Raw genomic sequence first — 576,716 nt, 5'->3', positions numbered from 1 at the left:
AAGGTTTCACTCTAGGACTAGATATACGAGGACTGGAAGACATTATATGATGGGGCATATTTTTTTAGGCAACAGCTCAGATATCCACCATGAAACCTTCCTAAATTAAGCTTTAAATGTATTATGAATTTAATATGCCACATATGCAATTAATTAAAAATTGTAAGAGAAGATTAAGAGAGTTACCCATGTATAAAGGCACGGGATACTTTAGAAGTATGATGTAGGCCATCTTCAGATAAATTTAATGATTCTTTGTGCATGCTTCGTATTCAGATGTGTCTGATGATAATTATTATAGATAGCTGTCATTGCATTACACCACAAGTCATTTTTATTGTCTGTAAGATCAAATTAAGGCACCTGGATAAGCATTATCTTGCTGATATTATTAGAATCACCCTCTTGAGTGTCAATATGACATTTTTAAAAACAATGTCTCTGCAGCCGGTTCAACTGAAAACAGAGCTCATGTAATGTCATTTCAGATATGTCAAGCTATCCATGTGATAGCTGGTATGTATGGTATCTGCCTGTAGGAAATTATGAGCCAAGGCTTTCATTTTTAATTTAGTGTTAGGCGTTGTGAGTACAACAAAAACAATGAGCTTCACATACATATTTGTTAAGTGCAAGAGCAAATATTGTTTGATGTGATAATGGAAATCTAAGTAGATTGTAAGATTATAATACATGATGAGTGTTTTGAAGAGTGTAATTGGGCTGCATACTAAGTGATCTTTGGGAAATGCTAGTCAACTGTATTATTACATTATGAGAAGCTCTACCAAAATGGCTATCCAGGACCTCTGTCTTCCTTTCTCCTAGAACCTTTGTCAGTCTTTCCATATTCCTACTCCTGTAAAGTAGCAGGGATCCCATTAACCGTGGCTCATAATGACCAATCATCTCCCCTCTCAGTACTGATGTGAAGGCTTCCTCAGGCTTTTGACCAGTGTCCTGCTATCCTATCTTATGAAACTATGCAAAGGCAGACTTTCATATCACATACAAGAAATCAGCTACTTTTCATCTTGAGATTTTCATCTCATTAGATGTGGAAAAGGATTTTAAAAGTGTCCATGGTGACTAGGTGATACCATTGTCAAATGAAAATTAAAGACTTTGTCAAAGGTGTAATCAAGTGTTATCTGCGCACTTCTGTAGGAACTTGATCGAAAATGTCACTCTATCAAAGCTGCCATTGGCCCCTGCACACGTCACTCAGAACAGGTCCCGTCCCACTTCCTGTTCCATAAAATGTGATGTCAGCGCAGGTTAGTGCTCTTTTGCCATTTCGTCTGTACCCGATAACGTGAGTTCTCTGTGTCTGTATGTTGCATTAGACATTAAAAACTGCGTATTTCGGCTGACTGGCTTCACTAATAGTGTTGTTCACCAACGTTTCGCTACATCTCTGTCTCTATTGTGTATCTTATTAGTTATATTTATAGCTAATTCCGATCCTGTCCGTCTGCGCACTGGTTAATATAGTGCCATATATTATCTGATTGCTTGCTGTGTTGTTTTTTGTTTTTGTCCATAGGGCTTTTTCCTCCACAGCAGGAGTGCTAGCAGCAGAAGTAAAATCTGAGGCCCGGCCACCTGGCCTAAGCCTCGGTCTGTCGTAAGAGATTTTGCCAACGAGAGGTGCTCCTCCGCCAGCTTGCTGCAGCTGTAAGAGAACGAGCTCTGCTGAGCCTCCTTGTCTGTGTGTGCAGGCCTTGGATTTAGATCCCTCTACGGCTGGTGGTCTACTACTCTACACAGTGTTCTGTCCAGCAACAACAAGGATGCGTCTGGTTGGTGTTGCAGTGCCCCCTGTGTCCATAAACATTGTCGGGTGGAGACACACTTACAGCGGCGAGCCTGCTAGGCGCTCCACTTGTCGTGGAGGCATTTCAGTTGTTGTGTGCCTCCTGGTGCAAACACTGACCGGCGCCCCCGCTTCACGTTTCCCTGGTCACGCGCATGTTTGCTCGGCGATGTACTCCTCTCACCCCCACAATTGTGTCGCTTGCGGCTGATGCACCTTGCCTGCCTGGAGTGGTGAGGTCCTCTGCCCCGTCTGTCTGGGCACCCACAGCTGGCATGAATTGACTGCTGTGATTTCCGGGTCTGGGTGGCTCTGGACCTCCGCCTCTCCCCGAGCCCTTCTGTCTCCTTCTCCAGACATGCAGTTTCAGAGACAGCTGTACCTGCTACGGCAGCTGCTCCCCTGTCTGACATGCCTGCGGTGCACAAGCACATGAGTGACAGGGAAGAGCAGTGGAGCGATGCCCACGTGCCCCCTCCCCCTCTTCTGAGTCGTTGCTAGCCCACTCCCTGCCGCACCGTCAGTGACGGAGGTCAGGCTCTGCGGTCCAAGAGTGAGATGAGGCCATCCTTGCCCTGAATAGCAGGATCAACCACATCTGCACCCTCCTGTCTGCGCAGGCAGTGTAAACAGCAGCCCAGGCCCTACCCCCCCACATCTTGAGTCTCCACCGCCGGCCCATGTGCTGCTGGACTCTGAGGTGAGCCTTTCTGCCCTGTCTATGGACAAGGGCAGCAGACAGGTAATTTGGGAGGAGAACCACCTATTGGTTAGCCCACACGTGGGCTTGAAGTCAGAGGCGGAGCTCATGGAGGGCGAACCGGACTCGCCCCCCCCTCCACTCCATTGAGCAACAACACTTCCCCTGCTCCTGTAAATCAGGATCAGGAGTTTTGGGTGGTGATCCAGAGGGCCGTGGACTGCTTGCAGATCTGCTGGCCAACCCATACACCTCCCAGCAACTCCAAACTACAACAGTTGGCTACTCCCTGTAGTTTCAGGCCCGTCCACCCCCATTCTGAGGCGTGGTGTGGACGCGATTGAGGGACCCATTATAGTGTGTGGCACTTTGCATTGAACTCGCCAATCTCCTGGAGAAGCAAGCAATTTGTAAAGTGCCCCCACTGGGGCAGCAAGGGGGATTCTAATCCCCACACTTCCTAGCACCCAAGGAAAATGTCAGTTTCTGCCCCATCTTGGATTGGAGATGCTTGAACTAGAGGTCTTCATGGGTCTAAAAATGTGTGCCCGAACCCGAAGAGACCCGGAAATGTGCTATCCAGAACCGACCCGGATCCGTCTACTATTTGAAAGTTTGGACCCGGACCCATGCAGAACCAAGAAGTGCCGTAAATGTACTACCCGGACCCGTCTATTATTTGAAATCTGGACCCAGACCCGTCCGGGACACACAGACCCGATTGAACCCGATCGGCACAGATCCCACAGCTAATTGCTATTAACAAGTTAATTTACAAATTGTGAAAATAAAACTTTGTGTCTTACCTAATGTAACGTTAGTAGCCTTCTCTCCTGTACCTGACCATGATGCATACAATCCATCCTCCTTGCCAGGAAAGTTTGTAAAATTACATCCATGTTGTTCCTCTTGCTGATTGAAACCGCATGTATAATCCACTCATTATTTCAGTTCAAAAGCTCACTTGCTGTCACGGTGGTGGATGACAAACGTGACTTTGCAGCTTTGCAGTTCTTTTGTATCTCGCATAATACGATAACTTCCACTGTTTGCCCTTTTGAACTATAATAACGACTGCTCGTTCAGTGCCACGGCCACTGATGTTAGCATTATTTGCTGTCATCTGTGCTCTGAGACGCGTCTGCCATAGATTTTAGATATTCAAAGCGAACAAACTCCAACCACGATATCTCAAAAATCGCGCCGACGCCAATAATGCACTTTGGTTTATGTCATCTGTCAAACACCGATATGGTGAAATAAGTCCCGCCTTCTAAATAAAAGAGCCAATTGTCAATTGGTAAAGTCATCGCGTTACACACAATATTAAACAGACCTTGGACCCGAAGTACAAGAATGGGACCCGACCCCGTCCCTGCTGACCATTTAAAATATGAACCCAAACCCGTACGGGTCCCAGGTCGGGTCCCGGGTCCTCAGGTTCGGGTGGACCCGTGAAGATCTCTAGCTTGAACCACTGGCTCAGAGTGTTGCGCTTCAGCACGCTCAACCTGCACACCATGTCCCAGGCCATCAAACCCAGTGACTGGTTCATCGCAGTGGATCTGAGAGTTGCTTACTTTCACATCCCTATTGCACAGGTACACAGGAAGTTCCTCCGCTTCGCCTACGAGGGCCAAGCGTTCGAGTTTGCTGTTCATCCCTTCTGCCTGTTGCTAGCCCCATGCACTTTTTCCAAGTGCATGGATGTTGTGTTCACCCCCCTTGTGTTGCCAGGGGGTCCACATCTTCAATTATGTGCTGGCACTAGCGAGAGTTGCTTTCATAGAGTTGTCTCTCCCTCTTCTGACTGAGAGCTTGCATCAGGGCGTTTCCTTGCCAGAGGCTGCTGGGCCTCCTAGCGGCTGCATTACAGACCCTCCCCCTCTGCCTCCTCCGATTGAGGATGCTGCAGTGGTGGTTTGTGTCTTTACAGATGCATCCCCGCCGCGATCAAGCACGCCAAGTCACAGTCACTCCAGCGTGCTGGAAGGTGCTCCATTGACAGTGGAGCCCTTACAATTTGACCCTTGGTGTACCACTGGGACCAGTCTGCCACTGAGTGGTGATGATGACAGACGCCTCCAAACAAGGTTGGGGAGCAGTCTGCAACAGACGTGGTGTCCGAGGCAGGTGGACGGAGCCCGCACGGGCCCTTCATATCAATGTCCTGGAGTTACAAACATTGCTCCTCGGACTGTGTAATTTCCTGCCAGTTCTATGGGACAGACATGTGCTGGTTCATATGGACAACACAGTGGTGGTTGCCTATATCAACAGGCAAGGAGGTCTCCGGTCACGCAGAGTGTACTATCTAGCATGCCATCTGCTTCTGTTCTCCTCTCTCGGGGAGGCCCCTCGGTCTCGGAATGGCGCCTCCACATGCTTGTGATACAGCAATTGTGGAGTCGGTACGGCAGAGCGGAAGTGGATCTCTTTGCCTCAGCAGAATCCAAACACTGCCTACTATGGTTCTCTGTCCAAGACTGCTCAGGAACCCTAGGGATCGACGCGCTAGCCCACACATGACCTTCTCCTTTACGTGTTCCACTGATCTCTCTTCTCCCGGTGGTCCTGGAGAAGGTCAGGAGAGAACGAGCGACACTTCTGCTAATAGCCCCACGGTGGCCTCATAGATTCTAGTTTGCATATCTGATCGCCCTCCTCCACAGAGAGCCTTGGCAGCTTCCAATAAGAGTGGACTTGTTGTCTCAGATGCAGGGCATGCTTTGGCACCCCAATCCGGGCCTCCTGTAGCTCTGGGGCTGGGTTGATAGCCTGGGGTCTGTCGGACGCGGTAGTAGCCACTATTCAGTCGGCGAGAGCTCCCTCTACGAGGTCGCAGTATTGCTACCGCTGGTGGACGTTTAGTACCTGGTGCCAAGACGGCAGTCATGACCCAATTCATTGCCCCATCGGGGTCATATTGCAATTTTTACAAGAGCTGTAGGACCAGGGCAAGTCCCCATTCATGGTCAAAGTGTATCTGGCAACTATCTCCACATGTCATGTTCGGATTGATGGTGAGCCCGCTGGGTTTCATTTCTTGGCTGTGCAGTTCCTAAAAGGAACTCGACGGTTGTGGCCTCCTCACACCCCTTCACTGCCCGCATGGCGCCTTGATGTAGTGCTAGATGCATTTTTCCAAGTCCCATTTGAGCCACTGAACTCAACTGAGCTGAAGCTACTACTGCGAAATGTGTGAGCAAGTTACACGCCCTCTCCGTACACCCATCGTGTGTCCGTTTAACGGGAGATGGCTCCAGGGTCATGCTACACCCTAACCCTGCGTTCCTCCCAAAAGTGCTGTCTCCATTCCATGTCAACAGGCCTATTGAGATAATGGATTTTCATCCTCCGCCCTTTGCTTCAGAGCAAGAGAGACGGCTTCACCTGCTCTGCCCTGTGCAGGCCCTCAGGTGTTATTTGGAATGCACTAAGGATATTCAGCGTTCAGACCAATTGTTTGTGTATTATGGAGCGCGGACACAGGGCCAGGTGCTTTCAAAGCAGCACCTCTCGCATTGGATTGTGAACATTATTACCATGGCCTACGAGTCCACCGGGACCCTGGTGCCTAAACACCTGGTGGCTCACTCAACTCAAGGCGTTGCCATATTTGCTGGGTTCTACAAGTTGGATGTGATGGGACCGGTCCCTTCCATTGGGAACCCGGTTTTGGTTACAGTAGAGCCCCAGTAGCCCACAGGCTTTGGCTCCTGATTTCCTCTCCCAGTCTGCCCCTGTTAAGTGCATCCTGATGGAACTATTTGAACCATATCTTTCCCTTCCACCGCACTATGCCTTCCAGTAGAGCACCCGCACAAGCTGCTCCTGGACAGCCTGTCAATGTGTTCCCCAGGGTCTGTCATGCGGCCTACAGGTACATTGCATTATGAGGCCGCCCTGTATATAGTTCGTTCATTATGCATTGTGTTGCGGTGGTGTATGCGTCTGGCCTGTACCCCGCAAGGTATACAACATGTGTTAAACAGCAAGACTGTGGCTCCGTTCTGGCTTGTGTAGAATTAACAATTTACTATAATTAAGCTAGAACAGGGCATGAAGATTGTACTAGCACAGAACCTTAGGAATTTGGCATACATGTAATTCTAAAACCCTATATTAAAATGCCTTTAATAAAATGGGCACATAAAACACTAAAAACCCTACCCAGAATAACAAAGAAAATAAGAAAAAGACTGAATAGAATAAAACCCAAGTTCCTAATGTACAATACAGAAAGCAACAACAAGGTTTTAAAGTCTCTTCTGTTCACAATAGGGGACACCACACGGAAGAATCCCCCTTCCCCTCAGAGGAAACGTCTCTTTGCAGCTGGATTGAAACCCCGTCGGCCAACTGGGACCCCAACAACTGCAGGTAGGAACAAATATCAAAGCTCAAATTGCACGAATTCAAATGTGATTAATGAATGTCTTTTCTTCTATCCCGCAGTCACCCGTCTGCCTCACAAGGACAAAAAAAAAAGTAAATCACAACAGGTAAGTCTCTAACCCCTGAACAGGGAACCCTCTCCACAAAGTACACTGGCAGAGCAGATCTCAACAAAGTCTTAATAAAGTTCAACCTCCACGGCGTGTGGCTTCTCCGTTCTAATTATTCCTTGCTAAAGAAATACAATCAGGTACTTAACGCTCCGTAGCATGCGCTGTCATCTCCAGCAATCCAATGTCCGTCGTTTCCAAAGCTCCCTTTATAATCCGTGCTTGGAGAAATCGTCGCCATTCACTGCTTGCCCAGTCTTCCGGGCACTGCGGCACTGCGGCACTCTCCACCAAATGTCCTTCTCAATAGTCCATTGCTCTCTCTCAAATGACCATTTCCCCAGGCTTATATACTAAAGAGAGAAATAGGGGCACAGGTAAAGGCGACCAATGAGAAATTACCAAATTAACCATAAAAATGGAAACAATAAGGAAGTAAAAAGAACATACTTCGTAAATAAAACAATCGTGAATAATAAACACAGTGCACAATACAATAATTAAATGAAAAGAGTGATAATAAGTAAATAAATAATAAGTGATCAATTAACGCTAATGGCCAATCACGCCCCGCCCGTGACACTAACATGAATAATGCAGAACCTTAAATAAAGAAAATTTTAAAATAGACAGTCTTTCGATCTATTTATATCATTTATCAACACTTCTTATTGTGTTTGCTGCCTACAGCTCCCAAAGTACTGAACACTGCATCAAGTCAAAATAACTTCAATGTACAGAGGTATGTGTGTATGTGACACCTTTTCTCTTTCTTACTTCCATTATTTCTCTTTCCTGTCATTCCTGTGATTTTATGGTCAAACATACTTACATACCAGTCGTATTCATGTATTTGGAATTTCAAAGTATTATCAAAAACAAACACATGAATGGTTAATTGTTTAGCTTATGTCAGTGGGACTCCAAGCACATACATTATTTTTGTATGTATGTGCTGTATGTATGTATTTATTTATTTATTGGCAGACACCCTTATCCAGGGCAAGGACAAGTATCAGATTGATGTAGAAGGCAGAGAGTACTTGTGAGTGAAAAAAAACTCAATATGGAGTGAGGTAATTGATGTAGTACTTAGTTATCAGTGATATGACTTCTGCTTTTTCTAATTTAAATCAACGACTTACACACTGTTACAATTAACTAACCTGTCAAATTTCATATACAAAATTGAGAGGATAGAACACATTCTAACCGTAACATATGTTTTGCATATTTAAGGTATACTGCCTAAATACAACCCATATACAGGCACTTTCTTTAGTGATCTTTAATTTAATGTTTTTGTATGTACAATTGCCTACAGAAATTTGCCTTTTTCAAGGCAGAAAACCTATAAATTAGCAAATATAATGTATAGATATAAATCCCCCTTCTGGTTTCCTTAGTGCCTAAAAGTCAAAGTTTATTTTTTGATGTTTCTGTTAGCATTTGGATTACTAATGCATTGAAATATCTTTAGGAATATAAAGATAGTGGGATATTCCCAAAGCCCTTCACTTCCATGCAGATGATTGTGACTGTTTGGAAAAAGAAGGAGGCACAAGTGTAATCAGATCTGCAAATACTCATTCCTTTGACAGGATGATCACAGCTGCTGCTTGGATTACAGAACTGTAATATGTGCATTTGAAAAGCCATCAGATTGAAGAAAGCATGCGGCTGTTATTCATCATCTAATACAGCTGTCAACTGAGCACTTCTATTCATTAAACCAATGCATTTTTTCTTTTTAAAAAATAACAATGTTCATAGACCTAACACGAGTCCCAAATGCTCAAATGATGACAACTTGAGAATAAGAAAGGTAGATGCTGTGAGTAAAACATCATAGTCTTAAAAGGCTGGATTAACTAGACTCAGAATACCATGCCATTATTATCTCTGTCTTACTGGTGAGCTAATCACATCCTGTTCATTTCTTCAGAAAACGGCACGACTATGTCTATAATGATCTGAAGAAGGGGATTTTGGTTGCCTGCAGAATACCTTATTATTAAAAACTGTGGACTCCTACCGATATTTCTCAAGTGCACAATTTACATGAGATTCATTAAGCTGAAACTGAGAAAGATGTAGATATGAAAAATGTAATGTCCTGATTCAATACAGAATAAGGGTGGGCTGTCATTGACTCTGTCTTTCAAGTCTTGTCTTTGTATCATTTGAAATAATTGTCAACTGGGCCACAGGTTTCCAAAGAAAATTGCATCTTGTTTAGAATGAATCCAAATTGGTCCTCAAAGCAATACAATTGTGTAAACTAATCAAACAATTATGACAAGCCAATATAAGATTGAAAGATATCTAAAAAATATTTCAAGATATCCAGAAATGCAATTCAAGATATCTCTAAATATTAATTTGACTTGCCATGAGCAAAGTATTATATAACAGCATCTATTGAAAAAGAAAAACTGCATTAAAAAATATGTTAATACAGACCAAACATTAATGTATTCCATATCATATATCATATGATATATTATTATTATTATTATTATTATTATTATTATTATTATTATTATTATTAATAATAATAATAATAATAATAATAATAATAATAATATATTATTGTTTCCCCCCCACCCCCCGTCTACTACAGTAGCCTCATGATTTCTACATAAAAATGAGTCTGAGCAGTCTGTGTACTGGAAGTGATCAAAGCACTGCAGAGCCTTGGGACCTTGTTAGTGTCCAGGACTCCAGATTACAGCACAACACAAGCACAATTACCAGCAACCAACGGATAATAAAGCATCTGGTGAATCATAAAGGAGTCAACAACATATTTTAGCATTTTACAGTATAGCAAAATAAGCGATTTCTGTCTCAGCTATGTTGATATGGATTGCTTGGTCATCCATCAAAATTGAAATCGTAATACACACTTAAAAAAAGAACTTTGACACAAGATCAGCACATTTATATGAGAGTTACAATGTATATGTATTGTGCGCATATGAATAACAGATTTTATCTATGTTTTTATTTTTTCATTTCAGGTAACTGATTAATCAAAGAACTGTGGTTGTCTTTAAAACGGCCAATAGCATGGGCGAAACTGAGCAGAGGAGAGTGTGAGAGTGAACCACGGCAGACGGACACACAGACAAACATACTTAGTGCTCTGCAGTCAATGGGGGGTGGTTGCATGGTGTTTGTAACAGTACTCTTTGTTTTTAAGAGAAGGGATTTAATTTTTCCTAGTATTGATATTGGATCTTGCCTTATTGGAAAAAATACAAGCTCCCTTGTGGGGGAATTGGAGCTTGCACTCTCCTTCCAATAGACAGCATGCCCTGCTGAATGGAGTCCATGACCTGACAGCTCCGTCTGTCCCAGCAGGTGAAGTAATTATCCAACAATGCTTGAAATTCCCTGTGATGGTGAAGGATGCTAAGGAGGACATATCACACATTAATATAACATTTGAGATATGTTCTGAAATGTCTGTGAATTAATGTAGCACAAAGAAAATCATACATATTTAATGATGTTCAAGGTTATAAGTTAACAAAGGGGACTTTACACTATAGCAAAACAATTGCACTTGCTTCACATTTATGCATGCTCACAGTGCTTCTCTACTGCCTGCCTAAGTGGATGAACATCTTAAAAGGAGTTTGTAACACCGTACATTTAGCAGGGAATGTCAAAAATTAGTTCAGTGTGTGAATGTAGCTGCCAAAAGAAGCTTTCAGATCCAAAGTATATCCAAATGCCTCTATATGTCATTTGTATATGAAACAATGTTCTTTGTAACTGTACTCATTGTGTTTCAGGTGTAAACAAAATCTCTTTAAATATATTTGTCTCAACTTCTAACCTTGTCTAACCGTAAATTAAATTGTATGTAACCCTCAGAAATGGTATAGTTGGACAAAATCTAACATTTGTGTGCTTTTTAAATTTGTGCCCACAATTTAGAAATGTATGTGCACAATTAAGTAAATGATGTGTACATATAAGTAGATTGTTTGCACACTTCTTAATTTGTTGAAATGGATAAATTCCTGTTCTGTTTTACTTTTTTCTAGATATTGGTATGCCATCTCTGGTGCTCTGTAAAATTGTAATACATGTCCAAAGATGGTTTTACTCTAATTGTGTCCTCTTTCTTGGGTTATGCTAATTTGTACCCTATCATCTGGTTAGTTGAGCCCAATAGTGCAGATATTGCTGGTTTGTTTCAGAGTTTTGACATTAGCTCATTGTGACTGGGATTCCCTGGGCACATCTGCACAGTTAAGCCCTCGCAGTGTTGGGTGAGCTCAGAGTTAGCCAAGGGCTTCCTTGGCTTGCCACACAACTGCAACCCTTGTGGTTTTGGTGTGCATTTTTTGTTTTTGTTTTTCTTTACAGTAAAATACATTCTTTAAAATAATATTTGAAAATGTTTACTACAAAAAAAACAATATCTGACTTTATTATTCTTTAACTTTGCATGTTCTTTAAATATTCCTTTTCACATATTGAACTGCTCTTGCTCCTTCAGAACGTGGGAGTCTGCATAATCAAGTCATGTCAGGACTCAGAAAGCCCACTAATGACTCTGACTGACATAAAACAAATATAGATGGTTTACTAGCTGTATGATTTCCTTCTATGTCTAAGGCAGTTTAAACTTGAAGCTGCAAGCAGAGGGAATATGTATATCATTTTTAGCAAACTCTTGGCAAGACACTGCAAGAAACTGCTTGAACTTTGGAATCTTTCCAGGGTTTATAAATAAAGAAGAAGTTCTTGGCTTGGTGCTACATACCATTTCTACTCCTAGTCTTGGGCCTTTGTTTTTGTTTTGTTTCTTAAATGAGACCAACTTAATATGTATTTATTTGTGATTTTATTTGTTAAATGTATCAGCTTTAGGAATCAATTCAGCAATAAGGGTGCAGTATCAGCAGCACGTTCACTTGACTTCTGAGTGGTTTTCTTTGTATAAAACTTGTCTACTCTAGCTACAAATGCCTCATAAGAAAAACTCCATTAAATTAAATACATTAAATAATTTAAATTCAACAATGTCAGGAATGTGTAAAATGTTGAAAAATGGACACAACACATTTTAAAAGGTATTGATGGTGTCAGTGAATTATATTTTGCCCATGAAAATGCTAACTATATGCTATTATCTTCTGGGAATGGAAATTTCATACAACTACTGAAATCTAACATTGAACAAAGGTAACTGTGTTTCTTGATTTGTTTGCCGGCATGTTTGTTTTTATTTGTTCCTTTTAATTTTGATGAATGTATCTCTGTGTGGTAACAGCAGTTTAATCATTCAGATTGATTTTTATTTCTTAGTCAACAATACTTGATACAGAAAGATGCTCACTGGAAAACCTCTTCTTCTTAAGGTATTTAATAATGTGCAATTTGACCATAAATAAAATGCCTCCTACTCTAGTTTCCATTATTATGTGTCCCTTGTGAACCCTAAAATCCAATATCTCCCTTTAATATATATGTATTTTAAAAGGTTTTAACTAGGCTAAGTCAATTAAAAAAGCTCTCACACTGAAATACTTAAACCTGTCTTGCAGTGACATATCAAGAGCCATGACAGTGGCTCTAGAGAAGAAAGAAGAAAGGCTGGTTAACACTTCTGAGACTATACTGAGGGACAAAATTTTACAAAATCTGAGTTTACTACAACAGTTCTAAATGCTGACCTACAACAGTTTGTGTTTCTGAACAAATATTGACCCTCTGACATTCCATTAGAAGAGGTCAATTATATTCTTAAATATGAAGAGAAATTAGTCTGCTTGTCGATGGGGCAAAACATACATTAATGAATAAAATTCTATGGGCACAAAAGCTTTTACAGAAAATATATAATAAAGTAATATAAAGTATATATTTTAATTTGTATGGACCATTAAGTCTTGGCTGCAAATTAATATGTGAGTATATGTGATCTATTATTCCAAAAAAGGCCAAGTGACAGGTCGAAGTCTATAGAAAGTCCCCATGTCATATACAATGGCAACCTCTGAAAATATTTAATTTACAAAAAGTGTTAAGCTGCGATACATTTTAACAAACAATTTTATAAAATAAAGAGGCTTTGCATCAATACATGTTTATTTATTTAATTAGTATAAAAATGGAATACAAGTCTTAGAAAAAATACAGATGAACATTTAAATACACATTTTGTTTAATTAATGATACATATGTTATACTTCTGCCTATGTCAATTACAACTGCAATTGTTTGTGTGTGCATTTGTGCCACTAGCTCATGGTTAGACTTTGCATTTTATCTTAAATCATGGATGATATGATTGTGTAGCAAATACAATAGCCCCACATCTGCTTTAACCTAGCAGTTAAACATCTTTAGATGGTCTAAATCTTTGGCTTGTGCAATTAATTAGTTAACTATCTTGCCAATTTTGCTGCCGGCTTCTTGTGAATGCAAGTATACAGTCAGTGACTAAGCGCCTCTATTACCTATTTTTTTAAAGTAGGTCATCTGAAAGTAATGTCAGGTTCATATGTTTAAAATAAGACCACTAGCAGGCTAGTCTCATATTACCAGTTAACTGGCAATGTATCCGCTGCAGAGACTGATTCAGTTTTCTGACGACATACTAAGCAACCAAATAACCTTTTTGCAAGCTACCAAGAGTATTCCTGTCCTCCACATTCCTTATGTGCCGTTGGATGAATCTTCACTGATCCTACAGCTGGAGAGATAGTTGAGCCTGAGACACGGAGACCATGAGTCAGCAGCTGGAATTACTTCTTACTCCTACAGTACGCAGGAACTATCTTCAGCATGGATTAACTGTTATCACTGCCGGGACAGACACAAATAAAAAAAATGATTTCAGGTGAATTAATATAGCAGCAGTGTGGAAAAGTGATAAGGGCTCTGGACTCTGAAATGAAAGGTTGTGAGTTCAATCCCAGGTGGGGGACACAACTATTGTGCTTTTCTTAAACATAAACTGCTCCAGTACAAACTCAGCTGTATAAATTGATAATTCTATGTAAAAATATTATGATATATTGTAACAATTTGTAGGTACCCTGGATAAGAGTGTCTGCTAAGAAATAATATGACACATTGTAACTTGCTGTACAATGTGTCACAGCCTGGAGTTTCTGCCCTCTAACATTTGAAGCGAAAAAAAAACAAGACAAAACTCACACTGTCCTAATTGATATCTTCTAACAAGGTGCTGCAGTTGGAAATCTAAGTAACAGGTATACATGAAACTCCTTTATCTTCAGTTCACTAGATATTAAGAAATGTTCTGTACTTTTCCCCCTGAGGATAACTGGCTATTTGCTGTGAGTATTGTGGTGTTTTTTCTTTTTCACCTATTTTGATTAATTTTGATGATGCATATGATAACAATTGTACATCATACATTTTCAAGCATGTACATCCTGGTTTCCAACAGTGTGTTCAGTTGGTAGATAGGACATAACATTTGTTTCAACATGTTTTTTTTTTTGTTAGTTTTTTTAACTGAGATGTAAACCAGATAATAAAACAAACCTACAGATAGAAACTATTGTGGATATTCAACTATACAATCACCTCTGTCCCACAGTTTTTAGTTAACTATAAATAAATTGACTACTTTTCATTACACTTGCCTGCTTACAGAAGAGTCTGTGGTAATATGATGATTGATTTCACAGACAAAGAAATTCTTTAGCCACCAGCACTTTTCAAATGGCACTTGTATACCTTAACAAATAAACAAAGTTTTGTTTAGAGGACAACAAAAGCAATGATTTAATTTATTTTAACATCCCCAAAATGTCCCCACTAACCAAGTTTGTGTTAAAAAACTGCTTGTTTTAAACATTAAACAATTATTTGAAGTATAATGATACTATTATATAATAATAATAATAATAATAATAATAATAATAATAATAATAATAATAATAATAAGTTCCCCATCAGCTCCAAAGGCTATATAGTTGATTTTTTATACTGAAGTTATCAGTATAAAAAATGTGTACTCACCATGTGGAGCAGGTGTCTTTTCGTCAGCTATGTGATCGCAGCATGAAGAATTTGACGATGAATTACTAGAAGTAGAATTGAGCCGAGCTTCAAGAAGTAGAAGAAAATACATTAAATTGCATGATATGTCTTCAGTGTATAAATGAAAATAGAACTATACAGTTATGATTTAATTCATTCATAAAAAGTAAAAGCATTTGAGTAATAAACTGGTGGTAAACTAACATTTGTACATGCACATATTTATAAAAGGCTAGTTGTTTCTATAAAAAGCTTAAAAGAGAGTTGCATTGATAATTAAGTAAGAATCTTACCTCTGTAGAACTGATTTCTTGCAAGCAGACAGCCAGCTGATGGAACAGATGCCATTTTCAATGTTGTTGTTTTCTGTGGTTGAGCAGTGACTGACAAAATCATAAGAAATGTGTTATACTTCATGCATCCAGAACTGCTGTACATTAGTTCAATTGAAAAGGATAGCATACACATACTTATATTAATTTAAACATATACATTTTGTGTTGAAAAAATAATAAGCTGTTTGAAATTAATGTCTACAGTCAAAATGGTAAGAGGTTTAACTTAATTCGAAGAAAAAATAGTCTGTACAGAAAAAATAAAAAAATACTTACTTTTAGTTTTCAACTTCAGTCTCAGAAGGCAACTTTCTGAGGAAGATTGGTTCTCTCCTTCTTTCCTTCTGGGTTGTTGGTGAAGTAGCTACTGAGAGAGCTGATCTGGTGGTTTTATAGAGTTTGGGCAGGGCCGTAAATAGTGGAGTGCAGCCAAACACGTGGACAGAGAGTGCAACAGACAGAAAGGAATTTTCTGTCAACGTGCCTGAACAGCGCAGAGGGGAGCATGTGTGGCGTTTGAACAAGAACTATTTGTACTCAGTTTAGAACAAGTGATCTGCATGGTTGCAGCATCCAGCCAGGAACTTCCCTCCATCAGTGATGCCAGAACTAATTAAAATAAACAAATAAACAAACAAAGTCCAGAAGGTCTTACGTTTGACATTAATTTTAATGATTTCAGTGAAACACAAACACTGTTTTTATTACTTTGAAACAATTGCATCACAATTTCAATCAAATCTTTATTGTTTTGTTCAGTTTGAGGGGCTCAAGGCGTTGTGACATAAGAGGGTAGAATCCAGTAGAAGATGGGTATTACATGAAAAGTAGATTGACTTAGTAGACTTAGTAGAAGACAAATGAAAACAATCATAATAAGAGTTATAATAGTTAATTAAGTGGAATTAAGGAATACAGATTACTTGGCCAGTACATTTTCTGTGGCCCAATAACATTACCTTTTTTTCACAAATCAAATTGTAATATAAATGTGTTTAGATATACATACTAACTATTTACATTTGAAACTGTGTAATAGTAATAGTCAATAGTGTAATGAGTAACAGTAGTAATAGTCACTCAAACACATCAGAATGAAAGGAAATTGAAAATGTACTTTTAGGTTAAAATTTTCCATAGTTTCCATATTATGCTATGATAGATACATTGTACTCTCTTTATAGACAAAGCATGCTTGCCAAGAACTGATATTTTATTTTTTGAATTTTTGTAGAGATCCAGCATAAACTGAGCCCTCTTGTCTGGGAAACAGTGACTTTCACATGCTAATCCTATACAAGTTTATGATGATGATCCCGATGATAATGAAAATGCAATTTGGAAAGCAGCACAGAGTGTCTACACATTGTAATACACACACTGGAACAGATTGTAACGTCTCTGATTTGACAATTTCAAAGTTTAAAGGTCATTGAAATCAGATACTACCTGAAATCTGACACAGTTCAGACGTGTACTAAAATGACCAGTGGCGTTAAGGATTCCCACACATTTTGTCTTCTGTCCAGGAATGAAATGAAGAGATCCTTGGATCCTCAATACAAATAAAAATAAAATTAAATACCGTACAAAGTATTATATTTCAGCCCTACTGACAGCCTTGCTGCACAATACATGGTGGTCCAGCTCACTTCATATATACACTCACCTAAAGGATTATTAGGAACACCTGTTCAATTTCTCATTAATGCAATTATCTAACCAACCAATCACATGGCAGTTGCTTCAATGCATTTAGGGGTGTGGTCCTGGTCAAGACAATCTCCTGAACTCCAAACTGAATGTCTGAATGGGAAAGAAAGGTGATTTAAGCAATTTTGAGCGTGGCATGGTTGTTGGTGCCAGACGGGCCGGTCTGAGTATTTCACAATCTGCTCAGTTACTGGGATTTTCACGCACAACCATTTCTAGGGTTTACAAAGAATGGTGTGAAAAGGGAAAAACATCCAGTATGCGGCAGTCCTGTGGGCGAAAATGCCTTGTTGATGCTAGAGGTCAGAGGAGAATGGGCCGACTGATTCAAGCTGATAGAAGAGCAACTTTGACTGAAATAAACACTCGTTACAACCGAGGTATGCAGCAAAGCATTTGTGAAGCCACAACATGTACAACCTTGAGGCGGATGGGCTACAACAGCAGAAGACCCCACCGGGTACCACTCATCTCCACTACAAATAGGAAAAAGAGGCTACAATTTGCACAAGCTCACCAAAATTGGACAGTTGAAGACTGGAAAAATGTTGCCTGGTCTGATGAGTCTCGATTTCTGTTGAGACATTCAGATGGTAGAGTCAGAATTTGGCGTAAACAGAATGAGAACATGGATCCATCATGCCTTGTTACCACTGTGCAGGCTGGTGGTGGTGGTGTAATGGTGTGGGGGATGTTTTCTTGGCACACTTTAGGCCCCTTAGTGCCAATTGGGCATCGTTTAAATGCCACGGCCTACCTGAGCATTGTTTCTGACCATGTCCATCCCTTTATGACCACCATGTACCCATCCTCTGATGGCTACTTCCAGCAGGATAATGCACCATGTCACAAAGGTTGAATCATTTCAAATTGGTTTCTTGAACATGACAATGAGTTCATTGTACTAAACTGGCCCCCACAGTCACCAGATCTCAACCCAATAGAGCATCTTTGGGATGTGGTGGAACGGGAGCTTCGTGCCCTGGATGTGCATCCCACAAATCTCCATCAACTGCAAGATGCTATCCTATCAATATGGGCCAACATTTCTAAAGAATGCTTTCAGCACCTTGTTGAATCAATGCCACGTAGAATGAAGGCAGTTCTGAAGGCGAAAGGGGGTCAAACACAGTATTAGTATGGTGTTCCTAATAATCCTTTAGGTGAGTGTATATTATTATTATTATTCCAGTAGCAAAAAGCGAGAGAGATTTTTATTATTATAATTTAATTGATACACTTTAAAAAAAGGTGCTATATAATGTCATTTTCCAGGCCACTTTCAGTCTGTTTTTAAATCATCTTATTGGAATCAGAAATGGGCTGCCACAAAATATTACTTTTTTTTCTGATGCTCATTATAATGTAACCTATTTTTGAAAAACAAAAAATAGAATATACTGTATATTTTTACCTGAAATAAGGAATATTTTTATTATATTCTACCTATATTTTCGAAAGTACATTCCACATTTACCAGCAATATAGTGTTGTTTCTGCATTTCAAAGGCATTCGCAGTATTGGAAGTCAGTCAGTGTTTTTTTTTTCCATGGTTTATTATTATTATTATTATTATTATTATTATTATTATTATTATTATTATTATTATTATTATATGAGCAGAAGTTGAATATGCAGCTTCTAGTTTTTAACCAATAAAGTTGTTATTGAACAGAGTTTTGTAAACAATTATTTAGTATGTGTATTCAGAACTATTACGTTGCTGATGAGAGCAAAAGTTCCAATTGCAATTTTAAATAGTGTGCTTTGATCACATCACCCACACCATCAAGATAATTAAATTAAAATACTACATAAGAATGTATGTTGTTTAATGTATTTATTACAGAAAATCTATATTACAATAATGCTTATATTAAAAACAGATATTGTGGTAAACATCAATAAACATCCTCTTCTACAATATGGTTGTTTGTTTTTACAGGTCATTGTTTTTATAAGTAATGCATTCTCTGCTGCTGAAACTATACTCTCAAGTGTGTTTTATCTAGCCAGCTTTTTCTACAACCACTGCAGGTTCTGGTGTGAAATACGTGTGAATCCATCACATCCTATATTCTTGGCAACCCAGTTCTGTCATCCTACACTCAAAAGAGGTTACAGAGAAAACTGTGGGGTTTTTTCAGCATTCAATAATGAGATTGGCCTGAATCGGTCATTCTTTAGCAGAGTGATTCATTCCTTGCCCTCTCCTAAAGCACAATTGGCATAGGAATCTTTAAAAAGTTATTGCATTTTGAGAGGGTACTTATTCAGTCCTGCACAGTATCTGCATTTAAGTTACAAATGTTAAACACCACCAACTACACCAGCTGTTCAGGTCCATTGATGTCATGATTTTATTCAAAATAAAAATCTGTAACACATTCTGCGAGCTAGTTAATCCAGCTACCACAATTAAGTCATTAATTATACTGTCTTATCAGTCACACTTGGAAACAGATAGTGTTTGGTCCTGGAGGTTTTCCCACTGTAGATATATGATTTGTCATTGTATAGCCAACGTATAGCTCTATGTCTCTGATGCACATTGCAACACATTTGTTTATGATTAGGCTCTTAAAAGCAGAATGGTTTGCAGAATGTGTGATAGCTTAGGATGTCCATGTATATGTTGTTTTAGATATTCTTGCCTACAAACATCAATAAGTACATTAAATAAATTAATGTATTCATTAATTAAGCATTATTATTTTTATTTTTTTATTTATGTTTTATTTTACTTTGCCACTTGCACCAAAATACTACTCTAAGAAACCACAAAATGTGTGGGCTATTATGAATATATTTTAGCCTAGCCTAGACTTTTTAAATGAGATGAATGTTGCAGTGAACTATAGCCTACTTGGCTCTATATCCTTTGCTTCTAGGGCATTTCCCAACCATCTATTTTAAGCATATGATACTGTCACTGTATACCCAATGGACCAGGCTGTGCACTGAATTTTGTAAACATGATAAAGATTAACTTGGATCAGACTTTAAACCATGTATTTAATACTGCTGCATACTCACTTTTGCTATAAATTGTTGTATTTTCCATCTGAAGCCACATTAATCAGGTTTTTTCATCAGTGCAAAGTCTGCACAAGTTTGGTCCTGTGATGTAGGGTGGATTGTTCAAAATGCATAAAACAGTGTAACAGTAAATGTCAATTCATTATTCTCGTTGTTTACTTTGCTATTGATTCTACAGTGGAAACACCTTAGTAAGCAACATGCTTTTTATTCCTTGATCTGAAATGACTGGGTCTAAGAAACTGTATATAATGTACATTGACCGGTTAGAAATTTAAAACCAGGGGTAGAAAGTAACAAATTACATCTACTCTCGTTCCTGTAACTGGGTAGTTTTTTCGTGTACTTGTACTTTTTTGAGTATTTTTCAAATTTGGTAATTTTACTTTTACTTAAGTATGTTTTAAGTTAAGTATTGTATTGTGTGAAAACAATCCTATTATGTTTTTAGTTTGTTTTCAGTATTCCAGGCCTGTCATTCCACTTTTATTTTTTATATGAGGTTATTTTAAAGAAAGTGTATTCAGGATTTTAGAATCCCAGTCTAGGATTTGGAGATATAGGCAGTCAAACCTATTTGTGCTATGTTTTCAGTGCATTTTCGATATTCCAGGTCTGTCATTTCATAGAAAGCAGCTGTCATTCCATGTCATTCCATGTTTATGTTTAATATGAGGTTATTTTAAAGAAAGTGTATTCAGGATTTTAGGATTCCTGTGTGGGATTTGGAGATATAGACCGTCCTTCTGTTTTCTCCATTGTAGTCTATGGGCATTCCGTTTTTGTCACTTGTCTGTCTGTCCCAAATAAGGCCTCCTGTCCTGACCAGTGATGTCCCCCACAATAAACTAACAATTAAGTTACATCAACATTTCTTTGTGTTCTAAGTAAGTAGCTTCCCCTCCCAGCAGGGCTGAAAAGTCTCTCATCATCTTCCAGTGCCTCCTCATAATTGATTTGATCTCAATATGCTTGTACACCCTGCTAGTTTCTCTAACACCTGTCTAACTGCTGTACCACACTGCAAGGATGCTGACGTCTTTTTAAGGACACTTGCCATTCTGCTTTCTTGCTTTTGAGCTTAATTTATTGTAATCCAATGTTACACTCCATTTCCCTTCAAGTGCACATGTGTAATTTATAAATATGGCATTGTATATTGATTCTTGTAAACCTTGTAAGTCACCTTGGATGAATGCGTCAGCTAAATAATAATAATAATATTAAAAAAATGTTTTTCATATGGTGCCCTCTTATTGGGTCCTAACTTCCTTTCCTCCTTCTCTGTAGATAAATATGTATAGTGAAGATGTTGTCTGAATAGGACAGTGCAGCTGCTATCTATCACATACAACTTATGATGACTGAGCATTTCTTGATATTGTATAGTAACGACGTGGCAGAATTGTATTTTTGGGCACGTAGATTAACTTATTCATGAGTTTATGAGCTTATTGTCTTAAAATAACAGTGACTCTATGCGCAGCAGGATAACAATAAATAATTCAACCATAATACTGCATGTTACCATCCTCAACAACACTGACGATTAAACCAGCATGTCCCAGGACAACCTGGAAACAAGATATTTAGGCAACAAATAAAAAATTCAGTCAATGCCTCAACTTAAGTAATCACCCCAAACCACCCATTTTGAGCTGAAAATGAAATTTCATCATGCATCTTTCCTTGTTAACAGCATTTTACTGAATGCCTGACAGGTATCTAAAATTTAATTTCAACAGATATAAACTATGAAGTGATTGAGTGATTGACAGCAGGATCTCAGGATGGTCAAAACTGTATACAGATTAACCATTATTAAACGGCATACTATTATTATTATTATTATTATTATTATTATTATTATTATTATTATTATTATTATCATTATTATTATTATTATTAAAAGGTATACATTCTCTTCATTGACTGTTATGTTTCAGTGGCTGACTTTGCGTTACATGAAGGTTAACCCCAGTAAATGAGATTTAGAGATGCATGCCAGTGCCTAACATATTATTCTCCAGTACAGTGAGCACAATTCACACTGCCAACATCCTCAAATATCATATATGTTGATTTTAAATAAATACAAGATACATAGTTATTTAGCTGCTGATTCGACATTTTGAATCAAGACAGGTTCAAAGAACTTTGCATATTGCAAACTTGAACTAGCTTACCTTTGTTCAAATCTAGTTTAAACAGGAAACTAAATAAATAAATAAACTGAGTAAATATCCCTTTTTGTGCCATGCTATCAATTTCCCTGTGTACTCCCTGGTCCTCCAACATTGATCTGCTCCTGGACTCTGACACCGATAGACAGAAGGAGCTTGTGACTGGAGGTGTGATTGTCCTAAACAACAACTTTTCATTCAACTTTATCCCAGATACATATGTAATAATGACAATATATACCGATCAGCCATAACATTATGACCACTGACAGGTGAAGTGAATAACACTGATAATCTCGTTATCATGGCACCTGTCAGTGGGTGGGATATATTAGGCAGCAATTCAACATTTTGTCCTCAAAGTTGATGTGTTAGAAGCAGGAAAAATGGGCAAGCGTAAGGATCTGAGCGACTTTGACAAGGGCCAAATTGTGATGGCTAGACGACTGGGTCAGAGCATCTCCAAAACTGCAGCTCTTGTGGGGTGTTCCCAATCTGCAGTGGTCAGTACCTATCAAAAGTGGTCCAAGGAAGGAAAAGTGGTGAACCGGCGACAGGGTCATGGGCGGCCAAGGCTCACTGATGCACGTGGGGAGCAAAGGCTGGCCCGTGTGGTCCGATCCAACAGACGAGCTACTGTAGCTCAAATAGCTGAAAAAGTTAATGCTGGTTCTGATAGAAAGGTGCCAGATACCACAGCACACATTTGTCTAGTGGAGTCCATGCCTCGACGGGTCAGGGCTGTTTTGGCGGCAAAAGTGGGACCTACACAATATTAGGCAGGTGGTCATATGTTATGGTTGATCGGTGTACATTTAATACATATAGCATTGTACATCTCAAACTCTTTTAATAGACTGTAAGGAGACAAAGAGGACAGTTGAAGAGGACTTTATTAGAACTCAGACTGGTTTGTTAAGGTGTTGGAATCAGTTGAAGAAAAGCGCAAAATGTCCAAACATGTAATGAATCTCCAGTACATACAGTGAGGGAAAAAAGTATTTGATCCCCTGCTGATGTTGTATGTTTGCCCGCTGACAAAGAAATGATCAGTCTATAATTTTAATGGTAGGTGTTTCTTAACAGTGAGAGACAGAATAACAAAAAAAAAAAAAAAAAAACGCATTTCAAAAAAGTTATAAATTGATTTGCATGTTAATGAGTGAAATAAGTATTTGATCCCCTATCAATCAGCAAGATTTCTGGCTCCCAGGTGTCTTTTATACAGGTAACGAGCTGAGATTAGGAGCACTCTCTTAAAGGGAGTGCTCCTAATCTCAGCTTGTTACCTGTATAAAAGACACCTGTCCACAGAAGCAATCAATTTATCAGATTCCAAACTCTCCACCATGGCCAAGACCAAAGAGCTGTCCAAGGATGTCAGGGACAAGATTGTAGACCTACACAAGGCTGGAATGGGCTACAAGACCATCGCCAAGCAGCTTGGTGAGAAGGTGGCAACAGTTGGTGCAATTATTCGCAAATGGAAGAAACACAAAATAACTGTCAGTCTCCCTCGGTCTGGTGCTCCATGCAAGATCTCACCTCGTGGAGTTTCAATGATCATGAGAACGGTGAGGAATCAGCCCAGAACTACACGGGAGGATCTTGTTAATGATCTCAAGGCAGCTGGGACCATAGTCACCAAGAAAACAATTGGTAACACACTACACCGTGAAGGACTGAAATCCTGCAGCGCCCGCAAGGTCGCCCTGCTCAAGAAAGCACATGTACAGGCCCATCTGAAGTTTGCCAATGAACATCTGAATAATTCAGAGGAGAACTGGGTGAAAGTGTTGTGGTCAGATGAGACCAAAATCAGGCTCTTTGGCATCAACTCAACTCGCCGTGTTTGGAGGAGGAGGAATGACCCCAAGAACACCATCCCCACCGTCAAACATGGAGGTGGAAACATTATGCTTTGGGGGTGTTTTTCTGCTAAGGGGACAGGACAACTGCACCGCATCAAAGGGACGACAGACGGGGCCATGTACCGTCAAATCTTGGGTGAGAACCTCCTTCCCTCAGCCAGGGCATTGAAAATGGGTCGTGGATGGGGATTCCAGCATGACAATGACCCAAAACACACAGCCAAGGCAACAAAGGAGTGGCTCAAGAAGAAGCACTTTAAGGTCCTGGAGTGGCCTAGCCAGTCTCCAGACCTTAATCCCATAGAAAATCTGTGGAAGGAGCTGAAGGTTCGAGTTGCCAAACGTCAGCCTCGAACCTTAATGACTTGGAGAGGATCTGCAAAGAGGAGTGGGACAAAATCCCTCCTGAGATGTGTGCAAACCTGGTGGCCAACTACAAGAAACGTCTGACCTCTGTGATTGCCAACAAGGGTTTTGCCACCAAGTACTAAGTCGAAGGGGTCAAATACTTATTTCACTCATTAACATCAAATCAATTTATAACTGTTTTGAAATGCGTTTTTCTGGATTTTTTTGTTGTTATTCTATCTCTCACTGTTAAAATACACCTACCATTTAAATTATAGACTGATCATTTCTTTGTCAGTGGGCAAACGTACAAAATCAGCAGTGGATCAAATACTTTTTTCCCTCACTGTATGTATAAGCAGTAGGAAATAAAATGAATGTAAACTAATACCTAGACAAGGTGGGAGAAATCTTGTATGTTAGTCTAAACATCTTAGATGAAAGAAGAAAAGTACAGTGTGTTTTGAGAGATATTCATCTGTAAGAGCTACTTCAGCCAGTTCCTGGCTAAAAATATCTTATGTGCATATATTAGATCTGGGCAATGTACTGCAATGTGTGAAGCACAGCATGTACCTATAACGTAATTGGAATATTATATACACCCAGTATATATTGTACCAAAGCCATGGACTGAATATCCAGACAAGTTACATGTTATAACAAAACACCAGTGAAATGTATTCTTCTTTAGCATACTCCTCTGAGATTAAGTAGTAGTACTGAATTTAAATTGAGTATTACGGGATAAAAAATATTAATTTTTGTTCCTATTTGCTGTTGCAGTCAGGGCTGTTTCTGCAAACTGCAAATACACAACTAAGGGAATGAATACAAATCTATAGTATATCATTTAGTTTCAATTTCCACATTCTCTACAAAATGTTCTAATGTCCTATTCAATTTGTTTGCATATATACTACAACACTTTTTCCTATATGTATTGACATATCGGTGTGGATGTTTACACATTATTCAATTATTACTTTTATCATTTTTGATTTAATTTAATTCAGATGTACATGATTGGAGCCTTGTGGAAAAAATACACTAATTACCTGGGTGGGGTGTAACATAATCGGTATAAAACCAGCCACTAGCAATGAGAAGGGGGGCACCGACTGTAAAAGCAGAAGATGCTCTATGAAGATATGCAGCAAGAACTGTGAACAGATGTGTCTGAATCATAGTCGACTGTGTGTACAGTCTGGAAGCATAGGGTATTCAAGCAAGTTTAAAAATGTCAGATTGTCCTATAAATCAACTCCCAAACTATCCTTACTTCCATGGCACAGATTTGTTTGTATTTTGTTGGTATCATTCAGTTGCTGTTGAATTTGATAAGAAATTAAACTTTGTGTATTTTACCCTGGAGGGTGTCTTCTGCTTTACTCTATCCCAAGGGTTCCCAATGTCTGGTGATGGAGGGCCAATTTCCGGAGGTTGCATAGGTTGGGGGGGACACAGTTGAAAATGAACCACCAATGAAAACTAAATATGTCCCAAATCATACCTTTTTATGAACTTGAATTGTTGTTTTATAATTTTCCCCAAAATTACATGTGCAATTTGTAACAGAAAAGGTTGGCTTTGGGGGGCCATACCAAACATCCTCGAGGGCCGCATTTGGCCCCCGGACCACACTTTGTGAACCCCTGCTCTAGCCCCTGTATCCAATTATTGATTCAAGGAACATCTGTGGCTTAACTTTTTTAGGAGGCAAAATCCATCCAGTGTTTCCAAAATGACAATTCCCTGTGAATAGTAATGCTCACAGCTAAAGGAGGAATATTTGCACCATACCTCAGTCACAGCAGGCAAACAGTCTTGTAGGACTCTGCTCAGACAGCACCATATGACAGTTGTATAGTAGCTTAATCGTTACAGTGTTGAATACGTCTATAAAACGTATTATTCATAATTATTAAAATTATTTTATTTTAAGGTCATACATTGTATTTGTTTTTTAAATCAAATAAATGTCACCTTGGCTATGCAAAGCAAGGTTACTAGTGTCTTCATACAACAGTGCCAAGTAGCTCACTTCACTGAAGCCTCAATGCAGCAGAAATGCCAACAGAAAGATTTATGTAGTCAATCACATCACATATAAATATGTGTTTGTTGGTTAAGTAGAGGAAATATCAAGAAGAGTAGACAGGATAGAGCGCATGAGCCTTAACCAAGCAGAAAGGGAGATATCAGCCATAGACTCATGCTGATCGCCTGTGACAGAACCCAGTGGGAAAATAATATAATGTCAAAACACGATACTCAAGCCGGGGAAATGAAAACAAATGTATCTAGCTTCTCTGGTCTGTGTGCATTGCTGCAGCCAGCGTGATCCAGAGGCGCTGTTGTGGGAAGGACAGAGAGGAGAAGAAAGGCAACACTGCAAGAGACAGGAGGCCTGGGCTTCCCAGCAGGTGACTGCAGTTGTTAACCCGAAATACTAGGAATATGTAGAATACAGGTCAGGGCAGGAATAAACTAAGACAGGTGTCAGTCTCCTGTCCCTTCATTCTCACCCAACACTTGTAGAGGCACCCACTGCTGTGTGTGTCAGTGCATCATAGCTTGCAGTGATTTTACAATGTCACCTTGAATTACTGTGCCTCAGTAAATGTATATGCTTTTACAAACATATATATATTAGCTATAAGCCAAGTTAAAATGGATTTATCATTAATTGTTATATTGGTCATTATCAATAATGCACATTTTCAATTGGGATTGACTATGGGGAAGTAATGTCAAACTGGTTTCAAAAGTGCTCCAAAATATTTTATATATGCTGTGGAACTAGTCTAAAATTTAAGTACTTTAAAAACGTCCAATAATATTGAACTGTGAGCTGCACTTTCTTTCTCAAGAAATACTGATTTCAAAACGAGAACAAAATGTAATGAGCACATTAAGTGATTTTCCATTGAAACCAGGTTGAGAAAATAAAACTGATACAAATAATCTTAATGCATCTGCAAATCTATTTTGTGATAGAAAATTAAAGTGTAAGTATCACAGATCAAGGTTTTGTGTATCTTTGTGTTACTATAGTGTATAAGTAAGGTATGACTGTGAACTATCCCCAATTGGGTTAAAGATCATGTGAACAGCATTTCTTGGAAAATATGACCAGATATTACTGTCCTGCTTCAGGATTATATTTTACTTGGGTGTTTACATTTGGTAAAGAATTAACGTTTTCATTTCAGTTTGGACAATATTTGATAAGCCATTACATCTACAAGCATAAATTATGATCATTATGGTCATACACATTTTTGTATTATTATTATCTGTTGTAGGTGGCGGAGTCACCTAGTAGAAGACTAATAAAATAAATGCAAAAACGGTCATATCAGAAAGATAGGTTCATGGTCACTCTCTTACTCGTTGCATAAAAGGTAGGCAAACAAACCTATGTAAAAAAAAAAAAAACAGTGCTGTTTCTCATTCATAATTTGTAATTCTTCTGCAACGTACATATAGTATGTCTGACCGAAGTCTGTATTCCCTTCAGATGAACACATTTCATACCACAATATATTGGCCTGCTACTGGCTTTGAACCTTCTGCCTCATTATTTCTTTCTGCTATTTCAAAAACAAAAATATTACTTTATTTACTGAAATTACTTTTAGTTAATAAACTACTTGACTATCATTACCATCAAACTCAGTTTCCCTAGCAACAGTGTTTTTTGGAATATCAGAAGCTTTGGGTGTGAAAAAGCTTATTGTCGTCAGTCTGTTTTTCTCCTCAACTGTTTTTTTCTGCTGCTAATAAACATTAACCAGAGTCCACTGTAGTTTGAAGGTTGACTTGCTTCCCGTTAATTGGGTCACATAAAAGGAAATGCATAATGCTTTGCTTTGTTTATTTTAAGAATCATGTTGCCTTTCAGAATTACATTCATAATTTATTTTAGATTTATCATATATATATATATATATATATATATATATATATATATATATACAATATAAAATCATGCTCATTTAACAGCAATCAGATAAGAATGGAATAGAAGTGCTAATTTCAGTTTTAAGGCAGGTAGAGGGACAGCAGAAGTAAACATTGAAATAAGACAGTTGTAAGTATAATTTGCTACATTAATAAAATACTCAAAAAGTGAAACTTTAATAATGTCTTTATTTAGAAAGATGTATAAAGAGACAACACTAGCAATAGGGCTACACAGAGGGAAAATCAATTCAGAAAAGTGTTTGCCAAGATTGGGAGAATAAGAGTATGAAGTTTAATGGACCCTTTTTAGAGCATTTATTCTTCACCAATGATATTTGCAAAGGAACAGAAAAAAAGACAAATAGGGTTCTAAGACACACATGAAAGCATCATCACAGCTATAGTTCTGTTTAACAAGTAGGTCTTCTCAAGTAGACTGATGTCAAAGCCAAGGTAGATAAACTAAAACGTCACTTGGTTGGGCACAAAGCAAGAACAATGTATTGTTGTTTGACCAAGGAAATATGACACTGGGTCACAAGAAATAAAAATAAAAATAAAGCAGTACTCTTCTTTAGGAATCATTTAACATTGCATCCTTCATTAATTTAAATATTATATTAGTTTCATGTTAATGTTCATGTTTAATATGAAATAAAATAGATGTTTCAACCAAAGCTGTTCATCTGCAATAACACACAAGCCTCCTCAAGTGGCCATTGGTTCCAGCTTTTGTGCAAAAATGGATCAAACAATAATTGTCTTGAGCTAATTGGAGTTGGCTGGGGAAACATTAGCTTGCTATATATTTCTGGCTGTATTACTTGGTGGTTAAAGTGCTGAGCTGTTATCACTGGATTTGTATTCATCCTCTGGTTTGCTCTCCAAATTCCACTGTTTGCTTCCCCTATTCCAAATTAAATCATCATGATATTTGCTGTTTTGGAGGTATGCCAGGTGGCAGATTATCCCTGTTCTTTCCTGGCCACGTATCCCAAACTTTTTGATTTATGCCATAACTAGCAATTTTGGTGTGATGAATACACTACAAAAAAAAAAAAAAAAAAAAACATTGATCTGTATGCTGCACAATCTGAAAACAATAGTTACATGTTAATAGAACTGAACTATAAATTGCTAAAAAAAATGAAATTGTATCATATTTTTCTTTATTAAATATCTTAAAGAGGTCAGTAAAATGTAAGCCTCATTAATTGCATGGTATGACCCTTTACCTTGCCTGTCTGGGAGTTATTTGTGTTATTAGCAGATTTGTCTAAACTGTGCACTATGCCCAATTGGGTTAAGGTCAACTGAACAGTATTTCTTGGGAAATAATTAATTACAAAAAACTATTTCCTTAATAGTTTATGATTATGTAGCTAAAACATAAAAACTAGTTTGAAGGTGGAAGTTTTGCTCTCTTCGTTGCATGTGACATTATATGCCAGAGTGCAGGCAGTGAGAGACGATTCAGCATTTATATATTTATTAATTATGAAAAGTATATCCCTTGAATGTGGATAATGAACTTAACATTAATTAAGTGCATTAAATGAAAACATTAATACAAAATAAACAATTGAAAAATAACAATAAAAAACAACTCAATACAAAATTGGTGCATTGAAATAAAACAGGAAATGCAAAAAAAATAAAAATAAAAAATAAAATTAAACAGACAGATGTTCCGTCCCTGCCACAGGGCCTGTTTCACCAGACAACACGCCACCAGCACCTCAGAGTGGATGATGTCAATCCTCTGGCTGGTCTGTATAGGATCTGCCGGGCGGTCATCTACGCAGGATCGGCAAACCTGTGGAGGAACGTACAGAAGAAGAACAAGACCCTGCAAGTGGAGGGGCAGTCCTTAAAAATATGAGCCTCTGTCTCCCTTCCCAGGCAACCCTTGTAGGGGCAGGTGTCAAACAGGGCTAAACCCCTTCTGTACATGAACTCTCGAGTGGGGAGACACCAACTCACAGCCATCCAGGAGACATCTTTCTGCATATTTGTGAGGCAAACGTGCATAGTGTTAGCCCAGGTATTCCGGCAGGTTTCGGGAATCTTCTATTCTGCTATTCCTAATCTTAAAACTAATAAGGAAACAGATGTATGTGTATCAATAGTTAGGTTTGCAATACTATTCAGTTCAGTTCAAGACAAAACTTTCTCGCCTCCAAGCTGGGATATGCAACTTCAGTGCTCTTATCTACAAGGCAATGGTGAAATACTGGTTCCCACAGGCATTCTCATTGTTTCTCAAAGGGTATCTCAGGATGTAAAGTAAAATATAGGAAGAATGTTTATGTGTTTATTCCCACAATAGTTCTTTCCAAGGTGGGCCAATTACCTGCTGTTGTTTTGCTGCAGAGGGGGTTCAGATGTAGGCTCTCATGCATACAAGTCTCCTGAGCTCAGAAAGGCTTTGACGTAACCAAGATGTTCTTCCAGACTCCAGTACACATTCAAAAAGGATCTACAGTGTTTCATTGGTTAATAATTAACGTAACTGTCAAAAACATTTGCAATAAAAATGACAGATTAGTCACTGTACATTTGTTCAAAATTGCAAAAGCGGTGGGACTAAGAGGTAAGAAATAGACTACCTCTTTTTACATTCAACAAACATGACATTACCAATACAAGTCACATGTGTTTCAAAGCAGAACACAAAATAATTAAGATATACTCACTGACAAGTGTTGTAGCACACAATGGTTACATGAGAAATGAAAAGAAATTGACTTTCTGTAAAAAAATACTTATTTCCCTCATTAACATGCAAATCAATTTATAACTTTTTTGAAATGCGTTTTTCTGGATTTTTTTGTTGTTATTCTGTCTCTCACTGTTAAAATACACCTACCATTAAAATTATTGACTGATCATTTCTTTGTCAGTGGGCAAACGTACAAAATCAGCAGGGGATCAAATACTTTTTTCCCTCACTGTATACTTTCTTATTTAAAGGTTATATTGGATGATAGTATATTGGTGTTAAATGATTGTGTAAGAATTGATGTATCACTTAAAACAAAAATAATTGTACAATAGCTTTTATTGTCTACGTATGTAAAAAACAACTCATCGTAACTCATGTAACAAAACAAAACAAAAACGGTGGGGGGCACATATATGCTTACTCACGCTGGGAGCTAAAAATGCTATCTAAGGCTCTGTCAGAAAGATTTTGGGGGTTACTACTAACTAGTTTTTTTTCAATTAAAGGTTAACATAAATTTGAGTACAGTAGAACTCTCAGTGACTATGTTTACTTGAAGTTCTTAACTTCTTACAAGGAGACCTCATTATCAAAGTAGCTCACTTTTTAAAGATCAGTTATGTAGAGATGGACAAAAATGTGTGAATCCTAATCCTAATCCTAATCCAAAAAAATACATAGACAATAACCACAGATACTGACTGCTGATTGCATCTTTAACTGCCCGTACCACACGTAGAAATTTTCTCTGAACATAGAACTCCGAGAACATTTTATCAGACTGTACTGACTTATTTTGAGTAAATAAACAGAGTTGAGTGACCATGAATGGTAGTGATGTTTACATAAACCTTTCCTGTGGTAACCTATCCCTAGAACTAATATTTTATTTTTGGAAGCTGTTGTAAGTCACCCTGGATAAGGGCGTATGCCAAGAAATAAAAATAATAATAATAATTTCCCAGTGTCATATATTGTTCATTACAGAACTGTGCAGAGTACTTGTTTTTATTCTAATATGTGTCTTATGTAAGTCCTTAATAATCAGTGAACATTGTTTAAATTATAAGGGCTGTCTTTGTAAATTGAATCATTCACAGGTACATTAAATACAGCTTTTGGAATGCAAATCTACTATCATATATAAATTGTAACTATTTTGAATTTAGTGTTTCGGCTTTTAATTCAATATAAAATGAAGATACAGGGTTATGAAAAGTAACATCATGGTTGTTCGTTACATCTTCCAATATAAATTCACAGGCGAAAACCAGATAAGCCAAAAACACTTATAATCTCACTTTGCAATAAAAATTAAGATAATCTTTATTTGCAGAACATTTAACTTCTTGGTTTTAATATATTTTCAATAAAATTCTTTTGCCCTCTTTACATGTTCTACTGATGTTAAGTGAATAAATTAAATAAGATCCCGTTCACACTTATTAGCCGCCCTGGGCGCCTCAGATTCACTCCGGCTTTCCAGACACCGCGTCCACACTGGCGGGTTTAGGAGCCTCAGCGCGTCACACATGCGGGCGAAAAGCGGCCTAAACGAAATGCATGCCGGGAATAAACAGCCCAAACACACCAGTGACGCGGGACATTAGATCTGCTTACAGGTGTGTGCGATGTGTTTATAATCACAGCTTATTACTATCGATTGGCTAGTGTTCGGTTCTGTATTTTATTTGAAAGTAAGCTTAACCCTTTGCAGCTTTCTAATATAATTTAAAAATGTGCTGGTTCAATGGGGGATCTAATTCATATATTTCCCTTTTCAAAAGTGCTGTTACAATTCACCCGAAAGCGAAGCACTTTATTAGCACATCTGCATTAAATCTCAGTAAATCGTGTGCATGAAAGCAGCCTCTGTGACGCGTGTGTAGTTTTATCAGACAGCAGCTGCGCTCCTGCGGTTTGTGTTGTAACTGTATCTTCATCCTCATTGTAACCGCGCTTTCATTGCTGCATCGGCCCAGTTTTACCTCTGACGCCGGCATTTGTGATTGTCCTGCTCAGCTCAATATAACTGCATTTCGGATTGCATGGTAAACAGCTGCTCTCTATTAAAATGCACTGATTTGAATGGAAACCTGCTTCGGTTAAATTGATATGGTTTTAATGCAAAATTCGGATACTTAATACATTTATGGTCCCGTTCACAATTTCTCAATGCAATTTCCACGTGTAAAATGCATGCTGTTAAATTTCAGACTTACAAACAATAGCAAGTTTACCAGCTACACACTTTTATTTTAAACGACCGAGTAGTTTGAACTGTTTACATTATAACTCATTACTTAGCCTAGACTTTTATAATATATAAAGATGCAAGATAGCGAACTGTAACAGTACATTTAAGGCTATAGATCGATATGACATTCAAACAATACAGAGACAATACTGTGTCCTGCAGCTGTGTCGGTGCCCGTGTTTACTCTGTTTACTCTGTGTTTACTCTGTTTATTGTGTTTACTCTGTGTTTATTGTGTTTACTCTGTTTACTCTGTGTTTACTCTGTGTTTATTCTGTGTTTATTGTGTTTACTCTGTGTTTACTGTGTGTTTACTCTGTGTTTATTGTGTTTACTCTGTGTTTATTCTGTGTTTACTCTGTGTTTATTGTGTTTACTCTTTATTGTGTTTACTCTTTATTGTGTTTACTCTGTGTTTATTGTGTTTACTCTGTTTACTATGTGTTTACTGTGTGTTTACTCTGTGTTTATTGTGTTTACTCTGTTTATTCTGTGTTTACTCTGAGTTTATTGTGTTTATTGTGTTTACTCTGTTTATTGTGTTTACTCTGTGTTTACTCTGTGTTTATTCTGTGTTTATTGTGTTTACTCTGTGTTTACTCTGTGTTTATTGTGTTTACTCTGTGTTTATTGTGTTTACTCTGTTTACTCTGTGTTTACTCTGTTTATTGTGTTTACTCTGTTTATTGTGTTTACTCAGTGTTTACTCTGTGTTAACTCTGTTTATTGTGTTTACTCAGTGTTTACTCTGTGTTTACTCTGTGTTTATTGTGTTTACTCTGTTTATTGTGTTTACTCTGTTTATTGTGTTTATTATGTGTTTACTCTGTGTTTATTGTGTTTACTCTGTGTTTATTGTGTTTACTCTGTGTTTATTGTGTTTACTCTGTGTTTATTGTGTTTACTCTGTGTTTATTGTGTTTACTCTGTGTTTACTCTGTTTATTGTGTTTACTCTGTGTTTACTCTGTGTTTATTGTGTTTACTCTGTTAACTCTGTGTTTACTCTGTGTTTATTGTGTTAACTCTGTGTTTATTGTGTGTTTACTCTGTGTTTATTGTGCTTACTCAGTTTATTGTGTTTACTCTTTATTGTGTTTACTCTGTTTATAGTGTGTACTCAGTGTTTACTCTGTGTTAACTCTGTTTATTGTGTTTACTCAGTGTTTACTCTGTGTTTACTCTGTGTTTATTGTGCTTACTCAGTTTATTGTGTTTACTCTTTATTGTGTTTACTCTGTGTTTATTGTGTTTACTCTGTTTACTATGTGTTTACTGTGTGTTTACTCTGTGTTTATTGTGTTTACTCAGTGTTTATTCTGTTTACTCTGTGTTTATTGTGTTTACTCAGTTTATTGTGTTTACTCTATTGTGTTTACTCTGTGTTTATTGTGTTTACTCTGTTTACTATGTGTTTACTGTGTGTTTACTCTGTGTTTATTGTGTTTACTCTGTGTTTATTGTGTTTACTCTGTTTATTCTGTGTTTACTCTGAGTTTATTGTGTTTATTGTGTTTACTCTGTGTTTATTGTGTTTACTCTGTGTTTACTCTGTGTTTATTGTGTTTACTCTGTGTTTATTGTGTTTACTGTGTTTATTGTGTTTACTCTGTTTACTCTGTGTTTACTGTGTGTTTACTCTGTTTATTGTGTTTACTCTGTTTATTCTGTGTTTACTCTGTTTATTGTGTTTACTCTGTTTATTGTGTTTACTCAGTGTTTACTCTGTGTTTATTGTGTTTATTCTGTGTTTACTCTGTGTTTATTGTGTTTACTCTGTTTATTGTGTTTACTCAGTGTTTACTCAGTGTTTACTCAGTGTTTACTCTGTGTTTACTCTGTGTTTACTCTGTTTATTGTGTTTACTCTGTTTATTGTGTTTACTCAGTGTTTACTCAGTGTTTACTCTGTGTTTATTGTGTTTATGCTGTGTTTACTCTGTTTATTGTGTTTACTCTGTGATTATTGTGTTTATTCTGTGTTTACTCTGTGTTTATTGTGTTTACTCTGTGTTTACTCTGTGTTTATTGTGTTTACTCTGTGTTTATTGTGTTTATTCTGTGTTTACTCTGTGTTTACTCTGTTTATTGTGTTTACTCTGTTTATTGTGTTTACTCTGTGTTTACTCTGTTTATTGTGTTTACTCTGTGTTTGTGTTTATTCTGTGTTTACTCTGTGTTTATTGTGTTTACTCTGTGTTTATTGTGTTTACTCTGTGTTTACTCTGTGTTAACTCTGTGTTTACTCTGTGTTTATTGTGTTAACTCTGTGTTTACTCTGTGTTTACTCTGTGTTTATTGTGTTTACTCTGTTTATAGTGTGTACTCAGTGTTTACTCTGTGTTAACTCTGTTTATTGTGTTTACTCAGTGTTTACTCTGTGTTTACTCTGTGTTTATTGTGTTTACTCTGTGTTTATTGTGTTTACTCTGTGTTTATTGTGTTTACTCTGTGTTAACTCTGTGTTTACTCTGTGTTTATTGTGTTAACTCTGTGTTTACTCTGTGTTTACTCTGTGTTTATTGTGTTTACTCTGTTTATAGTGTGTACTCAGTGTTTACTCTGTGTTTGTGTTTATTCTGTGTTTACTCTGTGTTTATTGTGTTTACTCTGTGTTTATTCTGTGTTTACTCTGTGTTTATTGTGTTTACTCTGTGTTTATTGTGTTTACTCAGTTTATTGTGTTTACTCTGTGTTTATTGTGTTTACTCTGTGTTTATTGTGTTTACTCTGTTTACTCTGTGTTTGTGTTTACTCTGTTTATTCTGTGTTTACTCTGAGTTTATTGTGTTTATTGTGTTTACTCTGTTTATTGCGTTTACTCTGTTTATTGTGTTTACTCTGTGTTTATTGTGTTTACTCTGTGTTTATTGTGTTTACTCTGTGTTTATTGTGTTTACTCTGTGTTTACTCTGTTTATTCTGTGTTTACTCTGTGTTTATTGTGTTTATTGTGTTTACTCTGTGTTTATTGTGTTTACTCTGTTTACTCTGTGTTTACTCTGTGTTTATTGTGTTTACTCTGTTTATTGTGTTTACTCAGTGTTTACTCTGTGTTTATTGTGTTTACTCTGTGTTTATTGTGTTTACTCTGTGTTTACTCTGTGTTTATTGTGTTTACTCTGTTTATAGTGTGTACTCAGTGTTTACTCTGTGTTTACTCAGTGTTTATTGTGTTTACTCAGTGTTTATTCTGTGTTTACTCAGTTTATTGTGTTTATTCTGTGTTTATTGTGTTTACTCCGTGTTTATTGTGTTTACTCTGTGTTAACTCTGTGTTTATTGTGTTAACTCTGTGTTTATTGTGTGTTTACTCTGTGTTAACTCTGTGTTTATTGTGTTTATTCTGTGTTTATTGTGTTTATTGTGTTTACTCTGTTTATTGTGTTTACTCTGTTTATTGTGTTAACTCTGTTTATTGTGTTTACTCTGTGTTTACTCTGTGTTTACTCTGTTTATTGTGTTTACTCTGTTTATTGTGTTTACTCAGTGTTTACTCTGTGTTAACTCTGTGTTTATTGTGTTTACTCAGTGTTTATTCTGTGTTTACTGTGTGTTTATTGTGTTTATTCTGTGTTAACTCTGTGTTTATTGTGTTAACTCTGTGTTTGTTTACTCTGTGTTTACTCTGTGTTTATTGTGTTTACTCTGTGTTTATTGTGTTTACTCTGTGTTTACTCTGTGTTTAATGTGTTTACTCTGTGTTTAATGTGTTTACTCTGTGTTTACTTTGTGTTTACTCTGTGTTTATTGTGTTTACTCTGTGTTTACTCTGTGTTTACTCTGTGTTTATTGTGTTTACTCTGTGTTTATTGTGTTTATTCTGTGTTTACTCTGTGTTTATTGTGTTTACTGTGTGTTTATTGTGTTTACTCTGTGTTTACTCTGTGTTAACTCTGTTTATTGTGTTAACTCTGTTTATTGTGTTTACTCTGTGTTTATTGTGTTTACTCTGTGTTTATTGTGTTTATTCTGTGTTTACTCTGTGTTTATTGTGTTTACTCTGTGTTTACTCTGTGTTAACTCTGTTTATTGTGTTAACTCTGTGTTTATTGTGTTTACTCTGTGTTTACTCTGTTTACTCTGTGTTTACTCTGTGTTTATTGTGTTTACTTTGTGTTTACTCTGTGTTTATTGTGTTTACTCTGTGTTTATTGTGTTTACTTTGTGTTTACTCTGTGTTTATTGTGTTTACTCAGTGTTTACTCTGTGTTTATTGTGTTTACTCTGTGTTTACTCTGTGTTTATTGTGTTTACTCTGTGTTTATTGTGTTTACTCTGTGTTAACTCTGTGTTTATTGTGTTAACTCTGTTTATTGTGTTAACTCTGTTTATTGTGTTTACTCTGTGTTTATTGTGTTTACTCTGTGTTTATTGTGTTTATTCTGTGTTTACTCTGTGTTTATTGTGTTTACTCTGTGTTTACTCTGTGTTAACTCTGTGTTTATTGTGTTAACTCTGTGTTTACTCTGTTTACTCTGTGTTTATTGTGTTTACTCTGTGTTTACTTTGTGTTTACTCTGTGTTTATTGTGTTTACTCAGTGTTTACTCTGTGTTTATTGTGTTTACTCTGTGTTTATTGTGTTTACTCTGTGTTTATTGTGTTTACTCTGTGTTTATTGTGTTTACTCTGTTTATTGTGTTTACTCTGTGTTTATTGTGTTTACTCTGTGTTTACTCTGTGTTTATTGTGTTTACTCTGTGTTTATTGTGTTTACTCTGTGTTTACTCTGTGTTTAATGTGTTTACTCTGTGTTTACTTTGTGTTTACTCTGTGTTTATTGTGTTTACTCTGTGTTTACTCTGTGTTAACTCTGTGTTTATTGTGTTTATTCTGTGTTTATTGTGTTTATTGTGTTTACTCTGTGTTTATTGTGTTAACTCTGTTTATTGTGTTAACTCTGTGTTTATTGTGTGTTTACTCTGTTTACTCTGTTTATTGTGTTTACTCTGTTTATTGTGTTTACTCTGTTTATTGTGTTTACTCAGTGTTTACTCTGTGTTAACTGTGTTTATTGTGTTTACTCAGTGTTTATTCTGTGTTTACTCAGTTTATTGTGTTTACTCTGTGTTTATTGTGTGTTTATTGTGTGTTTATTGTGTTTATTCTGTGTTTACTCTGTGTTTATTGTGTTTACTCTGTGTTAACTCTGTGTTTATTGTGTTTACTCTGTGTTTATTGTGTTTACTTTGTGTTTACTTTGTGTTTACTCTGTGTTTACTTTGTGTTTACTCTGTGTTTATTGTGTTTACTCTGTGTTTACTCTGTGTTTATTGTGTTTACTCAGTGTTTACTCTGTGTTTATTGTGTTTACTCTGTGTTTACTCTGTGTTTATTGTGTTTACTCTGTGTTTACTCTGTGTTAACTCTGTGTTTATTGTGTTAACTCTGTTTATTGTGTTAACTCTGTTTATTGCGTTTACTCTGTGTTTACTCTGTGTTTACTCTGTGTTTATTGTGTTTACTCTGTGTTTATTGTGTTTACTCTGTGTTTATTGTGTTTATTCTGTGTTTACTCTGTGTTTATTGTGTTTACTCTGTGTTTACTCTGTGTTAACTCTGTGTTTATTGTGTTTACTCTGTGTTTACTCTGTGTTTAATGTGTTTACTCTGTGTTTATTGTGTTTACTCTGTGTTTATTGTGTTTACTCTGTGTTTACTCTGTGTTTAATGTGTTTACTCTGTGTTTATTGTGTTTACTCTGTGTTTACTTTGTGTTTACTCTGTGTTTATTGTGTTTACTCAGTGTTTACTCTGTGTTTATTGTGTTTACTCTGTGTTTACTCTGTGTTTATTGTGTTAACTCTGTGTTTACTCTCTTTATTCTGCGTCTCTGGGGGCGGGGCTTGAGTTGCGTCACACGCTGACGCTTTCAACCGGCCCAGGCCCGGCGCGTCACAGTTACATTTAGGCCGCATTAGGCCGGGTCGAAAAGCGGGACTAGTTTCGACCCGGGCCAGGGCTGCCCTACATCTATGACCCTGTTCACATATGAGTTAATCTCAATTGTGAACGGGGTCTAAGACTCAAGAGACTGGCTATATCTTATCAGAAAAGAAATACAAACAAGTGAAGTGCCAATACATCCTATAATATGAGAACAAAGTGTTCAGAACTAGGGAGGGGGGGGGTTCTGCAGGCATAACCTTCAACACACGTCACAAACAACCACTTTCAAACACTTCTGTTTAAAATTTACCTTCAAGTTGTACTGTAACTATTCTTCACTGCGATCATTCTGCTTCACCTGGATTCATGACCGGATTTCTTAAATTACTGACAAGCTTTGATGATAGCTTACTAACATATATTATTATTACTTTCGTTCATTTAAATTCTACACTTTACATTAAATCATTTTGTGCCCCTTTTATATATTTTCTGCACTGTCTAAATGAAAAGACTGTTGAAGACAGACTTGAATTTTCCTCTAAACCAGCACTACATAAGAATTTAACCTCTTCGTAATGTGAGAGGGTCTTTAGAGGTGTACAGTGCTGACCATTTTTATAATGTTGCGTAACCAAAAATGGAGCCAAAACAAATGTATTCATCAGTGTCTGTTATAATTCTGTGCTTGAAGTGTGCCTGATAAGACATCTTGTATTGTCTCTATAGTTCATTACCATCTCATTAACATTATATTATTGGACTTCAAGATCAAATGGAGTGAATAATAGGTTGTCCTTGAAAGGGAACCAAATTGTTTATGACTTAACACAGAACATATTCCAATTGAAAACAGCCTGACAAAGCTCAGCTGTGTGGAAATAAAGAATTGAACAAAGCACTTTTTAACTGTTTTAGACAATTTACTGTAATTTTACTGACTTTGATGTTTTCCCTGTTAAGTGTGTCTGAAATATGCATATCCTTTACAGTAAAATATCAAAGAAAATAACAACCCCAGATGCACCTATATTGATATATTAACAAATTAGTAGGAACAACATTTTACAATAGCTCTCTGATTTATATCAGGAACAACATGTCAAGTATTTAAACATGGAAAGGAAAAGAAGGTTTTTCACAACTTTTACCTCATATATGTATTTATGTATTTATTAATAAACAACTAATTCACAAGCATTGAAGTAAATGTTTATGTTTAATGATAAGCAGGCCATGTCAAGCAAATTAATACTTTCCAATGGATGAGTACACCTGTTTAAGCAGTATGAATAATTAACAGGAAGTAATACCAGTGCTCTCATTAAGACAATGACAATTATATTTTAATAAACAACCTGAACTACATACATTTACATAAAATTCATGGTGTGTTTTATTTAAATAAGATAAAACATGATGCTCTGTGGTTAACTGTCATTCTTGCCAGATGCTGAAAAAATAATCAGATTAAAATAAATGAAACTTTATAATTGGTCCTAAACAATTAGAAATGTGAAGCAAAGATCCAGGTGATTTTGCTTTTATTTCCTTTCTGAACAAACATTCAGTGATGCCAACACTGTGGACTAGCTTATTCAGCACTTTCTGTTAAGGAGCAGCTTTTATATTTCTTCCAATTCTCCCATACTGTGTAGAATGACAGATTAAACATATCGTCAAAGCATCTTATATAAGGCCATTCTGGTTATTAAATGAGCGTCAGTGTCAGTAAACAATGAGGAAATGTACTTTTCTGTCACCTTTCAGGACTTTCCTGGATTTGACTGCAATATGGGGGCTTGTGTGCAGCTCCTCCATGTTGACACAATGCAATCATTAGTTTTTCACTGTTCATCTATAAAGGAAGCTGTCAGGGTGATTTATCCCTCAGCTACAAAACATGTCCTCAAGGCAGTAGTTAATGCAATTCATACTTGTTTTGTCAGCTTTTCAACAATCGCTTTTTCCTTGTCATAGAAGAGGCCAAGCTATTTAACAGTAGTTGGCCATGGTAATCAGCTCAATTTTAATAATGCATGTATCCCTCCATATTTAAATTTAAGTTATTGATCATTATTCCTGTACTTAGGATGTGGGATGTGGGATTTGGGTTTTAAAAAGTTATGCACTGCAGTACAATGACCACCACCACTCTCTTTCAAGCTTTATTTAGAAAATTACAACATTTGTATAATTTCAAATTGTTACATTTGGTACTATAAATGTGAAGGATATCATTAGTTAATACAAACTAAATCTACATACAAGAGTTATCTTTTTTTGTGGTTACATTTTAATTTATTTTTTGTGGACATGAAAGAAACAGCACACCAAGACAATACAGAACATAAATCCCATGTAACGCCCACCCCCCACCCACCCCATGTGGCAACCCTCCCTCCTCAACCTCTTTAGCTACAGAAGACCCTTGAAGTCAGACAATGACATTTGCTGCTGGGCTCAGTAGTGTTTTAATGGTATCTGCTGCAGTTCCCCAGTCCCGTATAGTCCCTTCCCTGGCCCCATGAACCCATGCAATAGACAGCTCAATTTAAATAACATCAAGAAAGGCAAGGCCCCACTGACGCAGAGGAAGGGAGTGTGGAGGCTGCCAGCACAAGGCAATCATTCTTTTTGCAGCAGTAATGCCAGCCAGCCAAGTTCACTTCTGCTGTATAGTCAGATACAGCAAGGAATCATCATTCAACAGGAGTGTCCGTGGGGAACAAGGTATAGTTTTCCCAAGAACAATAGACATAGTTGAAAAAACTCTGCCCCAGAACACAGCTACATCTGAACATGCTCACACCATGTGAAGAAAGGTGTCTGTTTTCCCCTGGTAGCACAGTGTATAGTGTCAGTAAATCTGCAAGGGGTTAGGTATAATCTGTAGGTAAAATTGAAATGAATTATCTGATGGTCAGGGTTCTTAGAAGCACAACTCAAATTGTTCCAGACAGTATCCCAGGAAATGCCTCCCTCCGCAGACCGGTCAATTGTACAGTAACTGGAGGTCCTGCAATGAGCAACAGTCTTTAGTAATATCCACTAGAATATGAATTCTCATATTAGATCACTAAGTAAAGCAAAAGGGCAACTGCTAGACGGCAATACAGCATTGTGAAAAATGGGAGAATATGAAAACCATTTTGTTTCAATTTTAATATGTCTCTCTACAAATCGCCACACAGTCATCAAATAAGTGATAAAATGGACAAATCGTAATTTACATTGTTTAAGGGGAATGTCAGAATAAATTAGGTGTTATAATCTATTAGGAAAGACTAAATTCTCTTTAAGTTGTCACAACGAAACAGAAGCATCACCTTCAAGCCAGACAGAGACAGGGCACAATACAAACTACAAGAAATTAAATTTAAAATGTGGCCAAGACAATCCTGATGATTTTTCATGATGTAATAATTGGAGTTTGTACGTGATACGTGATCGTTTCCCTCTCAACTGAAATGTAGAGATCAGCGAGTGCAATTTAGTCCAGTATCCTAGAGGGGGTGCAGGAGCAGGAGCATCAAATTAAAACAAATTACACGTGGGAGTACATTCATTTTTAATATAGAAGCATGGGCTTGAATTAGGAAGAAACACACACCTGTTTAAATTTATTTCTATTTTTCTAAGTATGTTACGAAAGTTGGTTAGTACAGTCTAGTGTAAAGATGAATATGTCTCTAGTCCTACATACAAGAGTTCTCAAATATACATGCAATCTTGATTCAAATCTAAATTGTACAATGTGTAGAAATATTATCAGCAGTTTAAAATTATTTATGTAACTATGTAGTTCAAGTAAGCATTACGAGACCCCAGATGTTGTGTGTACTAGAATAACTGTATGTCCCAGGGCATAGCCTTCAGCTCTTGGAAGTGTGGCTATTATTGTACAGCCAGCTCCCTGAGTGTATTGTTTTGTTAATAAAATGGTTTAGTAAAAAATATATTAACAAACATTTTATTTCAAAATAAGTTTACCAAATCTTATACTTTGATTGAAAAAATGCTAACAATAAATTCATAATAATTTAAATTAATTTCAGAATTGAAAGAAAAAAAAAACGTTTGCCATCTTTACATTTTTGTCTAAAATAAGGTTTAAGGAGTGTCCTGCAGTAGGAGAAATTAGAAACCTATTCAGGCCACTTTACTACCTGAAGTCACTGCTGATTAAATACGCTGTGCTCCCAGTGGTCTGACTTAAGCAAAGAAGCATTTTCAGAAACAGTATTCCAGACAACATTACGTTTAGTTTGTGCTGCACAATCAGTAGAAATGGACCTAGATCCATTTTTTTGTGTGTGTCTCTGTTACCCTCTTCATTATGGGTTTATATCGTGTCCGTTTCATATCGACTGGTGTCTTGTACTCATGGATCCAGCTGATTTGGAGTCGGAATCACCAAATAAAGTTGAAATTGTCCTGGAAGCAGTCCGCAATTTACGCGGGGCAATGGCATTTATGTAGACAGACTGACCATGGTATTGTAGACATTCATAAAAACAAATATAGGAGATCCAATTTTTGTGTTACAAAATAATACATTACCAATTTGTGAATGGCACAATTCCCATGGCACATTTTCATAGCAGTTTTCCGTTGTGTGGACATAAAAGGCCTCAGACAGACAAAACATTTCCCATCATGTGACATCATGTTCCCATCAAATTCTGAATCATAATTGGGGATTCTCCGCTCCAGTGCTAATGAAGCCCAACAGAAAGCCTTTAATCCCTTACTTTGTATTTATACCTGATGTATTATAAACCAGAACATTCTAGATTAAAAACACTTCCAAGTCAGTGTTTGCAAAAGGCACACTAGTAAAGCAGAACATATATTTTCTGGGAGATATCTAGCCCATGGGCTGTAATCTTTAGCTTTTATGGCACAAAGACAACTGACAGGTATATCCCTGAGCTATGCTATTTTGAAAGCAGCCAACTCTACCTGATGTAGTAATCTCTTCCAGAAGAATAGGTGGTATGTAAAGGAATGGGTCATTATATTAACCTGCTCCTACACTTCCCTTAGAAAAAGGAATGTTTTTTTTATTTTAAGAAAGGAAAAAATAAACAATTATTAACCTTTAAATTGCAAAATAATCAGACCTAACCACTGACAATAGTGTTAGTTGAAAATTAACGTATGCAAACTTTCAAAGGCCTAGTTTGTTCTAAATTCTGATCATACATTGAAATGTCTGGTAATCAGTGGTTAAATTGGGCCGGGGCTCACCCCGAGCCTCCATAGTTGGGGGGGGGAAAGTTTTCAATACGTTTTAGCTTAAAATATATTTAGCCAAAATTGAATGAGGCTACAACGAGTGTCGTGGACAGGGCGTGATGGACTTAATTAGCACACTAATTAGTTAATTGTGTATATTAGGTTCTTTTTCACTTTTTGATTTTTCTTTATACTCTTGCACATTGTATGGTTCACGGGTTGTTTATTTATAATGAAGTGTTGCTTCCTTTATTCTTATTTTGTGTTTTTTTTATTATATTTCATTTAATTGGGATTGATTGTTCCTTTGTCTGCTGCACACCACCAATCAGCATTCCCACATGGACTCTAAACCCTTGATTGTTTTCATCTGTTTAGTTTCTGGGGAAGTTCAAGTAAAGAATAAGTATACACAACGATAGATTAACTTGTTTTATTGAGACATTTGAACCAGTTTTCAACAGTCATACAACCTTGGGGTGTTTCCTCTGGAAGGAGAGGGTCTCTGTGCTGGGTTTACGAAGGTGCATGCTTTCTCCCCGTGGAGTAGCTTTATACCTGTGAACAAAGAGAAAAGAGACAGTGATTAAGTACTTGGGCATTGTGCAATTTGGAAATTGGAACTAACAGTCATTTCTTAATTGCAGCTTTGTTGTGGTCCCAGTTGGCCAACGGGGTCCTGGCGCTGTGCTGAAAGAGTTTAACCTCCTTCGAGAAGAGCGGGGATGTACTCCATGGGATAGTACTATTTTGAAACTATTATAGATTTGAAATTCAGGTTGCTGATATTTTTCTATTTTAGATTAGGGGAATTGCACTTATTTTCTTTGTTACTGGTTTTATTGCTTCTTCTTATTAAAGGCAATTGTAGAATATGTTTTATATATTTAAGGCCGTGGGTATTTTACCTTCCGGGTAGCGTGGAAATAAAGACCAGGAGTCGGCGAGTGAAGTGCTCCGCATCCGATTTACTTCTTTTACAGGATGGTCGTTACAAGGCAGCACGTACACCACAACGTTGGTTCAGCAATTAACAGAACTGAAGTAAATAACTAGAATAGCGATAACGCAGTGCGAGCCCCCGTCCTCCTCTCTCACTCCTCACCAGCGTACACACGTCTCTCTACAGAACCCTCTCTGGACCAAAAAACATGCGTACTTTATTAATGAGACGCATAATTCAAAACTGAATCGCAGAACTATTTAATCTATCACTTGTTTTTATTGTACTATTTATTTGTATTACTGTCCCACATATATTTAGCATTCTTGTATTCCCTTTTTGTATTTGTTCCCCCTCTTCTGGTACAGTCTTCATACCCTGTCCATGCACTGTTTAAAAAATGTATTTGCTGCAAAACTTACCTTCTGCGTGGTGGTGTTCTGGGGTCCAGTTGAGCTTGCCCAGTGTTGGGGTAAAATTGCCCCCTATGTCATGTATATACCCACTGTATAATACTCTGCATGTTAGGAGAACAGAGTACAAGGATTTTTATATAACATATTCTACTAACTGTAAGGAATTATTAAGCTTTGTTCTGATATTAGGTAGGCATACTGATTATTTAACCTACTGTAACTCATTGTATTGTATTCTTTTTGTAGGATTAGATTAGAACAGATGCTACATGTTATGGTTATGAATATATATTTGTAAAAATGTAAATGTTTTCTACAAACGGTTGAAGTCTATCCCTGTATGAAGGCTGATGCAGTACAAGTAGTAAAAATACTGTTAAGGGGTGCTAAAATGTGCAAACAGGGCTCAAATGTCCAGATGGCCTTCCTATAGTCCTAATGACAATGAGACTGTCAGAAAATCTGAAAAAAGAAAAGAAAAATAACAGAAAATAAACTCTTTCTCTGCATGGGATTATTATGGGACGACCCATGTGGCTTCCTGCCTCTCCTCCAGTTTCTGGGAGATGGACATCCACTTGATGGATGATGCAATGTTGTATTTTTGTATGGGTCTAACACATGCATTCAAAGCTGTCCATTCACAGGTAAAAATTGCCCAGACTGAACCAGCCCAGCAGGACTGTCACCCATTTCAGCCAGGTGACTAAGTGTACAGCAAAGCCCAGGTGGACAGGGCCCTACCAGGTGCTCCTGACCACCCACACAGCTGGGAAACAACACTGGTGGAGACCAGAGTTATGCTCTCCCTTTCTCCTGGATCCTCTTCCTCGCTGTCTGCAGGACCATCATCTACGCCATAACAGCCTGGGAAAAGGACGTTTTCAGTGCCCAGCCAATGGGATCATCGCTGACATCATCATCAACCTCCAGATAAAGAGGCCAGCGCAGGGTCGGAGCAGTGGCCCACAAGGAGCAGCTGGACGCACGAGTCCACAAATATCGTGTGATTTGCTAGTAACCTCTCCCCTTCCACATATTGACACTGACACTTGCACTGATCAAATACGACTGAGGATTCGACAGCGACAACAAAGCCACATGACCACCTGACCAGAAGAAACACCTACAACCCCAATCGAGAAACAGCACTGAATCCTGATGATGGCTGGGGTCGGCCTCACCCTTCTGATCATTGCCCTGACGGCTCTACTGGAGCGATCCAGCTCGATTGAATGCCAACAACTCAACCACTGTCCCACGACGGGACATAAATAACAGCCGCTCCACCTCCCTGACGAGAGAGAACACCGATCTCCAACTGTCCTATCAGTTTACTAAAAGATTTGAATATATCAGGGTGCTGAGTGTGCTCACACGTGCCCCGCAAATGCTCTTGGAGGAATTCCCATGATCCCCGTCCCTCTCAAAGTTGAAGATATCTGATAAAACTGCTGACTCTGTTGATAATGTAACAGCTGAAATGGTTGCCATACGCACAAAGTTGTTTTAAAAGATTTCTCTCTGATAGCAAAAGGAGGGTGTGTGCGCTCATTGGTAAAGAATGTTGTACCTATATACCTCACAACTCTGAACAGATTCATGATCTTACAGATCACATTCGTAGAGAAGTAACTAAGTAACTAAAATTCACCAGACCACGGAGTGGTCTCTGGGGGGCTGGATAAGTGGCTCCCTAGGAACCCTTGGTGCTCTTATAGGCCCAAGGACTGCTTTTATTCTTGGAATATTATTTTTTCTCTGTTTGTTTTGTGTTGATCAAGTGTTGCTGTACACTGCATAATTATCATTTTGCTCTTATTGTGCCTTGGTCCCTGTATATGTGCGTGTTTACAAAAATGTTTGGCTCGCTTGGTGTCTTCATCCATGGACGCTCTAAACCCTAAGCGCTTCAATGCCCACCGGGTTCAACTGCTGAAACGACGACGAAATAACACATAATGAACACTGGAAATCGACTCAGTCTTGCCGGCCACTTCATGATTGCCAATGGACCACAATGAAAGAACAATCACCAGAGACACTAAAAAATTTTGGGATATCCTGAAGGACAATACTACTTCAAGATGAAGTAGTTTCTTCAAATTATCTACTGGGACCATGGAATGAGAACTGTGTCATTATTGTCATTATTGCAAAAATAACATACTCGCGCATAACTGTGTTTCTGTGTAAGTCTAGACACTTGAACCCACGGCCTTCCCCTCGACTCTATCTTGGAAATGTCAAACCACAATCTCCCTATATTTATATTATATTTTGAGGAACAGCTCAGAGCTGACAACATAAACAATATACATGCTGCTCTTCAGACAAACCAGAAATAAGATAGAGTCTCACGCAGGGCCGTAGCCAGCTATGAGGTCACCGAGGTCCGGACCACGGTAATTATTTAAAAAAAAGATGTCTATCTATTAACATTTTTCTAATAAAAAAACAATCGGTGCTATGTAACTGTATAATCAGGAGTTGAAAACATCTGGGGCCGGTTGTACTACAAGATCAGAAAACAGGATCGTATCCGGACTCACCAGATCATGAAAAAGCGATATATGAAGCAGGTCGTGATCTGGCTCTGCTGATCCGAGTGTGTGATCCGATTATTAAGCAGTGCGGGTGGTGTAAGCAGTTTCATATTGACATGAACCGGCTCGTTCATCTCTGTGCAGCTGTTTGAACTTCTACCTACCCTGAACGACAATCATAAAAGTTTCAGAAAACTATACTGTGCTGTATTACTGACAAGTTTATTAATTAAACATTCAATTAATTGAATTCAAAAAGTTGTCCGTCAAGGACATTGGCCATTGGATCCGTTAAAACCTCACTAAGTGCACAACCTTTCCAGTTTCTTGCACTGGTGTACGTCTCACAAGCTAAGCCACTGTTTCTTTAACTCCTCAACTACAAAAATAATATAATAATAATAATTTGCCAATAATCAATTTTATTTATAACGCGCTTTTCTCATAACCAATAGTGCTACAAGTCAGTCAAAACAGACAAGATCAAACAGGCACCACGGCAGCAGCAACTCAAGAGTATTTAAAAAAAAAAAAACTTGCAACTAAGAGAGATCCTTAACAGCTTTTCAAAAAGGTGAGTTTTAAAAATGTTTTAAAACCATGGAGTGGGCGCTTCTCAGAGCGTTGCACAGCCATGGAGCTGCTATGTCGGCTCGGTCACCGTTTGTCTCCAGTTTGCAATGGGGTGCTGGAGAAATATGAGCTTTTACATTATGATTTACAATAATGTAAATAAATTAAAACCTAATCGCACACAAACTACACTTCAACATAAAGACGCAACAGTAGAAACATTATATTGTTTATTTGAAAGTACAAGTCTTTGTACAAGTCACATTTTCTTTGTTTACCAGACTTGTCTACATCAATAATGTTACCTAATATTTGCTGAAATCTGCCGGTTGCAAAATATCTCAACGCTAAACGCAGCTTCAGACGTTTTGGTAAGGCATGACTGCGCTTCGATGTAGGTCCTAAAACAGGATCAATTATGTCTGCGAGGTTAAATTTGCTTCATGTTGTTAATCTATACCGCTTTCATGCACAGGGCCGGCGCTACCTATAGGCAGAGTAGGCAATTGCCTAGGGCCTCGGACTTGGAGGCGGGGCCTCCATAACCGTAACATCCCTATACGCGAGTGTAACGGGACTCATTCGTGTCATAATTAGATCGTTACAAATTGACGTAACCCCTCGGTAAAAGTAGTATGGTGGTAGGAGGCCCAGCCTGTTAGCATAGAGGGCTTAACACTGTACTGCGCTGTAGCTGCTGCCTAACAGAGTGCTGGAGGTGTGCAGCTTGAATTTTGCCTAGGGCCTCCAAATGTCTTGAACCGGCCCTGTTCATGTATCTTCCTCCCGAAAAACCTCTAAAGGCTTTTGCCTGTCTTTAAATACCCGGGTCTGCGTGTTTGACGCCGGCGAACTAGATGAAGTATACAGAGTTCCTGTATTTTAAAAAGTCTGATCAAGCTCTGATCCTGATCAAAAGCAGGATCATTTTTGAGCTAGGATCTGAGCTCAGATTGAGCACTGATCCGTTTACTACAACACAATTGAGATCAAGATGGGGATCAGATCCTGTTAGTACAACCGGCCCAGTCTATCCTCACAGCGGGTGTTTCCATGGAGCTGCATCTTAAATTACTCTCTGTCCGGTGTTGAGTGGACAGCTGCTCAAGTTCACAGCCGGCCGGAATCAAGCAACCAGCCACAGTCCAATGTCAAACTGACCTGGCATGAACCAAGGTATGTGACTAGGACAGCTAACAATAAATAATTAATTAAGTAACCCACGGTGTTTGTTATAAACTAAGTATATAATATTTGTTTTGAATAAATGTAATGTTAAGCTAACCTTAAGTGCACAGCCCAAGAGAAGAAAGAAAGCAACGCTAAACAATGGCATTCGGGGTTTTTTTTGCAAATAGTTAGCTAGCTACTAATACTATGTATGTTTTCAAGAAAGACTTATCAACTCTGTTATTCAGGTTGAGTTTATTGAGGTATTTTTAGACGCTAAAAGAGAGAAGGAGATGAGGGGACCCTGAATTGAGTCCAAATATCTGCATGTGATTGATTAAGTGCACAACTGCTCGTTCCCATGATTCAACCCAAGGCATCAAAATCTCACTACAGCCAGGTACCCAAACTAAGTAGGCAACCCTGTAAAAGATAAATTATTGCTAAGAAGTGTTCATTAACTAGAGCATTAATGTTGATACAGTATGCAGCATTTCATATATTTGAAGTATTAACAGTTAGAGTTAAGGACTCAAGCAAGGCTAGCTGGCATGAGGTTATGATGGCTAACTAGCTTGTTAACATGTGCAGGACTCAGTTCATTCAAACCCTTAGTAAATTATTTTCAAGCAACATGCTGTTCCAAACTATATAAGTGGCACTGACATTAATGCACATTATGGCTAACATTATAGTATCTGCATAATGCTGTGGATCTCCTTTTTTGCATCTGTATTATCACTTTACATAATTAGTACACAATATAATCTCAGTTTTTACACAAGAGATTATGAAAACTGATGTAATCAAAGTCTTTTTCAAAATAGTTTAATAGCTCTTTTTGGCTTATCTTCTCCTGACTCTCTCTCCCTTTCTTTTTTACTATCTATCTCTCATCTCTCTCTCCCTCTCTGTCACAACACAGAGACACACACAGAAGAAGAGATTGTGCAGCTTTAATAAAAGTATTTTTGCCAACAGGTCCCTCTGTATGTATTTCATAGATAATGAGTTTGTGTGACTGTAGTGTATAACTTTGGTTATTAAGATTTAATTTTGGTATGAATTGCTGTAAATAAGCTTTATTAAAAAGCGTGTCACCCCTAACCATGAGTGTGACATGAGTACTATACTTGCTGTGCGATCCAACGATAAGGCGGGCTCCCAAAATTGAAAAGGGAGTGCGCTCTCTCTCTTTCCAAGATGTTTGTGTGTCGTGCACACCCAGAGAGGAGCCACACACTTACTTGAACTGCGTATATAAGCACAATTTACTCCCTTGCTGTGAGACATACTGATGGTGAGTTGCATCGAGCAAAGTAACATTAGAGACTTGCTTGTGAAACACTAGGCTGGTGATATTAGCTAGCAGATTTGTGACCTTAACCTGGCTAAGGAGAATGACAAAAGTTACCTACTGTAACGATAGGTTGCCAATGCAGTCCTGGTTATCTGAAAAAGGAAGCACTGCTCAACGGGGAGGGGTTTCTGCGCATTTCCATAGGAACCTGATTAAAACGTCACTCTATCAAAGTCGCCATTGGCCCCTGTGCACGTTACTCAAACAGGTCCCTTCCCACTTCCTGTTTATATAGAAGGTGACATCTGTACAGGTTCTTCCTCTTTTACTGGGAGCTAGGACTCCCACGTGACCTTGCAACCCCTGGGCAATGCTTCCTTTTTCATTCGCAATCTATCGTTATCTTTCAAGTCAGAAGCACTGCCCAAGGGGGAAGGGTTAATGTATAACAAAACTGTTGCAAGGGAGGAGGCAGCAAAGTGATAAGGGAGCTTGCCATGAGGGGTACCGCTAGGGGGCCTCGGCAACACAGGTCAGGAGCAGAGGTACTGCTTTGAAAGCACCTGGGCCTGTGTCCTCACTCCATAAGACACAAACAGTTGGTCTGAGCGCCGAATGTCCTTAGTGCATTCCAAATAGCACCTGAGGGCCCGCACAGGGTGGAGCAGGTGAAGCCAACTCTCTTGCTACGAAGAGAAGGGAGGAGGATGGAAAGCCATCAACTCAATAGGCCTTTTGACATGAAATAGAGACAACACTTTCGGGAGGAACACAGGGTTAGGCCGTACCGTGACCCTTGAGTCATCTACCGCAAAACGGACACACGATGGGTGTACAGACAGGGTGTGTAACTCACGTGTTTTGCATTGGTGATTGCCAAAAATGCAGTCTTAAGTGACACTAGCTTCAACTCAGCTGAGTTCAGTGACTCAAATGGGGTTTGGGAAAGTGTGAAGCAGTGAAGTGGTGCGAGGAAGCTGTAGCCGTCAAGCTCCCTTCAGAAACTGCGCAGCCAGAAAATGAGACCCAGTGGGCTCACCATCGATCCAGATATGACATGCAGAGATGGCCGCCAGAGCGTGGACGGGGACTTGCCCTGGACCAACAGCTCTTGTAAAAATTGCAATATGACCCCGATAGGGCAATGAATTGGCACCAGGTGCTAAACGTCCACCAGCGGTAGGAATACTGCAACCTCGTAGACCTCTCGTCGACTGAATAGTGGCTACTACTACGTCTGACAGACCCCAGGCAATCAACCCAGGCACAGAGCTGGAGGAGGCCCAGATTGGGGTGCCAAAGCATTCCCTGCACCTGGGACAACAAGTCTGCTCTCACAGGCTCGAGTGGCTATCAGCAGCACTCGTTCTCTCCTGACCTTCTCCAGGACCCCCTGGAGAAGGGGGAATGGTGGGAAGGCATAGAGGAGACAGCGTGGCCACGTGTGAGCTAGCGAGCATAGGAGGAGCGGGGTCTCTCCATGCTCTGAGTGAGTGCCACACACACATTACCAGTAAGCATGCAGTGGGGGCACCGGTCAGTGAGAGTACCAGGAGACACACAGCAACTGGGATGCCGCCGTGGCAAGTGGAGCACCTATCGGGACTGGCTGCTGCAAGCACGTCTCCACTCAGCAATGGTACACTTGGTTCAACACGGGGGCAACTGCACAATAAACCACACCATAACCTCGCTGCCAGACAGAACTCTGGGTATCCAGACACTGGAGTGTGGGATACAAGCACTGCATAGGCCCATAGGCTTAACCACACCATGTGCCAGGTTTTCCGGGGACACCAGGTGATGTGGGGTCCGGGGGGCCGCGGGAGGCCACCAGCCAAAGTGAGGCCTAGAACCGAGTCTGCACACATGGATGGTGGAGCACAGCAGAGCTCGATCCCAGCAAGCTGAGAGCATGAGATCTCCTACTGCCACAGCCGTGAGCTGTAGTGCGGATGCAAGCTGGCGGAGGAGCACCTCACACAGGCGAGATCTCTTACAAGAGACCGAGGCATAGGCCGAGCAGCCGGGCAGCCAGGCCTTGGATTTACTGCTGCTGCTGACGGTCTTGCTGTGGAGGAAAATGCCCTGTGGATACAAAACCAACACAAGCAAGCAGTCTGATAATATATAGCACTATATTAACACTACTATTAATTTTTAAAACCTGTCTTTTGAAATCGAAACTGAAAACAAAAGCACAGCTGGACCTCCAGTGTGTGGATGGAACAGAAAACGGGATTAGTGAAACTGTGGTGAACAACACTAAGTGAAGCCAGCCAGCCGAAAGCAATTGCAAACAGAACACAGAGAGCTCACGTTCTCTAGTCCACGGAGAGGCAAAAGAGGAAGAACCTGTGCAGACGTCACCTTTTATATAAACAAGAAGTGGGAAGGGACCTGTTTGAGTGACGTGCACAATGGCACCTTTGACAGAGTGATGTTTTGGTCGGTTTCCTATGGAAGTGCACAGAAGCCCCTCCCCCTTGGGCAGTGCTTCAGACTTGAAAGATAATGTTATCGTGTGTGATTGAGCTAATCTACTAATCTAATACTATCTTGCTGTTTCTTCAGAATGTGTACAAATTTAAAAAAAGTTGTCTTCTTGTTCCGTTGTTCTCCCATTTCCCATTACAGCGGTATCTTGCTAGTTTAAGTCGTTAACAAAAATAGTTAATTACTCTTAGCTACTGTCCCACATTTAGCAGTCTTTAGCAGACATGGATAATATTATCATTCTCCCAAAATTGCGGCAAATATTAATTTATTTGTGATAGAGACATGCGGTTTGTTTTTTTAAGCTGTGTAGCCAAGATTTCATTGAAAAGGAATATGTGTGGTTTATTTACATTGCATCTTTCCTGGCTTCTGTAATCCAATGCGCAACAGCAGAATATGGGGATGGTATTGTCCAATACAAAGGATGTTACTATAGTCTATCCCCAGCCCTATAGATCTTTTTTTTTTTACCCAAACACAGATGTCACTTTACAAATATCTAGCCAATCTCTGAAACTCCGCTGATAATGCAGGTGCCACACAGAGAGAGAGAGAAACAAACTTTTAAATTGTAGCTTATAAACAATATGCTTTTACTATCAACCACAATGTTTTTAGCATCTATTGATTCAGTACTTCAGCTAAAAGTAGTATGCATTTGCCCCCCTAAATGTACTATAGGTGTAATGTGGCTTTCTGTCTGTAAACAATAAGGTAGAAACCTGAGGCAAAACATTCAGGTAACAGTATTTTTTTCTTAATGTATGACTCTAAGTGTACCAAAACGATGCATTTAGGGGTTAATGTCCTGAATGGTTGTATCGCGCTTATGTTTTGTAAGTCGCCCTGGATAAGGGCGTCTGCCAAGAAATAAATAATAATAAATAATAATATGGTAATGTATCACTGGAGTACCAAATTCAACGCCAATAGGGCTCCCCCAGCTCCGCAATTCCAATTTGACCCCTGCTGGTAATGTATTGAAAAAATGGTCTGAACCCCCCTTTTCTTTTTTTTTGCTGTGAGTCCTATCAAAACAGACTAGGAGGTATGGGTAAACAATAACCTCTTTTTAACAGGCAAGAGCAAATACAGAAACAGGCACACACCAGAACACATATTCTTGACAACTGGCATGAACAACTGAGTCCCCTAACTTCCAGCTGGACTTTACTGAAATCTTTTGTCAGTCCAAATTGCAGGGATTATTAGCAAGACTAACAATGCATCAGTCAGGAGTCAGTCACATTGTAAGCAATGCACAGTCAGGGATATGAAAAGTAAATCTAAGAGGGTAGCTCCACCTTTCTGCAAATCAAACTTAAAAACTTCTGTTTCTGAAAATATACTCACCTTATTTATAGTACATATATCACCATCAGCCTGTATCGATCCACTGCTGCATGAAGGCCTTCCATATACTTCAATCTACAGTCTCTCTTTTCCATGTCTATGCCATGTCTTCTTTTGATTTCTTCCATAATATCTCCATCTGAATTGATTTGTGTTCCAACACAAACATTAATTTTGACTTCTTCCAGTAACCGTTGATCTATTTCTTGTAGTGAACAAAACCCAGGCACAGAGCAAACCTCATATTCTCTGCATTCCTACAAACTATATAACTCTTATTAAATATATCTACAACAATGCTACATCAGCAATCAAACTTCACCAACACACCGGCAAATTGATAATTATATTTATTTTGTAAACTTTATTTCAGGGGATTTATTGTGTTATAGCCATGATTTTCACTTTATTACAGTTTTATGAAACTGCACTGCTTTGAGAAGCTGTGTACATTTTGACAAAATATTGGGAAAATCAACAATTTATATGACACCTACTAAAAATCTTGATTAAAATGTTACTTTTGATTTGTATGAACAGCTTTAAATACACAGGGCAGTTTAATTAAAATTCTGCAAACATATAACTTAAGCTGTTGACAAACTTTCCCTAATGTTTATCCATTTGTGGCATTCTTCACTTCAGTAAGGCCTTATGTGCAGGGCAAGACTGAAGTACAGAAGGCATTTTTACCAGCATTATTACTAAGTTTCTTAAAATTGAAACAAGGTTTCCTCGTAGTAACATATATTGTCAACAGAAAATACAGATAAAAAAACTTAACAATCTTGCTATGAGATTACAGTGTTTACAGTAATTGTATAATCCTAAAAGACAAAGTTTTAAAACAAACAATGGCACAACATAAAGTAGCACCAAGGGAAGAAACAAAGACAGACAATGCTATTACTACTAAGCCTGTATAGTTATGCATCATATCAGATGTTTCTAAAAATATAAACATTTTCCCTGTTAAATAAATGTTTAATATGGTAGTTAAATGGGTTCTGCAGGTAATCTTCACCAACTAAATCCCCAAAGTAGTCTTTAAAGGTCCTTATAGTATTTGATGTGTTAGATCACACATTTCACATTCACAAACAACAATCTGCTTTTTACTATGTAAGCTATGAAAAATAAGTTTATGCTTTGATGTTTTTTTTTTCTTCACAGCATGCATTAATTATAGCTTCCTGCATTTTCTATCAAATAGTGCCTTTTAAAAGTGACAACAAGCAAATGTCTTTTGTTTTGCAATTCAGTTGGATGCCACCAACTGTGTTACACCTGCTGCTGCTGCTGGACTGGGAATTGTACAGCAAAGCTGGTGTTGACTGTGTTTGTGCTGCAGAGGGCTGGAGAGAAGGAAAAGAATAAAGAGCTATTCATTGAAGAAATCAAGACCAAAGATGGGTTTTGTGGAGACTAAATGGAACCGCGGGGAAAGAGCGTAAGGAAAGCTAGATACTTTTGTAGATTTCCCCTTGCATAGCCTGTAGCCCTCTGTAGCATTCATGGTGCAATGCCACCAGTATTGGAAAGTATGCAGACATAATGAGCAACCTAAGAAAGAAAACAGAAAAAGACAGTGTTAATGTGATCTTGAAGTTACCCCCAGGTCCATGGTATGGCTCCCTCTGGCGGAGCAACCTCAAGGTAGAAAAGCAAACCAGATTGAGAACCTCGAGTGAGAAATTATGTATCATGGCCATACTCAAATGGTGAATCATCCTCCCTGAGGTTGTGCCTTTTCCATCTCTGCACCAGAAGATCAATGGATTACGATTCAAGCGACCTGGGAGAACAGTTACCCCACAATGCCTTGCAGCCTACAGTTTCACCTTGCCCTGGGCTGTGCTTACCTGGAGGTTGGACCAAGACTGTTGCCATTGCCGTCCATAGTGGTAAAAAGAGGACAATGCATCGGATGAGCATATTGATTTTCTTTAATCTGTCTTGAATTTACTTATTAGAAAAAATACACATTTTATTAGCTTTTAGGTGTAGGGTTTCTGTTTAGTTTCTTCATTTCATTTTTGGAGTTTTAATGGTTGGTTTTACTTTGCCATGTTTTATATGAAAGGGAGTTTTACACATTTAGATTAGTTTTTGATCAGTCTAAATCAGTAAACCAGTTCTGTTTCTGTCTCTCCCTGTTTCCAGTGCAGACTTTTGCCCTGCACTGTGCCTGTGTATTGTGCGTTTTGTGATTTCTGTGAGGGAAATAATGATACATTCTTACTCTGTTGTGGGTGTCCAGAATTCCATTCCAAACCTGTTTGAAGACTTTAGGGTGAAGATACAATTCTCGTGTTAATACTTAGGTGGATTAGTCCAGACAACTGTAGGTGACTGGTGTCATGTTCAGCTGTGACACAAACACAAAGCCACACATGTCGAGATTTCAAGTCATGGAACAGAGTTAAGTTAACATGCCCCCCCAAGTTGAAAGGGTCTAGAACCGCCACTGAATAGAACTAGATGAAGTATCGCATGAGAAAGACCTAGGAGTCTATGTGGACTCTTCACTTTCTCCATCCAAACAATGTGGGGAAGCAATAAAAAAGGCAAATAGAATATTAGGGTATAGAACAAGAACAATTTAGAACAAGGGCAGTGATGTTAAGACTGTACAATGCACTAGTTAGAGCTCATCTGGATACTGTGTACAGTTCTGGGCTCCACACTTCAAGAAGGATATCGCTGCTCTAGAGGCAGAGGAGAGCAACCAGACTTATTCCAGATCTGAAGGGAATGTCCTACTGAGAGACTGAGGGAACTGAACCTTTTCACCCTGGAACAGAGGAGACTACGTGGGGACTTGATTCATGTCTTCAAAATCAACCATATCAAACTAGAAGAGCTTTTCCAGATCAGCAGGGACACACGGACCAAGGGACACAAATGGAAATTGGGCTTCAAGGCAGAAAACAGGAGACACTTCTTCACACAGAGAGTCGTCAAAATCTGGAACAAACTCCCCAGCAATGTGGTTGAAGCTGAACATTTGGGAACATTTAAAGCCAGACTGGATAGTATCCTTGGATCAGTTATTAATGGACACCAAATGAGCACGATGGGTCGAGTGGCCTCCTTTCGTTTGTAAACTTCCTTATGTTCTTATGTTCTTAAGATTACTTTTAAAAGTTTCTATTAACTTTCAAAATTGTCCTTGGATGACCAGGTCACTAAAGAGCAGTGCAGCATTACATTTTCAGCATATCTATTGGGTTTATTGTATTTTTAGAAAAGTAATTAATATTTGACAGATATTCTTTTGATACACATGATATTGAAAGACATACATTTTTTCACATTTGTATGTATCTGTCTAGCATAGTCCTGCATTTTCTTTGCTAACTCTTATTTACGCTTTAACAATAGTGTAAATAGATTTGGAGGCAGCTGTGTTTTATATAATGTTATGCTGTGATACAAACCGGCCAGAATTACAGCACTATGTATTATGCCCTTATAAACATAATGCTGCGGAATATGAGAAAGCACATAGCAGCCTCACGCAATGATTGTGAAAGGTTTGTGTGACTCACGTAGTCAGAAATATCACTCATGCTGTCTTCATTTAACAAGTCAGCAGAGTGATAATGGCAGAATACCAAGTAGTGGTGGTTGGGTTTTGTCATTTTCAGTTTCACTTGAGTCATCTTTTTTTCTATTTTTTTTCGTTCTCTCCTTTTAAAGAAGACCAAATGCAGGTTAGTGGGAGTACCCAATAAAAAGGACATCTAGTGCCTGAAAGTCTGATGGGGGGGGGGGGGAGGTGGTAAAGATGAGATAATTCATTGCTTACACATGGATTAATCCTGACAAGATTGTGTGGGGAGTAAAAACACTTTTGTCCTTTTTTATGTAACGCCATACCCAAGAGAAAACATTTGGCAGCAAGCACTCAGTGACCTGTGCTTTTCCAAAATATAAAATTATTAATATATATGAAAATGTGTCAATAGAATATAACAAAACACATATTATACTGGTAATTACTGCATAATTAAATGTAACCCATCTTTTTGTAGTATTTTAGCAAATACTATTGTCATTATATCACACAGCATCGGCTGTTCATTGCCTTCTTTTTCTCTCCTATACATATTTATGTTTGTTTTTACTCTCCTGTCACATAATCTCACATAACAAAATGTTATCATTGTTTAGGTCATGACCAGGGCCGTGCATTTCACATTATCAACTTTCTTAGGCTGCATATAATATTGAATAAGATGTATTAGTAATAAGGAATGCAAGACTAAAGTGTCCGTAGCTGCTGTCGCTTAATCAATACACCAATGTGCGTTAATAAAAAAGGAATCGGGTGATTATTAATCAATAAGTGTTTTAATTAATCCGATTACATGACAACCTTGCATAGGGAGGAATGAAGTGCAGTCTCGGAAAGTTGGGCATGTAAAACGCAGGGCTCTAGTAATGACCAGCAAAACCGTTTTAAAAGTTTCCGCCTGATTTTACGTAGTCTATGATGCAGACAAAAATTGTACCTGTAAACATTCCTCATACCAATAATGTTAGGAAAATATACTGGTAACACTTCACTTTACAATAACTTTACCATTATGCCTCATGAATTAATATATGAATACCATAGGATTTAAACATCAATACATCATGAACATCAGATGAGTTCTGATGTTGAGCACATGAACCCTCACTTACCCTAACCCTAACTCTGTTATACATGTGATTAACATAAAAACTCAGATGAAGTGCATGATATATTTATGTGTTTATCCTGTGGTATTCATATATAAATTAATGAGGAACACGGTACCTTATTGTAAAGTGTGACCAATATACCTCTCATATGTATTTATTTTTTCTTTGATATAGCCAGGTTGATATTATGGGCACAACATGACAGGAGCCATTATCAACAGGTTAATTTTAATAGATGTCAAAGCACTAATTCTACCAGGGGACTTCTGTTCATATTCCTAAAGATTAATGGGAAAAGTGACATCATACATATTGAGCATATTTTACATTAGTTTAGTTTTGATACATTCAAACTTTGTTTTGCCTTTCACAAAATGCAAGGCTAATTATTTCACTATAATAACCTTGGCAAATACAATGGTTTAACAGCTACTCCAGGTGAACCGACGGATAGCAATCAATAGCAAATCAATGGTGTCAATTAAACAGGTGGATAAGAGGATAATAGCATACAATAAAAAGGGCTTATTGTCTTGTTAGTTTAGCTATACTTTATGCCTTTCAAGAATGCTCTGTGTAGCAACCAAATGCTCCTGCTGAGCTGCTTCCATTAAAAACACATTAAGAATAAATCTATTTGATTCCGTCTCTTTATAAGGCTTTATGCGACTGACATTCATCTGTTTATTCTTCAAGCATGATCTTTTTAGAATATGTAATGTTCTTTCTCCACTTATAAATATCCGTCTCTCTGAGGGAAGTTCATGAATTAGATATGCATCTAATTTTATAACATGTCCATTTTTATAAAAAAGTGTATCTATTTTTTTTGATGGATGGATACATTAATAGCATTATGTAAGAAGGGGATAAGAAGGTTAAGCAACACTGTGGTGAACCAATCGCCAGGTCAGATGGTGCACTGGTTGAGCAATTTGAAACTATCTAATCAATCTGAGCAAACTCCTTGAGGTGGTGGTTCAGGTGTCTCAGATCCTAGATGGGGCAGAAACCGAGTTTTGCCCCAGCAGAGTCGAAAGCTCAATACCTGTGTGGAGGCATGAGAGCTGCTGTGCCGTGACCCTGGCCGAATATTTGAGGCCCGAGTGCTGTAGGAAGCAGGGACAAATCTGACAGAATGATGGGTCTTGTGAGGCCATGGTCCAGGCCTAGGCAGTGTGTGCAAGACATGTTTGTCCTCAGGTAGAAGGTTTCACTGGCCACAAGTTGCACAGAGGCCGTGGGGGCCTTGGAGGACCCTGTGTGCTCCATCCTGGTTTTAAAGACAGTGGGGAGCATCTAAAGTGCATGCATTTAGTTAGAGATGTCTAGTGTATTTAGTGTGAGAGGAATTCCTTTAAAAATTCTCTTTTTTGCGAAAAAGCTCAGGCCACCACAAATATGCACCGCTATTCAGTGTGGTGTGGCTAACACCTTTGATACAAAAATTAAAAACATATTGTCACACTTCAAGAACTCTCTGGCCAGGGTAGGGACTCGAACCCAGACCCCCAACACTGCTAGTGACCTTACCGCCTCACCTAAACATTTAATATAACATAACCTGTACGTTTACAGGTGACATTTTCTAATGCTGTAAGTAAAATAATAATACATTGAAAAGTGTTACATTATTTTTAACCAACTGTTTATTATTGCCTAATTTCTTAGCAGTTACAAGGTATCACATTATTTTTTACATTTACCCATTTATACAGCTGGGTATTTACTGGGGCAATCTAGATAAAGTACCTTGCTCAAGGGTACAACAGCAGTACCCTGGGATTGAACCCACAATACTGTGCTTTACTGTCCAGAGCCCTAACCACTACTCCACACTACTATATTATATTGGACTACACCAATACACTTATATAGCGCAACATTATCATAATTATCCATACACTCGTTGCGGGAGACAGCTGTTTTATTCAAACAGACCTAATTCTAGTGGTATGTATTGCCAGACAGGAATGGATTTTTAAAGAAATAAAACCCTGACCTGGCTACAAGTCACACTATATCTTAAAAATGTTGTGTGATAATGGGTGGACCTGAGTGGGCATGTGACTGATGACCGATCTCACTGTATGTGGAAGTCAAATCTCGGTGTAAGTGGATGTGAAATCTCGCTGTATACGGAATTACCTCACTGAATGTATCTCAGTATATAGTGTATTCATTTCAGTATGTAGTGTATGCGTCTCAGTGTGTAGTGAATGCATCTCAGTATGAAGTGTATGTGTCTCAGTATGTAGTGTATACGTCTCAGTATACAGTGTATGCGCATCTCCGTATGTAGTGTATGCATCTCAGCATAGTGTATGCACCACAGGGTGAATTATGTCCCTAATGGGGCCTCATACCCGTGCTCACTCAGCCACACCCGATGTACGGGGGTAGATGGATTAGAAGTAGTGGTAGTTTTACAATATATTACAGTATTACAATAATGCAGTTTTATTCAAATTGCATATTGAATCACCTCACAGGAAACCTGTAAAATGTAAGAATTATATAATGTTCAGTTTTTACACCATTTTTTTTTTGGACTTCAAATCAAATGAATTGAAATATATTATCTTACACTAGCTATTTCATAGGTATTCTGGTCAATGCCTCACATCACTCAAAGGTCAACTTTCATCTCTATTTTAAGGTGGATAGAAGAAGCCTGCATTTGCAGACTGGATTTATTTTATTATTATTTTATTATTTTTTCCAGAATGCTGTATGTAGGTCAGTTAAATACAGAGTTATAATAAAGCTGCTTATAGCCCAGAAGAGTTATACAAAAGTATAACAATGTAAAGCATAAAACACATGCATAAAATAATATCAAGATATCAATAAAGTGGGTATATATCTTGAGCAATTATAACATTTAATATTTAATAATGTGTTTTGAATAATATGAGTATATACCATGTTCATACATTTTTTATAGCAATATGTTGTTCAATATCATATTAAAATATATGGTTGCCTTCAAATGTACTCACATTGTATTGCATAGAATTGCAGATACTGTACTTTTCAAGCTAGTGAAGGTAAGATTTCTATTACTGAGGGTTATAACCACAGTGTTAGCGGCTAATGTAGGTGCACAGCATTAATGGAAATTTGATGCACTATATAGTTGATGGATAAATCTTTTTTAGTTGTTTTGTAATTAGTTAAATGCATTTTAAAATCAGAATATTCTATCTTTAAAAAATAACCAAGGAAAAGCAATGCTATATTGGGATTAAAAGTAACTGGGTCATGACAAATAAACGCTTTTAAACTAACATAGGCAAATAGTTGGTTTCAGAGGATGTTATCTAGTAAAAGCCAAGCTAAGCTGCTTCTGAAACATACTAAAAGCTGAATAGAGTTCAAAAGTGTGAAAAACATTTTAAGCATAAATGGAGTCATTCAGTGGTACTTTATATGTTGTGAAGATAGGAAAGTGGTAGTATATTCATAAGAAAAGGTTAATCTTTTGGGTTAACTTTTGTAGCGCAAATAGCAATGATAATGTGGATAAGGATTTGTGGATTTAAGTAAATTGCAAATTTGGCAAAATAAATAAGTCTTAGAAGATGATACTGTGCAGCTAAATCTCCAATTTTGGATTACTTATGAAAACAGAGGTAAAGCTTTTAGAATTATAAAGAAATTAAAGGTCAAAGCTGCTGTCAGTCCCACTGCAATAGAAGTAATCTTTATTGGTTGAATTGGTTGAATATACACTCACCTAAAGGATTATTAGGAACACCTGTTCAATTTCTCATTAATGCAATTATCTAACCAACCAATCACATGGCAGTTGCTTCAATGCATTTAGGGGTGTGGTCCTGGTCAAGACAATCTCCTGAACTCCAAACTGAATGTCTGAATGCGAAAGAAAGGTGATTTAAGCAATTTTGAGCGTGGCATGGTTGTTGGTGCCAGACGGGCCGGTCTGAGTATGCGGCAGTCCTGTGGGCGAAAATGCCTTGTTGATGCTAGAGGTCAGAGGAGAATGGGCCGACTGATTCAAGCTGATAGAAGAGCAACTTTGACTGAAATAACCACTCGTTACAACCGAGGTATGCAGCAAAGCATTTGTGAAGCCACAACACGTACAACCTTGAGGCGGATGGGCTACAACAGCAGAAGACCCCACCGGGTACCACTCATCTTCACTACAAATAGGAAAAAGAGGCTACAATTTGCACAAGCTCACCAAAATTGGACAGTTGAAGACTGGAAAAATGTTGCCTGGTCTGATGAGTCTCGATTTCTGTTGAGACATTCAGATGGTAGAGTCAGAATTTGGCGTAAACAGAATGAGAACATGGATCCATCATGCCTTGTTACCACTGTGCAGGCTGGTGGTGGTGTAATGGTGTGGGGGATGTTTTCTTGGCACACTTTAGGCCCCTTAGTGCCAATTGGGCATCGTTTAAATGCCACAGCCTACCTGAGCATTGTTTCTGACCATGTCCATCCCTTTATGACCACCATGTACCCATCCTCTGATGGCTACTTCCAGCAGGATAATGCACCATGTCACAAAGGTCGAATCATTTCAAATTGGTTTCTTGAACATGACAATGAGTTCACTGTACTAAACTGGCCCCCACAGTCACCAGATCTCAACACAATAGAGCATCTTTGGGATGTGGTGGAACGGGAGCTTCGTGCCCTGGATGTGCATCCCACAAATCTCCATCAACTGCAAGATGCTATCCTATCAGTATGGGCCAACATTTCTAAAGAATGCTTTCAGCACCTTGTTGAATCAATGCCATGTAGAATTAAGGCAGTTCTGAAGGCGAAAGGGGGTCAAACACAGTATTAGTATGGTGTTCCTAATAATCCTTTAGGTGAGTGTACATGTTAATGTATTTGAAAATCTTGGTATAGCGAACCCCTGATGCTTAGCATCACAATATTTTTTAATTAAAATGATATGAACAACAATAAATATATAGAGCTTGGATTTTTTTTGTTTTTTGTTTTGTTCCTTTTTATGATTTGTTCTGGCCCTCAGGCTGTGGTGTGAATTGCAGTTTTTTCTTTCTGTGTGTTGTTTTTTAAAATACATTTTGGCTACTCTAATTTAATCTTTAAAGCAATACTATTGTTGAAGTCTAACATAAAGTAACAATTAACTTTGAACATGTTTTCTATATTGAGTTCAGATGCAATTGCATCTTATTAGCTGCTGTTCATAACCAACAATCAAGCATCGCTACCTAGGTGTTACGTTCTTATGTTTGTGTAAATTTAGTTTGATGAATTAGTTTAGGTATTATTGTTGTTATTGTTGTTGTTTTCACAGCAGCAAAATGCAATTACACACATTAGAATGTTGCTAGATTAACATGCCCTTTAGATTCATGATTTAAATATTCATAATGTGAAGTACTTAATTCTACTAAGTATCTTACATTTCAACCTTAGAGATATGTAATAGATTTTACTAGATCAAGAAGGCCAGTTGAAAGGTTAAAAATCTGAATTAATATAGTGTTTAAAATTAAATGTATTCAGATTTTCTGCAGAGTTAAAGTTAAATAATCTACAGCAAACAAAAATGTAAACATTCTCAAAGATTCCATATGGGCTTTTACTTATCTAGATATCTGTACCTCATTATACATTTTTTATATGTATATTATATTATGTTTTTGACACTGAGAAAGCACTAGCCAGTATTCTAATTTTGATCTGTATGTTTTTGTTTTTTTGTTTTGTTATTTAGATTTAATCTAAGTATACATTATAAGTATTGACTCAAAGGATTGATTTGTGAAAACATCCAATATAAAAACAAAGAAAAAAAGTAATATTTGTTTGTAATTCAGTATAATGCTTCAATCTGATCTGAAGAAATATTATATTATGTTGATTGTAGAAATAAAATAAATTCTTCTCTTAGATCTCAAACCACTTGCCCTAATTTAAAGAATCTGGTAATTTTATGCAGTGCTATAACACTAGATTGGCATCTTTGGACTAAGAAACATTACCCATTTGCAATTCTATACCCAATTAAAGTATCATATGTTCTGATAATAAGGGGCTGTCGCACTAGAACAGTGGCAACCTTTGTAATAATGAGTGGGCTGCATCTATCTCCCTAAAATATATTTATTGGATTAAAAAGGAAAGAAATGTGTTTTCTATTATAACTGGAATCATAGTACACTTTATGTTGTCTTTGTTTTTTGGTGGAAGCCACAAGATTTTCAAAAAACAAATGAGAGAACATTTTCAGATGAAAAAGCAGGCCACCCCCGAGGCCTGCAGGTTACCCACCACTGCCATGAAAGCCAGGAAGTGGCAGTGAATCTGCCCTTTATTTTACACAAACATCTGTGTTTAGCAGGAAAACATAGAAATGGAGGTTGTGGGAGACTGAGAACATTAATAATTTTATTCTATTTTGAAAAAAGTATCATCAAAAATAGAACAGAATTAATTAAAATATTAAAAACAGAAGGGCTGGAGGTCATAACAACGGTACAATTCTTGAAGAAAAGACAAAGGAATTTACCGCCTCTAGCAAATTATTTAAATTATTTTTAACATGATGTATGCTGTCTTCTTTGATTAAAAAATGAAGGGTGGGAAGATATACATAATGAGATATAAGCTGTTGGTAGAGGTGAGTCAGTAACTGAAGTACCTTTTACATTCAAAAATAAAGTTTTAGTGGATCATCTCACAACCTGCTTGTCAAAATGTATATCAAAGTTAACATTATGATGACATATTTTATCAGACAACAGTAATCATTTTAGAAAAAGCATGTTCTATGGAGAATGTGCACTGTTCTGTACATATCTCTCAATCATAAGTAATGAATATAAAATCCTAGCTGTGGCTTTGAAGTAATCACTGAGGGCACCACCTTGGCTTCAGTCCTGCAAGTACTACAAATTTATAAATATGCACTGCCACCAGTATATACCATATGTGTGTGTGGGGGGGGGTGTATGTAGGTGTGTGTTCATTCAACATGTGCAGGGGCCTGGGTTTCAAGCGTGCTACTGCCTAGGCACATGCCTGGCAATAAGACGCTCCTGCTTTAAAACTGGCCTCAGATGCACCTGCCTTCCTACCAGATCATCTAACAATATAAATAAATATGGCTTGCTGGGTTTGTGACCCATTTTTCCAAATAAGTGGTGATGACATTGGTTTAGTTTCCATGTGGGTTTTATTTTTACCTGAGACAACTAGGTCGTAGGAAATAAAGATTGACCCTGCGCCTTCTGCAATATTAATCCAGACACTTAAACGAGTTGGCCAAATACATGTGTTTTCACTGAATCATAACTCACTGCAGTCGAACGTGTTCTGCTTACTTGTCTCAGGGGATCTACGTCAACCCCCTTCCAAAAAAAGACCCACAAATAAAGCCACTCTTTCTCATCTCTATTTTTAAAGCTGCAGTATTATTTGACCTCAAATGTAACACATATATAAAATTTTCCTCTCTGGTGTTTTTGTTAAATGTAATAGAAGGGAACACTGAAGAGTCTGGCTTAAGGCTGCTTAAAAAAAAAGTTCCTGACCAGGTTAAGCACAATTCCTATGTATTCTACATTTGCTTATGGTTAATACACTTCTGTTTTAAAGCATTTCATTCCACAGTCTTGCAGAAGGCATAGCATGCATATAAGATGATGATGAATTGAATGCCCCTGTGTAAACACGTTCTCAGGGTTGCACATTATATTGGTACCCACTCTAGCACCATAGAGGTCACTACACAGGCCTACTGAAATATGCCAACAAGGACCAACTGGCCACTGCACAGTATGCCAATGTAATGGTCAAGGCTGATGAGCTTTATTCTCAGTGCAGTCTTACTTTAAGAACATAAGAAAGTTTACAAATGAGAGTAGGCCATCATGCTCATCTGGGGTCCACTAAGTGATCCAAGGATCCTATCCAGTCTATTTTTAAATGTTCCCAAATTTTCAGCTTTAACCACATCGCTGGGGAGTTTGTTCAAGATTGTGACGACTCTCTGTGTGAAGAAGTGGCTCCTGTTTTCTGTCTTGAATGCGTTGAAGAGCAATTTACATTTGTGTCCCCGGTGTCCCTGCTGATCTGGAAAAGCTCCTCTGGTTTGATGTGGTTGACGCCCTTCATGATTTTGAAGACTTGAGTCAAGTCCCCACGTAGTCTCCTCTGTTCCAGGGTGAAAAGGTTCAGGTCCCTCAGTCTCTCAGTAGGACATTCCCTTCAGACCTGGAATAAGTCTGGTTGCTCTCCTCTGAACTGCCTCTAGAGCAGCGATATCTTTCTTGAAGTGTGGAGCCCAGAACTGCACACAGTATCCAGATGAGCTCTAACTAGTGCATTGCACAGTCTGAACATTACTACCCTTGTTCTCAATTCTACACTTTTGACAATATACCCTAACATTCTGTTTGCCTTTTTTATTGCTTCCCCACATTGTTTGGATGGGGAAAGTGAGGAGTCCACATAGACTCCTAGGTCTGTCTCATGCGTTACTTCATCTAGTTATATTCCTCCCATAGTGTAATTATAGTGGACATGTTTGTTACCTGCAAGTAATAACTTGCACTTGTCCACTTTACAGTCTATAAGAAGAAGTTTACTATTCTCATTAAAGCCCAAGCAATCACATAATTTCATAAGGAAATGAAATCTGGCTAATATTGTTTTACATGATCCATGCATATTTACAACCACAATGGTATATGTCTTGTGCCTGAGGTGTGAGGGCGTGTTTACTTTGAAAGACCAACCCGATTAATACAAATGCCAACATTCACAGGCCCACACTTAGGCTAATGCTTCATGCTGTCCTGCAGAATATTTATGTTGTGTTGATGAGTAAACTCTAGGAAGTGTCCTTCACAATCTTTATAGATAACAACACCTTTGTATATCTAGAGACTGTAAAGCTGGAAGCAGTAGAAAAAAGTTATTAGCTAACTATAAATATAAGTATAATTTATCATATCTTATATTAAAGTCTCTTCTAGGAGTGTTAAATAAGATGTCTGATATGCTTATTGTAATGAGCTCATGTACACTATAGAATTAAATTGTGCTGATGATAATGTTCAGATGAGGTAAAGCACCAGTCATTGGTGCTATTACAAAAAATCTCAAACTTTGAACATCTTCCAGAGCACAGTTAAATCCATTATTAAAAAAGCAACCACGACTCTGCCTGCAGCAGGCCGTTCACCAAAACTGAGTTACCGGGCAAGGAGGTCAGTGGTCAGAGAAGCCACCAAGAGGCCAATGGTAACTCTGATGGAGCTACAGTGTTCCATGGCCAGGATAGGAGAAACTGTCCATATGTCAATTGTTACCCGTGTGCTCCACAAAGCTGGGCTATATTTTAGTGTAGCACAGAGAAAGTCATTGCTGAAAATCCATCAATTCAAATCCCATTTGGATTACGCCACATGGCATGTGGAAGACACAGCAAAGATGTGGCTAAAGGTTTTCTGGTCGGATGAGACCAAAACGGAATATTTTGACATAAATGCAAAATGCTATGTGCCATCTCCCTGAAAACACCATCTCCACAGTGAAGCATGGTGGTAGCAGCATCATGTTATTGGATGCTTTTCATTGGCAGGGACTGGAAAACGTGTCAGGATTGAGGGCAAGATGGGTGGGGTCAAATATAGGAAAATCCTTGAGGAAAACCTGCTTCAGTCTGCAAGAGACTTTGGACTGGGATCACCTTTCAGCAAGATATTGATCCTAAATACACAGTCAAGGCTACACTACTCTTTAAAAACAAGAATCTGAGTGTCCTAGATTGGCCCAGTATTAAGTTATTGTCTTTGCTTATGCTGGTTCCTCATAAAAGCAGAATTACATTTATTAATATAATTTAGAACTGCAGTAACTATTTTAAATGATACAATTTAACCAAAGGTGTGGACACAAAAGTTTCATACATTATGGTATTTTAGGATTTGGGGATGGTAGCAGTCAGGCTTGGGATTGTGAGAAGAAATTAAAAACAGAAATGTAGTTTTCCCAAACAGAGAAAGCAATTATTATGTATTATTTTGGCCAATTTATGGCACTTCTCTAAACTGGGGTAAAGTTTACCTTCTGTTTGAACAAAAGCTTTTATAAAGTAAAGGCTTTGTCAATATGAACTACATCAAAACAGATGACAGTAAACATCACCGACTGCTGAACAAATATCTTAAGTAAACTTTAACAAAGTGCAACAGAATAAAGTAGATGTGACAGAGAAAGGTAGGTCAATATAATTATGCAGGCTTTCTAATTTAATAGCAGCCAGTTTTAACAAAGCATTAATTTACATGCTGAAATATGTGCCTCTTTTAGCTTTTAAGTGTCAGCACTGGGGACTGCAGTATCTCACTTAAAGACAATATCTAGTAACGGGGGTGTGTGGGGGGTGTTCAATGGCCTTGTCCTCATGGCCAGGTTTCCTCAATCAAGCGAGTCTAGACCAAAGTATTAGGCATTCCCACACTCCTGAATTGTAAATATCAGAACATAATCATTATCCATGACCCATGAATATACTGTGATAAAACATCAAGAACAAATGGTAATGTCTCCCCTTTCCTCCGATACAACTTTGAAAGCTAGGATTAAAGAAGCATCTTAAAGTGTGCACAACTGAATGAGGGATCAGAGACAGAGAACCCAATTAGGTAAAGGGCAGTCTGCCACAGTCGAGAACGGAAAACAGGAATTTGCTTTATTTATTCTTCTGCGATATAAATATACAGTTCACATTAAAATAGAGATCTCACAAATAGGTGGAAGACAGTTCATACTTTACAGGGCTTAAAGACATTAACTTCTTTATCAAGACAGACTGGCTGAATTGGAGGGCCATAAATCTCCTGCGCCACAGCATTACAGAGAAAAAAGTAAGAACCACAATACAATCCTATAACACTAGCTTTGTGATATGCTTAGGCTTGCTCTATATCAATGTCTGCTCTCCCATCTGCCTTTAAAGCTGTTTTATAGTATTTGTTGCTTTCTCAGTAAAATCCCAGATTTGATGATGAATCAATGCATTTATTACCAATTCCTTTCAGTGCAAAGGACTTTAAATTGCAATCAGGTGATTCAGAGCAACACACATTTTAGAGTAAATACCTATTTGTGTGCTGCTGTGTGTTTCTTCCAGTGAAATGAAAGGCTGCTGGAGAGCAAATCCTGTTAGTGGAATTGCAAGAAATACATATTGACAGTAAGCAAGCCTTGATATTTTATAGAAATTTCAGTGACTGAACTCACTTTATGTTTGTTTGGTTTTAATGAAGAAATCATTTACAAAAAAAAGAAAATATACACATATGTGTGCATACCAGAGGAGGATGGTCCATAGAGGCAGAGGAGGTTGCTCCTCCTCTATTTTTGAGAGGCAAGAGGGAGATCAAAATATAAAAAAGAGTCATTGGTTGAAATTAACCATTACCAAATCCCAGTATCATTTATGCTCCAAGGGAGGACGTCCTCCCTAACCAATCAACAACCAGAATACAATATTGACATTGCGTTTGGCCAATGATAATTTCCAAATTTAATCTTCAATTCTTTACCACTGTATTGTACGTGAGATAGATAGCGATAGCTACAGTACCATATTAGAAAATAATAATAATAATAATAATAATAATAATAATAATAATAATTATTATTATTATTATTATTATTATTATTATTATTATTATTATTATTATTATTATTATAATAATTCCAGATTTTCATGGTTTTTGTTTTTCCTTTTTAAATCAGAGGGTGTTGTGTAAAATTCCCACTGTAACATACTGGGTGCTGCGTCACCCCTAATTGCACTGACAGGCTTCTAGTGACACATTACGCAATATGATATATGATAATATGATATTTGTTCCTTATGGAAGATGGGGATGAACTTTGAGTGCATTCCCTGACCTTAATTGTATACTAAGTTTGCATTAGGTTGCTAGTTGGATTATTGCTACATTTGAACATAAGAATATAACATAACTTGAACATAAGAAAGTAGAGATAAGTAGCCAACTAGAGTAAAATAACATGACACAGTTGGTTGGTTTTCCTCCTGTCCTCCCCAATTTTTTGAGTCACCAGCCACCACTGGTGCATACATAACCACTAAAGAGGTGTTAGAGGGGTTGCAAATGTAATGCTTTATACCTCTATATTTTGTGTCAGTTTCTTCTAGTGAAAGTTCAGCAACACAGTATGTGTAAATCTTGTTGGGGCTTTCCTGGGTGTGAGAAAACCTGGGTGTCTTTGATGCATCATATTTGTGTGATGTCATAGGTAATTAATTCCTGACTATCTATAAAAGAAAGAGCAGTGTGTCTGTTAGGCTATCTATGCTGCCTTGTTAGTGTCTACATTTAATTTACCTCCAGAAATTGCATTAAAAAAAATTCCCACATTTTCTTCATTTTGAAACGAAAAACATTCCTGAAATGCATCAGTGTATTTTACTATTTAACATGGCTTTTAGTGCTTTCTACAATATTACTAATAAAGTTAAATGTGATTGTAGATCTGTCTTAATCATCCCACCAATGGAAATGAGTCTGACTTAATCAAATGGGCAATGCATCTTGTGATATGGTTAGTTGCATATTATTTTCCTGTATGTGTTCCTGAGAAATTAAAATAATATATAAAAGGCATAAATCATGAATTCATTTTCCAGCAAGTAACAATGTATTAAATGATTAATTTGTTTTACCGTGGTAACAGCTAGTGATCAAGAGAACGCAGCCTTCTTCCCCACAGGCGTGCCATCGGCACATTCTGGATAGATGCCTCAGTCTGCTCAGATTCCTCCCATTTAACTGCTTGTGGCTGTGAGCTGGGTTTCACAAAATCCATAGTAACTGTATCTAGAAAGGAAATCAGACTGAATTCATTTAAAACACAGCAAAGAAGGACAAGTGATGCCTGGGGATTGTATTTAATTATTTATTTGTTTGTTTGTTTAGTTTAGTTTATTTCTATTCCCCTCACATTGTCCCTTGTCATCTCTGCTCTTAACTGTCATTTCTTTTATATCTTAAACAGGCTGGAATATGTCTATGATTATAAAAAAATAAGCAATGTGTTATTGATGTTTGGCATTTATTCAACAATAATGCATACTGTTTGAGAAAAAGGTTGATTTGACATTGATAGCCCATCATTGCTATCAATCATTTATGATTTAGGGAATGTCCTGGAAACTGACTCATTCAGTCCACTTTCCTATATTGTGTGAAGAACTGTTTTGTGAACCTTCACAGTATCTGGGGATTGCTGATTGCTACATAGGTTCAGAGTTGGGTTGTTTTTCTGGTTTATTTCAGGAGAGGGCAAAATATTATTAAAAACAGCTGTAGTATTGAAAAATCAATAAAACAAATGATTTAATGACAAAACATGTAGCTGTGACAGCAAAAGTACAAATTAAAATGAGGAACCACTTGTATGTGTTCAATGAAGAAAACACTCTTTTGACCTTGTTGTATTGTGAAGAGCTACCTGTAGTGAAGAAGCAGCATCAGTAAGGCACATCAATTTCTGGCAAGCCCTGCACTCAAATGTTTTTTATTACTGTAATGTAATACATTGTTTCTGATTAAATAAAACACTGGAAGTCTATTTCTATTCAATGTATGGCCAACATTAAAAAGAAAAAAAAAATTGAGTTGAAGAATCTGGTTTTCTGGTTTTAGAAAGCATGGATTCATGGGGCTTTATTTCTACTGGTAAGAACAGTCATGTACCATTTATAAATTGATAGTTCTGTGTTCAATGAAATAATTATACCTTTTGTTATTCATAGCAAACTCATGTTTTAGGGGAAGACATCAGCTTGAAGGAAGCACAATAATCTAACCAAAGCTTGTGGTGACTGTGGCATGCTCAAACCACACTCTGTTGTACCAGTGTTTTGTATTTGAAAGTTTGCTCTTTATCATTGTTAAATAAATGGTAGCCGTAGTGAAGCTGCTGTACTACATGGCAATATATAGAGAATAGATGTTTGTGTTCAGAGGGTTTAAAATAAGCATGTAAGAGATAACATATAATGATTTATCTTCTGTAAAAAATCTTAAATGCAGTCATAAAATATATTAGTCTGTCGTTTTGTTATTTGTATGTTTCAATTTTTTTTTACTGCTTTGCTTTAAAGTAGCTTATTTTAAAACAAGGCACAAGTCCAATCACTTGCATACCAGTATGATGTCAATAGCAATTAAAGACAATTTGTTCTATTTCTGACATCATGTTTGTTTTCATTCATATCTACTGTGTCTTTCAATTCCCCCTGTTTCTGGCTTGTTAATGAGTTGACATTCACCAAACATATTCAGATTGCAGATTGAACTGAAGTACAGATGTCTTTATTCAAAACGAATACTATAAATTGGTTATTTAGAACAAGCATGTATATGCATATTCTGGTATGTACTGCATGCAAAAATACATTTTTATTTATTTTATTTATTTTGCAATACAGAAAATATAAAATATATTATTTCAATGCATTTAAACATAATCTTTAAATGTACTGTATATGGTAGTGAAAATTTTAAAGATTCTGATTACCAAGCAAAAGGTTTAGAAAGTATGTAGCCTTATGCCTAATTCAATTTGATCCTGAAACTGTTACATTATCAGAATTGACACAATGTTTTTTCAGTGTGTGAGATTTATTTATTTATTTATTTATTTATTTATTTATTCTCATGATGTTAGTCTCTTGATATCTAATTTAAGCTAGAAACATTAATCACTGTAACAAAAACTGTAATTACAAAGATGTGTTTTACAATACCTTAATCAATGGCTGAAGCATATCCTTTTGGAACGCATGGAGTCAACTACAAAATCTTCAATCTTTTCAGGTATTTTTATGTGAATTTTAAATGGATACCCTAGACACTTGTTCTAATTAATTCTCAGTTGAGCTCACCCTCTGTTTCTTAATTTATGGCTCTCTGGGAGACTGAATTTAGTCACACATGATTTCAGATGTGACTGAAACGCCTCTTAAAACCCGCTGCTTCCACAGCATGCAGTTCTGAACTTCAGTTAATGCCACATAGAATTGGTTTGCTCAAGCAAGACAAGTTTCTTATCCTAATGGATTCAGTGCGTCACTTTGATTCATCTTTCCTTCACTTATTCCCAAGCACAGTGCTGTGCAATGACAATATGTTCATTAGGGACAAAGGGAAAGGTTTGATCAAAAGTGCACTTAAAAAGGAGTCTCGTTTAAAGTGATACTTCCTTATTGCATAAATTGTTTTGCCACAGAGTTTAAATGGATTACATCACTCACAAATGGGAAAAGGTTGTGGTTGTTGAACTGATGGGAAATCACAGTTCCTTGCCTTGCTCGGGTAGAAGGCAGATCCAACAGCCTTTGGCAGGAATAGATCTCCCATCTCCCATGCTCCGGCCAAGCTCTTTACTTTCCCAAATGGCCCGGGCTGCCTGGCATGACAGTAATCTTTGACTATGGACTTCCTTGGAAAGGTTCCAAGGCTGTGTACATTACACCACCTGCCTCTTAGTCACAACGTGCCTCTGCACTGCAGCCACCAGGGACTCACGTTTCCAAAGGCCATGATGCCTTTTTGATCTTTTATATGCTGTAGTCCCAGAACACACTGTTTATGCACACATTGTTTATGAAATAATGAAAGAGCATTAGAAATGTAAACTGATTTTATGTATTTATTGTTTATTTGTTTGTTTGTTTACAAGGCACCTCGATTTAGTTTTGTACAGGAGTACAAGTACACGTTTGAACAGTAACAAAATGTATATGTTTCTGTTAATTTTCCAAAAATGACTTCCTTCTGTCTTGCTCCAAAAGGCAGCATTACTAATCCTTCTCCAATTACACTCACTTTCGATGCTCTTTTTGATCTCATCCTTTCCTTTGAGGCTCACATTTCTACAGTTCTTAAAGCTGACTTCTAATGCCTTAGAAGTATTATATGCATGTGGCTGTATCTCTTCACAGGAAGTACTGAACTTTTCATATATGGCTCCATTTCTTAACCTCAGTTATGACAATCTGGTTGACATTTCTGGTTCTCCCTTGTGGTCCATAATAAAAGACTAAAATATTAGAGCCCAATTTCTGTCTGCATAAATTGGTCTCTAACTGGTAAAAGATGTCCTTATAGATCTATCCAGAGTTTTACTAGCCTCTAGTCAGGTTTCTACTGGAATTAATTCTGCATGCACAATCTCATGTTTCTTTGCAATCTCTTATTTGTGTAAGTAATGGTTAGGCAATTACAACTATGATCCTTATCTCTGTACCCTACACTTGATGGCTAGTCCTTGGATCTCCCAATGCACCAACCACGGGCCCTGTAAACAGATAAAATCATAGGTCATTCTTTGTACATAAAAACTTAAAATTAATATTTAATTAGCAATTAACCAATTAATCATTTTAATCAATTAACTAAATTGTACAACAATAAAGCTGCTGTGTGTCCTTAATTGGCCAGTTATAACCAAAATGTAAAAAATAATACTGCATGTAATAAATAAGTACAAAATCAGTCATTTGCATTAATTTTCATATCATAGTACTATGTTGGTCTGTATGTTTGTCTGCTGTGTGTGAAATTTAATGTGGGAGTGTTTTAAATATTCTAGCTAAAGGTATAAGTATATAACTTGAGTACAGCTGTGATTCAAGTTCGATAATCATGGTCTGTATATATATAGACCATGATTATCAGACTTGAATCATAACTGTACTCCCACACAACAATATCATTAATCTGTATTTCCAAGCAAATCAACCGTTCTCCACATTTATCAGAAGAAAAGTGGAAATGACTGAGACATGTTGTCAACTGGAGGAAAGACCCAGATCACACTAATACCCTTCAATCCTGCTTGGTACCAGTTAGGTAGATGTGCTGGTGCATCATTTCTATTCAATACACACCTAATCCTGGCATGGACCAGCTAATTTAAATCTCTCACAGTGCACTCCCAGCCAATAAGTAACTGGAAAATCCTAGATTAAAATCACCAGCCTCCACATTGCAGGATTCATCTTGCATTCCACTAAACCACAGAGGTCCAGAGTTTTTTTTAAGCATAGGCTACACATCAACTCAGAAGTCTAAAACCTTTTTCTGTGTAGAGGAATATAACATCTTGCATTACAAAATATACTGCATGCACTACCTGCCTGCATGATTTAGAAAACAAAATATTATAATTAGATACTTATTTTTAATATGCATTCCCTTTGAAAAGTTAAGATAACACTGGTAAATGAACAAGTGGTTAAATAAAAGAAGACACAACTATCAACTATATTATACTAATATAACATCTATGGAAAAACACAGGCGTATTCAACATAAATATCATATCCCTTAATAGGCACCTCTAGGACTTGACAAAGAATAGCAATAACAGAGCTTTGTCACTCTGCCATGGCTTTACCGCACAGGGTCACTGGCTGACTGGTGCTGTGCATTTCAACAGCATTTTACAAAGGAATAAGACACAGAGTTACTAGTGAAAAATGTTACAAAGAGATATAGTATTCTTTGTGTGCAACTTCAAAGTTTCTGATGATAAATGAATATTCTTTATCAAAAATCTATTTTAAAACTCCCAATGAAACTAAATATCTATTCCACTGATAGGCTTTAAATAGCTGTTGTTGTGGCAGTTTTAAAAAAAAATATCTGGTCATATTGACGGGGTTTGTATGTTGTTTTTTTCCCCGTTATCTCTTCATAGCAAAATCCATAAACCTGATAACCCTGTAACATCACATTCATCCCAAAACACAAACAACACAATCACAGCATTACTTCTTAGTGAAGTACCTGACAAGAAAGAAAGAATACAAAGTTCCATTTACTCAAACATTTTTGTTGTTGTAACTTCAAATACTATTTCAGCAATTTGAATCTCATATCGAGCATTTTCAATTTTCATTCGACTTCATATTGAGGGGACACTTACTGCTCCAGACTTTTTATGTTTTTACTGTTGGTATTGAACTCTCCGGTAAAACCTCATACAGTGCTCTGTAGATTGGTGAATGTAGCATAGCATTTATAGTATAACAGTATAAACTTGCTCTCCCATCAATAATGAATGACTGGAGACATGCCTGGTTGCAGAATTTACGGTAGATTCAAATTTTTACAGGATTATTCTGTAAATGATGCCTCAGTGTCTGCACTTGACCTACATTACTACCTTTTCTGTTAAAATTGTATATACCTTTTGAATTAATTGTATTTAAAAATATTTGAATAGTTCTTTTAAATATATGGTGCATAAATGTCAACATCACAAAAAATAGCACAGCAACAAACCCATTTGAAAACTTTAAATGTACAAATTACTTGTAAGATAAATTGAATAAGAAATATTTACCTGTTTCTGCAAGAGTCAACCAATTCATTACATTAATTAATCAGCTTCAAATTCAACACAGTGTAATACCCCAGAGTTTTAATTGTGAACAGTTTAATTATTCATAAGTATTGCATTTCATTTAGGTGTCAATTATGAGCCAGTGGGAAAAAAGATAATATCATCAATGTAATTAATGAGTTGCACTAATGATTTTGGGTATTTATTTATTTTAACTAATACCATTATTCTGAAACAATGTTTATTTTAGGCTAATGTATGCAGTTCTTCAATAATACTTTAAAGAAACCATTATTCTCCCATTTCTTTTAATCACTTTTTATTTAGGCAGTGCTGATGAAGAATTTTAAAATACACAGTGCCACCTGGTGTATTGTAAAAAAAAAAAAAAAAAAAAAAACCTGCATCAAACAAACAAACAAACAACAAAACATTTTCGAACCAAAAAACCCCTCTGCATCTGTGAAGCTTGAATGACCAGCTGTGCAACTGGAATTCTTCAAATTGGCATGTTGGATTGACAATTAAAATACATTTCTGTTAATTTATTTTTAATCAGATTTAGAATATATAATATGTTCAAAAGGATATGAATTGATATATTTGTACACTATGAGCCCTGTTACATATAGACATTTAAGGTACTTATCCTCAGGTAGTCACATATAATCACTTCAGGCAGACTCGAAAAGTACAGAATAAGCTCAAGTAATTGCTTTTTAACTTGATCACATACTGACAAATACAAAATCAAATCAGGTGCAGAACAATGTAGGTTGATCATAATTTTTTATAACCACAGCATTCATATCTTCAGATACTTAACGTTCGCCATGCAGGCACACAAAAAACGAAGTAAATTAAACAAAGGTTCTATTCAGACAATGTAAATGTAATCTACATACGCTACTTCCACCTAGTACACTTTGAATCTCTGATTAAATTGAGATGCACAGTGGCTTTTCCTTACTGATTTGTTTGAATGTATTGGAAGTGTTTTTTCTTTCCCTATTGTTGGGTTTAATTATTTAACAGATATTTTTTCTGAACTGTTTTTGAACTTTCTTGAACTGTGTAGTGGAGCCACAGAAACGTACAACACTGTCTCTTGAGAGCATCTGTTCTCTCCCCCAGTGTGTGGTGGAGCTGTCGGGGGTCCTGGAGAAGGGAAGGAAGATCTGCTCAGGAGCGCCACCCAGAGGAGTCTTGAAGGCCACTGGAGTGAGACACTTACCTGCTGCTTTGTGGAGGAGCTCAGTTCTTGTTCTGGATTGGCCTTAGAAAAGAGACTAATGGAGACTAAAACTGTTCCTTGGATTGCAGCTGTTTTTGTAATAGGGAAAATAATTGCATTTTTAGATTAGGTTTTAGGTTAGGTTAGCATAGTTTTGTTTTGTTTTGCTTTTATTATTTTCTCCATTAGGTTATGGATTAGGAACTTTATTTGCCCAGTTTATTTAAAGGTGATTTTAGTAGTTTTAGGTTAGGTCATTTTTCCCCATTTCTTTCCCCAGCGGTAATTGCATTGCATATTTCGTGCCCTGCTCATTTATTGTGATTTTTCTGTACACTGTGTATAAGTAAAATAAATACTTTTTACTAACCAAAACCTGTGGTGTGTGTCCTGGGATCCTGACCGAACCTGCCTGGGGAGGGTGGTTGTGAGGTTCTCCATTCTCACAAAATATTTGTGGTGGCGTAGTTGTGTAACTGACTTGTGTTGCTGTGTTGCTGTGACACCTCTTCAAGGTTAGAGAGCTTCTGGGATAATTGGAGACCTTTGTTCTTAAATACCATGTCACACATAGCTAATAAGATTATACATTTTCTATTTTCACCTTAGCTTTGCCCTAGTATTTTTTGTAGTGAACATCTGTTCTCACTTAACCACAATCTGGAACCACGTGGTGATACTTGTCTAATGTATTAGTAAAATTGTTACTTTAATTGATGCTTAAAGATCACAATTAGACTGAGTAGCAATTATCTTATATCATGATACACAGATGTTCTCTTTTATTTTAATAACGCCTTTCTGAAAGGCTTCTGTGTTTGTCAGTCCTACCGTCACATTTCAACAGCTCACATCTCCTGAAGCATGTCAGATATGTACTTCTTTCTAAGTAAATGCCTGAAGGGTAAAAAGTGCTTTGTCAGCTTGGCCTCCAATCAAAGATTGATGCACTAGTAAGACTGTGTGACTATTTGGTTTCCAGGGCTTTATCAAACGGAGTGCAAGTTGAAGTCTAAGTATTTAACATAGGTTGAAATCCCAAGTGGAACATTGGTGAATCTGGATTAAATATTACTGACACAGAAACTGCATTTGTGATTTTTTTTATAAAGCTCTGAACTGTCAAACACAGAACCTTCTATGATTTGTACAGTTATTTGTCTTTCATTGTTTAAAATATTAAGTTATGATCATGTAGGAGCATTAAAAAAGAAGGGGGAGATCAATAATCAAGATATTTTCTGATATACTACTAAGAATTAGAAACACTGTAAACAAATTATTCTTATGAAAATTAATGAATGTCCCAAAAGAAAAGATGCAGATCTAAAACTAAATTTAAAATTAAAGTTTTTGGATTGCTAATATAGCTCTGCCAAAGTGCAATCAATGTAGCCTGATATGGAAAGAGTAATGTGGCGGGCACAGACTGCTCTGAATACAAACCACAATTCCGCAAAGAAAAAACCTTATTGACATTCAATGGGTAATGGCTGTCAAGTACCTTATGGAGGGTGTGAGTGTGAGCAACATTTCTGAGCACTTGGGCATACCCAAGTCAACTGTGGGTAATGTAATTCAGTCATGCAGAACAACAAAATATTTTGGAACCAAGCCTGAGGCCAGAGCCATCAGACTATCATCATCTCAGGATTTCACCATTTTGACAGCTTGGAAAAAGCCTTAGTCAAGAGTTTTAAATAATTTACAGATATTATGCAGCTGACAGTTTCTGCTTTTTGATTGTTTATTTTATGTTTTATTTTCATGATATTCATAATTGAGGTTTAACACTTTATATGTTAGATCATACTTGTTTTAATTTTCATTATATTGGTTATTTTAAGATGTTTTATTTTAAGCCTTCGCTCCCCACGTGCATCAATGAGCCTTGGCCGCCCATGACCCTGTCGCCGGTTCACCGCTTTTCCTTCCTTGGACCACTTTTGATAGGTACTGACCACTGCAGACTGGGAACACCCCACAAGAGCTGCAGTTTTGGAGATGCTCTGACCCAGTCGTCTAGCCATCACAATTTGGCCCTTGTCAAAGTCGCTCAGATCCTTATGCTGCCCATTTTTCCTGCTTCTAACACATCAACATTGAGGACAAAATGTTCATTTGCTGCCTAATATATCCCACCCACTGACAGGTGCCATGATAACGAGATTATCAGTGTTATTCACTTCACCTGTCAGTGGTCATAATGTTATGGCTGATCGGTGTATATGTGTGTGTGTGTGTGTGTGTGTGTGTGTGTGTGTGTGTGTGTGTGTGTGTGTGTGTGTTTAATGCTAACTGGAGGAGAGCCCTGGTGTACTACTATAGTAAGGTGAAGGTGCTTATATTTTTAAGATATTGATTTCTCAAAACAAATACATTAACAACTACCGAAGTGTTTTAATAAACCCTAACATTATACCTTGCTGGCTACTAAACAGTGTCAAGTAAAAAAAAAAAAAAAAAAAAAAAAAAAAAAAAGAAACTGTCAGAATTTCAACTACAAAAGTCCCAATTACTCATTATGCTGCTGTGTAAAGCTTGGACTTTTGACTATGCGTGTGGGTTTTGTTATTGTTGTTTCGTTTTATTTTTGTATTTACCCTCTCTCTTTATTCATATTCAGCATGAAACTACCAAAAGTGTATTATATCAAATGTTCCTATTTACCAATGGGGGGCGGTATGAGCACGGAAAAGAGCACGCATCCTGAAGACGAATACTGTGTGAAAATAATACAGAGACAGTATACCGTTATTCATAGACCTACACATTGACTTGGCATTGTTTCGTATTGTAAGAGTAGCTGACAAATAAAATTGTAAAGTTGTACACTTTTTATGTTCGTATGTAGATTTTAAAAAGCAGCAGGGGAAAGTCAAAGTAAAATTGTGCATCCACAATGGTAGCTGAATGTCCCTCTGACACCAGGTGGCGCTGAAAGATTAATTTAGAGAGCATCACTCAGTGCCAGTGCTTCATGTAGAGATTTAACTGTCCATAATTGCGATGTATTTATTTATCATAATAACAATAACATGTTATTGTTATTAAGCTGTCAAGTATTCCACGTATGAGGAAATACATTTTAATATCACAACACAACTCGTATTATTAGCTAAGTTACTTTACTTTTAGCCTGACTAGGGCACATGGTTAGATGTTTATATTACCCCAGAAACAATACCCAAGTGTTTTGGGCTCCAGCTGACAAGGAAACACGTCACACACTCATATCTGTGGGAGTCCCGCTTGCAATGCTGAAGCACACAAATCGTTTGGGAGTTATTTCCTAAAACATCTGGACAGCGGTGTCACAGTAGTTCCTTCAACTTCATTTCTGAAAGAGCTGGCCGTGGGTGTTGCCTCACTCTGTCCTCTTGAAAATGCCCATTGCATGACTGAGAATGAGCTTTACAAAGTATCTTCATTTACATTGTTAATTCAGTTGCAGCGGAAAACAATTGTTCAATCCTTCAGTTTAATCGGATGCTGTTCAGTCGGCGAAAAGAGGTTAAAATAACCGAGGACCAGGTACAATTAGGACTAGAAATAAACTGAGGCTTATGCATACTTCTGAACTGTACTGAACTGAACTTTTAAGTGTGTAAAGTGCACTGGAGTGAATGGAGTTTGTATATAAATAATAATATGATAGTATAAGACCTATTCTTCAACAGGTTGAACTGATGGAAAAATGCATTATTATAATGAATGTGCACAGAATGTATGAAGTGATCTGTGCACTCGTGCAAATTCTTAAATAGAAGTGCAATTTAAGTATACTTTAATACACTCCACATGTATTCGCTTACACTTATAAATACGTGGCAGCATGGATAGTGTGTAAAGTGACACTGGTGGCAGGTTGTCGATGCAGTGCTGGCTGTGCCTCTTAAGCGGGCAATGAAAGGCTCATTCGCTACACTTGAGCATTCCCGGGCTCAGGCTGGAATGTGCACAGAGGAATGGCGCACTGTCCCGCAACATGTCCCAACACCCCTGCCACCCAGCGCCCCTCTCCCTCTTCCTCTTCCTCCCTCGTCCCCCGGCTCTCCGGCGAAGACTCTCCGCAAACACCTGTCTCGCCAGAAGGTGGTCTTAGCCCCGCCCCCCGGCCCGGCCCGGCCCTCAGGTCTGAGCTGCCTTTCTTATTGGCTGGAGGGGGCCGATGCCGCAGCGCTGGCCCCGCCCCTGCACCTGACGGACTATTTACTGCTGTGGAGTGGGATGTGTCGTACTGCCGCTACAGCACTGCGCTGCACCATGACCCGCCGCTGGACTGTGCAATAGGAAAGAGTGAGGCTGCAGTGATTTGTTACACAAGAAGGGCTGGGACCGTTATATTTATACACTTTTTTTCTTTTTGTACATCTCAAGATCACTGAGCTATTTATTTCTTTTCAAGATGCCACGTTCGTTTCTGGTTAAGAAACACTTTAACTCCGCCAAGAAGCCAAATTATAGTGAACTGGACAATCCTACAGGTAAAACTGATCTTGGATTGGTGCATTAATTGAAACTGGTTGTATTTACTAAAATGTATTTGCTAAAAAATGTTGATGCTGTCTGGCTTGAAACATTATGTAACTTAATTTCATTCTTTTCTAGAGTTTATTTGAACTAGTTGCATTTTTGTAGCAACGTGTATTTAACTGCTGAGAGTAAAGTTAGTATATCTAAGTTACATCAATGTTAACAATTTTCTTTTCTTTTTTTCTTTCTTTTTCAGTGTTTATTTCACCCTTTCTGTACAAGGGCTACCCAGTGCCTGTCATCCCGCAGCCAGAGATCCTCAGTTCAGTAGCCTACAACCCCATTACAGTATGGACTACGAGCAGCCTGCCATTAACCCCTCTGCCCAACGACCTCTCCCCCATCTCCGGATACCCCTCGTCCCTGGGACGGGTCAGTCCACCACCCCCCTCTGACACTTCTTCCAAAGATCACAGCGGGTCCGAGAGCCCCATCAGTGACGAGGATGAGAGGATGCACAGCAAGATCACAGACCCGCACGGCGTGGAGGCGGAAAAGTTTCAGTGCAGTTTGTGCAACAAGTCGTACTCCACGTACTCCGGATTGCTGAAACACAAGCAGCTGCACTGTGATGCTCAGACAAGGAAATCTTTCAGTTGTAAATATTGCGAGAAGGAGTACGTGAGCCTCGGAGCCCTTAAGATGCACATCAGGACCCACACTTTGCCTTGTGTCTGTAAGATCTGTGGCAAAGCCTTTTCCAGACCCTGGTTACTGCAGGGACACATCAGGACGCACACCGGTAAGAGTCTATTGAAAGTAATGACGGGCTAGATGCTGCAGAACAGGAGGGGAGGGGGGGGGGGTGGTATTTGTGCATTGCTTAAACTGGGTTTTCTTAAATGTCCAATATGTTTATTTGTTGTTTGTTTTGTCAAGTCAACATTTCTTTGGCTGCTGGGCTCCCTAAATATTTCAAAATTGGACTGCAATGCTACTTCCTGTTAGCTGATGCAGGGACCAAAGGGTTAATGAAATCTAATATACGGTTATGTGGTTGTGTGCATACGCTCCCACCCCCAGCTAAATCCGTTTTGTGACATAGTTGGACAGGACCCTTATTTTTTTGTTTAGTTTTTAAGCTGCCTCCACAAGTTTGCTTATATTACATCATATTTAAACACGACAATGTTTCGAATTTATATGTTTTATACAGAAAAGAGAAATGCATTGTATTGCTTTGAAAAGGAAGCTCTATTTGGAATTGGACATTGCAGGCACCTTTATTGCACCTGTAATATACATGCTTATTTAATTTGTGTTGCTCAATTAGTCATATTACTTTATAATTGTACTTTCAGTTTTCATATACATTTAATTAGAACCATGTATCAATGAAACGTATATATTATTAATTATGACAGGTTTGATGCTGTTTGATTGCTATACAAAGGGAAGTTTACTTATCTGTAAAAACAAAGGTCAAGATATTAATCTTCTTAATGTTATTTTGCAGGAGAGAAGCCCTTTTCATGTCCACATTGCAGCCGAGCTTTTGCAGACCGATCAAATCTCAGGGCTCACCTACAAACCCATTCCGATGTGAAAAAATACCAATGCAAAAACTGTTCCAAAACTTTCTCCAGAATGTCTCTTCTACACAAGCATGAGGAATCTGGTTGTTGTGTAGCACACTGAGTTAGGATACCAACAAAGACTTTGTACTACTCCAATGGAGGAAATAAGGACATTTTTATAAAGACTTAATGGCTTAAAAACAAAATCCATTCATTTCATTTCAACATCAAACTGAGCCTATCAGCTTTGTTACATACATTTCATTTCAGAACAGTATTTTTTATTGTACTTTTTCCCAAAGAATAAGTGTTTTCCTTTTTCACAAAGTGCCTAATTCATTGTACTGAAACTGTACCTTGGGTATGCTTTTTGTTCTGACCAACATCAATCATAGGATTTTTAACAGGGATGATAAGACATCTGTTTTTTATACTTTTTCCTCCATTTGCACCTTTTAAAGCATTGCACACACAAACATTCCAGGTGCTTCAAAAAAATGTTGATGGAACTTGTCAAGCCTTTGCTGTATAGGGGAACAAGTACAACATGTTTTCTTTTTTTAATGGAAAGTATTTTAACTTTTGTTGCACAATGAATAATGCAATAACTGTTTTACAGCACTCAAAAAAAGCAATACTCCATCAAGTGCCTTGCTTGGTTTTGGCATTTGTATTTTGTTTTGTTTGATGTTTTCTTTCAAAAAAGTTAATTTTGCATTTATATTTTTATATATTTGAATGTATTATGTATGAGTGAGATGATGATTGTATTGTGTGAAGAGAGAAGATGAATGAATGCTGTTAGCTGTGTTTTTTTCTACACACTTTTTAAATAAAACAAATGCAGGAATTTTATACAGAGTGTGGATTTAATTGTGATTACCTACTAAAGTAGTGGTATCTTTTGAGGTGATTTACTCATTACTGTGAAATTGGATCTTGTTAATTAGCATTGCTTGACTAGTGTAACAGTAAGTACCTGTGCATTCTTTTACAAATGAGCAATATAATGGACTGGAGTTTCGACATTTACATTTATATAGGTTTTGAAAGTGTTATGCAAATGCTATGCAACTCGAGAATACATGAGTAATTCACAGTCTGCAAAATTCCAACAGTGCTTCTCAAGAAATGCATACACTGAAATAATCCTTAGCCAAGAGTAAGGTTACCAAAAAAAGAACAAACCATAGTAGTCATATTACTCTGTCCCAAACAAATGTCTAAATGCAACATAACACAATTCTCATATTCAACATAAAAAGTGTCTATTTAATGTTTAATTCTAGAACATGCATAGTCTTCAAATAAAGACTACTATTGAATTTGTAAATCAAGAGTTGCATATACTTGCTTTCCTTATGTTTCATGATCATTTACTGGTGGAGACTAAACCAAAGCAATTTTAATTATAGTTATTTCAAATTTCAATATGCACATTAACTTGATAAGAATTATATGCATTAAAAGTTTATACAGGTTAGGGTGGATAATAGCTTTATGCCACGTGACTATCACTATAAGTATAGATCTCACATAATATGATTTTGAACTTCTGTAAAATAATAATAATGCAATGTAATAATCACAGCAGCACTGTAATTAATGGAGAGAAACAGGGTTGTATTTACTTATTTTTACATCATGAAAGGCATTTGACATTCTAGGTCTAGATATTTTAATTACTTTATAACAGCAGAAACACAATCACTACTTCTAGAATGTTTACATGTTAACATGTTTCAGTATATATGTATTATTCATGGAACATACTGTGGAGTATTATTATTATTTCATTATGGCATTTGCTTCCCATACTGTAAGCTACTATATTGAAATTTAAGAGTGAAAAGTTCATATCACATGTGACCACCTGTCATTTGCTTTAGCCTATATATAGTGCATTGGAATTCGAGTGATTTATGGACCAAATTTATTTGACTTTATCTTCCAGAAGATACAGGTGGTTTATTCACAAAAAGCTTGGCTTACATTACATTGTCTACCAAAATCTGTCGTATTTTCTACATTCCTACAAACGAGTGTGTCTGTTGTTCATCTAAAACAAAATCTTTGGATGCTTTCAAAAAGGTCTCCATCTCAGCAGATCAGTGGGGACTTTTAGGGCAGAACCTGCTGCTTGTGAACCTGTCCAGACATCAAACAAACTCGAAATGTAACACATGGATACAATATTGATCTGCAGTCACACGTTATTCTCTTTGAAGGCCTCAAATCTCCCAGGTCTTTCATTTGCTGTTGTAGGTGTTACTTTAAAGAGTAAAAGCTAATCACAACCTACAGACAGACACCTGTGAAAAGCTGTTGTTTCTGTAAGTGTGTGCAGTAAGCAACTAGTTATACATTCCACAGAGCATTTTGTGTAAGGGGACCGATTTAAAACAATGCATACACACATCATACTCTGATCTGATTCTTTATTTAATTGAAATTGTCTTCCTGACAATCTACCCCCTCACAAATGGGATGGAGCTGCATTGTAATTTTGTAATAAATTATATCTGACAATTAATTACTATGCTTTCAATTTACTGTAGGTCTGTGGATTACATATTATCAAGGCCATTCTAAATGTATTATTTTGTTCCTTAGATGGAATATCTTGATGCATACAAATCACAATTTTAAAGATTGTGCTTTTGCTAAAATAATTTCAATAATTTTGAGAGGGGAAATTATGGTCTTTAAACTACAGCATTGACAGTTAAATCAAACATCTGAATCCACATAGAACTGGAAAATCGCCTAACTAGCATATACAAAGGCAATTTACAATGCAGCATTATGATCAATGTTATAAACTCAAAATAATGAACTCATGACTACAATTGCTTTATTCATCAGCTAATGTGTTTAAGTCATGCTTTATTTTAAGGGAGAAGTTCATTAAATCAGCCTGTTAATGTCTCCCTCCCTCCCTCCCTCCCTCACACACACACACACTCTATGCCAGTATATGTATGGTATACAACCTGTTAATCTCATTATTATACTTATTGCTTGGATACATTTTATTACTGAGTAAGTTGTTTCCTTGTTGGAAGGTGTCATTTATAAATTGTTATGAAGACAACACTGGTTTGGTGTGGAATGCTAACTGTTCACGTTAACCAGAACTTCTGTTTATTACACAAACATGTTGCTATCATTAAAAGATAATATTTCTCTTTGTAAAAGATTTGATAAAGAAAAATACCAGGTATGTAGACACTCAACATGCCCAGTTAAAATCCAGAGTATACTACCTAAGTTATTATATCATTTATTTATTACTATTTGTAATTACAATTATTTGTTCCATAAAAAAAATCATACAATCATACAATAAGCAGGTGTATTAAACACATGCTGCTGAAAATCTGTTGTAAATCATATAAGCTTTTGGTGTTATCTCCACTTCTGCAGTGTCCCAGGAATTCTTTCAATCACAACAACTAATCTCACTGAGCCTAGGTTAATAATTTTACATTTGAATCAATTAAGGTAAAGAATTCTGACTACTAGCTATTAGAGTGCTTTTACGTATCCCAAGTCAAAGGTGAATCTCTATATTTATGGTTAACTCCTACTTCAGCCTGTATTTGTTTTTTGTTTTTTCAACTGATGAAGTCAGCAAAATATTAACAACACTGTAATCTTTTCTAAAACAACTAAGTACAAGCACATATATATATATATATATATATATATATATATAGAGAGAGAGAGAGAGAGAGAGAGAGAGAATGAAAAAGAGAGGGAGAGAGAGCGAGGAAACATAATCTAACTCAAGCGAGACACTGACAAGATTTGCAAACGAGAACATCAAGGAGACGCACTCTCTACAAAACTATTCATGGTAACTTTTAAATAAGTGTTCAAGACTGGGAAAACAAAGGAATCAAGATAAACGGACCTTGAACATCTTATGAGTTTCCAGCATCATCATATTTGCAAAAACACCTGAAGACCTGTAGCTTCAATTTCAGATGCAACTAAGAAAACTGAACTTAAAATGAACCTGAGTAAAAGCAAAATAATGTTTAAAAGCATTGTTAAGGTTTAGAAAATTGAAGTAGATCACCAGATAATTGAGGAATTCAAAAGGTATGTCTACCTTGGACAAGAAATCAGGGCAGACGTAGATATTATGGAAGAAATTAAATGAAGTGTGAAAATGGGCTGGAGTACATATGGAAGAAACAACACACTGTGGGAAGGAAATCTACCCATTTGTCTGGAGAGAAAGGTATGTAATCAATGCATACTACCAAGGATCACTTATGGTTGTGAAACCTGGTCACTTAATAGAAAAATGTTACAGAAACTTCTGACAACACAACAATGCAGAGAAAGAGGTATGCTTGGAATAACAAGAAGAAATAGAAAAATGAGTGGATCAGAGAACCAACCAAAATAAATTACATAATTGAAAGACTGAACGTGTTCAAATGGCAATGTGTCAGACACATTGCAAGAAGAACAGATCAAAGATGGACAAAGGAAGATATTAAAATGATCCCAAGAAATTAAAAAAGACCTAGAAGAAGACCACATGAAAGCTGGGAAGATTAAATAATGACACGGAAAAGAGAAGCTATAGATAGAAGCAAGTGGAATCATCTTAGGCAGGTCTTCATTGCCAGCAGTGGATCGATATGGGCTGATGATGATATATACATATATGCATGCAATACATTATACAATGATTACTTCAGAACACAAATGTAAATGTTCACAATGCAAAGATATACATGCCCCTTCAAATCACAGAAGACAATTACAGACTAGCATGAAAGCTACCTCACCCACATTCTCTCCCAGGGAGATCAAAAGTTTTTTTTTTTTTTTTAAATACAGCTGAGAGTAAGGTTGGAATTAGAAAGTCACCATTATTGTTTTTCCCCTTTGTGTACAGTAGGATACATGCTGGATTTTCCTAGAGACTGTGGGTGGATTCCCAAGAGAATGAGTCATGATCACCCAGTCTCATTTCACCAGGTGGTTTACTGGACCTCTTTTTGCTGAGAGCCTGGGGATGCAAGGGGTGTCGAATTTGTGCAAGAGTGCAATAAACAGGTGTTTCCAATAAAATGATTTAATATAGTTGACATGTATAACTTATGATTTAAATATTTAAGTGACTTTTGGAAAGCCGGTAATGAAAAAATGTGATGAAAATATTAATACTGTAGTTTTGGGGGCACACTGTTGTAATGATTATACCTTTCAACCCAACAAATAGCAGGAAGCTCAGTTCATACATTTCTTTTTTAACTTTGGGCATCAGTTTCGTTGCATTTTTTCTAACCCATTAACCAGGAAAAACATTTAATGGGAAATACCTTTTGGAGTAGTATATTATACCTTACACAGTTTAATAAGCAACATGACAGTATCATGTATTGTTTCCCTGAAAGACATTTTAAAGTCCCGAAATATTTCATTACTTAAGTGATGTACAGTGAGGGAAAAAAGTATTTGATCCCCTGCTGATTTTGTACGTTTGCCCACTGACAAAAAAATGATCAGTCTATAATTTTAATGGTAGGTGTATTTTAACAGTGAGAGACAGAATAACAACAAACAAATCCAGAAAAACGCATTTCAAAAAAGTTTTAAATTGATTTGCATGTTAATGAGGGAAATAAGTATTTGACCCCTTCGACTTAGTACTTGGTGGCAAAACCCTTGTTGGCAATCACAGAGGTCAGACGTTTCTTGTAGTTGGCCACCAGGTTTGCACACATCTCAGGAGGGATTTTGTCCCACTCCTCTTTGCAGATCCTCTCATTAAGGTTTCGAGGCTGACGTTTGGCAACTCGAACCTTCAGCTCCCTCCACAGATTTTCAATGGGATTAAGGTCTGGAGACTGGCTAGGCCACTCCAGGACCTTAATGTGCTTCTTCTTGAGCCACTCCTTTGTTGCCTTGGCTGTGTGTTTTGGCTCATTGTCATGCTGGAATACCCACCCACGACCCATTTTCAATGCCCTGGCTGAGGGAAGGAGGTTCTCACCCAAGATTTGACGGTACATGGCCCCGTCCATCGTCCCTTTGATGCAGTGCAGTTGTCCTGTCCCCTTAGCAGAAAAACACCCCCAAAGCATAATGTTTCCACCTCCATGTTTGACGGTGGGGATGGTGTTCTTGGGGTCATTCCTCCTCCTCCAAACACGGCGAGTTGAGTTGATGCCAAAGAGCTTGATTTTGGTCTCATCTGACCACAACACTTTCACCCAGTTCTCCTCTGAATCATTCAGATGTTCATTGGCAAACTTCAGACGGGCCTGTACATGTGCTTTCTTGAGCAGGGGGACCTTGCGGGCGCTGCAGGATTTCAGTCCTTCACAGCGTAGTGTGTTACCTATTGTTTTCAGCTGCCTTGAAATCATTAACAAGATCCTCCCGTGTAGTTCTGGGCTGATTCCTCACCGTTCTCATGATCATTGAAACTACACGAGGTGAGATCTTGCATGGAGCCCCAGACCGAGGGAGACTGACAGTTATTTGTGTTTCTTCCATTTGCGAATAATCGCACCAACTGTTGTCACCTTCTCACCAAGCTGCTTGGCGATGGTCTTGTAGCCCATTCCAGCCTTGTGTAGGTCTACAATCTTGTCCCTGACATCCTTGGACAGCTCTTTGGTCTTGGCCATGGTGGAGAGTTTGGAATCTGATTGATTGATTGCTTCTGTGGACAGGTGTCTTTTATACAGGTAATGAGCTGAGATTAGGAGCACTCCCTTTAAGAGAGTGCTCCTAATCTCAGCTCGTTACCTGTATAAAAGACACCTGGGAGCCAGAAATCTTGCTGATTGATAGGGGATCAAATACTTATTTCCCTCATTAACATGCAAATCAATTTATAACTTTTTTGAAATGCGTTTTTCTGGATTTTTTTGTTGTTATTCTGTCTCTCACTGTTAAAATACACCTACCATTAAAATTATAGACTGATCATTTCTTTGTCAGTGGGAAATCGTACAAAATCAGCAGGGGATCAAATACTTTTTTCCCTCACTGTACATCTATCTTTAAATGTAAAGTGTTCTTTCTTGTTTTAAATAATATATGTAAACATATATATTCACATTCAAGTTTATAATGTGATCTAAAGAGAGTTTAAATACCATTAATACCAGCATTGCAAGAGAAATGAAGGGAAATCAAATCAGCCTTAGCATGTGATTTTTAGCATTATTTCTAAATACAGTACATACAGAGAATTCAGTACTTGTGGCACCTGGAGCATAAACGAATGCTTTTGTAGAAAACGAATGGGTCACCTCTAACCCCATAAACTGTCAACATTACATTAGCTTGAAAACACTTGTTATGGGAAAATTACTCCAAAGGAATGTGATTGATTTGCATTTGATTTTATTATTTTTTTAATTGGAAAAGATTGTATTCCCATTGCTTAAGTTAAATGCTAAGAACTTCCTGTGCTTGGATTTACATTAAGATTGTTTTGCCTGTTCTCCCCAGGAGAGAACTACCGAAAGGACTGAATTTACATATTCATCCTGACTTTTAATGTAATGGGAGTATTCCAATGGTCTTGAGTGGAATACACATTCTTTAAAACCTGCTGACTGAACAGTGAATGGACAGCATGATTCCACTATGACTATCAAGTGGAACAAATAAAATTAAGTGTCTCTTCAGAGCCCTGATTGTCCTCCCCAGTGCGTGATCCCACGAGTCCTTCACAGAGCTGACCTGTATATAATGAGATGATTGTTTGCTCTCAATTACTTCTACTGCCTAAAGGGATGCTCTCCGTTTATAGAACTGAGATGTTTACTAAAGTGACTGGAAAATATATTTGTTCATTGCACCAATCTGTTCAGATGACTAGATAATATCTTTCATAGAGCTTGTTACAGGGTCAAACAATTTAAACAGAACATGTTTTTTTCTACATAAAAGTAGTTCCAGTACAGTAAATAAGTAAATAAATACAGATAAAGAAAGGAAGAAAAATATAAAGAAATATACAAACATGCAATGTGAATGATGTGTGTATGTAGATAACTTATTCATATTAATCCATAGTTCTGGGTCTAGAACTACTTTAAATGTTAATCTTTTTAATTAGCTTTTGAACTAATGTTATATCTTTCTCTTATAATTAGAATATACAGAGTTACTCTAAACAACTTTATACACAGCAGTAAGGTACTATTAATTATTAAATCCACCACAGCATGCATATAAGAAACATTAGCGCTATGTATTAAACATTCACTTTCCCATTAGGTTTTTTCTCTGTAATCAATCATCTGTTTTTATTTGGTAGAGCACCCTTCAAAAAAGTTATCACAGAGCACTTTCACAGATTTAAAACAACAAGAACAATTACAATATGTCGCTTTGACCATAATAGTTAATACAATCATCAGGCATGAAAAACTAAAAATGTCAAAGGAGAAAAATAAATCTCTGGGCTCCGAGCCTTGATGGTCTTGATGGTCCCCTCCAGGCACCCAGTTATGGTAAGAGTAGTCATGAGGATGAGAGAGTTTTCTGGTGGTTAAAGCAGATCAGGTTTGCTCAGTCAACGAACAGAAAGGAGTCTGTGGACTCATGGTTCAGCAGTATGTTCCAAGTAATGCATGGAGAACATCATCCAGGAGCCCAAGTTTGTTGGGGGATGTGCTTCAGATACCTAATAGGACTCTGGGGTCTTGGTCAGGTGTCGGGTGTAGCTCAGTGCCATTCAGAGGTACCACATTGAGAAAGGGCATGGGGGAGATGGGGAAGGAATAAAATATGTAATTTCTTTTTCTTTTTTGCCTGCTCACATGGCAGCCCGAAGCATCAGTGGCATTGCTTGAATGCCCATGCTATGCATAATTAGTCATGAGTAATAAAGATTAAAGAAGTGTATCAGCCTGGATACAGAGGCAGAAACGGATGGGACCGCCTTTACATAGAGTGGCAGGTTGTTCCACAGTTTATGGGCCACATAGTTAAACAGACTACATACTTCTTTGTTTTTTAGGAATTGTTAGGAATTTGACACTGTAGTGGTCATGCTGGTGTGTAAGTACTGCATGAAGAATGAAGAGTATAGGTCCCAGGGCAGAGCCATGGAGCACTCCACAATCTCCATTCGATGTATAGGAAGAGTCCTTGTTTATATGTACAAAAACTTTTTGTGAGGTATGATTTAGACCTTGCTGGTCAATGTCCAGATAAACCTATTAAGGATTCCAGATGGTCTCGCAAGATCAGATGATCAGTGGGTGGTGTCAAAGGCTGCTGAAACCTAGCAGAACTCGAACAGAGCCCTGACCTGTGTAAGAGGCCAAAAGCACGTCATTTACAGCTTTAGTTTCAGTACTATGGACAGGACAGAAGCTGGATTGACCTTTTTCATAGATATTGTTTACAGTGAGAAACTAATGCAGCTGGACTGATATCACTTTCTGTGTGATCCTTGATAGAAGGGGAAGATTTGGAATAGGCCTGAAGTTCTACCAACTATGGCTGATGGCTGATAATAGCGTAAAACACAGCTTGATGCTTTACTGCAGCTTTATGATAATTGCTATTGCTCTGGGCTCTATCTAATGGCTTTTTATTTTGTATTGTTTTATCAGTCAGTCAGTCAGACACTGTATCAGTAAAGCAGGTCTGAGAAAGTTGGTTTCCTGATCAGTGGACATAGTGAAGACCATAGACTTTCTTATCATTCATAACATTTTTTTGTCTAATGAAAGGGACATTGGGTCTTTCTATGTTGAGTTGTTTTCTATTATTCCATCGTATGTCATTTACACTTCTCATTGTGACTTATTATTATTATTATTATTATTATTATTATTATTATTATTAGTCATCTATGTCAACTGTCACAAACCAAATAATGTAATACATACTGTAAGGCCCATACTAGTTTGGCATGTCTAATAATCAATTTATGATTTATCAATATATCACAAGAAGGGTAATTTCTAACTTTATCATGTTTTCCCTCTGATATTCTCATAACCTGGTGATGCATGTGTCATTATATTGCAGTATCTCTATGTAAAGCAGTCTTTTTGAAAGGACCTTGCCTCGTCTTAGTCAAATCTTAACATCTGCTCTTTGTTATTCCTTAACCTGCTGTAATGCTTGGAGTTGCATGAGTATCAATGATCAATTGCTGAATATCAATACTGATATTCATCTTGTAAATCATTACTCGTTTTATCTCTCTCACACTCTAGTATGTATTTCATATGTATGTATGCGTATGTGTGTGTGTGTGTTTTACAGTTAAAGTACTTTTAATTGAATCTTGTATCAGTTATTTTTGAAGCCTTCTGTAAATAAATTAAATAAATACATGATTAATTGGTTGTACTTTTCATAAAACTTTTTATCCCCTAACATAAGCTAATGGATTTATACTGAATTAAAAACTGGACATAAAAACATAAACAAATGATTTTGATAAAGACAACTACATGGAAATAAACATTCCCACAATAATGTTATTTCATTTTGCATATTATATTTTAGCACTAAGCACTTAAACAATGAATTGTTCCAACATGATTCACACTTCACACTGTACAGCCAGACTAGCCAAATGATTGAGCTCTTTTTCTCTTATCTGGTTAATAAATGCTAATTTTATTTAAGACCATTGTATATAAGATATACAGCAAACTTTTAACAATTGCAATGCTGTTTGCGTTCTCACAAGTTCCAAAACCACATGCTTACAACAAAAGATGACAAAATGCCCAGCAATGATAACAACACACAATTGTTTAATAAACAGCATATTCCAGGAACCCTTCAATCATAACAAAACAGATGGATTTATTTTATATATTGCTGTGTTTTATATAATGCTTTCAAATACTGGGGAAACTATGACACGTGCACATCCTGTATAAATGGAAATGTCAATGTATATTTTGTATGATTATAAGACCACATGCTATATGTGTATTGAAATGTTTTAGGCAACCATGCTGCAAAAGTATGATTTTATAAACCTGATATGAATTTCTACAAATCTATAATATAGATTATAATACTGATTTTAATATAGTAGAGACAAACAATGATTTTATAACTAATCTGATTTGGTTAAAAGCAAGTAATTTTCCAACATCAGCCAATCTACTACAAGGTGCAGTAAAAAAGTGCAGTGCATAAGGCATTATTTAATTCTTGACTACCATGTGACAAACATTGTGTGCATCCATTCCAGAGTTAGTGGTCTAGAGTACATGAGTAAATTGTGAAGTTTGAACAGATTTACCATTTCATGCTATTCATAAAATATTATTTAAAAGAGATATTTTAATTTATTTGATTTACTTTCATATTTAGATTTTTTTAAAGACTATTTCCTTTTCTCAATTTTGGAAATCAAATGACAGCATTGCTTAGATGGAATCTTTATTTCTATAACGTAAACCATTGACTCAAAGTCACTTTAGAATGATAATTATAATTAATTTAATTAATTAAACTACACATCCTAACTTGTAGCAGAGCATACTTCCACACTCTTCTGAATTGGGTAGGATTGTCCCAATTGCTTGTGCTGTTATCACCTATTTTCCTAAATCCCGTTGAATGAACAACTTGGCAGTATACCAGTATAATCCCTGGCATATTCAAATACCACACTAGGTAAAGCCTTCATTCTGGCAACTTAAACCAACACAGGTGCTTCAGTCAATGTAAAGAGTATATATTTAAATGTATCCGGTATCAGAAACTGATTAGTATTTTATTAATTGGAAGACCATTCATGTAATATTTGAAAGGTTAAAAGACAATTATCATGATTAGGCAAGTAGTTGCCAATCTTGTTTAATAAATAATCCATTTATGGCTACCAGTGTAAGATAAAATAAACCTGAATTAATAAACCACAGAGATCTATCTTCCTCTACACTATGCACACAATTCCAAATAGGAATACATAACATTTTAAGACAAAAACTTTTTACCCAACCTAACTATCCTCACAAATTACATAAACATTTAACCCCCCACCTGTACTGCTTGGTGCATTCTTCTTCAATTTGAGACATACATTTGGGAGATACAGTAAAGCATTTCTTCCTGATGATGTCAGATGACAGCCTTAGACAACTCTTCCTTATATAATTTTACGCGCACCCACTTCATCCCAATGAAGCCCTGCTCTCACTCTGTCCAGTGGGAGTCCAAGTAAAGGAATGGGGATACACCAAACCTTCAGTTTCCTGTCATTAATCTTGTGGAACAACAGAAAGTCTAGAAGAGCAGCCATGCAGTCTGTTAAAAAAAAAAATGTTTTAATGGAAAATGAGAAAGACAGTTTGATGTTGCTGCAAGTTTTTCTTCTGAGTCACTTATTATGTTTGTTATTTTCATACAATCAAGAAACAAACATTTAAAGGGGGAAATCTACAGTACGATGACAAAAATGTTGAAAAAAGCATAGCTGCAATTTAATGTTGAAACTTACAACCATAGAGAACATTTTCCTACACTCTTACCTTTTATACAGTCTTCCTTTCCCTAACTGCACATTAGGAAATAAAATAATGAGTAAACAGTCTCATGAAATGTAAACCATTGCCATTTTTGTATATGTTCACAGTACTTTCCTTGAGATTGGGACATCAATGCCCAACAGCCTGTCAGCAGTAACATTCATATTAAATGCAGATGATTAACATTCACCTTTTTAAATGTTTATTAGCATTTAGAAATTGTTACACTAAATATGTAATGCACAGATGGTCTTCTCCTAACTAGAATGGTCTGATCTACCATGTGACCTCGACAAACTGAATACAATCACATGGCACTTAACCAATTAGATTTAATGTCATCAGAATCATATGTTGTTTTGCAGCATCTTGCTTTCTTTCTTTTTTTTTAGGTCCAAAACTGTCTCTAGTCACAAGTGCAACTCTTCAAAAGATTTGTTAAGCAAGATCATTTAAAATACAAGTGAACAGCTGGTGAATATTTATAATCTTTGTTTAATTTAGATGCTCAAGTTTACTTTTGAAGGCAGAAGTTAGGAAAGATCTCTTCAGTTTGGGGCTGAAAACTAAACTCTGTTTATAGTTTCTCACAATAATATTCAGTCCCTTTAGGCAACATACCTCATAAAAAAAGAAACTTCACACCATTAATTTTGTAGCCCCGGAAGACCCTTGTACAATTGTAAGCCACAGGGGGGTCATAACCCTACACAATTTGTAATCAAAAATTGTAGTATTTGGGTTATTTGGATTAGTGTAAATTTATTGTGATAAACTGTTTAAATTATGAATTCTAGGTTTCAGTGCAGAATGCATTCTAGCCAAAAACACTGAGCTGCATACAGCACTAGATGTGAGATAGGATCTTATATTTATTTCTTACTACTTCTTCATCTTCATCTTTTTCTGTTTCTTTTTTCACATTTGTATTTTTAATCATGTAATCTAACAAAAAGAAACTCAAAAAAAGTTTCAGCGTTTCAACTTTTTCAAGAATGGAAAAGGGCGAAAACGCCAAAAGCTTGACTTTTTTCAAGTTTCTTTTATCACTTGAATTTGAAAAATATGTTTTTACTAATAAAGTAACCTGCTAGTATTTTTAGCCTATGGGAAACACAATGAAAGATGGTGATGTGCTGATTTATTATTGATTTTAATCATGTCATCTAACACCATACAGATCATGCTAATTATTTTATTATCAGATATTGAGTGAGAATGTGATCTTTGAACTTTGCTGGCTCCCCCTAACAGTGCTACAGGAGTCTGCAAAAGGTGTAAGGCCACATCCACACATGCCTGTCTACAAACCAGGATATCATACACCAGCCCTAAGCATTCATCTATAACGTACCTTCAGGTAGTAATATTTAACACATACTTCAAGTACCCAACACTTATGTAAAATAAATTACAGCAGACAACAGATTTATTGTTTTTATATTTGGATAAAGAGACATGTTTGTTGGAATCACTTGGAATCTGTAAACAAACTTGATAGAAAACAAGTATTTATTGGTTTAAAAAGTCAAATAGGAAATGCTATGATAAGGTGAATTACAGTTAATTATACTTCTTGCAAATCTGTTTATCACCTTGGCCTGGTGCTATAATTGGCAAAAGTAACATATGTGTATGACAAAAATTCTTATAAATATAAATATCGACATATTAAAAGGAAATTGTTTAAATAAATACATTCAATTAAATGACTTCGGTAATTAATATATTAGCCTTTTTAAAGACAGGTAGAAAATGACCTTCCTGTAACTGGGAAGCAATTTAAATAATCCAGTGGAAACACTGTTAGACAAATGCATTTGACCACATTTTTAATGACTAGACATTTTTCATTCGCTATCCTAAAGATTCAAGAAGCAGTTTTTTAAAGAGTTTAGAAAAAAGGGAACTGAAGAATTTAACCCTATCTTGAAAAACTCTGTTATGTTGGTTGCCAAAAAAACATAATTATACACCGATCAGCCATAACATTATGACCACCTGTCTAATATTGTGTAGGTCCCCCTTTTGCCGCCAAAAAAGCCCTGACCCGTCGAGGCCTGGACTCCACTAGACCTCTGAAGGTGTGCTGTGGTATCTGGCACCAAGATGTTAGCAGCAGATCCTTTAAGTCCTGTAAGTTGCGAGGTGGGGCCTCCATGGATCGGACTTGTTTGTCCAGCACATCCCACAGATGCTCAATTGGATTGAGATCTGAGGAATTTGGAGGCCAAGTCAACACCTTGAACTCGTGATTCATCAGACCAGGCCACCTTCTTCCATTGCTCCGTGGTCCAGTTCTAATGCTCACATGCCCATTGTAGGTGCTTTGGGCAGTGGACAGGGGTCAGCATGGGCACCATGACTGGTCTGCAGCTACGCAGCCCCATACGCAACAAACTGCGATGCACTGTGTGTTCTGACACCTTTCTATCAGAACCAGCATTAACTTTTTCAGCAATTTGAGCTACAGTAGCTTGTCTGTTGGATCGGACCACACGGGCCAGCCTTCGCTCCTCACGTGCATCAATGAGCCTTGGCCGCCCATGACCCTGTCGCCGGTTCACCGCTTTTCCTTCCTTGGGCCACTTTTGATAGGTATTGACCACTGCAGACCGGGAACACCCCACAAGAGCTGCAGTTTTGGAGATGCTCTGACCCAGTCATCTACCATCACAATGTGGCCCTTGTCAAAGTCGCTCAGATCCTTACACTTCCCATTTTTCCTGCTTCTAACACATCAATTTTGAGGACAAAATGTTCACTTGCTGCCTAATATATCCCACCCACTGACAGGTGCCATGATAACGAGATTATCAGTGTTATTCACTTCACCTGTCAGTGGTCATAATGGTATGGCTGATCGGTGTATATGTCATTATACAGTGCTGGAAGTTACTTTAAAAAAATAAAAAATATTTCAGAGTTATAATTTCCAGTTTCCCAGTTTCATTGCTTCTGCAATGTTAACCTTTAACATTTTCATTGCAAGTTCTTTGCAATTTCTCTAATTGATAATGGCTGTAACAATGAATAGTACCTGGAACAGGGCATGTAACAAAGTACTCTCTGAAGTCCCTGTTTTATATTTTCAGTCCTTTGATACTTTAATAACAATAAGTAATAATGCAAAAAGAAGAAGAAGAATCATTATATCTATATAAATTATATGCATTATATATATACACTCACCTAAAGGATTATTAGGAACACCTGTTCAATTTCTCATTAATGCAATTATCTAACCAACCAATCACATGGCAGTTGCTTCAATGCATTTAGGGGTGTGGTCCTGGTCAAGACAATCTCCTGAACTCCAAACTGAATGTCTGAATGGGAAAGAAAGGTGATTTAAGCAATTTTGAGCGTGGCATGGTTGTTGGTGCCAGACGGGCCGGTCTGAGTATTTCACAATCTGCTCAGTTACTGGGATTTTCACGCACAACCATTTCTAGGGTTTACAAAGAATGGTGTGAAAAGGGAAAAACATCCAGTATGCGGCAGTCCTGTGGGTGAAAATGCCTTGTTGATGCTAGAGGTCAGAGGAGAATGGGCCGACTGATTCAAGCTGATAGAAGAGCAACTTTGACTGAAATAACCACTCGTTACAACCGAGGTATGCAGCAAAGCATTTGTGAAGCCACAACACGTACAACCTTGAGGCAGATGGGCTACAACAGCAGAAGACCCCAACGGGTACCACTCATCTCCACTACAAATAGGAAAAAGAGGCTACAATTTGCACAAGCTCACCAAAATTGGACAGTTGAAGACTGGAAAAATGTTGCCTGGTCTGATGAGTCTCGATTTCTGTTGAGACATTCAGATGGTAGAGTCAGAATTTGGCGTAAACGGAATGAGAACATAGATCCATCATGCCTTGTTACCACTGTGCAGGCTGCTGGTGGTGGTGTAATGGTGTGGGGGATGTTTTCTTGGCACACTTTAGGCCCCTTAGTGCCAATTGGGCATCGTTTAAATGCCACTGCCTACCTGAGCATTGTTTCTGACCATGTCCACCCCTTTATGACCACCATGTACCCATCCTCTGATGGCTACTTCCAGCAGGATAATGCACCATGTCACAAAGGTCGAATCATTTCAAATTGGTTTCTTGAACATGACAATGAGTTCACTGTAATAAACTGGCCCCCACAGTCACCAGATCTCAACCCAATAGAGCATCTTTGGGATGTGGTGGAACGGGAGCTTTGTGCCCTGGATGTGCATCCCACAAATCTCCATCAACTGCAAGATGCTATCCTATCAATATGGGCCAACATTTCTAAAGAATGCTTTCAGCCCTTGTTGAATCAATGCCACATAGAATTAAGGCAGTTCTGAAGGCGAAAGGGGGTCAAACACAGTATTAGTATGGTGTTCCTAATAATCCTTTAGGTGAGTGTATATATATATATATATATATATAATATAAAATAGTCTACTGTCATGGGACTGAACAGAGTGGTAGCAATGTTGGAAATCTACCACCATTATTTCAAGGATGGATTTTATCAAGCTGTCACCATTGTGCTTCCTTGGTGACAGAACCAAGTGCTGTAGAACAGCGTTAAACAATTATGAGGCCCTTTGCCCAGGCACGATTTTCTAAATGTTTTTTTTTCTTATTCTTTAGTTGGCCATTATAGTATTTTGATTATCTGCACCCAGAAACCTGACTGGATATTATGGAGGGCAAACAAAAAGCTTTCTGAGAGAGAAGCCCCGGGCCCTGTTCCTATTACAAGCCCATGCACTGTACAGAGGTGCTCAGCTGACAAGCCACAACATGCTGAGACCTTCAGATGAACTAGTGTAAAGATCTGCAAGATCACATGGTTCCAAGGCAGCTGCTGATACCATATGTAAATGAAGCAACAAAAAATATAGTCATCACAAAAAAAACTGTTTCTTTGCAAAAGAAAGTTGCCATTGTTTGACCAAACCATCACAGAAAATCATATACATTTCGACTGCCAAGTTGTTTTTTCCATGCACACTGCTGAAATGTTATTGATTTCAGTTTTGTTTCAGACACACACACACACACACACAATTAGAGGTGTCCTCTTTCCCTCTCAACTCTCTCATTCTCTCAATCACTAAGCCACACCTGTCAAGAGAGATGTTTTTTAGAGGTCTCATTAGGATAATTGGATTCATTAATAAGGAAAGTGAATACTATATATAAGAAAATATACAGCAGGCAGTTATTTATAATACCTTGGCCTAAACTAAATCATAACATTGACCCACCCACTGACGTCAAATGACAATTTCAATACGTGAGTTTGTATTAGAGAGGATTCCTCCTTCTACCCTAATGTGAACCTTTATCAAATACCGCACTGTGTTTTTAATTTGAAATTGGCAGGTGGGTTAACATTTTCATTTGGTCAGGGTCCTGTTTACTAATGAAAATGAATTATACCAGTTAGATAAATATGCATTATGAAGTCATTTTGGCTTTAGGTCGCATTCTGAGCAGAATATGTCATGCCTTCAGTTATGTATTACCAACAACAATAGCAAATGTGTTGGCCTAAAGGAGAATTTGATTATATTTTGTATAAGCAAGGGTGCCACAAAATATTATGAATGTATTCAACAGGTGGAAAATGAGTTGCAAAGTTCTGGATCTAGGCATGTTTTCAATTTTTCTCCTAGCAGTGCAGATAACGATGCCTGTGTGGAATTCTACATGGATTTGTCTTTAACAAATATTTTTTTCAAATTATGGGCCATCTTCTGTGACTTCAGAAAGGAAATATTTCAACACCAATTAGAAAAAGTAAAATAGCAACAATGAACTCGGGAAAACTGAAATCCAGTGCTGAATTCTGTAAATCTGGCCTGTCTTCATTTCTCTTAAAATATTTTCAGTTATTTATGCTGTAAGAATGTTGACTAAATTGCAGATTCACACACAGAGGTTTCAGTTCTGCATTTTTGCCACTTTGCATAAAACAAATTATTGTATTTATATATTTGATCAGTAAACAGTGGTTATATTTAAAGAGGTTTCTTTAAAGATGGTTCTGTATTGTATAATTAAGGTACACATTAAAATAAATCTATGTGTCTACAACAAAGTGCAATGTAATGCAACAACTGCTTGTACTTCTATTATCTGAAAAGGATTTCAAAACATCAATTTTGTGCCAATTTTACAGTTCATCCTTGTCATCGGTCATTTTAACTACTGCTGCATATTAGCTGTAATATTCAACTGAAAATTAAACGCATTACCTCAAATGTACATTAATTAAGATCTTCTTACTTATAAAACTACTGTAGATGTCATATTCTCTGAGATAATTTTTCTTCATTCCTTTGTTTTCAGAAACCTTTTATTTACTATTTCCTACACATTTCTCGTTTCTTTTTTTTATTACTCATTTTGAATGGAAATTAGTTTAAACAATTTCCTGTAAGTTGGGCGTGAAGTTCTCATCCAGAAGTTAAAACTAAAATACGCAGCAGCCTTCCCAACTCCTAATTACTATTAAGGAAATGACAAGTAATTTAATTTAACTAAACGGCACTGCTTAAAAAATATTACTCTCCAAGTAACCTTATCACTGGAAACAACCAAAAAAGTGCTGAAGGAAATAAACATAAATGCCAGTATTTATGTATGAAGGAAGTTTAATTATAATAACCATTATCCTGTTTTCCAGGCTGAGGCTGAAATGGAGAATAACAACTGACTTTGATTAATGAGATAACACTGCTCAGGAGAATTATGTATTCTGGCATTATGCAGGAATACAGAAAGTGAGTATTCTTAACACTAAAATGTAACTTGTTTAAGTGTTTTCCACGTGTTTCTAAATTTCACCCAATAGGTGTATGCTTTCAAACCAAAAAAAAAAATGTATGTGACCAAAGGTTAAATGCATAGGTGGACTGGCCACTGGGCCAGAACCACACCTTGGCAACCCCCACCAGGACCATACTTTATTGGGATCCAGACTTCGCCAGCTGTCGCCCCCCTGGGTAAAAGTCCAGGGCCGTTTTTTGGTCCCAGTCCGCCCCTGGTTAAATAGTGATGTGAAATAAGGGATTATTGTGGCTAGCATCACTTCCTTTTCAAAGATTTTTAAGCTTTCAGAGGGCTGATAGTTTAAACACACAGCATAATGTACTTTAATTGTATCTATTATAGTTCTTAAAAGAGCATTTGGAATTATCCACATGCACTTACACTTAGTGACATGATTGTCTGACATTTTACCTTTTCACCCTTTAAAATATTTCTGGTTCATTTTCTGTTCACAATAGTTGAATGCGGTGTATAACAAATGGGGGGGATTTTTTATCAAAGAATCTGTTTGTGTTTTAGATTTAAGAAGATGATGTTCACGTTGGGTATTTAACCTGGATTTTTAAACAGCTTAACCTCTGACACCCCTTTTTCTGACTGATTTCTGATCTTTAAATAATATTTAATATATGAATTTAATGACTGAGAGTAGTGGCTTCCTAAACAATAAATACTTAGAAAAAAACACTCTCCAGTTGTTAATCAAATGCACACCTTGCACAAGCAATGGTGAAATGGGCAAACTCCACACATTTGTTTTAATCTGCAAGCACACAGCCCTGTGGGGGAAAAAGCTAAGGGACTATAGAGAACACTAACACGGCTCTCACTGATAATACTGTAGACAAGTCAAATAAACACTGGTGGCTTCAAGGACAACTTCAACCTACTGTTCATCACTTTTTGGTGAATTTCAGATACACTTGACTGTGACATATTTTGACTCACTTTTTCTCACAAAGTGGCATCTTACTAAAAATGAAGACACAACTGAGTACAGTTCTGTAGTTTTCTATTAGTGGGCGGGTCAAAGTTTTGATTTAATCCAGCCCAAGATCTTGCCAGGATACCACCAGCTACTTAAGATTCATCCGAATAAATGTTTTCTGTTTTTAGCATAACACCTTAAGACCGAGCATTGGTCAACCCAGGATGGTATATTTTCAGCAAGTGGTAGTGCCACAAACTTGTACTTATCTTGGGAATATTCACTCAAGATGATGATGAGTATGTGATTAGGAGATCCTAATTAACAAAAACAATTTCAAAATATATTATGAATGTTGATGTGTGACTCACAGGTGAGAGCAGTGTTCCTCATGCTATGATTAACATTTCATCCTGTCCTCCACATAAGCTGCTTATGTGTAACATCTTGTTTTTTTTCCCCATGTTTTTTCCCACCCATCCCTACAATTATAGGATTGCATTTCTGTCTTGTCCCATGGACCTGCTACCCACACAAGTTACAATGTTTGTTTCTTTTTACTTGCTCTCCAAATCACAGGTGCATTTTGGTATCGTGGTGTGTATGTATTTTGTGGATTATTTTGTATCACTCACTCTGTTTTATGAAACTATAATGAAAAGCAGGTGCTTCTTACATCAGTGTTATTTTTTCCTGGATTGAAGTTAAAGGGAAACGTGAATACTAACCAAAAAGTATGGTTATGTGCATCTTTGCATGTTGCTATAGTGTATTAGTAAAATGTGTAAAATGTATATCACTCGTCCAGATGGATTCTCTCCCTAAGCATTTTTCCAGTGCTTTATATACAAGTTGTTACCTAGCTAACAAACAATTAGATAGAACAATGAGAAATAAATTGCCTTTTAACAGTTCCCATTATTTGTATCATTAATACTGTCAATGTAATGGTGGTAATACACAATTATGGTTTATACATCTAAACAAGTTGCTATAGTGTATTAGTAAGATGTATTGTATACCACTCAGCCAGATCAATTCTGCCATAAAAGCAAATTTTTACAACTTTAAAATGTTTAATTTACCAAACAATGGCCCATGTCAAAACCCAGCAAGTTTGCTCCTTCAGTTTGTAATGTAAGATAGCGCTCAATCCACTGGGCTCCCATTATTGGAACCAGGCACACCTTAATTGTTGGGGAGAAGGAGCTGGAGAGTAGGAGCTAGAGAGATAGAGAGAGAACTGTAAACGTGAAAGGGCCTGGTAACAAATATTTCATTTTGGACTTTGACTCTGCTTTTTGCATACTGATTTGGACTGTTGTCTGTCTGTCTGTCAGCCTGTTAATGTCTTGTGAAGGGAGGGACCCCAAGAAGTGAGGTAGACTCAAATAGGAGCTAGGGTTTGTTTTGGTCTTCTTTTGTTTTCATTCAACCCTTTGGCACTGTAAATAAATCATCACCTTTGCACCATAATCCCTGTCTTCTGCATGTGACCCCGCCTATTTCAAGAGCCCAGCACTATGCTGACCCCCCACAGTGTCACAATGTAGGCTATATCTGTAGGACTTGAGTCTGCTTGAAATGCTATAAAGATCCATAAATTGGGTGGAATTTCTATTTATGTTCCACTTCCACAATTGTGTTTGTAGATTTAAACTTAAAGATGCAGATTCTTAACTTTTCTAGTTAAACTTGCCCATATATTAATTTGGTTTTAAGATCGAGAAGGCAAACTGAGAGGGGTTAACCAGATTTTCTGCAGCCCATTCATTTCTAGAATCTATCATATGGCATGGAGTATTAAGCAGTTGGAAAATAACTTCAGAAGGCATGGAAACAGGAAACCATTTATCAATTGGGGGCTTCTAAACTTTGTCCAACATGTTTGTGTAGGTCTTAGAATTCAACTGACCCTCTTAACAAAATAGTTTGTCAGCTGCTGCTGATTACATATACCCCGGGACCATAATGACTTCACTGCCAAATTTGACAGTACAGGCCATGCAGACACAATGCAATGCTTCATCATCTTTGCAATTAAATTGTAATGAGTTCCAAAAACCTGCAAAAAGTTTAAATGTATCAGCAATTGTGAAATAACAGCTTTTTAAAAACATATTTGATTAGCATAACCTCTACATTAGTTACTTGTCAAACAATACAATGTACAATTAAACTGCTCACATTTAAAGCTTTGCATGGACTGGCACCATTTTATCTCTTTGTTTTAATCCATCCAACTTGAATACTCTTGTCCACTGAAACATGCTGACTTATGTGCTGTTTTGGACAGCTACATTTAGGTCATGTTCTCTTAGTTACCTTGCTCCAGCTTCTATGAACTCCCTGTCCACAGACATTAGGGACATTTCTACATTATGCATTTTTAAAACAGGTGTACAAATATTCCTCTTCTAGTCACTTTTGAGATTTTATTTACATGTTTAGGTTAATATTGTTCTTATAGTAATGTGTATAGTGTGTAATACACCCTGCACACACTTTCTGTGTATATGGGGCATTCGATTAAATTAAAATTGATTCATTGAGTGTTTAATCTATATCTGCAGTCAATGATTAATCATAATTTTCACTGGAATTCATTAAGTCTGATCAAAACATCTTTGCTCATTCCTCAGTAATTTATCATAATTTGCTTGTGCTGTAGACTTAGTGCAGTTTGTGTATCTTTTCACTGTTCAAGCTAGTAGGATAACACACCCCATGCAGAGCTGGGCAAGAACCAAACAGTTTACAGGAGGTGTGAGAGTGGTGAGTGGGGGAGCTTTTTTCTCTACTAGCAAATTGAAACAATGTTGGCTAGTGACATCACCAACTGTGTAGCCTGCAACTGCTCACGTACAGTGTTCTTTTTTAATTATGTTGTACATTTTAAGTATTATTGAAAACACTCAACTTTCTATTTATTTGTATTTGTAAATGTGGTAGTGTATCAAAATCAGTAGCAAGTGTAACCTCACAGAAAACCCTTGATAAGGTGTTAGGTTAGGTTGTAGATTTCTATAGATTGTTGCCTTTATACATAATACATATAATACATATATAATACATAAATATGTATATAATTGTATGGCTGTCACAACATTTCCCCAGTTATCTTCTGACAAATCTGACTAGATTGCTTTCCAACTCTTCATCCCAACATGGGGTCCTTATTCGTGGCAGTTCCATACTTTACACCTCCCATGGTAGAAACTGAAGGAGAACTTCACACAAATGTAAGATAAACACAGATGTTTATTCCCTATGACATATTGACACTGAAACATAATTTTTTTATGTTCAGCCTCAGACACAATAAGTATATTCTGAATTTATTTTCCCATTCATCTCACACTAATTAGCTGCAGGCATCGCATTTAGCCCTGAATTCTCTGTGGCACACCCAGGACTAGACAGACATGTTAATTTTACAGTTACAGGTGTTCCTGTTCCCATTTCTCAGGTTTATCACTGTCATTTTGAAATTAAATACAAAAATAAATATATAAATAAAATATAAGATGCAATTGTTATCTGTCTATCTATCTATATATTTAAAGACAGTATATTAATGTTTTTTTGCTAGCATGTAAGTACTGTGGCTTTATATACTGCATTTATATAAGATCAAATATGTGCACAGTTGTATATATCTGATTCCAGGATGCAGCCAACCCTGCCACATAGAGGGCCACAAGAATTTCCTGAGCAAGAACAGTGACTTAAAGTAAAATACACCAGGTACACCAACACCAGCAGGAAGTAAATAGGAATGATGCCATAATACAACACAGAATACACAGGTCAGAAATATATTATGTTTAAATGTGAAGTCTGGGCTTACCATGTGCTTTTGACTTTTCAGTTTCCAAAAATATTTCAAAGCTAACCCCCACATTCATGCAAATGGGGGATTATGTTTTTTCTAAGGTTAAACCTGCCTACTCATTATAGAATTAGATAAATCTTTACCCTAACTAAGCATATAAATTCAACTATGTTTTTCTTCACTGATCTATAAAAATTCAGAGGCAATTGGGAATAAGCAATGTACAATATACATTTGGGTGACACATGACAATTATTATTTATTTATTATTACACACATTTATTTATTTATTTTCCTCTACATTTTTAACCAACTGATTGTACCCTTGGGCTAGACCTCAATCTGATCTTACATTCACTGCTGCTGCTCTGCACCACTCCCCACCAGCAGGAGAGTTATGGGATCTAGAGTCTAATTCTCATTAATCATATAGCCCCCCCTAGAGCATTCAGATGAGACCAAGCTGGGTCAAAGCAGGGATTTAATCTTCAGCCTTTACTGTAGTTTATTTGGTGTAAAGCAAAGTTATTTTGTTAAATATTGTTATGTTGTTTCTTTGTTTTGTAAGAAATAAAATATATTTCATTTTATCAATAATTGTATTATAATTACTTATATTAATAATGTGTTTCTTTTATAGTAACAAATAAGAAGAGGCCATTCTGGCTATTTTGCTGCTTTGGTATGAATCACTGAATTTTTATGGTTGTATAGAAAGTCTACAGCCCCTTTCAAAAGTTTCAGATTTTGTTGCCATATGGCCTGGAATTAATGCAGTTTAAAAGTTTTTCTTACCCATTTGTACATTTGTAGCAAATTAATTATACAAAAAAACTATAATAGCTTTGTTGGATAAGTGTACTGTAATAGCAATCCTAAATTAGCTCAGGTGTAAGCAATTACCTTCAAAATCACACACCAAGTTGAGTGGCCTCCAGCTGTGTGAAATTGTAGTGATTCCCATGATTTCAGGATAAATTCACCAGTTCCTGTAGGTTCCCTCTATCGGGTAGTGCATTTCAAAGCACAACCATGAGCACGTATCTTACTTGATTATGGATTATGAACTGGATTGATTGCTATATGTGTTTGTGCTTATGATTAGGTATTCTATGTTTATAGAAAGACCCGTTTATTTGTTTAGTTAGGCTCAATGAGGAGCTGGGGTTTTGGTTTGGTATCTTTGTGTCTGTTTGTTTAGAGCAGCTGCACAATGTTTAAAATAAATCACCTTTTTGCACTATGCCCTGCCTAAACCTCGCCTGAGAGCCCAAGACACAGTGTCCAAACCAACACAGTGTCGTGATATATATATATATATATATTATTCTCATGAGTTACTTGTGTCAATGAGCATACAGTGACCTTTGATGATATCCAGAGAACGCTGGACAACTTCTCTGTCTTTATTGCACTCAGGCTTCAGTAGTTTAATTGTGACGATCAGAGGAAATACCAGATAGGCCATATCATGTGCTAAAACCAACAGAGCACTTTAAACAACACAAGCCATTGAGGTAAGACACTGATTGATGTGGGATCAACTGAGGGGTCTGATGGCATTCAGTGTGAGCACCATTCTGACATAATGAGGAGACAGTGACATGCTTGGGAAGGGCATTATACAGATGTTGTCAGGTCAGCTACCTTTCAGGGCTTTATGTTGGTATCAGTGGTTATCTCTTTTATTTGATTACAAGAGGTACTGAAGGGGACTGGAGAATTTAGTCCTGGATCTTGATTGAGCAAAGATCACAAGGTAGCTGACACTAAAAATGCAAGCACTGTATATGACCACCCAATTTCACCCAATAGGAGAACAGAAGAAGGCAATGGAAGATACAGTGCTTGTTTTTTGTGTGCTAAGAGGAAACCGATATTACAGCTCCACTAAAACCATATGTGGTGATGCTATTCAGCCCTCTGCAAAGCTTGTATATAAAAGTTTCTTACTGTAATTTACATTTTGCAATGACCAATTGTCATTGAATACAAGATACAACAGTCAGAAACTCTGTGCAATTATAGATTTTTTGTTCATATTGGGTAATATACTTTTCCATCTGTGTCTCTTAAATGTGCTTACATATGCATGTATTATTAAGCTACATATGTCATACTTTGTTAGAATATCTAATTGTATCTATTTGCAAAAAGTATTCCATCTGCCTAATTCTATATTCATCTTCAGTACAGCTGTAGTAATGAATGCTGCAGTCTTCTCTGATAACTGGGTAAAACCAATAACAGATTTCAAAAGACTAAGTATTAGTCATTGACCCTGCTGCACCAGAAGTAATGAGTCTTAGCAGAAACAAAGGGAGCTTAACACAGAAAAAAAAACTGTACTATTCTTTTGAGTTCCATTTCAGTCTAAATGATATTCAGAAGATATGTTGAATTGTCCACGTGCCTCTGAAAACCTTGAAATGTTCTGTATTTTAATAATTTTCCTGAATAATTCTTCCCTTTTTCCCCTGTAATACTTTTTTTTTTCTGGAGGGTTAAATGCATTGTTATGGCTTTCCCTGTTGATACTTGTCCTTGCCTCACTACCTACTCACTTACCTGGTATTCAGATAACAATGTACTTGTGTAATACACAGCCCACAGAAAACTAGTAACGAATCCATGGCAAAACAGCGGAAACCTATAATAATAATTATATTAAAATGTGCATACTGACATAAGGAACAGAATCAACGCATGATTGCTTTTGGAACAAATGTAGTGCCACAACAAACTCAAATGTCTGAATTGTATTGATAGTGATCTTACATTATGTTGATTTGCAGAATACTATATATAGTGTTACCACTCTTTTTTCCATACAGGTCTAAAAGAAAGTAAAAAAAAAAAGTCCAGACAGCAAAAGACCTGACATGTTTCTATATTGAATCAACATCTGCTGCCATATTGTAATACAGACACAGGCCAAGTCAGAGCACCAAGAGTCATATTGCATCTGGGTAGGGCATTCATACCTGACAATGCAACAGGGAATGTGACACTCCTCTGACAAAAAGCAGGACACAGGAGGGCACGGGCCCCCTTTGTTGTTTAAGGACCCCTGCTGCTGCTGGACCTTCACTCTAATCCCTCAACTCCACTATCTCGGCTGGTCAGCTAGGCCAAATGGTCAACCCTGACTGTAAAGCAGCAGGTGCTGCCCTGTTAAACGGCCATTTGCGCCTCTCCCTCTCTCGCTCCAGCCAGCCTCATCACCCAGCCACCCACTCCCAGTGTAAAGAAACACTCCAGTCATGTGGAGCTATCAGTTTGTTTGGGCTTTGATGTTTGCCTGGGAGAATCTGGGTTTTGTTTATTTGTAGGCATCCCTCGGTGTGCGTCATGACAGCCGCTTGCATGAGGTAATTAGCAGTGAGCGGCAGCGTCTGTGTGATAAGGTGCTGAGGTAGAGGAATGGGTTAGGGAGAGGCATGCCTGCTGTCTGGACCAGATCTTAGTCACTAGGATGTGGTGTAGACTGAATTAATGGAGGGAGATCCAGGCACTGGGATAAATTAAACTCTCACCTACTCGGGACTTTTGACTGACAGAGAGCTGTTGATTTTCCCTTAATACACCTATGAGGGGGAATATGTTTTAGACTAGGAGAATTAAATCATTCAGTTTGGAAGTGTTTAGTTATTATTATTATTTTACAATGCTTAATATTTACTATTAACATTTTCATAACTAAATATTTACTGATAGATATTTTAATTTGGAATATACATTTTAAATTTAAAAGTACTGCTTTATATGTTCTTCATGGCATCTCCAATTATTCACATTAACAGTAATTGCTCCAATTTCTAATACATAAAATGGTGGTGTATTAATATAATAATTTATTCATCCAAAGTGATTACAAATTTATTATAATATATATGAATTACACTACATTTTTAAAACATAATAGCAAGAACAGATATTAAGCATCAACAAAATAATCCACATGATGCAATTTGTTCCCATTCTTTGTGCATGCAACTTTGAGCCCATTGTAATTTCCATCTAGCTATGGCCTTCTTCAGAATCACTAAAACCATTTTAATTGGATTATGGTCAGGTTAATGCAATGGCCTGTCTAGCTCTTTGATGCCTTTTCTGTTTAAAAACAATTTTGTTGATTTAGATGTGTGCTTTTTAACATGCTAGTTGCTTAAGTGTCAATCTTTGTCCCATGAGCTAATAACCGTTACGTATGACTGCAGTCAGGAGTATGTCTTGATAACTGATCCATTTATGTTTTTTCAGTTAAACAGTAAAGCAGGCTAACACCATAACTTAACTGTTCCCAGTAGGAATTATGAAGAAAAAAGGAGTGTCTTGCACATCAACCTTTCTTCCTGTTATGGAAGAAAAGAAAAACAAACAAAATAACTCATCAAACTTTACAATCATCAAATAACTTTTTAAGCTATTGTACATGTGGACAAAAGTTGTGTATGTTTCCATTTTTACATTATGTTCCCAGAGATCCTTCCAAGAACAATTTTAATGCCAAACTATGAAAAAGTGAGCTTGACATGTTTCAGGAATTTAAGATGCCTGTAATTAACTCAGCAGGTCAAATTATGCCAGGGATCTTTTTAAAAATGAATGTCTGAATATCTTCTCAACCAGTGGGGAGCTGAGGCACTTTCACTGTAGGGCATCATCATTATTTATTTTATTTCCTGAACTCATGTTATATATTAGCAGTGAACATGATGAGGTTACCTGGAAATCGTATATATCTCTTATTGAGAAAAAGGACATTCATAATATAGATACTTATGCAAACACTAGCAATATTTGAAAACTGCAAAAGTGTTCAGTAATAAATGAAGATGCTAAAGTGAAGGCATGTGTTCGTGCAAGACAAAGCTGGGATAGAAGGTACATTTCTAGCACAACATCATTCCAGTAGTTTACAACCCTGATTGCGAACCAGTGTGAGTAATTGTAAGGAGGTTTGGCTTTACTCACTTGACTGAGGGAATGATGCTCTGGCAGCCCCCCCTCCTCCTTCCAGAGAATGAGCCAACGAGCTGCTGCAGAGGCGGTGACTGAGGAGGTGGTGGGATGTGAAGCAACAAACGAGAGGGGGGTGTGATGGGGACCGGTTATTTATACTTTATTGCCTGGACGTGAGAGACCTGAATCAGAGTTGTCTACTCTCTAATTTATATTATAAATTCCAATTAGTTCTTCAGCATCATGTACTATCGCCAGAAAGGCACATTGTGGGTGAAAGTTTTTTAAACCTAAACCCTAACCCTAAACACACAGCCAAACACAGCCTAAATGTCTTACAGCAGTAAGGCTATACACAAATGAAGAAGCATGTAAATACAATATTGGTATCATTTATAAGAGAAGATTTCACTCACAGTGACACACATCATTGTTTTCTTTCTTTCTAATTGTATGTAGTACTATCATGATTCATGTATGCAAACTCTAACCATTTGAGGTATGTTCATCCTTTACCCCAGTTAAATTGCATTTTTTTTCAGTATTTCATTATCTTATAAAATTCATCAAATTCAAAATGTCACTAACCTTGTGCTACCCTGTGCAAGTACTAGAAAGACATAAAAAGTTGAGTAATGTAATGAGTAGATCTATTGTTTTTTGTCCAATTGTTTAAATTGCAGCCCATTGAATGTAGCATTTGGACAGCCTGCAAACAAATAATTACTATAATCAATCCATGAAAGCCATAAAATTACCAAAATGATGTCCCAGAAAATGTTCGCAAACAGATTCTTCCAATATTTTGTGATTACACAATCACAGAAATCAATGCATGATTCAGATTTGGAAGCAGAAATCCTTGACAAACACAGACAACTATAAACCGTTGCAGAAACCAGAAAAGAACACACATGAAGATAAAATGAAATGCACATTCATTAATTGCTTTCATCACCGAATGCCATTTACGAATTGCACCTGATCCTGCATAAAATCTTGCTTTTTTTAATATCTTCCATACAAGCATGAATTTCCCTTTGGCAATTAATAAAGTATAATCTAATCTATGATGGATCAAATTGACTCCTCTTTTTTGTAAATTTATCTTCTCTTCTTTACTCATGAAACATTCAAACAAACATATAACTGCAAAAGCTCCACCTGTATAGTACACTAATATCCTCCATGAAGAATCTGGGAAACTGATCTTCAGTCCATGCAATGTTGCAATGTTGTGCTGACACATTCAACAATTTTTCTTAAAGAAGCAAAACTATATTTCTGCTTCAGGGTCTCACCATTGATATTATAAATGTATTATTATATTATACTTATTAAACTCTTCTTACATGCCATATACCAAATGTAGAAATTCGCTGTGGAATCCATGATAATCTGTTGCAAGATTTAACTTTTCCATCAGATATTTAAAAGTAATTCTTAGAGGGACTGTTCAGAGGTCAACAGTGTTAATTAATTGGCATCACTGCACTTAAATCTACAGCTTTTACTACAGGAGCCAGAATATTTTCATCAATATATACAGTAAATGATGGAGCCAAGTTCCAAATCGTGTAAGGTCCAGGAAGAAGAACCTTTGTATGAATTATTGTTTGGCTTTACAAAACATTCAACACCAAGTGTGTTGATCTGAAAGACACTGAGGTCTTACAGAAATGCTACATCTGTGTTAGATTAAAGTTTGCAATAAAGTGAATCTTTACACCATCATGTAAATCCAAAGGTTTATTTTTTAATCTCTTCCATTAATTAGCAAGGAGAGAACAGTGTTACAGATTAGGAGGGGATAAACTGAAAAGAAAATAGGTTTTTGTTGTGTTTGTGTACGGATTGAAGTAATCACTTTATGCTGGAGTTATATCATGACTAAACGAAAGGAAATAAAAGTTTATTAGCTTGGACTACTGCTATGCTATGAATTATAATTTTCTACAAATTAATTTAAGTGTTAGAACTGAAAGGTCTGCTTTTGATTGAAGGACAGTGTCGATTTTTTGTTTTGTATTGCTAATCAACGTCTCTCATCAAGGAAAACCACAGAGATGCAGAAGCATTCTTTTGTTCTGCCTGTTCTCAATTTACTATACATTGCTATTAGGTACAATAATACCATATATAGCGAGTGAACATTACCCTAACCCTAACCCTAAAACCTAACCCTAACTCTGTTATACATGTGATTAACATCAGAACTCAGATGAAGTGCATGACATATTCATGTGTTTATCCTGTGGTATTCATATATTAATTAATGAGGAATCACGGTACCTTACTGTAAAGTGTGAGCATTTTATATATATATATATTTGTTGTGTATTTCAGAAAGGTTAAATGTTAATATGCAGTCACAGACTCATTGATAGAAACATTTAAAAATAAATCTTACTTGTTTAATAAATGTATATTTTTCGTACTAAATTTGTAATGGATATTTTTCTGAAAGCAGCCGTTTGTGTGGCTTCAAAGAAAGGACTACTGCGGAAGATCTTCAAAGCATCGTTTAAATCTGATTTCTTCCCTGGTGTTTTCATTTGTGGGTGTATCTGTTGTTATCAAGTGCCCACGGCCTTCCTGCGCTGCTGCCTGCTGCATGTCTTATCACAGAAAGCAGCATCTGGGTTTTAGGCCAAAGCACCTTTCAAATTTTGCACCGTCTCACACTGGTGTGCATTGAAAAATGAAAAGGAATACATAACATGGAAAAATATGGTGTCAGTATTGTATGAAATTAAGGACATGACAGTTTGATATTTTCAGCGATATTTTCTTGAACACTCCCAGATATGTGACATGGTATTTTTTAGTGTCTGTAGTTATATGTGATATAATTATAATATTACATCAGTGCTGGATATACATTGTGGTTCAAAATGTCACATTAGATACTAGCAATAAGTGCCCTTCATAAACATCCATTACATTGAAACATTGAAACATTGAAAAGCAGGACTCAACACAATATACATCACAGGATGTATATTCATTGTTATTTCCCCAACTTCTGATGCTCTCAGGACCACTGCAGGGCCACCTCCATGCGATCATATTTGTGATCATCGACACCTGCAGCTGCCCTGCAATAAAATCCTTGTTCTTGTCACATAGAAGTGGACACATTTGTTAACACACTTGTGCAGTTGATGATGAGTGATAGTTTTCAGGCTAAATATTCAATTTAACATCGTTTTCAATTACTTGTTTATCATCTTTTTCAGACTAGTCTGGGTTGTGTGTGGCACATCCCACTATATTACACAATATTATTTTCACTGGATACTGGGAACAGTGATATCTTCCCTGTGAAATTGGAACCAACTGTTACTCGATATTAAAATGGTTAGTTCTGAACCATATTAGCAGGATTATATATATTATATATTATATATATATATGAATTACTTTCTGTTATTAGAATTGCCTGCAAGATGCTGATTGTCTGATGTGTGTGATTTATAAGTATATATAAATTATACATTTGCACAGATTTCACATTACTTGACTGTATAACATTCATAAAGAGAACATAAGCATTCATCTCTATATGTAAGCCTGCTATATTTAAAATACCATCAACTATGTGATGGATTTTCTAAATATAATATTTAATAATATAATAAAAAAATAACAACATGGAATATAAAGTAATACATGTAATCTTACTGTAATGAAGCATAGTTATTTCCAATAGAAAATGCAAGTACCTCATGCTGAAAACACAATTTGAAATAGTTTCATTCTATGCTTTTTTATTTTGTTAATTAATCCTCACAATAAAACTCTAAATAAAAGTGATCCTGGAAGCATCTCCCAGTCTTCTTGAATTCCTGTAGACCAAATAGCAGCTCTCCTCTTTAAGAGAGACAGAGCAGGAGCAATGGCTGACCTTGTCCTTCGTTGCTGTGGGTCTGTGGGTTTTGGGCCAGGGACAGGAACTCCCTGTACAGACACTGTGTCTGCGAGCAGAGAACCTACTCCACAGTAGAACACTTTGTTCATTGCCACCAAGGAAAACTTAGACAACAAAAACACACACACGATGGAAAAATGAACATTTGAGAGGTGCACTTTTCCCCCCGAAAACGTGCTTAAGTTTCAGTGGTAAATAATATTCCCATTTGAATGACTAACGCTAACTAGAATTCAAGGAATAAGTCTCAAGATAACAAAGTGCCTGTCGTTAATAACTCATAAATCAAACCTCACCAAGTTACTTATCGGTTATTATGTTAGGCTTTCAAAAATAAGAAATTGCATGGCAGGCTAAAAAGTCAACAAAGCTGTGAAATGACCTGTGGTATATTTATTGTATTTCATGATTGGTCTTGACCTACACAGCTATTTTTCAGTCATGAGAATAATACAAATGTAACCTTTGGTGTAATCAAATGTTATTCAGTTTAACCTTCTCCCATCTCTGTTGAATATATTTATAGGTTTTAAAAAACTATTTATATTTTATCTTCAGCATTGACCTTCCTCACTTATGTTTTTATTATTATTTTGAAAACATTAAAAAATATTATAATATAATCACAAAATAATGATTTATATTATGGAAAAAATATAAATCTTAATTTGAACTAGATCTGGGCTGTGCTAGACTTGGGAATATAAGCATACATATATTATTATTCATCTCTGCAGGAAATAGGGTTAAATGAGAATCAATAGATTTTTTAAATATTTTTTGATATTCCAACACACAATTGTTTAGTATCAATAAAACTCTATGTCTGCATGTATTCTTCTTTGTATATACAGTATGAATGTATCTAGCAGATAAGTGTGGCCGTACGGTCATGGTTTCTGTCATTCATCACTCGTGGCTGCCTGTGTTTTAAGTTACTGCTAAGTGTTTGAAATCTCTATCTGGAGTTACTTTATTTGACTGTTTTTTGTAGACATTTCAAAATGTTTGACTGGGCTCATACACACACGGCCTTCCCCAAGGTACATGCAAAACCACCTACGACCTGCCATCACTTTTGCCCAAACACAAATTTATTTTACTGCACCACCCCCACACATCACAAAAAATGACTGGGGAATCACACAGACAAAAACCAACAAGACTAAAAAAAAAGAATATTCTTGCTCTGCAAATCTTGTATTTATTTATTCATGTATGCAACCTGCGCACAGTATTATTATTTTTCATGGTAAGCATGTAATACATCCCAAACCTTTGACATACAATGTGCTGAATTCTATTTTTAATCTAGTTATAGAAGTCCACAAACCATTTCAGTTATAAATCTTAACCACAGAGGTTAACACATTAATCACCGATATTTGTTTGTATCATTTTTCCATTTAAATGCAGTTAATGTTGTTAAGAAGATGACATTCCTAAACACTTAAATATAATTGACCGTGGCAGGCCAAGCAATGAAACTGAGTTCATTGGCTTGAGTGCTTCTTCCTTTGCACTGTCGGGTTGAATGATTGGCCGATATGAGAATGCTTAGTATGCATATAATGCAAGACTGAAGACCTTTATCGTATTGTCATTGGCAGAGACAAATGAAGTCACTGGTCAACCTTTTGCTTTTCTGTGTATTTGTTTGATTTAAGCCTTAACTGTGAGCCTCATGAACATCTCTGATCCCATCACAGTCCACCCTGTCTCACTGGCATTACAAATGTGTAGTGAAACGCTTGAGGTCCTAAGTTCAAATATAGCAGAGGTCCAGACAAGAACAGCTGGAAATATTGCAGCACTGAGAAATACATGACAACTGATTCAAAGAGCAAAACGTATTTATTCCCAGTAGCTAAACTGAAGCCTTTAAAATATTAAAAAGGAACAATAAAGGGTGGCTCTACCTAATATTTCAGACAACTAATCCTGCAGAAAATGGAGACATGAATGTGTTCTATATGGGTTAATCCATTAAATTAAATTAAACAAAAGCATAATTTTAGATAACTTTGGATAGAGGATTTATAGTGTATTTTTGCATATGTCAGCATTCTAGTTACCAAACTCTTACGGTTTCTTGTTTTTTCTGGAAAGATGTTTTTCTTGCTTTTGAGATATCATGAAGCAAAAAAGACCCCCACTTACAAAAAAATGAAATCAAGAAAATATATAGTATATAAAACCTTGTGTAGACCAAACTATGTATATTATACTGTATATTCAAATTAGAAAGTTGGTCCCCAATCAAAATTACATTGGCGTAACATGAATGTTCTAGTTGCTAATGGCCGCAATATGTTTTTGAATTTATGAAATGCATAATTTTGCAGGGAAACAAATAATAAGTTTGGACACTCTTAATAATTTGAATATATTACTGTTGAGCTATAAATGTAAAGTATATGGGTATATGAAGATTGCTTTAAGATTTTGGCATTAAACTTTAGTTTGATTATTCCAATCTTAACCTAAAACCCTGTGAAAGAGGTGAAAGGTCAGTGCCCTTACTGTGTAGAAAATCCCCAACTGCCACCAAGCCACCAGATGGTCAGTATTTCCCCACAGGAAATCAGTTTGATGCATGAGACCTGGGTCATTCCTGAAGAACTCAAGTTGAGATTGACAAACAATGAACAAGGATTAGTCAATCATGGCTTACTGCTCTTATGGTAACCAGATGGGGATGCTCTGTGATGTGAATGGTCTGTATCTCTCACACAAGTCACATCTTCCTCTGAGCTGGCAGGGCAGACCAAAGCTCTCCACAGTTCATAGAATCTCTATCACCCAAGACTGAACTGATGATGGTACTTTGTTTGTTTTTTTCTCTTCGAGTTTATTGCAGTTACTTTAATGTTTGAAAACAAAGACACATTGAAATCATTGCCTAGCCCTACATCTGACATGGTAAAGAGGTGTTTTCTGCATCCTATGGTTGGTAACAATAAAATAAAATAAAATAAATGTGTGCTTTTTAAATAAACTATTAAACTTGTTCTGTATATCTGCATACAAATATTAAAGTAATACAGAGTTTTTTTTTTTGTAGTTATCTATATACATCTAAAACTTTTTATAAAAAAGGCCACTGATGTACTTATGCTGCAGTTTTAGTTATGAAATGACAGATCGATCGATGGGTGGATAGAAATAATCACAATTTTAAACATACCAGCAATTTTTTAAATAGAACATAAGAAAGGTTTCAAAGGCCCCATCTAGCATATCCAGTTGTTAGTCTTTTTATTGTGCTAAACCCTATATGAATGAAGTTGGTGGTTGGTTGTTCCCAAATCGACATGCTTATATTTCAGAAAAGGAAGATTAGCGGTTCCAGTCAGTTCAGTTGATTAAATAATGGCTTTACATTTATGGAAGGTATAGTCAGTTGTGTATTTGGGAAGGAGGAACAGCAGATTAATCGACCGGCCATATTGGTTTGGTTTCTTAAAAAATCGAAATGCTTAAAACAATATCTTAACGCTTATTAAAAATGTAAGAAATAGGAAAAATACCTGTAAATATGCACAACAAACAGTTTGTCATCTGTTCACAAAAACTCTGGAGGTAAATGGAAACTTTTGGAAGTGACCTTCCCTAAGTTTAAAAGGAGGATGTGCATAGAAGCAATCCAGTCAACATTATTCATCATTGTGGGAAATGTCTGAAAATCTCAGGCAAAAGGTTATTGACACATATAAGTGAGGTGACACATATAGAATAAATGTATCATGTATATTACCCAGGCAGGAAGAAGGTGCAAAGATGTCTTAGTCAACCATGGTTATAAAAGTGGAGGCTACTCATACTCAAGCACATTGATCAGGGACCTTCATGGAACTGTGGCATTATGGGATAAGTCTCCAAGGCTACTACTCTAAATCAGCTACTTGATCTTGCCTGATGTTAATGGCAGTTTCATGCATCTCTTGAAATGGCAACATAAAAACTGTCAAAGTGATTCCCCCTTTGATTGTGAGTGTGTTTTCATGTTGTGTGAAACAAAAATTAAAAGGGTTTTGTGTGAAATGGTCAGTATTGAAGTGTATTTGAAGTGCAAAACCCTGAAAAGCATATTTTATATAAGTGCTGTTTCATCATCTCGTTCGTTGTTTTCTATCTGTAACAGTCACTGAAGACTTATAACTCCAAATAAATTGATCGTATATAAAGAGCTTGATGTGAGAAGTTTTATTCTTGGACTTAAAACATCTGAGCTATAAAGGGGAAAGTGCAGTTATTTACTAACAGGAAGTGTAAATGACAGTCCTAGAATACCTATTGGATGCTCCAAGTGTCTCAGCAGCTACAATTTAACCTAATAATTTACATTGTGAACAAACTATTTTTTAAGGAAATGAGTCCTATTTCCAGTCTATAATGTAGTTGTTATTATCTGTTTTTCGATCAGTTTGTAAGGTTAGTATTTGTTTATATCTTTTTGACTTTTAAAGACTTTATTTATGTCTCCCTGAAGTAGTCAATGTTCAGTCCTTTGGGTGCTTCTGGAAGTCTGACATTTCAGTATCAGTATGTTGCAATATGTTGTTTGTAGTTTTTTGATCAGATCTGATCAGTATTTTCTCAATGAATGTGCACAAGTGAATAAAATTGTTTATGCATGACATATTCAGCAATTACAAAGTACAGGTGTGTATCGACTTATGATATACACTCACCTAAAGGATTATTAGGAACACCATACTAATACTGTGTTTGACCCCCTTTCGCCTTCAGAACTGCCTTAATTCTACGTGGCATTGATTCAACAAGGTGCTGAAAGCATTCTTTAGAAATGTTGGCCCATATTGATAGGATAGCATCTTGCAGTTGATGGAGATTTGTGGGATGCACATCCAGGGCACGAAGCTCCCGTTCCACCACATCCCAAAGATGCTCTATTGGGTTGAGATCTGGTGACTGTGGGGGCCAGTTTAGTACAGTGAACTCATTGTCATGTTCAAGAAACCAATTTGAAATGATTCGACCTTTGTGACATGGTGCATTATCCTGCTGGAAGTAGCCATCAGAGGATGGGTACATGGTGGTCATAAAGGGATGGACATGGTCAGAAACAATGCTCAGGTAGGCCGTGGCATTTAAACGATGCCCAATTGGCACTAAGGGGCCTAAAGTGTGCCAAGAAAACATCCCCCACACCATTACACCACCACCACCAGCCTGCACAGTGGTAACAAGGCATGATGGATCCATGTTCTCATTCTGTTTACGCCAAATTCTGACTCTACCATCTGAATGTCTCAACAGAAATCGAGACTCATCAGACCAGGCAACATTTTTCCAGTCTTCAACTGTCCAATTTTGGTGAGCTTGTGCAAATCGTAGCCTCTTTTTCCTATTTGTAGTGGAGATGAGTGGTACCCGGTGGGGTCTTCTGCTGTTGTAGCCCATTCGCCTCAAGGTTGTACGTGTTCACAAATGCTTTGCTGCATACCTCGGTTGTAACGAGTGGTTATTTCAGTCAAAGTTGCTCTTCCATCAGCTTGAATCAGTCGGCCCATTCTCCTCTGACCTCTAGCATCAACAAGGCATTTTCGCCCACAGGACTGCCGCATACTGGATGTTTTTCCCTTTTCACACCATTCTTTGTAAACCATAGAAATGGTTGTGCGTGAAAATCCCAGTAACTGAGCAGATTGTGAAATACTCAGACCGGCCCGTCTGGCACCAACACCCATGCCACGCTCAAAATTGCTTAAATCACCTTTCTTTCCCATTCAGACATTCAGTTTGGAGTTCAGGAGATTGTCTTGACCAGGACCACACCCCTAAATGCATTGAAGCAACTGCCATGTGATTGGTTGGTTAGATAATTGCATTAATGAGAAATTGAACAGGTGTTCCTAATAATCCTTTAGGTGATTGTAGTTCTGTTACTATGAACTGTCGTAAGTTGTCGTAGGTCGGAACGTGCCTGTATATCCAAACATTTAATAACCTTTCTCATTAACTACTAGTGCCAAAGTACGTTTTTCTAACTAGTAGAATGGTTTGATTACAGGCTGAAACACAGAGTGTGAACAACAAATTGTAGTTTTAGAACAAAAATAATTATAATCAGAAAAGGCTATATAAGTTATTCATATCATCTGGTTTTAAAACTGCAATAACTCGTAACAACAGGATCTGCATTCTTTATGTGGCAATGGTTGATGATCATGTCAACATACCTGTTTATCTTCATGAAGTGAAAAAGATCTGTGCCTCAATGTAAATTTGATATATTATAGGGTTAGACATCCACTGCTCAAAAAGCAATCTGCTATCATATTTCAGTGTATGTGTTTCTTTATTTAAAACAAAAATTAAAAGATGATGAAGAAGAAGAAGAAGAAGAAGAAGAAGAAGAAGAAGAAGAAGAAGAAGAAGAAGAAGAAGAAGAAGAAGAAGCTTAAAAAACAAATATAAATCAGCTGGATGATGGGTAATTTGGTAAGAGTTAAAAAATACTTCCCCAAAAATGTGTTCATTTGAGAAACACATTACAAACAGAATCATACTGTGCAGTCTGACCTTTCACTTAGAGTGTATCTGAAACAATCATTTCTGCAGCCAAGGCACACTTGGAGACAATATGCAATAGTAAATCACATTTCATGTAAAACCTCATTTCAACAGACCTTATGGTGACCTATGAAGCATATAGTTGTCATAAAAATAAAAAGCTGCGTCCAAACAAACATGCTTGTTAAATTGGAATCTGTAAATCCAACAGTTAAGCAAAAATGTATTGACTCTGGTGCACGGTTACATAAAATTGGGGTGATATTGCTGTAGCCTAAAAGCTGTATTTTAATAATTCATGAAGAATGTCCATAAAAGCAATATAAGATCCCATGTGAGATGGAACACAACAACAGGTCTGTTCATTTACTTGTTGAATACCTCTCAGCAGTGGCATTTTTAATGGCGATTTTCCTAGAACAGACAGCCGTTAACAGCATTTAAAGTTTTTTTTTTTTGTCCTGCCCTTTATACCACAAGTAATGTGCTGTGGTGTTGTTGAGACCAGTTAAGGACTGCAGTGTGATGGTTATGCTCCTACTTTAGGAATATTTAATTCATTCTAAACTTTGTGTTTTGATGGCACTGTGAGATAAGTCACTGTGTGCCATTATTGGACTGATGTCACTCTTCCTTTTGATTCTGGCAACTTCTTGATTTTACTAAGGTGAAATTCCAGATATGTACTTATTTATATTTTTAAATTATTCAGTTAAACTATTTAAACTACTGTTCTTATGTTATTTAAAAACGGAAATGTGCAATACATGATATGTGCCTGAAATTAATTGTTAAATGCAAGTAATTGGGTATTAACAAAAGGTGTCACAAAAGTTGACGTTTTTGTTCTGTGATGTTGATATTGTAGTGCTTAATTTATTATGATTATAACTAATCATCTCATATTCTAAATAAAGTTGAATTGAATAAATCAAAGTACAAGTCAATCTTGATAATTTGATTACAGACCCATAATGTAACTATTGTTTTGTAATAAGATATATACAGAGACACACAATGTTCTATACAACAGAATTGTCCTCTTTCCATATGCTTTTACTATGGCTTTTATACTTAAGATATCCAATATACCCCCTGTCTTTATGTTAAGATTTACCTTTGAAAATCAATACCACAGATAAGTGTGCTTAAAGCACCAAATCTAAAATGGTGTATGAAAGGGAGTATAGAGATATGGACAAGAAGTCCCAGGGAGGTGGGAATGATTAGGTTTAGTTAGTAAAGTAACTCTCCACACCTGGTTTTCTTTGCCCGTGACTCCACTAAGGCCCAGTACAGAAGGGTTGTTAAGACTTTGGGCCGAGTCCAAAACCAGGATAATCCACAGATCTATGGCAATGAGGTTCTAATCTTATCTGCTTCACACTATGAACTACAGCATTTAAACTTTTAGTAGATGCAAATGGCATTGTTTAATGTCACATAATAATGCATCTTATGGACTATTTGTTGAGTTTGCATTGCCTTTACTTGATTCTGACTTGAATAATGTGTTCCAATTAATTGTATATTTTTAACAATAAACATAAGGCCAGAATTAAATGCTAAACAAAATACTATCAAAATTATGCATCGTTATGCAAATCTATTGTCTTTTTTTACTTGTTTTAGTTATATATCTATGAACAGTAAAAGATAAACACACACATGTTCTTATCTTGAGATTGAAGACCATTTTCTTGTTTAATTTTCAAGAAAATGACATATTAAAATTATTCTAAGGACTAAGTAATTTTTTTCAAGAAAACACCTGATTGTTATTCTTCTGAACTAGAATAACTATATGACAGGTTGCAGTTAAGTGATTACATTTATTTTTATGAACTAACTAAATATTCTGTCAACTTAAACAAGCCTCAAGTTCTGACTTTGTTAGACAGAATCACTGTCTAAAGAGTTTTAGGTTTCAGGGAGGAATATTTAGGTCAAAATTATATTCTCCTTCAAACAGTATGCATTCTTGAAACGTTAATCCAAAGGATGTGGAAATTTCAAGGAGAAGGGGGTTGTTTTCTTTCTAAATATCTCTTGTGATAATTTAGCCATGTGAAATTGAGCTTATTTTTTTAAGTATCTTATGGTGCCTTTTCTTGAGAAATCACATCTTTGAACCAATCTCTATTTTCCCAGCCCTGACCCAGAACCAGTCACATCATCAGAGAAACAATTCTCCACATGCCCTTATTGAAGATGTTATTTTAGTATTAAATGGTGTCCAGTTGCAGTATTTTTGGCTTAAATGTTAAGCAGAGAAGTAGCAGAATGCTATAAAAAAAAAAACTTCACTAAAATATACGGTTATATTTAGCTAACGTATGTATAAATGTAGTTTACACTTTCTTCATGTAGACAAAAACGAACATAAGGGAACTGTGGTAAAAATGACAAAATAGACTGACAACTGAAGTATGTTTTGGGCCTTAAATTAGTGGTAAGGAATGCAATAAATGAATCACTGCAAACACAGTGGCATGTAGCTGTAATATTAGACTGGCAATATAGCATACTGATGGTTTGAAAATAATCCCTTCTTACATACATTTTATATATTTTTTTTCTGTATTTTCAGATGATACACATGATGTGTGTAGTCAGCCTACATTCCTGAGCATGTTGAACAGAAATTATAGCTTGTAAAAAATATCTGACAATGCTGGTACTTCTGTCTTAACCCTATGAGTTTGTAATGAACGTGTATTAAATCTCTTACTGAGGTCCTGCCAAGCTGCCTGTATACTTTGTTGTAGCAGTAGTGCACGCATGTTCGGGTCCTGAGGACTCAGATCCAATCAAGTACTCAGATCAGACCCAAATATATCATCCCAACGTTCAAAGGGTCATAGTAGTTTAATGTGGTTGTAAAACCTGATAATTATTATACTTTTTTTTCAAAGTTAATTTCTAATTGTTCACATCACATTAAAGAGAAATTCCAAGCAATCCAGTCTGAGTGAACATGGAAATGTGGTGTCACTGTGATGCAGTGGATCAGTTAAGGATGAGAGAACTGCTCAAAAGTCATAGTCGCTGAACACAAATATTTTTTAATTGTAAACACCAACGAACAACAAATGCAGTATTTAGTTTTACTTTTTTTCTTCTTCTGGAACACATTCAAATATAATCTTTCTGCAACCTATTATTTTGTTGTTTTATATGACATTTCATCTGTTTCTCAATATTTTAACTGCTTACAGGTTGACGAGGGCTGGTGTTCCCATGGTGATTAAATTGTATTTACCTTTTAAACTTTTCCATGCCCCAGAAACAAAAGTAATTACCCTAGCTCTCAGTGTTTGGAGTACATTTTCAACACTGTGAGTATGATGCCTAATATACGTATATATATATATATATATATAAAGGAGTTGAAAGTATTCACACCCTTCATTTGAAATAATTCACACATATCAATATAAAATTTGCATATGAAGTCATTGGATTTGTGGAATTGTAATATTTTTTTGTAGGCTTAACAAACTCTGTAATACATATGTAATACAGCATATATAATACATAAAAATATATAGTTTGCTTTTGGATGTTCAATATTTTTGCAACACTTAGTTTAATGGAATTAATAATATGCTATAGAGTGTATTATTTTGTTCATAGATTTTAGACTGATTAATTACTTTATCTTAATTTTTCATTAGTGTTCAATAAAACTACTTTCCAAACCTCATTACATATCAAATATGTGGATATCTATTTTACCTATTCACTTTAATAATGAAAGAGGCAGAACTGGCCTTATTTGGATGTCTCAGATGCTATAAAGGACCAATCAGTAAATTTGTCAACATATTTACACAATATGTTGCCACAGACCACTTTTTCGCAACTTTAATATAAAACAATAAAAAATGTTTTGGTGGAGTGATTTAAAAGCAGGCAAGGAGTCAAAATCTCTAATATCCATATGATGATATCCCATGGCCTGGGGACATAGGAACAGAAAACCCTATCATCCTTTGTTAGTCAAGAGTCCAGCATCAGTGGATCACAGATTTAATCCATAGGTATAATTAGACAGAAGAACAGTTAAATATGAGGGGGGCAAGCCAATCAAAGCCATTAAGCAAATTTTCCTATTATTGTATTATGTCGTTTTTTCTTTAATTCATTCTCATTTGGTTACTTTATGCATCTTTAAGAATTTAGTTATTGTAAATATGTAGCTATAATCTCCTCCTAATGCATAGCTTTATGAAATTGTTTTGTAAATTTATAATATATGCTAAATACAGTATTTAATCCACAAGAAAAAACAACAAAGATAGTATGGATATTAAATGGAAGCAAAACTGTATTATAAAAGAAGTCTGACAAGGTCAGAGCATGGGGTATGCATTTCCTGTCAAATTATTTAATTTAAAAATATAACAACTTTTAACATGTATATGGTTCCTTACTTGCAGTTATGTGAAGCTTTTATAGAATGATTAATTCTGTATGAAATACTTAAGATAAAGGAATATCTGAACATATTGAGGTATTTTCTCTAGCATGGAAAATCAGGTGACATTATGATGCTATTTGTTTCAGCTCTCATTGTGAGTTGTAATGCTTTATTAAGATCGTTTTGAACCAACCTTATTTGTAGGAATGTAAGTATATACATACATTGTATATTTTCTGAATAAGGTGGGTAATTAAAGCACCTGCCATTTTTTAATGATACTGAATTAAGGAAAACTGGATGTGTATGTAATGTAATGTTGTTGTGATTGTTTTATAATTATTAGATTTAAAAAAATATCTTTCTCAATGCAAAAAAGCACGCAGATGTTTGAAGAATGCATGAAAACAACAACAACCTTATAATTTTCATTAAATATTTACATGTTAGAGATATCATCGTTGCCCTCTAAATATGTGATTTACCAGCACAGACTTGCATATCCAAACCACATATTGAGCTAATTCTTTTAATATGCATGTTTGAGTGGGTGTTACCTTACAAAATGACACAAATGCTCTTTAGCAAGATGGTGCTAGCAAGTAAGGCAGGGTCTAAAACATTGTCTGAGCACTGCATAAAAAGTATATTATACAAGTCTAAATGTATTGTTGAAAGATGTATTTTAATATTTACAGTATGCTTTGAAGGAATATTTATGTATTTATGTAATATATGTGAATGTACACAAATATATGTGGTGATAGTAATAGTTAAATTTACATTTTCTTCAAAAAGACTGCATCATGGTATTAGATTATGCTAATGAGTTAAGTATTGATCTTAGCTTTTGGCAAAAGATGAATACAAAAATGTATCCAACTGCTTCATTTTGATTTACATGTTCTGCTTCACAATTATCTCATTACCAGTTAAATGGAAATTATGGGAAAGCAGAGGAAAAATATGTTACCTGAAGATGTTTTTATAATAATATGAAAATGAATCTGAATTAACTTCTATTCATTACCCAATGCTAATGTTGTTGCAGCTAGAAAGTTATAGCTCATGCTAACAATTTATACAATAGACAGAGTTAATTATTTGTCATATTACCTTTATGTAATGTGATAAACACTCCACAATAATTCAGATAGGTGAACAACTAATTTTAAAAACACAAGTGATAAAGAAACACATTTTCTGATCATTAGCTTTCAAGGTTTAATAATTAAAAAATAATTAAAAAACAGACAACATAAATACACAAAATAGATAATAGAATGCACTTATTTACACTTTGTGAAGCAAACTAGCAAATGCAATGTAATATTGTAGAATCGAATTTGTTGATGTATACATTTCTACCATTACAAGAAGCTTAAAGACAAACAGCAATAGCCAAGTAATTTGTTTGATAAACGTTTGATAAAGCACTTGTGCCAACAGGGAAAATGTTGATTATTTACTGTTACATACATTTACTAATTAGTGCCTATGGTGTGTATATATATATACACTCACCTAAAGGATTATTAGGAACACCTGTTCAATTTCTCATTAATGCAATTATCTAACCAACCAATCACATGGCAGTTGTTTCAATGCATTTAGGGGTGTAGTCCTGGTCAAGACAATCTCCTGAACTCCAAACTGAATGTCTGAATGGGAAAGAAAGGTGATTTAAGCAATTTTGAGCGTGGCATGGTTGTTGGTGCCAGACGGGCCGGTCTGAGTATTTCACAATCTGCTCAGTTACTGGGATTTTCACACACAACCATTTCTAGGGTTTACAAAGAATGGTGTGAAAAGGGAAAAACATCCAGTATGCGGCAGTCCTGTGGGCGAAAATGCCTTGTTGATGCTAGAGGTCAGAGGAGAATGGGCCGACTGATTCAAGCTGATAGAAGAGCAACTTTGACTGAAATAACCACTCGTTACAACCGAGGTATGCAGCAAAGCATTTGTGAAGCCACAACACGTACAACCTTGAGGCGGATGGGCTACAACAGCAGAAGACCCCACCGGGTACCACTCATCTCCACTACAAATAGGAAAAAGAGGCTACAATTTGCACAAGCTCACCAAAATTGGACAGTTGAAGACTGGAAAAATGTTGCCTGGTCTGATGAGTCTCGATTTCTGTTGAGACATTCAGATGGTAGAGTCAGAATTTGGCGTAAACAGAATGAGAACATGGATCCATCATGCCTTGTTACCACTGTGCAGGCTGGTGGTGGTGGTGTAATGGTGTGAGGGAAGTTTTCTTGGCACACTTTAGGCCCCTTAGTGCCAATTGGGCATCGTTTAAATGCCACGGCCTACCTGAGCATTGTTTCTGACCATGTCCATCCCTTTATGACCACCATGTACCCATCCTCTGATGGCTACTTCCAGCAGGATAATGCACCATGTCACAAAAGTCGAATCATTTCAAATTGGTTTCTTGAACATGACAATGAGTTCACTGTACTAAACTGGCCCCCACAGTCACCAGATCTCAACCCAATAGAGCATCTTTGGGATGTGGTGGAACGGGAGCTTCGTGCCCTGGATGTGCATCCCACAAATCTCCATCAACTGCAAGATGCTATCCTATCAATATGGGCCAACATTTCTAAAGAATGCTTTCAGCACCTTGTTGAATCAATGCCACGTAGAATTAAGGCAGTTCTGAAGGCGAAAGGGGGTCAAACACAGTATTAGTATGGTGTTCCTAATAATCCTTTAGGTGAGTGTATATATATATATATATATATATGACATATCTTGAATAACAAAACTTCCTCATGCATTGCCTTCAGCAAAGGAATAACTGTAAACTATCTTTCCCCTGTTACTATGGTGATTTGGCCTGTCAACCTAGGATGTTGCCTTTAACCTTCCAACTAAGAGAGGTGGAATTTTCTACCCCTCGGGCTATACAAAATCTTATGCTGCACCTTTTTCAAATATGGCGTCTGAGTCACAGTACAATATGTTTGAATAATTTATGAAAAAAGGAAAGGACAGCAGAAAAGGACAATGCCTTGCATTATATGGTGCTAATCACTATATTAACAACTAAAATGGTTAGAAGCAGATCACAAAGATAAAGGCATGAGTCATCTTCCACTCCCTGTCTCCATCGAGGCAGGTTATCTCCCTCCAGCAAGCTGCCACGCGCCTCATGCACCTGATTGTCTCATCACCACATTCCAGGCAACAAAGGCTGGCGAGCCGAGACACAGCACCGAGACACTGATACACTTGTTCTGTGGCCGCAGGTGTAGTTGCCTGCTGTTTTGAAAGCTTCTGGGTGTAGGCGTTTTTGGAGCTGCATTCTTAAACTCAGGCTGCTGAGGTTTTTAAGAAAAATGCAAATCTTAAATCAGAGTCAACCAAAGAAAGAAAGGAAAAATGTATCTTTTAATTTATGTGTGGGTAAACTCATTTTTGTTAAGAATCTGTACAGTGTTAACGAAGTTTAAGAAGAACAGTGTCCACAAATAATTTTTCCAAATCCCTGGTACTTTTAGTCTTTTATACATTTTCTGTTCTGGTTTTGACATATGCTTGAATGCATAGAAATTACTAAAGATGAAAATGTATCAAATTCAGATTAATTATAGTATCATTATTCAACAAATTCCTTTAAGATTGAAACAGGTTTAAAAATATAAATCATTCTTATCTATAAATGCTGGTGTTTAATATAAATAATTGACTACTACCAAAACAGTTATTAAACCTTTATTATAAGACATACAAATTATCTGTTTGAAAATAAATACATGTCCAAGAATTCAAAATAAACTATTCATGATTTTTTTTAGGAAAATAAAAATCTGAAACCCATAATAGCACAGTACTTTCCATGTATAAGTAAACAGATCTCACAAAATCTTCAGTGTCAGATGTAAAATACAAATCTTTGTATTTGATTATTAAAAGTAGAACAGAACTAAACATAATAGGAGTTGCTTATTTGGGGGTTTAGTAAATAATAACTTATTATCAATAAATCACATCTTCTAATCTAGCCTTAGAAAATCACATGCACAATCTTAAAGCAGTGTTGTGTCTGGGGAAATCTACTACAACCTTGAATAATACAGCTCAGAATCTGACAGACATGCATGATTTTTTTTTTTTTTTGCATAAGTGGTGATAAGAAGAAGGACATGTCAAATATTTAGTCTACTATTTGTTTTGTTTTTTTAAGGAGTTTGACACACCTGTCAATGGCAGCAGAAGTTATAAATACAGGAGCAGGTCCAGCAATACCATCAGAACCTTGTTTCTCTCTACAGATTTGTCCAGGAACACAATTTACCATCTGATAGAGCATTTCTATAAGTTTTGTACTTCACTTTGAGTGCCATAATTAAATGCTCAATACTATTAATCGGGACCTGCACGACCAGCTTTCTTGACGTATTAGAATCAAAGGGATGCTTGTACTGTTAAATAAAAGTCTGTAGATGATGCTGTTTAATTTAATTAAACAATGCAGGTTAATGGAATGAGTAATTGAAATGATTAAAGGAAAAGAGAGATTATTCATCAATGAAACATGAAAACCTTGCACTAGGAGGAATGATGTTCAGCTTAAAGACGTTGGTCATGTAAAAACAAGATCTGGCTTACATAAAATAAGAAGTGGCTGCAATCTGGAACAAACTCCCCAGCGATGTGGTTGAAACCAACAATTTGGGAACATTCAAAATCAGACTGGATGTGATTCTTGGATCACTTCTTAATGGACACCAAAGGAGCACGATGGGTTGAATGGCTTCCTCTCCTTTGTAAACTTTCTTATATTCTCATGTTCTTATAACATGTAAAGTAAAAGTTATTAAATATGGTGTTACCCTGAAAAATTATGGTGATGGCCAACATATGTATTATTTGCATGTTAACTGACAATTTCTTAATTCATAGAAAATAATGTTATTATATCTTAAACATTTATTCATGATACTCAAGAGAATATAGCCCTTCTGCTCCACACTCCTCCAGCAAGCTAAGTCTTTGGTATTAATACCTTATTGACTCCTATTTACTCTAAGCAGCTATTTACAGTCTAAGAAGTCATCCCCAGCTTTGTTTAGGGAGATTATTCTTTATATGGTTTATAATTACAAGCATTTAAAGACTTGAGGCAAGGCTATTAAATGTGTTTGTTATTTTATAAATTTAAGGTACCTACTTGATTTGCCTTTTTACTTCTGGTGTTTGCCAATTTCCCAATCTGTAAATCTTTTTTTTTTCCTATACAAGTCATAGCATATTTTCAAATATTGTGAAATAGTGATTATCTCACTATAGTCCTATTTATATTAAATTACAGTATCTTAGTGTTCATTTTATTGAATGTCTCTCTTAAGAATTGTGTAAAGTACTGGTATTTAATAATAATAATAATAATAATAATAATAATAATAATAATAATAATAACACAAAATTATTGATTTGGAAAAGTAACCCATTGATTAGAAATATATAATTTTTAAAGAACATCCTCTTCCAGATTAATTGTATTTTATCTCATAAAGCATATGAATATATACTTAAGGATGGTTAAGAAATAAGTTAAACATATTATGGCATCAACAAAGTGACATGGCTGGGGAGTGGCTTTGCGTTCACTTCCACAGTTTGGCTCTCTGTTTGGAGGGGTTCATTTCAAAGTGAACATAGAATGCTTTTGCTATCACACTGCAAAAACTATTGCAAAGCAATATCGCAAAAGTACAAAATTTGCTTTCAAATGAGGTAGGTGTGAAAGTCCACTTAGAAAAGGAAAGCAGCTAACCTGCTTTTAAAAGTCTGCTTTTAAACTCCGGAGCAGGAAAGCCAGAGGTTAGTACTAGGTTAGTACCTAGGTTAGTACCTTAGACATTAGAAAGTACTAGAGTAGTTTGTGTTCTAGAGTAAATGTAGCCTTCATTTCTTCATTCTGAACTACCTGCAAGCTTACTTGCTGGAAAAAAATATGGGTGGATGCAGTTACAGCAAAAAATGCCAAATTATTCCTTGGAGCATCAGCTTCTGCAAATCATTATACTGGAAAGTGCCAAGAGTGGATCAAATAGCCCTTTTATTTGCTAACTTGTTGACAATAGGATATTCAAGAGAACAAAAAAGAAAGACAAAAAAAGAAAAACACACAAAAAATGGGAAAATGAATAGCAGGATTCAAAAGTCTTAAGTAAATGAGGATACATTGCACGCTGGGACCTGCACTGGCAGCGAGATATGCCTCTGAATGACAGAGGCACTTGCCTGTGGCAGGTGCAGGGAGCAGGCAGGAGGCTGAATGCTTCTGAGAAGTACCCAACCTGTTGAATTGTTAGAACATGTCCCGAGGTTCAGAAACTACTCATTTTGAAAATACTTTAGCTGCAGTTTATTGTGTTCCTGCAAGACTATACCTCTACAAGCCTTGTCAAGCTGTGCCAGCAGATCTGGCTTAAATAAAATGAGAAGCTGCTGCAGTGCAGGTAGAATAAAATACTGAATAGTTTATTTATTTATTTTGTAATATATGTATTGACATTCCTTTTCATGTTTTGTTCAAGCTAATCTGCAAATACAACATAATTAGCCATAGTGCCCGTGATGGTAAAATGCCACTCATGTTTTATTTTTCCATAATCACCTTTGTTCTGATCATTTCTAGAGTTACAGTTTTGCTTTCATTAGAACTGAAATTCATTTGGAAAATAAAATATCTCAATACATTTGTATTCTTATATTGACTAGTTTTGATTGTACACTATTCAAAATGTAAAGAATTTATCTGACAGTGTATTTTCATTACCTAAGATTTTCCCATCATGTTTACTGTTTTTGTTAAAATTATATTTTTTTATAATAAATTACATTACAGAAACTCACATGCATACTGTGGATTCTTATAAGTGTCCCTTCTGGGGATATAGGAAGATCCTCAGGAATTTTGAAGAGAAGATTAACTCTGCACTGGCAGTAGTAACTTGAGAGAAAGCAGAGTTTAGAGGTGAAGTTAAGCAAGGTGTAGCAGGAAGAATGTTGAATAAAAGTCTACATGTGATAATTTCAGAAGGATATGCAAGGTTTATATAATGCATCTTGTATTTAATTTCTCAGCTGGGATGACTGAGATTCAGCAGCGAACTCTCTCTAATTTGGAGATTTACATTTATGTGTCTCTGCAGATTTTTTTTTTAATTAGGTGAGGATAGACATTTTGCCCAATGAGAATCTGTTTTGACATTTCCATTTAGCATGTTTGAAAGATAATCATGGTATGTGCAATAGGCACCGCGGAAAAGAAAAAGGGCTGTGAAAAAGTGCTGGACCGTCAGTGTATGAGGTTTGACTGCAACCATAACAAGTGTTGCAAAACTGAATGCGTGTAACTAGCAGACAGGTAACACTTAGGGACCTCCCCTTCTTCTGTCAGACTTGCCACCACTAGTAGTAGGCCTAAAGGTTGCAGTGTCCTTGTTTAGGAGCTATATCTTACCACTTTTTCTTTGGCTTAGACTAAATCAAAAGTTTGACCTACCTGTGAACAAAAAACACAAATTACAAACCTGCACCTTTTTGTGGTTTAATATACTGTCATGAGCCACTTTCTACTACTTAGAAATTAAACCTTTAGGGTACAGGTTTGTAATTTGCAATTCACAGGTAGTTCAAAATAAGACCTTGGGCTGGATTAAATCAAAACTTTCACCTACAGACTTAAAGCAAAGTATAAATCCGTTAGCAGTTACATTTTTGTTTTGAAAAATGACCATCTGACAAAGAATAAAGCTACCACTGGGAACAGGTTTGTAATTTTCTTTCAGCAGGGTGGACAAAGTTTTGATTTAATCCCAGCCTTTGTGTCTGTATAGTATATGTTAATATACAGATTTCCCTCACTTATGTTTTGAATGACATTGTGGAGCTGTTTTGTGTGTGCGATTATACTGCATTGCCGAGGTTGTTGTGAGAGGTGTCAAACACAACAGTGAATTCTGCTGTGAAGATTTGTACTACAAAACTGGAAAGAAATAAATACAATACTCATAAACATAATACTCCATTTTGCCAATACGTCATGAATCTAACAAGTGCATTCTGGTTTTAACATTTCAAATGCACCTGTTCCTGATAATGCAACAGGTTCAAAATAATTTGGTGAACAGGATTGTTCATGTGCTCATGGAAAAATGCCAGAAATAAAAGGTGAAAGGATAACAATAAGCACAAAAAAAACAATAAAACGTCATCAGCACTCAAGTGTTTCTTTCCCACAGATTTAAGGCCATGAGCAACCAGCATTATGAAACAGATACAACCGGAAGTTATACAACCACATTTCTACAGTATTTCAATCCCACCTTGGCATCTTGTGCAACTTTAAGATTTATTTAATTTCATATAAATATAATTTTTAAAACAGCTTCTAATACTCTTTCCACCACAATAGGCACTATAAATTAGAATACCTTAAATGCATCACATGTTAAATGAACAAACCAAGTCTTACTAGATCTTCATTGTAGAAGAAGCATCTTTTAGGAACAAAGGGTCCCAGGTTTTGCTTTAAAGCGTTCTTATAGCATTTTGTTCGACTTTTTTGTTTGTATCCAAATACCAAAAGTAAGTTTTAACGATGCCTGCAAAAGAAGTAATACATGTGAAATTGTGTTAATACTTTTTTCCATTAAATACAGTACACAAGACTTTGCAGGTAGGTTCTAAAACACTTATTCTTCTCCTTACACCAATCTCTGTGGCACCTGTACATACTGATGCACTGTCATAAACCCCAAAGCTATGTAAACAAGCATGCCTGATCGTGTTGGAGAGTGATTCCAGTAATCACACTCAGACAATAATGATCTGTAGAGGAGTCAGTGAGACAGGAACGGAGTAAAAAGGCTAAATGGAAAGAATGCATTTGAAGAACCTCCGTGATTCTTTAACATTTTTCATCTGACTTTAATGGCATACTTGGAATCTTAACAAAGGAGCATAAATCTGTTGTTGCTTTTGTTTTGTTTTATATTTGGATAATATGGTCAGGGAAATAAGCACTCTTATAATGTAGATATATTTACTTATTCTTCAATGTATTGCTGTCCTCGATAGCACAGAAAATGCAGGTGTATGCTCAATATTTTTTATATAAATACATTCAAATGAAAAAAGATATGATTATCAGGGCTGTGTACATCAATAGCTGTAGTTCCTCTGACTTGATTCTTATCAACCTGGAAGTCTTTTATTTTAATGCTGCCACTTCAGGTATAAAAGTATGTTTTATCTGAAGTTAATAGGTACAAGTGTTAAGTGAATGTAATAGTTAACTCTCTCTGTCTCTGCCTCTCTGATACTTTCTAATATTGTAAATATATATACATATATGTTTCACCTCTATCAATAATAATAAAAAAAAACATAATCTGCCAATCCAAGGAACTTGTTTTGGCCTGTGTACTGAGATATTAAGAGCTAAACATCTCAGATTCAAAGAAGAAGCAGGTCAATGCATGACCCCTATACCTGCTTGTTTTAAAATCCTTGAATTAGGCATTCAGTTATGACGTTTATACATATCCAGAGCCAGCGTTTAATCATGTTTCATTGATTAAAAATACTTCAACCAGATATTTACGAAGAAGGTTTTTTCAAGAATAATGTTTTGTTCTGAGAATTATATATAGGCAGTATTTAATTCTGAAAAAAAATGAAATCAAGCAAATTCCTTTACAGAAACTTCTAGGAAATCTTAGATTATTCCCATGTTGTTATATTTTAAAATGAAACCAGTTTTTGAATCTAATGTCTTATAACTGCTCGGTGGGGTGGGTCATATGTTGTACAGATTTAGGAGTTTTGTTTTTAAGATTAATAATGTGGGAATTATAGGGGGTTTACTTTACTTCTATTTCACAGTTATTTTTTATCAGCCTTTGGCAGAAGGGGGAGAGAAATAATGCAGTACTGCACAAATGAAAATGAAATAAAAATACATTCACAACAGACAACATTGTTGCAATGCTTTAGGCATCAGAACCTGCCTCCCATTTTCAGCAACAGAGATTACTGGGTTATTGTATATGCCACTCTAAATTTAAAGGACTTCAATTCGGACTGGGTGGCACCCCATGAACTCAGTGGGAGGCCATCAAACAACAGGTGTTAATGAACAAGGGGTCCATAACTTGTCCTTCTTGTACATTTGCTGCTCTTCTGCCTTGGATGACATTACATCCCTGTTTAATAAACACAATTCCTTTTACATTAATATGTAATACTTAGACTGTTTCCTAGGATTAAAAGAGTGCCCATATGTTAAGGGAATGTTTTAACTTCTCACGGTTGATTTAAAAACAAATGATTATTTTTTTCAGCATTAAATTAGTGTGCGAACATGTTGTAAGGCTTTTGTTTTGTGCCTTTTTAAATTGTTATCTGATTGTTCTAAATTCCCTCTATTATTAATTGCACAGGCTCAGGGAATTCAGAAATCCTTTCATGTTTCCCCCTAATCTTGTTGTTACAGTAACCTTGTTGAGATGTCAGTAATTATACTCCTGCTGTGTCCATACTGATCTGATCATCTAATTCTGTAAGTCTTTAATTTGTTTATTTATTGGCATAATTGATTCAAGTTGCTGTGGGAAAGAAAATACTTTATATACACATTTCACTTCAGAGACTATTCCTATTTCCTGCTGTATAATTCACTTCATTGGCTACTACTTTAATATGATTATTTATCTCATATGTCATACAGTACATCATATTTGTTCAACTCCCCCCTGCCCCGATAATATCTGAATTTACATTTCTCTGTGTCACATTTAATCACACAGGGCCCATAGAAGGTGTCCATTTAAACTAAATAGATAATTATGAATTCTACATTTTCTGCTAGGTTATTATTTAATTTCTCCCCCACTTTAGTGCACATTATTCCAAATATAACTGAAGGCACTGTGTATGGATTTCTTTCCCTAAGGAAATTGAGACTTCTTCAACAAAGGACAAAAATCCCATCATGGAATGTAGAGTTCTAACTAAAACTATGTGAACTGGTAATAAAGTAATTAACAATCTATTGGAAACTTTGTGAACTGTTTTCTTAGTGTTCACCAAAGATCATTTTTAATATATATTTATACATATATATTTTTTAACTGCACTAGAGTCTTGATCAAACTTAAAAAGGGTATCCCCTGTAGCTGTAGCGAATTGTGCAGCTTTCTGATTAATTGAACCAAAAGCCTTGCAGTGATTTCCCTAAAATGGCAGATTCACAGACTTCCTTGATTCAGAACAGATTACCAGCAGGCTTCATCTCCCTGGCTTTAACAAATTAAACACCCCTGAGGGAACCCTCACAGGAGGGGTACCTGCTCAGTCAACTTAAGGGGCTGACAGCTGGAAAGGACTTATACAAACAGAGGAAGTTCGAACAACTGAAACACAATAAACAGAGGCAGAAAAGTTATTTAGCATCTTGTTCTTGACTTGTCCATTGACAGCTGAGCACCATGTATTGTATCAAACCTGTTAAGTGTAAATAACTAGGAACTACGTGTTCTTTTTCATGTGGTAATTTTATTATTATTATTGATGATGATAATAATAATAATAATAATAATAATAATAATAATAATAATAATAATAATGTATTGGATATAATACCACTGTGGAAATTAGACTACACTTTTAAATTAGATTCTGACAAATATGTTTAAGAAGAAACATGGTGCGCATATTTTTCATTGCCATGTTAACGATTGTAAAAGGTATTTGTACAGAATTGTGTGATTTAGTTCAATAAATTCAAATTACATGTCTAGAAACACTTTCTTTCCATAATTGTTACTGATTTGGAAATACCTGTACATTTGTATCCTTCAAAAGTATAGCAGTTAACTAGAAAAATGTAATAATACACATTTTAAACAACATGTGTTGCATATATTGGTTTGTGCTTTATTTTAAAGTTATTTCCATATTTTGCATTTTAAGGCCACATTCTTATTGAACCTCTAACAGAATTTAGCCAAGAGTTTAATCAGAATTTGCTTGAATAAAAACAATATTCATAAAGTGAAAATGTGTTTTTTCAATACAAGTTATCATAGTGTACTGCTGTGAAATGTAATGCATTCTTCTGCTCTATAAAGAGCAAGATAAACTGAAGCCAAATCCTTATCAGCCAAATAATCTGAGCATAGCCTCAAGCTAACTTTTGTGCTAGTATGGTGGACAGGCAAGAAGGATTATTTTTACAAACATTGAGGTGAGTTTTTGCCCTGTGGAGTAATGGGGGGAAAAGGAAATGACCATATACATGGTTGAAGGCAAATTAGCATTGCTTTATTGACAAAAGAATGCAGTTTAAGCAAATCAAAAGAGAGCAAAATGTGTAATTTATTAACAGTGTCATATCCAGCTACTGTGCAAATATGTGCCAAACCTCTCTGCCTACTGTAACTAAATATCCATGTAAAAATAAAAAATAAATATATATATATATAAATCCCATTAATGTTATATAAACTAATGCAATGTCGAGAACGTAAAATGGCATTACATCTAGGCTGTTTGCTCATACTTCTTTAGAAACTAAATTGCAGAAACTTTGGTGAATCAAGTGGTGTAGAATAGTTTACTATTTTTCCCTCTAGTCTAGATATTTGAGTTAGAGTCACTCACTGAAAAGGATCAAAATAAGAGGCTTGAGGTTCTCATAGTACTCTCTAATTTTGTCTCCAGACTTCTATAATATTTTCTGGTGATTTTAGATGGTGGCGGCAAGTATTCCAAGTTCCAAGGAACTAATAGACATGCTCCATAGATTTAGATCACTAATCCCTCCATAATGTTGGTCTCATAGCTGAAATGAAAGGAAATAACCTATTAATGTGATATTCTATAACATACCTTTAACTCAAGTCAGGGATGTTCAGACACAGTCAAATGCATTTGCTATGTTTTCATTATTCTGCCCATACATGCAAATAGATGTTATGAGATATGAGATGAGTTGTTGTGTTTTATTTCTGTGAGGGTTCAAGTTCATGAAGTCATCTTCTTTGTGAATATATATAAAACATAAGCTGGTTCATAATGTCTTTCCTTTTTGCCTTCAGGGAAAACCTCAACGTTTTAAACTATTTAATTTAGCTACTGCCATTTGGATTTTATGTATTTGTAACCAATCATTTATGCTTTACTAGTATAATAATAATAATAATAATAATAATAATAATAATAATAATAATAATAATAATAATAATAATAATAATAATTTGTTCCTTTATTTAAAATACAGGATGAGAGTTAGACATCATGGATGCATACAACATAATTGTACATCCATGCCTGACAATATGACACCTTTACCTCAATTAATATAGTTATGCACACCTCTTGTCTATACTGAATTGAGAAGCTGAGACAATTTAAAGAAAATAAATCTCAAGCCTGTCACTATTGTTTTGTTAATTAGTTTCAGTTATTTGTGTAATATGTGGTTATAAACACAATCATGTTTGTGCTACAATTGATAAACATGCTATTACCCGTTTATAACCATATTTAATTTACATCTAATTTCACTGATTTAATTTCATACCGAATGTATTGCAGTGGTGTGTCTGAAGTCACTCAGTCCAGATTTGGCTTCACTGCCTGACTGCTGGGGTCTCTAAATTGGACTACATTGTTTTGATTTCCACATAACTGACATTAGTTGCAATGTTTTATTGTTGTTCCATGGTTTAATTTTATTTTTTGTATCACATATTATGTATTTGCTGAGAGAGTTGTCTAATTCCATGACCCACTTGGAATGTAGGGATTTCTTATAATCTGTCTGCATCATGAATGCAATATACACTCACCTAAAGGATTATTAGGAACACCATACTAATACTGTGTTTGACCCCCTTTCGCCTTCAGAACTGCCTTAATTCTACGTGGCATTGATTCAACAAGGTGCTGAAAGCATTCTTTAGAAATGTTGGCCCATATTGATAGGATAGCATCTTGCAGTTGATGGAGATTTGTGGGATGCACATCCAGGGCACGAAGCTCCCGTTCCACCACATCCCAAAGATGCTCTATTGGGTTGAGATCTGGTGACTGTGGGGGCCAGTTTAGTACAGTGAACTCATTGTCATGTTCAAGAAACCAATTTGAAATGATTCGACCTTTGTGACATGGTGCATTATCCTGCTGGAAGTAGCCATCAGAGGATGGGTACATGGTGGTCATAAAGGGATGGACATGGTCAGAAACAATGCTCAGGTAGGCCGTGGCATTTAAACGATGCCCAATTGGCACTAAGGGGCCTAAAGTGTGCCAAGAAAACATCCCCCACACCATTACACCACCACCACCAGCCTGCACAGTGGTAACAAGGCATGATGGATCCATGTTCTCATTCTGTTTACGCCAAATTCTGACTCTACCATCTGAATGTCTCAACAGAAATCGAGACTCATCAGACCAGGCAACATTTTTCCAGTCTTCAACTGTCCAATTTTGGTGAGCTTGTGCAAATTGTAGCCTCTTTTTCCTATTTGTAGTGGAGATGAGTGGTACCCGGTGGGGTCTTCTGCTGTTGTAGCCCATCCGCCTCAAGGTTGTACGTGTTGTGGCTTCACAAATGCTTTGCTGCATACCTCGGTTGTAACGAGTGGTTATTTCAGTCAAAGTTGCTCTTCTATCAGCTTGAATCAGTCGGCCCATTCTCCTCTGACCTCTAGCATCAACAAGGCATTTTCGCCCACAGGACTGCCGCATACTGGATGTTTTTCCCTTTTCACACCAAAATCCCAGTAACTGAGCAGTTTGTGAAATACTCAGACCGGCCCGTCTGGCACCAACAACTATGCCACGCTCAAAATTGCTTAAATCACCTTTCTTTCCCATTCAGACATTCAGTTTGGAGTTCAGGAGATTGTCTTGACCAGGACCACACCCCTAAATGCATTGAAGCAACTGCCATGTGATTGGTTGGTTAGATAATTGCATTAATGAGAAATTGAACAGGTGTTCCTAATAATCTTTTAGGTGAGTGTATATACACCACCAGAATTTATATTTCTAGCCTTCTGTGATAATATACAGAAATTCTCCATCTACACATCTTCCTTGATCTCCAATATTGTTTTCTGGATTGCCAAAAAACCCAGTTTGATACAATATATCTACTTGATACAACTGCATATTTATCAAACATAAAATGCATGAAAATGTATGAAACTGATTAAAACAAACATAGTTTATACAGAGCAGAAAACATGCATGACCATGTCAGTAAAGTTTTTCTCAAAATTATGGTTCCCACAGTATGCAGAAAACAATATCAAATATATCAACTAGAGTCTTATGATATATGTGGCTATTGCAATCAATGAATCATAAGAACAATAACAAGGCAGAATTGTACATATAATGATGTGGCAGTCATGTAGAGGTATGTAGGAGTGTTACTAATGTTGTAGTCATGGATTAAATGTGTTTCCACTTGGTTACTGTCACAAAATCTGAATGAAGGAATTACTTTTAATTCTTCTACGAATTGACACTCGGGTATTTTACTGTACCATACATACCTTAAATGCTTTCCAATGTAAAATACTACTAAAACAGTGCTGTTCAAATCCCTAAACAGATGTGTTTGAAGAACCTCAGAAAGTACAAACACACACTTTCAACTACACACATACAAGGTTGTTAATTATTGAACTGGGCAGCAACAACCAGGTAGTCCCCCTTACTTTGTATCTGGAGCTCCTGATCAGTGAACCAATCACCTCATCATGATCAGGAGTGACAGGGATTTCCTAACCTTTCAGTGTTTGTTGCGAAATGATGCACTGAACAAATTTGCTTCGAGGCTGTGATCTGTGGAGAGATTACACTGCCTGCAGGTGAAGTGGTGTAAAATTCTCAACCCTTTTGCCAACCCTAGTCCTGAGCCTTAAATTATCATGTCATTGTTATCAACAGCCACCCCATTTGTCACAGGAAGGCATTCCACTGGAACAGAAGAGATGCAACTCTGTCAAGCACAAGGAACAAGACTCACTTCCCCATGCAAATGGCATCACACTGTTTGGGTGTTTACATTACATGGAGGGGTAATTATTTGCTTCAAACTCTTGGAAACGTCTTCTAACAAATTTTAACTTTGTCATTTAAGTTTTATATATGCGCTTTGAAAATTACATTTACAATACCATTTTCAGTGATTTCATTTAGTTTAATATATACTATATACTGTATATTGAAACATTGGAGAGGCAGTCAAAAGTTTACACAAGTTTTCTCCCAATCTTAACTTAAAGGTCAATCAACTGCCATTGATAGTTTTCTCTATGCTGAATCAGTGTTCATCAAGCTCTGACTATGTATCATTGGGAAATCTTAGCAATACACACATCATTTGTCAGCATCCTATCTCTAAGAAAACCCATGCTCCTCTTGCATCATGATGCACAATTATTTTACTCCAATGAAACACTTCAACAGTAATCAAGGGTATAAATTGTCTCTTGTCAGTGTGATTAAAAAACTACTCCCCAAAAACAGCTGAAAATGTTCAGGTTAAGGTGACATAGCATTGGTGCCTCTGCACTAGTGTTTTGACATTGTAGAAAAGTGAGGAAGCAGATAAAGGTGCAGAGTTCAGTGAACCTTCGATGCAGTAAATTACAATATAAATCAAAGATGGCCCAACTTGTGGCACCATAAGGGTCCTGACATTGGTGTCTAGTTTTATTTGAAAACTTGTTGTGATTGCATTAGGGATTTCAAACCAAAATGTATAACTCTTCTTATCCAGTTTCAGGTGAAATCTGCTTCTACACTCTTTAACAAACACCCTTAACACAGCACAGCACTGTCTGCATTGCTCAGTTCTTAAACAGAGGGTGTGGACTCAAGAGAATGACTTGCTGGGAATCTGTAAAATTCCTCATTTTTGTCTAAAGCCTCTGTGTAGACCACATATAGTGACTGCTGTCTCAAAGCTAGTTATCATCACTGTCTGCAACCACACAATTGCACAGAAGCAAAAAGGCTAATAGGTTGCTCAGGTACATATCAAAGAGTATATAATACAAATGGAAAGAGGTTCTTGTTTCAAAATCACAAAATACATTGATTTAATTTCAGCTCAATTCCTATTTTTTCTATTTGTGAATGTATATGAAATAAAATATCCAAACAAGCGTTCAATGTAGCAAGAATAGTTCACAGAAATGTATTGTCAACACTGGATGCACCAAACCAGCTACCAATCAACTATAATGAGTCAAAAGTCATACTCTCGGTTGTAACCTTTCATATGTTCCTAAGTTGTTAAAACAGATTTATTTATATGTCCAAATCAAACACGTTTCATGTATTTTCCTTGTTTATTGTGGTTGCTTTTTATGTTGATTTATTTATTTATTTACTTATTGTGATACAATTGAGTATCAGCTCTCAATACATGGTGTGATTCCAGAACAATTTAAGACATGTATTGAATGTGTGGATGGAATGAGACAAGTACCTCACTGGGAATGATTTCAAAGTGTTTTGCTACATATTATGAGTCCATGCAGATCTCTCTGAAAGTAATAATAGATTTCCTCCAAAAAGGTGCCTGCCCTGCCTTCTCCTGAAAGAAAAGCACTGCATTCCAGAGCTTTTAGCCACAAATCTATACAGCACCTACAGCAGGTTAAAACACGCTGCTTGCAGCAATCATTGCTTTTGTAAATACTTTTAGTGGCCTTGTGGAGGTGCCATTATGTGGAAGCCGGGTGTATTTTGTTTCCCCGAGACACCAATCAAACTTTGGACCTGCCTGGGCCCAGCCCGTACAATATCAAAGGACGTGTTTTTGCAGGTCTTGGTCTGGAAAAAGTACACAGTGCACCTGTTTACAGTTTGCTGTTCAGAATCAATGTTCAAGGTATAATGGCCACACTGTGATGCTTTGGAATTGTATGTATATAAGACAATGTAAATAACAAACATAGTTTATACAGAGCAGAAATGTATATATAGCCATCAATATATGCACATTGCAATGGGTACTGACTCATATAACTGTCTAATAGTAGTGATCTGTTTTACAATGTATATGTATAATTGTTTTCATATATTATGGTATTCAACAAACAACAAAAAGTCTAACCAGTCAAACTGAGTATTAAACTGTATTGTTCTCAATTTAATCCTAAGGCCTTTATCATTCTTACATCTTTAACACTGTACAAATACACACTGAAAACCTTAACACACATATGCTGCTGCCATTTTCTATTTTGATATGAATGTATTACATAGAGTATGTATTGTAGTGAACTCACAACATGAGATTTCTTTGCTGACCACTACCTAAATTACAGAGATTCCAACATTTCCATGAACCCTAATAGCAAAAGTATAGTAAATCTCTTCAGTTATATTTTCTGACAGATGATTAGAAAGTCTTTTATCCTCCCTGGTGTGTGGCTTTCTTTCCCAAAATACTCCAACTGACATCAAACACTTCTGCATCTTAAAATATTCTGGAGCAAAAACTTCCCATCTACCACATATCTTTTGTTTCTGCTGTTTCAGGCTTGTGGTAAAAGTAAGTTAGCAGAATGTCAGGAATTGCTAAAGCTGCCCATTTACAATGTAATGTGAAACTATGCATTGACAACGATTTCTGCTGAAGCTGGGCTACTTCATGGTTGGTGATGTTTTCTTCAAATCTGTGTTGCCCCCATTGGATTTTTTAGGTCTTCAGGGGAGGCTCAGTATGTTTTGTGTTTTGGGTGTAAAAATATAAATTGCTGGTTAATTTAAAACAGAGCTTTATTACTTACATTTTTAAGTTAAATTTAAGTGGGATTTCTAATATGGGATAACAAAGTTATCTAATATCTAACAAAGTTATTTGTTCCGTTTTTAATTAATAGATTTGTTCCCCCTCATAAGGTATAAAGCGGAAAAGAAAAATGACTCATAGTCCCTCATATCAGAGCTCCATTCAGGAAGACCTAGTTTTTAGAATCAGAAAGTTAAACCTTTCTGGAAGAAAGATGAAGTGATAATAGTATACATATTATAAACCAACTGTAGATCTATTTTTAACTTCTCCTTATGAGAGCATTAAACCTGAGTTGTTAAATCCCCAAAAACTGGAACCAATTACGCACAGGAAAGACATCACAGTGTTGCTTAACATTCAGTTTCACCTCTCACCTCTTTCAAAAGTGTTCCAAGTGGAAGAGGTTCCTCTGTCGGAGAGAAATTAACTAGCAGTGAGACTGTACTGGGTTGTTCCAGGAGGACTTTTATGTAGCTTTGCCTTGCACATAAAAAATACTCATAGCCAAGTTACTAATTGCCTTTAGGAGGCATAACGTTTTACTTTATTTTTTATGTATTATGTTTAATACAAACCAATACCATTGACCATGTATGTAGCATAAACCTTGGAAATGTGGTATCTATCGTTAAATAACAGACAGTATGTTATATATTAACCAGTGGACACTGCAAAAAAATAACGTACATGAATAAATTGTCATGGCTCATGGTTCACTCATGTTTGATGCAGAATGTATTAATAAATACTCAACATTAGAAAATGCTTCCCATGCTTATTTGACTTCTGTATTTATTATTTTTATAAGCAAATACGGGATCATTTGTAGCTGTTGCTAGGGGGCTAAATAAATAAACATTAGCTCATATTTGTATATTACTTATGTTTTCACATACAGTTTTTGATACTATTCAGCTATATGTCTCATTTCCTATGAGCAGCAATAAGTGAAACTAAAGAGATAGGATCTGTTATTGTAGAAGGTTACAACATTCTTATTCTTTGGAATCGTCCAATTGGAAATGTATGCAGGATTGCCTCCCATAAGAGAGAGCTGTGGGAAATCTAAACAGATAATTACAACTGATCTTAACAGATCGCTACAACACATCCAGTGCTATGTATAGAAACAAGCCTTGCGGAATACATGCCCATTTAGGTTTGTTTGAATTTAGCAATGCTTGTCTCTTTAAGATTATTGTGTTTTGCTTAAGCTGAAAGTAAAATTATCTTACTTTTGTGATGTATATACCTTATAGGCATAAGCAGAGAAGTGAACCTTTATCACTGACCCTGAGACAACTAAGTCCACACATCCCCTGGACACTAACTCCTCCCTGGGGGGACAATGATCATTCAGGCACATATATCACTTGTGCTACATGGGCGAGCATTATTACATTGATCATTAAATAAAAAAGCTTTCAATCCATAATTAAAAGTCATCTTAAAGTATTTAATCACCTGTTGCAGGACATAAGACTATGTGTTCTCTTCAAAACCACGACTTAAGTAGATGCATTGTTAATATTACAATTTCTAATGCAATTGTAATTTTTTACTAAGTTATATTTATTATTTATTTCTTAGCAGACAACCTTGTCCAGGGCAGCTTACAAACTACAAGAGCAATACAAAGTGCTTATCAGCAACAGAACCGTACACTTCAGCTTGTGCATCCTGATTTTGGGACGTTCCACTGTTGCCAAGACTAACAAACTTAAAATGCAAGCAAGTAAGATGCAGCCAAAACAAATTCAATTATTCTGCAGTAAGTTCAAGGTACAGTGCTGCCTGGCATTTATTATATGTCCAAAACCTCAGCTAGACCATATAATTGTGAGTTATTCTCATTCACCACAGAAGGAAAAAAGAAAGACAAACGAGAGAAAAGCAAAGTTTGGCTCATAAAGTTTCCTTAAAAAAAAAAAACGGTTCTAGATGGAGTGTTGGAAAAGATGGGAGGCAGTCAGGCCGTCCCTGACACAGGAAGTAGATAACACCTGTCAGTAAAATCGAAACCACCTGCTTCCTCAAGGGAGTCTGTAGCCAGCTGGCGTTAGAGGGAAAAAGTGCTTCGTCCCTTGTTTTGAAAAAAAGTTTAATTCAACCCAGCACTCTTTTCTGTTAGACTGAGGAAACTATTTTGAAACAGGACTTCTTTAAAATGCTTAGTAGAGAACTCCATCTGATAATATAATTATTTACCCAATGTAAGGGGCTGTAAAAATCATCCGGACTCTAAAATGGTTCAAACCTCAATGTTTTTTTGCTTTTTACTACCTTGTTTTCAGACACTGACTTAAAGAGAATTAAACTGTTAATTATTTGTAATGCTGGGGTAGAGAGAGTGTAGAATGTATTTAATTCCATGTATTTATTTATGCGACTTGTTCTTTTCAATTGTAATTCTACTGCTATGCCCTGCAGCCTCCCCATAATAATACATTCACAATTAAGTAATAAATTAAGTAATACATTAGAAAGAATGAATAGCATAAATGGTAATAAATAAATATTAAATACATTATTAATAAATAAATGATGTGTTAAATGAAATATTGACCGAAGCGATCTAACAGGAATACTATACTAAGTTGCCACCTCAGCAATGCATAACACGATGGGGTGCTTGGTATTCTGCTGCTGAATATCATTCCAAATACATCCCCTTTTACACAGGCTTCATCGAAAATAAAATGCACATTTCACCAAACTCTGTAGTGCTAAAGAACCTCTTGAAATTGCTTAAAGATGTGCAAAGTTTAAAATTAGTCTGTTTTAAAAGCTAAATATTTATTTTCCAATTTAACACAAAAGGCTAAAAGATGTTTGTCAGTTAGGCAGACAACATGGCCACCTTGCATGGGGAGGAATGAAGTGCAGCTTTAGAAAGCAGGTCACATAAACTGCAGGATCCTGCTTATGTCACAGTTCCAAGGATGAACATAGTAGTCTGCTTAATGCTTTGTAAGTGATTGGTGTCTGATGCGTATCCCAGACAGTTATTCCCGACCATTGTAGCAGAAGTAAAGTTAGCCTGTGTGTGGTTTTGATCAAGAATACACTGCAGATGAGAGGGTGCAGTGTTATGTGAATGCCATTTGGTACATGTCCAAGGATGCACAAAGCAGCCTTTAGCAATGTACTAACAAGCTTGTCTGGAGTAACAGTGATCAGAGTTTGATCCCTCACCCAGACGGCCACCACTGCTTTATACAAGTGTTATTTTTACTATAATTATTACTTAAATGTCTGTTTAGATTGAGGGATAACTAAACTCAAAACTAAACATCAGTAATGATGAGCAGATTTAATCAATTTCCTAATGGTATCATTTATTAGCATGAACATAAATCTATAACAATGTTCTTGGACAAAAACAATATTTAAAATATAAATATTTCATAGGTTCCACAAAAAGTGTGACTAATCTACCCCTTTTGATAATGTTGATTGTCATGTATTCTTACTTGGAAAATGGTAATAAGCATCATTTTTAGGATTCAGGGGCATCTGTGTCCTGTCAACGCATAACAGAATGTGGCAATCAGCCAAACAGAACACAAAATATTCATCTTAGATCTCAATGGCTGCTGAAATTGAGATTTTTTAATATGGATTTGTTAATATGTAAGTATTTCAGTGTAATAAATAGTACACCGTCCATAGCTGCTGCGCTTAATCAATGCTCATTTATAATGCGTGATTCATTTAAATAATTAAAGGTTTAGATCAAGACTATTAAGATTCATAATAAGGCTAAGGAATGAGGTTGTGTAAAATGCAAGGCTCTGTTGCATTTAGTGTAAATGATTTTGTGATCATCTATAAATGCACAGATTGCATCATACTAATCATCAAGGCACCTGATTATGGAAAACAGGCTACAAGAAATCAGATGCATGACAAACACCTGCAGGTATTTCTCTTGCTTTAGTTGTGTGTTGGTGGAGTAAGACCACAAAAATAATAACATCCTACAAGGCAGATTACTCCTCACAGCATATTACGTTTATCGTGGAATCCAACATTATTACGTCATTTAAGTAGCACATGTACAGTAGCCTCAGCCTACCTCATGTCTGTCAGTGTATTTTAGCCATCAGGCCAGTTTCTATGTGGAAGTAGTACTATTATCCCATCTTAATTTTTGATAATGTTTTTCATATCCATTTGTAAAACTTTTCTATCACATCACCCTTTGCTCTTTTGTGTTTTCCCAACAATATGTGTACAAATATGGTAAACCTGGTAGTGGTGATATTTTTTCCATTAACCCAGGCAATACCAATTTGATACACAAACATGAGAATAATAAAGACTCTCCTTTTCAACTTTTCATAAAATTACAGTTTATAAATAATATTTTGTCTGAACTGAAATTAAGACAAATTGTGGCATAAAGGGATTCTGTAAATTAGTTGCAATTTGTTCAATAAATAATTTGCAGCAATATACAACAATATACTGAAAGTAACATATTGCTGGTGATAAGCAATGTAATCCTTGTTTTACTGTAGGTAGTTAATTTCCTTGTTTCTGGTTAGAGTGAGAGACAGATAATTGTATATTATTGTAATCTATATTGTCACGTTAGATGTTTTTTAAACCATGTTACTGTCATGTCATGCAGTGTGTTTGAGCACGCTAGTTATTGCAAGTCTATCCAAGTCAACAACATTCAACAACATATATGGAAGCCGGATTCCAGGAAGCAGTGTGATTAGACCTGCCAACCTGTACGCATTTTGACATAAAGGTACACTGGTGCATTGAAACACCATAAGATGCAAAAATTGGGCTGACGTTCTGCACACTTGCTGTTATTAATTGATTAAAGAAATTAGCAGAGCCAATCCAAGCTCGAATTATGGAAGATTGACAATATCACAGCGTCACTCTCCCAGGTTGGGAGGTGAGATCCCGCCACTTGTGCCTCACTCTGTCGCTCAATAGACTGCACTGCGTGCCCGCTGTGATGGCTCAGTGAGAGCAAGACGCCCGAATGCAGAGCTGCGGTGCTGGGGTTCAAGTCGAGCACTAACAATCTTGGCTGAATGTATATTCGTTACACATGAAATAAAGCATCTCAATGTTTATACATTAAGAGGCACTTATTCACTTGCAGGAAGGTGGTGTGGGTGGGGGGGGGTCGATGAGGACTGAGAATATCTCATGTGTACATGTGTGTGAACCGATACGTGAGCAGCGCCGTAGGGACAGTCACAGCAATGCAGAGTGAATTTCACGTACAGTCCTCCCCCGAAGTTACGTGCTAATTGGTTCCGAGGCCGAAGACAAAAGTCGACACCACGTAAGTCGAGACATATGTTGAATCAGAAGCATCTCTACTCAAAACCATAGTGACAATTCTATTAAACCACAAAGACTTATATTAACTGTAAATTAGAGAACTGTGAGATGATTTAATTACAAGCACCTGTTAAATTAACAAGAGATGACAACAGTTAAAACAATTTATTCTCTCCACATATTACTCGTTCTCAACACGTGACTGCTTTGTCTCTCCCTCAAAACAACCACAGTGCGCAAGATCCTAGGAAACCAAATATACCATAATTACACATATACATGGAGAATTAGAATACTGAACATAGAACATACCGTCATTACTTGTGTAAAAGGAGTATTACTGAACATAAAAGCAGAATGAAGCTCTGGGGCTGAGTATTGATTAGGTTCACTGCTTATTTTATATAATTATAGTGCCAGATACACTCATTAAATGCCTGGCAAAGCCCCCTTGGAATCCCAACCAGGACTTCGCCCGTGGACCCCAAAGAGGTCCTTGGCAGCCCCCTTGGCCTAAGCTGTAGCTCCTTTTCGGACTTTCGGACTTTCGGACTTTCCACTCTCATGTCTGAGTGTTGGAAACAAAACTAACGTGTGTGATGCCTTCTTTCCATTAACAGCTTAGCAATGTTAGCTAGAATAAAAGTGCACTATTATTTTAGGTATTATTCATTGACCGTGCTGCTGTTCAATGTATTTAGTCATTAAATCTTGTCTTTCTGTATTGAGAGCTAAAGTAGACAGCAATGAGATACATATACGTATGTTTTCAGGTAGCTACAGAAGATCTGTTTTTATGTATTAATAATGTAAAGTGCCAGAGGGTAATGTAGTGATCTGGGCCTTTTATTGATGCGGTAAGATCGCTGCATTGTGGCACAGGGAGAACGGGGTTCAAGTCCCTCGTCTTGGCTGCTACCCCCAAAATGTTACAATAATTTACGTTATATTCAGAAAACGCATATCAGGGAGCACTATCCTGATACCAAGACACCAGGTTAATGTGAAAACAAAGTAATAAAGGAGTTGTTATCCAAAGTATATGAATATGATATAGTTTTCCTGTTGAGGGATAACTTACAATTGTAAGTGTCTTGTTTAGCTTATGCCACTGATGTGGTAAAAAAAATCCAGGATTGGCAGGTCTGTTATCTACATTTCAACTACTCTGCATTCAGCCTAATTAATATCCAACTGCCAAGGAAGATGTAAAATAATCACAGTGCTGCTATCATGCTCAGATTTGGAAAACTTTTATATTTTTTTAGGCATTTTAAATGACATTGTAGAAGCATTTAATTGAAAGAAAGAGGAAAGAAAGATCTGGCCACTAATGTCAAGACTGGTAAGTTTATTTTTTCTCCCTATAAAATGCTACATGTTAGTTGAAATATATTTTGTCTTATTTCTGGTGGCTGCAGATTGTTATAAGTTTGATTTAAAAACGGGCATGAGAAGAGAGACTGAGAGATCAGCCTTGATAATAAAACATAGATCATCTACTGAGAGGTTAAGTTCATGCTCTTATTTTACAAGTCTTTCCCAGTATTGCCTGGGTTTGTTTTTGTTCATGTGGATCACAAAAAAATTAAAAGTAAATAAAAAAATCAAGAGGATGGGACATTGAAACATTTATTCTGTGAATATGCATATTTCACTGAAGACATCTGTTGTAAACATACTGTAATATTGTTTGTGAGTGTACATAATAATTGGTAAACTGAATAATTTGTAATTAAAAAAATATTTCTGGAAAAGTGAAAGTTTAAAATGTTGCAATTCATTTGTGAATTCTGTATGGTCAAGTTACTTCTCAGCATCTGTTGTTGTTTTGGTATATTGAGTAATACTTAAGTAGAGCAAGGTATTTTTACAGTGCAATACGTAAGTGTGTCTGTTATTATTTGGTTTATTCTGGTGAATAATGTTGTTGCAGTTTTTAATTTAATTCAACATTGATGACCAAGATGGACTGGACAAATCAATTATAAAAGTCTAAATCTTTAAATCAATAACTCACAATAACAATATTATACTAAAGAGAAAAAGTTTCAAATGGACGTTTTCAACACAAGTGATTTGTCTCTCTTTCATCTAAATCTCCCCAATTAACAATTAAATTATGCAAACATTTTAGCAATGCCAAAGCTTTGCTTTAATTTCTCAGACACAAATGTTGTTTTCTTTGAATTCTAATATTCGAATGATTGACATATTTATTTTTATTTTTGTGTTTGCAGATTTGTATTATGGTCTGATTCCACAAAAGATTAACATAGGATCATACATTTCACTCTGTAACACAATGGTAGAACTTAACGGCAGAAAGCAAGTGGTATCCTTTTAATTTATTAAAATTGAGCAGTTGAAAGTGTGTTTGAAAATATTTGTATATAGCCTCCAGGTGTATTTATACTCTAATACAGTGCAATGAAAAACACTTAACACTTAACGCAGAATATAAAGCAAATGTATGAAAAATGACAGTGAAGAAAGTATGTGTCCAGTGCTGGTCCTGGATTGTCTGGACCCTTGATTCACAGTGCAGACTTAGTTTTCAAAACATGTACAGCTTGAAAAGTAGGCCTTCCTGCTTTAGTTGTAAAAAGCACTGCATGAGACTGTATATGCAGCCCAAGTAATATAATAAAAAAGTGTATTATCTGTATTAAACAATGTATCAATTAAGATTAGAATTTCTGAATAAATGGTGTTTCTATTATTTTATGAATTTTCAGAACTACATTTGACCCTGGCTACTGTTATAACCAATCCAGGGCATGGGGTCAATTGCAACGTCTGACTCCTTGGATTTGAAGCAATATTGCAGTCTGCACGTTAGCTCTAAAAAAATTAAAACAATTTGTAATCGTAGCAGATAGATGTAGGTTGTTTGTATTAAAGAAACGACCAAACCAGCTCAAACGGTCTCAGAATAATGGAGCAAAAGGTTAAACAAAATGTCACAAATGTCCCCAGTCTCCCCTATATTAACATTTGGATTTATGGCATTTATATGTTGTTGTTTTCAGAATTAAACTTCATAATGTAGTGTCAATTATCATTAAAATGTGCTTACACAGTAGAATAAAAAATATACACTCACCTAAAGGATTATTAGGAACACCATACTAATACTGTGTTTGACCCCCTTTCGCCTTCAGAACTGCCTTAATTCTACGTGGCATTGATTCATCAAGGTGCTGAAAGCATTCTTTAGAAATGTTGGCCCATATTGATAGGATAGCATCTTGCAGTTGATGGAGATTTGTGGGATGCACATCCAGGCCACGAAGCTCCCGTTCCACCACATCCCAAAGATGCTCTATTGGGTTGAGATCTGGTGATTGTGGGGGCCAGTTTAGTACAGTGAACTCATTGTCATGTTCAAGAAACCAATTTGAAATGATTCGACCTTTGTGACATGGTGCATTATCCTGCTGGAAGTAGCCATCAGAGGATGGGTACATGGTGGTCATAAAGGGATGGACATGGTCAGAAACAATGCTCAGGTAGGCCGTGGCATTTAAACGATGCCCAATTGGCACTAAGGGGCCTAGAGTGTGCCAAGAAAACATCCCCCACACCATTACACCACCACCAGCAGCCTGCACAGTGGTAACAAGGCATGATGGATCCATGTTCTCATTCTGTTTACGCCAAATTCTGACTCTACCATCTGAATGTCTCAACAGAAATCGAGACTCATCAGACCAGGCAACATTTTTCCAGTCTTCAACTGTCCAATTTTGGTGAGCTTGTGCAAATTGTAGCCTCTTTTTCCTATTTGTAGTGGAGATGAGTGGTACCCGGTGGGGTCTTCTGCTGTTGTAGCCCATCCGCCTCAAGGTTGTACGTGTTGTGGCTTCACAAATGCTTTGCTGCATACCTCGGTTGTAACGAGTGGTTATTTCAGTCACAGTTGCTCTTCTATCAGCTTGAATCAGTCGGCCCATTCTCCTCTGACCTCTAGCATCAACAAGGCATTTTCGCCCACAGGACTGCCGCATACTGGATGTTTTTCCCTTTTCACACCAAAATCCCAGTAACTGAGCAGTTTGTGAAATACTCAGACCGGCCCGTCTGGCACCAACAACCATGCCACGCTCAAAATTGCTTAAATCACCTTTCTTTCCCATTCAGACATTCAGTTTGGAGTTCAGGAGATTGTCTTGACCAGGACCACACCCCTAAATGCATTGAAGCAACTGCCATGTGATTGGTTGGTTAGATAATTGCATTAATGAGAAATTGAACAGGTGTTCCTAATAATCCTTTAGGTGAGTGTATATAACAAGTTTTATGGAATTGTAAAAATGTTACGAAAACAAATATGCATGGACTACATTCCAGTAATAGCAATAAACCAACATGCAGATGTAGTCATTACATCATCAAACCACTTAGGGGAAGCCCCTTGACACACCTCTTGAATTGCTGCTATTTGTACTGTATTTACACCAAGTAACTTATTAATTCAATCAATAAAAGTATAGAAAATGTTTTTCCATTAATTAATTAACACCATATTTACCATTCTCAAGACCAGGGCATATCAATTGAGGGATTAGAGATTGATTTATATTTACCAGTATATTTAGCAGCTGAAAACTTACCAGGCAGGACAACCAACTAATAGGGAAGGCATCTAGGACACTCCAGGCTATGAATATTTTATAAATAACACATACTTTGCTTTGGAAAAGAACACTGTGGTTAAGAGTAGAGCCATGAATACAGTAACATGGAGGAAAAAATATTATTATCATGCTAATAAAGTACACCTGTCTCACAAACTGTTCACTCAGCTCTTAACCCTTTCTTTGCTAAAAGGATTTCTAGGTCCACACGTGTTAGAATCACTTTATTTTTATTTTTTGTCCTATACACTGGTTGACAGGCTGAGGAATACGCACATACGCACACAACAATTGTAAGTGTCTTATTTAGCTTACACCACTGATGTGGTAAAAAATGTCCAGGATTGGCGGGTCTGTTATCTACATTTCAACACACCTACTAATAGCCAATTTAAAGTGTTTTACTACTTATAATAACTGGTGATTAGCCAGTTGATTATGCCGTCAAAGTGCTTAATTCTTATTGTGGTGTTAATTCATTTCACAGGTTTAGATCTGTATTTCAATTAATGTTGGAAATGTTAATCATTTTATGGAGTTTTAACTTCTGTTTGATAAGAGAAACAACAGCTAAATTATGCATTTAAGTACCAGTAAACCAAATCAATTAGTCAAAATCAGCATAAAGAAGATTAGACTAATACTTAAGATATCAAATCAGTCGTGCAAACTGCATGCTTAAGTTTACCTCCATACATTTCTTCATGGTATCCACACTATGAATTTCATATGCAACATTTTTATCGCCAACTTTTTATTTCCTCATTGATCAGGTGGGGGTTGCTCTGCATGGCAGGTCAGTATACAGATCCTCAAGCCAAGTGTATAAGGAGGCCACATGTATACACATGAACATCATACTCCACTGTCTAATTAATAGGAATGCTCCAGTCTTTTTTTAGTATATCTTATTGGGCCAACTTTAATAATAACATAGAATTAAAATGGCACAAGCTCAAAAAGATTAAATCCAAATTAAAACATTACTTTTTCTAAACAATACACTTTTCTGTTCCGTTCAACATACAAATTGATTTAAAATATTTGTTATATCCCAATTTTGACCAGCCAAATTAAAACCTTGCCCTATCTTCCAATCACAGATTAAACACACATTATTTGATGGCATTAGATCAAACAAAGAAGGTCTTGTTAATCAAAAACCTGCAACAATTATTTGAAGCAGTAATTTAGAAGTTGTGGGTGGATTAAAGTTTTGATTTTGACTTAGTTTATGCTTCCTGTAGGTCTAACCCACAATGAAACATTTTTCTGTTGAAAAATAAATAATCATAATTAAGTAATTTATTAATTTAATTAAAAAAAAGGCTGATGTTACAATTACTATTTTGTATTACCTCTAAAAGTACAGCATGTGTTTCCCTTCTTGACTAGGAAAGAAAGGTTTGGGATGAATACAGCTAATAAGAAAATAAAAACATAAATAATGTTTGACTTTTCTGAGCTGAACTTCCTTTCAATAAATTCTGTTAAAAGTAACCACACATATGCTGCCCTGTGCACATTCAGGTCACCAAAACCCAGCACAGAATTGGCCATATTTTAAACTCAATGTTAAGTAATACAGATATTATGTTAAACCTTCTCAATAAGCAAGAGCAGTAAGGTATAGCATAATAGTGTTGAACTCATATAATATGATCCTTGTGTTACAAGGGCTAATATAATGTATTTAAAAGAAAACGCTTTGTGACTTTTTAATTTAGTTGTGCAGCACTTTATTTCTGTTTATGGAGCCACTGAAGGAACCCAGTAAAGTCTTGGCCAACTTTTTTTTTGCTTAAAATAGACACAGATTTCAAGATGATCATTGACATAAGAGAGGTTAAAGAACTACTATTTATCTTAATGTGTTTTCCAATGTGGTTTCAATTGATGCACACTAAAGCATATCTAAAAACCAGAAACAGGATGTGCCATGATAAGAAATTATCTCGCACTCCAAAAGCTTCACATACAGAATCATGCATTAGTTGTAATGGGAATAAAACAAAGTATAAATTAAGCTTTAAAAAGCAATAAATACTCACCAGGAGAGATGAGAATTTTCCAGGTTGTGGGTTTGTGGTGATACAGAGTAATATAAGCATTGCCATGTCTGCGTCAAATCCATCATCCAGTTTTTGTCCAAGATTTTATCCCAACATTTTTATACCATTTTTATTAACGGCTAAAAAGCATTAGATGTTCTATGTAATGCTAATAAACGATAAGCAATTTATAACAAAGAATGATGGTTAAGTTTGAATTCAGAGTCCAGGTCTTCAAAATGAGAACAGCTTCATGCTTAAGGTAGTTCACCTTTTCTTGAGTATGACCTTGAGTTCTGAGCAAATCAATTCCAAGAAAATATTGCAGGATTACAGTTACTTACTGATGGAAATGTAAAATCTTGAATATATGGCAAAATGCCCAAAAATATCTGGAAAAACAAGTCATCCAATAAATATTAAAACATTTTTCATTTTGCCTGAGTAAACACTAGGATGCTTGCCAGATGTAATAGAGCATATGAAAATATCATAGAAAAATTAGGTCTACAGCATTATATACTATTTTGGCAAGCAACATTATGGTGCGTAAGACTTCATATTTTAATTTTAAAGGGTTGCTTAGGGCCCAGGCTTTTACTCACTCGGACAATCAGTAGCTTGATTGGTCTTTTTTTTTTTTAATCTTATTAATCGGACAAATGTAATGTTTTGGATATAGGGGTAGACCAAATCAATACTTTGACCCAGACACAAATCACACATTATGAAGTTGTACTCTATCATGTTTCAATTTATTAATAGTATGAAGTGGCTTATAACAAAGAGTTTAACCATGATAGGGCACAGATTTGTACTTTGCGATTCACAAGCAGGTCAAAGTTTTGATTTGGTCTAGCCCATAGTGTGCAATAATCAAGTGCATCTTTAAAACAATCCACTAATGGTTAAATAAAATAGGTCTGAATGAGCAAATAATTCAATCAAGTAGTGTAAACATTTTAATTGGAACAACATCAAATGACATGTATCTACAATCAGTATTTCCCATCACATGTGGATTGCAGATTGAACTAGATTGGGTGCCCTGAGAAGGAAAAGAAAAATAACTCAATATAAAGTTGAGCATAGTGATTAATTGTGTGGAATATCTTTATGATCATAATCCCTCCATTATTTGTGAACTCATACAGTTCAATGCTGTGGTGGACAACAAAGTGTCCCCACGTACATCAAATGTGCTGATGTTAATGATGATCTTAACAGACAATGCATCTGCCTCTAAGGTAAAATCAGAGCTTAACCTATATCCACTATCAAAAACAATATCTATTTTTTTCACTTAATACATGCGATGTTCAGAGTTCGTATTCTGAGATATCACTCAGAGAGACCTTTGTTAATGAGACAGGGCTCTACAGTGTGGGCATTTTACTCGCATTTGCTTGTAAAAATAATGTTGTGCGAATGTGAAATACAATTTGGGTGCACATTGTGAATACAATTTTTGAACTCTATAAGGAAATACTACATTGAAATGATTATGATAATAACGATATTTTATATAAATCATTATTACGGTAGCAAATGTGGGAAATGTAGTTCGGTTGTGGATTATCGCAATTAACCGAAGGCAACGAAAACTACAAATCCTGTGAATTACGTTTATGACCCAGTCTTGCAGCGGTTCGTTTGGTACAGTACATACAGACAAAACAAAGTCAGCATTAAAATAAGCAGCTAGCTCAGCCAATAAAGGAGAGCAAGCAATTAAAAGGCTAAAAATATTATTTTAAAACTTGTAACTAACAGAGATCCTTAAAATCTTTTTTCACAGAGGTGATTTGTAAGACCTTTCTTCAAACTATCATGTGTAGGGGCGCTTCTCACAGCCTCTGGGGCTGCATTGCACAGTCGTGGTTCATTATTACTGAAGGGCTGGTGCGAGCCACTGCCCCTTTTCTTTCCCCTGGCTTTATTTCCCTGAAGTGCCCTATATGCCCCAACTGCCTGCCCTGGACCTCACTTCGCTAGCTGCCCTTTTTTGGTTTGAGCCACTGCCCCCACACGAGGCTGAGCACGGCATGTCTTGAACATTTTTGTATTTGTTTTTCATTTGAGCATTAAATATGAAACATGTATGATGGTGTGCCACACTTTATTTTTTTAGTGTGCCCCTACATTTTGGACTGTGCCCCTGAATTGAAAAATTCAGGGGCACAGTACTTCTAAGGGAAAAGGTAAGAGTAGAGGCCGGTGAGATATTTTTGTTCTATTCAACCTTTCTTCGTCAGTCAATTTGACTACTAATACAGTTTGTTCAGTTTGCCCATCTTTGCTCAAATAATCAATACCAGATCGTAGCAGTTTTTGATCCAAATACAGCTCTGAAATTTTCACAGTTCCACCTGCAGAATTTGCATTGTGATACAAATTGAAAAGCTTACAAAGCACTCATTTCAGTTCTTCACCAAAACTGCTTAGTATGTAGCATCAGTGAAGAAACACATTGACACAGTTTCAGAAAAGACACAATAACTTTATTATTATTATTAATTATTATTATTATTATTATTATTATTATTATTATTATTATTATTATTATTTTAAATAATACAGTTTACATTAAACTCTATCCCAGTGTTTTTAATTTTGGTTTCAAATGCGGTTCAAAAATTAAAAAGGAAGGGAAAACATGAAACATATACAATTTCCAGCAAAGAGTTAATCATTGAAGATGAAGTAATTATGGAAAAACTGATGACTTGGTTTCCCATTCTATTACACCGTTTCCCAGCTGGCATGGTATGTCTTAAATCTCAAATCACCCACAACAAGCACTTTCAAATGCAAGGCCAATTTATTCAAATTACTGCTGGCTCCACAGTAGCATCTACCCATGAAGCCAAGCTTGTGCACTGAAACCTCCATCTCTGGAGCAACAATTTGAAACCGTGGTCCTCAAATAAATTAATTTTATTGCTGTGACTTAAGCCTGATTCTAGTCTATGATTCAACTGAAAACTGGCATCTGTAATATTATGAAAGTAAGTAGAGTATTTTATCTCCATGAGAAAGTGTTACCTGCTTTGAAACTATAAACAAGACTAATGCTCACTATTTAATAGTGAAAACTATTATTAACTTAAATGATGACCTCAATAAAGCTTAATGAAAACTGTTTTAAATGCAATCAGTTTTAATCACTCAGGTGGAACCTCCAGAAATATTCACAATTAATTAGGAATTAAGTAGAAAATAGAGCAGTATATATTTATATTTAGACAATCAGATTTATTTTGGTTGATTCCAAATGCCATTCACTTTTTATCCATTGCAGGTAGTACTGCAAGTAGGTGGTTTAAATGTGAATTAAAGACCAAATCATTACTAAATGGAAAATGTTTAATTATCTTAAATGTCAGTTTTCACATGAGTCCCATTAAATCACACTATCCCATTATCACACTGTATGCCTGTATGCAAATGCATATGTCTTGAATAGTAAGAATCAAGTGCATTGTGCAACGTGTACTGTCACAGCTTGCTCAGATTCAAACCACAGTCTCAGGCACACCTCTGAGCATCTGATCTAAGAGCAACAAACCTGCCACAGACAAATACCGGACCCAAACGGTATGAACACTCTTCCAAGTCTAGGGAAGTGATTTACATTATATTGGGTGAGGAGTGCTTTATTTTTCACTGCTTTTACATTGTGCCCTCTAATTGGTTCTTGTGGATTCATCTTGGTGGAGGCAAATTGGTGTAGATCCCTGGTGTGATAAAGCAGGGAGCAGACTGCTTCCTGGTGAGGAGAGGTAAGGGGGAGAGATGGAGAGTGAGAGAGAGTGGTTATTCCCCCAAAGTGCCACAACCAGTGCAGAATGTGGGCATAGTCTGTTCTGTCACTTCAGTGAGGAGAGGGATCTGTGATGCCATGCTGGGAGGGATGAAACAGATCACCCAGGACACACGGTCCCTAATCAGATCACAGGGGATGTGAATGAATTGGGGAAGAACATGATGGACTGTGTCCCCTGTGAGTGGATCCCTGGCACAATAAAGCAAGAAGTGATCCAGATCCGTAATCAGGCCAAGATTGTTCATATGCATTGTTCTTCTCACTCTCTTTCTCTCTCACTCCCGACTCCTCACTGGCACTCATCCTGCCTCTCCTCAGCATGAAGCAATCCACTTCCTGCTTTATGGAGGAGGGGAGAGGAGCCAGTCATTGGGGAGCAGCAGGTCAGGTGCTCCCCCTGCTAATTTGCCTTCCCAGGTTACAGGGAGGGACAGTACATCACATGGCGGTTCCACTGTGCCCTTCCTAGCACAGCATTGCTATAAATAAATATATAAATATAAAATAAACCAGGGGGTCCACTGAGATACAGAGGAGGGCTTAAACAAATTCCGTGAAACCCAACACTGCGCACAGCAAGAATTCCTTTTTTTCCATTTCCTGAATTAATCAATGTTCTCTAAATCTAATATCATGTTTCCTCATCTATTGACCAGGCTGAGAAACTCACACTCCACCTTTCACTTTTTTTTTCACCTTCATGTTAGTGAGAGACTATTGAGTAACTTAAACATGTACCTATCCCTGTCACCACAAATATTATTAAGTCTAGTGGCAGCTGGTGGGCTTTTTTAAGGTGGGCCAGAAACCTGACAACCCCTCCCCCCTCCACAAACAGATACACACTACCAGTGGTAAAAATCTCAAATAAATAACATTTATACAAACTCATATATATAAATCCAAAATAAATAACACAAATAAGTGCATCGTAGGCATAGGTTTGGGGAGAGAATGTAAAATTGTCCCCCCAATAGTTTCTGCCCGGCTCCATATGCATGGTGGACGTGTCCCCCCCAATATTGCCCAATAAAGCCAGGGCTTTTTCCAGTGCCATGTTCTACAATTTCCCCCTATCACTGCTTTGTTGAGGTATGGTAATATTTGCCTGAGTTCTCCATTCAAACTGACTTTGCAGTAGTGAATTTTTTGCCATAGTGTTACCTTTGCCATACTGCGGGAGTTAATCAAACGAAACAAAACCCCAAAACAAAACCTTGTTGAGGCTACCTACACAGTGTAAACAGATCCCTCTCTAGACATCAACTGCTAGCCAAAATGGCAGACAAAAGACAAAACAGCAAACAGGTCCAAATTGTAAATCCAGAAGAATAGTTACAGCCCATTAGCCAAAAGTTTGTTTTACCAAGTCGGGTTCTTACACAATCAGGGTCACATTCACAATCAGTTGGGGTTACTAGGTGCAGCTCAAAGCTAGGCTACAATTCTGGCATACACTACCGGTCAAATTACCTCAATTGTTTCAGTTTTTATTGAAATGTACACAGTTTAATGTCTCAATATACTCTGAAATTAAAGCATAGAACAAATAAACAATTGGAGTTAAAAAATAAATGGAATTGTTTTGTTTAACAAAAATGAATTCTATGGGGGGATACTTGGTGAGTAGGAATACAAAATCTCAGAAAATATTGACAATTATGACATATTCTGGAACCAGACAGTCTACTGATCAAAACAAGACCATCCACGTTTTGGTAGAAGCAACACACACCTGTAGAGAGCTCACAATCTCAAAATGGAAAATTCTGTTTACAGTGTACTGATACACAACGCTTTTACATAATTGGATCTGAATGTCTCTGTGTTTGATAGAGCTGTGTGTAACACTGCCAAATAATGCTTAATAATGCTTAGTAACACAGTATATAACTCTGAAATGTATATTATTTTTCAGTTTTTGGAAACCTAAACATTTTTTTTTAACCTCTGGCAGTTTACTTCTTACCTTTGTGTAACATTTTAGGTTATTCACTGGACTTGAACTGCTTAAATGTCAATAATAACTGCTTTATATGCTTTTATTTGGTTTCTCGTGTTCTGCTATGGTGGGGCATCACAGTCCCCCTAATGGACAATCGGCCTCTGTTCAAGTCACAGTTTCAGGGAAGAAGAACTTATGCTACTTCTATATAATATTATATCATTTTATATTCTTGACAAGCTTCAATAAGAAACATATTGCTCAGGGATGACTCAGTTCCTATTAATTATTTAATGTTCGTATCAAAAGATAAAACTTGTTTTGTTTTTAATATAACAACAAAATAGGTATTTTGTCCACCCTGTGAGAAACCATAAAATAAGTGCTCTTTAATGTACCTTAGACTACAATAAAAGTCAAACTTATATACACAAACTTATGACTTTTTTCTCGTTAATGGAAATTAGCTGTATTTGAAACCACACACTACTACATACCAACATTTCAACATTACTGAAATGTTGGTATGTAGTACTTATGGTATGTGTAGTGTGCAGTTTTGAATACAGCCATTGACTTCAGATGTTACTTGTAGCCTATCTAAATTAAACATTTGATTTGTATAATGCCCATTACTTAAATAAAAGTTGTGGGATATAACAAAGCCATCGTGTCAGCAGCTATTTGACCAGATAAAATGTAAACAATGTATTTCGAAAATGGACGATTACACTGAAAATATAACTATTTGTTTCTTCTGAAATAGTACTACCAGCATGCATGTGGACCACTCTCTTATTCTGCATCATTGTTTCTTTATCCGCCATCGTGAAAGTGTCATGCAATATAATGCAAACGTTAAAAAACAATACAAATGTCTCGAAAAACATCTGCTGTTTGGATTTGTTTGTTAAATGCATAGAAGACCCCAAAAAGATGAATGTAAGCTGTGCAACTGAAAAGTGTTATATAACCGAGAAAGAGCCAATCTATGGAATCATTTAATCAATGTAAGTCAAATTATGTATTAGGCTTAATAGGTCAACTGCACTGAACTGAAAGCAGTGCACTAACACTAACTAACTAGTATGCAGCTCATTATTATTATTATTATTATTATTATTATTATTATTATTATTATTATTATTATATAACGAAAAAATATATAATGTTGACACAAACTGTAGAAGGGAGTCTTTTTCTTATAGTTAACCCCACTGTTAAGGTTAATGTGTTCCGGTGTCTTTATTATTTCCTACTTTCAGTATATCTGTTTCTTTTGTTACTGAACACCGTGGTATATTCATCAAGGGGTTCACATCGATTCCCTATTTCCAACACTATTTTATGTATTAAATAAAATACAAATTAAAGTTATGCACACGTCACCATACATTTTATTATGAGTAAAGTGCTTTTACTGGAAGGTTAATATGTTTTGTGCAAGTTCAAGCCTATATATAAACCGTGTGCTTGTAAAAATAAATTTAAATGATTACTGTTCGCAATAACTTATTTTAAACTACAAGGGGATGTTTCAGTTTGTTTATTTGGATTAGCTGGTTAAAAAAAAAAAGTATTTTCATTCAATTCTATACACTTACAAGCTAATGTGACGTCATCAACAAATTATGCAAATGTATCCAATTTATTAAAATGTATTTAAAAATGTGTTTTTGAATGCATTGTGTGTGTAGTGGGCCTCAAAGGTTTATGATATTGATCAAGTGGGCCTTAGGATGGAAAAGGTTGGGAAGCCATGATCTAAGGGAACTAAAGTAGTGAGTTGCCACACCACTCTACACTCCTTGATAAGCAGATTTTACCTAGTTACCAAGTTTGAGATATTTTCACTAATATTTTTTGTCTTTGTGGTAAGCATCTTGTTTTTGTGCACAAAGGCTTTTTTCTCATGTCTCATATATTATGTGTCAGGATGTGAGATAGACAAATGCATATTTTACTTATTTATAGTATGTGCCAAATCACATAATCATTAATCAAACATTAATCAAGTGAATAATATAAATAATGCATTATTAATTTATTTCTTAGTTTCCCATTTTAAATAATATTGGATTGTTGGAAACATTGTTGGAAAAATGGTTGGAACTTTAAACAATATTTAGGCACAGGATATCTGTGATGTTATAAGTGTAGGTATTAAGTGTGATTAGCAATAGTTGACTAAGAGGAAATACTCCTCACTGCTTTTGAAATGTGACCAGAAAAAAAGTAATAGTTTTCACTCCCCTATCCACCCCAATGTGAGCTCTCAGTGTGTCACTCCAGTGAAATATGAAGCATGCATCACCATTCTGTCTATTACCGCGTCTGAGCACTGTTATTTATACCATGATTTAAGCATGATTGACAGCACCCACACATTTTCAGTACTGTTTTAAACATTCAATAAAAGATTAAATAGAAACACTGTGGAATACCCATATGGATAGCAAATGTATTAATCGACTAAAATAAACTTTTGGCGCCATAAATGCCGTGGAATTCTTTTCTCAAGAATAGTAATCTGATTTTGTCCTGAAGGGAGGGAGTTGGTTTTCCCAGCACTTGACATTACAGGATGTTTATTATAATCCTGCTAATCATACTATTACTAATCGCACTGGGAATATGTTTCAACATAACTGCAAAGCAGGTGTATTCCAGAAGAAGCAAAAAAACAAAACAAGAATTGGGAAAGCATGCTGTGTGCCATGATTCATTTTGCCATAATAATGCACCACTTCTATTTCCCCAGGCTCTGGTGAACTGAACAGTTAGTCAGAAAGACAGACTGGACTGGGGTGAAATAAAACAGCAGATCAAACGGCAGGCAGACAATTGGCGTGGGAGGCGGCATATGAATTGAAACAAGCGACTCGGACTAGAATTCCATCAGGGAAGCGAACAGGAAGCTGTGCAGAGCCAGGAAGGACACTGCCCTGGCTCTTCCTCTGCCACTTCAAAAATATATCAGCTCTGCTAACTGGGCTCTTTAAAATTGCACAGATCCTGTTTTTCAGTGTCCTGCAATTGTAGGGGGAAAAAGGGAGAAAAGGAACAAAGCATACCCTTTAATAACCTGACACAAATAGGAGTGTTTGCACTGGTACACAGGATTTTAAGTTAACTTGTTGCCCCATGTTGTTTATTTAAATCACTTCAACTTTGGCTGGAGTTTGAAAGTTTGTCAGAGAAAAAGCCTCTTCAGTGAAAGACTTCACAGTTCAAATGTTATGTTTAGGAATCTTGTGGTGCAACAGATTAATCTCATAGAAAACCAAAGAGTATTACGAGTTTATAAAACATGATGCTTCTTGAAATTACATTTATGGAATGCATTTTATTGTACAGCTATGAAGGATTTAAAATTAATCTTGTTAATCATTTAGGTTTTTTGTGTTTGTTTATAGATTTTACAAAGGTTTGGTGGCAGCTTTTACAATGGTTGCTTTTAAAAGAGACTTTTCAGAGTATTACTATTCTTGCGCAATCTAGTGCATTCCACAATACCACTTAGTTGTACAAAACTGATTTGTTTATATATATATATATATATATATATATATATATATGTGTGTGTGTGTGTGTGTGTGTGTGTGTGTGTGTGTGTGTGTGTGTGTGTGTGTGTGTGTGTGTGATTTGCCTAACTGTTTCACAACTTTTAAATCTTTGGCTACAGATTACATCACATCAGGTATGCTATTTTAAAGGGATATCATTTTCTTACTTGGATAAATGAGGAATATTGCTTTGAGGGCACTGGATACTTCTGTCTGTGCAAAAAATGGTTCTACCTGCTACATCCATCGAAACATGTGTCTAAAAATATGGCTAGGATTGAATCAAAACTTTGACCCACCTGCCAATTCCTAATTGTAAACCTACTAGAGGCTTCTTGCTTCTACATAATGGATCCCTGCTATCAAGTGTGGGTCATATTTTTGACTTCATCTGGGCCTCAGTGTAGAACCTAGAGGAGTTTCTGAATTAATCTTTTGGGAAGGATGTGAGAAGTTGGTGCACTCTTATGCCCACTTAATCACTGTTCTTACTTAATATGAAAGGTTGTGTTATTGCTGGGTCATAGTGTTATGAGTTGGTCTTAATGTACTACAAGGTATGAGCTATTATTGCCAAACTGTGTTTCCCACTGGAAAGAGGTATGGTTGTGTATGTGGGGGGCCATTTCAAATCATAATGAAACCACACGTTCAAATATTTCATAAAACACAGTGCCATTTTGCCTTGTCTGTTCGCTTCTGCAGGACTTGCCTATGACTCCTCTAAGTATCTTAAGCAGTGCTGACAGGGTCGTATAAACAGCCACTCCTCTTCTATACTACAGAGAAGAAGCAACCTCTCAGACAACTGTTTGTAGCAACTGCTTGGAAATGCTGCCACCATGCTGTTTGTATTCAGCACTCTGGAATTAGTATTTATAAAGACCTTCATGCAATCACAGAATTTCCTTATTAATCTTACAAACTTCGTTTTCATTGCATTGGAAGTAGTTCATATTATTAGTGGTAGTTTATGTAGTGGTTCTCTTGATAAACATTGCTATTTTCTTTTCACTACTCTCTCCCTGTTAATTGAATTTGATTAATATGGATGGTACAATGTAAAGAAAATACAAGATTCTATTTCCCAGAAACTAAAATAAGGTTTCATTTTCAATCTGCATTATTCAAGAACATTTGATTTTACTTAATACACTGATTTACCGGACGTACGAGCAAATGGAATATAACCTTGTTTTAACATTACTTTAGGTCCCCAGATACATGCACTCTCGGGTCAAAATGTTAATTTTAAAACATTTGAATTTGTGGAATGTTGTTCCTGATGCACACAATGTCTGTGATAAAGTCCTAGGAGGATTACAGGGCAGGATTTCATTCAGATGGCAATTCCAGTCATTTTGTGAAACATGTTTCTGCCTTCAAAAGGAAGTTAGCTTATATTGTGTGTTTAATACAAACAGAGATACTCAAATTTGACTATCAAGTTGTATCAGTATAATCTTCTGCTAACTCAATTTTCTTAGTTGTGGCTTCTGTTTTTTATAACATTAATTTCTTCAAAAATATATATTAGCTTCTGTCTCAATAAACAGCATTACAAATTAGCTGGATTGTGTGCCAAGCAGAAATTAAGTTAATTGACATTTTCAAAAACTCTTTGAGACACATAAAGCATCCTGTACATGTACCAGAAATATATTATTTTTATACACTCAGAACATGAGTATATACAGAAAAATTGGACTTTGTCATTCAGTAGCCAGCAGTACATTAACATAAAAAAATTGTTGTTGTTGTTATAAAGTATTAATTCCCAACCAATTCCCCGTCCTCCACTCTATTGTCCTTGGTATCTCAGCTGTCTTGTATGGGACTGCTGTGTAGCCATGATTGAAAGTTTAACTGCCTTGCATGCCTGTGGCCCCCTATTCATTTATGTTAAGTATTCCCCCACCTTGTTCTAAAGTATAACTTATTTATACAGGGTGCTATAAATTCCCAGGGGTGAAATCTGTGTTCACATAAGTCCTGAAGTGATTCCACCTCATTAAAATACTTCACATCTGTGTGTTAATTTAATGCACCTCCTGTGTCCTAAAGTAAAGCACATACTGTATGGTGTGCAGAAAACAAATGTGTTATCAGTGTCTTCCAATAGAGGTGTATTATGAACGAACAGAAATCTGAATGGGGTCCAGTCCTTCAATATGTGCTATGTGGGAAATGCAGACAATGCCTGGAATTTAGATTGCACACTGACTTGGGCCAAATCCACCTCCACTTTTTCAGTACTTGAAGTCTGCAATGGAGGTGAAGTTTAAAAAAAATATATAATAATAATAGAAACATTCTGCCTCTCAGTATAAACCTAAAAATATTTTGGTCATGAAAAATTGCAGACACAGTAACCACATAAAATCTTTAAATTGCCGTTAACAGTAAAATATGGTATGCAAGTATTTGTTTTTTGTTGTTTTGTTTTTTCTGGTTCTTCACATAGTTATCCACAGCTTTAAAGTGTTGGCAGTGAATCTGGTTGTTGGCCTGTTGTTTGAGCTATTGTTTTACCCTACTGAAAGTATATCTTAATCCTCCATCGCATTAGATACGATTATTTATTCTCTTCATTATGTACAAACATAAGAAATACACAAAGGCACAAGGGGAATAAGGTAGGCCTGAAATTACTGGATATTACCACTTTTCTTTTAATCAAGCCATCTGTGAATCGACATCATACGCATTAGGAAATCATTTTCTGAACAGCAAGAGATGAATTTATTACTGCTTTTGAATTGACCCTCTTCCTTCTTGGTTCTTCAAAGCCATGACTTAAGTAAGCAAAAAAAATATGGGAAACTGCAGCTTTAAGAACACAGTAATTTATCGAGGAGGGGGGGAGGCTACAGAAAAGTTGGCGTTGCTCTAACAAGGCCCTGGCGTCCCCGCAGCCGTCACTGGGATCCACACAGGGCCCTTTTGCAGCAATCAGCCTGCCTGTCTTGCTCTAATTGTTTCCAGATTTGTGTGGGAGGTCAGGGCCCCGGAGTGCTGATCCATGCCAAGTTTATAAACAGAGCAGTGTTTCCAGATGGCCACTGGCTCCAGCCTGGCTAGCAGGTTGATTGGGACCAGAATAATAACAGGTGGAGAACAGACAATGAATTCCTTGACACTTTTTACCTCCCTCATGCGCGCACACTCTCACACATGCACACACACACACACACACACACAGACACCCTCCCGCTCCCTCCCCAACCGCAAACACCAGCACCACTGCTGAAGTGCTTCACAGAAAGAGAGCACACTGCACTCTGAGAAACTGTTTTTTTTTTTTTTTTTACAGAATGTTTCACTGCATGAGAAAACAGGAATATTACAGCAAGGCCCACTGTGTTCTAAAGAAGTACCCTAAAAATAAAAGGATTTATAATAATAATAGTAATAATAATAATAATCATCATCATCAATATTATTATTATTATTGTTGCTATAATTATTATATATATATATATATATATATATATATATATATATATATATATATATATATATACACATGAGGTATTTAAAAGCTATTCTCTTATGACATCCAGGCTGGGGAAGTCATCAGTGATATATTCACGGTCTGAAGTTTGTCTTTCAAATGTTAATTTCTAGGAAAAAAAGGGTCAAGGTCTCATAAGGCGGCCTCTTAATGCAATCTTTTTTATAGAGCATCGTCCCCAGTGCATGTACAGAAACAGGTGTGTCTTAACTACACTGACATTAAGGAAGTGATTTAACTATTTTGCTTTCTCATTGAGGTATACATCATATATCACATATCTACATCAGCTATATACATATCTTTCAAGAGAAGCTAAACAAAAATATCAAATTTCTATCATAAGCAAAATTTAAGGTCCAAAATCATTGTAATTTAATTATCAAAAATTATGTGGTAGCAGAAATGTGTTTTCTAATCTACTGACCACAGCTGGAGAGAGCATAGTAATGGTTTGTCACTATAGCTGTAATCAGCTTTTCTATAACCTCACTTAGGGCTAGAAGAAATCAAAACATCAGCCTACCTGCTGTACCCTACCTGTACCCCATCACACTTTAATATATTGTTATGAACCACTTTCTTCTACTTATAAATCAAAACACAACCATTTTGATTTGGTCTAGATCTTAACCTTTAACTACTTTCAATTTAATCAGAGTATACTATTCTCTGGCTTTCTTGTTTGTTTGTTTGTTTGTTGTATTTCATTTGCCTGTTTGTTTTTACTGTGGTCCAATGTTAAGTTAGCAAGAGTCTTATGTTATCCTATGAGAGCCATGTTGACATTTTTCTTATTTTGCTTTACAGAGAAACTAGCTAAGAGATAAAGAACTGTCAAAACATGGATGTTATATTGCTTTCTTTTAAGTTGTTGTTGTTTTATGTTTTTTGGGGGTTTTTTTTAAGAGGATGTGGGAGAAAACCATTTGTCCAGCTCCCCAAGCAAATAGACTGTAGAGGACATCAGACATAGGCCAGCAGAACACTGTTCCATGTCACAGGCTGAGCACTGGCAGGTTCTCAGAATCCATTGCCAATTGTGAGGGAATCCTGTTTCTGGCCAAGAACGCTGGACGAGAAATTTATGTTGATTATGTTTCTATATTCAATCCCTAAATGAAATATACTTGGTATACACTTTGAGAAACATACTCTACACGAAGATGTGCCATCTTTAAATATTTTTATTTGTATGTACTATGTATGTTTAATAAGTATTTCAGATCTGTATGTCGATATTAAATTGTATTAAATTATATTCATTATCCTGTAAATCTAAGTAAAGTCCAATAAATAAATGCCCATATACTCTAATACACTGGATTTCATGTTGGAACATAATTTAATGTTTGACACTTTTCACAAAGACACATTTTTACATTTTACAAAGCACCTATGCATTATGTGAACCATATACTGTAAGGCCTAGTCTGTGTCCATTCTAATATGCTTTACATTAGGCCTTACATTATATTCAAATATTATATTGTAATATATCTTATTCAAAAACAAGACATTTACAAAACAAAAACGTAACTTTGTTCTTGAATAAATATTTGGATCTTACAAGATTATCTAGTAATACATTTTATCTTTTGCAACACTGAATCAGAATCATTTTCAATACATTGATACATATTTCAGGAATGAAAATGCGTTATGCCCATCTGGTTCCAATGTCCTAATTTCCAGTAAATGAAAAAGATAGGAACATGGGACAGGAAAGGTTAAGATAAAGAACATCACTATGAAATAACTGCATTGTGCAACAACTACGGTTTCTTAAGACTTTATCATCTTTGGGCTGTATCAAGTGCCAGAAAATGAAGGTCATTGCAGGAGTGCTTTTATACACAGCTTTGATATTAGCAAAGCCAGCATAATACCTGATTCTATCAGTCACTATTTTATTTGTTCTTTTTCCTATGGCTCTGTGCCACAAAATTGGAGGTTGATTTATTCAAGTTTTTTTTTCTGCCAGATACAATTTGAATTCTGCCTTCAGATTAGTCCTTTAAAAGTGAAAAAGGGAAACTATCAGCAAATCTCCAAAGATTTGAGGTTGTTCTGGCAGTTTTCCAGATCTAGAATGTAATGTAAACTGACCAGCAGTAAGGAATAATAGGAAAAAATATGAATTCTATATATGTCCCTCCTTGTTTTCACTGCTGGGGCCCTATATCTCTTCTGAAATTTCAAAGTACAGAAAAAAAGAAATGGAAGCAGCTTCTGTAAGTTTCACAGTCCTAATGAAAGGCATTCATTAAACCATCACAACTGCTGAAAATTCATAACCATGATTTTAGATAGTCATGTGCAAGTATCACTTGAAACGTTTTCAGTGATGGACACTTAAATCAGTTATGTCAACAGGACAACACGTTTAATACTGTGGCCTATGCTTTAAAAAGGTAGTACATGTGTTTGGAAACTATGTTTCCTACATTTACTGTCATCATTTTATAGGGTATACAGTTGAAACTTTACAATTTAGCCTAGACATAGTACAATAAAAAATGTGAAAACATAGAAGCAATTTCTTAAGTAACTTATTGATGGTATTAAGTTGCCTGCAGAATAAAATGAGTACTTTTCCATTATTTCATTAGTTATTTAAGTTGGATATTTAAGGTATTGTTGCATATGCAGACCAGTTATTTTACTGTTTCTAAACATAAACTACTTGCTTTAGTGAACAATATTAATTAGCTAAATTGATTCACATGAAAGGTGTGATATATATTAAAATAACATACTAGGAACACATTGTACTCACAGAAGAAGAGACAACAGCAGGAATGAGATGTTTCATGATTGAGTAAAATATATTACATTTTTATCAGTTTGCACTCATTAATAATTTTCCCTAAAGGACAATAGCTATTAAGTCTGTCTGTGGTGTCTTGTAATACATATAAACTGGATCTAGTTATCCTATCAGACTGCTGCTGAGAATTATTGATCAAATTCAAGTTTCCCATGTAATTACTTAGTAGCTTTAGGTTAAATCCAGTCCAGCTTGTTCTGAACTGTTATCATAATATCCCAATTCAACTCATTGTATTTATTCTACATCTCAAGAAAGGGCCTTACATATTGTATCATCATTTCATGTCAAACTTTGCTATGAGAATAGTAACTTTACCCAGTGTGTATTGTGTTGCGATATTTGCTACTTTCTACAATGAGATGCAACCAAGACAGGCTAGGAAAACCTTTTTAATCAGCATATATGAATGTGCAAGGATGTGGGAAGAAAGGGAAAAATATGATTACAGTGGAAACAAAGTCCCAAGTGTTATACCCCTTGGAGTTCTATGAAATACACTTGGTCTCAGCTACCCAGACCTCTATAGTGTGGGGGAGGATTGAGTTGGGGGGGGGTGGGGACAGGAAAACTCCTCTAGAGATAAGACTGGTCTGGGATTGTGTTTGCTTTTTCGTTTGGTTTTGATGTCACAATGGGGTTTTTAATGAAAGTCTATTTCTCCAGGATTTTGAAATAAGATTTAACACAGGCTACAGTGCATGAATGGAGATAAGTGATGATCTCAATGAAAAATACTGTGAAAGTGCATGCAAGTGAAAGGAAAAGGAAAGGGGGAAACTAAGAGAAATGATCTGAAGCCACAGCGAATGACAGGAAACAGAGCCCAAGATGCTGCCAGGCATGATTTATGAACAACTTGGGATAAAGACATTCATTAGCAGGCATCCAATGCAGATATATCTAAAAAAAACACAGCTTCTTCATAACACACTCTTTACAAACTGTTTCCTATTAAAAAATGCCTTGATTTAGTTCAGCTCTCAAACCTCACTCCTGTGCTTCCATTGGAAATACCTTTGCCACTCAGGGCTGAAGGCTTATTTTATTAACTATGGCCATTACTTTCTATGGGTTCAGAAGAACATGCCTGGCTTTTACTGAAGATAACATCAGCACTACTTTCATGATTTCTGGATTTTAGCAGAAAGCCCTGCAATGTGCATCTGGTTGTCAGACAAGCAGTAATAAAGTACCATCAAAGACATCATTATCTGAAGGGTGTCAAGAAGATAGTTCTTGTGCGGGGCCTGTTATTTCATAGTGAAGCCATTCTGTCTCAGGGAGGGGCAGCTTTGAATGTGACGCCACATGATTTCCTACTGAGATGTGCTGGCTCTAAGAAAGTGATTTATTTTGTTGTTAAGGCTTTAAGGTGCCATAAGGAAGAGATTAAACTTAATGGCACTCGCTGCAGAGGTGAGACGTGAAACTTGAGTGAGGCCCAGTCTATTTACACATTGCCATTTTATTATCAGCTTTTTATAATCATGTTTTCTTTAATTATCTTTGTTTCCTTGCGCATTAGCAGGAGGCTGAATTAACTTGGAGTGTACTGTGTCGCAGGATTGTCACATGAAACTGTGTGACTAATGAGACGGCTCCATGGCAGTTACTGGCAAAGATGGTGGGTGACAAACTCTGTTTTGGAAACCAGAGCCTCTGGAGACGGTGAAGCTAGCCATTGACAGGCGTTCTGCTTTTTTAACCCCTACCAAAAATATCTTGCATTGAAGAACATTCCTGCACTTGTTCATAGCTCACTACAAATATTTGTTTGTGTGCTTAGGTTTGTATATCATCCAAAACAGCATCATTAGGTAAAATGCCTTTTGTGCAGAATACAAGGTATAGTAATGTATACTGTGAAATGTGTTGGATAAGATAGGCGCATTTATATGTAAACAGCTGTTTGTCTTTCTTCTTGTTTGTTTTTTCTCAAAAGCACAATCTTGTATTCAATGACATCTTTTTCTTATCGAGAAAGAAATACTTTGTTAATACTGATTATGTAACAAAGGAATACCATTCAAATTACTGTATCTACATGAAATCATTAGTGACCAAAAAATACTATTCATAAGAAACTATTTCAAATATAAATCACAAAGGTACATCGACATCACAAGCCTATGCCTAGACTCCTGTACCAAAGCTTGTCCCATCACCAGATACGAGCTCCACTGAGCACATGTAGGCAATCCTCAAAGATTTGATTTCTGGGACCTCACATTAAATGGTATATTAGGAGTAGACATAAATCCTGAACATCAGAATGCCTGATCTCATATGTAAGTGTGTGGTGGCTTTAGCTGAGGAAAAGGGCGGTACCACAAACTATTCATCACCATTTACATTTTGGCAGTACTACATATGGTTCCAGAACTCATTTAAAATGTGCTCTTATGTGCAGTATCTGTATATTTGTGGGGGGTTGATTAATTCCAAGTCTAGCAGTGAAGGAAACACTAGAGGATATTGTTCTTGCCGTTATTAGTACCAGTACCTGAGGAGTATATTATAATACTAATAGTACTGAGTCACAGCATTTTAAATTGCTACATTCCTTATCCGCCCTTTCTGTTGCAGGCATAGCATAGTGGATGCTGAAAGGCCATCATGATATGATATCTTCATGTTTGAAGACAAAACCAAAAGCAACCTGAGCACATAGTGAAGCTGTTCTCTGCCTTTAACAAAACAATAACACCACATTGCTTGCTTATGCTTTTTTATTGGTAAGTATGCCAATTTCAAACAATCAACACCATCATGATCTGGCTGTTTGAGAATACTTTGTGTGGGAGATAAATACCTACAAAAGTAATTGTAACTGTCTATATTTGGTGTAAAATCTTTATCTTAAATTTTAAACCATTATTTGATATCAAAATGTACTTATATTACTAATTGTTTAAGCAACTATTACAACAAGAATATGGATTGTATGTGCATGACTTACGTAGTATCATAGTTTTTGCTCTAAATAGGCATTCTTGATTCTTGTTTTTTTGAAAATTTTAGTTACCATAGTATTGAAAATAATATTTGCAGAATTAGAAATAGAAAATCATGTAGAACAGGTATTATGCAACAAGTGAAAAAAAATCTATCAGGGTGAGGATAATTCATTTAAATGTCATTATTTGTCATCACACCTAAAAGGAAACCAGTAAAATCATGTATTGAATCTTGACCATGTATTCTGTTTTACATTGTTCTTTTCTTGTATTTAATATCACCATCACCATTTGTTATTTTCTTAGAAGAGGTGATGTACTGTTAGAGGAGAAGCACGTAAAAGAAGACAACATTCTCGACCGATTTAAAAAGATTGTATGAAAGAGAATAACCTCTGTGACAGTTCTGTAGCTGCACATGCTCGGGGCTGTATTAAGAGTTTCTGCACCCTGTTTCTAAGTCAAGTTCTGTTTACAGAATGAAATCCTCCCAGGGTTTTGTAATGGGGTGAGGGGGAGGGGGGGTGGCTCCTTTCATCGGCTGCTCTCTCCTCTGCTGGCCCAGGCCAAGGCTGGCCCCTGTTTCTCAGTAAGTTTACTCCACTCCAGATGTGCCGCGGCTCCAGTGTGGCTGCCATGTACAGTAAATCGGCATCTGAGGGCTCGTCAATCTGTGGGGTAGAGCGCTGTGGTGTCGTCAGCCTGAGCCACTGGCATAAACGGAAATTTGTACTGCTGAGATCCCGGGAGGATTGGAAGGAAAAGGGAGGGCGGGGGGGAGGATGACTGGGGGTGGATTTGAGACGCTGGAACTGGAACAGCTCCGATGAGCAGCAAGGGAAATGTCTTGTACACATTCATGAAACCGCTTGTAAATGATTGAAGATTTTTCTTTTAGTTTTCTTTCGTCCTAGTATGACATATCCAGAAGTAAAGGTCCTTGTCTTAACAGCACTCTAATCGACTTTACAGCAGAAGGGGAAAACATTATAAAAATAAAAAAATGAGGGAAGGACTTTTTGTGTATTGGGGAGGTTTTTTGTAATTTGGCAAAGACAGATAGTTAAGCTGAAGTTGCAACTTCTCTTTTCTGTGACCTTAAGCAAGTGCTGTTAATGTGTTTTTAATACACTTAATTTATGTATTTCCATCATTGTTGTTTCACAAATGCCTGCAGTACTTATTTCACTATACAAATACACATGGGAGACACTTACAAAAGTCAATTATTATATTTTACATGTTTGTTGTTTCTTGTTGGTTAATAAAAGATTGAAAAGGACATTCTCATATGATTTCTAATGAACACCTATGTGTTTGATAAGAATTACAGGTTTATTTGCCTGGTTGTCAAAGGCATCAAGCTTTTGATGTGTAATGCAGAATCTAGTTAGATAATAAGTGTTAAAGAAACACTTTTAAAGATATTGAAGAGCATATTAAGCATATTATGAAATATTAATTTCCTCACCTGTGAGAATATGTCATTATATATTTAAACAAAGCTGTCTTGGTCCATGGTATGTGTTTTTTTAGCAGGCGAAATCAAACAAAGTTAGAGTAGGAAAACCAATTACTTCAACCTAATTTAAACAGTAATATATAACATATAACTATGAAGTTTCTTATCGACAAGGCCTATCTTTAAGGTCTTGCTCAGAATTTATTTTGGAAACTTTGTATATATCAGGTGATGTTTCCCAATACTTTCAAACTAAATGTCGAATGCAAATTAATGAAATGTTGTGCTGTCTGCTGATCAAGAGAGATATACAAAACAAATTGCACTGAACATATCCCGAATAATTGCATCTGTTTGTAGGTATGGCTCCCAAAGGCTATGAACTGACTGTTTTACAACATAACCATGTGTTGCTGACATGCTGGAGTCTGCTGATGGGAATGATACAAGAATGTACCTAGTTTTACAAAATGACCACATTTATGCATCTTTTCTCAAACAGCCTGTGGGAATATCCTCCCCACAAAGGAATATGCATACAACATCAGCTTTTCATTAATGTACAATCATAATTCATAGTAAAACTTGCTCTAATATAATAAATGCTTTATAATCGAATGCATGAATAACGGTTCCCCTGCATGCATATTTGATTTTACCCAGTTTTTAGAAATATTTCATATTTTTGTAAAATGAAAAATAGACTGCCCCCTAAAGTTAGGTTAGGTAAAGTTAAAATGTAGGATGGTGTAAGTCAAATATAAAATCAAAAAGCTTGTCAAACACCTGTGTAGGAGTGAGCTCGGTGCTTGAAATCTCAGACATAAAAGTATCTTCTGAAGCTGCATTGCTTTCAGCCACTTTGATTCATATTAGTATTCTCCATGCTTAAACAGACACATCGGAGAATGTTTTTGACAACTGTTTATGTCATCAGTACTATTTTATCCTGAAGAGAGAAATACTCTCAAATGTAACGCATAAATGCACTTCAGGAGAATTTGTATTCTTTTGAAACGTGAATAACTCACAATTGTTCTGAAAAAAATGATACTGAAAATGGAGGAATATATTGTATTCTGTCATTTGTGTTAGCATATGTTCTCAGAAATAGAAAATAGAGTTATAACATATTAAAGCACATTAAATGGAAGATGTATGCATTGTGGCTATGCACAGTTTGCATTTGTGTTTATGGACTAGGGTTCAGATATTATTGGAATATTTATACATTTTACCAGACTTATTAAGAAAGTTAACGTTTCTAATTTATAATCTACTGAGCATGGAAATATAACCTGGCAGGAAAATAAAAAAGGAGGGTTCAAACAGGATTACTGTACACTGAAAAATAATTAAGACTACACTGCCAAAACAATGTATGCATACACTAAAGGTGTGTGACAGGATGTGCAAAGTACAGTGTAGACAAATATGATAGATGATGGGGGTGCATATTTTGCAAAGAAAGTTTGCAGTGAAGTGAAACTAAAAGATGATCTGTGCAACTTCTTTTTAGAAGTCAGTAGTTCTTCCTTCCATTGCTGTTTGAGTAAGATTGTCCATTAGTCCCCATCATTTTGACACTCATTGTATAGTTGTGTGTGTGTGTGTCTTTATGATTGTTGTGGTTTTATCTTTTCATATTAATTATTTCCATTATGATAAGCTAGGTGCTTTATTAAAATACCGTTTTATCTCCCTGCCTAAATAAATGCAGCGCGCAACCCCAAATTGATGAATCCTGTGCGTAAAGCAAATCAGCCAGTACTGTGCAGGTTGTGCTGCTTGGGTTAGCATTCCAGAAGGCGCTGGAGATTACAGAAAGGTTACAGCTGCACATGCTGTTGAAACAAGTGTGTAGAGTTCCAACACTCCTGGTGGAGAGGGATTTCTGTGGACTATATAATATGTGCAGCTGATAGGTTTTTCAAATTTAGCCGGTGAGTATTCAGTTCTGTTATTGTTGGAAGACTGCAGAGGCCCTTGTCAATTGTAATGTGTCCAATTCCCTGTGCCCAACCTGCTGCTGTCATGGTGAATAGCTACAATTTAGCTTTTTTTTTTGTTCAAAGCACTGAAAAGAACTTCTTGTTCTTTTTTTAGCTTTATTTTATTTTACTTTCGGATATTGTGCTATTCAAGTATTATCTGGAGGATCACAAGACTGTTTTTCTCAGTTATTATTATTATGATTGTACAGTCTAAGAAATGCATTTAAAATAAACTATATTTTAATTGGGCTGGCAAGTTGTTTATATCCGTTACTTCCATATATTTGTTCTACTGTTTCTGGCCTTTGTTGTGAAACCAGCTAAATTTAGAGCTTGAGCTTCACTTCATGAATACTAAATAATACAATATAATATAATTTGAAACGGGTTAATAACACTGATAGAAATAATGTTTTCAATCACTGTTACATTGCACATACACATATATATACATACATACATATATTAGACCTAACCATCCTAACCATACAATTAAGAAAAATACAGAGTCCACATTTACTCAGAGAAATTCCTTCAACCACACCCTGCTCTCTAGTGATTTTAATAAATGTATGTATAAGCATGAAATTTGTTGGCCTGTCGTTGTAGGCGAGAATAACTATGGTGTTGAACAAATTCCAATGTCAGGTCCTCTCATCTTGGAGAATGATTTCAAGGGAGAAACGTGACCTTTTTCTTTGATACACAACCTGTTTTATCTGATTTATTAGAAGAAAACCTTATAAGACTCCTGAGTGATAACTCAGTGTGACTTAAATCCATTTGATTGTCACAGATATACATGGAGGTCTGTGTTCACTAATTCATGAATTAACAGTTTGAAAATCTGTCTATGCAAGAAGAATAGAAACACAATTCCAAAAACAACTCAGTCACATGTCTCATCCTTAAAATGTATGTCTTTTTACAAGACTTCAAGCTCAAAGTGCCAGTGTCATCATTCATAAGCCATATTGCTGAATTAATTAAATGTGTAATAATTTTGTTAAAAGGATTCCACTATATTTAACAGCTAAACTCAGAAAAACAAAAGGTAAGTCTATCCTAGCAATGTGGTTCCTAATAGATATTCTGTAAAGCATGTTATAGCTATTATATATATAGAAATGTTTAACATAGCGACTGCATTTTTTGTTCATGACTGTATTTCAGTCATTCATGAAACAGAATTTGCAAACATGTAAACCAAAAAATAGGCAATAGCTGCCTTTCTTGTATGTATGAGTGTATGTATTTGATAATTTAGTTTATGTACTAAATTGGTTTATGTTGATGGGAATTGCTACTGATACAGTCATTATGAAACATTTTTTTGTGTTTGTTGTCTTCTGTTTCAGATAAGAACATACAAACAAGAAAAGTTACAAATTAGTAGAAGTCATTTTACCCATCTTGCCTTGCAGTCAGAAGCTTAGTGATCCAAGTATCTTATCAAGTCAAATCATTATTTCCAACTTTGAAATTATTGAGTACTATCTGATCCAATGAAGGATTAATCTACAAAACAACTATACAACTACAATACACAATGCATGTATATGGGTGTGTGTGTGTTCTTTTTCACCTGTCCCAGGGTAGAATCACTGGAACAGCAGGTGTCTAAGCGTGAACTATGTAACCACTCAGAATTCAAGGATCATAAAGTTTTGCCTCATTTTATTACATATCAGTGTTGTGTATTAGTTTTTTGCTTTGTCCTTGGTTAAATTTGACTCCTTGATCATATAGACCTGGTTCATGTGTTGTTCCCTTGTATCATAAGCCAGACTGGACTAAAGTCTTCTAGTTGAAAGGTCATTAATTTACAAGCTATAACTGTGTGTCGGGCTCCACTGTAAATCTTGGAGAAATTTCACTCCTTGGCGTCTCTCTGAAGCCTGAACAGTTAAACCTTTGACCTCTGCCATGATTTGTTTTGCCATGAATGCTCCCAACTTTGATGGCTAGTTGAAAGGGCTTGACTCTTGCTATAGCCAAGTGAGTCTAGTATATACAGACTTTTTTTATTTAATATTGTAGGTCTTTTCATAACTTTTAATTCCTCATGAACCAATACAGTAAACTGATGTGTAAATAAAACCCTATTGTAATGTTACCATCCCTTTAAAAGATCTCCTCAATATAACGGCATCCTGTTTCAACCAAACATATTGTATATCTACAATATCAATAAATTTTTACTTTAGAATTTTGATTAACTTTTTATTTATTTATTGATATATATATATATATATATCTGTACTTACATGTATAGGTAATTAATCTATTAAAATACATAAATATGGCTCTACATTAACACATAAGTCTTAAAGGGTTTTGATACTACTGACTAAACACACAGAGAAGATATATACATGTGATTCTGTTCCACAGTTTTGAGTCTCAATTAGCGAAAGGAGAAAAAAGAAAATAAATATTTAAATAATGCCTTATACATATACTATTAAATAAAATCAGCACTCAACTTCTCTACTAAAAGTCTTTGAAAGTTGTTAAGTCATTACTGAAACCCCATCCTTCCTCTTTTCACTAATGAAAGGTTAATAGTCCCCCAAATTAGCCTAATTAGAGACACCTCTCTTTATAGAAGGCAGAGTCACAAAGGACTGTGCCAGCCACTTGGTGATCCAATTAGATGTGCATTTTAGACCATTACAATCTCAGTCTGTGGAGGATAGTGTTTTATTTGTCACCTGGGACCACAGCTCCAAGGCGAGGTCGTGGTTTCAAACAGCAGGACATCTAGTAAATTGCCTGGTCCTGCCGCCTGGGCTGATATACAACAGGGCAGCCATTCAAGTGATCTTGCGAGGAATGTCTCCAGCACTGAAGGAGGGCGGCCGGAAGTCAGATCTGGTTAAAAGAGAACAGAGGGATGCACCTCTCTGGGACAGTGGCTCCTTTGAAAGAGGCATTCCTTTACTTGTCTTCTGTATCAGCTGACACGGTGCAGGCCTGCAACCCGAAGGTTCACATAAAACTGTATGGGTGTCTCAAGCAAACGATAAGGGGCACATAACTGATAAATCAGCATTGTGTTTTTAAGAAAATGTAATTGTTAAATACGCAGAAAGATGTTGGCTGGCTCTTCACTGAGATGTGATGTGAATCATATTTGTTCTTTTTATTGGTGGAAAAAATGTTACTTTACAAGTGTATTGATTGTACATCAGTGTATTCTCTCAAGGAGAGAATAATAAGATGACCAGGGACAGAGCACAGCACTGGTCCCACTTCAGAAAGAATGCATTTCTTAATTCCCTGATTTCTTTTCTTTTCTATTGTTTGAGACAATTATAAGCCATGCTATGTATAAGGAAAGGCAAATGGTTAAGAAAAAAAAAAAAAACATTCTCTTTGCCAAAACACAGGTTATTGTGGCTGATATTTGTTTGTTTTAAGAAACATTTCTGGAACTGATAATGTGTTTTAAGAGGACTTTCATAAATTATGAATTAGGACATGTAGAATAAGGGATGGTTTCTTCAGGATTTTCTTCTCTATCTGCCATCTGGATTTCATCATCAAATAATGCAAGTTTAATAAGTTGTCAGTGAATAACATAATGAGAATGCTGTATTCATTGTTTATTAATTCCAGAAGAAATGTTATGAAATATCATTAAAATATAAAACTAGCATCTAGCAATTGATATAAAAAACAGAAATAGCTTTGAATGCTACTGAGAGAATATAATGGCCCATATAAAATCAAATAACAAGAAATATAATAAGGGACATTTAGATTATATAACTCGATCACTTAACTTCACTACTTTGGGACCCAGGTTATTCCATCTGTATCTCTGCATGGGATAAGAAAAAGTCATGACAATGAGGTCATAAAGGTCATAAAATATTTTGCAGCTAAAATATGTTTTAATATGTTAATATGTTCTTTTCATGCATGTACAGTAATACAGATGATCAAATTAGCTGGGCCATCCAAACTAGGTTGATCATCACTTGTATAATTTCATGCATTTCTAAAAAACGTTTAAGGTGCACAACTCAGACTCCAAGATCTTTCCTGATTTGTGCCGAAATATCCCCAACATTCTAAGTCACTGTTAATATTTAAATATCCAGTGCATTTCACTATTGGTTTCACACTATACTTAGCTTTGTACAAAAACAGATTGGTGAATACTAATTAAGACATTTGTAGGATTTAATATTGTATTTTTGTGACCTTTTTTTGCATAATGCATATTTTGCATATTACAATAGCTTCTGTCAACAGCCTCAGTCCAAAGCTGTCTTTATCTCTTGCTTGTCCTCAACTCTTTAGAGAAGGAACACATCCCATGATTCACCCAGTATCCTGTACACTTTCAATGGGTTCCTTTGGTTGTTCTGGATTTCTACAGATCCTTTATCAGGACTCCATTCACCACTCTCATTTTATCTCCTAGTGTCAATTATCCAACAGTAGATATGTTCACTTTGTTTGTTATTTATTTAATTATGATTTTATTTCATTTGATTGGCAGATTGCCATAGTATCAATTTAGTTGTGTGCAGTTAAAGGGGTCGGCGAAACATTTTTTTCTCTCTGTATATAATTTCATATAACTTTTGCAAAATATGGTGAAACTACGTATCTAAGACAAAATAAAATTATTATTCTTCACAAATGTAATGTATAGTTTAATGTGTTCTAATGGAAAACATTTTAAAACATTTCACTTTTATGGGCTTAGTGCAACCTTATGTCTGCACATTAAGGACAACCAAACATTTTCTGCAGAAACAGCATTTAAAATGAATCAAGCCTACTGAGATGATTTAAATTTGCCTTTACTGTTAAAATTGTTGTACTCAGCATAAAGAAATAAAGAGAAGAAAAAGACAGATGCTGATTATCCTTACTTTACTTCAAAGAAGAGTTCAAACAACACCTTGATATCTGCACAGTATGTTACTCATGCCTGTTGGCCACAAATGATTTGGTTCTTCTTTTTCTTATTACTCAGCACACAATTCTCCTTTCATTTCATCAGAATCAGAATAGTCTTTATATTTCAATGAAACTATAGTTGATAGGAAGAGGGCACAGTGTAATTTGTTTTACACATCATCCCAGGCATTATCATTTTACGAGTATATCATTTTGAGACACTATATTCAAATGATATGTTTACTTCAGATGCATTTTCTTTTTAAACTTAGGTTTCAATGAAATAATTAGGTTAAATAAAGGACAAAGGTGTGCCTATTCTGCTGTAAAAAAAAATAGAGAAAAAATGTCTATACTATTATTGCACTTTGGAACAATTTACTATAGTATGGTTATTGTTTTAAAAATAATTGACACTTTATAACAAGAAAATGCATACAAATAAATTGAGCAAAGTTTGACAAAGACTGCTTAGTATAAACTGGTAAAGGTGCTAGCTATAAATGGTTTCCAATTTGCCCTAGCAACAGGGTGTCTAACTTTACAATGGTGTTGTTTTCCTCCAGTCATTCCTATTCTGTTTTATAACCTCCATTATGAGGTATAACTGGGGCTTCTGCACATGGTGATTAACACTTTTGTTAAGGGGTTTAAAATTAAACAGCATTTACCCTAGGAAACTGCCAGTCTGGGACTTAATAAGAGCAATTTGCTTCGAGGTGATTTTAAAAGCCTGTGATGGTTTGCTACATCATTTGGACTTGTTCTTTGTTTGCTTTTAATACAGTTGCTAGCTCCCACTTCCTGTGTGGATCTATTTTAATTCTCTGTTGCTTTATATATACATATTTTGAGCAGTATAAACTAAAACCACAGCTATTCTTTCCCCCAACAAAATGTAGATCACCTTAAACGCCAATGATGATTAACTAACATGACTTTTACTTTTGTGTGTGTCTAAGTGTCTCTGAGGCTGCAAAGTACAGCAGGGGGCTCTTAAGAATGATTAGAGAATGCCTAAGTTGTTATTATATTTGGCCCAAGAGAGAATTGGAAGTGTTTCATAGGAAGTGTTTCCAGATCTGTGGCTCTTTAAGGGGTTGCATTCCCATGTACTCACTGGAAACTTTTCAGGAAACCATGCATTCCCTTACTCCTCTCGGTTGAGCAATGCACTCCCTCTTTGTCAGGCTCATTCTCAGACCACCTCATCATCTCAGCCTGGGAAAGAGTTGTAAGTAGAAGAAAGAAATGACACCAAGCAATGGGAACTCACTAAAATCAAAGTCAAAAGGAAATGAACATGTAATTCACAGCAGTGCGTGCTCTTGCCTTAATTCACTGCATTATTCCATCCTGTTGATTTTTCACTGGCCTGCCTTCGTAATGTTACGAACTGAATACAAATTGTATGAATTTCAAAGATACAGTGCTTTTCAAGACACATGCCATCCTGACAATAAATACATATATTGTACCATACCCCCTGTCACCCGACCTCAGGCCATGGTACAATATATTTATTTATATTCCAGCTCGCATCTCTTCCTCACAGCTCCCCCATGCACAGGGAGGGAGACGTCAAGAAGAAACAGGTGTACCACTTGCCAACGATAGAAAAGTTTTGCCTCTAGGGGTCTTAGTATCTTTTATGGACCACAGTTCAGCAGTCAGTGAGTTAAAAGGAATTGCACTCATTCCAGTTAAGACAGGTGTGTGTGTATAAAAAAAGGAACTATCCATATTCCCAATCCATAAAATACACGTGATGTATTCCTTAACCAGAAAGTGAAAGCGATCTGTGTCAATAATATTATAAATATGTTGTCCTATCTTGCTTATCAGCTTCAACAACTACATGCTAACCACACTTCATTTCCTGTTATTTTAGAGCGTTTAACATGACTTCATGATCTTGGGGAAAAAACATGTTTTAATTCTCCTTGCAAGGATCCTTGTAAGCATGGTCAGTGTTTCCCAATCAGCTGTGTCATGCTTAACGTGGGTCCAGTAGCCTCAGGCGGTTTCCAACCACATCCATTTGATGGGAAGGCATCCTGGTGTGAGGACACGAAGGGCTCCTATTGAATAATTTCACCCACTCTTAACCTCCTGTCAAAAGATGCCCTTTATCCCTTCCCACTTTAAAAAGCCTTTGACTCAATTGAGATTCACAAGGTAAGCACTGTTGGCAATCCTTGTGTCTTAATGGTGCCGCTTATAATTTAAGTTAAGGCTTAGAGTTCAGGCTACCTTAATGACTGAGGATTAGCGGGAAGGTTAATGTGATAGAGATTGATTATTTTATGTTTTCCTTTGTATTCTATGACATTGAATTCTCAGCATGGTTAGGGGCTATATCTTCAAAGCTTTCACCATGCCTGAAACTTGAAACTTTCAAATTCTATTATATAATGTGTATAAGTATGAATGTCACTGAGCCGTTGTTCACATGTGCAGCTCAGATGTTTACACTATTCTCTTATTTTTAACTTTATAGACAAAGAAATGCAATGTGACTACTATTATATTTGCTTGTAAAATATTATATTATAATGTTAATGTAGTATAATAAGTCTGAGTAAATAAATGAAGGGGTACCCTTTTCTTAGAAGCAATATAAATTGTTATATCTTAGCCTAGACCGATTTTTGTTCTGGTTTGAGTATCATTGCATATGCCTTTAAGTTTTGCTAATGCAAGCCTTAAATTATACTGAGAAATATGGGAAATAAAGCCTCCACCCAGAGTGAAGAATGAATCCAACAAACTGCTGACAGACCTGGCTGCATGCTTTTTGGAGAATCCATATGATTGTTCTCAGTTTTCCTAAGCAGTCACATAAATACATTGATGAGGCAAGCTGAATGAGTTTGCATATCTTTCCTTTCTGATTGGGTAATTGTTGGATTTGCTGAGAAATAAGCCACACTCAGCCGTTTGGTATTTAGTCTTTTTTTTTTTTTTGGCATGGAAATGTGTTTTAATTTTGTGTGGGATGATCTGATAAAGTTAGGTTACATTTTTTTGATTAAGTTCAGTTGACCCCCCCCCCCTTGTCCACACACTGACCACTAGGTTTGATAGAGAATGTTGTTGCAGACAGCTTGTGAATGTTGGTCCCGACGGGCCACAAAAAAAAAAAAAGAAAGCAGGGGAGTGAGAAAGTGAGCGAGAAAAACAACCGCCAATAAAAAGATATCATAAAAGGAATTAATTGAGTGAAATCGAGCGGCTCGGGGCAGGCTGAGAGAGAGTGTGTCATTTAGGAAGAATTAGCCCAGTCAGGCTTGCGAGTTGAAAGGGTGACAGCGGCGGCGGGTTGTGCGCTGAGCGGCTGAGGATAGACCCGCAGTGTTTGTGCAGAGAGGGCGGCCAGGCAGGGAAGGGGGGGGGGGGCTGGGAGACTGTAACTCATTGTAGCTGGACTCCACTGGCCTGGGTGGCGAGGATCCTAAAGTCCTGGACATTCATCAACCTGCCGAGTGGGGCCGCCAGGCTGGAGCCAGTGCCTTTTTACCCCCCCCTTCTTTTCCCTTTACCGTGTCAATGTGATCCAGTCCAACTGTGTTGAGGCAACAGCCCTGAGGAGACAGACTCTGGTCAGTGCAAATAATCACGGCTCTGACGCCTCGGCTTGTTACTCACAGCTAAATAGACTGCAGAGCACGGGGATCCCACAGGAAGTCCAGGGCAGAGCTTTCCCTCTATGCCTTGTCAAGCTTAATAAGATTAAGGAAAGATGTGGCATTTCACAGTGAAAAACGCAGGCACACATGGGCTGCTTTGGTGGGGGCAACAGTGAGTTAATGGAAGGCCTCCTAACCCTAAACTCCTTTAGTCTTTCTAGTGCATACATTCAGTTGTTCTATCTCAGGTAGTTTAGTGATGTAAGGTTAACAGAAACATGTTGGAATATAGTGCCAATCCCTCTGTTCTTTCAATGTGCTTGTCAGGAGGACATAAAGGGTGTGTATGAGATACAATGCCTTGCTTTTGAGCAAATTTCATTACAGATCATTTACCACTTCTACTCTTAGCTCTGTTAAACAGGCATTTGTATAATTTTGTAGAACACACAACAAAATGTTCTTAGTTTAGAAATCCAGGTGCATTTTGCTGTCAAACAATATACCAATTAGTTAGTCGATAAAAGGGAGAGACATTCATTAAAGCCATGAGACCATGTTTTCTTTATCATTCAAATGAAACTGCCTCAAATAGCAATCTTGTTTTTCATAAAGAATATAGTCATTGCACATCAATGGCATAGAACATGTTTATGCTGTAAAATTTTATGTATGTTTACTGATATGTTCAGAGACCCCTAAAGCTCTTATGAATAATTATGTATTTTGATTAACTAAAATAATGTTATTGTGGTTTCAAAATGACCAATTTACTGCAGTTACTGGTTTCTATTCTCTTTTTTTTTCTCCTACAATACAAACATGATATATATTAAAGACATCTAGTGATTAGTTTCAATTTGGATTGTTCAAACTGTTCAACTGGGTCATTATGCCATATGCACTGACATCTATGTCTGTCAGTCTTTTCTACTGAATTTGTTCTAGAATTATTTTTGTATTATTATTTTGGAGTTGTCATCCCAATAACTTGTTATATTATCTCATTATTTTGAAAGATTATTCTGTGCAGTTTCACATGTGTGTAACAATATAGAAAAACAAATAAAGAAAAGCAGCTTCTTCTTGTACTGCCTTGCTGTACTTTGTATGCCCATTAACATCAAATTACATTTAACTTAATTCATTCAAAAAATATTTTGTCCAAAATAACGTCATCAGGCGGCTGAATGTCTTTGATCATATGGGAAACTGAAATACAACTGCATGGTTTATTTTTCTAACTGCTGATTCATTTAGAATTAAGAACTAGCTTGTATACTAATGAATGAGGGATGTTACAGTGAATAATAAAGGCTTAATCCACATTTATTTAAGTCATATTATTAATAATAAGTACTTCTAATACTTTCAATTTAACATGAATACAAAAAGTCTGCCTAATTATACTAATACTACTAAGTACTACTACAAGAATGTTTCTTTATAAAATTCCATAGCAGATAAAAAAAATCATAATTTCTGTTATTGTATATTGATATATTTAAATGTATACCTGAAATCACAAAAATACTTTTCTTACTTTACAATGGTAGTTCAGATATTTGATTGGATGTGTTCAGGTTAGTCAGAACAATAACACTACATACCAGACTCTGAGTTAATACAAATAATTAGCCATGATTGACTCAGCTCTGAGGTCAGTCAGAGACAGTGATCTATTAAACATGGCTGTTAAATACGTCACCACTAGCATCATGAAAAACTGAACACATAACTAGAAACATCTTGTTTCAGCTCTGAACTGACTGATACTGTGTAATTTATAGGAAAGAAAAAAGTTGTGTCATACTAAATCCCTAGCTTGTGGAAATAATAGGAAATTCTTATAAGCCAGCATGCTGGATATGTCCTATGAGTAGCAGAGGTGCATTATGTGGCAACATATTTTAAGACCTCCTGCATTACTTGGCCAGAATCTAAAGTCCTTTAACTTTTAGTGGTCTAGGGCTGGGGTCTGAACTCAGTTTCTGGCAGGCCTGGCTTTGGTTACAGCTAAGCTCCCGGCTACCTCTGAATAGTTGATAAGTAACACACCTTGAAATAGAATAGCCATTGTATTGTATAAAAAACAATGGTATTTATTTGTAATTGATAAAATCACTAGACTAATTAAGTAATTGGGAATTCCAGCTGGAATAAAAACCAGAAGGCGCTGGCCTTGGCTGGCTTGCAGGAGACTTTCTGGTAAAGGTCTTCTAGTCTTGAATTCTGTAGATTAAGCTTCCAGTTTATGGCAGCTAGGCCCAAAAAGCCTCTTGATTATGTAGAGTAGTTGTCAGGGCTAATCTTTCTCTTGCAAAGGACTTACACTCTGGAGTTGGCTGTCTTGTAGCTATTTTCCATCTCTATCAGCTTTGATTTCTAATTTATTTTGAATTTCAAGTCTCCTACCACCCACCCTTTTAAATATTTTCCTTTACACACCCTTATAAACATACCCTAATTTTTAAACATATTTTAGAGAATTTATCCAGAGACTGTATAAGCAGCCTGCAGAATCTGGTTAAGTTACAACTTCAATGTTTGAGTTGCCATTACTGTGTTTAACAGCTTAGGTGCAAATTCATCATCTTCATAAAGGACCCATTCTACAGAACATGAACTGAGCAAAATTGTGATGCTGCAGTTCAGTGAAAAGACCAAGAAAAAAGAGCAATTTGTCAGAATCTGCTACATGATCTCTACATAATCTATGATAGCTAGTATGTTTAAAGGTCCTTGGAAACATATCCTTAACAATAATTATATATGGGATTGTATTATTCATGGATTGTCTCTCCTAAAATGTAATATAATGACACCAATAGCATGCCAAACTGTAAACTAAATTACTTTATGTTTAGATATATAGAGAGGTGAGTGAGAGAGAAAATCACTTTTACAAGAAATAATACACATTAACACAGTTAAAAAAGGAACCAAACAGTTAAAATGAATCCAGGAAAACACATGAGCATAGTGCCTCTGGGGCTCAAGGCAGGATGCAAGAGCAATCAATCATATTTATGGATTTTCTCTGCAATTAAAATATGTTGGGTATCAATGTGTACAGGTAGTCTAGCTCAGATTAAGAAATAGTTAGTTAGTTAGTTCGTTTTTAATTATTATTTTACCATAGAAACAGCTGTACAAACGATAAGGAAATACACTTGAGAAAGTTGCAAATATAATTTATAAAACAAGTAATGGAGTGAGGAGAGAGATTAGGAAGGGGAAAATGTATCTTTTATTTTCAACCAATTACTTTTTTGTTTGGTTGGTTGGACGTTTGTTTGGGAGTTCTTTTTTTTTTTTTAACTGACATGTTTTGAATAATCTAAGATGTAGGAATAAGAACTTAAGAAGGTGTGTGATTTCAAAAGTCACTGCACTGGCCTAAGGAATGTACTGCATATGTAGTTTGTGAGTGACTTTAAAAAATACAATTACAGCCAAGTTCTCTGGTCCTGTTTAAAATGAATAACAACCCTGTTTTTTTTTTATAAATTAACACCAAACAAGGGTATGGTTCTTTGTGGTTTGTTTGAATAGCAAGTCTCGTATTTGTTTTGTGCCTTTCACTTTATTAATATAACATTTTAATAAAGAAAATGCAGCTAACGCAAAGAAATGAATAGGCAGACCGCAAAATTTGTTTCTTGAGACTGATAGCACATACTGACTCCAGAGATAACACTTTTAAAGTTTATATGACTTTAAATATTATCCAAAAGCATGTATCATTCTGTGGGAAAAGGTTACAAAGTTGTATATCCATGTGCCTTTGCGTGCTAAGAATGACCAGATTTAAATACTTTCAATGAGCTCAATTCTCTCAGCATGGAGAAGGGATATTAAATGGTCTTTGCAAAGGCAGTAATTGAACTGTGGTTGAAAACTGTTATCTAAGTCTGTCTGGAGGTCTATATTACTGTCCAGTTTATGTCAGTGATTATGTTCTTGTGGTAGAAGCTCCCTCCAACACAATAAGTAAACTGATTCAAAAGTGTATTTTTCTGCAATGTTCTCTGTGTGTGTGTGTGTGTGTGTGTGTGTGTGTGTGTGTGTGTGTGTGTGTGCATGTGCGTGTGCGTGTGTGTGTGTGTGTGTGCGTGCGTGTGCGTGTAGAGGGGAATAGTAATCCCTGAAGAATACAATTTTAAAAAATGCCTAGTTTTTCATTTCAGTCACACATTTGATCTGCTTATGTATATCCTTCCACAGAAGTGACCTGTAGCATAATTTAACTTTAACTTTGGGTAGATCTTTGTTAGAATGCACAAATTTCACTCTAAGTTACCCTTAATACCTTATTTATTTGAAATATTTTGTCAAAGAATGGATGAAATATGAATCACATAAGTAAAAAAAACTAAATCTAGTGATTCGTAAATTTCAATTTATTTAACCTTTTCAGTGATTCATAATCACACAGACTATCGACTTGTTGTTGAAAAATGGCAGTACCAATATATTCATGCTACACATTTCTGGGTATTAAATACAGCTGTTTAAATTATCCACAATTTGGATTGTAAAACTGTCCATTTAAACAAATGAAATCCTTTTAGGTATTTTGGTACTACTTTGCTACAGACCTATCATTCCAACACAAGGAGAGATGCCTCTTCATAATTACTGTACAGTAGATTGCCTTAATGCTCATTTGGAAGGGAGGAATAGTTCATTTGTCCTTCCCAGACAATACAGCTTGTCCCATCTGCTGTGTCGTCTGTCCTTTGCTGGGAGAGGACTTGGCACATTGCTGCTCATTATGAACACACAATTTCCACCATTCAACTGAACCTCCTACTTTGACTTTCTGTGTCACTTTCTGCTGGCCATGCTGGCTGTAAAAATAGACATTTTGCCATGACTTTCATTTGGATGGATTTACTGTAGTACCACCCACAAAAAGATTATTCAGAGCTCTAATTATCCATTTTGCTTTACAACGTCTCATATTTTAAACCCACAGTGGTATAATTGTGTAAGGCTCTACAGTCATCTGGTGACTGAAACCCTTTGGAAATAATGTGTATTACTTAAAACCTCACCTACAAACTGACTAAAAGGACCAGGTGAAGGAGTTGACCAAGTCAATGTATTCAATAAAATCTCCAGACAGAAATACTAAACTCTGCACCTCCGTGAGCTTAAGAGAAAACACCTGTAAGAGAATTCACAATAGCGTTTCATACCCATTCTTTGGCACACACCCCTGCTGTCTGCCCTGCCAATGGACTTCCTGACCTGCAGAGTAAAATTACACCTCACTGAAAATATATACATATTTATTTAATTTTTTAGAATACTGGAAAACTCCTGAGAAAATTCCAGGCATAGTCTTCAATACACTGAGCAGTAAGTGGCCAAATCCTGAAAAAGAAGAATCAACTTAAAATGGAAAAGCATGCCTTTCAACTTCCAAGCAAAATACCATTTAGTATTGAATAAACATTTGCACACCCTTTGCAAAGTATAATAATATTATAATAGAATTTGAATCAACAATATATATATATATATATATATATATATATATATATATATATATATATATATATATATATATATTACACAGAACCACAAAAATAATTGTATTTAACAATTTTACACACCCCTTTAAATGTGTGCAAATATTGTGTTTTGCAGCAAATAAATGTTGTCATAAAATCAATAGCCTTGAAACATTGTTCAGATGAACTGCAGTAAAGTACAGTGGGTCAGTCTTTAAATGGTTGGAACCAGTGACCAAAGACATTGAGCTGTCTCTTAATTAAGATAAATGATGCATTTATCAAACTATTCAATTTAAAATAAGTGATTATTATTAGATACTTGTTTTTCTTGGATGATACTAAAGGATCAGTCATGGTAAAATATGAGACTGTCTTGAAGTTTAAAAATCCATATTCAAAACATGATATGATGTACCAAACAATAATGTGGTATTTTGTAAGACTACATTTTTTGTGTCTAATAGGATAATTTATACATTTTCCTTTCTAAGTTTTCTTAATTATGCCAGTTGCTGACAGTCAAATTTAAAGAAAAAACTTTTCAAATAGGATGAATATGTCAAAATATGTCTCTTTATGTTATATATATATATATATATATATATATGTCAATTTTAGCACTTTTCTAAATCCCTTTTCACTACCATAATGATTCATGTCTTAGACATTCAGGGCCTCTCATGCTGAACATGATATTTCTATTAAGGGAATTTCTCTCATTCTTGTTGCTTGAGTTGTGACGTGTGGATGCTCTCCTAAGAATCACACTGTTCATGAATATACATTCAAAAGAAGGTGAAAATTCACATTATTGGGAAACACTGTAACTTTTCATTTCATTGAAAAACACCAAACAAATCCTGGAAGACAGCTTAAAGGTTCTGAGAGAGGGTGTCATCGCAATGGTATAAATTGAATGACTGGTGGGAGGTCCAGAGCCAAAAGGTCTCCCGAAAGGGCCAGGCACCCTGCCGGAGGAGAGGATTAATCCACTTGCTGGTAGAATAACCTCCCACAGAACCTTTCAGAAAACCCTACAGCAGGCAGAGCTGCAAACACATAGAACATTCTTGAACATTTGCTGCAGTTTCTAAACACGTTTCGATGTCTTTAATGCAGGGGATTAAAATAAGAATTAAACATTGTATTGTAATTCATTTTAGGGATGTAAGATTGTTGTGAAAGAGTAAGAATTTTACTTTGCTTTTGCACGAAGAGAACATTCATTCAGAAGCTTTCTCTCCCTTGAAAACAAGTATGTTGAGCTCTACAGAACAGGTGCATAGAATCACCACAAATCAATAGATTGTTGGATGCCCATTCTCACAAAATAAAGTAATCCACCAAAACCAAATCATAAATGTTTAACACATTCATTTCCTAATGTGTTTAAGAATTGTGTGTCTAATAGGAAGAGGTTACAAGGTCAGAAAACACCATAGCTTAGGTGAATTCAGAGAAGGTTGAGCAAGGAAAGATAAAACAACTAGTATGGAAGGAACGCCCGAAGGCCTTAAGAAAAGTATGGAAAATAATCCCAGATCAAGGGAAAACTCGACACGGGGAAATTTAAGTTAGAGTGAGTTAGTAAGTGAGATAAACTACCTATAAAGTGTTTTGTTCTTTTGACCAAGGTCGGTTGTGCTCTCAGAAATCCTTTTATTCCATCAAAAAGTAAAATAATATACACAATTTAGACAATGCACAGGGAAGAATCTCTTGATAGGTTTTCTATTCCTGTTTCATGTAACATTATAAGTAAGTGAAATTTGTTTGCTCAAGAATTGTCCAGCTTTTATGCATGACATCTCAACTGTTTGTGAATGTTTCTCCTGTGTTTCATAGCTTTTTAAAAGGACCATATATAGTATTATTATTTTTTTGTAATTATTATTTTTATTTCTTGGCAGACGCCCTTATCCAGGGTGACTTACAACATAAGTGCAAACAAAGTGCCAACATACAGAGAATATTGTATGTGCAAATGCAGTAAATACAGTGCCACCACATGAAGATAGGAGGACAGAGCTCTCCTGTTTTACTTCACATAAAATACTTGTAGTCACCAGCACAGGTTCACATATGAAATTTAAAATGTCACAGCAATGTTAGCATATTTGTTTAGCTTTTAACACACATGCAATATTGCAACACACCAGAGAAAGGTGTTGCCAATCCAGAACATCTGGCAGGTCTGTAGACCACGAGGTGGCCGATGGCTGGGTTCATTTTTCTGCAGCCGTGGTTCCCAATTCCGCTGCTGCTGCAAAGTATATTTGTAACTTTCCTTACTTGAAAAGCAACCTATGTCCCCATAGCCACAACGCCTTCCTTGTGGAACTCAACACCAGACTTGTTGAAGGTGAAATCCAGCAGGGCCCTGAGGGACCCTGAGCTCTGCAGATACAGCCTTAAACTGCCCTGGCTACATCATGCTGTTTGGATTTTTGCCTACAGTCATCCTTGGAAGCCCTGGAGTCCAGAAAAGCTGTATTCAGAACCCTACTTAGAATGTTCTGAAGAGAGATCAAAAAAAGCATAAAAAGTTGGAGGTCAGTTATTTTTAATTCACTGGACAGTTGTTTTTTACTTAAAGTGAGAGCATTCAGCAAGGAAAGTGAAAAACACCTATTTACACACTTTCTGGGACTCAGGAATGAGCTGTTATTTTTTTGTCCTCACATTTTTAACAAAGAGGTATCACAGAACACGTATTTCGACTTAAAAGAACAGAGTCCGAGATTTGAGTCTTTGCTGAGAATCCTAGCATTAGTAATTCTCATTTATTCACGTCGTGGTGAAATTGATGAAGCAGAGTGCACCAGTTTCATATTGATATCTCTGAAGAGTCTCTATGGAAGAATGCAGGAGAAAGCCAGGGACTTCAATAAAGCTAGGACTAGAAATCTCTCAGGTTGAAAGTTGCTTAAATGTTTTGATAGTCAATTCAGTTTCAAAGTGAATTCATAGTTGAAGCTTTCCTGTTGCGGCACATGGTTTATGTCTTTAAGGCGTTATTGGGTTTTTGTTTTTATTTAAAATAGGAACCCATGATACTCTGGTATATTTCTCAGTCTATAAAATATTATTCTGAAAAACAAAAACCAGTGGGGGGAAATCTGAGAAAGTTGCAGGGATGCAGATATGTGCAGATATTTCATTATACAAGGCACATCTTGAAAGTCATTTAAAAAACGATTTTATGTCTTATTCATACAACTCCACATTGTAAAGACTCAGCCCACTAGGGAAGTTATATATTTTGTACAATGACCATTCTTGCTGAAGCCAACTTTTCTGAGTGGCCCTTGATAGTTTTGGCAGGAATGATCCCTGTGTAATGTTCCTGACACGTCTTTAATGAGTCCTCATCCATCAGAAGAAAGCCCATAGTCATTTTCTTATCATCAATAATTGTAGAACTTCTCTCCCCATAACATTTAGATCTCTGGTTCAGTAAATTATCAAATGTTGCTAACCATGCAAGCTGAATGAAATACTCTCTGATTCCCCAGAGCTATTTATAAACCCATCTAGTGCATAGAGAACAAGGAATTCCTTTCTTATTTTTAGCCTTGAATGTGGTCTTACATATAATACATATATGCAAATATGCTATTAGACTATAATTTAGCTTTTATACATGAGCTTCATTGGAGAGACTGGGAAGATACAGCTCAATAGACTTTCTTCACAACAAGGAGTGCAAATGCATTGTACTTGCATTATTCCCATGAAATTGCAATAAGCCCCTATTATTTTCTCGTATTAATACCATATTAGGTGTTACGGAGTTCGACGGTCTGACTCAGTCAAGTGGTCGGCACCTGTTGAAAAGCTCAGACAGCAGGCTGCTCTCCCTCCCTGAGGCTCTCTGGAAACAGTGTTAATCTTCAGAGGGGCTCCACAGGCCTGTGGTGGGTCGGCTCCACCGATCAGCTGGAGACAGTGTTGGGAAGGCCACTTCCTGCTGTTTGTGTTGCGTCAGGCTCAGCTCACCAAAGGCCTTCTAGTGTCACCTTTTTATTTACATACCTCCGTGGTATGTGGCTGCGAAGCTCCTGGGAACCAGACCATCTGAAATTCCTCCCGCTGGATGCAAACAAACAGGCATCATACTTTACTTGAAATATGTCAAATATGTTGTACCATTTATATATGTAAAGAGGCTGGTTTGCTTTTGTACAATTCATACCTCTTCTGACTAATATTATTTATCCACGCTCACGTTATTTATCCACACTCACAAAAATGTATAAATTCATTAAATTTCCACATAAAAAGATTGCTGTAATCATGTATACACTGTATATTAAATGATGTATATACAAAAATTTTCTGTACAGTTTAGGACAACCATACCATTAACTTTAATATTTTAAATCATACTAGGATGCATAGAATTTGTACTTATTTGTATTTTTCATTCTCATATCAAACATTTTCTTAAGCCTATTAAAACAATAATGAATTAATTAATAGTACACATTTAAAGTAAATTCACTGACATCATACATAGTGATTTGTCTCTTTTTACTTGGCAAGAAAATTACTTAAACTTTAATATTACTTAACCTACCTTCGGATAAGTCATCTAATGATTAGTAGTTGACTACATTATCAAATAGAAATGTATGAACATTTTTAAACTCAGTGGTTTACGTGATAATAATGAAAGGAAGAATTTAAAACTTGGTTTAACAAGAACAGGGACTGAGAGGAACCATACAATTGTCAATTGTTACTGTGGGACAGTCAGGGATGTTTATTGTGATCTGTGCTCTTCCCAGATGTTAAACTACACATTCTCTTTATTTATTTATCTTAACTGCATGTGAATGACAGAGACACTGTAAGCCGATAGTCACCTGTCATCAGTAGTAACCAAAGTATATTCAGCTTTTTCTTGTTTGTTTGTTAATTTGTTGTAATAATACAAAGTGTTAAATATGTGACATAGAGCTAGACCAAATCAACATTTTGAACCACATGCAAATGACAAATTAGTTGCACCCTATAGTGTTTCGATGTATAAATATGGCTTCTAACAATAAATGAATCCATGATTGGGTACAGATTTGTACTTTGGGATTTGTGGGTAGATCAAGGTTTTTTATTTGGTCTAGCCCATAGACTATTTGAACTAGACTAGTTTATAAACATTTACTTTGGATTTTATAATCAATTGTTGGAAGCTGGGGCTAAAATATCCACTTATTACATTAGAAGAAAAATGCACATTTATTTAAATATCTTTTGTGGTATTTGAGTATTGTTAATTTTTGAGTAATTTTAATTGAAATATCCAGTATCTATAGATGTGTTATCCAAATTTGAATTTGAATATCGAAAATGTAAAATGGATAATCCCACTGGTGTAATTAATATAATCAAGAAAATTAAATAATATAATAACTTAGAATTAATTAAAAAAAATATGTAACTTTATATCTTCTGACAGCTTTTTTTGTATCAAGCAATTATTTAAATTTTTATTTTATTTGACTTTTTTTTTTTGTTCATTCTCCTCTGACCTTTGACCCTCCTGTTGTAAACAATCTGAGTGGGACAGACTGTCTGGCTTTGTTATGACTCCAGAGCTAGTTAAGACTGTGAGCCTTTCCTTCTCATACACCAGGAGTTCAGATGTTGAAGAACTATCCTGTTGACATTAAGCAGGTATGCATTTTGGGTAAATTAGAAATGCATAACCAAATTAAACTGACCTCCACTTGAATGTATATCATTGCAAGGTATCCCCAACTAATCCATCATGTATTTTTAGTGTTTTGTGAATTTTTGCTTAATTTCTTCATATCTCATAGCATCTTTACTATGATATCCAACAGACTGAAAAAATGCCTTATCTATGATACCATTAAAACCTTTCACAGTGCTCTTATTGGACCTGAAATTAGCAGATCTTACCTAGAAAAACAACTAAGTTGTCCAGGTCATTGGTGGAGTTTCCGTGTGTTGTTATTATGAAGAAATTATATACAGACTTGCTCAAATTTGTTGGTTCCCCTCCACAAAAAACGAAGAATGCACAATTTCCTCTGAAATAACTTGAAACTGACTAAAGTAATTGGCATCCAACATTGTTTATTCCATATTTAATAGAAATCAGACTTTGCTTTTGATTTTGTTTTTCAACGTAATATTGTAAATAATAAAACAAATGAAAATGTCATGGACAACAATGATGGGACCCTCAACCTAATATTTTGTTGCACAACCTTTCGAGGCAATCACTGCAATCAAATGTTTCCTGTGGAGCTCTCAATGAGACTTTTGCACCAGTTAACAGATAGTTTGGCCCACTCTTCTCAGGTTTGATAGTTTGGCCCCGTTTCAGGTTTGATGGGTGCCTTCTCCAGACTGCATGTTTCAGCTCTTTTCATACATGGCCTTCTATGTGTCCTGATCTGAATCCTATCGAACATCTATGATCGATAGGATTCAGATCAGGATTCATAGAAGGCCACTTCAGAACAGTCCAATGTTTTGTTCTTATCCATTCTTGGGTGCTTTTAGCCGAGTGTTTTGGGTCATTATCCTGTTGGAGGACCCATGACCTGCAACTGAGACAGAGCTGTCTGACACTGGGCAGTACGTTTCGCTCCAGAATGTCTTGATAGTCTTGAAATTTCATTGTGCCCTGCACAGTTTCAAGGCACCCTGTGCCAAGCGCAGCAAAAAAGCTCTAAAACATAACCAAGCCTCCTCCATGTTTCCCTGTAGGTATGGTGTTCTTTTCTTTGAAAGCTTAATTTTTTCGTCTGCGAACATAGAGTTGATATGACTTTCCAAAAACCTCCAGTTTTGACTCATCTGTCCAAAGGACATTCTCCCAGAAGGATTGTGGCTTATCAATATGCATTTTAACAAATTCCAGTCTGGCTTTTTTATGTTTTTCTTCCAAAAGTGGAGTCCTCCTGGGTCTTCTTCCATTGAGGCCACTTTAGCTCAAAGCGATGGATGGTGCGATCAGAAACTGACGTACCTTCACCTTGGAGTTCAGCTTGTATCTCTTTGGCAGTTATCCTTGTTCTTCTTCTGCCATTCGCACTATCCTTCTGCGGCCGCGCCCAGGGAGGTTCCATGGAACTTAAACTTCTTAATAAAATTTGCAGCTATTGTCACAGGAACATCAGGCTGCTTGGAGATGGTCTTGTAGCCTTTACCTTTACCATGCTTGTCTATTATTTTCTTTGTGATCTCCTCAGACAACTCTCTCCTTTGCTTTCTCTGGTCCATGTTCAGTGTGACACACACAATGATACCAAACAGCACAGTGACTACTTTCCTCCATTTAAATAGGCTGAATGACTGATTACAAGATTGGAGACATGTGTGATACTAATTAAAGAAACTAATTAGTTTGGAATATCACTATAATCCAATTATGTATTATCTTTTCTAAGGGGTACCAACAAATGTGTCCAGGCCATTTTAGAATATCTTTGCAGAATGAGCAATAATTCATATTTTTTCACAGCTTCTTTGCTTTATTCTATGACATACCAAAGGCATGCAAGTATAGAAGATGTTAATGAGCTCTTTTGGAAATGCTGCTTGACAGTAAAAAGTAAAATTCACTTCTTCCCCATGCAGGACGCTTTGTGAATATTCATGGAAGGTGTGTTGCACAAAACTCCCATGGTGGTCTATAATAATTGGATTGGATGGTGTCATAATATAACACCACATTCATTAATATTATTTATTGGTTGCAATATTGATTTGATTTTGCTTCCTGGGAAAACAGTATAAGAACTCTATGTATGCATGCATATCACAGCATATATACATAATATGCATATCACAGCTGGCCTTTTACTTTCATTTGTATGATATTTGATGGACAACTCGTCTTTTCATGTTCATTAAATTGAGTCTATTGAGGCTCAAAACAGGAATAGGGGCTTATTTAATTTGAAAAATGAATATTTTCTAGAATAAAATTAAAACTCAGCCTAAACCAATTAATTGACCCTAAACTGCTTTGCTAGACAGTTATTCATTTCATACATTCTTTTGTGAAATCTCTTATTCACTGTCTTTCTCATTTATAGGTTTACATACATTCACTTAGTACTTTTTCACATATGCCTTCCATCCTATGTTTTCTATAAAACTTTTTAATATCAATGTAGCTTGCTATGTTTAAATATATTGTAAAGGTTTCACTCTAGCAATTATGACTTAAGATACAGACAGAAAGGGATAGGAAAGGGTTCACTGGACACTGTTATAATAATGGATAGACAAAGGTACCATATAACTCAACATTTCCTGCTACAATTATTTACAATGTCCCCTGCCCCAGCATTTAGGGCTGCCACTCCCAGCATCCCTTACACTCAAAGAATGCTGAGACAGTACTGTAACAGTGGCACCCCCTCAAATAAGCATTACATTATAAATACATTAAAACATAGCAGTAAAGTGGGTTTAGTGTTTCACATTTTACTAGCAAAAAAGTCATTAAAGCATTACATGCTACATTTTGAGAGCATCTTGCTAGTCAAGTAATAAATTGTGACTTTAAAAGAGCAACAAATACATCTATTTTCATAGATATATTAGATACCAGGTAGATCATTTTTGTTGGGGTTATATTTACTGTACTTGTGTTGCATCTCCATACCATGTGCTTCCTTTTAAATAAGATAACTCACTTAAGAATTGCAAAATAATTTATATTGTGCCTTTTGAAAATTGAATGTATTGTCCTTATCAGACACCTGTACTTTCCAATTGTATCAGGGTGTTTTACGTTATTTATATCATGTATATTTAGATGGTAGGTATCCCATGTCAAAGTATAAGGATACATTCATGAATGGAAATAACAACAACAGTAAAACACTTTATAGTATTAAAAGATATATAAATGTCCACTTTCTTCAGGCAGAAATTGCCCTATAGTATGAGATTTATGCCTTAAATGTAATTTTCTATTAGTATTAGTATTTTTTTTTTCTTGGACAGGATACTCCACTTGTTCTTACTCTTAAAGCTTGACCACATGACTGTATTACACTAAAATATTCTTTAAATAGTTTAATTCCCTTTATTTGTGATTCATCACATGTCTGTCAGCTTCCAATTCAGTTAATCAACACAAATATTTTAACCCAATTTGCTCCATTGCACTTGTTTGGTGTGCAGAGCTACATGAATGGATGATTGTTTTGCTAATAAAAACTGGAATAAGTCTTCTCTGCAGTATTTCTAAATGTAGCTGTATTGAAGAGATGTGAACAATAACCAGATTCACAGAAAGCCTTACATATACAGTGCTGACTGCAGACCCTTAAAAAGCAAAAGAAGCCCACAGATCATCAAAGAAAGTTGTTTCACATTGAAATCCACTTCACCTTTCATCAGCTGCTTCCAGATTACATTGGCCAAGTGATAACAGAAAAGCAATGAATGTGTCGCCAGCTGAGAAAGATGTTGTCCTGCACACTGCAGGAATATTCCCTCCAGGAGAGAGGCACAGATTTGAAAGTCTGCCACAGAGCTTGCTTTTCATGTTTTTGCCTTTTTTCCTAAGTGTGTCACTAAGTGAGAGAATTCATCAGTGGACAGGTTGACTCATTTGGATACTATATTACAAAACCGTGATACAATACGTGAACATCCACACATAATCCTCAAAGAATTACTGTAAAATAAGTAAACTGCTAACTGTAGAGTGTATTTGTGCATAAATATTTGAAATTAATGTAAATTTTACATGGAAGTATCGTGTTTTTACATTATACGTTTTTAACGTCTGTACAGTTAAGAAGTATTAAAAAGTTAACTTTGTATTAAAAAAACTAAACTAAAGGTATGTTTGCACACTGTAAACAAATGCTGTTAATAGAATTATAAAATAGCATTTTTTATTGCAGTAACTTGCTTTATTTAGAATAGTGTGTTTATATATGTGTAAATATTTCTGTGCTTGTTAGCTGCAGAGAAATACTGATAGTCCATCTGAAATCGTTTACTTTGCCAATCCTCTCTTTGAGCACCTGCATCCTATTGCTTTTGCAAGTAAAGAGCAAAGAATCAAACTGAAATTAGCTCCACAGACTGTATAATGGACTCTGGAGTCATGAGGTCTTCTGCAGAAACCGCTGCAGGGTGGATCTCGCTCTAGTTCATAATTAGAAAAACAGGTGCCAAAACTCTATGTGTAAGAAGCAGAGCAGCCAGCTGAGCTGACTATTGCGTATTTTAAATGGGGAATGGGTTATAATATAATTTCATTGCAAAAGAACGACACTTTATTTGGATGCAAACTATATAACCATTACACTCTTAAATAGTTCTGTAAGTACATGTTGTTGTTGTTGGATTTGTGTTTGTGGAAAAATATTTTAATTAGGAAAAAAATACTCCAAACAAACTGGTATACAGCATCAATTAAATATAACCTGTATTATAAATTGCTTTCAAAAATTGTATCAACTGTTTACAACTATATATTTGATACATATTTAGTTTTTGGTTAATTGCATCCTGTTATTATATAGACAACAATTATGTTAATACATATACATGTTATTTCTTTAAGACAAATGCCATATTTTAAATTAGAGACTTGACAAAACTAAATAGAGGCTACATTTTTGAGGGGACACTTATTTAATTTTATTTAATCCATGCATGGCGCTGACGAAATCTAAGAAGGATTAATACTTTGTGGGGTTTTTACAGGGGCTACACCACAACCACACATCATGTGGAGGTGATCAGCTATCCTGGTCTGTAGGATTGCCATTCATTCCTGGCACAAAATCTGTAGACAGTCCTTTGAAGTGAGTTTACAAAGATATTTTTTAAAGGGTCATAGCCAGGCCATGGTAGGATCGTGAAGCCCTGACTCTTCTCTTTTTTGAATTGCATTGGAGATGTCAGCTAAGGAACCATCTTTCATAAAATACTGCCTTCTTTGGACAGATGACCATCATCATAGGCAGGACAATGATTGTCTTTAAAGAATCTGCATGTATTTGGAATATATTATACTTTGTTTGCAAACTATCCTCTGTGACTCTCTGGTGGCATCTTACCCCATTGTCTACAGCATGAATTATCATAGAGCATGATCATATTTAGCTTTGAATGTAAGTACATAATATCAGGTTTATTATAACACTAGTGGATGTGCTGAATGTATAGGTTGCCTTTGACTGATCTCAGCATCTCAGTAAATCCACTTCCTCGGAATTCCATAGACTAGTATTCGTTGATGTTGTCCAATCAATAGTTTTTGCTGTCTTTTGTACGGAAAATGGAGACAGCACAAACTTTGAATCCAGAATACATATAAAAATGGGCATTTATGTACTTATTTCTAGTCTCTGTGGATCAAGGAAGTTTTAACAAGCATATTTTCCATTTGATTTTTTTGATCCACTTATTTATTTTATTAATGTATTACAATACAATCTCCATAAAGTTTATAGATATATGTTAAGTATGCCGAGTTACTTTATTTGAATTCCAAAAGTACATTAAAAACATTATGTACTGCAGGGACCCAAAAATCAAATGCATATTCAATCAAGATATGTCAAATCATTAAACTAGGTTCAAGCATTCATATTTTGTTTTGACACTGCATTTTCAAAGAAAAGTGTTTTGTTTAATGTCTGACTGCTTGTATAGTTGATCTAACATCCACCTGTGATGGAAGAATTCTGTGTGCTCTTAAAAATATTTTAAATGTGTATCCTTATAGCAAACAAGACAGACTAATGGAACATAGCATGGGAAGAGAAAAAGGTTCAATAACAAAACGCCTATGAGCTTAATAGGCATCAGATGATGTGCTGAACAGCAAATAAAATTATAGAATCAGATCAATTTAGTATAATTGCAAATGGCATGACGATACTGCTCTGGATAAAAGAGCTCCTCCAATTCCTTTTTAAGACATCTCAGTAACCCAGCGCTCAAAGACCCAGCCTGCCGCTGACACACATCTGTAACCTAGACCAGACCACTTGACGGTTATTCACTTTGAAAAAATGCAGCAACATACATTTTGAGATTGTGCTCAGGTTACTTTATGATGAGCACTGTTTATTCCCAGGGATTTTTTTATGCAAGATTTAATGTTATTTAATATAATACTGCATAGGATAAATTCAATCACGGGAAACTTCTGTCTCTAAAGGGGATAATGAATTCTGATTTACTTTCCACTTACATTTCCAAACAAGTCATTTCACACATAATCTCAACTATTAACCCTAGCAGTTATATATATATATATATATATAATATACAGCTCTGGAAAAAATGAAGAGACCACTTAACATTGATTTCTGAACTTGGAGTGGTCTCTTAATTTTTTCCAGAGCTGTATATATATATATATATATATATATATATATTGTCGTTCTTGTTGTTGTTCAACTGTTTAACTCTCCTGTATTTCGAGGTTCTTTGCAGTATTCAGACTTTCTGTGAATATTGATCTCAGTTTTTGTTTGGTTTGTTTAGTTTTTAATAAGGAGGTCCGAGAGGGAGACTCTGTTATGAACTCTGTGGCAGTTAAGTTGAGTAATAGATATCAGATTTGTCTGCCTGTTGGCTTACAGAGCCTGGGCTGTTGGCTCTGCAGACAGCATGTCTGTCTTTGGACAAGATGATCCAGGGCCCATTCTATCTGCTGCCTTTAATATAAAGTGCAGTATACTGATGTGGCATTCCCGTGGCTCCTTTAAAGATGTAAATGTTATCAGTAGTGCAGATAAGAAAGGGAAATCCTTTTTTTTCTCATCAGGAAAAATAAAATACTAGTTGTGAGCATGAAAGTCATATGGTTTCACAAGACAAGTATGTAACATTGGGATAGGTTTATATTGTATTGTAGATTTTATCTGCTTTCTGTTTGTATTCTTTGGGAATATAGGGGATAAGGTTAACCTACTGTATAAGAGATGTATTTTTCTGAAAATCCTGAAGACAATTATCTATTTAATATATGATGAAAGCTTTAAATAAATAGTAGAGCATCCTTAAATATGTATTTTACATTCAGTGATGACAGAAATCAAGCTAAGCTTGACCTTGCTTTGAGTTATAGCCATTGCTAAGAAAGCCATTAAGTCCAATACATGCCAATCTAATAATATAAATTAATCTCTTTCTGTATCAGTGGAATTAGCTTTTGAGGAAATAATAAATATCTCTCCTGAAATGGAAAAGGCAAATTTATGTATTTTTTGGGCCTGACAGCGATTTTTATCAGAGTACTTTTTTTACATCATTAAAAAGACAGGTTTACTTTCTTTTGAAGGCACTTCCTTGAATTAATTAGCTGATTTCGCAGGGCCTTTTCAAAAATACCTTTTCTAGTGACATCAAAAGAACACAGTGATCTGAAAGTCAACACAAAACCAAAACTAAATGACTTCAGCCACAACTGTATTTAAAGACCATCCCTGCAGTCTTCGCATCACTCCTGCCTTTGTCCTACATTTAAAGTGCATGTCATAATGATGATTAAGGAAATATTTTGTATCAGATCCAGTTTGTGCCTGATAGCTGCAAATGCATTCAACAATGAAGTACTCAGCCAGCTGATTAATCTCCAGTGGGGTAATCAAATGCTTAATTGGCACTGAGCCACTGAAAAAAGAAGAAGAAAGAAGAAACTTTAATACTGTAAGAGACTTTCCACATTTAAAAAATCGCATGTGGGCACTCAATGAATGCTAAGGATTTAGAACACAATTGCACTGTTTGTCTTAGATTTTTGGTACCATGTTGCATGACGTTATTCTTTTTGGTTTTGTCTATTTATCTTTTGAGAGGATAGTTACTGCGATGTAGTCATACCCAGTCTCTGTGAAAGTGACATTTGGGCATTCAGCTACATGCATAGTGTATACAAATAATATTCTGTTTGGCAATAATTATAACAGATTCATAAAACATAAATAATTCAGAAACTATTAACTCTGCTGTTGAATATGCTTCTAAAAAATAAAGTAAAATTAAGAAACAGGGAAACATTGAACTCTTGACACAATAGCTAATAGAAATTATATCTGCAGATGGTTAATGCTAAATGACAAAATGGTAAGTTGTTTAAAAGAGACAATTGTGAGTTAAGCTGACAAAGTTAGTATTCTTGTGGTTTATTTAACTTTGTTAAATGTTTTTTAACAATTTCACTTCAGCACAGTCTGAGTACAGAATAAGAGAACACGATAGCTGTGCAGTGGGATTTATCTCATTGTATTTTTCCCTTGCAAGAAGAGGTGCACACATGCTGCCAGTTTTGAACAATTATTTTGAGTACATACTTGTGCACTGGGAATGATTAGACTGAAAATTAGATTTTTTTTTGTTTTTTTGGTCTTTTCAGTTCACAGTGAATTTAAAACACAGGTGGAAACAGTGGTGTGTGATGCAAATATCCAGATGGCTAGAACGTATTCAGGTTAATTCAGGCATTTTGACAGCAGAAGTACATTAATCCATCCTCCTCTATTCAGAAGTTGACAAAAAAGAGCATGTTGTTAAATTCAACACACACTCACAGAGTCAAGGAAAAGAGCTATGATTGATTACAGAGAGCTCAGTTAGCATTGTGTCATGATGGTCATCAACCACAAAGAACAGCAATGTAAAGGAAATGCTTTTTGCATGCCTGCAAGACAGAAAACCACGATTGTACACCTTTTAACTTGAAATAACAAAGAAAAGAGACAGAAAATGCATTTTAAAAAGAGTTAAAACAGAACATTCTTGTCGAGAATGCTTGCCTTCTTGTCCCACTGAGTCTGCAAGTGACTGAGCCTGGATGAGAACTATTGTAAGATCACTAATAAAAAACAGATGTTAAACTAGTGTCCTCGATGCTGTTGAATGAATGGCTCTATTGGGAAGCCCAGCTGAGTCTCCGGGGACATTCCATTGAAGGCTGAGCTGATTGGCTCATATTGAAACAACATGTCCAAGATAAACTGAGATTTGAAGAGAGGGGTCCTGGATGCTTGGGCCTTAAATAAATCGTTAAAGCTAAGGGGGCAGCTTAGCTCATCCTCTAAGGAAAACAGTGGATGTTGTAAGTGACTGACATAGCTGATGACTGAGGCGCCAGGCAACCTACTCCGCTGGTGCACATATGACTGTTGCATGGGAAGCTGAGAGCGCCAGGGACTGTGCTGCTTTCGCATTGCTGTCACAAGGAAGCAGTGTGTTACACTTTTTTCCATCAAACCATTATATTATTTCCCCTCAGAGTTTGACCTCACTTAAGCTTTTTTCCTTTTTTCTTTTCTTTTTGAGCAAAGTTGCTGTTGCCAAAGGTAATTAAAAAAGTTAACAGCATGGTACTGCAACTCATCATCATCATAATAATAATAATGCATATTGCATGTTTTTTTTTTATTATTATATTTCAATATATTTTCAATGTCATGCATAATAACACTGATGTTGAGTTTGTATCACTTTTCAAAGTTTGTTTACATTCTCTAAGAAGCAATGACCTTGCTATGTTATCTTTTTTTTATTAATATAAAACAAAGCACCTTATAATATACAGAATAATATACTTTTTAGCCTTATGTAGAAAATAATAATATAAAATCTGTAGCTCTAGGCTAACAGGCTGCTATCATTCTCCATAGCTTGTCATATTCATGCTTGATCAAGTTCCATCACTGTAAATTGATGCCAACCCCACACCATGGCAGATCCTCCTGCATACTCTCCTATGTCAGTCTAATCGGTACTGAGTGGAGTCTTCATTGAGTTTGGTGTCACATCATTGATATTCCTCCTGACTGGATGAGGTGTCAGAGTTACACAAATTAACACTCCTAAGGAGCCCTGGCAGCCCTGGCAGCTCTAGGATCACCATATTCAATAATGGGCATATCTATCACAATAATATGCATACTGTTAGAGTAGTGGGATATACAGACATTGTGAAAGTGTCTTTTGTTATGCATATATGTTAATTATTATCTGCCAGCACACAAGAACCGTCTTAGATTGGCAACTACTTTCAATTGAAATATGTGTGTGTGTGTGTGTGTGTGTGTGTGTGTGTGTGTGTGTGTGTGTGTGTGTGTGTGTGTGTGTGTGTGTGTGTGTGTGTGCGTGCATGTGCGTGTGCGTGGGTGTGGGTGTGTGTGTGTGTGTGTGCGTGCATGTGCGTGTGCGTGGGTGTGGGTGTGTGTTTGGGGGGGAAGTGGCAGTGTCTTTCATTTTAAGTCTAATTAATGACTAGCATTCAAAATATAGTTCAGTTTGAATTAACTATTGATTCCATGAATACCTCACACAAAAACAGATCACTCAATGCATGGCTATTGTCATAGGAGGATTTTTCCATTTATATGCATTTTACAAATATACATCTATCTATAATTCGGCCACAGCACTGACATAAAGAAATATGTTTGCACTCCCATTAAAAAAAAAAAGTTTTTCCTCTCAGTAATACATAAATACAAGTATAATGACATGTAAGATGGCAATATATTGGCTCCCCTTCAATTCTGTGATTAATTTTCGCCCCCTAGAGGTGCTAGCATGTAAAGTCTGCCAAGTTTCTATTGGTGAGGAAAAGAACAAAATAATTTGTTTTATGAAGTTGTAGTGGTGTATCAGTCAAGGAGAGAAAAACAAATCCATTCATGTATGAGTCTGTAATGGTCTTTAACTTTGGGCACACAAATATACACACCCAAAAATACAGGTCCTGTAGTTCTAACTGTGTGGGACACTCAGAACTGGCTTCCTCTGCTACAATATACTGCATGGATCAGGACAATAGAAATGTTAATAATCAGGAGTGTCTAGATGATTTGAATAATATATTTTGATTTTCATAATGAGTGAAAAAATATAAATGTTTTCATCCTTTAGTCAGTTTCTAAATTGTATGATATATCCACATACAATTATTAACTCTAAGAAATGGTTTTCCAATCACTGTTTGATACTTTTCTGCAACTGTTACATTTTTTTATTTTATTAGTTTGAATACCTTATACCCACCCCTCGTTTGCCATTTTTAAAATATTTTACTCTATACACATTATCCCATTTTAACCCCAGTTAATAGAATATACATGTATGTTTACCTGTTTTACTAGTACATAAACACCTATTGCTGTTTTACAAAGGGTTACCAAATTGGTTACAATTATCCAAGATGTGGCAATGAATATTGGACAATTACCCCTATAGGTCTCTTAAATTTTCTCACATCATACCAACGGAAGGGAGAAGCTTGCCAACATGAACCACTTCGGTGAAAGTATTTAGCATGTGATGTATTTCCTGCTTTCTGATTCCTCCACAGAATTTACCAGTCCCCCTGCTATTAAAACATCTATCCAAAAGTCCTCATGTTTCAAATGATGCAAGCAGTTCCCTAAATTAAAACTACATATGGATCCTAATGATATATTTCGCTTCAAATATTTTAAGCAGAATATTTAACAACACATTATACAATATTAATTAATATTAATACTCAAATCCTTTTACATGTAATGCAATGTAACAAATGGATTTCCCTGACACCTTAACAAACATTTGTTATAAACTAATCTTTTATAGTTATGTTGAAAGCATTTGATCTCTTTTGTCTGAAACAGACTTGAGTGGAGACTTGATTTGGGTATTCAAGATCCTGAAAGAACATGCTACCCAAGTACACTACTTCAAGCTGGGATGACTAAAAAAAAAGTCCTTGATGAGCACCTTGGACCAGAAAAATTGCAGAAACAAACCTGGATTTGTCTTCCCTGCAGCAACTCGAGTCATTATTATCAAATCACCCCAAGTGTTAGCTTCTGGTCTTACTCCTTGATAGTAATTAAACAATTGACATAGACAACATAAAGTCTTGCTGTATCCACAGCTGTGGGAAAAACAGTGAAGCCAGAATTATTCTATTCTCCTTTCCAACAACTGAGGAGATTAATTCACAGTGGAGATTGTTTGGGCCAGTAAACAATCCCAAATTCAAAAAAGGGGAACAATCTGCAATCTTCAATGTTGATCTCAGTGCAATCTAACATTTGCATAAGTCAAATCATCCCACTCACCGACTCTGGTCTCTATGAAAAGGCTAATGCACAGTAATATATGTTACAGTGAGTGCTTTTCATGTTACCGTCATATGACAGTAGGTCATAGTGACTCTCATGAATAATTTTCAAAGTAATTAAGAAATAAAGACATTTCTTGCCTCATTTATCAGTATGAATGACTCAAACCATTGGGCAGCTCAGGATAGTACAAGTTTCTCAACAATACATTATTTTAACATATAAACAAATAAATGTGTACATTGGTCATTTTGCATTGTGTGCTTTTGTTCTGTTTCAGTATGTAGTGACTGTTTTAATTTCAACTTGGACACAACTTCATTTGCAATAATATTAATAAAGCAATAATTACTTTTTGTAGAGTTTTAACTGTTAAGGTTTTAAAAGTCGCCTATATGATAGAATTGATCTGGAAGAGTGATTACTATACACTATAACAATACATAAAGAGGCATAAAACTGTCAGTATTACAACTAGGATGGATAGTAGGTGAAATTAGTTATTTGAGAGGCATATGATACTTTAGACTTTAACAATCATCTAACCCTCTGGAGCTTCTACGGAAATTTAACAGTCCTCTGAAATCCTCTCAGCACCTTACAGGTGGAAACACAGGGAACAGATTTTGGTGGTTTTGCAAGACCGGTAGAATTGGTTAGCCACTAAGAATCCTTTCCATGCACACTACATAGACATCAAAATAGCAAATGTACTTTAAAAGAAAAGAAGAACAATAGTGTAACACGTTGTTCTGTAATCCATCAGGTCTGTACACTTTCGGGGGTGCTAAACGCTTACTGGATGACAACAATGTGCTCTGAACCTCGGAACAGAGTAACTAGACCTTCCTTCCCTTTCAACCTTTTTTAAGTATCTGGGGTCAGGCTGCTGCAATTAAAGCTTGGCAGGCGCCGTGCAGCTGTCACCGTGGTAGCGCATTGTGCCTGGTGCCAGTCAGCACTGTCACGGCAGCGGCCAAGGAGTAAGAGATTGGCCCTGCAGGATGCAGGACAATACGGGGAAGGAAGAGGAGGGAATCCTGGACCTTGAGCTGGAGCCTGCCGGCACGCTGCTTCACCTTGTGTCTTGACGCGTATGAAGAAGTAAATTCTTGGAAGCCTTAGAGGTTACAAGTGAAAACAATTTGAAGAAAAATAAAAAATAAAAACATGCAACTTCTTCATAAAAAACACAAAACATTGAGTTAATTATTTTGTTGTTGGGGCTAAAGCTAGAATGCCAAATGCTTACCAATTACAAGAGTGAAGACTTAAAGTCAAGAGATTTCTCTGAACATAACTGATAAGATCTCTTTTCACAGTAAACAGCAGTATTGACTATATTTATTCCTCCATTTTTTATTTTCCCACTGCAATTGTATCCAGCAAGCACTATAAAAAAATGTAATGTTTTGGTTTGTTTAAAAATAATATCTACAAAATGTCCTGTAAACTGTAGTGTTCTTAAAACTGGCTCTGATTTCCTGAAAATGAATATGCATAATATTTCTCAAGTTGAGAATTATCATTGTATTGCCAATGCAAAACATACATAGCTGTATTGTATACTTTTCTTCTATCTAGCTATCTCTTGGCACATTCTCACCACTTGTACTGTCCATATCCTGAGCTACCCGATGCTTTGAGTTAAGAAATGTCTTTATTTCTTCATTTCATAAGAAAATTGCTCAAGAAAGTTACTGTGACCTCCTGTCTTTGAAGGTAACATGTGCTTTTATTCAGTGGAGTGATTTGTAGGGGAAAAAATGTATTTCATTAGATGTTTTATAAGTTTATTAGGTAATTTATTAGTCTTGGGATTCTTAATGTTTGGGAAATTCACTGCTGTCTTTCTCTTATTCAGTGCAGTCCATTACACAGCAGAAATCTTGTGCATCAGCTGTAGTGTATGGACTACTGGTTTTTACATGAGCATTGTAATGTTAGAAATTATATAATGTAGGATGTCTGTGGTAGAGATATCATTTCCTGTCCCTCAACAATGGGATAAGGCTCTAGTCTAAAGTATTATTATGGTTCTGTCGCTTACTGTTAGGCATTGTTCTCAAGTGTACTACACAATGCTTTCACACACATATTTGAATGCCTTATGGAATTGAGTCATCAGATTTGCATGGAAACAACCATGAGCTTATGTCTGCATAATGACAATTCACAAATTTAATACATGGTCACGTGATTTACTGCAAGTCATGAAAAGTCACCTTCAGTCAGAATTAATCCATGTTTTGCGTTCATTTTTCACTGTAGAAAATATGTTCTTGAAAAATAAAAGCAAGTACATATATTAATAAACACCATTTGATTTCCTTTTCTTCACTGCTTTGTAGAGTTGCTGCTCATCCAGTAGAACTTATATAACCTTCATCAGTGGATTGGAGATGTTCATATCATGGGGAACTATAGTAAACAGCAGTAGGATTTAGACTGAAGCCCCTTATAGATATGAAATGATTTACTTCTAATTTGATGTTCCTTGCAATTGCACCCCCAAGCTCAACTTGACGTTCTGGGCTTCCTCTCACTATTGAGTGGTTGGGGATCTTCCTGATGACAAAGCAAACTATTTAAGCCCCATCACAGGTACTTGCAGCTGTGGCAAAAGGCAATGTCTACAATGAAGTCTGCATTCTTGAGGTTGTAGGGCTCAATGTGCACTCCAGACAAAGGCTTGTATCATGTCTACTCAGGAGCGTCCCTTCTCTTTAGATTTCAAAAGAAATGCCACACAGACTGTGGTCATGAAAATAAGTGTTTTCAATTAAAAAGTCATATCTGTCCTTTCATTCCAGGTTTGATCTGTGTTACACGTCAGTTAGAGTCAGTTATATTGTTTAAAAAGTGGAAAATAAACAAGTAACATTGCAACTCCATAACCCTTCACTCCTCTGTACATCATGACTGTGACACTCTTTGGAGGTCAGTTTAGTCATTTGAAATAGCTTTCATTTTTTATCCGTTCTGTTAGTTTAGATATTACAGGCTTAAAAAAAAGATGAAGAGACACTAAATAAACTTGCATATAAACCACATGTAGATGTGGTTTTTAACCAGAAATGATGATGCACTGGATTACATTTAAGAAGAAGAAAAAAAAAATCATGTACAAATATTTCCATGGCTCCTGTGGCCTTCAGCTAGCATTGTTCTGGCATGAGCTCATGTGTGTGGCTAGTTTGTGCTTTCTCAGCACAGTTCCCAGCCTTTAAATGTCGACGTCAATCCTATCCAAACCATCTTCCAAGCTCCCCCTGCCGTCGCTCTCTTAACCTTTAAACAGCAATGCTTGTTTTTGGGGCTAAAAAAATGAGCCATGGCATTTCTCAAGACTGTATGTCTGCAAACTGTTTAGATAATTCCAGCTTCCATTAAAAAAAAGACCTCCATCGATAGCCACCGGGCAAGGCTGCTCAGTGTGACTAAGCAGTAAGCGCTACACAGCTGGGCTTTAGGTTTAACTAGGTGAGCCTTACTGTTAGACTTTAATCCCGCAGTTGGCAGCAAGTGAGAAGTCAGAGAACAAAGATTTGAAAGATCAGATCTGTGTCTTCACTGAAAGCCAAACACAAACTGTTGTTGGAGGACATCCCTTTCTTAATATCACAGAGCATATCCAACAAAGCATGGTTATGAAAAGCATGCAATTTAGATGTGAATATCATATTCAAATACCAGAATTTCTGCATTCTTCTTTATTACTGAAGGCTTCCAACTCTGTCCTACAGTTACAGTACAATTGTCTGACAATTCACACAAAATAAGCAGATTAATAGGGATCAATGATACACAGCCCTGGGTAAATGATAAGAAAATGTAATATCTGAAAATTATATTCTTATTCACAAAACAAAAACAATGAAGAGACCACACCATAATAATAATAATAATAATAATAATAATAATAATAATAATAATAATAATAATAATAATAATAATAGAGATTTAGAAAAGGTCACATGTTGGCATGCTATCTTGCGCTATACCAACCTTAAAACTGTATCTAGACCACGATGGGTTAATGATACTGTTATTGTTTTTGATGTTGTTGATGGTTTAGTTTTATGTTTAGTTTAGTTTTGTATTGTTTTGAAGGAGAGAAGTATCCATTGCAAATACAAACTACAAATTGCGAAAAGAAAATAATAATAAATTTGGATGTGGATTCCAGAAGCTTTTATTATGGATTCTTTGCAATGTATCCAGTTACTATTTTGGCAAAAGCACTAATAATTGAATGCAATTTAAAACTAGCAAATGTATATAATTTGCATGATCGTTGGCCAACATGTCATCCTTGGAATGGTCATGTAGCCCTCAGACCCACAGTCTGTGGCTTCTCTCCACTGCGTGTTTTCATGATGCTCCCTTGTTGGTAGTTTTCCGTTTCACATTGGTTCTGTTTAATAGTATTTCAACTAACAAATTTAAATTGTCCCTAATCAATGCAGTACAACCCTAATCAACTGTAGTGCATTTAACACAATATGGTTTTATGGCATCCATGTTTCCAATAATTGCCTGGAAGACATATGCTGACTGGTAACAGTACTGAGTCTGCAAACAAAGCCATTCTGTTTATAAGGTCAGTTACAATTGCTTACAACTGTGTCCTAAAAAAAAAAAAAAAACTAAACAAAAAACAGTTTAATTAACTATCACAAATCTCAGGAGCATGTTGTGCCCCATTTTCAATAAAACTGAGCTATAATAATTTGCTTTCCAGCTACATTAAGTACTAATACAAATAACTACCTCAATTAAGTAACTTAATTATATATGCAGATCATTAGTTGTGCCCATTAGTGCTGTAATAATGGAGTGGGTGAACTGCCTAGACAGTTTGACTTGAGAAACTGCACTCAGCCAGGAGAACAAATCATTAAATAAATAAATAGCTGACCAAAACTCTGTAGGAAAGTGTCTCTGTGCTGCTAACCTCAGGGCCTATAAATCTCCATTAAATTCAATTCTAATAATGCAAACATTAGGGACAGAGCAGCCAGAAATAGCTCTTTCCTGCAAGATGTGGAAGAGATTAGAAGTGAAGGGGGAGCAGGGAGGGAGCAAGCGAGAGGGAGAGGGGGAGGCTCTGTGAAAAGGAACTCATAAAAGTCACATTTGTTGGGGATGCATAAGGAAGTGAAGCCAGCTTTGGCACACGTGTCCGCAGTGCTAAATTAACTGTTAACACAAATAATCAAAGTGCAGGGCCCATTGAGCACTGGCGCCAGTGAAATGAGGGAGAGGCTGGGTCAGAGCTGCCTCCAGAGTCGGCCTAGCAGGTGGAGACCAACCAGGGACTTTCACAGGATGGAAGTGCTTACAAAACACGCTGACCCACTGACAGAGGAAAGCACCACTGCACTCCTGCTTTCCAGCTATTGTGTACTGGTACCGCTCTTTTTATAACTCGCACAAGCCGAGATCTTGAAAGTCACAGGATGGATGAATCCTGCCCTTGCCCTTATATGGTTTTGGTTACAACTGAAATGCTCCACCACCAAATATGCCTTTTGTTAATCAAGCCCTGTGGCAGCTAGCAGAAAAGGCCCAGCAGGGTTTTTTCAAAGGGGAAAAGTAGGAGGACAATTAGAGAAGGTTGGAGGGCAAACTGTGGCTACAGAGCAGTTTCCTGTGTTGAAAAAGCCCCCCAGTTCATTAGCTAGCAGCTTGTCCAAAAAGGCTCCACAAACAGAGAGATATAGAGAAGTTCAACAACACTTTGTCCCCAATAAAGGGAGCAGAGACTGTTTAAAATCCCTCAAGACTCTTACATTCCGGCACATATGTCATGGTATCTGAGTAAGCCTATTCTTAACCACACTACAGGGTGATATTATCTAAGTAACCTTTGCACCTCATGCACTAAAGGTCAAGGGATAAAGTCCAACAAGACGCTACAATTCTGACAGTAACATGTAACATTCAAGATTTTATCCCTGTCCAGAGCTGCTCTATCATGCAAAACCAGCAATTTACAGTTTGTTGTTTTTTAAGAGAGGTAGGAGAACTTCTGGGGTTAGCACTTCAAAAGACTTCTGTATTTCACTGAATCCAGTCAAGTTTTGTGTGAAACCATACAGGCACGTATCAAAACACACAGGATCAAAGGAATCATTCCTAGCACGAATCGTTAGACCCTTTTACTGTAGTAACTCCAGCCAGTAACTCAAATTGTAAAACTTTTTGCCAAACCATATTGTAAACACAAAATTAACTGAATAGAACATTATTTCAATATCATTACAGGAATGAATACAGGCCTACAGATGACATTATTGTGTAGATGTAATTTGTGATCAGGGTACTATCAAAATTAAGGTTTGGGTACTTAGCTAGTGTAACATGTCAAGTATAACCTAAGCAATGTACATTTGTGGGGTACATTTTGATAATAGATCTGTCAATCAATACCCAATCCGTTATCACATGAAGCCAGTAAGATATGGAATAGCTGTAACTTATTCATCAGTGTGTGTGTTCAGTAAAGTTCTTCATTATTATAAAAACATTGTTTTGTTACTCCTTTCATATATAAAGATATGTTCTGATGAAATGCCTAATTAGATGCTTAAACTGTTATGTTGCATACCAACTCCATCAAAAAGTTTTCTCAAATCTTCATATGTTATAGACTACTTCTTTAAGTTGCATGTTCCACAATTGAAGCAGAAGCTTTTTTCATCAGGTATCAAATGTAACACTTGACTGTAATGCACTGTAAATGAAAAAAAGTCCTGTTATGTCAAGTACCCTATATTTTGTCTGTTTAACCTAAATGTGTGTGATTGGTTGCAGTTCAGCAGTTTCCACCTGGGGTGTGCGGCATTAAGTGTTTGTGTTTGTGACTCTGTGTTGCTCTGGTAATTATCTTGATCTTAGATTTGCTAAAGTAAATTCTCTCTCCAGAAGACATTCTGAGGGATTATGCATTTGGGTTAAGGCAACAAAATAATACATCTCACACACAGGACTTGAAAAGCAAAATACACTTCACTAATCAGGGAAGAACAGAACACGCAATGAAACAATGATCCTGTCTAATATCGTGCAAGATGAACACGTATTTACCTTGAAAAAATACATCCCATTTAATCAAGGTTACATGTAATGAAATCACAACCACAAAACCCAAGAAAATTCATAAATGTATATTCTAATGAGATTCTCTGAACCTTTAAATTAACTTTATTTCATCCACCAACCAAGAGTGGAGGGATTGGGGGGGACTGTTGAGGCTGTACCTACTCCTACAGACAACATTGAAGGGGAATGACACCTCCAGCAGAGTATCCATTGAGGTGCTTAGTGTGCAACTGAGGCGTAAGCACTGAGGAATGGGGGTTATAACAATAGATCTTTGGTTCTAAGAAACAAATTACATCTGAACATGTTTACAGCTCTGATTTATCATGATTACACAATCCTGACAGTGCCAAAGCTAGATAAAACATAGTAATCTGCACTGCAGTGTAATCTGTTAAATCTGCGTGTACCTGCCCTCCACAGAGAGCAGAAATATGATATTATACTTCTTTTAGCAAATCAGTAGGTTATATGAATAACAAAAGACGCTTTTAAGAAGCCTCAAAGGTTAGAAATTATATGAAAGCCAGATTGCAACTCCAATAAGACAGAAAGAAAAAACAGATGTAAGAAACTAAGAAAATAGGTCAAAAGGAAACATTTGAAGCATGTAATACATTTTCCACCAATGCCTTTGTGTGATTGGTTACTTATGTCTTAAATACATCAGTATTGGTTCATATAAGAAAGTGTCATACAGAACTATTTGTTGTGCCAGATATGTCTTCATTTCACATGTATTATTGCTGTATGTTTTTATTCTTACACACACATTTAATCAAATTATGATTAGGATATAAATTGAAACATTGATTGAAAAACTACAATTTTGTGAGCTGATAATACAGAACAGTCCCTGTGTTTCCAGCACAGCAAAGAAGATAAAGGGATTCCTTAAAAATGTCCTAAAATACAAAACGCAAGGACAAAGGACACTGGATTCCCTGACTCAACAACACTATTGTTGCACTAAGACGTTTTCCAGAGTCCTTAGAAAATTAATGATAATATTACTCATGGCACAACTGAAAGAGGGAGAATTAGAACTCACAGTGCTGGATTAAATTTGAGGCTTGGCTGGTATACATATGGGATTTGATTTTTTTTTTTTTTTTTAATACAGTGAATAAGAACCCAAAATCTTTTTCATTTAAGAGCAATTAACTGGATCCCAGAATCACTGGCTCCAGCAAGCTGCTCGGCTTTTTGTTTTATTACCCATTTCCGTTCCCTTGCGCCAGCAGGAGGAATGTGTTCTAACGCTTTTCACACACAAAAAAAAAAAAAAAAAAGAAAGGAAAAGAAACCCACACTTATGATGCCAGACTTATATAGGGGCCACCATGAGCAAGTGCCAGCCAGTGCTGTTCTGAACATGCAAGGAGTAGAACAAAAAATAGCACTTAGAATAGTGTTGTGTTCAAACGTTTATGTGTGGTGTAATTAAAAACATCCAGTGGTAATTTAATAGTTCCCACTAAGCAGAGACATGAAGTCTACTGACTTTTCCCTCTGTATAAATAACCCGGAATGCACTGAGTACACAGATTATTTGTTCTTTTCTTTTCTGTTTTTCTGTGTATTTTTTCATTCCATGTGTGGCCCCCAATACCACCACTCCACACATGGACCAGCATTTGAGAACGCACAAGGAACTTCATAGCTTTTATTATCAGTGTTTTGTTAGGTCTTTCTCTGGTTTTGTTTTGTTTAAGTGTATTTTGAAGTTAAGTATTTCCCTTGTTTGTTTAATGATATTTCAAGTTATAATCAATAAACAGAAACTGATAGCATTCCTGAATAAAGAAGGTTTTGTTCATTTCCTAGCCTTAAAAAAAAGTGTTAGATAGTCTTGAAACCCACAGAGATATTGTCATATGGTTTCAATTCGCCTGTGCCTTACCCCCAACAAAGTCTATTATATAAAGTCAATTCACAGAGTAAACATGTGACAGGCATCAGCAGTTTCGTAAAAGCAAACCCCCCATAGTCGGTAAACAGTGTGTTACACTTAAGTTTATGGACACCATTTTTGTATGTATACAATATTCACAACTTATGACAATATTAGTTTAAGCAATTCTGATAGAGGCAAACAATTGGCGCTATTGTAGGCTAGTTTGTGGGGAGAGTGTGCAAATAAAAATAAGGGCGATATACTGGATTTTAGCACTGAATGAACACTACTTCAGTATTCAATATGTATGCACTATGTATGAAAATGCTTGTTATGACTTATTAATGTTATCTATTGATTCTCAAATGTAATAAGATAAATACCAATATAAAAATCAATGAAGAAATGCCTGCTACAGAAGGTTAAGATAGTTCCATCCAGTGTAGGCATCAGGCTTCTTCATTTTGTTTTCACCCTTCTGGCAGATGTCTTCAGTCTGTCCTCGAGTTAATAAATTATTTTACAGTACATGCAGAAGGGAGATTTGACCTTCGAACCCTGGGGTCTAGAGGTGAAGACTCTCTGAGCCCACTGAGAAGAGCTGGCTCCATGGCCCAGCAAGCAGACTTGCCTCATGTGCTCCTTGTCACATTCTTTCCCAACTTAGATCACTCACCGTCCCAGTCTGCACACAACTGTCCAGACATATATCAGCCAATATTAATGAGCCATTTCATACACTACAAACATGTTTGCACTATGCACAAATAGAAGGAAGTGCCTCCAGCTTTGGCACAAGTATTCACTCGTTTTGTATATAATATGTGGCACACATATTGAAAATAAACATCCTCGGCCTTCCCACCAAAAACAAAAATATTGTGCCTGTAAATGTAGAGAAACAGCCATGAAAGCCCAGTCGTGGCAGAAGATTTCCTGAAAAGAGAGAACCGAGTACCGAGCTTCTGCTTCTTCCATTATCGCAAGGATAGGTCATGAGTGTGCTCATGTTGCATGGTACTATTGTTGTCTGCAAATATATCATCTACATAAAGAACCCCAATAGACAAAGATGAGCACTCATAAAAACTGTTAAAATGATTACTCATGTATTATAAATCAGGTATTATTACTTTTTTACATTAGTGATGAATACCTAGATACATTTGTAATTAATTGTACACAGTGCACTGGAAACTGATGGAAGAAGGATTTGGAATGGGAATGAATAAAGTGGAAACAGAAGGACAAACATTTGACCAGGATGGTGAGCTGCAGACAGTCCACTGAGTCTCCACATGTCAGTGGCTTTGAGAGAGACATCTTCAGAGGGATGCATGTCTGTTGGGTAAATAAAGCAATAAAGACTCCCAGCTCTGCCCAATGATTTATTGTGGCATTGTTCAAATACTTAAATAATCATGTAACCACTTCAGTACCATGCAATTAAGTTATTGACATGTTAGAAAATGGTTTTGTGTGTGGTACAGTGCAATCAGTCGACAGGCTGGCAGTCAGATGACTTGCATGTTCTTCAGAGATTCATTTTAGAAAGCAGATACCAGTACTCCCTGCTCATAAAACCATTTCAAGATTTTAAAGACGCATTTCCACCACTCACAAAAAAAAAGGTGAGAATTGAACATGATAAATGACCATTTCAGATAATTCCTAATGTAATTCACAGCTGACAGACCCTGGCTCCAGCCAGATGAACCAGCAAACCCAAGCAATGCTAATGTCGACAATCTGTTGACTGTTGTTTCAGTGTCACATGCTACGAGAGGGGTAGGCAACCCTGGTGCTGGAGTGCTGCAGACACTTTTTGTTTTGTACAAGGCCATTAATACATTAAATCATTCATTGATTGGTTGAATTGGTCAGAATTGCCTTAGTCCCAGGTATTTAGTAACTGACAGATACCTACACAACCCACAAGCTTTAGGACCAAGGTTGCCTACCCCTGGGCTACAAGGTGTTCCAACACCCTTCAGTTAAAAGTTATATTTTTTAAACGCAGCTTATATTTCTATGTAGATACATGACTGTTCTTCAAGTGCATCTACAATACTTTTTTGAGGAGTGTACCCCACAGATTGAGTGCTAAAATTATATTACTTGTTTGCAGTTCCAGCTTTGCCAAACAGGATACATTAATTCTCAGCTTAACACCAAAGATTGTGTGGTACTGGCTGCACTGACTAGTATAACACACTGGTTGATTTCTTTTTTATGTAAATGCAGGGAATTTAAAAAAGAGGCTTTGAAGATATGGAAAGATACAGTTGGCAAGAAAGTCCTCCTTGATTTAATGGGTTGTAAAACCCATGGCTCCTGACTTCTCTGACCCTTTAATCTCTAAGAGATATTTGCAGTACTGTCCAAAATTCATGTTTAAGGGAAAAAAAACAATATTACATACTGAACCCTGTTTTTTATGCTAAATATCCTATGTGTACACAGACAGCAGAATGTGAAAAGCACAGTCTGTGAGGCACCATAATATTTACTAAGGTACATTGTCCCCATCTCTCTGAAATACTGCTGTTACATTCAAGTTCCGATAATATTACAATAAATAACTATGTTACAAAAATCTCAGATTATTATAATATCCTTCTGCAATTTACTTTTGGTGCCTGTAGATTAATTTGCCCCATTAAAGATTCATTGTAAATACCACCAGAAAGAACATCGCCTAATTAGAATGGATTACTCATTTCCCCTTTCTGAGAACAATATATATAAAAAATTGAGAACATGGCATCATTTAAACAAAATGTGCAAATCTTCTCACTGGAAAATCTGCTGGTTAATTGTGGGACATTTCTTTCTGCACACTAACACAGCAAAACAGTATCTCTTAGTAAACCAGGATCTGACATTCAGAGGCCGGGTAAATTTGGATGCATTTTAATCAATCACTTTAAATGTTTGTAACATATGTCACACGATATTTGTAAAGATTAATTATTGTGATTATGTAATAAGATTGAGTTGAATAAAAATTAATAATAATGGAGAACCTCTCTGAGACTACAGGCAGGTTAAAAAAACTTCCAAATGATTAATTTATTGCTATTTCTGTTTATAATTATACTGAATATGGAGTATGAAGTGAAATCAGAATATCAACTGGAAATTTAGATTCTAGGTGATTGCACCACTTAAGATGGGGAGATAGTAAACTGTTGACTGTTGTCACTCTATTGGTTTCTTTGAAGTGGCAATAAACTAGTGTACACACTGTTATCTCAGTTAAATCAGTGTTCAACAAACACTGAAAATAAATAATGAATATGTATATAACAATATAGTAATTGAAGTAAATGATTCCTTGAATAATATTATTTCATCTTCATTCCACCATCATAAATATTGTACTTTGATAAAGTGTGTTTAAAAAATGACCAATAGGAGATCTTTCGAAACTAATTTCAACATGGAAATAATCCTTTTAAATATATTTATAGTAACAGGAAGTATAAAACAGTTATTATTCTTGATGACAGTTCTAAACTCATAGCCAAAGTTGTGTAGCTATAAAAGACAAAAACTGGATCATATTTACTGTGTAGTGTCACAGACTATTGAACTACTCTTCACACTACACATGTAGGAAAAAGCCATTCAGATGCAATTTCAATAAAGACTTGTAATCATGACTTTTATATGGTTTGCCTTAATCTTCAGATACCTCATTAACTTTCACTGACAGAACATAAAAGAAATCCCTATACTCATAAATTACTTCCAAGTGTCCAAAGCTATATCTATAAAAGGCTTTGCTTTGGATATAAAATTAAAACACAAACGATGTTGGGGGAGGGGGGTGTGACTTCTGACTGTATGAAGCAACATTGCACTCGAATAATGCTACCAAACTTTCCTAGGAAAAGTAAATGAAGCATGTCATTCCTTTTCAACATGTAATGTAATTATGTTCAGATGGAGCCTCAGAGATAACCAAATCAGCTTTTCTGTTATTGTGCATGTGGTGGTGGTATTAATACACATTACACTGGATGGAAAGTGCAAACTCTTTGGAAAAACTTCAATAAAGCCTAAGGATTTCTGTAAACCTGTGGTTACAGCGACATCTAGGGGACGGTCATCATGGACAGTTTGAATTAGCATTTTATCATTTACACTCTTTCCTGAAACAACTTTCAATCCAAAATCCACACACATATGATCTTGCTGCGTATTTTTAATATTCCATAAAAAAGTATTTGAATCAAAGTGTATAAAGATATATGTACATATGTGTGTGTGTATGTACATCCATCTATTGAAAGCAGAAATATAAGTGGATGAAGAAAAAACATGTTTTGTGCATCAATTGATAAAGCTATTTTAAGGAGGTCAGCACTTAATTAATACAATTAATTTAATCAAATGTTGCAATGGTAGAAATATGATTTAATACATAGCCGTGAACTTATTCTCCTTGTTAAGCAAAACTAGTCTTACAGAGCTGAAGGGGATATTTTAAATTTGAATTTATCATATACAACAAAGAAGCTAAGAGATCAATTTCACCTGGAGAGTTTAAAAACATGTTTCTATTCCTAAGAAGAGCAGATATTACTGAAATCACTGCAAAGATCTACAAAATAGATTTGTCTGATTTCAGTTCATTCTGATTGAGGAGAGTTGCATTACCAGACACATAGTTCAGATGTTGCGTAGTATACAGTTATATAATTGGCATTCAGACCCAGATGTGAGTGCACTTCAGTGTTAAATTGTTTGTTTAGCTGATTCATTCTTATGGAATATCTTACACAAAACTTTAGTTTGATTCAGTCAAGCAACACCCCTTCAAGTCAGTGGGATTGATTAAGAAAGAACAGGAAATAAGTGAATTTTAACTTGCACCATTCTTTTTGTTTTCTTTTTTTCCCTTCAAAATGTTGTTGTTGTGATTGTTAGCATTTTTGTTGGAAAGGAACATTCTTGCACAACATATTTCCAAAGTCTGGGGGGAGATCAGATACAGAAACTGGGTACATTTTGGTAGATTCCAAAAGTTGGATAAACACCAAGGATAAACTTTGGCAGAACACATTATTTCAAATTAACATATAAAAAGTTTTACTGCTGTCAAAGCACTGTTTTGTGGTATTTAAAAGCTGTTTTCTTGGTTTCAAGAGTGTCCAAATACCTTAATTTAAATAATCAAAATATCATTAACTATTCTATTGATTGGTTTCCCAAAGTTTCAGATAAATGAAATGTCACAGCATTGTAATGAACAAACACTTCTGTTCAGTAATTGTTTTTACATAGATTCCTGAGGATGAATCTTGCATTGATTTATTCCTCTTTGTGACTCATGTGTTACTGTAATTATTCTATTATTGAAAGAATGCGTTCAATTATGATTTTTTACTGAGTACAACCTTTTCACGCAGATAATTTTTTCCAGGTTAGACTCAATGTATTGAATTCAAACTGGGTTAAACAGATGTTCACACAAGTGCTCTGCACGTTTGCCAATAAAATAATCTGTAAAATAATAAAATCCCATTGGTTTGTAAAAGGATCACAGTGTCTCAAGAGATTTGAACTAAGAGTTGAGATGTTCTTCTCTATTTGTAGCATTTTTGTTTGTTTGTTTCTTTAAGGTTTTGTAAAAACAAGCTATTGATTTTCACATCTGGGAAGAAAAATGTTTGCCTCTCATATCAGTATGATCTGTATGGCATACCTCATTCAGACAGCACGTACAGACCTGAGCAGATTCAGCTCAGATAAGGCCATCTCGTCTAAGAAGGAACTTATCTAGCTACCTAGTTTTCATATACTTCACTTGTAAAGTATGGAAATGTGGAAAAGTTGATTGTATGCCAGGAGCAGGTTGTAGTGCCAGAAACCAGGAGTGTTGGTCTCATTACAATCACCATAAAACGAGGGCAACTGAAAGTACTGACTCCACTCATATTTGTACTACTGCTATGTATCGTTCCAGAATTAACAGGTGTTCTTTCAAACATGTTTCATACCTGTGTGCAGGAGCATACATATGGAAAGCAAATGTGGCTGTCTGAGTCACAATGCTGTTTCACAAAACTAGTTCACTGTAAACTCCCTTTACAGTTTTCTTTCCCAGCCTTCCCAGAGAAAAGACATTGCTGAATTCATACATCCGGACCTCTAGGAAAGGCAACAACAGATGCAATATGACAAACTCACTTGAGGTATATTTAGTACACAGATGGACAGGCACATATACAAATTAATTACATCATCTGTGCTTTATAGGCACGCATGAGCCAAATCTTCACTATAACAATAAATGATCTAACATGGTGCTATTTAGTTAATTTGGAATGCTTTTGAGTCAATAGAATTCATTTAAAACAGTCTTTTGTTGAGATTTTCCGGCTGGCATTTATTTTAACATCTGCTTTATTTATAAAACATAAAACTGTAAAATATATATATATATAAATATATATATATATAGGAATACTGCTTACTTTCAACGCTCTTTGTTGAAAATTTAGCAGCTTGGAAAGGCAGTGTTTATGTAAATCTGTGCAGCTGACACAGACACCATAAACAAAAGTGGGAAATATAATAAACACATTGTTCACAAAGGGAATGTTTGTATTTAGAGTTGGCGTTGTGCTTACCCAGATTGATGAAGAGATGCTGAGGGTCCAGGTCTGTGCGGCAATTTTCACCATGTTGCATTGTTCAAAGGATCTGAGGACTTCTAAATAATAACGAGGCACAATCAATTTCATACACCACTCACAATTCTGAAGAAAAGACACACTTAAGATATAACTTGTCAACATGCAATCCAGTCAGAGGCCTCCAAATCACTACTGCATTTGTGATAATAAATTAAGACTGTATTATTGCGGATGATACACTGTAGCTAATAACAAGTGTCCTGCTTATGACTTTAACCCTTTTGTAATTCTTATTTTTATACTTAGTGGTCAAATGGTCAAGAATAATAAAAATGGTTAGAATTCTTCACAAACATTGAGGCAACTAGAGAAGTCATGGCAGTGTGTTATTTATACAACCCTGAGTATGTTTTTTTCCTTCAAATTGTTTTCTTTTTTTTTTATTTGCTTCAAAAACTCATCTGGTATGATAAGACATGTATATGCAACCATATTTTGAAAGATTACTGGGTGCCACCACTATGACTGGCATAGAAGATCTCAGCATTTGTCAGGGTTGCATCACAGCTGGGGTCAAGCAAATATATATATATATATATATATATATATATATATATATATATATATATATATATATATATGATCTAGTGTCATGTTGTACCTTTACATTTTCCAACCAGGCTCTACATCTATCATTACTCAGCACCAGAGTAGAAATATCCACGTCTTACCCTGACTATACAAAAGAACAATCTTGAAACATATTTGGCACATGTCTCTAACAGCATTAATCATCCCCAAAGATGGGGCTAGGCATGTACCTTCAAGGGAAAAGCAGAAAATCTCTCAATTGCAGGTGAGTAGGCTCTTTATGAAACACAAATCACAATTGCAAACCTATCAGGCCTTTAGTTATATGAAATCTGACCTGCCCCTTGCCGTTGATGTTTGAATGCTTTTTAAAATAATAGTAGTATCTGTCTTATTGAATGTATTGAATTCATTCACATTTATTTTGGGTGTCCATATATTGGCTGAAGGCCCTGTACTGACAGGGTAACAGACTTGTAGTTTTGCTCAACATGGAGAATTAATTCACAGCTATGTATTATATCATATTTCTACCATTGCAACATTTGATTAAATAAAGCTATTTTAATGAGGTCAGCACTTCAAATTAATCCATTGATGCACAAAATGTTTTTTCTTCTTCTACTTATATTTCTGCTTTTCATAGATGGATGTACATACACATACACGTATAGATATACAAATCCAAATGTATCCAGCAATCACACAAAGAATAAACAAAATCTTTTTAAGAGCGTTACATTTACACATTACTTTATTGGTTGTATTTATTTGTTCTTTTAACTGTAAAAATTAGCTTTGCAGATGACATTGAGGCAGTAGCCTCGGCTGGGAGAGCACTTGGCTCGCTGAGATAAACAGGTTATAAAAGACTGGACACATTTGTGTCCCTTCAACAAAAAATGTAAGCAATCTGGAATGTAAACACGTTCTGTCTTCTAGAATAAATGAGTGTACACAAAATATATTTATAACAGGACACTCTTTATTAGATGTCAGTTAAAAATTCATTCACATAACAAATAACTTCATCACGGGTAATGAAACTGTTTAAGTGCCTGGAATGGTAGAAGTCAATTTACAGAAGGACCACCTGACAATTGATTTAATTTTAGCATAGATTTCATGAGTACTATCAAACTCTTCCACCCAAGATGTTTCTCTGGTGTCTCTGTAGAATCATCCCAGACTGCTGTAGTTGGGTTCAAAACAACTCGCTAGCCTGAGCACTGAAGTTTTTCTTATCTCTTATTGTTGTGTGATATATTCAAGAAATATACATACACTGCAAGAGGGTTCAATACAGTGAAACTAATTAATAAACAATGTAAAGGTCAACAGAAAAGAAAAAATAATGATTAACATAAAAACTGTCCTTTTATTAGTAGAAGTATTAAAATTATGTATAATTAGTTTGCTTTATCGTGTTTGGGAGCTCTGCTTGGATTAGATAAAAAACAAATCTCAATCCGTCTCACTGCCTGGACTGTATTTGTGTTACGCAATGCGCTCTAATTCTCTCTCTCGCTTCCTATGCACAGTACAGCAGTGCAGAAGTGTGAGATGAACATAGTACGAAACCATTTACCTATCTATTCTTTATTTATTTTTTTATAAAAGTGCTGTTATACAATCTGGGTCAAAGCCTTTTCTGAGCACTGGCATTTTTGTATTATAATAATTCAATTTTAAGCATTAAAAGCAAAGCTTCAGAATATGATAAAGCAAAACAAAAATACTAAATAATATAATAAAAAAATGTCCAGGAAATAATGAGTCTGCTTCACAGTACTTGCTGAGTAACTGAGATATATATCTAGGAAATGTTATTTCCAAAAGAATATTGTGAAAATTCTATTTCCTGTTAATGCTACCAATTAATTAATTTATTTTTCCAATGAAAGGAATGCAGCATTCCTGTGAGATTGGAGAAAGAAAATATGTTGATGTAGCAAGAGGACCACAACCTGGTTTCCAGTTTATATTTAATTAAGTAGTGTTATGAAACACAAAAGTGTGTTCAGGAAATATACTGCAGGTGTCTGTTGTTTATTGTAATTTCCCGTCAATGAGAAAATGCCTCTGAACCAAGACATTTTCTCCATAATTAGAAGGTGACACAATAGTTTTCTTCCTGCTGTCTTTTTGTTTCTGTGATACACGTTACATAGCAAAATAAGCCCATTGGTACGACAGTTGGAAACATTTTACAATGTATTCTATAAAGAATATAAAGATGGAATGCAGAGGTAGAGAGATTACTGTTTGATCTCATGAGCCAGTATGACACAAGTATAAGTGTCAGACGATACAGACAGGTTCCAGCTGACATTTGTCTTTATTAGCTAACCAGGAAATGCTCTGACACTGGCATACTGGTGGCAGAGAAAAGAATAACATTTAAAGCAAACTTGAGATCTTTAATACAATCTGTCAAAGCAATTATCCAAAAAAAAAATCTTGCATTCTGTGATGCCAACTTCGTTTTTTTTTTTTCATCTAACAGTTATTCCCTGTTTCTGTGTGAAATCTATCAAATATCTTTGCGAAGAATAACACTGTTTCTGATTTGACCACCAACCGTTAATAGTAAACTTCTTACAGAAATATAAAATTGCAAAACTTCTTGAAAGATATGGTTTTGAAATCAATCTGTTAAGTGTATATGTAGGCTAGTATTGTGATAAAAGTGCAAACAAAAGGAGTTTAAGTATAGATGTCTATAGAAAACATTGGAATCTCCCTTTCAAAACAAATAATCTGTAGTTTACCACATAAAAAGAAAGTAAAGTATAGTAAAACACAAAGTAATGTGTAATTGTGCTATGACTGAAAGAGGTATGGAAAACCATTCTTAAAACCGTGGGACAGCAGTAGAAACAGAAATAGAATAGAAATACTGTAAGCATGTGAAAAGTGTTCAATACTGATTTGCCATGGTGAAAAATTATAAGCGCTTACACTGTAAAGTTATTCTGTTTTTGTAACATACGTATCTGGGGATAATTTGAATTAGGCAATAATGGATAACAATGCATAATTGAAGCCCTTTTTCTATTCGAAAAAACTAAATGGTTGCCAAGTGTGAAGTGGAACACTGGCAGCGAGTGCCTGGTGTAAACTGGATCTTGCAACATATATGAGTCTCTTGTGAATTTTTGTGCTCAGAGGTATGTGGATTTCAATAAGGAGACTATTCTGTAATTTTTTTCTTTTTTTTGATTAGAACAACTTGAGTGAACCCATATATTTTATAAGTCACAGTTCAGATATTATTTTATGGGCCAGTTTTGCCATTGCCAGAACGGTAATTTAGAAGTGAACAATAAATCCCTTGTTAGCTATAGTTTGTAAAAAGGTTATGTATTATTCTACACTGCCAGCTGATGAAAGACAGTTAGATTGACACAATGTGGATAGAATCAACAAGAAGATAAATATGCTGTTAAATAAGATGCATTTGACATAAATAAACAAACAAACAAAAAACAAATGATTTTACCTTTCAAAAAAAGTTTGACCTATTTGTATATGTCTTATATATTATTGTGCTGTAAGTGTCACATACGTAGTTCCCAGTGTGACAGGAGCATTGCAATAATGCTGGGCACTGGGTTCACCGCAAACTAACCGTTTCCAGGGACTTGCCAGCTCAAGTGGAACAATCAGTTTTGTATGGCCCTGATGGATGGCATTAATGTCATTTTTATGTCATTTAGGATATCTGTAACAATCAAAATAATTGGAAAATTATTTAAAAAAATGTTTTGTTCTGAAATTGTTTATGCTGTAAACATTAGGAGCTCAGAATTTAGTAGAAAGCTGCATTTTATATTTGAATTACCTTTTTCTGAGATTTTAAGGTTTATGTTGGCCTACTTCTATTTATCTAGGATTTCAGCTATTTGAACAACGATATCTTTATGAACTTAGATTAAATGACCTTATTAAACCACCATCAGACATGACCCTGGATTTTTGTTTGTTTGTTTTCTTCAGTTGTTCTTTCAGACTAATATGATTTGAAAATGCTTATTTAGGCATATATTAGTAAACAGCCACTAAAGACAAAAGTATTTACTTTGGACCAGTTGTCTCTACTCCAGGCATTCTGCTAGACAGCACAGATTGAAGCCTTCACTCTCATTATATTTCATAAACAAAAAGCACTTCATCATAACACTAAGCTATGTGACTTTCCTGACTGAATGGAGGCATAATAGTTACACTGTTATGGTCTGTGTTTAACTCTTCGATATATCATTGTGAAACTGTTTCTCTCTACAACATTGTTTTAAATGTAACCAGCTGTGCATTGTCAATTGTTTGGTAAAATCCTTGCTGTCTTTAATTTGTTAACTATTTACATTAGATCTAAAAAAAAAAAAAAAGTACAAAGCTTGCTTAAGGCTCACAATTACCTTATTATCTGCCATGGTAACATAGGGACCGCAGTACAATAGCTTAGTACAATACATGAGGCTGTGAGAAGCATTCGATTTGTTCAATTAAAAATGGAGAAGTCCAGATCAATTAACAAGTAGCTTCTTTAAATAAATCCCTTTTTTTTTCTTACTTAAATACATGTAAAAAAATGTACCTCCATCAAATATCCATGTTGTGAGGGGCATTTCAAACTACAGAGCTTAATCCCCATAATGTTTCTTAAAATGCAGTGTGAAATTGTCTGAGGCAGATTCATATTTGCCTTTTTTATGCTCTACCTGCAATCATTCTTGCACTTTACAGAAACGATGAAAGCCCAATAACCAACAGTTATACTCAGTGAAGTTTAACATGTTTATGATCAGGTTCAGGGCCAACACTGGCTTGTAATCGACAGAAAATATTTAAGTATACATTTCTAAGGGTAGCACAAAGCTACAAACCATGCAATGCTGACTCAGTGACACTAGCTATACAATGTGTAAAAAATACCTGCAGATGTTTCCATGTTATGTATAACTCCTGATTTTTTAAATTACTGTAATGTTCATAAATATGTATTAAATCAGCTATGTGTCCTGGTGGCCGAATAGCAAATGAATTATCCAGACTATGAATTTCTACGTCTGTCCATTAAAAGAGTACAATTGAGTTTTTACCTCAGCATTGTCAGCACAACATAAATTGTTTTCATACCCAGTAATGTCATATTCAAAGCCATTTCTCAACCCCATTTGAAAGATTATCCTGTCACCCTTGGGACAGCTATGGGTGAGAGCACAGCAAGCTGACTTAGACATGAGAAAACAGAGGAGTCCAGATCTTCATTGCACAATTCCTGGGACAAAGAACGATCACTTTGTAATGAGAGCAATTACCCTGAGAGAATTATGACCCTACAGGGAATATGATACATTAATCAGTGTTGTGAACATTTATAATTCTCAATGGCATGATGTTATCATGTGAAAACAATGTATACATCTGTAAGCATTAGTATTCAATTAAGTGGTTAGTTAAGATTTCTCATCCATTTGGGCCCCACACTGAACTCCATGAATTATTTTTTTTATTTTTTGCACTGTTTTGGTACTTGACTCATAATAGAAAAAATACGTTTGAAGTTTAATCAAATGGCTTTAAAACTAAAATAGTACTAAAACATTTATTTTGAATACTGACCTAATGTTCAGATCTAGTATTGGTACCCTATAGGGAATATTTTAACTGTATCATGTGTATCTTTGAAGTGAAAACCTATGTACAGGTAGGTGGCTGAGCCTGATGTTGGCTGGTTTTGATCTGACAGAATTATGTGCTCCTGGTATGAAGTGTAAAAAGCTGAAGCTAGCTTGAAGGTGAATGTGTTTTGGATGATGTCTGCATTTCCTTAATCTCTGCCAGGCTGAAGCAGTGAACTAGTTTCAGTCCTCATAGACTATAAACAAATTGGTGACTCTAAATGCAAAATAAATCAAGCACAAAAAGAGTCCCGTCCCGTCCCCCCCAAATGAATAAGATAAATGGGAGACATTCTGCTATACCACTGCAAGCCGGGAAGATCAATGTAATTGTCCCTCAGGGGAGCACGGCAGATGTCTCCCTGCACACCTGTCCTTACTCTTTTCTTACATTAGGCCATTTAATCTCCATTACTTTGAACCATTTAAAAAAACGATTCTCTCATCAGCTCCATACAAAGGAAGCCCATTTTAGCAAACGAATCATAGTGAAGCATGAATACAGCATTTCCAAAGATGCCCTGAGGCGGTGCACCGTGTGTGCCAAGCCCAATATGATGCCACTGGTAACAAAGGTTTACAAATGAGGAGTTTGACATGGAAACACTTTTTTTTCTGACAAATGCGAATGTTACATGTGTAAAACATCTCTTAAACAGCTGTGCACATCACCCCCATTCTAGTCACTATGTTCTAGTGCATTTTGTCAACTGGCTGATGGCCTTTTATTGCAGAAATGCTAGATTTTTATGATGGTATTTTATTGGAAATGATTTTGACTTTTTGCTGTTTTTTGATTGGAACTAAGTTCAGGAGGCTGTAGTTAAACACAAGGCTATTCTTCCATTGAGCTGATTCTGAATGAAAACCAACTTTACATTTCTTTACAAAATACTATACAATCTGGCTTGACTTCACATTGTAAAAATTAAATTGTAAATTATATAGAATACTGTTAGATTGTTATTATTATTATTATTATTATTATTATTATTATTATTATTATTATTATTATTATTATTATTATTTCTTGGCAGGCACCATTATCTAGGGCAACTTACAAAACATAAGTGCAATACAGTAGTTTGTACTGCTCCATGAAAAAGATTGCAAACTATGGGGTAACAGAGCAGTGTTGTAATCTGTCCTGAATCTCTGGCCTTTCCCTGAAGAGCTAAATGAATAACAAAGTGCCTGTACGCTATGTGACAGCCTGTGTTTATCTATAGTCATAAGTGTCTTCAACTTCCTTGGTATGCGAGTTCATTTAGCTTTTATTATAAACTTTAATTGTTATTTCAGTGGTGGACTCCTGAGTATTGTTTAGATTAGATGTTTCTGAATATAATTGCTAAGAAGTATATTTTGTGTGTATATGTAGCATAAATGAGGGACCACCTCTGCTCAGAAACAACATTTCCAAATGTAAAAGAGACTAACTAAATAAATGAAAACTACAATATTAGCACGAATTCCCCCCCCCAGTTCATAACTGGATTTTCAGTATGTTTACTATTCATTCCAGAGTTCATTCCCCTTAGATTGAAAGCTCTAGCATTAGAAGAGTTATCTACTTAATATGTATAGTGTCTTCTGGAATAGAAATATGTAGTAACACTATAGTATTATGATTAATAATAATAATAATAATAATAATAATGTCCTATTAATTATATCACTCTCTGTGGGGCTGAGGTGCTTTGTTTAATTTATGCATTTATAGCATGTGCAGGTTGGAGCTGCATTCGGACCGTGACATCACAGACACTCCTCTGAGCACTTCACACCTGAGCTCTGTACATGTATCTGTGTTTATGGGTACAATTGCCTCAAGCCTATAATTATTTAGAGTTAGGATGATTATATTGCCCATGTTGTGATTCCATAATGACCAATCTGCTATTTACTCATAGACAGGATGAGCTACCTTGGTTTTACAGAATTAAAATATATTAAGAGTCATCTCTCAGGTAGATAATACTGTGGTGTGGTGTGGTGTGGGCACCAGGACTGCACACTGACCACCGAAACACGTGACCAGGCGTTAGGTGCAAACAGCAGGTGTTATGCTGCTCTGTTCAGATGAAAAAACACAAACCACAGATTGGCTATCACTGCTAATTGGCTCTCAAGAGTATGACCGACTAGTGATTGACTATCTAGTTTATAACATCACAATTTGCTCTGCAAGGAGAGGGTTTCTGAACGTTATTATTTTTAATGGTTTTAGAGTCATAGTATACAGTACTACTAGGTATCATAGTGAGACTGTATGAAGTTTGGTATGTGTAATGCAAGAACTGTGGGAGTAGTAAGTAATTGTTCAATGTACGATGATTATCATAGTAATAATAAAGTTGTTGCAAGAGAACTAGACTCTGCATGGGGACTCTCAATTGCAGACTAATAATAATAATAATAATAATAATAATAATAATAATAATAATAATAATAATAATAATAGTGGAAATGTAAGATGGTCCAGTGGTGACAAATTGTGGATTTTTTAAGAAACCACAGTTTCACTAAATTCAAGACTATTCAATAGAAAATAGAAAAACATATTGCCAGGGTTTTCACTTGTGGTATTTTAATATGGTTGTTTTTACTAGATTGTTTGGGATCAAAATGTTATTCTTATTATGATATATTATTCTTCAATTCTAAGCCATACATTCTACATTTCCTATGTCATGCCATGTCTGTGTTTCACATTCTGTATAATGCAGAGGAAAAGATGAGAAGCAATTGAAAACATTAGGGCATAAAAGAAGATCATTGCTATAGGTTTACACCCATCTTAGAATATGCCTAATAAACTTACACTAAAACAGTTAAATCATCTTGGTGAAGTATTTACGTCAGTAAGCACTGCCATTTCAATGCTTTGTGAAATCTGAACTCACTAGCCGTCTGATAGCAGTTTCTTAGTCCAGCCATAATTTCATTAAGCAAAGCTAATCAGATGTTAAATATCAGTGTTTACTGAAATAAGTGAAGCTATTCCATGAAAACCTTTCTGCATAAAAATAGAATAAGTGATGTCCTGCATTCATTGCATTCTGCTTGTTACTCCTAAACCATAAACAATTGTATTGTAATTACGTACACACGGTTTGTAATTTCCAATTTTGCCACCAGGCAATTCAGCATTCACAGGCATCTCTACAAGCCACCAACACATCTATAACTCGGTAACTTAATCCTGTCCTTGAATATGCCCCATTGAGCAATTTGTCCACAACCACTGGTCTTGATACCACTGCAGAACTTTGATTCAACCTGCACCTGATGTATTTAACACTCTACACTGTTGTACACAATGCAGATATTACAATTAATAAGTGAGTCTTGGCTCAGTCTAAAGCATGGACTGGTAGGGTTGCCTGTGGACAGGTTTGGCAATCACTGTATTAGTAAAAGTGGCACCACCAAGTGGCAAGTCTGGAAACTCTGGTAATGCATTCGGCATATTTGTTTAGTAATAAGTTGACATGTAATACATTATAGAACAGGAGAACCCAAACTTGAATAAAGATAATCATCAGTTTTAATTCCATAGCAAATTAATATCTCACCATTTGGGGTTACCAATGTGACAGCTAGTATTTGTTAGTATTGTGTTTTATTTGCAGCCATTTAATTTCATATTTATTAGAATAAGGTCTACTTAATTTTTCTGTTAACCTTTGCTGTGTGACCAAATATTTCATCACTTTTAATGTATTATTGTATATTTGAATTATGGGATACACTTAATTTAATATATGTTATCTAGCTTATTCTCCAAGAAATACAATCTGCAAACGACTCTGTAAATAATTTACCCACAAAAAATATATATTAATTTTTTTGTTGTTCAAGCATGAAAGAAAAATAATATTTTGACTCCATTTTGACCAGACTACCAAACAGGTAGGACTTTGATTTGACTCTTTTATCAGCTACCTCTGACCCTTAATCTTCCTATCCAACACCTATATGCTAATGTTCATAACACCAATCTGTTTTGTTGTTTGTTATTGTGCAACAGTACAAAATCTGACACAGGAAAATAAAGAAATTACTGTATTTTAATGTCTAACGTCTGCAAGACCAAGCATTGATGGTTTCACTAAAATTAAATTTGAAGCCATGACATAGGACAGTAATACAAGCAAATTCCTTTCTAATACTCTTTGAAGACACAAAATTTGCATGTAAAACCAAAAACGTTTACACCAAAGTGCACTTGCACAAAATGCAGTTTACAACAAATTAAAGCAGTGCATGGTCCATGATACTAAAATTAAACACACACATATACACTCACCTAAAGGATTATTAGGAACACCTGTTCAATTTCTCATTAATGCAATTATCTAACCAACCAATCACATGGCAGTTGCTTCAATGCATTTAGGGGTGTGGTCCTGGTCAAGACAATCTCCTGAACTCCAAACTGAATGTCTGAATGGGAAAGAAAGGTGATTTAAGCAATTTTGAGCGTGGCATGGTTGTTGGTGCCAGACGGGCCGGTCTGAGTATTTCACAAACTGCTCAGTTACTGGGATTTTGGTGTGAAAAGGGAAAAACATCCAGTATGCGGCAGTCCTGTGGGCGAAAATGCCTTGTTGATGCTAGAGGTCAGAGGAGAATGGGCCGACTGATTCATGCTGATAGAAGAGCAACTGTGACTGAAATAACCACTCGTTACAACCGAGGTATGCAGCAAAGCATTTGTGAAGCCACAACACGTACAACCTTGAGGCGGATGGGCTACAACAGCAGAAGACCCCACCGGGTACCACTCATCTCCACTACAAATAGGAAAAAGAGGCTACAATTTGCACAAGCTCACCAAAATTGGACAGTTGAAGACTGGAAAAATGTTGCCTGGTCTGATGAGTCTCGATTTCTGTTGAGACATTCAGATGGTAGAGTCAGAATTTGGCGTAAACAGAATGAGAACATGGATCCATCATGCCTTGTTACCACTGTGCAGGCTGGTGGTGGTGGTGTAATGGTGTGGGGGATGTTTTCTTGGCACACTTTAGGCCTCTTAGTGCCAATTGGGCATCGTTTAAATGCCACGGCCTACCTGAGCATTGTTTCTGACCATGTCCATCCCTTTATGACCACCATGTACCCATCCTCTGATGGCTACTTCCAGCAGGATAATGCACCATGTCACAAAGGTCGAATCATTTCAAATTGGTTTCTTGAACATGACAATGAGTTCACTGTACTAAACTGGCCCCCACAGTCAACAGATCTCAACCCAATAGAGTATCTTTGGGATGTGGTGGAACGGGAGCTTCGTGCCCTGGATGTGCATCCCACAAATCTCCATCAACTGCAAGATGCTATCCTATCAATATGGGCCAACATTTCTAAAGAATGCTTTCAGCACCTTGTTGAATCAATGCCACGTAGAATTAAGGCAGTTCTGAAGGCGAAAGGGGGTCAAACACAGTATTAGTATGGTGTTCCTAATAATCCTTTAGGTGAGTGTACATATACAGTGAGGGAAAAAAGTATTTGATCCCCTGCTGATTTTGTACGTTTGCTCACTGACAAAGAAATGATCAGTCTATAATTTTAATGGTAGGTGTATTTTAACAGTGAGAGACAGAATAACAAAAAAAAATCCAGAGAAACGCATTTCAAAAACGTTATAAATTGATTTGCATGTTCATGAGGGAAAAAAGTATTTGACCCCTTCGACTTAGTACTTGGTGGCAAAACCCTTGTTGGCAATCACAGAGGTCAGACATTTCTTGTAGTTGGCCACCAGGTTTGCACACATCTCAGGAAGGATTTTGTCCCACTCCTCTTTGCAGATCCTCTCCAAGTCATTAAGGTTTCGAGGCTGACGTTTGGCAACTCGAACCTTCAGCTCCCTCCACAGATTTTCTATGGGATTAAGGTCTGGAGACTGGCTAGGCCACTCCAGGACCTTAATGTGCTTCAACTTGAGCCACTCCTTTGTTGCCTTGGCTGTGTGTTTTGGGTCATTGTCATGCTGGAATCCGCATCCACGACCCATTTTCAATGCCCTGGCTTTCACCCAGTTCTCCTCTGAATCATTCAGATGTTCATTGGCAAACTTCAGACGGGCCTGTACATGTGCTTTCTTGAGCAGGGGGACCTTGCAGGCGCTGCAGGATTTCAGTCCTCACGGTGTAGTGTGTTACCAATTGTTTTCTTGGTGACTATGGTCCCAGCTGCCTTGAGATCATTAACAAGATCCTCCCGTGTAGTTCTGGGCTGATTCCTCACCGTTCTCATGATCATTGAAACTCCACGAGGTGAGATCTTGCATGGAGCACCAGACCGAGGGAGACTGACAGTTATTTTGTGTTTCTTCCATTTGCGAATAATCGCACCAACTGTTGCCACCTTCTCACCAAGCTGCTATGCGATGGTCTTGTAGCCCATTCCAGCCTTGTGTAGGTCTACAATCTTGTCCCTGACATCCTTGGACAGCTCTTTGGTCTTGGCCATGGTGGAGAGTTTGGAATCTGATTGATTGATTGATTGCTTCTGTGGACAGGTGTCTTTTATACAGGTAACGAGCTGAGATTAGGAGCACTCCCTTTAAGAGACTGCTCCTAATCTCAGCTCGTTACCTGTATAAAAGACACCTGGGAGCCTTAAATCTTGCTGATTGATAGGGGATCAAATACTTATTTCCCTCATTAACATGCAAATCACTTTTTTTGTTGTTGTTCTGTCTCTCACTGTTCAAATACACCTACCATTAAAATAATAGACTGATAATTTCTTTGTCAGTGGGCAAACGTACAAAATACTTTTTTCCCTCACTGTATATATGGATGGATGAATGGATACAATATTTCAGTAGGGATACTTAAAAGATATAAGAACAAGGGAATCTCTTGAGTAACAGAGACGTCTTTGAATTAAGTGAAGTAATTAAATATCCGCAACATCAATTAATATGTGCCCTCAACATAAATTGCAATCAAACTGAAGATATTTAAAAACTGTCAAGCAATAAAAAGGCTCTGGAATCACTGAGGATTACTGCACCATACGATGTCTGACATAACCTGAATCAGCATCCAGACTATTACAAGACTGTAATATTCAAGAATTAAAATGCACACACGTACCTCCTCCCTTGTAAATATGTACTCAGATGTTCTCAGATCCAACCCTGTCTTTGCTAGAGCCGATGATCAATCATTAATTGGGATCTTTAAGAAATCTGTACAGTAGACACTTCTATTTTGGGGTTTATTTGAGTTTTCAGAAGAGCACAAAGCTTTTGCTTCATCAGTATAAGACCAGGCATGTCCCAGATAGGATGAACATGTCATTCAAGTGTCAATCAAGGGAATAAATAATAAAATGCAAGAGAATTGCATTAAACAGCAAAGCCCTCTTAAAAACACAATAAGAATGTGTTGTCAAGTTTGGAGTAAAAAACATATTTTAGATAATTGCCAAATAAACATGAATCGGTTTTCAAACTTTAAAAATAAAAATGAAATGGTCCACTAAACAAATTGTGTAACCATTATGCAATTATGTAGGTTTACTCCTAATTATATATGTGAAAGAAAAGTTTAAAGTTACTGTATAATTTCACAATGAATGAGAACTAGAGTCTTGAATAAGTCAGGTTTTATTCTACCAATTCTAATGTTTTGGTGGCAGAAATATTTGTATTATTCAGATGATTAAATTAAAGGCACTATGTCACCCCTCGTCCTTTGCATACAAATATTGTCTGGAAATAATATATTTGGGACAGTTAAAGCCTCGTTGTGAAGCCTGAATTGACAGGGAGCTTAAAAATCATTTTCCTATTAAAGGTTTTTTTAATATGCCAATTTTCCTCTTCTTGGTGTGTGTATATTTTATCTGGCTGCATCAAAAATACAGATTGAAATCAATTTGATGTTGATGTGTGTGTATATAGCCACACACACATCTGTATGTACGTATATACACCGATCAGCCACAACATTATGACCACCTGCCTAATATTGTGTAGGTCCCCCATTTGCCACCAAAACAGCCCTGATTCGTCGAGGCATGGACTCCACTAGACCTCTGAAGGTGTGCTGTGGTATCTGGCACCAAGACGTTAGCAGCAGATCCTTTAAGTCCTGTAAGTTGTGAGGTGGGGCCTCCATGGATCGGACTTGTTTGTCCAGCACATCCCACAGATGCTCGATTGGATTGAGATCTGGGGAATTTGGAGGCCAAGTCAACACCTTGAACTCGTGATTCATCAGACCAGGCCACCTTCTTCCATTGCTCTGTGGTCCAGCTCTGAGGCTCATGTGCTCATTGTAGGCGCTTTTGGCAGTGGACAGGGGTCAGCATGGGCACCCTGACTGGTCTGCGGCTACGCAGCCCCATACGCAACAGACTGCGATGCACTGTGTGTTCTGACACCTTTCTATCAGAACCAGCATTCACTTTTTCAGCAATTTCAGCTACAGTAGCTCGTCTGTTGGATCGGACCACACGGGCCAGCCTTCGCTCCCCACGTGCATCAATGAGCCTTGGACGCTCATGACCCTGTCGCTGGTTCACCGCTTTTCCTTCCTTGGACCACTTTTGATAGGTACTGACCACTGCAGACCGGGAACACCCCACAAGAGCTGCAGTTTTGGAGATGCTCTGACCCAGTCGTCTAGCCATCACAATTTGGCCCTTGTCAAAGTCGCTCAGATCCTTATGCTTGCCCATTTTTCCTGCTTCTAACACATCAACTTTGAGGACAAAATGCTCACTTGCTGCCTAATATATCCCACCCACTGACAGGTGCCATGATAACGAGATTATCAGTGTTATTCACTTCACCTGTCAGTGGTCCTAATGGTATGGCTGATCGGTGTATGTGTATATAACCTCTCTCTGCAGGAAATTAATTGGGTTTCACTGAACAACACCTGTGTGAGTAATTTACCACTGTGAAGCAATAAAAACACAGAGTCATACATTTTAAATTCAGAGCCCTGATAAATGTTGGGGAAACATCTTCAACAGTTTATTTGAAAGTCAGTTGGCCCCAAATTCAAGATAATGATACACTACACAGAAAAATTGTTTAGTTCTAGAAACAAACATTAGTGAGCCCAGCATTAAAAATAAAAATAATAAACTCAAACCAACAAAAAATTTACCTTTAAAGTAAATTTAGGAAATTAAGCTTCCATATTCTTTCCCAGTGAAGAATGGACTGGAGTGATTCTCCCAACATCAACACTCAAATGTAAATCATTAAATCAACTCCCACCTACTGTCTCTTTATGCAGTGCATGACTTTATTTCTGTTAAACATTTCAAAGCCCAGTAGACTCTAGACCATCCAAAAAAAACCCAACATTAACTACATTGTAAATGGCTGCAGGTACAACAGAATGCTCCCTAAAATGTTGAAATAGCAACTACTTATTAAGGATTCTTGGCACCTCAATGGTTAGAAATTCACTAACCATGAAAAATAAACAGCAGTCACCTTTTCAGAATGTAACCTTGTAACTTTCAGAATCACATGCATTTTAAACAATATGTGATCCAATAAACAGTTATCTAATATAACACACGGGAGGGGGGAAATCCCATTGTGGACTTTGTATAATATGCATAAATTAGTTCAATATGTTTATTAGCTTATACTGAACAGACAATGCTGAAGGTCTTACAAAAAAAAAGTAATTGAAATTGAAAAGAAATTGCATGCTGTTGCTAGACAATTGTTATAACTTCTATTTTAAGAAAACATTAGCTTCATCAAAATGCAAAACAAATGTCTTAATTGGGGGAGAAAAAAAAAAACTAAAAACATCCCAGTTCTTAAAATTTGTTCCACACTAATGAAAATGCTTCTGACTGACCACCAACTTCTGAAGTGAAATTTGTAAATCTAAATCTAAATGTGTACTGTATGCTTGTCACCACTGTCTTCAAAGCAGCAAACAGAAACAAAAGGGCAACAAATATATCCTGACTATAGCTCTTAATTATGTTTCTCTGGAATTTGTCATAGCCTAATCCACCATGTGTCATGCAATACAAATAATTGCCAGCCTCTCTTTTTCTAAATTAAAACAAACTCCTTAATCCTGTATGTTAAGTGAAAAAAGGAAGTCCATACTTCAATCTCAGAGACTGATTTTAATCTCAGAAAATCACATTTCCATACACCTAGTCTTTATTTATCTTCACTAAAAGTTAGATGCAAGGTTTTGACTTCGAAGAACAAAGACTGTAAACAAATATCTGCAATGTCTGTTACATGTCACACATAAGAGCTGCTTTACAGAATTCAATCTTGTTGTCATAAATACAGGTATCAAAAACAACCCTTAAAACTCTGTGACACTACTAGTAGTCTACATCCACACTTCAACTAATATTCATGAACATAATTTGCAACAAATTTCAGTGTACCTGCTAATTTCACTAACATAGAACTTAATCTTTTGCAGCTTTTTTCTTTTACTATTGAGATGGGTTTTTAAAGCATGCCATTACATACACATCCTATTGTATTGTTTCTAATTGAGACCAGTAATTTTAACTTAATATATATAGCTCTGCAATCACCTGACCTTTTGTGTCATGCTTCTCTCCAAATAAAAAGCCCAACTTTAAAGGTTTCACATACTTCAAGCTTATGATCCAAAACAACAGTGTCGTGAATAAAGAAAAATAAATTTGTGCAGTTCTATTTTTTCTTTTTTCCTTTTTTTATTTTAAACAGTGCCTCACATAATCAGCAAACATTTTGTTTTTACTTAACTAACAGAAATGTCCCAATCCTGCACCTGCAGATGTAATTCTTTATGTGTGGGTGGTAAGCATCGTGAAAATTTACAAGACATTTTAGGAGAATAAGGTTTAAGACAGAGGGTCATAAGAATCTATTAGAATTAATTGCTGTAGGTCTGTCCTTCTGGCGGCTGCGCAAGCTTCAAATTCTCTTTGGCCATCATTAGGCGCCGTAGCTCTTGAAGTACAACCTTAATGCTATAGGAATTTTGCCATTTAGCTAGAATTGGTATGCTACGAGAATCCACCTGCAATGGAAAATAAAATCCATATTAATTCACAACCAAAACTTCACAAAACACATTTTTGCACGTGTTTACAACAATTGGATTTATAAACCCATAAATGTTTGACAGAACACCTTTAAGGATTAAACACAGAGAAAACTGAAATTCAATATTTATTCTTTAAATGGAACACACAAATCTCTTTAGATAATTGACAGTTTGGAAACAGAACTTTTCAATTCTATGAGTAGATTCAGATTCAAATGATACTATTTTAATTCTAAATACTACTTCAGACAAAATTAATTCTAAGTGTCACATCAACAAATATTGCAGTTGAAGATCTGGATACTAGATACATGTTCTCCTCAATCAACTGTTCAATTGTGTTGAATCAAGACAAATGTGTGTGCACATGATCTTGAACATTTTAAAATTGTCCCTTTCAATAATACAAGTTTTTGACAAAGGATAGTAAAGAAAAACATGTAATTTCATGTTAAAGTGAGTTTAGTACACTTACCGTCCCATTGGAATTATTTATTCCATTCATACTAATTTTTGTTACAAATCTAACAGTTGGTGGTAATTCTGGATATTGAGGTCCACACTCTACTTTGAGGCTGTATATTCTGTTTTCATAGTTAGTCTAGGAAAAGAAAGAGACAATTATATGTATTATTTGGGGGAAGGACAGTAAAAGGTCACTTGTTCATAGACATAACACTGATGAGCTCCAAATAGCCATCAATACCACAACATACATTTTCTACCTGTCAATTTAAGCACTGAAAATTAAGGATTTAGTGTGGACCTTGCAAAGTAAAAAAAAAAAACTTAATTTACATCAGATGTATTAGACACTTTTACATTATAGTTTTAAGGTACTGCTTTGTTGTTATCTGTTTGTGCAATCTTATTATGCATCAAAAAGAAATAATACAATCAATACAAGCATTCAGAAGATGCCAAACTTGCAGAGACAATACTGCCTAGACATGACTGAGAAATTATTTTCTTAGAAACAGTCCATCTCCCAGGGAGCCTACGAATCAGATATGCTCACACACTCTGAGAGGCCTTGCTGAAATTCTTGATTCAGGAAATGTCAGTTCTGCACTTCTTAGCAGAAATGCTTGTTTGTTCCCATTGCTTTGTAAACTCGCTTCACAGAAGACGAGGAGAAAACAAAAATCTATAAAAAAAAAAACGAGGTGTTGGGGGGAAGCCTTCAACTCAATCAGCCCACCTGTATCAGTCTGTATTAAATCAGTATACTCATATTGTGCAGATGAAGATCTGGTATGTCAACTTGTGAAGGACTCTGTCACCCACTTGTCACAATATGTAAATATCTGACTAAACTGTAAAGTTAAGGTGCAACTAAAAGGCCATGGGTGAAATTTTCAACTTACACATTAGGAGACTGTGTCGATAAAATGACTGTTCTCAAAACATTTAAGAAATGAATAAGCATGTTACTTGATTCACTTGATGCTCAATTTCTATAGGAGACAAAAAACACTAAATATTGACTGCTGTATTGTCTTTCAAGAATGAAGTCAATTTAAATAAAAAAACAAACAAAAAAAATAAGGTATTGCACAAGTTTGCATTGTTTTAGCATGTTAACTATTGACAAGGCAATGACTAATTAACATTATTTTCATGGGATGCATCACGTCCAGAGCGACCCATTTTATACTTATACACAGCATTTTAAATTCGTATATTCTAATCTCAATTTCGTTTTTATTGCATTAGTAAAATGTGCTATCTGTTTTCCAAACCGTACTACAAACAGATCACATTTTTATAGCATTGTAACACTAGATTAACACTGTTATTTTGACATTCAGCAAAAATGGCTCCGCTATATATATATATATATAAAAAAAAAAAAGCCTATACAAAGCATAAGCACTTGTTACACATACTGGAGCTACCCAACAGTAAGGTTTCACATCAATTGCTTCAAAACTATAGGATTAAAAGATGACAAAGGTTTTGCCAGGAGGAAGAAGAACAAGAAAGAAGAAATGGAACAATAATATCTCATAGCTAGAATAATTTGCCAGTCAAATAATAATGTTAACTCCAAGTGACAGTTTTTTTAATCTAATTGCATTTTTTAAAAATCTGGCAAATCCCAAACAGCAGACAGCTTCTGGGACATTTCCATAATATTACACTGTATTTGGCTGTAGAGATGTTTTTTTAAACCAAAAACAAATTCATAACTTTAGGTCTTTCAAAAAATTGTTTAACCAATTTGTGTTTCATAGTATTTGGGGTACAAATCATAGGCAATACAAATATTAAAAATAAATCACTGAGAATGCTATGAAGCATCACGTGAATAATCCAATCCCACAGCTAGTTCACAGTTACCAAGAATAAATTGAAAGGTGTCACTAAGTGTTATTATGCGTTTGTGGAAAGGTATGTGTGTATATACAGTGCTTATAGAAAGTTCACACACCCTTTCATATTTTCCACCTTTTGTTGCCTTATAGTCTGGAATTAAAATGCTTTAAAATAGTGTTTTATTTTTTTCATGTAATTTACACATTTTACCCCCCAACTTCCAAGTGTAGAAAATTAATTAAAAAAAAACTGAAATAGCTTGTATGGACAAATGTCCACCCCCCCTAGTAATAGCAATTTGCTAAATTAGCTCAGACGTAAGCAATCACCTTCAAAATCACACACCAAGTTAAGTGGCCTGCACCTGTGTTAAATTTGTGTGATTCACATGATTTCAGGATAAATTCAGCAGTTCCTGTAGGTTCCCTCTGCTGGGTTGCGCATTTCAAAGCAAAGACTCAATCATGAGCACCAAGGAGCTTTCAAAAACACTCCAGGATAAAGCTGCTGAAAGGCACAGATCAGGGGATGGGTATAAAAAACTATCAAAGGCCTTGAATATCCCTTGGAGCTCGGTCAAGACTATTACTAAGAAGTAGAAAGTGTATGGCACCACCAAGACTCTGCCTAATTCAGGCCGTCCCTCCAAACTGGATGACCAAGCAAGAAGCAAACTGATCAGAAAGGCTACCAAGAGAACAATGGCAACTTTGCAAGAGCTACAGGTTTTTATGGCCAAGACTGGTCAAAGTTTGCTTGTGACAACAATATCCCAAAGCACTCCACAAACCTGGCCTGTATGGTATGGTGGCAAGAAGGAAGCAATCACTCAAAAAAGCCCACCTTGAATCCTGTTTGAGGTAGGCAAAAAATAAAAGATTCTGTAGCCATGTGGCAAACAGTTCTTTGGTCTGATAGAAATGTAAATGGAACTTTTTTGCCTAAATTCAAATATTACATTTGGCGCAAACCCAACACAGCATATCACTCCAAGAACACCATCCCTACTGTGAAGCAGCACCATGTTATGGGGAGGGGGTCTCATCGACAGGGACTGGGGACAAAATTAACGCAGCAAAGTACAGAAAAGTCCTTGAGGAAAACCTGCTGCCCTCTGCAAGAAAGCTGAAAGGTGAAAATGGGGTGGAAGTTCACCTTTCAGCAGGAAAACAACCCAAAGCCCACAGCCAAAGAAACACAGGAGTGGCTAGGTACCAAAAAATGTCCTTGAGTGGCCCAGTAAGATTCCCAACCTAAATCCAATCAAAAATGAGTGCCATGACTGTCCACCAGTGCTCGCCAATGAACTTGAACTGTTTTGTAAAGAGGAATGGTCAAATATTGCCAAAGTTGGTAGGAGACCTATCAAAAAAGCTTTACAGCTGACACTGTTGCCAAAGGTGCTTCCAGCAAGTATTAACTGAAGTGAGTGGATATTTTTAATATATATATATATTTTTTTTTTCTTTACAAAACCATTTTTCCCCTTAACAGTATGGTGTGTAGACAAGTGGAACAAAATATTTTAAATGCATACAAATCTGAGGCACAGACAACAAAAAGAGGTGTAGAGATGTAGAGGCCTACATATAGTAACTCATAGAAAAATGGTGGTGTAAAATCAATATTTCACACAGATGCACATAAATTCTCTAACCTAAACTCACCTTGCTACACTTCAACACCAATCTCAAACAAGGAAGGTCAAAGACATTTATTTCAAGTACATCACATTAACTGTACTGCCTATCAGTCATCCGGATGAGTGCTACAATCAGCTGAACTCAGCATTTCCACGGCTGCAGCCTACATAATGAATACACAAATAGCACAGTTATACATGTCCACTAAATAGCAGTGTGAACCAGTCAAGTGTATAATCAATCTATCCTGGTTTTAAACATTGAACAAAGCAACCATATTGTTTTAAAACCCTCTGGTGTTCTGCAGGACTCAGGTACTTTAAATTGCATAATAAAGGTAATCAATTAAGTCACTTATAATTTGTAGATGTATTTATCCATTGTATATTTCAAGATTTAACAACTACATAATGAGTCTTATTTAATTCGCTCTTAATACAAGAGGAAATGCTCCAGATGCACTTACTCGTGCTGGTCCAATGATCATGCCTGTCCATCTTGTAAGCGTCATGTCTTCATCATCTTCAAGGCCCCAGCTGACAGTACCATCACCCACTCCTTTCTGTCCTTCTTCAAGCTCTTCCAACAAGCGGAAGTTACGAGGAACTTTAACTCCTGCAGGAACAATATCATTCCTTTATATGCTTACTAACAAATATGTAAATCGACAACTACTTTGGAATAGCACTGACCTGCATAACAGTATAAAGCAGTAAAAACTCAAACAGTGCTTTGATCTCACAACTGAACACATGTTTTGTTTTTTTCTCAAATACAATTTGTAATATTCCTGTTTTCACAAGCTTATTTGTAAAAGTATTGAAGTTATAAGAATGAAGCAAAAAATATTTCACCTTCATAATGGGTGCAGTCAAAACCATTTTATTTAGGTTAAAAGGTCACAATCTACTACAATGAATGGGACTATATGATTCCAATGATTTAATACACAAACAAACATAACGGCACAGTATGGAATAAAGTGTAATTCCTCAAATTATAGCCTATCATTAATAAACTGTAATAAAGTAATAATCTGATCGGCATTCTCTCTAAATAATAATTTAAGCTAACTTTTGTTTTTAAATGTTTATGGGTGTCTGCTGAGAAATATATTTATCATAATATAGCTCAGAGAAAATGTGAAACTATACATGGAGTAGCATACGGAGTAATATAAGCACATACATTATGGCAAGTGGCCAGTAAGAACTGTGACTTTTAGACTCTATGGACTCACACACGAAAGAGTAACTCTATCAAACATCACTCCTCAGGGGCCACAGGGCCTTCTGGCATTTACTCCAGTTTATCTTAAAATAATGTATTTATTGTATCAGCTGGATTTTCCCCCATGTCATTTAAAGTCAGTAATGTAAAGATAGTTCATCCAAAGTACAGCACTCATACAATATTTTTAAACCTCCAAAAAAGTTATTTAACTATTACGAAACTTAATGGGAGCAAAGTTGGCAATATCACCAGAGGACACTGCAGCTCCTACTGACAGGAAATTAATGCCACAGATCTAAAGAACCAAAAATAGTTCATTTTAAACTAGCGAAATATAATTGATCATGTTGGCTTTCTACACATTTAGTAATAACTGTGCCTTTAATTTGGTTCCTCTTTAAAAATATATTACTCTATAAATTATATCCATGAAAATGTGCAACCAAAATAATGCTAACCAACTGTTATACATCGACCTGAATATTTAAACAATATAATGTTCCATATTTTATTATATATATATATATATATATATACATACATACATACACCCTAGAAGTGTAAGGTAGTTCAAAGTGCAGTTCATTTTCGACTACTTAATATTACAGCAATGTGAATGTCGCCTTATATGGTGGTACTTTTAGGTACCGTTCTATGAGTGGATATTGTTCAGCTTGATGTATCATCCAAAAGGGAAATGTCTGCTGCAAATAAGTATTCCTACAACAGTGTTTTAATTGTGGAACTGAAAGGGTGTGGTCAAGAATGATCACTATAGATTGCTCTGAAAAGTTTTGTCTCTATTAACAGTATCTAAATGTGAATGGCTCAGCCACCCTAAACAGATCAATTTGGAAATGCTTTGATTAGGGCATTTTATTGCAAATATTGCAATCATTCATTCTTAAATGATTAAATACACACACTGATAAAGTAAGCTAAAGATGCATGAACACCCTTGTTCAAGCATAACTCAAATTTGATTTAGCAACAAAATGCAGGTGTACACTCAATAGTTTCCCCCCCAAACACAATTATAAAACAATATTTCTTCGTATAAACTATCAATATTCTATGCATTAACAATATATTTGTCAATAGTTAAATATATATTCATAAAAACAATTCACATGTATTCACACTCCCATAATCAGTACTCTGTGAATCATTCTTTGGCTTCGGAAAAATGGAGGAGGCACTTCCAGTAACCTTTTAATAGGTTCATCATCTTCTCAAGAGACGTTCAACCACTCCTCCGTGCAGAACCTCTTCAGCTCCCCCTCACTGTGGAACTTCAGCTTGTGAACTGCTTCTTCAGTTCATAGTACCAATGTTAAATAGCACTGAAGTCTGGAAGTTGTGATGACCAATCAAGAACATGGATTTTGTGCTCATTTAAGTATTTGGTCATACATGTGGATGTGTGCTTGGGACTGTCATTGTGCTAAAAGGTCTAATTTGCACGCTTGAGCTTATTGACAGATTAAAAGCTCCCGGTATATCTTTGGGATCCATCTGTACCTCAATAAATTAAAAAAAGAATAAGCAGTACAAAAGCTAAAGATCCACAAGATGAAGAGGTTCTGTATGGATAACTATTTAAAATATGACTGATAGAAAGTTAATGAACCTATAAAAAGGATGCAGGGAGCAACTCAGTTATGTTATTAAATGTATAGGAGGATTCACCAAGTACTGATTACTATGATACATTTGAACATCAGGTACATAGAAATATATACTTATATGTCCTACTCTCACAATTCAAGAGGGTTACGACTAAATCTGGAGGATTCTGTATAAGTACACAAAAGACATATAAACACACATCTACACCAAATTGCAGCGTACCATAAAGTACCTAACATTGCATATCACTCAAATATACGTGTTTATAATGTAGCTGCATACTATACTGTCATGTTTGGTAACATCAGCTAACATACATGTATAGATATGTTAATACTGATTGTTTATATAGCTTACACACAAAAAACATACTTGCATGGATCCAGAAAAACTTGTCAAAGGACAGTGCAATGCCATGTTTAAATTATTACTCATGTGCACAGAACAAAAATCATACCTGCATAAATACCTGCAATATGCAAAACATATATTAAAACATTAAAATAGGTTTTTTGCATTGTTTTAGAGTTTCAAAATAAAAGTAATAGTCTACAGTAATACCTTGCAATTTCAATAAATGGTTTATACAGGAATGCAAATTGGTTTAGATTGGCAAATCCGTTAGCACCACACAACTTAAAACTCGCAGGCACACCCACACAAAACAGCACGCAACGCATCCTGCACGCCACGTCACAATACACGCATTCTGTCCATTTGTTATAGTCTAACAAATAAGCAACATTTAGCAAGATGGATCATGCGTTTCACTTTGTATAGGATGTCGGTAGGGCCTAAGGCAAATGCAGGCGGGGAGGGGAATGCACAACACTGCATTTGTTATTAATGACCCGCCAAAAAAGCAACATTTCAATACATAGATCGGTTTCATTTTCACTGCTCGCATGACGATTTGCAGTGGAAAGTTAGTCACACAACTTCTTCAAATCAGATGGATTTCAGAAGACGCTTCTCGTACTGGGAGACTGCATCAGGCCTGGGGAAACACCACTTCCTGGACGGCGCACTGCAGTATAACCCACACGGGTACACATGCGTGTTAACATTACAATAAATCACTCGTTAATCTCCGACTACAGATTATACACTCGGTTTGTTGCCTCTATCGTCGCTTCATCTACCCAGCACTCTTCCCGCGGACTGATTTCCCCAAGCCGTATCAACAATCACAGCATGATGAGTGACTCTGCATCGAAAGACCTCCCTTCCTCTAGTTTGATAAACCAGGACAGCGCAAGCAATACTACACCCCCCCCCCCCCCCCAAACTACTGCTCTTTCTTCTCTTAAAAATACAGATGCGTTTAAACCCCAGTCATTGCCATCTCCGACATTAACCTGCAAAAGGAAAAGACCCCTATTTTTGTGCCTAAAGACCGGAGATTGTGAGACAGACCTGTGGAGGCCGCCATCTTGTCCAGCCGAATCCAGAAGCACACAAATCCGTGACATCACAGCTGGCCTGCGCGTCATCACTGCACCGACGCGCCGCTGCCCGGAGCGCCAGGATATTTTGTGGTTTCGATACGGAAAACATCTGTCTTATGAATGAGCTACAGTAGCACGCAATGAAACGTTTTTATTTTATGTTGTATTCATAGAACACAAATTATTTAAATTAAATAATGTGGAATATGTATCTCAATGTACATTGCAGATGTATCTATATTGTTTTCTCAACTATATATTTCCACTCTCAGTTTGCTACAGTCAAGCCAGATTTGTTATTATAAAGTACAATTTAAGTTATATTATCGAGTTATGACTGAAATAGACTCTGCCAAATACTGTTTGGGTAAAAATGTGACCTGCAGACAATTAAAAATATAGAAAATAAAAGTCCTTATCTTCAGAGCGAGCACGGATTTCCTGTGCGGGGCTGCGTTCCCATCCCTTCGATAGCTCAGTTGGTAGAGCGGAGGACTGTAGCGGTTCATCTCGGCCATCCTTAGGTCGCTGGTTCGAATCCGGCTCGAAGGACATTTTGTTTCTGAGGTCGTTCGTTTCCCAGAACGTTTTGCTGTTCGATCGAGAGAAAAGGAAACAACAACATTCGAAATGTAAAATGTAATCATTCGAGAAGAATATAGGAAACGAAGAACAAGTAAATGAATAAACACTGGAGAATGCGGGCATCGATCCCGCTACCTCTCGCATGCTAAGCGAGCGCTCTACCATCTGAGCTAATTCCCCGTTTCTTGCTGTTGCCGAGGTTCTCATTATATTATTCAATAGTAGTCATCTGACAGCGTCACAATTAAGCAGCTGGGAATCGAACGCGGGTCCACCAAATTCTCCGGTTTAACGGATTGTTATTTGTTACTGGCAACAGAAATGTAAAACTATTTTAATTGAAATACTTAACGTATATAAATATTGTTAGTGCATACGCTATATGCCGTCTTACTAATTAAAATCAAAATTACGACATTGAATTTACGATGAGCTTCATTTTAAGTAAATTAATCAACAACAATGACAGCTACAACAAAATGTCCTTCGAGCCGGATTCGAACCAGCGACCTAAGGATGGCCGAGATGAACCGCTACAGTCCTCCGCTCTACCAACTGAGCTATCGAAGGGCCTGCAGACACTGGAGAACTGCCTCTCTTGTGCTCATTGGCTCATTCAATATCATGTGTAGTAAGGTTTTGTTTCTTAATTACATTGTAAAATAACCGAAGCGTATCTATTGGGATTAACTACCATACATGTTTTGGCTCTTTATTTCCTTCACACTACATTTCCACTCAAACGCATCCAATAAGCGCTCTGAATCCCGCCCACTAGCTGTGATTGACAGAGGCGGTTTCGTCACAATGAAAGAGAAAAATACAGAACCACGCTTCGACATTAAAAGCGCACTTGAAAATAAATCAATGAATAAATGCATGGTGAAATACATACAGATCTAAATTAATGAAAAAATTATGAAGAAATAAGTAATTTAATAAATACATTTTGAAATAAAAAAAAATGAATGAATAAATGTGGAAATAAATAAATAATATAACACAACAATACATGTCCATGTATATATTTGAACATGTATTTATGTATTCATTTATTTATATCTGTGTATTTATTTTTAATTTTGGCATGGGTTACCCTCCATACTATTCTAGTGCACTGTACTGTTACCACTGCCCCCTCTTGTTACAGTACAGAGTGAGCGGCTCCAATGTATCAATGTCATTGATTTGTATCCCCATATTTTTACCTGTAGGCAACTGTGCTGTACGTTGATTAGTCACTTGTTGCAACAGTTTCTTATTGTAATCCACTATGTACTAGCTATGACTTTACTCTTTGGTCAACCTGTTGGTCATTTCACCCGGTGGTCACTTCATCAATAACCCAACCCACCATGGTACACACCACTCTACACTTTACTGTGTTTTTACCACATTATACTAACACTACACTTCACAGTTGTAGGGGAGAAACGTTTTGCAGTGTATTTGGCTAGCTTTTTGTTTTTTTTTATGCTACATTACTGGTCTATGCATGTTTGTCAGTGTGTGTGTGTGTGTGTGGGAGGCATGTTCGTCAGTCTCCGTGTTGAAAAAAAACATGGTAAAATATGTTCAAGTACAGTATACTCACATACCAGTGGTGTTGTTATATCATAAACAGTTATAGCATATAGGCTAGGGATGGTGAACCTTTTTTGGCTGGAGTGCCCAAAGTCTGGTTTGTATACTTTGCTAAGTGGCAAAGGGTGCCAATGATAAATTAGGGATATACAAGTGTATACAGAGGCTAAACAGCTAACCAAATAGCTAACAAAACAAACCACAATACAGAAAAATCTAAAAAGTATAGACAGAGGGAACCATCCCACCCACCCGCCACCTGCATCCACTGCCAACCTCCCCCGACCTTGAACCCCCCTTTATACCTCTGTAGTCTGGAGAGCAAGTAACTAATGTGGGCTAAAAGCATCTGTCTTTAGTCCCTGAAATGCTGTAGCCAGTGTAAAGTTGCCAAATGATAAGCTCTCAATTGCTAAATTGAACCTTAATTGAAGTAACCATCAATAATTTCTTAGAGCATTTTAATTATTTTACACAGTAGGGGTTTTAAGTTAAGTATAGAATTGTGTATTAAAGAATTTTTTTTTTTACACAATTTGAAAAGTAAAATCTAAGCAGATTGTTAATTCAATTAAAGTTCAATGAAGTAATTACGAGTTCGATTGTGACAAATCCAGCAGGGTGGGGCTCAGCATCTCAAACACCATTCATGAAGACTGGACTCGGTCAGAGATCATTAAAAGAACGGAGACGAGCACATCGGCGAAAATAAAGTTACATTATTTTGAGTATTTGATTTTGAGTACTTATTAAAATACTTCAAATAACAATAATTGTTTTGGGGAAGCCCACCACTTTAAATATCGGTTGGGATTTCAAAAATCGTGCTAATGAGTCTAGCTTTAATCACGACACTTGTCAAGACACTTTGCCATAACGTTACACGATATTGAAGAGGAATGAATATTTTCTCCACGGCCATTATGTTAATATGATTGAGATATGAGACGCATTTCCCGCCGCAGTCGAACACAATCCTGTGCGCTGAGTGACGGAGCGCTGCAGCGAGAGACACGCCCCTGCGCACATCACGCTTGTGATTGGCTCTGTCCATCTTTGGAACGACGGAATACGGGTACCCGATTGGCTCTGTCCATCTTTGGAACGACGGAATACGGGTACCCGATTGGCTCTGTCCATCTTTGGAACGACGGAATACGGGTACCCGATTGGCTCTGTCCATCTTTGGAACGCTGGATTGCGGCTACTGGTTGGTTATAGAAAGATGGAATCGCGTGTGTGGATTGGTCGTGAATTACCTCGCATTTAATACAAGAACTACAAAAGTAGAAGTAGATTTGGCTAATTGGCTGCATTAGTAGCTCTTCCATATGGTTTTGTTTTGTTTGCACTTCCACTCAATCATTACCAATATACCTTCATTTTGTTAAATACATTTTTTACATTTTTTTAAATAACTAAAACTGGATGGTGAGGGTTAGGGCCATTCCCCCCAGAAATGTCCGGGAAGTGCCTTGGTGGAAGAGTGGGGTAACATCTCACAGCAAGAACTGGCAAATCTGGTGCAGTCCATGAGGAGGAGATACACTGCAGGACTTAATGCAGCTGGTGGCCACACCAGATACTGACTGTTACTTTTGATTTTAACCCCCACTTTGTTCAGGGACACATTATTCCATTTCTGTTAGTCACGTCTGTGAAACTTGTTCAGTTTATGTCTTAGTTGTTGAATCTTTTTATGTTCATACAAATATTTACACGTTAAGTTTGCTGAAAATAAAAGCAGTTGAAAGTGAGGACATAGTTGCAGACACTGATCTACATGCGATTATCTGTATTGATCCCTTTCTTTATTTTTCAAACCTACTATATTGATTTCTTTTTAATCTGCTGGTCTACTCCTTATTAGAAAGCAGACCCAGAGTGGTCAACTGCACTATCACATAGCTCTCCATTCCTTTCCTATTTGGAGACAGCACAGCCTGAAGTCAGACCTTCGTCACATGATGGAGTGCTGTGGATAGGTGATGTAATGCTCGCCTACTTCTTGGCTTCGCTCCACAGCCACCTGAGTTCAGTCACGTTTGAAAGTAGAGACCCAGAGCTTTCAATTGCCACATTGCAACTCCCTATCCTACTAATTTCTCCCAACCATGTAATCATTATACATTTTTAAATGAACAAATGCGTGATCATTTTGTATTGTTAGTTTGATGTCAACAGATCGTAGTTACTATGGAATCTTAAACTGAGAGAATCTGGAGTACAGCACACGGCATGTTACCGTGTTAACAGGCTACCCCAGCACACACATCACTGCGTTCTCACATGCAGACTTTTAAAGATCTTGCAAGAGAACAAGAGTGCATGTCCTCACATGCAGACTAATAAAGCAATTTGTAACCTCTTCCTATTTAAGCAGGCAGGGGTGTTGTGAAAGCCCAAAGATAAGTCTCGACTGTGAGAACTTGTCTGGCATAATGAACATGCTATAAACAACTGCAGCAGTGTAGAGTGCCTTATGGGATTATGGTTTCAATGACATTTTGTGTATTGATAGAAGATTGATGCAGGGAGTGATTGTGTTTATGCCTTGACAAATTGAAGCCAAGGAAATTATATAGACAACGTGTAAATGAACATTCATAAACTAGTCTGAAAATAAGTGAATTATTTTATTGCAAGCCGACATCTTTAACCCTACTTTCCCACACATTTCCAAGTGAAATACAAAAATGTATTTATTTACATTTTTTAAGAATCTGCTTTACTAGATACGGACAACCTTTGCAAAGCACAATATCAAAAAGAGAATATTTCTCAAATTGTTAATAAATTCCAACATAACATCTGTGAAATGTGATAACACACATTAGAAAAAAAAAAGAAAAAAGCAGTAAGCACTACTGCTACACAGAAAAAGTTTACAACAATCGCACTGTCTTTCCAGTAACCGTCAAATAATCTTCATCAGTCAGAGCTCGCAGGGCTTCATCAAACATGTCCTTTGTTATTGCCTGTAACAGAAATTGGATAATTAGAATTCATATTTATGAGCTTAAATCCACAGAAAGGTTGGTCTCAATCAATTCATGTTTGAATTGTAATTTTGAGATGGGTAATAATTAAGATACTTATTTTTATTCAAAATAGTTTGTGTATTCATTTGCCCACTACGCAGGAATAAGAGATCATTTTACTGAGAAGTATTTATTTCATAGTAGAATATACAACAATACAAATAAATGGGAATACTCGCACTCAAATAGAAACGCACAAAAAGATCTAAGAGGGAAGTAGGCACTTACAGCATCAGACTGCCCACGGAGATCATCAAACAGCTGTTGGTACTTCATGGTCGGGGTCTTGCCCTTTGCCTGGATTAGTTTTTTCAGGACTTGGGCTAATTCCTCCTTGCGCTTACGGGCTGTTGCACTCATTCCTTTTGGACAGAAAAAGTTAAATGTATCACAAGGTAAAACAATGTATCAAGATGTGTTACTATTAAAAGAATGCTACATATTTCCAATTATAGAAGATACAGATGTAGTAATGAACCAGAATTAAAGTCTGTACATATTAGCTAGTTGCTCACCTGTAGTCAGAATAGAGATGTCCACAAAGCCAGTCCTGGGGTCAGTGGCTGACTGCTTCAGAGCTTCACGGTGGAGCCGCTTGGCTTCCTCCACATCAATGGTTTCCACTTTATCAGAGAAGCGCACCTTCGCGTGGGCTTCTGCCAGTCTGATCAAGGACTCCAGCTGACGAGGGTAGGCCGAGACCATACCTCTGCCACTGCCAATCTTCCTCATGTCCACATAGGCCTGGAAAAAAACAATAGCTAATGAGCAACACCCCACACAGGAAAAGGCATAATCCAAAACCAACACATTGTAGAATAAAGAGACATGAGCACTGAGAAGTGTTGCTCATTAAAGATCAACTTCAGACCATGCAAATGGAGATCTTTTTATAAAAACATGTAAGGCAGAAACTCTTACTTCGATGAGGGCCTGGCTGGCTTCTTCATTGAGCCTGGGTGCGATGTATGTGCGGGCATATGCGATGTAGTCTTTAAGCACGGCCATATCGAGAAACTCTTCCTCAATCTGTTCCTCACTCTGGTAGTACAGCGCTACCAAGTGGTGTGCAAGGCGGCGGTCATAAGCATCATCTTGGGGATCGAGCATCAGAAAGATGAGATCAAATCTGGTAAAAGGAAGGGTTAAGATAAAAACAACAGATGGGTAATTCAAGTTCACTTGGGTACATTAGTCTTATCTCAGTGAGAGGAAAAAAAAAGGCAGTTGAAACAATGAATACCTTGATAACAGTGTGTGTGGAAGCTGGATGTTCTCAATAGTCGTCTTTTTGGGGTTCCACTGAGACTCGACGGGATTGGCTGCAGCCAGGATTGATGTGCGGGCGTTCAGCTGACAGATAATTCCAGCCTAAGAAAACAAGTTCATTGCAGATCTTTAAAACATTTATGCACATTAAAGAAGCTACGTTGTTGTTACCAGCCTTATAAGACAATGCTGCCACGGGAGGTCAATTTACCTTGGCGATTGACAGAGTCTGCTGCTCCATGACTTCGTGCAACACGGACCGGGTGCTGTCACTCATCTTGTCAAACTCATCAATGCAGCAAATGCCATTGTCGCTCAGCACCAGGGCGCCAGTCTGCAGCACCAGCTGCCGTGTCTCAGGGTCCTTCATAATGTACGCAGTGAGCCCCACAGCGCTGGAGCCCTTGCCAGAGGTGTACTGGCCCCGGGGCACCAGGTTGAAGACGTACTGGAGCAGCTGAGATTTGCTCGTGCCGGGATCTCCACACAGGAGGATGTTGACCTCGGCACGGAAGTTGCCGCGCCCAGTGTGGCTGAAGTCCTTACGAGTACCTCCAAACAACTGGAGAAGGATCCCCTGAAACAGACAGCTTCCAATTTCTGAATGTGTAATGCAATATTTTTAAGTTTTGTGAAGGAAGAAAATTTGAAAATCGTGTAATATAAAACCACTTTTACCACCAACTATAAAAAAAAGAATAATTTATAGCTTCCTCCACATCAATGACATTTTAAAATTCATGTTCTCCTTGTTACTTTTAAACCAATGCACAGTTCGTCAAGGTCTTGCTGTTAAGTGATATTAAATCAGAAAAATGCATATTTTTTCAACTCATTTTTAAGAGTCTGATGACATTGGTTATTGGGGGGAAAAACAAGTGTAAAAAAGGACAGATCTCTAACCATCTATGAATAAAATTATGAACAAGTCTGACCCCTGGTGGTTGCACCTAACCTGTTAGAGAGTTAGTAAAGGTTGCCAGAAAGAGAATATGCACCTGAAACTAACAGGTTTATGAATTTCTGGATGACAGTTCTCATCCAACGGGCTGAAGAAAGATGCACAAATTGATAAGGATTGACGTTTATAGGCAGTGAGGAGTCCGACCAGAGCAGCTTTACAGAATGAGACCACCTTATTGCCAAATCGTGCGTGAAGGATTTTTCAGGTTGAGTCTTTTGTTCTGGAAGAATCCAGACAACTGTAAAATGTAAAACCTTCATTAATAAACGATAAGCCTTTTGTGAAGCAACAACGTACTTTTTTGATATCCTCGTGTTCGTAAATGCTCGGAGCCAGAGCAGAGGAGAGCCGCTCGTAGATGTCGGGCTTGGCAGCCAGCTCCTTCAGCACCTGCACCCGCTCCTCGGTGAAGAGCTTCTGGTCCGTCTCCTCATCCAGCCCATGCAGCCGCTTCTCGTCGGTCTTTCGGAAGTGGATGGCATCGATGTGAGTCTTGTACACGGACTTCACGTTGCTTTGACGGGGGTTCTCTCGCATGGGAACTGCTCTGTAAATGCCTGTTGACAAATTAGAGAATGTTCACACTTTACATTTTTAGGGTTCAGCAAGTCGTACAGGCACCTGAAATATTTGACAAAGCTGATTCCTGAATCAGACTGGGGATTACAGTAAGTAGTACTACAATAATACTTTAATGAGAGTTCAAACTAGATACAATTAGTATTCGAGGATTTAGCATGATTTCCACTGCAGAAATTGTCAAATTCTTTGGATTTACCCTACGGTCAGATTGACAGGACACATGAATGGCTCACCAGTGATGTTAACTCTGTCTCCAGGCTGCACTTTATCCACAAGGTCATTGTGAGCATACAGGACAGAGGTGTGAGGCGTCTGTCCTGCGGGCATGTCTTCAGGAGACTCCTGAATTTTGATCTGCAAAAAACAAAAGCAATCCCGTTAGAGAGACATTAGCATTAAAGTACCATCAACAAGCGATATTATGAGAACAATTAAGTGCGAGGTATCCAATAGGTCTCTCTTACCATCTGCTTGTCAGAGAACATCGAGCGGTTGTGGATCAGAGCCATGCTGTGCGTGGTGTTGCAGTTGCGGCACACGGCTGGTTCAGCGATGCGCCCGCGGTCCACCTCCACCCGGGCAGTGAAGGCACACACCTGGCACCTGAAAAACGCCTCCTGCATCTCTGGAATCAGCTGAGAGGTGCGGATCACCATGCCACTGATAGTGATGAGCTGGTCGATATCTAAATTGAGGGCAGACAGGTGATGTTAATCTTCTTTAAAGGAAGCGCTTCAAGTAGTTCAAACACGCAAAATTGCATACTGTGCAGATCAACATCTGCGGTACCTCAACATTGCACAATCCTCATTATGTTCAATGTCCTGAATGACTTGTTCAAATGCATAAGAAAGTTTACAAACAGGCATTATTGGGAGGCTTACCCTCAGGATTAAGGCTCCTCATGTTCTTGGTTTTCAGAGCATTGTAGGGCCGCACCTGAATCTGGTGCTCCAAGATTGAATCTGGGTAGCGCTCAAAGAATATCTCATTGACAGCCATGTCAAAAGTGGGAATAACTTCCTGCATCAAACAAAACCAAAATTAGATTTTCCTTGCCTATATATATACTTTTTAACTTAAATAGAATATAAAACGATTCTCTTGCGTCTCAGAGACTGATCTTAATGATGCCGTGGTATGATTGCGTTACCTGTGGATAGCAGACCAGCTGCCTGTACAAATCAGCATCGAAGGACTGCAGGTGGCCACAGTTCACATTCAGCACAGGTTCACCAACAACATTGATCTGAGAGAAAGAGAATAATAATAAAAAAAAACATTACAAATTACACCAAAGTCAGTGGAATTTAAATAAAGAGCAATGCAACACTTTTACCTCTTCCAGTTTCTGCATATAAATGGGCTCATTCAGATCCAAACCCGCATTTTCATCTTCTCTGGAAGTAGGATCGATAAAGCGCTGAAGGAAACGCTGTGAGCAGGAGACAAAATTAACATTTCAAATCAAACTCAAGCATCCATTAGAAAAATAAGTGTTTTTCAATTCTGTGTACAGAAAGTACAATCTCTGCACTTTATACAGGCACTGCACATGCAGTTGTTTATAGATTTACAATCCTACAACCACCAATATGATGAAGCACAGCATTTCTGATTTTAGAAAATGGGTCATTGTACCTGAAACTTCTCCTTGCACGTGCCCACATTGACATCAGTCCCCCAGATCACCAGCTTCTGTCCTACAGACTGCTCACTGGCCACCGCTTCCTCCCCCGCGGGCTGCAAGGAACAAACAATGGCTTTAATTGACTGATCTAGTGTGTCACTTCATCTGAAATGAAAGGAGGACTCATGAAGACACCTACTGGTTCTGAATGCAGATCCACCTGACGGCCCTTCCTTACAGAGCCCAGATCGGGACGCTGCCTGGCAGGGGTCCCCCGCACTCCACTGCGAGGCGTGCCCTCCACCCTGGAGCTGGGGGTGCCGTACGTCAGAGGGGAACTCATGTCAATCTCACTTGGAGGCGCTGAGGAAACACGCGAGAGCAACACTAAGTCTCCACAGGACAAATGTGTAATTTCAGCAGTGATCAAAACCCTACTGTACAAATAATAACAGGAGACATAAACAAGCAATTGTAAATAGCCATAACGGGACAGGTTTGCATGCTATTTAACTAGCCTTAGGCAATTAACCAAGAGTGTGTTGTTCATTATAGGAATGTTTGTGCTTCTGTCTCCCCTATGAATTAACGTTTCAAATATGTTCTGTAAAAGGCAACGATGCAAGAAAGACTATCTGACAACACCTGGAAATAAGGGCTTACAGATAGACCTCAGGCGGGACTTACCCGAGTGCCGGGAGCGTGCAGGACTGGAGAACAGGGAGGTGTCCTGGACAGCAGGGCTGCGCACGTCGGTGGCAGGGGACGTGGGCATGGGCTGCAGGTCACCTGTGGAGGTGTCATCAGTCCTCCGGCGCTGAGATGGGGGGGACGTAGGAACATCGCTGCGAGCTAAACAGACACAGTAACTGCAGCATCCTGACAGCATACTTGTCTTGGAAATATCTAGTGCTATTTTAATGATTTAGTGCTTCCACACAAACTGCCACTTCACCTTTTTGTTTAGTACAAAGTACAGTAAAAAAAATAAAATAATAATAATAATAATAATAATAACAGGATAAGGAAGACTGATGATCACAACCCTGATCATATCAAAACAATTATTTCAATAGACAATAGAAAGAAAACAAATACATTTAGTAATGAGCATATGTTTTAGGGATGCAACAACAAAGTTCAACCGAAATAACCTCTAGATACACACACACACACACACAGCTCTGGAAAAAAAATTGAGAGACCACTTAACACTGAGTTCTGAACTCTTCATTTTCTCCAGAGTTGTGTGTGTGTATATGTATATATATATATATATATATATATATATACACACACACACATACATACATATATGTACATTTCAGAGAACAAGAAAGGTTTTGTGTCTCATAAGATCAATGTTTAAACCTACGAGTAGGAGGATTGCTGCCTCTGCCGCGCTTGCCACGACGACTCGGGGTTGACGCCGGTGACGACATGTTACAACACTGTCAAAAAAAGTGGAACTCGGTCCAATTCTTGCAAAAATAGGTAGTGCAAATACAATTATACCCTGTGCAGCAATCAAGTACCAGCATTAACTACAAAATACATCTGTAAAACAAACAGTGAAATTATTATAAATATAACTGCAGCTTTCATTTGCTACGACATAACACCACGCGCTATAAAGTTACATACAGAAAGGCTTTCAAAGTATGCGCTAAAGACATAACCGAAACATTTTAAACAATCTGTATATCCTGCCGCAGGTGACGATTTGCTGTTCATGAAACAAATGCAGCATGAGCCGACTCGTGGTGTTCTCATTTTCACACATTACACAAAAACTAAACATCGGATCATTTTGTTTGGCGATTAATAACAATATTTAGTGCATTACAGTGCACTTCACAACATTTTTCAAGCAATCAATAAGAATATAAAACGGCTTTCTTACCTTATCAGTTTCGCCTGCTTCTGCTTAAACTCCGGATGGACAATTCGCGCGAAACAGCTCCACGGGTTCTGTTCGCGCCAACTTCAGACCAATAGCAAGACGCCTCTCAGGGCGAAGTTTGTATTATTTGTCTTGAGGGGAACTGGGGCTTGAATTAAAATTACAGTTTTGTTGTAACTTATTTAAAGCAAAACAAACACACGTACAGTCACTTGATATTATATTCTTTAGCAAAATAATCCATAAGTATTTAGAAATAATCACATTAAATAAAAAAATTATAGCATTTAGTCCACACTCCCCTCCTGCATTTTCTTGGATTCACCCACAAGTCAAAGATTTCGCGGCAAAACAAATGTATAGAATATACCATTAACATTCTGCTTCTGAAGACACTTAGTTTTTAATGTTAGTCTTATAAACTATTATTTCCCACAACCATACAATAATTGTGTTAATTGTAAAAGTATCCTTTGGAAATTACATAACATGATTTGCATACAAAGACTCTCTTCCTTAATGTTCTATGGTTTGGTTTCAGAAACGGAGACATTGAAGACTGAACCACAAAACATGCCAGACATCCAGTATATAAAACGTATCTCCTGAATATTTGGCCTTATTGTCTACAAAATCAAGTTAAAAAGCACCGTAGTGAAATAAGAATTAAATTATAGTTTGTGCTCTCGCATTTAAAATGTAACACTTAAACGTTAACGTATGACCCCCCCCCCTCTCGCTACAGTTGGTATTTTCCAGGAAGTCGCTGAGACCACGTGGTTAAGCGTCGGGTTGTATTGGTGCTGTTTTGGTGTCGTGCTCTGCAGCAGGAATGGCTCTGTCTGGCGGGGGTACCGCTGTTACAGGGATACAGGGATATTTGCAAAAGCTGCATTCATTAATCAGTTCCACAGACATAAAATATGCTGCATTAGAGTGTCACAATATAATTGGTGACTTAGGCCAGGAGTGTATGGTTTCAAAAAATGAAAACGAGTTGGGTGCGTACAAACAAATACCTACTTAAGATGTTATTGCAGTAATCGTAACATTTTCATATTTTCAATATACTATTAATCTATTGTTATAAAAACTAAAACTAAAATTAATTACAGTACAAAATATGTACGATTGCACAAACAGAAGTAATTATAAATGCATATTAAAACATCACAGCGTTTCTAGTGGAGAGTAGGAAAAAAGAGCTTGATGTTTGAAAAATAAAATAAATCTTTCTTTTCTTAAGTTTTACAGACATCACTGATATTTTCCAAGGAAGATGGGCTGCTAAGTTTTTTACGCAAATCCCTCAACTATGAAGATGTAAGTTTTTTGTTTGTTTGTTGTTTTTAAGGATACTTGATTGGGCTATTGACTTATTATTTAACATTTCCTTTTCCCAGTTCCGTGACGTCAGAGAGGAGACATTAAAACTTGTATTAACCTTCATTGAGAAGATTAAATATAATGTCAAAGGCTGGGAGAAAAACTATGCTGTTGATATCAAGGTAAGAAGTAATAAACTAATTTTCCAACAAGAAAGAGTGTTAAGATAAAATATGACTTAATAGCATGGTGATTGGGATTGATTAAATGTATAATAAGTACTTGATCCTATGGTTGAATGCATGCGCAGTGCTTTAATTCTCACAATGAAAAATGTTACTGACTCTTCTCCTTCACCCTGGTCTTTCTCTGTAATGATGCTCAGAAACCTGCTAATTCTCCCCATTATCACAGTTCTGCATTTGCATTTGCAGTTACAAGTATGCAGCTGATGGCATGTACCTTAGTATGTTTTGAGCTTTTCAAGGATCTGACATATTGAAATATTGTAATATCCCACCTATCTTAGGCTTTATATATATATATATATATATATATATATATATATATATATACACACTCACCTAAAGGATTATTAGGAACACCATACTAATACTGTGTTTGACCCCCTTTCGCCTTCAGAACTGCCTTAATTCTACGTGGCATTGATTCAACAAGGTGCTGAAAGCATTCTTTAGAAATGTTGGCCCATATTGATAGGATAGCATCTTGCAGTTGATGGAGATTTGTGGGATGCACATCCAGGGCACGAAGCTCCCGTTCCACCACATCCCAAAGATGCTCTATTGGGTTGAGATCTGGTGACTGTGGGGGCCAGTTTAGTACAGTGAACTCATTGTCATGTTCAAGAAACCAATTTGAAATGATTCGACCTTTGTGACATGGTGCATTATCCTGCTGGAAGTAGCCATCATAGGATGGGTACATGGTGGTCATAAAGGGATGGACATGGTCAGAAACAATGCTCAGGTAGGCTGTGGCATTTAAACGATGCCCAATTGGCACTAAGTGGCCTAAAGTGTGCCAAGAAAACATCCCCCACACCATTACACCACCACCACCAGCCTGCACAGTGGTAACAAGGCATGATGGATCCATGTTCTCATTCCGTTTACGCCAAATTCTGACTCTACCATCTGAATGTCTCAACAGAAATCGAGACTCATCAGACCAGGCAACATTTTTCCAGTCTTCAACTGTCCAATTTTGGTGAGCTTGTGCAAATTGTAGCCTCTTTTTCCGATTTGTAGTGGAGATGAGTGGTACCCGGTGGGGTCTTCTGCTGTTGTAGCCCATCCGCCTCAAGGTTGTACGTGTTGTGGCTTCACAAATGCTTTGCTGCATACCTCGGTTGTAACGAGTGGTTATTTCAGTCACAGTCACTCTTCTATCAGCTTGAATCAGTCGGCGCATTCTCCTCTGACCTCTAGCATCAACAAGGCATTTTCGCCCACAGGACTGCCGCATACTGGATGTTTTTCCCTTTTCACACCATTCTTTGTAAACCCTAGAAATGGTTGTGCATGAAAATCCCAGTAACCGAGCAGATTGTGAAATACTCAGACCGGCCCGTCTGGCACCAACAACCATGCCACGCTCAAAATTGCTTAAATCACCTTTCTTTCCCATTCAGACATTGAGTTTGGAGTTCAGGAGATTGTCTTGACCAGGACCACACCCCTAAATGCATTGAAGCAACTGCCATGTGATTGGTTGGTTAGATAATTGCATTAATGAGAAATTGAACAGGTGTTCCTAATAATCCTTTAGGTGAGTGTGTGTATACACTCACCTAAAGGATTATTAGGAACACCTGTTCAATTTCTCATTAATGCAATGCAATGCAATTAATGCAATGGTGCAATAACTCCAAACTCCAGTATGCGGCAGTCCTGTGGGCGAAAATGCCTTGTTGATGCTAGAGGTTGGAGGAGAATGGGCCGACTAATTCATGCTGATAGAAGAGCAACTTTGACTGAAATAACCACTCGTTACAACCGAGGTATGCAGAAAAGCATTTGTGAAGCCACAACACGTACAACCTTGAGGCGGATGGGCTACAACAGCAGAAGACCCCACCGGGTACCACTCATCTCCACTACAAATAGGAAAAAGAGGCTACAATTTGCACAAGCTCACCAAAATTGGACAGTTGAAGACTGGAAAAATGTTGCCTGGTCTGATAAGTCTCGATTTCTGTTGAGACATTCAGATGGTAGAGTCAGAATTTGGCGTAAACGGAATGAGAACATGGATCCATCATGCCTTGTTACCACTGTGCAGGCTGGTGGTGGTGGTGTAATGGTGTGGGGGATGTTTTCTTGGCACACTTTAGGCCCCTTAGTGCCAATTGGGCATCGTTTAAATGCCACGGCCTACCTGAGCATTGTTTCTGACCATGTCCATCCCTTTATGACCACCATGTACCCATCCTATGATGGCTACTTCCAGCAGGATAATGCACCATGTCACAAAGGTCGAATCATTTCAAATTGGTTTCTTGAACATGACAATGAGTTCACTGTACTAAACTGGCCCCCACAGTCACCAGATCTCAACCCAATAGAGCATCTTTGGGATGTGGTGGAACGGGAGCTTCGTGCCCTGGATGTGCATCCCACAAATCTCCATCAACTGCAAGATGCTATCCTATCAATATGGGCCAACATTTCTAAAGAATGCTTTCAGCACCTTGTTGAATCAATGCCACATAGAATTAAGGCAGTTCTGGAGGTGAAAGGGGGTCAAACACAGTATTAGTATGGTGTTCCTAATTATCCTTTAGGTGAGTGTATATGTGTGTGTATATCTATATATCTAATATATATATCCCATTCATGCTCAATAGAATACCAATGTCTTCCCATCCATTATTCCTCAGGACATGTGCCTCGTTTTGTATACCAAGGACAAGGCTGCAAAATGCAGGGTTCCAGCTTTGGATCTTCTTATCAAGGTGAGGATATTGATTAACCTAGACTTTTTACACTTTGAAGGGAAATTAAACTTGTAGGACATATTCTCACTTTAGGTTAAATGTTTAATTAGAATTAAAGGTTAGGTTAGGGCTAAGACAAAAGGTCAAATCTAGTGTGATGACTGAAACATTTCCTATACTTACTGCCCTGGGGATTCAATTTCTCAAATTAACAGTTGTGTGTTAGTTAAGATACACTTAAATTAATATTACATTTTCACCTAGGATTATAATTCAAGGAGACACTTCAGTATTTCCAAACAAAGAACAAGTACATGTATTTTTTCAGTTTTCATCAGGATAATTCCTTATGTACAAGGAATGTTGCTTTAGTTGTCATAATAATTGTAGTTTTGCTCCAGGTCTTGTACATACAATGTTAGCCCACCAACACACTTAACAGTTTGAAGGTTTATATGGAAAGTTAAAATACTGTTTTTGATTCTAGGACCGCATGACTATCCTTTTTCCAAAACATGTTCCTGTAATATAAACTGTATTTTGAATATTAAACTTTTTCATTTTTCTTTGTAGTTACTTCATATTAGCAAGGACTGTTGTGGAGCTCAAGACTTGAAAGTAGGAGAGATCTTCAATAAGTTCTATGGAGAGCTCAGTCAGAAAAGCAGAATTCCAGACACGGGTAGGTCAGAGCGCACTCTCGTTTTTCCGTTTCATTTGAAAGTATCTGCATTTGTACTGGCTTTACTCACTAGAGGAAGGATTCAAATTGCATTCTAATAAAATGGATAATGGAGAATGCTCAAGATGACAAAGCTCATTTATTAATTTCATGACATGACAATTTCATATTGTGCACAAATCACAGTATGAAATAAAGCAGTAAGGCAAGCTTTTGTTATATGATTTCTGTTTAGTGCTGGGGAACATCTATGAGCTGCTGGGAGTGCTGGGAGAGGTGCAGCCCTGCGACATGGTCAATAACTCTGAAAAACTGTACCGCGCCTATCTCGGTGAACTGAAATCTCAAGTAAGCCAATACCGATTCAAGTAAAAAGTATATGCAGTGTATATGTTTGATTTCAATTCTACTTTATTTATTCTAAACATGTACCATTTAAATACTGTGTTTCTGGTTTAAACACATTGACTGTCAGAGGTTATTCTGAGACATGGCTTTCATTATTTTAGTTTTGCATTTTTTATGTCATAAACTGCTGTCTGACGTATCTTCTGATCTCTTGTGATTAAAGATCACCTTTTAAAAGTAAAACAAATGCTGGAATTATTTGGATAGTTCTAACTGCTTACAGTCTGTGGCCATATAGGTTGGTTATCCCAACAATGGTGAGTCAGTAAAGGCCACTGGAGAGCACTTAAGTGCTGAACACCTCATGCACTTCTTGCTTTAACTTTCATATATTAGACTCCCAAACGATACATATTTTTGATTAGTCTTCAGTGGAAACTGAAGCTGAGTAAGGTGAGCTTTTAATTTCCAATGTTCTTTTCCTCAGCCTTGTAAAGTAACTAATAAAGCAATGTTGCTTACCTCATGAAAATGGCTTTATGAAATATAAATTGATAGTTTGACTGTAATAGTGTGGCAGTGCTCTCTGGGGACTCAATTAGAGAGCAGACATTAGGCTTTAAATGTGAAATCTGAAACAGAGGGATCTACAAAGATGCATTTACACTGTGGGGTATCTTTAGGTCATTTAACATTGGCATTTTTGTGATGTATACATCATGCTTTCTTAGGATTAAATAGTTTACATCCAATTTCACCTCTGTTTTAGATTACTTCTACCACAAAAGAACCCAAACTACCTTTGGTTGCTGGATGTCTTAAAGGGTTAACTGCACTTATGGTGAACTTCACCAAATCAATGGAAGAAGGTGTGTGTTTTTAATGTAATTTAATGTCAATTCTTACCGTTATTAAACTGGCTTTACATTGTAATTGTTATTTTATGTAAAATATTTGAAATAATTTTTGAAGGAATAACGAGACGAGAAGAAATAAAGGTAGCCCATGGTTGACATTACCCCTCTCCCCCTGCTATTAATCCACCACTTTCTCCAGCGGTAAAAGTCTCCAGTTAAGATGTCAGTTGAATATTGACTGTAATCATAGATTTTCTGTCTGGAATTTGATTTGCTTAAAATGTGTTCATATATTTTACTTTCAGTTTGACTTAATGTTGTGAAGTAATGTTTAAAATGTATATATGTGGTGTTAATGTTTATTTTAATTAATCTTGTAAGCTTTGGTGTTTTCATAGCCATTTCCCCACTTTAAATGTAGACTAGGAGGACAGTTATAAATGGACAGATCTGAGTTCCTCTTGTAACAGTGCAGAGTACATAAAAATATAAACTACTTCTCAGATCAAATATTGCACAGGATTAGTAGTGTAGCAAAACCACCTTTGTTTGATTCAGTGCATGATTCTTTATTTTTTTCTGTAGACCCCAAAACTTCACAGGAAATATTTGATTATGCGCTAAAGTCTATAAGTCCCCAGGTGAGTAGTTGTTTATTTTTAAGTGTATTAATTCCAAAAGTAATTGTTTTACAATATCATACCAACTAACAATAATTTCTTCTTTGTTATAACAGACTGAATTTAAGAGATATGCTGTCCTTTTTGGTAAGATTTTATTATATAAAATCACTTTTAATTTTTAATTTTTTTAGGTATTTGACATTTTACTCTTTCGTGTGTAATTGTGCTTATACCATCACTACCGAATCATTGTCTTTAAATTAAAATGTACATTTTACATTTGTTTCATTGGCTGTCATTTTTTCCAGCTGGGCTGAAACTGTTTGCAAGACATGCTGCCCAGTTCAGTAGTTGCCTTATGGATAACTACCGGTCAGTTTTTGAAGTCATGTCCAAGTGGTGTGGACACACAAATGGGGAAATTAAAAAAACAGGTTACTTTGCTCTGGAGTCCTTTCTGAAACAGGTGAGCTTTATTATATTATTATTTTATTATTATTTGTTTCTTGGCAGACGCCCTTATCCAAGGGGATTTACAATCTATTAGCGTGATACAAAGTGGAAAAATACAGAGAGGAGCATAGCTCATATTGAATAGAAATATTATATTTTATGTATAGCACTGTAAGTATTTTATTTTTCGATTAGACCTCAATAATGGCTATTGGCTTTTATTTTTTTGTCTGCTAGTTAAGGTAGAATTCTCAGCAGATAAGAAACCTTAATGAAGCTGACATATATTTTCACAATTTTAAACATAAAATCGCTAAACGTTTTTGTTAAATTACATTAAACAGACTTTGGTACGCTGTGCTTTGTAATATTCAATAGACAAATGTATGCACTTCAGCATATATTTCACACATTAAGATGACAGAAAACAAATTCTGCTGTGGTAAACAATACATATACAGAAATCATCTTATTGCCTAAAATTACATTAATATACACTATTTAAGGGTACATCTAGTTGAATTAATGACCATGCACATTCGTGTTTCCAATATATGTAGAACTGTGCTCAATTCATTTTGTATGCTGGTAAAATGAACGTGTTTCTCTTATGCTTTCCCTGTTCTCTAGGTTGCGATCCTCGTAGCTGAGAATGCTGAAGTACACAAAAGCAAGCTGAAATTCTTCATGCACCAGTTCTGTAGCATCATCAAGACCACTGAATCCACAAATAAGGAGCTCTCAATTGCCATTCGAGGATATGGACTGTTTGCAGCAGTGCGTATTACTTGTTAGACTTTACTGTGCAAATAGCTTTTTTTTTTTTTATCTGTTAGCTTTGATTATGAAGTCAATTGCTCATATTTCTGACAGATATGTGGATTGTCTTTTGTTGTTAAGTATCACACAATCTGATGTACAAGAACTGAATATCACAATCTTTTATTGTCAGACCTTTGTTGTGATGATGGGTAATCCAAGCTTCTTATGATTTTGAACTTCACTTCCTGGTGTTGTTCAGCACTCCCGTTGTAGTTCATTTCTACTTGTTTTTTTTTTGTTTTTTTTTTTCCCCAGCCCTGCAAAGTGGTTTGCCCAAATGATGTTGACTTCATGTACACAGAGCTGATCCAACGCTGCAAGCAGATGTACCTGACAGAGACTGACACAGAAGAGGATAACGTGTACCAGTTACCCAGCTTTCTGGACTCCATAGCCAGCGTCATATTTCATCTTGACAGGGTGCACATCGAAGCCTGAGCTTTTTTTATTATTGCTTTTATTATTGCTCTTCTAAACTGCATTTTTATTAGTGCCAGTAAATGGACAGCACTGTGAGATAAACCACAGAGTAAAAACTGAGAGCTAAATTACAATGGTTGCATCAAAATCACTGTCTTTAGTCTGTTCAGGTTATGAAGTTTGCTGTGTGCACTTCCCCAGATCCCGGAGGTGTACACCCCTGTGCTGGAGCGCCTGCTGGTGGTGCAGATCGACAGCTTCCCGCAGTACAGCCAGAGGATGCAGCCAGCCTGCTGTCGTTCCATCATCAAGATTTTTGTTGCCATGGCCGGAAAAGGTCCTGTCCTCTGGAGCTTCATCAGCACTGTTGGTGAGTTTTAACCATGGCATCCCCAGTGACTTCACTGCAAGATCTCTTCAGTCGCAGTTGGAAAGGATATTTGTAATCCTGATCCCTACCACTAGGAGTCACTATTCACCGGCCCCACAAAACATGCAGTTACTGAAGTGTAAATATTCACGAATTATTGACACAAAGGGCATTTAAGGACAAAGTATAGTGTCATTCAGGGCCTTGAGCAACACATCCAATACAAAATTCCACAGGAAACCATGCCAAAGAAAAGGTGCAACCACAATTGGTAATAATAAAGCTCAAACACGGTAAGAAATATTTTTACCCATTAGTTCCCACAGTTATTTTACTTATTTTGTTAAGCAAAATTATACGTAATAATAAAAATACAAATTGTTAAACTGTGAACTATTAACATCCCTATGCAAGGCTTAGTGCTGAAAACAGTATTATGAAGTATTATTTTTTATTTTCTGTTTGTTTAACATAACGTCATCATTGTTTTTTTTTTGTGGTTTGTTTTACGAATAACTACTACTAAGATAAATCATAGTTTGTTATTTTAAATGAAGAATTTTTCCACAATGAATTATGAAGTACTGTTTCCTTTTTTCTTTTCTTTTTAAATATATATGTGTGAATGTATGTGGTGTGTATATGGATGTATGTATGTATATATACATATCTATGCATTGTACTGTTTGGTATTGTTTTGGTATTGAATTTGTACATTTTGTCTTCTGCCTGGGAATTGACATGCTCGTATGTGTTTTTTTTCTAGTGCACCAGGGTGTGATACGTGTCTGTTCCAAGCCTGTTCTACTTAGTGAGGTGAGGTCATGTTAACTCGTTTGAGAGTCAGGACGTGCAGTACCTGGCATGCTTGTTACATTGTGTTTATTATCTTAAGCAGCAAAAATCCAGTTTGACTTCAGGATCTCATTCTGTAATTAAACACAACTCGCTCTTTCTTACTGAAGAGTCCTTTGACAGCCAAGACTGTTCATACCACAAACTCCAATCACTGGTTCTTACCACTTTTATTTATGGCACTGTAGAGGTTAAAGGTCTGGTCCTCTCATTAAAAAAATGTAATAATGTGCTGCCATGTTAAAAAAGAAAGAATGTATCTGTACAGTATTACCAGATGTAGACTGCCACTTGTTCTGGCTGATCAGAAAAGGCTCCTTTCTAAGATGTTTGTTAAAAATCTGCCACCTCCTTATACAGACTGAAGTGTGTGCTGTAGTGCAGGTCCACTCACTCTGTGATGGTCTTTTCTCCTCAGGAGGAGGGTGTTGTTCAGGGTGGCCCCAATATTCGTGGGGAGGTGCAGGCTGCCGAAGCCGCACAGGTGCGCACTGGGGAATGGAAGGTCCCCTCTTACCGAGACTATCTGGATCTCTTCAGGAGTCTGCTGGACTGTGACAAGTTGAAGGTAGGCCCTCAAAGCCTCCAGCTGTTTGGAGGGTGACTCTGTATAAATCCCCACAGTGTTCTATATCAATTCTGTCCAACACAGGTACTGATGAATAACCCAATGCTTGTGATTGTCTGAGATAATGTTTTATTTGTGATGTGCAGGAATCTGGGTTTTTGGATGGGACGTTTGAATCACAGAGGGCACCCCTGCGGTCCCTGAACCGCCTGTTGTATGACGAGCTTATAAAGTCAATTCTGAAGATCGTTGAGAAGCTGGATTTGTCCGTTCAGAAACAGAACCTCGATAACGAGGTATGGGTTCAGTGCATTCCTTTACACGACTGCCAGCTCTACATAAGATATTTATTATCCCTGTCAAGTCATGTTGGGTTTTAAGTTCACACAAATGATACACACAATGATTTGTGTATATAGATAAAGAAAAATATTTACTTCTGGTTATAAGGTAATATATATTGTTTGTGTCTTTACATTTAGATGAAGACTAGATTTGTTTTTTTAAATTTATTTCAAATACATGTATATCTTTTCCGTCAGGGTATTTATTTCTTACCGGATCTTTTTGTTTGGCTTCAGGTCTAGGCTTAATATCTTACCTGAGCTTCAGTGACATTGGTTGATTGTATCTGGTGTTGCCGATGGGTATTTTACTGTTGTATTTCTCATAGCAGGGAGAGACTGATGTCAGCAGCCTTGTTCTCCCTTCCTCCGACCCAACAGCCCACCTTCTACCCAACAAACCCAAGGACTTCACTGCCTTCGTCAACCTGGTGGAGTTCTGCAGGTAGTGATTCACAACTTGTTTTAGATCAGTTTCATCTGAGTTCCCTTGATCTGAATTGTGTGCATCTGATGTTAGTATGGCATCTACCAAGACTAGTACTAGTATTCTCAGATTATTATGAAATGTTTCATGCAATCGAAAGACAGAAAAGCATTTTATTATAATTGGTTCAGTCAGAACTGTTTTGTTTTTGTTGCAGTGAACTGCTTCTATGGAAACATGCAGAATATTTTGAGCAGTGGGTGTATCCATTAGGCCATGAGCTCGTCCTGCAGTCCACCAGATTTCCTCTTGTCAGTGGCTTCTACAAGCTTCTTTCTCTTTCCATGAAGATTGCAAAGAAAATCAAGTATTTTCAGGTATTGGGTTTCACGTTGCCTTTACCTGTTCCGCCATCTTTTCCCATCACATTTTTTGATATTTTGGGGGATTTGCCAATACAAAATTTGAAAATAAAATGCAAAGGTATATTTAGAGATTGACAGTGAAAAGTTGTAATCGGGTACATTGATTAATCTAGAAATGCTAGGTGAGGTGAGGTGAGAATGAAGTTGTTTTTACAGAATTATTTTAAGTAATTTAATTAACTTTGTACTATAAGTTCATTGGTTAAATTAGGGTTACATTTTGTTCTAGCAAAACCACAAGTAAAATTTGTGGTTTGGTCTAGGCTTTAATGTGGCTACTTTGTCCTATAATATTAATTAAATATTTATTTGTCCCTGTTTTGTGTGTGGCAGGGAGTGAGTCCCAAGAGCTTTAAAGCAGACCCTCAAGACCCAGAGAAGTACGCCTGCTTCGCACTCTTTGCCAAGTTTGGAAAAGAGGTAATACAGCAAATACTCCATTCTTGTATGGTTTACGTACGTAACTTTCCCTCAGTTAAGAACAGCTACTGGTGATTCATTTCTAACTATAGCTGTCTGAATGTTGTGACTTTCTTGCAGGTCTCGGTGAGAATGAAACAGTACAAGGATGAACTGCTGGCCTCCTGCCTGACATTTGTGCTGTCTCTTCATCATGACATCGTGGCTCTCGATATCAAGGCTTATATTCCAGCACTTCAGGTGGGAGCTTCAATGCTTGTTGTCATTTACATCTGATCCAACAAAACACACATCCTTAATCACAAAACATATGCATTACAAAATGTCAGCGAGACATTTTCCAATCCAATTCTGCAATTTAAAATTTCAGTATCTTTGTCGGATAGTATACACCGATCAGCCATAACATTATGACCTCCTGCCTAATATTGTGTAGGTCCCCCTTTTGCCGCCAAAACAGCCCTGACCCGTCGAGGCATGGACTCCACTAGACCTCTGAAGGTGTGCTGTGGTATCTGGCACCAAGACGTTAGCAGCAGATCCTTTAAGTCCTGTAAGTTGCGAGGTGGGGCCTCCATGGATCGGACTTGTTTGTCCAGCACATCCCACAGATAATCGATTGGATTGAGATCTGGTGAATTTGGAGGCCAAATCAACTCGTCATTCATCAGACCAGGCCACCTTCTTCCATTGCTCCGTGGTCCAGTTCTGATGCTCACGTGCCCATTGTAGGCGCTTTCAGCAGTGGATGGGGGTCAGCATGGGCACCCTGACTGGTCTGCAGCTACGCAGCCCCATACGCAACAAACTGTGATGCACTATGTGTTCTGACACCTTTCTATCAGATCCAGCATCGGACCACACGGACCAGCCTTCACTCCCCACATGCATCAAAGAGCCTGACCGCCCATGACCCTGTCGCCGGTTCACCGCTTTTCCTTCCTTGGACCACTTTTGATAGGTACTGACCACTGCAGACCGGGAACATCCCACAAGAGCTGCAGTTTTGGAGATGCTCTGACCCAGTCGTCTAGCCATCACAATTTGGCCCTTGTCAAAGTCGCTCAGATCCTTACGCTTGCCCATTTTTCCTGCTTCTAACACATCAACTTTGAGGACAAAATGTTGACTTGCTGCCTAATATATCCCACCCACTGACAGGTACCATGATAATGAGATTATCAGTGTTATTCACTTCACCTGTCAGTGGTCATAATGTTATGGCTGATTGATGTATATCTAAACTATCTACATGTATCTAGATTCAGAGTTTGTGGCTTTTATGAACAGAAGCAGTGTAAATGCAGGAGGCATAAAGACTTTCTCTTCTGTCATTTCCTTCGGACCACCAGACTGCATTTAAGCTGGGCCTGAGCCATGCCCCGCTGGCCAGTGCCGCCCTGGACGCTCTTGAGGAGTGGTCGTCCTTCATCCCTCGGTCGCTCATACAGCCACACTACAGGGACGTCCTGCCCTACCTGGATGGCTACCTGAAAACAGCCACATCAAATGGTAAGACAAAGGGAAGGGACTTGTTATTTGGAGGACCTTCACAAATGTGCAAAAACACCCCATAGCTGTGCAAAGAGATTGTGTATGTAAAGTGTATTTTACTTGATTATGTTGCTGTCATTCATGGCAAGAGTATGTGTTCAAACACCAAACCCTGATTGCAGACGAAGAGCAGAATAACTGGGAGGTGATGTGTCTTTCAAGTGGAACAGAAAAAGGATATGGCAAAGTGCTTATGAGGCTTCTGAAGAAATCAAAGCGCCTTTCAATGGTAATGTTTCTGCCAACTTTCTCACAAGAAAATTAGACATGATTTACTACTTAAATCAGTTTTTCATCAATGCAGCTGTTTCTATAGAAAACATTCCCAATGTTTTTGTATATGTTTTGTCTGTATTACGTATTTAAAGTGGCAAATGTATTTGAAATGTATACATTGCAAAGTCTTAACAGCTTTAGAAGCTCATCTTTTCTGGCAGCATTCAACTGTCCTTGATTTGTATGATTTGAGGTGGATGCAGTACAGTTTTGTGCCAGCAGGTGTCACAAGCAATCTCTGAGGAAAATTCATTTTGGGGAATGCATCGCTTGGAAAGGTTTAGTGACATTTAATGGAGAACCTTTTTCTTTGTTTTACACCCCAAAAGGTACCCAGTTTAGAAGATGCCATAGAGGGCTCTATGTTTGGCATGAAGTTATCATTCTGTGTTATTAGAATATTGGGATTGGAATTTAAGTAAATCTTTGCATTTGCTGTTTATGTTTAATCTAATTTTTCATATTGTTTAATAGGAGTTCATTTAGGATCTTTACTTTAAAAAATCTTTATATTAAAATGACTTTAAGAACATCAGTAAGAATCAGAAACAAGACATCCTGTCAGTGGCACATGACCTCCAGCACTCAGTGTGAAATGGACAGAGTCTCTGTTGTTTTCCTGTTCACAGATTGAAGATTCCCCTAGTGCCATTGTGAGGCGCAGAGTTGTGCGGCTGCTTGGGCATCTGGGAGGACAGCTGAACAGGAGCCTTGTCACAGGTGAGTGCCAGCCTGCTGCTTCAGTGAGTAATGAGGGTCTGTTAGTGCACCTATAATGTTCTGTCACTTAAAGGGCTAGCTGTTCTTTTCATAAACATTAAAATGTTTATTTCTTGTATTTAAATTGATAAAGATGTGCGTTTCCAATAATTGTCACGTTTCGGTTTTCCAGCTACCTCTGCTGAAGAAATGATGAAGAAGTTTGTAGCTTGGGATTCACAGAAGCGCCTTAATTTTGCAGTGCCGTTCGCAGATCTGAAACCAGTCATTTACCTGGATACTTTCTTACCTCGAATCACTGAACTGGCTCTTTCCACGAGTGACAGGCAAACAAAAGTACAGTAAACCCCTTTGACTTAATAAAGCATGTATTTAAAACTATAACAGTTATCCAACATTCCAGGATACTGAATTTTCTAATAACGCTAATCCTGGTAAATAGATGTGGAAATAATCAAACAGTGTGACTTGGTTGAGCTGAGCTGCTTGTCAGTTACTGACCTCTGGTGTTGTGCAGGTGGCGGCCTGTGAGCTCCTGCACAGTGTGGTCGTCTACATGCTGGGGAAGGGCTCCCAGATTCCCGAGGGAGAGAAGTCCACTCCTCCCATGTACAGGCTGCACAAGCGCATCTTCCCAGTCCTGCTGCATCTGGCCTGTGACGTTGACCAGGTAAGGCAAGGAGAGCTTTCAGTATAAATAAGATCAGATGCTTTGCCTTTTCTTACCCTGATTTGCTGCCTAATACCGACTTACGTAGAGAGTTGCAGAACGTTTGTTATTGATGGCTAGAGAAACTGTTTGCAGTCATTCTTTACCTTTGTAATTGTTATACCTCAATGTGTTTGCAAAGGATTTTATACCTTCTTTCTTGAAAATACACAACTATTTTTTCTTTTAGGTAACAAGACAGCTGTTTGAGCCCTTAGTGATGCAACTCATTCACTGGTTCACCAACAACAAGAAGTTTGAAAGTCAGGACACAGTGGCTATTCTGGAAGCTATCCTGGTAAATACATTATTTAATGTGATTTTCAATTGAACATTTTTCATATGATATATATACCTGCTTATGTGTATTTATACTCTTTTTGTCCCAAAACACTTTTATGTCATGTCCTTTTTTAACCTTAGTTATAGGGTTATATCCTGTGATATTTATTCTAGTAATGATTTCACTTTTTTTGCAAAACCTTTCTGAATTCAGCAGCTTTCTTTGACACTAATTAACAGATGCCAGGTGTGTAGTCTATGGAACTGTTTGCTTTGTGCTCATTATCCTTTTAAAATGTGCCTAATGTTAATTAACTGTTCTTGTGATTTTTGAAAGGATGGTGTAGTGGATCCTGTGGACAGCACTTTAAGGGATTTCTGTGGTCAGTGTATTCAAGAATTCCTGAAGTGGTCAATAAAGCAGACCACACCACAGCAACAGGAGAAGAGTCCAGCCAACACCAAGTCTCTGTTCAAACGTCTGTACAGCCTCGCTCTGCACCCCAATGTCTTCAAGAGGCTGGGAGCAGCATTGGCCTTTAACAGCATCTACAAACAGTTCAGGTATGATCTTTTCATGCTCAGAAAAGCTTTGTTATGATCTTATTGTTGTACTGTCAGATTTGTATTGAAGGGTTAAAATAACAATACTACTGTTTGTTCTCAAATGGTGTTAGAAAGTGAGATAATGTCAATATTATTGATGTAAATTCATAAAGAATAAATCAGATTGTATGCTTGTTTTTGCTTACACACTAGCCTATAGGTAGTACAATGTGATGGATGTTATTTAGTGAATGAATAATATATTAGGAAATTATTTTTTTCCCATGCAACAGCAACTCAGTGAGGCGTAAACAGTCTTCTAAGGATCTGTTGAATATGAAATATGTGTTTAACATATTTGTGTCTTTGCAGGGAGGAAAGTGCTTTGATTAAGCAGTTTGTCTTTGAAGCTCTGGTTATATTTGTTGAAAGTTTGGCACTAGCACATTCCGATGAAAAGTCTTTAGGTAGGTCTTTTACTTAACTTACTTACCCGTCCCCCGTCTTCCACCCGTGCAATCATGAGAACTTGTCTTTGATGCTTGGCCCATTGGTGCCGTCACTTCTGCAGGTACGTTGCAGCAGTGCAGTGATGCCATTGACCACTTGAAAAGAATCATCAAACACAAGGCTGCATCTCTCAATGAAAAATCAAAAAGACGTGTTCCAAGGTTGGCTGATGGCTTTTTTTTCTGTTTCATTATTACCTTTTTTGCTGAAAACAAATGTAAAGAGTAAAGGTTAGATTGAAACTGGAAGGTTTTGTAGCCAATATATTTACATGCTGCTCAGCTACTGTTAAGTCTATGAAAGGAGAAGTATGGAAGTTTTTATGTCCCTACCTTGAGATATTCTTTCCTGTTTCCAGGGGGTTCCCTCTAGATAAACCTGTGTGCTTGTCAGATGTGGTCATGTGGCTGCTGGTGCAATGTGGACGTCCTCAAACTGAATGCAGGCACAAGTGCATGGAGCTGTTATATGAATTTGTTCCCTTATTGCCAGGTAACTTTTCATATGAGCCAAAGTCGATCCAATGAACAATTTGTCAGGGTATCATTTAAACATGTACACATGTCCAGTTGCAACACTAATACAAAATTAAAAATACAAATGGCCATGTTGAGATTCAGAGATTCCATTGCAGCCGACAGTAAGGAAGTCTTCCCTGTCTCTGCAGGTAAGAAGAGCCCTGCTGCCTGGTTGGAGGATATCTTGAAGAAGGAGGCTGTTGGGTTTCTGGTCAGCAGGTTTGAGGGCGGGGGCCGGGGCGATGAAGGCTCTGCAGGACTTCTAACCCAGACAACCCTGAAGGACCTGCAGGGCCCCTTCAGCCTGCGAGCCACTCTGCAGTGGATGGACCTCCTGCTGGCAGCCCTCGACTGCTACAACACCTTCATCGGGCTGCACTTCATCAAACCCCACCAGATACTGGGTGAGCATTTCCTGCTGCTCACAGAAGAAACAATCCCTCAATTTCATTCATGTTGTCTTAAGTCTTGTTTTCAGTTTGGAGTGGGAAAGAGCATTCAAGTCCTTTCAGTTTTCAGCATTGGTTTTTCTCTTTGTTTAGAACCTGAAAAGGAGTCCATCTTTTTGAAAGCCATCGGTTTCTTTATAAGTGAACTGTCCATGCAGGACATCTCTGCTGCGGAGTTGTGTTCCTCTTTGGGACCCAAAGGCTCACTCTTCAGCCCCAGGGAGAGGGAAGATTATAACTACAATAAGGGAACAATCATAGTGCGCTTGTTGGAGTTTGTCACCATGGTACTTGACAACTGTCAGCAAGACTTCTGGAAGGTAAAGGACAGAAATATGCATTTTTGTCTGGTCTCGTTTGTACAGTGGTTTATTGTTTTATGTACTGTATTTAACAATGTTTTGGCTCTTACTAATCAGTAATTTAGAATTTTGTTCAGTTCTGAAAATATCTAGAAATAATCAAATGGACTATTATATTCTGTGTGTGCTATCAAGAAGATATTAAAATTAGAATTTTAGCATGGGCATATTATTCAGTGGATCAATATAGTGAATAGTGAAAGTCAATAGGATTGGCATTCATCATTATGTTCTGCCTCTTATTATATTCACTTTGGAGTAAGTGTTCAAATCTTATTTTTTAGTCCCTGGAGATGGAAATCCTCAACGTACATTTTTTTGAGCTGGTTGCTACGACAGTGTGTGAGCCTTCAAGCATTGGGTTCAACATGGCAGATGTGGAGGTGATGACCAACCTGCCAGAAGTCTGTGTGTGCATCCTCAAGGCTTTGGTGAAGTCTCCTTACAAAGACCAGCTGGAGTACAGTATCAGGAAGAGGGTCTCTTATAAAAGGTCAGTGTTGTTTTTGCCGCCTTGGCACAAAGACCTTGAAGAAAGATGACAACATTAAGTATTTTAAATGCATCAAGATGCTGACTGGCTTTTTAGTTTGTACTTGTTGACATGAGATACATTTGAGAATTAGTTTGTCAGTGAGCAAAACTCTTATATCTTTACTCTAGGAATAATGAATTAACTTGATGCATACTTATTTGTTCTGTTCTTGGACCAGAACTCTAGAATTTTAGATATTAAAAGTTATTACTTAATTTACTTAATTACTTAACTTATTACTTAATTTTATATTAATATTTATATGACTTTGCTTCACTTGAAATCACTTATTATTGTTATGGGATTTATTAATTTCCACATGTTTTTGGTTTGTTTGTTGTTTGTGTCCACTAACCAAAGGATTTTACACAACATATTGTTTATGTGTAATGTTTTAGATTGTTTGTTCTTTACATTTATTGTGGTCCTGCTGTGCGGATATATCACTCAAATTAGACTGAGAGACTGCGCACATGTATAATTCTTCCCTTGTCTCATCAGTGTGGACGAGCTGTGTGGTTTGGACCTCTACAACTCGGAGGCCCGCAGTGACCACACCAGGCTGGGTCTGGTGCTGTCTGCCTGTAAGCAACTGCATAGAGCTGGACTGCTCAACTCAACATTACAGAGCCAGGTAAACTGCTTACAACACTGCCTGTGTTTGCAGGGCTCACATTCATGGAAGTTTTCCATATTCATTGGAGCGTGACTTACAGTTTCCTAAGCTCCTCAAGAACCTAATAGAAATCTGTGATGGTGACCATTTAGGAAATTGTGACATTTACCTTGAAGTGTTATATCAGAGATTTTTTTTTATTCATATTCTTTCATATAGGAGTTTAGTAATTCATTGAGGAAAACAAAGTCTCAGACTTCAGCATGTATAACTCTGCTTCTTTAAACAGGATTCCAGTTTCGGACTGTCACTAGGATCGAAGCTTCTCTCGGTGGTGTATAAGGGTATTGCACCAGGTGATGAGAAGAAGTCCCTCCCCTCCATGGATGTTGGCAGTCGTAAGCTGGCCGACGGGCTGCTCCAGTTGGCTTTTTCACTTGGAGGACAGGTTAGTGTTTTTTGAACTGACCTCCTGCTACCTCGCATGTATTAACAGTTTATTATTTTATTTTTATACACTGAAAAAAATGTAAAAGCCACTACTCTTATGTAATCCAATTAAATGTAACTAAACTGTGTTCCGCCTTCAGATTATACCTAACAGTTTGGCCCAAATATTAGTAAGGCTTTCCTGAGACACCTAATCCACTGTCTTCTCCTTGTCTTACATAAAGATGTCAGGAGAACAGTTTTTGTTCCACTCATTGATTTGTACATTGACTTGTGTTTGAACTGTATGTGTTGTACCGGCTTCATTTCAGAGTGAGCAAGTGGTGAGCTTGCTGCTGAACACCATCATGCTCTCAGTGCCTCTCTCAGGAACATCCAGCAGGAACTTCATCACCTTCTCTCATGGGGAGTACTTCTACAGTCTCTTCCAGCAGACCATCAACACAGAGCTGCTGAAAAGCCTGGACTCCATTGTGCCTCAGCTCATGAAAGCGGCACCAGAAAACCCCAAAATGGTGAGTTCCATCAGTAGGATTCAGCCTCATTTGCATCTTTCTCATTTGTCATCACCACACATCTTTAGGCATTTAAACCTTTGATAGTTCAATGTAGCATTTACAAATGTATTCAGTGTTAAATTGAGTTAGGGACTTCAATTCTTGGTAAGTGCCTTTTACAATTCAAACTAACAGTGTTACATTTTGAGTGTTTTACATGCAGTTCTGGCTTTAACCCAATGTGACTGTGCAGGTCAGCACTCTGCTGAACGGCATGCTGGACCAGAGCTTCCGAGAGCGCACTTTGAGGAAGAGCCAGGGCAGCCGGCTGGTGGAGAGGGTGCTGCACGCCTGGAGCTCTCTGCACTCCTGGTGGGGCGTCCCTAGCTCCTCCGCAGAGAGCAAAATGGCCACCCTGACTCTGCTGTCCAAGGTGCTGCAGGTACTGACTCCTCAGAGTGCTGTGGCAATGCTGGGATTTCATTTGTCTGCCTAATACATGTAATTTATTTCTATTTTTGATATGAACACATTCTTAGAATAAGGAATTATATGCTATATTTCCAGATATTATTGATCTCAAACAGGTTTGTCACAGCCTCACTGAATCTTCCTACATTGTCCTGGACATAGCCTTAATCTCGGTAATTGATTAATTATAATTTCGTAATTGTTATTTATTTTCATTGCAGATTGATTCCTCAGTTTGTTTTAATACAAACCATGAAGCTTTTAAAGAAGTGTTTGTCACCTACAACACCCTAATCACTGACCCAACACTGCCGTTAAATCTCAAGGTATAAAAGTTCTAATGTTTTTCTTTGGAGGGGGTGTGGGGTTAGGGTCAAGGCAAGATGACACAACAAAACTCCCTCATTTTGTACTGTAGAAGACATGCATTTTTGTGTTATTTTATACAGAGTCATGCTTTGATCATTCTGCCCTTCTTCACCAACCTCCCGGAGAGCACTCTGGCTGACCTCCAGAAATCCCTGGAAGTGCTGGTGGCCTCCCACTTTCCCATGCAGTCTGACGAGTTCCACAAGGGATCACTGCGCTACAACAACTACGTTGACAGTATTAAAAAGGTAATTCCAATGTGTCATATGTTACTCCCGATTAAACTCTGCCTCCTTTAGTAAAGAAGGAGGAACTGTATAGTGCATTGCCATAAAATGCACAGTTGAGTGTGCTGAGGAAAATATTAAAATACAGCCGCCATCACCCCTTGCACTCCCATACTGTCAATCAAAGAGTATATGCATCAGACATTTTCCTCCATGCTCACCAAGCCATGCGATTCATTATTCAGCTCTTGTAAGATCTGTTAAACTACAATATTTCAAGGCTGAGATGCAACATTTTAAATATTTTTTCCATAAAAACTGTATGTAAGTTGTTTATCCCCAGCCAATGAGTTGTTGCTGATGTTGTTCGTGTTTTTCCTTTCTTATTATTATAGTTTTTGGATGCATTAGAGCTCTCCCAGAATCCAATGCTGTTGAAATTGATGGCTGAAATTCTTTGCCGGGACCAAAAGCACATCATGGAAGATCTCTTTCAAACCTGTTTCAAAAGGATCATAAGAAGGCGAGGATCCAAATAATACAAAAAGATCATTATGATATTTAAACGAAAGTTGGTTAATCCCACCCTTGTAATAACTCTACATTACAACAGATGTCTGTAACAGAATTGTTTAAACACCATTCCCTGTACATTGCAAATACTGCACTGGTGATCTTTTCCACATGTGGTTTTAATTCTGCTCTCAAAAACACTTCACTTCCATTGTGTGTTGAAGTTTTCCCAGGAGAAACTTCTAAATGTTCTGTCATTGTTAATCGGTGAGAAATTAAGTACATGATGTTGTTGCATGTGATATTTGACTCGGTACAACTGTGTATTAAGAAATCCCCCAAAAGACTAATAATTAAAAGTGCAAGTCTGAATCTTATTAAATATATTGCTGTACACATGCCAAAATATTGATAAATCTCCCTTAAAAACTCTTTAATCCCTTTCTCTTTGAACTCAGAGAAAACTAGTCTACATAAGCCACATGAGGGTAGGAAAAAAACAACCACCAGGCAACAGAAAATACATACATAATGTGTCTTGTGGTTAAAATGTGGTTTTATATACATTTTTCCCTTCAATTTAACGAAAAGAAAGGAAGGGCACTTCAGATTTTCTCACATAAACAGCCAAACAGAAAGTAATGCTGTGTGTGTCGTGTGTGTGCAGGTCCGATTGTGAGAGCCAGGTGCTGCTGATGCACACGGTGTACCAGATGTTCCAGGCCGGGGCGCTGCCGTCCAACACCGTGTGTCAGGCAGTGCTGGACCGGGTTCTGCTTACCCTCGTCCTGCATTGCAGCCCCGACGCGCTGAGGAACTTCTTTGTCAAGACGGTCAACGATATCATGGACACACTGCAGACCAGGTTCACAAAGGTACAGAGACCCCCTCACGGTTTGCTTCCAGCATTAGAAATTGCAGTGTATTTGTTGTTGAGGAATAATCTGAGTGGCATTAATATAGTAAATGAAAAAGGCTCACAATTTTGTCCATCTTTAAATTAAGCTAGTTTTTTTTTTTTTAAGCTGGTTTGAGTTTGATACCCATGCAATATAATTAATATCTGTTTTAAGAAATATATAGTAGTAAGAACAGAAATAGTTTTCTGTTTATGCATATTATCATTAAAATGTCTTTGTGACTGCTGTATTTGAATGGCTAAGCACTGGGATACAACCTAGAACCCTCCAGAATGGAACATTTTAAAATCTTCTCTATAGGTTAATGAAGAGCTTCTGTTTTCCAGTTCAACGAGGTGACATTTGAGACCCAGCTCATAAAGAAGAATGGCAGCTACAAGCTACTGGATGTCCTGTATTCACGCATGCCAAAGGAAGAGGTTTATTCCAAAGAATCAACGATCAATCAGGCCTTCAGAGGACCCTGCAAGGCCGAGGGGAATGAACTCTCAAAGACCCTCTTAAAGTAAGAATCAAAATTTACAATCCACAAACATTTTCTTATAAAAACAACAGCTTGAAGTATAAATGCCATTTGTGAAGTACTGATAAAGGTTAGACTGGGTGTGTGGCTTGTTGTAGAACACAGTAATTGAGAAGTCCAGTCGCAGTGTCTCCATTTAGTTTCTTCTCTCCATGACAGGCTTTACCACAGTCATCCTGGGCGCTGATGCCATTGATATATTGGTATTGTGTATTGCAGGTCTTGCTTTGATGCCTTCACAGAGAACATGGCAGGGGAGACACTGCTGCTGGAGAAGAGAAGACAGTACCATTGTGCTGCATACAACTGTGCCATTGCCGTTATTAGCTGTAGTTTCAACGAGACCAAGTTCTACCAGGGCTTTCTCTTCAGTGAGAAACCAGAGAAGGTGAGACGACCCTTTGAACAAATTCAACCTTAAAAATGATTATCAAGCACTACTTTCATAAAATGTTTATAAATTAATTCTGAATTGCTGCTCTTATTTCTGTACATCTGCAATGCAAAATAAATCACAGTAAGGTGGATTGTAAAGTCCTCTGCTTTTCTGTGCACTTTGATTTAATAAGATGTGTAACAAATTGCTGAACTCAGTCACTATGGAATATTATGTGAGCAAAATTCAGAAATCGGCACCTTAAATTAAACTTGTACTGATAATGGTGATGCTTTTGTCCATTGTATTTTCAGAATCAGTTTATTTTTGAGAACATCATTGATGTGCAAAGGACATACAGATTCCCCGTAGAAATTGAGGTAAGAATGTTTATATGTAATATTATTTTAATCTTTTACAAAGTGTAAACCCCGTAAAAGTCATATCAGAAATGTCTAACATGTTTAGAAATATTTCTAATGATAAAGATTAGTGCATGGCTACATTTGTATTTTTATAATTTTAGGTGCCTCTTGAAAGGAAGAAAAAGTATATAGCCATTCGTAAAGAGGCAAGAGAGGCTGGTGAGGGGGATGCAGGTGAGATTGACTGTATTTTATATACATTTAATAACTGGCACATTGGTACATTCTATAAGTGGATAATATATTTTGAAAAATGTTCACCATATGTTTTTATTTGTTTGTTTTACTTAAATTATTTTAATCTGTATATCTTGAATTGCATAATCATTTATGATTTACCCCTTAAAATATATAAAAGGGCTTGGTTAGACTATGATAAACTTTTAAAGGGTACTCAGTTAAACATATTACTGAAAGTAAGAACTGTATTACTTTTTATTAAATAACTTCTAAATCATTATTTGTCTTTCCCCCCCCCTTTTCCCTTTTGCAGATGAGCCCCATTACCTATCCTCACAGTCGTACATGGCAGACAGCAGTCTGAGTGAGGAGATGAGCCAGTTCGACTTCTCCACCGGAGTCCAGAGTTTCAGCTATGGCTCTCAAGACCCCTCCTCCAGGACAACTCAGGGCAGGAGGAGGGTGTGTTTGCTACCCCCATCATTTTTTTCAGTTTTATATGTCCAGTGTTCATTGCGAAGTATTTTACTTCTTGTATTTATCTTTGATTCATCCTTGAGTTAATTGTTTGCTTTGCTAATCTGATTAACCAACCGTGCCAACGTACCTCTGCTAACCTCTGTGAAACGTGTGCCGTGTTTTCAGTTTAAGTTCCACTACGTGTTTTACGGTTGCACCACAACTTGTCACTTTGTCCCTCATCACAGTTAGATATTTTATAGTTTGAAAGAATCATGGGTACATGACAGACAGTTTGAGTTGTCAGGGGAGTCTGTCTTTATTTCCTTGTCACCCGACACAAGTGTGGTAACTCAATAAATGAAATACCCTGTATATTTTGTTTAAGTTAATGCTTAGGTTTTTACACTGGTCCTCCGTGTGTTAGAATGTGCTTATGTTGCTCCTCAGGAACGGGCAGAGGCCGTGTTGCCAGATGATGTGGTCGAGTTGGAAATGGATGAGCTCAACCAGCATGAGTGCATGGCCTCCATGACTGCCCTCATCAACCACATGCAGAGGAACAACATCACCCCAAAAGTGGACGAGGTGGGAACTGAACGCTCACTGCTGTAGGCCTCCCAGGCATCTGCTTTGGCAGTTCATTAAATAAAGCAACTTGAATCTCTTCCACAGAATATTTGCATTTGTTTTTGTAAGGTTTTTAAGTAACATCATTCACACTAGCTGGTTAAAGCAGGTAACTTTCTTGTAGCCTAAGAGAGATTTTCATGTCCAAGATTGTTGTTGTTTTTGGTGTTTTTCCTGGTTAATAGATTACACAAAGTTAATCTCGAGATAAAGTTTAAAAGTTTTTCTGTAGTTATCTTACAAGAATCCTGTTGTCTGTTCAGGGCACAATACCAACCAACCTTCCACCCTGGATGAAGTTTCTGCACGGGAAGCTTGGCAACCCTTCCACTCCATTAAACATCCGTCTTTTCATTGCAAAACTGATCATCAACACTGAGGAGGTGAGAACACTTAGTTGAACTTGGAAAAAAGTCAGCCAGAGAGGAGACTTTGTCTTTCTGTGTGATATTGTCATAAAAAGTTGTGAAGTAAAGATTTTAAATTAAACATCTAGACACTATCAAGGAACCGATCAGATACTCAAATGCCTCAGTACTGTAGAGTTAAACTAAATTAAAGAGTTTTTGAGGTTTTCCCAATTCCAATGCTGACTATGGGTGATGCATCAATTAATTTGCTTTAGATGGATGCAGAGTAACTGCAGAGCCGAAGAGCTTGAGTTGAAAACCCGAGGGAAAATGTCAGCATTGGAAATAATCGTATTAAACGTGAAGTTCTTTGAATAATTTACTACCAAAGCACTAGAGTCCTTCTCAACCACAAAACAACAACACAGCTGGAAACTATTGTGGAACTGAGTTAAAACAAAAGACAAGGGACTGTGATTCACAGAGGGGGGGGTTGGAGATGCATTATGGAATAGGTTATGAAATCGAGAGACTGCAGTATGTTTGAAGACCATGCTGAATTCTGTCCTGCTTGATTGCAAAATTAGTCTCTGAATGGTTGTATTACTGTGATGGTTATGATCTCGTGAATGTAACCTGTGTAATGATTTTCATGGCCATTCTGATGCACTTGATGATAAAAGCAGAAGAGGCTTCTATACAACATACATTATGTGTTGGCTCTTCTGTTTTTTTAATAAAAATGACCAAATATAGAGTGGTAGCTTTACTTTCTTGTTGTTTCTTGACAGATCTTCCGTCCATATGCCAAACTATGGCTCGGGGCCCTTTTGCAGTTGGTGGTCTCTGGGAACAATGGGGGTGAAGGCATTCATTTCATGGTGGTAGAGATTGTCGCCACTGTACTCTCCTGGACCAGCAATGCCACCCCCAAGGTATCATGGAATTTGAGCTTATGTGCTTCATTTTATTTTATTTATTCAAACCGCAAAATTGTTAAGTGTAACTGTGGAGCACGTCAACAAGTCATCGTTTGAATCAATCAGTTCGTTACACCACAGGTTCAGGCTGCTTCCCACTGTTCGGTTATGAGGACTGTATAGAATTGAACACTTTGATTCCCATGGTTTTCATCCTGTTGTGTAGACATGGATGAGTTAGAAATTAAAAAAAAAAAAAAAAATGAGGTAAGGTCAATGTAAATGGAAACTGGGATTTGAAACTCTGAAACTGGTCTTGAGGTTTTTTTTTTTTTTTTTAATAACGGTGTTCCCTCTCAGGATAATACCAGAGATGAGGTCCTGGCTAATCGACTTCTGGAGTTTTTAATGAAGAATTCATTTCATGAAAAGAGAGCTGTCTTCAGACACAATCTGGAAATCATCAAGATAACTGTCGAGTGCTGGAAGGACTGTCTTGTGGTCCCCTACAGGTAATAGACAACATTCATAGAATCCTTTCCCTAATCTATTTAGTCTTGTGAAAAATAGTGGATGCTGCCGATTTGGTTGAACCAGTTTATTTGATTAGGATTTTATCAGAACCCAGGAAGTTTTGTTTATTTTCCATTTTTACCAGTGTGTCATTACTCTAATCCTAAGGCGCTACAGCAATATTATTAAACCATTTAAAATTAGTTTGCCATTCTGTTGTAAATATGTGTGTGGTTTTGGTTGAAACCTTATTTACACTATGGATTGCTCTGAATTTACTGCAAAGCATTTTAATTATTTGTGGATTAACCACACATTGCTGAAATCAGTGCTTTGTTTTTTCAGTCTGATATTTGACCGGTTCTCTGGGAAAGATCCCAACAGTAAGGACAATTCTGTGGGGATTCAGTTGCTTGGTATTGTATTGGCGAACAACCTGCCACCTTACGACCCCAAGTGTGAAATTAATCATGACAGGTAATGTGCATTTTTACTTCCATCTCTTGTCCTAATACTGAGGTGCAAAATAAAATGAACAGTGAGTATTTAAAAGTATATTTACTGAACAGTTAGTTTTTTTTTTTTACTTTATGTAGTAATACTCAGTTTAGTTTTTCTTGTTCTTAGTAACTATATATATAATATGTGTGTGTACAGTACTGGGCAAACGTTTTAGGCAGGTGTGAAAAAATGCTGTAAAGTAAGAATGCTTTCAAAAATAGACATGTTAATAGATTATATTTATCAATTAACAAAATGCAAAGTGAGTGAACAGAAGAAAAATGTAAATCAAATCAATATTTGGTGTGACCACCCTTTGCCTTCAAAACAGCATCAATTCTTCTAGGTACACTTGCACACAGTTTTTGAAGGAACTCGGCAGGTAGGTTGGCCCAAATATCTTGCAGAACTAACCACAGCTCTTCTGTGGATTTAGGCAGCCTCGGTTGCTTCTCTCTCTTCATGTAATCCCAGACAGACTCAATGATGTTGAGATCAGGGCTCTGTGGGGCCAAACCATCACTTCCAGGACTCCTTGTTCTTCTTTACGCTGAAGATAGACCCTAGTGACTGTCACTGTATGTTTGGGTTCGTTGTCATGCTGCAGAATAAATTTGGGGCCAATCAGATGCCATCCCTGATGGATAGGTATCTTTCTGTACTTCTCAGCATTGAGGAGACCATTAATTCTGACCAAATCCCCAACAATTTACAGAAATGCAGCCCCAAACTTGCAAGGAACCTCCACCATGCTTCACTGTTGCCTGCAGACACTCATTCGCTCTCCAGCCCTTCGGCAAACAAACTCCCTTCTGCTACAGCCAAATATTTCAAAGTTTGACTCATCAGTCCAGAGCACCTGCTGCCATTTTTCTGCACCCCAGTTCCTGTGTTTTCATGCATAGTTGAGTCGCTTAGCCTTGTTTCCACGTCGGAGGTATGGCTTTTTGGCCGCAAGTCTTCCATGAAGGCCACTTCTGACCAGACTTCTCTGGACAGTAGATGGGTGTACCAGGGTCCCACTGTTTTCTGACAATTCTGAGCTGATGGCACTGCTGGACATCTTCCGATTGTGAAGGGAAGTAAGTATGATGTGTCTTTCATCTGCTGCAGTAAGTTTCCTTGGCCGACCACTGCGTCTACGGTCCTCAACGTTGCCCGTTTCTTTGTGCTTCTTCAAAAGAGCTTGGACTTCACATCTGGAAACCCCTGTCTGCCTTGAAATGTCTGCCTGGGAGAGACCTTGCTGATGCAGTATAACTACCTTGTGTCTTGTTGCTGTGCTCAGTCTTGCCATGGTGTATGACTTTTGACAGTAAACTGTCTTCAGCAACCTCACCTTGTTAGCTGAGTTTGGCTGTTCCTCACCCAGTGTTATTCCTCCTACACAGCTGTGTCTGTTTCAGTTAATGATTGAGTTTCAACCTACAAGTGTACCTAGAAGAATGGATGCTGTTTTGAAGGCAAAGGGTGGTCACACCAAATATGTATTTGATGTAGATTTTTCTTCTTTTCACTCACTTTGTATTTAGTTAATTGATAAATATAATCTATTAACAAGTCTATTTTTGAAAGCATTCTTACTTTACAGCATTTTTTCACACCTGCCTAAAGCTTTTGCCCAGTACTGTATATATATATCAGCTGTTTATTCTTGCTGAAATGTATTTTTTATATATTTCTTCTATCAATATATATTTTTTTACTGCTTCATTTTCAGGTACTTTCAGTGCTTAGCCAACAATATATCCTTTATAAGGTATAAGGAAATATATGCTGCTGCTGCAGAAGTCATTGGACTGGTTATGCAATATATGGTTGAGAAGGAGAAGGTAGGTGCACATACTGAGTATTTTGGCAATCCAATTTTTATTTTTTTAATGAATAAGCTAATGATTAATCGCTACTTATTTAATTACCAGCAATCGAGTGGGCCTATTTTTGAGTTCACTGCAACTCATCTGAAGAAATTGCAGCAGTCAGACAAGGAGGACAAATTTATTATATGCCTGAGTAAAGTTGTCAAGCACTTCCCTCCGTTTATGGAAAGGTAGGAACTAATTTAAGTTATTTTAATTTTAAATCTAGGCCCTATTCTCCATTTATAATCTATTTTTTAATGGTACAATCCTCATGTTTAGTTTTTCCACAGTCAATTTAAGCTTGTTTCCAGAGTTAGAGAAATATACAAAAAATAGTAGTTTTATATAATCTGAAAATTACAAACTAAAGAAATGATAAAGAAGCATCATTCTGAAACGCATATCTTGAGTAAGTTTGACACAAAGAATATATCTATCAATTTCATAACATCAGATTAGGTTAAATGAAAATATGTAGTCACATTGATTTACATGAAATATTTTTTAATGCAATATATGTTCTGGATTTTGCAAGGTTTGCGAATGCAGTTTTTTACTTGTTGCCCAAAATGCACGGCGTGCTGAAGACGCACTGTCTGGAGTGTGTGCTGAGTAGAGCAGAAGAGATCCCTGATATTTACCTGCAGCTCAAGAGCAAGGATTTTGCCAAGGTCATGGGTCACAGGTGAGCTCTATGTGCTGGAAAAAGAATGGGAAAGGTTGTCCTACATGTATTTGGTGATATCAACCGTATTCAATGAGTGATTCCGTTTTCTTGCTTTCCATGTTTACCCTAATAAGCAGAAATAGGGTAATTACATCAATACACACCCAATGGTGAAGTAGTATACACAGTTTCAACAGTAATGCACCCTGTGAATTTTAAGATCATTTTTCAATTGTCAATGATATAAACAACTTCACAATACCGCAAGTATTTAAAACATCATAACTTGGCTTTATTACTGATAGAAAATCATTGCATTCTTTTGACAGGGATGAGGCCCGGCAGAGAGTATGTTTGGATATTGTACACAAGATCCAAGCAAAGCTGCAGCCAATGGAGTTGCAGGAGATTCTGGGCCCAGTCACGTCATTCACCACACACCCCTCTCCTGTGTGCAGAGAGAGGATGTATGACATCATCATGTGGATTCATGACAACTACAGGTGAACACGTCCTTTACTTCCCTAAAAAAACCTTTTAAAAAATACCACTGTCTCAGCTGGCTGATGATGATACAGAATGGCCTAAAAACATTTCCGTTTGCCTTTATGCCCCCTCTGAGATTCAAGGTCACATGTTTTTCATTACAGAAACTAGAGAAGTCAAGAGAAAACATGTCATCTAATGATTAGCCTTAACAATTTGCCGTAGGCCAAAATGTCTTTCTAAACCTGGTTTCTGCACATATAAATATTTAGACTTTAAATGTAAAGACTATAACTCTTTTTCAAAACTTCAATATTAAAAGTACTTTGAGTGTTTCAAAGTGTGGCGTATAATGTAAAACATGTTTTTGTGCTTGCAGGGAATCTGACAGCATCTCTGTAGAGATTTCAAATGTAGCAAAGGAGACACTGCTTCAAGGACTTGTGGATGAAAACCAAGGTTTACAGTAAGTCCCTCCTTTTAAAAGGCTTTCTGTATTAGATACTGTTAAAGACTGGGTTCATGTTTCATGGAGAATTTAACCCTAAACTATGTTCTAAAAGATGCACTAAGAAATTGAATATAAAAGGCTACAACAATTTTTGTGGTCAGTAGAGTGTGAATTTTGAGCTTTTTTCTCAGTCAAACAACAAGCAATTAAATCTGTTAAACTTATTTTAAACAAATGATTTTCAAGAGGAATTGATTGTGCCTAACGATGATGAAAGTTATAATTATGTTACAACTCATTGCTGTCTCCCTAGGCTCTACGTGAGGAATTTCTGGAGCCACGAGAGCCGTCTCCCGAAAGCTACCCTGGATCGAATGTTGGTGATCCTGCAGTCTCTGTACTCGAGTAAGATCGAGACGCGCTACCTCAGCCTGGCCACCAACTTGCTATTGGAGATGACCAGCCAGAGCCCTGACTACACCCGTGCCATGTTTGAGTACCCTCTCTCCGAGTGCACGTTCCAGGTAAACACTGGGCAACTTCATACTGTTCAAAGCCCTAGATTTTCTTTTGGAAAATTCAATATTTGGGCTTAGGAACCAAAGTTATAAATTCTGACGCTGTGTTATCTTTAAGTCTTAAATTTGGTGATTTGCTCTGTGGCTTGCTTTTATTAATTAATTTGTTGGAATACTAATAACTTTTTTGGAAGGATTCAATCAAACCACAAGTACAACAATTATGTTGTTAACCATTTAGATGATAAAGTAGAGCAAGTCCAAAAATGTGAAACAGAAAGGCAATTCATGTCTAGGTTCTATATAAAATATCTTGTGTACAATCTGTTAGTTGATTATTCATTACACACAATTGGTGTTATAATAATGACAACGATTGTTAAACCTATTTAAATCCTTTTTCTTTCCATTTCCTGTAACAGGACTACATCATTGATTCCAATTGGCGACACCGGAGTACCGTTCTCACCCCAATGTTTGTGGAAACACAAGCCACACAAAGTGGGTCCCGCTATCAATCTCAGGAGGGGACTGAGAGTGCTCAAGGGACAATTGGGGGCCAACTGAGGGCCACTCAGGCTACTCTGGATTTCACTCCTACACAGACCCCAGGTGAGCATGGAAAAAGGGGAAGCCTTGGGGAGGGGCTAAGACTGGTTAAGGCCACAGATGCATCTGTTTTCTTTATGTAGTTTTCGAAACCCCAACTTAGTCCTTTCATGAGAGCCTGTTCCTTATTAGTATAACCCTGTTAGAACTTTTCAGCTTGGAATTATGAATTTAAAGTATCTTTGAAATTCTTCTAGTTCTGCTTTCTCTCTAGATCTCTAGATGACTGTGTTCAGGTCCAAACAATCAGGTTGTACTACAGGTGTTTGCTGTTGACTGAAGGGGAAATGTGCTCTCTGGTGTTTCAGGCAGGCGCTCCTCGTATAACTGGTTGACAGGGAACAGCGTGGACACCCTGGCAGACTATTCACTGCCGTCCAGCTCCGAGTCCCTCTCCTCCTCCCTGCTTGTGTTCGGGAAGTGGGGCGAGAAGCAGGTGCGGGCGGCCAGGAAGCCTGTCGGACCTGACTTTGGGAAAAAGCGTCTCGCTCTTCCCGGAGATGAGGTAGACCGCAAGAAAAAAGGTAAGCCTGAAAGGGACTCTCTAACTCGGAACTGAATAGTATCGAAAATTAGATGAGTGGATTAGTTATTGGTCTAACTGGGGGTCTAACTACAAAACAACTAAATGGCAAAAATAAAAATAAAGCAACTACTCCTTATTATAACAAAGATGGAATAAAAATAAGTGTTTGTTTCTACCTGTCTGAAAGGATTGAGACGGTCATATACAAGGGTAATTGGCACCCTAGGGGAACTGCCACCAAGGCATGCCCCCACTCCATCCTAATAGCTACTGCTATTTATTGGGAACTCTTATTATATGTTATTTGTGTTGCTTTATGACTTATTAAATATAATTTCACAATCTGCAGTACACTGTAGGATTTTTGGTGCCCCCAAAATGATGGCACCTAGGCAGCCGCCTAAGGTTGCCTGGGGTAGCACTGGCTCTGGCCATACAGTTTGGCAAGCAATCTCAATCTAAGTGCTTACTGCATTACTGTTAGACTTTGATCAGCATGGGTGGCTTACCAAACAATTTAAAATTGACAGCAGTGAATGACCAGCGGGCAGACATACTGAGACTGAGGAGAAGGTTTCTGAAGGACCAGGAGAAAGTCAGCCTGCAGTTTGCCAGGAAAGGTATCCGGGAGCAGAGACAGCAGAAGGTAAAGCTTCAGAGGAAGACTTGCATGTCTGGGGGATACAGGTCAAATACTTGCTGTGCTGATAGTGTATTTTAAGATCAGAAAGTGACACAGGAGCCATAATTCAGAAATCCACAAATCAGAAAGGTATTCATGCTAAGGAATTTGCACTATTTTTAAGGCCTTCAAATGTTTGCATAGTAATTGTCCAAGGGCACATTTTAGCCACAAACAAGCAATAGGTCTGGTTTCCCCCAGCACTTTCATCCTTGTTTCTTTTTGTTAATACTTACAATCAAGTTGATTAATTTGCAAATCAGATCAATATGAAATATCCTTCCTGCTCACAGCTGTGATGTAAAGACTAAGTAAAGCCCTTGTTTGGTGTCTGTTGCAGGAGAACGTAGCCGAGCGGAAGATGAGGCAGGAAGGCCAGGTGACTCTGTACCGGAGCTACAGGCAGGGAGACCTGCCGGACATCCAGATCCAGCACAGCAGCTTGATTGCCCCCCTGCAGGCCCTGGCACAGGTGTGTCACTCACTGGCACTGCCAGAGCTGTGCCGACTCAAAGCCTTTCATATACACCGATCAGCCATACCATTATGACCACTGACAGGTGAAGTGAATAACACTGATAATCTCGTTATCATGGCACCTGTCAGTGGGTGGATATATTAGGCAGCGAGTTAACATTTTGTCCTCAAAGTTGATGTATTAGAAGCAGGAAAAATGGGCAAGCGTAAGGATCTGAGCGACTTTGACAAGGGCCAAATTGTGATGGCTAGACGACTGGGTCAGAGCATCTCCAAAACTGCAGCTCTTGTGGGGTGTTCCTGGTCTGGAGTGGTCAGTACCTATCAAAAGTGGTCAAAGGAAGGAAAAGCGGTGAACCGGCGACAGGGTCATGGGCGGCCAAGGCTCATTGATGCACGTGGGGAGCAAAGGCTGGCCCGTGTGGTCTGATCCAACAGACAAGCTACTGTAGCTCAAATTGCTGAAAAAGTTAATGCTGGTTCTGATAGAAAGGTGTCAGAACACACAGTGCATCACAGTCTGTTGCGTATGGGGCTGCGTAGCCGCAGACCAGTCAGGGTGCCCATGCTGACCCCTGTCCACTGCCAAAAGCACCTACAATGAGCACATGAGCCTCAGAGCTGGACCACAGAGCAATGGAAGAAGGTGGCCTGGTCTGATGAATCACGAGTTCAAGGTGTTGACTTGGCCTCCAAATTCCCCAGATCTCAATCCAATCGAGCATCTGTGGGATGTGCTGGACAATCAAGTCCGATCCATGGAGGCCCCACCTTGCAACTTACAGGACTTAAAGGATCTGCTGCTAACGTCTTGGTGCCAGATACCACAGCACACCTTCAGAGGTCTAGTGGAGTCCATGCCTCGACGAATCAGGGCTGTTTTGGAGGCAAAAGGGGACCTACACAATATTAGGCAGGAGGTCATAATGTTATGGCTGATCGGTGTATTAGTCATAAAGTACCTCTTCCAATAAAGGAGATGACTGAAAAAAGAAGTAACATGCATTAAATATATGTACTTCCCAGTATTATCATATTAAAACTATGAAAAATGCTCATTTAAAGAATAAATAAGTAAGGGGAATATTAATCCTTGACATTGTTTTTCAGAGAGATCCCACTCTTGCCAAGCAGCTCTTCAGTTCCTTGTTTTCGGCAATCTTGGTTGAAATGGAAACATGTAAAAGCGCTGCAGAGCAGAAGAAAATCTCAGAAGAGTTATTAAAGAACATGAATAGCTTCCTGAGCAAAAGCACAGTGTACTTCCCACCATTTGTCACGTGTGTTCAGGTAGGTTGGTTAATTCCTTAAAAGGAAAAATATATAATAATCAAAATATAGTTAGTACCCAATCCAGTATACGTTCTTCTATCGTTCTTTAGTATGTTGTACAGTTCGATGCTTTGAGGTTTATTTTGGTGAAGTTATTTTGAAACAGACACACATGCGGTGCCTGTGCATTCACTGAAGCAGCTGCTTGCTGAGTAGAACCCGTGTGCTTGCAGGACATGAGTTACCAGCACAGGGACTTACTGAAGGTGGACCCAGGAGGTGTGAGCTCCAGCTGTCTGGCAAGTTTGCAGCAGCCAATGGGCATCCTGCTGCTAGAGGAGAGCTTGATCAGAGGGTGTGTCATTGACGAGCCCCCAACCAAGAGGGCCCGAGGACGCTGCGAGGTTCCTCCTGACACCGAGCGCTGGATCCATCTCGCCAAGTAGGTTTCATTGCTACCTCTTAGACCTTTGGAATTGCATTGGCTCACAACCACATACTTAGGCTTTAATACTGTTCCTTGGATTTGTTTCATGAATTTGCATGAAATATGAATAGATCTTATTTATTTATTAACAATATTGTTTAGTTTCCTATGTAATCCTTTCAAGTTATGTATGTATTGCTAGTTTGTAATGTCTCATTGTTACCCCATGGAGTCTGACTGAAGCAATTAATGCAATGGTGAATATCACTTAAAAAAAACCTTCTCATCTCTTTTAAAGAAAAACTAAAAGGGGAGGATGAAAAATGTTTTATCTAGATATTAAATTTTACAATATACCATATACATAGTTAAGAGAGAGCAATGCATGCAAAAGATTCTAATTAAATCGTATAACCTTTTTTGGTTGTTTTTCTTTGAATTGCATAGACTGTACAGGTCTCTTGGGGATTACGATGTCCTTCGGGGGATATTCAGTGGCAAGATTGGAGCCAAATCAATTACCAACAGGGCGTTGCAGGCAGAAGCAAAAAGTGACTATTCTGAAGCCGTAAAGCTGTATAATGAGGTAATGCAACATAGTGTGTAAACAAAAAATATTTGATAAAGCTGATAATAAAAACAAATATGTTTTACATAGATTTAAATACCATTGAGTGAAATACTAGTGTTGACCTTTTAAACATGGTTTCATTATGTAATTCACACAGGAAGGTTTTGTTCATGCTGTAAAACAAAATCTCCTCTCAGGACTGAAGTTAGTTTGGTCTTGTACGTGTTCCCATGTTATTAATACTTATATCACTGTAATACAGGTGTACTGGACATTCATCACCCTTCACGATAGATAGATAGATACACCCATTATGTTACAATATAAAAAGCATTGCTGAATGAAGACTGACAGATCCATTTCAAGTGTGAATTTGAAAGATTGGTTTCTGTCTATATAGACTACTCCTAAATGAAGATTGTCTTTGATAGGCTCTCAATACTGAAGAGTGGATAGATGGAGATCCCACAGACACAGAGAAGGATTTCTGGGAGATTGCAGCTCTGGAGTCGTACAGTCACCTGACGGAGTGGAAGTCTCTGCAGTACTGCTCCACTGTCAACATTGATGATGGCAGTCCAGCCGACTTGGAGAAGATGTGGAGTGATCCATTCTACCAGGTCAGTAGAGCAGTCGAAACAAAACGATTGTTGTGGGGGTGGAGAGTCTCCTAGACCACTTCTAATCTGGACCAAAATAACCTGCAGCTCATGATGATACATGCCAACAACATTTCAGAAACAGCATTGTGCCTTACACTGGGAAGATTTCTTTTTTCTGTTAAAGATTGTTCAATGCCTGTGGATAAGCGATATATTCTTAGGGTATGTTTGCTAATAATCTGCTTGGTGGTTTTGCTTGCCCCTCAGGAAGCCTACCTGCCATACATGATGCGCAGCATGGTGAAGCTGCTGCAGATGGGGGAACTCGAGCAGTCTCTGCTGACCTTTGTTGACAATGCCATGAAAGTGGAGGAGAAGAAAACCATAATCGAGACCAACCACAGCCAGGAGCTCAGCCTGCTCTACATTCTGCAGGACGACTACGACAGGGCCAAGTACTATGTCAACAACTGCATGCAGGTCTTCATGCAGGTGAGCTTGGTGGGGGTGGCTGGATGGTAACAATCAGACTTTGACAGTTTACCTGCTGTCCACCACACTGCAGCGGTCTACTGTGCTCCAGCGCTTTACAGTTGTTGACAACTATCCTGAAGCTAGCTATCATGATAATAGAAGTGTGCAAAGACAGGTGATTTGAAAAGTGATTATCTTTATCCAGGAGAGCCTTGCAGTTCCTGTTTCATTTGAAAGGCTCTTTCAGATCTAATATAGGTTATGACTGTATCTCTGTGCTTCCAAGTGATTGAAATCTTGTAATGAAGATGAAGATGTCTGCTTCAGAAGCCAGTTAGAAAACCTACGCACTGTGCAGTGTTGTCCCTTTTAAAGTTAGCAGTGATAGTTTTTCAGTGCATCTGTCCAAGGGTTTTAAAATAGGAGCATTGCCCTGAATATATTCTGAACTTCCGAACATTTCCTTTAAGAACTATTCCAGCATCGATGCACTGCTTTATGGGAGCCGTCTCACCAAACTGCAGGCTATACAGGCTTTAACAGAGATCCAAGATTTCCTCAGTTTCATCACGAAAGATGGTAAGTGATCACTGATTTGGCATTTCTAAGGAAAATAGAATTATGTAACTCAATTCAGCATATCGATAATCCATCTGTCACTCTTGTTCCCCCACAGTTTCCATGTCATCTCTCAGAAACCTAATAAGAATTTGGATGGATCGATATCCTGATGCCAAAATGGATCCTATGAATGTTTGGGATGATATCATCACAAATCGGTAACAGTTCTTCTGTATTAATTACATATTTGCCATTAATGTAAATATATGTACTCTTTAAACAATCAAGGAAAACCGCAATGTAGTCTGATTCCCCGTAGTAACTGTCCAAGTGTGATCATTCAACTTGTTTTGTCTTGTTAAAATATCAGTATGTATCAAAGTATTTCTTATACTTGACAGTTGTATGTAAAACCTTAGCCTGACACCTGGTAACTGTTACATTCTAGATGCTTCTTTCTTGATAAAATCAAAGAAAAGCTTGCCAGCTCTGTAGCAAGTGAAAGTATGGAAGTAGATGGGGATGAAGATATGGGAATGAAGCTGGAAGACGAGAAACCTGAAGATCTCGATTCAATGATTAATCACTGTAAATTCAGTATGAAACTGAAGATGGCAGACAGCGCGAGGAAACAGGTAAAGCCACTGATTTAGAATATATTATTTGAATGTCCTAGTGTGCTATCTGTGATGTACGACGTGTAAGTCAAGAGGGTCTTTGTTGAAGGCTTAGTTTATAAAATATAGCATAATAATATATTGCACTGTAAATTTGGGTTGGATATAGAAAACATTGGATAAGTCAATTGCAAACAATTATGAATGTTTTGAATACATCATTTCTGAAAGTGGAAAGATTTCAAAGAATTTAAAATAAAGTATGAACAGCACATTTCTTGTATTTTTAACTTTTCACATTGCGGTCCACATAATCTACCAGTACAATGTTCTTGTTGCAGAATAACTTCTCTGTGGCCACCAAGCTGCTGAAGGAGCTGCACAGGGAGTCGAAGACACGCAACGACTGGCTGCTGCGCTGGGTGCACAGCTTCAGCCGCTTCAGCCACAGCCGCAGCCAGAGTCAGAGCGGCGCTGAGCAGATTGGCACGGTGCTCAAGACCATCCCTCTGCTGGGTATGGAGCTGACAGTCACACTCATAGGGCTGTGCCCCTTCAACTCAATGGTCCCTCCTCTCCTGGAGTGTCTAGTGCTGTAAACTGAGGGATTACTGGATAACAAATCTGGTTATGCACTGTCTTCCCTTCTTCCACAGAGGACAGCAAAATTGACTATCAGAACACCACTGCTCGGATCTTTAGGGACCAGAAGACTCTTTTGGGAACAACGTACCACATCATGGCTACAGCTTTGAGCAGAGACATTTCGGTGCTGGAGCAGATTGGGCCAGACAAGGCTAGGAAATTACAGGAACTCTCGGGAGCCTCCTCTCACGATCTTCAGCAGGTAAAGATATTTCAAGAATAATCCTGAGTGACTTTCTGAATTTTTGTTTAACAATTCATTTTTTCTTTGTATAGGGGAGGAGTCCAAAGAAAAAGTAAAAAACAATACAAATCAATAAATTAAAAAAAAACAGAATTCTTGTGTCTATCTGAAAAGCTGATCACAATCTATTTAATTTATTGTGCTGCCTCACTGTTCTCAGACGGAAACCTGTAGATCTGTACTCTGTTCAATGGTCTCTGTGCTGCTGTACAGGTGGTGGTGGGGCTGCACAGGAAAGCTCTGGAGCTCCTTCAGAGCGCAGTGAAGAAGGCTGAAGAGGAGGTCCAGTCCCGATCGACTGATCACGTGGACACCACTGGTACCATTGAGGCCTACATGACCCTGGCCAACTTCTGTGACAAAAGACTGTGGGAGGAGGAACAGAGCGATCAAGGTGAAGCATCTTAGCCTGCTCAATACAGTGAGGGAAAAAAGTATTTGATCCCCTGCTGATTTTGTATGTTTGCCCACTGACAAAGAAATGATCAGTCTATAATTTTAATGGTAGGTGTATTTTAACAGTGAGAGACAGAACAACAACAAAAATCCAGAAAAACGCATTTCAAAAAAGTTATAAATTGATTTGCATGTTAATGAGGGAAATAAGTATTTGATCCCCTATCAATCAGCAAGATTTCTGGCTCCCAGGTGTCTTTTATACAGGTAACGAGCTGAGATTAGGAGCAGTCTCTTAAAGGGAGTGCTCCTAATCTCAGCTTGTTACCTGTATAAAAGACACCTGTCCACAGAAGCAATCAATCAATCAGATTCCAAACTCTCCACCATGGCCAAGACCAAATAGCTGTCCAAGGATGTCAGGGACAAGATTGTAGACCTACACAAGGCTGGAATGGGCTACAAGACCATCGCCAAGCAGCTTGGTGAGAAGGTGACAACAGTTGGTGCGATTATTTGCAAATGGAAAAACACAAAATAACTGTCAGTCTCCCTCGGTCTGGGGCTCCATGCAAGATCTCACCTCGTGTAGTTTCAATGATCATGAGAATGGTGAGGAATCAGCCCAGAACTACACGGGAGGATCTTGTTAATGATCTCAAGGCAGCTGGGACCATAGTCACCAAGAAAACAATTGGTAACACACTACGCCGTGAAGGACTGAAATCCTGCAGCGCCCGCAAGGTCCCCCTGCTCAAGAACGCACATGTACAGGCCCGTCTGAAGTTTGCCAATGAACATCTGAATGATTCAGAGGAGAACTGGGTGAAAGTGTTGTGGTCAGATGAGACCAAAATCGAGCTCTTTGGCATCAACTCAACTCGCTGTGTTTGGAGGAGGAGGAATGACCCCAAGAACACCATCCCCACCGTCAAACATGGAGGTGGAAACATTATGCTTTGGGGGTGTTTTTCTGTTAAGCGGACAGGACAACTGCACCGCATCAAAGGGACGATGGACGGGGCCATGTACTGTCAAATCTTGGGTGAGAACCTCCTTCCCTCAGCCAGGGCATTGAAAATGGGTCGTGGATAGGTATTCCAGCAGACAATGAGCCAAAACACACAGCCAAGGCAACAAAGGAGTGGCTCAAGAAGAAGCACATTAAGGTCCTGGAGTGGCCTAGCCAGTCTCCAGACCTTAATCCCATAGAAAATCTGTGGAGGGAGCTGAAGGTTCGAGTTGCCAAACGTCAGCTTCGAAACCTTAATGACTTGAAGAGGATCTGCAAAGAGGAGTGGGACAAAATCCCTCCTGAGATGTGTGCAAACCTGGTGGCCAACTACAAGAAACGTCTGACCTCTGTGATTGCCAACAAGGGTTTTGCCACCAAGTACTAAGTCGAAGGGGTCAAATACTTATTTCCCTCATTAACATGCAAATCAATTTATAACTTTTTTGAAATGCGTTTTTCTGGATTTTTTTGTTGTTATTCCGTCTCTCACTGTTAAAATACACCTACCATTAAAATTATAGACTGATCATTTCTTTGTCAGTGGGCAAACGTACAAAATCAGCAGGGGATCAAATACTTTTTTCCCTCACTGTATATACATTGTTTTTCTACAGCAACACATAACTTTCAACAGATCTCAAGTCTTGATATTTCATTCCTATAGATAGATATAGAGAGTTTGCTTTTATAGTAGCAAAATATGCTTTTGTGAGTTATGACCAACAATCAACGATGGCTATAGAATCATGGCTTATTTTCTTTTCAGCTTCTGAATTCTCTGAGCTCCCCACATTTCCTGGCGTTATCGTGGAGATGATGCTTAAAGCTTTGAAAATGAACTCTAAAGAAGCTCAGCTGAAGTTCCCCAGACTGCTGCAGATCATAGAGTTGTACCCCGCGGAGACATTAGACCTCATGGCCAAAGAGGTCAGTAAAGACAGCCTTCTTCAATTAATTACGTTTAATTTTACATCTCTGTCAGACTATAAACAATAACTAATACCATAGTATTCTAATTTTCCTGAAAGTGTTTTTCAGGGTGCAGTTAGTTACGAATTCCACTGTCTATCATAGGATAAAATATATTTATATATTAGTAACAGTGACCAGAGACAATCTTTGTGTTCCTTTGGTCAAAGCTCAATGTTCGCAGGGACATGTGGCACAAATGTTAGGTTTTTATTACTTCATCAGCCTTAACTAACTGCATATTCAGTATACAGTATATGGTATACAGTATACGTTTTTTTATATTTTCAGCAGTATCTAACTGAGTGTCTGTTTATCTTCTGATTGTCAGGTCTCATCAGTGCCCTGCTGGCAGCTGATTGGCTGGATCAGTCAGATGATGGCGCTCCTGGATAAGAAGGAGGCAGTGGCAGTGCAGCACGTCATCCAGGAGATTGCGCAGTCCTACCCCCAGGCTATTGTGTATCCCTTCATGATCAGCAGCGAGAACTACGAATTTGAGGATTCTGCCACTGGTCATAGAAACCAAGAGTTTGTCACAAGGTAGTGTGGTTGGCATAGAATTAAAAAGGGTTATGGTACAGAATGGTGGTGGCGTTGTGAAGGAGCATCCAGCAGTCCATGTTGACCTGAGGGGTCAACATGTTGAAGCGAACGCGATTAGCACAGATTAGCACAATATATAAATTGCATGATGTATAACAATGAGAGTAAGCTTTTTCTTTCCAAATAGATTGAGTGGTTATCCTTTCATAAAACCACATACCTCAAATATATGATTTAACTTGACATCTTTCTTAAATAATGTCCCCCTCTCTGCCTTATTTTCAAGATTGAAGTCCCAGCTAGACAAAGGAGGAGTGGTCAAAGATTTTATAGACGCGTTGCAACAACTCTCAAATCCTGATATGCTCTTTAAGGTAACGACACTTTGGATTCTGTTTATGTCTTCTAATAGAAGGTCTAGTGTGCAGTAATCACTGATTTTGCGTATTGTCTCTGGGCAGGACTGTGTAGAAGACTTGAAAAATGAAGCTGAAAAACCAAGGAATGACAAAAAGCTGAAGAAAATGTATGAAGACATGTACTCTATGCTGGGGATCTTAAGAGCAGACGGAATGGGCCCTTTCCGCAAGAAGTTTGTACAGGTGCTTGTACAAGTGATTTCTGTAAAAGGAAAACTCATTGTGAGGTCACAGGCACATATTTAGGTATCTTAGTTTTCTTTAGATTGTCAAATCATATATATTAAATATAACTGAATCAGAGGGTGACTTTGGGGGAATTTATGATTGTCTATTTCTGACAACAGTTCCTGAAACTTATTTCGGTTGCTGTTTATTTGCACTCCAGTCAGCACTTTTTAACAGCCAATTAACATGTCCTAATGTGATTAATAGATATAGATATATTTTTGTAACGTTTTCTTTTTCATATATCAAAAAAGAAAAGAAAGATACTATGTCAATGTTTTGCCTTTTCTTTTTTTTTCCAATACAGAAATTTTCTAAAGAAATAGACAAAATATTTGGCAAAAATGGTTCCACGATGCTAAGTAAGAAGAATGACAAAGCTTATTGGCAGTCAGTGGATCAGCTGGTGTCCTCTATGAGGGAAGCCATTAAAATGCCTGGAAACCTGAAGGAATACTCCCCCTGGATGAGCAGCTTCAGACCAGAGACCCTGTGGAACGAGCTGGAGATCCCAGGTCTGCCAAGCCCGTGTGCATGACATCGCATTTCTGTGTCAAGACGTTCTTATTCAGTAACAGACTGAAGGTTTTGTGAACCGAGAAAAACAAACCTACCTGATGCCTAATTTTGTACTATTCTTGTTTTCTGTTGTTTAATCAGGACAGTATGATGGCAAATCAAAACCATTACCAGAGTACCATGCAAAAATCACTGGTTTCGATGAAAGGGTATGTGAAGTTTAAATAAATTGAGAAATCTATGAAATTCATGCACAATTTAAATCACTGTACTTCAAGTATCTGGAGTATGTTTCTCAATGTGGTGTTTAAAGACTAAACACAAAATGTGGGTTGTACGTGTGATACAATGGGAGTCGCTCTCTAATGCCCATTTCCTCTGCTTCCAGGTGAAAGTGATGACGTCTATTCGGAAGCCCAAGCGGTTGATCATCCGTGGGAATGACGAAAGGGAGTATCCCTTCCTAGTGAAGGGCGGTGAGGATCTGCGACAGGACCAGCGCATCGAGCAGCTCTTCGGCGTCATGAACATCATCCTGTCCCACGACGCGGCCTGCTCCCAGAGGAACCTGGCGCTCAGGACCTACCAGGTCATCCCCATGACATCAAGGTACTGCATGTGCGACAGGCCTGGAAATGGTTTACAAGCGAATGGATGAAATTAAAATGTTCTCATTTTGGGAGATGCATGTGATTTTAAATTGAAGGACTTTCGCTTTTTTTTTTTTTTTTTTTTAACAAAACCAATTTTGCCCTTAAATATCAACACACACTTTTGTGATATAAATTACTCATTATTTGTTATTTCCAATGCATATTTTTGTAATGGCTGAAATGTTCTTTTCCTTGTGTTAGGATTGGCTTGATTGAATGGATGGAGAACACTTGTACACTGAAGGAATTCCTTATAAGCAGGGTTGAAGATAAAGAAATTCAGTTTCCAAGGTAAAATCTCTGCTGGCTTAACATTTGGATTCATATTTAATGGCTTAATATTTCAATTAAACTGAAGTTATATTTACTATATACTATATGTTGAAATATAAAAATACATTTATACTGTCTTATGATTATGTCAGGGTATATTCTTGATCATATACAAATGTTTTACGTTTTTGTTTTTTTTCCCTAAAGTTTGCTAGTTTTCAGCCAATCTAATTATTCGATGTAACTCAGATAATTCATGTCTTTTACAGCCTTAATGCAAAGTATAATAAATGGCTTGACAAAATGGCAGGAAAGGCGGAAGGGCTTCGTCGGTATGAGGAAATGTACAAGTAAGTTCTCCACTCAGTCTAATTTTCTTGCCGTTAGATTAGTTTCATTTCTTTATTTTTATTTTGTCACCTATTGCTTCACTCTTTACAGTGAGGGAAAAAAAGGATTTTGTACGTTTGCCCACTGACAAAGAAATGATCAGTCTATAATTTTAATGGTAGGTGTATTTTAACAGTGAGAGACAGAATAACAACAAAAAAATCCAGAAAAACGCATTTCAAAAAAGTTATACATTGATTTGCATGTTAATGAGGGAAATAAGTATTTGATCCCCTATCAATCAGCAAGATTTCTGGCTCCCAGGTGTCTTTTATACAGGTAACGAGCTGAGATTAGGAGCACTCTCTTAATGGGAGTGCTCCTAATCTCAGCTCGTTACCTGTATAAAAGACACCTGTCCACAGAAGCAATCAATCAATCAGATTCCAAACTCTCCACCATGGCCAAGACCAAAGAGCTGTCCAAGGATGTCAGGGACAAGATTGTAGACCTACACAAGGCTGGAATGGGCTACAAGACCATCGCCAAGCAGCTTGGTGAGAAGGTGACAACAGTTGGTGCGATTATTCGCAAATGGAAGAAACACAAAATAACTGTCAGTCTCCCTCGGTCTGGGGCTCCATGCAAGATCTCACCTCGTGGAGTTTCAATGATCATGAGAACGGTGAGGAATCAGCCCAGAACTACACGGGAGGATCTTGTTAATGATCTCAAGGCAGCTGGGACCACAGTCACCAAGAAAACAATTGGTAACACTACGCCGTGAAGGACTGAAATCCTGCAGCGCCCGCAAGGTCCCCCTGCTCAAGAAAGCACATGTACAGGCCCGTCTGAAGTTTGCCAATGAATGATTCAGAGGAGAACTGGGTGAAAGTGTTGTGGTCAGATGAGACCAAAAATCGAGCTCTTTGGCATCAACTCAACTCGCCATGTTTGGAGGAGGAGGAATGACCCCTAGAACACCATCCCCACCGTCAAACATGGAGGTGGAAACATTATGCTTTGGGGGTGTTTTTCTGCTAAGGGGACAGGACAACTGCACCGCATCAAAGGGACGATACACGGGGCCATGTACCGTCAAATCTTGGGTGAGAACCTCCTTCCCTCAGCCAGGGCATTGAAAATGGGTCGTGGATGGGTATTCCAGCATGACAATGAGCCAAAACACACAGCCAAGGCAACAAAGGAGTGGCTCAAGAAGAAGCACATTAAGGTCCTGGAGTGGCCTAGCCAGTCTCCAGACCTTAATCCCATAGAAAATCTGTGGAGGGAGCTGAAGGTTCGAGTTGCCAGACGTCAGCCTCGAAACCTTAATGACTTGGAGAGGATCTGCAAAGAGGAGTGGGACAAAATCCCTCCTGAGATGTGTGCAAACCTGGTGGCCAACTACAAGAAACGTCTGACCTCTGTGATTGCCAACAAGGGTTTTGCCACCAAGTACTAAGTCGAAGGGGTCAAATACTTATTTCCCTCATTAACATGCAAATCAATGTATAACTTTTTTGAAATGCGTTTTTCTGGATTTTTTTGTTGTTATTCCGTCTCTCACTGTTAAAATACACCTACCATTAAAATTATAGACTGATCATTTCTTTGTCAGTGAGCAAACGTACAAAATCAGCAGGGGATCAAATACTTTTTTCCCTCACTGTATATACTTCAGACACGTATATGGCTTTACTAAGCAATGGATCTGAAAAGCATTTGCTTATGAAATCAAATGATCTTTATATTACATTGATTTGTAAATATTAATTTGAAACAGTTGCATGCTTTATACAATGAAATTGAATATGAAATGATTTTTTTTTTTTTATAGCTTTTGTTTTTAAAGGGCCTACTGTATTAAAAATTCAGAGTAGAAGCAGAAGTTGTAGCAAGAAATCACAGTGGCATTTATTATGTTTGTGCCAGAGAGGGAGCTGTACCAGACACTGCACACTGCTTTTTCTTAAGCATTTTTTGTCATCTCCTTTTACACCACAAAATAACTGAGATTTTTTTTCTTACATGTTTACAATCAAAGTAACTTAACAAATACCTAGCATATGTGTGTTTTATTTTCATTATCAAGTCCTACATTTGAGTGGTTTTACATTTTTTGTAGGTCATATTTTGGAAAACAGCTGTATGTTGGTATTTACACTCACCTAAAGGATTATTAGGAACACCTGTTCAATTTCTCATTAATGCAATTATCTAACCAACCAATCACATGGCAGTTGCTTCAATGCATTTAGGGGTGTGGTCCTGGTCAAGACAATCTCCTGAACTCCAAACTTAATGTTTGAATGGGAAAGAAAGGTGATTTAAGCAATTTTGAGCGTGGCATGGTTGTTGGTGCCAGACGGGCCGGTCTGAGTATTTCACAATCTGCTCAGTTACTGGGATTTTCACGCACAACCATTTCTAGGGTTTACAAAGAATGGTGTGAAAAGGGAAAAACATCCAGTATGCGGCAGTCCTGTGGGCGAAAATGCCTTGTTGATGCTAGAGGTCAGAGGAGAATGGGCCGACTGATTCAAGCTGATAGAAGAGCAACTTTGACTGAAATAACCACTCGTTACAACCGAGGTATGCAGCAAAGCATTTGTGAAGCCACAACACGTACAACCTTGAGGCGGATGGGCTACAACAGCAGAAGACCCCACCGGGTACCACTCATCTCCACTACAAATAGGAAAAAGAGGCTACAATTTGCACAAGCTCACCAAAATTGGACAGTTGAAGACTGGAAAAATGTTGCCTGGTCTGATGAGTCTCGATTTCTGTTGAGACATTCAGATGGTAGAGTCAGAATTTGGCGTAAACAGAATGAGAACATGGATCCATCATGCCTTGTTACCACTGTGCAGGCTGGTGGTGGTGGTGTAATGGTGTGGGGGATGTTTTCTTGGCACACTTTAGGCCCCTTAGTGCCAACTGGGCATCGTTTAAATGCCACGGCCTACCTGAGCATTGTTTCTGACCATGTCCATCCCTTTATGACCACCATGTACCCATCCTCTGATGGCTACTTCCAGCAGGATAATGCACCATGTCACAAAGGTCAAATCATTTCAAATTGGTTTCTTGAACATGACAATGAGTTCACTGTACTAAACTGGCCCCCACAGTCACCAGATCTCAACCCAATAGAGCATCTTTGGGATGTGGTGGAACGGGAGCTTCGTGCCCTGGATGTGCATCCCACAAATCTCCATCAACTGCAAGATGCTATCCTATCAATATGGGCCAACATTTCTAAAGAATGCTTTCAGCACCTTGTTGAATCAATGCCACGTAGAATTAAGGCAGTTCTGAAGGCGAAAGGGGGTCAAACACAGTATTAGTATGGTGTTCCTAATAATCCTTTAGGTGAGTGTATTTTGTTGAATACCATAAATAAATGAATTAATATATTTATACTTTTGAATTGGAAAAAACGACTCAAGATTCTTCAGTTTCACATTGCCTGTGAGATAAATGACGTCAAATTGTTCACTCACTATTTTATGTTAAGGTGTCAGTAGCCCCTTACCCCCTTGTTAATGACTTGCTCAACACAAGCTCTTCCAGTGTATCTGTGGGCAAATCTGTCAATTACAGAAGTTGTCAGTTTATCTGAACATCCTGCTGCTTTTGTGGTCAGAGGTTGTTTTTTTTCCAACGGTAGTTTTGTAAGCTTCCCCAGTATAAGTATAAAATGTGTATTTCTTCCTCTTACCGTGGTCAACTTTAGCGTTCATGCAGCTGGAGTTGTCATGGTGACTGTTTGATCTAATTTCCATGACAGGAAAGCGAACCGAACAGAGACCCTCGCTAACTTTAAGAACATCGAACAGATGGTACCAGAAGATCTTCTTAGGTGGGTATTTATTATCATGTTACACAAACCATGTTAGTCATATCAGTTTTGCGCACTAGGGGTTTTTACAAAGAGAGAAGTGTAAGAGACATGCAGCAATTTTGAATATGAATAGTGTTTGAACCCACATCAGTATGTTGTTACAGAGGTCCGGAGAGAGAGCCCTAATTAAAAAAATCAAGATTTGATTGGTTATAGACTGCCTGATTTATCTGTGTTGGTTAAATAAATAAACTGCTAAACTATCTCCCTGGGATGGTAGCCCCACTCTGAATAATGGATTTCACTGTGAGGAATTGTATGAATCAAAACAAACTAATGGATCTCAGGTTAGGCTGTTGCCAATTTATTAAGTTTAGAATGAACCTAAGAAAGACAAAGCAGGACATGCTACTCAGCCGCTACATGTGCCGTAGCCCCTTTGTTTTGAGAGTTGAGCTCTGGCATGGCGAAAGGAAGACAGTCAGTCTGTTTTCCATGAGCCATTCTATATAACCGCAGAGTGCAGCCATCGTCCAGTCTAGTGGCTTATCCTGCCAGTACAGATTGCCCTGTGCCAGAACGTCTCCAGCTGCTCATGTTTGGCTTGTCACTGTTTACAGGAGGGCCTTTATAAAGATGAGCACCACCCCCGAGGCCTTCCTGTCCCTGCGCTCCCACTTCACCAGCTCGCACGCCCTCATGTGCGTCAGCCAGTGGATTCTAGGCATCGGGGATCGCCACCTCTCCAACTTCATGATCAATATGGAGACGGGAGGCATGGTGGGCATAGATTTCGGACATGCCTTCGGTTCTGCTACACAGGTCTGTTTCACTTGCACCGTAGCATCCTTACGAGGGATTTGTGTTCTGTAGATTATATCAGAGTGATACTGAAATAAAATTGTGGCAGGAGAATACATTTCACAGGTATTTTATTAATCATTAAGAACAATATCAGTACACAGGAATCAATACACAGAAAATAAAACCACATGCTCTGTATGTAGAAAAAAATATATATATTATGTGTCAAGTATTCATTAAGAAATTCATAGCAGCATTGATCAAACTAGCAAACTAACTGGAACCATAATGTTTTTGTGCAATTTAAGTACTTATGAAGATATTTTTTTATGGCATTTATAAATAAATGAGATTAATTATTGCTCCGGTGGATTAAGAACCGAGCCCAACACACAGACAGCCATTGCAGTGGACATTTTGCTGAGTGGACCTTGGGGCTCTTACTGACCAGTGCTTGTTCCCGTAGTTCCTGCCCGTGCCAGAGCTCATGCCCTTCCGCCTGACGCGCCAGTTCCTGAACCTCATGCAGCCGATGCGAGAGTCTGGCCTGATTTACAGTGTCATGGTCCACTCTCTGAGGGCCTATCGGACAGAGCCAGACCTCCTGCTCAACACTATGGATGTCTTTGTGAAGGAGCCATCTTTAGACTGGAAGGTAATCCCTTTTCTGTTTCATCTCTTCCATTTTCAACAGTTTTATGAATTAATGAATGGCAAGAACTGCATTTTACAGGTGGAGGGCTGATACAAGGCAGGCACTGTGGCGTGTACAGAAACATTGGTTTAAAATTATCATTTTCAGAGTAAATATTGTATTTATTGACTTGGCTTTCATTTTATGCATTTGCTCTTAGATGGATTTCTAGTATTATGTTTGATCATTTCTCTTTTTCTTGGACAATCAAAATATGCAAACCGCAAGGATATGTGTTGGCAGATGTGGTGTCATTTCATCACCACATACTTTTTAAATATATGCTTATAATATCAGATGAATGGGATTCTGTGTAACTCAGACCCAATACAGTCAATACTGATAGGTATAATTGCTTGCATACTTTATTACAAGAATTTGGAGAAAAAACAAATGAAGAAAGGTGGGACCTGGACACAGAACGTCAATACCCAGGAAATCAACTGGTACCCCATGCAGAAGGTCAGCTTTGCCAGAAGAAAGCTGGAAGGAGCGAATCCTGCTGTTATAACAAGGTAGAGTACCACCACCTGTTTGCATGACCAGATCTTCCAGATTATTATGTTGTTCCTGGTTTAGGGGAAGATGAAAAAAAGGTCCATTACATGCCTAACTTTGTGGGGTTCGGGGGAATACTCGCATTACAGATTGTGTGCATATTTGTATATGGGACGGACATCCTGTTAATCATGTGAGGTTAACATCCTTCCTTGGCCCAATGTCAGTACACATGTTTAACATCACAGACTCCTGCAAACCGTTCAAACCCTTAAAATGGCTTTCTTCACAGGGATACACAATTCTTTACCAGACTCTCTGACACCATCTGACTCTTTTATGTGCATTTTGCTGCTGTTGTTACTCAGTTACTACCAGGTTAGCAAGAGATGCATTCAAACATTCTGCTGATGCACCACAGTGTCATAAATTGTGTTTTTTCTTTCTGGCAGAGGATATAGATTTTGAGTTTTATTCCATTTGTCATCTTTTACTGACAAAACAGACTCGACATTACCACCTCGTTGGTCAAAAGAACAAGACATCTAGTTGCTAAAGATTGATAGTGGATAACATTATAGTTGACATCCAAATTATCTCCCATTTACCTTGTGCTAACCAGGAATGCACTCTGTAGGGACACACCCTGAAGCACACACTTCAGTTGTTGCAAGAGTAGCTGAACTTAATGTATGAGAAATGTGAAGGTACTGGTGAGTTCAATAACCGTTGCCTAGCGCTCTCTCTCATGTGGCTTCAGCTGGCTAGTGTGGCAATGTGGTCTCTAGTCCTCCTTGTGAATTGATGAGACACGTAAAGTAGCGCTGAGGCAATGCAATATCCAGCTTCAACTTTCCAGTCATGTCTCATTGGCAACTCTGTCCTGGCATCCTGTGTCTTCAAAATCAACACAACCTAAAATGAAAAAGCCACGTCTACTTGGTGGACTTTGTTTCTACACAAGGGTGATCACATAGCTTCATATAATCCCTGGCACTTTGAGACAGGAGAGTTTTACATTTTGCCTTAACGAATTGCACATACATGAGGATACCTTTTAACGTGAAAAGTACATGAATAAGAATAACTTCAAAAACATTTGCTTTTAATTCAGAGCTTTTTGTCTCTCATTAGGCCCTTAGGTCTAACTCCAGGAATGCTGTCAATTTGGCAGATATTATTTGTTGTCAGAAAACCTGACCAGAATTCAATTTGCTTCATTTAGACCTCCTGTGTCTTTTCCCAGTTGTGTTCAGTCAGTGAAATGATTGTGTGTGTGCACGTGTGTGTTGCAGCGAGGAGCTCAAGCTGGGACATGAGAAGAACGCATCATTCCACAGTATGGAAGCAGTGGTCCTGGGACAGAAGGAGCACAATGTCCGTGCGTCAACAGCGTCCAAGGACCTGTCAGTGGAGACGCAGGTGGAGTGCCTCATAGACCAGGCAACCGACCCCAACATCCTGGGCAGAGTCTATGAAGGCTGGGAGCCCTGGATATAAATACAGGGGACCTGAAACAAAGCAGCAATGTGCTTCCACCGTCTGAAGAATCCTATAATTATTTTACTGAATATGACAAGGAGACATAAACCATTTCATTGTTTGTTTCTTAAATGTTTAGTAGTTTACAATGTAGTGAAATCCACAAAGGATTCTAATGCCTTATCCTCTCTAAACCGTTTTGTGAATGATCTGGGTAAAACAAACACTGAGAGGTAAGGAAATCAAGTAAATGTACAAAAATAAGTTAGTTCAAACTAAATAGAACTAGTTTCAGGGATGCAATAGAAAACTGCTGGAGCTTATGAAGTTAAACTCGTTTTTGTTTTTAAAGAGTTGCCTCATGCAGTGGCAGAAGAACGTCGAGCAAAAAGCTATTACTCTTAATATTGGTGTCAATTAGCACGTCAATAGCCCCACCCATGAGACTTGTTCTGTCTGGCTGTGTCCACTATGCAGGTACACATGTTCTCTGATAAAATGCCTCTCAACCAATCAAAACTGCAGCTGCATAGTTCTGAGTTTTCCTTTACAAAATTGTATTGTACAAAAATGGAGACATGGGGGATTGAAGAGGTGCGATCTGCCTTCCCTTCTATAGCATGTAATACTATTGTCACATGTTCTCTAACAAATGCTCTCTAATGCTTCTAAGCCAAACAAAAACAATTTGCACTGAAAGATTACAAACATATTGCCAATAGAGTCTATTAAACATCTTTGGTGTAATATGCTATTATTGTCAAAATATCACCTTCTACATGAAAATATTAAATAAAATTTGTGTTTTAATTTTTTTTGTCCAGTTGTATCAAAAATACTCCCTTAATGTGTTTAAATCAATGCAGACTTACTGAGGGCTCTTAATAAAGCTATACAATGAAGAAAAACAATGCTGACCACACTTTCCTGCTGAATAAGCCGATTTTTATATGCCAAAGCTTGCTAAATGTCGACATATGATGTCAGTTTAAAGGTCAAAAATCATCACACATCACTCATTCTCAGATGGCATGCCACATTAGAAGGAGAGTCTATTCTTACATTAACTTTGCTCCACAATGTTCATAGCACTATTTTTAAATGTACTGGCTTCACACCTTTCACGGTGGGGGTTTTGCTATGTGCTTCTTCTAGTTTTATAGATTTTCTGATCTTGTTAAGTTTTTTATTTACAAGTGGTAGAAAATGGTTTCTGACAATCTTGTAATTATTGGGTATGAGTTTAAACCAAGCATTTACAGACCAGTAAATCCACATTGCAAAGACTGACTACTGTGAGACCCACCCACGTGTGTTTCACTATCATTCACACATCTATCCATGTAGTAGTTTGCTTTTGTTAGGCAGATATACACACTGCCCACATCAGTGATAGTTAGAAATAGCATATTACGTGCTTTCTGTAAAGATCCATCTGAATTATCCTATATTGTGTGGTCTTTTTTCCTCCCCCAAAAAGTGTAACCCATACGTGTAAATAAATACATGTAAACTCATCTCCTCCCTGGTAGACCCTGAGGTGATTGTGTAAGACTGGCCAGTCAGGTCCTGTCCAAAGGTCAGTGACGGTCCTGGCTGACCTTTGCCCTGAGGTGTAAATTCGACATTACATCGGTCATTGTTACTTTCACAATGCACACTCGATTATAACCTCTTGTAAGACGGATGGGATTCACTATATTTGCACACTCGCACTGTGTAATTCAGCTAATTCATTTTAAAGCACTATAGCTTTAAGATTACTCGGCAAAACAAGAGTTGTCTGGTACTGGAGAGCTTTGTTTACTTCCTTGGAAAGTATCCAGAATCTTCTGTCCTAAGTCTTGTGAGTTCATCCTGGGATACCACACCTCCTCACTCCATTGGTGAAAGTCAGAGACCACCTCCCGCCTCTCACTTCACTAGTCGAGAAGAATCTACAGCTCCCATATTGCCGAGAATCCATTACATAACACGGTGCTGTGCAGAAGATGGCTCAAGAAGTTTCAGGAGTTATGAGAAGCTATCCAGCAATGAAATGCATTTATATTTAAGTATTCACTTCTGCTTCACTTTCACAGAGGCATTTTAACGTTTGTGTATTTAGCTTTGATGCATTATTTTAATGTTTTTGCACAGCACTTTGCACTATCAGAAATGACTAGCATTTTATCAAAATAAGAATGTTTATTATTCATTCCCATGAACACTTTACACATGTGCAACACAAGCACAGCAGTCTCATGTGAAATAACAGAAGAAATGTAAGATTTCTGCAGGCATTTGTAATCAATGAGTTCATAGTGTGTAACTTCATGAGACTGTACTTTTCCTGTGGTACTGAATGTTCTAACTTCCCGAATGTTTTTTTTCCTGTACTCTAGCAGGCATTTCCCATTTGCAGACTATTGCAGTAGTTTTAAGGGCAGAAAACCACAGGCCACTGATTTGACACTGAGGGGGAGGTTGAATGGCTGTGTCATTGTTAAATGAGCAGATTGCTGTCTGTAAGTCAAATGTGATTACTTCAAACGTGAGGCTACATCTGAGTTGTGAAAGTACTTTGAGGAAGTAAGGTTGCATTGGTTGACAAATATTATTCACAAAAACTGCTTGCCCTGTTAGTTCATAATAACTGAATAACTTTAATGCAAAGATCTCCTGCTCTTCAGGAAATTTAATCTGAAAAAAATTGACTCTAAAAGAGAAATATTGTGTTCAAATGAATACTAAATGTGTGGTGACTTCCCACTAAAGGGTGCAGGACTTCATTATGGGCATCATAAGGCTAAAATATGAAGTAAAAACTTCTGTTGCACGATTTGCTGTCACTTTACTGTAATATAACCTGGAAGTTGTCCTGGATAAGGATGTCTGTCAATAAATACAATAATAATAATAATAATAATAATACATGCAAACATGGGTTCTCAATGCATTTATGCTAACAAAAGATAAAAAAGATGTACTATGTCCAACAGAACATTTTGTATAACCTTTTAATATCAACAATGGTGATTTTTTGTTCTGCTTCACTTAATTCGTATTTACAAATGTGTACCAAAACATGTCGCAATAATACATATGTTTAATGTTTCAACGTTTCCCTATAATGATTGACGTCCATTATTAATACTATATAAACACGTGTAACGTTAATATTTACAAGACACGGCAGTCCAGGGCGTCCATGCCAGTATCAAACACTAGGTGGCGCAACATAACGAATGTGCATGTTTAAATGCAGAAACCCTTTTTTCATATCAATACAAACTATTGCTTTCACACTCACACCTGAAACGTAAAACATGTGCATCTCCTACAGGTAAATAACATGCATTCAAACAGAAGAAATGATGAAGGGCCAACAAATGCTTAGATCGCAAATCATAAATGATCCTTAGCGATACACACAAACTGCGTAGTGACAGGTGTCTAATAGAAATTAAACAATAAAGAGGCTATTATGAATGATTATTATTAGAAACGCATTGCATATAACTTGGTATCATTTTGAAATGCACCTTGATAGGACGGGAGGTTAAGTATCTATGCAGCTGCAGGTACATCATACACGGCACATGGTCGCGCACCGCTCATCTGACACCGCGACTGTGTCGGTTTATATTCACTCACTGCACAGATGCTGCAAGCGTATCTCGCTGGTGACACTGTGTCGCCGGCAGGACGGTCACAGTAATGGCGCGCCACGGCTGAAACAGCTCGGCTAATTAAAACCACAAAAGCAGGAAAAAACGAGCCCCCCTGCGGCCGGAGCAGCGCTCGGGTTTCTGCGCAGCGCCCGCAGTGATGCCCGGGGAGGAGCCGCCCGCCCCGCTCTCCGCCAATAGGAGCGGCCACTACGCGTGACGTCAGCCCGGGGGATAAATAAACACAGTGCGCGCTGGGCAAACTCAGACCTCGGACCCGTCCCGGAGTTGCGCTCTTGCTACTCTTGCTACTAACTGCCAACTCCGCCTCACTGGGGACTACACCGCAGCCCACCTGTGACAGGCGCCGCGCTGGATTGATATTGCCCGCTTTCTGTTCGGCATCCCCGCTGCACAGGTGTCTGACCTCCGGGTGCGAGTTGTGAAGCGACACAGCCAGCCCCCGCCTCACCGAAGCGCGGCTCCCGACCCGGGCGAGCCGGCTGCCATTCGCGCAGAGGAGCAGACCACAACTACGTTCATGAGTGTGATATACAGCCTGGACTCCCAGTGCGTCTCTCCACCATGCGCTATGAAGTGGGCCATGGAGCCGGCCAATTTCTACGAGAGTAAGCCCAGCTCGGTCCAGGGCTCCTGCAAGCCCGGCCGAGGCGCTGGCACCGGCATGGGCGAGGAGAGCAGCCTGGCAGAGCTCAGCACCGCCCAGGCCATGTACGACGACGAGAGCGCCATCGACTTCAGCTCCTACATCGACTCCATGCCCTCCGTGCCCAACCTGGAGCTGTACAACGACGAGCTGTTCGCGGACCTGTTCAACAGCAGCGTGAAGCAGGAGAAGACGGACTTCAACTACCTGCACCTCCAGCAGGGCTCCAGCGCCGCCGCGGCCCCTGCCAGCCACCCGAAGGACTTCGCCGCCAAGCAGGACGGCAGGCGGGTCAAGGGGGTGTTCAGCGCCCCCCTCAAGCAGGAGTCGGACTGGAGTGACAGCGACATGTCCTCCTCCCTGCCCTCGCAGATCGAGACCTGCGCACAGACGGCGGTGAGTCTGCACACCGGCCAGCCCACCCCGCCCACCACCCCGGAGCCCTCCTCGGCGCACCCCGGCTCCAGGAAGAGCGGCCGGGACAAGGGCAAGAAGCATGTGGACCGGTACAGCCCCGAGTACCGCCAGCGCCGGGAGAGGAATAACATCGCGGTGCGGAAGAGCAGGGACAAGGCGAAGCAGCGCAACTTGGAAATGCAGCAAAAGATGATTGAACTCGGGGCGGAGAACGACCGGTTGCATAAAACTATCGAGCAGCTCAGCCGGGAGCTCGCCAGCCTCAGAAACTTCTTCAAGCAGCTCCCCAACTCCCCTTTCCTGGGATCCAACAGCTCCGACTGCCGGTAACGCGAACACCCCGGGCCTGTCAAAAGACCTGATACCTCAAGCACACATGGCAGGTTGGACGGACTGACTGTAAGCAGCTCCGCCAAATGAACTGCACAGCAACACCGAAAGGGTTAAACGTGTTTCTGCGAGGGTTGCCTGCGCAGATGTGCGACAGCTGCGCAGTCGCTCTTCTGGGATGCCGAGCCTTTTTTTAATTTTCTATCTTAAATTATTTCATGAGTTTTCTATACATTACAGTGTATTCCTGCAGTTATGGTACATCTCTACAATCCCAAACGTTGTATGGTTGGGATCGACAAGCCTAAGCATGTTTGATTTTTTTTTTTTTTTTTTTATATATAAAGTTTGTATATATTTTTTTTTGGAATTTTGTAAAGAAATAAATAAAACATTTTTAAAAGAACGCTGCTAGTTTGGAATGGTGACTTGTGGGCGGGGCTTGCGTGGGCTCTTAAAATAGGGAGTATTGTAATGAGTGACAGCTGAGAGTTAATAACTACCCGTGCCAATAAAAGAGCCAACATAGTTATTCTCAGCTGTAAATATGAGAGAACAAAAGGTCAACAGGTCGTTTCAGTAAAATGTACGAGCTGATGTGCTGCTTTCCACACAGAATGGGCGGCTCTGGCAGTCAGAGATGCAGTGTGAAGCGGATGTGCTTCAGGGCTCTGTATCCCCTTCTGTATGGAGCTGGGGAGGTCAGTATGGCAGGGAAAGAGCATCATGCCATCTTACTCTACAGGAGAGCTGTTCAGAATACTTTATATGCCTGAATGAGTTCAGGTCCTACAGTATAAATGCCTTCTGTCCCAAATAGATACTGGACTTCATTCATCAGAAGTTATCTTAGTCATTATACCATCACCCCCCATGTATCATATATAATAATGCATACGCCTCGATAAATATAGGATGACTGAATCTGACTTGCCAGTACTTGTATCTTAGATTAAAAAAAGATATATAATTTGTTCATAATAATCTCAAAGGGAAAATAACTTGAATACCTGGTCTCAATAGCTGTGTGCATTATTTTCATGCAATCCTTGGATACTTACAGTGGACTTCTATTCTACCATGTAAAATGACAGCATGTGAGATTTGACCAGGGACTTCTAAATCCTTTTGCAGTGTAAACATGTAAAACGATGTATTCTGCCACATACAGTCACATGGCAATCCTGTATTTTGTGCTATAATGTATTACGACTTTGCATATATAATACAATATACTAAGACCAAAATATGTTATATGTTTATAGTATATAAGCATTACAAAAATTTTGATATGTGGTTTATAGAGCTGCACACTGCAGGTGAGGAAATTCAACTTCACATAATCCTGCAAGTGCTACATATATCAGACATATTTCAATGAAACACTAGTGGACTGGACCTTATTGACATTTAGTTTACCCTTCTAAAAAGGTAGAAAGATGTGCTAAACTATACTCTAGTCAGTCCTTCATTTCCTCAGTCACACGGCCACAGAAAGCAGTTTCCATTGTAAAGAGCAGACATTCACATTTTTATCAAAGTTGTAATGACTTTGCATATACATTTATTAGGACATTTGAAACACAACACAGTTTATTAGCTTTTCAGAGCCCTCATAAACAGTTCAGACATTGTAGTAAAAGCAAATCATCTTATTTGTCAGTTACAGATCCACTCTTTAAGGACTCACCACCTACAAACTTAGGGGAGGAAGTTCACAGATAAACCGATAACCAGCATCTGTCAGTCAATGGCAATAAAACAACTAAGGATTGAAAAACAGAAAAACACCTCCAGTTCTCCCACTGCTGACAAATCTGATCACAGAAAGCCGGAAAATTTCTCCAAATATAGACTGGCCATATCATTGAAAGAAGGAAAACAAAAAAATCAATGTCTCACTTACTCTGGTTCATAGAGCCAAAACAAAACCCTAACAAGAACACGTTTTTTTTTTTTCTCTCCAAAGTTTAGTTTGCTAAAGGGTATGCAACAGGTGTGAAAGTGGTATAATGGAGACTTTGAAATACATAATACAGTAGCACAGCTATTTAAACAAATACCTGGATTTAATTTTCCATATTAGGCTTTCTGTGGACTCACTACACTGGATTACACTGGATTATTACAAGATTATAATGATGTACACAGCAAATATCCTATTGACATTTTGTCTGCACATCTTTTCTATAATAACCACAGGGGACAATCTTTAGTGGCATCACAAAATCTTTTTACAAACATATACAATGAGGTAGATTTACAGGGAAGGCAAACCTCCAAGCTGTCATAAAGCCAGTGTTTGAAGACTGCAAACAGAAATAGTGTTACTTTAGAACAACATTTAACAACACCAACATGTGCATAATCACATGGCGGGAATGAGAAGCAGTGTCCAATATCAAAACACTATTGAACTTCACTCTTCAACTCTATTTCAGTCACATCTCAAGGAACTCATACCGCATAAATAGATTCATGCTGTTTCAATATTTTTTTTCCCCCTCTTGCAGTTTTGAAGCAACCTCACTATTAGGTCTTATAGCTCAGGGCAATTTCTCAGTAACACTTCCTGGGTTTCTGCCTGTTCAGAGGGTGATTTCTTCCAGTCCAATCCAGGCTGCTGGTTCCCTTGTTACAACATGAACATAACCAGTCAGGGGGCCCACCGCCTTCCCCAGTACATTCTCCACCTCATAACCCTGGAACGACACCAGAAGGCCAGTTAACACAATCACAGGAATGCATATGCCATTCTGTAGAGCTGAATAGTTAACAAGGATGATGTACCATCAAGTTTTAAGTATATGAATGTATTTATTTATTACACACAGAAAACAACTGAGTGGCAGTCAATTGCTAAACAACTCGGCTCATGCAACTAGAAGTTTTAGTTTTCTCTAGGCTGAATCAGTGTTCAACTCAATCTAATAACACATAAAATCACCAAATTTACCCATTGAACATCAGTTTTAACATGAATATATGAATATTCATGTTAAATATCATTTTATATATATATATATATATATATATATATATATATATATATATATATATATTTATATATAAAATGATTTTGTACATTTGCCCACTGACAAAGAAATGATCAGTCTATAATTTTAATGGTAGGTGTATTTGAACAGTGAGAGACAGAATAACAACAACAAGATCCAGAAAAACGCATTTCAAAAAAGTTATAAATTGATTTGCATGTTAATGAGGGAAATAAGTATTTGATCCCCTATCAATCAGCAAGATTTCTGGCTCCCAGGTGTCTTTTATACAGGTAACGAGCTGAGATTAGGAGCACTCTCTTAAAGGGAGTGCTCCTAATCTCAGCTCGTTACCTGTATAAAAGACACCTGTCCACAGAAGCAATCAATCAATCAGATTCCAAACTCTCCACCATGGCCAAGACCAAAGAGCTGTCCAAGGATGTCAGGGACAAGATTGTAGACCTACACAAGGCTGGAATGGGCTACAAGACCATCGCCAAGCAGCTTGTTGAGAAGGTGATAACAGTTGGTGCGATTATTTGCAAATGGAAAAACACAAAATAACTGTCAGTCTCCCTCAGTCTGGGGCTCCATGCAAGATCTCACCTCGTGGAGTTTCATGATATCATGAGAATGGTGAGGAATCAGCCCAGAACTACATGGGAGGATCTTGTTAATGATCTCAAGGCAACTGGGACCATAGTCACCAAGAAAACAATTGGTAACACACTACGCCATGAAGGACTGAAATCCTGCAGTGCCCGCAAGGTCCCCCTGCTCAAGAAAGCACATGTACAGGCCCGTCTGAAGTTTCCAATGAACATCTGAATGATTCAGAGGAGAACTGGGTGAAAGTGTTATGGTCAGATGAGACCAAAATCAAGCTCTTTGGCATCAACTCAACTCACCGTGTTTGGAGGAGGAGGAATGACCCCAAGAACACCATCTTCACCGTCAAACATGGAGGTGGAAACATTACGGGGCCATATACCGTCAAATCTTGGGTGAGAACCTCCTTCCCTCAGCCAGGGCATTGAAAATGGGTCGTGGATGGGTATTCCAGCATGACAATGAGCCAAAACACACAGCCAAGGCAACAAAGGAGTCGCTCAAGAAGAAGCACATTAAGGTCCTGGAGTGGCCTAGCCAGTCTCCAGACCTTAATCCCATAGAAAATCTGTGGAGGGAGCTGCAGGTTCGAGTTGCCAAACGTCAACCTCGAAACCATAATGACTTGGAGAGGATCTGCAAAGAGGAGTGGGACAAAATCCCTCCTGAGATGTGTGCAAACCTGGTGGCCAACTACAAGAAACGTCTGACCTCTGTGATTGCCAACAAGGGTTTTGCCACCAAGTACTAAGTCGAAGGGGTCAAATACTTATTTCCCTCATTAACATGCAAATCAATGTATAACTTTTTTGAAATGCGTTTTTCTGGATTTTTTTGTTGTTATTCTGTCTCTCACTGTTAAAATACACCTACCATTAAAATTATAGACTGATCATTTCTTTGTCAGTGGGCAAACGTACAAAATCAGCAGGGGATCAAATACTTTTTTCCCCTCACTGTACATAAACATGACAAGTTTAATTATTTTCTCTCTCATTTATGTAATAATCATAACAAATGAACAGTTCTGAAAAGATTAATTGTATTAGGATTCATTTAATGTTCATTAATGCCTTCTATTAAAATACTTATTGGTCAGTGTTCTTTTCTAAAAGCTTCTGAGTGAACATATAGCTAGGTCCTGTTGCCAAATCATGCATTTCAACTCATTGTAAAGATGAGAAAATCTGGTTCTTTACAGCGACTCAGATACAAGTATCCTTTTACCTATTTCCTATCAAAAAATGCATACATGCTGGTGACAAATCTTGCATTGTGGGAAGCGGAAACCTCTCCAGTGTGAATCGACAGTAACCCGACTCCAGTCCGATGTTGAGTGCACCTATCTTAATCTCTGAGCTTTAAGGTGACAAGTTCTGAAAATGCTTAACGAATATGACACATTTTCTACTATTTTTCAGGAATATGCTATTAGTGTACACAATATTCTGCACAATGTTGGTGTGCTGAATGTACCTTCATTAACCAATTTAGCTTCCCTATTCAATGGGTAGTTTGCCACTGTCCTGGAATATTATGACTTATCTAAACCACTGTCATAATGTGGTAAATAGAATGTGCCGATTGAATACCGTGTTTACCACACGCATAGAAAAATCCAATTAGCCTCAGGGTTTGTAGTGTTTAATCTTGTACAGTATGCCGGATAAATTGTCTTGCCAGGCTTGTAACTCACCTTTGCTCTAAACATTTTCAAAATGTAAGATTTTCTTGTCTTTTTAATTTCTCTGAGATAATATGTTTTGATTTATACCAGAGACTTTCCACAATATGCAGGCTTAACTAATGGAAAATCTTACCTCATTGCCACTAGCAGCTGATTTCAGTAGAGACTCAATCGTTTTTTGCTGTAGCTGAGAATAAAAAAATAAAATAAATATATATAATGTATGTACAGTATATGTGTGTGTATAGTGTGTATATATGTACAGTATATATACAAAGGCATCATCTAGGACATGTCAACTCAAGACTATACACTCACCTAAAGGATTATTAGGAACACCATACTAATACTGTGTTTGACCCCCTTTCGCCTTCAGAACTGCCTTAATTCTACGTGGCATTGATTCAACAAGGTGCTGAAAGCATTCTTTAGAAATGTTGGCCCATATTGATAGGATAGCATCTTGCAGTTGATGGAGATTTGTGGGATGCACATCCAGGGCACGAAGCTCCCGTTCCACCACATCCCAAAGATGCTCTATTGGGTTGAGATCTGGTGACTGTGGGGGCCAGTTTAGTACAGTGAACTCATTGTCATGTTCAAGAAACCAATTTGAAATGATTCGACCTTTGTGACATGGTGCATTATCCTGCTGGAAGTAGCCATCAGAGGATGGGTACATGGTGGTCATAAAGGGATGGACATGCTCAGGTAGGCCGTGGCATTTAAACGATGCCCAATTGGTACTAAGGGGCCTAAAGTGTGCCAAGAAAACATCCCCCACACCATTACACCACCACCACCAGCCTGCACAGTGGTAACAAGGCATCCATGGGATCCATGTTCTCATTCTGTTTACGCCAAATTCTGACTCTACCATCTGAATGTCTCAACAGAAATCGAGACTCATCAGACCAGGCAACATTTTTCCAGTCTTCAACTGTCCAATTTTGGTGAGCTTGTGCAAATTGTAGCCTCTTTTTCCTATTTGTAGTGGAGATGAGTGGTACCCGGTGGGGTCTTCTGCTGTTGTAGCCCATCCGCCTCAAGGTTGTACGTGTTGTGGCTTCACAAATGCTTTGCTGCATACCTCGGTTGTAACGAGTGGTTATTTCAGTCAAAGTTGCTCTTCTATCAGCTTGAATCAGTCGGCCCATTCTCCTCTGACCTCTAGCATCAACAAGGCATTTTCGCCCACAGGACTGCCGCATACTGGATGTTTTTCCCTTTTCACACCATTCTTTGTAAACCCTAGAAATGGTTGTGCGTGAAAATCCCAGTAACTGAGCAGATTGTGAAAGACTCAGACCGGCCCGTCTGGCACCAACAACCATGCCACGCTCAAAATTGCTTAAATCACCTTTCTTTCCCATTCAGACATTCAGTTTGGAGTTCAGGAGATTGTCTTGACCAGGACCACACCCCTAAATGCATTGAAGCAACTGCCATGTGATTGGTTGGTTAGATAATTGCATTAATGAGAAATTGAACAGGTGTTCCTAATAATCCTTTAGGTGAGTGCATGCTTACAAGCAGTGGTTAATCTGTAAATATCAATGTGCCGGAGCTCAATCTGAATGTGACAGCACGGATGGAGGACGGGCAGCGGAGGAAGTGCTGTCAAGTTGAGTTGTCATCTTCACTATTATTTTTTAATTGTAAGTGCACGTTACATCTTTCATGTCACGTGGAGGTGCTGGAGCTGTGCTTACAGGTTCCGGAGTCTCAATTTCTGAGATGTCAATAAAACAGCGTTACATCTGTTCAAATTATACAAACATTACACTTCACGGTTCCATTCATACATTGGGAACTGGCTCTTCCCAGATATCCTTGAAATTGTCCCCCCACCCCCAGTCTGACTAGCTGCACGTTTCTTTGCATAAAGTGACAGCTTGTGAATGTAATGACCCAAAGAGGAACAGTAGGGAGGGCACAATACAGAAATGTGGTGTGCTCACTGCTCGTGCACCATAGTTAACAGGAAGACTTTATGCATGAAATTTCAACACACCAAATGAGATGTCACACTTTATTTAAGAGCATTAGGGAATATTAGTAGAGGAACTGCTTTTAAGTTAAAGTGACATTTGTTATCAACAGTTTCTTATCACTTCAAATTCTGGTGATACAGTTCTCATTAAAAGGAGTTTATTCATATTTCATTCTGCTTTTTTTATGTTTTTATGTTTATGTTTTTTATGTTTTATGTTCTGAAATGTACATTTTCTTTCAGTTTTGGTAACCTAACCTTTTTTATTTTTAACCCGTGGCAGTTTACCACTTACCTTTGTACCATGTCAGGTTATTCACTGAACTTGAACTGCTCAAATAAAAATAAAAAAATCTTCTGACCAGTAGTGTGAGTATATATTTATTATTATTTTTAAAACATATTGGTATAAATGTTTTACATTACCTTGACTTTCACAGTGCACTGACTGTATGAATCACAGTGTAGGAAGACTTCAAGTTGCATTTTCATGGTAGGCCTGTCTACTGTGGTGACACAAAGACTACAGAAAAATCTTTGTCTGAAAAATCACAGAATAAAACAGTGTAAGAGGTATGTTAAAATGACAGGCACAAATTACAAAGCTGTTACTACAGTGTTAAGCTACAGTCGTTCTTACTGAAAGCTATGATTTAGTTATTTAATTTATTTTCAGCTCAATTCTTATTAAGAAAATAATTTCAAATAAAACTGTGGCCTTTAATACTTTGCTGGTCTAATGCTGAATTAACGTAGCTCTACCTTTTCCAAGTTTACACATTTTATTTCCATATTTCCATATATTCTTTCCTCCTGTATCTGAAATTAAACCCATTGTATGTGTTGAAATAATTAAGGGCTGGTGTTCACTGGATTTTAACTTTTGTGTGGCAGCATTTTGGCTGCACAGTAAAGTGTTTGCATGCGTTTCTATTTTATTCTGGACATACACGACAAGTTATAAAATTACACATTAAAGGTGCAAAAATAACCATTTCCTGGAAACTGAAAATGGGATTAGCACTGTGCACAAAGTTTGAAACATGCTACAAATTGGTTTGACATTATATGTAAGTATAAGATAGACAGGATTGTGCCCTACAAATGTAACTTAGAAATGTTATATTACAATTTATTGCAGTCAATGTAATTAATTTACATAGTAACATAATTTACATGAAATGAGATAAGATCATGTATAGCCTAACTTCACCAATGCATGCAATACAGAATGTTCTCAGTTAACATGCAAGAAAGATAGTGTGTTGGATGCATCAAATGCTTTAATAATGTCTTATTACATTACATTTAATTAAAAACTATCAAACAAACTATTATGATCAAAACAAACAACTGAATGAATCACCAACATGTCAACAAATCTTCACATTTCAGATTTAATCATAATGCTCTCCTTTCAGTGAGGTGACAAAATAATAAAAAAAAAAAACTTTGTTTTTCTAATGGTGTCCTAGTAATAAGCAGGCCACCATTTTCTGCCTCTAGAAACCACATAAGGGGAATTTGTTAATCAAAACATATTGTAATGAGGTCAATAAAACAAATGGAAGCACAAATGGCTGTTTATAGAAACAACTAGTACTATGCAGGAAGGTAGTTATCATAAACAAGCTCTGTGGCCACCCAGCAGCAGTGGCAGCCAACTGGCAGAGAAACCTGGAAATGAAATGCCAGTCGGAAGGGCAGGAGGCTCTAGAGTTTTTAGGAAGTGAAAGTCACAAGACCTCTTAATTTAATAGAGAACTTAAGTTCCATCATTATTGCTGCCAGACTGTCAATACCAAAATAAATTTTACAAAAATCTATTAAACCCATCAAAAAAACAGAATATAAACACATATCCATAATAATCCAGCTTCTTTCAGGATGTACAATTATTCAGGCAACACATTTATTCTACTCTCACAACCTATATCTTAAATATATTACTTTGTAAACCAGCACAGTTATACAAATATGAGTTCTTATGATCTCTGTATTCTTAAACACCTATTAAAAAGTCAAATGCAATGCTTTATATGGATTCCTTTTTTGACTCTGGTGTTATTAGTTTATGAATGTGGTTTAGATCTACTACACTGCCCCAGAGCTCTAAAACCATCATATTGATACTGGAAAGCAAAGTTGGAAATATGAAGGTTTAAACCTATTGAAATGATTGTAAAAATATATTGATCTTACTGTTCCATGTTTGAGGCATCTAGATTTTCATTCCCACACCAACAGCATACCGGCCAAGAATAGGCCTTGCTCTCATCAACCCCGACCACAACTCCTGTTAATGGGCATTTAAAAAAACAAGAAAGTTTAGTTAGTTTAGTTTAACTTCATAGGTACATTCAATCACAAACACATGCCTTCTCAATTTCTCAAGTGTGATAGCATTCACACAAAGCTGCATGCAAAAGCAATGTAATCTAACTGTATAAAACTCCACAAAGTCTAGGATGGTAACTACTGCCTTGGAGCAATGTCACTGATGTTTATTTTGTTGTAACTATAGTGCATTATTTGCATAGCACAGAATTTAAGGGTTTTGCTTTCTTGTAATTAATGGATTATGGTTACTGAATTAGAGAGTTGTTCTAAGAGCCATAACTTATTGTTATACAGCTCTGAACCAACCAAAACTGCCAGTGCACTGCTGGTAAAGCACTCATGTCCCTGGGAAATTAAATTAGACATGATTAAATTAAACATGTTATTGACAGATCTCTCTAAACTGCATTCATATAAATGCATGTAAACAGAACATTAGCGAACTAAGTGGATATATTACATGGAATTGTAGTCTAGCAAGTTTCTTAGATAAATCTTTCAGGTATTCCTTCCAAGTACTTTAGTAATTGATCTACATTTGCTTTGTGAAATTCACAAATGTACAATGAGTGAACTGTAATTCATGTATTAAATATATGATAGGGAGCACATTTAAGTGCTTAAAAACACAATGTTGTATGATAGAATTAAAAAAGCGTGAAATAACATAAGGAAAAGCAAATGCAACTGATAAACTGCTCAGGCATGAGGACAAATCTTGCATTTCTAAAGTGTTTCTATGCTCTGCTTTATAAGTGGTTGCACCCACTGCGTCATTAACTACAAAAACACTTCTCCTCCAAAACTGTTTTTGAAAAATACTTACTTGATTGATTGCCTTACAAATTAATTTAATGTAATTAATTTGGGCAAACACTCCTGTCAATCAATAAATCAGTCAGTGGCAGCCACAGAACTGTCAAAATAACTTCAGTATTCTTTCTTAAATATCACCAATCAAGACCATGTGTCAACAAATATCTGGTTTGTACTTTGTGACATCTTGCAGATCCAGACAGATGTGCTTGGAAGAAAGCTCTGGGGAGAAGGGGATGGGGGTAGCAGATTGGGAAAAACTGTGGAATGAGTAACCTCAAAGAAAGACAATGGCTTTGTCTTTAGCAACCACAAGTTAGTCTCTCACAAAGCAATGTAGAGGAAAAAAGCCACAGCCACAGTTGGGTTTGTGTGTGAGAAAAAAAAAACATCTACTAAAAAAAGAAAAAGAAAAAATACAAGCAAACAAATGGAAAGGGAAGTTTTATGCATTCTTAGTTCTGGCATGAACAAACCTTTCACCACACACAGAGTGTTGGCTTTAGTTTTTGGATCCAGTTCATCCAGTTTCACTAGCTCAGGCAGACGACCTGGGCTCACTGTGCTATCGGCACTCAACACACATAGCTGCGGCTCCAGTACAGTGCGCTCCACACACAGGACAGTATCTACACACAAAATGGAAAGACCCATTCTGAATAATCATTCACGGACAATCCATAGTGCAATTAAAGTGTGCAGGGTAGAAAAAGATATATATATACCGAAAGAGGAAAGCAGGGCCAATGGAAAAAATATATCAGGATTTACAATCTAGCAAAACCAAAATGATAAATGACTTCTTAAGATAAGGAAACCATCTGTTCTGAGGCACAGGCTGACATGTCTGTCATTTTGCAGGTTGTTTTCAGTATTCTGTAAACCTAACTTTAACTTTAAGCAAATATTTGGTTACTGCTTTAAAATTCTCTGTTAGTCATAAATGTTTAATCATATTATATGAGCTAATAACTATGGAAATGCACTGCAATAAACTCACCACGTTCTTTTACAACATCTTTAAATGCAAGACTGCAGGAGGAGGCACTCTTGAGGGCTTGCATGACAGCTGAGCCAAGCACACATGAAGTTGTCACTCGCACTGGCACTGTTCTGCAACAGTTCAGACGGTTATCTTCCTCAGACTGCAGGCTGGAGTCCGTCACAAACAACCAGAACTCACCCTGCCCTGGCTCCACACTCTGTGAAGTGCACAACATAGGTCAGGAACACAAAACGTATTCTGTCCAAAAACAATGTTTTTGGTATACAGACATTTTTCTAAATCATGTAAATCGGAAAACCCTGACACTGTACTGAGTCACCTTGACAAAATACCACATCAGACACGGCCTTGTGTGCTGTCTTTTCTTCTTTTTCATCCATGCAGGTAATTTGTACAAAGAATAAACAGCTATTCGAGAGCTAAGCCTTGACCTTTCAGATAAGAATCGAAAGTGAACAGAACTGGATTCCTGAACTCCAAAAAGGATTTCACTATGTACATTTTAACATTTTAAAATGCAGACCAAGCCATTTTTTTACATTAAAAGAATTGAAACAAAATGAAAAACATGCTGATAGATAAGTCAACATATAAAACAACTACTGCAAATGCATTAGGCAAGAGCACTTCATTTTAATGGTCACTTAAATGGGGAGTTAACATCATTTAACACACTGGAATGAAGATTAAAGCATTCATATAGTATCTCGGCATTACAAGAACATGGTATAATTCTGGTTTAACATGGAAAGCCAGGGAGCAGGGATACTTTATTCAGTTTTGAAATCATGTTGGATCAAAATTATTTAATGCTGCCAGAAGCTGAGGTGATTCATAGAATGGAAAATCTTTGAAAGATGGAGCAGAGGAAAAAACACATGTAATGTAAAAGGGCAAAGTAAGAGAGTAGCAGATACTTGCTATAAAAAAAAAAAAGTTTATAATCTTAAAACTGTATCAGCAACAACTGGAACTTCTACAGTCATTCTCAGCGTGGACTGCGTGTTGCTGCATTAGTCTTATCAAAACCCCCTTCCTCTTTTTAAGTTCCTTCTCACATCTGTCTCGAAGGCAGATGCACTTGCATTTTAAAATTAATATAGCTGCTGGCAGCAGCATGAAGAAACGGGCAGTGAGAGTGCGCACACAAAGAGGAGATCAGAGTGACCACAGCTCGGCCTGTTTTCCACAGAGCGTTTTTTTTTTGCATTCTATTAGGGATTGAGAATAGAAGCAACAGACAAACAGCAGCAGGTTTTGGTTAGAATGACATTTAAAAACATCCACACATCTGGAAGAGATTCATTCACTTCCTGGTTTGACCAATATGTCCTTGAAAAGTAAAAAGTAAAAGTGCACAAACAAATATGGTCTTAAAAAAAAAAAAAGTGACAAAAGATAAAATAAACAACTGGTATATGAAGACCACAACAAAAGTAAACAGATTGCTGTGCCATTTCAAAGTGGATATTGGAGTGGAGGTTGTAAGTGAAGATTTGTATTTGAAATTGACAACTAGGCATCAGCTACTAAATATTAGCTTAAAAGGAACAATCTGAATGATTATAGAGACTGAGGAATAATGCACTGAACCATTGAAGCTGAATACCGTGATTATCAAACTCCTTCATTTCCATTTTTGACCAGCCATGGTTGTTCTACATCCAGAAATGTCCCCCCACTGTGGGAAATGTGTGATGAAGTGTTATAATCTATGTAGTACTACTTCAAGTTATTGAAAATCACTAAAATACTTGAATTTCTTTATTTGTCTAAATGTTTAGGTACAGCCGGGATTAACGTAATTACTGAGTGACATACTTTATATGAAAAACAACAAAAACAAGCTGATAAACAATCACTGACCTCTATATACATAAAATAAAAGTTTCAGCTAAGACCATGCACTTATGTTTTCCACTGGATTATTATAGAGTTTATAACCATAAAGTTAATTGTAAAAGTCCAGCTAATATAAAATAAGAATAAAGTCTTTACCTGCACTCGTTTGTATGTGATTGTGGCAGTAAAACTGCAACGGTGGTTGTCAGGTACACACTACAATATACAGAAGCAAAAAAATATCAATTAATTGCATAGCAAACACCACACACTTACCAAAACAATCAAACTATTTGATTTGCATATGGGTAATGAAAATGAAAGAGGAGTTAACTGGTATATCCAAGTATTGAGTCCTGCCTGCAGCCAAAATAGAGGTTAGGGCTAAGACTATACGAAGCACCGGTGCTCAATCTTGTAACAAGAATTTCAGAAAAATAAAGAAAGGATGCTTGCACATATACAGGGAAAAATACATCGGTAACCAGTATTTCACCATATTTTGGCCCATCTTATTCATTTTGTAGCTGACTGATTTAAAGCCTACGAGGAACAAGATGCTTTTTGATGGCTCCTGTAGAATCATCTTCTTCAGTGCGGTTAGGTAGTTTATTAACACTGAAAGCTGTGTCAACAACTTTTTAGGTAGACCCTAAAGTTAAGTTTGTTAATTGCTTATAAAATTTGCTCATCTTTAAACTATCTCCAGTGTAACAATGCTGTTGTTGTTTTGGTAGGTGACTAAAACGGAATACACTATTCTGAAGGTGTCAGTGGTTCCTAACCCTGGTCCTGGGCACATAATGTCCTGCTAGTTTTTGTTCTAACTTAGATCTCATTTCCTTAACTGAACTAATAATTGGTCCAATAAGAGCTTATTAATCATTTTAAACTGTTTGAGACATCAAGTTAAAACACACAAACAAACAATCACTGTCTTTATACTCAACATATATTGCCATATAAGATCCATGTAGCCATGTGCTCTGAGAGCCTGTGGCCTGGTTACCTGCAGGATCTCCTGGAGGGTGTGCACCACAGGGGGCAAGTAGAGAGCCTGCAGGGCCTCCTCCTTGAGCTCCTCCACAGTGCCCTCGTCTCGCTGGGCAGAGAGCACATAAGAGAAACTGGGAGCAGGGAGACTGCCACTGTCCTGTGAGAGATGGCAGGGCGAAGTTTACTCGTGGTGCTTCTTACCACCTTTCCAAACATGAACACAGCTGTGTTGTCTGCCTGTGTTCCTACAGTACAGATTTTGCTTCAATATTAGTGGGGGGTAACGGGGTAAATAAAAGCAGATGGCACTTTTTAAACAGTTTAAAAGATTATTAGCGGTCTTACACACTGGAGACTGATCTAGGATCTACCACTTATGACCCAAACAAATGAGTGACATTAGAAAGACAACATTAGGCTGAAGAGGGTCATTTTTGTCTGACGGTTATTGTCCTTAGGAAGCCTTCTTAATTGTCTGCTCTCGTGTATTTTGGATTGGCACTCCCCACATCGGACTTGGAAAATTAAAATAATAAACAATATAATGTATGAACTCCTACCCCTGGACTTTCCTGACTTTTTCCGAGCACTTTCAGAGGCACCAGTGGAGGCCACAAGCTGTCAATGAGATTAAAGAGCCATATCGACCTGCAGAAAATAGACACTCCTTTAACAGTCACTCAGGCAGACATTTGTCTGTTCAAACAGCACTGTCACACCCTTGAATGAAATAATAATAAATAAATAAATGTCTATTAAAATTGGCATGACTGGGCCTGTTGAGAAGCCACATGACAAGCCTTTTAATACAGGTTGTTAAATCATACCTACTGTTATGGGCGAGTTCGTACACACTTAACAAATAATGACAAATACATCTTTCTGATTCACACAAAAATAGTTTGACTTCTGTACCATTAAAAACAGAAAGCTGTTGAGGAGGATAAAAAAAGTTCTACTTTCAATGTATGCCCTGCAAACATTTTTCATGTTCTCAAGAAGTTGACTCTTGTAATTTTCATTATGTAATACAGACAAGCTGGGAAATTAGCTATTACCAAAGCTTTCGTGGGTAAAAAAATACATAAAAGATGATAATAAGAAATGTCAGTACTATATATATATATAGATATAGATATAGATATACACACACATATACACTCACCTAAAGGATTATTAGGAACACCATACTAATACTGTGTTTGACCCCCTTTCGCCTTCAGAACTGCCTTAATTCTACGTGGCATTGATTCAACAAGGTGCTGAAAGCATTCTTTAGAAATGTTGGCCCATATTGATAGGATAGCATCTTGCAGTTGATGGAGATTTGTGGGATGCACATCCAGGGCACAAAGCTCCCGTTCCACCACATCCCAAAGATGCTCTATTGGGTTGAGATCTGGTGACTGTGGGGGCCAGTTTAGTACAGTGAACTCATTGTCATGTTCAAGAAACCAATTTGAAATGATTCGACCTTTGTGACATGGTGCATTATCCTGCTGGAAGTAGCCATCAGAGGATGGGTACATGGTGGTCATAAAGGGATGGACATGCTCAGGTAGGCCGTGGCATTTAAACGATGCCCAATTGGTACTAAGGGGCCTAAAGTGTGCCAAGAAAACATCCCCCACACCATTACACCACCACCACCAGCCTGCACAGTGGTAACAAGGCATGATGGATCCATGTTCTCATTCTGTTTACGCCAAATTCTGACTCTACCATCTGAATGTCTCAACAGAAATCGAGACTCATCAGACCAGGCAACATTTTTCCAGTCTTCAACTGTCCAATTTTGGTGAGCTTGTGCAAATTGTAGCCTCTTTTTCCTATTTGTAGTGGAGATGAGTGGTACCCGGTGGGGTCTTCTGCTGTTGTAGCCCATCCGCCTCAAGGTTGTACGTGTTGTGGCTTCACAAATGCTTTGCTGCATACCTCGGTTGTAACGAGTGGTTATTTCAGTCAAAGTTGCTCTTCTATCAGCTTGAATCAGTCGGCCCATTCTCCTCTGACCTCTAGCATCAACAAGGCATTTTCGCCCACAGGACTGCCGCATACTGGATGTTTTTCCCTTTTCACACCATTCTTTGTAAACCCTAGAAATGGTTGTGCGTGAAAATCCCAGTAACTGAGCAGATTGTGAAAGACTCAGACCGGCGCGTCTGGCACCAACAACCATGCCACGCTCAAAATTGCTTAAATCACCTTTCTTTCCCATTCAGACATTCAGTTTGGAGTTCAGGAGATTGTCTTGACCAGGACCACACCCCTAAATGCATTGAAGCAACTGCCATGTGATTGGTTGGTTAGATAATTGCATTAATGAGAAATTGAACAGGTGTTCCTAATAATCCTTTAGGTGAGTGTATATATACATAGAGCTCCGGAAAAAAAATAGACCACTGCAAATTTTTCTTAAATCAGCATCTCTACATGTATGGCAGCCATTGCATTCCATTCGTATTTTTATGGAATTTGGGAGAAATGTTATCAGTAGTTTATCGAATAAAACACAAATGTTCATTTTACCCAACATTTGGGTTCACTTAGAAATTTCCTTGTTTTCGAAAGAAAAGCATTTTTTTGTCCATTAAAATAACACCAAATTGATCAGAAATACAGTGTAGACATTGTTAATGTTGTAAATGACTATTGTAGCTGAAATGTCTGATTTGTAATGGAATATCTACATAGTCGTACAGAGGCCCATTATCAGCAACCATCAGTCCTGTGTTCCAATGGCACGTTGTTTGCTAATCCAAGTTTATCATTTTAAAAAGCTAATTGATCATTAGAAAACCATTTTGCAATTATGTTAGCACAGCTGAAAAGTGTTCTGATTAAAGAAGCAATAAAACTGGCCTTCTTTAGACTAATTGAGTATCTGGAGCATCAGCAATTGTGGGTTCGATTACAGGCTCAAAATGGCCAGAAACAAATACCTTTCTTCTGAAACTCATCAGTCTATTCTTGTTCTGAGAAATGAAGGCTATTCCATGCCAGAAATTGCCAAGAAACTGAAGATCTTGTGCAACACTGTGTACTACTTTCACAGAACAGCGCAAACCGTCTCTAACCAGAACAGAAAGAGGAGTGGGAGGCCCTGGTGCACAACTGAGCAAGACGACAAATACATTAGCGTGTCTAGTTTGAGAAACAGATGCCTCACAGGTCCTCAACTGGCAGCTTCATTAAATAGTACCCGCAAAACACCAGTCTCAACGTCAACAGTGAAGAGGCGACAACGGGATGCTGGCCTTCTAGGCAGAGTTGCAAAGAAAAAGCCATATCTCAGCCTGGCCAATAAAAAGAAAAGATTAAGATGAGCAAAATAACACAGACACTGGACAGAGATTGGAAAAGAGTGTGATGGACAGACGAATCTAAGTCTGAGGTGTTTGGATCACAAAGAAGAACATTCATGAGACGCAGACCAAATGAAAAGATGCTGGAGGAGTGCTTGATGCCATCTGTCAACCATGGTGGAGGCAATGTGATGGTCTGGGGGTGCTTTGGCGGTGGTAAAGTGGGAGATTTGTACAGGGTAAAAGGGATCTTGAAGAAGGAAGGCTCTCACTCCATTTTGCAACGCCATGCCATACCCTGTGGACAGCGCTTGATTGGAGCCAATTTCCTCCTACAACAGAACAATGACCCAAAGCACAGCTCCTAACTATGCAAGAACTATTTAGGGAAGAAGCAGTCAGCTGGTATTCTATCTATAATGGAGTGGCCAGCACAGTCACAGGATCTCAACCTTATTGAGCTGTTGCGGGAGCAGCTTGACCGTATGGTACATAAGTGCCCATCAAGCCAATCCAACTTGTGGGAGGTGCTTCATGAAGCATGGGGTGAAGTCTCTTCAGATTACCTCAACAAATTGACAGCTAGAATGCCAAAGGTCTGCAAGGCTGTAATTGCTGCAAATGGAGGATTCTTTGACAAAAGCAATGTCTGAAGGACACAATTATTATTTCAATTAAAAATAATTATTTCTAACCTTCAGTGACTATGTTTGCTATTCATTTTGCTATATTTCCTATTCAAACTCATTTCATGTATGTTTTCATGGAAAACAAGGAAATTTCTCAGTGACCTCAAACTTTTGAACGGTAGTGTATATATATCATCATCATCAGCGCATATCGATCCACTGCTGGATGAAGGCCTCCCCAAGATGTTTCCACTTAGCATGCCTGCAAAATCTTCCCATGTTTTATGTGGTCCTCTTATAGGTATTTTTTCACCTCTTGAGATCCATTCAATAGCTTCAATATCTTCAATAGCACAGTGTAATTCAAATAACATTGTTAAAACTAGTGTGAGACCAGCCCTGAGTCCTAGGCACTACCATGTGAAGTAATTTAGGTGATGTAACATGGCTTGAATGTTAGTCATATAATGAATAGCCTAATAAATACAACTACAAGTTGAGAGATTTCAACTAATTCCCACCTTTTTATTGTACTTTGAGAAATAATATTAAAGCCAATATGCATGTTAATGTGTCATGACATCTATTTTCCAATAGTAATATCTTTGGGATAAGTCACAGGGGGTCAGATCAAATCACAATGTTGACCCACACAGTAATAGAAAACTACACATCTGTGACTGATAGCAGTTATATGTTTGAGTAAAACAAAAACACTGAGTTAAGATTTATATTTTTCAGTTAGCAGGTAGATCAAATCTTCGTTGTAATCTGGTCCAGGGCCTGCATGTCACTTTACTTAATTCAGCCAGTTTACTTTTTGAAGGCATTCCCATGCATGATTTAATGAGTTATTAAGAATCACTAATTTGCCGCTAGTGCAATGTTTATATATTTTTTTTTACCACCAAATCTGAGTTTTATTTTTGTTATGAATAATGTTCACCTACACAACTTTTCTACTTCTATAATGTGAAATCTGCCTTATTAAAATGAAGACTGCAGTGATCCAAACAGCAGACAACTCCTTTTTCATCTCTTTCTAGAAGTACAAGCCAAGTACAAATGCATCAGACATCCTGCTTCCAGAGGGGGGTATACTTACTGAACTTCACCTTGGTGGGGATATTTATTAATTTATTTTCAGTTCTGTAATTATTTTATTAATACTGCAATGACATACTGTAAAATAGAACAAAATACAATATTCCTGGGGAATTTACAGTATGTTCCTTTTACTTTTGTCTTTCAAATGGTTCTGCTGTGACGCACCATGTAAATAAAAAGCTGCTGGAGTGCAGAGTTTGGAGGTGCTGTGCAATCGTGCTGGTTTTATTGCATGTGCCAAAAGAGAGAACTGCCAGGAAAGCACTTAATAGAACTAGAAGGAAACAAACGGTGCCTGTGGTCAGATGCACAACGTATCATAATCAAATGATGTGACAAACACGTTTAATTAAAAAACTGACTTGAAATGCTAACAGGTTTTTATTCATATTATTGGACTAGAGTGACAGCTCTTTAAAATATGTACCTGAAGATTCTGAAATAGTTAGAGAAGTATTCACCCCCCGATATTTCACTAGCTGTAATTGGCAGCAATTACAGCTGTGAGTCTTTTGTCTCTACCAGGTTTGCAGTTGTGGATTGAGGAATATTTGCCCATGCTTCTTTGCAAAATTCTTCAAGCTCTGTCAAGTTAGATGGGGATTGTTGGTGGACAGCAATCTTCCAGTCTTGCTACAGATGCTCAATTGGATTTAAGTCACTTTCTTGTTTACAGTGTTGCTTTGGCTGTGTACTTGGGGTCATTGTCTTGGGGATTTTAGCTCCATCCATTTTGCCCTCTACCCTGACAAGCTTCCTAGTACCTGCTGATTAAAATCATCCTCATATCATGATGCTGCCATCGTCATGCTTTACAGTAGGGATGGAGTTACCTGCGGGATGTGATGTGTTGGGTTTGTGTTGTAGTGGGAACATTTACTTGTATTTTCTTTATATTGTTAATGGTTTCATCTTGTTAATTCCATTTTGTCAGTAAAGCAATCATTAGTTTGTACTTACTCCTTCATGGGAGATGCATTAATTATTAGTTTCTTGGCAGTGGTATACAGCTATTGTCTTTAAGTTAATTCAATCAGCTACTGTCTAAAGGACATTCAATCACCTAAAACAGTATAAAGGTTGTGTGTTTTGGGGCACAGGTATTTGGTTGAGGACTTAAAACAATGTATTTGAACTGATGCCTGAAGAATGCTGACAAGCACCAATCAATACATCAAACACAAAAACAACAGTAATAAACACTGGCCCATGTTAATTATTATATGGTAAATCTATTTGTACAATTCTGTTTTAACAAGATGTAGTCTTCTGACAGATAAGACTGCAACCTATTATCTCTTTGAAGATTTAAAAAGGTTTCTCCAAATTATATCTTTAGTTATTTTTGTATGCATTTCAAGTGAGACTAGAGCTCCAGGTCAACCTGTATTTTTATTTTTTTAATAAACTTGTTACTTCTTCACCGGTGTATCGTGAGAATTTCTGAAACCTCTAGACATAACGCCTTATATTTACACTAAATAGTTCTATCTGACAACAGAATCTTTTGCCATGTCTTTTTAGAGTCTCCCACATGCCCTTCTGCATATTCTAAGCGGGGTTTCACATGGGCCTCTTCAGAAACGGCCTCCTTCGTGCCACTCTTCCATACAGGCCGGATCTGTTGAGTGCCTGAGCTAATGTCAACACAAGGACAGTTTCTCCAATCTCATCCAAGGAATGATGTAGGTCTTTCAGAGCGCTTTTGTTTTTTCACCACCCCATTTCTTCTCATGTTGAAAGTGTGGAGTAGGTGGTATAGATCAGGAGGGGGAAAAAATATATAACTGAAATGCATCAAGATTTCAGGTTGTAACACAATGTGGAAAAAGTCCAAGGGGGGGTAAATATTTCCTATAGGCACTGTATCTAATAATGTCACTATTCAAACAGATGCTAAATTTATGCTTTTTTTTTTTAAACAGAGAAATATGTACAACATTAAGATGAATGAATGGAAGCATATTGCATATTACAAGAGTCTTAAATTGTATGCCTGGTTTGCATATTTATTAATGAAAATAAATTTAAATTAAGCATACATCCAAATGCTACATTCCTCAGTAATTTAAAAGAAATGGGGAAAAAAAGTAACAGTCCTTGGCTAAATGCCAGTACTGTGTTACATAACCAATTTCCTGCACAATATTACAATCAGCTGTCTTTCTATGGATGCCCAGGACAATCACACTGTATTCCCTCAGCTACAGATGGGTTCCCATTGTCTTACTCAAATGTATTCAATTTGAAAAGTTAAGTATGTTTTCCGTTTGTATAAGGATTTTAATTGTACACTTCCTGTTCTAATTAAACTTAAGCAGCAAGTAGGTCACGGTCTCAGTAAATCTGATCATTTTGATGTCTTACACCGATAAAGATCACATATATCATATAATACTGATAATATGAAAGTTTATTTGTGATGCAGCCTTACTCTCATGCTCAGGAAACTCATGGCTTCAGCACATGCTTGTAGGGGCACATCTCCAAAAAGCCAGATCATCATTTACAGTAAACTATGATCTTCAGTGACTATGATTTAGGGACTGAACTGCATTTTGGTCTAAGAGCACAAGATTTAAATCAAGCTATACCAATGACACTGATCTGATCTCAATACCATGTAACCGCAAACAGAGCTAATTGTACAATAACCTCCAATATCACAGAAATGTATATTTCTAGAAATGTGTGCTGCATTTGTCAATCTATGGATTGAAAAATGATATAAGAACCACACCAAAGAGAGAAATTAGTTATTAGTTACAGGAATACATTAGCTTTTTGGAAGAAGCTAAAATATAAAAGACTGGACAAAAGTAGGACCTTGTGTGTGTGATTAATTGTCTCTTACCGTATAAGAGTTCATACAGTTTGCGCACACAAAATTGCTAAGTTTTCGTCCCTCTAACCCAAACTGTGCGATATGCTGTACAGATTTCTTTAAACTACTCTCTAGTGCACTTGAAACATTACAGTGTTAAGGAGGGTCATTGCTGATCAATATTTGTTGTATGATTGATTTCCCAAATGGAATTTACATGTATTACAAACAGTAGCAGTCCTGTCTAATACATTAGTCCTACTTCACCACCATTTTGATATCCTGTAAAAGTGTGAAGCTTTAAAAGGACACTATTAACTGTATTTGAACCCCAGTGAATTATCTCAGCCAATTAAATCTTTGTCATAAAACTGGTCATAAGACTAAACATTTATGAAAACTGTTTTTCCAAACAAAGATGCATACCTCAATTCAATGTAATTGATAAGCCTGGCTAAATACTTCACAAAACAACAATCTCAAATCTCAATTGACTGTGCAAATGAAGAGGTCTTGTCTGAGTTTAGGTTAATATGAGCACATATATAAAGCACCAAATAATACTCCATAAGCTAAAACAACTCAAGTATATCACTGAAGCCATCATTGGCCTTTAGCAGGACCATGTTGCAAAAGCAGAAGATAGTTATGAAATGCTGACATACAAAACTGTTACTTCCTATGCAGTGAACTTCATGATCCCACTTTATCTTTTATTTATTACACAATTTTTTTTATTTTTTTTATTAAACTGTGATTCATACAGTATAAAACTGGAATCTCACACACAGTGTTGTCAACCATTTATATACTACAACTGCATTGACTGAAAATGCAAATTTAAACCAGTAAGTCATTTTATGATGCATGTCCTCTCAGCTTTAGTCTACGTTGGAGTTTAAGAATGTGGAACTATGTTCTAAACAAACATAACCCCTAAAAATAAAATGTATATAATTTTGTTTCCAAATTGCCCCTTTTTCTCAGTGTTAACATTAAATGTATACAGTACTAGTCTATTCTTTTTCTGAGGTCATGGTCAGTTACACACTGTGTAAACTGGTCTTTCCTGTTGTCTTGCCCTGCAGCTGCTGTCATTCTTTTGGGGAATCAAGACACAATGTCCTGATCATTAATACCTGCCAATCTGCACACACAGTGGCAACCCCTGAAAGGCTACATATAGCCTGACTAGACAACCACTGCTACTGAATAACTACACAAAAAACTACGTGCTCCAGTCCACAATAACAGCTGCTGCTTTTAAAAAACAGTTGCTGATTCATTGCCGTCTTTCCCTTACCAGAAGTAGAAAATACAACTAAACTAAACTTTTTCATTAGAAACTTTAAAAACAACAACATAGAAACAAAACAATATGGTAAACACGTATATATTTTAGCAGAAACATTTTAAATAGTGAATGAATATTCAGAGACACTATTACCATATTACTGAGTGCAACAAAACAAATACATTAAAAATAGTGAACCAATATTAGTTTCAGTTATATGCAATGCTTCTTTGCATATTTTTTTTAATTAAAAAACAAATCTGTTGTGATCCGTTTGCTAACAAGGCATCCAGGAATGTATAATTAATTATAAAAGCACACAGGATTTTCAAATACGTTGTGTCCACAGGTCAAATGCAGTTGACCAGAAAGGTTTATTCAGGTATAAATGAAAAACTTTAAATGTAAAGAAACCAGCGGATATAATTTGATGAAACTTCTGTAAATCCATTCACATCTGCATTCACTTCTTCAATGCCAATCAGATATTTCTTTGCCTAAATATTTCCTTCCAAGAGCTGGGGGACGATCTGACTGCAGACGAGTCCCACCTCTATGCTAAATCTCTGGTCAGCCCCTCTTCCTCCATTCCATTCCTCACATTTTTGTTTTTATTAAAAAATATCAAGGATAACAGTTGCAACTATATGGCAAACACACCGAGATAAAGTACATTAACAAAAAATAAACAGAGGAAGAAAAGAAAATGTATTATTTTACATTAACAACAGGAATTCCCTTAAAGCATATTTGTATTTAATTAATTTTATAACTATGTCATCCCAGTGACATTTAAACTGGGTAAAATAAATGTACAAAAGAAATGAGAAGTATACCAAGCACCCTTGTGTTTACTCCACTGTAATTAGATGATATCTCAGTTTTCTACCTAAAACCACAGGAATCAAAATAACAATGTTATTTTTAACACAAACAATTCGATAATTTAAGATTGGTACCATTAAAGTTCTATATAGAAATCACTGTAACGGCACTCCATCGCAGTTTTATAGTATCAAACCAAGTTTATTTTGCCTAATATGCACAAAGGTGGTCCAAATATTTGCTGGTGACATGCTGAAAAGCTATTGTTGACATCAGTAGATGGTTACAGGTTCAGTTTTGAGATGTCACAGCTTCAAAATATAGTTACTACTTGAGTATGAAATTAGTTAATTGAAAGAAAGAAAGAAAAAAAAAACGACTGATTCTAGATACAGTACCTCCCACGTGTGGTCCTCTGTACCACTCTCATGCACTTCAGAATGCAAGGTTTACCCTCCCACTTCCTGCTGTACTGCTGAAGGGTGTCTTCGATTGAGTGGAAAGTGTGGAGCTGGACTTCACTGAACATCCCATAGACATCCTGGACCAGGAGGCAAAGCCTGCAGAGAAAACAAGGTACACGTCAATATATGTATCAAATTATACCCATACAAATACCCAACCTTTTGTTCAATATTATTCATAAGACAGACAGCTCTTTAAATATGAAAATAATATTGCAGCTCTATTATGTACTGGATAGTAAACTGGGATATATAGCTGTCCACCACAGTTTCCCTTCGGCCTAATGTGTAGTAAACATAAGATCTTGATATCCATCCCTAAAACAATCCCTTTCTTCCCCCTGACACTTAGCACACTTCTACCTTGATAAACCAGTTTTTCAGAAAGACTCATAAGTAACAGAAAATGCACGGCAGAAAGAAAATAACACAATATCGTATTTCAAACGCTGAGTAAAGACTCAGTGTTAGTTCAGTTAAGGCTGCCTGAGAATAATGTCACCATTGGTCTGTAAAGCATTTTATCACTAGGCATTTTTTCTTGAGTAGTCTTGAGAGACTCTTCTAAAGATATCTTGACAAAGTTTATGAACAACAAAAAAAAAAGTTCCAATTCATGATACAACCATTTTCATCCACAAAGAATCTCTATTCTCCCATGAAAAAATCAATTAGTATACTATGTAGTTTACATGAGTGGTTAGCATGTCTGCTTAACATGAATTTGGACAACAGTAAAAATAAATAAACATAATAACAGTGCAGAAAAATGTTTTCTTAGGCCATATGTGCAATAGCATTAAACAGACCTCAGAGTAAAGATATACAGTTAGATCATAGTTAGACCATAAATATTTGGACAGTGACACAATTGTCATCATTTTGGCTCTGTATGCCACCACAATGGATTTGAAAGGAAACACTCAAGATGTGCTTTAAGTGTAGACTTTCATCTTTAATCTAAGTCGTTAAATCCAAATTGGGTGAACGGTGCAAAAATTACACCCATTTTTGTAGGGGGTCCCCCACAGTTTTAGGGGCAAAAAAAGCATTTGGACAAACTAACATTAATCATTAATTCGATTGTGAGTTTCAATACTTGGTTGCAAATCCTTTGCGGTCAATGGCTGCCTGAAGTCTGAAACCCATAGACATCACCAGATGCTGGGTTTCTTCTCTGGTGATGCTCTGCCAGGCCTGTACTGCAGCTGTCTTTAGTTCCTGCTTGTTCTTGGGGCGTTAAAACTAATACAATATTGTATTGCTGACTATTATTTTGTAAAAATGCTTGCAAATGTCTTGCAATAAGAAGAAATTACATAGTGGATTCTGAAGGCCAGGACTTGGTCCGAGAAAGAAGAACAATGCTAATCTAAAGCAGCTGTTAGATACTCTATAAAGATATTTATTTCAGTCGACAAGTGTTATTTGAATTCCATTGTTTCTGAAGTTTTCTGTTATGTGCCGAAGTACCACATTCTCTTAGGGGATGGGTTTGAGGACAATATTGTTTGTCCGTGAAATGATTAAAGCCTTCTCTTAAAAACTATTCTAAGAAATAAGGAAGGTGAATCACTCCTAAGAATTATTTACAATTTTGTCACACCAAATGAAATATTGATCATTATGAAGAGATTTCAGAGTTGGGTGCTATATATATATATATATATATATATATACACACACACACACACATATACAGGTGTGACATGGAATAAAGAAGCTGTAGATGAATGCAAGTGGAAACATCTTGGAGAGGCCTTCATCCAGCAGTAGATCAATCAATATAGATTGATAGATAGATAGATAGATAGATAGATATCTATTCACATTTGAAAAACTGCAAACCACATTATGACATATGCAAAACATTAACATCAATCTGCCAGTCAACACATAATTACTCTTCTCATAAAGCGACATGGATAAATGCTTGCCAAGAAGTACACGGTTGAGTGCTTGTGGCCATTCCAAAAGCACACTGAGGATTGTCCAGAATCAGTCTCCTGACAGTTACAAGTCAGAACACAACACCCTCTCTTTTGAAATGTGAGTAAACAGCAGAAAGAACGTCACGTGGTGACAGCTGGGAAAGGAAACCTGTGCTGAGAGAACTGGGGGAAAAATACTGAGGGGGGGGCGTATCCTCTAGTGTTACAGACAAACAAGTTCAAGGTTACCCCCACAGACTTTTCTTAGATTTAAAGAGGGAGTGAAGACATTAAGTCTAGCCAGCTATTTATACATGTACATTTAAATGCATCTCACCAAAAATTGTGTTAATATGTATTCCAAAAGTACTCCTTAAATGTGAAGGCATAACACCAATCTCTTTTAAAACAGGAAGACACAGAAGTCTTTCAAACTTAACTTTTCCTGCCTGTGATCTGTTCTATGCATGTTTTCATATTGAGGCATCTCTTCCTTTGAATTAATACTTATCTTAAAATGTTACAATGCAGAACAATGCACCCACTATCTAATATATATTATTCTGTAATATTATCTCTCCAGTACTGGTTTGGTTATCTAACTCTGGTTATGTATTAATGAATAAAAACATGTACTAGTAACCTTAAAATTGATTAATATATATCTATATATATATATATATATTTTTTTAAGTGTGAGGACTTGCTTGGGAAAACTAGGCAAGGCGAGGTGTTGAACGGTGTCACAATATCCTGTTATTGATAACATATTTGTTTGACAGTTTGTGTAATTTATTTTAACCACTTTCGATATTCTTCTCCTTTCAGGTCTCTATAAATTTGAATTGCTGCAGGCAAATTAGCAATCAATAATTCCACTATTGTTTCTTGTGCAATGGAAGATAAAACCTCACCGGTCCTGGTAGATGGGATCCTGTGTGTGTTTGTGCAGCAGAGGAGACCACAAACTACACGTGTGTAAAAATAAAAGGAGATTTGTGAGAAGTATGATTATAAACAGTCCTAAATGGATGCTGCAGTTGAAGAGGGGTACTGAACATTTTGTAGGGATATATTTATCTCCATTTCTTTCTCTATGTGCCCTGCACAGATTCCTTTTGCATGTCTTGTGTGTGTTTTGAGGTTTTACCACTTGTACATGTAAGTTTTAAAATAACTTATACACTGAACAAATATTATGCACCATGTCTATTCTGACATTTGCTACCTACCCAGTCATCAGGGTTAAAACAAATCAAAACATTGAGTAAATGTACATACACTTTATGAATATATGTATCCCTGCAAATTTGGAAAAGCTCCTCTGATTTGATGTGGTCCCCACGTAGTCTCACACTTTTGACAATATACCCTAACATTGTTTACCTTTTTTATTGCTTCCCCACATTGTTTGGATGAGTCCACATAAACTCCTACATCTATCTTGGACAGCAAATCAACAGAGATTAAGATCTTATGAAATCTTAGAAATTAAGAGTAAAAATGGGATGGAGTGTGTTTGGAACAAAATGTATGCTATTGAAAGGAAATTATCCATTTGATCAATGCATACTACCAGTGCTCATTTATGGCTCTGAAACCTGGTGACTAAATGCATAAATTATACAGAAAAGAAAAACAGTATACACACAAAGAAGCATGGAAAGATGTATGCATGGCATAACAAGAAGAGAGAAATAAATGGAATTGAGAACAAACAACTGTATTTGACATAATTGAAAGATTGCACATGTTCAAATGGCAATGGACAAAATAAGCTAAGAAAATAAGATCCCGAGAGATTAAAAAAGATCTAGAAGACAACCACATACAATATGGGAAGATTAAATATTAAGCTTTTCTGGCATGATCTGGAAAAGGGATGCTGCTGATAGAAGTGAAAACATATTGGGGAGGCCCAGCAGTTAAATCTGACTTTATGAGAAAGGTCCCAGTAAATAAAATAAAATAAACTAATTCTTTATTTATTAATTCTCTTTACAAAATGTTTTTGTATAATGTACCGTGAATGTTTGGCACAGAATAGCATAGGGTATGATAGGAAACCTGTACCATCAAACTCCGAAACATTCCACTCCTATAAAGCACACATGAAGTTTACAAGAGTGCATTCACCATGGACATTAAAATATGTATCAGCTTAAGTCTCTCTCCCGTAAATCTGTGACTAGAATGAATTCCTGCACTGTAAGAGTAGAAGACCCCCTGAACATACATCAGCAAATGTTCTGGCTGGAGTGAAAGCACAAATGATGCACGAGTTGCCTACAGTTTTACAATCTTCAGACTGATACAACCAAATCATGTTTCTCTTCAATCTAGAAACAAACTTTTACATCAGTTATTTTTTAATTGAGAGATTTTAAAAATCTACAGAGTATTTTATATATAATGATAGTCTGTTTCCAAAACAACAAGCTGCATCTGTGACACTAAATATGAAAGAGTTGTACAGAATAGTCACTGTAAGGAGAGCAAAACAATGGCACTTCCCTCGTTAGAAGGGACAGGCAAGACCTTGACCTAATATACCCGTTTTATGGAGGGGGGCGAGAGAGAGAGAGAGAGAGAGCATGTGATAAAAGGATCTCATTCAATTTCTGCCTTTCTGTGAGTGACTTTTAGCACAACAGCTAAAGAAGAAATTAAAAAAGAAAAAGCTGTAATGTTCCTGTCCTTTGGGGGATTTTCAACACAGATAAGAGAGTCTGATTTCTCCCTTATGGACAGACACACCTCAAATACTTTCTAAACCACCATTTACAACCACTGGGCTTCACGGACACCTTGCATAGGTTTTGGTTTTAGGTATGCAGCTTATTTTCACTCCAATCCTGAACATTGCATCTAAATTGAACATGCAGTGTATAAAAGGTGGATGGTAAGTTTATCCTTTAAAAACTGGTTTGAGCTGTGAGGAGAATTATTGCCTAATAAAGTTCATGCTGTATTAGATAATCAATAAAACTTATCATGAATGTGCAATTAAATTTATAAAGCACTTTTTGTTAGCTCAAATTCTATTCCATAGAAGCAGTGCAGTAATGGGGTACAGTGAACCTCCCATTAATCCCTGGGGAAATCACTGAGATTCTTATTTAGAGCTTAAAACATAAGCAGACATTCATAGCCACACACAAATCCCTCCCAGTCCAAATAAGAGGATATGGACATAATTCCACATTCAGAGGTTAAATTGGCTCAGTCCATTTCACTAGGTAGATGTGAGGAGTAATATTGCATCAGTCTTTATAGTGTAAAGTTCAGTGTCACACAATCATCCTGTTGTTCCCTAAATCATCCCTAAAATACAGACTTAAATTGATGAATTAGTATTGCAGAGAATCATTATAAACAGAGCATTTAGAGGTGTCATATCTAACTAATAGTGCTTGTTTAAACTTGAATGTTCAAATCAAAGCTGACAGGGAAGGCAATATACAGTAATTAATAGATTACAAGGCCAGGGACAAGGCATGCTTTCAGGCGGCCTCATGGGAAACCCAAGCTGACACAAACAGCCACATTCCTGCTTTAGTCGTCCAGTGTTTTTCCTCTCCTAAAAAAAAAAAAAAAAAAAAAAAAAAACTAAATATTGAGCACCCACCCGCCTTAAACAAAGCGCCTTTACTACCAGGCTGTTTCCCATTGGTGCACTCATTTACTTGAGGAGTTTGTTATTGTGAGTAATAGCTAAACTTCTCAGCAGCTCCAAGGCACTTCCAGGAACTGCCTGCTATTTAGCTCCAGGTTGTTATGTCATCTTGTGACAAGCAGTAAACGGTTATGCGTGCATACACACACACACACTGGCCCACTCTCTCACACCAAGAGCAACACGCTCTGACAGCAACACTGTAGTGAGGCCTCAATGGGAGAGTCTGAGTAGGCGGAATGCCTTTCGCCATTCTGTCTACCAACCAGAGCGCAAGAACTTATGATAAACATCATACTTGTAACCAGATACCCACAGCACATTGTGTTCCCTCTCCCAGATGAAAACAGCCAGCTCCCGCTCGTTTTAAAGTAAACAGTTAATCCTCTTGTTTATCAAATTCGGAACACATTAGATTTAAAAACTTCCTAAGCATTTATCCACTGATTTTTCAACCTGTGCACAAAATTATTTATTTTTAAAAAGGGTTTAAAGGGAGTGTAAAAATAAAAAGACACAGGAAGTACCTTTTCCACAGAGTGGCATTTACTTGAACTGGATCAATAGCCACAGACAAATCAGTATACTTTCCTTTCACCAACACCTGAACTGGGGGTCGCTTCCCCAATGCAGGACAATTCTGTCAGGTGCAATTCTGTGGAGCCAGTGGCACTCATTCCCTGTGGTTCAGAGATCATGCCAATTCCACAGCTGCATGGAGCTGGATGCAGTTTGGGATTCTGAAGCCAGCACTGTTCTATACCCTATTTTTAACTCAGTAACACCAAATAAAAAAAGATATCTCTTTACAGAGTCCAGCAGCATGTAGACCGAATGCTGATGTTTCTGTTATCAAACACCTTTTTATAATGTACTTACCATCTATTAAGACTGCATTTCTTTATATTTCAGACAAAAGAGAGATCTGAATTGGTCTCAATGCCGAGACTGTAGTTCACATGTTCCATCTGAAATTCCTCTCTATCTAAAATCTGTATCACCTTATAAATCTATTGCAACAAAAACTCGATTTGACTACAATAGCCTGGGATAACACCCATATATTGGATTCGGGTATGTGAACCTGATAGCGTGACAGCTGCCACCACCTTTGGTAACGCACTAAATCAAACTAAAGATATCAGAGTGGAAAATAATTCTCATCTTATTACAAAGACATTAAAAGAATCATACTCTCAGTTATACACACAGCAGTATCCAACAGGGGCTGACCAGCACATCCCACGGTCATCAGTCATTTCACTACAAACACTGAAATAGACACCCTATACTACATCAATAAAAATCTATAATCCATATAACTTTGCTCACACCTAGAAAATCTAAATGAAACCACAAGAACAAAAAAACCTTAACCAGCCTGCAGTCATAGCTGGAGACAACCCCCCCCGAATACACCTAATTTTCTTTCCCACCCTTTAATTTCCCCAACTAATATTTTTTTTGTGGACTCACAATCGTGCAGATTTATACAATCATCTAATAATGATTTTAAAATCAGCATTGCATATGAAACACCTAAACATCTGCATTATACTTCAAATAAAAAAGGAAACCGGAGTTTTGTAGGTCATGTAAAGCATAGAGAGAACTGGATGTAAATTATAAGGTGCTGACTGGATCACAACCAGTTTTAGTTTTTATTTCATGTGACTACTCTTCAAAATGTTTAGATCATGACGTGTTTCAAGATATTTGCCTTCATTCGGGAATAAAAAAAAAACAAACAAACATTAAATTCTGTTGAAATTGATACAGTACGTCAAATATTAAATGGAATATTTCTGGTTCTGATTTCTGTATTTCATGTATCCCCACTCAGGCTGGCACAGCAAAGGAATCTCATTTTTAGATCTGGTCAGAACAGGCGTGTATTATTTTGTTGTTTTCTCTTCATTTCCCATCAGTGGCTCACTCTCCTCTGATGGGGGGTCTGTTCTTTCCAAGTCAGGCTGGAGCCAGAGTACTAGTCTAACCAGCTCCAGCTGGATCAGTCCGCTATAAAAAACAGAAAAAAGTGTTTCTCTGGGCAAAAAAAGAGCATGCTGAGGCCTGTTTTGCTCCTCCTGTCTCAGTCCTGACGTCAAGGACACGCCGAGGCAAGGCACTGACATCACTAGCAGCACTTCCTGCCCAACGCCTGCATGTAAGCCACACTCACTGAATGAGAGGCTATGAACTGGCTCACTCCGCTTCCTCTCCGAGCGTTTGTTTACAGTACAGCGCGTGCCAGACCAGGCATCGAATTACACAAGGTCAGCTGACCAACTGCTCAAGAACTCCCCTCACATTCTTGTCTCAACCGCCGGCTTTATTTTTATTACTTGAGAAAAGGAAACAACAACATACAACTTATTGACATGGGAAATCAAAGCAAAAGGTCACGCATGTTTCATTTCTTTTACTAACGTCCTTAAAAAAAAAATTTCCCCAATAAAAACAATTGTACGAGTTTAAGTAAAAAAAATCTCTGGTTATAGATAGAATTTACACACATGCATTGGGGGCATATCAATCAATCACTCATTTGAAAATGGGATCAGTTTGATGTATTTAAATAATATTTAATAGGCTCAATATTAATTTAATTTATTGTGAATTATAAACTATTACTGTAAGCTATAAATTTATGTTAACATATTACTTCAAGCATTTTATGTTCTTCAAGTCTTTCTAATTAAAACTTTGATCAAATGATACTGTTGTGAAACTGAGGGCAAGTAATTCATTCAATAAAACTGCACAGTCTCCCATAGGCAACTTGAATGAGTTGTTTCCTGCCATGGCATAGAATCTTAATAAATGTTGGTCATAGACATGTATGTTCACAGGCAGCCACTATTGTAACACCTGGAAATCTTACTAAAATCTTACTCCTCTGCATGGAGATGATGTCAAAACTTTTCAGTTAGGTTTATTCTCCTAAGCTTTGGACTGACTAAGTAATGGGTATTAAATCTTTACAGTTCAAAGCCCATTCTTGACACTTTTAAGAGCCTCCGCGCCAAACACAGCTTTCAAATGTTATGCTGCAACCTTTCCCATCTCACCAGCTTCTCAAATAAACACATCTGACTTATAGAAGGACAGTAACTACAGATTGGTGTATTACCCCTGTGAGTTATACTGCATTCTTAGTGGTATTAGGGTGCCGTCTCCTGTTTATGTTTACATGGATGTTTCCCAACAACACTTGTCCCTGGATTTAATTATAAATGTTTGTGTCCTTGTCATGCAATGCCATGTGGTATGGGAAGGAATGAGTACTCGATGTGTTCCATCAGCACTGCCCCTCAGTTACAAACAATAAACTACAAAAAAATGTTTTTAAAGGGAAATACCATCTGAAAGACTTAACAGTAATGTAAAACATATCAAGAAATTTCACTAGATTAGTATAATCTTAAGGAATCAAGCTCCATGATGTGTCCTATATCTACATGACTAATAGAGAGACTTCTGCAAAAGATTACTCTGAATATTGTATGGATAGGCATGTTCTGGAGTTGAGAGGTTTCTTGATTTCCCTTTACCAGTGTCGCATGTGTATGCCTACACGCAATCCTCTCTAGATTTGATCTTACATTATAATAAAAAATTGCCTATTGAGTAATATTTTTTTGCTTATATTCCAGCAAGAGAAAGTGTGCAGCAGGAATGACGTATTTACTATCACTGTGACATCACTAATTGACCACATGAAGGTTGTTTCACTATCTGCAAAAACATCCGCCTACACACTATATTACTTGTGTCCTGTTTCTTGACACAATATTACTTAACCTTCTTTTATTTATAACACAGTAAATCACATTCCACACACCTCTGTTGTTCTCGCTTTAGGAGAGTGACTTTGATGCTACAATGAGAGTCAGATGTACACTGAGCTGGCATGTCAGCACCCTACCCGCAGGGCTGGAGACAATACAAACACAGGAACTAGCTGACCTCAAAAGAGAACAGGACTTCACATCTGGACAAGCAGGCAATTATCACATAAAAATAAAAACATAAATAAACAGTGTATTGCCATAGTTATTTGTTTTTAGTTTGGAACAAGTCAGAAGTCAACTGCTTCCCCCAATGGCAAGAGAAACAACTGATACAAGTATAGTGCAAGTTATAGAATTGTTTTTAGTTCAGACAAACTTCAGTAAATAAACAGTGATTGAATATAAAGCCGTGTAACCTTAAAGTTAGGAGCCTTGATCCTTAAAATCAGTAATAAAGCAACTCAGCACATCGAGCACAAAATACAGAACATCAAGAGATATCTGCATCTGCAGCTTTAACTTGTATACTGCAGAACCTGAAAATCAGTTTAAATGTATAGAACATTACAATGTGGACCAGGGGATATAGTATTTGAAGACAGCCTTCTGAAAGCAAATAAGAAGCATGTGGAAGTACTGAGAGAAAAAATAAGGTAACAATTGTACTATTTTTAGGGGTGTTCATTTTAATATGGCATGATTCACATCTTCTGTCTCTGTATCCCACTACCTGGCACGCCACTGGGGGAGACCTACGCACAATGTTTACAGCACTGAAACTACTTTGATTATGGAGACCGAAGGACTATGTTGCATACTTTAATGTTCTACAATTTATGTATTCTTAGGTTTTTAAAATCTAAACATATATGCTTTAGTGCTTTAGTTAAATTAGAAAATGGAAACTTTTTGGAAATCACAGAACCAGTAAAATAATAACAAGCATCTGTGTTTTTTTAATAACTATTATTCAGAGCAAAAAAATAATCAAAAACACATCTGGAAACAAATAAATAATCAAAGTACTGGATGAACTGCCTGTTACACATAAGATAATCTATGCTCATGTTACAAAAGTAAAACTAATCTGATGTTACTCATCACAATGACAGCAACCAGAAACATCCTGCAATCATAACTAACTGTAAAGCTAAAAATATTTTAACATCAGTCATTTCTCAAACACTTTTTGTATTTAAGGCCAAATTAGGTCGCAAAATACAAAGTTGTAGTAATAAGCCTTGACTGCAATGCAAGTTTGTTTATTTGATTGGAAATATTTTTTAAGCTGGCAGAAATGCCACCCAAAATTCAGTACCCATAAAACTCTGTGATAATCCAATGTATGAGAATGTAGATTAACAAAATTGAATATGAATCTGATAATCAGTGAATTATGTGAAGTGAATTACAGGAACATGGTACTGTATGTAGGAGAAGTGTGTATATGGTGGTAAAGAGCCACAGGTGGAGAGAGTGCTATTAATTTACATTCAGTTCAAACTGTTTATAAAACTGTCCCTAAGTAAACAAGTGTGTGAATAGAGATGGCGAGAGACACTTATGGCTTTGTTATAATAAATTGATCAGCGTCAGCCTCACAGGCACCAGATATTCAATCTGCCATTATTCTACAAGCGAGATAAGTGGGAAAGGGACTCAACTGGGTGGCATACTTGGCACGGTGCTGCTGGTGCTCCATGGTATGGGCCTTCAGACAGGACCTGTTCTTGAGGAGATGCTGAGATGAGAGCTCTTTGAAGGGGAGGATGTAGACTCTCTGCACAATCACAATGACATCCATCGCCAGGCATCCCACTGCTCCCTGGCCCTCAATCACCTCCAGCAGCGAGTCGCACACTTCCTGACCACACAATCCCCAGGGCTTCTGTGAGGACAAGGGCTTGGAGGCCAAAGGAGGAACCTGTTTATGAAAAATACACATGGATCATTCCTGGTACACCCATATGCATACCTTTAGAGACTCTGATCCTCTTGACTGAAATAAATAGTCCATAGTCCAAAGATTGTTGGTTCTGCCTGATTTTCCCATGCTACTCCACTATTCTGCTCTCTCCACCGGCTCCTGATCTCAGCTCGTATCTGGTTAAAGACAGCAATCTCCAGACCCTCACCTTTTCTTAAACTCTTTCCAGATCACTCTGGTCTTCCTGAGCCTCAACACTTGCTGAACCACCTGTTCGCCCCCTTTCCTCCAGAGTCTGCATTTCCTCCACTTTCACCCCCAAGTGGCAGAACGACCTACCCACGAGGTCAGGACTGTCCAATTCTTGATCACCTTCAAGTGCCTACTACAGGCACACCTCCTCAGACTGTCCTGTAATACCTATGGGCCCCACCCACACCTCTCAACAATATGGCACCATTACTTTAATGTGCTTCTAATTTTCACTAATATGCTTCCCTCTATTGCTCATTTTTATTAAAGTACTTATTCCTGCACTTTTCTTTCACATTATTGTACATATTGTTGTAACTGTTGCACTGTATTTTGTACAGATTTTATTTTACTTTAAGTAAATGCTGTGAATTGTATTTACTGTAGTATGTAATTTATTGGGAAAAGTGTTTGCCCTGGGTGAAGGTGTCTGTTAATAATAATAATATTAATAGACTCCATAATTCACGAGTCATATTAAGTGAATCAATTATTAAACAATGGTCTGTACTTCAATTCAAAATAGTTGTTATAATGTACAAAAATTCTGTTACAGCACGAATAAAGACAAAAGTTGTTAAAACAAATACCTCTCTGGGAGGAAGATCTTTCCCATTCATCTGTGGTTTATTTTCCATGAGGTTAAACACTCGAACTAAAGAATATGGCCTGTATTTTTCAGGTACAAATTTCTGTTTTGGCCCAGGCTTGTCCTTTTCCTCTAAAATGACTTTCTGGCTGAAGTGTGTATTGAGAATGAAGGGATTCCTTTCACCATCAATTATCAGCTTCTGCCTAGCAAGTGAAAGAAAAATGCAAACTTAAACATTCACCTTTAACAATATATTATTTTTTTACTTCCAAATGAACAAAGAAAGAAGAGTATACATTTTGTTATTGTTCTTTAACATCCAATCAGATAATTAACTAGCAATGTACTTTAGAGTAATTATTAGAGTAATTTGTTATCTGAGACTTTGTTCAGTGAAATAAATACTTGTCTGAGTAATTGACGACTTGACTGTATAACCTAACTACCGTTAAAAAGTGTTCTTTTAATAGAAAGATATTATTAATTAATGATTTAATTGTCATGAGATTTTCTGTAATTTAATTTAGAAATGGACATTTTAAAAAAATTACAGTTTGCAGGGACAATACCAATGCCTGCACATATATGAAACAAAATAAAAACTGCTTCAAATAAAACATCCCTGGAGCATATTCTGTCTCAAATAGAATACACACACTCACACACACACAAAGACAGAAATGAACATACATGACATAACTGTGCCCCTGACTAATTCCCTCAGCCTTTGTGCAGACCTGTTCGACACCCTCCTCCACGCACATCAAACCCAGACACGAAGCGGTTTTCCAAGACAGACCGGCCTTCTTCCTACATCACGTCAAACAGAAACTACTGTGGCAAACCATACTTATACGAACTCAACAACCCTCTGGGGTGTTATTACAAAAGAAGAAGTAAAATGGTTTGAAAAGCAGGGTGACAAAGAAAAGTCTCTCATTCATACTCATTAACTTCAGACATGCAGAGGCACAAACTGGTCAGGGGAGGTGCTGAGAATGTAACAAAACTGGTAAAAGTAAAAGACTTGGTCGTTTTCTTTCATCAACTAATTGTTTATTTTATTTAAAAGTATCACACAATGAAAAAGCTTACCGAGACCTAACAGAGCACTCCAGGACAACGAATGCCAGGAAAATACAATGAATACTTATTTTAATATGAATTTCAGTGTAAATACTAAACACAAAACTCATTAAGTTTGAAAATATGTATTGTTTTAAAAAAATAAAAAATCATAGATATTCCCAGAGTGTGACAACAACTTCTATCCATGTGCTACTTTTCTATAGCTTTCTTATACAGTATGATGGATAATGTTGTCTTGATCATAGTTCTAGAGAACTGCTTCAGAAATGGCACTGACTTTACAAAGCTATTTTATTTTCCAAAGTCTTCTCCAATATAAAAAGGAGGACCGAGGTCTCGGATTATTCCTGCAATCACAAAATATTCAGAAAATATACTTGTGCATTTCAAGTCTCCATTGAAAATAAAGTTCTAATATTAGCTAAAATCAGCAATTTGCTCCAGTTCCCCCTGGAGGCCATTGGTAAGGTGAAATCATACATTTTGTCTTTCTCAGAGGCTCAAAACCACAGCGAGGACCTGGCCCCAAACCCTAGCAAGATATGAGTATACTGCAGCAATTAAGGTCAGCCCAGATGTGTGCTCGAAAGCATAAAAAGTGTCCCAGCATGTGAAGGAAGTGAGTGTTGAGTTGAAGCCTCTGTACTTCATAAAAAAAATTCAAGCACTGTTCCCTTTTTCCCCACTCCAAAATTAGTTTAAATTAAAAGGAGAAAAAGGTCAAGACCTCAATATTGATTTGAAATTACAATTTAATGGCGCAGGCTACAATGGCATAGACATACTACAGCCCTAAGTGCCAACTAGTTTTACACATGAAAAGAGGTTGAAGTCAGAGCAAAGTAATTCAACTAGGAAAAACATCTACAAGTAAATTGTATTGTATATTGAATTATTATTCCAAAAATAAATGAACATATTTAAATTGTGAATCAATGCAACTTTCCACATAAAATAATACTGTCCAACTCATAATACTCCACCCATTCAAAACAGAACTTTCAAATGGACAGAAATGTTCCAATTATTATAAAACTTCACTATCCTAATGCAATACTCCTCAGTTTTACCATTTTAGTCTTGCTCTTCATTAATTTGTGTTTTTTAAATAAATGTAGCTGTGCACCGAAAACAAGTGACAATGTAGTTTATATATTACATACCCAAACACAAAAACACTACTGGCATACATTTGCTTGATTAGTGCTTTGACACAAATTAATTTTGGGGCGGTGTTTAAAGACGCACGTCTTTGTGGTTTTATACGTCTCAAAAAACAGATACCAATCTTTCTTAAACTGCATCCTTTTTAAAGTCAACAATGGTATAGGAGCCTCGATGGTTTTGAAAGTTACCACGTAAATTGAAACCACAAATGCATATTAAAAGCAAGTGGAAAAGGTCAGATAAATCTGACAGATATGATGCTACTGCTTTGTGCTTATCGTAGCACTGTGCACCCCTTACATAAGTATATAATAAGGCTCAGACGTCTTAATTTATGACTTGTGTGACAAATTTAGTAAGCACTGTTTACCTCCCACTTCATCACCTATATCCGTTTCATTGCCACATTGGTCACAAAATATCAGCAGACAAATAATCTGGTTTAACCCCCCCCACCACACAGTGGAAAGAAACAAACAAACTGATAAATACACAGCCAATTACAAACTAAGAGGCTTTAAAAACATTTTTTCCATTTGAATGTTTTAACACCTCAGGTAGTTCTCACCCCATTTAACTTCTTTTAACTTCTCAGCAAAGTAGAAACTTTTTTCCACTAAGTTGATAACTGCATTCTTTTCGGTATTTCAAAAAAGAACTTCACTGAATTCACTGAAATTTGCAAAACATTTAATGAAATAACTGACTATGTTCTTTATATAATTATGTTGAAGTAACAGTATGACAGTATGTTCAAAGAAGATTCATACCAGATTGAAAATAAATATTAATACTGGACCAATAACACCCAAAATCTCACGAGATGACTTTACAAAGGCATCAAAACACATTTGCTTACTTATCACATGCAGACATGCACAGTAACAAAAGAAAATGGCTGGGAGTCCGGCATTACAGGACTTGCGGTTCTTGAGAAGACTACTGCTCAGAGTTAAACCTGAGTAAACTAATTCTGCTGAACTGCATTACTCAGCATCGTTCGTCACAGAGGGACTTTTGAAAATGTCTGATAAAGTTGGGGATGGGGATTCTCTGTGAGGTATACTAGTTTCAGAATTGGAAAGCAAAACCAAATCTAAGAATAGCTTACATGTTGCAGAGGTAGTAAATAAAAAAAAAAATAAAAAAAAGAAGCTGGCAAAATATAATGCCAGTCACATAATTTGAAAACTGCATGTTTTTACATCTGAGAAATTTGATTTCACCTAAAAAAAAAAAAGATGAAATCTAAGCTGAGCTCTGCAGACTTCCTTATAATATGATGAAAGACTGCCCAAACGGTCTTAAAGATGCCTATACACAGCCTCCCTATTAACATGTAACACTATGTATTACATCTTAACAATATTGAGAATTTCTATATACATTTTTTGCAGACTACATTATGATGTTGCTTTTTCAAATTTGCTTCTTGAACACTTCAGAAAACATCACATACATTAGAAATACATGTAAGGACATGAAACAAAAGTTTAATTCAGTCCATGTGACTCCTAATAATTCCTAAAACTAGTGGAAGCAGACTGCAAGGTTCCTTGTTAACTACAAACATGCTTCCCTGCTCTGATTTCCTACGACCTTTTCCACAGTTCACACACCTCAGCAGCTCCAGGGTTTTCCCCTCTGTTCGGCCTGCTTCGAACAGCTCAGTGTGGCTGGATGTGAACTGCAGGCAGCCAGCCAACAAGCGCTGTTAAACACACTGCCTGTACACAGCAGCAGACAGAAGACACAGTTCCAGGAAGCACATTCTGCCTCCTACACACTGACTGCCCTTTACGTACAAAATCTAGCATATTAAATCACACTTTTTAAAGATCACTTAAGGATTCTTAAGTGCACATATTTTGCAATATTAATTTATATGTATGTATTTTCAAAATGCAATATTACTGGAGTAATGAGAGCTATTCTTCTATGATTACCAACTTTCAAAAATGCTATTGTAGGAACTTTTACATTCCTAATAACTATAATACAGTAGCCTATACAATAGCACACGTCCTTACATGACAGTTTAAACACTTTTCTTATATACATTTTTGTATTTATATATTTTTTATTATTGTAATTAAAGCACAATTATCCATCTGTGGAATACAAGTGGGCGAATTTTGTTCACATGTAAAATGGGGTCACATCACTCATGTTTAATAATGAGGAATGACAATAGCATATACAGAACATATGTACTATACTTGTAAATAAAGACTTAACTGTCAAAATGTATTGACAAAAGAAAAAAAAACGAATCATAGCCTGTACATATTTTGTTTGAAGCCAAATAAAAGCAATTGGTGATGTTTGTATAACAATGTTACAACACTCGCTAGATCTGCTGCTGACTTCCAAGTTTTTAAAATAGCACAGTTTTTATTTCCTATGATACAGGCCTATAATCTGTTGTGTCATTAGTTGTATGTAATTATTTGAATTCTAATGAAAATGTTGTACATTTAAAAATATTAGTAACTTCCTTATGTTGCAGGCAATTCAGAAGTGAGGAATGACTACGATGTTTTATTCATGTAACAAAAGTTCCTAGAAAGTAGCTGACTTTGCTACTATTGTAATAAGTATAATGCTGTCAGACACGAGGCTCTCCTCTACCGTATCGAGGAACGTTATTAGTGTTTCATCCCCCTCATCTTTTGCACATACATGCTACGCTACAACTACTGTAAGAATAACATGATTCCCTGAATAACTATTTTAAGGCATGTGTTGAGAACAGTCTGTAACAAAATGCTGGATTATACCAATCCACGACTGCCTTTTTATTTACACACCAGGAACAAAAAAGTTTTACTGGAAGGTGATGTTTTAACAGGAGGGCAATTCTCAAAAGAGTCCATTATGATGGACCTGCCTGAGGCATATCAGAAGTCAAGTTCCAAAGGTGAGAGATGGGGAGCTGCCCTTGTAGTAAGTTTCATCACTGTGCAAACACAACGAGATGACGCAGTTTGAAACTGCCTGGAATTTCCGACCAGTCAATAACCCTCAGGCAGGAACCTGACAACCTGCCTCGGATCAAGGAGGGGCAGCTCAACACATCTCAGGATGTACTGCATAGTGCATACCAGGACATGAGATAAGACTGAATATAGGACTACTACACGGAACAAGAACATTGTTACCTATACATTCAAATGTGTTGTTCATAATTTCTCATAGATACTCCAGAGAGTAAAATAGTTATTGGTTTTGTAACTGGCTCAGATTTTGAAAACGTTTTTGCAAGATGTTAGATATCACTCCACTACTGAACAATGCTGGTTGGCTTTTTCTGCTCTTGATTCTGCTTCATATAAACTAATATACCTGTAGTACTTGGGGGAATAGAACTGGTTAACAAAAAAAATGTACACCCATTTGCAAATTGCAGTTATTTAAATTCAAGAATAACAAAGTACTGTATTTTACAAAACATATTGTATCCTCTAAGTTTTAGAACATCTCCCCTTAGCTGAACCAAAAAAACAAAGAAACAAATGGGGAAAAAACCTCCTAAAATCTTCCAAACACTTAAAGCCTTGCCCTTTATCACCACATTCTGAAAGACGACAAAATGTGCTGTTCAAATGACGTGCCAATTATATATTAAGCTGCATATGGTTTCAATTTATCTGCTGGCATGTGGCTCAGTACAATCCCTGCGCTCCAAAGCTATTATAAACTGTTCCCCAACGTTTTGGAAGAGAATCAGTTTTTTCCTTCTTTGCTGGAAGCCACCTGACCACTGCCAGGAAGAGGAATGTGAAACATTCCCAGGAGCTGCTGAAGACGTCAGCAGCGCATTCCTGCTCCCCGTGGTCAAGCCTGTCTGGAAATTCCAGTGTCCGGCAGTACGAGCACGCCGTCTAAACAGCTGGAGTTTACTCTACATCACATTCACAGTGCCTGCTCTCCACATCCACTGTGACAGCATCGCCTCCACAGCTTTCCTTACGCATTGGCTGGAACTTACAGAAAGCAGCCCCCCCCCCCAACAACCCGGAAACCACTTTCTTTTGAATTTTATGTTGTATTACTGACTGGAATCAAATATGTATGTTATTGCAATTGGATTATTAAACACTTATTTACACTGTAACTGTAAAACAAAACCTACTAATGAATAAATAGGTAAAGTCCTGCATTTGTTGCAAAAATGTGAAATACATTTTAGGGCTATGTTAACACAATCCTGTATAAGGAATTGCATCTAGACCTATGAACATCTACTTACAGAAAAGGCTATTTCAGATGAGCATCACAAAAGCACCTGCGCAGAATCTTTACACTAACTCACTTTTAATGAAACAAATATACAACCGCCACCTCTGTACATACACTACCGTTCAAAAGTTGTAGAACAAACTCATTTTACCAGTTTTTATTGGAATTTAAGCAGTTCAAATCCAGTGAATAACCTGAAATGGTACAAAGGTAAGCGGTAAACTACAGGAGGTTAAAAAAAAATGTAAATTCCCTGTGTTAGAGAGCACTCGGGAGCTGTCACAGACATTTGAACACTTCACCTGTGTAGCTTCATGAATTTTATCTCTGTAATCATTATATATATATATATATATATATATATATATATATATATATACACTCACCTAAAGGATTATTAGGAACACCATACTAATACTGTGTTTGACCCCCTTTCGCCTTCAGAACTGCCTTAATTCTACGTGGCATTGATTCAACAAGGTGCTGAAAGCATTCTTTAGAAATGTTGGCCCATATTGATAGGATAGCATCTTGCAGTTGATGGAGATTTGTGGGATGCACATCCAGGGCACGAAGCTCCCGATCCACCACAACCCAAAGATGCTCTATTGGGTTGAGATCTGGTGACTGTGGGGGCCAGTTTAGTACAGTGAACTCATTGTCATGTTCAAGAAACCAATTTGAAATGATTCGACCTTTGTGACATGGTGCATTATCCTGCTGGAAGTAGCCATCAGAGGATGGGTACATGGTGGTCATAAAGGGATGGACATGGTCAGAAACAATGCTCAGGTAGGCCGTGGCATTTAAACGATGCCCAATTGGCACTAAGGGGCCTAAAGTGTGCCAAGAAAACATCCCCCACACCATTACACCACCACCACCAGCCTGCACAGTGGTAACAAGGCATGATGGATCCATGTTCTCATTCTGTTTACGCCAAATTCTGACTCTACCATCTGAATGTCTCAACAGAAATCGAGACTCATCAGACCAGGCAACATTTTTCCAGTCTTCAACTGTCCAATTTTGGTGAGCTTGTGCAAATTGTAGCCTCTTTTTCCTATTTGTAGTGGAGATGAGTGGTACCCGGTGGGGTCTTCTGCTGTTGTAGCCCATCCGCCTCAAGGTTGTACGTGTTGTGGCTTCAGAAATGCTTTGCTGCATACCTCGGTTGTAACGAGTGGTTATTTCAGTCAAAGTTGCTCTTCTATCAGCTTGAATCAGTCGGCCCATTCTCCTCTGACCTCTAGCATCAACAAGGCATTTTCGCCCACAGGACTGCCGCATACTGGATGTTTTTCCCTTTTCACACCATTCTTTGTAAACCCTAGAAATGGTTGTGCGTGAAAATCCCAGTAACTGAGCAGATTGTGAAATACTCAGAGCGGCCCGTCTGGCACCAACAACCATGCCACGCTCAAAATTGCTTAAATCACCTTTCTTTCCCATTCAGACATTCAGTTTGGAGTTCAGGAGATTGTCTTGACCAGGACCACACCCCTAAATGCATTGAAGCAACTGCCATGTGATTGGTTGGTTAGATAATTGCATTAATGAGAAATTGAACAGGTGTTCCTAATAATCCTTTAGGTGAGTGTATATATATATATACACACACACATACTTTTATAATATGCAATTAAATGTTTTACTGTGCATTCCCCTGGCATTGCTTTATTTTCGCATTAATAAAAAAATGAATCCTAATACAATTAATCTTTTCAGAACTGTTCATTTGTTATGATTATTACATAAATGAGAGAGAAAATAATTAAACTTGTCATGTTTATGTACAGTGAGGGCAAAAAGTATTTGATCCCCTGCTGATTTTGTACGTTTGCCCACTGACAAATAAATGATCAGTCTATACTTTTAATGGTAGCTGTATTTGAACAGTGAGAGACAGAATAACAACAAAAAAATCCAGAAAAACGCATTTCAAAAAAGTTATAAATTGATTTGCATGTTAATGAGGGAAATAAGTATTTGATCCCCTATCAATCAGCAAGATTTCTGGCTCCCAGGTGTCTTTTATACAGGTAACGAGCTGAGATTAGGAGCACTCTCTTAAAGGGAGTGCTCCTAATCTCAGCTCGTTACCTGTATAAAAGACACCTGTCCACAGAAGCAATCAATCAATCAGATTCCAAACTCTCCACCATGGCCAAGACCAAAGAGCTGTCCAAGAATGTCAGGGACAAGATTGTAGACCTACACAAGGCGGGAATGGGCTACAAGACCATCGCCAAGCAGCTTGGTGAGAAGGTGACAACAGTTGGTGCGATTATTCGCAAATGGAAGAAACACAAAATAACTGTCAGTCTCCCTCGGTCTGGTGCTCCATGCAAGATCTCACCTCGTGGAGTTTCAATGATCATGAGAACAGTGAGGAATCAGCCCAGAACTACGCGGGAGGATCTTGTTAATGATCTCAAGGCAGCTGGGACCAGTCACCAAGAAAACAATTGGTAACACACTACGCCGTGAAGGACTGAAATCCTGCAGCGCCCACAAGGTCCCCCTGCTCAAGAAAGCACATGTACAGGCCCGTCTGAAGTTTGCCAATGAACATCTGAATGATTCAGAGGAGAACTGGGTGTTGTGGTCAGATGAGACCAAAAATCGAGCTCTTTGGCATCAACTCAACTCGCCGTGTTTGGAGAAGGAGGAATGACCCCAAGAAAACGATCCCCACCGTCAAACATGGAGGTGGAAACATTATGCTTTGCGGGTGTTTTTCTGCTAAGGGGACAGGACAACTGCACCGCATCAAAGGGACGATGGACGGGGCCATGTACCGTCAAATCTTGGGTGAGAACCTCCTTCCCTCAGCCAGGGCATTGAAAATGGGTCGTGGATGGGTATTCCAGCATGACAATGACCCAAAACACACAGCCAAGGCAACAAAGGAGTGGCTCAAGAAGAAGCACATTAAGGTCCTGGATTGGCCTAGCCAGTCTCCACACCCTAATCCCATAGAAAATCTGTGGAGGGAGCTGAAGGTTCGAGTTGCCAAACGTCAGCCTCGAAAGCTTAATGACTTGGAGAGGATGTGCAAAGAGGAGTGGGACAAAATCCCTCCTGAGATGTGTGCAAACCTGGTGGCCAACTACAAGAAACTACAAAGAAGTCTGACCTCTGTGTTGCCAACAAGGGTTTTGCCACCAAGTACTAAGTCGAAGGGGTCAACTACTTATTTCACTCATTAACATGCAAATCAATTTATAACTTTTTTGAAATGCATTTTTCTGGATTTGTTTGTTGTTATTCTGTCTCTCATTGTTAAAATACACCTACCATTAAAATTATAGACTGATCATTTCTTTGTCAGTGGGCAAATGTACAAAATCAGCAGGGGATCAAATACTTTTTCCCTCACTGTATGCATTATCCTATTTCGACCACAGCCTTCTCAGGTGATACAGTTACTGGAATGTGATCATTCAAGTCATTAAATTCAATTTAGACAAATAATGAATGTACACAGTTGTCACCCTTATTTTCCTTATTTTATTTTTCATTAAAAGATAATAGAACCGTATGTTTCCGGTGTTTGCATCCGCCATTTGCAATTTATTTTTGCACTCTGACGCCGTCTCCGCATTGGATTATGGGAAATAGGGGTTGGAGACCCTCAAAATCAGATTGCATTGTGGGTAAGAATGAGTGAACAAATGTAGGGAACAAGATGTAGGGAATGAATTCAGACACCACTACAAAATGGCCAACACCTGAAATAGAGCACTATTTAGTGGATAGGGGGTAGTTTCAGACACCGCTCCTGTGTATTACTACACTGTAAACAGAGGTTTCCATCTTGACATTTTGAGCTGTGTGTGTGTTGCTTCTACCAAAACATGGATCGTCTTGTTTTGATCAGCAGACTGTCTGGTTCCAGAATATGTCATAATTGTCAATATTTCAGAGATTTTGTATTCCTACTCAGACCAAGTATCCCCTCAATGCAGGGCGTAAATGCGGGGGGGTATAAAAAACTATTTTGTTTTACATCAGAGACTGCTTCACATTGTTATAAAGCTGAGAGTCTCGGCTTTCATGGGATACCAAACACTTGGCAAACAACACAACAGTGAAAAGTACACATGGGATTAAAGAGAAACACACAGATTTAGTGCCCTTTTAAGGATACCAGAGGGGTTTGTCAGCTTAAGGGGTTACATTTTGTTAAACAAAACAATTCCATGATTTCTTTATCTCCAATTGTTTATTTGTTCTATGCTTTAATTCCAGAGTACATTGAGACATTAAACTGCGTACATTTCAATAAAAACTAGAAAAAGGGAGGTGTTCTAAAACTTTTGACCAGTAGTGTACAGTATCCCTGATTACTCTATTATGTTTAAAACAGTATAGCATTGAACTCCATAAGGTGATTCCTTGCGGTTTAATTTTGCACTCTGTTGACCTCACTCAGATATGTAGGAACTTCCCTATTACTCAATGAAACAATGTATAAACCACAAAGCTGATCGTGTAATTCTGACTAGAAGCATTCTAACAGGTGTGAGGTTCAAATCTTAAATTAAAAATAAATTACCAAAACTGCACAGTGGCAACACAGTGTCTATAAAAGTTTGAAGGCCTCATAAACCTTACAACCATGTGTTACTTTTCAAGACATTTAAACAATAAATTATGTAAACAAATGCATTTTTATTTTTTTTGCCATACTTGTACAACTAAAATATTATAGGATTATACACCTAGGGTGGGTATATAATCTTATAACATTTAAGCTGTACAAGTATGGCAACAATTGTTTTGCATTTATTAAGAAATTTAGACAAAACTCAGACAAATCATTGTCCCACAGTTCCCTACATCTGATTTCCTGAACAGCAAAATATAAGATCTTATGTAAAATCCAAAATCCTAGAAAGGGAAATAAGGGTAAATGTATCCACTTTCTTTCTTGTCGGACACATTTTTAGAATCTAAATTATTATGTATTTATTGGCAGATGTCCTCAACCAAGCTAACTTGCAGTTTACACAAGCATTACAAAAGTGCAGTACACATTAAGAATACCCATGATGTAGAATTATTATTAAGCAGATCCCACTTTCTTGATTTGTTACTATATATCTTTTCCATAATCTACATTTATCATCAGAGGCATCAGTACATGCTCCCAAGTAGAAACACAGTAGCTCCTTGGTTAAAAATGGAAAAAGTATCTTCCAAGTGTACAACTCTTATCAGATCATGTATGCTAGGTTACTGCTTAATAAAGCCAAGATTATATGTAATAAATGGCTCCTCCCATGACTCTGTAGATCTTGACATCACTTAGTGTATTACCAGACAATCTGTCTTTCCATGAGTGAATGGTATTTCCGCCATGAAATCTCAGTATGAACAAAACCCCTAAGGCATTGATAGGTTAAACAGGAAAAAAAAGGAAAAAAAAAAAAGCATGACACGAAAATATGTAAAAGAATCTATTAAAACAAAACAAAATCACAGCACAATGCAAGAGACAAGATTACTAGATTGTCACAGTTTTGGCCTTATACATCACTTACATCTTAGCTGTCAGGTAAATTAACATGTTAAAACAGCATATCTCCAGTCATTATATCAATTGCTCCAAATGCCACATCTCAGATCCGAAGGTACACACAATATTTGTACTTTTTAAATAAACACAAAATTAAGTAATAAAATAAAAATTGGCATTCAATTGCTTGTCCTCATTTGATTTTTGTATTAATTTGCCTAACATGTCATGTGGGTGGCAGACCAGCACACACCCACATGGACAGCATTACTATGTATGTGTGGGCTGAGAAAGTCTACAAGCTCTGGCAGGTTTTTGGTTTCGATTTTATCAAATTGAAACCAACTGAATGTGAATAAAGGAAAGGGACAGGATATCTATTCATGTATTCTACCTAAATCTTGCACCTGGATTTATCTTTATCTATGGGCCGCAAATATCACATCTAAAACATAATTGGAATGCAGGATGCGCTTTATATTCCAGAGGTCACTGGGTCAAATGTGTCTCATGCTAGTAGTTAGGAGTTCCCAGCAAAGGTGCACAATTGGCGGAGTGCTACTGGGGTTATATGGGAAATCCTTGGCTCACTGCACGTAAGAAACTTTTGTCATTTGTCAAGTACCTGGAGTATGAGGATATATGTTAAGGAATTTTATCCATGAACTATTTGTAATGATCTGTATTTTTTATTTTATTTTTATGAGAAGAAATAGTACATTTTTTTGGCAAATATTAGACCAAAATATTAGAAGAAAAAGAGCACCTGTTTGACTATATTTTTATTAACAAAATACAATGAATTGTAAGCTGCTATGCGATTTGTTGAGCCCTATTGATTTTCCTTGCTATTCAGTTAACGATTTATTCTATGCACCTCCTACACACATAAGTGCATCATTCATATGTAAATAAGTACACACAGAGACTCAACATTTATTGAATTTTTGATCTCATTCATGTGACTGTCACAGGCTAAACTTCCTTTTAAGGACAAAACAAGGATGTTCATGTCGTTTTTTTTCCCACATTAGCAAAATATGAGGTAATATGCGTTTGATGAGATTTCTACAATGCTGGTTAGATGACAAGGTTAGCCTCTGTGTTTCTACAAAAGATTGTCATGAAAAAGTAGAGGTGACTATGACACTGGTTTTGAGTTTGCTGTAAAGAGGAGAACTTCCTGAATTTCCATAAAGGCTTCCATCCTTGGTATGAAGGAGGCCTGCCCTGTTTAGTTTCTGACATGAGATCAGGTCTCATATGTTGTTTTATGTGATTACAGTTTGGCCACCTCAACATAAAAATACAAAAAGTTTAAAACAAAGGTAAAAGCAGACAACTGCAAAAAAACATAATATACAGTGAGGGAAAAAAGTATTTGATACCCTGCTGATTTTGTACGTTTGCCCACTGACAAAAAAATTATCAATCTATAATTTTAATGGTAGGTGTATTTTAACAGTGAGAGACAGAATAACAACAAAACAATCCAGAAAAACGCATTTCAAAAAAGTTATACATTGATTTGCATGTTAATGAGGGAAATAAGTATTTGATCCCCTATCAATCAGCAAGATTTCTGGCTCCCAGGTGTCTTTTATACAGGTAACAAGCTGAGATTAGGAACACTCTCTTTAAGGGAGTGCTCCTAATCTCAGCTCGTTACCTACACTCACCTAAAGGATTATTAGGAACACCTGTTCAATTTGTCATTAATGCAATTATCTAACCAACCAATCGCATGGCAGTTGCTTCAATGCATTTAGGGGTGTGGTCCTGGTCAAGACAATCTCCTGAACTCCAAACTGAATGTCTGAATGGGAAAGAAAGGTGATTTAAGCAATTTTGAGCGTGGCATGGTTGTTGGTGCCAGACGGGCCGGTCTGAGTATTTCACAATCTGCTCAGTTACTGGGATTTTCACGCACAACCATTTCTAGGGTTTACAAAGAATGGTGTGAAAAGGGAAAAACATCCAGTATGCGGCAGTCCTGTGGGCGAAAATGCCTTGTTGATGCTAGAGGTCAGAGGAGAATGGGCCGACTGATTCAAGCTGACAGAAGAGCAACTTTGACTGAAATAACCACTCATTACAACCGAGGTATGCAGCAAAGCATTTCTGAAGCCACAACACGTACAACCTTGAGGCGGATGGGCTACAACAGCAGAAGACCCCACCGGGTACCACTCATCTCCACTACAAATAGGAAAAAGAGGCTACAATTTGCACAAGCTCACCAAAATTGGACAGTTGAAGACTGGAAAAATGTTGCCTGGTCTGATGAGTCTCGATTTCTGTTGAGACATTCAGATGGTAGAGTCAGAATTTGGCGTAAACAGAATGAGAACATGGATCCATCATGCCTTGTTACCACTGTGCAGGCTGGTGGTGGTGGTGTAATGGTGTGGGGGATGTTTTCTTGGCACACTTTAGGCCCCTTAGTGCCAATTGGGCATTGTTTAAATGCCACGGCCTACCTGAGCATTGTTTCTGACCATGTCCATCCCTTTATGACCACCATGTACCCATCCTCTGATGGCTACTTCCAGCAGGATAATGCACCATGTCACAAAGGTCGAATCATTTCAAATTGGTTTCTTGAACATGACAATGAGTTCACTGTACTAAACTGGCCCCCACAGTCACCAGATCTCAACCCAATAGAGCATCTTTGGGATGTGGTGGAACGGGAGCTTCGTGCCCTGGATGTGCATCCCACAAATCTCCATCAACTGCAAGATGCTATCCTATCAATATGGGCCAACATTTCTAAAGAATGCTTTCAGCACCTTGTTGAATCAATGCCACGTAGAATTAAGGCAGTTCTGAAGGCGAAAGGGGGTCAAACACAGTATTAGTATGGTGTTCCTAATAATCCTTTAGGTGAGTGTATATAAAAGACACCTGTCCACAGAAGCAATCAATCAATCAGATTCCAAACTCTCCACCATGGCCATGACCAAAGAGCTGTCCAAGGATGTCAGGGACAAGATTGTAGACCTACATAAGGCTGGAATGGGCTACAAGACCATCGCCAAGCAGCTTGGTGAGAAGGTGGCAACAGTTGGTGCGATTATTCGCAAATGGAAGAAACACAAAATAACTGTCAGCTCTTTGGCATCAACTCAACTCGCCGTGTTTGTAGGAGGAGTAATGACCCCAAGAACACCATCCCCACCGTCAAACATGGAGGTGGAAACATTATGCTTTGGGGGTGTTTTTCTGCTAAGGGGACAGGACAACTGCACCGCATCAAAGGGACGATGGACGGGGCCATGTACCGTCAAATCTTGGTTGAGAACCTCTTTCCCTCAGCCAGGGCATTAAAAAAGGGTTGTGGATGGGTATTCCAGCATGACAATGACCCAAAACACACAGCCAAGACAACAAAGGAGTGGCTCAAGTTGAAGCACATTAAGGTCCTGGAGTGGCCTAGCCAGTCTCCACACCTTAATCCCATAGAAAATCTGTGGAGGGAGCTGAAGGTTCGAGTTGCCAAACGTCAGCCTCGCAACCTTAATGACTTGGAGAGGATCTGCAAAGAGGAGTGGGACAAAATCCCTCCTGAGATGTGTGCAAACCTGGTGGCCAACTACAAGAAATGTCTGACCTCTGTGTTGCCAACAAGGGTTTTGCCACCAAGTACTAAGTCGAAGGGGTCAAATACTTATTTCACTCATTAACATGCAAATCAATGTATAACATGCATTTTTCTGGATTTTTTTGTTGTTATTCTGTCTCTCACTGTTAAAATACACCTACCATTAAAATTATAGACTGATCATTTCTTTGTCAGTGGGCAAACTTACATAATCAGCAGGGGATCAAATACTTTTTTCCCTCACTGTATATACATCACCACAGTCATAGGAAATTACACAAGTTGCCCTATCTCTCTCTAACTGAATGCATAGATTAATTTACTGTTAATCTTGTAAATATCTTTTGTGGAAAAAGGGAATTATTTTGATAAGTTCAGGCTGAATCTGCAGGAGTCAAGTACAACTATTTTGTCAAGACATCGAGTTTATTAAAGTTTCCTTTCTTTGCACAATCTCATTCATGTAGTGTAGCATAATTCAGGGAATGGGTTACTGCTTTGTTTGGAGAAATATAAACAAAATGAAGCCCCAAGAGATATTGCATGGGAGCAATGGCAACATTTGTATACTATTACACTGGTAAACTGATTACAAAGGTATTAAACCTAACATGATTTGCCAATAGGGATGCCACAAACATCGCTTAACTATGAAAAAATGAAATAATCATTAGAGGGGGCCTACTTTTAAGAGTCAATTTAAACAAAAAAAAGGGAGAAGAAATAACTTTGTACTTAATCAGAATACAAACATAAGGAAAACAATAGCATTTACTGAATAATCCATGCTAACAGATTTAATTAAGTATAAAGAAAAAGGCAAGTTAAATAGTCAATTTATTTTTAGCCTACACAATTGGGTGTAAAATCTTGCTACATACATTTGTACTGTTTATTCATTTATGCCTAAAATTACAATGTGCACAGATAAGACCTGTTTGAGTAAAGCAAAAAAATAGGCAAACATTCAAGAAATCAGGTTAAAAAAAATAAAAATAGACAATTAAGGAAAGGGTTTGTCCTATTTTTTATATGAAGGGTTCGGCAAAGAGGGAAGAAAAATAACCTCTAACAACGGACAGCTTTAAACTTGTATAATCTAACTGCCAAGACCATTTTTCTTTATCTTTATCTACAACTCATCTTTTACACTTTGTTAATCAAGCTTTTTTTATATAGATGGAAGTATACAAAATATATAAGAATACACATTTGGTGGGACAAAAAACAAACATCACTATTTTCACTCAGTCATTACTTACAATACTATGATGGTGTGACTATTCTATTGCAAAATTAACAATAGTACAAGTGCTTTACATCATTTAGTTCAATGGGCTAAGACACTTACAGAATGAAAACAATCCCAAATAATTTAAAGAAAGATGAACCATTACAGAGCAAGATGGAAGATATCACATTTAGTGCTTTACTGATTTTCATCAGTACAATATGAATATAGATGACAACAATTGCCATCTACATCTGAACGAATGTGTAACCCACTTTTTATTTATATAGTAAATGCAAGAGAGAGGTAAATGGGTACTAACCATGGGGGGTACACATGTACAATGTCTGTAGGACGTGGCACTAGGTGGGTGGCTGTGTCTCTGCTGAACAGAACCTGCAGCCGGGCCTCGGCAGAGGGAAAGGGACTGCGGGCGCTGCCATCTGGAGAGGGCTGCTCAAACAGCTGGCAGAGGGCAACCTGAACAGAGCCCTCCTCCCAAACCTGCAGCACCTGCAGAACCAGTACCCCAGCTTTACACACTGGGGAGGGGGAGAAGACGAGTTATTAGTACATTCAACTCTGCTTCAGAGTACTTTAACACATGGAAGTAGTAGTCATCATAAAGAGACTGGAGTCACTGTTATATGTATAGCAAAGGACCCCCTGGCTGACTTACACCTCCCCACTCCCTATAGCCAATCACATCACATCCTGTTAAGAATCCCAGTCGCAGTTGGGTTTCACAGCCGAGTCCCATCAGCAATGCTTGGATTAAAGGGCTCAAGGGAGCCTTACAGTTCTGTCATTTAAGAAAGTCATCAATGTATGGGCATCGTTTCTGTTTCCAGGCAGACTGTCAAAGACTAGAGGAAACATGCTGTGAAATCAGACATTTCACTGGAAAAGTTACACAGTTAACTAGAGAAATATAAACAAGGATTCTTGTTTTTTGCTGATGGGGAATGTACTATACAATCCTTGCCTGATTGCACCAACAAAATTGATATAAAACTGAGTAATTCCCAATCAGGGCCTAGTGGATCCTACAGGCTTGAGATTTCTGCCTCTTATCCAGGCTGTTCCACTAGCTGACTGTGACTGCCAACCTCACTGGAGGCACAAAGCCTGCCAAGGGTCATGATGCTTTGGAGTGAAGGGGGGTGGAATATCTTGTCACTGGCACCTGATGCACCTGATGGACCAAACATGGTTAGTGAGCTGTATCTGTTCTCTACTTGCCATTACAGCTAAACAGTTTGTTAAACTTGCTCACTGCACAGGGCAATATTGGGTTGCAGAATTTGGCAGAATAACATCTGGCAGTTCTAAACAGAATCCAAAAAAGCAGAAATACTTTGGCGTTAAAAATAATTATCTTTAGGTCTGTAAAGTCATATTATGCTTTGGGGAAAAAATGTTGTGCACTCTGATATTTAATTAGGAATATGACAATCTCTGTGCCACTTTGTAGAAAATACAAGGATGCAAATGAACAAGCAAGTAGAAAAGAAAAGAAAGCATTATAATTACTTTAAATTAAAACATACTCATTAACCCTATGGGGTTTTAAAGGCCGTAAATTATGTGGACTTATTCAAAGCTATGGGTAGAAATACTTCATTCATTTACAGCTATAATCACAAAACAATTTTATATATATATAAAAAATAAACGCAATTCAAAGCATTGAATGTATAATAAAATAAATCATGTGAAGAAGAACATTCGAACCCCAAAGGGCAGAAGCTGTGAACAGTAACCAGTTTATATCGGTTTACCTTTGCTTGTGCTGGCACCAATTCTCTAACCACAGTCGGGATAATCTTACTACACCCGAAGGCAATACATTGAGAACACAATGTTTCTCTTCAGCTGTGGAACAATGTCTGGTTAAAATACCAGTAATTACAGGGTTCCGTCAGATTTAAATCACTTGGTTGAATATTTGTAAACATTTTCCAAACCACTAAACCTTCACGCATTTAGTAAACATTTACAACTTACTTTCGCTTTAATGTGCATATTCATTTATTTTCGGCACAAGGCTACAATGTATGCCATTCTGCCATTAAAAAGAATCTGAGCACTGAGCAGCATTCTAACTCTGATGACATGTTGAAGGGACAACATGGCCAAAAGATTACAATTGCAAAGAGCGTAAAATAACATTTACTAGTGGGAAAATAAGGGTAACAACCGTGTACATTCATTACTTTTTTAAATTGAATTTAATGACTTGAATGATCACATTCCAGTAACTATCACCTGAGAAGGCTGTGGTCGAAAGAGGATAATGCATACAGTGAGGGGAAAAAAGTATTTGATCCCCTGCTGATTTTGTACGTTTGCCCACTGACAAAGAAATGATCAGTCTATAATTTTAATGGTAGGTGTATTTTAACAGTGAGCAACAGAATAACAAAAAAATCCAGAAAAACGCATTTCAAAAAAGTTATAAATTAATTTGCATGTTAATGAGGGAAATAAGTATTTGACCCCTTCGACTTAGTACTTGGTGGCAAAACCCTTGTTGGCAATCACAGAGGTCAGACGTTTTGTTGTAGTTGGCCACCAGGTTTGCACACATCTCAGGAGGGATTTTGTCCCACTCCTCTTTGCACATCCTCTCCAAGTCATTAAGGTTTCGAGGCTGACGTTTGGCAACTCGAACCTTCAGCTCCCTCCACAGATTTTCTATGGGATTAAGGTCTGGAGACTGGCTAGGCCACTCCAGGACCTTAATGTGCTTCTTCTTGAGCCACTCCTTTGTTGCCTTGGCTGTGTGTTTTGGGTCATTGTCATGCTGGAATACCCATCCACGACCCATTTTCAATGCCCTGGCTAAGGGAAGGAGGTTCTCACCCAACATTTGACGGTACATGGCCCCGTCCATCGTCCCTTTGATGCGGTGCAGTTGTCCTGTCCCCTTAGCAGAAAAACACCCCCAAAGCATAATGTTTCCACCTCCATGTTTGACGGTGGGGATGGTGTTCTTGGGGTCATTCCTCCTCCTCCAAACATGGCGAGTTGAGTTGATGCCAAAGAGCTCGATTTTGGTCTCATCTGACCACAACACTTTCACCCAGTTCTCCTCTGAATCATTCAGATGTTCATTGGCAAACTTCAGACGGGCCTGTACATGTGCTTTCTTGAGCAGGGGGACCTTGCGGCAGTGCAGGATTTCAGTCCTTCACGGCGTAGTGTGTTACCAATTGTTTTCTTGGTGACTATGGTCCCAGCTGCCTTGAGATCATTAACAAGATCCTCCCGTGTAGTTCTGGGCTGATTCCTCACCGTTCTCATGATCATTGAAACTCCACGAGGTGAGATCTTGCATGGAGCCCCAGACCGAGGGAGACTGACAGTTATTTTGTGTTTCTTCCATTTGCGAATAATCACACCAACTGTTGTCACCTTCTCACCAAGCTGCTTGGCGATGGTCTTGTAGCCCATTCCAGCCTTGTGTAGGTCTACAATCTTGTCCCTGACATCCTTGGACAGCTCTTTGGTCTTGGCCATGGTGGAGAGTTTGGAATCTGATTGATTGATTGCTTCTGTGGACAGGTGTCTTTTATACAGGTAACGAGCTGAGATTAGGAGCACTCCCTTTAAGAGAGTGCTCCTAATCTCAGATCGTTACCTGTATAAAGACACCTGAGAGCCAGAAATCTTGCTGATTGATAGGGGATCAAATACTTATTTCCCTCATTAACATGCAAATCAATTTATAACTTTTTTGAAATGCGTTTTTCTGGATTTTTTTGTTGTTATTCTGTCTCTCACTGTTCAAATACACCTACCATTAAAATTATAGACTGATCATTTCTTTGTCAGTGGGCAAACATACAAAATCAGCAGGGGATCAAATACTTATTTCCCTCACTGTATATGTATTATTACAGAGTAGGCCATGGATTTATTTTTGTATTCACTCACTTTCTGCAACTTAACCTTTCCAAATCGTTCCATCTCAATTCCAATGGAATCTACCACATTTTTCTGCTAAGAATCTTGGAGTCACCCTTGACCCCACCCTCTCCTGCTCCCTGCATATCTCCACTCTGACACATACTTGCCGACTCTTCCTGAATAACCTGCGCAGAATCCGTGCCTTCCTCCACAACTACTCAACTCAGCTGCTCGTCGAGACCCTGGTTCTCTCCTGCCTGGATTACTGCATCTCCCTCCTGGCTGACCTGTCTGCATACCCACCCGCTCCAGCTCATCCAGAATTCAGCTGCTTGTCTGGTGTTCTCTCTGCCTCAATTCAAACACGCTACTTCACTACTCTGCTTCCTCCACTGGCTCCTGATCTCAACTCACATCCAGTTCAAAACTGTGACTCTTACCTACCGATGTCTAACGGTAGACATAATAATAACAATAATAATAATAACTGGTGGAACGACCTTCCCACTGAGGTCTGAAACGAACAGTCCCTGACCACATTCCATAGATTACTCAATACATACCTGTTCAGACTGCACCTGTAATATAGCTGTCTAATCTCCTAGGCTATTCAGCACTCTTGCTTTTATGCACTTTCTTATTAAACTATGGTTCCTAATAACAACAACAAGAGGTCTACTTCGGTGTCAGATATATTTTGTTTTTATTGGAAGTGGTCAGCAAGTAAGCGTACTTGTATGGTTTACATTGCGTGAAACAAAATAGTAAGTCCAGAAAGCTGTTTACAATACAGATGAAAAGCAAAAACACTTGCTGAAGAGTACAGTAATCAAGAAATCCATATAGACAATCAAAACTGGAAGTGCGCGTTGCAAACCATATCTCAGAATCTAACATGCTCATGAACACCAACACCCAACACCCTAGTGCATATAAGCTGCTGAGATGTCACTGTGATTACGACACTGATTTCAATGCAAGAGCGCTAATTTAGGACATACAGTTTAATGTTTAGTTCCATGGTTGTTGCAAGTAAAATCAAATTGTTTGCAGTGGTATGGTTTTGAAAACCAGTGAATTTTAAAGATAAAAAAAGATCTAATGGTTATTTCGGAGCCGTTAGTCAAATAAGTGCGATACGATATATTAATCTTAAAAGGCAGAAAACATTCCATTTCGAGACTGGAACAGTAAACATCTATTGCAATTGGTGTGAAACAGTTATCTGCGGAAGAAAGGTTAAGCATGTCTTGCTTTTTCTTCTTTCTTTCCACCACCCTTTATCAGAACCTTTTTATTTTGAAGTTGTTGGTACACAACCACCTAAAACTACACTAATGGTTCCACTCTTTGCAAAGTTCAAAAAGAGAGTTCGACATATAAAATAGCCACTCGTAGAATTCTTGTCTGATCACGTATGCACCATTGTACTGAAAACTGAGACTGCTATTTAGTTAAAAAAAAAAAAAAAATGGAAAAATTACAAAACCCACGCAAGCAGAAAACTTCCTGTCGCCTACATATGCATTCACTTTCCTCTCACGGTAGACAGAAGCAGTACTTTATAGTGAGCATAACCAACAAACAGTCTGAATTTCCTGAATGCACTCCTTCTACCACAAACAACCACAGAATTCTAAATGAAAATCATGAACCTTGCATTGAATCTCTATGAAAAACTGAACACACAAGATTGAAGATGTAGTAACAAACTATACTTCCATTATCTCATTTGTATGTCTCAACATAATGATAGTAGAACAGATACTGCAAATAGCATTCTCCATGATAAATAAATAAAATCCACAGTAAACAAAACAATCTAACAGCATCTACATTGCTTATGATACAAATTTAAAATCATGCACTGCTTTAAATGCAAATAATTTACTCATTAACACGGGAAGTTGATAAAATGCAAAAAAATTAAACCGGGATAGTTTCACAGGGTAAGGACAACAAACATATATGCAATTTTCAGATCTTTGCTAAACGAATGTTAATCCTGTACCTTGTCATCCCCAATCGTAACCTACTAAGAGTGGATTCATATGGATGGTTTTATGGTTGCAGCATGCCAACATGTGATTCCATACTCTGTCCTGTGATGAAAGGATCTTTTGGGGGAAAGATCCCCCTTGTGTACTCAAGTCTGCCTAGATTACTTTATAGCAGTTTAAAACGAAAGTCAATACAGCTGTCAGTATCAGCTCTTGCTCACTTAACTGGGGTAGTTATAAAAAGTATTTGCCCATTTAAAATTGCATAAGCATGAGATATAAATGCATTTTCTTCCCGTACATGATAACTTTTTTTCTGATTTATTCTAGTAATCAGCTCAACTCATTCAGACATTTTATTTAAAATATTTAGTCTAAATTCCAGCCGGTTTCTATGCAGTCATTACTTTTACCATTGTTTACTAAATGACTGAAAAACTGTCAAGAATGTCTAGACTAGGCAAGATAGTACTAGAAAATAATGGTGGGATTTGACTACATTTTTTATTTTTTATTTTTTAGAGATTTTCTGTGCTTCTTTCCTGAGAAAAACAAGACAACAGTGTTTACCGACAATGTCTGTACAGCCCAAACTCAAAATACTAAAGTAGTGACTTCATTTAAAATGAAGAAAATTGGTAAGCATATTTATTATGGCTTGTTGAATAGCCTGTAGATTGTGATTAAAAGCTATCCACCTGGAAGCAGCAATAAGTGATTGTCTCCTTAAGATTAAGAAAACAGTTCACATTAGACATCATAATTTGGCAGAAGTTATTAAAAAAATAAATATTTATATATCCTGGACCCTGACTGACAAAGATAGAAATGCTAATCCAAAGTGATGGTCAGACCTACACTCTGAGCCTAATAAGGTAGATCAAAACCAGTATTCAAAGGATCAACTCAGGAACATCCCCTGGGTTCATTAAATGAGACCAGATCAGAGGGCAGTCATCTGCTTCCAGTTTCTTTCACTGCCATGGCACAGTGTAAATGTATGCTCAACATATTCCAGGAAGCCCCAACACCCATCAGCAAGCCAATGACCCTTCAGCATTAATGCAGAGTGGTTAACAATGGCACAGTTTAAAAGGGTGTTTTCACCTTACCCAAGACAATATGCTCCAGTCAAGGATGAGATGACCCTCTCATGGTTTACACGGTTTTAGTTTATTGCACTCGGGATGAGCTGCTGTTTAGCCAACATCATGCAAAGTAAGGGCCACAGCGTGAATTAATATGTAAATTAGGTCTAGGTACAGTGCTCATGCTGTTTTTGCAGGAAAATCTCAGAAATGGTGGTTTACATGCGCAGGAACAGTACTCGAGACACTAGACACAGAATCCATGCCTGTCATGTGACAACTCATTCAAATTAAACAGTGTGCAACTGTGGCTTGTGCCTTGAATCCAAGTGTTTTTTCACGTCACTGATGGAGCTTGCAAGCCATGAATATAAGCGTTTAATAAAGTTAGGATTAAAACACGATGTACAGTACTGAACAGTGCACAACAGACCCACAACAATATAGATAGCATAATAACAGGGAACCGCAAAAAAGAAAAACACCTTTCCGCATTGCCATTAACCTGAAATATACCATTGCTAACCATGAAAAGTCCATCAGCAACTTACTTTACCTTAAAACAAACAATAAACTGACCAGTTATCTTGTACTTTTATAATGCGGCTGTTTAAGAATATATACAATTAACCCAGTAGCATTTACACGTGAAATGTGGGTTTACATGTAGAAATGGGCGTGTTTTTCCAATGTTTTCTTCATTTTTACATAATTTTCTCGAGTAATTGGGACTGACCCTGTCCTTCTCTGGGACTGTTTATTTTGGCCACAAACCTGATTCTCCCAACTTTGAGATAAACATGCATGCGCATCATCTCTTCATGAGTTAAAAACCCTACAAGTAAACTCCCCCAGTGAACCAAAGAATTAATAAGGGTGAACAATTGCAAAGCAAGAATGACTTGTAATTGTAGACAATGGTTTTTAAGAAAGGTCTTCATATTGTATGGGACACAAAAGCTGGTATAATATTAAAACCTCTAGCCAGTGTTAAAATAAAACTAATAAACGTTTGACAATCTTATCATGTGATGCAAATAATAAGCTAAGATAATAATGTTCAAATCTTGGCAGAACTATAAAAACTATTTATTGTCATGCAAGGCCCATAACTCAGCCAAGAACATGCAAAGGGGCCCCGATAAGAAAGCAGTATGGGCTAGTAGGAGGGCAACAAGGATATGGGAACAGTAAAATATACAGAATAAAAACTAAATGATATTGGAAAGCAACTTTTACATGTATAGATGTATGTATATAATTAAGGTTATATTCTATGTTTACAAAACTAACAAGGATACTACAGGAAAACATTTAATGAGTTGCTTAATGTAATGTATATTAACCTTTTTAACTTAAAAACTAAAATATCGATATTCTGTTTTCACTACTGCAGTTTTTAATATGTACAGTAGGATTTATAGGACTTTGTAGTATCAATGATTTTTAAAAGTTAATTGAAAACAGGACAAGTTTAAGACATACTGATGGCGAGTTCTCAGCACACAGACCTTGCTGAAGAGAGCTTACCTGCCGGGGTTTTACTGGCTGAAGGTGATTGATGCCTCCAGAAGCTGATGGCAGACCTCTGTCTGCACTGCAGCCGACTGAGTCGCTCGGCCAGGCCTCCCCTGCAGGGGGTCAGAGACAACAGGGTTGTGAAGAGGAGGCCAACACTGACATGGTCTTCACAGTTAGATTTTCAACGTCTCAAACAGAAAAACAACTGTCATTTACATCACAGCATGTTCCTCGGGATCTGATCTGATCTGGTTTGATATTTTGCACTGTATTGTTAGTTTACTTGTGTTAACCATTTTCATACTAAGTATGTGTTCAAATTTCACTCACAGCCTTTGGCTATCTTGTCAACATCTGGAAGGGGTTTCAAAGTGTAGTGACACAGTGGGGAGTTCCTTATATCAGCTCTCTGATCTTGTGTTATCTTCTCATCTACACAAGTGGAAATTACTGCTTTCAATTAAAAAGAAACTTAAGGCAGCATGAGGATAGCAAGGTCAAATAACCTCTGAAGAGACTCAAAGTCTGTTAACAGGAGGGACAGCATTATCATAAATCTTCTCTTCATTAAACTGATATATTAGTAGCCCCTCATTTATTATCTGCTCTGAAGTACCCATCATTTACAAGGAAACTGAAAATTCCCAACAGAATGAGGGCGTTAAATGTATATTAGTAAACAGAACAGGTCTGTCCCATTGTTCAGCCATTTTCTTTATTCAATGTCAGTTATTCATGGGTACAGATAATTTTTCAGTCTTAAATTGCATGTGAAAAATTAAGGAATAGATTTTTATGCCCTCAGCTTTTCTGAACATGAGCTCAAATACAGGAGGGACGTCTACTTTTCAAATAAATACAATGTAATCCGTTAAGTCAGGGAAGCGTTAATAAACCTATGCTGGCCAGTTTCTGAAACCGAAGCCATGATTGACGCTGTAGGAGGTTATTTAACATTGCAATGTGAATAGCTTCTGGTAGAGTTCCAGGGATGTACATACCAGCTTATTATCACCTTGCCAGACAGTTTTGGCCTTTCGGTAATGCATTAATGATATTGCCAGAAGTGCCAGTAATGGCAGTTTGATCCAGCTTAAACATATTTACACTACACAGTTCTGAAACACTAAAATGAATCCTTCAAGACAAGTACCCAAAATATGGGCAAAGAAGTGCAGTTTTCACAAAGACGGTTGTTTTGTTTTTTACTAATGTTTGCATACAGAAAAATACATTAATAAGAAACGTACTCCTGCAGCAAGTGAGAGACTAAATGTCAGGCAGCAGGACTAAATGTTCCAGTGCTGGTACTTACCACCATGGTCACACGCTCATCAGGACGATCCTATTCGTCAAGAGGAGAATTCATTGTGTTCAGCTAGTTTGTATGTTTTAAAGGTTTGTTTTATATAACAGGTTTGTGCTCTGTTAGGTAGATGATTGTCCATTATGACTTATGACAATCTATGAGACATCTACATACATTTTAACTGTACAATTTGATTTGTGCAGGGGATGTTTCTCAACACACAGCACATTGTATGGATGACATTTTGAGTCAAAACATTTGTTAATTTCTGTTTTTAATAAATGTCACAGATTGTGAAATTTGATGATAGTGTGCATGTGGGGACTCAATACCACATATCATTGGAATTCTGTGGGGGGTTATGCACAAAATTTCTTCATGTTATAATTTAAAATTGAGGTTTTGTTTAATGGAACATCAACTCACAGGATACAAAAAAGATCAACACAACATCACAAAATGTAAAGACAAAGGCCTTTGATTATGTTTTTACCAGGTAAGAATCTGTGTTCTCTGAGGCACTTTGACTAGACATGACTGAATCCTCCCACTTGCTGACACACCCTTAGTTGATAACATTTATCAGTATTGCAAGCAGCCATCAGTATAACATTAAAACTATGATATCTTTGCCAAGAAAATATATTTCAAATATGACATTTATTTTTCAGCTAAGTAAAATTCAAAACATTTGAAAAGACTTCCCATTAATGTCTGGAAACCAACAGGGTTTTATAGCGTTGAGAATTATGAATACACTTTACTATAATGGAAAAATTTCATTTTCATTATTCATTAGCCTTTTTTCCTCACCTTATAAATGTTAAATACTATGCATACTTGATCATGTGGGGATAATTACCAAAGCTGATAAGAAATCAAGCAATGGCATTGTTTAATGGAAGACTCTCTCTTAAAGGAAAGCATACATGCACCTTCATAGGTCCATACACAACATACAAAAACATTGTAAATGCTTTGCAAATCTCCTTCCTTCGGAAAATTCTGATCATCTTCAAAAGCAGAAAATACTAAGCTGAATTATCCGAGTTTGTGTTTTAAATATTCAAGTAAAAACTTTACCAACTCAACAATGGCCAAAGGTAGCACTAACTTTCTGAATTAAAACTAACACAATAACGATCATACCAGATCAACATTTAGAACTATTTGCTTACTATTTCCTTAACTGTAGTAATTTAAGTGTTCAAATTTAAAATGTGTGGGAATTAATCTTATTGCTGCACAAATAAAACCCATTTCTCAAATGTACTTATACTTATCAGAGAGCTATTAAGAACTGCTTATAATTAATCTTTAGTTGTAATCAAAGTGTTACAAAGAACAACACAGGTATGAACTCTTTTGAAATTAGGCATAATGCTTCTGTATAGACCAGCTGACCTCAATCCAATGTTTCATCAATCATTATCACCTCACCCAACTAAAACTCTTTTCACCAGTACAGCACTGCTTGATGCTGCCTACTGCAAGATATCAGATAAGTCTTTTTGTTTAATTCTCAGTTCTACGTGCCTCATGTACTTGATACATTCCTGAACCGTCTACTGTACAAGTCTTTGACATTTGTACTGTATTCTATAGTTTACCTCTCTAAAATATGTAACCTGAGAATTAACTCTTTTGTATAGTTTACTTCTTTGTTGAACAAGAGCCACCTTGAGAGAAATCATAATAATAATATTATTATTATTAATAATAATAATAATGTAGAAAGAATATTTTAAGCATATATTCAGGAAGGCCTTGCTGCCTAATCCTCATGTATGCAGATTAAGAAAATTCAGTTCAGCTATTTTTAGAATTCTCCTTAACTGTCAATAACATCGTAGAAGAGGTGTCTCATGTCTGAGGTGTGAAGCAAGAATCTTAAGGCCTTCAGGTTGCAGTAAATATGTGTATAACCAATAAGAGCGGTGTATTGAGTATGAGTATTGTAGGTTTGCCCATTGCTTCAAGGCATTAATGATTAAACCCAAGAAATGTTCCAGGCTGTATGCTTAACTCATACTGGCACTTTAACCAAACTGCAATACATGCAAACAGACTACACACTGTGTACAAGGGGCAAGGTACAAGGTTTCAAAGGCACAAAATCCTTGCACCCAATCTGGAGATAACATTTAACCAGACTGACAGAAAATGGCATTACCATCAAACTCTAAAAACATTAAAGGTTCATGTAACTTTGAAAACACAAATTATGGCATGAACATTAATAATTAATGTTGAAAAGGCCCTGATAGCAGTGAGCTTTGCTTTTAATAATTAACTAAAGGAGAACTGCTCAGTCAAGAATTTAAAAGCAATATCAAATGCAGACTAAAGAGAAGTGTGTTTTGTTAATGTGTTAAACTCTGTTCGCCAAATTCCTCAACTACTAAGATGAAATATAAATGTATACTTTCTAAAATTGCCAGAGGAGTTTATGTCGTCCATGGGAACTAAAGTTGCCATTTTCTGGAACACAGATAGCAAACTTCTGTCAAATCTGGACTCAGCAGTAAGGACATTACATTCTCCAATAAATGTTTTCAGCACTGGGTTAAAACAAAAGGGAAAAAAAACACTGCTGCCATTCAGCAATTCTCTACTTAGGATTTACTGGTCAAAAAGTCAAAAATATCCTTCATGTAGCAGTAGCTTTCAGGCTTATTGTTTATTTTTTTATGTTAATATTAATTCACATTTAATTCCAATCATCTCTCCTTGAGGGCCTGTTCCTTTAAGAAGTATAGCAATTAAGCAAAACGTGACTTGGCCTTGTTCAATTGGGTGGCACATCATCTCTTGTACTTTAACCATACAACAACAGCTGATTGTTTAAAACAATCAATAGTGTACATAGTGTGCTGGAATGAAAATACTTTGACCTTTCCCTACCTTGAAGTCTAATGTCATTGATAAGATTTAAATTACAGTATAAATCAAGGCAGAAATATTTATAACTATTATTTTTGTAATTACAATGTGTTTGCAGATTTGTAAAGATTAGGTTATACAAACAAAAAACTGCTAGTTATGTGTACGCTGCATATTTTTAAGTATGTCATATATCACTAGAGGCATTAGTTTTGAAGAAAATGTTATACAATTTAAAACTTTGCAGATTTAAATACTGATTTTAAGATGATGCAATTATAGGGACATTGTTGGTGGATATGCTTACAATTTGACTGCCGATATCTCATTTGAAATACTCTGGCTTCTCATTTCTATTGGTGTGATTTAAGATTTGCTTTTGAAAGTTTGTATTCTGGACAGAAGCACAATACACTGACCAAGTGCAGTGCAGACCAAGAGTATGGGACAAATTTGTGCCCGGAAGTGTGCTGTCCAATACACAAGTTTATAACAACAAAATTGAAAATCAAGCATTGTGTGAAAGAGGAAAGTAAATGCTTTAAGTCCATACCTCAGGAATTTGTTTTTCTTCTTGGCAGAATCTTCTGGGGTCTTGAACTTTCTGTCGGCCTGTTTATGAGGCGTCTGCAGCAGAGCCTGAGCAGACCTGACCCAGTCACTGGCAGACCTTCCACTGGCCTGGCATGGCTGTGATTGGGGCTGAGCCGTGCTGGCCTGGGACCTGGACACCACACTCTCCCCATCAGAAGAAAACTCTGAGATTTCAGCATCTGCAACCTGCAGGAGAATGTTTCTATTCTTAAAACACCATTTTACATTATTGAAACATTATATTTATCCTACAATATGTGTATAAGAAAAAAATGAACACTCCTAAGAGGTAGATGGGAGAATGATCACTGGAACATGACATATGTTATACTTTCTAGTGAAACCGTAGTTCTAAGCATAATTTATGTACATGTCTGAAAACAATGCATGTGCTGAGTCTCTTTCATCAGTTAGGGAAACAATGTAAGCTGACACCAAAACACACAATGCGATGCAAGAGACAGCCACCAAACAGACCTTATTTTAACCATCTCTCAAATAATGGAATGCTTGTTTTTCTGTATGATACCACTTGGATGATTAGCAAATATAGCCTATCATATGGAGCTTGTTCCCTTATTTTCTGAAACGGTGTGGTAGTTTAATTAAACCTATATACTTACACATCCAAAAGCAGAACTTCTGAAATCTAATTAAAACCATTAAAATGTAATTTAAAATGTACATTCTTGGGAAATAAAACATTTTGACTGGAAACTGAGTAGGTTACTTAACCTTTACTCAAGTTACTTAAAATGCTGAAAACTTTTTTTGTTTGTGAAATGTTTTTTTTGCCATGTATGATCTGTATAATACAACTCCAAAGAAACACAGCAGTTATTAAAGTACCAGAAAACAAAGAGAAACAATAATAGAATACAGGTTTTTAAAATTGTCAGCTCCATTTGTGCTCATTGAAAATAACAGTCATGCTATCCTTAGGGCAAGCTAAATTAAAAAATAAAATGTAGGGAGGGTTTAAAGTTAACTCTAAACTACTCAATTTAGAAACAAACCCACAAGGCTTAGAGGCACATTAAAGGTGCAGCATCACTACCAGACTACACCTGACAGAACGAGGAAACCAGTTCCCGTGGAAAAATCCAGGCCTCCGCCTTCTTGTCATGTGAAGACAAGATCAGCATTCCTCAGCCCATCAGCCTACGCTCTCTCCTATTTGAATGAACTTGACCCTGTTTGGCAGCATGCCAGCAGGCAACGTCACACTATAACTGCAGAGAACACGATGTTCCTGGCCTGCGCTCAAAAATGTGTTCACCCTGCAGTGGATGGATTGTTAGCATACAGTCTTTGCCAGTGAAATCTTTTCAATAGCTTGTTTTATTGAGCAAACAGTAGTATAGTTAATTCATACTGTAACAGATAAGGCATGGGACATTGATAGTGATTACACCAGTTTACCGCTGGTCCTCTTCAAACATACGTAGCATGCTATAAAGCTATGTGGTAAGCAGACTCCACGGTTTCCCACCTGCTAATTACCTGGGGCCACTATGTCCAGGAAGTCATAGTTCATAAAAATGCATGAGTCATTTCCGTCCCAATCCATGTACCTTTGCAGAGAAACTAAACACTTCTTAAATAATTAACTTCCTGCATCAGGAACAGGGTTACTCAGCAATCATATTTAAATAGTCAAATAAGATTTATCGAATATTATTCATATACAAAATACACTAAATTACGTGTTAAGAATCATTTAGACACAGTACATCACATTGGGGAAAAAAGTTAATTAAGAAATTGTCTGTTAACTGTAGTACATGGTAAGAGCTCTACTAATGTTCTCATATTCCACTGAATTTCATACCTTAAATCAATAGAAAAATTAATACTTGTTAAGCGTAAGGTGCGCTGCCCTGTGATTTATAATGGGTCTCTCACTTAATGATAAAGAGAAACCATTTGATTTAATTCTATTAATCAAATATAGTTAAAATGTAAAACCCTAAACAAGAAAAATGTAATACTCATAACCTGGGTTCATCAGCAGAATCAGAAGATTACTTATAAATGTTTACCTCTGGGTTATTTATAATAGTTGAACCACACTTCTGTTTCATGGAGGTTAATTAATTTACCTCATCACCACATAAATGCAGACATATGAATATTTTAAGTATTAGGTATGCAGTTGTGCCCCTAAACACATGATCCAGGTATATATTTTCATTCTGGTTTCGGCAAAATATATACATTGGTGTAAATTCCATTTTGGAAATAAGCCATAATAAACATTGTAAAAATTCTCTCAAAGGTTAACAACATTCTGGAGCTTTTACATTTACCATTAGCCTGCACTGTGCTGTACAATCCTGAAACACCATATCCGACATAGCGACACTTTCAGATACTTCAACTGACATAACCTTGGCATGTAAAACAATAGAAAAATGCAACAGAAACTGAATAACGATTTCAGCCGTGACTCTCAAACAAAAGGATTGCACTGTACTTTAGCTATGCACAACTTGTACTCTTTAAAAACGCACATGCAGGTTTTATTTACTACTACTGAAGTTCCTATTGTGTCAAGGTACTATGTTGCCTATTTTAAATAAGTAATTTATTTGTATCCTACAAAAATCCCAGAAAAACTGGTTATTTACAGATGTTTTACTATACTTAATCTCTTGTACAAAGTGTCAAGAACAGATGCATTTCATTCAACATTATGCAGCACAGAATACTAATTGCAGACTACAGTACTTACAAATACAAGGCTGCACTACATAGTTTTAACATGGACAAAACTATTTGTTCAAAATGCAATTCAGCTAAAGCACAAAAATATGTTCTCTAGGGCGGCAGGTTAAAGACACTATTGGGAATCAGGGTCTTAATATATTACAAAAGGGAATAACTGAAATTTAAAACTACATTACAATAGCTTAAGTTGTACTGGGCACACAATACCATCTTAGAAAACAGTTTGTGTATTAGAAAGGTATTCAAAGGTAAATCTAATCTAAACCTTAAAAGGTTCATCCAGCAATATCTGAATACTAAATCACCCATTCAATGTCAATCGCACAGAAAACTTCATTCATAGTGTTCATTTATTTAACGTTACTTTGGAAACTGATACCATACCAAGTAAAAAAAAAAGACAAAAACTAATCCTTTGTCCTCCAACAACAACAATACAGAAATAAGCAGTTTGAACCAGGGAAAAAAATATGTTCTAAAGGCCTCAGCAGAACTGATTAGGTTTTTGGTGAAACACAAACTGTTCTTGGCAAGAGGACTTGAGCAAAGCCAGGTGTCTCTCACACTGAACACTTGGCCTGCCTCTCTACTCCCAAACAACCCGGAATCCATCGCCGAAGTCCCCCTTCAGCCTTCTAAACAGACAGAGAAACTCCTGCACAGGAAATGTGTCCCTCTCAACTTGCTGGTCTCATGTGAAACTTTCAGAATAGTGATAAGCTCTGGACACAGACAGTAAATCCTTCTAGGGCTCCTATGGTAATACACATTATAGAACGGCTTATTGTTTTAGAAACCCATTTAGTGTTGATGCCCAAATCAAGTTCATGTCTATTATTATGGTTATCACATTCTGCCAAGTCAATGCTTCTGTTTGAAAAGGGGTCCCATCTTTGACCAAAATATAATCTACTAATTATTTGTGTGAAGTGAATGGTCCTTTGTTTTAAGTAGAATATGCATTACCCAATACACATGAATCTAACCTATTTTCTTAACATATTTAATCTATCTGCCACTATAAATACTACAGAGGGCCTGTAATGCCAGTGCTATCCAATCTATTGCCCTTCCAGTGTTTCTGACCTTACACCAACTCCGCATCGCCAGGGTGCCTGACTCAGGATAATTCTGTAACATGACTTTTCCATGCCCTGCAAGCAATACAGGGTGTTAAGTCATGTGAAATGCACATCAATGGACCCTCCTTCCAAGCACCAGTGTAATCTCCTTAAAATCATCCCATCCGCTAGACAGCACATTTATTCTAATTATTTAATACTTCCGTCTCCAATTTCTAGGACCTGAAACCGATATCTTCCAACTGTATTTTCAACTTCAACAGAATTTCTTAACACATATACAAAGAGACTTATGAATTTCATTAATAATCTTCAAGGCATGGTTAAAACCTCAAATTGTAATCATTGATTGGGATTTCTTACTGTATTGTTGTACATTTTGGGTTTAATTGTTGATTCTCTACCCCTGGACAGTAAATGAAAATAATCAGTGTAGCTAAATTTCAGTACGATGTATTATCTGACTTATGTCCTTATTAAATTCATAAAAATATACTGAATAAAAACATTTAAGTGTTATTCTTCAAAACATAACTTACTCCCATGCTAGTCCCAAACTATGAAGTGAAAAACACATTAAGCTAATGGGCTGTTATTACAAACAAACACTGAACAACAGATACTAACTGCATATAGGGGGTCACAACAAATGTATAAAACCCCTTGGATTTAAGTATTTAAACTTTGCAAGCTCTAAGTCAATGCTTAGAATTCTTAGGTCTGCCAATTGATTTAGTTGTACATTTCTAGAACAGGGGTGCAGAACACCTTTGTATGCAATGCGTTGAAATTAATGCGTGTTTTTGTGTTAACAATTCTATTTATTTTCTAAAATTAATGATGGACAATGGCTAAATTAACAGAGGAAGATATTTTAGGGGGTAGGTAGAGGGCTCCTTTTCAGGAAGTCTCAGACCCATAATGCAGTGTTTCCCCTACCATTATGCTGTGAGGTTGGCCTGCTACCACAAGCTCACGAGCCATGCCCAATGGAAATGCACATTTCTGGGGAAACACTGTAAAGCTTACCAGATCGTGGGAACAGATCCCTCCTAAAATATACTTCTTTAAATCTGTTTAGCTCAATACAAACTCTTAACATTGAATCCTGTAAAAAACTACAAGGTTGTAGCTTTCCTTGTATTTTTAGGAAACATTACTGTAGTCTGCTTTTGCCTTTATAGGCAAGCATGTCTGCCACTTATTAAACAAGGGTTTAAAATAAGTAGCTAATAACCAAACACTGAAAACTGCAGCCCACAGATTACACACACTAATGCCAAGTCAATTTCTTGTGGCTGACCTCAGCTGTAAAATAAACTCGAGCGCACAGCAGTTGGCCACTTTATTATGAAGACTGGCTTTGGATTAATCCAGCACTGTTTTCAGCAGGCCAAAAGACTGAGTATGGAAATGCCAAATGACCAACTCCTTGGAAGACAAAGCAAGAGCAATGGAAATGAGAAGGAGATACAGCCATCATAAGGTATAGTTTGTATGCAAAGAGGCTTACCCTCATTGACAGCATTGTCTGCATGGTCACAAGTATAAACGCCTGCTTTACTTCAGATACTGAGTTAGACACGTGTGCGAAAGATGGTCTTCATAGAGTTAAAAACTATTCATAAAATGTAGCCTAAATGTTCAACCATCAACAAAAACCTGATCAACCAAACAATACAATTTTGCCTTTCAAGATAAGTTTTTCTCCCTAAGCATGTGCACATAAAGAACCACTAAAGAATTAAAAATGTCAGCAGTCATTATTATTGTTGTTCAATACATCCAGAATTGAATCATTTATGTTCACTTATTCACTGCCCAGCACTGTTTTAAAAAATATAATGTAATGTTGTGTATTTTTGAATGATTAAGGATATATATAATTTGTGTTTTGTATGTGGTACAAATCAGGGTATATTCCAAAATAGTGAAGAAAATGTTCTAGTCAAATCTCAATCCTGAAGTGTAAGTAGACACTGAGGACTGGAGATACAAAACCCTGTAAGACTGTAAGCAGGTTGCTGTGGGTATTTTTCTTTCCAATTAAAGAAGAGAAAATAAAAAAAAACATCAATGAATTGTGTTCTCTGTGTTGTGTTTTTAATTCCAGTAAGCAGCTGGCACATTCAGGCAGCATGGAGCTTCAGCCAGAGAAACACGTTTTTCCTGGATGATTCTGGGGTGAAGAATGCAGCTTTTAGATTGTATCTCCATTTCTGTTTTTGTGAATAAAAGTGCAAAGTAAAAATAAATAGCATATTAATGAGGAGAGCAGACAGCTTAAGAAACAGAACATATCATCTACCACCAAAGGAGCCAGTAGTATCTGCTTCCAATTTACACAGTTTGAACCCAGTGAACCCGATTCTAGATGTACCAAAACATATCACTGGGATCAGAAATCTTAACTCAATTCCTTCCTTTTCTTTTCTGTATTATATTGCAGAAACATACTAATTATTCTGAAATTAAATACTTAGTGGGAAGTTCAGCTTTCAGGAATACCATAACATGCAAAAGCATTAGGTAAAATAAGCAATACTGATTGGGTGAAAGATCATCACCAAGGAAATCTTCCCATCTACCTCACACCACTTTCAAATCGAGACATTGTTAAATTCTTCCATATGAATATCAACTCAAATCAAAGTAAGCCCAAGGTAAGACAGGTTGTACAACATCAACACGTATTTGTTTGCGATTCAAAGCATTTTGGTTGTGTTTAACCATATATATTTAAAACTACCATATGCAAACAAGGTAATCTATGGCATTCATTTCAGAACATATTTAATCTTGAAACTAGAGATACCCCCCAAAGACTGGTTTCTGCATTACAAATAATAGATTGACATTATTTGAGAGGCTACAATTACCATACCCCCATCCCCCACAGTGTACCTGCCCTACCCTGTGTAAATATTACCACCAGAGTTATTGTAAGGAAAGATTAGGACTGTGACATCATACAGCATGTCCTTCTGAATCATAAACCTGCTATTCCCTACACAAACTATCCAGCACAAACCTGTTTCACCCTGCATTCATAGTACCGGGAAAGTAAAGATGGTAATTAAGACTGAACAGTCATTAGCTGTGAGAAAACTAGCTCACCACAAAAACCTCAAAACGTCTGATTTCCTGGTGTGAGGGAAATAAAGCTTTTCATTACTTAGCAGTTCAGCTAGGGCAACACACAAAGCCCACTAAGTAATTAAGCAGGACCATTCAGATCAAAGAAAACTGAAGGACATTTTTATTTAGGAAATTGTTACACATTGTCTATTTAACTGCCTGTATTTAATTATGTACCTGTGAGTGAACTGAGGTTTGTGTTCTCAGTAATTCACCAGCTTTTTGGAAATGTATGTAGTTTGTACGTAGTTCTTAATCCAAAAAGGTCCAGATCTTATTTTTTTAAATTGATTACATTTAGTCAATAATTGGCATAAATAATACAAGTTTGTTTTTGGATCAAATTAAATAGAGATGTACGTACATACATTTATTAATATTGTAAATGACCAAGTACAGTGAGATAACTAATGTAATGTAAAATTCTTCTAAGATGTCACTAAGTGATGAAGGTCCCCAGACTACTAGTTAATACTGAATAAACTATTACTGGTTTCATTTAAGGCTCTCAGGATGTTTGCATCTGAACATTCGTCATGCATGTTATTCAGTACTTTGCAAGAAAAACAGAAAAACTAAAAAATACCTTCTTTCATTTTATGTTGTGTCAATAGAAAATGATAACTGAAAACATTTATTGAAATATGGTAAGCTACAATATTTGTTTTCCCCCACAAAACTGATGTCATTGAAGTCCTCAAGTACATCACTGCATGCCAAAGGAAGGATGGAACAAAGTTGGAGTTTCTGAAGTTTACAGTCATGGTAGAATTTTTCCACAGGTTGCTTTCCCAGTTTTAAATACATACACGTTACCTCATTCATACCTCCACAGGCAACAAGGAGTACTAAACCAGCAACCAGAACCCTCTGATCCTAACACTCAGTCACCCCATACCCCCAAAAAATTATGGAAAATACTGTTTCTATGTATAACATACTATACCCTGCGAAAAAACACCTTTTCTTGCTGTGGCAAATACAGACTGCATACAAGAAAACTAAACTTTAGAACTCTTAACATTTTGACTAGGCTGAACCAATATCCAATAAACTCTGAAAATATGTAATTGAAATGTAGGCCTAGCCTATAGTTTAATGAACAGTATGTATAAACTAAATTAATCCATAGTAAAAATCACCTTTTCCACGTACACAGACTGCCCCCTACCTGCTTAAATGGTGCTTCATCTGTCACCTGAAAGACTGGGCCAGATGAAGGAACCTGACACCAAGCCACTAACTGAGGTCAAATCATTCTGCTGTAAGTCTAGATTAGTGTAAACCAATTTATCCATTACTGCAAAGATTCACTTTCTGCAGTCATTGAAATCTTCAGGTATATAGAAGCATTTCACTACAGAGACTGTAAAAGTTAATCTATTGCTGTAACAATGTCATTTATATAATAGAAACCACAAAAAGCAAACCATTTAATACAAATATGTACTGAAGAATGGTGAGAATATCCAAAGACGACAATCCAAGAGTATACACTTTTTATTAAGTAAATTACTGTAATTAATTACTTCAAATATAATATTCACCCTTCATACACACATACAGTACTGTGCAAAAGTTTTAGGCAGGTGTGAAAAAATGCTGTAAAGTAAGAATGCTTTCAAAAATAGACATGCTCATAGATTATATTTATCAATTAACAAAATGAGTGAACAGAAGAAAAATCAAAATCAAATTCGTATTTGGTGTGACCACCCTTTGCCTTCAAAACAGCATCAATTCTTCTAGGTGCACTTGCACACAGTCAGGGATTTTGTAGGCATATAGTCAGGTGTATGATTAAACAATTATACCAAACAGGTGCTAATGATCATCAATTCAATATGTAGGTTGAAACACAATCATTCACTGAAACAGAAACAGCTGTGTAGGAGGAATAAAACTGGGTGAGGAACAGCCAAACTCAGCTAACAAGGTGAGGTTGCTGAAGACAGTTTACTGTCAAAAGTCATACACCATGGCAAGACTGAGCACAGCAACAAGATACAAGGTAGTTCTACTGCATCAGCAAGGTCTCTCCCAGGCAGACATTTCAGGGCAGACAGGGGTTTCCAGATGTGCTGTCCAAGCTCTTTCGAAGAAGCACAAAGAAACGGTCAACGTTGAGGACCGTAGACGCAGTGGTCGGCCAAGGAAACTTACTGCAGCAGATGAAAGACACATCATGCTTACTTCCCTTCGCAATCGGAAGATGTCCAGCAGTGCCATCAGCTCAGAATTGGCAGAAAACAGTGGGACCCTGGTACACCCATCTACTGTCCAGAGAAGTCTGGTCAGAAATGGCCTTCATGGAAGACGTGCGGCCAAAGAGCCATACCTCCAATGTGGAAACAAGGCTAAGCGACTCAACTATGCATGAAAACACAGGAACTGGGGTGCACGAAAATGGCAGCAGGTGCTCTGGACTGATGAGTCAAACTTTGAAATATTTGGCTGTGGCAGAAGGCAGTTTGTTCACTGAAGGGCTGGAGAGCGGTACACGAATGAGTGTCTGCAGGCAACAGTGAAGCATGGTGGAGGTTCCTTGCAAGTTTGGGGCTGCATTTCTGCAAATGGAGTTGGGGATTTGGTCAGAATTAATGGTCTCCTCAATGCTGAGAAGTACAGGCAGATACTTATCCATCATGCAGTACCATCAGGGAGGCATCTGATTGGCCCCAAATTTATTCTGCAGCATGACAACGACCCCAAACATACAGAGACAGTCATTAAGAACTATCCTCAGCGTAAAGAAGAACAAGGAGTCCTGGAAGTGATGGTTTGGCCCCACAGAGCCCTGATCTCAACATCATCAAGTCTGACTGGGATTACATGAAGAGAGAGAAGCAACTGAGGCTGCCTAAATCCACAGAAGAGCTGTGGTTAGTTCTCCAAGATGTTTGGGCCAAACTACCTGCCGAGTTCCTTCAAAAACTGTGTGCAAGTGAACCTAGAAGAACTGATGCGGTTTCGAAGGCAAAGGGTATATGTTCACTCACTTTGAATTTAGTTAATTGATACACATTTTAATAGATTATATTTATTTTTGAAAGCATTTTTTCACACCTGCCTAATACTTTTGCACAGTACTGTGTGTGTGTGTGTGTGTGTGTATATATATATATATATATATATATATATAAGGCTGTTTGTGGTTGCCTAAAGCCTGACAAGATTTGAGAATGTTTCTGGGAAAACAGCTTCCCCATAAGTAAGCACTGCACATGAAATTCCAAGAATGGAATATTTCTATTTTTAAAATTAAAAAACATAAAAATAGGTCATAGTACATCAGCATTGTGTGTGTGTGGGCAGTTAATATAACCACACAAGATATTATGGAATGTGTGAAAGTGTTACAAAAAGGTTTTCCTAAGCTAGTTGTTAGTGGATCGCTTACTCCCTCTATTGGATATGTACAGAACTGATCATGTGAAATGCCACAAAGCTACATGGATTTTCATCATCTGTATGTCTGCATTGTATGCAAGAGGCATATGAAACATTTATACTTTGAGACATTGTTAATTCACACAAATATTCATTTTAAGGACCTGTCTTCATATTCAAGACTTATGGTCACCTAAAGGCACAGTAAGCACTATTTGGCAGTTTGAGATTTTAAATAAGGTGAAGGGGTAAAATAGACAAAAATACCCCCAAAAACAGAATAAATAAAATATATGTGAAGGGTCCATGTCTCTCTGGGGTCGAGCCATGATCCTGTCATTACTACACAGTTGCAGTGCTGAAGATCCGGACAACACCCCTTTATACTGCCTGCCTTCAGTCCTATTGTCTTACTCAACCGCTTGGCCACACTGAGCTAAGCCCATTTCCGTGTAGAGCAGAAACAATCATTCAAATACTTCTCAGCTCACTTACTCCAGTCAGACTAAAATGCAGACTGAATATTTAGCAGAGGGTATCTACAGGTAATATTCTAGGATGTCTCAAGGAATGCAGATTTTCTAGAACACATCTGAAAATAATTTAATTTCCCTAACTGTGCTGTCCTGTGTGACAGAATTTAACCATTTCCTTATAATAGCAGATTGGCCCCACCTAGTGGTTCAATATTAAATATGTTTTATATAAAACAAACCTAAAATTACCAAGGGGTATACTGTAATATACCTGCAATACAAGCACTTTCAGATTGATTTAGTATGGAAAAACAGACGAGTGCTGTGTATTTCAATGGTCTATTCATATTTAAAACCATATAAGAAGTCTAAAAACTGAAGGACAGCAGTCCAGATCTGGACAGTTTACATTATTAAGCATTAATTGATTTTTATTTTAAACACTAGTTTAAAAAAAACTGAGTAATGTTAGTCACAATGGCTAAATACTGAAATGCCTTGCAGTAAATATAGGACTGAATGTTCCAAACATATACCTCAACACTGTCTCTTTCCTATTCAAGTATATTAGTGAAACTTATTACACATAACTAGGGATAAGACACTTAAGAGATTTCTGTAACACAAACCGTACCCTGTTCAGATTAGACTAAGCTCAGTACTTACCCAATTTAGCTGAGTTTGGCCTTTTAGGACCACAGAGACAGGTTGCTCCCCAGAAATGGAATCACAGTCTGAATCTGATATTACTGCCACATTTTCCAAGTCTACTCTACTGTCCTCATCTTGCTCACTGGTAGTATCCCAATCAATATCATGAAGATTATCTATAAATAGGAGGAGAAAATAGGTTCTCAGATGGTCCATACTATTCAGCACACAGTGAAATGGATGCATTTTGACCATTGAATAAAATAAAACCTAAAGAAACAAATGTATGTTTAACACGTTACATCAACAACATCACCAGACCATTTTAAGAGGACAGCAAGTGAACCAGCTAACCTTCTTCAGAGTTCACTGTGGTGTTGACCATATGCAGGTATCTATTGTAGGAGTTGATGACAGCTGGTCTCCTGGGCCCATATCTCCCCTTGGTTAAGGTCTTAGGTGGTTTTAGGTGCAGATTCTCCCCTTCAGAAGAATCACTGTCACTGGAGCTCCACACGATGCAGGCAAGATCCTCAGACTCGTTTTTCTCACTTGATTTAACTGGAAAAAAGCATACTTCATGTTACACTAACTCAAAGATCATCACTGCTAAAGTAGGAAACAAAACAAAAAAACTAAAAAAACATGCTAGCTTTTGATCATTTAATTATTTATTATGGTTAGTACTTTCATATCATAAAATAATTCTGATGGTGGTGCATTTTACAACAGGGACAGGATATAAAATAACTCAAAGGAATATTTGGCCACTTGCATATATACTTGCAGAAACTATAGTCAAAACATTTACATATGAATACACCTTGAGTATGTAAAAGTATACATACTTTTAACTTGGAAAGACCTCTTCAAATGTTATTAACAGAACCTCCATGAAGTATAAATTTTGTAGACTAAAATGTATCTAGGAATCAAGTATCATTTCACAATATCAGCTAAACATGGGAAACTTAAATCTACAGCTCTTTAAGCATTCAACTTGTTCAAATGCTAGCATGCAGCTTGCTGTACCACTTTGCAATCCACATTTGTGTTCACTTCATTCACATACCTGCAACTGATAATAAAGATGGCACCAACTGCCTTACAGTTTTCCCCGAAGAGCCTGATTTCTGAAAAAAAGTCAAATGCTTATTTTGAAATGACTACAATGTTTACACTCTTGTATTATTAAAACACAAATGCAAACATCATTGCCACCCAAGTGTGAATGCTGACCTACTGTAACAACAAACAGGATAGTTAATGTATAATCCAATCATTTAATCAAGTTTATATTTGGAGCACAAAGGTATAGTGGGATTTTAACAAGGGGCTGTGTAAGAAAAATAAAAAGGAAAATCAGTATATATTATTGCTTTTGGAGAGGATGCGGGTCAAGGGACTGTACCTCCAGGTCCAAGCAGTCCTGGAACCCTTCTCCCCATCGCTGCCAGGACTTGGTGACAGAACTGGGCATCTTTTTGGCCTCACTCGCCACTTTTTTAAACCCATCGCTGGCATCATCAGGGAAGAAGATACATCTCACATCCTTGGATTTCCTTTTACGCTGTAGAATTAAAACGAAAACATTTCATTCAATTCATTCAATTGACATCCACGCCATAACCTGCAAGACAGTACTTTTTGCCCTTTCGTTTTATAAATCATTCATAAAATGCAAAATGTACGTACCTCCTTAAGGCATGACCAATTGTTTGGATGCAGGCATTGACCTCATCTCCGGGTTGTCTTGCAATAGTCTAAGATGTGTGTGTATTTATATATACACAGGCTCACACAAGCACATACTGTAATTCATAATTTGTGCTTTTAGATGTAAGGAAAGTATTGTTTCCAATTGCATGTTTAAGTATCTATAACTACTGAGTGCAAGTAACAGTGCAGGGAGAAAGCCGAGCCGGCGAGCACAGTTATTGCCACGTTACATTTGGCAGCTCTCTCGACTATAAACTTGCCATAGTAAAGCGGGTGCTAGAGAAATTAAAACAAGCACAATTATTGAGTAACAGGCGATTTAAGTTAAAAAATGAAAACAAATACATATATTTCCACTGGCTACTGTGTAACGTGTCACAAGGGCAGCCTGTGTACAAAATGCTTTGTTTATATAATTATGAAATCCAAGTTCCATCACTTACCTTTGTAAACAGAGACATGTTACTTCCATTTACAGATGCCTCATTGCTTACTACTTCAACTAAAATTCAAATATGTGCATATCTCCATTTACCAAAAAAAGCCTCTCGTTTTGCAAACTTTTAACTCTTGTCCTTCCTAAGCGTGAGCTCGTTTTCTGGCGCGCCGCTCCAGAGCAGCGCGGCTATTGGACAAGCCATCGCAGGGACAAACTGACGTCACGCATTTCGAAAGGCATTATAGGAAATGTAGTGCTTGTCGGACAGCTTGCCTGGTGCACTTGTTGCCTACACGAAAAAGTATATCCACTATGTATTTGTTTGAATGTTATTCGGTGATTACGTTTCATAAATATTGTTAATTAAACTATACTAATTTACCAATCAATACTTTCCAGAGTAAGGATAGACTAAAGACTATTCCAGGTGACCAAAAGCAGTGTCGGATTTAGGCATTGACTAAGTAAGCTACAGTTGAGGGCTTCACACCTCTATAACAAAAGATTCAAGTTTACCTAATTGATTGAAAAACTCAAGAAACCGGGATATTACAAAAAAGATATACTTATGGTATACATTTAGCCTATTTGTCATATTGAGTGTATCTTTGCAGAAATAACTATAATTATACAGTCTTCTTATCTTGCATGATGATGATGGTGATGATGATTCTTTTCTGACACAGCTTTTGCGCTAGAAAGGCAAAACCGAGCACGAATTTAGCCGACAGTACATTTCTCCATTCCCTGTAATTCTTATCTCTCTGCATTATTTACTACTACTACTACTACTACTATTCTACCACTACTATCTACTACTACAATCATCATCATCATCATTGTAAATACGCTACAGGCCTTGGAGGTCTACAGTTTAGGACTGGTACACAGGTGTCAGAGGTTGCCGAAGCCCCTTCTGCAGCAGCTGAACTTCTAAAGCGAAAGAAGAGACCCAATGACAGAGACAACGTTCCCCAGCGAGTGGGTTGGGCACAGCATCACCGCACCTCCAGGCTGGCTGACTTTGCTCCTGAAGGGCCTATGCACACCTTTGGGAGTGAACAGGGCAGATAAAAATACTGGAAACCCATATCCCTGTGCGCTGGCAACTAGCAAAACCCACCACCTCCATTCACTTGGGTTGCTATGACAGGGGAGCAAATTGTGAGACATTCAAAACAAAGTTGGATTTGTAGCTCGGACTAACCACTGGACCGCTGAGGAAAAAGCGGTGCAGTTGCCCTGTGGCGCTGGAAGGCAACACCAGCCAGGCCTTATTGGATGAGCCTGCAGCAGACAGGAGAGACTATTAGAAGCTGGCAACTGCATTACAGCCGTGCTTTGCCAGGGGTCCAGACATTATGAGAGAGAAATCATACCTGACCAAACATTTTCATGCAGGATTGAAAACTGTTATAAGTGACCAATACATATCATACATGAGCAAATAATATCCTACATGACTAATAAATGCCATACGACAGAATAAAAATGCCAAGATTAAAAAGTGTCATACGGGGCTACAAAATATCATACAGGAGCAAATAAATAGTCATGCATGACCAGAAAATGTAATGGGGGGGAAAAAAGTGCCATGAAAGACAATTACCCCCATCCCCTACAAATGTTCCCTGTCCCATACAATAAGACATTGCCCTCTACAATACTTTAACGAATGACTGACTGATATACACCAGGAACTGATACACTAATGCATTGTTGCCTACATACACTGACCATGGACTGCAGATGGCTACAACCCCTACTGCTGTCCCACTGCTTCTGAAATACATATGTAATGGGCTCATTGTGTAAATGAGCTCATTAGGGTGAGATAATCCCTCTGTGAAATCAGTAGAGTGTATAAAGCTCTTGCATCAAGAGACCGGCCTTTTGGCATGCAGGTTTTACTGTAGTGCTGTCTGCGTAGTCCACAGTTAGCAGAGCGGGAAGGATTGTGGGGTCGGCCTCACCTATTTGAAGTAGGCTATGTGGACTTGTCATTCTGTGTGTACCTTTGTAAATCCACTTTGCTTGTGCTGGTATCATCTTGGCTTGGTCTTAGTGTCCAGCCTTCAGTCCTTAAGGTAGTGTAAGTGCTTGTCACTAAATAAAAGGGCAATTTCTGATTTAAATATGATATCTGTATGTTGTGTTTAAAAACAAAAACAAATACGGAACAAAATGTTGGCGGCAGATTGCTTTTTTGCAGAATAAAATGTATTTTCTTTAGTATATATATAAAAAAAAAAAACCTTCATAATACTATAGGTCTACACAAATCAGTACTACCATTATAAATACATATCCAATGAATCATGCAATACTGTCACTCAACCAGTATATTCAGATACTTGAAATTCTACACAATTGTTAGAGAACTTTACATTATATCATTTTTTTCTTTTTAAAGTCGCATTTTAAACTTAAAGAAATAAATTAACAAATAAATAAGCCATGAATTTCCCTGCATATGGAAGTAGAATAATCGTCATGTTATATTGTATCAGTCGCCCTGAATAAGAGAGTCTGCTATGAAATGCAATAATAAAATAGTAATAAACGATACTGGGTCTGGTTGTAACCTTGGAGCTCTAATCGGGAGTAGTTAATTGTTAATACTTAGCAAAATGAACACAGGATTACCTCCAATTCATTTTGAGTTGACTTCAACTGTGTATGGTCTTAAAGCGAACAAGACCTTTATTGAGAAGAACTGAATATGCATGAAGCACGTCTGCTCAGATGCTGTGCACCGCGCCGCCGACGTGCCCATGTCATGACGCACAAGCCCCCGGTGCGCCCCGGCCCCGGCCCCGCTCCTCTCCTCATCCGCGGCCGCACAGGAGACGCTGCCAGCGGAGGGGAAGGCAGGACAGCCGGGCGGCCGGGCGGGCGGGCGGTGTTCACCTGCTGTCTGCTCAGGAAGTGACGCAGCCTGTGTGCGTTAAGTTGGTAGTTGCCGTGAGGATTCAGGCTCCTGCTGCCCCTCGCCGCCCAGCCTAACAAACCCCTAACACATCACCGGGCGAAACTGGCAATCAGAGCCGGGGGAAGATGTTCAACTACCAGTATGTGACGCCGCAGCAGCTGGCCGGGTTTGACAGATACAAGGTAAAAAAGACGAGCAGTGTGTGTGTGTGCAGCCGGTGCGCAGGTCCGCTGGCATGAGGAGCCTTAAAATGGGGGGTGCGTGTGCGCAAAACCCTTTTTTAAAACGCTACTTCAAGCTAAAGCATATCAAATATATATATTAACCAAATACAGTACAAAACGCAGTGGATCCGCAATATGCGCCTTTAAGCAGCTAGCATGGATGCAGGGGGATGTCGCTGCCTGGGTACCCGGCGGCGGGGATGCTGGCTCAGCCTCATTTCTGCGGTTTCTGGGATCATAACTGTAGTTTATGATGGGCGCGGTAAGTATGGCGCTGGAGGAGCCGGGGGGAACACGTAGCACAATCATTGCCCACTTTTTTTTTTCTCCACCTCCCCCAAAGGTGGCATCCAGCAGTTCTGGGGGGTTATTTCATTCTGGACTGATTTCCCGCTGTGCTGTGTCATGTTGTGACGCAGCAGTGGCCGCCGTTTGCGGGAGTGTGATAAACACGGTGTTTGCGGGTCTCTCTGTACATTGAGACGCTGTTGTGCGTCAGTGAAAGATGTGCCAGCAGCTGAAATGGGTGGAGATCAGTGGTCAGACGTGGAAATGAAGGCATAGTGGGCTGTTCATTGATTGCTCTCAGACATTGGCGATGCAGAAGTGTTATGAATTCTTCAGGGTGTTTCTGTGTCGCCTTTTTGGGGGGAAATTAAAATATGAACTACTGCTTATTATTGGCATGTGCAGTCAGGGCAAAAGCTGCTCCATCCTGACCTGTCTGAGATTATTTGCACTCACTTCCAGTTCCATTGTCTTTTATGTGAGTTAGAAATTGAGTTAATGGGGGCATTTCATTACACTGTTTTGGCTACCACTGTGCATACTCATGACATTAGTATTAGGTAAGTGGATTAAATCATAATTTGTTTGGTGTATTTTGATTAAACATATACATTATTTGAGGTATGTGTATCTTTCATTCTTTTTTACTAGGTCACAATCCCGAGTTTGGATTCATCAGGGAGTAGTTCTTGTCTTTTGAAATACATGATGTGAGGAAAAAAAACAAAAACTTAGTTTCTGGTATCATGTATGAATATAATCATAGCTTGGATGTTAATACTAACATGTTGCTTTTTCCCATTCAGGGCTAACATGGCTTCAGTAGAAGCATGCTCAGTCTGTGAGAACTACATACAAATCACACTGGATATGTGTCACAAGTTGTTAGTTGTTCAGGGCAGATTGCATGTGACCCAAAATAAACAAACTACCCCAAACTTTACTTCAGAAGATGTTGTTTTCATGTTTGTCACATTTACATCACAGTGAATCCTGGAGATAGTGTCTGTCATAACATCTAATTTGGTATTTTGGTTTATTTGCTCTATTTCCCTCTGTATTTGCTGGAGGTGATCATTTGATGACTGCTGTGTGTCAGCTGTGTCCCTTTTTTACTTTATTTTCTTTTTGATACCCAGTATTCTCCCCCAGTAAATCAGATTAATCTAATTTGAAATCAGACAGAAAGAGCTTTAAAAATTGTAAATTTGAGTTTGAAATGGACAAGTCTGCAATAGAGGTCTGCTTTCATAAATGTGTGTGTGTAATATATATGTGTGTGTATATTTATATATGTCTGGAAAGTCTTGTACAGTAATGGTGTGATTAAATATATCTGACCCTTCACAGTGCAAAAGGGTAGGTTATATAGACTACAGAGTATTCCACATGCAAGTCTATGGTGAAACTTCAAATAATGCCTTGGTGTAGCTCTGGACTAATGGCAGTTCTTTTATTTGTTTCAGTACAGTGCCATGGATACAAATCCACTGTCAGTGTATGTCATGCAGCACTTGTGGAACAGGATAGTCAAGGTGAGTCAACTTTATTTTGAGGTTGGACTCATATAATCTTCAACCACTAGTTTGTACTTGACTGCCATTGAAGTTGAAAGGTCATGCTAGCTACATGCATACCAGCTGCTACAAGAGTCACATTTCAACTGATTGTCATTGCTTAATGCTGTTTATCCTTACAACTAAAATAAAATAGAAAATTAAAAGGAAAAAAATGGATACAAAGAACCCTACATTTTAAATGTAATTAATTTCCCTAGCTTAGTTAGTAGGCAAATAGGCTATATGTTCTGTGATCAGAATACATTATATTAAAGCATTTTTAAATAGGATATTCAAATTTGTTTTTAAATAATGTGTTTATTGTTTGCAGTGCAGGTTTAAATGAAAATGCTGGTGAAGAAAATGTTCTTCATGGAAGCAAAATGATTAGATTCAAAATCACTAGAAAAGTCTGGACACCTCTATGTCATTCTGCATTTGTTAAAGGGATGATACTGATATTTAACTGCAAATCTGTTTTGGAAAATACTGGTGTAATTAACATTTTTCTGTACTGCAGGTTATTCCTCTGTGGATTGCTCCTAACTTATTAACGTTTACTGGATTTGTACTGATTTTATTAAATTACTTCATGTTGTCTTATTTTGACTGGGACTACACAGCTTCAGGTAATGTACTGTTTAATTTGTTATTTGTGATTTCTGAAATTAAACAGCCAGCCTACAGGATTGTGTGTTGCAGTATCATGTTTGGAAGTAGAATTGGGAGATATGAGTACAAGGAAATGTAGTTAAATATGTTTTTGAAAACATGTCTGTGTAATGTTGATTCATTTCATTCAAATACAGATCCCATAAAATAAAACCATTCATTTGTAACATGACCGTACATACGTCGCTTTGTGTGGAACACTATGTCTACCTTTCTTTTGCACAGGTGAAGTAAGTTGCACAAATTGTTTTCTAAGAAATCACAATAGAGTTTTAGGAACAAAAAAGTAGGTACAAGTGATAGTGGTATCTAGTGAAAACAGCAAAAGTTGCTTTCAAATGTTGTTTGTTATTCGAGTCAGCAAGGGTCAAGGCTGAAGTGTTTTTTTCCCATGTTTCTGATTTATCTTTTTTTCGAGGTGGTAAGCAAACATTTAAACATTAGATTAATGATTAAATGCCTTTTGCCTATCTGAAGTTACTCCACTGGTATCTCAAAATAATAATTTTATCATAAGCTACAATATTAATATTGCAGTTCTGCTAATGTATAATACATGCTTTTAGTTTCCTTTGAACATTTGAACAGCTTTGTTACACCTTACATTTTGACTCTTAATGGCTGTTGTGTGGATTTCAAACATACAAGGAATAGTTTTCAGAAAATTGCTACCTTGCCTTTTAACAACAAATTAAAAAAACAAACAAGACTGGCTCTTCAAAAATGAATGCATTCCTGGGATGGCAAGCTCTAAACCTGAAAGAAAGAGCCTAAAATTCACAAAGAGATGGAGACAGCAGGTGACACAGTTGATGTCCAACTTTGTCCCAAAGATGTTTAAACAATGTCATGCAAGGGGAGAAGCTCGGATGTGTTTGATGCTCTGGAACTGCGGATACTGTAAACACACTCCAGCCACTTGCGGCAAGCGTGGTCATGTTGGAAGTTTTAAACCTGAAGCAGGCACATCCATTAATTGGTACTTGTGGAATTCAATAACAGTAGGATATTGCCCTATTTAATCACATTCTTTTCTCACAAACCTGAAAGTTTTAATTCAAAGCTGACCAGAAATGAACAGTGTTTGGAGCTTTTATTTATTGGTAGCACTCAGTTTTTCAATTGTAATGTTTGCATTGCAATCATACACCAGCTGACACTATGGATTGTGTGCCCGTGGTATCAATATTGGCATTCTATGACCATCCTCAGAATAAAAAAAACAAAAAAAAAGAAATTGCCTCTTGTCAAATTGAATCGCCTGTAGCCTATTTCCACTTATTGATTGGGAACTATTATTAAAATTAATACACTTCACTAGTTGTTATATTTTGAGTCGAGAATACCCCCTAAAGGGGGATGGGATGGGACATCACTTGTTACCATGAGGATCTCATTAAAGCATCGTCTAACATAGCTAGCTATAGGCCACGGCAGGTTAAACGTGCTTTAACTAGTACAGCAGACAGCGACATGGCATCGTTTTGCCATTCACCAGAGACTTCCGTCTGACTTGAGCTCAAAAAGCATTTTCTTTGTCTTGGTATTCTTAATAGTAATTCAGTACATGGATTACAATGCTTTTTATTTTCAGTTTTTCATTCTGTTATATAAATATTGTGATGCAGTGCTGTGTTGGATGGGGCTCTGATGGTGGTGGAGCTCCTCAAACCTGACTCTCGGGTTGTCCCTAGGGCCTGTTTGTCACTGAGTGGTAATGATGACAAGGGTTGGGGTGCCATTATTATTATTATTAATAATAATATTATTTATTTCTTAGCAGACACCCTTATCCAGGGTGACTAACAAAACATCTGCAATGACTGCAGAGTCTACAGGGTGTGGATGAATCACCACAAAGCTCTCCACATCAATGTTCTGCAATTCTGTGCTGTGTTCCCAGGCCTTCAGTACTTCTTGCCAGCCCTACACAGCCCCGACTCCAGAGGAGGCCCCCTGGCCTCAGAATGGCATCTCCACCTGCTGGTGGGGCAGCGCATATGGGTAGATTTAGATCTCTTTCCCACGCCTCTGTTTTGTACCTGTGTGCCAGCCTCGGCCTGTGCATCCTGGTAGGCTATTGGCCTTGGATATCAAATTTATGAACTGCTGCCCCCCCAGGCCTGAACTTCATCTGTCTATTTCCCGGGAGAGTGTGGCCTTTGACCACAGCTCCTGTTTTTTTATATTCCTGGTTGTGTTGATCACTGCCCCCCTTTACAGTCCATTCTTTATTTTCCAGTAGCCCTGCTCCTGGTGTGGTTGACTGGTGATGTGCAGGGGCCTGTTGGTTCCCTGCCCATTGTCATTTGTTTATTGTACTCAAGTCAAGGCCTCATCTTCATGCAGGCTGTTGCTTCAGAGCTGGTGTCTTAAGTTTAAGCTGCGCTGCTGGCCTCCCTTGTGATGGCTTGGGTATACTATAGTCCCATCCCCTTTGGGCAGTATTCTCTACTTGAACGATAACAATAGAATACAAATGGAAACCTGGTTATCTGAGAGAGAATACTACCCAAAGACTTTGAGATCACATGAGAACCTTTTTTGTCTCTGGCAAGTTGCTGTGTGCTGTATTAGTTCAAGCGTAATGGTAATGAGTGATATCCCATCCCTTTTGGTTACTGTTCTCTTTCTCAGATAGCCTATTTGCAATCTATTGTGTTGGATATTTAAGTAATATAAGTTAGATAAGTCGGTCATAAAAATATATATTGTATGTACTACTGAACTATAAGTAACAGCACATATCATACAACTTAAATATAGAAACTTAAAATTACATGTACAAAGTTTTTAAACATCCAAGATATGTAAATTATTAAAATGCAACTCTCAGTATGTGGCATAACATGCTTATTAAGCAATGCCTTTGGTTGGCTTGGAATCAAATTACTGTTGGCTATTGACATACCATCAATTCATTTGATAGTTATTACCAGTATTACATGTGTACAGCTGAAACTGAATTACTTAGCAATTATAAGATAACATTATTAAGGCAAAACCCAGGCTGTAGCTACAAAGAATGTATAAATGCTTTTAAGAACAAACAGCAAACAAAGCAAAATGATCATGATGGAAGAAAGGCCGCATGAATAGCATCAAGATCCTATTGTCTTCTGTATATGTACTGTGTTCTTCACATTCCTGATCAATGGGTCAGTGCTGTGTAAGTGCCCAGTGAGGTGGATGTTACTAAAATGTATTAGTAAGTAAGAGCAGAACAGTGTACTGAAACAGATTGATTTTTGAAGGCCATTTAAAACTGGCAGTGTATGTTCATATATTGTACTACCTTTCTGAAATCCAAATGTTTTCCATATAAATAAGTACAGATATTTTGATTTATTTTGCATATATTTGAAGTTTTATTGAACATTCGCTGCAAAAAATATGAATGTGTTTGCAGACAGGGTTGTCCCACACTGTGCTTGGGCTGTTACTGTAATATACAGTATATACACTGTACTACCTTTCTGAAATCAGAAAAAAATTCAAAGCACACCTGGCCCCAAGGGTTTCAGATAAGGGATTGTGGACCTGTATTACAGTATAAATCTCTTTAGGAATATAGTAGGAATATCTATAGTTTCTGGGGGTGGTGAAAAGGTTAATTACTAACAATTCATTTGACAATTGATGAACCAGCTCATTTACCATCATTTGGAAGTAAGATTGTGATCCAGTGGTTCATGTAAGGCCCTTCTGAACTCTACTGTACTGGACTGGAATATTTTTAATTGGTATTTTTAATTTTTAATTAAGTAATTGGTACTTTGTGGGCGACTTGCCTTAATTGTATATGGTCATAGTATGTATTATTTCCTTCCCTTAATTGTGTGAGGTTTTAATCACAATATATGTATAATCAACTGAAAAAAGCAGGTGCTAATAGTATTGTATTTTCAGGTCCTGGTTCAAATCATGCTCCGAACTGGGTATGGGGTGTGTCTGGCCTTGCTACATTCTCTGCCTATGCATTAGGTAAGAATGTATAGTCCATGTGTGGATAAAACTTAATCATAAGCTTGGTATTTGGTATTATAAATAAGATGAAAGCAAAATAACAAAATTTCCCTAAAATGTGAAAGCCAGATTAAATGCTTCAAAATGCAGGGCAAACTACCCCTTGTAATTTACATAATTTGGAGCACTCACAGGCTGACATCGGCATGGAGCCGGTCAGTTTGAGAACTAATGTTAAAACATGGGCCGTAGAGGTGCATAATTACAGAGCATTTACTGGCATGAGTTTTGCCTTGTGGTCTTTCTCTGTGAAGAATGGAGTCATGCTGCTTGGAGGAATGAAACATTAGGACACAAGTAATATGTAAAGAATACAATCTGTAAAGAATATAAAAGAATATTCATAGAAATAATAAACCATCAAAAGTTACCTTATGTTCAGTGTGAAATTGAAAGAGCACCTGACAGAATCCCAAGAAAAGCTGAAGTAACGGTTCATAATAAATAAAAGTGCTGTGTTCAGACTGCTTTTGCCTTTCCCTGTAGATCTACTGGTATGAATAAACTGTGATGCATTTCCCTTCTAGACTCTATAGATGGCAAGCATGCTCGGAGGACCCAGTCCAGCAGCCCCCTGGGAGAGCTTTTTGACCATGGTCTGGACAGCTGGGCCACCTCACTCTTCTCTCTGTCCCTGTTCTCTGTGTTTGGGATCAGTCCTGAGAGAGCAGTGTCTGCATACACCCTCTACACTGTACTATGCATGGTCCTGCTCACTTTCTTGCTCTCACACTGGGAGAAATACAACACTGGTGTGCTCTTCCTGCCGTGGGGATACGATATAAGCCAAGTGGTAAGTAAAGGCCACCTCTTGTTTGGTTTCTTTGATGTGGTTTGATTTGGAAATAAATTAATAATGAAGGAATATAACAAGCTATTATACTAGCTTTAAATAGACCTACTAACGTCACTGCTTCAAATCAATGGAAAACAATTTCATTATATAAATTGTCCACACAAACTGTGGGTCATAGGCTTCTAAGGGCAATCAAGGCAAAATAGTTTTTTTGTGTTGACCTCATTGCGATTCAGTTACTCCACTGGTAACAGTGAACAGGATGGTTTACAAAGTTACGGTCAGGATCTTTCCTTTGTCTGGTGTACTGGGGATATATGTGGTAGAAAAACTTCCAATGCTAATTTTGGAAAGTCTGAATGAAAGTTTATATTGAATGCAATTTAGTCATTTTGGTTTAGTCTTGAAACCAATACAAGTATTAAATGGACTATTTCATATTTAACCATGCTGGTATTAACTCTATATAAATATTCAATCTATAAAGAAAATTAGGGGGTAGGTGTCAGGATTTATGTGTGTCTTGTTCTGATATTTATTCTGTTGTTGCAAGAACAATAACCTCTACTTAACTCCACATCACAAATTGCTATTGGTGTTTATGCTATGCCATTTAAAGAGTATCATGCATGAGTATAGTGTATAAGTAAGATGTATAACACTCTTCCAAATCATTAAAATGTGCGTATATGATATAAACAATCTGACAGAGTGCTATACGTCGTACTTACAGCAACACGTAAAGATTTAATAAAACCCATAATTTTAGGACCATGCTGGTTTTCCTTGTTATGCTATACATTAAATATTAATATTATTTAATATTCTGCCGTATTTATTACCACTCATATTCAACTTTGAGTTTATACAGTTATGTAATGCTACAGCCACATAAAAAAAGAAATGCATGAAATTGAGCATTTTCAAATTTTTGCTCTAAATTTGCTTTAAGAATGGAGTTATCTTTCAATTTGGAGGATCATTGTTGTTATTATGGACATATATGAACACATGATCTAACAAAGCCGCCTATAGGGCGCTGTGCATTGACACTCAGACAGACCCCTATTGGGCAGTATTCTTGACTGGAAAGATAATGATAGGTTGTGAATGCAACCATGGTTATCTGAGAGAGAGCCTGTGAGCCTGTGTGTGAGCCCTTAGGCTGTGTTAGTTAAAGCAGGTAGACGAGGGGTGTACCTGGGTAATGACGCACAGCGGCCTGGCTATAGGCAGCTTTCATAGCATTCATAAGTTTCCATGGTAACAACAATATCCCATCCCCTTTGGATTGCATTCTCTCTCTGATGACCAAGGTTATTAATAGCTGTTGATCTTTTATTTCTATGTATTTCTAAGGTTTATGACCCTAATCTTACCTGTAAACAAATTTGATCTATAATTTATACAGCTAATTGATTACAGATAATTTTAAAAACAAATATTTTTTTGTAGTAATGCAATGATCTACAGTGCAACAACATCTGCTTAATATGCTGATTGTCTAACCTCATCTACATTGTGTCACTGAGAACTACAATTTATGGATTGTTGTAGCTTTGGTGGTAGGTCAGCATTAGTGGTATATTGCCTTCCTTCTTCTAAATTTGCTCCCCACTCTAATTCAGAGTCAACACAAGCATTACTGTTTAAACATTGACCATTGTCAATGTTACATGACATTCATGTGCGGTTTCCCAGGACCCCTTGCAAATGATATGTTTACCTCAGTGGTTCTTTGCCCGTTAAACAAATGTGAATTTGAGAGGCGAAACACATCTGGATGGAATGTGTGTGTGTGTACCTGGGCAGCTCCTCTCAGTGAAAGATGTGCTCTAGATTTTGATTTAAACTGCAGCGCAATCTGTAGAGACAGGACTTCATTACAGTATTTAAACAACTTCAGACAATAGGCCATGCATTGCTGAACCACTGTTTAGTTTCCCACCCTGCTCTCTTCAAAATGCTGTTCCAATGAGATCATCAGCACCCATGGCAAAGAATATTATTTTTTCTGGAACTGATTCATTTAGGAGACAAACCAGAAATGCTATGTCTACTAAATGCATAGTAGCATCATGTGAACCCTGGGTGTGACGAAATGGACCGTTTCACGATATTGCAGAGTTACAGTAATACTAGAAAATGGAGCACATCTAATTCCCTCTAATATAGTGTAATTGCCCTGATCATATAAATAATGGAAAAGCTTTTGAATATTTAGATTTTTTCACTAACTAACTTGTAATACCTGTGCTGGAAAAATTAATGATGCATGTGTTTTGATTTAGAAAAGGTTGTGCACTAATGAGGTCCCTGTGAGAATACAGCCTTTTTTGAAATTGCTTTTCTTCCTCCTGTAGACATTAACAGCAGTGTATCTGCTGACGGCAGTAGTCGGGGTAGAAGCGTGGTATAGGCCTTTGCCCTTTGGTTATTTCTTTACGGATATATTAATAGCCATGGTAATAGGTAAGTCTCACCCTTGTGTCACTGTTGCTGCTTGTTTCATTATCCTGTCTCCCATTTTTTTTGGTTCTCATGTTCTCATCTGCTCTCATTGTTTTATTTTTCATTAAATGTGCTGTCAGTGTTCCCTTAACAATACAGTAAATCAGTAATACAGTATTCAGTAAAATATATTTAAAACTGTTCAAAGGGGAAAAAAAAAAACTTACCAAGAAAACCCAGAGCTTTCAGGCCATTGAAATAACTGAGCTGTATGACATCATTGGACAACTACTTTCTATCACTGGACACCAGGTGGCATCGTGCACTTAAAATCATGTCTGAGTCCAAAGGGAATAGATTAGCACCTCTTATAGAATCTATTATCACTTCAGCTGATATTTTACTCACAAACTTCAATAATAATCTTCAGTTATTCTAGTTGTCGTTGCTGCGCCTAGAATCCAACTTTTTTAACTGATTCAGATATGAATGAAAACCAGACATATTCTCAGGCTTCACATGTCCCATAGGTGTGACTGTAAACTCTCAGAATGGAGCTCCTTCGGCACGGACTTGATCCAAGCTGTCACTGGAGTATTCCTTCCTTAACACGTTAGGACTGTTGTTGTTGGAGCTGCTACACTGAAACTGTGCTCCCGATCCCCCACTACACCCTTTACTACTTTAAAATGGCCTCGTTGCAGCGGTGTGGTGGAGAATGGGGACTCGCTTGTAATCCCTGTTGAAATTCCTGTCAAATTGTTCTCTACTTGAAGTGAAACATTTCTTTAACAGGAAACTCAAGTTTAAACCATAGAAATGCTGTTTTCTCTGACGTCTGGTGAAATAAGAAACAGCTGGCTTGACCGTAGCTGCTGCTGCTGCTGCTGCTGTGAGCTCATCTGACTCCTATTAACAGTTTCTCAGAGCTGGGTTACGTAACTCAGCTCCACAGCCACATGGCCTTGTTTTTATAGAGCTGTTGCTTCAAGCCAGTGTAGATTAAAGACAAATATTTTACCTTTTACCTTCAGAAAAAACACTTCTTCACTTTAATAACAAAATATCTTCAGTTGCGTGGACACCGGAACTGTAATTTGTTAATTAATTCTAATTGAATCTGTAAACTGTAACTCAGTGGAACAGACTTAAGTGTTAGACGGCCTGTTGTGCTGTTATGTTGTATCCAAGCAAAACATTATTAACGCCACATGATGATGTCATGAACACGCGCCTGAAATGTGTCGCTTCCTGTAGTGGATGTTTGTCCTGTCATCTCACACAGTGTAAAAGTTGCGCTCCCCTTCTTTGATCACATTCAACTGAAACGAGAGAGACATAGTGTGAGCAAAGGTCTTGTTCCCTTTGTTTTCTTAATGTCGTTAACATCTCCCTGCAGTCTGTCATTTTGTCATAAATGTCTATATAAATAAGTGATTCAGAGATTTGAGGCATTAGTTGGAAGAGAACCCTTCTATAAGTTCTTCTGAAGTTTTATCAGGCTCAAAACTATAAGACTGAATATGACTAAATATGATTTAATACTGCAGTGCATGAAGGCGCAATAATTACATGCAAGTAATGCTTAACTGTCACTGACCTGTTCATGGAGTTGGCAGCAGTTTGTAAGTCTTAAGTCTAAAAAAAATAGGTTCAGAGAAGCAAAAGTTCAAAAACTTGTTAGTTTACATTCATTTTAATACAATTCCAGATTAAAACACATAACTAGTGTTATTTAATTAGTTCCACCTGCAATGCTGCAACATTTTCTGACCTTTAGTACTGAAGAATCTTTGAGCCAGAAGGGACAGGTGGTATATGGGAGAACAGACGTGTGTGGATTTTGAGTTGGTGCTAAGTGCTATATCCCTGTAACTAAAGAAATGTCCATGTATTCAGTTACTAGCTATTTATTTTAATTCTGGCACAGAGGTTTTACAGGCCTGTAGCAGCCTTTGGATCTGGCGTATTTGCCTGTGTCTAGGGAACATCTCTGTGGACAGGAGGAATGTCAGTGATGTTAACTGTGAAGCTGTCCCATGATAGTGAGGGGGCTCTCTCTCTTTTCCAGGGTGCAGCGCATTTCTGTCCTTGCCACAGGCACTTTACAATATTTACCAGTGAGTATCATTTCATTACATTATTGCATTATTTGTCATTTAGCTGACACTCTTATCCAGGGCGACTTACATTTGTACCCGTTTATACAGCTGGGCATTTTACTGGAGCAATCTGTGAAGTACCTTGCTCAAGGGTACAACAGCACTGCCCCACCCGGGATTTAAACCCATAAGTGCTGCCTTTCAATTTCAATAATTCAGTTTTCAAATGAAAAGCTTTAAAACAAGACTGATGGCTTTCTTTTCTTCCTCCCCCAAGTTTAGCTGATACAGTAATTTCCTCTACTGCCATAGTGTAGGTCTCTTGTGCAATTACATTTAAATAAAATAATCTTAAGAGTGCAAGATGTTAATATTTTTCAGTATGGATGTAAATTATTTGACTGCTCTATACTCACTTATACAATTTATGAATGCTAATGTCCTGCTTGTTTAACTATGTTTCATGGTAGCAAGTTGCAGATTAGCCTACTTAAAAATATATATTTTTAGGTATACTCGGTGACATTCAGCATCAGTGGAATACCTCAAGAAAAAAAAAAATCTGCATTTTTATGTGGAATATATTGTTATATTCTTAATACTGTTACCTTCAGTAGGAGACTGCATTTTCTCCAAGTTGTTTTTCAGTTGTAATTCAACTGATCTGCCCTAGATGTCCCTGTAACCTCCACAGTTATAGTAACTGAATGCACAATTACGAAATCAACAAATTGCACTTTGACTAATTAGAAACATAATGAAGATTAGTATAAATGGCAGTTGATTAAATTGTCTTATGGAGAGACCTAAACATTGAGTCAAAAACATGGCAATCAAGAAGCATTTTATAGAAGCTATGTGGTTGAGTGGTTTAATTAGGCAGACTAAGTGGCCACCTTGCACAGGGATGAATGAAGTGCGGCCTTAGAAAACAGGGCGCATAAAACGCAGGGCCCTCGTTATAAAACACTGAGACAGTTTCCATTTGGATGCATTCCAGATGTTCACATATATAATGGCTTATGCAGTGAGGAAATATGTTGGACAAATGTTTAGCCTAGAAGTGGCCAAGTAAGCAGTTAATCTATAAAATAATCGCCCTTCAAATTACACCACAGACTTACATACTGTTGTTTAACAGGGCTGACAATGTGTAGCAGTTTGTAACAATTCTCCTGGGGATATACTTTAATCCATCGGGAAACCATACAAACCTAATACACTGTTTCTGCATTTGAAAAACACACATAGACAGATACAATCAGCCTGCTGCCTCAAATATAAACTTGTCATTCATCCTAAAGTGAGTACAGGATACTTCACACTGTAATGCTCATCTCCAGGGCGCACAAGAATGGCACATTACAGAGAGACTCCCTGTACGAGGGCCTCCTCCCATTGCTCTCGCCCGGCCTGCTCTTTGCGCTGCTCACAGCCTGGGTAATGGTGTCACCCGATGACGTTTTATCTAAACACCCCAGGCTGTTCCTCTGGATGACAGGAGTTGCCTTCTCTAATGTTACAGTAAGGAGCTTTTCCTCTTTGTTTTTTTTTTTTAATGAGTGCGGTGTTCACATTCCAGTGCAGCCACTAGCATACCTCAACTACTGGCTAGACAGTTCACTGCTTTCTTGGCCCTCTTAGCTGTGTGTTTGAATTGAGTCAGGACTCCGTAATTGAATTATATAACTGCACATGAATGCTATTGTCGCTTAGGTATGCAGTAAATCTACTATTAAATATTGAATAGCTGAAGTAGCAGTATGCAACAAGATATGTCCACTAGAATTTAACATTTATTTTCCAAATGTAATTATTCACGTTTTCTATTCCAAAAAGGAAAGGGTTTAGTAATGACGTTTACAGTAATTTTTAATGTCTAAGATAGGAAGACAGGCCCTCACTGAGATGCTTGTTAGTATTGTAAGAGCACCTCAAAAAGGATAAACATTCATTAAGGCGGCTGAAAAATAATGGTCTCAATCTTCCATCTTCCCAGCCCTGCAACTGCTGTACTGGACCCCTAAAGAAAAACTCATTTTAGATCCCTAAGTATTGTTTCCTCTTATTTTTTTTCAGTGTCGCCTTATTGTTTGTCAAATGACAAACACGAGGTCAGAAGCCTTTCACTGGCTCTTGCTCCCATTAGCGGCGGTCATCGCTGGCCTGTCAGCAGGGCTCTGGGTGCAGAGGGAGTTTGCCGTACTGGTGGGCTACTCTGTGCTGGTGACAGTAGCCCATGTCCACTATGGGGTGTGTGTGGTAAGTAGAGTATGTGGGTTGTGCTTCACACAGTAGAACCGCCCTGCTTCAGAAGTTACTGTATTTTATACTGTAAAGCAAGTTTAATAGCTTCTCTGGAACACCTTTTAAAAAGTGCTGCTATACTTTCCCAAGGTATGATCTTGTTTTACAATCTTAGGCAATTCAAAAATGAAAATCTAAAGTAAAGCATCAGGGATTACTTACCCTAATTCCGTCTTTCCATAGTCTGCTCACTGTTCATTTGACATTTAAAAATAAAACCCTGAATGAAAAAGTATTCAATATTACATTTGCTAATTTGGTTTTGGAGACAAATGTATAAGACTAATGGTTTCCTGTAGAATACTTCAGAGTTTGTTGAGCAAGGATTCCACTTAGACCTATAATGATTCTAGCTGAACTAAGAGGAGATGGTACGTGTCAACAAGTGAACCCCTGGATTTACCCCAAGGAACAAGACGTTCATGTTAACAGTGCTCGCCTCACACCACAAAGCACTTCCATATGTGCAGCAGGGGTTGCTGTCATAGAAATGTTCTCCCAGCAAGTTATCCTGCCCCAAAATTGTTAATTAGTGAAAACTCCAGTCTTAGGAAGCAATGGCAGCAATTTTGCGGGAAGATGATCCAAAAATTATACACATTTGAAAGGACTAAATTACACAGCCAGAACAGGAATCTCGGGTGCTTTGTTTAACAATGAAAGTCCTGCCCTTGATTCTAGATCCTTCCATGCCTTTATAGAAAACGGCATCTCTTCAACAATATCGCTCCCCACTGACTAAACATTGAGCTGGTGTTATGAAAGGAGGTGGTAGTCATGGTCCATCAGCGCCTTATTTAGGGACTACATGGTCTTTATGGAGACATTTTAAATCCACAAGACTAACCTTGGAGACTGATAGTGAGGGTGTGACAGAGTTGAAGGGCTGATGAAGTCAACAGTGAGAGAAGAACAGATGGAAATGATTGTAGATGTAGATGAGGATTTTAGCAGGAGTTTCAAAATAATCGGAATACAAGAATTAAACAAATGGAAAGGGTCAATCAGAGGAAAGGTGAAGGATGTTTAAAACAGGAAGGACCTGACATAGCTAGCTGAAGGACAGGAAAACTTGTAGTGGAGACCAGATCAGTGCCACGTCCTCGGCCAGGCAAGTGTGGGTCATCGCAAGAGGGTGAGGCGGTATTGCAATGAGATCGCAGGCTGCTTCAGGAGCATCTTGTGGCTGTGCTCAGGAAACTACAGGCTTAATGGTTAAACCACCACTAGCCAGCACTGACTTGGAAAACGTGGAAGCAGAGGGCCCAGCAGGGGGCAAACAAGATGAATGCAGCTCAGAATAGTTGTTTGGGTTTCACAGACTGTTTATTCCTTCAGATTCCCTAATGAATGTCATTGTGCCTTTCTGTTGCAGGGGAAACAGTTGAGCGAACACTTGAACATTTATGTCTTCTCTTTGGGGAAACCCCATCAGCAGTGAGCACATTATTACACTGACAGAGGCCTGGAGGATCCTTCTTTGACCCAATGCAACCGAGCGATACACTGGAACATTCAATGGGACTGTATTTAAAGACCAAAGGGTTCATAAAAAGAGGATACAGAGCTGAAGTTCCGGTTCTTGATGAAGGAGGAAATGACAAAAGCTGTTATCAATTGTATTTTAGGAGTGTATTGTTACTTCTCAGGTAAGCAAGCTAGAGACTATTAAAACGTAGGTACGCAAGTGTCAGTGTAATGTTTTAGCAAGGAAGGAACTCTGGGAAATACTGTATTCTGTTAATATTTGGGGAATATTTACATAACCCTGTAAACAAGTTCTGACCGTTTTCTAACTCTTTATTAATTAGCCGCTGCCAACAGCATTCCACTGCCAGTACCCGAGAAAGCCAGCAGCACAGCACAGATAAGCAGCCCACACGCTCCGCGGCGGTGTTCAGAGATGTGTGGAGGGCTATTTTTAGAACCGAGACCTTGTTCTCATGGATTTAGTTTGAGAAAAATGCAGGATACAAAATGGCTGTTTGCAGATTTCTGCAGCATCCCCCTGAGATTCTGTAGTTAATGACTGCTGAATGAGGCATGACCATGATTCACACAACAAGCACATTCAAGAAATAAATTGGGCATTAAGTATGAAACGTGGTTTAACTTGGCATTTTGAAGTTGTACATCCCCCCACATTATATTTAGAAGACTGAGATTATCAGTATAGGCACTAAATAAACACAGATCCCCGAGAGCTGCCACTTCCCACAGATGTTTCCTTAATAAGTGGGTTGAAATTAGTAAGTAAATTATAATTCTCCAGATAAATGCTTAAGCCATGTGGAGTAGATTTTTTTTTTTTTGTCTTCTCAATTTGCCTTAAACACTTATCATCCAGCCAGTCAGACAGAGGAAGGAACTTTTGCACCATTGTTCAATCACCTAAAGACAATTTCAAACTATTTATTTTGGTGTCCATTTATTCTGAATTCCCTTCTCCAACTCTTTGGGCACCAGTTCAAACTTTACTACCAAATACGTTCCATGGGTTTAGCCTAGTGGTAGTTTTTGCCTAAACCACAAAGCCATGCAACAGTTTAACAATAGTTCAAAGTGCTCGGCTACAGAGCTGACTAACAGCCCGACTGGGAGGATTGTCCATTCGGAACAGGTCTGTGGTCAGGACTGAACAAAACTGTCTGACTGTCTTCAGGATCTGTGTTTGGCCAACATGTAAACAAGGATGTGCAAGTGTTCAATACTTTTGAGTGAAGCTCTCGAATCAGATCCCATAATATCACATGAAGCGCACAGAACGACAGGAAGGGCTCTTGTTAAGTCCTGTTCAAGAGTAAGAAAGCTGGCAAGAGAACAGACGGAAAGCAAATGCTATTGTTGCCTGTTACCATAGATGGCTTTGTGAAATGTTGAATGTACGATGTTTACAGCATTTGGATAACTGTCAGTTTTGCCCTGGTTTGCTGAACAAAAGTACCATATAGAATTTGTTCTGGTATGAAATTAGTAGTTTGGTTTTAGTGTATAAGTTCTAAAATAAAAATGGCATATTTAATAGTATTTGTTTCCTCACCGTGAAAGGCTTCCAATATGTTTTGAGAGATGTGCAGTATTCTGGTTTTGCACTGACTTATAGAATGTCTGCACATTACATTTGTTTTCGATTATTAAAACACCACATCATCTATAAACTAGTATTATAAACCAATGGTTGTGAATGCTTGTCAAGTTGTTTGATCCAATTTTGTATTTAATAAAGAGACTAACATGAGTGATTTCTGCTCCAGTAATGCAAATTGTTTCTTGCAGATAGAGAAAAATAAAGAACTTTCAGAAACTTAGTATGCCAACTTAAATTTACAGAACACAGATCACTTAACATATAGTTTTTTATTAAATATGTAAAAAGATAAAAGCAGGTCAAGTTATTCACATAATCAAAGACAAAAAAAAAAAGTCTACCAATTCTACCATGCAACAAATTGTGGATAACATAAAATGAGTGAGATACATCTTAAGACATTTCTTGCATCTAATGACTCCCCGAATACTTTTTTCTTTTTTGCTATGTATAACTATAAACAGTACATTTGTTTACATTCCTTTTCAGTTTACATGTAATATAGAACCAAAGCATGATGGTGAGCTATTGACTTAACGTAATGACAAATGCATATTTAGGAAAATCAAAATGAACAGAAGACGATTTCCTGGAATACTGTATGGTGTCAGTGAACTCGATAATGACGTGACTTCTCTGGACCTGTGGTTAAATAAACAGACAAAACATTGACAGAAGTGTCTCTCACATATGACTGCAGTTCTTCCCCCGGACATGTGATTACAGAGTACAAATAAAAAGTGGATCTCCTAAAACTGATTCAGACATTCGATTTCATCAGCACATTTCTGACCCTTCTGGCAAAACAAATGTCACTTCTCATGATGCACATGATTCAGGATGGGAATGTATTTACTAAAACTATGACAATTCTGTTTACAGTCAACAAATGTCTTAGTGGCAGTATTAAGGGAGACATAAAATAGCTAATATTAGCCTTTCAGGGCTAGGCTTATTGCGTTTCATCATAATTAATAAACTGATATGTAAAATAAAATAAAAATCATAAAAATAGCATACAGCAATGGATGGCAAAGAAGCTGGTAATGTTTACAAACTACCGGTCCTGAACTCAACACGTCCCCATACCTGAGCTCTGAACACATCTTCTCCGCAGTGGAGCGGCGCTGGACAGCCCTGGACACAGACACGCAGCGCGCTTCGCCCCGGGCTGGCCGCTGCCTCTCGATGAAATGATGAGAACTGAACGCCGCATGTCACCGACAGTCACAATAGCGAGTGAATGTTTAATGTGGGGACTAAAGTTACCGTCCTTTTAGAGGCTGCCTATGTGCTCGGTCTTCAGGAGAAGAGGAAAAAAAAAAAAAAAAAAAAGCATAAAAAAAAAAAAGTTCTCACAAAACGCAGGGTGTGGTTGTGAGGGGGGGTGGTGGTCAGTACTCCTCCTGCTGCGGGGGCTCCTCCTGGGCCTCCTGGTCATGGTCTTCATGCTGCTCTCCTGCTCCCTCCTGCAGTAGAAACAGCAGTGAGCCCTCACACACATCCAGATCAGTGCAGTGTTACTAATATTCAAGTTAATCACACACCTAAAGGACTTACTAATTATGCGCTTCACATGTGATCTCTAACTTTTACAAACATTATATATATACACACACACACACACTGTAATAAAAGCTCCACAGTTCTCTACATAACTACATTTTCAACGATTTAGGATAGTAAATATTTTATTGCAGTAACAGGTTGAGCACATGACCATGTTTTCAAAACTTATGGGCTTCTGGTCAGACAGGAATGTTCAGTCCCGGCAAGACTAACACTTGTGTTCAGCTCCCCTGCATGTCATAACAGGACCGTTCCTGCAGGAATCCTAAATGGTATCAGTCAAGGGTCACTGAGTGGGAATCAATCCTAACCATGATTTCATGAAATTATGGAGAGAGGGGAAGAAAAAAAAACAATGGTTCCTGAACAAGGGTTCACTTTCCCTATACAATTGTAAAGGACCTTTAAAAGGGGAAATAATTAAATACATCTCCCTCCATTAAGCTGCAAAAATGCTACCCCCCACATAAACATGTGCCCTTGTTTCCCCTTTGTCAGCAAATCTCACATTGTACTACAGTATATTCCTAACTGGTGTATAATGTAGGAGTTGTACTCCTCAAACGCATGGATTATATACTGCTGGAGATGTAGCCATTAGCCTCAGAGAGGAGGTTATGCAATGCATATGGAACAGATTGCCTTAAACCACTAGAGAGAATAGGGACAGGCTTTCAAAGCTTTGGGTTCAGTGCTATCTTTGCAATACTTCTTTCTTCAAGAGAAACAACCTTACAGGCTTTATGTTAGAAAGAATCAAGTTACATTACTTTCACAATGACAGTTTAAATTACTGTGATTCGATTTTGAAATATGTTTCGCAGATTGGCTTTTAACTCTTTAGAGGCAGCAAGTAACATTTTCCCCAAACCAGCCTGTTGAACAGACTAGGAGCCCAGGCTGTGGTTTTCCAAAGCATGTTGGTGTGTAGTAAAAGGCAGCGTAAACAGGCTAATCTCACTGGGACACTCATAGACCTTGACATGCAAAACCACAGCTTACATCTGTTCACTAACACTCTGTCAACCAACTACCAACCAAGGCCCATTGTGTGCCTTCTTTCCATTCTGGTTCACATCAAGCGCTTGGTTTCATATGTGTATTATATACATCATGCATGTATGCATTTTGTCCTTTAAATAATTTAGATACACGACTTTGGAAATAAATTAAATATATTTAAATGCGTATTTTGAAATGTTACATTGTTATTTTAAGTTGTGATTTTTTTTAAGCCCTAGATATAACTAGTTTCAAGATTTGATCCTGCCTCATTCGCCTCTCATTACCAGCATGCTGTAGAATAAGCACAGGGGGGCCCCCCTGGTAGAAGATTTGAGTGTGGGGTTCATTACAGTCTAACAATACGGATTCTGGCACTGCATGTAGTCCAGTGAGGACTCCCCTCACAGGGTTATGTTTAAATCCTGATTTGGCACTGTGCCCTATGGAGAAACCCCCCTGACAGCTAATCCGGTTTATCGGAGTAAAGTAGAAACACAGACATGTTCACAGGAGGCCCCAGCAGCCTCTCTCCCTGCAGGAGGAAGCCTGGACAGACATGAAGAACAGGTCAGGCCATCATGCAATATGTTCCATTGTCCAGGTGTTACATGGCTTCCTATTAGGACAATGTCTTTGTTCCCAAACTATTTCCACCATAAAACCATAGGGAACGAAGAGCATAAAAGTAAGGCTAGTTATGGTATATGGCAGATGTTAAAACCACAGCTGGAATAAAGGACAAAGACAACCCACAGAAGGGAAATGCGGCTTTCGTGCTGAAAGGCATTTGATATCATGACAACTTCAAAGTTATACATCATTCAAGATTTTTTTGTTGGGTTATATGCTGATGTTTTTGAGCCAAGAATGCATTTGGTGCTTTACATAAAGGAAATGCTTAGAGAGACAAAAGCTGGACCGAGCAAAGGGGAGTTCGAGGGGGTCTGACCTGCTCCTCTGTGGCATATAGGACTTCCATTAGCCGCTCCACAAACTGAGCGCTGTCCTGACCCTGGTCCTGGCACAGCAGCTCGATGTCCCGCAGCTTCCCAAAGTAGAAATCCCGCTCCTTCTCCACGCCTTCCAGTGCACTTTTTAATGAATTCACCTGGCAGATAAAAACATAAAAATCTGTTCAAGTGGCATCATATAGACACAAAAAAGAAACAAAAACAACATTCTATCCTCCTCTCTACTCAATTCATAAAATAAATACTTGTATCTATTTGTACCCGTGGTCCCCTTCAAATATTTGGGGATTTGCATTTATATTAAAGGCTTTCATTTTTAATATTTGGACGTACAACAGTGAGAGAGAGAACCCCTCTTCATATGTTCCAAGTGTGGACTGAAGGCATATCTGCTCTCTGGCTTTCCCTTCAACTCTCTTATATGCTATGCTGTCTATGAACGGTGTAACTTTTAACACTGGTCTGATGTCCATGTTCACCTTTATAACAAACTGAACCCTGGTGATGACATGGAAAATCCTAGCCCAGGCAGACAAAATGGATATAGGGGCTGCAAGTTTATTGTTCAGGGAAACGGGGCAGCTTTTGAGCCCCGTTCACTCCACAGTACAGTACCTGGTCATTTAGCTGTGTGACCTGCGCTTCCAGCTCTTTTTCTCCCTTGGCAGGAGTAGTCGTTAATGGTACTTTTTTAGCAGACGAGGGTCGGGATGATGGTGTTGAAGGTTTAGTAGCTGGACTTGCCCTGGTAGCACCTGTGGAAAAGGAGGAGATGATGTTAGCAAATACAATAATGGAAAATGACAAAATTTGTATTTGTCCCTGTGCTGGTTCTGAATGGAGAGCGTGTAGGTCGGTTTTAGTGGCCTTCAGGTTTGCGGTGTGTGCATTCCCCACCCCCACCCTATTATGTGTTCAGAGATCCCCAAAGCCACAATAAAGGCTCTCAAAATAGCAGCAGTATGTGAAACTCAAACATTTCTCTTCAATGAAAACCAAGGAACAGCGAAAATGTGTAGCCAGTCGTGCATGTTCCCAAACAGATATATTTTATTATTGGTAATGAAGATGATACTTCTCAGGTTATGAAACCGTATGTAACCTGTCTTTGCACAGCATTCAAATAACCTTTTAACTCTTCCAACAGTCAATTACGAATACAACCCATAGTACACTGTTGACTGAATGGACGAGATATTTAAAGAGTCCTGTCACCACGGCAGAACTTGTTTCATGGAGTACCAGGACTTTGGTTATTCCGGGCAATTTATCCACAGAGATTTCACGAACAGACCACACATGTAGAGTTTCTACCTGGGAATTTGCCAGGCCATGGAAGACTTGTGCTGACTTTAAGTATTTTTCCAGTCTTTCCATGTGCTTATCACGAGCAGCTGGTGGTCTGCAAATACACTAAATTCTGCTCAACCCGCCAACGTTTTATAAGAGGGTCTTCTACCCAATACTCAAACTGCGTTCAAAACAAGATGGTGCACGTCATGGAAGAGTGTGCTCCAGTTCATGGCTCATGAAGACACAAGGCATGCATGGTTGAAGGTCAGGCACAGACTACAGACCCTATGGCATGCATCTCCTCCATCCTCCAATTCTCTGCCTGGGAGAAGGTTGATGTACTGGGAATGGGGCTGTCTACACCAGTAGAAGTAATCCTGTCTGCAGGGCTCATTATGCTCAGTTCAAATGGGGTGAGGTGCAGGCGAGGTAGCCAACTGCAGTTCTCAGGAGCAGGAACATTTCTTCCTGGTTTTAGCAACACCGGAGTACATACTTACTTAAAGCAATAAAATATTTACTGCCTTCCTGTGTGTAGACAGAGGAGTGGAATGCATGCATGTTTACAGCCGAGGAGTATGGCTTTTTAAACCAGGTCAGAGTCCTGCATCAGTGAACTACAGCGTACAGCAGATGCATCACTTTTCCTGTGAGTATTGAGACATAAAGGTGTTCCCAAAATGGAAGAACAGAAGGAAACAGATTTGCAGGCAATTTGTGTTTGTGCCCACAAAAGAAGGGACCTCATGAAATTGTTAAAGAAATGCGCAAAATATATATATATATATATATATATATAAAAAAAACTTCCTTGGTAGAGCACTTGACAAATTATTTTAATGGTTAAATTGGTGCTTTAAGCTAAATCCCCCAAATTATCCACACAATTTCATTACAGAACCACAAAACAGAGGCAAGTGAAAATTAGAGGCTATATTCGCACCCAATGGAGCCTCAACTTGGGCCTTCGTGAGCTTAGAAAAGCTACAAAATCTTCCATACGCCAAGAGCTTCAGTCAAGCCACACAGCCTCTGAACACGACATTTTTAATCTGATTAGGAGGGTTAGTAATTAGTCAGGACGCCACAGAGGGGTACAGGCTTTTTGACTGTGGCGTCTTACTTCTCTGGAAGGAATCTGCTCATTTAATTGCACAGAACGATGAAATACAACACTATGTCTTACTTTAAGCAAACAAGGTGGACCATTTGCAGTACCAGTCACAAGCTTAATTACCTCCAAAGAGGCACTGGGGAAAAAAAAAAAAACTGCTTTTAGAACATTATAGGGTTGAGATAAGAGTAATATCTGGGGAGGGGAAAAGGGGTTTATGTTTCTAGTATCCTAGAAAGGATCAGTTCCTGAAACCTGATGATATTAATTGTATACTAAAGCAGTTACAAGGGAATCAAGAACAAAGTCAGAATTTGGAGATTTAGTAGACAGTAATGCACATTTTTATATCCCATGCAGCCATTCCATTTGAAATAATAAAAAAATAGGCTAAGTGATCAAGGGGGGGAAAAAAGTGTACAATTGAGGAAAATATTTTTCATCTCTCAAAGGGTGTAAAACTAATAGGCTTCAACTTACATCAAATACTTGTTATACATGTGTAATTAAAACAGAGCCAAAACATGCATCAGTAGATGTTGGGTAATCTTTCTACTATAGTGAATTCTATAATTGCATTCCCAGATGTCTGGGATTACAGGGTGTATGTAGTTTGGCCAAGTAATGCAAGCACTGTATGGGATAGTGACTGAAGCCCACACACAGGACAGATTTTAATTATCACTTCCATTGTGCATTCTGCATTCCACAATGCAAAATATATGCATAATATTTTATATTACAGTGTCATTTCAGGAATACTGTAATGCTTTCAGTTCTTGTTTACCAGTTCCACAACCACAGCCTAAATGATACCTAGAAGTTAAATGCTTCTCTGGGGAAAACAAAAACACAGTTTCCCATATATTTTACTTTATAAATTAAATCGTTCCGACAAATACTTTTGCAATGGTGTAAACAGGGCCCTAGCAACTAACAAGTCCCAGGAGCCCTGATCTTACAGAAGCATGCTGTGAAAAACACTTTCTGCTTCATGCTCAGCAACTGGGCTGGTGTTTTTGTTGGTAAAGTAGAGACCATATACAATGAGGTTTTAAACGTACAACTCTCGTCAGTGAGAGAACCAAGCTACAGCAAAGACCTTCCCCAGGTCATCTATGAATTAAGGGAGCGATACCATATACAGGTTATGACCAGATGCAAAATGCTAGAGAATGGATGTGAATAATTTTAATACTAGATGGAAAACTAAACTAAATGCTTGGCTTAGATCCTTTTATTCCTGCTGATCCTCTTTGTTACAGTGTAACTTTATATTCAACCCATTATGAATGCAACAGTTTGGCAGTATTTATCAGCACATCTCTGCAGGCGAGCCACCTCCTCATTAGGTGATTATCACTGGTGTCTTATGGTGACAGCGAAGGATAAACAGTCTCTTCATTGGATCTTAACAACCTGAAATGTAATGCTACAGAGCCCAGTCTCTTGGCTATATTGGAGTCTTTCAGTAAAAGAATATTAAATGTTGCATATTTCCCAATTTGGCTGCTGTCAACTAGCAACTTCAGTCCTTATGTGATAAGGCTCGTATCAGACTCCCCAACCTCCTTCAAAGAGAAGATTATGATACTCTTGTAGCAGGACCATTCCAAGACAGATCACTTACACACGTTATGGTTTAAAAAGGCCTGAGGACACGCACCTTGACTCCAGGTGTAGAGGCCCACAGAGTTGGGCTATGATGAAGGGGACACTTTGCTACACAGTGAGGGGATATGGTGACATCCAATCAGGACAACAACAGAAAGCTCTCCAGCAGACACCCTAGCCTTACCTGCTGTGGGGGAGTTTGCATGGTGGGACTTCTTAGGCAGGTTGAAGATCTGTTCGCCGGGGTCGGGTGGAGGAATGGCATCTTGCCCTTGCCGAGCCTGCAGGGGATCATACTCTTTGCCATCATAATTGGCATCGAAGAATTTCTTGAACCACTGGATGAAATCAAGATTATCCTGGAATCGGCCTTTCACCAATTTCTCCACTGGAATAATCTGAATCGCAACAGGAGAGACAATTTAGGTGCTTTAGAGTTGCAGGGAAATAATGGAAATGGTGCAAGAGCCCAACGGCTTTACTTCAATTCTCAATTAAATGCATCATCACCGAGTTATTTCACACGTTTTAAACAAATTAAATGCTTTAGTAGGTATTCAAAAGCATTCCATGAATATCTATAAATGTACAGTACAACCAAACACACTAGGGTGGAGAGAAGACTCAAATCAAATGCTAAGACAACATTACAACACATTTTTCCATTTCAAAAATAATAATGTAACTACTAACCGCAGATGTAAATGCAACCTGACATAAAATTAAACCCCTTGTTAAGCCCTTTGTTGTGTCTGAGGGATCTAAGTACTCTTCTCTCACTCAATACATGTCAACACTGCTGAAGGTTGCTCTGTGAAGATCCAGTCAGGCACTGGAAATTTGAACCTTTTTATAGATTTTGTCACTCACCTTATCAACATTCATCCTTTTAAAGGAGGCCTGCAGCAGCTTAAAGTTGTGAATGTATTCATGCTCCAGCTTGGCCTGGAATTTTACTTTCTTCAAACTGATGCAGCCGGGGAACAGCATGTCCATGAACTGACAATAAGCCGCGCCTGCAGAAAGGACAAACGGGGCACAGTTACACAGCGGCTCGGATCCTCATTCTCAGAGCAGGCCATGGGAACCGCTATGGGCTCTGGTCCACTTACACTCAATGGTCAGCAGTAGCAGTCTATACATTCTCTGATGTTGCAAAAAACAAACAAACAAACAAACAAACATGCACCTCTGCAGTTATGATACATATATATGGCCATTAGAAATGTGTATTTTTGAGTTGTTTTTGTATAGCTGAAATTGACGAATGTACAGTAGTCCTTCCAAAGTTGGTGAAGGACATATGTCTTGACACCCGAAACGGTATTTAGTTGCAAATGACTGACAGATCCACTCATTTATATTTCCCATGCAAATTCCGGGCCTTATAGTGTTGCAGTGTTCACTTGTTAGAATTATACTACAATAAAACTTTAAATGAGGATCTATATTTGGAATATTTCCAATCACTCAAATTCCTGAATATATTTCTAGGCTGTATACACTATTGGGTGTGTTTACACTTGGGTTTTAAAATATTTTAAAGGCATGCTAATATTACCCTAAGTGGTTCTTGGTCATTTTAATCTTGTACTTATGTGAAATGAACCTGTACTTGTCTTCTATCAAATTAATTACTTCTATTGAATATATATTCACTGCCACATATGGGATGGATCTAGGTTTTGGCTGCACACCTAGAACTGCAATTACAGCCTAATCAATGGCATTCCATCCCTTTGTTTAAAAGTATGCTTCTGTTTAACAAATCAGAATCAATGTTTATGACTCATGCAATACAGGCTATGTATTTAGGTCAACCTGTAAATGTGTCGCCTCATTACATTTCCAAGCCATATGAATCAAATTAAACTCTGTTCCTATTTCTTGTTCAAACATTTAATTAATCTACATTGCAAGCAAAAAGACTATGTATTCATCATACAGACATAATAGACTATTTAACGATGCATGGTCTACTTGAAAATAAATGCATGCAAGAAAATAGTACATAGATAATATAAAGCACAGCTGCAGCTTTAAAATTAATTTCACAGTATTCTGCATGATAAAAAAACACCACCATAGAAGGTCAAGAGGAAGGCAGTCACTGTTTGATCAGCTCCCAGTTTATGGTTCCTGGTTATATCAGTTGAAGATGTTTCTGTCACTAGGTCTTGATATGTGGAACAAGTGAAAGCAAAAATCTAAATTGTGCAACACATTCTGTGGCCTTTGTGATCACCCTTCACTTATTTTAAGTGCTATTTGTAACTATTTGTAGAGAAATTCAGGTTATTTATTTTTATTTGTTTTAAATGACAAGTTGATACAGCAGTTTTTAGCATGTTTTCCATTTCATATATTGACTTAGCAGCTACACAACATATTACTTTTGCTCTTGTTGAAGAGTGGAGCAGTCTCTCTTTAAAAGCCTTGTAGCTGCTGGTTTAGTTCAAGTGCACTTAAGCATAAATGCAGAAAGGATTGATGATGCGAGCAAAATGGTGTTGTACTTATACATATATTATGTTAAGATTTTCAAACATGCTCTAAAACATCTTTTAGATGTTCTAAAGCATCTAGGAGTCATTTAAGCAAGTTGCACTAATGTGAAGTCCATTACAATAAAGTAATGGCAGAGTAGGCTGAGTTTTCGAGTGCCTGTCACTGAGTTTCCTGTCCTTAGAATAGCTGCCCCTTAAGTTACATGGCTGTCTAAAGAAGTTCTCAAACCAGAGGCTGAGTCATAAAGGGGAGGGACCTTGGGAATATACTTAGAAAAAATAAGATTACCATACATGTGTTACAGACGGACAAAACTGAAGGAAATCCTCCCGAGAGAACCAAGGCGACTTAAAACATACCATGTCATTTATTTCTGAGGTCTACAATACAAGGTGCTGTTCAACCTTCTCAAGTTGGCTTAATTTCATCATCACTTTCTTTCAGAAGCATTGTTATTGAATTTTGAAGCAAATCTAGATGCTCGGACATTCTGGCTGCTGCATTAGAGGGGTCTTTGTATAAACCTCCCCTGTCAAACAATGTTACAGCCTTTCTTGTAATATATATTTTTCATGTGATCTATGTTGAAGCCCTGGGTATGGAAAACAGACCACCACCCCCCTCCTCTCCCGTGAGGATGTTTTCTCATTTTGAGGATGACCAGGATCGTCATGTATATACACAGACGATTTTAATGCAATTATGTTTATCATGATTGTCTTTCTTGAGAGCAATCTGGTCTATAGTGAATGTGCAGCTGGATAACTACACATAGGCAGGCCTACAGGGGCTCTACATCTGGAGCAGTTTTGGCTCATGGTCAAAGATATTCCCTGTCTGGTAGCAGCAAAGCAAAGCACAAATATCTGAAGAAAACCACTGAACACAAAATATCATCAATAAAGAAAAAAAAAAAAAAAAAAAACTATAAACCACTAATCTGAATCTTGGGATCACTGGTCAGTAGGAATAGAAATACAAATCAGCCCACAAGCAGATACCATACAACATTACAAAGCCTTACTGGGTAAACATTTTGCTACAGCCAAATATATGTTAGGAAAAAGGTCACATATGCATAGTTATGAGCACATTTGTAGTTGCAGTCTATATCTTACAGCTAAAATTAAAATTCAAAACAGTGGGTAGAACTTAACAGATTGTAAGTCTAGTTCCACTCCGAGCAGCAGTCACTGGTTGTGACCAGTATTCCAATAGAGAGGGGAAAAACACTCAAAAGCACAAGCTGGTAAGCTTCCCAAGTCTTGACGCCAACATCCAGGAGCAGTCTCCAAATATCCTGATGTTAATCAAAATGGATAAAAACAGATGTGCAACACCACGAAAACAGTAAACCACAATTTACATTCTCTACTATTTATTGAAAAAAAAGAAGCAAATTCTTAAAAAAAAAAAAAAAAAAAAAAAAAAAACACCACTTTGGGAAAAAAGAAACACGTCACCAAGCTCCAACTCTGCAATAGTCTAAGCAATCTCCTGACATTCACTCCAAGAGTCCTGTTTGGGCCATCTTTCTCAAATCCCCAAGGCCGTAGACCCCCCTTTCTTCAATTTGCACATTAAATACACAAAAAAAAAATATATATATATATAATTATTCTCTCTCTTGTATGTTTGGGTTTGGGTTTTTACATTTACAACTTAAAAAAAAAACAAAGGCAAATGAGAGCACCACTCATTTTGTCAGGGATGAGTATGGTTCTATAATACCCTATTGTTCTTTCCAATCTTGGGGCTGATTTAAAAGATTATAAAATGAACTTGAGGCAAACATCAGGTTTTAATAAGACACAGAAACATGTCAAGACAAGATGGAATCAACAGACGCAGATTCTCAGTCAGTAATTCAAGATTCTCAGAGCATTAAACTATTAAATGCAGATAAACATCAAAACATACCACCTCTATTCACTCTGAAACTAAGTAGAAGCCCCTGTACCAAGTCATTAAGATGAGAGAACATCTGAAATGTAGTGGGCAGTCAAAGCATATTCTTTAAATTTGACGTACAATTGATGAAGACAAACTGAAGCCGCACTAACCACTTCAATATGAGCAATTTTTGTGAGTGCATCGCTGGGCTCCAGAAGGCATGATCAGTCAGTTCTACAATTCAGGACCAAATCCATAAACCATGCCAGATCTACCCTGTTAAAGTGAAAGCTCTGACAAACTGCCGAGTCATGAGCCAAAACCTATAAACTAGAAATAAGCAAATCTTATGCGACTAAAAACATCTCTTTATTTTAGAACAGAAATAACATTTATCTTAAATCAAAACACCTGTGGCACAAGTACACCTACACATTTAACCATTAAAATGGGGGAAAGGCTGAAAATCTCAAACTTAGATCTTGGAGATAAACATTTGTGCTTCATCACATGAAACTGGCTCACAAAATTCGTTAATCTCAATTAACTTTATTCGGGGGGAGGATAACAACTCATTTACTGGAAAATCCTGTTTCACAGCAGTACAAAAAAAATGTATACGTTTTACACTAAAAAACAAAAAAAACAAAAAGGCCATCCTAGTTGATGCTCATCTGTCTTAGTTTTCCATTAGCTTGGACAATTCCTTCCAAGCTTTGTGGTGCAGCAGCTGCTTTTGCAGTTAGTATGTTAATGCATTATATATCATGAGAAGCATCACACCCAACACTCATGACTCAGTAATAAAAGACTGAATCAAAGGCTAAGTGGTGAGACTTTGGACACATTTACAGAGAACTTACATCTACATTTCAGCACAACAAACAGAAGGGAAGGCAGCTGATCTTACCTGAAGAGAGCTGTTCAACTTTTGTGTAGTTTAAACTGAGGATGTCATTAACCCAGGCTGTGATGTCATGTCTGCTCATGGTCTCCTGGGTTATTGAGGTAGAATAAACGTTGACCGCCATTCCCCAGCTGCAAGCAAACAAATGATGGAGGTTTAAAAAAAAATGAAAAAATAAAATCGTTATTGCTTACCCACATCCCCCACCCGAATGTGTGCAGCCCATTAAAACAGTGTCTTGAATAGTCTTTTGTATAGCAGATTGGCAGGAGCAGTCTTGTCATACGCTTCTGTGTTTTCAACCTTAAAACGGTAAATCAACTCAAGACCTTATACAGCACCAAAATCCTTAAATTAAAAAGGAAATCCAATAATGAAGTAATTCATAACCTACAACAACACTGCATCTATCTACAGGAAAGAAGCTGCTGGTGACAGGATTCAGAATCTGATCTGAAAAGCATGTTGTAGGTATTTCCTTTCACTAAACCAGAACTCATTACAGACTGTGGCATTTTGCAATAATGTCCCAATTAAAAAATAAACCAAATGAAGGCCAGCATCTTCTTCCAAATGTCCATTTAGCATTCCTTGTTCAGCCTCCTAAAACAATTGTTTAATCACATTATATATTTTGCGGTCTGATTTAAGTTCCACCATGCAGGCCTATACATTAGGTTTTGCACATGCTAGTTAGTAGACAATAGACAAAGAAACATAATATGAAAGTGTAACAGGATGATGGTCAACAATCAGATTTTTTTTTTTTTTTTAATGAGAACGGTTTTAAAAACCGAACACAGGCACAGATTTCCACTATTTTCACATGAATATGTAAAAACATCTTGGTTTTACATCTCTTCTTTTTAATTGGACATTCCAAATGAAGTTGGCTGCTTTGAGGCCTCCTTTTATACTTGGGTTTCATTCAGGCTGACTGGGTTGTGTGTACATGTCAGTGTTTCAGAACAGCTAAATTTAATGTTTCCTCAGTCACATTCTGCCTTTGTCAGATCTTGAGTGAATTTGCTGGCTCCACAGCTGTCACAGCATTCAAGACAAAAACAGAGATTTAGTCATTTGCAAGGCCCTTTGCCTCACAGAATAATTAGCCTCCACTGTGGAAGAGAAGTGCAGGCAGGGCAAAAAAAAAAAAAAAAAAAGTTAATTTGGGCTATGATGTTTCAGAAAGACATTGACTAAAAACCCTGTTGAGCAGAGAGAATTTCCTCAGCATCTTTACCAAGACTTGGTGGTCAGAGGGATACTCCTGAACAATGCATTTCTTGGTTTAAGTGAACTGTACCTCACAAACATGCATGACAAATTGAAGTAAAACAAAACCCCAGGAAAGTCACATTATCATCTGTAATTCAATCCTTAAATGAAATGCTGTTCAGTAAACTACAATATAGTGAACATCTGCCGACACCATCTATAACACAATTGCCATGATGGTGATGATTTTGATAGTCACTGTTGCCATGGACACACAACATAACATCAGAGTAGCCCTTCTGTGCACGAAATGCTAATGAGACAACTTCCGAAGGTTGTCCTCCCACTGTTATAACGGTGACCTTTAGCATCCTAAAAGTAGAAAGAAAAGTCATCCTTAAAAACAGGAAGAGGCCCTCTTTCCAAGCAAGACCAAGCCTTAGGCTATACCTTTTGTAAAGCCTTGCATTTATGCAAATCATTCATTACGTTGGACAGGATTTTATGTAAATAAATGTAATCTACATTACTACTTTACAAACAAAAACTCAATAAATATATACATTAATTTACTTTCTTTGATCTTCCAAGGTGCTTCCACTACAAACATTTTAATTTAAGAAAAATGTAGGCCTAACATGATTTTATATCTTGCTAGCGAACTGGAGAAAGTCAAGGTTGTAAAATAAATACTGGTAAAATGCAGTGGAATGACAAACAGAAGAGGAAGAAGATAGATAAATAGGCAGAAAAGTGGTCAGTCTGTAGGTTTCTTTGTGCACGTGAAGCCTGCTCTAAATCCTAGTGAAGATTTCCAGAGCTAAATCCCCGCTGTCACCATGAACACAAGGCAGGACCCAGCCATTCACATACAAACCATTATGGTCTTTCTATTCTGTTGTTCAGTAATTGTGGTCTCTCACTGCTGCCAGGCATATTTATTTTTATTGCTACAGCTTATATTTTGGCAAATTACCTACATTTCGAAGGGAAAGCATTTTATGCGATACATTTAATTAATATAATTCAATAGATTTGTTTGTCTGTATAAAATAAAGACCTGCAAACTGCAACAATGAAAATATTACATATCATGAATTCTACACAGAATTTGTATACAATGTTCAAACTAAAGTGATTTTTATTTTATTTTTTCTCCTGTGTCTGTGTATGAGTCCCTGTCCTCTGGGTCTTGTTACACTTTCAATGCACTGTGGCTGGCAATAAAAATAACAAATACCAACACAATAGCTCTATAATAATGCAATTTATTGGTGCCACAAGTCCATAAAATACAGTGGATTTTAATATATGTTTCAGCTGATGGGGGGGACTACAGTCAGTGGCTATTCACTAGATGTCTACAGGGCAGAGTTAATTGAAACCAGTCAATAAATTGAACTGAGCTTAACAGCCTTTTTCTTATCCAAGTTAGTCCTGTATTTACAGGAAGGATTTTCACAATGTTTCAACCTAGACTTGTTTGGATTTTGGACTGTCCTTAATTAAGTATGACCTTGGTCAAGATTATTATTTTGCAAGGGTTAAATATTCTGGATGACATAAGGTTGCTACTGTGCACATGCACATACTCCTCAGAGTTGGAATATGATTTTGAATTAAAAAAGCAAGCACCACACAAAAAAGCATGTCAGCAAAGAGCTCCTGAGAGACCTAAAAGTTTGTGAAAATCATATCATCAACTCAGGAATGTACTGCAATTGACTAATATCAGGATCTTTGGTTAGGTAATAAGATCAAATGTAAAACACATATAGATGCACATATGAAAAGTGTTAAATAATTTCAATCTAAAATCAAAATGTAACTTTAGAATTTCATTTCAAACAAAGCAAAACAAAGTATTTTCCATTTTTATTCCTTGAATTGACTATGTTCATATTCTTTATGGGTTTTATGCTGCCTCTCAACTTCAAGTTGGACTATCTTTACATCATTAAAAACAAAGGGCCCAATTTTCACTGTGGGCAGATTGCCCCTACAATGCATTTGGAATATAATGGTATACATTAATGCGTTTCTGGAAGGTTTTTAGTAGGCTTCTGAGCTGGACTTGTTTATTGTTATTATTGTTAGACAAACATTGACACGTGTGTTAGAGCCGTTCTTTGTAGATTCCATCTTATTTTACCTCTTTGTTAACGATTTCAAAGTTTTAAATGAGGTCCCAGTCAAAAAATCACTTTTTGGACACAATCAACATAAAATATTTTGGGAAGAAGGGTCGTAGCTTAGAGATTAGAGGCTCATGTGAAAATACAAATACACCTGCCTAATTTGACCAATTTGTTAGAGAACTGTACAAGAGTGCATCAACCGGCTGAAAGATGACAGTCATGCATCAGGCTGTATCCAGTGGCAGAACTGTTGACCAACACCTGAAAAGAGGAGGTGAAGCCAGCTTCATCACCACACTGGATCTGTGCAAGAGTTGCTGGCAGATGCCACTACTGCCGGCCCCAGAGAGAACAGCGCTCTCCAGGGGTGTGAAAACCCCAAGGATGGCCAAAGTAGACTATTAAAATGAATGTGAATAAAAAAATAAACATGTTAAACTGTTAAATATGTACTCTATACTTGTATCTACTGGGATAAGTGAAGACCGATTAGTAAATGGAGCTATATAACCCAATAAAACCCTCCTGGCATCAGGGAGTGCTGCTTTTGGCAGGTCCTTATCAAGGTTGTGCATTTTTTGTTTTGTATGTAAATGTTTATAACATTTTTAATTCTTCTAAATACCATCTGGATCTTATGTTTGGCTGTGCTTAGCGGCCACCTTTAATTGTCCCACTTTTAGACCCACATGACCAGCCAGCAGATGCTGTGTGACAGTCTAATTTCTCAGGCTGGTTTTCCCCTGCATTCATTGAAATTATTAATCTACAACCATTCATAATCCCATTTCAGATGATCAATACGTCTACTGGATAAGCATGGCCTTGACAGACTTTAACAATTGCACAACCCATGGCTATTTTCCACTACTAATTTCCAAACAATGTTTAACAGCCTTCATGGTTCTTGCCGGACAGACAATTTCAAGAGAAACCTAAGGGAGGCCCTCTCTCTGGGGCCACAAAGAACAGTGTTTCCTTGAACAGACCACTCATTCATAAATTGTGCAAGTCTACAATTTATTTGCCTTTAAGGGATTCACATTCCCTTTGCCAACAACTTTTCCTGCTGCAGTATCAGCCAAGCCTGGTCAGTTCATACTAGTATCTTAAGAGTGCAAAATGTATTCAAGGTAGTCAAGTTTTACCCTGCAAGCTATTCTCACTAGAGGGTAAACCCTAAAATGGCATTAAAGCAACTGTAACTCAAGAATTCTGGATAATTAAAGGTTACTTAATAGAAACATACGTTATTTAAGTTCTCCATACGAGTGTATTGATTCTGTATTAAATTCTTTTAACCACCTTCCATCAAGATTTCACTTAAATTGTGCAACATAATACAATATTTCATTCAACTTTATGGGAATTTGCTTTGTACAGAGCCTCAAACAAACAGAGACAACAGCATACATCTTTAATAACATTAAAAACATCACCACAAAAATTATACTAATAAAATGAATTCCAAGTTTAAAATTGTAAGATTACTAGTAATCAAACTGTATGCTTGGCTTCAATATCCAAGAGAAAAAAGACTAGCCTTTAAAAATACTATCACACACACAAAGTACAGTAAACATAAAACATTTCTGTGCTTGACTTGAATCATGTTAAACAGTACATTTAACTTACAGTAACCATAATTATGGTGTCATGTGTCAAGTTACTGAATAAACATGTGAAGCGGCCTACAAACCAGAAGTGCTACAATTCAGAAGGAAAAGATGTAGTTCTGGAGCTATTTTTAACCATCCCTGTACAATTCAGTCTTCAGGCCACCAAGAAATTCATAACAGACACAAAGGATCCTTGGAGACAGGGAAAAAGAAAGGAAATTCAACAAGTCACTGGGAATTACCCCGCCAGCATGAAAAGCCACAGACCGGTAGAGCCATAGTCATGAGTTGGAATATTCTGTCTCCAGCCATTCCACGCATTCCAACGACTTTGTGGTTGCAAATGATGAAGGTCGGCTGTTTCTAAGGTGAATAAATATTTTGCTAATGTACAGCAGGCAGAGTCTTACGGCAGCATGTCTACTATTAACAAATTAACACGTCTCTACTATCAATAGCACAGAATGCTTAGCATAAGTATTTTCTACAAAGTATAAGCGATTCCTAGATGGTGTGTATACTCCATGTTAGCCGTGATCCACACCAGTCTATCCCGAGCTTTCCAGGTTCCTCCGAGAAAGAGGACTGATGATTTTGCACCAAACAAAGTCCTGGTTTAGCGATCTTACAAAAAGGTTTAAATATGCAAATGCTTTTATTAAGCTTTTGCTTTTTTATTAAATAATTTGAGGTGTGCATGTCTGATGTAATTTAAGGGAGGTTTTCAAAAGTCAAAATCAGAAATACAGTAGTTTTTCAGAAATGAGCATATTGTTAAACCTACAAGAATGTTGGCTAGGCCTACATGGTATACAGCCAACCTGCACAGAGCACATTTGTAGTGATTACCACAGTAAGAAGAAGGTAGGCTATTAAATGCCAATGCCAATTCTGTTATAACTCTGAGTTCACATCATTTTTACTGAAAGGTTATATCGTGCCCACACAAGAGGAACAACAGAAGCACATCCTTTTTTTAATTCTAAAACTGTGTAGAGTTAAAACACATAGAAGCACATTCTCTTCCCATCTCAAATGTTCCTGCTTATTTAAATTCAGAACTCAACAAAAACAAAAGCCAGCAAAACTCAGCTGTGGCTTATTACACAACTTAAATTCTGTTGTTCCAAGTATTATCTGTAATAACTTTGCAAGTGATTGGTATACAATTGCGCACTAAACTCTCCATTACACAGTTTCATTTTTGGTCTGTGTTAGAGTAATACCTTATGAATGAATAATTAAAATGCCTAAACAGGGAAAAAGTGACTAAATCCTCCTAATAATTTGGTAAAGTATTTTATAGGTAGTTTAAACTGACAAATTATGTGACAGTAACAAAAGACAACTATACTTCATTTAAAAAATACATTTTAAAACAATGAAATACATTGTGGATATACACTTGCCATTATCCCAGAAATGTGTTGCTTTCATGAACATTGCAGTAACAAATCTATTATTTCTAAAATGTACTAGCGACAAACTGAGAATGGAGTTAGATGTATTTTATAATAATGCAATGTTTCCATTTTTTTTTTTTTTAACAGTAAAAGCTCAAATATTATAAGAGAAACACTAACCTGTAGATTTAAACACACCCAATATAAATCCCATAAGAGCAACCAAAGTCAATTATTCAAACTACTGTTTCGTATTATAAATACAACAAACTGCCAAAAATGCCTTCACTGAAAAACAGGTCTTCATGCATCTGAATCATAGATGGTATTAAAATATGAAGTAAACATTCAGTAAATTGACTCCAAAGGGGATAGACAGATTCACTCGCTGGCTATATTTAGTGCACTCTGGATTACTTCACTGTAGACATTTAGATGGGAATTTCAAACAGACAACCTTAAAAACACAACAACCACTGAAAGGGCTCAAATCTATGCCGTTGTAATTAAAGCATGCCAAATATCCACACAAGGTATATGAGCTGTGCCAGAATTGTGCCGTGCAGATGTGTAATTCTCTTATTATACCTATGTAGAACTTAGAGATGTTACTTCTGCAATGCATTGGGCAACAAACTACATGACGGCACCAAAATAAAAATAAAATCCCCTTTAAAGCAGTTATTTGGGATAAATTGTAATCCTCTCAAAAAGCATCAGATCACTTAATTTCAATCAATCATTTGTTTGTATAGCACATTTAAAAACACACTGACCAAAGTGCTTTACACTAACAATTTAAAATACAGTCACAATTTTAAACAGACAATATAAAACAAGACATAACAGAACATTTGAATAGAATGACAAATGCATATTTATTAGTAAAATCACCCCCCTCCACCAATTTGTTAATTCAACTATTCCACACATTACATAACAAGCTGGTCAACAATGGAGGCTTAGAAGCATTTCAGATTTTAAAATGTAACATCCTAGTACAGTAACACTAGGTCAAGGTACATTAAGTCAGAATAAGCAGAATGAAAAAAGGTATTCAAAACAGAACCAGGATTTTAATACTTAGAATTATAATGTATACTTCATGGTAAACAGTCTTTAACCAATATTTATCAGTTGTCATAAAGCTTATAGATCCAAAATAAATAAATACATTGCAATAAAAAGTAAAATTCTCTTCACACATAACCCTCAAGAGAAGGAAAGGTAAAAATCAAGTCCCTCTCTTATTAAAAAACTGGCTCTTAGAAAAAAAACATAAAATGACCACATCACAGAAACCCAAATGTAAACGGAGAAAACTAAATATAGACATTTTTCTCAGCTCTTTGTCAGCACCTCCTATGGATGTCTGGAAATGTGAGTCTTGCAGCTCTGAATTACAAGCCTAGGTCACTGAGAAGTTGCCACCACTCCAACCCACAGCACTAATTTTGTCTGCTGCTTATTTCCCGTTTGGACGAATAAAACAAAGCTGTGTATTCTGTGCCACAGACAAAACGCACATCATTAACTGCTGGGCAATATCCAGCTGCAATGCTTACTATATGGGGGCCTGATAAGCAACTTTATTATTATTACATACACATTTAGTTTTGATAAATTTCATATCATGGTTGTTTCACTAAGATATGCTCATTTTCATGAGAAATTCTCCTTCAGCAAATACAATGAGATGCCGGTCCCATTTCCAGAGGGTGTATGATGAAATAATCATCTCAGCTTTAACAATTAAGAATTAAAACATGCACACCGGCAGTATTTCATTGTAAACTGAAGGACAATTACGGGATTGAAAATACAATGACAAGATTCAACTGCAGCACATTTTCTCAGTCAGAGCTGGAAGGTTCAGATGGAGGTTTTCAAAAATACTTGACTTATTTCTGTGCTAGAAAAATGATTTGGGTATTTTACCATCAGTTTGAATAGTAATGAATATTAGAAGAGGGTCCACTGAGAATTAATGCAGGCATACATATATATATATACACACATACACACACACACATACATATACATACACATACAAACGCACGTATACATATATAAAGCAGATTTTGTTTTCAACACAATACACTGAATAGACCACTCTGATAGGATAAAGACATTTACAGATGTTTGTTTTCAAATTAGGTATTATCAACACATTTTTATGAAAATTCAAATGTCTTCTGCCAGCAGTTTAAACCAGCCCAGGCAAACAGATTTTTGATGGCCTTTGTTGTAAAACTGTATCCAGCTGTAGGAACCCCCTCCCCCTCTCAAGGGAGGGTCAGCTTTGTTTCTGTGGGGGAAAGGACTGAGAATTGCATAGCAGCTGGTCACAATATTTGAGAACTTGACAAAACAGAATGCCATTTGATCTACAGTCAACAGAATAACGCATTGGGTTTATAAACTGCCACTACCAATTTAAAAATACTGGACAGCATTCTAGAGTGGTTCGAATTTCATCCTAAACTCTGTGCTAATTCCCAATTGTTACCGTTCACCAGAAACTGTTAGGCTGTAAATAGTCTGTTAGATTGTATTAATTTTATTGTTAATTCCAATTCACCAAAAATAACTTATGGTGCTCTTAACTGTGCCAAAACAATGGAAAATTGAGCATTATCAAAAGCTTGAATTAGATTAGCCTAGTTACCAGTAGGTTTATAAAAAGGTTCATAGGGACAACTTAGCCAAAGTCTCAGATGGAAATGTATGTTAATGAAAAGTAAAGACTTCTGTAACACAGCCTTATTAAAAGGTTAACAAATTGTGTTTTTTTTGTTTTGTTTGTTTTTTCCCAAGAGTAATAGACGTGTTATTATAGAATATGTACTTGGAAGCTCCTGCAATGATTACGGTGTCAATGCTTTGAAATGTCAGACCATATTTTAAATGGTAATTCCCCTATGCAACCACTTTGAATGTGGCCCTAAATGTCTAGACTACATATTTTGCATCTGACAAGAACTAAAAGACTACTGTTTATTAACATTTAACTTCACCAAAATTTAAAATGTATTTTACTATACTATTAACTATACTAAATGTATTATTTTACTATACTTCGAAACATTTGTCAATGTGTATTCTTTAGATTTCCCAATTATTTCCCTGTTTAATAAAAAAAAAAAAAAGAATGAAAATTATGGATTCTGAGTCACCTCATGATAGAGGACAATAACACACAAGGTCATATCACTGGGGTATTTCCTACCTGAACTAACTAGCGTTTACTGATAATGCCCAAAACTACATTCCTTGGAAGAGGAGGTTCCCCTAGCCAGCGCCACACCACCAACTGCAACTTCACAACCATACATACATAAATAAATAGGTCTACATATAGCAGTGTAGAGGCACAGCCTGCATTTGACCCAGCAACCTCCAGGCTACAGGACTCATCCCACAATTCAAGCAAATGCTTTGACTCGATGAGCCATTAATTAGGTAATGTAACCTGATTTAAGCTCATGGAATGTTTTGGGTGTTTTGCTATATTAGACAAAAAAAAGGAAGAATATAAACATATGGAAATAGTATTCACAAATCAGGAAAGCTAAACTTTAGGTAGAAATGTTTTGGCTTGCCTTATCTGCTTGGCTCAATGTCAATATAATGATGTGTTCACAAAAGGAGCAGAAAGAGCTAGCCTATTCCCAACAGATCACTGCAGAGTCTAAGTTGTCTATAATGGGCTCTATCTAGAGGCCTTCTCAGCTCAGCTGTGACTGGAAGACTGCGATGCACACTTCCTTCTTCCCTGATACGCGGCAAAGAGGAAATCACATGGAATTTCCTGCACCAGCACTCATAAATAAACAGAGTTTTCAGCAAGGCCTTGAAATCTCTCAGCAGGTCTCCTGCATAATCGCTAAGTGTTTACAAAACCCTGCAGGATAACACCACAATTATATACCCTAAATATAAACATAATTCTAATAAGGCCCACATTATACATCTACATATCCAACATACACAGGCCTAACCATTACTTAGTTTGTATAAAAAGGGTTTTCTGGCTTGTAACCATATTAGGAGCCTTATGGTATTTAAACATTTAATATGTAGTGGACAAAGTATCAAAATACATTTCTGAAAGCTGCATGCATTAGCCTGAATATACTATGTATTCATTTACAATGGTATAAACTATTTCAAACAGCTTGACAATTTCAAGCAAGTGATCAAGAGTGCAGAATTCCCATCCATTGTAAAATTACAGAAACCTTTAACATTGGATACATATGAATGTTAAGGGACAGATGAGAATATGGAACAGAACTTTACCAGCAGAGGTTCTAATATGGTATTATACTAGCACATATCCCAGGTGGCAGCTGTGCCAAGAAAACTAAATCAAACCAGTACAAACAACTGACAACTGACATTTGTCCTGGCACAACTGCACATCTTACCTCTAAAAGGTGAATATATTACTCATTGAACAACAAATCCATCAACATAACTGAGCACAATGAAACATGGGAGGGGCTTACTGTTGATCATTTCAAAATGAATTACATTATTTAGGCCACTAGTTGATGTCAGATCAGATCCAAGGTAGTTAAACATTTGTATACCATAAATATTTCTAAATATACTAATCTTTAATCTGTTATGTCCTTTTTAAATTTCTATTATGTGGGGTAGTTTCCCTTGTTGAAGTCATTATAATCATATGAATTTGCATAATCTGAAACATAACCAGCCACTTAATAGCCTATTAAAAACTGGTGGAACATGTAACTGTCGCAGCACAAATCAATTGTCAACAGCACAGTTATGATCTGCAGCTGGAATTGTGCTTATCAGGAACTCTACTGTTAAAAATCCACATTCTGCTAAAAGCATTGGTATAACAGTCATAACTGTCAAATAATGTAAATAACACCAAAAACACTACACTGGTAATCATGTACCAAACTTCAAAATAGCAATTTTTAATCTCTCTTACTTGTCAGTTAGCCAATTTATATTAATAATCAGTAACTATAACACACTGTGGATTGAATAGGTCTATATTTTTTAATATTAGAGAGAAGATAAGATTACCTGAAATGCAAAACCCTTTTATGCACAACAATACTACAAAAAGTGCAAACCATGAGCTATTTGGTTCTAATTTACAAAAAAGCCATTGGAACCATACTGTCAACTCTTAGCCTATCTAACCTATATGTCAGAAACATCTAAAGCCAACTGCACAGAACAAATTCACCTTCACAGGTCACTGTAAGCCATTTCTTCCATTTACTTGTATTATTGTAGCATTTTATTAATTAAGAAAGTGTGATCATAATCTTTTGGTTGAACTTTGGTTTTATAGGCTTTAACTTAAGGAGGTCATATTACTCCTTCCAGTATCTTTGTTAATGTTTGTAATATGCAGCATATTACTAGGAGGAAACCACTGTACATGTAAAATATATTGTCAGAAAATGCTAAGTAATGACAAGTCGGAAATAGCACAACTAAATACTGAAAGCCATTACATTGTTCCATTTACCTTGGGGAGTCATAAAGGGGGAATTGGGTCAAATGAGAGCATTCACTTAGCATGCGAGAGTTAGCAGGAGATTGATGTCCATCCAGCTAATGTTGCTGAAGCAGCGTCTCTGGGAATCTTCACGAAAGGGAATGTCCTACTCGGAGAGACTGAGGAACTGAACCTTTTCACCCTGGAACAGAGGAGACTACGTGGGGACTTGATCCAAGTCTTCAAAATCATGAATGGCATCGACCACATCAAACCAGAGGAGCTTTTCCAGATCAGCAGGGACACACACACCCGGGGACACAAATGGAAACTGGGCTTCAAGGCATTCAAGACGGAAAACAGGAGACACTTCTTCACACAGAGAGTCGTCACAATCTGAACAAACTCCCCAGCGATGTGGTTGAAGCTGAAAATTTGGGAACATTCAAAATAGACTGGATAGGGTCCTTGGATCACTCAGTTATTAATGGACACCAAATGAGCATGATGGGTCGAATGGCCTCCTCGTTTGTAAACTTTATGTTCTTATGAAACGGTGCAATGAGATTCTGGGATCAATTAGCTACTAGGGCCCAGACCAGCTAGATAGGCTAAATGGCCTCTATTTATTTGTTCCATTTGTTACATTCTGATGTCCTTGTAACTGTAATATTATATTTAAATCGAATTGTACTACTTTTACAATGAATGACATTTTTAATGCTAAAGATAAAGCAGCACGACAAAGCAATTTATAACACACTGCTGGTCTGCACAGTGGTTTTCCTGTACAGACCTGTATTTAAACATTACATTAAGCCACGTTATCAGCATAATCTAAACCTGTGGATAACACCGTCTCTGCTATTCAAAACACAGTTTACACAAATACATCTTTGTTCATAATATGCATTTTAAGCTCTGCAATTTTAACGTAAGCATTATGTAGTTCTGATATAAAAGCATATTGGCGAAATCACATATTACTTATCAAGACATTCCACACACACAAAAAAAAAAAGTCTGGTCTCAGAAGGATAATGGATTAGCTCCCATGAGATTGGGAACCCCCAACCCCGCCACCCCACCCCCACACGCAGAGACAAACACCCACCCACCCTGTGCATAATAATCATCTATAATGGAGCCAGAGCGGAATTTTTACATCATTACCAGCTGGTCCTCTTGAGATTTTGTGTAGTATACCAACTGAACAAGATAAAGGGCACACCGACCTATAGAGAGAAGCTTTCACCATAGATTACTACAGAGCAAGCTGGATACAAATAATAACAACAACAATCTGTTTCGTGGAAAAGGGGGGGGAATAAACTATTAAAAAAAATATTGAAATCAAATAACATTCCATGAAAGCTTTTTCATGTGGTGTCTAAGGAGGGTATTAGGGAATCATCGAGCCTGAAGCATTTCAGTAGCTTTGATCCTATGCAAATGAACATGACAAACCTGAAAGTAAAACCCACCAGGAACAGAAAATACAGGAGCTCAACTATGAAATCAAAACAAACTGATTTTTTAATTCACAGACAAGGGGTAAAGATGTCGCCCTCTCCAGATTCTAAAGTCAGACATCCCTCATTATCTTGGGCAGGACTGATTCTACTCAGTTGAATATTGAAAATAATGCCTAAACTAGCAACACCACCACACACAAAGGATCACCTTCAGCAGATCTTGAATAAAACTAGTTTAAGATAAATATTGCATGCTACATTTTTTGTTTTAAGGAGGACAAATATCAAGTGGTTAGCACAATTAAATTCCCTAGTGGGCTGATTTCATTAATAAAATAGGCTACCTAAAATTAATTAGGCCTAAATAAATTCACTGTTAATAGAAATACTATAAATCAGATGTTAGACCTCAATTCTTAAATCAGTCTGAACATTACATACCGAGCTGGTTATGTACCCTTAAATCTAAGCCAGACAACAATATGTGGGCAGGGCCAGGGCTGGTCAGTCATTGATTGGCTTTTATTAGGACAAATACACATTCAAAAACTTGTTCAGGATTGCACTTTAATTCTTTACATCATTAATCCAAGTTGACATTCCGGTGTTAAAAAAAAAAAAAAGATAAGCCATACCCCACCCCCCCCCCTTTAACTACACAATACATTTCTTCATAGACAAACGGAACAAAACGTAACTCAGAGGCTATTACCGTAACCTTTAAGAGAGAAACTACACTGATTCTTATTGTACTGAATTAACCGTCTGTCTGCTACATTCCACAACTGTTCATAACGGCTAATATTTTGTGTAACAAAGAAATCCTTCTATTAAAAACAGTAGCTAACCGATTTGCAGTTTCAAAGAAAATGGATGAATTCAGTTGGAAATGTCAGATTTTGATCTGCTTATACCAACTGATCCAGGCAGGATTAGTAGTAAATCTGCTTGACTTACATTAAAAATCGCTTGTGGGTAATGCTCAAGCTCAAATTTCACAATCAGTGTAACATTAAATATCACTACGATAAAATCAAGAAAAATATAATATTTTAATATATTGATTGAGATTAAGGACAGAATATTGTACCAGTACATATAAATGTATTGCACAACCAACACAAATAAGATCATATTAGTTTAAGTTGATCTATTAATAGGGCTTTATTTTTAAGTTATTGTTGTACATATCTGAGCATCTATTATAGAAAGATCGACAGAAATCTGAAAGATTATACCATATGGATCTATGGCACAAGTCTCCATTGTCACTCATTTAGACAATTCATTTGTAAGCCACCAGGAGAGAAAATTAACAAGTAAATATCACAATGCATCTGTTGAAGGTAAGCAACATATGGAAAATATACTTTGTTTCCATGAGGGTGACATTGCCTTGACATTTCACTTTTTCCAATGCATACTTGAAGACTGTAGCTGTGCTTTTGTTTACATGTCATACACGTTGTGTGAAGACCAAGGGTGACTGACCCCTGGCGTGGAAATGGCTGTCACTGTAATCCCATACAAACACTGTGAAATCCTCACTCACATCCTCTTATAACACTGAAATGTTTAAAGGTAGCACCTACATCTATGTAAACAATTCTAGCATTACATTTGAATAACCAACAAAACTAGTTTTGCTTTTGAAATTATTAACTTGAAAAACAACATTTATAAATAATATACATGTTATAGGTATTCAAATTCCCATTATACACATACAGAATAAATAAATGACAATCATATCATTTTGTTGCAAATGTCTAAGAAATTTGAATTGATACGTCTCCATGGAGTACAAATTTGAAATAAGATTAGATTAGATTACTGGTATGTTAGAAGATTCATCTTTCTAAAAATCTGGGAATATGTGTGTGGAGGTTATCTAAAATAAGTGCATGTTCAGAAAGGGGTTAGCAAGGTCACACTGCTGAATATAATAAATGCCTAGTCAGCAATCAACTGACTCCACACACACGTCAAAAATATTGATTCAGAAAGTTCAGCAAGTCATTAGAGGTAATTCCTTGCTTGGAAAAAGAAATACGAGTTATGGCATACGTGTTATACATTTTAAAACGGATATATAAAGTAGCGTGGATTAATATCCTACAGTTATACGACCACACAATTTAAAAACAGTTCACAGTGGCCAAAACACTTTGCATATCCCCACGTAATTGCAATGCAACTGTTCATTGGCAGCTCATTTGGAAATTCAAATCTCAGTGTTTGCTTTGGTTAAGACATTTCAAACATCGAAATAACGTGCAAGGCGGCAAAACCTATATGCTAGTGCTACCCATGAATAGGCTCAAGCAGGCCGATATGCATTGTGTAGTACATACCTCTGCGGTCAGAAATAACATGATCTCCTCTTAACAATGCCAGCTATTTTAATTCGCTCATTATCTGGTTGGGACTGATAACTGCTACTGTATTTAGAAGACAAGGCATTCTTAGTGGGTACCAGAATGAGACACGTCACACTTGTGTTCATTAGATTATAGCGGATGAGTTTTATTGTTGACACTTACTCCCCCTTGTAGACATCACATGGCATAGTAACCCGCATCATTCAATAACAGAAACGTCCTAAATCCATCTGGGCTCCTCCATTTCCACATCAACACCCCGACCAGCGCCATGACCTCTGCTGTCAGGCCGTCCCCCAATGGGCAGAGGCGGGGGAGTTACACGGCTCCATCACCCCGCCGCCGCATCTTCATCTAGAGGTTTCCATTTTCGACAACTTCCCCAGGACGTCTCCAACCGCACACCCAGTCGGCATCAGCCAGGGCAGGCACACTCTCCATCTTCTGCGCCGTGTTTTCCAAATGCCTGCTTAACTAATTAATTGCTTTATTCAGTCGGCCGCGAATGAAAAGGCAGGGATGACAGGGACTGTGTGTATAATATAAACGCAGCTGTCTTCCGAGAAAACACCCGAGCGGCGCAAGAAAATAAACCCAACGACGTGAGCAGGCATTAGACGACATGCATTTTGCCCCCCAGACCAGCGGTAGCCGGTCGGTGTTGGGTTAGGACGGAATAAAAACCGTTACGGCGGTTATGTAATCCTCTGCAGGTCAGGGTTTTACTGCAGCCCTGTTTTGCTAACACCCCCCCACACACAACACAGATGTACCTGTAGGCGCGCTCCCCTCGCACCGTGTGTTTCCTGAAGGGGATGATGTTGGTGCCGTTGTCCTGGATGATGTCGTTGTTGTTCTCTCCATTTGGGGACAGTGCTTGGGTGGGACCAGGCATTGGGGCTCTGCCGGACTGAACAGATAGCCTGTTCGCTGTGTGTGCGGAAAGGCGGCTCTGTGTGCCTCTGTGCTGCTGCGCTCGCTGGCTGCTGCGCTCTGGCTCTGCCGTGACGTCAGCCGCAGCCCTGAAGGAGCAGCATCCTGGTCATGTGACACGAAGAGGCGCGGGGGGTGTCGCTTTCACTACGCCACACAGCCAGCGCGTATGCATATACTGAGGAAGAGGAGGAGGAGGAGGAGGAGGAGGAGGAGGCCTGTCGACTCTGATACATCAAGCATAATGGCGATGGGGGCAGGTTTATTACCACATCTGCATGTCGAGCAAAACCGCCTGCCCCCCTCGCACCCAGCCCGTCTCTTCCTTGTTTAAAGCATCCTTTCCCTTTGTCACTTCCCTTAGGCCCTGCCTGAGCAGTTGCACTGCGCGACTGCGTTTACAACCCGGACAAATTACACCGCACAGTAAAAACAATGATGCTGATGATGATGATGACTATGATTCATAATAATAATCATATAAAATCTCCCTTCTCAATTTTGGAGTATTATCACAAAGGGTTTGTTTCCCTTTCTGCAATCCACTGACAAACACCCCCACCCCTGCCCTCAAAACATAAATAAATACTGATTAACGCTTGATAAACGAGGATATTCAACAAAAATTCTCCTAAATAAATAAATAAATAATAATAATAATAATAATAAACACTGCAATACAGCAAGACACTGATGTACAAACCTTTGAAATCTCCCTCGCCTAAAGAATATCTATAATGAGTATTAATATACCCTATGCATTACTAGATTTTATGTATATATAATTTTTTTCTTCACTGGTCTCTTGCCTATTTAAAATAATAAAATCATCCACAATATGTAGATATTCCACTGTGAATAGACAAGAAAACAATGCTGCATGCATCATTAGACAATGCATTGGGGTGCACAGAAGAAATGTGTGTCTGAGGAAATCAAGAGTCGGGTTCAAGGGACCTTATCTAATTATGAGCTAAGATACAGTTAGCCAGTTCCCATTGCATAACGTTTAAGAGCCTTAAAGTAAGCACCCAATCTCAATGTATTGTCATTGCTTAGTTTAAGTACTAAGAAACATCAATACACTATTGCTAAAGGGCACTTCGAGTAGTAATGAGATCAGCAAACTAAATTTGTTCACCAAATCAATTTTAACTATGTATTCTTAGGGATTTATCAAAGACGAATGGTAAATTGTAGTTCAAACAATTAGGTGGCATGACAATGATCAACAAATCCCTTGTTGTTGTTTTAATAACATTAATCTAAAAGCATCGAAATAAAATGTGCAATGCACACCCATTTTCTTCATTATATCAATGTACCAAATTCTTCAAGCATAAATTAAATCACTGTATAATATACATCCACACAAACACATTTTAAAATGAGTTTGTATTTTTTAGATAAGCGAGATCTCGCTGTGAGATAGCAAAATGTGAGTGAAAGTCTACTTCACATATTCCATCACACTTGTGTATAAAGTCACAATATCTGTAAATGAAGTATGCTTGTGTTGAATTGCTGTAGCTGCATTTGCTAAGGGAAAGCCCATCTGACAGGCACAGTAGCACCATCGTGTGTTGAGAATTTTCTATACATATGAATTTGGCTGAACTAACACTACTGGGGGAAAAACAGCTGCACACTGCTGTCGTTTTAAATCACAAAGCTCGTTTTGATTCAATTTAACCTCTATACAGTACATTCATATACTGTAGACAAAATACATATTACTAAATTCATATTCTACACCATGCAGTAGGGTTTCCAGTGTATGTGCAGATTATTCAACTTGAGTTTTGTATTCATCTTAGTTAATAGCAATTTGGTTATGTACTCCACTGTAGATTTAAACATTTTATACAAATCCACAGGAAACTGTTAAAGGTATACTATATAGAGGTTAATGTGTGATTTATCTGGTCAACAATGTTATGGGTCTTATTAAAATCTAATTTGTTCATAGTAATCCCACAATTGAAATGTACTTTCTGTTATAAACTTGTCTTAATGTAAGAAGTAGTATGAAAACTACTAGATTTCAGCCTAGTGACACAGCTGCAAATCCAATATGATAGTACTGTACCTTACATGAAACTTGCAAGCCAAAAAATACAAGGCAGCTGGAGGAAAATGGGAGTGGAAAGAAAAAAGAAGAGGAAAGCCTTTCTGAGCATTTGTCACTTAGGTCTGGAAAAAACACATAGACGTGGCCACCAACATCACAGTTTCCATGAAAAAGATGTCTTTGAACTTTCTGGCAAATAGGACCACACCCAAGTATCTCCAGTCCAAATCATACCATTGTGGGTACTGTTACTTTACATGACTTTCTTCCAAAAAGTTAATTTTTTAGAAAAACAACAAACTACTACTAATAATAACAAATAATACAAATATGCAGGTTTAAAAAAAATACTTAAATATGATGAGGACTCATCTAATACCAAAAACAATCATATCTCTTAATAGAACTACACTGAAACAATTGTAATTGGGGGCAACAAGTGTACTGTACTTCTGCAGGCTGCAAGACAAATTACTCTACCTTTATCTCACCATTCCATGTCTAAAAGGTTACATTAACATCACGGCCATAAATTAATTGATGTTTGGTTTATTGAAGTTTCACAGAGCTCATGAAACCTTAACCCTACGGACTGAGTTTCTATGGGACATCCTGCTCTGTTTAACTGGCACCTCTTTTCCACCGATACAAACATTTACAGAAAGGCAACATCATAAGCCACACATTCCATTTACAAGATAACAAGGGGAAACCCGCATGTGAAAAGTACTTTGATGAGCAACAGAAGAGCTAGGTAGAAGCTGGGTAGGCTTTGCTGACTCCAGGTTTGTTGCCCTGAAAGCTGCTTAACCTGCTTGTGTTCCTTCAGAAGACCTAAAACAGAGGCCCCATTGTAAGAGAGATGCAGTAACAGCTGAGGGAGAATCTGCTAAATTACTATTTATATACCTAGGCACTTTTGTCTTTGTACTGAACCTTACACTACTAATATCACAAATCCACTGGACATGAAAGCCCATACTTTCACACATGAACATATACAACCTACCTGCACCATCTCATGCACCGATAAACATTCATGTAAGTGTATCTCTGGTGTTACCTGGCCAGACTATCACATAAAATACGTTTTTTTTTTTGGTTTGCCTACAAAATTTGCTTTCAACGATGCGCAGTTACAGCTCGTCACCACAGATCCAGAGTTTACGACCAGTCTCATAAAGACGATTAAGTTGCATGAGTCTCCAGGACAAATCAGGAGAGTTTCCAGGTATGACTACTATTAAACTCTACAGCAGACAAGACATTTCTTTCCATGCGATGTAGCGAAAACCACTCTGTCAAACACCTGCTAACATTAGAGCTTTATATGCATCTTTTCTCCTTTTTTATCGAACATACTAAAACAGATGACAACAGGATTAACCTTATCAAATTGTGAAACAGTATGCACATGGATAGACTTCAGACTGAACAACAGCATCAGAACCGTTATTGTTTTTTTGATTAATTTGCAAATCAAGGGATACAAGAAATTACTTATCCCCCCCTGCCCCACAAAGTGCAATACTGTACATTTCTAGCTATCCAGTTTTGACAAAAACAATTTAGGCCTACTTATTTAATCCACTATATGAAACATACATATAACAGCTCAACGTTGCCATTATAGTTGAGATTGAAATGTGCTCTTCAGAAGTTCCAGAAAAGAACACAAGAAAAGTATTTAAAAAATATTTCCTGCTCTCCCTTCACGGATTAGATTTGTAAACAGTAACTGCTACTACTACTTTAGAAGAAAACAAAATTATAAAACTAATTTGAAATTTCTATTTTGTACTTATGTAAATTTCACAATCTTCATCAATACTAAGCTCCAAATGATCTTCACCACAAATTCAACAACTACACACTACAACATGGGTGTAGATTTGGAACATGGTAGCCATCCCGTATTAGCACAGAACACAGCAGCATTTACAACAGCTTGAAAGGGGAACCAGGCTCTTCCTTAAATTTACTTTTGTATATTGTGTCTGTTTAAGGACAGATTCATATAAAGTCAGAAACTGAATATGTACTTACCCTTTTCATCCAGTCCAAATAATATTGTATGTTGTCAGTAGTCCTTTGCCGATCTAATAAAAAGAAGAAAATATGCAAATCTTTAGCTGAATAAAATAAAATGTATTGATTGTGGACATTCTATAGCTGCTAATAAGGGATGCACTCACTAACAGTGGCTCTATTCAATCAGGAACACAATAGCAATCTGTTTGAGATGTCTGCTGCCAGCAGATGTGCCTCCCATGACTGCAGTTTGAGGTGGTACCACAATGCCAGTACCACAGTTTATTACCCCTTCTTTCAATAGCTACTTTTCTATTCCATTAAATGTGGTTAAGCAGAGTGGTTTCTACACACACAGTAACATTCTACAGACAAGATTTTTGTCTTATTTCTGTCAATTGTTAAAATATAAGTTAAAAATAACTTAAGTGAAAATTGTAGAATTAAAGTTCTCTAAACTTCCTTTCTTTTTATATATATATACACACATATATATATATATATATATACACACATATATATATATATATATATATATATATACACACACACATATATACACACACACACACACACACACACACACAGTACTGTGCAAAAGTTTTAGGCTGGTATGAAAAAAATGCTGTAAAGTAAGAATGCTTTCAAAAATACACATGTTAATAGATTATATTTATCAATAAACTAAATGCAAAGTGAGTGAACTGAAAAAAAACCTAAATCAAATCCGTATTTGGTGTGACCACCCTTTGCCTTCAAAACAGCATCAATTCTTCTAGGTACACTTGCACAAAGTCAGGGAATTTGTAGGCATGTAGTCAGGTGTATGATTAAACAATTATACCAAACAGGTGCTAATGATCATCAATTCGTAGGTTGAAACACAATCATTAACTGAAACAGAAACAGCTGTGTAGGAGGAATAACACTGAGTGAGGAACAGCCAAACTCAACTAACAAGGTGAGGTTGCTGAAGACAGTTTACTGTCAAAAGTCATACACCATGGCAAGACTGAGCACAGCAACAAAACACAAGGTAGTTATACTACATCAGCAAGGTCTCTCCCAGGCAGACATTTCAAGGCAGACAGGGGTTTCCAGATGTGCTGTCCAAGCTCTTTTGAAGAAGCACAAAGAAACGGGCAACGTTGAGGACCGTAGATGCAGTGGTCGGCCAAGGAAACTTACTGCAGCAGATGAAAGACACATCATGCTTACTTCCCTTCACAATCGGAAGATGTCCAGCAGTGCCATCAGCTCAGAATTGGCAGAAAACAGTGGGACCCTGGTACACCCATCTACTGTCCGGAGAAGTCTGGTCAGAAGTGGCCTTCATGGAAGACTTGCGGCCAAAAAGCTATACTTCTGACGTGGCAACAAGGCCAAGCGACTCAACTATGCATGACAACACAGGAACTGGGGTGCAGAAAAATGTTTGTTCGCCGAAGGGCTGTAGAGCGGTACTTGTAAGTTTGGGGCTGCATTTCTGCAAATGGAGCTGGGGATTTGGTCAGAATTAATGGTCTCCTCAATGCTGAGAAGTACAGGCAGATGCTTATCCATCATGCAATACCATCAGGGAGGCATCTGATTGGCCCCAAATTTATTCTGCAGCATGACAACGAACCCAAACATACAGAGACAGTCATTAAGAACTATCTTCAGCATAAAGAAGAACAAGGAGTCCTGGAAGTGATGGTTTGGCCCCACAGAGCCCTGATCTCAACATCATCGAGTCTGTCTGGGATTACATGAAGAGAGAGAAGCAACTGAGGCTGCCTAAATCCACAGAAGAGCTGTGGTTAGTTCTCCAAGATGTTTGGGCCAACCTACCTGCCGAGTTCCTTCAAAAACTGTGTGCAAGTGTACCTAGAAGAATTGATGCTGTTTTGAAGAGATAGGGTGGTCAAACCAAATATTGATTTGATTTAGAGTTTTCTACTGTTCACTCACTTTGTATTTAGTTAATTGATAATCTATTAACATGTCTTGAAAGCATTTCTACTTTACAGCATTTTTTCACACCTGCCTAAAACATTTGCACAGTACTGTACATGACTTAGTTAATACCAGTTTGTCCTTGTGGGTAGAGAACACTTGAACCACGATTGGTGATCCACTACAGAGGAAGTTACCATAATTATTTCTTACTTTAACAGCCTGTGACACATCTTTAAACAATTGGCACTGTGTAGTACTAGTGGTTTCTGATTTGCAACAGGACTGCAGGATATACAATTTACCCAATAGCAAGTTACTGTTAAATCAAATTACATAATTAAGTACTTTTATGGATGTAGGCTATGTGGATGCAATAAAACTCAATAAGTCAATAATAATACTGATAGTATTATTATCAACACTACTACTCCAGCAAGTCTGTTCCCTTGGCTAAGGGTTTTCTAGACGGTAGATAGGGAATCTTGTTCATCCATTAATGAGTGTATACAGAGCTTTAAATCATTTATTATTAACAGCAGTAGTAGTAGTAGTAGTAGTTTGTGTGTGTATATATATATAATTTTTTTTTTAATTTGGTCACATGTGAAATGTTGCAGAAAAATGCTGTACTGTAGTTCTTCAGGACAAGGGCCGGAAACCCCTGCTTTATTTATTAATGCACAGGTACTGAATTGCTTTATTTCATACATACACCAGTGGCAAGTACAAGATCCAGTCACAGCAGAAACAACCAATCACAACAGATCTGAGATAACACAACAAACCCAGTCCTGTATAGTAAATGAGGGCTTGACTGAAAGTCAGCGCCGCAATTGGCTAACCAAGTTCTAAGTCTCATAATATAACCCATATATAGACATATGGAGCAAAAATATATAGTCTCAAAAGATTATCTTTAACTCTAAACTTATTTTGAACAAATAATCACATTTCAAATCAAAATATGTTTTTGTTACAATTTATTAAGCAGATAGTAACCAGTCTTTCATTGTATTAATAATGTAAAAAAAAAAAAGACATTCAAACTTAGCTAGAACATAAAATAAATTGTAGTGGCCTCTCTGCTCCTGATGTCTACACATTTGTAGCTACTTTTTAAAAATCAACATTGGATTGTCAAAATTGCAACCTCTGGTGCAGTCAGAGTGGGTTCTGTTCTGCAAGAAGATTAAAAGACAGCAAACTTACTGAACCCCAGTAGAAAAGATCCTCCCTGGAACAGTCTTGATTCTCATTATAATCCAAATGCAACTAAGCAGCACACAGCAGACATTTTAGCTCAGTGTTATGCATGTCTAAGTTTGCACAGACTAAATCTGGCATGACTTGTCCAGCTTGTTTATTTTTAAACCAGCTGCAGTCCAGGCTATTTTACACTGTCCCATGATGCAGCATGGGCATCCTAAGTCTGGATCAAAATGCAGCCTGTTAAAAATCATGTCATGCCTGGTCATGTAGTAACCCAGAAAAAACTTCAACAACATTCTTGAAAACCCCAGAAAAGCCACTAGACAAGCCCAAAGCAATAGTCTGGCAAGGTCAGTAACGTGCCGTCTAAATCTGTCAAATGTGATGGGGAATACGTGCTGGGGTTTGATAGAACGGACACGTGACTGTGAGATGTGTCTATAGTCACAGTTTTCAGATTTGCACTGTGACATAAGTACTTTGAAATGCAGTCAAATGTTCTTCATAAATTACAAGTGAGGATTAATGAAAAAAAAAAGCCCTGTAATAAAAAGCTATAGAAATTGCAACGTAAAAAGAAATTTCCACAAAAAATCCCCCCAATCATCCCATTAGTACATACAGGATCAATTTAAAAATGGAACGGATTTTCAGGCCAGTCGTATAGCTAAAATTGAAATAATTGTATCAAATCAAGTAACACATAAAGTAACACACTCATCCACGCTGAAGGTTTTAATGGAAACCACCAATAGTGGGTTCAGTAAATTGTAATGGAAGGTCGTAAATTTAAAGAGATAATCAAAATAATATTAATACGATTCATAATTGCTTTTCTATTACATATATGTCAGCTGCAAGGGAAGACAACGTTTAAACTAAGGCAACACGGGTTTAAAAGATTATGTATGAACAGAACTATAACTTTGAAACAATAGTATCACATACATGTGCAACTGTGCAATCGAGTAATGTAATTAAAATACTAGTTAGGCCTATGTATTTTTACATGAGACCAGCATATCTACATGCTTAACTGGGACCTGGCACATTGCCATCACATTCACAGGCATGGTCATCTCTTTCATTACTGAGGGACCCATCATTTGTGCCGTACTTCAAAAAATAATAATTCAGCATTAGAGCTACGGATGAAAGATTAAGTTTCACGTTTTTAATAATTTGCTTCCATACATTTACACAAACTGATTTGCATATGTATTTTATGTCAAATATTATGGAGAGGTCTAGGTTATATTAACGAGATGAGCTGCTTGAAACATTAAATGAAAATGAAACTCCAAAAATACTCGACTACATGTCAGACTTATTGGGATTTTCTATCATAGGGCTAATACTACAACTATTGTATTAATATTATGAAAATAAGGTATTACGTTTAATCAAAATCTAGATTATATGCATTCTTGTGGACACTGAACAAAATATTCCCTACTAAAATCCACAACAATGCAAAACAAGCACATGAAAAACAGATTTATTCTGTGTAGTCTCACGGCTTCCAACCTCCATTTTAAATTGAAAACCAAGTGATGTCATTGGTTCACATTGGCTATCTCCTCCCTGTTCCCAGCTCAAGATATTCTAAATTGAATCCAGTCAGAAGTGAAACAGTGATATTCAGAGATGCCATTTTCATTATGCTTCTTGCTTTGTGGCATGTGACATTTATTTTATTTTATTTAATCCAGCAATTTAAAATATTTTCTTAAATAATGCAAATAAAGCATACTTGCATATCCAAATACTACTTCTAAAACCATAACGTATTACATGAAACACTAATCTGTATTTTTATTGAACTATACTTTTAATTCTGTATAGGCTACAGTTCATGAACATACATGGGGGAATATTCCTTAAATATAAATAATGTAAACAAAGCCTTAAATAACTGGATTATTTCCCCAAAGATTAAAACAAAACATCCTTGTGTGGTTTTATAGAATAGCTATATTTGGGCATACGAAGCTCATATGTAGTACTTTTATGTACATTGGTAATTATATCAGTTAGACTAAAGAATGTAACTTACATTGGAAATAGATATGATTGTTTGTATGATTATTTGCATGTTTAATCTGCTCATGCTTACACAGAATTTAAGTTCTCAATTCCGTTAACAAATTCTGTGAAAGTAATATCCTGACAGTGAATTAAGGAGTGTGCCTTGGAGAGAGGTCTAGTGAGCAAACACAACCTGAGGAGTAAAGTACCCAGTGATGAAAATCTAATAAAAGCAGCTCTATCTGAAAGTACTTAGCAGACCCTCAATCTTGATCTCACTGTTAAGGGCCCAGGGACCTCTGTGCATGGGACTATAATGATATAAAGTAAAGTGATACAGGAAAGACAATGAACCTTGTGATGAATCAGCCCATGAGAAAGGGGTCTGTTCCAGTCGAGCAGTGCAAATCATGTGAAACACCTGCACCCCTACACTGCACTGTCAGACACACACACACGTGCACTTCATATTGGGCATGTCAGGACTCACACATTTCTTACAGATTGACCGAGAAACATGTAATAAAACCCATCAGAGCAACTGCAACCCCTCAGACGCTGCAGAGCCGGCCTCCGGGGCGCGTCCTCACCTGCGCTCATGTGTATGTGGCACACGTTTGAAATATCTAAATGCACGTTTTTTAAAATTGAAACAGCAAAACGGATGACTAAAAGCAACCAACTGCACGAAACCGTGGTATTAATGTCGCTCTGGTGAAAACCGATCGCCTATAGAAATGATAGTAAAGCACCGGCTTGTCATAACAATACACGTAGTATACCCAGCACACTTGTGTGCTGCTTTTGTACAAGGCTGTTAACACATCATTGCAAAATCAAAGGCCCGGCGCCTGATAACTATTGGCAAAGAAACTTAAACGCATATTGTACACATGCACATGCCTATAAGTTTACCTATGATTTCAACACGTTCACTAATACAGTTCAAATCGCTTGTGTGGTATAAACGTGTGGATCGTATCCCACCCACTACCGCACTGGCTCTACTTTTACCCCAACTGGAATGGATTCGGGTGTATTGGCTCAATAAGTGCACACGTATCTGTACAGAGAGAAACGGTAATATTATTACACATTATCTTACCTTAATTGAAGTCAAATATTAATCTTGGCAAACACTGGAATGAAATGTCTCCACTTCCTACAGTATGGTGCATCTATGATGTCTCGGCCTCTCAAAGGAATAATGTAGATACATTGTATATACAGGACAGACTGGCAGTGAGGTTTCCTATGAACTACAATGTCATATGATGGGCTGAGCAGACACGTATCTGACATTAAAGAGACATATGTAACAACATTTTCAGGCGCATCATTTGTTAAACAAATTAGCTACTCACTTATCACTTCCATTCCTCATAGACTGAACCCCAACCCCCCAGATCGCTCGATCGAACACATGTGTACATTTAAGTGAATTGAATCCATACATATATATATATATATACATATATGCACACACATGCTTTTTCACAGTTCGTTCTTTACTAGCATTCACTAAACTGAAACGTGCAGTTACCGGTTTCACTTCAATAGTTTGTTACACATCTGAATGGAAGTCCTAGTACACAGATCCATGCAATACTGCACATTATACTGCAGACTGTGGTGCGTGCAAGTTACACCTCACCAAATCTTTCTATTCTAAACGGTGTTCATGTAAAACTTTACCTTGCAGACGCAGGCTAATGAAACCAACCCAAAGCACACACGCCTGCAGCTTGTTCCTGCACAAGTGATCTAGAAAAAGCTGCCCTCGAAAACACTGCAAACTCAACGCAAATACAAGTAAACTGAAGACGAGTGTGGAGCAGGAGGGCCGGCGTTGTGCTGAAATAGGATGGAAATGTGAAGGTGCATCTTTAAATACACTTGACTCACCAGCTCCGCTCTCCCGCTTCCTTGTGCGCGCTGACGGGCAGCTCTTTCTTCAGCCGGCCCGCCCCGCCCTCACTGCGCATGCGCGCCGCGGGGCCGGCTCTGAGGTGGATATTGTTCATCCCAGCCATAGGCAATATCTATCTACACGTACAACACTATACACTCAACATTAAATCATCTGTCCAGTCATGGCATAGTTCAAAGTGCATTCATGTAGCATGTTATAAACATAATTAGCAACAGTGTAATAAAAATGTTCTGACAAATGTACACACTTTCTTATGTATGTATGTATTTGTTTATTTATAGGGAATAGTTTTACATGCATATTTGTTTATATATCACACCATAAAAATCACTATCTTTCAGCATAGTGTTGCCTTGAAATTTGCCATGCAGGCCAGCCCTTCAACCTTTGTTTGTCTTCAAGCAGCTGCAGACCCCACCTTTTGGGTGGCCTTAATTGGAACAATGCAGTCTGATATGGATATTGCTAAGAGCACCAGCTGGCTCCAGAGACCCATACTGGAGCTGGCTTTTGACATCCCTGTGGTCCTCTAGCCCAGGTTACCATAAATATCACATCAAGCCTGAAGGGATGTGGTGTAGGTTTCTACTGAGACTGCAAACCAACAGTTCTCTCCTTTGCAGCAAAACAGCAAGCTTTTCATTGCAACATTTAAAAAGAGAGCTATAATTAAATCAATTCATGTAATGTAATTATTTCCTCACATAACAATTTAAAAATCCTAGAATAATATAATTCCTGCAGATGGAGGTTGATGGTTTCAGTCATGCCCAGGAGAGATTCCCATCCCTTGTTCTGTCCTTTGTTTCCTTCTAAACCCAGGGGGAAATGGGAGCGCCCTGCTGAGGTGTCATGTGTTTTTGACATTTGTTGGGTTGACATAAGTGTGTTTGGTGTCTTCGTAGCAAAAGGGAATAGTTCCAGTCTCCCTATATTCATTTTTTAATAAGGCAATTCTAAACACAAGGAGGACATGATTAATATTGGCTATCTCTATGAGTCAGTAAATTAGCTAGATGAATATAAGTGGGGTGAGTCCTGGTTTCTTTGTGTCTGTGACATCATGGATTTGGGAGGTGGGAGGTCTTCCACTGCAGACTACTACTCTTTAATTATGCAACTGCCCCTAGGGTATCTAGGGAGCAAACAAAGGCAAAACTTAGTGGTATGATATATTACCTTATAACAAAACACTCAGAAAATAATAGTGAAGATGATTACCAATTGGATATCAATAAATAAAAAACACCCAATATGCTACAAATTAATATACTACAAAGAGGCAATGTCTTGTAACAGAAATAAAGCATGTAGCTGAATAATTTGGATATTTCAGAAATCTAAGTGGAATCATAATAAAATCATCATTAAAGTAATATAATAATAAAATGTTCTGAATTTTCTGAGGTAATACCCCCATCCATATGATTAAATAAAGTTAAACACACATTCTTGAAAGCAATACAAATATAACTTAAAAATAACACCAGGCATTTCTTACTCTGGGCTGTAGGAAACCTAGTGACCTAGAATGGATGAAAATGTTTTCCCCCATAAGTGACTCATCATCTGAACGTCAGACTGATCTACAGCAGAGTGGCCTCGTCCTTTTGCGTAGCAGATTTAATTAACCTCCTGATACATTAAGGAATAACTACATTAGACACTGCTTCCATTTAAGGCGCAGGCCATGCCCTTTTCATGAAAAATTACAGTCTTAGAGGAAAAAAAAAAAAAGATATTTCAAAAGAATCATATGTGGCTGGAATCATACGTACAAAAGAGCATTAACAGACAAACACATCCAGCAATTGAGCATGTTTTTTAGATTTATGAGATGATTGACAAACCAAATCAATAATTCAATTAATGCATTTTAAAATAAATATATTTTACCTCCACCTCATGTCATTTTAGTTTTTCTATATTTTACCCTTTGCATCCAACCTTGAAATGTAAAAGGTATGTGTTTTTTCCCCTAATATTCAGGCAATTATCAAACACAAATATTAGCCCAGTATATATGGTTAGAGGTTAAACACTTTGTAAATGGTCTAGGAGAGGCTTCCCCTGCCTGATTCACAAGAGAAGATATAATGAAGGACTAATGGAGCAGATGGGCCCATCTGTTTCTGTGCTCTTTTGTGGCCAATCACAGGATTTACATACTTTCTCTCCAGCTGAAGGAGGAGTATAGTACACGTCTGGCAGATCAGTGTCTCCGTATACCAATCACAGGGTGTCGGTGTTAAAGGGGTTCAGCAGAAATAATGAACATGTTTGGTCAGATCAAATGACCGGATTTTGTAAAGTATGCAAGACAAATCTACTGATATTCTATCGGTTTAAAAGGGTGTGTAGCATTTAAAATCAAGCCCAAAATGTGCATTTACTTGCATGTTTTCCCTGTATGGTAATTATTTTATTTAAATACATTTGTAATGAATACATTATTGCTGATAAATCTAGCCTCATAATGAAATGGTGCATGCCTTTGTGGTCTGTGCCTTTAGAGTCTCATGTGTTTGCAGTTCTTTATTGTGATTTGATAATATCAAATGTTGCGCTCTTTCTGGAATTCCACTGTCCTCATATTACACAACAATCTCTCGGCAGATAAGGCTACTTTTTTTGGTTACAAACAGCATATCCAAATATCTGGTAGTTTCTGCAGCACTCAAATAATTAAAGGTATAACAAGGCTGTTACATTAAAAAAAAATCTATGATGTTTTAATACTGAAAATGTCAACCTCTCTTAAAATATGGTATTACATTTCTTCATATTAATGTCCCAGAGTTTGATCTAAATCACAAAATACAATTTCTTCACATAGAATAAAAAAATGAAGCAAATTGAAAATGAGACACCTAGTGGCATGAGAAAGAAACAAACTATTCATTTTAATACTGAAACCATTAAATTATACAAAACATTAAAAGGACTGTTGGATTATTAACTATTTTAAAACTGAAATATCCTTTTATTTCCTATAACTTATTGTAAAATAAGTAAAATATGCTGCAGGTTTCCATTGTGTACCTTTAAAGGCTTTATTACTTTTGGAGTGAAAGACCCATGTTTAATTATGCCATAATACGTTATAATAAGGCACAGCATTTGTATATATCTATACACACACTACAGCACCTGGCTTTAAACAGAATAAAAACATATTTAATAAGCATGCTTATATTTTTAAAAATCCTCTTTTTAATGAAGAAATAATTCCATTCCAAAATACAGACACACAGTTAAATATTTTAATCACTTCAAAATATAACATGTCCCAGTTGTTTCCAATACACAAAAAACGATACTTAACAACAATACAAAACAGACATCAGTAGTTCTATTACAATACCAATGAATGACGTGAAATCAGGTTCAGTTAGTGCTTCCACGCTCAGTATATTACTTCTAGTGGTGTCAAGTACAGTAGTAGTGTTAAAAGATTTCTTACAGTTAGTCATGATGACTGGACAGTTTGTACATTTTTGGTTCAAAAACAATGCCTTTCATATTCAGGACACAGCAGTTTCATATGTACAGCTTATTTCAGCTGAATGAACCATTTATTATTAATTTATTATTTTTTCATTATTTATTTCAGCAACCATTCGTTGCAATATTTACATGGTAACACTACAGTAGTGATCTTATGAAAATGGAAGAAAACACATGGAAAAGAAAGGGGCCTGGGTACCGTATGACAGAGACCGAACGAGTGCCTCAGCACCTGACCAAGCTAAATTATGGGATGGGCAGAGCCAGGCCTTGTGCCAGATTCCCCTCTGCTTCCCCTTCCAAATCATAAGAGGGCTCTACAGCCCAGAAAAAAAGGGAATATGTCTGTGCTTCCATAGACATAATTGAGCATTTCATGCAATAAGAAAATACATATCATTTCTCAACAAAGAACACGCCGCCAACAGCTCTACATACTAAAACCCTTCCTCAATCAGACAGTAAACAGCATAAAACATTGTTTAAGTATCAGTTAAAAGTGATCAAATCTTCAATTAAATTGAAAAAAATATATATTTATATGTATGATTAAGATAAGGGGAAGTGAAGTGGGCTCACTCTAGTTTCTTTTTTTTTATCAGCTGCATTCAAAACTGCCCATTATTGAATACCAATTAAACTGGCTTAAGAAACAAGCAAAAACATCCGGATTCGAAGGTGAACAAGAAGAAAACATACAAAAACAACATATATAAAAAAAATAACTATAATCCCAGATCCTTCTCATAGTGAATATATGTTGTCTGTTGACTTGTGTATTAAATGCTACCTGTTATTACATCATAAAGCATTGCAGGCACCCACAAATTGAATAATATGTCCATAGCAATATTGAAAATCTAAACATACTTTATCACTGTATCTCTTCTCTACTTTTTTACCTTCTGTGATGAACAAGTGAATGGAACAGGTGACAGCTAGGTGATGTCCAATGCATTATAGCTGTAATACACATACATACTGTATTCCATATGTATATATACACACACACACACACACACACATTGCTCATTGAATTGGTCTTCACTTAACTTTTATGTGAATCAGAATTGTATTTCATATACTTTATTATTTGTGAAGGGCGTGGAAACCTTTTTCAGACAATATACAAAATTTGGATGATAAAAAAATCCCTATTTCATACAATAATTCTTCAGATATGTAATTAGAAAATTGCTTTATAACAAATTAAAGTCATAATGCAGCACACTGATGAAAGCAAACACCGTTATCGTTATGCTTTCATGTATGAAGTTGGTGATCTGACAGAACATAAAGTGTGCAAGTCTTGGAAATGAATTTCTAAATTACATCAGAGATTTTATTCTCCCTTTGCTTCTGCCTTGAAACGCAGGACAGTTTAATATAAAATGGTAAATAAATAATAAAAGTGATAAATATTCGGACATCCTGGGAAATGGTGAGAAATGTAATTTACACAGATTTAGATATGTGCTGTCCTGAGTCAACTGCTTTCGTATTTCTGTGCTACCATTCAGTTTGAGATTTATTAACTAGAAGTGCTCTGCTATGGTCCGCACAGCAACGTGTATTTTCATTTTAAGGCTGATCTGTAGAGTGAGGGATATAAAATGGCACTAATACATACAGTATTTGGACATAGGCTAAATATGCATATTTCCTGCCACTGCACATACCCAATTTCTGTGAACGAGTGGATCCAGTGAAACGGATGGAAAAACAACCCTGCAAAATATTCAAATAGAAACAAGAAAACGTAGGCCCTTGGATTTGCAGGGAGAAATAAAGCACAATTTTAACTGGGTCAGAAGTATACTTCTATCTACACACAAACACTGAAAAAACATTCAACATTTAAAAGGAACATTTCCTTTTAAAATATTTTAGCATACAGGGACAGTGGTTACACATGCCAAATAAGTGATGGATGCCATATTTCAGATGAGCTTCTAAATCCAATCTCCAATAAGCCAATATCTTTGTGTTGTTTCATGGGGAAAGAGCTAGGAGGTTTGCATATCTGTAAGTAATAAGATGGCTTTGTCCATGAGGAGACAGGGTGAGACACCTCTGAAGTATAGATTTGAAAATGTAGGCTCTTCAACCCATTACTGAAATAGTCAGACTGGTCACAAGCATTTTATTTTTCACAGATTGGAAACTAATATATCATCTTTCATCCCCCCCCCCCCCCCCCAAGTCTGCTAAAACAATCATGGGGACTTTGGCCTAAAGTGTGAAAATAATTGTAAGTAGCTTTAGACTCAGTTCATACATTTAAGCATTTGCAGTAGTTTTGTGAAAATATCATTTTGGTTGAGAACACATTGAGGACTTCTATGGATAATAGAGAGGTCACAAAGTCACACACTTGTTCAGGTTAGGAGAAAAAAAAAGAACAATTGGAGCGCAGCATTACCGAGGAGATTTTAAAAGCACCGGACGCTGATCGCTCCATTCTGTGTTTCGGGCAAAACCAAACAGTGTGTAATGATAGAAATAACAAACTAAGGAACTAACAGCAGAATTGCACCATTGAGTTTTCACCTCTTGATTGCCCTCCCATGTACACTATAAAAATTCAGTTATTAATTTAAAATCCCTGATATGGAATAAAATAAAAAATACAGAGGAACTACAGCATATCTTTGACACATTAAAGTTTGAGTTGATGCTCTATCCTTTGTGCTCGACCCTAAATTAACAGCTTTACAAGAAAAACAGTGCAAGAGGCCACATTTTGAAAGGAAGTAAATTTAGGACACATATGATATACTTCCTTTCATATGTATCCTACATTTATTTCCTTTTAAAATGTGGCCTCTTGCACTGTTTTTCTTGTAAAGCTGTTAATTTATCATATCATATCATGTACACTGTAGGTGTACTTCAATTAAAAAAAAAATACGGTCAAGTAGGTTTACTAATAAAAAAAAGAAAAAAAAAATGAAAGCATATTCTGTGTAAACTTTGCATCAAGTTTCCTAAACCTGTTCATGGCAGCTGTACAAGTAACTTTTTGGTGAAATCAAAGGCTCCTATTTTAACCTTTCTGTGCTGATAAAAAAGAATATGGTCAAATTTAAATTTCTGAGACACAATTATGTAAAGGACACCTCTTCCAATGTCTGATATGCAATTTCCAATTTAACCATAGCTTAAACATATGAAGACAATGTTGTATTGAAACTGTTAACCCTTCAATTTGTTAGCTCAAGTGATACTTGCTATTCTAGACTCCCATCAGTGGCTGTATAAGCCTGCACAGCAGAGAACACACAAGGCCTAAGGTCAGCTAAGGCAGTGCACACCATTTAAAATAATATATATATATTTTAAAAAGCAAAAGCAACAAGCTCACTTTAAAATTACACACAAAAATAAATCTGGAGGCTGAAGTATTCTAGCTAGTCTTTCTTACTCTTCAGAAGACATGCTTGGGTCAAAAAAAGAAAAAAGAAAAACCAAAACAATCAAACAAAAAGATTAAAAACGAATGATCATAGTCATCTGATTTTATGGCACCTGTGGTATATAGACAGCTCAGTTACTGAGATCCCTCAAATCGGTTCACAGTTTTCACTTCGATATGTTGAGGATTAAAAACGATATATTTTTTTATGTTACACGTATCATTTATTTTTAGCAGTGTCACTAGTTTATGTTGGAAATTCTGTACCAGGCAAAAATATATATATTTACAAGAACAATATGGCTGAGCAACTTTGATCAAAACTGCTCTGTTCTAAATTCAGACGTTGGGTTTTAGCTTATAGTTCCAACCATCTTAGGCGCAAAGTCTTTGTGATGCAAATAAAAAGCTTTTGACTATGTTCAGTAATGTATGTTGTCTTGGATGTGAAATGTGCACATAGATGTCCGTGAAGTGTGACTTATTACAACTTGCTTTTATTAAAAAAATCTAAATAAAATCAAAATCAAACTAAAACTCTTCTATTTTGAGAGGATAGCATTTCAGATGTAAACCAAGCATTTATCGGGTAGAGTGTGGGAAAAAAAAAAAAAAATCTAGGTACTAATTTGAATAGTAATAATAGGACTAATAACAACAACAACAAGAATAACAATAATACTGCTATTGTGTCAAACAGCAGCACCAGACCTGGTCTTGTTTTTCTGTCCTGTTAGCTCCAAAGAATGATGATACTGAAGACGCTGTTATTAAAAAGGAACAGCTTCAACTAAAAAGAAAACACACAGCTAACTACAATCTTTAAAACAGTTACAGTGCTCTAGTTGTCAGAGTTGCTGTAGGCTCTTGATTTCAGGAGACGCCTCATGTGTTCATTCCACTCCTCATTCGGGGCCAGCAGCCCCTCCTCGTCATCATCAGTGCGGATACAGCTCTCCTCGTCGTCCGTCCTCACGTAGCTCTCCTCGTCTGTTTGGCTGTAGCTCACCTGGGAAAGGAAACACAGTCGCATCGTTTTGGTGGTTTCTTGCTTTTATCCCAAAAGGCAGGGGTCTGTTAATTTGCACGACAAAATCAAACAAAACAAAAACACTACATTGTTAAGTTTTAAGTCGTCTCCTTCTCCGTCCACTGTGCTCTGCTATCACACGGCCCGAGTCTGGACCCAAACCCAAGTCCGTCCTTCCGTTTTTCTTGTTTTGTTGTAAGAGATCATGCCAAACGGTGCGGTAGTTTGAATAATTATTGCTCACTAGTGTGACAAGGAATCCCCAGTCTGCTTTTGACCCCAAGAGGACACAGAACAGGAACTTTGTCTATTTATTTATCATATTTCACATACCTCAGCCTAATTCTTAACCAATTTCAGTTGTGTTTTTAGTCACATCCAACAACGACATGTGCTTGTATGGGATATGCTTTTAGTGAAAGATAAAGACAATCTGGAGGATGTTTAGATGCAGCACAACACCACTACAATAAGCATGTACTATCAGGCTTCGAAAACCACAAACACACCAGGCAAAGCAGGGCGGTGACAGCGGACATGTAGCAGGTACACCAGAAATATACTTACTTGAAAAGAGAGAAAGAATGTGCTCATTCCTGCAAAGTGACCTAGAGGCAGCAGAGTGTATCAAGAATTTAAAAAAAGAGGAAAGAAAATATAGAACAAAAATAAAAACAAAAACAAAAGAGAGATTTTAGAAGTCTTAAATAAGCACAAAATAAAGTGTAATGTGTTTGAAATAGTAAAAAAAAAAAAAAAAAAAAAGCAAGCTTAATCTTAAAATAGAGGGAAAAAGTAGTGTGTGCCGGACAGAATTGCAAAGCAAAGAAACAAAAATCCTGCTGGAACAGTGTATAGAGACATTGTTAGACATTGTTATTGCTAAAGGTTTAACTCCAGAGGAACTGAATGGTTGAAAAAAAACTTGTCTGTTTGATCCTACAGCACTACAGCTTCCCAGACATAACACATTTCAGTGAACATGCTAAAAAATATGATTATAATTGCACAATCCCACTGATTTACAGAAGTTAGCAGCACTGTAAACAGATATTATGAAGTGTATTTTATATCTACTTTAGTTTATTCTGTGTTTGGAGGAACTGTTAATAGATCTATACATTTATTGTAAGTTGCTTCCTTCATTAATGCACTGCTACAGATGAATATTGAGGTAGAATTAAAGGCCTTGAGAAGACCTGGTCATTTAAAACTACCCAAATCCTATCTAAAGAAGTTTCCGCATATAATGCTGCCTGCATTCCCTGTTACTGAGGTAAACAAATGATGCCTGCGGGACTGAGAGCTGTACCTGTAGCAGGACTCGCTATTTTGTTATAAGGGTCACGTGGCCAAAATGAAGACGCACTTTCGACAAGGTTTCCTGCTCGCTGATTGTGCTATTCTGATATGATGAAAAGCTTGCTGAATCTGAACATGCAGAACCATATTAGTTTACAGTGGTTGTCAAGGAGTAACCAGTAGACCCACTTTGTTCAAAATACTGGATAGTCTGGGTGCAGGGTAACTTTTCTTTGTAGTCGTACCTGGTAAACTTTATAAAAATAAATACTCACTCCCATAATCTACAGATTCAATTTTAAAGCTAAAAATGCAACATTTTGCATTTCTCTTTTGTAGTATTGTTACAATTCCTGAATTGAAGCATATAATTCAAATACAACATTTTATACTGTATTCATCCTAATAGATGAGCACACCCCTATTTCAGATATCCAATTTTGTTTTAATTTGTCTTTGTGATTTTATTTTTGGGTGCATGACCCAAGGTTATTGTTGCTCATGTAATGTGAACAGATTAAAGTAATTAATAAACACAATGTATACAGATAAAATTTGTTTTACTTAAACTTTTATTTAAAGTAAGAACATTAAATAAATAGGAATACTTACATCACACTCACAGTTCTCAACAAAATAGTTCACTTCAACAATTTGGATAGCTTATTGATATCACTATGTGGACCAGTAAATATAATTTTCATGGGGATTTCGAGTCCAGTACCTGTATTTTACCTTTTCCCGGTAACCACGACCGATATGTTCCCACCGTGGGCAATGACATACCGGAAAACGTTCGCCTGATATTTGGGGAAGTGTCCTACAATTTGACCTTGACACAAAACGGCGACCACACACTGTAGCTGTTTTATAGAAGATCACAAAATAAGTTCGCAATCACATTTGGACAAGATTTGCATTGACAAATGGCAATCACATGTCACAACAGCTGTCCTGCCTTTAACATGACTTAATTTCCATTCTTGAAATACTTAATTTGTGTTGTGGTGAGAATATTTAACTTGTGCTGTGGAAATATTTAACGTGTTTTGGTGGAAATATTTTTGTTGCATTTTGCACCTTAGGTCCACTGTAACATATTATTTGGTACCTTTAAGTTTTATTACTCATACATAAATTATATAAATGAATATACAAGTTAGTTCCAGTCCTCGAATCTGAATGGACGAGAGACGTTCCACGAGCACTGATGGTCTGACACCATCAGCACTCGGACGCTTCACTGTGTGTATCACTCCGCCACATTAACCTTTGAAAACAAATAAATGTGTACAATAGTCCCAAGGACCAGCAAACGCACTAGGTTGTTGTCACCAGCTGCCAGCATGTTTGTTGCTTTTCTAATGCTTTTGAAACAATTTTTCTTGTTGAATGAAAAATAGAAATGAAAACAATAATACTTATCAGACCATATTGTTTATGAGATAAACTGTTAACTTTTTGTTTATTGAAGGATGGAAAATATATAGCCTATATGGAAAATAAAATAAATATCTGACCATATTGCGTGTAAAATGTCTGAGTGTTAACTTCTTGTTCATCGATGGATAAAGAATTAAATAAAGCATCTAACAAACTACATTTTGTTAGAAATGTCATTTATATTAGCTTCTTTGTTTATTGAATCGTATACGAGTCACGGCACACACTGGTACGGCACGGCACACAAATCTCTATATCTCACTCACACACGACGTTTTAGAATGCCGGAGGTAAGTGCATAATATGAACTGCAACAGCACATCCTGATATGTGGCGTAAGAAAGTAGTTCCATACACAAGTGCATTTTTTTATGACAGTCCTACGTTTTTTTCTCTTTTTTATTTTCTTGTTTGTTGAACTGTTGTTTATAAGCAATATCACACTCGCAATCGTGCGATATGGCCCTATATCAGCACTGCTGTGATTACCTACGGCCTCGTGCCTGTGGCCGAATCACAGCAGTGCTGATATAGGGCCATATCGCACTTTTGCTTGTGTGATATTGCTTAAATACAGTTTTTTCTAAAAACAATCTGATAAAAACACAGATTTCTTGTTATATTATGTTCTATACATTATAGTTAGTTTTATAACCTACATTTTATTTAAATTAATGTTGTATTTGAGGAAAAAAGTACACTGTACACTATACACTATATACACGGTCTATGAGAAGAAGTTACCCTGCAGCTGCTCTGTCCGGCATTTTGAGTGCAGAGAATCACGGGTCTGTGGATTTATTCCATTTCCATCTAAACGAATACCGTTCTGCACGTTCAGGTTCAGCAAGCAAGTCATCATATCACAATATCTCAACCAGCCAGCAACTAACTATATCGGAAGTGCATCTTAATTTTGGCACTAACGACCCTCCATAATTTGTGCCCACTTGCTCCTCACCATGTAGGTTTTCTCCTGCTGGCTCTGTTTCAGGTACTCTTCCATTTTCAGCTCATTTTCCAGCTGGCGAACAGAGTCATTCTCATAGCTCTCATCATCTGTCCTCACAAAGGAGTCCCCATCGTCTGTGCCACTGTCAACCAAAGCAGCAGGAAGAGACAAACAGAGATGCGTGAGTTTATCTACACAGGCCTGTCTGGTTTTGAAAAGAGGACAGTCGCTGAGTCATGCTCAACTGATGTACTGAACTGTACAGCTTTGGAAAACTGCAGGAGAGTATTTTGTCTGAGCAGTCCTGTTGGGCCACACTCTCCTAATATATCTGCACTACTCACTATACAACAATTTTTCTGTGAACGTACAAAAAGAATGGTTTAGAGCTCTTGATCAATGTGTGTGCTCGTTATTCTGATAAATGTTAGTGTGACTGATGTGAATTATGTCAGTATTCATATAGACAGATGTAAAGGAAATATCTGAATTACCACATCTGGAAAATAAGCTTATTTCGTAACATCTGAAAAGGGCAATTTGATTGGTTATTTTACAGAAGCTAAGGGAACATTTAGAACATTCTGAAAATAACAGATTTTCTTCTGCAGAAAGACTACAAACTGTACAGGTCAGATCTTGATGACCTTGCCCCACACAGCATTCTTTCCAGAGATCTAGACAGGGAGCCGGTATTTACATGTCACTGCGGAGGGTGCCTGAGGCCGTGGCGCTGTGGTGATACCCTGGTTTTCTGGCATGAATCTGTGCAAGGAAGGCCTTCTCTGAGGTGGGTGAGGGGACCAGATCATCAAAGTGGGCACGCCCGAAGTCTGAGTCCACGTTGCTCTCCGTTTCGCTGCCAGCTTCTAAAAAAACAGACAGTGTGAACAGGCTCTTGGCCTATAGTTGTAAAATGAAAAACTTATTTAAACAATACATAACCATGTATTTTCTCATTGTCACTGAAACAGTTAGTTGATCATGTGCTTGATTTTCCGTTTTCCTTGCGCAATTAATCATTGGCGTGCACAAGAGAATACACAAAAACTCAATGGGTATGACAGTTCTTTTTATTTAGTGTTATTTCTTTTCTCTATTTGAAACACTGCTGTAATGCCTAATCACTATTCAGCCTGTCCTCACTTTTGCATCCTCTTTCTACAACTGACAGCAAAAAGCATCCTATGAAAAGTAATGTGCCGCCTCATACTCAAAACATGATCTGAAAAATGTGAACCAGAGGATAGGAACGGCTTGTTTTTACATCACATTCTAGTCACATGGTGATACCAGAATCCCAAACCAGAAACTAAGGCAACCAGGTCATCTTAGCACTGCTACTACAATCTGCCAGCAACATACAGAATAAAATTGCACCACAAATACAGTTCTACCAATTGCAGAACACTAGGGCTGATTCTGCACTCAAGACTCAAGCCAAATCCTGTTTTTGACCATGTTAGTAACTTGGGATCCAAGTACTCCTGTATTTGAAATAAACAACACATTTACATTCACTTAACTTCAGTAAAGTTATGACTTCTGTTGAGGACATGTTTTACACAAATTAAAAAAGCAGAAGAAAAAACAAGTAAGAACCCTAAAAGCTCTCTCTATGTATTTAATTGAGTAGAATGTAAATAAAACATTATTTTAGTGAACTTGAGAAAGGCAGAGTTTTCATATTTTAAAGCAATACATTCTATTCATAGGTACATAGGCTGCCAGAATCACATGCTGATATGTTTAAGTTTTGTATTTCTCCCACACATTTTTTTTTCTCCAGTATATTTGTACCTCGGACATAATCCCAGCCAACTTTCCATAACCTTTTGAGAGAGATATTGCTGTAACTGTTTTCAAGAGCATGCTGGTTTACAAAGGTCAACAGTTCTTTAACTTACACCAACAGTCTTTTACTAATATGTGTGCTTAGTTTGTGTACATTTTGTACATGATGCCCAGATCTTCATTTATTTTCCCTCTTCTGCCCCCCTCATCCCCTCTTGCATCCCCCTCTCTGCTATCTCCTCCTGGATGCACTCACATTATTTGAAGCTTAACCTTTCCAAATCTGATCTCCTCATCTTTCCCTCCTCCTCTTCACCTTCTACTGATCTCTCCATTTCAATTCCACTGGAATCTACCACACTCTTTTCCGCTAAGAAACTGGAGTCACTCCTATTCCACTTGGACACACACCTACCAATTCTTCCTGACCAATATATACAGAATCCTCCCCTTCCTCTGCTCAGCCCATTATTTAACTATGCTTCCATATGCTCCTGTGTATTGTGACTTCTCTTATGCCTACCCCTCCTCTCCTCCTTTAGCACATAGCTAGGACTTATTATGTCTGCACTTGTTACCTTATTGTACGAGGATGTATGCTTATTGTACTGATTGTTCTACTGCAACTGCTTTAAAATTGTATTTTATATTACTGCACTTTTGTAATGCTTTAAAATATTTATTGTGTGAACTGTAAGTTGCCCTGGAGAAGGGTGTCTCCAAATAAATAAATAATAAATCAACAAGGAATAACATAGGGCTCTCCATCTCCCAGTGTAAAACTGCTGCTGTAAAGAACTGTGGGTTTGTCCAAAATACTTTTTCATGTTATATAGATTAGCTTTTCACTTTTCACTTTTCAAGTAGACTGAGGTGAACCTGCAGTGCTCTAACAGCTTTTAACATCTCCACATAAATGAATACAAGAACAACAACTCTAATTGGTTTCAATGCCTGTGGCTGTTTCTGATGGTACTATAATGTAAAAAAGGCAGTCCTGGAGATTGTGGCGTGCATTTGATATTGTAATAACTATCTGCAGTGCAATAACCTTGATTGAACTGCTCCCAATTCACCCGCTCCTTGATTAGCTAAATATGCATTTGACAAAATTTGAAAAGTAATTTTTTAACCATTCAAAGTGTACCTTAACAACATTAGTGACATACAGTTGCTTAAGTGATTCTTTTCAGTTTTCTATTAATCTAAAACACCCTCCAGCTTGTTTAAATAGCAAACACAATAAAATACAATAAAACCTAAACACTACTGTAGAAGTAAGACATATCAACACTGTACCATACTGTACACTATGACTGTGTTTTACTCCACTGAATGGACAGGTTTATAATATTCTGTACTGTAGTACACATGAAACGTGAGAGAGGACCTAGGTACAGTGAAATACTACCTGATCTTCGACTACATGCCCTGCACTTTCCGCACATAAGATTTGAAAGCAAGCAGACAGAAGCGAAAGCTGAGGCCTATATGACAATCTATAAATTTTAATATTTATTTTAATATATTTTCACTTTTATCTAAGGTTGAACCACAAATTATTTCCAGCTATTTCCAAAACTGGCACTAGCAGCATTGCGCTTGTCTAGACCATTTCAGACATGAACTCCAACTGGTTTGTCTCTAGCCATACTGTAAGAAGTCTTTCCCCCCCAAGTGTTCAACCCAAGATAATCAAATTAGCAGCTTGCAGCCTAAAAGGATGATAAAGATCTACTATCTCTATCGCAGGACACAAATCTCAGGCAGAAGGCCGCCTGACCTCTGTGAGCAGCATCATGGGGGGCAGGGGCTAGTAGCTACGTTTGGGTAGGACAGGCCAACTTACCCCTGTACAGTCCGTTCTGCAGTGTGTCCTCATCCTCACCCCCACTGCCATCTTCTGCAGGGACCAAGTACAGCTCTTTTAAGCTCCTACTTATATAGCGGTAACTAAATTCATTTCACAGTGGTGCTGCTATGCTATGTCCCCTGAAATACAACAACTATGGCTGAATGAGAGGAGAACTTCACCTATACGTAATGTAAAGATCCCACTGTCATTTCCCTACTTCCCTACTAAAATCACTAAAAAGCACAGTAGGGATTGTTAGTGGCAGAACATTTGTGAATGCAATGCATTTCTTTAATCGTCTTTACTGCCACATCAAGTACTGCACATTAGACCTATAAACAATGTAATGTTTTTAAAGGTCATTCTCGCTTGTGTCCCAAGGCAGAGGCTCACTAAAAGAGAAGGCCTTGTCTGTGCTTAATGACACCGTGATGCTTTAGTTAAAATAAATGACTTCTTTAATCTGACTCCAGTGACTGTGTCTCAAGGGCCACCACAGATCACTGAGATGCAGGTCAGTGCTCATTTTTTCTCTTTCTGATACTTATGCAAATTCCTGAATATGACTGAGAAGAATGCAGATGTTACCTAGAATGCACTTCATGAAGCTACTGCTAGGTTCAATGGTCCAGGTCATTCAATTCAATGAAATGGATTTGAATCTGTAATACGAATTAAGGCAGACTAGAGTTTATCACCAAAGCACTGACTGGTGAAAAGCTTAGGATGAAATGTGTCTCAGAATTTCTTTCAGAGATGACAGTTGGAGCAAATATGAAAAGTAATCTCCTTCTGAATAAAAGCAGCGAATATTATCATGCCAATTTACCTTCAAGTTATGAAGGGGAAAAAATGAATATGTGAAACACTTACACTATAAATGCTGTGTGTATATTAAGCATATAGACTATATAGAAAAAACAAAGCAGGAGATGGAAGTGGGGACAGGAGGGGGACGACACCTGAGGGACATTTGAAGAAGCTGCCATAGTAAAAAACACAAAACAAAACAAGAGCAACAAATGGAAGAAAAACAAATAAACCACCAAAATAATCTTAGGGACAAAAGATGCAGTATATATTTTCATTATTCCTCCAAATTTTAAACAATGGGAATCTACCCACACTTTCTTGAATTTTCCTTGGTTATGTTATTTTACCAAACCCATCTAAGACTGTCCAATGGCTTTAATTGATTTGGAAACCCCAACTAATCTCAACCTTGTACCCAACCATTAGGGAGGGGGATCAAAGATCAATGAGCAGTTTTGAATCCCATAGTCTATAATTGTTCATTCACTCAGGGACAGCTGTCACAGTGTTACTGCCTGTTGGAGGACGCGGATCAGATTAGCCTTTCCTTCTGCGGCCCCACACGCCACTTACTGACTGTCCACACAGCACGACTGATAAGCATATTTACCATTGGGAGAACAGAGCACAATGCTGCTGCAGAGGTCTGGTCCAAATCCAGCAAGGTGTAGCACCATGAACCACGATGTTTAAATAGCAGTCACTGAGTCACGGTCGACCTGAGCTGACCCTTTTATTCCAGACAGGTGATGAGATTGACTCTCATCTCATCTTCTCTCTCTGACCAGTTTATACAGTAAAAGCATTTTTTTTTCTTCCACAATGCTACTTAAAATCCTGTTTAACCTGAAATCCCATCGTGTTTTAAATTCAAAATAATTTATAAGATGGCAACACTTTAGAGCAGGAGGTGCAAATGACATGTATAGTGCGTTATAATCTGAAATATTAATTATTACACTGTTCATAACCAGCTACTACTACTATCTGACAAACACAAATTGTTCCCATATGTTCACATTTTATACATCAATAAATCTGTGCTAATAGATTTGTTTAAAAATAACGTATGAAGTAATGAACTCCTGAACTAAAATGTTACCATACACTGCAATAAGGAAATACTCTTTCGAAAATGTAAAATAATGTGTCTTGTTAAATACTGCATCTTTTCAAAAACAGAATGTGGGTAACTGAGAACAAAAAGGTAATAATCTCTAAACTCCTTCCATGGTTTACCAGGACACATTTTACACTCCTTGTATAAAAATAAAATAAATCAACCAACAGGAATGCCAACATATGTGCAGATAAGCAAGAAACAATTAAATACACTATATATGTATTTGACAGCCTATTAAGACATAGCTCATACGAATGTAGGAACACAGTATTGCACAGTGCTCAGCTGATGACTGACTGACAGAAGCTCTACTGGCTGTGCCTGGCAGTGCTGCCCATTACTGTGGCATGCCCCCCATTGTTTCTGTGCATCTCCTACCTGAGTTGAGCTCCTTGACAAGTGATGACATAGTGTTTGTGATGGAATCAGCAGCCACCAGCAGGTCATTTCTTAAATTCCTCCTGGAGCCTGTAAAACACAGAAGCCATGTTAGGAATGAACTCAAAGTCACAAGAGCTTTATTCTTTGTAAAAGCCTGTTTAAGTGCTTTCTATTTCTTGTTGCTTGGCAACACCAAGACCGTGAACAGGCTTTCAGTGTTCAAATATGAATCTCCTGAACCTGCTGAGGGCGCACTCGTCCTCTACAGACTAACAGCAGTCCTGTCATAAAGCTTGGTATCCTACTAGTGTGTGTTTATTTTTGATTTTTTTAACAAAACAAAATATTTGCTTACACCATAATTGTTCATAAATCATTTCTACTGCCGGTTTGGCAGGATACACCTCAAAGTGTGGTTCACATTTCAGGATGAAAAGGGAAAAGAAATGCTGTACATTGAAACAAAGGGAAATATGACATATAAACATATAAATGCACAAATGCAAATCATGTCACAAAACTGTGAAAAGAACAAATACAAAAACCTTTTTTTCTAGGTAGTGCAACCTAGTAATTTACTGTGGGAATAGTTCATTGATCTTTTTGAGAATATCTTCTAAATCGATGTGTTTGAGACTGAATTTGAAGACAGTTTACTTTTCTGTGTGTTAATTGAAAGATGGGTGAAAAACTCAGGCAAGGGGGAAAGGAATGAAGCAACAGACATAATAAACCTGTTATTTCTACTACTCCAGTGCTTTCTATGGTCTGACACAGAAAGATCAGCGCCTCTGTATTAAACCAGGACTCACACCAGGACTCAAAAGAAGCTGTCTCATAAAGACATCTCTCTGTAGGTTCAGAAAGCCACAGGTCTCAGACAACAATCCCCCACCCCTTCTCCCTTCATGTAAGACCATTCATCCAGCATTACAACTGCCCCTGCAAGGACACAATCATGCTTTCATTTGCATACATGCTCTGTAGTTTGCAAAAACCTAAGACAACAATAACAAATAATCCATCTCCAGTGAAATGGCTGTTAGTAAAAATTGTTGACATTTCATATAAACGTTCATCATTTCAATAGGACAGAACTGCACTGTCATAGCAATTGAAATTGGCATATATCCCATTATCAGTCACAAGGGGGCACTGCAGACAAAGGATTGGGTCTGTACCACGTATGACATCATTTCATCTGCAGAGACCTTGCAGGCATAAAACACAGAAGTAGCTATATTCACATACCCTGCAGAAGGATAGTAATGTTAAGAATATTCAGATGTATTCTTTTAACATAAGAATAAGAGAGATGGCAGATTTTCAGATAGATGGAAAGGAACGTGACAGAAGGCAGAAAGTTTTAGCTGGGTTTAAAGTTTCTAGACGAGGTTAAATAATAAAATATGGTAGAGACCATCGTTTTAAATCAGGCACCGATGAGGAATATATGTTGCATTAGTAAAGAAACAAACAATCAAATATAAATACATACATACAATTATATATATATATATATATATATATATATATATATATATATATATATATATATATATTATTATTATTATTTTTATTTCTTGGCAGACGCCCTTATACATACACACATATATAATTGTAAATTGTATGTATATGTGTTACTATAATGCGTCCATTGCTATCCATTGCTAGTTTTCTTTTGTTTACCTAGTCATGTAACATCTTTTCATCTGCCACTATCCTGTTCTTTCCTTCACATCTTGCACCGACATTGCGTTTGGCATGGCAGCACAGTCCCCTCCCCTTTCCCTTTTGATATCTCACAAGGGCACGGGCCCTCTGTCTGCCCTCGCTCTGATTTGTTTATCACTTACCTCTCTCCGAGCAGATGGCAGCTTCAAGAGTCGGAGGCTGTCCCTAGTGTCGCTGAGCAAACCGCCTAATTAGGGTTTCTACAAACAACATGCTCTCTGAGGCAGCACAAAGGCTCACATTGTTAACCACCGCACACCAGCCCCGGAGCCTGGCAGGGTTCACTCTACCTGTTGGGATATTATATGCTATAATGATCTGAACTGATGTGGTTTTCTAATCTTTTGCAGATTTGGAATGAAAATCACCCTTTGATGCGCCATGATTGTACACTGTGGCAGAAAGGTGACGCTCACACTTCTGTATGCAGTAATGCTCCTCCTCTACCTCTCAGAGCATGATGATTGCAGACACTACGAGCTCATTCACTTGGATATTTCAAGAACCAGCTCTGATGAGGTCCTCTGATCAATACATTACTGGCAGCGAGACAGATATAATGGCCTAAATTATCTCTGCGCTTCATGTACCTTTCCCATGTCCTTGGGGTCAGCATGGCGTCTGAATTCAAACACTGTATAACACACCAGGTGCAGAGTTTTGCTTGCACAGCTGTGCTTTATGAATGTAGCATCCCACGAAAGTGTCGGACAGATTTGAAACTCTTAATACAATAAAATGCTTTACACCAGTTTTAATCTGGAGAAAACAAAACAAAACAAAATCCTGATTAACACAGCCTCCAGTCTTTGTTCTTGGGGGTTTTCTACTGTACCCATGAGCTCAAAAGGGTTAAGAGCCCAACCTACTCTGAGCAAAGGCTTCCTGCACGTCCCCTCCAACGCCGGTGAGCGAATCCTGAGGTGTGTGGGTTGGAGTGGAGCAGGCTGACGCAGAGCGGATAGGCATTGGGATTGGCCGGCTGATCGTATGGCTGGGGGATGAACGAGGGGAGCCTGCCCCCTGGGTCTGAAACAGCGAGAAGGGGTTATTAATATCAGTAGGGCTTACCGTCAGTGAAGGGTGAGGGACTACTTAACACATGAAACCCCCTCAATTGAGCCCTGCCACTGGAAAACCATAACTAAGGTCATTACTGTAACCCTCACCATGAGAGAAAACATTAGGGTCTCTTATTTTAGGGTCTGACCAAACAAAGGCAGTGGCAAACTGCTTGGATGCTATTTTAGGCGTTGCATATGATCATTCTGTTCAATTAAATATAACATTAAAAACATTTTAAACATTAAAAGCCTACATAAAACAGAATCTGACTCAGCAAATGGTCCGTATCTGTTCCTAAATAGTGCCGATGTGGCATAATGACATTCTGGCTTATTCACATCAGACAATTTCAAAACGCAACGAATGCCCATGCTGTTAGAAATAAGGCTCTAATGTGACATTCTGATTAATTGAAACCCAGCAAAGATAAAGTGTTTGAGAAATAAAACAGAATTCAAAGAACAAAAAATAGAAAGATTAAAAAAATAGCAGGATAAATGTAACAATACAGTAAATGTAAAGTGGGAACAATTCACATATTCACATTGAACAGTGCAATGATGGTAAAGTAAGTAAATTAATAAAGATAAAGATGAAAAAAATTGTTTTTTTCCTTTTGGAGTGAAAGGTCACAACAGGGATGATTTCAGAAGGAGCTGTTTCTGATGACCTGGTACACTATGCATGTTTAATTGCACACATGACATGTTATTTGATCAGTCAATGTCTTTAAAAAATGTTGCATTGTATGTTTTAGTTAATACTACATGGTCCTTCAAAGGCATAAATGACATTCATACGAAAAGGCATCTTTTGTTCATCTACATGGAAATGATGAACTGTAATTGAGCTGATAAATGCACTTTGAATTTTTAATCGTTTCAGTCTCAAGATGTTAATCTCTTTATTTTGGTTTGAAGGATTTTTTAAAAATGCAATACTAAATGGCTGGTAGCTTTGTTTTTATGAAGGAAGTCCTAGATATTTGATAATTGTTCAGAACATACAGCGCATAACATGCAAATCAATTTATAACTTTTTTGAAATGCGTTTTTCTGGATTTTTTTGTTGTTATTCTGTCTCTCACTGTTAAAATACACCTACCATTAAAATTATAGACTGATCATTTCTTTGTCAGTGGGCAAACGTACAAAATCAGCAGGGGATCAAATACTTTTTTCCCTCACTGTAGTTAAACAAGCCTTTTCTATTGAAGAAAATTGCATATTCTTAAACAAGAGAAAAATGTTATACATGGATTGTTTCTTTTCTATTTAATATTCAGCCCTGGTCAAACAAATGTCCAGAAAATATGTTCACCTAGAATCATCCCTCTCCATATTTGGTGGCACATGTACTTTTTGCAACTAATTCCGTTACCAAACAAACACCGGGGACTAACAGGATTTTGTGGACACCCGGTACACAGTGATAACTTGTCAGTTTTATAGCTTAAAAAAAATACTTGTTTATTTTCCCACAAACATAAAAAATGTTTTTCCATTCGCCAAAGCTCAGAACAGCCAAACACATCTGGTGCCGTTACTGCTTAATATCCACCGGTATGACATCTAGAGAAAAACATCTAGAGACCATTAGATATTGCAGCAACCCATGTGGTTAATGTGGTCAATGTTAGCCCGTAATAGTGTTTGGAACTGTTTTGATAGTCAATGTTATTATTTTTAGGTCACTGCATACAGCTTTTCACAAGCCATTTCATACACACCGAGTTATTAGCCATTCCACTCGACAAATAAAAAGATGAAAGCTCAACCCCAAAGCCTCATACAAATGGGGGGAAAAAAGCAAAATAAATTGAAACCCTTAGGATGGTAACCTGCTGTATTAATGTAAGGTTTAGACTCGTTTTCACAGACTTACTGGTTGTTTCATTTCTTCCTCCTGTTGAAAAAATGTATGAGGAAAATACATAAAAGGGCTGGGGAATACTTGTTTTTAACATATATTTACACCATTTAAATTACAGTGTGTCCCAATACAACCATGCCACTAAGAGTGAACAGGTTAGTTTATGAACATGTGATCTAGGTTTGCCAAGCCCACGTGATTGCTTTAGAGCTGGTGATGTTTTAGATCAACACATATCTACCTGAAACAAAGAACACAGACAGTGCATCCCAGCATAAGTAACCCAAATATTTTATCATCTGCCCCCAATCCCCACCTGACAATGTTCTGAGGTATAGAATAATAACATCACATACCCTCCATAACCATAATCTAGCATTTGAAAAACAAATGATGTATTCTGACAGCTAGGCATGCACAACATTTAGAAAGTAGCATAACAGTTGTGAAGTTAATGCGGCTCAGCTTCCACAAATAAACCCTGTTCTGTAAGGACAGTTTTAGCAGCAGTGGCAAACAGTTTGTGCCTGTGGCTGAATAACTCCCACAATTTATCTTATCAGTTATTATTCTCTCCAAATCTCAAGTCAGGGGAAAAAAAAATAATCAAAAACTGTAATCCATAATGAAATGGTAACAGATCATAAAGAACTCCAGCAACATGTAACTGCCTTATCTTTCCTTAAAAAAAGATCACCTTAGACCTTTTTTAAAGACCGAAATTAGGAACAAACCAAAACGCCAAGCTGGTTGTATTATTTTACATAAAATCAGATGTCATGAAAACTTCCACAATTTTGCTTTTCTACATTGGATTTAAAGTTCTAGTAACGGAAGTGCATTAAGTTGCATCACAAAACAGACAAACAAAAAACTAACATTTAAATTAGTTATGATGTCAGTTACACTATGGTAAAGAAGACCTACAATCAATAGACCTCTTCCAGCATATTGACAAGTCTCTTTCCAGCAATATGTCCAACAGGTGAGCTGACTATCCTTGTGTTATCAGTTAAGCAAGTGTGAGGGATTCATATTCAGCAGTGAACTGATTTGCTAACCTTCAGCAGACTATAAACTGAGATAAAGGACTTCAGGTGTTGAATGAGTTAATGCACTACCTTGAGCAGATTGCAGATTATTTCAGGAAGGTGTTTAAATACAATGGATGTAGCCTGTTTTTAGCACTTTGTTAAGGGAGTCTCCTATAGTTAGCAATTTAATAACAGATCTTTATAACACTGGCTGTTGATGAAGATGCTACACACCTTGAGCAGTTTCATGAGTCCCTCAAGCTGCACCATGAGTTCCCTGCGGCTCTCCTGTAGCGCGGACATCCTCTGCTCCAGCTCATCCTTGCGTTGCCTGCGAGGAGAGGGAAACCAGGGATCAGGCTGTGCGCGCTGCTCAGCAGGCCCATAAATTCCCTCCGAAGTCTTGGAATACTAATGAGGCTACCAATCAGTTTTAGGGTCTGTTCAATCTTTTCACCCGCGTCTGACCCGATGACTTTGCAGACAGGTCTATTACGACTCTCGAAGATTTAATCCTGCTCACATATTACCTGCTGGCCTCATACCAGGGAAGAGTAGACTCATTCTCCAGTGTTTGTGCACACCTTTCACAAGTTGTATTACAAGGAAATCCACCCATAACTCTCCAAATAGTAAGAATTATAAAATAGCGAGGAATGATTTAAAACGTCAATGGTGTATTGATCACCTTCTTCTCAGTGATATATCCTGATTAAGCCTTTCTTTATTAACACAGAATGTATAATGTATGTAAAAAACAACATATGAATCCAAATTAACATGTATTTATACTAAAGTAATACAAAAATTACTACAAAAGATTTTGAAGTGAGTATTTAAGCAATTAGGAAATAACACGTACTACCCAGGAACAAAAATTGTGTTACATAGTGTAATGGGCTACTAACAAAATTACACTCCTAACAAAATGAACTGATTTCAATATTCTCAGCATCTGTAGAAAACAATGTATCCTGCTGTTTAACTCTGAAACAGGGATGGCCATATATATATAAAAACTTTTGATATTAAAACTGCTGATATTAATTCCTGGAATTGAAATACTTAATTATTTGTACTATATGAATTATTCTACAGTTTTTAATTTTGGTAGATTACAAACTCTATACTATACTGGTTTTGAAAGGTCGCTCAAATATATATTACAACCAACAGTGTGGCATTCTGCCAGTAAAATGGCAGATTGACAGGTAATTCATTTGGGGTGCTTGACTAGTTCATAGTTGAAATCACATATAAAATGAAAATCACTTAGTCTGTGATTTCCAAACTTGCTTTTATTTGACTAAACCAAGTGACAGGGCAGAGTGGGTCCAGTACCCAGGGAAGCAACTGTTTTCTGAGGCAATGGGTGTTGCTATTCAATAATTTTGATAGTCAAGACTCATTCAGACAAAATACATTTATATTTGATAGGCAACAAAATCATATATCATGTATTTAAGGGACATATGAAGAAATGTATGTAAAAAACAAAGTATTCCCTTGAATATTGAATTGGCATAAATACCATGTTTCTTATGCATCCTATATTGGTTTCATTTTTTTATTGGCAGCTGTGTAAACAGAGGCTCTATTTCTAAAGCTCACAGAAAAGAAAACAAGTCAGAAATATCACCGTGTTGTCAAGGCAACAAAACACAAATACAAGTTTAGCATTCTCCTGGATAATAATCCAGCAATATTAAATTATATATTTCTGCAACAATTCTGCAATTGGCTGATCATATCTTTCTCAAACACTTAGGCATACCATTCTGCAGTATCCCTGGATGAGGATTTGAAGAGTAGTTTCATGCTGAACATTTTCAGTGAAAAACAATTAAATTAAACAAACAATAAATACACACACAATCAGACACACATTCACATGAACAATTCAAGATTTTCTTTAAACACAATTAGCTGGTGTAAGACGACAAGTACTGTGGCCATTTACTTAAAAAACATGGGTTAAATTTAGGTTTCCCTTTAGTCTTCCCTTGAGGGATTCCTTGAGTTACGAGGTGTTAGACTCTGAAGTCAATATATTAGTTTAGACAAAAACTGCTGCATTTAATACTTAAGGAGTTCCACGCCACTGGCCAGTGAATATGAGGAATCAAGGTGCTTCTTCCCATTGACAAAGCTGTGCAAGTGTCAGTGTGAAGGTGTGAGACAGTGGCTGACTGCGAGTGTGACTGGGGGGGTCCCACAGGGGTGAGGGTGTCAGTGTGGCTGTGCGTTACTGTGCCAGATGGCAGCGGCAGCTCTGTACCTGAGAAGCCGCAGCTCGGCCAGGAGGGTCGGGTTCTGCTGGGCCTTTTCCGGGGTGGGCTGAGAGGCCTGCTCGTGCTCCAGACGCAGCCGCTGAATTTCCTGCAGGATCTCCCTGGGAAAGACAAGGACAGCCAATCCAGTCACATGACCCTCTACACCAGAAAACCAACATTTACTGAATCTAATATCCTCCAAAATGAGAATGGATGTCGTGGAGGCTCCTGCATCAGTAAAGATGAAATGTAAAAGAACATTTCAGGAGAACTACTTGAATGTGTCAGTGTAACAATTTTTCCGACTGCATTTTCCAGCTGCCTGAATTCCACGGATTCTCCTCACTGGCTTCACTGACATTTGTACACTTGCAGAAATCATCTTGCACATTTTCTCTTATAAAAATAATAATACACAAAATACACCACAATGGAAGAAGTGAAAAACTCATCTTCAGGATACTTCATAAATCAGTATATTTTTGGAAAAGATATAAAAGGGAGAAACAATTACAAATTGAAGATGTTATTAAATGTTTATCAAGATGGCAAAGACAACAGATATTTGGGAGAGAGAAAATGAACCCATGATAAGTTTTCCATCAGTGTGTGGTGGAGATAATATTTAAACAAACAAACAAATAAATCTCACAAAACGTGTTTCACCTGTTTTTGTTTTCTAGTTCTGCAATGAGCTGCCGTTGCTGTTTGTTTGCATCAAGGGTGAAGGCAATTTCTGAAGCAGCCCTTTGCTGTTGAGCTTGTTGCTAGAGGAAAAATAAATAAATACAACAATATAAAATACATAACAATTGTAGGAATTACCTGAACAGCACTGCAATTTTGTTTCAGTAAGAAGAGACATAATGCAAAGACATGCTTCCGTCAAAGATTTGCAGAAATAGCTTTAATAAAAATATAATCAGAAACCGATCTAAGATTTCACAATTATGGCAAGAGGCTTAACAATTCCATAATTTCCCCCAAATCAGTCTCTTAAACCCAGGAAGTAGATAAAATACAAATAGAAGATGCACAGTAACCAGTCATATTTTATAACTCTACTCTCAGTCTTCATATTGCTTTCTGCAAGGTAAGATAAATATGCGTCTTCCCTGCTGCATATCTAACGAACGCGGATCTTCCCCTAGTGACATCATTCAAATAAGAAAAAACTAGGTATTCATAAATTCAAGAATCTCATCACAACAGCATGAATGGGGGATCAACATCAATAGCAGGTTTTATCACACGTATCATTACATCAAGCAGATGTCTGTCATGTGAAAAAGTCAGGTGGGGTGTGATCAGTATGATCTTGTAATGAACACAGTACAGCCATAAAATAAATAAACAAAAAATGTCAATTAGTGTCTAAAAGGGAGCATAACTAAGAAAAATTATGTCATGCATAAATAATACATTGGTACTTCTATAATTTAAACACCCCAACAGGTTTGCTTTTAATTTATTACAGTAAAAACCTTTCATTTTTTGTGATTTAAAATCAGTTTTAGTAGGTTACAATTCCAAGTGTTTCTTTATATAGTATTAAACATACTATATAAAGCTTATGTTTATCAAAAATACTAAATCCCGATCCCAAAGCCTTTATTCCTTTATTGGGTCAGATTGTCTTAGATTGGACATTTATCTTGGCAAGAGCTGGCGCAGTGACAAAGCTGACAAATCCAGGATATTGTCCCCAGCTAATGAGATCCCCCGGTTTCTTTGTCCGCACCCCCTCCCCACCGAGTCCAGAGTCAGGAAGGCTTTTCATTGCTTTATTGCATTGTACTGCGGTTTTTCTCACCGTTGACGCCGCATCTGCTGCGAGCCTTGCAGCGTAGCGTGCAATGAGCCGGTGTTCCTCATCCAGACGGCTTGTACTCTCCAGCATGCTGCCAGGCACAGGAAGTGAGGACAATCAAACACTTCACATTTCGACACAGGCCGCTCATCCCCCCTGGTTGTGCTGTACACGTGTGCCAGATACACTGATTGTATATTTCCAAGCATCAACATGTACGTTTTATAATTAGACACAAAACAAAAAGAAAGAACCAATTTATTAACATTAACACAAACATTCAAACAGAAAACCTAATTAATATGTTTATGTAGGGCAAATAATATTGAAATAACCATGTACATTTTATTAACATCTGGCAATGATAATTGTATTCCGTTGTGATCAGATCTATGTGTAAATCAAACATTAGCTGAATATATATTTATTTCATTAAGAAAAAAACAAAAACAGGTACAACCTATGGAAAACAATGCATAGAATAAGGTAATTTATCAATCAGAAATCTGGAAATGTACCCAGATTTTAGTGCCAGACCACAGTGCGAATAGGATTCTGCATAATTTCAATTTCAATACTAACAATGGTATTAATTGACATTAATGTTATTTTGCAATGTTTTCAAGTCTTACATATTTAGGGAAGTAAGAGTTTAAAGGGTAACTCACAAGTACATTAAAAACAAAACAGCATTTCTACCTTGCTGCTGTGGTTGTATTTAATTAAGATTTAATAATGCTCCAAAACACCTTCATGTTTCAAAACAATTCATAATGCCACCATGCCAAATTATCAAGTTCTTCCAGCTGGTGTCCTCAACCAGGAATCTTGGAGCTCTAATAATATTAATAATAATGGATGATCAATATTCCCATTATCCCTACCCACTATCTAGCAAAACATCAGTCAAAGGAAATGATGATGGTGAATATAGTTATAATCATTATTAAAAGTTGAATTCCCCCACTAAGGTCTTCTTAAATGAGTGCGTTTATTTAATTAAAGCAACTATAAAGGATACACATGTTTCCAAGTAGCCTATAACCCTACCTGTGACAATGTATGGCCATCCTTGTGAGAATGAATGTGTACAACCAGCATTTTAAAATTGCTTTCTATTGACTTAATGCAACCTTCACAATGTAAGTAGATAGTGTTATTATATAAAGCTATGTGAGCTTCAAGTGTTGCTCGACTCTATTCTGAGTGAAATTGGAGAAACGCAGGCTGATTGTATTGATCGTTTTATATCTATGGCGAGAGGTGCTGATACTTTTAACTGTTTGTCAAAATCAGAGCACTTAAATTAAACTTTTGTCCTTTTCTGTTCTATTCCACTTTCAATCCACCCCCCGAGGGATTGGGCATGCTTGGACACTAACATACCTGCCTAATGTCACATAGAATCACTTATGCATAATAATCCTAAACTAAATTAGACTGCAACTGCTTTGACTAATCTACAAATGATAGCCATTACCGATAGCCTGCATGCTACCACACATACATATTCAATCACATAATATGCAAAAATTACTGTTACACACAGAGTATCTACAGATGCGTTCAATTCTAGTGTTTATTGCAATGACAGTGAGTATAGCCACAATGTAATGTTAAACTGATTTAAACGTTAATGTCATTGACAAGTGACTTTAAAATCCTGTTGTCTCAACTTCTAGCTCCAATGTCCACTGAGCCATATGCTCACCTGAAAATGATCTAAGTTATTGGGCGTGGATATATTCCACGGTGCTCTGAATTATTTTGCACATAAATAAGTTACACACATTTAATAAGTAGATGCAGTGCTTATTACATAGCTTCCTATTCTGATATACCCAAAGATTTGAAGTAATATAAACAATAAATATATTACAGCACATTAACTACATCATGAATACGTATTACTTTTACTTTCAATTATAGACACACAAACACATATTTTGCATCCTGGCAACAGGATATGTATTGCAGTTCAGTATTTTTAAGAGAACGTCAGGAAACAGCAGTCTGCATTCACAAACACTTTTCCTTTCTGTTCCGATTAATACATATGACAAATTATTAAATAAATTAGCATGAAATTAAAAAATTAATTCCAACACTCTGAATACTGAATATTGTTTGCTGCCATAAGTACTGTCAGACGTCCAGGTGTTACAATTAATTTTCTGTTAAGCTTTTCTTTGATCCAACACATATGAATTGAATTGTCAGTAAACGACAGAACCTGACGTCAGTACGTGCTCTCCTACATCAAGTCAAGACAGTTGGATCAACTTGGTACATTATTATTATATAATCATTAAATACAATCCCAGCAGCAAGGTACAACATTTTTTTTTCTTTTTGTGTAGTTGTGAATCACCCTTTAAATATTGTATTATTTAAGGAAAATTAAATCAAGACAAATTATAGAAATATCTAGAAATATCATAAATATATCTCCAATACATCTACATATTTCCATGCATCATTTAAATATTATAAAATGTATTGTGCTGTAGAAATGATTACACAGTATGACAAGCCAAATTATAATTTAGAGATATATTTAATTAATTTTAAGATATCTTCAAATATTTCGAGATATCTCTAAATCATTTAGAGATATCTTTAAAAATCACCTTATTTAGATATCTCTAAATGGTTTGCAGATATCTCTAAATGATTTAAAGATATCTTGAAATGCATTTAGAGATATCTCTAAATGATAATTTGGCTTGCCATATGTATGTGCTTTTGGCACACCATTGATCCAAAAAGTTAAATAGCTATTTTACAAAACAATGAAACAATTAAATATGATGCATATCAAACTGCCCAGCCTTACACTGACCATCCATTTTACATATTAAAAATGATACAGGACACAGGTTGTGCAACACTACATTCTAAAACCACTTTTCAGATGAAATTATATATAGGCCACATACATAAACAAATAGTAGCAGCTGCGACAAAAGCTTAGTATTCTGACAAGCTGGAACATCATTGAATCAACAGAGCCTCCATTTTTAAGGAAATACAATAGACGTATATTACAGAATACATGTATCAGAATACAAACAAATCACTGATTCAAAAGCACAAGTCCAAGCACAAAGTCTGAAGTTATTTTCCTATAAAGATAAAACTCTGTTTGCCAAATGTTCACAATTTATTCTCTTGAAAAATCCACAGAGACTTAAACCATGCCAACCATGCTTAAAAAGATGCCAACACACAAAACCAATGAAAATAAAGCATAAGAGGATGACCCTTAAAATATCTTCAAATTACAAAATATAATAGATATTAAGGAATGTCTTTCATAATCAGGAAGATATTTAGACACCTCACCAATATTTCAATTCCACCATCTGAAACCAGCGCGAATAGCAAACTAAAACTGAATGATGAACAACAAAAGAAAGAAAGATAGCAAGCTCAAGTTTTAAACCTATATTGCACTACTGCCCTCACTCATTTACCCAATGGTATACATTGCAAAATGTATTGGTGAGATATTCAGAGCGTCTCAAAGGCAGGTTCAGTCGCTGCTTTAGTTCCCAGTAGTGCTGTCACCTTTGGGAAACCTGCACTAACCGTGTGGGGTTGCTGTGGAGCAGATTGACATACAGCCCGATGAGCACATGTTCATCAGCCAGTCTATCGGCAACCTCTAGGCTGTAGTTTAACCTAGAACAGTGCAGTTATCCAGACAGACACAGAAATAACAAGAAAAGTGAGAGCTTTATGAGAAAACAACAACACAAAAGAAACTAACTGTGGGCAAAGTGTTTTCATTGTGGAACCAAAATATTGTAACAGGACAATATGCAATACTAATTTTACTATATGTGTGATGTATTGAGTACAAGGCATTTCAGAACAAAATGTAAATAGGCTTCTGAATCCATAATTCAATACATTGCAAGTAAGTATTTTGAAAAAAAAAAAAAAAAAAAAAAATATATATATATATATATATATATATATTAAGGATAAGAAAAATATATAAATATGTTAAAGCAAAACAGTATTATAAGAGCTGTAATTTTCCACATACATTTGGGAAATGCGATGACCATAACATTAAATAATTTTAAACTTTAAATTAAGTATACTTAAATTCATACAAAGCTCTGCCAGTAGAGATTTATATATATGTATTTTGCACACTATTACTATTACTGCTACTACAATTATCTAACAACAGCCAAAACAAAACTCTTAAGAGGTTTGTGCATAGCCATACTAAATCAGTTCTATAACATGTTTGTAAACAGACATCACAAAATCCCACCTGGGTTTCAATTAATGCATGCACATCTAATTTGTTAAGGAAGAGGTTAGTAACTGGTGACTAGACAACATTTCCCACTCCTAGAGATCTGTAACCTATCTAATCCCACTCACAGGAGAACTCTCATTTCAATCCATTTGCATGTGTCTGCCTTCCCCAAAGCTTGGCTCTGTTCATTACAATTGTGAATGGTTTGGCTATTTTCCCCCGGTGTAGTAGTTCACCAGAAACATGTGGAGGACTGCGCTCCTGGGGAATATTTTATTATCTTCTTTAAAACCATACGCCGTTGCTTGAATATAAAATAATAATCAGCATCAATTCAATGTAACAGTCTGAACATAAGATTTTAGCGGAGTATTCAGCCTAAATTTGTTATTGCATTTTTTGGATAATTTTTCTGAATCTTTCTGGAGAGAGAATCCACAAAAAACTTTAAAAGCTAGTTACTGACCAACTATGGTGAGTAATTATTCTTCTGTTAAATGTTTTTTTTTAATTTTTTATATATATATTATTGCTCTAGTAATTATGTATTTCTTTACAGGTCCTGTATTTAAAAAAAAAAATGGTAGGAAAAACCAATCTGTAGGATGTTAACTCAAATATAATAATTACTGCACTAAAAACAAGATAATTACATACTATTATTAGATACATTATTTCAATTTGTGTCAAATGCAGTTTGGAATGAGCGATGTTTATGAGATATCTACTTCAACCTTGTTGGTGTTTCAGTTCACATAATACAAAGTTCTGAGTATGTGGAATAACAAGCAATACAATTATAATTATTTTGCATACAAATGGTTCTATGAAAGTATCGAGACCATTGCCAATGATTAGAAAGCATGATAAGAATCAAATGCATTTCAAATAAATAACGCCAATCAGTTTAGTTTTATTATCAGACAAATAAGTACAAATAAGTATAGAATAGTGTGTGATATATGAGGCATTACAAGTTTGACAGAAATTATACTTTAAGAAATGCTGCCTTAAATTGTACAGTGTGGAAGTGGGCAGATAGTACTGAACCGCTCTATTACCCTCTACTGCGTTTGTCAGAAAATTAAGATTATGCACAATATTCAATTGTATTTAATGCCATTCTGAACAAGTTCTTCCATTGTACTGGTGTTCTGTACATCGGGGTATTAAGCTAGCAGTCCCTGTTACTGTTCACAGGGGTTCATGTTGCTCTGCAAGAGATTCAAACTAAACTAATTCAAATCTCATTATCTGGCTACATTTGCAACTGGGAAATCTAAATTGAGCTTCAATAAAAAAGTATTCCATAAAATGCAATTCTGTGAAGGTGTTAGAGATTAAAGATTAATACAAAACTTATTACAAAAGATAGTTTTCATAGCGTTCTATATTTGGAACTATATTTTAAACACAATTTATTGCTACTGTTCCAGTTGCATGTATTGGAACAAATACATTGTTAGAAAGACAAACAGAAGGTTAAACTTATTATTTTAAGGATGCTTAAATCAAACACTGTCTAGCCACCTTATTAGGATCTGTAACACAGATCAGGAAGAGATTACTGATATAGTCTTGGCACCATCTCTCATGATTGGGATAAATGAGTAAAACTGTGTGTGATCTTCAAAATACACTGAAGTAAATTTCATCTGAGCTTCCTTTAAATCAGTGTCAGGGTGATAAAGCTACAAGAAGGACCTAATAAAGTGGCCACACAATGCAGAAGACCGTTACTGAAGTTAGAGACAAAATACTGTAGTACTGCAAGTGCAAACACTAAATATCACGGACAAAACACACCCACACACACAGACCACCTGCATGTCACTTACCCTTTCCCTTTCAACAAAGTTGGAGCAGCCCTAGCCAAGAGTTTGCTCTGTTCTACTTCATTATTCTTGGTGTTAGGTAAGCTTTTTAAACAAACAAACAAACAAATAAACAAACAAACAAACAAACAAAGAGAGTGACACAGCAGCAAATAACTAAAGTGAGTGAGCAGAGGGAAGACTAACAACAAGAAAAAGCAAATGCAGAATGAAAAAAAAAAAGATATATAATAAATACATGAAAGGGATTTGAATATAATCTGCAGCAAGTGGGCATGTGCTGGGAAATGACCAATAGGAAAAGAATGTGAATTAGGGAGCGCAAATTAAAAGTGTGCAGCGGAGGGTGTTGAGTAACTGCTGCTATTTACTACTGGGAAAGGGCAAGAGATCCTGACTCACGTCCTTAAACGTCCTGGAGCATTGTATACATAAAGGTATTCAACTAATATTCATTCCCTGAGTTTGGGTGAAAGGATTTCTTTCATTCAAAAAAATGCTTCACTGATTATTTCTCAAGGTATTCAACAATGCACAATTACCACCATTGTACCAACAAGTGGGAAAGATCCAGTTTGGTTCTGAAATTTGCTCTTGTAATAATAACTTTGTATACACGAACCACCGCTCCCTGAGATGCCCATTCCTAGTCTGCTTACAAATGCGATGAGGGAAGAAGTACGTATTACTTGCAGGAACACAACTTTGCCCCCACATTTCTCTCTCACAGGAGATTCCAAGGTTACTGTAAATGATAGTCTTGCTACACAACCATTTTTTCTCCCGTCTTTTAATATTACTACAAAATTAAACATGAGAAGGGAAACACACAGCAGGTTTAAATAAAACATGATTTTTGTTCTCCAATTGGACAGGTGCTTTCTCATACAATCAGCCGAGAAAACACAAAAAAAATACACCACCAACAACAACAAAAAGACAAAAATAACAAACAAGTCATACACAAGGATGCTACAAGGTGCTAGGTCACCTAAGTATTTAAAACAATTAACAACCAGCTTATATTAGTAAGAAACATAGCAGACAAAGAAAAAAAAAACAGCTAATTTTACCAAACAGTGAGGTGTAACTGGACTGCAATTAAAGAAGTTGGCAATAGCCTGTAGTCAGCTCCTCAAATTAAACTATAACCTCTGCAGCTACCAAAGTCTTTTGTTTCTCGTTCACTTGTGAGGACAATTAATGGTAGTATTTAGAAGAAGAGGAAGGACCAAAGGAAACAAACAAAGACAATCAGATGGGAACAACATATCTACAGTACTCATACATCAAAGCACTGACTCATACAACTAATGGTTAAAAAAAATACATTTTGCTTTCGAAAGTAATTAGTCTGAAGTGAAGCAGTGCAGAAAACAGTCACAATGCAGAAAGATGGGGCGTTGCAGGCGGTATGACTCAAGACCACTGGCCCTTGACAAAGCACGTCATCTCTAGCCAAACTACAAAGCACAAGAGTTATTTGCCATGTGAGCTAATGGTTAAGTACAACAACTACGTTACTACATCAAGTGCGTTTTTTCTCGCATACTGACCGTGAGTCGCTGATTAGCTGACTTACATACAGGTTTATTAGAGCATGCTCATCATCACCATCACCATCCTCATCATCAGTCATTGGACTGGGGGGGTGTGCACCCTCACACCTAAACAATTCAAGCAGTGAGGCCCGTGTTAGGCAGCAGAACAGCACGAGACACGCAGAGAGGTGTTCACAACAGGTCACCAGTGCCGGGTTGGAAAGAACAGACAAATAAAACACTGCAATGCATTCGGCTCTGTGGATGAACACGATCTGCACATGTTAAGGAAAAATAACAAAAACACGTGCAGCTTTTAGTAACAAATAATGTTTTCCTAACTCATAACCTTTCAACTCATGACAGATTTTTTTTTTTTTAATGTTTTCTCTCTGTATTTCCAAATAGACTACCATTAACAACGGATTTCACAGTTTTCTGCTGATGTTTCCTTATCTTGAATGAACCCTTTTCTAGAGGTATTTATTCATTTGTTTTTCCTGTGAACGCTCGGCTGGTTACCTATTGCTATTTTTAAGACTTTTTAAGGGATGGTTACCACCTTTGACATTATTTCTGTATTAGTCTGTCTGTGCTGGTTTTAAGTCAATCAACTTTAATGGCTCCAAATAATTTGGCTTCTTTCGTGTGTATTTCTCCTACTCCATCGTACCATTCTGTGTCTCACAGCAAGTGTCTCAGAGTCTCTCACAATAGTGCTCAGAATGGCTAAACCTCATGGTCCCATCAGCATCACAATTCTAACTACAGAAAAAGTACTATTTTCCTTTAAACAATCAATATTGCAGACTCACTCACTCACACTAGCAATCTGTGACTTTGTCCTTTTCCTCTTTGCTTCTCAATAGATGCCCATCATATTAATCATATTCACAATTCTTCTCCAAACTTCCCAAGCCCTCCACTGCACTTGCTTGGATTACATCCCTGACCTCCTTTTCCCTTCATCTATGGGATGCCAGCTTCATGTACATTATTTTTTAATCTTGTGGATTACTTGATAGTACTTTCTATGTATGTATCTCTTTCACTGTACTTTTACTGTGCCTGTCCTAACTGGTAACTGCCTTCTGTGTATTCTGGATGTTTGGGTGTCAGGGGTATATTGTGTGGCCCTAATGATTTGCTGCAGTCTGTGCAGTCTGAAGACAATTATAGAAAACAGGGCAGTACAAGCCGCAAACACTGCTGTCTGCTGGAAAAACCTTAGGGAATTACACACACATACACACATATATTTAAGAAACGAAGCAACATAAAAATCAAACTGATTTTGATGTACGAAATAAGTAAGTGAGCTTTAGAAATGGAAATACTTAAGTCTTGTTTATCACTTACATGCAAAATCAGTTTAGAAAAAAAGAAAGGTTAAAGCAACTGCAGATAAAAGGGTCTGGATAAGTGGAACTGACACTGACGAGCTTTTATTTCCCACCCAGTAACTTGTCCTAATCTTTCACACGTTAAATCGAATATCAGATTTACAGTTTTCGTGAAATCTACCTATATGTTAAACCTTGCAAACTAAGATGTTCCAGAATAATTAATGCACATATTTCCTTTCCTTTCCATGACGAGTAATCCCACTTACTTTCATTAAAAAGAAATGAACCCCCTCCCCCCAGCAGTAACCAATCAATTGACCATTATCAAGAGTGAAGAGTTCTGTGCTTCGCTTATTTCTGACTAGAAGGCTAGCCTTCATTATGTAATTAATACACAGAATTTGAAGTGATTTAATTAGAGGCTTCCAGATGAAAGGTTTTGCACTTGCTGGACTCCCTTGCCTCACAGTCTGCAGTGGTCTTATGAAACCATTGCTCACCTTTTACTTGTGAAAGGGCTTCCTGAGGTGGGAACAGAGTGAGAGAACATCGAGTCATTCATGCTGTTTACGGGTCTCGGTGGCCTGGTGAACAGAAAGACATCATAATTCCTTTAATAGTTCATCCGCCAGCTTTACACGTCTCAGGAGCATTTTTAACACAGCCGTGGAAGGCAAACATTAAAACAATTGTATGTGTTTTACAGCATAATCATATACTCTTTTCCATTGGCAAACTGAGTTCATTAGGGAGGTGGTTTAGTTGAGATCTATGGATCTATGATGGTGTCCTGTCTTAAAACATGGTCACCAAACTAGGGTAGAACTGGAGATAAAGATGCTCATTTCCATTTGCAATCATCTGAAGCACAGCAGGCGGTGGCACCTTCATAACCCAGCTTAAAGGGCTAGTGTGCATTTCTGCCATTTTAAATAGACCTGATGTGTACATATCAGACATTAGAGAAGAAGGGGTTAAAGCACATTCAGCCAGTGTACCCACCCACCAGCAGGGAGATGGGAATCAAAAATAAAGGCTGTCAGTCCAAAACCCATGAGCCAACTATTCAACACATTTTTATGAGAAAATATATAAATATAAAAATATAATCTATAAGAATATAATTATTTTTCAACCCATTTGAGAATAGGTTACTATACCAGGTTTAGACTGACTGAAGGATCCGAGTGTCAGAATGTGAAACCCAAACCAATTTTAACATTCAAACACTAGAAAAACAAAGACAAAGCTTTAGTGGCAGTGTGCCTGTGTGCCATCCTAATCAGACTTCAGTCCAACTGATTGACAGATCTTTGCGGAGCCCATTATACCAGCAAATCATGTAATTTGCAAATCAGCCTCTTAATTAGAGAGGTGCGCATGTGGAGAGCGATTTATCTTCAATGGAGTTCTCCCCTTATAATCACATGGCGGCGAAGCCCACACAATAAAAGGCTACCCATCCAATTACAGTCATTTCAGAACACAAGAACATTATAATAGAGAGTTGTCTTTAAAAAAAAATGCTACTATGGGGGGACATAGTTCTTGACCAATGAAGAGGAAATTAAATACATTTCCAAGTTCAAGTGCTCCTTATCTATTAGAGTCAGGCCCAGTGCTTACTTGAAGAACTGTGGGTCTACTGGCTTCTCCATTTCTTTTCACTCTCTCTACTAAAGAGTTTTATAGCCTCACTGAATTGGCTTTGTTTTCCACCTTTTGTTGCAAGGATTGTGGAGAAAGAAAATCTAAACTACTGTAGATAACAGAGTCTGCAGCCCATAATGAAGATATAACAATCACGGTAAATCACTTTGAAAAGAGACATCTTTATCTTGTTTAACTCTCGAGTTCAACCGGACAAATCTGTGTCCTATGTTAATCTAACAGAAAACAGAACAGGACTGAATATGGCTGCAACCTTCCCTATCAGACGTTTATCTTTTGATGCTTCTTCCTTGTCTCTTTGCCTGTTATACAAGGTCATATTCAAAAGCCTAGCTATATCTAAGCTCTGTAACAGAAAGCTGTGAGTACAGTACTGGACCTGCCAGAACGCTAGAGTAGAACTACCTTGCTTATTGAGAGATTACTGGACAAGAAGGGCTCATACATAAAAACACTAAACTATAACTAAACTATATAAAAGTATTATATTTCACAATCCCCAGTTATTCAGATGATTGTTCTAAATTAATTCTTAATAAACACCTACTTAATTGATATAGAAGCTCCACAGTTGTGTTGCTATTATTCAATTATGTTGAAAACTTTAAACAGATACTTACCAGGTGTCACTTTTGTGCAGCAAAGAAAAGCAAAAATGTTGTTAAAATTAAATCAATATCATTTTGAAATTGAACCCTTCTAATCACTAAGAGGAAATATTCTACTATAATTATCTCTCTCTCTCTCTATAAAAAAAACAGATTAAATGGTAAACTTCTTGAAAATATGTAATACTATATTTTTTCTGTATGCAACAGAAATAGGATAATGATTCAGACAACAAGCTAGATGTGAGGAGACTAAAAAGAGTCAGCATTTTTCGGTTTTCTTTTTCGGATTTGATTGGAACTGAAACTGCAGACTTATTATTAATGACAAAATAGGTCTGCATATGTTTGCTTAATTGCTCAGAAGAGATTTCTTTCTTGTAGTACAAACACTTTAGCACCTTTGTGTTGAAAAAGCAAACAAACCGTCTTTATTGGAAACATCTGTATTAAACCGATGAGAGACACTAAGGAATTGAATATTGTAACTGGAAGGTGAAAATGTAAAAATGCATTAATGGAACAGTGCAAAAATGAGGATATGAATGAATAAACTTGAAAATATGTTAATGCACCAAGGGGTTAGCTTCTTCTTCGAAATGATCATCAGTGCCAAAGGCTTGTTAAATTTACATAGAATTCACACAGTCAAACTAACAGTTTTCTCTTGTCAAGACACAAACAGACAGAAAAGCAGAGATATTCTATATCTCAACACCATCAGCCTGTATCGATGCACTGCTGGATGAAGACCTCCCCAAGATGTTTCCCCTGGATCTACAGCTTCTCCTTCCATGTCACACCTGCAAAGTTTATGATATCATCTGCCCTTATTTTATGTGGTCGTCTACTAGGTCTTTTAAATCTCATGGTATCCATTCAATAGCTTACTTTGTCCATCTTTGATCTGTTCTTCTGAAGATGTGTCCGGCCCATTGACATTTTAACATATTTCTCTCATTCAATGATGTCACATATTTTAGTTTGTTCTCAGGTCCATTAATTTATTTTTCTATCTCCTCTATCTGTACTCCAAGCATACATCTCACCATGCTCCTTTGTGTCATCCACAGTTTCTGTATAATTTTTGCATTAAGTGACCAGGTTTCACAGCCATAAGTGAGCACTGGTAGTATGCATTGATCAAATACTTTTCTCTTCCGGCAAGTGGATAGATTTCCAAATGCACGTTTCTTCCAAATGCACTCCATCCCATTTTTTCTCTTCCTGATTTATCCAATAATATCTCTGTCTGCACTGATTTGTTGTCCAAGGTAGACATAACTTTTGATTTCTTTGAGTATCCGTCAATTTACTTCAATTTTCTTAGATTTAACAAAGCTGTGAAGCATGACTTTTGTTTTACTCAGGTTCATTTAAAGTCCAGTTGTCTTGCTTGCAGCAGAGAATTCTTGAAATTGAAGCTGCAGCTCCTCAAGTGTTTTTGTAAATATGACAATGCCATCGGCAAATCATAAGTTGTTCAAACAAGCTCTGTTTAACTTGATTCCTTTTAATTCACAGTCCAAAGTCTTGAACACTTCTTGAAGAGTTGACGTAGTCCTTGATGTATTCCTTTGCAGATCTTGATCTTGTCAGTGTCTTGGTGGAGTTGAATTGTTGATGTAGCATTGTGGTAGATATATTTAATAAGAGTTATACAGGTTTCCTCAATTGTTTGATTTCCTAGAGCTCTGAACACTGAGTGTATATACTGAATCAAATGCTTTCATGTAGTCAACAAAGCCCAGACACAGAGGAAGCTCACATTCTTTGCATCTTTCCGATATTTCTCATAAAACTTGTATATGATCCATCGTGTTATCTATATATATATTAGTCCTGCAGAGAAGCGAGACATGGAGAGATGTCCCAACTATACACACAAAACCATTAATATGAGACAACTTATACAAAACAGAGCCACATTTAAGATAAAGTAGAATGTCTTAGTAGTATATATTAGGTGTAAAACCGTTTTCTTTTTTTTTGTAGGGCTCTCTCACTTCGCCAGCAATTTCAAGACAATTACAAATATTTTAAAATGTTTATATTAATACATAAAACTAGCATGCATTATTTTTTGTTGTATGTATTGCATTTCTAAGAAAAAAGTAATTTGTGTAAACTGGTGACACCCTAAAGCATGTCTGGATTATATATAAAAAAACTACAGTAGTGGCTCTGTACCATTTAGGAGGGCATTGTGAGTTTGCAGCTGCACACGGGAGCTACATGACAACATGAGAGGTGCTTCAACAGGTGAGGTAAAGATAAGAAAAACCTTCAGATAAACCCGATATCCTCAGAGCAGGCCGAGCCACAATGCGATCACATTTACAGAGACGCAGTGGATTATTTGTAATGCTCGATAGTCTCTTTAAAGTCACAATCTGAAATCTTGCTAAGATGATAACAGCAAAGTAAGGCTGAGACTCCAGAGCATCAGAGTAAGAGGTTCCACCAGTCGAATGTCAGTTCTAACTTATCCACCCCCCACAAATATGAATTTATTATGGGAATGGATTTTGAAACCTCTTGACTCAGCTACAGAACAGGAATTTTGTATTCAGCTCATTATCCAAGGCTGCAATTCAATACACGGTGCTGCTTGTCACAAGCACTCTACTTACAGTTGCTTTCATAAAAGCTATGATGTACTTGTATTGATCCACGTTGAATTAACACCTACATAAATAACCAAAGCAGCATCTGAAAAAGATGATGATATGCTCAGAAGACACAGTAACCTTTGCATAAAGCAGGCAGGCTCTGATATAGATACTTACACAATGTGAGCCAGGTTTAGGGGTTTTTCGGGCTGGTCAGGGAACATTGGGTGCAAAGGCTCGCGGCTGGAAGCACAGCTTAGGGACTTGCTAAGTGCATTAGTTAACTTCTTAGCGGGAGATTTCTAGGAGGAACAAGGAGGCTATAAGTGATTTGGGATGCAGAAGCAGAACTAACAATTCCAAGAAGCTGAACATAATACAGTGTCATCAAATAAACAACTTTTAAAAAATTAATTAGCCAAAACAAAGAAAAATAAGCAAACACAAAAAGTGTGTTGCAGCTAGTGTAAATGGGTCTACTCTAGAAGAAATATACACATTTCATTATTATACTGCAGAATAGTTATGAGTTCAGTGCATGCATCTATGTTGTAAGACAAATGCAAATTAACGAATCACTAATACAGAAATAATTTTGTATCAGAGATATGTTTTGAAATGCATTATCTTCTTAGGAGATGCTGGCATCTTTCTAAGCAGACTGCAATACATTTATTTCAGCATTTTCTTGTTTTTTCTGATTTCATGACTGACTGTTTGAAGTCACGAATTATCATGCAATGATACTACACAAATATCCACATAAGAGCCTAAGTCTTTGTCTTCCATCTGAAAACGTCTGGATACATGCAACAAACATATTTGTTTTTTTAAATATTGTTATTAACTTATCCAGAGTTAGGCAACTGTGAATATGGTGCTATTGGTATTTTCTGCATTAGTTAATACATTTGGTATGATGTTATTTTGGACTACACAAAGTCAAAACGTGGCAAAGTACAAACCTGCCCTCTATCGCAATTTAATTTATTATGAGAAGCCAATTTCAACTACTTATATATTAAAATGTGATAGTGTACATACAAGTTTGTAATTTCTGATTCATGGCTGGGTGGCTTTTGATTTGGTCTAGCTCTTTGTTGTGTAAATAGAAATATGTCTTCTTCCTAGTATGGTGAAAATGAACTTGAAATGAATGATAGGAAATCAAATATTTACAACAATTATTTCACTTAAGATTAAATACACAGAATATGATAAATAGTCAGCAACAGCAAACAAAAATTTAAAATATTAATGAAAGAGACATAGTGGAAATGTGTTATCAGGGTTATATTTTTTAAGAGCGGGATTCATTTATAGTCCAAGACATTCAATTTAAAGACGTGTACAGGTACATACACATATGTAACTTTACTGCTGTTTTCTAAAAACCTTGACCTTCATGATTTTTGCTCTGTTGGATTTGTTTCAGTCTAGTCCCATATAAAAATGTGTCTGTTATACCTAGTCATATTACATTCACAGAGTTAATATTACTTAATTCACACAATGTCACAATGTTGGCAACTGAGCACTTTCCTCAGGGAGGTAGGCCTTGAACAACAAACTATAGCATGCTTATAAGAACATAGAGTATGTAGGATGTGGTCATGTTATGAGATCACACACTACACTAAAGCAAAATGTTAAGCAAGTTTAAATTGTCTCCAGGTGTCCTTATTATGTCATACTAATTAATATTATTAATTATATATGTGAATTGTATTCCACAAACCTATCCAAAAATGACAACTACAAACAAGATTATACAGTGTAGACTGAAATATTAATAATAATTTTAAAAAAACCCAATGCAGTTGTAAATCTATCTGTATCATACAGATACACTAATTAGGTAATTTGTATAAAAATAATAATAATATCTTGAGATTAACTATTCTCAGCATCATATTTAATGAAGCTGTATTAAAATGAGGCACGGCTCTCCATGTATATAAATCTGTTTATTGACTAGAACTATGATAGCTCTGCAAATGGTATCAACAGCTTCAGTGTTCAAATTGGCGGTCTATTGACTGATCGTCATGATTGCGAAGGCAGAAAACCAATGGCTTTCACCTTTGACTGAACTGTACCACAGTACCCATTTGATCTCTAAGCGATCTGGCTTTCCAAAGGTCACTTTACACTGAGAAACGCATCGAAAGCCTAGGATATTTATGCTACATGCAGTTTATTTAACCCCCATTCTTAAAAACACACACACAAAAACAACAAAACATTGCATTGTGATGCTCAGCAGAGCAGAGAATGCTGTGCAAACCAGTTAAATGCAGCTGCAACCTTTTCTTACCCATGATGTATATTCCTTCATTTGGTGCTGGTTGCTATGGGAACCACTCGCATGTCCCCTCCAGAAACAGTCCTGACAAAGCTGGTAATTATGACACTGCTGGCAGCGATAGCGAAACCCCATCATACTCTCACTATGGCAGTACGAACACTCAACAGGGTGAAAGACTAGAGGGGGGGGAAGATAAGGACATCAAAGTTGTGTTTGCGTACTGGGAAACAAATAGGAATGTCATATCTTTCTGAATCTTGAAATGGATAACCATGGAAAAATCATTAGTGATTTTTAAAATGTCTCCCTTAACTACACAGATATACTGGATTCCTGTGACTTAATTGTCACATGACTCTAGCATCTGACCAACTCTGGGATAAATACCCAATATTCAATGCATGCTTTTATCTGCGCCTCTTCCCAATAACTTACACGTAGCAGAAGTTAGTTCTGAAATGATTTAGTGTCGGTTAGTCTGGGGGAGGAATACAGATTTCAGCCCACTATCTGAGGTGCACTCAAATAACATGGTTTAGCGTCTGCTGACTGTAACCATGGATAATTTATAGGTTTTAGCACAGTATAAAAACAGAAGATATTTTATCATGTTTCAATGTTTAATAGTGCACTCAGGATATGCTCATAAAATCAGGATTATTTAAAATAATACCATTTTAGGGACATGCTGAGATCCTCTGTGGAGGTAAAACATACAAATATGGCCATGCAAAGCTCAATTTAGTTTCTTGATATTTTATTTAAATTTGTACAGAAAAATAGGATGATATTAATATATTAGAACATTTACATTGGTTACATTTGATTAAAATCTACTATTGAGTTTGTGTTCATTTATTAGTATTAGATCAGAATTGCCTAGTAAACGTGTTCTGTTCTGTCAGCGGGCAATCACCCTGCTTTAGAGATTGCTGTGACATATGTAGCTCACCATTTTCTACATTTGCCAGGCGGTGCATTAGTGGTAACCAGACCAGACACTGAGGAGGTGGGTCAGACATGAGGGTGTCCAGGAAAGTGTTGAGTGTGACCTTTTTCTGTTAATCACGAGAGAGGGATAAATACCACTGTTAGACAAATACTGTACAGATATCAGTGCAGGGAGTATTTGAGTTGTAGATTGAAAAGCAGTTAATAACTTACTGGTATGTCTTTAATCAAAGTAATATCATCACACAAATATAACGCAGAATATACATATATATATACACACACACACACTACCATTCAAAAGTTTGGGGTCACTTAGAAATGTCCTTGTTTTCGAAAGAAAAGCAAATGTTTTGTCCATTGAAATAACACCAAATTGATCAGAAATACAGTGTAAACATTGTTAATGTTGTAAATGACTATTGTAACTGAAATGTCTGATTTGTAATGGAATATCTACATAGGCATACAGAGGCCCATTATCAGCAACCATCAGTCCTGTGTTCCAATGGCATGTTGAGTTTGCTAATCCAAGTTTATCATTTTAAAAGGCTAATTGTTCATTAGCAAACCCTTGTGCAATTATGTTTGCACAGCTGAAAACTGATGTGCTGATTAAAGAAGCAATAAATCTGGCCTTCTTTAGACTAGTTGAGTATCTGGAGCATCAGCAATGTGGGTTCGATTACAGGCTCAAAATGGCCAGAAACAAATAACTTTCTTCTGAAACTCGGCAGTCTATTCTTGTTCTGAGAAATGAAGGCTATTCCATCCGAGAAATTTCCAAGAAACTGAAGATCTCGTACAACACTGTGTACTACCTTCACAGAACAGCGCAAACCGTCTCTAACCAGAACAGAAAGAGGAGTGGGAGGCCCCGGTGCACAACTGAGCAAGACGACAAATACATTAGAGTGTCTAGTTTGAGAAACAGACGCCTCACAGGTCCTCAACTGGCAGCTTCATTAAATAGTACCCGCAAAACACCAGTCTCAACGTCAACAGTGAAGAGGCAACGCCAGGATGCTGGACTTCTAGGCAGAGTTGCAAAGAAAAAGCCATATCTCAGCCTGGCCAATAAAAAGAAAAGATTAAGATCAGCAAAAGAACACAGACACTGGACAGAGAAAGATTGGAAAGAAGTGTTATGGACAGACGAATCTAAGTCTGAGGTGTTCAGATCACAAAGAACATTTGTGAGATGCAGACCAAATGAAAAGATGCTGGAGGAATGCTTGACGCCATCTGTCAAGCATGGTGGAGGCAATGTGATGGTCTGGGGGTGCTTTGGCGGTGGTAAAGTGGGAGATTTGTACAGGGTAAAAGGGAGGCTCTCACTCCATTTTGCAACGCCATGCCATACCCATGTGGACGGCACTTTATTGGAGCCAACTTCCTCCTACAACAGGACAATGACTCAAAGCACAGCTCCTAACTATGCAAGAACTATTTAGGGAAGAAGCAGTCAGCTGGTATTCTGTCTATAATGGAGTGGCCAGCACAGTCACCGGATCTCAACCTTATTGAGCTGTTGTGGGAGCAGCTTGACCGTATGGTATGTAAGAAGTGCCCATCAAGCCAATCCAACTTGTGGGAGGTGCTTCATGAAGCATGGGGTGAAGTCTCTTCAGATTACCTCAACAAATTGACAGCTAGAATGCCAAATGTCTGCAAGGCTGTAATTGCTGCAAATGGAGGATTCTTTGAAGAAAGCAAAGTTTGAAGTACACAATTATTTCTGTTAAAAATAATTATTCTAACCTTGTCAATGACTATATTTCCTATTCATTTTGCTATATTTCCCATTCAAAGTCATTTATTGTATGTTTTAATTGAAAACAAGGACATTTCTAAGTGACCCCAAACTTTTGAATGGTAGTGTATATACACACACATACAAGATATAACAGGAAATTTCAAATATGGAAAAAACTATTCAAAGTCTCAAATAAATTAATCTGATAAACTAGAACAACATTTTTGTAAAAGCCACCTGAGAATTTAAAAGAGCTACAAGGCAGGAAGTAGATATGTATGTAAAAATAGTCGTGCTGACTTTTGAAACCCAACATAACTTCCTCAAAGTTTAAAACCTACTGCAAAGATTTACACCATAGGAGTAAAATAACCATAATGCAACTCAGTCATACCTGGGGTGCATTCATTTGGTATTTAACTTACTTATTAATCATATACTTGTATTCCAAGCATGACATTTACTCACCTGATGTGGTCCACCATTTCCTATTACACTATAAATAAAACTGCTAATATTAATGTTATAGACAGCTGTGAAATAACAAATAGGGTTACAATGCCTATATAATTTTGTGCATTCTATAATTTCATTGCTAATCTCAGGGAGTCTCAAAATCAGGTTTATAAGGAGCAATCAGCAGCTTCCCAGGGAAGTAGAAACAAGGGGTTTTGTGGAGTAAAAAGCAGGGATGGATAGACAGGCCAGTGTATGGCCTCTTCTCTCCAACAGGGGGCAGGGTTGTATTGTTGGGCACAGCTAGAGAAAACAGCTCGACAAGGTCCCTGTGTCATTAATGAAAGTGCTCGAAAGAACAGGACAGCCTAACTTCAAGGCTAACTTATTTTCTATCTCTTTTCAAAGTGATTATATTCCCTTGATACACAAGCTTCTCAGCCCATTTTAATACACTGCTGGTATATAAAAAGTACTTACTTTAGTTGGAGGAAAACAGATCTTTGCTTGTACTTTTTAAACCTGACATATATAACATCTGAGATTTGTGTTTGGAAGTGGGGGTCTCTCTCCCAGTCCTGCGGAAGCGGATTACTGAGATGGTTTCTTTATACAGGGCTTGGTAAAATCCCCTGAGTAGGGAGGAGATTAGCAATGTACATGCTTAAATTTAAGGAATACATGAACCTCCATATTTTTAAATGGAGTCCAAGTATTCCAGTTTGTGCTGCAAATCACAAAAACAGCAAGACATCAATGAGATGGACCAGAAACAAAAATATAATTCCATAATTGGGACAGCACTGGTTGGAATCTGGTCAGATGACAGAACATCCAGGGTTGTATTAGTAGAGCACAATAAAGGTCAGACGTCTGCATTGCATCGTTCATGCCTTTCAGCTGGATGGACTGACCTGCTGGGCAAAGCAAGAGCGAGCGGCCTGCTCCGTGTATCCGAAGGAAGGACCCTCAAACACTGTGGTCGGCAGCTTCAGCACCTCCCTCAAGAACAGGTCAAACTTTGAATAAATCATAATACCGCTAGTGTCGGAAATCTGTGAAAAAATATCTGAATACACAAGGAAAAATGTATTACTATATAAACAATTACAAGGGCCAGATGAATTTCAACAAACACAAAGACTTTGTTTAAGCACTACACCAGTCGCATTATACCTCCTGTAGCACTGCCAATGACCTTATCAGCATGCTTTTTTGTCCATTTCCCTGCCCTTTAACTCAAGCTGAGATCTGACAAGTGATTAATTTTTTATTTACACTTCATCTACGTGATGCTGAGTTTTCCAGTTGATGTGGAAATGAGAAGAATACGCAATTATTAAGACAGTGTATTTGGGTGGACTGGCTGCAAAGAGCTGTTGTTGTTTCTTTCTTTTTTTAAATAACATTTTTCCTTCATCCCTTCATATCCTCACAGTGAATAAAACAAGTTTCATTACATTGATTAGACAGTTCAATTTTTTTTTACCTCCCGAATTCTAGAATCGCTAGGTTCCATTTTAATAGAATCCAAATCCGTTTCCCTGCACAATTCACAAGGTACTATTGTTCAATGGGAACAGACATGCATTATGTAATTTTATGCATCTAAAACTGTGATACACACTTATGCAAATATTTAAAAAGTTAATTTGCTTTCGAGCTAACAAATATTTGGCAGCACATCCAAAACACTTAGAAGCTATAATTGGAATCTTAATTTAAATGTTTTCAAAATCATTTTTTAAGTACACTGTGCCCACGTATTCATAGCTCTGCAGCACCGAAAAAATGATAAAAAATGTTCAATTGCTTAGATGGCTTCTATTGAAACAGCTAATTTTTATGTAAGGGATAAAACATCGCCTATGAAGAAAACTTTTCCTGACACAGAAAATATGTACTTGTATGTATATATTGAAAGCGCATTAGGGACCATACAAGAGTTTAGGAGCTTATTAGGACTCTTTCCAGATTAAATACATGCATAAAAGAGTAAAACATATAAAATGTTGTAAAGAAATTAGAGACAACTGGCAGAACAGATGATCTATTATTTGCAATGCAGTTCAATGTTGGGCAATAGAAATATGGTACAGTGTTGCTCTTTGTGAGGTAGTAACGCGAATATGCTGATATAATATTGTGTACTATAAAACCACTGGTCCATAAAGTTCAGTGGTCACCTTAGGGGATTCAGCACCCCGTGGAGATCAAATGTTAATGTCTAATTAATTCTGTCTATGTTAATAAAAAATGCAACGTCTTATTCCTTGCTGAGACTTCGAACATCAAGAAATAAAATGAGCAAAGGTGGGAGATAAATACACCTTAGACAATTATGATAGTAATTTAGAAAATGTACAGCAGTTTCCTTAAATTAGATGTTTTAAGATTTAAGACTTAATTGAATTAAGATGTAAAAGGTTAAGACACATTTCTGTTTATATTCCAATGTGCAGGCATCCATGAGGACTCTCAAACTATTAAGCAGGCCCCTTAGTTTTTAATTTTAATGTGTAGAATAACCTTTTCAAACAGAACACAAATAGATTATATGTATTTTCTATTGTTCAAGTATCAGCTGCCAATATTGTTTCATAATTTGAATTTAGTCCACATTATTTATCACAGAATTTCCAGGGATTTCCTGAACTTTAAGTAAGTAGGTGAGGAACAAACAAAAAATAGAAAAAGATAACATTTCTATTCCCAATTGTATACTCTCCATGATTGGAGAATAAACAGACCAATTATTGACCACAACAAACAAATCAAATCAAAAGTGTGATCATAAATCAATAACTTACACCTTAATTTGTCTAAAATCTTTCCTCCACAAATCGTTGCCAATGCCATCTTCACAACAAAGACTGATATTTTGCCATGGCCTTCCCTGCATTAAAACAAAACATTATGATTAAACATTATAGATCCTCATTGCATCCCAAGACCGTCACAATTCTTATCCCCGTCTCTTTCAGAACCAGATAGGTACGATATGTGGAGAAATTCAGTTTCATCCAATTAGAGTCAGCCCTGTTAGAGCAGACAGCCTAAATGGGCTTCTGGAAGAGCCGTTATCCCCTGAAACATGTATCTACCTGTTCAATTCTCATCAGCAATAAGAACACATGAATCAAGATGAAGATCAGATGAATGAAGATCATAGTGCCAGAAAACCATGAATGTTTCAATTTATATTATTTTTTTGATTAAGTTCTTAATTGTTATTTGATGTGAGAAAACAACATGCCAACTGGAAGAACAACACACTGGCCATTTTTGGTAAACTCTAAACTGAGCTAAAACAATCTAAATGAAGCTTTGTTACCATATAAGAAGAGAAAAAGAAAGATAACTATCCTGATATCCTGATAACCTTCTGATGCTGACTTCGCACAAAACAAATATTCTTCAGTATCTTGAATCAAGCCTTTAACCAAAAAAAAAAAGGGCCACACAAAATACTGACTGGTTATAATGTAGGTTTTCTAAATATATTTTTAAAGGTACAGATTTGTTCAAATATTGAGTGATAAATTAAGAAAGGATCTCATCATATTTATGTATCTCACTCTTTTTTCGAGAAAGCGAAATGTGGGAAACCAAGAACTGACTGCTAGGTCACGGTTAATTCCCTGTCCTGAATATCACTCCTAATACTGTCAGCCCTGCCCATGTCATAAACAACATGACAGCAGCTGAAGTGCCAGGCAATGTGTCTGCAGTGAGATCTCCCATACATCCCATCTTGTGCAGCAAGACGTACGGGTCATATGCAGCGAGCAGGAAGTTGAGCAGCAGGCTGATGGATTGCTCCACGTTGATCTGGTGGGTGGTCGGCATCCTCTTGTTGAGCTGGTAGAAAATGGTGGACAGTATTGCTTCCAGGCGAGCCACAGTGAACTCTGTGTTGGGATCCATTGTGTTCAGCCCATTTTCCCTGAAGGCTTCTATAACATTCCAAATGTCCACCAGATGTACTGTACATATGAGAAGGGGAAAAATAAATTATATTATAGCCATGTCAATGTAACAATGAGCTTTAAAAACAAATAAACACACCCACACTGTCTCTTTCAATCACCTAAAAACTCACAGCTTTCTAGGTTACACGTGCCTTATGAAGACACAGTGGAGTGCTCCTCTAATGACAAAAGACAGTGAATCTTGCTTTCAAAATGATCGTGCACATTTTGAGCCCTGCTGAAATGACCTCAGAACCCAGGGGTATTATAACAAATTGCTGTAAAGGGTCATAGATTAGACTTGTACAACCGAGAAAGCTGAAAAAGTACACGCATTCAATTCAGGTAAAATGTATCAATGGTTTATAACTGTCATATATTCCGGTAAAAAGGCTTCTAGATTTTTAGTGACAACTCATCTCAGGCAGCTGACAGCAGGACCAATGATTCTTCCTAACATAGTGTCTCCAGACAAGCTGTTGAACTTTACAACTTCATCTGACAGGAAGGAGGATGATACTATGATTGGTGTCGTAGCAGATCTATTTGCTTCTGCAGGACACACGCGCTCCTGCACAACTGTTTCGCTGTTGTTATCCATTAGGCTGGTGCGCTGACTTTCTTGGATGTATGGGCAGCACTTTGCACACTGCAGAACAAACAGATTTTTGCATAATGCTTTTGTTTTATTTCAATTATTTTATAATTGCACGGGTGGTTGAAAATTGAACATATCTGTGGCAATCCAGAAGATGTAAACGTATGAAATACACCAAATCACATATTTTCAGAACAGTGGAAACCAGCAGCCCCTCTGGATGGATTTTGTAAATTATTATAACGAATGAGGAGAAGATAGATAGTTTATGGACAATACAAATAGTGCTTCTAAGAAGGCAGAAAATATATTCTGAAATTCACAAGCAGCAGGCAGCCATGACAGAACTGTACACAGGTGAAGTTCATATGGCATGCCACCCGCAGCCTGCATGTATTCTGTTTATGCCACACACACATCACAACAAACAATTCTGCATGCAGATTTTAAGATCCTATGAGACAGTGGTGCTTTCTTTTTCATTTTTCCTGAAGCCACACCACACTCAAATATTACCATGAACCCCTTTCATGGAGTAAAAGCACAGGGAACGTAAAAGTACCAGAAGGAAGAAAATCTGCACCAAGGAGAGGGTCAGACATGTACAGTGAACAGATCTTATAGATCAGTGTTTCCCAAACGTTTTCACACGGTGGCCCACCTATTTGTGGTATTAAAGTATGTTGGACCACCACAATAAAATACAGCCAAGATACATTTTACTGCGTTTTAAAAATACACACATGCTCTAGTACAAAGGGAAAAATATAATTATCAATAAAAATGCAATACCAAAACCTGAATCATTTTGAATTATTTTACAGGATTTTTTAATGTGGATTTGAGGTGAATGTAATAGAGTGCAGGACGCAATATGCCATGGACCGGCACCAAATGTGCTAAGGACTGACATAAGTCCACAAACCAGTGTTTGGGAACCACTGTTCTAGATGAAATGCCAATGATGAAAACGAAAGGCCACTATATGAGAGTTACACTAACCTCACTCCTGAACTTTACTTTTGTATCTAATAAATTTCCTGCTCATATGGACAAAAACAAATTTTCATTTTTGTAATCTTCAAAAGATTCAGACAGAGATTTCATTCAATATATCAAAGAGAGGTTATCATAAGAACTAGTATATGTGACTGTTATCTCAAAAGAGAAACACTGCACATAATAGTGTCGAATAGCACACTGGCATTCATTTTACAACAGACAGCATCAGCAGTCACTTTACAGGGTGAACTAATGTCCAAAATATAGATACTGTCGAGTTTCTGAGACTACCCTAGGAACTTTGAAGGGTTTCAGACACATGAAACTGTGTCAGAGCATTCCCTGTATTTGCTGCCGATACCCATGGGGTGCGAAGAGTTGTTGGAAATTTAATCAGATTTTGTTTTAGACGTGATCACAAATTGCAGCACTTCTGGCTCAGGCTTCTGCGTGACTCATGCAGAGACGCACACAGCAGAAAAACTGTAACCAAGCAATCGCTGATTGGGTTTGACACAAAATGGGCTTAAATACTCAGTGCACACAAGGCCACTGCTAGGGGAAATGTTAAAAAGATCACAGTGTAATATGAAGCACTCTCAGTTCTTTGCCGTTTAAATTGTTTCCCCTGTAGAGCAGCTAGAATACACATTTTCAATTGAAACATGCCCACAGAATTCTAATGATTTATATGCAATCCACATTACAGGCTATTATTTAGATGACCATAGTACTCCAGCTAGATATTGTCTCTCACAGCCATCAGATATTTAATTATTCAAATGTATATATTGTTATTGACCTTGTGAAATTGTGAAATCTCATACCTTGGTATGAGACTTATTGCATATTAAATGAAGATTAATTCCTTATACTTACAGTTGCATTTCTTTTGAACAAATCTGAGCTTGCATGCTGTTCTGTAGGTTGATAATCGAATGCGATCCAAATCTTGAGCCCCTTAGAAAACAACAATACTGTTAAATGCAAAGTCATGAGCATCTAAAAACATATTTCGGTAAGCTGGTGAAGAATATCATATTTCAAAAGATGCAGTCTGTTTACAAATACCTTACATGTAAAATAGCTGAAACGATGTGTGTGTGTGGGTGGGTGTACAAAACACCAACTAGTATAACAGATAATTAAATATAAGGCTGCACTGACATACAGTATAACTTGGCTGTCAATGTAGTAGAAGCAAAAAATATTAGTTGCCGCAGTACCAGCTACCATAAATTATTTATTAAATGCAACAATATTTCACTATAGCCCTTGCTTCAATTCTAATCATTGCCTTGGCATTCCCTTAACCATCAACCTGTTGATAGTATAATTAACAGTATGCAGAATGACTTGAAACAGAACATGTCTCATGGTTGGGAAGCAAACTAGTGTCACTGCCATGAAGCACTATGGGCTGAAATCCGGAAACATTGACACTTCCTTACTTCATTACCTCACATTCAGATGTGATTAATGTTTTCAGCAGGAAATTGTCCTGGAGTAGTCAGCCAAGCAATAACAGAAAAATGTACACCAATCATGTGTCATTAATTTTATATATATATATATACACTCACCTAAAGGATTATTAGGAACACCATACTAATACTGTGTTTGACCCCCTTTCGCCTTCAGAACTGCCTTAATTCTACGTGGCATTGATTCAACAAGGTGCTGAAAGCATTCTTTAGAAATGTTGGCCCATATTGATAGGATAGCATCTTGCAGTTGATGGAGATTTGTGGGATGCACATCCAGGGCACGAAGCTCCCGTTCCACCACATCCCAAAGATGCTCTATTGGGTTGAGATCTGGTGACTGTGGGGGCCAGTTTAGTACAGTGAACTCATTGTCATGTTCAAGAAACCAATTTGAAATGATTCGACCTTTGTGACATGGTGCATTATCCTGCTGGAAGTAGCCATCAGAGGATGGGTACATGGTGGTCATAAAGGGATGGGCATGGTCAGAAACAATGCTCAGGTAGGCCGTGGCATTTAAACGATGCCCAATTGGCACTAAGGGGCCTAAAGTGTGCCAAGAAAACATCCCCCACACCATTACACCACCACCACCAGCCTGCACAGTGGTAACAAGGCATGATGGATCCATGTTCTCATTCTGTTTACGCCAAATTCTGACTCTACCATCTGAATGTCTCAACAGAAATCGAGACTCATCAGACCAGGCAACATTTTTCCAGTCTTCAACTGTCCAATTTTGGTGAGCTTGTGCAAATTGTAGCCTCTTTTTCCTATTTGTAGTGGAGATGAGTGATACCCGGTGGGGTCTTCTGCTGTTGTAGCCCATCCGCCTCAAGGTTGTACGTGTTGTGGCTTCACAAATGCTTTGCTGCATACCTCGGTTGTAACGAGTGCTTATTTCAGTCAAAGTTGCTCTTCTATCAGCTTGAATCAGTCGGCCCATTCTCCTCTGACCTCTAGCATCAACAAGGCATTTTCGCCCTCAGGACTGCCGCATACTGGATGTTTTTCCCTTTTCACACCATTCTTTGTAAACCCTAGAAATGGTTGTGCGTGAAAATCCCAGTAACTGAGCAGATTGTGAAAGACTCAGACCGGCGCGTCTGGCACCAACAACCATGCCACGCTCAAAATTGCTTAAATCACCTTTCTTTCCCATTCAGACATTCAGTTTGGAGTTCAGGAGATTGTCTTGACCAGGACCACACCCCTAAATGCATTGAAGCAACTGCCATGTGATTGGTTGGTTAGATAATTGCATTAATGAGAAATTGAACAGGTGTTCCTAATAATCCTTTAGGTGAGTGTATATATATATATATATATATATATATATATATATATATATATATATATATATATATATACCAATCAGCCATAACATTATGACCACTGACAGGTGAAGTGAATAACACTGATAGTCTCGTTATCATGGCACCTGTCAGTGGGTGGGATACATTAGGCAGCAAGTGAACATTTTGTCCTCAAAATTGATGTGTTAGAAGCAGGAAAAATGGGCAAGCGTAAGGATCTGAGCGACTTTGACAAGGGCCAAATTGTGATGGCTAGACGACTGGGTCAGAGCATCTCCAAAACTGCAGCTCTTGTGGGGTGTTCCCGGTCTGCAGTGGTCAGTACCTATCAAAAGTGGTCAAAGGAAGGAAAAGCGGTGAACCGGCGACAGGGTCATGGGCGGCCAAGGCTCATTGATGCACGTGGGGAGTGAAGGCTGGCCCGTGTGGTCCGATCCAACAGACGAGCTACTGTAGCTCAAATTGCTGAAAATGTTAATGCTGGTTCTGATAGAAAGGTGTCAGAACACACAGTGCATCGCAGTTTGTTGCGTATGGGGCTGCGTAGCCGCAGACCATTCAGGGTGCCCATGCTGACCCCTGTCCTTGCCGAAAGTGCCTATAATGGGCACGTGAGCATCAGAACTGGACCACTGTATATGTATTTATTTTATTTTTTAACACAGTATCCACACATGTAGTCATTGGATGGAGATGAGAAAGTCTGACTGTAATCTTGTTGATCAAATAATCTAAGACCAAAATTAGGCAAACGACAAAACAAGACAAAACTAGAGCCCATTGTCTTACATCTCCTATCCAGTAAAAGCAATCCTCCCCAAATGCAGGATTAGACCTACACTGTGGAGATCACTGGGGTGAATTCTGTCTTTGGGAGTCATTGTAGTAGGAGCCTTATTATTTCTGTAAATCCAGGGGGATCCTTCTGTAGCTGGAAAATACCTGCAGCCGTGGGTATTTTAAGTGTATTTTAAGCCTGACTGTCCTCCATCTGACATATAATCACAGTGGTTTCCACTGTAGTTCACCGTGTAAAAAGAGGCAACTGGGTTGGAGACTCAGTCTCAGGGGAACATGTGATTGTTTACACTTCTCCAGGGTATTATGGGAAAGTGCTAAATTAGAATTGACTGTAATTTGGGCCTAGATGTGGGAAAAGGAAAGGTTTTGCCCCTGTGTTACTGAGAAAAAAAGCTATAGTCTTTCTTCTGTGCCAAAGGTATTTAGAAGATTCTTTATGTGAATGAGAAGCACCTCGAAAGATGTCCTCTGGCATGATGATAAACATCCTTCAACACTTACGCATTTCTGCAAACAGCTGTCTTCTCTCGGCCATGGTATTAGCTCGTCTCCCACGATCTTCAATCATTCTGTCCAAGATAAAAGAAAAAAACTAAATTGCTTGCCTACTTGCAGATCCCAAAAACCCGTCTAAGATGTTTGCACAAATCCAAACAACCTAATCATTACATAAAATTACATCAGATTTTACCAACAGTTAGTTCCCTCAGTAAGATCGAGTAAAGTTAGCTAACTTACCATCTTTCCCATCAGTATGGGAACACACAGTATGAAAATTTGAACTTATGACTTTGCATTATAAATACTTTTATAGGTTTTGGTACAAAGAAACAAATAAATAAACAACAACTATGATATGACTATTTAAAACACTTTCTAAGGTAACCTGTCTCACATATAAAGACCTGACCTGTAGAACATTCTTCTGTCATATATAAGATCTACAGTGCATCCGGAAAGTATTCACAGCGCTTCACTTTTTCCACATTTTGTTATGTTACAGCCTTATTCCAAAATGGATTAAATTCATTATTTTCCTCAAATTCTACAAACAATACCCCATAATGACAACGTGAAGGAAGATTGTTTGAAATCTTTGCAAATTTTTTAAAAATACAGAACAAAAAAAGCACATGTACATAAGTATTCACAGCCTTTGCGCAATACTTTGTTGAAGCACCTTTGGCACCAATTACAGCCTCAAGTCTTTTTGAGTGTGATGCTACAAGCTTGACACACCTATTTTTGGGCAGTTTCTCCCATTCTTCTTTGCAGGACCTCTCAAGCTCAAGGATGGGGAGCGTCGGTGCACAGCCATTTTCAGATCTCTCCAGAGATGTTCAATCGGGTTCAAGTCTGGGCTCTGGCTGGGCCACTCAAGGACATTCACAGAGTTGTCCTGTAGCCACTCCTTTGTATTCTTGGCTGGGTGCTTAGGGTCACTGTCCTGTTGGAAGATGAACCTTCGCCCCAGTCTGAGGTCCAGAGCACTCTGGAGCAGGTTTTCATCAAGGATGTCTCTGTACATTGCTGCATTCATCTTTCCCTCGATCCTGACTAGTCTCCCAGTTCCTGCCGCTGAAAAACATCCCCACAGCATGATGCTGCCACCACCATGCTTCACTGTAGGGATGGTATTGGCCAGGTGATGAGCGGTGCCTGGTTTCCCCCGACATGACGCTTGCCATTCAGGCCAAAGAGTTCAATCTTTGTTTCTCATGGTCGGAGAGTCCTTCAGGTGCCTTTTGGCAAACTCCAGGCAGGCTGTCATGTGCCTTTTACTGAGGCGTGGCTTCCGTCTGGCCACTCTACCATACAGGCCTGATTGGTGGAGTGCTGCAGAGATGGTTGTTCTTCTGGAAGGTTCTCCTCTCTCCACAGAGACACGCTGAAGCTCTGTCAGAGTGACCATCGGGTTCTTGGTCACCTCCCTGACTAAGGCCCTTCTCCCCCGATCGCTCAGTTTGGCCGGGCGGCCAACTCTAGGAAGAGTCCTGGTGGTTCCAAACTTCTTCCATTTACGGATGATGGAGGCCACTGTGCTCATTGGGACCTTCAATGCTGCAGAATTTTTTCTGTACCCTTCCCCAGATCTGTGCCTCAATACAATCCTGTCTCGGAGGTCTACAGACAATTCCTTGGACTTCATGGCTTGGTTTGTGCTCTGACATGCACTGTTAACTGTGGGACCTTATATAGACAGGTGTGTGCCTTTCCAAATCATGTCCAATCAACTGAATTTACCACAGGTGGACTCCAATCAAGTTGTAGAAACATCTCAAGGATGATCAGTGGAAACAGGATGCACCTGAGCTCAATTTTGAGTGTCATGGCAAAGGCTGTGAATACTTGTACATGTGCTCTTTTTGTTTTTTATTTTTAATACATTTGCAAAGATTTCAAACAAACTTCTTTCACGTTGTCATTATGGGGTATTGTTTGTAGAATTTTGAGGAAAATAATGAATTTAATCAATTTTGGAATAAGGCTGTAACATAACAAAATGTGGAAAAAGTGAAGCGCTGTGAATACTTTCCGGATGCACTGTATGTCTAATAGTAGATATTTTAGCATTGAAACACTCAGCTCACACTTGATTACAGTATGAGTTTAAACATTTGGCAGCCAATATTGTCTAGTTGTGGAACTTGGATGGCACAGATTTAAAGCAGCTCATTCCTGTGGCTCACCATGACATTTCTGTGTTTTTCTGTAGTTCCTTGCAGGAGGGAATCGTGCCTAGCTGTGCAGTGTGTTAACAAACAAACAAAACAAACAAAAAGTCTTCTAAGTACATACCCAATACCCACACCCCCTAATTCTGATTGTGACACTGCACAGTTTAATATACAATATTCCTTGTTAAACAACCATGTTTTGAAAGCGTTGTCAGCACAAGTCCTGTATTGTTAATCAGGAAAAACATTTATTTTATCGAACACACAACAATTTATTTTCTTTAATCCAACTAATCCTCTTAGAGGGCTCTGATGAGAAGCAGAATCCTGTCTTAAAGTCTTGATAAAAAAATTCTCAAGCATTACTTCATCCTAAAATGCAGCGTCTTGTCTTTATAATTGAAGATGTACTCAAGGGCTTCAGTGTGTTCTGTATCTAGTTACCCAAACTGAAGACTGATATATTTAATTTACAAATGTCAAGCTTAGTCTCCAGTGGTTGATAACTGTGAGTACATGGAAGTTTAATTTATCTGAAATGGAACTGACCACCAAAACTGTCAATTTACAAAATGAGTTTTTGTCTGATACCACATGCTTAGCAGTAAGGATAAGGTTACTCAGGTTAAACAAAGGGTTCTTTCAAGACCAATTTTATTTATTCTGTTATTTTTGTGTACAGTTATTGGAGAGCTTCTTCAGCTTCAACTTAATTTTAATTATCTTGGATACCTATGTTCCCGACTTCTTTAATCCAGGTATTCGTCAGGTCAGGTCACATTGGTCTCTGGGGTTTACCTCTGGAATTGTTCCATCCCTATTCCAGCCAGTTTTGCCTGTTTATTTGCAATCAGAGAAAGCTGCTCTTTGGCTGATGAGTTCAACTAAAACATCCCTTGGGGTTTAAAGCTTTTTGTCTCCTCTATTCAATATCTATACCAGCCCTGAGGTATTTGACTACTGAACAAAACACCAAACCGTCTATTTCTGCTCGGTAGTTGTCTTGAAGATTTCAAGCTTTCTGACCAATTACAAATTATACCAATAAGGAAGGGAAATTGTACATATCAAAGTTTGCTCCTTTATCCATTGTAAGTTATATAATTCTCTATAGAAATGCACGTTGTGTGGGTTTCACGAGATGGGCTTATTATATAAAGAAATGTATACAATGAACAAAGCATACAATGATTACTCAGGCAGAACTACATTAAATTATACATTCATATTCCATGCTACATTTTAATGTACATAAGAGAACACTCCTGGTTTTTATTCAGTATATATTTGGGGGTATCATCTAAATAAAAATATCAGATGGTGATTTTTCTGTGGTGATACTGATGCAGTAAAATGCAGGCAGCTGATATTGCTTATGGATATTCTACTTTAAAACTGAAAACTACTGATCTAATGAAAATGATCACACATCATATTAATAATTCAAACACAATATACAAAATATACATATGAAAACAAAATTTAGAGACAGTGTAAACTCAATACCAAAGGGGAAAAAAGAAGAACTACACAAACCTCACATTCCAGTCTAGTTCTCAGGTCAAACTCTTTTTATAGTCTTGGTCTTTTTATATTTTGCTTCCTATGGCAGTTCTATTTTAGGAGCTGCGGGTTATAATGGAGTGAGTCTAAGGTTTCAGCCGTCTCTCCCTGTAAACAGTGTATTGTCAGGAACTGCCAGCAGGGATGAAGACACTTTCACTTGGTAGTGCAATTCAACAGAACACACTACAATACGTGCAGTTTAAAGTGGATATATATGATGATGTTCATCAAATCACACAAACATAATTAAATTTTATTTTCTTTGTAATGTAAACATTCAATACACAATCTTACACACAAAATGTGGTACCACCTGAATAATTGTTGTAGACAATATCTGTGATCTGAAATATATTTCAAATGACATAATTTGCCTTCCTGGCGGTGTTGCCCTTTAAAGATTTTGTCCTCCATTGTGTCTTCGCTGCTAAATATGGCCGTCCCCTAATTGTTTTTGTGTTTGGCATCCCTTCGGGTGCTCCTGGAAGCACAGAAGCCACACCACATACAATTCAAGCCTATAGTTAATAACAAAGTGTTAGAGGCTTTTCATGGTCTGCTGGGCATAGTTAGGAGACACACTGGCCCCTGCTTCATGTCTCTTGGCTACATATTGTTGGCCACATACACAGAAGGTTTCCAGGTGTCCTCTGGAAAATGTCAATCCATCAGATGGAGAATACAGCTTTTCATATCTGTTTTTCATCCGTTTGCCCATTTCATAGATTACCATTATCATCCAGCAAGAATCCTTGTGAATTTTTTATTCTAATGCTAAAATCTATAACACTTGCCTTTCTAAATACTTGCCCAGTCCAACAAGATGGTTTCACTTTCAATTAAGCAGTTTCACTTGATTTTGGACTGCTCCCTTCCAGTATTTAAATGTCCTCCCCAATCCCAGAGCACATTTTTGATGTGTGTATTTACCTTCAGCCAGGGCAGAAATCTCAAAATTAGATGGAATTCACAAAGCAGGGACGTCTAGAAACACTAAATACGGAGGCATCACAGGACTGAGGCAAACAGATTTTTTTCCTCAAATGTCTTCCTCTGCATATGTGTATTTCAGACTCAACTAGCCAGACTATTCTCAGTGTCAGTACTCTAAGCATTCATGATTGAAGCATCTGTTCATTAGAATAAGCTCACAGGGTTTTTAGCTGGACAGCAGCAGACTCCAGAAACTATTTTTTTAACCTCAGTTGTCATGCCCAGGTACTGTGGGCCAATCAATATTTAGTATCACTGTGCAGCACTGGCAGCTGTTTCGTTCAATCTTGCTTTAGGCAGCCGACCACTGGGATTGTGCAGTTGTCCATCATCCTCTGACACAACCTGGATTATTTCCAGAAGATGATGCAGTTTCCGTTGCTAACACAAGACATAGTGCTAATAATTTTCACTAAATATACCATCTAGATACATTTACATAATATGATTACACAAATGCAAATTTGTTGACAAATACATGCTTTCTTATTTTTGGTTGTAATTTCACTGAAACGTATGACAGGAGTAGCTTGTGAATTGTGCACAGGTGGTGTCTCATATAGCCTCTTCACAGGAAGGTACACACACTTCACATTACTCCACTCACTACATCTCTGTGCAGGGGCGTGGATATACACATTCATTCCCTGTCTTTTAGAGACAGTTTTCTGGACCAACGTGATCATTACAAAACCTGCTGATCCGTACAGTGCTTGCCATACTGCATATCTTGGTAAGACTTTTATGAAAAAGGCCATTCTGTAAATTGCTTGTGCTATAGTTTCTTTTCATTGTTTGATTATTGAGTCTCATGATCACTTCAATGTTTTACATTACCTGTGAAATCCGAAGCACAATAAAAATGTAATAATTTAATGTAAGCAACACAGATTCATAGATGCAGTGGACTATAGATGTACTGAACTGTAAGAGGTATTGTTCCAACATGTATGACATAAAAGGTGACCTTTTCATTAATCATGCTACTCTCTGCCATACTGAGAGTCATCTAAAATCAACTGATAAAGATGAACTCATATTTGACAAGTCTACATGATGACAGAGGAACACTAGTGGTTATCTCCACAAACAACTATACATTTGGTAGGACTCAAGACTCCAACTGACAATAGAAAGCCATCCCATCAGAATACTACTACTACTACTACTACTACTACTACTACTACTACTACTACTACTACTACCAGGGATGGGCAAAGATACATCAAAACGTATTTTAAAATAAGATACCAAATACCTTAAGTTTAAGTGTATCAAAATAAACTACAAAATACAGCAGCCACACCATGTATCAAAATAAACTACTGTATTTCTTTATTTTAAAAATACTAAAAAATACTTTTCTTTTACAAGGGAGCATTAAATCACTTTGCAAACCTTCCTTCTATCGGCCTATTTGATCTATCCCTTCACCAGTAAACTGACTCAGCTGATTAAGTAGACAATGTCATATAGGAAATAAGCTTTCCTCTGCCTAACGAGTCGTGCGCATCTGACATATACAACCAGTTCAAATATTCACATATCCCTGTGATCACCCAGATGAAGGTTAGTTTTAAAGTAACCAACAGTTTAATGTTTAACTAACAGTTTGCTAATAACTCATAATTGTATCCTAATTTAGTTACTTGGTGTTTGGTAATGAAGAGCCTACTTTTCATCAGCAACACTGACTCAATGACAAACAAGTCATTCATAAGAAGACAGCTGATGGCACCTTTATTCATAGCAACTAGTTTCTAATGAATCATTTCATTGTTAATCATAAATATGATAAATTATGTGTCAGGCAGTCATTCATGCAATGGTATGCAAAATCATGATCCTATTAAACAGCTACTTCAATTAGGGTACAATCATTTAGCATTAAATTATTTATTTATCAATCATTGGACACCTATTTGGAGGTTGAAAACAAACATTTTAGCACTTTGTCAACAATTATTAAATGATCAATATGTTTTGATATTAAATGTAGCCAGAAACGTAATCAGAAAGTAGCAACAGAGCTTGCCAAGGAGTGGTGGATGGTTGACAACCTGCTCTTTAATGGCGTTGCAGCACAACGTTGTTAATGACAATAAGGCACATGTGTGTGCATTTAACAAGTTACACCATATTGTGGCATTATAATGTAATATTGTACAACACTGAAACGCTTTTATTTTTTTCATGCACAACCAACAAAAACTTAACATAGGCTGAAAGTAGCAAAGCTAACATTAACTGTGAGGGCTGCTACTCGGGTCAAATAATTAGATAGAACATTACGTAAATTGCTAAACGATTTAGCCTAGACTACTAAAACGAAAACCAAAACTTAACATGAACTGTTAAAAAAAATAGCAATTTATGCTAAAAATCGATGGAAAGCTGGCAACCTACATGTTTCCCACCTTGACCTTCTTCTTCGGGTATGGACAATTTTCTGTTCTGATCTCAACAAGTCTGGACACATATGCACCAATCAGAGGCAGCATTTGTATGATGTCATCATGTAGACTTCTCACAAAGTATTTTACAGTATTTTTAAACTACAAAATACAAAACACTAAAGTATTTTGATACAAAATATGAAGCCATTTCCATCAACCCTATCAAATACAAATTACAAAATCCTATTTTGTATTTTAAATACATGTATCATAAATACTGCCCATCCCTGACTAATACTACTTATACTAACAATAATAATAATACAATGTATCCTCTCTCCTGAGAATACACATATGAAAATTATGAAATCTGAGTTACAAAGAACAAGGAAGCAACAAGCAAAAGCAAATAAGCCAAATTTCAAATGCATAATAATTGTTTGTAATTACATTGTAAAAGATTTGCGTAATTCACATTTTTATTTCCTTCCAAAGCACAGATATCCTGATTTCAAGAACAGTAATGTAAACAAAGTAAGTAACCTCAGACAAAAAAGAATAATAAAATAAAATAAACAAAACCAAATGTCATGGTTTAAAGAGTTAAAATCATATTCTGGAATTTTGAAAGAAATGTGTCTCACTGTTCAATATTTTTTTTTTCTAAAATATTTTCACCCTTTGCAAGCTAAAGGTTAGCACTGTCGAAGACTGGTGACAGTAACTATAGATGACAAGTGTAAACACCCTGGGGGATTACCAAGAGCACAAGGGACTTTAACTCTTCCCCCTCTGGAGTATCAGAAAATAGAACATTTTATTCTGCTTTTCACTACCATGTCATAGGTATAATCAGGAATGTAGTAGAAACTATATGCAAGTATTCAATGTATACCCACTTATTTGAGTGCACATACAGCATGTTCATGCTCAGTTTGAAGGCTGAACACCTCCCTTTCACAAGACAATGCATCCGTCATTATATCTTTTTGCATGACTATACCACTGTGTACTTTCTATGCTTATCATAATCACTATTCCATAAAACACTGTATGAGCCTTGGGCCATGATTGGTCACTGCAAATTATAGCAATTGCTTGCATCCGTTAGCATACTTATATTTTGATCCTATTTCATGTCACAAATATGAACCTGAACATAAGCACTGTCAAAATAAAGTTTAGAGGTTTTTTAAACCCGAACCTTGACCTAGAATGTGTACATGTCATATTAAAAATATAATGGACACAAAAAAAAGTAATCCCATCAACACTGAATGCCAATAATGGTTTAGTAGTGTGGCAATCCTGCCGAAAACCATGCCCATTATTGCATGCTTATTCAGCTTTTTCCCTTCTACCAAACTAAATGCCACTGGAACAGCCAGAACAAAAAACTGTTGAATGTTTTGTGAAATATTTGCAGGTGGAGGTTTGGCCTTGAATAAAGGTTGCTTTAATATGACCTCTAAAACCTAAATTAATTCTCTCTAATTAATAAGGAGATTAAACATTTAAACAAGTTACAGGGTTGTGCAATATTATTACTACTTTTTATTGATTGACTATTTATATTTTTATATTTGTTATGCCCCCCCTTTTTTATGTATGTATTTATTTATTTATTTATTATTTGTGGTGTGTATGTTTTTATGTATATGTGTACCACTGAGGAGAAGCGCTAAATTTCGTTGTACCGTTGCGCAATGACAATAAATGTATTCTATTCTATTCTATTCTACCCTCTCAGAAGACACCACAAAAATGTGTGGTACATGACAAAAGTGTCTTATAGGAGAAAAAATGTATTTAATGGGACAGCAGTGTCATATGATGCAGCAATTTACTCAAGACACATCTTTTCAGACTGCACTTGTAATTAGTCTTTAATTCTCCTGTAAGATTGCACAACTTTTTAATATCTTGTCTGCACTTATCAGCTTTTACAATCTAGGATGTAAGACTTTATATATTGCTTATTATATCTCCTATACACTCTAACTAGTAAATGGTTATACCCAGTGATATAGTAGATAGTCTAATTAATTATTACTGTTTCAGCATTTATAAGCGAGCAAATAAATAAATAAATAAATAATATAGCCTACTTACAAGAGATTCCAGTGTAACAGAAATAACTAGAGCAGCCTTATCTATATTTCATGTTTCCCTATAGGATTATATAGAGTGAGATATTAAGAGTGAGAGCAAGTCCATGCCATCTGCTTTACACTGGCCTCTGTAGATTAATGTTTAATACATACTGAACATTACCAACTCACTATGAGGTTCATTCTCAGAAGGCCTTTCTTGATGTTTTGTTTTATTAGACTTTAGATTAGATTTTATTTTATTTTAGTTTTATTCTGGATTTGTTGCATGTCATCACATACGTCAAGCATGGTAAATGGTAGTTCTGTGCGTTTGCCAGGAGCGTCATTAGCTTGGCAAGAAAATTATGTACGAAGTGCGTTATATCTGGATCTGTTCTCGCTGCTATGTAGGATGTACTTGAACTAATCTCTAAGCATTTCTAGTAATAATTTCTTGTTCAACATGAATCTAAATGTCACAAAACACAAGGAAGATTTCAGTATTAAAAGGCACCTTCAAGTACTAGTAATAGTTTTGGTCCAGTCTCAAATTGGAAAAAAACAATGTAATATAAACATTTCCCAGCTAGTTCATAGTGAAACGTACTTTACAATAATATACCATACATTACAATTATATAATAACACTACAATTATTAAAGTTTGAAGCATCAATGCATTATTAAACAAATGCCAAGGTGAAATGTATGAAGTCACACACTTTGAATTTGACCCTTAGGGATTTGTAACAGGCAAGTGTCATCTTTTTTTTCCTTCTTCTCTCAATCAGAAACTGAATTTAATCTGGCTAAAACACTGCTTCATTGATAAATTATACATGAGAATAGCTTCTTAGAATGTTATGGAGTGGTCTAAATCTCAGAGGCATCTCTATTGATTGAGCACACCCAAATACACTTTCCTTTTGTGGTTCTCCTGGTGTTCAAACACACCAAAGGGACTCCACTCTAGGGAAGCTGACATTGCTGTGTAATGCTCAGAGCCACAGACAGATGCAGCATCATATTTATTTAAAAAAATGAACAAAAGAGAAGCCATCTGAGGCATACCGGTTCCTTATTGTTGGTGTTCAAAGATCATGCAAAACTGCACATATATTTACTGCATAAATCCAGACTTTTCACTGGGGTAATATATGTTATTATAACAATAACGGTCATTATTTTCTTGAAATTAGATTCCTTTGTGTGTATGAGGCAAGGTACACAGAAAAATAAATATGCTAGTGCAGTTATAGCTCAATTTGAAGACTGCAATTCACATAAAATTGCACTTTAATATGCTCTCTGTTTCATTGCTTTAGTTCTCTGTCTTCAGAGTGGCAGGTTGCATATGGTTTGACAGGACTTGGTATATGGGGCCTCCCTTTAATCTCTACTGTCAGCCAATCATCACTTAAAGCTGAACTGCTAAGCTGAGAAAGCCCAGGACCAGCTCACCAGTCTCTGCCTGGCATCTTCAGGCTCACAAACTGTATTAGTGTGGCCCCTGTGAGCACAATGGCTAGCTTAGTGCCCTAATTAATAAAACAAGTCTGGATATCAGTCAAAAATATAAAAATATAGAAAGAAATTGCAATCAGTCATGGCCACAAAGCTCCTAAAACCTTCTGATCCTAGTATTAACTTTACATGTATACAAAAGAAAAAATGAAAAAGAAAGCAAATTTGGAACTATGTTATGTATAGTGCATGTATGATAGGAAACAGTCTGGACAATGCTTCTCATTGCATTTACTATCCACATAACATAAATAGCATATGAAAGTGACAATGCATACAGCACTACTGAGTGTTTTTTTCTGTTAATTCTGGGCTGGATCCTAACAGCAACTGACTGAGTGCACAGTTTCAAAGAATACAAACTGCACAGCGTAAACATCCTCCACACTGCACACATTCTGCTTTTTTTGTTGTTGCTATTGATACCACCACATTCAAAACCCAATACATTGCAAATAGAAGACATTAGACAGGCAATCCACATGTTGTGTGCTAAACAACATTCTGCATCTCAACAGATTGTTCAGTCAGTAATAAGCAGTTGCGGCTAGCAGCTGTTCAGTAAATTGACTCCACTTACTAGATATGTATAGCAAGGTGCTTCCTTACAGAAAATAGCTGAATCTTAATTTACACTTTGTATCACCTTTCAAACAAAACTAACCATAGTCCACTTAAAAGGATATGTGCCTGTATGGGTAGTCAGTGTGAATTGTGTTTAAACTAATCTGAGAGTAAAAAATCCAAACATTATGTATGTCACATTTCTGAAGAGAAAGAACCTTCAGAAAATTTAAAAAAGTGTAATCCTTACCTGCAACACAAGTGCTGGAAACCCTTAGTGACCCTTATTCCATTGAACAACTTGAGAGAAACTCAGATGAACTCTCATTACAGCAGAAGGCAGGGTAGGCTACATTGTGCCACTATGCCTCGGCGCACTCTGTCCCAGGCAATCTAATACACCTCATCATGTGGTCTGTTGCCATGGCGCCACCAAACCCAGCAGTCCCACTATAAAAGGCAGGGGGACGTTGTTTCACTCTTCATACGAAAGAAAGGGGAACAATGTTTGCAGTAACCTACTTTGTAGAGCGCCACAACCTTTCAGCTTGCGATAAACTCCGCTGGGAGTTAACGTCTTAGCAGTGGAAATGTAATAAAAGAGTACAAGGGAAAATATAAAAATATATATTTAAACAAAAATAGCTAAAAAGCTTATTAAGAAAAATAAGATCATGGTTGTTGTGATTTTATTGAATGTAAAGACAGAGTTTGGTTTTCTATATGAAGACATGAGGCTGCAGCTGCACTGTTACTTTGATATCCAGCTGCAGGTTTATCACATCATTCACTGTCATTCTCACTTTTTCCATTTTCATCTGAAGAGCAATACTTGTTAAATCCCTAGACAGATATGCAACATTCAGTCAGGAGGCTGTCTTTTATTATTTGTGCCTATAAAACACTGATGGTGATCTTAGGAACTTGTTTCATAAATAACATTAACTATATAAAATTGAATATTACTACCTTATATATAGTGTGTGAGACTATTTTAACACTGTGGAAAAAAATAAATTTTGTTGAAGCTCAGTAGGAAACTATATGCAACAGAGGGGACATTCACCAGAAGTATATCACAGTGGTGAGAAAAAGACCGCTAAGAAGAAAAACAATTATACTGGAGACCCAACAGTAAGAATGATCTTCTTTTAATTAAGATTAGTCTTCAAAGATTACAATGTGTTATTTAAAAATACTTAAATGTATTGAGGAGAAAAATCGAATTTGCAAGGTTAATGTATTTAATGCTTGTTCAGTTTCACTGGATAAAGAGCATATCTAGAAATTAAATAACTAACTTTGTCATTTAATTAATTCCATTTAAACTTATTATACAAAGTGAACTGATTGAAACTGAAAGAACTGTGAATATGGATATCTAGTTTAAACAATAATATGTATTAAACACCGTGGAAATGTTTGTTGACATGCACTTTTCATGACTGCATAATCAATCTGAATGTTGTTTGCAGACTTGCAATTGGTGAACTGCTCATAACTTCAACTCCTGAGATGCAGAAATAGAACAGCTTTTTCAAAAGGTTTCCCTTGAATTACAGTCTTTTTAGAAAAGTGTACAAAATAGACATGACTAGTAATGACTGTATTAAGTAGCTATACACCTGATTTACACTGAGTGGCCACTTTATTAGGTACACCAAACTAATAGCAAAGTGCTCCCACTTTTGCCCTCAGAACAGCCTGAATTCACTGGGACATGGACTCAACAAGGTATCAAAAGCGTGCCACAGGGATGCAGGCCCATGTTGACTCAGTTGCTTCCCATAGTTGTTGCAATTTGCCTGGTGGTGAATCTGTACTCTGAATAGCTCATTCAATCTCATCCCACAGATGCTAGACCAGATTGAGATCTGGTGACTGGGCAGGCCACTGCAGTAAGCTGAATTCACTATCATGTTCCAGAACGATTCCTGGACAATTTAGCCTTGTGGCATGGAGTTTTTGCCATATCCTGGTCCTCCTATCAGTGTGAATAAGCAGGAGCCATGATTTTTCCAGTCCTCCATTGTCCAGCATTTGTGTTCCTTAACCCACTGCAAATGCAGTTTCTTGTGTTTTGCTGAAGGAATGGAACTTGGTTAGGTCGTTGGCTGCCATTCCCCATTCGTGACAAGGTATGAGGAATTGTGCCATCTGATATGCCTCTTTTAGAACTACTGTTGTACTCAGCTGTTATTTGACTGACTGTAGCCCATCTGTCTATGCATAAGTTGTGTCAACCTCCGTCGTCCTCTTTCTTCAACAAGCTTTTTCGGACCTCGGGACCGTTGTTGGCTGGATGTCTTTTGGATGGTGGACCATTCCCTATACACCCATGACATTGTCTTGCGTGAAAACTGGCTTGGTTGCTGTTTCGGACATACTGACACCGGAGAGTCTGGCACCAACTACCATGCCTCGCTCAAAGTCACTAAAATCTTTTGTCTATTCTCCCTGTGAATGGCACACACACAAAATCCCTATTTACCTGCTTACCTGCTTTAAATAGCATAGTCTGAATACGTGGTGCTGTCACTGACTGTGCAGCATATTTAATGGAAAGGACTGATATACCTAAAAAGTTGCCACTCAGTGTATATTCCTTAATAGTGTATAATTAAACACTTGGCCAGGCATACAATGCCTCAATCTTTCTAAAATGCCAACCCCCCCGCCCACATGCTTTATTGTTCAATAGTGTAGAAGTTGCTGACAGAGACTCACAAAGCAGACAACCAATACACCCTTAAATGGACAATAAACGTAAATATATACAAACATATATATCTACAAACATATTTTGTAACACCAACCAATTGACTACACACAGGGTTTAGAGGTCCTAATGTTGTTTGATAGTCTGCCAAAAAACATTATTTTTCAATTCCTTGAGGTTCAAATCTGTTATGGAGAAATTAATCTAGACCACCTGAGCAACTTCAAAGAGAACACAATGTTCACTTGTAAAATATCTCCTTCAATTTTACACTATGAAAGTAAGTTTTTGGAAAGGAATTCCAAAGTTAATAAGCCAAATGATTAATATTATTAATGTCTACTCTCAGCAAGAGGAGCTGTTGCAGTTTAAGTGGTAAGAGCCTTATTATAATGTCTGTTAATAACAGGCCGATACTTGGCAAAGGTTAAAAAGACACTCTGCTGCAGTAATTTATGGGTCTGACCGAGTGCTCTGAATACAAGTCATCTGAGTCCTTTATAGTAACCGTCAGCTGTTGTCTCTGAGGGCAGCCCTTTATGTCAAGCTCAGTGCGTTTCCACATGTTACTGTTATGTGATAGCAGGGCAATGTCCCGTCATGCTCAGCACAACAGGTGCGCTTTGAAGAGAGCTATGTTCCTCAGTACAGGACAGCAGGGAGGCAATATAAAAGGGTGATGAAACCTAAAAGGCATCCTGGTGCAGACTCATAAAGTTAGCACAGTACAGTCAACCAGACACTTTATAAGGAATGAAACCAGGAATGTTAGTGTACATTGTTACTGTGTTGTTTGGTTCTTATACACGTCCTTGTCGAATGCACGTGTAGACACATAGATACGGGTAAAAATGTCTGACTCCCCAATTCTCAGCACGAGAAGTCTCACCGCATGACAGCCCAGTCACATAGAAGTGCAGCCTGTTTTATCGACCACCCTGAAACAATGCTGTGTCTTTCACGCAGTACAGAACAAAATGCATATATTATAATCCTTGCCTCCGATTAATCATTCCCTCTGATTATCTTAGCACTCTCATTTAACAAGGGCCATGGTACTCTGCCATGAGTAAGAGAAGGTGGGGGTGGAGAGGGATCTGGCACTCCTGTTTCTATTGTACAAAACCACTTCAAGAAAAGGTCAATACACCCATTTTGACACAACCATGGAATCAGCAAGTATATATATATATATATATATATATATATATATATATATATATATATATATATATATATATATTGTTTTTTTAAGCAGGAACCACTAAGTCACTATCCACTAAAGCTGTTTCTTGAAGTAGTTAAAAATGCAAGACAATCTATATATATCACAGGCATGAAAGCATGGGAACCCTGCTGGGCACATTTGAAATGTCTCAACTGGTTATTCTGCCAAAGATAAATCTAGCATTTCTTACATCATTGATTAACAAGCTCCATGCAAACAATGATATTAATAAGGACATATTCTATTTAAATGTAATATTTTAATAAGACATCTGCACACTAATGAAAGCCAACAAAGTGGGAGCACTGGTGACTCAATACTATGACCAATTAGTGGGGGCTTCATTGATCCAAACAGGGAATTCAAGAAAATAAAGACAATAAAGCTGTGTATCTCTCACCGAAGCAACAGAAAATATCATGTTCTTTCGAGATACAGAGATAAAAAAGAAATACTCCTTTACGTAAGCATAGACTGTGCCTTTGAAGGCAGGGTTTGTGTTGCTTTTTGATGTTGTTATAAACTCTATTCCTGGTTGCCCTAACATATTCTTCACTGACTATCCTCAAAAGGATGAATCATACTACAATATACAGTCTCCACCATCATTATAAGGCATCCCTTGACACTCTGCATGGGGTTTAATAATTTGGATATAGTCAATGAATAAATTCAACATCAATGTGTGTTTAAGTTGCAAATAAAAACACAATGTAATACCTTCTAAGGCTTTCACCTCATCTATTTATTTCTAAGACCCATTGGGGCATACATTGCACAGCCTATGGTACAAATAGCTGACTTATTTCCCTTTTTTCCCCAAAGGTGCATACTGATGTGTATTTGTACTTTCCAATAAAGGTCTTTTGTGTGGGTATATGAACACACTCAAAACAAAGCAAAGGATGGAAAGCTGGGAAACATCAAAAGGGTTACAACAGTCATTAAAATGAATGCTTGGCCTACATCCAGTTTACTTGATTGTGAACAGCTGTCTTTTCATAAAATTATGGATGCTGTAACTAATCTTTCCATTTATTACAAAATATAAATCTTCTAAGTATTATATTCATATCTAAATCAATAATTCCTAAAAGTGTTTCCACTCATTTCCACAGTATGTTTCTAATAAAGTTTTTGATAAAGGTCTACAATGAAAGAGTTCAAATGTGTGCAGATAACTAATCTATCATCTTCCAAACTCAATATTAACACAATTAGAGTAATACATGGGAAAAAAAGACCTCTGTAATATCCCTTTTATTGATATTGTGGCGGGGGGGGGGGGGGGGGGGCGTATTTATATATTTTTTGGCCAGGAGATTTGGGGGAGAGATTGATATACTAAAAACAACACATCATAGTTGTCCTTGGGTGAGTTGCCACAGGGGCATCCAGCCTCCAGCTCACACAATTACTTACTGGCCTTACTCCACATCTCACGTTGCATTTTTCACCCCCAAGGCAAGGTTTTATCCCAGGTTAAGGGGTGAGTTTGCTCCAGGTTGAGGGTTTTGCCGCAAGTTTGCCCTGTAAGTATGTCTGCAAACTGAATACACTATTGGTTTACATACAAGATTGTGCTTTATGAATGGGCCTCTTTGTTTTTAATATTGCTGTAACCGAATTTAACATCCAAGTAATATATTCATCACAACCATATAACACCATCCTGGCACTTTTCCAAAAGCAGACTTGATACTACAAGCAGCCATCTTCTGTTCTCAGTTTTATCATAATGTATTTGTTACCTGAGAAAATGAAACTCTGACCTCACTACACAATGAAGGCATTGATAAGCACACACCACTAGCAGGACAAGAGCCTTTCTCAGCAGAAACACAAAATAAATAGAATACATTATTGCAGAGGTTCACAGTGTGGACAGGAGCCAGAGAAAGAAAGATACAAAAGTTTCAGAAAGTTTATTCCATATAGTAAAGCAGAAATATTAAGGGAAGGGTAAGACAGGTTTCGGAGGAACAAACACAGTTAAAGGGAGATGCAATTATATTTAACGTAAATACTGAAGATTGAATGCAAAGCAACCTATTTTAGATTTCTACATTATTACTATATATAGTTTCATAGGACAGATGGAGAATGTATATAATGATTGCTCTGAAGTGTGAAGTTTCAGGGAAAGTTTTAAGAAAATGTTAAGATGAGATACTATAGGAAATATAAAGAACAGACTGACAATGCCTGACCTCAGTCTTGCTTTGATAAAGATATCACAGGCTGTCAGCATAAATTTGCAGAATGAATGTTACTGTTATTACAGGGGATTTTGAATACTGACAACAGCACTTGGACAGAACAGCCAACTCATTATTGACCTTTCACCTTTGCCACTTTTTTTTTGGTGGTGGGGGTGGGGTTATATAAAAAAAAAAACTGTATGAATCTGTTTTGGTCAGAAAATGTATATGCTGTGACTGTTGTTTGTAGACTAGAGATTAGAGCTTCTGAATGGAAATCAATACCAAGCAGCTACACTAGGGCGGTAGTGTGGAGTAGTGGTTAGGGCTCTGGACTCTGGAGCACAGGGTCGTGGGGGCACTGAATTGTACCCCTGAGCAAGGTACTTTACTTAGAGTGCTCCAGTAAATGCCCAGCTGTATGAATGGATAAATGTAAAAAATAATGTGATATCTTGTAACAATTGTAAGTCACCCTGGATAAGGGTGTCTGCTAAGAAATTGAGTAATAATAATAATAAATTATCAGAAATGTCAAAAGATTTCCAAAACCTTTGCCAGTGCAAAACATAGCATAATCATATGTTTACATCCCTATGGAAAAGGAATCTATTCATGAAAAAGCCTGAATACTACTACTACTACTACTACTACTACTACTACTACTAGTAATCATCATCGGCTACAACTTTTCAAAACAGTGTATGTGTGTGTGTGTGTGTGTGTGTGTTGGTGGGGGGGAATAACACTTATACAAGATTACACTTGTAGACCTTTTAATATGTTAATAGGTTCAATGCAATGTATTGTGATTTTTCACCTGTTACATCATAATGAGATCACCCACAAAGCTAAACCACAGAAAAGCATTTTCTTTGGGGGGTGGGGTGTCTAGCGCTCTCAGGATGCTGGGAATCGAATCACTGCCTCAGCATAGAAGAGCAGCACCATATCACTGTAGTGTGTATCTAACGTATACAACACTGTATTTGAGTTTGTATGACCTTTGTAAATCACCTTGGATAAAGGCTTCAGCTAAATGTAATAATAACAATAATAATGTGATACATAGCAACATGTCTAGTAATGTAAACGTCTTAGGTCTAGGATGTTCTGTTAGTTAAGGGAATAAATAATTGTAATAACAGTTGCCTGTTAGATGTTTATTATGTTTCTAAAGGTGTTAACCTTGAATTGTAGGCAATTGCAGCTGGATAAATGCATTTACAATGCTTTGTACAGAAACCTACTAATATAAAACATTTTAGACCACAGGTACATGGGTGAACATAGGCTTGAACCTTTTCCTGTTTCAGCTGTGTAATTGGTAAAATCCTTTTTTTCTTGTAACAAAAAAACAATTCTTACAAATGTACAGATCTCTTACTTACAGATCATGTTTTCTACTTGAAATGTTAATAGTCAGATTTGTACTGACCACGTAAAGCTTTTGGAAGAAAGATGTACACTTACAACACCTGCACTGGATAACTAAAAACTAAAAACAAAAACATGATAGGTTTAAGTCAATAATAAAAAAACAGGGGGGGCTGATGATAATTGTTGTCTCAGCTTGACCTGCACTCTATTTCTATTCTGATCATTTGTGAAGATTTCAGCTACAAAATAATAAATATATTCCCAAAACACTGGTCTATCAAAAAGCACAAAAAGCCAACACTGGTCTGCATATTAATAAAGAACTGAGATTGGTATGTACTGCACTTACAGGGTATGGGAACTTGCTGGTTTGTCTGTTTTGATTAGTGCATATTCTTGCTATTTGGGAAGTTGAGTGAGTACACTGGGTAATACCAACAGTCAGTGTCGATGAACACTATCCAAATTCATTCCAGGATGGCGCTCAGCACAAGTACACGCCTTTTAAAAAGAAACTGTATTGATTGATCCAGCACTAGGTTAAATAAAGGGCTTAAATAAAGCTAGTATTTATAAATCAACACACGAGAGGCTACAACTTTGTGATTTGCAATGCATGGGTGGGTCAAAGTTTTGATTTTGGTTAGCACTAAGTCTAATATACAGTAATTACTGCCAACACTGTAAACAGAGAGATCACTCTCTATAATCCAGAAACACTCCTTCCTCAGCCTTCATTCAAAGCAAGCCAGGCTGCAGTAAAACACTCCATATGTATTGTTTTCTTAAACCCTTCTATTCTGTCCTACATTATAGCAAAGTAATCACCTTTCTCTGTGCATCTGACTTTTTGTCACATTCAGTCCAAGACAGGGACCTGACACTGTCACTGAGTACCGAGTAAAGACCTCTATTCTGACTTGCAGGTTGCTTTTGTGAACCCTTAACTCCTGTCCCCCAGGTAGTAGGGTTTAGCCCTGAATGTAGTTAATACCATTCGATGACTGGCAGAGGAAATGTGTGACAAACACCTTGTTTTCTACCTCAGTGTAATAGATTATTGAATTGCTCTTGAATTTCCTAAATGGTTCACTGCATCTTCAAGAGCTCAGGGCATTTGTGGTGTCACTCGCAGTGAAATAATTACCTGTTCTCTTGCCTCTGACCAATAATTAGGCCACCCACACAATGTTTATGCACTTATAGATGCAGTGAAATAAAATACAAATGTGACTATAATTAAACTCAGAGCACTGACCTTTCACAAAGAAAATTAAACTCTGATTCGTGTTTCCTAAATTAAGTCTGTGATTCTTTAGGGCAGCAAAATAAAATGTGTCAAATCTGTCAGGGAAACATTAACCTACATATTAAACCTGCATTTGATGTTCTGTGAAAACAAACCATAAAAAACATACTTGATGGAAATAAGCATTTTTAGCTCATTAATCTCACTATAATATGGAATATAAAAGTACAACAAAAAGGAAAGCAAACCGTCATTTGCTTCTGTAACGATAAGTTTCTTCGTCCAAATATCAATACAACACTGTTTCATTGCAGAGCCCATGAGCACATATTATGTATCAGTTCAGAAGAGCAAAGCAAGGGGCACATTTCCTTTAACCTCCTGTAGGTGTAATGTTCAGCAGAAGGAAACCAGAGGCTTCGAACAGTGATCCAATGGGAACACAATACAAAAGACTGAGAGAAATACGTTTCCTAGCCTTGCGTTTTTAGTTTTTTTTCTACAAAATAAAGTAGAAGACTAAAGTGTATAAAATTCACATCAAAGGCCGCATCGGAGATTTTTTGCTGCTACTCAGATCTGTACTCTTTTCTCCTTGTGGACATGATTCCTGAACTCTTTGAGGCTTTGAGCACTTCACTAGCAAAAGACACTCTCCCAAATGAGGCACTGGAGTTGATCTGTATGAGGTGAAACATTTACCAAATCCTTTCTATGCAGCTTACAGTCTAAATCTAGAGACCTTGTAGAGCAAATGTAGCCGTGTGAAACACTAGAGCATGAAAATATGGATTAACAAAAAACAGGACTCTCACAGCAATGAAAAGAGCATATAATATTTGATTTCACTCAATTTTCTAACCATCTGAGGACTCATACAGTGCTCAAAACATTGAACCAGCCATCAGAATGGCTACATCTGATTGATCTCGAAGTGGAAAGATGCTTTATTTCTTTTGTTGGAAAATTCCCTTCAGAGGGTATGATAATCGGTACTGCTGAGCTACGTAGAACTCCTTCACAAATCCATCAGAGTCTTCACAGGTCTCTTCACATTATGTTACTGCTAACCCCCATTGCTCAGTAGGCCCTTATTGCAGCACAACACAATACCCAAGCGAGTGCTGATAAAATGTCTCGACATTCTGCTACAAGATTTCTCGGTCAAGTTTAATTGAAATGTAAATCTTCATGTTAACCTTTACTCATATTCATTTCAGATGTTGCATACCAGCTATGTTGTACTCCAGCAGTAAACAAAACTGAAAACAAAAAGACAAGTTCACATTAAAAAATTCATTTGAAAAAGCTAAAAAGAGTTGTGTACACTTTTTATCCATTTTAGTATCCCCTCTTTGTGTAGATTCAATATTTTATTGAGAAATAAATACAAATAATTTTCTGAAAACAAAAAGCGACACAGATTTCTAATTTTGTGTTAAGTCATCAAATATTCTCATTAGATTTATAATTATAGTGTTGGTTTGCATTCCAGATGAATTGATAATTTTCACAAGGCAAAATTATTTCACTTCAGATGAGCATCACAAAACCCATTATATAACATTAAAACATAGAACTTGTTAAGTCATCTGTAATTAAGTGCAGCGAGCAAATGAAACATTATTCATGTAACAAAACATGGACAAAACGGATTCCTCTTCCTAGAAAATATATACAATTTGTTGACAGTGAATTTGAACACTGGGTGACACACATTACATAGATCTATATAGGATAGTTATATTTGGCCATGAAAAGTCTTTTCCATGACAGTCAGTCATTTCAAACTGTGCTAAGTGATAGTCTGTTAACCAGTTTACCAGTGTGGATGTTGTGCAATGAGCTTCACGTTCTAGTGTGTCTACGTCTAAAATATGAAATGTTGAGCATGCACACAAAAATCATGCATTGTTCTAAAAATAAGCATGTTAGAGGACAAAAACACCAAATGGGATATAAAATTATATCTGCAATTTCATACCTCTAATCCAGTTGTCTTGCCTTTTAAAGGGGATCATTGTCCTCTCAGAAGTCCACACAACTGCATCTATTAATCAGTTAGCAGTGGATTCCAGTTAAAAATGCTAACCTTTAATGAAAAATGTCTAGGAAACACCTTACAAACATTAAACCACATGCGTTTTGGCAGCTTGAGGAATGCTTCATGAGTGACTTCTCATTGGCACATTGATTTCCAGCCATAACCCTCAGAAACAGAAATCTGCAGATCACATTAGAAAGAGTAACAAAAGAGTTAAAAGCAAGATGCTTTTGCTGTTCAATGATGGAATGCAAGGGTGAATACAGAGGAGGGGCCGTGTCCACTCAGACTCTGTGGCTTCCTTAAAAGATAAAGTGACTCATGTCTGTATAGGAGAAAAAAGCATGCTCTAATATTGCCTCTGGCTAAGAAATTATCCCCATAGCATTTAGAAGGGCTGTATCAGCCTCTACACATTCTAATATATAAAGGTCTGATAGAGATAATCTGACATCAGAATGTATGCTCTATTTCTTCTATTTTTTCTCTCTACAGGAATGTACTGTAATAAGTCACATACGATGCCAGCATTCAGAAAACCAGTGTTTTGAAAAACATAATTTACATCTTACAGTTACAGATGAAACCACTAATCTGCATCACACATTGAATTCACCTAAGATACCAGCCCTGCAGGCACAGTCACTGCTAATGAAAGGCTGCTCTGTGTTTTTGCATTGTTTTCAATACCCTGCGGCTATATTCAATGTCGCTATATTAAATTAAAACCGGTGACTTAAACAGCATTAGTTAGTTAGTTAGTTATAGTTACAAAAAGCATATTTTCAGTCTACATCTAAGTCTGGATATTTAGGCCTACACAAACACTATCCATATCAATTGAAGCCTGCAATATATAGGCTATATTTTTTTTCAACTGTTATGCTTTTGTGATTTTAAGGTTTATGAAGTTCAGTAATTACTGCACAACGGTGTAGTCACCATTGGAATTAGAAAGTAATGAGGATAACTCCACTAATTCACTATAGAAGAGGTCATCATACAAATAAATAGGCCATGCATAATAAGGTCAAGTGTATAGAAGGGTGTAAAGCCTTCACTTCTCATTTACATCTTGTATGCAGGGCCAAAAATCTTGCATAGACACCTGTATTTCCTTGCACAGTCGCTGATGGAGATTTCCCTGATGAGATGTGTTGCATCACAGGACATGTATAGAAATCTACACACCGTCTATAAGGACATTTTGCGTTCTTCTAAAGAAAGACAGCGTCCAGACTTTTGGTCTGTTGCTGCTCATCACTCGAGAGCAAAGCAAGTGAAAAGTCTGCTGGTTACAAAGCACTCCTGGGCAGCCCGTTCACATTCCTGCACCGTGTCGTGCACCACAGAGCTGTCTGTCCACACTTATGTGGCAGACCACATTCCTGTAAAACTCACAACAATGCCACACATTCTACAGCCAAGCGCCAGCCAATCTTCATGTATCTACACAGCTGTGATTGTTTAACATAGAAGGTCTTAGATAAGATTAACTTAGGTAACATTAACTGTGGTAACATTTGAAAATACAATCATTTGATTCCCTGGACTGCAAAGAGAATGCAAACAAACAAAACAAAACCGTTATGCAACATGCTATGAAGATCAGTAGCCTATTGTCCAGTCAGTCCTGTGGGTTTTCAAACATTTTAACATTTCTGCACTGCCTCCAGGGTGACATTCAAACAAGATGACAATTAACCCCCGAGCGCTCAGCCCCACTGTAAGCCATCCGTAACTGAGAAAACTGCCACCGTACACAAATTGAACCTGTACAGTTTGACAAAGTCTTCAGGTCTTTTAAACAAACATACAGGAGAAAAGAAAACTATTTTGTGTCATGACAGACTTACCAACATCACTACAAAATCTACAGTTTGCATTGCATATTCTCAAAACAGAAAACTTACTGAATGAAATAAAAGGACAAGCCTGATAAACTTTTAAAATACTGGTTGAGTTTACAACAACAACAATGTGCTGTACTCTGTCAATCCAGTTTATGAAAAATAATGGCATAGGCGATTTTCTTTACACATGGTACATGAGAGAAAAAACAAGATAAAGGCTATATTGTAGGTATTATACTGTTACAGACATGCAATGCCTTAGTCTTTACTGTTCTGCTGCCATCTACTAATCTCTATGTTAATTATTTTCAGTTTCAAACTTTAGTTACTTACTTCTGTACCTACTTCAAACAAATTACACTATGACAGCAATGCGATTACTAAAGCACAAGCTTGGCATATTACCCTAATATAAAATCCCAGATTGGAAGCCTGCAGATCAGATGATGTTTGGTATTTGTTTTTATTCCCAGGCTGGACCCACCTAGCATGTCACTTCTCTTAGTGTGCTTACTCAAATATTTTGCATGACATTAGTAAAATGATGTTACAAACACAGAAAAGAATGTGCTGCATGTCATAAGTCCTGCCAACACAGAGGGATCTTTGAATCCAAATTAGCACTGGAGCGCAAACCGTCACAATAAATTGGTTATAGACAGTTCTTTTTTTCTGACATATTAGGACTGTATCCAAAGGTGCATTTCTACAAAGGAAGTACACCCCATCCACCATTGTTCTATCCTTTTGGGTACCTGTTCATAGCTGTTAATGTGAACCAAAGGAGTTGGATTACGTCCAAGTTTCATCAATATGACAACAAACTGCTGATCCGTTCAAAACTGAAGACTATAAATGTGTAAGGGCATTTCTTAAACGCAGTTTGAGGCTCAGTGCTCCGACTGCAGAATGGTCTCCTAGTGTGGGTTTGAATTTCACTCCTGACAGATTTAGAATTAAAAAGCTTTCATCATTTTAATACTATTCTGAAACAATACAGTAACATGAATATAAAATATGTTCAAAAAGAGCTTTGTATATCTTGCAGTGAGACAATTAAATGCTTTTTTGAGTGCTCTGCAGGATTATATTGGACCCAGCAATCCTATAAACAGCTACAAATAATCTTGGTTTTATTCATTGTATGCATGTATTCAATATGTGTTTTAAGAATGGCATAAGTGCATGTTGTATCAATTGGCTTCCAGATAAAACTGATCTAGAGAAACATGCCCACAGACACTTCAAGTAAATGACTTACTTCACATGTCAAACTACTGCTGCACCGGCATCACTATCATACATTCCTTATATCTGCCCTGGTATCATACATATTCAAATGTCTGGGGCCCTGTGCTCAAGTAACCTTGCCTTAAGGTTGAGGGGGCCTGATGCAGGACCCTTTCTCAGATCACATCGAAAACAAGACATGACAGGGGAAAAAAACAACAACTTAATTGTACAACACTAATTTACTGACAAAAAAATTATTCTGGATAACTGGAGAAGTATAGCATATTATATATATACACACACACACACACACCAACATTTTTATTTCAATTTTATATGCAGTATTCAGACACGCACACACGCATTGCAATCCTTCCTAGACATTCACTATATAACTTCTACCCTGTTCCAGCAAACCCTTATTTATATAACAAAACATTTACTTCTTACTTTTTTCCACAGCTGGAACATTTTCAGATTACATTCTGTCTCAGTTACTAAATTTCACCTAAAGCGGTGCAAACATCCACCTTTAATTGTACAGTTCTGTGTTCCCCAATTAAAGTGATAACCCAAGAGTACAAACATGCTGCACTGGATTCTCTCTTTTCAAAAGCAGTATTTTATTTCACATTACGAGTAATCCAAAAATTAGACTAGCAGTCTCTTTGTATGTTCTCTTCTTAACAAATAAGGCCAATTTCCTTTTAATAATTGTAACACATGGGTAGAGGGCCTGAAACAATGAACCTCCAACCCTGTGCCTCACAAAGCCTCCTAGCCATGTGTTTGACTGTCTAACGCTCAATCCATCATGTCTTATTACTCATTTACAAATGCCCTCTATCATCTACAATGGCAGGCTCTAACTGTACCTCAGCTGAGTGTAGTCTCCCATTGTACACAGCAGCTTCAATAGTGGCGAATTCTGTCTTTATAAGGCTGCTACGTTTATAATTGTATATGACGCATCTGTAACTACTGTGAACCAACAGCACAAAGGAATGTAAATTACAAGAACATAAAGGATAGGCAGTAATACACCCTTTCATTTCTATAGACTTATGGAACTATTACAGTGATCATAGAGTAATTTGGAAAGCAGGACTCACCTATTTTGAGCATCTTGAACTGTATTTCTGTTCGCTGCACAATATGGTGTGTCACAAACTGACTGAATAGATCAGTTGCATCCATCCAACACCTGAACTAGCTCTGCTTAACTTCGTTGTGCACACTATGGTTCTGTGTAGTATGTGCATTTGAACAAAATGGTAGACGCTTGAAAATCCCAGTCACTGAAACTATGGTTATGCAGAGACGCATCACTGCTAGGCTTTTTTCACACTGATGTCATTCAAGTCTGGTCTAAAAATGCACACTCGAGAATGCTTCTTTAGAATTCAGCAATAAACCTCCAGCAAAAATAGAACAGTAATGTCTAGTGTGAGTAACTGCTCATGTGTAGCCAGGAAGACGTTGCTGTCTTCCTTTAGTTACTTAATATCGGTTTAATAATATAGCTAGATCAAAACACAATCTGTTCAGGATAATTTCTTATAAACAAATAGGCCTAGATCAAATTGTGTTTAATTTATTGTCAAACGCCACTTTGTACTATTTATAAATTAAAAAAACAAAACAATAGGGTGTATACTTTGCAATTTGTGGGTGGGCCATAGTTATAATTTGGTCGGTGCCATAGTCTTAATTACTCCTAAAACTGTTGCTGCAATCCTTGCCAATTTAGTTGCATGGCATTCATATTTGTAATACCTATCCTGCCCAAGTTTTTATTTATTCTTTCCAATGCTTTGTATACATCTTTAAGTATTGGAAAAAATATTACTTATGAAAAGGGAAAAATTATGCAAAACAGCTTTCCTGACCCAGTTTTTTCCCAGCAATATCTCTCCCCAGAGGCTATAATTAGACACCCACATTAAAACCACAAGATGTGGGAAAGTACTATACAGCTGAAAAATTAGAGATCAAAAACTGATAGTACTACAAAAAGTTACATGAATGGAAGCTGTGGTTGTTGAGACATGATTTGTGTCTACGTTACTTTCAGTTTTTTAGTAATTACAGTATTAATCATTACTCTGTTAGAAATACATTTACACAAGAATGAAGAGTTGCATTGCATTAAGCAGGGGTTTAAATGTTTTGATGCAATCGTACATCTTACATTTGAATCAATTTCTATAATGTATTTAGCATGTTACATAAAAACAATTGTACCATTTTTTCATTTAAAACCAAATCAAAAAGTTGATGCATCATATAGTATGGAAAAAAAAAAAACTGTATGAATCGACATCTGATCAATCTGATCCATTCTGTGTCTGTTGCTTTGTTCAGATCCCTTACACCCTGTCGAAACTCCAACAGCAGGCCCCCACTACCACCCTTAAAAGAAATCTGTCAGTGGTAAGAAAGCAAACGAGCAAACAAAAAAGACTGGCATCGGATTGCAACTCAGCTGAAAACAAAACAGATTATAAATGTATTTTTTTTTTTAAGATAACATACAATCACAGAAGCCTGAATAAGTGCTGTGATGAACTATGTTGCAGCCCATGAAAGAATGCAAGACAAATGTGTTCTGCAAGTGCACCTGTTTGAGACTTCACTTGTGTTTCTACTTTGACAACCCTGAGGAACTACAGCAAATACTGCTCAACCCTTCCCCAAGATACCAACCCCCCAAAAGGTAAAAAGCAGCTGTTATTAAACCTCACATAACAATAAATCATTCACTCTTTATGTGCCTACTGAACTGTTTTAGCTTTTGAAACACCATTACACAAAGGCACTTTACATTCCCTGCAACTTATCTCTGTTTTGTAATTGAATTTATAAAGCAGTTCTAAATCTTATTTTATGTGCTTAGCCTGTAAAACAACCACTACTAATGCAATTCAGGCAGCTCAGTTACTTAAAAGGGAACACGGCCTCATTACCTATGCCACTAAATCGGTTGTGACAAAAAAATGAAATCTGCAAATGTTTCTTAATTTTAGACTTACCCTACAGTGTGTACCATCCTACGTTCTTCTGTTGCTGCTGTGATTTAGAGAGCTACTAGTCCTTTGTGTTAAGACAGTCATCAAAATCCTTGTCTGAAGGGGCAACAGAATAAAGTAAGAGGGGAAAGAATGAAAGCGGGCCAGCAGGGATCTGAAATTAGAAACTGGCTGGAGACGCAGCTTGCACTGCCTCTATCTTTAACTTCAAATGACTGGGTTCCACATTCCTGCGCAGCCCTGCTGGCGGATGGCTGCTCTCTGCTCTCCAATCACAGCGCTGCTCCTCTCTCGCCGCTCCCCTGTGCTTTGGCCTCCTCCCAAAACCTAGAATAAATCACTTTGGCTGTCAGCCTGTCTGTCCCTGACAGAACGGAGAAAAGTGGGTTTCCTCCTCTCTCATATTCATTCACATGGCAAGAGCAGTGATAAACAAAAATGATAATGCAGAGGAAAGAAATAGCGGTTACTGATTCACTGGTATTTCTTAAAAGACAAGCCTGACCTTTACTTTTTAAGTTATAGGATCTAGACCCAATGGAGTGGCAGGACTAGAGGTTGACTACTTTAAATCTTCCTATGGATATTGTTTTATAAACTACTAATTTCATGGACAACTAGGACTTTTTTTTTGTTCTTCACATGTCACAATTAATTGTGTTAATATAAATACCCAAGGAGCCAGTCATGTGATGACTACATAGCAGGAATGCAACACCATGGCCTTATTTGTCTTTTATTTATGCTTAGCGTCTATTTTTTACACAGTTGAAAAGAGAGCAAAGGATTATGCACTGAAACTTGGCCAAGATACACACAGTGCACTGCTGATTGATATTCTGGGAAGATTGCTGGGATGGCCGGGGCTCAGGTTGTCATACAATATTTACTGACAAGTGCAGTTGCCTGAGAGAGGGGGATTTATTCACAGCACGTCCTGTGCATTTCAAGCTATGTACGAATGTACTTTAGCAGATTTTACAAAGTATATTTTCTTTAATGATGGATTTATTTTCCTTTTTATTGTATTGCTTGTTTCATATGCATTTATGGACTATATTATTACTCATAATTTCTTATCAGACACACTGACCCAAATTGTTAGTCATATAGTTTACAAAGTAAAAAGCCGAAGCATAGTTCCAATGTACGAAACTACAAAGATTTCATTTATTGTCTTATATGCTAAAATGAGAATTAAAAATGTACTGTAGAAATAAACTAAATTATGATATAGTGGATTTGTTTATTATTTTAACGGGGCACCATCATTCTAAGAAGCAAATTAAAAATGTCATGTCACAGGAAGGGGAGACACAATGTTCTGTGAAACTGTCCATCATATTTAAAAAACAAAATCAGCTACAACCTCAAAAATTATTTTTTCTGTCACATAAAATCATGGCTTACTAGTTTGCGGCTCCCTACTGGATATTATGAGTGTCTAGAGAATTTACAATTTCTTTTGGAAATGGATAAATTGATCTCAATAGATGCGTGTGTAAATGTAAAACGGTGAGGTATGGAAGAATGAATAGGAAAAGAATTAGAATATTGCTTCTTCTCAAAGGAGACATATATATGAGAGATTTCCGCCACACTAACAATACTAGATTTAATACTAACCCTTAAAGAGTATATTTTCATGTATGAAAATGTACACTGACTTCATTCTGTGCTCTGTGTTTTATTGAAAACCACTTATGTGCTCCTTTCTACCACGGACTCCGACATCTGCTCCCATGTTTAATGAAGAGTTGGGGATCCCTGGAGCCTGGCTTGTCTGTGGTCAAGGTCTATGATTTGGCTACATAAATGCATTCCATGATCCCAGATTGCCCATTACCTGAGAAAGTAGCTAATGTTAACCAAGTATAATGATTACTTTATTTTCTATTTATTTCACACACAAAAAAGACAGCATGCATCCAAAACCTGTACTTACTGCCTAAGTTAAGACTTGCCCAGGTTTTGTACATGCCTGTCTGTAAACCTTATCATTCAAGAATGGAACCCTAACATTCAGCATTACATAAATTAGAAAATTACATAAACATTTTCCATTGAAGAATGATAACCTTCTGCATAACATCATCCTAATGGTTTTCATTGCTAGATTGATCTTTTTTGTTGTAGAAAAAAAAAAAAAGCTTGCTCTTATTAAATATGAAATATTATGAAATGTGGACAGATTTACTACAGTCTAAATGTACTTTTTATTCTAAGCTTGGGAATTATATAATATTGACAAACTGGGTGTAGGTCTATATACAAATACTCTATTTTGCTTCATATACTGTAACTAAAGCAATATGGATAGGTATTCAACTGGATGCCAGCTTCCAAATTTGGTAACAAATTAATAATTATTTTGTCAATAGACACTAAGAAGTGGTAAAGAATAATCATTTCCAATTCAGCAATATTCTGTCAACAAGAAGTTTATCATGTTCACTATGCCCCAGAATAAACTAAATACTACAAACTAAAAAACATATAATCATATAATACAAAGGATACATTATACAAATATGTCTGAAAGATTGGTAGGCCTAGAAGTATAATTGAATAGAAACAAAACCCTACTCATTATTAAAAGACAATGTGTAATTGAGTGAGAACTCTTAAAAACATTAAGACTAAAACTAAGGGGTAAAGACTTATGCCAGGATGTAGGACCAGAAAAAAATAAATAGTACAATACCTGAACAAAAACAGAACTCAAAAGACTACATAAAGATAAAATATCTTTAAGAAAATTGCAGTCTGAAAAAGAAAGGAATATGGAGAGCAGAATGTGGTGGATTCAGACAAAACAAAGATAGAGAGAATAAAAGGATAATAAAGTAGAGTGGACGAGGAAGGACGCAGATTTGAAAATGGTGGAGGAGAGAGGCAAGAGGAAATTAAAGGCATGAGATGAAATTCTGAGTCAAATGAGGAAATGGAGAGAAACATTTTACAGCATTATAAACTTAGTGATTTTAACAGCAGCCATGGGAGGAAACTGGAGAACTGGGTAAGCATGCGAGGAAAGAGAAAAAAAAACAAAAAAAACAGAGGGATTCCGACACACACCCATGGGGAACATGTACAAAGAGAAGACAAGATGGGAGAGAGTGAGATACGGTGGGAAACCTGGACGACTGAGAAGTGCCAGAAAACCCAAAACCACAAAGAGCACAGGCAGCTGAGAAGTCAAGACAAATTATGTCAGAGGAAGGAACATACATAGAGTAGAGTAAGTAGCAAACAGAAGAGCAGGATGGGAGCCAGACTGGACAGGGAAAGGGTGCTAAGTGAGGAAAGAAGAGAGATGGCGAGTGAAAGTCTGACCCGTGGGCTTCAGGGAGAAATGAGAGGAAAGTGACAGGGTGTTGGTTCTAGTGGGAGGCAAGTTGAAGTGGGGTTGGAAGTAATGGACCGGATGAATGACTGGGTGTAAGATAGCTTAGAGGAATCTGATGCAGATGATAAAGGTGATAGGAACCGCAGAGGTCCAGATCAGATGAAAGTTTGTACACCAGTGTATTTCCATTAAGCTGAGAACAACTTTCTGACTCAGTGCAAACAGCCCCACTTATTTTCTCTGAAGACTGGACTAATGCAGCTACAAGTATAATAGCACAGACCATTTTCAATTGATCGAACTACATTTTTAAAATAGGAAACATGCAACAGACACCACTGTTGACAATACAACTTCCTGATGCAATGATCAGAAATATTAAATTGATTCTCGTGCTTGGTGTTTATTGCCTTTACTTCATTTTAAATTGCTCTTCAGCCAGAATATAAACCACCAATGTCAAAGCAGTGTAAAAAAAAAACAATGTGTTTCTTCCATAACTATACTGGGGTTGTGAAAAAAAAAAATGTAGCAAGCAAACAATATGTTAGTTAAGTGGCATTTATTTTCCATTTCTAATACAGCTTATTATCCTCAAGCAGCATTCTTCTTCAGACTTCTTCAAACAAATATATATATATATATATATATATATATATATATATATATATATATATATATATATATATAATGGTGCACATGCTCAAATAATTGTTAAATGGTAATATTTTCAATTTAACCTCACTGAGCACACAATCAGCTGTAGTGCAACATGATTTATAATAAATAGACAAATAAAAAGCAGCAACCACCACACAAGGGCATCAGAGGTTTTGCACAAACATCAATATGATTGATTGAATAACTGAACAGAACTTTAAATAAAATATGTAATGATAATGAAAATAAATAGATTTATTTATTTATTTTCAGTATCATTACATATTTTAATTAAAGGGTGGCACGGTAGCGCAGTAGTTAGCGCTGCTGCCTCACAGCTCCAGGGTCCAGGGTGCGAGTCCCTGTATGTGTGGAGTTTGCATGTCCTCCCCATGTCTGCGTGTCCCCAAAGACATGCGGGCAGGTTGATTGGTCCTGGGTGTATTTCTGCTCTGTGATCAGCTCTGGATTCCCCACGACCCTCACCAGGATAAATGGTTTCAAAGATGGATGAATAAATATTTAAAGGCCTATTTATTTGTTCTTTAGTTTCGACTACCAGAGAAAACAGCAAAATGACAAAAAGGTTTCCTTTCACTGAAGTGATTATATTTTCCAATAAAAACCCAGTTAAACTCTCCCAGATGGCTTGGAAGTATGCAAATAAAAAGTTAGTGCAGCTAAGTTGAGAGTAAAGGGCCCTGTTCCCTCAAACTCCTCCACTGCAATTCCTCTGAGATACAGCCAAAACCCAGTAAGGGCTTTATTGCAGAAGCTTACACAAAATCACAAACCTAAAAACTTTGAAACTTTTTTTTTTTTTTGCAAGGCATGATTCAATGTGAATTAATCTGGTCTCTGTAAGGGAGATCTCCAGTTTTAAACCCTTTAACAATAAATAGTAAGATTTATCTAAAAAGCAAACCATTCTTGGTATCATTTGGAAGCTCTGATTTTAATTAACCAAATCATCTTTAATGTGGACATCTAAGAACTGCTTTTTTTGATGTGATAAGAAACTGCAAAGGTATCTGTAATAGATCAGGTATATATATGTCAGAAAGGTTAACTAAGCTGGCAGCTTTAGACCTGGGAAGCCTCTGCAGAGAAAGCATTCACGTCACATGAGACACTTCTGAGGTTAGTTACTGTATATCACACCAGATGAAACACCTATAAAGACCTCAGGGCTGATAACCATAAAGCCAGGATATTTCCCTCAACAGTGGTTTGTCATCTTACAAGTATGTAGTATTAAACCAGCTTCAGCAGGCAGGATGTTATTTGTCCCAGGCAGAGATTTACTGAACCAATACATTGAAATCAGTTTCCTACACTACAGATTACTGCCCAGATTTCTTTAGTTTGAAAGCTTGAAAGTGACAGTTGCACCTGGCCTTCTGCTCTCCCACAAGCAGGCACTCACCATATGAACACTTCACTTTCACTATACACTCCACAGGAATAAACCACAAGCATCGGAGGCACACACAGGAAGAGAAAACACACAAACTCACCACTTACAGCGCTGACCAGCTCCACGGCAATACATCACAACATACCCGGCTGTATGAAAGCAAGGCTAGACGAGTTTTCATAACACCGACCAAGAAAAATGGCTATTATTAAAATAAAATTAAACAAACAAAGCAAAGTATGTGAAAACATACCATTTGGCTTCGAATCAACATATTTTAGAACGATGCATAAGAAATAGACAGTGGACCACCATCTCAACATTTCTGTTTATCATCATCGCACTGCACTCTAATCCTGCACAGTCCCACTTTCTTTCAATCTTTGATCACGTTTGAGAACAAGATCCTATTTGTAAAGTTTAGTATCTTTCGTCAAGCAAATATGCAATCTTCAATGCCAATTCCTTTATGGCACATTAAAACACATCCTCTGCATGTCATGTTTCACTTTAGATTTTCACAAACGGGCTTATAGGAATGTGATGTACTGTCACCTATTTTCTACTTTATATCCTAGCAGGTTTAGTTTTATTCCCAGTGTGATGACAGTTATCATAAAATGTAACTGTTCCAGCATGCCCAGCATTCAATTCATTGCTTGTTAACTTCATTTTTGATACGGAACTATTGAAGATTCTTTCAAGAGAATACAAATGAACGTTCTTTATCAACGAAAGAGGCAAAGAATTGTAGGCATACAATAAAAGTGGTAACAGAAATATTGTTCAGCTAGAGTTTGTATCTAACGGCAACCCTGATAAATGGCAAATTGACTACTACTAGGAACTTGTGTTTCAGTGATGCTGGTGATCACAAGTATGTAATGGGGGCTGCTGGTGAGATAAGATGAGGGGTGGGGGTTTTATACGTTTCTGTCTGAAAATGTGATCTTATCTCAGACTGTTAGCAGATACATTTACCCCATGAATGAACATATGGTTTCCTGAGTTCAAGGAAAAGCTTGTTTAAAACCACACAGCACTTTTTAGTAGTCAAAAAGTTTTTTCCCAAGAATAGACAGAAAAGTTATAATTCCAAACATCACTTAAATTAATATGAAATGCTCAATTAATAAAATTACAGATGAAAACATGAAAACTCTCTAATAATAAAGACGTCCACTGACTGGACGTTCAGTCATGCAAATCAGTTAACTTATTTCACTGAGAAGGCAAGATGGATACATTTGTTAGAGCCATGTGTAATTTTACATTACACTTCCCAGAAACTGACTGGATAATACAATTCATGCATTAATTAGTCTGAGATTCATTAGTCACACCTGTAACATTCACTGATCCTTCACTTGTAAATGTTTTTGTGTAATTAATCTGCTGAGTTATTAATTTCAAGCTCAATAAATTACTTTTACACTATCAGTTTCAGGCTTGTTGTTTAAGATAAATTACCTGCTTTCAATTTTTGTTAGACATTTAAAAAGTGATAATTTCCAGTAAATCATAAACCAAGCAACTGTCCTAAAAATAAAAAGTCAGACATGGATTGCACGGATAAAGGCACCCCAGTGCACAAAAGATCATACCTGAAAATACTATCACAGAAAAAGCAAAATAGAGTGTCCAATCCCTGAATAAATTAATCTATACATTTTCAGAACCAGTTACTGTAATGAAAAACTTTTTTTCTGTTAAGACACTTCAGTGTTTATGAGTAGTATAATGATAAACTAAATCAAGTATATTTTCATTGAATATGCTGTGAAATTCATGAGCATGCCTTGAATAAGTGAAATGCTGAAAATAATCTAATAAGAATTGTCAATTGCCCACCACTACATTATAAAGAGGAGAAGCCCATACCATTACCGATCTCAAGTAACTCAAGGAGAGAAAAAGGAGAGTGGGGGTTGGGCATCACGTTTGTAATTTCCCAGCAGAAGAAATACCATTAATGACGTAGCACAGTGAACAGCTACTCACGGGTTTGCCCTGAAGCAGGTTTAAATCAGGCTGGGAAAGAGATCTAAAAATATACTATGTTTAATTCTATCAATGCACGTTGTTAAACCTTTACTCTAAGAAGGAGCCACTAGACAATGATCCTGCATCACCTCAGAGAATTGACAGAACCTAATTGCAGCCTAGGAACTGAATGTCACCAAAAAGGGTCACTCCATACAAAAGCCACACCTGTTTGTATATAACATGGCATTAACAACAAGAGTCAAAAGTGAATCAATCTGAATAATCAAAATGTACACAATTCTAAATACATATGTTGGTTGCCGCAACAGTACAGCATAAACTACAACACAACATTTTATATAGAATTTTCCAGACACATAAAATGTGAAGTGATTATATAATACCTAAATAAAAATCTAAAATTGTCAATGGATAGCCCAAGTGGGCTCAGTGACATTTGGCAATGGCCCAGTCCATACCAGATTTGAGATGCCCTAACTGTCTTTGGTGTGGGTTGTGACAGATATCCACAGCTGGTAAATGAGCTGTCTGACACATCAAGGTTCTCCAAGACTGTTTATGCCAATGGTCATCTGTCCATAGAGGGCACTACTGTTAAGGAAGTGCACAAGGTCTTAGCCCATGGAATACAAAAATGGAAAAATCAGGAAACCACAATGCTGTTGACTTGAAGAACACTAACCCAGGACTATCTTTGACCCGGTTTCTGCAAAGTGCCCCAGTGAGGCTTTGATTTTGAACTAGGAGAGAACTGCAAGACACATGGCCTTAATTCATAGTGGCTTTTAAATGGTAGATCGGTGTATGATATAAAACCATTATTGCGATTCACCATACCTAACTCTTCTGGTGTTTGTTCTCATTTACAATTGCGTAAACTTATTTCCCCTTCTTAATCCTTCGAGAGATTTAAATGAAATAGGATTACTTCTGTTTTGTGTGAACAATTTGGTAATAATCCAGCCAGCGCAGATATTTTTTTGGCAACAAGAATGAGTAGGAAATGGCTTTTGTGTAGCTGAAATATTTGTAGTCCTGCAGAAATAATATGAGTGAGGCCACCAGGAAAGGAAATGTGCTTATGAATAGAGCTTCATTTCAAAGCAAGATATCAGTCCATGCTTTGGAGTTAGTATCTAAGCTAAAGGACAAACTTAAATGCACAACTACCTGTGGGTTATTTTATTGTGACTGGCATCCAATTTCAAATAACTCAGGTATTACTTTAATCCTTCACCTTCTGCCTCTCATACACTAAGGTCTTGATCTACTTCATGGCTTAGATATTTGGTTAATTTCATGGTCCATCTATGCAAGAGTTTGAACTATTGTAAAACAGCAGTTGCAGGGAAAACACAGAACATTCTCAATCTGTTTTTCCAAGTTACTCTTCAAATCTAAAATTGTGCACACTAATTTCTACAAAATCGTAAGTGAATGTACTACAAATTATGAACTTTTTGACTTTTAGTACAATATATTCAGCATACCATTACTTCACTAGAGGGCACAGCAAATATATTTGCCTTGACAAGAAATTAAAATAATTACAAAGAGCCCTCTTGAGGGCTTCTTAGGCAATTAATGAGCTAAAGGTGTTTGTTCAAATGTGTTTTAGAGGTTTATATATAAAAAAAATCTATCTTGAATTAATTCCCAGTAATGTCGCTTCAGTTTTATCCTACATCAGAACTGCTCCAGGAAACACAGGTGGTTATTATCAAAAGAGATCTGCTGGAGGACACCGCTTTGAGCTATGATTTAAAAAGTCCAAACGTTAAAAATATTCTGGAAGGCAACAGGAAACATGATTGGGAAACTACCTGCTAGTTTAATTAATGAGCTTTTCTGAAGGTGCTTCAGTGGCAGAAGGAGCAAAAACCAAATGGTGGTTAACATAAATATCCTGCAGTTCGCTTTTCACAACCCATTCAAATCATATTTGCCAGTAGAAACAAAGATGTATGGTATTTATATGAAATCTGCAAACATACAGATGCTAAGTGTAGTGAAAACTGGTAGGCTTATGAGAAATATCTTTAGAAAAAGGTTAATAATAGTGACGTCCAGTTCAAATCTGGAGGTGCATATCCTCAAGGGGTATTGGAAAATGGTTGACAATTGATGGTATATTGACTGCAGCAAGGTACACATGCATTTTATTTTTACCATGCTAGACTTCTTGGTCCAAACATCATCTTACAGCAAGATAATAATCCTAAATTCAGGAATTATTAAGACTTAATAGCAACAGAAAGACAAAACTGGAGTCCTTCATCGCATGGAATGGTCCATGCAAAGTCCAGAACGTAATATCATATATGGGACTGTTTGTACAGAGGAGTAATATTGATTCCCAGCAACTTACAAGATCTTGGGAAGGTCTTGGAAAAGCATGGAATAGTATTCCATAAGAGTTTATACCCAATTATTTGAAAGTGTCCCTAAAAGAAAGGTTCTGAAGGAGATGGGTAAATAACTTGCTATTATCAGTTAAACCTTTTTCTGTCAAATAGGGGTGAATTACACATCAAGGTAGATTGCGTATAAAATTTCAGTACTTCCATAAGATTTTCCTTTTCTATAAGATGTGTTCTCATGCTACACAATTATTTGCCTTATTTTACATCAGTGACAAAACTTAATAAAAGGAGAAAGAAAGGGACAATAAATCAGCATAACCTACAGCATTTGTACATTTGCTTACAGTACATTTTTTAATTTTTTCAGTAATTTTCTCTGCTATTCAGGACAGCTTTTGGTTGTGTTTATAGAGAACTGCTAACACATTTAACCCGGAACCATTTGCAGATTAAACCACTGAAATTGCTCATTAATTATTCATGTAAAGCTCTGATGAACTGCAGAAAATTATACATGAAAAGCAATCTGCCGTAGGATGAAACAGAGGACTGCTTTACAAAATAAGAGGATTTTTTTTCTGACAGACTAACAGGTGGAAACTGCAGCAGATTTTGCCATATCAACAGAAAATGATTCCCCTTTTGAAAATAATCCCTCAAGTTTTGTAAAGTTTACTTCAAGCTAGATTCTGTCAGGTTTCAAATTTTCAGTTTTTAAAGTAATGTTAATGTATGTATTGAACTGAACATATTTGCTTAAGCAATAAGTATTAATAAATTAGGTTACAAATTTGAACACTTTTCTGCACATGTATAGTACTGTGCAAAAGTTTTAGGCAGGTATGAAAAAATGCTGTAAAGTAAGAATGCTTTCAAAAATAGACATGTTAATAGATTATATTTATCAATTAACAAAATGCAAAGTGAGTGAACAGAAGAAAAATCTACATCAAATCAATATTTGGTGTGACCACCCTATGCCTTCAAAACAGCATCAATTCTTCTAGGTACACTTGCACACAGTTTTTGAAGGAACTCGGCAGGTAGGTTGGCCCAAATATCTTGGAGAACTAACCACAGTTCTGTGGATTTAGGCAGCCTCAGTTGCTTCTCTCTCTTCATGTAATCCCAGACAGACTCGATGATGTTGAGATCAGGGCTCTGTGGGGGCCATACCATGACATCCAGGACTCCTTGTTCTTCTTTACGCTGAAGATAGTTCTTAATGACTGTCGCTGTATGTTTGGGGTCGTTGTCATGCTGCAGAATAAATTTGGGGCCAATCAGATGCCTCCCTGATGGTACTGTATGATGGATAAGTACTTCTCAGCATTGAGGAGACAATTCATTCTGACCAAATTCCCAGCTCCAATTGCAGAAATGCAGCCCCAAACTTGCAAGGAACCTCCACCATGCTTCACTGTTGCCTGCACACACTCATTCGTGTACCGCTCTCCAGCCCTTCAGTGAACAAACTGCCTTCTGCCACAGCCAAATATTTCAAAGTTTGACTTATCAGTCCAGAGCACCTGCTGCCATTTTTCTGCACCCCAGTTCCTGTGTTTTCGTGCATAGTTGAGTCACTTGGCCTTGTTTCCACGTTGGAGGTATGGCTTTTTGGCTGTAAGTCTTCCATGAAGGCCACTTCTGACCAGTCTTCTCCGGACAGTAGATGGGTGTACCAGGGTCCCACTGTTTTCTGCCAATTCTGAGCTGATGGCACTGCTGGACATCTTCCGATTGCGAAGGGAAGTAAGCATGATGTGTCTCATCTGCTGCAGTAAGTTTCCTTGGCCGACCACTGTGTCTACGGTCCTCAACGTTGCCCATTTCTTTGTGCTTCTTCAAAAGAGCTTGGACTGCATATCTGGAAACCCCTGTGTGCCTTGAAATGTCTGCCTGGGAGAGACCTTGCTGATGCAGTAGAACTACCTTGTGTGTTGTTGCTGTGCTCAGTCTTGCCATAGTGTATGACTTTTGACAGTAAACTGTCTTCAGCAACCTCACCTTGTTAGCTGAGTTTGGCTGTTCCTCACCCAGTTTTATTCCTCCTACACAACTGTTTCTGTTTCAGTGAATGATTGTGTTTCAACCTACATATTGAATTGATGATCATGAGCACCTGTTTGGTATAATTGTTTAATCATACACCTGACTATATGCCTACACAATCCCTGACTTTGTGCAAGTGTACCTAGAAGAATTGATGCTGTTTTGAAGGCAAAGGGTGGTCACACCAAATATGGATTTGTTCACACCTGCCTAAAACTACGGCTATGGCTACGGCTACGGCTACGAACTTATCAGTTTAGGCTGAACAAGGAGCTAGGGTTTTGTTTGCTGTGTTTAAAAGTCTCTTTGTTTTACTTACTGTAAATAAACCTGCACCTGCACTGCCATGTTCACCCTAAACAGTGCCACAATATAGAGAGGCTTTAGTAAAGTGTAAGTAAAGTCTGAAGAGAGGATATCCCGGGATGAATGGCAAAATGAGGATGTTCCAGTGTATGTTATGGTCTTTATACAAGCAGGTATAAAGGGCTGCTTGCGTGATAGTGTATAGTGGCCAATAGGCAGCTTTGTTATGCAAAATGTGTTCACGGAGGTCCCATGATAACAACATAGGCCCCTCCCCCTTTTGGTACTATCCTCAACTTGAAAGATAACCATACAAATCTGACCGGCTGTCAGTAAATAACTGAGGCTGAACCAGATTCCCACTTATTTTATTTGATATCTGCTCCATTTCTGTAACCTAAAATATACACACATACCATGTGGATCCATTATACCACCTTTTCACTTATTAAAATGATTCAGCTGAATAAACAATGCCATTGCACGTGCTAAGAATATGTTTTATAGTTACTTTAGAATACTTAGTTACTGATCTGAAGTAGTATAGAACTATATAATTATAAAAAAGGTGCAGTTACCATTTTTCCAATTGTTATTAACAGTTTGATAATTTCAGGCACATTCTCTGAAACCATATTACTACATTTCTTCTTTTTACAGTCAAATTGTGATGCAGAAGAAATGAAACCTCTGCACAGCAGAAAAAGTGATGTATTTGGATGTATATTACAACAGATGCACATACAGGGTTTAAAGGGCTGTTTTTTGAGATGGATTTGGAGTATAATGAAACAAACTCGATCAAAATAAAGAACTTTTTCATAACTACATACATAAACAACAACAAAAACATATTATGCTCTCTTTCCACATCACTTTTTATTCATCCAGAAAGCTGGTTATTTGTACAGTTTGTGTAACACAACATGTCTGCAAAAAATAATTTAGTCAACATAATTAAATTGAAAAGCATCAAGCAGTTGGCTACTTCCCTGGAGTCATATTTTTACCTATACAAAATAATGAAAAATGTATCAGTATAAAAAATGAAGCATGGTTTTGATTGTTTACCCTGTCACATGACAGAAGCACACTTTCATACAGTCCTTGTGCTTAAGGAATCAAATAAACTATATATTTTATAGCTATTATAGTGAAACATGCACTGTATGAACAAGTGCTTGTGAATATAATGGGTGTGCCAATGTCATTCTAGGTTCCCACAAGATCTGCATCGGCATCATTATGTTGCATCTCAAATCGGATAGTCATTGTTGTAAGTATTTTTTTTTTTAATTTAATTCTAAATTATAATTTAAAAAAAGAAAAAAAGGATGATTTCATATGCAGAAACCCATTTCCATACAGCACTATTATGAGATTAACAAACATGAAATTGCACTCTGCACCTGAAACAACAGGTACTGTAGGAGTACAAAGTACCCGGTTTTTAAACAGGCAAGAACTTCATCAGATCTGCTAAGTTTTACTACCCATTAAACTAAATGGCCTTTTGTTATTTCCCTTTTTCAGTATTTGAAAGTTCTAACATTTTAAAATAATGCAAATGTTACAAGTTACAAATGGTACAAATACTCTCTAGAATCTTGTCTAGATATAGGAACCAATGTTGTCCTATATTCCTCTATAACCCTTCTCTTGTAGTATAAGATAGGAACAGAGCAGGCATGTATCTGACTGTACAGCATTTGAGATTACAGACTTGAGATCTGAGATCTGATTTGTTAATGTAATATTTCAGGACATTCGTTAGATGAGTTATATACTAGCAATATTAGATTAAATTTATTATTATTAATTTACACTGTGATTAAGAAAATGAGGCAATCAGAGCATGGTAAATCGTATTGCAAATGCACAAATATATTTGTAATATGAAAGCATTGAAACCATCCAAACTAAATACATAGGCAAACATTATTTAAATGGTTAACTAAAAGTCCACCATTATTCAATCAACATTTTATCCCTGGTGGTTCAATACTAGCACTACTTATTAAACAAACAAAATTAAAAAACAGATACAAATATGAGATTAACTGAATGCAAATAGCATCTGATTGTGTAAACATTTCCTCTGTTGGATTTTTATTTTGTATTAGAATGGTGTTCACCAGGATAATTACACAAACATCTTGGCATGCTAGGTATCCATCATCTATAGATATGCTTTGATTCACAGTGTAAAAAGATAAATATTGTGAAAATCTTAAATCTCACTCTAATTGGTTAAATATGCAAAATGAAAGTTAAGTGATACAAGATAAGTCACAAATTAATGGTGACTCATGCAGTAGTGAATAACAGGCCAATAAAAGAGGTACATATTTAACCAAGAGCATTTAAATGACACTTCGTACTTCACATATTTTTGTTTCTGAAAGGGATACAACAGAAGCAGCCATCTATACAAGTCACAATTAGACTGCTACATTTTTGTATTGAACAATTCATTTTACTGTACTGGAATTTTACCTTGATGGAGTTATGTTATCCACATAACTAGGCATTCAATAAACCTTTTAAAGGAGATTCGTACAACACACAGGCAGCACCTAGGTTACATGTTAGGTAATCCTTAAAAAACTAAACTTTTACATTTTGTGTAAAAATCTAACTCAAAATAAATACAAATATTTAGTTTGACAGCCAACATCTGTTTGCTTCATTTTTTTAAACTAAACTGCTATGGTAATCATTTTAAACTACAGTCACAGCAAAGCTCAGCATGCTTAACACCCCTAATTGTCAAATTAGTTCTAATTAATTGTTTTCCAAATTCTCTGTTTTATTAATTCAAGAACCATAGTTCAAAGGATATAATCTTTACATATTTCACTTAACTACCATTTCTGGGGTCTGTGACTATGTTCTTGAATTTACAACAGTAGACATTTTTTGAAAGAATTGACCATGAAATTGACTGACCTGTGGGAGAAGGGCACTGTGTTCAACAAATCCTCCAATGAAAATCAAAAGAAAAAAAATCTACGATCCAGACATGCAACATTGCATAATACGCAAGCCAAACACTGTCAGCTCCGTTTCACAATTGTTGCTTTATTAGGAGTTGCTATTAAATTAAATGTGACATTTTCAAAGAACCATGGAGTTTCATGAAACAACACACAAATGTGGAAGAGGTCTGCCATATTTTCTACATGACTCACCTGCTAAGAAAAGCAAACGCACAAAAATCCTGAATAAAACAGACATAGATTATCAGTCGACACTGTTGCAACAAAACCATTGGGAATTTGTTGGTCTAATAAGTCATTATAAAAGCAAAGCAGATCTTACTTTGGGCAAAGCAACAAAAAAGCATAAGGGGTGATATTTAGAAACACATTGGTTACAGCGTTAAAATGTATCATATAAACTTGGCAATGAATCGCAAATTATTGAGACTTTCTCCCCTCCACCCTGTAAGCTGTGTTACATTAATAGTATTATAATCTTGGACTAAATCTTACTAACACAAGCAAGCCTTTACGATACATTCTTTTAAGTGGTCTTACCCAAAGTAAGAGTTAATTAGCTTTTATAGTGACACATTCACTAGGTTTTGTTGCAAAAAATTCCACAGATAATAAAAAATAAATACATTTGACACATTTACTTTCTGTACTACATTGACCTAAACCATGATGGCTATCTAATGGATGGAATCCAGCTAAAAAAGCAATATGAAAGTAATATGAAAATCCATAAGTTGTGACTTTCTAAGACAAGTGTGGGTTGGGCTCAGCATCACTAAAGAGCTTGTGTAGGCATTTCCCATTCAGGAACACCAAAAGGCATTGATACAAATAATTCCATTATTCTATTCAAGCAGTTATACATATAGTATCAGCTAAAACAATATAGCTTTCTTGAATAATTTATCCACACTGCTTATTAAATTAGCACATAATGTTGAAGGTGTCAAACAAAGAGTTTACCCTGAAGGAACTTTACATTTTCCTCAGGCAATAATCTGGGCCGTGCAGGCAATGGTGTGGCAGAGGTGAAGCCTCTTTTCGAGTGTATCGTGGACTGTGCAACTGCAGCAGGGAGGCTATTAAACTGAGCCAATCCATCTCTGTGTAGGATAGTAAAATTTAATAGCCCTTATAACTGCCAGCTTAGTGAAAAACTGAGCACTGTGAAATAGGTTTAGCTGTGTGGTTATCTGACATGTAAAACATTGTTAAGATCGTCATTAAACTGTGTGCTTATTTAGACAGTAAACCAACAAAACTAAATTTTGAAGACTTGAAGTTGTATTAATTACTGTAATAATGACTGCATTTTTCTATACAACATCAAATATTTGTATTTTTGCATTCCTCTATTTTGAAAATAACATTCCTATCTGTTAGACATACACAAACAACACATGAAAAACAGATGTTGCTGTGTTGTTTGTACACTGGATTATCTTTTTGTTTATTTGTATAATACACTATCTTTGAGACACCAAAACCAATTTCAATAAAAAAATAAGTCTTCATTTAGATAAAGAAGTATTATAGTAATGCTGGGTAGTATGCTGACACTGTGACTAGAAAATATAACAGCATCGACAGTAGGCTAAGAACACTGTCATATCATTAAGTGATGCTCTTAGAGTCAAAAATATTGCTTCGTCATCTTCCATTTAATCAAACTCTTATTCGGATATTGACTAGCAGTATGGCTTTGTGAGATGGGCAATCATAAACTAACAGAATGTGTCATTCGCTTTCATTTCTATGATTGTTTCAAAAGAAGAAAATACAAACTCATAGTTCATATGAGTTCATATGTTCATATTATAGCCTACTGGCCACAATAACATACAATGTACGATGTAGGAAAACTCAGCCAAAAAAAAAAGAAAATACATACATACATACTTTGTATTTTGATGAGATGTATCTGAAATTGTAGGTTTAAAAGGGATTATATTGTACCTAATCAAATGAAATATATAATAATTGTTTTAAAAGTATGTTGTAATTATAGGACTAAGAATGAATAAGGTACCAATCTTGTGAAAAATTACAAAACCAAATCCTTCAAATTACTGACTGCAATATTTCACATGTTGTTTATTGGTTGATTTATTAATGGTGGATAGCAGTTTACCATGATGAGAGTAAGATCAGGCGCCCAACACACTTTTAAGTTAGAGCTGATAATTCATGTATTTCTGTAACATTCACAGATTCAATTTTATATAGTTTTATCACTATGTGTTTAGAACTTCTGGGCAGTGGGTGGACTTGGCTAATAATCATTTATTCTTAAATTTGCAAAAAAATATGAATTGTGTGAATCAAAGGATACATAGTTGCTAAGAAATTACTCTAGCAGACGTTCTAGTTTGGTTTGCTCTCTACTCCTGAAGTGTACACCAACGCATAATGCTTAAGTAACATTTTCCCTAACACCTCATTGCTAAGAAGATACACAAACACACACATTTAAAAGCTATTAATGTGGGTAATGAACATTTGTTTTCTGTCTGAGCAATTAGAAAAATAATAGAATTAAACTCATAATTAGAAAAAACATTAAAACAAATCTTACGTGAACCTGTCTATGCTATTGAATCATACTGGAAATGATTTGTTACATAAAACATGAGCAATTGGAATCCAGCTTTATAAATGCTCTAAAGTTAGCAAACTACTATAGCCTATAGCTCTATATACAATCTGGTCTGTTTTCTAAGTAGGTGAGTTATGAAATTATCATTTGACACTAAACAAGACTGATCCAGAGCAGATGCTGTTTTCAAAACATACTAATAAAAATGTGAAAATGTAATTTCAATCGCATAATAAAAAATGTATTTTCTTTAAACTGGGAATTTGACATCAGTGTTGTGGTGGATGGACTATACAGTTGATATGAAGTGAAAAGTCCTTCCTTGTTTAACATATGCAAAACAATATCAGTTTTTAAAGTTCCTTGAAATATTACACAGGTCTGTTTTTAAAATCAGGTTTACCACCTTATTTGTCAACCCAGGGAATGCTAGTGACACAGCACACATCTGATTGGCTATCCACAAGGACAATACAAAAAATAAAAAGTGACAAGAATAAAGTACCCAGGGCATGATATAAAACATGGGATTAAATCCTCCGTGACTGACAGCCAACAGCAAAATGCCCACAGAGAATTATGTTAGATGGACTTCTCATGTGTTAGCTGTTTAGCTAATTTCTCTTCACCAGTATGAAATTTATAACCTAAATTCTGGGTTCTGCTAAGATCAGTAAATGGTCAGGACAACTATGACGTGGCAATGTCACGAGCACTTGGATCTTACAGCATGTGGATCCTGTTCCGGTTTATTGTCTCATTGGGAACCCAGACTACTATTCATTTTAAGATTATTCACGGATCTAAAGCATCTTTGGTTTCAAATCTCCTTTTTTTTCTTCGCATTGTCATCTTTCTAAGAGTGGTGGAAATTCCTTTTTGTTCACTGCAAACTTGAACTATTTTTCAGGGGCAATGTAATCACACAGCATGTGACTTTTTATTTTCGAAATGTATTCACAAATTCTCGCTAGGAATAAAACCCTGAAAAAAAAGTGCTGCAGTCAGAGGCTTGATGTGAATATTCCATCACAGAAAACATGACTTGAATGCCCACTGGATCAAAATGCTTCTCATGTCATTAAAGAAGTCTCAGTGTTTCAGATTTTATAGGTCTTCACCGAGCTCACAAACCTGTACTCAAGGAAAACTGAAGTGGAACTCGTGTGCAAAGATGAAGAACGGCAATGTCTCTTCTCATTCAAATCACCTTAGTGAAAAAATCTATATTTTCCAATAAATTTAAGTGTGTGTGTATGTGTGTGCAACTTGCCGAGGTTTCAAATACTGTAATGTTCTTCTGATTATAATTAACTATTGTTCTTAAAAAGAGTATTTGAAAGAGCCCATGTCTGGGTTCCTATGAGTCTGAAACAAGCAAAAATATAAAATGACAAGATAGTCACAGTAAAAGCATTGCATTGAACATTTTGGTGATAAATAAATAGTGGAGTCGAATGCTGTTAAATAACTGAACAGTAAGAAAATATTCAAAACGATTTTCATTTTTATTAAATGTATTATTTCTAACTTCCAAGTATGTTCAAATTATCAATACAAATCTCAGTTTTTGGCGGCTATCACAACAATGATAATCCTGGGGAAAAGACAATATCTGGTTTGGGTCTCCAGGAACTGCATTGATCCCACGTAAACAATTGTGTCAAAACAGCACATGTCACAAACGCCAGCAAGTCTTTTCTATTTTAAGGGTTACTGTCAGCAATCAAGGTTTTCTGACTGCATAATCCTTAAGATGGAGCAGAAGATTAAGACTATACCAACAGACAAATACAGCATATCCATTATATTGCATCATTGTTTTAACTAGGGGGGGTTACAAGGATGTGGGGATTTAAGTGAGTGCCAAAGAAGTTTAAGTCAGTCATTCCTCTTCACATTCATCATACTTTTAAGGATTGATATATTAGAGTATGTATTGAAAAAACTACAGGACATGGAAAGTGCACATCCTAATTAAAATAGCTTCCATTCTATATTCCTCATTCTACAGGATACAATATGGTGGGTCGTTTGTTTATGGTATATATTAGAGCTGGATATTCTTAAGCATGTGACATTCCAACCAGGCCAGGCAAGATCTGTTTTATCTTATAATATGAAAGACTGAGCTTGCTCTCATTTAAAAAATATATATATTCGAACTTAATCTTTAAAAATAATAATAATAAAAAAAGAGATCAGCTCACAAAAAGGTTAATGGAAAAGAATGCCAGTTCCTTTTTTAAGAAGGTCCAAATGTACATGTTGTTCCAGGAAGAGAAGTCTGAGCTGGAATGCCTGCCTGGCCAAGTCTCTGGTGATTGCTGTGAACAGCCTACAAACCAATAGTGGATCCTGTTAAAACCATACTTCTCATCCCTACTATGGTAATGGATTTAGCTCCCCCCGATTCCAAGAGTATTATACCAAATAGGGCAATGTTAATCGTAACAGCTGGAAATCAGTTACAAGTATATCTTCAATGTTTTTCCAGAGGTTTGCTGTTCACTAAATTGTGTAGGTGGCTCAGTCCAAGGGGAATTAGTTTACAAACATGTAGCCGTATTTTTTACAGTGTTATGCTTCTAATCATGATGCAAGAGCTATTTAACTAATATATATGTCTCTTTTCCTTCTGCAGTTTACATCCCAATAACGTTTGACTACCAGTGATGTATCTGAAGTTAAGGGGAGGGATATTATTCTGTTGAGTCCTTTGACCTCTTGCAGAAATATGATAAAAACAATACAAATATTCTGTGCCCTATGAAATCATGAAAAATATGTTCCTGTGTTACCACTTCAGGGATATGAGCAATAATAATAAGTCAGAGAATCTGTGGTGTCAATGTGTTTTAGAACAGCATTTGCCAATTCCTGCCCAAGTACTGTAAGGCACTGAAAAGGCATAGGTATGTTCTTTAAAGGGTTTTAGCAAAATGTTTAAGTATTATGTTATATTTGTCTTATCCCATGGACTCAATCTTTAAACTCACATCTAAACTCCCTGTAGGTGTTATTGTATGTACAATAATATGTCTTATAGACAGGTCATTTTAAAATCAGCCCAAAAGAAGAGCTCCATGCAGGGCATTCAGTTTCCTATTTAGATAAAGAATAGAGAACATGAATTGAGATATCTGACATGCGTCATCAGAACCCATTGGAATTCCATTTCAGAAACACCTCCGGGCTTCCACACAGCCCCAGCAGAGCAACAATCCCACGCTGCCCAAAAAAAAACATTCCCCGGATGCAGGGGGTTTGAACAAAGCTCCACCAGGTCCAGAAGGAATGACGACACATATTGCACACTGAGGCCTGTTACACTCTCCCCGTCTAAACTCCTTTAAACTCTGCAGAAACCCCAGGGACGGGTTGAGCTCATCAATCCAGGTTATGTCTCCATTCTAGCTTGTGTGATCAGACCCCTGTTCGCAATCAGTTCACAATACATAACATGCCTCTGAATGCCTGTTTTGCATAACCCTAATACAGCCACAAACCTGATACACCAAAGGTCCGGTCCCTTGACGTGGGGGCTTTGATAGTTCTACCCATTCCAGAGGGAATGATACAGTCACAGTAACAGGAACACTCTACACACTGTTGATATTAATGCAAAAAAGATAAAAATTGTGCCTTATCCAGTATATTCCTGAAAAAACGGTATTGATTTCAAACAGGTTTCACTCCGAAATTGAAATCAGATGGTTATGTAGTACCAGCAAATACATTCCTGGGACCCCCTGTTTTGAATTCAAGAATCAGATAAACAGTTCATTTCTTATAGGACTAAACAATCCAATATCATATTTGATAACTCTATCTGCTAAACGAAGCATGTAAGAATGGATGATGGCTCAGTTTCTCCAGTATTCAGATCCTATTTCCCAAATGCGGACAGGATTGATCTTTAAAGGCTACAGTGCAGAAATGTCTGTGTTGTCTTCATTCACTTTACCTGCTCTATATTAATAATTTCTCTGAAGCTTAAATATTTTGGAAGAACCCCAAAAGTAATTTCTGCTTTTGGCAAGTCTGTTTTGATTACAAAAAACAAAAACAGGATTTTTAATCTGCAATAACAGGGCTGTAAAATTAGCATTTGAATGTCTCCAATGAACATTGTTTGAATGCAACAAAATGAACAAGCTGCATTGAAAACACCCTCATATTGATCATGTCATAATGCTTTTAGAGAAACATGTACTACGCTGAAGTGCAAAATGTTGTGGTTGGCAAACTTCAACACTAACATGCAAACACATCTGTGTATAGTTTATATTACAGTCAGCTGGCAAGTGATTAAGCAGGAAAGTGCTAATCATACCACATCACCAGTGAGACAAAAAGCTGATTTGTATGGAAAAAGAGGTGCATGGTGGTGACAAAAAGCATAATAGAATACTATATTTAAAAACATCTGCACATCCTGTGTAAAACCACTTCATCAGGATGGAATATACAGCCTTAGACTAAAATAAAGAGGGGTTAGAAATGTAAACACATGTTCCATTGTCATCAGGCAACACAAAATGTGTGTTAGATCTTTTCTAAGAGGGACACAATTACATTCATGCCCCACAGTCACCTTGCAGGAAGCTACAAATATTTCACAAAAGCCTTGAATGCTAAAGAAGGGTTTTGGATCCATTATATTGAACATTCTCTCCGACGGCTATTGACAGTTCTGCACCCTTTATATTCTGCACCTTTCACATGCTGAAGAATATTGAGAGATACACAAAGAACAATCAATGTACGACTTGGTCTACTTAAATTACAAGTAAGGGTGTCAGAGAAACGTAATAAAATATTATTGTAAGAATATTCTCCATTAAAATGCATATACATTTGATGAATACTATGAATACTTTTCACTACAACAGTATATAGATAAGGATGTATCGTAAACTGACCATTGCTTCGTCTGGTACTAGCCCCTGTGCTTAATCTTTTATCTACTTTTCTACTCTTTTACCAGAAAATTCAAGTAAACCGTGATTTGAGGAACTTTGTGTGTGTGCAGACTCCTGCCCCCATCAGTGATGGAAGCTCCACAAAGGCAAGTCTTCTTTATAGTCTATGACAAGACACATCCTGGACAATAATTAATAAGATGCTTCTATTGGTGTATGAAAAAAATGTATGATTTTGGACCACTTCCCCCATCATGCATCACTGCTTCTTGGTATTGCTAAAAAAAAAACAAAGGAATCTGAATTACAGGTGACATGCAGTCTCCGAGGCCATTCCATTGACCCCTATGGCCAAAGGGTACATTCTGAAAACCATACCTAAGCAATTGTTAGGGGTCAACTGCAATAGTGATTACATTTAAAATTACAGTAAAACACTTTAACTCAATCCACTTTTTGAAATGATCAACTGTAAATATAAATCAACTTTTATTGCCAAAGGCTGAATTTGTTTAAATGATCTGTGAATGGCCATATCATTTTCAAATCATACAAATACAATCTCACCAAAACGAAATTTGGAAGAAGCAATTACATAGAAACAAACTGCAAATGTACAGCACAACATGCAAACATGAAAACCCTGAAGAACATCTGATTGCAAAGTACCAGAGACTCAAGCCAGATGACTTTAAGATATGGATATTGAGTGCTGTAATCATTAGGTATGGAATCTCCTGAACCATAAGTTCATTATATAGAGGTATCTGGTTACATAATGGCATGATTATTGAAAAGATTACTGGTACATACATGCAGAATAATCATGTGTTCCCTTATTCAAGAAAGCATGTAAGGGGAGCCCTTTCTTTGTTCGTTTACCAGTCTTATATCCTTGCAGTGTACAATGCAAGTACAGAAGGTGCTAGTATAGTGTATAATTCTCTTGTCCAGCTTTAATTAAAAACGACTGAGCTTTGCATTGATAAAATGTACATTTTCTCTGCACAGTGCATGTCGGCAGCATGATAATGAGCTAGCACAAACCCATCGGGCTAAGTGAAATACTTGGAATTCTATATTAAAAAGCATAACTAAAGGTATAACAAAAAAGTCTTCATTAAAATAATATTAAAGCATGTGGAAGAATAGGTTTATTTAGAAATGAATTGACAACTATGTTCCTGTTTTCTGTTTCCTTCCTTGCTTTGCTTAGACAATAATAACGGTATAACTATGTTGTCCTTTTCTTTTATATATATATATATATATATATATATATATATACATACATACACACACACACACACACACACACACACATATATATATATATATATGCGTGTGTGCCCGCCCGGGTGACATCCTGCACCTAAATGAGTTACATTAATGACATGTGTTTCTTCTTAAAGTACAAATGTATCCTAATAAGTAGAGTAGCATCGTTGTGCGGCAAACAGTTCTTTTAATATTATTTCCAGTGCAAAGGGAATGTAACACAAATATCGCCATGTATATAAGCGCACGACTACAGTGTATCGATTTACTGCCGTTAGATTGTATTATGACAACTACCATTTTGATGTAACAATAATCTTGCTGTTATAATAATACTATTTAATATATTTTGTTGTTGTTTTGCAGTAAAACAATACCGAGGAGCACCTTGAAGATGCGTGTGTGTGAGTGTGCAAATGCTAACCATCACGTCATACTAGTGGACATCAGCCAGACCGTCCAGATCAGCGGGACAACTATCCTTCCTCATCCTCATCAATTGTGTCTAATGTCTTCTGGACAAACATCCTCCATCAATGATCGTGATCGGATAGGGCAACAGGCTGCAGAGACGATGAGCCAGGCAGCTTTCACATTTACACCGCAGTGCCCTGCAATCCCAACAATCACACAAGAGATCTGAACAGGGAAGCAAAATGCCTGATTGTAGCATCATATGTGCTTCTTTGGACGTATATACCGAAACGAAAGGGTGTAATCCCATAACCTCTTCGTCAAACACAAGGACAATAGCGGGAGAAAACACGGCTTTGCATTTTCACATACTGGAGCTGTCAGCGCGATCAGCTGATATTTACCTGTGAGGTAATGCTCGGTGTATAAGGTCATTTAACCCCAAACGCTGCAATGCACTCGCACGACTCACCACAATGCTGCTCGGTGGGTAACGCCAGCGTCTGCTCCTCGCTCATGCTTCACGTCGTGGTTTTTTCCCTGTGAAATCCGAGGCAGCGTGGAGAAGGATGCGTTTTGCGAGGCTTTATTTTGCCTTTTGCGTTGCCCTCCCTGCTGCTGGTGCTGCGTCTCCCGGCGCTGCTGTGTGTACGTAATGCTAATGAGCGCGACCGCACCTTTCCATTCACCGGGGCGCCTACGCCAGTGACGTAGCGCGGAGTCTCTCCCCGCCGCATCTGGACCAGCGTGGGGGCTTGAGACGCTGCTCTTTCTGCGTGTGATGCGCAGGGCTTTTCGGCATCTGATTTTGAACTGGGAAGGAAACTCGCACAGCTTTCCATTCATCTTGAGGGCCATTATGTCTATAAACTACCAGGCGACGTCAATGTTTTGCAGAAGTAGTAGTATGACAGCTCCCCATGTGATTGTCTGTTCTGATACTTTAAAGTATAAAATAATGCTGATTTTTATTTTATTTGAGATGGAGAGCAGTGCATGTATAGCATGTTAATTCCATTCTCTTATAAAACTGTTTATGATTATTAGTATTAGTAGCAGTAGTAGTAGTGGTAGTGGTGGTGATGTTTGTTATAGTAGGTAGTTATAGTAATATCTATTCACAGTTATCATATATACGTTGTGAATACCTGAATTAAATAAAAGGCTCTGCACCAATTACGTTTTGAAAATAATGGGAAATCATTTAAAAAGCAGTGTCCTTTGGTCTAACATAAACTCAACAGATGTCTTTCTTGAAGGTGTCTAAACTGCCCCACCACCACTGT

The 576,716-nt window shown here is 37.3% G+C and overlaps 10 protein-coding genes and 3 non-coding genes across 32 annotated transcripts; 5 read left to right on the top strand and 8 right to left on the bottom strand.

Annotated features, from left to right (window-relative positions):
• Window positions 1-13,123: 13,123 nt before the first annotated feature.
• On the bottom strand, window positions 13,124-15,780 carry LOC136766188 (pancreatic progenitor cell differentiation and proliferation factor-like protein). The gene is made up of 5 exons (XM_066719651.1): window positions 15,676-15,780; window positions 15,358-15,447; window positions 15,044-15,130; window positions 14,665-14,758; window positions 13,124-13,852 (listed from the first exon to the last, which is right to left on the bottom strand). The coding sequence occupies exons 2-5, from the start codon at window positions 15,410-15,412 to the stop codon at window positions 13,840-13,842; spliced, it is 249 nt and encodes an 82-aa protein (XP_066575748.1). The 5' UTR covers window positions 15,413-15,447; window positions 15,676-15,780; the 3' UTR covers window positions 13,124-13,839.
• A 68,230-nt stretch (window positions 15,781-84,010) lies between these two features.
• snai2 (snail family zinc finger 2) lies at window positions 84,011-86,691 on the top strand. The gene is made up of 3 exons (XM_066719650.1): window positions 84,011-84,270; window positions 84,516-85,061; window positions 85,776-86,691. The coding sequence occupies exons 1-3, from the start codon at window positions 84,192-84,194 to the stop codon at window positions 85,955-85,957; spliced, it is 807 nt and encodes a 268-aa protein (XP_066575747.1). The 5' UTR covers window positions 84,011-84,191; the 3' UTR covers window positions 85,958-86,691.
• A 159,125-nt stretch (window positions 86,692-245,816) lies between these two features.
• On the bottom strand, window positions 245,817-256,322 carry ube2v2 (ubiquitin-conjugating enzyme E2 variant 2). 2 transcript variants are annotated; one of them, XM_066719647.1, is made up of 4 exons: window positions 256,167-256,294; window positions 252,355-252,503; window positions 248,402-248,527; window positions 245,817-247,899 (listed from the first exon to the last, which is right to left on the bottom strand). In XM_066719647.1, the coding sequence occupies exons 1-4, from the start codon at window positions 256,180-256,182 to the stop codon at window positions 247,753-247,755; spliced, it is 438 nt and encodes a 145-aa protein (XP_066575744.1). In that variant the 5' UTR covers window positions 256,183-256,294; the 3' UTR covers window positions 245,817-247,752. The 2 variants fall into 2 exon arrangements, with proteins under 2 accessions (XP_066575744.1, XP_066575746.1); XM_066719649.1 differs by lacking the exon at window positions 252,355-252,503 and having other exon boundaries at window positions 256,167-256,322.
• A 340-nt stretch (window positions 256,323-256,662) lies between these two features.
• Window positions 256,663-256,750, top strand: trnay-gua (transfer RNA tyrosine (anticodon GUA)). The gene is given in 2 exon segments: window positions 256,663-256,699; window positions 256,715-256,750. It is a non-coding gene; the product is annotated as a tRNA-Tyr (tRNA).
• Window positions 256,751-256,890: 140 nt separating this feature from the next.
• trnaa-agc (transfer RNA alanine (anticodon AGC)) lies at window positions 256,891-256,963 on the bottom strand. Its single transcript has one exon. It is a non-coding gene; the product is annotated as a tRNA-Ala (tRNA).
• Window positions 256,964-257,265: 302 nt separating this feature from the next.
• On the bottom strand, window positions 257,266-257,353 carry trnay-gua (transfer RNA tyrosine (anticodon GUA)). The gene is given in 2 exon segments: window positions 257,266-257,301; window positions 257,317-257,353. It is a non-coding gene; the product is annotated as a tRNA-Tyr (tRNA).
• Window positions 257,354-260,984: 3,631 nt separating this feature from the next.
• Window positions 260,985-267,859, bottom strand: mcm4 (minichromosome maintenance complex component 4). Its single transcript, XM_066719646.1, has 17 exons — window positions 267,757-267,859; window positions 267,229-267,304; window positions 266,541-266,705; window positions 266,053-266,216; window positions 265,865-265,966; window positions 265,563-265,658; window positions 265,377-265,472; window positions 265,108-265,246; window positions 264,688-264,908; window positions 264,457-264,577; window positions 263,939-264,198; window positions 262,889-263,254; window positions 262,652-262,779; window positions 262,330-262,537; window positions 261,924-262,152; window positions 261,637-261,770; window positions 260,985-261,345 (listed from the first exon to the last, which is right to left on the bottom strand). Exons 2-17 carry the CDS (start codon window positions 267,293-267,295, stop codon window positions 261,253-261,255), a joined length of 2,589 nt encoding a protein of 862 aa, XP_066575743.1. The 5' UTR covers window positions 267,296-267,304; window positions 267,757-267,859; the 3' UTR covers window positions 260,985-261,252.
• A 694-nt stretch (window positions 267,860-268,553) lies between these two features.
• prkdc (protein kinase, DNA-activated, catalytic subunit) lies at window positions 268,554-320,233 on the top strand. 2 transcript variants are annotated; one of them, XM_066719645.1, is made up of 86 exons: window positions 268,554-268,757; window positions 269,003-269,079; window positions 269,160-269,264; window positions 271,985-272,059; window positions 272,615-272,723; window positions 272,959-273,071; window positions 273,841-273,940; window positions 274,514-274,569; window positions 274,665-274,695; window positions 274,860-275,017; window positions 275,635-275,781; window positions 276,082-276,246; window positions 276,448-276,616; window positions 277,383-277,432; window positions 277,890-278,039; window positions 278,186-278,335; window positions 278,713-278,828; window positions 279,028-279,187; window positions 279,569-279,655; window positions 279,776-279,895; window positions 281,008-281,167; window positions 281,332-281,438; window positions 282,115-282,205; window positions 282,447-282,541; window positions 282,723-282,875; window positions 283,105-283,212; window positions 283,534-283,760; window positions 284,115-284,209; window positions 284,314-284,413; window positions 284,611-284,744; window positions 284,920-285,174; window positions 285,313-285,539; window positions 285,866-286,074; window positions 286,618-286,750; window positions 287,022-287,180; window positions 287,494-287,697; window positions 287,933-288,121; window positions 288,372-288,476; window positions 288,600-288,767; window positions 289,142-289,269; window positions 289,927-290,134; window positions 290,506-290,684; window positions 290,922-291,090; window positions 291,393-291,458; window positions 291,605-291,677; window positions 291,997-292,145; window positions 292,593-292,730; window positions 293,036-293,155; window positions 293,914-294,057; window positions 294,403-294,554; window positions 294,901-295,032; window positions 296,777-296,888; window positions 296,979-297,106; window positions 297,454-297,603; window positions 297,915-298,088; window positions 298,451-298,537; window positions 298,836-299,046; window positions 299,463-299,652; window positions 299,958-300,173; window positions 300,706-300,821; window positions 301,198-301,329; window positions 302,445-302,624; window positions 302,840-303,048; window positions 303,481-303,619; window positions 304,036-304,224; window positions 304,474-304,698; window positions 305,151-305,259; window positions 305,357-305,459; window positions 305,690-305,876; window positions 306,200-306,374; window positions 306,515-306,705; window positions 306,961-307,141; window positions 308,925-309,085; window positions 309,459-309,670; window positions 309,960-310,047; window positions 310,135-310,275; window positions 310,628-310,835; window positions 310,981-311,048; window positions 311,228-311,448; window positions 311,694-311,783; window positions 312,035-312,115; window positions 315,892-315,963; window positions 316,566-316,767; window positions 317,216-317,404; window positions 317,819-317,958; window positions 319,237-320,233. In XM_066719645.1, exons 1-86 carry the CDS (start codon window positions 268,589-268,591, stop codon window positions 319,439-319,441), a joined length of 12,366 nt encoding a protein of 4,121 aa, XP_066575742.1. In that variant the 5' UTR covers window positions 268,554-268,588; the 3' UTR covers window positions 319,442-320,233. The 2 variants fall into 2 exon arrangements, with proteins under 2 accessions (XP_066575742.1, XP_066575741.1); XM_066719644.1 differs by having other exon boundaries at window positions 282,378-282,541.
• A 3,087-nt stretch (window positions 320,234-323,320) lies between these two features.
• On the top strand, window positions 323,321-324,893 carry cebpd (CCAAT enhancer binding protein delta). The gene has a single exon (XM_066719643.1). The coding sequence runs from the start codon at window positions 323,615-323,617 to the stop codon at window positions 324,485-324,487; it is 873 nt and encodes a 290-aa protein (XP_066575740.1). The 5' UTR covers window positions 323,321-323,614; the 3' UTR covers window positions 324,488-324,893.
• Window positions 324,894-326,034: 1,141 nt separating this feature from the next.
• Window positions 326,035-405,372, bottom strand: spidr (scaffold protein involved in DNA repair). 3 transcript variants are annotated; one of them, XM_066719642.1, is made up of 21 exons: window positions 405,189-405,372; window positions 404,722-404,837; window positions 404,438-404,596; window positions 404,099-404,159; window positions 403,381-403,587; window positions 403,042-403,202; window positions 391,519-391,745; window positions 386,783-386,883; window positions 378,575-378,794; window positions 361,394-361,598; window positions 360,289-360,548; window positions 349,158-349,319; window positions 339,336-339,423; window positions 338,789-338,932; window positions 337,936-337,995; window positions 335,932-336,133; window positions 335,408-335,560; window positions 333,978-334,071; window positions 332,202-332,316; window positions 329,916-329,969; window positions 326,035-327,189 (listed from the first exon to the last, which is right to left on the bottom strand). In XM_066719642.1, exons 3-21 carry the CDS (start codon window positions 404,504-404,506, stop codon window positions 327,076-327,078), a joined length of 2,697 nt encoding a protein of 898 aa, XP_066575739.1. In that variant the 5' UTR covers window positions 404,507-404,596; window positions 404,722-404,837; window positions 405,189-405,372; the 3' UTR covers window positions 326,035-327,075. The 3 variants fall into 3 exon arrangements, with proteins under 3 accessions (XP_066575739.1, XP_066575737.1, XP_066575738.1); XM_066719640.1 differs by lacking the exon at window positions 404,722-404,837; XM_066719641.1 differs by lacking the exon at window positions 404,722-404,837 and having other exon boundaries at window positions 360,301-360,548.
• Window positions 405,373-407,980: 2,608 nt separating this feature from the next.
• LOC136765969 (ethanolaminephosphotransferase 1) lies at window positions 407,981-425,783 on the top strand. Of its 2 annotated transcripts, none has more exons than XM_066719633.1 (10): window positions 407,981-408,298; window positions 410,100-410,163; window positions 410,708-410,816; window positions 414,769-414,843; window positions 415,413-415,678; window positions 418,045-418,153; window positions 420,204-420,252; window positions 421,578-421,758; window positions 422,314-422,496; window positions 423,917-425,783. In XM_066719633.1, exons 2-10 carry the CDS (start codon window positions 410,104-410,106, stop codon window positions 423,980-423,982), a joined length of 1,098 nt encoding a protein of 365 aa, XP_066575730.1. In that variant the 5' UTR covers window positions 407,981-408,298; window positions 410,100-410,103; the 3' UTR covers window positions 423,983-425,783. The 2 variants fall into 2 exon arrangements, with proteins under 2 accessions (XP_066575730.1, XP_066575729.1); XM_066719632.1 differs by having other exon boundaries at window positions 410,095-410,163.
• Window positions 425,784-425,879: 96 nt separating this feature from the next.
• On the bottom strand, window positions 425,880-466,438 carry mapre2 (microtubule-associated protein, RP/EB family, member 2). 5 transcript variants are annotated; one of them, XM_066719638.1, is made up of 8 exons: window positions 466,347-466,438; window positions 459,279-459,331; window positions 438,507-438,634; window positions 434,066-434,211; window positions 433,380-433,593; window positions 429,790-429,929; window positions 429,153-429,311; window positions 425,880-427,098 (listed from the first exon to the last, which is right to left on the bottom strand). In XM_066719638.1, exons 3-8 carry the CDS (start codon window positions 438,625-438,627, stop codon window positions 427,024-427,026), a joined length of 855 nt encoding a protein of 284 aa, XP_066575735.1. In that variant the 5' UTR covers window positions 438,628-438,634; window positions 459,279-459,331; window positions 466,347-466,438; the 3' UTR covers window positions 425,880-427,023. The 5 variants fall into 5 exon arrangements, with proteins under 5 accessions (XP_066575735.1, XP_066575733.1, XP_066575736.1 ...); XM_066719636.1 differs by lacking the exon at window positions 466,347-466,438 and adding an exon at window positions 466,137-466,290; XM_066719639.1 differs by lacking the exon at window positions 466,347-466,438 and adding an exon at window positions 465,547-465,574.
• Window positions 466,439-472,690: 6,252 nt separating this feature from the next.
• Window positions 472,691-576,103, bottom strand: dtna (dystrobrevin, alpha). Of its 11 annotated transcripts, XM_066719627.1 has the most exons (23): window positions 551,068-551,369; window positions 522,817-522,884; window positions 519,591-519,671; window positions 516,913-517,126; window positions 515,951-516,036; window positions 514,055-514,209; window positions 510,930-511,035; window positions 509,987-510,153; window positions 507,847-507,971; window positions 503,279-503,362; window positions 499,895-499,975; window positions 497,369-497,461; window positions 493,781-493,868; window positions 492,634-492,734; window positions 491,973-492,086; window positions 489,929-490,025; window positions 488,673-488,693; window positions 486,593-486,752; window positions 483,987-484,076; window positions 478,724-478,892; window positions 478,033-478,165; window positions 474,894-474,934; window positions 474,171-474,305 (listed from the first exon to the last, which is right to left on the bottom strand). In XM_066719627.1, the coding sequence occupies exons 1-22, from the start codon at window positions 551,082-551,084 to the stop codon at window positions 474,917-474,919; spliced, it is 2,268 nt and encodes a 755-aa protein (XP_066575724.1). In that variant the 5' UTR covers window positions 551,085-551,369; the 3' UTR covers window positions 474,171-474,305; window positions 474,894-474,916. The 11 variants fall into 11 exon arrangements, with proteins under 11 accessions (XP_066575722.1, XP_066575719.1, XP_066575718.1 ...); XM_066719622.1 differs by lacking the exons at window positions 474,894-474,934; window positions 551,068-551,369 and adding an exon at window positions 575,903-576,103 and having other exon boundaries at window positions 472,692-474,305; XM_066719621.1 differs by lacking the exon at window positions 474,894-474,934 and having other exon boundaries at window positions 472,692-474,305; window positions 551,068-551,361.
• Window positions 576,104-576,716: the final 613 nt, after the last annotated feature.

Source organism: Amia ocellicauda, chromosome 2, assembly GCF_036373705.1.
Source record: "Amia ocellicauda isolate fAmiCal2 chromosome 2, fAmiCal2.hap1, whole genome shotgun sequence".
Taxonomy (NCBI): Eukaryota; Metazoa; Chordata; class Actinopteri; order Amiiformes; family Amiidae; genus Amia; species Amia ocellicauda.
The sequence above is the reverse complement of the archived record's forward strand: the minus strand, read 5'-3'. Positions and strand labels throughout refer to the sequence as shown.

What these genes read in the sequence shown, in the direction of transcription:
- LOC136766188 (XM_066719651.1), bottom strand. Translation starts at nt 15,412, where the DNA reads ATGGCATCTGTTCCATCAGCTGGCTGTCTGCTTGCAAGAAATCAGTTC. An exon ending in AAGAAATCAGTTCTACAGAG is followed by an intron (nt 15,131 to 15,357) that starts GTAAGATTCTTA and finishes TACTTCTTGAAG; the next exon opens with CTCGGCTCAATTCTACTTCT. An exon ending in AAAGACACCTGCTCCACATG is followed by an intron (nt 14,759 to 15,043) that starts GTGAGTACACAT and finishes TTATTTGTTAAG; the next exon opens with GTATACAAGTGCCATTTGAA.
- snai2 (XM_066719650.1), top strand. Translation starts at nt 84,192, where the DNA reads ATGCCACGTTCGTTTCTGGTTAAGAAACACTTTAACTCCGCCAAGAAG. An exon ending in TGAACTGGACAATCCTACAG is followed by an intron (nt 84,271 to 84,515) that starts GTAAAACTGATC and finishes TTTCTTTTTCAG; the next exon opens with TGTTTATTTCACCCTTTCTG. An exon ending in ACACATCAGGACGCACACCG is followed by an intron (nt 85,062 to 85,775) that starts GTAAGAGTCTAT and finishes GTTATTTTGCAG; the next exon opens with GAGAGAAGCCCTTTTCATGT.
- ube2v2 (XM_066719647.1), bottom strand. An exon ending in TGATCATTGGACCAGCACGA is followed by an intron (nt 248,528 to 252,354) that starts GTAAGTGCATCT and finishes TTCTTTTCCTAG; the next exon opens with ACTAACTATGAAAACAGAAT. An exon ending in TAAATAATTCCAATGGGACG is followed by an intron (nt 247,900 to 248,401) that starts GTAAGTGTACTA and finishes TTTCCATTGCAG; the next exon opens with GTGGATTCTCGTAGCATACC.
- mcm4 (XM_066719646.1), bottom strand. Translation starts at nt 267,295, where the DNA reads ATGTCGTCACCGGCGTCAACCCCGAGTCGTCGTGGCAAGCGCGGCAGA. An exon ending in TGTTCTCTGACAAGCAGATG is followed by an intron (nt 264,578 to 264,687) that starts GTAAGAGAGACC and finishes TGTTTTTTGCAG; the next exon opens with ATCAAAATTCAGGAGTCTCC. An exon ending in AGACTCTGTCAATCGCCAAG is followed by an intron (nt 262,780 to 262,888) that starts GTAAATTGACCT and finishes TTGTTTTCTTAG; the next exon opens with GCTGGAATTATCTGTCAGCT.
- prkdc (XM_066719644.1), top strand. Translation starts at nt 268,589, where the DNA reads ATGGCTCTGTCTGGCGGGGGTACCGCTGTTACAGGGATACAGGGATAT. An exon ending in TGCAGACCAGGTTCACAAAG is followed by an intron (nt 290,135 to 290,505) that starts GTACAGAGACCC and finishes TCTGTTTTCCAG; the next exon opens with TTCAACGAGGTGACATTTGA. An exon ending in GATGATATCATCACAAATCG is followed by an intron (nt 305,460 to 305,689) that starts GTAACAGTTCTT and finishes GTTACATTCTAG; the next exon opens with ATGCTTCTTTCTTGATAAAA.
- cebpd (XM_066719643.1), top strand. Translation starts at nt 323,615, where the DNA reads ATGAGTGTGATATACAGCCTGGACTCCCAGTGCGTCTCTCCACCATGC.
- spidr (XM_066719640.1), bottom strand. An exon ending in CCCTCCAGGAGATCCTGCAG is followed by an intron (nt 337,996 to 338,788) that starts GTAACCAGGCCA and finishes TGTATATTGTAG; the next exon opens with TGTGTACCTGACAACCACCG. An exon ending in TCACATACAAACGAGTGCAG is followed by an intron (nt 336,134 to 337,935) that starts GTAAAGACTTTA and finishes TGCACTTCACAG; the next exon opens with AGTGTGGAGCCAGGGCAGGG.
- LOC136765969 (XM_066719632.1), top strand. Translation starts at nt 408,242, where the DNA reads ATGTTCAACTACCAGTATGTGACGCCGCAGCAGCTGGCCGGGTTTGAC. An exon ending in TGTGGAACAGGATAGTCAAG is followed by an intron (nt 410,164 to 410,707) that starts GTGAGTCAACTT and finishes TCTGTACTGCAG; the next exon opens with GTTATTCCTCTGTGGATTGC. An exon ending in TCCACTATGGGGTGTGTGTG is followed by an intron (nt 422,497 to 423,916) that starts GTAAGTAGAGTA and finishes TTTCTGTTGCAG; the next exon opens with GGGAAACAGTTGAGCGAACA.
- mapre2 (XM_066719634.1), bottom strand. Translation starts at nt 455,123, where the DNA reads ATGCCTGGTCCCACCCAAGCACTGTCCCCAAATGGAGAGAACAACAAC. An exon ending in AGTTGAACAGCTCTCTTCAG is followed by an intron (nt 434,212 to 438,506) that starts GTAAGATCAGCT and finishes TCCTTTCTGCAG; the next exon opens with GCGCGGCTTATTGTCAGTTC. An exon ending in TCACACAGCTAAATGACCAG is followed by an intron (nt 429,312 to 429,789) that starts GTACTGTACTGT and finishes TTTATCTGCCAG; the next exon opens with GTGAATTCATTAAAAAGTGC.
- dtna (XM_066719621.1), bottom strand. An exon ending in CTCCACAGCAACCCCACACG is followed by an intron (nt 493,869 to 497,368) that starts GTTAGTGCAGGT and finishes TGTGCCTGGCAG; the next exon opens with CATGCTGGAGAGTACAAGCC. An exon ending in CAGCAGATGCGGCGTCAACG is followed by an intron (nt 492,735 to 493,780) that starts GTGAGAAAAACC and finishes TTTTTCCTCTAG; the next exon opens with CAACAAGCTCAACAGCAAAG.